This window comes from Chiloscyllium punctatum, chromosome 40 (assembly GCF_047496795.1).
Source record: "Chiloscyllium punctatum isolate Juve2018m chromosome 40, sChiPun1.3, whole genome shotgun sequence".
Classification (NCBI taxonomy): domain Eukaryota; kingdom Metazoa; phylum Chordata; class Chondrichthyes; order Orectolobiformes; family Hemiscylliidae; genus Chiloscyllium; species Chiloscyllium punctatum.
In genome coordinates this window covers 19,443,290-20,020,005 of record NC_092778.1, presented here as the reverse complement: position 1 = coordinate 20,020,005, position 576,716 = coordinate 19,443,290, and the positions used below count along the sequence as shown (strand labels likewise).

At 43.5% G+C, this 576,716-nt stretch overlaps 2 protein-coding genes across 5 annotated transcripts; one reads left to right on the top strand and one right to left on the bottom strand.

Annotated features, from left to right (window-relative positions):
• The first annotated feature begins 170,044 nt into the window (after nt 1-170,044).
• LOC140464416 (serotonin N-acetyltransferase-like) lies at nt 170,045-178,046 on the top strand. The gene is made up of 3 exons (XM_072559438.1): nt 170,045-170,398; nt 173,240-173,394; nt 176,562-178,046. The coding sequence occupies exons 1-3, from the start codon at nt 170,086-170,088 to the stop codon at nt 176,865-176,867; spliced, it is 774 nt and encodes a 257-aa protein (XP_072415539.1). The 5' UTR covers nt 170,045-170,085; the 3' UTR covers nt 176,868-178,046.
• A 10,854-nt stretch (nt 178,047-188,900) lies between these two features.
• On the bottom strand, nt 188,901-497,733 carry rhbdf1a (rhomboid 5 homolog 1a (Drosophila)). 4 transcript variants are annotated; one of them, XM_072559432.1, is made up of 21 exons: nt 497,515-497,733; nt 462,604-462,673; nt 419,079-419,157; nt 341,589-341,724; nt 324,836-324,972; nt 294,379-294,483; nt 277,951-278,161; nt 255,860-256,066; nt 250,694-250,816; nt 239,484-239,638; nt 236,655-236,906; nt 232,372-232,483; nt 230,404-230,478; nt 228,186-228,347; nt 224,774-224,877; nt 221,756-221,819; nt 220,021-220,115; nt 215,043-215,118; nt 209,977-210,077; nt 198,715-198,868; nt 188,901-190,228 (listed from the first exon to the last, which is right to left on the bottom strand). In XM_072559432.1, exons 4-21 carry the CDS (start codon nt 341,700-341,702, stop codon nt 189,809-189,811), a joined length of 2,667 nt encoding a protein of 888 aa, XP_072415533.1. In that variant the 5' UTR covers nt 341,703-341,724; nt 419,079-419,157; nt 462,604-462,673; nt 497,515-497,733; the 3' UTR covers nt 188,901-189,808. The 4 variants fall into 4 exon arrangements, with proteins under 4 accessions (XP_072415533.1, XP_072415535.1, XP_072415537.1 ...); XM_072559434.1 differs by lacking the exon at nt 294,379-294,483 and having other exon boundaries at nt 497,515-497,730; XM_072559436.1 differs by lacking the exons at nt 294,379-294,483; nt 324,836-324,972; nt 341,589-341,724; ... (1 more) ...; nt 462,604-462,673; nt 497,515-497,733 and adding an exon at nt 303,512-303,632.
• Nucleotides 497,734-576,716: the final 78,983 nt, after the last annotated feature.

The following is a 576,716-nucleotide window of genomic DNA, read 5'->3' as shown; positions in this document are numbered from 1 at the left end:
CCTCAACACTGACTCTGGAATCCCAGGTCTCTCGGCATCAGGTCAAGTATCGACAAAGAAACCTACTTCCATAGATTGCTATCTACTACACCCTTCCCCAGGTGAAGAATACCCAGATTAAGCACCACTTGGAGTGGTAAGGGTACAAAATGTATTCCATGTGGGAGACTCCATCATCAACAATAGCTCAGCCACGCCACTACCAACAGAGCCAGCTGAATCTGAAAGGATGCAATTGTGAGCCTGGCACTGCAACAAGGTGAAGGAACCAACAGAGGGAAAAACATACTTGACCTCTCCTCACCTAACTGCCTGCAGCAGATGCGTCTGTCATTGGTCATTTTGGTAAGAGTGACTACCACACCCGGTTCTTGTGAAGCTGAGGTCCCAGTTTCACACTGAGAATACCTTAATGTTATGTTGTGTGGCACGATCACCATACTAAATGTGAACAGATTTTGAAAGGGTTAAGTCTGGGCATCTAGGAAGTGCTGTGGGCCATCAACAGCAGCAGAGCTGCACTCCAGCGCAATCTGTAACTCATGGCCTGGCATATCCCCATTCAGTCATGACCATCAAACCAGGGGATCAACCCTGGTTCAATGCAGGGTCAGGACGGCATGCCAGGAGCAACATTGGGCATACCTAAAAATTGCGTACCAACCTGATAGATCTACAACTTAGAACTACGTGTATACCAAGCACATAAGAAGCAAGTGATTCCACAGCCAACAGATCAGATCTAAGCTCTGCACCCCTGCCACATCCAGTCAGGAATGGTGGTGGACAATTAAACAATTCACTGGAGGAGGAGGCTCCACAAATATTCCCTTCCTCAATGATGGGGCATCCCAGCCATCAGTGTAAACAGCAAATCTGAAGCATTTGCAGGAATCTTCCTGATGTGTGATAGGGTTAGGGTAAGGGTTAGAGTGGAGGATCCATCGCAGCTTCTTCAAGTGGTGCCCAACATCACAGATGCCAATTCAATTCAATCCATGTAATCTCAAGAAATGGTTGGAGACACTGGATACTGCAAAGTCTAAAGGCCGTGGCAATAGTGCTGAAGGCTTGTGCTCCTGAATAAACCTTGCCGAGCTGTTTCAGTGCAGCCACAAAGCTGACATCTACCTGACAATATAGGAAATTGTTCAGGTGTGTTTTGTGCACAGACAACTGCATCCAGTCGCCACTCCATCGGTCTGTTCTTGATCATCAGTAAAGTGGCATGTACTCAGCCATAACCTGCTCAGTAGCGCCCAGTTTGGGTTCTGCCAAGGCCACTCAGGTCTGGACCTCATTACAGCCTTGGTCCAAATGCAGACAAAAGAGCTGAATTCCAGAGGTGAGGTAAAAGTGACTGGTCTCGACAGCAAGGCAATATTTAACCGAGTGTGGCACCAAGGAGTCCTGGTGAAACTGGAAATCAGTGGAAATCGGGGGAAAACTCTCCGCTGGTTGGAGTCATATTTAGCACAAGGAAGCTGGTTGTAGTTGGAGATCAGTTATCTCAGCTCCAAGGTGTAGGCCAGAAGACCATGAGACCATTACACCTTAAGAAATAGGAACGAAAGTAGGCCATTTGGCCTCTCACACCTGCTCCATCATTCAATAGGATTGTGACCGATCAGACATTCCTCACTCTTCTGCCTTTCCCCATAACCTCTGATTCCCTGACTGATCAAGAATCAACGTATCTCAGCCTTAAATATACACTAGGGTGCTGCTCCCACAGCTGTCTGTGGTAAAGGGTCCAAAGATTCACAACCCTCTGAGGGAAGACATTCTTCTTCATCTTTGTCTTAAATTGACACCTCTTTCTTCTGAGACCATCTCCACAGGAGGTCCTCGGGGGAATGCCTTTGGCCCAACCATTTTCATCCATGATCTTCCCCCACCATAAGGTTAGAAAGGGGAGGGGATGTTTGCTGCTGATTGAAGCATGTTCAGGGCCATTGACAATACCTCAGATACTGAAGGAATCCATGTCCATTTCAGCATCAACTGGACAACATCAAGGCGAGCTTGGACTGATAAATTGCAAGGAACAGTTGTACTATAAGTGTGTGACGCACTGACCATCTCCACCTTGAGAGAATCTAACCGCCTGTCCTTGACACATGTACTGGCTATATGTACTTCATATTATGTGACAGCCATCTGTTCTGAACAATGCTTCGTCATGTACTGTCTGCCCGTTTCATGCTGTTTTTAGGGAAGCTGTCTGGTGTTGTATACAGACCAGAAGGACTTGCAATTGATTGCATGATATTAACTGTGTGTAATACCCTTGAAGGGGTGAGAGGAAGCATGGGGCAGGATCCCATTCCTGAATGCTCCCTTTAGTCTAGTTGGATACCAAGTGAAGGCTGGTCATGTCTATCTGTGACACTTCTCATGGGTAAATAGTTTGCACATATTGGCTAGGGGACCACAAGGAGAATCAGAAATTGGACAATGGGACACTGTATGAGTGTAGAAGCAGGCCATTCAGCCCTTTGAGTTCACACCGAACTTCCAAAGAGCATCCCACCCACTCTCTCCCTGTATTCCTGTATTTCCCATGGCTAGTCCACCTGGCTTGCACATCCCTGAACACTGCAGGGCATTGTCAATCCACCCTAACCTGCACATTTTTGGACTGTAGGACGTAAGCCACACAGACACGGGGAGAATGTGCAAACACCACGCAGACAATCACCCGAGGCTGGAACCAAACCCAGGTCCCTGGCGCTGTGAGGCAGTAGTGCTAACCACTGAGTCGCTGTGCCACCTCCTTTCAATTAAGTTTCTGTTGAAGGGCTTTTGCCTGAAACGTTGATTTTCCTGCCCGTCGGATGCTGCCTGACCTGCTGTGCTTTTCCAGCACCACTCTAATCTAGACTCTGGTTTCCAGTATCTGCAGTCTTTGTTTTTACCTTTCTGGATTAATAATGTAACAATAATACCACTAGGCACCACCTCCCACCAGTCATGGGAAACCTATGAAAAACTCAATAGTTTGGCTTTTGATATTTTGACCATTAAAGTGTGAGTCTTATTTTCTGGCAACTTTGGTACTAATATATAAAAAAAAATTTAGATGCATAGGACAAACGAATGAATTGAAACAATTTTGCTCAGGAGGGATTGGGTTTAAGCATTTCCCATTGTTTAGCTATAGCCTAGCACTGAGCAGGAACATTGAGCAATGAACCACTCTGAACCCAGTATGTACATATCACACACAATCCTTTCATGTGATTATCGTCTCTGAAAGCCTGGCCCTGCCAACAGTCAGGAATCTGTATGTGCGGTTTAATGACTCAGATGGTGGTCTGCGGACGGAGTAAACAAAAGGCAATAGTTAAAAAGGGTGTACAAGTCAATGTTACCGCTTTCTTTGCCTCCACAATGTGGAGGGAGATAACAAGGGGTGGCCGGGGGGGGGGGGGGGGGGGGGGAGGAAAATGAGGCGATTTGCCTCCTTTTTCAATCCGTTTCCCTCCACAGCAGAAAACAAAGCGACTTTGACAGACAGTTGCTGATTACTTAACTCAATAGTGGTTTTGTTTCTGTGGCTTTTCACCTCCAAGGTTGCAAAGAACAGAGTGCATTTAAGCAATAATTATTTTAACTGCTTACTTACAGGAATGCCCTGGGCAACTTTCCAATAGAATCAGTTTTTTCAAACACAATAGGCCATGTATTCTACTGTATGGTGACGTGGAACTCTGGGTCTGGATGGTGATATCCCCAGAAATTGTAGTGGAACAAGTCTTTGCTGGGTTTCTGCTCCCTCAATGAATCTCATTACATGACTGGTCCAAATGAGCTGAACTCCAGAAATCAAACATAATCTACAAAGGTAAGTTCTGACAGCAAGATTCCTCCAGTCAGCATTGTTCCATCCGGGGGGGTGTCAAAGGTACTGCAGAGATTATGTACTCTCTTGGGGAGCTATGATGTGGAGGAGCTGGTGTTGGACTGGGGTGGACAATATTAAAAATCACACAACACCAGGTTGTAGTCCAACAGGTTTATTTGGACGCACTCGCTTTCAAAGCATTGCACCTTCATTACTGAAAGCTAGTGCTTCCAAATAAGCCTGTTGGATCATAACCTGGAGTTGTGTGATTTCTAACTTTATCTTGGGGTGAAAAATGATCAAGCAGTACTTAATCTCATAGATCATCACAAGATTTGATGGCTTCCATCAAAAGATCAGCTCTACATAAGGTTCTGTCGAAGGGTCTTTGGTCAAATCTGCCTGTTGTCCCACTCACCACAGGTGTGGTCACCTGTCTTTCAAAGTCTGCTTTCTACAGAGCGTGTACCACAAACCACTGCTCCTGATGTGACTGCCTGTCTCCAGTATATCAATGATCGAATCCTCAGGAGGTTCTGGGGAAGGATCTCCTCAAGATCTGCACCAGCCGCTAATCATTGACTGGCAGAATTGGTGAAGCAAAAAAAGTCCATTTTGGAATTCAAGCACCTGGAAGGTTGGCTGGATGGCTGGTTGGAAATGTACAGCAGCACCAACAATGAGGGGTCAACTCCTGCAGCAACTAAGGCTACCATGACAATCCTACCTTGTCAACCTCACCTGACCCTCAGGTTTAACCCAACAACAGTTGTCCATCTCTGTTACTCCTTACAGCTCTAGGGCTATGGAAATGTTACCTTTATGTGGAAGGTTGTGAGCCTGGTGGAAATTACAGATATAAAATTGAATGAGGCTATACTGTCATCTGAAAACAATGTTGAATTTGAGGGATTGGTGATCCAGGTGCAAGGTAGGCCAGTGACCAAAGGGTTGATGAGTGATTGGGGCCTTCTTAGGAGAAGATGACTTCAACTTACCAGGTGATGGGATTTGGGAAGATGAGCAGGCAAGTCTTGACGGAACAAAAGCATAGGTGAGGGCTCAAAGAGCTAATAGACTAAAGCAAGGGCATTATTGGATGGAATTAAGCAGTCTTGGTGATGGAGCGCTGTTGGCAAGTTTAGATCAGGGTCAAATAGGGCAGTGCAAGCCCTCCATTCTGACCCGAGAGAGACACACTAATGAGCCAGGCAGATGGAATGGAGTCTGTGACATGGCTCTGGTCCTCCAGATACTTGGATGGACAAATCTTCAGCTCATTCAAGAGTGGAAACTGGACAAACAGTGCAGAGGCAGTGGAGGTGTTAAGAGAGGGAGAGATAAGGTAAAGCTGGATGTGAGAAAAGTCCTCACCAATCAACTCTAAACATCGTGGGATAACTTATACCAATGTTCCCACTCCAAACGGATTGATATGAAAACTTTGCGTTGTTGTTATCGTGTGGAATTAAAGCAAGATTCTTATCGTGTAAATTTTGTCTTTTGGCAATGATCCAGGTGAGGTCAGAAGATTAGACAGGTTGACATTCCCTGTGGGCTGAAGATGAGCAGGGCTTTTTTTTGCTGCATTTCCAATAAAGCTATAAAAATCACAATAGCAAGAAAGGAGAACACCAAGGAACAGCAGGCCCTCATCACGGGTGCTGTCTTATCTACAGTGACCTGAGAACAGTTTGCATACAGGCCCCGTGTTTTCTCCCTAGCTGTTTATTTTCAATGCCTTTTCGGTTTTTCTGCATTGTGTCTGTGTTGTTTAAGGTTTGCATCACAATGGCTTGTGTGCTCAATCTTACCCATTGAAAGCAAAGCGGCACTTCCCAGAATGTGCTCGTAATTTATGTTTATGATGACGGTGAGGAGCACATAATAGGAGGTTGAGTCTGCAGGCGAATGCTCTTGTGTTACCATGGCTCAACACACTGCATTCGCTGCTGTTGTAAACTGACACAGAGCACCCCCAGTGGCAGAGTGAACTTCATCTCCTTTTAATTTCTCTCACTTAAGTCTTTGCACCAGCGATATGCCACCCTCGAAGAAATTGTGTGATGTCTCAATTCTCCTTCGGCTCCTTCTTATCCAACTTCTCTATGATTGTACCCTCAGCCCTGCCCACTGATGTCCTCATGTACAAATATAGTCACCCCCACTGAGCTTACCCACACTTGAGGCTTTACCCTTTCCCTGGTTGCTGATAGGGCCACTGCTGATTGTTATTCCTTATCACCTTCAAACTTCACATTTCCTTACTTGTCTTCAATCAAACGGACCTCAGTCATTCCACAGGGAATGAAAATAAATCCCTCACCAGCATCATAATCCCTTTCTGGTGTAGCCCTCCATTGGGACAGCCATAATATTCCAAACATTTTCAATCTTTCAAGTACTTACTTTTGCACCTTCATCCTCATGGTCACCATACTCTGATGTACAATTCCCACCTTCCACTCCCTTGAATTCAATTGAATTTTTTGTCACATGTACTGAGGCACAGTGAAAATCTTTGTCTTGCCAGCAATACAGGCAGATCACAGAACTAAGTAGCATAGATAAGTAAATAATAGGTAAACAGCAGCAAAACAAAAACACAGGTACAGGAGACTGCTAAGAGTTTGTGAGTCCATTCAGTATTCTAACAACAGTAGGTTGAAACTGTTTCGAAACCGGCTGGTGCATGTGTTCAGGCTTCTGTACCTTCTCCCTGATGGTAGAGGTTGTAGAAAAACATTCCCAGGGTGGAATGGATCTTTGAGAATGCTGGCGGCCTTTCCTTGACAGCGGGCCTGGTAGATGGATTCTAAAGATGGGAGGTTGGCCTTTGTGATTGTTTGTGCCGAGTTCGCCACTCTCTGTAACCGTCTCCGGTCTTGAATGGTACAGTTGCCATACCAGGTAGTGATACATCCAGACAGAGTGCTCTTGATGGCACACCTATAAAAGTTGGCAAGGGTATTCACCGTCATGCCAAATTTCCTCAGCTGCCTAAGGAAGAAGAGACTTTGTTGGACCTTTGTGACCAGTGTGTCCACATGAAGACTCCAACAAAATTTGTTGTGGGTGACCACTCTCAGGAGCTTGAAACTCTCCACTCGTTCCACCTCTATGCTGTTAAGGAATAACATCCCGCCAAAAGTCAATAATGAGTTCCTTGGTTTTGCTGACATTTAGAGCTAGATTGTTTTCAGTCTACCATTTTTCCAGGTCTTCCACCTTCCATTTGTAGTCTGTTTCATTGCCATCTGAGATTCAACCAACTATGGTGGTGTCATCAGCGAACTTGTAAATGGCATTAGTCTGGCATTTGGCGACGCAGTCATGGGTATATATGAGGGTGGTAGATTTGAGTGTATCTCGTGCAAGACAAGCTGGATCATCCATTACAGGATCTGGTCTAACCAGCCCAAACACTATTCCCTCTCTTTGAAAAGCATCCTTGGCCCAAAGAAATATCCTGGAGGATGGGAACAATCAAAATACAATGGTCTCAAAGGCGACCCAGCATTTCCTCCAATCTGCTCACTCCATCCTGTGCTAAAGAGGAGAATCTGGCAAATATTTTAATTCCAAAATTGCCCCTTCCTCCTCCTCCTCCTCTTTCCAGCGGTCTCTGTAAGTTCATTTTCTTCCTGTCCTCTCTCCTTTGGTGTTGATCATTTGTCGCCGGCTACCCAAGGTTTCATTGCCCAGTCTTCACTGAGATCATCAGCACATCCTTTAGTGCTTTGCTCTTCATTTAAAAGCCTCCATCTTTACTCTATCCACATAAGACTCATCTTCAAAACCTCCATCCTCCTCAAGCTATCTGTAACCTCCTTTCCCAATCCACGCCCATATCCATACATTCGAGGGTTCATCCTGCTCCTTGTCTGAGTACTGTTCCCAGAAATATTAACCGTAAGTGCAGTGGTCAACCTCCATATGTGCATGCAGGTGGTGTCTGTGGAGGCCTCTGAGGAGCCTACTTATGGAACCTTCTGTTGCTGGGTGCATCCTGTCACCATATTGTTTCTTTGTGGGGAAGAGGCATCTGGGGTGCATACTAGATTCCCCATCCCTCTATCCAGAGGGAGAACTGTTCCTTATAAAAACTCAAAGAAAGCTTCTTGTCTCCACCCACCAGCTGGGTGTGAACATCAGTCCAGTAAGTGTTGCCAGTGTGACATGGAAAGTAACTGCTTCATGACCATTAACTCATATGATTCAAACGTAACTGTCCACCTACAGTCAGCGCAACTGCCCTAACCATACGTACAGGTTCAAATGTCATTGGAAATGGACAGCACAGAAACCGACCCTTCAGTCCAACTTGTCCATGTCAACCAGATATCCGAAATTAATCTAGTACCATTTGCCACCATTTGGCCAATTTTACCAGCCTTCACCACCTCCTCTAGTAGCTCATTCCATGCACACACCACCCGAGGGTGGCATGGTGGCTCAGTGGTTAGCACTGCTACCTCACAGCACCAGGGGCCTGGGTTCAATTACAGCCTCAGGTGACTGTGTACAGGAGTTTGTACATTTTCCCTGTGTCTGTTTCCTCCCACAATCCAAAGATGTGCAGCTTAGATGAATTGGCCATGCTAAATTGCCCATCTTGTTCAGGGATGTGTAGGTTGGGTGCATTAGTCAGGGGTAAATGTAGGGTAGGGGAATGGGTTTGGGTGGATTACTCTGCGATCAGTTGGTGTGGACTTGTTGGGCTAAAGGGCCTGTTTCCACACTGCAAAAATTCTAATTCGAAAAAATTCTCTGCGGCGAAACCTTGCCCCTTAGGTCCCTTTTAAACCTTCCCACCTCACCTTAAACCAAGTCCTCTAGTTTTGGACTCTCCTACCTTCAGAAAAAGACTTTGTCTATTCACCCTAACCATGCCCCTCATGATTTTATACTCTATAAGGTCACCCCTCAGCCTCCGTGGTGCCTGGGAAAAACAGCCCCAGCCTATTTGTCCTTCCCTGTAGCTCAAACCCTCCAAGCCCGGCAACATCCTTGTAAATCTTTTCTGAACCCTTTCAGATTTAACAACATCCTTCGTGTGGCAGGGAGACCAGAATTGCACTCACTATTCCAAATCCTCGCACCTTTCTCCCCAGGTTGTCAACTTGAGTCTCAGCGCCCCAAAGCCAGCTTTTTGTTGCTAGGCAGAACTGAGTGCACGAGCCCCACTTGCTGCTCCATTTTATCCTAAATTGAAGAGACAGTCCTGAAACATGATGGTCACTAAAACAGATGCAAAACTACCCGCGACAAACCCGATCTTAACTGAAATTAACTCTTCAAAACAGTGCAGAACAACTTATTGTTTTCATGTAAACCGTGTTTATTTGTCATAAAATGAGAAGAAACTGACCTTTGTAAGCCATTAAGACATGCTTATTAGAGTCCTTCTGCCTACAAAAACAGAACAGCTTGATGCGTGAAGACTTCTCGAAGGCTCACAAGTAGCTATGAGCAGTGGAAACTCACCATGGTGATTAATACAATCTAGGTGCATGGCCATTTGGTGGATGGGTTTCAGCTTCTATCATAATGGCTTTTAAAGCTTGTGCAAATGAGCTTGGAATCTCGATTTGCGCTGAGTGTAAATTGCGTTTGAAAATTCCTTAATCCTCTGTTCTGGCTTAGCCAAGTTCACATGGAATTGCAAATTATGAAAGACGACCCACTGAAACAAAGTGGAAATTTATTTCTGCCCCACGAGTTACAGCCATCGAACAAATTGTGTGGTTCGCACACTGCTGCCTCACATCACCAGGAACCCAGGTTTGATTCCAGCCTCAGGCGACTGTCTGTGTGGAGTTTGCACATTCTCCGTGTCTGTGTGCATGGGTTTTCTCCGGGTGCTCCGGTATCCTCCCCCAGTCCAAAGATGTGCAGGTTAGGTGAATTGACTATGCTAAATTGCCCGTAGTGTTCAAGGATGTGTAGGTTAAGTGCATTAGTCTGGATAAATGTAGAGTGGTAGGGAAATGGGTCTTGGTGGGTTAATCTTCAGAGGGTCGGTGTGGACTTGTTGGGCCGAATGGCCTGTTTCCACACTTTCGGGATTCTATTCTATTCTATCCAATTTAAAAAATTTGACAATAAAACTGGTAATAAAAGGTGAGGTGATAGTTGTCTCTATTTAGAACAAATTTGTCACATTGTGTAAGAGATGACAGTGTTTTGGTGAAATAACCTTTCATATTGCAATGTTGTACATGTGTATCTCAAGCTGTAATTCACCAGAGGAGGTTACAAGTAGATCTCAATAGGTTCATGTAACTTTGGAAACATTTGCCCATTAGCTGACTAGGAGACACAGATTCAACATCTTGGGCAAGAGATGCGGGTGCGATTTGCAGAATAACTTTTTATTTGCATCCACTGAGTGTTAATGGAACTCTCTGCCTTTGTGGATAGTAGAAGTAGAGAAGATGAGTGATTTTAAAAGAGAATTGAATGGGTATTTCAGGGAAACAAACATGCAGGGCAAAGGCAAAAGAACGAGGAAGTCAGACTGACTGTGAGCTCGCATGGACTCAATGGGTTGAATGGCCTCCTCATGTGCTTGGAGGACCACATAGGTTTGATTTTCATGGAAGGCTCATTCCAAATGCAGGGGTTCATGATCTTCACTGCTGTGTGAATTGGGCATGGAACAAAGCACCCAGGGAGCAATTAGTAATCAGACAGGCCATTTCAGCACATGGCCAAAAGCAGGAAATCCTGGTCTTCTCTCTCACAGTGTCAGTGATCAAACTGCGTTGTCTGTGTGTGCACACATATATGTATATGCATGTCTGTCTGCATGCATGTGTGTATGCCAACATGTGTGTGTGTGCAGGTAGGCTTGTGCTCATGTGCATGTTTGTGTATGTGTGTGTGTGGGTGTGTGTGTGCATGCAACAGCCTCGAGCAACTATAATGGCTTGAGATAAAGGTTTCCAAAACCTGAGCTGTAAAGTGAAGTCAGCACAGTCCCAGAGGCTGCTCTCTCATTACAGAGAGAGGTGACTGGTTTAACCTGAGGGTCACTGTGGACTTGAGGGGACAGGTTGAGAAGGTGGGACTTTCATGGTAACCTCAGCTGGTACTACACTGCATGTGACTCCAGACCTACATGGTTGACTCTAAACTGCCCTCTGGGCAATTAGGGATGGGCAATAAATGCTGGCCTAGTCAGAGACACCCACATCCTGTAAATTACTTTTTAAAATGCTATCAGAATTTCCACATCAGTGGATTTTATTCTCTCGGATCACAATAGTCACATTTTTTTTGTTAATATTTCATATTTAAGCTGAAGTGGCAAGCTGAAAAGGAAGAAATTTGTTAATCAGCATGAGAGCAGTTTCAATCACGGTTCAGTGTGAGCATCAAATTGTTCCATCTATCTGCTCAAAACACCTCTCTACATGACATGAATGAGGTTTTAAACTGGTACCGACATATCAGAACAAATGGCTTCTGAAATAATGAAGCTTCTTTTGTTTGCAAGATGCTAGTTTGTTCTTGCATTGAGCTTATGATCTGCCTCACACTCAACTGAGCTGTAGAAATCTAGTAATGTGGCTTGCTCTGTTATTTGGGATGTACAGAAGCTGTGTACATCTATGCAACTGAAACCAAATCTACGTTTACTGTTTCATTCCAAATCAACTGTTCTTTCACACTGGAGAACCTCAGGGTTGGGGGAGGGCAGACTGGCATTTGCTTGACCAATCAGATTCTTTTCAGATCAGACCAGAACATTCTTTCCCCTTTCCCAGCTGAGAAAGTGGAATGTCGAATTTTGTTTGTTAGAACTTTTGCTTTGTTACAGTTAAAATGTTGCGCAGTTCTCATCACGGGGAGTTTTATTCATTTCACAAAACTAAATCTAATCGGTCAGACTGCTCTGTGCACATTGAAAACACCCATGTCAACAGCAAAGTTAAGCCCAGCATGTGTTTTTGTTCAGTAGTGTATTCTTGGGCTGCAACTTTTTCCCACCTGCACTCGTTTCACTCCCCTCACATGTTGCCTACTCTCAAGATGCCAGTAATGTGTCATTAATTCATAGAATCCTTACAGTACAAATAGAGACCATTCAGCCCTTCAAGTCCACACCAACCCTCCAAAGAGCATCCCACCCAGTCACTATCCCCAAAACCTTGCATCTCCCATCTAACCTGCACATCCCTGGATACTGCAGAACAAGTTAGCATGACCAATGCACCTAACATGCACAACTTTGGACCATGGGAGGAAACCCACACAGACACAGACAGAATGTGCAAACTTCACACAGCCAGTCGCCCAAGGGTGGAATCGAACCTGGGTCCCTGTCACTGTGAGGTAGCAGTGCTAGCCACTGAGCCACTGTGCCTTGGAGGTGGGCAGTTGTAATACATAATTGCCTTCTCTGCCTTGTTCAAAACTGATTATAAACTTCTAGTAGCTTCTAGCAGCTCTGTCACTGTGGCCAAACACTCAGTGCTGTCTATAACTAAATACTGGTTCAGTGTATGAAGTTAATTGATTTTGAAATAAGGAATAAGCTATGGCCTGGATTTTGTGATAACCAGACATTCATTATTCCAGTATAGGTGGATGAGGTGCACACAGACCCTGCAGAATCCCCATTGTAGCATAAGGTATTGCCCTGGGAATTGAAATTGCCCCTGTGTCTGGAACCCATTGAAGCTCTCCATTTAAATAGGAGACTCTGCATGGTTTCGATGAAATCAAGAAAGCGAGTAGAATTGTAGAATCTCACAATTGCAGATGGTGAAGTTTAAATTCAGTAGGCTGAACAGACTGGGGCTGTTTTCCCTGGAGCGTCGGAGGCTGAGGGGTGACCTTATAGAGGTTTACAAAATCATGAGGGGCATGGATAGGATAAATAGACAAAGTCTTTTCCCTGGAATTGGGGAGTCCAGAACTAGAGGGCATAGGTTTAGGGTGAGAGGGGAAAGATATAAAAGAGACCTAAGGGGCAACTTTTTCACACAGTGTATAGAATGAGCTGCCAGAGGATATGGTGGAGGATGGTACAATTGCAACATTTAAGAGGCATTTGGATGGGCATATGAATAGGAAGGGTTTGGAGGGATATGGGCAGGGTGCTGGCAGGTGGGACTAGATTGGGTTGGGATGTCTGGTCGGCATGGACGGGTTGGACCGAAGGGTCTGTTTCCGTGCTGTACATCTCTATGACTCTATGACTCTATAATGATGACTGCGAATCCATTGTCAGAAAACACCCAGCTGGTTCAGTAATGCCTCTTAGGGAAGGAAACTGCCTAAGTGTGGAAGTAGGCCATTCGGCCCACTGAGTCCACACCGACACGCCCTACCCCCAAAGAGCATCCCAAAGATCCACTCCCTTACGCTATCTAAACAGTTCTCATGGCTAACCCAACTAGCCTGTATATCCCTGGGCAATATCGGGCAATATAGTATGGCCAATCCACCTAACCTGCACATGTTTGGACTGCGAGAGGAAACCAGAGCACCCAGAGGAAACCTACTCAGGAAGAGCTAGACTACTAAACACATAATCTAACACCTGATTAACTATTTAGCAGAGCCGATGCTTACATACTGCCAAGAACAACTCCCCCGGAGCTCTTACATCCCCTAACCGTTTCCTCAATCTCCAAAATCTCCTCCTCAGCACTTCCCCACACCAACAGACTGCACCCAATCTGACCCCTCCCCCCATCACCAAACCCGATTTCTCCCACACATCCTAATCAACACTAAATACTGCATGGCCACCTTTCAGTAAGGCACCCAGAGCACTGAACAACCTACCCCAACTCAAATGGCACTCTACACAGTTGCATCCTCCTCACCTGGCACCCTATTCTGCCCTTATCCATCCGTGGCACTCTACCCTCCCAGCGTCCTGACCTCACCCTTCCCTTGTGGACTGGTACTTTTACAACAGCTGTCAAAATGGCTGCTAGAGCCTTTACATTTGCTGTGAAGACAGGCGGGGGGGGGGGGGAGGGGGGTTATTGTGAGCCTTCCTCTAACAGTCCTGTGAAAGAACTCACCGAATGGAAGCACGGCTCCACATTTCTGAGGGTGACACTGAGTGGAATCTCCTCTCGGAAACACGGAGCTCTCTCCTTTCATTAAAAAAAGGGGAGACAAAATGGCAATTTTTGCCTGAGGTTACCACTCCCCAATCCATCTCATATCTCAGGAAATGAACTATCTTTGACATCCGCATTCAATGATCATTATAAGAGCCTTAATACAAATATCTCAATAAATAAAGGGAAGTGGCAAAACTATCATGGAATGTTTGGAGGATGAATGAACGTTGGATGGTTACCACAAGAGTTCCCACCTCTCTGTCCAGCCAGACAGCAAAGACAGGTATAATTCCACCAAGAGTTGGTTAACCCTGTCCTTACAGGAGAGGTAGTGTGGACTGTGGTTGAGTGGAAGGGATGGGGGAGCATTTGCGGCTTTGCGTAGGAGTATAAAATTCAAATCAGATATAAATGGAGATATTCCATCTCCAGATCAGTGGCAATTTAGGACTGAACTCTCATTTTCACACGACTTGAGAAAATTCTGAGCTCAGTCCACTCCCCTGGGAGGAACATGTCTACAGATGTTTGGTTTTTTCTCATTCCAGAAGGCTGGATGTGTTTTCTTTTAAATTCATTCACAGGATGAGGGCATCACTGCCTAGGCCAGCATTTATTGCCCATCACTAATTGTTAAGAGTCAATCACGTTGCTGTGGAGTCACATGTAGGCCAGACCAGTATGGATGGCAGTTTTCTTCCCTAAGAGACATTACTGAACCAGCTGGGTATTTCCTGACAACAAATTTACAGTCATCATTAGACTCTTAATTCCAGATACTTATTGGATTTAAACTTCACCATCTGCCGTGGTGGGAATCGAACCCAGCTCCCCAGAACATTTCCTGGATTCTCTGGATTAACAGGCCAACGATAACACCTCTAGGACATAATTTCCTCCCAGTTGCAGCCAGAGCATCAACTCAGGAAAATGTTCGGAGTCAGAGGGGTTGGCCAGGTGCACGGTGGGCTGTTTAAAAAGCCCACCTCAATGCTGTGGGACTTCATTTCGGATACATAAAGCAGGAAGGCCCCTATACCCCTTCACCCCAGCCATGCTCTCCATGATCCATCCATACCACACAAGCCACCTACTACCCAACTCCTATAACTCTTCATAACCCCATGCCTTCTTTACCCGCTCACCCGCTTTATAGAACCAATGAACGTGGTAATGACAGTAGAATGAGTTAAAAATAATACCTTTATACAAAAATGAAAAGGGGCTTTTGTTCATAACTTGCCAGTTCGTAAACAAAAATTCTTTACAATAAATGTTTTCAGTCAAGCAGATCCTTTAAAGTATCTATAAACCTGTTAATTTTGCATAAACATTGCAGAGATCAGAGAGCTAGTGCTGTCAATTAGGCAATGTTTTCCCTGTGGCCAGCTGTTTCAACAAACTAATGGATGCCTGCAATTTCAGCCAAAGCCTCATGATGCAATCATGGATACAGGGCATAATTTGGCATTGAGGATGCAGGAGACTGTGATGGATGGGTGGAGTAGCTGAGCCTGGTATGTGTAAAACATTTTAAACTTACCTTTCAAAAGGTTCCTTTATCCAATCTAAAGATCATGACACTCCTGACTTGAACTTGATGCCATGAAAAGCACAGACGTTGAGGGTATGCCTATTCCCAGGTTAGAAGGTCAAGGTATGGGGTCATGACCCAGACCAGTTTCTGCCCTTAAATGGCACTTGTTTAATTCAGAGAGCTCAGGCATGGTTTTGGGATTTCTCACCGTTGGATCCTCATTCCGGCTCAGTGGAAATCCAGATGGATAAGTAAGTGAGATGTCAATCCACATCCACCATGATTCACTTTTACCCAAAGTTACAAAAGTGCCTCCACACACCTGTGTGGTTGACTCTCAGTTTACAGTTCACGAGGGTGCAATCTACATAGCAGAAAGCATGTTAAAATACAATTCCTTTAGAGAATATCCTATAAATAGAAAGGTTTGGCAAAAAAAAGTTACTGTTTAAAGTCAGCTTTATTTTGCATAGACTCAGACAAGGTGCCCGGAATAAGTGATCTGTTTTAGATTCAGTTGACTCTCAGAAGATACAAAGTTGAGTTTTCTCCTGATCAATGAGCCAGTCAAACCATTAGCCAGAGCTAATAGACACCCCCAACCCCACTCACACCCACACACACACACACACATATAAGTTTGTGGGGTGAATCTGTACTTGCAGAAATACATTTTACTTTGCTCAAAAACTGAATGAATCCATGTTAGATTCTGTAAGTCTGTTTTTTAGATTAGAATCAGTCTGTCCATTGTGGCACAGACAGTCTCACACAGGGAAGCTCACACCTTCAATACCTTATCTGGGCCGACATGACACCAATTGTTAAATTTCACTTGAGAATGTAACTTTTAAAAATGTTTTGTGATTTATGTATGAATGAACGGAAACCAACGTGTTCATTCTAAAAGATGAGAGACTTAACAAGGTATTTTTCAATATATAATTTCAGTTACATCACACTGTAAACATTTACTATAAATTCTGCTTCTTACGATCTTATACTCCACAACCACCTGATGAAGGCGCAGCACTCTGAAAGCTGGTGCTCCCAATTAAACCTGTCGGATTATAATCTGGTGTTGTGTGATTTTTAACTTTGTGCGCCTCAGTCCAACACCAGAATCTCCAAATCAGAAAAAGATCAGATTTCATTCATGAATCATCACAAGATAACTGGCAGCATCCTCAGTGGGAAAAGCAAATACAGAAGAAAGGGCTTCTGTTCCTCATGGGTTTAGAGTGAATCTTCAGATCTAATGTGTGTAGACATTGGTGGAAGGCAGGGTCATAATCAGCAAACAGAGTGTAGACAGGTACTGCACAAATCCAGCTCGGAGTGATGAGGGGAGCCACATTACCATCGTCACTCTTTCTGGGAAAAGAGGGAACAATCAACCAAGCGCAAATCATGGAAAACTAGATTGTAATCTCTGCAGAATCTCAGGCACGTATTGTGAAGAATACCTTATTCATCTTATGACTTGGAGATGCTGGTGTTGGACTGGGGTGGACAAAGTTAAAAATCACACAACACCAGGTTATAGTCCAACAGGTTTAATTGGAAGCACTAGCTTTCGGAGCGACGCTCCTTCATTGGGTGATTGGCACAACCACCTGATGAAGGAGCGTTGCTCCAAAAGCTAGTGTGCTTCAAATTAAACTTGTTGGACTACAACCTGGTTATGTGTGATTTTTAACTTTATTCATCTTACAAATTCAACAGACAGTGGCTTTCCTGATAACTGAAACGTATAAAGAGAGAAACGTAAATCATGGGTACCCAGTAAACTGGCAAAACGACAGCTCAGCAAAATGATAGCTGTAAATCTTTACGATTTATTTGTAGTGGGATTAGACAGTTAGATCTTTCTAGGTACTAAAGGCAGGCCCTCCTGAGGTTTCGTAACTAAATTGTCTGAAGGATTAAGTGGCTTGAAATGCTCAGCTGGGGCTAAACCAACTGGAACAAAAACCCAGCAACAGGAAGCATAGGACTAAAGTGTTTCCTTGTGTAAAGCAAGAGGCAGCAGCAGTTAGCACTCTGGGAGTTCAACAATTGACTGCAGCAAACTACTGTTCACACTGCGCATACATTAAAGAGGTATCATTATCAGTGAAATGTCTTTGGCAAATCCTTTTCTTTTCGATTCACATCTAACCCTGCAGTGAGATGATCCGAATTCATCAAATTAAATCTAACATTATGTCACTTCAGTAACGTATCATTTCAATCACAATTCAGTCTGGAAGGAAGTTTGCCAACACCTCTTCAGAAAGCCAATGAATTTTAAGAGAATATTTTCTGAAACATCTTGAATCTCCTTCCTTTTTCAATTGAAGTGTTTGTTGAAGTCATTGTATGTTGAAAAGTAACTTTACACCGCAGCAGTGAAATAAATCACTAAAACCTTCTAATAAGCGAATTCTTTCGTTAGGCTCCTTTTACAGCCTGTCACAGAGCTCACATGGGTCAAAGCTGTTGGGGGTCCCTCCATTCAAAGACAATAAAAATAACATCATTTACAAATGGCAAAGTCAGTGACACTCATTCGAAACACAAGATTACTTGCCCAAATGCAGCACTGGGCTTGGGCTGTGTTCTGAAATAATGCTTGGCAGCTCTCCCTATTCTGAGCACCAGGGACTATTCCACCATGTTACTTGTCAAGTTGGAAATAAGAGTTTGGCTTGCTGTAATTCAGAGAGGTGGCTGATTAATACAGGAACAGATAGAACAGTACTGTTACCTAGCGAGGAAGAAACATCTTCAACTAACGGGCAAGAGAGTTCTAGAAAGGAACGAAGTTATAAGAAAGAACAGAGGAATAGAGAAGTGCAAGACACGCAGAGGAATTGGGTTTATTCTGAAGAAGAGTCATATCAGACTTGAAACACTATACCTGTTCCTCCCTCCACAGATGCTGCCAGAACTGCTGAGTTTCTCCAGCATTTTCTGTGCTTATTAGGATCTTTTTGTCTCTTTCTGTCATTCTGTCCCTTACATAGAACTGTATAGTGCAGGTTGTTCAGCCCACGATGTTGAGCCGAACATGATGGCAAATTAAACTAATCCCTTCTGCCTGCCCTTGGTCCATGTTCCTCCATTCCTTGCATACTCATGTGCTTATCTAAAACCCCTTAAACACCCCTATCGTATCTGCCTGGCCACCACCCCTGGCAACGTCTTCCAAACCTGTGTAAAACACATACCCCTCACATCTCCTTTCAACTTTCCCTCTCTCACCTTAAATGCATGCTCCCTAGTATTAGACATTTCAACCCTGGGAAAAAGATTCTGATCATCAACCCTATCTATACATCCCATAATTTTATAGACTTCTATCACATCTCCTCTCAGCCTCCGCTGCTTCAGAGAAAACACTTAAGTTTTTCCAGTCTCTCCTTTTAGCTCATACCCTCTAATCCAGGCAGCATCCTGGTAAACATCTCCTGCACCCTCTCCAAAGTCTCCACATCCTTCCTGTAATATGGCAACCAGAATTGAATGCAATACTCTAAATGTGGCCTAACCAAAGTCATATAAAGCCCCTGGTTCTTGTCTCTCCCACAAAGGGAAACCTTCGCTCAGTACCTACCCTTGTTAATTCCAGTCTCAGGCGAGGGGTTCCCTATTTCTTACAAATCCAGACGGGATGCCACCAAATGGCTATGTTCTTTGGCGAGAAGGGGGTGCACTGATTCCTTAATTCAATTCTTAATTCAATGCCTCTCTCAGCTGGTCACAACAAGGTTCCCATCCCTCATGAACACCTTTTCTTCATCCAAATACTTCCACTTTACAAGGAGCTAAATGAACCACGTTGTCTTGAATTAAACAGCCGATTAGCTTCTAAAAGTGAGAAAAGATAATAAAATGTGACACACACACACATACACTCATACACACACACATACATACACACACACATACACACATGCGTACACACACATAAATACTCATACACACACATAAACACTCATACACACACACATACATACACACACACATACACACATGCGTACACACACATAAATACTCATACACACACATAAACACTCATACACATACAGACATAGACACACACACACACACACATACACACACATGCACTGATACACACACATAAACACACATACATACACACCACACACATACACACACATACACACACGCGTACACTCACACACACACATACATAAACACACACATATACACATGCATACACACATAAACACTCACACACATAAACATAAACACACATACACACACATAAACACATATACATACACACATACACACATACCCACACACATAAACACTCATACACACACACACAGACATAAACATACACACACACATACAAACATACATACACTCATACACACACACATAAATACACATATATACACACACACAAACACACCACACACATAAACACACGCGTACCCTCATACACACACATAAACACACATGCATACTCACACACATACACACATGCATACACACACATAAACACACATACATACGCACATACACACACACATAAACACACATACACACACACACACATAAACACACATACACACACATACATATACACACATACACACAGACGCACGTACACACACAGACGCACACACACACATACACACACACATACACACACATACACACACACATGTACACACACATACACACACGTACACACACATTCACACACATACACACACACGTACACACACATACACACACATATACACACACACACACACACGTACACACACATACATGCAGATTGGAAATATGATTTCAGTAGAAGACTAACAGTTAAGAAGAGATACAAATCAGTCACTTGAACAGTAGATGGTGGAACATTAAGTTGGATGATAAGACTAAAATCAATGTTGCCAGAAGCAATTACATTATAAGCCAGACATGGTGATGCATTGAGGCTGGTTGTTTGCCAACGCTGATGTCCTACCTATGTAGTGTACCAGGGATGCTGAGGAACTGTGGAGTGGATGCTGAGGAGCCTCATTCATCAGGTAACCCCTCAGACCTTCCAGTCAGGAATCGGCTCAGAGTGTCACTGGTACCTGGGAGGAATGAGACTGGATGAGATGCAAATGCACAGAAAATGGGTCCTCGCCGCTAAGCAGTGACATTCTCACCTAGCTGTTAAAACCTTAAAAGGGGAAATTGAATGTGAGTCTCTTGACATTAAAGATCTCACTCTTCCTTTCTTGCCATATGTTCCCTTTCCATTGTCCATGTCATTCAGATGCTAGGAAGCATCCACTATTTACTTGCTGCCTAGTCCACACTTCATAAATACAACACTCAATCCAGAAAGCCCATTGCAAACACAGACCAACCTTTCTGTTAAATTAGTGGGAGAGGTGCAAACCGACTCTTCCTTCACAGCCCTTGGGTTTTTTGGGGTAAACTATTTTTCTAACCAATTCAGAGATATTATTGCACACCTCTGGAGCATCCAGGGGTATGGACTGCACCATACCAGGCCCCTAAGAATCACTTTAGTTTTTCACAGCTCTGGAGCAGGTAGGCCCTGAACCTGAGCCTCTCAGTCTAGGGATAGGAACACCACCACAAGATGGCCCCTGGTGTTGACTATGTAAATAATTATGTGTAGTTGGTGGTCATTAACTGGAGATTAATATTGTGGAGTGAGGAGGTAGATGTAAATTCTGTTAGTAAATTCTTATAAAAACGTGTAACGATTAGTGCTATGTCTATTCAATACCACTCAGCGTTCCAAAATCTAATACACGATTGCTGAATTAAGTCTTCATTTCTCAAAATGACACTTTTCTGGTCAGTTAAGAGATTTACTGGATAAAGTCTTCATTTCTCAAAATAGGCACTTTTCTGGTCAGTTAAGAGATTTTTCATAGGTTATAGTGGTTTCAACTACATCAACTGATACAATATTATTTCAAAATGGGTTAATTGCAAATTCCAGTGAAGGAATAAGGTCTGTGTAACTTCATGTTTTGAATCTAGTCCACTCTGAATGGATGAGTCTCTGTTGTTGTTTTAAGAAAAATATCTGCTGTAGTCTCAAAGTAATTACAGTTGTGCATTCCACAACGTAATGCTGCACATAATTCAGCGCTGCACTGGCAGTATCCCTTGGAGAACCCATAAGATGACTGCTATAGGAAACGCAAATGTTACACTTGTGATCATGTCACATAATTGCTTTGGTTTGTGGTTCCCATGGCAGCCCCTTCATCAAAACGTCTCCACAGGCCTTCAAGAACAAAGATTTGGTATTTAATCTTATCCTCTTTTGATGCGAACAATGGCAAGTATTACAACCTACCAAGTAAACATTTCATTACTGATTGTAAATATGTTACCAACTGGCATTTATTCTCATTTCTGCTCCAATGGAAACAATAGCATTCCTTTTTAAGACGACAAATTGCGACACATATCCAAGTTAGCATTGTGCGTTACTGGAGAGTTTAATGTTTTGGGGTGAGCATGCACAGTCGATAAACACATCTTATTTCTCACCTTGCTCTCATTCATAAAATACACTAAAACCAATTTTAGCTGCACCTGGTTGGAGTAGTCAGTGTGATTCATTTACATTCCCTTCCCATTATCTTCAAGAGAAATATTCAGCAGACAAACAATGTGCATCTTTTACTATTTGCTTTTTTCACTGATGTGCAGTTCTAGTTTGGATAGTATGCATCTTCTTATTTACTGGAGCAATTTCAATGCCATCAACGACGATTACCTTGACAGTATTTGAACCTGGATGAAAAGGGAAAACAAAAATTGCTGACAGTTACGTCATGTTGTTTGACTCCTTGGAACATCTACGGAGGAAATCATTGACTTTCAAGAGAGTGGCATCCCAAAAAAATGAAGACTCAGGCTGCATCTCTGGACAAAACAAAGAAAATTAGATCTGGGCAGGAAATTTGTCACAAACCAAACATCATCAGATTATGGGAAATATAACATGTTTACGCAACCTCTCTTGCGATAATTTTGGAACCAATGTAAAGTTTTATAACATGGTTAGGTTTATCTAATAACTCAGGAAACCTGACTGGAAATGAGCATCATTTATTGTTGAACACCAAAATCGTGATGATTTGGAGATGCCGGTGTTGGACTGGGGAATACAAAGTTAAAAATCACACAACACCAGGTTATAGTCCAACAGGTTTAATTGGAAACACACTAGCTTTCGGAGCGATGCTCCTTCATCCACAATCACCTGATGAAGGAGCGTCGCTCCGAAAGCTGGTGTGTTTCCAATTAAACCTGTTGGACGAGAACCTGGTGTTGTGTGATTTTTAACCAAACTAGTGTGCATACATGGGCTAGTCTCAGCCCGATTCTGCATATCCATCCCCTGGGTCCGCATTATTATTTTTCTTTATTTTCCAAGGTGTTATCACACACAACTGAATGACTTTCCCACCACCAAATCTAAGGGACTTTTTTTTTTCTGTTTCTAACACTTACCTCAATACCGGTAATCACTGGTGCAGTCAATTGGACATTTACAAGCAAAACCCATTATGGGCAATATAATGTGAGGGTTATGGGGAGGGAAGGATGGGTTAGGGAGAGCCAAAAGGAACCAAATCGAAATGGATTTGCGGGGGGTGGGGGGTGCGGTGGTAGGGAGGTGGGAAGATAAAGCACTGCATCCCCTGTGATGCCCATCTCTCTACCTAATGGCACCGAGAGCTGGCTTGCTTTATTGATATTTTCCAATTAACCAGTTCAGGGATGTTGTTACACACCTCTAGAGCAAGTGGGACTTGCCCCCAGGCCTCCTGGTCCAGGAGTAGTGACACTACCATTGCACCACAAGGGCCTCCTGCTTTGCTTGATGTTATGAAAAACCCATCAATCTAGAGTCAAGACTCCTTGAAATTGCTGATGTGATCAATTCCTTGCAAATTAGTATAGAATTATAGAACCTCCATGGAGCAGATAGAGACCATTTGGCCCATCAAGTCTACACTTGCCCTCTAAACAGCATACCACCCACACCTTACACTATCCCTGTAACCCTGCATTTCCCATGGCTAACCCACCTAGCCTGCATATCCCTGGGCACTATGGGCAATTTTCCATGACCAATCCAACTATGCTGCATATCTTCGGACTGTGGAAGAAACCGGAGAGCCCGAAGGAAAGCAATACAGACACGGGGAGAATGTGCAAACTCCACACAGACAGTTGCCCGAGACTGGAATTGAGCCCAAGTCCCTGGTACTGTGAGGCAGCAGTGCTAACCACTGAGCCACCATGCCACCAACAGATCTGCTTTATTTATTTTTCTAATCAGCATGCTCCAGCCATTGCCTGTTACCAAGGGAACACATACTTAAAGAGCCCCATTTTGATGAAGTAACCAAAAGGATTGATGAGGCAGAGTGATTGACATGTTTATTTGGACTTTAGTAAAGCCTTTGACAATGTTCTGCATGATGATTTAATTAGTAATGTTAGATTACACAGGATTCAGGGTGAGCTTGCCAATTGGATACAAAATTGGCTTCATAGTAGGAGACAGAGTGGTGGTGGAGGGTTGTCTTTCGGACTGGAGGCCTGTACCCAGCGGTGTTCCACTAGGATTCATACTGGATCTACTTTTGTTGATCATTTATGTAAATGATTTGGATGAGAATATCAGAGGCATGGTTAGCAAGTTTATGATGACACCAAAATTGATGGTATAGTGGACAGCGAAGAAAACTATCCAAGATTACAAAGAGATCTCGACCAATTGGGTCAGTGGGCTGAGGAATGGCAGATGCAGTTTAATTTGATGTGCGATAAATGTGATGTACAGAGGAACCTCGATTATCCGAATATCAGATTATCCAGCAAAATTTGTGGGTCGCATGGTGGCTCAGTAGTTAGTACTGCTGCCTCACAGCACCAGGGACCTGGGTTTGATTCCAGCCTCGGGTAACTGTCTGTGTGGAGTTTGCACATTCTCCCTGTGTCTGCATGGGATTCCTGCAGGTGCTCCGGTTACCTCCCATAGTCCAAGGATGTGCAAGTCGTGTGAATTGGCTATGCTAAATTGCCCATAGTGTTAGGCGCATTAGTCAGAGGGAAATGTGTCTGTGTGGGTTACTCTTCAGAGGGTTGGTGTGGACTTGTTGGGCCGAAGGGCCTGTTTCCACACTGTAGGGGAAACTAATCACAAGGTCCCGATTCTTGGCTAAACTCTGTGATCTGGCATTCGATGACTGGGAATTCGATTAACCGAACAAAATACTCCCCACCTGTGTCCTTTGGATAATCAAGGTTCCTCTATATTGTATTTTAGTAAAACAAACAAGGGCAGAACTTATACAATTAATGGTAGGGCCCTGGGTAGTGCTGTGGAACAGAGAGACTATGGGGTTCAGGTACATAATTCTTTGAAATTTGTGACACAGGTAGAACATGATGATTAAGAAGGCATTTAGTACTGTTGCCTTTAATGCTCAGATCTTTGAGTAAAGATATTGGAAAGTCATTTGAGATTGTACAGGGTTTCGGTCAAGCCTCTTCTGGAGTACTGTGCACTGTTCTGGTCGCCCTGCTATAGGAAGGATATTATTAAACTGGAGAGGGTTCAGGAGAGATTACCAGGACGTTGCTGGGAATGGAGAGTTTGAGTTATAAGGGGAGGCTGGATAGGCTGGGATTTTTTTCCCTGGAGCGTAAGAGGTTGAGGGGTGACCTTATGGAGGTTTATAAAGTAATGAGGGGTATAGATAAGGTGAATAGCAAAGGTCTTTTCCCTAAAGTGGAAGAGTTCAAAACTAAGGGGCATATTTTAAAGGTGAGAGGAGGAAGATTTTAAAAGGATATGAGGGCCAACTTTTTTCTACAGAGTGGTTCGTGTGTGGAAGTGGTGGATGCAGGTAACATTACAACACTGAAAAGATATTTAGATAAGTATATGATTAGAAATGATTTGGAGAGATATGGGCCAAGCACAGGCCAGTCGCACTAATTTAGTTTGAGAATATAGTCAACATGGTCAGTTAGACCGAAGGGACTGTTTCCGCGTTGTTATGATTCTATGACTGTATGACTCTATCAGTTGGATGCCAGCCTCAGAAAAACACTGTAAGATCTCCCCCAAACTCTCCATATGATCCTTTGCAGTAGTTCCTGAGACTAAAACTTCACCCAGACAGATTGCCAACTGGGCACCCCCGGAGGATGTTCTCCATTACCCTTTGAGAGGTGGCACCAACCGAAGATACCCCAAAGGGCAAGTGCGTGTACTCATACAGTTCTTTGTGAGTATTTACAGTGACATACTCCGTAGATGACCTCTCAACCTCACGAGGTAGGCATGACTCATATTCAATTTAGAAAATATGTGAGCCCCCAGTCAGATTTTTATACAAGTCGGCTATGTGTGGTGCAGGGCATCTGTCTAAGAGGGAAAACCCGTGGACTCATATGTCCCCACAGAGGTGAACCAAGGTGTCAGGTTTTGCCGCTGGGACTACTGGCGTGGCCCATTCAATTGTACTGGCAGTGTGATGCCAAGTTCCTTAGATGTTATATGTGCCAGAGCACATTGAGCACAGGGGACTGGTCATACCTTGAAGTTTGGACCTCTGGGTCTACATGGCACCTTTTATCTTCCCAAGTCCCTCTTGAAACACTTTGGGATACTGCTCAATGACTTCATATTAATTGCCGATACCCATTTTAAAGATCTGGTGCCAATCCAGATGGATTTTCTGGAGCCAGTTCCTTCCTAAAAGTTGGGGGAATCTGGCTCTTGCACCACCATTAAGGGGAGTTAGACTGCCTGCAGCTCCTGTGTAACTGGGGTTACAATGGTCCCAATAACACATAAGGGCCCCACAGTGCATATGGCCAATCTAATCTTAGTGTTCACAGGATTAGAGGCAAGATGCCCCACTGGAGTTTGTTCAAGGCTTGTTCCCAAACAGTAGATACAGTGATTCTTGAGTTTTCCTCCAAGTCTACAGGGTAGCTGTTTACCTGGAGTTTCTTCTGAATTGGGCCCACTTTGGCAACAGTAACACAATTTAGTTGTATCAATTCCTTATGCTCCGGTTTATTTATTTGCAAAGTGATGGTTTCACCCTTTGACCTGCGGGGTACATGTTATCTCCTGTTTCAGTAGCCTTGTCTGGGGTGAACTCTAACAAATGCAGCGTGGACCCTCTTGCTCCTCACTGAAGTGTGGACAAATTTCTTATCCAATTCTGAAACCTTGCGGCTTTTGATTCCAATTGGCACTCCTTGTCAATGTAGAAATTCTGTCCAATCCGGGACTCTAGAACCAGGGCTCATGGTCTCAGGATAGGGGGCAGACCATTTCAGACTGGGATGAGGAAAACATTCTTCACTCTGAGGATGGCGAGCCTGTGGAATTCTGTACCACCAGAAACCTGTGGAGGCGAGGTCACTGAGTATTTTCAAGAAGGTCTCAAATATTTAAGACCGTGGGCGGCACGGTGGTTAGCACTGCTGCCTCACAGCGCCAGAGATCCGGGTTCAATTCCTGCCTCAGGCGACTGACTGTGTGGAGTTTGCACGTTCTCCCCGTGTCTGCGTGGGTTTCCTCTGGGTGCTCCGGTTTCCTCTCACAGACCAAAGATGTGCAGGTCAGGTGAATTGGCCATGCTAAATTGCCCGTAGTGTTAGGTAAGGAGTAGATGTAGGGGTATGGGTGGGTTGCGCTTTGGCGGGGCGGTGTGGACTTGTTGGGCCGAAGGGCCTGTTTCCACACTGTAAGTAATCTAATCTAAATTTCAACTTTAAAGACATTACAGTGTATGAGGAGCAAGTGGAAATATGGCATTGAGATAGAGGATCAGCCACGAATTGAATTTATTGTCATGTATATCAAGGCACAGTGAAAAGCGTTGTCTTGCAAGTTATAAATGACAGACCACAGATCTAAGTAGGATAGATAAGTAAATAAGATCATATCAAATGATAGAGTAGGCTGAAAGGCCAAATGGCCTCCTCTACTCCGACTTTGCATTTTTTTGTGCAGGTGTGAGACATAGTGAGAGACACAAGGTGCACAAATCTTTATTCAATTTCCACCACAAGGAAGAAAGGAAACACCCAAATGGCCAGTGACAAGCACCGCCCTTCACATCAAAGGGCAATGCTGTGTGATCAAAACAGTGAAGGGGAGGGGAGTGACTAACTCAAAATAGAGTTGTGCTCTTACTTTCTATTTTTTTCTGTTTTTTAAAAAATTTTTTGTGTTTTTTATATTTTTCTTTTTTTTTAACTTTCGAGCACCCATGGTGTGTGTGTGCAGGTGTGAGACACAGTGAAAGACACAAGGTGCACAAATCTTTATCCAAATTTCCACCACCAGGAAGATAGAAAAACACCCAAATGGCCAGTGACAAGCACTGCCCTTCACATCAAAGGGCAATGCTGTGTGATCAAAACAGTGAAGGGGAGGGTAGGGACTAAATCAAAATAGAGTTGGACGGGGAAATAATGCACTCCACTCCCTGCGGCGCCCACCTCTCCCTGAACGACTCCAGGGTGTTGGTGGACACCGCGTGCTCCTTCTCCAAGGACACCCGGGCTCTAATGTAACCGCGGAAGAGGAGCAGGCAGTCGGCCCTAATGACCCCCTCCACGGCCCGCTGCCTGGACCTGTTGATGGCCAGTTTGGCCAGGCCCAGGAGCAGGCCCACGAGGAGGTCCTCGGACCTGCCCTCCCTCCTCCGTACCGGTTGCCCGAAGATCAGGAGCGTGGGACTGAAGTGCAGCCAAAAGCAGAGGAGGAGGTTTTTAAGAAAATCAAAAAGGGAGTGCAAACGCCCACACCCAATATATACATGGTCCACGGACTCCACAGCGCCACAGAACAAGCAGTTGGGCTGGGAGTCCGTGAACCACCGCAATCTGCGGTTACAGGGGACTGCTGCGTGCAGCACCCTCCACCCCAGATCCCCGAGAGAAAGGGGGAGGACTCCCGCGTAGAGAGCCCTCCACTGGGGATCCCCACCGCCCGGTGGCAAATGGGCACGCCAAGGCGTGTCCGGACGGTGGATGAGGGAGAAGGGGTGGACGGTGTGCAGCAGCAGTCGATACAGGGCCCGCCTTTTAATATCCTTAAAAGAAACAAAATTAAAATTCCGGAGGCGGCTCAGGTTGTGGGGCACAGGCTCCCGCGGGAAGTACGGGACCTTGGGGCCAATGTGAAATTCCGTCCGGGCCGGGGTGAGCGCGGACGGGATCCCACCGCACACCTGAGCGTCCTCCAACTGGTGCACTACGTTGGGTCTGAGCACCGCCGTTTTAAGGCGTCGGATGGCGGTGGCCACGTACCGGACGTCTACTGCTGCCCTGCTCGCTATGTCCTGCGGCAGCGTCCAGCCCAGGCCCCCGGCACCCAGCACGTCCCTGACCCTGGTCGCCCTCGCCGCCACGGCCCTCCCCTCCGACAGCCACTCGAACCCGCGAGTACGGAGGTGCGGATTCCTGAGCAACGGCTCCTTGACGACAGCCGCTACTCCAGCCGGAGGGAGGGCGCGACGCGATTCGACCATGTTCCAAACAGTGATCAGGTCCTGGTAAAAGACAGGCAGTGTCTTGAGGGCGACCTCCAAACCATCACGGTCGACGAACAAGAGTTGCGTGTCGTAGTTGAGGTTACGCAACTGGCGGAAAAATACGTCGCCAGGGCGCACCACCTAGGAGGAGGCTCAACGTAAAGGTGTCGCCGCAAGGTCTGAAGGCGGAACGTCGCGACCTGGGTGCGGACGCACACCAGCGACTGACCGCCCTCCTCAATAGGGAGACTCAGAACCTGCGCGGCGACCCAGTGCATCTTTTTGTCCCAGAAGAAGTCGACCAACATTCTCTGGATGTCGGCGACAAAGCCAGGAGGAGGGACCAAAGTGACCAGCCGGTACCACAGCATGGCGGCCACCAGCTGGTTTATGACCAGCACTCGACTCCTGTAAGATAGCACTCGGAGCAGTCCTGTCCAGCGGCCGAGGCGAGCCGAGACTTTGGCCTCCAGCTCCTGCCAGTTGGCCGGCCAGGATTCCTCAGCCGGGCTGAGGTAGACCCCCAAGTAGAGGAGATGGGTGGTACTCCAGCTGAACCCCCGTAACTCCTCCGGCAGAGAGTTCACCTGCCACGGACCGACCAGTAGTCCGGAACATTTGGCCCAGTTGATCCTGGTGGAAGATGCCGCCGAGTACACGGCCTGGCACTCGCGCATCCTCCCCAGGTCAGCCGGGTCGATGAAAGTGAGGAGCACGTCGTCAGCGTAGGCCGAGAGGACCACCCCCGTGCCCGCGCCGCGCAGAACCAGCCCCGACAACCTCCTCCGCAAGAGGCGCAGGAAAGGCTCCACACACAGGGAATACAGCTGGCCGGACAGGGGGCAGCCTTGATGCTCTCCTCTCCCGAAGCGAAGGGGCGCCGTCAGGGACCCGTTAACTTTAACCAGACACTCTGCGGCGGCGTACAAAAGTCGGATCCGGGCGACGAACCGCGTCCCGAACCCGAATGCCCGCAGAGTCCCGAGCAGGTACTCGTGATCGACCCTGTCGAACGCCTTCTCCTGGTCGAGAGACAGGAAGGCGCTCGGCAGACCAGCCCGTCGACAGAAATGGATCAGGTCCCGGACCAGGTGGACGTTGTCGTGTATCCTCCGGCCCGGGACCGTGTAAGACTGGTCCGGGTGAATCATGTGGGCCAGCACGGAAGCCAGGCGGGAAGACAACACCCTGGCGAAGATTTTGTAGTCCATGCTGAGGAGGGAGACCGGACGCCAGTTCTTTAAGGAACGAAGGTCCCCCTTCTTTGGCAGCAGGACGATGACCACCCTGCGCCAAGAAAGGGGCAGCTGTCCGGCATTTAGACACTCCCCCAGGACCTGTGTATAGTCGTTCCCCAGGACGTCCCAGAACGCCCTGAGTCAGCCACAGTCAGCCCGTCCAGCCCCGGGGTCTTGCCCCTCGAGAGCCGGTCGAGGGCGCCGGTCAGCTCCTCTAAAGTGACGGGAGCGTCGAGCCTTCCGGCGTCCTCTGGGCTGAGCTGTGGCAGGTCCTCCCACAGAACTCTGCGAGCATCCTCGCTGGACGGATCCGGAGAGAACAGAGCCGTGTAATAGTTCCGGACGTGGGCCCTGATGCCCTCCGGATCCGAGACAAGGGACCAGTCGTCGGCCAGCAGCACAAGGAGCTGCTGACGGGTGCCACGCCTTTTTTCCAGCGAGTCGAAGAAGGGGGAGCCGCGGTCCAGGTCCTGCAGGAGCTGGATCCGCGACCTCACGTACGCGCCCCGAGCCCCGACGAGCTGCAGGTCCCGAAGCGCGGCCTTCTTCTCTTCGTACACCCCGCGCAGGGCCGGGTCCGCGTCGGGCTGACCAAGGCGTGACTCCAGGTCGAGCATCTCCCTCTCCAACTCCCTGATCCTGGATTTCCGCCTCTTGGTCGACTCCCTCGCGTACTCCTGACAGAAGACGCGGACGTGAGCCTTGCCCACGTCCCACCATAGCCTCAGGGAGGGGAAGCTTCCCCGCTTCCTTCTCCAGCCGGCCCAGAAACGACGAAACGAGTCCCGGAACCGCTCGTCCTCCAGCAGCAGGTTGTTAAAGTGCCAGTACGCGGAGCCGAGTCTGGCGCCGAACGGAAGGAGTTCCGCCCACACCAGGTGATGGTCGGTGCACGACATCTGCCGCGTGGAGGCCTTCGGAAAACAGGAGGCGTACGCCCGCGAAACGTACAGGCGGTTGATTCTGGACGCTCCGACTACAGGCCTCACGAAGGTAAAGGCGATGGAGTCGGGATGGAGATTCCGCCAGACGTCCACCAGGTCGAAGGACTTGACCAAGTCCCCCAACCTCTTCCCCGACGCACAGCCAGTGCGGGCACCGCCGTGGTCCCTGCCCTCAAGGACGCAGTTAAAATCTCCCCCAAGGACGACGCACTGGTTCTCGATGGAAGCAAGATGAGCGGACACTTCTTCGAAGAACCTCGCTTGCCTCAGCCCGGCCAGGGGAGCGTAGACGTTCACCTAGTGAAGCACCGCGCCCCCCAGCCGAACCATCAGGTGAAGCAAACGGTCTGGCACCGGCTCCCTGACCCCCAAGATCTCGGGCTGAAAATGCGGGGCCAACAGGATAGCCACCCCGCCAGATCTGCGGGTGAGGTGACTCATGTAGACCCCCCCCCCCGCCACTCCAGGAGCCAGGTGGCTTCATCTCCCAGGGTAGTGTGGGTTTCTTGCAGGAAGCACACCGCATACCTCCCGTCCCGAAGGACCAAGAGGGTCTGGAATCTGTGCTGTGACTCCCTGCTGCCTTTGGTCCAACTTGTCCAAGCCGACCAGATATCCTTAATTAATCTAGTCCCATTTGCCAGCACTTGGCCCATATCCCTCTAAATGCTTATTATTCATATACCCATCCCAATGCCTTTTAAATGTACTTGTACCAACCTCCACCACTTCCTCTGGCAGCTCATTCCATACACGCAAAACCCTCTGTGCGAAAATGTTGCCCCTTAGGTCCCTTTTAAATCTCTCATCCTAAACCTGTGCCCTCTAGTTCTGGACTCCCCAACCCTAGGGAAAAGACCTTGTTTATTTATCCTATCCATGCCTCTCATGATTTTATAAACCTCTGTAAGGTCACCCCTCAGCCTCCAATGCTCCAAGGAAAACAGCCCCAGTCTATTCAGGCTCTCCCTTTAGCTCAAACCCTCCAACCCTGGCAACATTCTTGTAAATCTTTTCTGAGCCCTTTCAAGTTTCACAATATCCTTTTGATTAGGAGGGAGGCCAGAATTTCTCAGTATTCCAAAAGTGGGCCTAACCTTTTTCCTATACAGCCACAATAAGACCTAGTCTGAGGGTGGGAATTAGAACTCAGATGCATCTTCCTTACCCAGTACTGGCAAGATGAGTCCCTCAATCAGGCACTAATTCCTTCTGAGCAAAGGTCCTTATCTCCTCGCTCCCCATCCACCCCAAAAATATGAAAGCAATCCCTGAGAGGTTAATGCCAACACCAGCTAGGTGATGCTGTTTGCTCTTATCTGAAGGGTATGGGAAATCAGTGGGGCACTGACTTGGCAATCTTGCTCCTGATCAAAGGCCACCCCTATTCACCAATTTCGCCATGAGGCACATCAGAACATAGGAACTAGGAGCAGGAATAGGCCACCTGGTCTGTCCAGCCTGCTCTGCCATTCAATAAAATCATGGCTGATCTTTTTACGCACTTAGTTCCACTTACCCACCCTTGACTCATACATTGGCAGGGAGATTTGCGACAGCTGCTTGGGAGGAATTAAACTGGTTTGGTTGGGTGGGGAGGGTCCCGGGGGCTAGTGAGGAAAGAGATCAATCTGAGACTGGTGCAGTTGGGAAAAGGAGCGTGTCAAACAGACTGAAAAGGCAGGGATAAAGCAGAGAACAAGATAGGACTGATAAATTAAACTGCATTTATTTCAATGCAAGAGACCTAACAGAGAAGGCAGATGAACTCAGAACATGATAAGGAACATGGGACTGGGATATCATAGCAATTACAGAAACGTGGCTCAGGGATGGACAGGACTGGCAGCTTAATGTTCCAGGATACAAATGCTAGAGGAAGGATAGAAAGGGGGGGGGCAAGAGAGGAAGGGGAGTAGCAGTTTTGATAAGGGATAGCATTACAGCTGTGCTGAGGGAGGATATTCCTCCAGGGGAGTTATTTGGGTGGAACTCTGAAATAAGAAAGGGATGATCACCTTATTGGGATTGTATTATAGACCCCCTAATAGTCAATGGGAAATTGAGAAACAAATTTGTAAGGAGATCTCAGTTATCTGTAAGAATAATAGGGTGGTTATGGAAGGGGATTTTAACTTTGCAAACATAGACTGGGACTGCCATAGTGTTAAGGGTTTAAATGGAGAGGAATTTGTTAAGTGTGTACAAGAAAGTTTTCTGATTCAGTATGTGGACGTACCTACTAGAGAAGGTGTGAAGCTTGACCTAGTCTTGGGAAATAAGACAGGGGCAGGGGTCTGAGGTTTTAATGGGGGAGCACTTTGGAGCCAGTGACCATAATTCTATTAGTCTTTAAACAGCGATGGAAAAGGATAGAACGGATGTAAAAATTGAAGTTTGAAACTGGAGGAAGGCTAATTTTGACAGAATTAGGCAAGAACTTTCAAAAGTTGATTGGGGTCTGATGTTCGGAGGTAAAGAGGCGGCTGCAAAATGGGAAGCTTTCAGAAGTAAGATAATGAGAGTTTAGAGACAGTGTATTCCTGTCAGGGTGAAAGGAAAGGCTGGTAGGTATAGGGAATGCTGGATGACTCAAGAAATTGGGGTTTTGGTTAAGAAATATAAGGAAGCATTTGTCAGGTATAGACAGCAGAGATTGAGTGAATCCTTAGAAGAGTATAAAGGCAGTAGGAGTATACTGAAGAGGGAAATCAGGAGGGCAAAACGGGGACATGAGATACTTTGGCAAGTAGAGTTAAGGAGAATCCAAAGGGTTTTTACAAATACATTAAGGACAAAAGGGTAACTAGGGAGAGAACAGAGCCCCTCAAAGATCACCAAGTCAGACTATGTGTGGAGCCGCAGGAGATGGGAGAGATACTAAATGAGCATTTTGCATCAGTGTTTACTGTGGAGGAGGACATGGAAGATATAGAATGTAGGGAAATAGATGCAAAATGTCCAGATTACAGAGGAGGTGGTGCTGGATGTCTTGAAATGCATAAAAGTGGATAAATCCCCAGGACCTGATCAGGTGTACCCTAGAACTCTGTGGGAAGCTAGAGGAGTGATTGCTGGACCTCTTGCTGAGATATTTGTATCATTGATAGTCACTGGTGAGGTGCCGGAAGATTGGAGGTTGGCTAACATGGTGCCACTGTTTAAGAAAGGTGGTAAGGAAAAGCCAGGGAACTATAGACCAGTGAGCCAGACGTTGGCAATGGGCAAGTTGTTGGAGGGAATCCTGAGGGACAGGATTTACATGTATTTGGAAAGGCAAGGACTAATTAGGGAGAGTCAGCATGGACTTGTGCGTGGGAAATCATGTCTCACGAACTTGAGTTTTTTGAAAAAGTAACAAAGAGGATTGATGAGGGCAGAGTGGTGGACATGATCTATATGGACTTCAGTAAGGCATTCGACAAGGTTCCCCATGGAAGACTGATGAGCAAGGTTAGATCTCGTGGAATACAGGGAGAACTAGCCATTTGGATACAGAACTGGCTCAAAGGTAGAAGACAGAAGGTAGTGGTGGAGGGTTGTTTTTCAGACTGGAGGCCTGTGACCAGTGGAGTGTCACAAGGATCGGTGCTGGGTCCACTACTTTTCATCATTTATATAAGTGATTTGGATGTGAACATAGGAGGTATAGTTAGTAAGTTTGCAAATGACACCAAAATTGGAGGTGTAGCGGACAGCAAAGAAAGTTACCTCAGATTACAATGGGTGTAGCGGGTGTATAGGACATTGGTTAGGCCACTTTTGGAATATTGCATGCAATTCTGGTCTGCTTCCTATCGGAAGGATGTTGTGAAACTTGAAAGGATTCAGAAAAGATTTACAAGGATGCTGCCAGGGTTGGAGAATTTGAGCTATAGGGAGAGGCTGAACAGGGTCTGGCTGTTTTCCCTGGAGGCTGAGAGGTGACCTTATAGAGGTTTATAAATTCATGAGGGGCATGGATAGGGTAAATAAACAAGATCTTATGGGGTGGGTGAGTCTAGAACTAGAGGGTGTAGGTTTAGGGTGAGAGGGGAAAGATATAAAAGAGATGTAATGGGCAACATTTTCATGCAGAGGATGGTATGTGTATGGAATAAGCTGCCAGAGAAAGTGGTGGAGGCTGGTACAATTGCAACATTTAAGAGGCATTTGGATGAGCATATGAATAAGAAGGATTTAGAGGGATATGGGCAAAGTGCTGGCAAATGGAAATAGATCAGGTTGGGATATCTGGTCGGCATGGACAAGTTGGACTGAAGGGTCTGTTGCCATGCTGTATATCTCTATGATTCTCACCATAACCCTTAATTCCTTTACTTTTGAAAAACCTATCTATCATTGCCTTAAATACACTCCACGAGGTAGCCTCAACGGCTTCACTAGGCAGGGAATTCCACAGACTCACAACCCTTTGACTGAGCAAGTTCCTCCTCAACTCAGCCCTAAATCTGGTCCCCCTTATTTCGAGGCTGTGCCCCCTAGCTCTAGTTTCAGCCAGCAGTGGAAATAACATCCCTGTTTCTATCTTATCTATTCCCTTCATAATTTCATATGTTTCTATAAGATCACCTTACTCTCATTTTCCTAAATTCCAATGAGCTTGGTCCCAGTCTGCTCAATCTCTCCTCGTAAAGCAACTCTGTCAAACCCGTCCCTGTGTAATGTAACAAGAGTTCACCTGCCTCTGTGTGGACATACCTGTCAGCCATTAAAGCAATTGAGCAAGGTTTTAAAATGCTTCATCAGATTCAATCTTGATGAAGGTGCGTGGGCCCCATGGTGTAATCCATCACTCCAACACCTGCCTGCAATCTGTCTCGAACGAGCTGTTTCGAAAGGTCGGAGTTCAGCAAGGCAGCAGCTGATCACTGCAATGTGGCCCGTTACCTGATCCCACTCACCTGTTCTCAGGCTGTAAATTTGTTCCCAGCTGGCTCCCGGGGGGATTCTCAGTTTTGTTTTAAGAACCAATGTCGGAAGCAAAGTGATCAATTATTCCTGAGGGAACAACAAGGTGTAAGGTGGTGGAAGGGAGGAAGAGGTTGGGCAGGACTCATATGACTGCAAGCCTCTCGGACCTGGTTACACAACACCCAGTTATAGTCCAACAGGTTTATTTGGAAGCACTAGCTTTCAGAGTGCTGCTCCTTCATCAGATGGTTGTGGAGAATAAGAGCATAAGAAAGTTCTGTGCAACAAAAGATCTTTTGTTATAAATTCTGTGTCTAATGGTCCTGCTTCACAACCACCTGATGAAGGAGCAGTGCTTCGAAAGCTAGTGCTTCCAAATAAACCTGTTGGACTATAACCTGGTGTTGTGTGATTTTTAACTTTGTCAGCCCATTCAGACATACCTCTGGGGACGTGAATCCAAGCTTTCTGGGCTAAGCGAACATGAACACTGTGCCACAAGACCCTCTTTCTTCCCCTTCTGTTATGTTGACCATTTGACCCTACCCTTTTAATTTTAGAGATTCCTTTTATCACTCGCATCTGTTTGAAGGTCAATCTATAATCTTTTCTCACTAGCACCATTTGCTGAGTGGCAATTTTCCCACAATGAATGCTTATCTGTGATACATAATGGGTATAGTGTCCACAGCACAACTCTCATGTCAGTCAGGTCAGCCAGCTCTTTTGATGTTAGAACATTGAACATGGAGATTAGAGGGCCACCTAATGATTCTCTACAGCCCTCAATAAAGGCCAAGTAATCAGCTAGTCCCAAGCCAAGCTGTTCCAGCCCAGTTACAGAATTCCCATCCATTCAGTAATGTGGAAGATCGCTTGGGTAATTCCTGACCACAAACATTAGGACGAATCCCAATCTGACCATGAGCTACCCCATCTATCGACTCTCAGTCTCATTTGAGTGATGGAAGATGGCATCAAGAGTGTCATCAAGTGGCGCTTACTGAGCGATAATCTGCTCAGCAATGCTTGGCTTGGGGTCTGCAGGTTTCCATCCAGGTTCGTGCCTTCATTAATGGAATCAATTTAGGTAAAGGGGCAGTACAAAGAGATCTGGGTGTTCTTGTACACCAGTCAATGAAGGTAAGCATGTAGGTACAGCAGGTAGTGAAGAAGGCTAATAGTATGCTGGCCTTCATAACAAGAGGGATTGAGTATAGAAGCAAAGAGTTCTTCTGCAGCTGTCCAGGGCCCTGGTGAGACCACACTGAGTATTGTGTGCAGTTCTGGTCTCCAAATTTGAGGAAAGACATTCTGGCTATTGAGGGAGTGCAGCGTAGGTTCATGAGGCCATTTCCTGGAATGGCGGGACTACCTTACGCTGAAAGACTGGAGCGACTGGGCTTGTACACCCTTGAGTTTAGAAGACTGAGAGGGGACCTGATTGAGACATATAAGATTATTAAAGGATTGGACACTCTGGAGGCAGGAAACATGTTTCCGCTGATGGGTGAGTGCCGAACCAGAGGACACAGCTTAAAAATACGGGGGAGACCATTTAGGACAGAGATGTGGAGAAACTTCTTCACCCAGAGAGTGGTGGCTGTGTGGAATACTCTGCCCCAGAGGGCAGTGGAGGCCCAGTCTCTGGATTCACTTAAGAAAGAGTTGGATAGAGCCCTCAAGGATAGTGGAATCAAGGGTTATGGAGATAAGGCAGGAACAGGATACTGATTAAGGATGATCAGCCATGATCATATTGAATGGTGGTGCAGGCTCGAAGGGCAGAATGGCCAACTCCTGCACCTGTTGTCTATTGTCTATTACAGCAGAGGTTGGTACGTGGACAAAAGGGTTGATTACTACAGGTGAAGTGTGAATTACTGCCTTCAACACCAAGCCAGCAATTAACTAACTCTGGAATCAAGGAGCTTGAGCTAAGTTGAACTCAATGGGAATTGTGGCATCTGTGAGTAGAAGGATACTGACACCAATCCTCTGTCCTTTGACTGCAGCTCAAGGCCTAATTGGTTTCCAGTGGTAGAGGATTAACCACCACTAACTCTTAACAAGAGGCTGTTTTCTTAACAGGATGCAGATTACTGAATGACAGCAATGAGACCCAAGTTATTGTGGCACAGTGATAGTGTCCTTATCTCTCAGCCAGGAGACCCAGGTTCAAGTCCTGCTTACCTCAGACCTGTGTTGTAATGAGTGTGAATATGTCAATCAAACATACCTTTCTTAGACGTTTCCTTCACAGACTGTGAGGAGACTCGTGGATAATAGGATCATAGAATCCCTACGGTGTGGAAGCAGACCATTTGACCCACGATGCCCACATAGACCCTCTAAAGAGTATCCCACCCATATCCATTCCCCCTACATTTATCCCTGACCAATGCAGCTAACCTACACAACCCTGAACAATGGGCAATTTAGCACGGGCAATTCACTTAACCTGTACATCTTTGAACTGTGGGAGGAAACCAGAAGGGACCCGCACAAACATGGAGAATGTACAAACTCCACACAGACAGCCGCCTGAGGCTGGGATCGAACCCTGGTCTCTGGCACTATGAGTCAACATGGGACCCTTAGGTGTCAATGCTTCCTGAAATTCTAAACTATTCTGCCTTGTTTCCAGTTGAAAAGTGTGATGCTGGAAAAGCACAACAGGTCAGGCAGCATCTGAGGAGCAGGAGAGTCGACATTTCAGGCCGAGAGTTGACAGTTTGGGCTGTTTGCCCAAAATATTGACTCTCCTGCTCCTCAGATGCTGCCTGACCTGCTGTGCTTTTCCAGTGCCACACTTTTCGACTCTGACTCTCCAGCAATTGCAGTCCTCACTTTCTCCTAGTTGTCTTATTCCCATCTAAGTGAGTCTGACATGAGTAGATCAGGTGGAGCTTAATGATTTCTCAACATTACCCCTATCAGAGCCATGACCCCATGCAACAGGTCACAGCACTAAAGGTCCAGCCTAACAGTGATGGATTTAAACTGATACTAATCCTGTAGGTTCCTTCGTCTGGAAATTCTTGTTGCACTGAGCAAGAGATCTTAATCAGATAGGCCAATGGGCTTAGGAGTGGCAGATGGAGTTTAGATAAATGTGAGGTGTTGCATTTTGGAAAGACAAATCAGGGCAGGACTTATACGCTTAATGGTAAGGTCCTGGGGAGTGTGGCTGAACAAAGAGACCTTGGAGTGCAGGTTCACAGTAACTTGAAGGTAGAGTCGCAGCTAGATAGGATAGTGAAGAAGGCATTTGGTATGCTTGCCCTTATTGGACAGAGCATTGAGTATAGGAGTTGGGAGATCATGTTGCGCTTGTACAAGACATTGGTTTGGCCACTTTTGGAATACTTTGTTCAATTTTGGTCTCCCTGCTATAGGGAGGATGCTGAGAAACTTGAAAAAGTTCAGAAAAGATTTACAAGGCTGTTGCCAGGGTTGGAGGGTTTGAGCTACAGGGAGAGGCTGAACAGGCTGGGGCTGTTTTACCTGGAGTGTTGGAGGCTGAGGGGTGACCTTATAGAAGCTTATAAAATCACGAGGGGCATGGGTAGAGTGAATAGCCGAGGTCTAAAACCAGACGGTATTGGTTTAAGGTGAGAGAGGAAAGATATAAAAGGGGCAGCTTTTTCACGCAGAGGGTGGAGTGTGTATGGAATGAGCTGCCAGAGGAAGTGGTGGAGGCTGGTACAAATCAGCCTCAAATCCTGCGAAATGGATTAATTTAGGACATCTGATTGGTATGGACAAGTAACCAAAGAAACAAAACAAAAGAGAAGTACAGCACGGGAACAGGCCCTTCGTCCCTCCAAGCCTGTGCCGATCATCATGCCCTAACTAAACTAAAAAAACAAACCTTCTGCCTTTATTTGGTCCATATCCCTCTATTCCCTCCTTGTTCATGTAAACATCCAGATGCCTCTTAAATGTCACCAATGTGTCTGCTTCCACCACCTCTTCTGGCAATGCATTCCAGGCTCCCACCACACTCTGTGTGAAAAGCTTCCCTCTCACATCTTCCTTAAACTTTCCCCCCTCTCACCTTGAACCTGTGCCCCCTGGTAATTGAAACTTCAACCCTGGGAAAAAGCCTCTGACCATCCACCTTATTTATGCCTGTCATAATTTTGCAGACTTTTATCAGATCCCCTCTCAGCCGCCATCTTTCCAGTGAAAACAATCCTCGTTTTATAACCTTTCCTCATAGCCAATGTCCTCGAGACCAAGTAACATCCTGGTGAACCTTCCCTGTACTCTCGCCAAAGCTTCCACGTTCTTCTAGTAATGTGCTGAACAAAATTCATACAATACTCAAAATGCAGCTTAGCAAGGGTTTTATAAGGCTGCAACATGGTTTGCCAACTTGTGTACTCCATCTTCCTCAGAACATTGAATATAGTAGTTGGGGAAGTGTGGCGCTGGAAAAGCACAGCCAGTCAGGCGGCATCCATGGAGTCAACGTACAATTCTGGTCGCCCTCCTTTAGGAAGAATGTTATTAAACTGGAAATGGTGCAGAAAAAGATTGACAAAAATGTTAACGAGACTAAAGGGTTTGAGATATAAGGAGACCCTGGGTAATCTGGGACTTTTCTCACTGGAGGGTAGAAGGCCTAGGGATGACCTCATGGACGTTTATAAATCATGAGGGGCATAGATCAGGTGAAAAGCCAAGGGCTTTTCCACAAAGTAGGGGAGTCAAAAACTAAAGGGCATAGGTTTGGGGTGAGAGGGGAAATATTCAAAAGGGACCTCAGGGGCAACTTTTGCACACACAGGGTGGCACGTGTATGGAACGAGCTGCCAGAGGAAATGGTAGAGGCAAATACAGTTACAACATTTAAAAGAAATTTGGAAGTTACATGGATAGGAAAGGTTTTCAGGGATATGGACCAAATGCAAGTTAGTTCCGTTCAGGAAACCTGGCCGACCTAGACGAGTTGGGCCGAAAGGTCTGTGACTCCAAATATTCACTATCCTCAGAGAAAGGAAAAATCCTTCTCATCCCTGTCTTAAATCTCCCTTACTCTGAGACTACACTTTCTGGTTCTAGACACAAAGTGAAGTAACCATTCCACATCAACCTTATCAAGTGCTCTAACAATCTTTTATGTTCCAGTGAGGCCGCCTCTCATTCTTCTATATTCCAATGAGTACAGACCCAACCTGCTGAATCTCCCCACACGAGACAATCCCTACATACCCAATATCTGCCTAGTGATCCTTCTCTGGACTGCCTCCTAAGCCAGTGTATCTTTTCTTACATAGGGAGATCAAAACTGTTCATAGGTGGGGTCTAGCTAGCACCTTGTGTAGCAACCTATATCAATAGTTTGGGCGAGAGTATCCATATTTGTTGATTATGCAAAACTAGGTGGGAATGTAAGTTGGAGGAGGATCCAACTGGGCAGCCTGAGTGAACGAACAAGCTCATGGCAGATGGAATATAATGTGTGAACTTACCCACTGTAGTGCAGGAAAAAAACAGCAAGATCAAATATTTCTTAAATGTCAAGAGGCTGGGAGGTGTTGATTTCCAAAGGGTCCTTAATGTCCTTTTTCGTAAGTCACTAAGGGTATCAGTGATTGTTAATACAGGCAAATGTCATTAGCCTCTAGTGGAAGAGCAACTCACTACAAAAGTGAAATGTTTTGCTGTAGTTGTCTTGAGCCTTGGTGTGACCTTACCAGAATTATTGTGTACAGATTTGATTAGATTAGATTGATTACAGTGTGGGAACAGGCCCTTCGGCCCAACAAGTCCACACCGACCCTCCGAAGAGCAACCGACCCAGACCCATTCCCCTACATTTACCCCTTTATCTAACACTACGGGCAATTTAGCATGGCCAATTCACCTAACCTGCACATTTTTGGACTATGGGAGGAAACCGGAGCACCCAGAGGAAACCCACGCAGACACGGGGAGAATGTGCAAACTCCTCACAGGAGGTCGCCTGAGGCGGGAATTGAACCCAGGTCTCTGGCGCTGTGAGGCAGCAGTGCTAGCCACCGTGCCGCCCACCATTTGGTCTCCATGTCTAAGGAGTGATGTACTTACAAGAGAGTAAGTGGAGGAAGAAGGTTACAGGGAGAGTTAAGGATAACTTTTGCTCACTCTGAGGATGCTGGGAATTTGGAACTGTCTGCCTGAAAGGTTAGTTGAGTTAGTAACCATTTTAAGCTTTAAACAATATTTTTATTCACTTGCATTGCCATAGATTCCAGGGACATGGAGTCAAGAGCTGGAAAATTGGACTAGTGTGGTCAGGTCTTTATTGAACAGTGCATAGGGCATCCTTTAGTGTAAATGGCTCTGAATCAAAGATTCCACATGCCACAACCTCCCATGATGCAGCTGTGTCCATGTCTTCAGGCAGCATCCTCGCGATCTTCTCTCCCACTCTATGTGACCCCGATTCTAAGAGTATAATAACGTTTAACGTGGATAAGTGTGAAGTTATCCATTTTGGTCAGAGGAATAAAATGTAGGGAAACTTCACAGTGCTTCGGTGCAGAGGGATCTGTGTGTTCTTGTGCATGAATGACAGCAAACTAATATGTAGGTACAGCAGGTAATAAGGAGGGCAAGTGGAATTTTGGCATTTATTGCTAAAGGGATAGATTATGAAAGCAGGGAAGTATTGTTGCAACTGTACAAGGTGTTAGTGAGACCATATTCCCAATTCCTTTGCCTCCGCCGCATCTGCTCCCAGGAGGACCAATTCCGATACCCAACAACCCAAATGGCCTCCTTCTTCAAAGACCGCAATTTCCCCTCAGACGTGGTTGACGATGCTCTCCACCCGCATCTCCTCCACTTCCCGCTCCTCCGCCCTTGAGCCCCGCCCCTCCAATCCTCACCAGGACAGAACCCCACTGGTCCTCACCTCCCACCCCACCAACCTCCAGATATATCGTATCATCCTTCATCATTTCTGCCACCTCCAAACAGACCCCATTACCAGGGGTATATTTCCCTCCCCTCCCCTATCAGCATTCCGGAAAGACCACTCCCTCTGCGACTCCCTCGTCAGGTCCATACCCCCCACCAACCCAACCTTCACTCCCGGCACCTTCCCCTGCAACCGCAAGAAATGCAAAATTTGCTCCCACACCTACCCCCCTCACTTCCCTCCAAGGCCTCAAGGGATCCTTCCATATCCATCACAAATTCACCTGCACCTCCACACACATTATTTACTGCATCCGCTGCACCCGATGTGGCCTCCTCTACACTGGGGAGACAGGCTGCCTACTTACGGAACGTTTCAGGAAAACCTCTGGGACACTCGCACGAACCAACCCAACCGCTCCGTGGCTGAACACATTAACTCCCCTTCCCACTCCGCCAATGACATGCAAGTCCTTGGCCTCCTCCATCGCCAGACCATGGCACCACGACGCCTGGAGGAAGAGTGCCTCATCTTCCGCCTAGGAACCCTCCAACCACAAGGGATGAATGCAGATTTCTCCAGCTTCCAAATTTCCCCTCCCCCCCCACCTTATTTCAGTCCCAACCCTTGCACTCAGCACCACCTTCTTGACCTGCAATCTTCTTCCCGACCTCTCCGCACACACCCCCTCTCCGGCCTATCACCCTCACCTTAACCTCTTTCCACCTATCGCATTCCCAACGCTCTTCCCCCAAGTCCCTCCTTCCTGCCTTTTATCTTAGACCGCTTGGCACACCTTCCTCATTCCTGAAGAAGGGCTTATGCCCAAAACGTCGATTCTCCTGCTCCTTGGATGCTGCCTGGCCTGTTGCGCTTTTCCAGCAACACATTTTTCAGTTAGTGAGACCATACCTGGAGAATCGCAGACAGTGTTTGGTCCCCTTACTTGAAGGGGGATGTAGTTATAATGAGAGGCAGCTCACAGAAGGTTCACTAGATTGATTCCAGAGGTGAGGAGTTTGTTTTATGAAGAGAGATTGAGCAGTTAAGGTCTATACTCCCTTTAGAAGAATGAGAGGAGATCTAATTGAGATATATAAGATGTTAAAAGGGACTAACAGTGTTGACAGAGAGAGGATGTTTCCTCGTGTGGGACAATCTAAAATGAGAGATCATAGTTTTAAGATAAGAGATTGCAGATTTAAAACAGAGATGAGGAGAAATTATTTCTCTCAAAGGATAGTGAATCTGTGGAATTTACTCCCCCAGAGTTTCATGGATGCTGGGATATTGAGTAAATGTCAGGAGGAGATACATTTTTAATTTAGTAGCAGGTTGAAGAGTTAAGTAGGAAAGTTGAGATGAGATCTGCCACAACTGAATGACATGACAAAATTGCTTACTCCTGCACCTTATCCATTCTCAATTTAAGCAAATTGCTCAAATGCATTTTGACACACCTCCAGGACAGGTGGGATTATGAACCCAGAATGACTGGCCCAGAGGGAGAGACACTGCCATTGCACCACAACAGCTTTCAGGGTAGCAAGTGCTTATACATGGGAGGTGCACTGTCCCAGTGTTTCACAATGGCAGCTTTCTGTTTCAGATTGGTTGATGCAGATATCCCCCATTCACAGATTCAGAGAATTATCCATTTGGTATAGCTGGCATGGCGGCTCAGTGGTTCGCACTGTTGCCTTGCAGCACCAGGAACCTGGGTTCGATTGCGGTCCTGCGTGACTCTCTGTGTGGAGTTGGCACATTGTCTGCATAGGATTCTTCTGGGTGCCCTGGTTTCCTCCCACAGTCCAAAGACATGCAGACTAGGTGGATTAGCCATGGGAAATGCAGGATTACAGGGATTGGGTGGGATGCTGTTCGGAGGGTTGGCGTGGGCTCAGTGGGCTGCTTCCACACTGTATGGATTCTATAATCACAGCTACTTTCCTTTCAGACAGACAGGTGGCAACTTGCTCATGGTGTACCTGCAGCCTGGAATAATACTCAAACTTTCTCAGACACTTTTCAACGTGTTTCTAACTTGCCTTTTCAAACCCATGTTCATACAAATCACCTCAGGCTGGATTTCTCATTGCACCATGTGACATATTAAAGGTATAAATTGTGAAAGTCCAAATTGAAGCTGAGTGAGATTTCCTCTTCCTGAGGACCTCATTACATTTTCTGACGATTTCAGCTCAGGCTCCTGACTTCATTTTGGAGCACAGTCACAAGATAATTGCCAGGTCAAAGACATGATCCACACTGCACTCGAAAGAGATCAATTGCCTTACATCCTGACACATCAACGCTAAAAGGAATATAATCAAGCAAATTACCCTGTATCCTACAGGAGCTTTCTAAGTGCTCCGACCTTGAAATGCTTGTTCTCATTTTGAGATTTACTGCAGTGCATACAGTCTCATGTTCAACACAAAAGTCTCCTTTCAGTTTTGGTACTGGATAAAACCCAACAGCACATGTGAAAGATATTACATCTGAATACATTTAAAGAATATTAATATTAATATCAAACACTGAAAATCAAGCACCTTAAAACAAGATGTATATAGGAGATAGCTGGACATACGCTTTAACTCAATTCTAATGGGCCCATCAGCACTCACGCAATTGGCACACGATAGTGAAAATGAGAGTCACCACAAGATTTACTGCCTTCGGAAAGGAGAGAAGAAAGTCAGAATAGCACTATGTATTTTTAAAATTCTTCCAACACCCTGTTCGAGGCAGGAGAGTAAATTTTCCTCTCGCCTGACACACGAGAGGATTTTCATCACTCAAGTGGCCAGTGACGCAACTTAATGACAGAGCAGGTTTTGATGAAAACACTTGCTGACACATCGAGACGTTGGCTTCACATTTCCCCTGTGATACGAAGATACAAGACTAATCGACCTCTTGTGTTGGAAGAAGCAACTCAATTCTTTCGATATTTGATAGGGAAGGTGTCTTTAAATGGTAGTTTAGGTGAAAACCTGACGTTAGAACTGACACATAAGACATTGTCAACTGGGATTGTTGTTGAGATTGCAACATATCCCATTGCTAACCAACTGATGTTTAACAGTATTCAACCTAGAGTCCTAGAGCATAGAAAAAGGCCCTTTGGCCCATCATGTCTATGCAAACCGATAGACTCCAAACAACACCAATGCCATTTATCTGCACTTATAGAGTCATAGAGGTATAGGGATGTGCAGCATGGAAACAGACTCTTCAGTCCAACTCATCCATGTCGAACAGATATCCCAACCCAATCTAGTCCCACCTACCAGCACCCGGCCCATATCCCTCCAAACCCTTCCTATTCATATACCCATCCAGATGTCTTTTAAATGTTGCAATTGTACCAGCCTCCACCACTTCCTCTGGCAGCTCATTCCACACACGTACCACCCTCTGCGTGAAAAGGTTGCCCCTTAGGTCTCTCTTATATCTTTCCCCTCTCACCCTAAACCTATGGTCTCCAGTTCTGGACTCCCCCACCCCAGGGAAAAGACTTTGTCTATTTATCTATCTATGCCCCTCATGATTTTGTAAACCTCAGCCTCCGACGCTTCAGGGAAAACAGCCCCAGCCTGTTCAGCCTCTCCCTGTAGCTCAAATCCTCCAACCCTGGCAGCATCCTTGTAAATCTTTTCTGAACCCTTTCAAGTTTCACAACATCTTTTAACCGACCATAACCTGGCCTTTTAACTGCACATCCAGACGCTTCTTAAATGTTGAGAAATACCCACCTCTCCTACCCTCTCAGGTGACACGTTTGATCTGCTTAACACCGTCTGAGTTTAACAATTATGGATCTATTGGCTACGGCTATTCTTGTCATTTCATAACGATTAGTGGAAAAGGTTTTTCACTGTTTCCTGGTTGTTATTTCTGGTGACTATTAAGACAGGGAGGGAAAATATATATTAAATGCATACAACACATTAAATATATGTACATATAGTGTTCATACTTTTACAGTCCTGCCCAGGGCTGGAATGTGCCACCTTCTCACCTTCATTGTCCATCTCTCTGAACTCTCCCACAGTGAGGGGCTTCCCCTCTGGTCTCTGACTGGCGCAAGGCCATTTTCCTCAGTGGTTGTCAGGGCTCATCTACCTGGCACTCCTCCACCCGCTTTCACGGTCCCTTTCACAGCGCGGGCACTCTTCACCTGCACACAGAGGGCAATGTGACCGCCCCACCATCTCTTTGTCCCCTCGCATTCCTCAGGTCTCTGATGGGACCTCCCGCTTGATGGTGTCTCGCCCGCCCACTCTGGAATGACTCTGAGGGCGCTGTCACTTCCCCCCCCCCACATGCAGATGTTTCTCCTGAGATGAGTGCTGATGCTGGGCTGTGCTATTCATTCACCCACCTGGCCGACTAGTCCCCTCATCATGGATTGCTTCCTGACAACTCCAGCATTTCATCTCTCAGTCTGGTTCACCCTGTCAGAGTGTGGGGCACTGCCACTTCCACTGGACTCAGTAATGCTCTTGGGACTCTAGACGACGCTAACCTCCGCTGCCAACCTCCCTCCAGACTGCCTTAACCAGGTGATCTTCTTCTGGGTGGCATGGTGGCTCAGTGGTTAGCACTGCTGCCTCATAGCACCAGGGACCTGGGTTCAATTCCAGCCTCAGGCAACTGCCTGTGTGACTTTGCACATTCTCCCCGTGTCTGTGTGGGTTTCCTTTGGGACTCCGGTTTCCTCCCACAGTCCAAAGATGTGCAGGTTTGGTGGATTGACCCTAGAAAATTGCCCATAGTGTCAAGGCATATGCAGGCTAGGTGAGTTAGCCATGGAAAATGTGGGGTTACAGAAAAGGGGTACTCTTTGGATGGGATACTCCTTGGAGGGTCCAAGTGGATTTGATGGGCTGAATGGCCTGCTGTAGTGATTCTATGATTCTTTAGGAAAAGGACCTTTCGCCATTCCCATGCAACCTTGAAGAGAAACTGCAGAGAGACACTTCTGAACGAGAGGGTCCCCATTCTCCATCTTGTCATCGCCTTCCCGTTAGTTCTTGAATATTGCAGGACCTGAAGGCTGCTGGGTACAACTGAACATCCCCAGTTTGAGGTGGGTTAATCTTGAGAGTTGGTCCATGTTGCCGTCGCAAATACACGAAAATTGGTGCCTGGTTGCAGCATTGCCAACCAGAGTGAGGGCATGTCATGGTTCAGATTGGATCCCCATGGATACAGGATGTCATCGAATGCAAACATATGGCAATCTGAAAAGCCCAGGGAACTTGGGGGAGCTTGTCAACCACAGGTTCTCCTACCCCCTCAATGTGTGGTTGGAGTTCAGCCAAGTGAGGATCACATAGAGCTGCCATAATGACATCTTCTCCAATTGCTTCAAAGCTGGAAGCAGATTTAATTGCTGCTGCTCCCATCCTACTCCAAATCTGACTTCATTAACTGGGTTGTCTGGGACCAATCAACTTCCAATGCCTCTTCCTCAGATCCTCGTGAGTTGTCAGTGAGCTGGAAGATCACCTACAGCTCTCTACTTCCCCCTGCTGATCGCTCTCGCCACTACAGGAGCAAAATGAACAAATTGACAAATTTGTGCGACAGGATGAGCTTGTCCATTGGATCAAAGATTTTGTGACAGTGGGGGAGAAGGGTAAAGGTGGGGCTGGTGGGTGGATAAATGGTGAGGTGAGGTACTACATTAAAGTACATCCTGTGCAGCCTCCAAGTTTCAGTGGGACTTGTTTTGGGAACTTTCCATCCACACTTTCCGGGTGGGTGCCTCAGAGTTCCTCCCCATTTGCTAGTCAAGAGAATATTCCCCAGGCCCTCATAACCCTCAGCTAACATTCTAGGAAGGCACCATGGAATCAGACTGCACTCTTTGCACTTATTGCTTCCATAGAGTTGTAGAGTCACAGAGATGTACAGCATAGAAACAGAACCTTCAGTCCAACTCATCCATGCTGATCAGATATCCCAACCTAATCTAGTCCCATTTGCCAGCACTTGGCCCATATCCCTCTAATCCCTTCCTATTCATATACCCATCCAAATGTCCTTTAAATGCTGTAATTGTACCAGCCTCCACCACTTCCACTGGCAGCTTATTCCATACACGTACCATCCTCTGTGTGAAAAAGTTGCCACTTAGGTCCCTTTTAAATCCTTCCCCTCTCACCCTAAGCCTGTGCCCTCTAGTTCTGGTCTTCCTCGTCTCAGGGAAAAGACCTTGTCTGTTTACCCTACCCATGCTCTCATAATTTTATAAACCACCATAAGGTCACCCCTCAGCCTCCGATGCTCCAGGGAAAACAGCCCCAGCCTGTTCAGCCTCTCCCTGTAGCTCAGATCCTCCAACCCTGGCAACATCCTTGTAAATCTTTTCTGAACCCATTCAAGTTTCATAACATCTTTCCGATAGGAAGGAGGCCAGAATTGCACACAATGTTCCAAATGTAGCCTAAATAATGTCCTATACAGCTGCAACATGACCTCCCAACTCCTGTACTCAATACTCTGGCCAATAAAGGAAAGCATACCAAACACCTTCTTCACTATCCTATCTACCTGCGACTCCACTTTCAAGGAACTATGAACCTGCACTCCAAGGTCTCTTTGTTTAGCAACACTCCCTAGCACCTTACCGTGAAGTGTAAAAGTCCTGCTAAGATTTGCTTTCCCAAAATGTAACACTTCAATTCAACTTCTCAATTGCCTTCTATCTTCTCAACTCTACATAGCCTTCCCCAAATTTTATGTTTGCCTTGTGCCTTTGAATGTTAGCGTTATGGCTGAATCATATGGGTCCACATCAGGAGCTCTACTTGGAAAGAAAATCTAAAGGTGGAAGAACAATGATGTAGTTGCTTAGATTAGATTCCCTACAGTGTGGAAACAGGCCCTTCAGCCCAACCAATCCACACTAACCCTCTGAAGAGTAACCCACCCAGACCCATTTCCCTCTGACTAATGCACCTTACACTATGGGCAATTTAACATGGCCAATTCACCTGGCTGTGGAAGGAAACCGGAGCACCCGGAAGAAACCCACGCAGACACGAGGAGAATGTGCAAACTCCACACAGACAGTCGCCCGAGGCTGGAATTAAACCTGAGACCCTGGTGCTGTGAGGCAGCAGTGCTAACCACTGTGCCACCTTGCCACCCTATTATGTAATGAAGCTTTCTGTCTGGGTGTATCATGGTTTGGCGTGGCAAGTGGTCTGCCCAGGACCATAAGAAACCTCAGAGAGTTGTGAGCATAGCCCAGTCCATCACACAAACCAGCCTCCTAGCTATTGACTCCATCTAAACTCCTCACTGCCTCTCAGGAAGGCAGCCAACATCATCAAAGACCCCTCCCACCCTTGTTATAATCTCTTCCAGCCTCTTCCATCAGGAAGAAGGTTGAAAAGCTCAAACACATGTACCAATAGTCTTCAAGAGCAGCTTTTTCCTCGCTGTTATCAGACTTCTGAATGGACCTCTCAAATTTCAAATTTAAATGTTGATCTCACTCTTTGTGCACCTTCTCTGCAGCTGTAACATTGTGTTCCTCACTCTGTTCTACCACCTCTGATCTATGTGCAGTATGATCTGCCTGTACTGCACACAAAACAAAACTTTTCACTGTACCTAGTGATAATAGTAAATCGAACCAAATTGAAGAAAGCAAAGACATTGTGACATTCAACTGCAATGATTTCCACCAATATCCACTTTCTAGATGTTGACCAACCTCTCTCACATGTACAACCAGCACCTCATGATCGAGATTTTGATCACATTAACAGGATGATTGGTTGAAACTTCAGGTGAAGAACGGGAGGTACTCCAAGCAGGATGTAGCGTAATCCAGGGTGGCGACACCGAAAGAGAAAGAGTTCTCCCCACTAAACCAAACAGCCACGGGCAATGCAAGAGGTGAAAGAGAACATGAAATAAAGGGAAGAACACAGTAAATTGTGAAGAATCGTGTCAGTTTGGGGAATTGGGAGAGACGTTGAGAACAGCAAGTAAGGTGAAAACGAGAGCCAGAGTTGCAGAAAGAAGTATAAAAGCACATTTACAAAGGATATCAAAACTGGTTTACACTTTCCAAGCACTCAAGGACAATGTCAACATTTGAAAACAAAAGCCTGTAATGAAAATAACAAGATGGTTTGTTGAGCATCTCAGCTGGGCCCGCAGGGGCTGACCGGAACTACCAGTCACCGTCCATATTAACTCCCTTTCCCACTCCCTTTCCAACATGACCATCCTTGGCCTCCTCCATTGCCACAGTGAATCAAACCGCAAATTGGAGGAACAACATCTCATCCTCCGCCTGGGCAGCCTACAGCCCAGACAACTCAACGTTGAGCTCTCTAATTTCAGATAACCTCCCTTCCCATTCCTCAACTCCTTTCCCAGCCCCTCCCCCTCCCTTCCACTCCTCTCAGTCACTAACCGTATTCATTCCTCTCATCGACCAACCAGGTTGTACCCTCGACCTGTGTTCACCTATCCCTACCTCACCACCCTGCCCCCGCCTGCCCCTTTATCTGTAGCTCCCCCCACACCCACCCCTAGTCCTGAAGAAGGGTTACACCCATAATGTTGAATTCTCCACCACCTGAAGCTGCCTGGCTTGCTGTATTCTTCCAGCCTCCTGCCTGTGTACCTTGGATTCCAGCATATGCAGTTTTTTTTGTCTCTATGGAAATAAGGAATGCCAGGCATCATGTATGATTTTGTGTTTGTCTTCAGACTGGACAGGATGCTCCTGTTCCACAATGGTAGTTTGAAAGGGCTGAATGTTGGCCTCTGCCAATACCACGAGTGTGGGCAGCCAGAACGCAAGATCAGGAAGATGGTCAACACACTGACTTCCCAAAGCTGTTCCCGATGCCAGAGATTTTGGGGGGAGCCTTGCAGGGTCACTCACTCCACCCTACAACATGTGAGAGCCTTGTTAAAAGCAGATGACCGGGATTTTGTAGCTGGCCTCCTATCTCCCAGCACCCCTGTGGGACTCAGCTCCTGCACTCCCGCGCCCCCCACCTCTCCCACCTCCCAGGGGAACTGAACAGCCCTCCCCCATTCCACACCTGACCCCTCTATCCTCAGCACAACCGACCTTCCCTGCTGACACCATCCCTGTTACCTCATCGCCTGGCTTCAGCACCCACCCTGGATTCCCCGCTCCACTTTCAAACCCCCTCAACTTCCTTACCCCATTCAATTTCTCCCATCCACTCCAACATACCCTCAACCCTACATCTCTATCTGTCCTATCTCCTGGTGTGGAAAGGCAAACGGTGCAGAGGATGTGGAGGGTCTGCAGAGAGATTTAGGTAGAGGAAGTGAGTGGGCAAAGGTCTGGCCGATGGAGTACAATGTTGGTAAATGTGAGGTTTATCCACTTTGAAAGTCAAAATAGTAGGTCAGAGTATTATTTAAATGATGAACGATTGCAGCACGTTGTTGTGCAGAGGGGTTTTAGCAGTTCTCGTACATGAATCGCGAACAGTTGATTTGCAGGTGCGACAGGTAATCAGGAAGGCAAACGGAATATTGGGTTTTATTGCTGGAGGAATTGAATTTAAGAGCAGGGAGGTTCTGTTGCAATTGTACAAGGTATTGGTGAGGCCATACCTGGAGTATTCTGCGCAGATTTGGTCTCCTTACCTGAGGAAGGATATACATGCAGGTTGATTCCAGAGATGAGGGGCTTACCCTATGAGGAGGGGTTGAGCCCCCTGGGACTGTACTCACTAGAATTTAGAAGCATGGGAGGGGTTCTTATAGAAACATAAAGAATTATGAAAGGGGTAGATAAGGTAAAGGCAGGCAAGTTGTTTCCACTGATGGGTGACACTAGGATTAGGGGGCCTCACGATTAGGGGGAATAGATTTAGGACAGAGGTGAGGAGGAACTGCTTTTCCCAGAGAGTAGTAAATCTATGGAGTTCTTTGCTGAAGGAAGCAGTAGAGGCAGCTTCATTAAATATATTCAAGACACAATTGGATGGGCGTTTGCAAGGTAGTGGAATTAAGGGTTATAGGGATAATGAGGATAACTTGGTGTCAAAGGGCCCTTTGAATTAGCTGAGAGGCGAGGTACCTCTTGCGGCTGCAGTAAGATTAATGAACATTGATAGAAGCATCTACTAATGTTGTGTTTGCAAAGTTGCACATAGTCTTCAATGTATCATGAAGTGTTAGAACCATCCTGACTTTGTTCCAAAGAGCTGAGAGTTGGCTGTGTAAAAGACACCGACTGAACAACTTTGCTGATTAAATGCCCATGTTTTGACACTTTTTAAGATCAACGCACAGCAATTTTGTTTCAAAGCCTTCAAATGTCTCTATTAAGTCAGCTGTCAACACAAATCACCTTCCATATTAAATGGTCAATTACTGCTTTCTTCAGTTATTTCTATAATGTCAACCTGCAGCATGGATCCAGTGGTTAATTAGAATCAGTTTAATGAAATGGAAAGGTTCTGTGGGAAAGTTATTTCTAATTTTGGAAGTGGCTGCCACATGATAAGCTAAAGAAGAGGTGATAGATTGTAACAGAACAGAATCAGAGACGCAGCAAATAACCCACCAGAGAGCACTTTGCTGATTATTCCTAGATGTGACTCTCTTTGAATTGTTATTAGATATTATGATCACACACGGAGCAGATGCTGCCGGGTGCACGGTGTTAGCTTTCAATTAATTCAATTTACTTTTCAACCAGGAACCCTCTTATGGTGGTGTTGTATCCTGTCTTCTGCGTACAAAGCAGTTCCTCATTTAATACCCCCCTGTGTAAACCAATAACAGTGAAAGGTACTGCTGACAGGATTGGTAATCGATGCCCTCTATAATTTTCCCCACCATAAAGTTGCTTGGGCATCAGTTGCATTTTGCTGCAAAATTTGAACCGTAAACAATTAGAATCGTAAACTGCAGTAATGACTGCTCTTCTTGTTATCCTTCATTGGGAATGGGCATTGCCGGCTACCTCAGCATTAATTGCCCATTCCTAATAGCCCTGTAGAAGGTAGTAAGCTGCTTTCTTGAACTCTGTAGTCCATGGGGTGTAGGGGCGCACATGGGGCTATTAGGAAGGGAGCTCCAAGCTCTGATCCAGTGACTATAATGGCAGTGCAGTTCCAAGTCAAGATGGTGTGTGGTTTTGAGGGAAACTTGCAAGTTATGGTGTTCCCATTCATTTGCTGCCCTTGTCCTTGTAACTAGAGGGTTGGAAGGTGCTGTCAAAGGACTTACTGTAATCCATTTATTTCAATGCTGCTCTGTGTAAAGCACACAGAGATGAAAGGCTTGTCTTATGACAATGAACAGTTTGACCTATATCTGCAAGATTTTGGAAAGATGGCGGGAGATCTAATTGACTTGCATAAGATGGAACTGACAAAGGAGAGGATGCTTCCTAATGTGGGGCAATCTAGAGAGCAAGACATCATAGCGTTAGGATAAGGGGCAACAGATTTAGAGGAGAGATGTAATTGTGCGGCATTGGGGTTTACAAATAATGGTTTCACACTTGCAGGGCCTCTGTTTGTCATTGCTTTTGCGCTGTAATGTTCTATGTTCTATCAACAGTAGGAGGCTCCTAAGGGCATCTAAATGGTCATTGGATAGGCATATGAGCAAGAAGGGAATAGTGTAGGTTAGACGGACTTCAGATTGGCTTCACAGGTCGGTGCAACATTGAGGGCCGAAGGGCATGCACTACGCTGCAATGTGCTATACTCTATGTTCTATGTGAGGAACTACTTTTGTCAAAGGGTTGTGAATCTATGGAATTCATTAGCCCAGAGTGTAGAAGATGCCAGAATGCTGAATAAATTTAAGGAAGAGTGAGGCAGATTTTTAAAATTAGCAATGGGTTAAAGGTTATGGGGAATTGCCAGGAAACTGGAGTTGAGACCAGGATGAGATTAGCCATGATTGTATTAAATGAGGAGCAATCTCCAGGAGCTAAGTTGCCTACCCCTGCTCCTTGCTCTGATGAGCTTATGTTCTTATACAAGGTAGAAATTCCTTCACAAGTTGCCAGCTTTCAGGGTGCAATGTCAATATGGATGAGTCAGTATCCATGCCAGCAAGTGTGGGATCACAATTTGGGAAAGCAGCCTGATCTAGTGAGCTCTCCTATTGAAGTCAACCACTGGAAAGGTAACGTTAGTCACTGGAGCCATTCATTTCTCAATGCTGGCTGAGATTTGGCAGTAATTACACCTAGAAGGTGTTAACCTGCTGAATCCAAGCTCCAGTTACACGGTTTCACTTCATCTGCTCCACGCCGATCTGAATCAATGAGGTAAATGCTGAAATTATCTTCAAGTTAGCAACAACAGTGCTGATGCTGCAGTCGAGATGAGGGGAATTAGCACATTCTGGCCTTCTTCAACAAGGTTCCATATCTGACCAATCAGAGTACAAACCTCCACATGACCCTACCAAGATCTGACATCCAAACCCCGCATACTTGATTTGATTTGATTTTTGACTGTCACCTGTACCAAAGTGCAGCAAAAAACATTGCCTTATGTGCGTTATCAGCAGATTGTATCAGGGTAACAGAACGGAATCTAGGACCTGACCTCTAACCCACATAACCTCTAACCCTACACCTCAATAACCACCCCGTCCCATGATCCAAACCTCCACACCCTGGGACCTGGCCTCACCATCGGCAGTTGGATATGAACACCATTATGGACCAGACCAGACCCCATCAAAACATGTCAAAAAAGTAACCCAGACTCTAACTTATGCCAGTTGTTTTAAGGGGGGGTAACAGATATTCCAGGAGGGATGCAGCTGGTCAAACCACTTAGTTTTAAAAAAAGCAGAATTTATTTACAAGATTACCGGGTGAAACGCAAAGGAAAGAAAATAGAATACTGAATAACTTAATCCATCCGAATACCCAACAGACTATACCAATTTAATGATGCTGTTACAAATACTTGCAACAATCCCCAGAAACACTTCTTGGCACATAAAGGTAAAATCAAACAAAGGGTCTTACAGGAGAGAGGTCAGAGAGAGGGAGGATCAGCATAGACATGTTTCTTTGGGTCCAGCAGTTTCATAACACTGACTGACTGCTTTGAATGAACAGCCAGACCAAATCAAACCAGAGAAAAGCTGAGTGGGGAGAACTGGCCACTCCCCTTTCATTGTACAGTGTTTTTTTCCTAAAGTCTTTTTTCTGAGGCAGTATCTGTTAGCTATAATCAATTTGGCCCTAAAACCCTTCAAACTTTGACTTTTCAGAGTCTGTCTTTTACAATCTACCTGGAAAAAAAGCCAAGGACAAAGTAACCTTGTTAAAGGAACAGCATCATCACAACACTAAGCCCTGTAGCCTCAGCCTTCACTTCCACTGTGATCTGATGCTGACCCACTATCTCCTCCCTCCTCAATTTCCTGAGCCCCACCCTGTTTGCTCTCTCCCACCTCCGTGGTGCCCAGGTCTGTTCTCCTCCTAGCCACAGCAGCGGTTGGTGCTGCTGAATCAGCTGGCAGTTTTTCTATCCAGTCTGCACTGACCTCAGTGTTCACTAATGGAAAGGAACATGGTCTGAGGCTCCTGGTGCCCACTGATGCCAACCAGCCCAGAGTGAGATGTCTCACCTGCTTATCACAGTCCATGTTTGAACACTGAGGTATGACAGATTCCAACATTACCATGAGCCACATTCATTGTGGCTGCACTATGAAAAAAAATGCATCTGTCTGGTGATTGATCTTTCAGCTTCTTCAAATGCTTTCGTTGCATAAAGTAAATGAATGAGCACATTTGTCATCCCTGTAGTGGTTCTGTTGTCTTCATTGTGGAGATAGCGGTGTAATGAGTCTGAATGAGTAACAGACAGAAGCCTGTTGTGTTGTGTCTCATTATCAGTATATCAGGCATGCTCACACTATCACAGCAGGTGACATTAGGGTATAAAGGTCAGAATCCATCTTAACTGGGGCCACTTGAAGCATGGCATGCTGATGGAAGTATGCTGGTGTTTGTAACTGATTGGGTTCATGTTAGCCTGAGCATGCTGGGAGTGTGGATGTTACATTTGTACATATTAGTGACATGTAATAGATTTTGGTTAGGCCACTTTTGGAAAACTGCATTCAATTCTGAACATTCTGCTTAAGAAAAGATGTGAAACTAGAAAGGGTGCAGGAAAAAAATTACAAGAATGTTGCCAGGGTTGGAGGATTTGAGCTAAAGGGAGAGGATGAATAGGTTCCTGGAGCATCAAAGGCTGAGGGGTGACCTTACAGAGGTTTATTAAATCACGCAGGCCATGGATATGGTAAATAGCCAAGGTCTTTTTTGCAGGGTAGGTAAGTCCAGAACTAGAGGGCATATGTTTAGGGTGAGAGGGGGAAGATTTAAATAGGACCTGAGGGGCAACTTTTTCACACAGAGGATGGTGCGTGTATGGAATGAGCTGCCAGAGGAAGTGGTGGAGGCTGGTACAGTTGCAACATTTAAAAGGCATCTGGATGGGTATATGAATAGGAAGAGTTTAGAGGGATATGAACATAGAACATAGAACATTACATCACAGTACATGCCCTTTGGCCCTCAATTTTGCACCGACCTGAAGCCCACCTAACCTACACTATTCCATTTTCACCCATATGTTTATCCAATGACTATTTAAATGTCCTTAAAGTTGGGAAACCTACTACTGTTGCAAGTAAGGAATTCCATACCCTTGCTACTATCTGAGTAAAGAATCTACCTCTGACATCTGTCCTATTTCTATCATCCCTCAACTTAAAGCTATGTCCCCTCGTGCTAGCAATCACCATCTGAGGAAAAAAACTCATTTGTATGTCTCCATTAAGTCACCTCTCAACTCTGAGCTTTTCCTCATAAGACCTTCCCTCCATACCAGGTAACATCCTACTAAGTCTCCTCTGCACCCTCTCCAATGCTTCCACATCCTTCCTATAATGCGGTGACTAGAGCTGTATGCAATACTCTAAGTGCAGTAGCACCAGAGTTTTGTACAGCTGCAGCATGACCTCATGGCTCCGAAACTCAATCCCTCTCCCAATAAAGACTAACATACCATATTCCTTCTTAACAAGCCTATCAACCTGAGTGGCAACTTTCAGGGATCTATGCACATGGACACCGAGATCTCTATATCGGCCAAACACTGACAAATGGGACGAGATTGTTCAGAGTATTTGAGAAGATTCATAGCTCAGGTTGTGGATGAAGTTGTTGACTCGCTTGCTGAGCTGGTAAGTTTGTTTGCAGATATCTAAATGCTGCTTAGAATGGTGACGAAACATTTGCGAACAAACTTACCAGCACAGTGAGCGGAACTAGATAGATCTAGGATATCTGGTCAGCATGAACCAAAGGGTCTGCTTCCAAAAGGCTGCATATTTCTAAGGCTCTATTTCTGTCACACCTTTCAATTTCTTATAATCCACTTCTGGTTCTCGTGTTATGTGAGATAACAGTAACCATTACTGCGGAGAGTCCCAATTCTCTGCGAATGCCCAGAAGACCTGGGTTCAAATGCCACCACAGCTCTGCCTTTGTTTTGTTTACAAACCCATTTAATTCGCTAAGGTTCGTTTGGGAAGGAAATCTGCCATCCTTAGCAGGTCTGACCCATACGTGACTCCAGACCCCCAGCAACGCTGCTGATCCTCAACTCTGACATGACAGAGCGAGTCAATTAGCCCAAGGGCAATTAGGGATGAGTAACAAATGGTGGCCCACTTCCCGCAAAGAAATCTTACAAATATTGTCCCAGTTAGCAGCCAGGAAACTCCCTCACTGACACCACTGGTCATCAGGTATATTGGCTAGATTCAGAGACAGATAACCAATACAAGCTTGCCTTCCACAGTCAGCAAACCCTGGCTCAGAGCTAAAACCCTGAAATCCTGGTCCAATGGTATGGAGTCTAACCACTGCACCACAAGCCTGCTTGTTAAGCTTCTAATAAAGTGTAAGTTAACAGCAGAGAAGTATACCTTCGACAACCATCTCTCAGGAATCTTTATTCATCTCTCGCCTCTATATTACCCCGCTGTCCTCACTAAGCCATTGTAGAAAAAGACGATCCCGCCCGACATCTGATTCTTTATTTTGTTTTCGAAACTTCAAATTTGCCCTTTCTGCTTCACCTTTTTCTCACGCTGTCCCTGTTTCTCCTCCACGCTCACCTTTCGATAAATGTTCTCCCTCCTGCTGGAGTCTGCCTTGTTTGTGTTTCCTGCCCTTGCACCTTCTGTCACTCTTGTTCATTTTCTCATCACCTGTATGTCCCACTCACTTTACAGTACATCGTGTCTGATTAGCTGAAGCTCGTGCATTAAGTTGTCCCAACTGAAAACTCCAGATGCTGTAAATCAGAAACAAAAGCAAAAATTGCTGGAAAAGCTCAGCAGTCTGACAGCAGACTTGAGGAAGGGTCACCAGACCCAAAAACATTAACCTTGATTTCTCTCCACAGATCCTGCCAGACCTGCTGAGCTTTTCCAAGTGTTCCTCATTAATGGGGCTCACTCAATTTTCTGATCCACCTCCATTGCTCAGGTTAATATGTGTTTTGGTTTGGGTTTTGTCCATTTCAAATTTTACCAATTTTACAAAATGTATTCTCAATTTTACAATGACCTCAAGAGTTTTGGAATAACTCTTACTATTCCCTCAAGTTCAGTCTCACAGTTCACTCAGATGTGACATTTTCCTTCAATATCCCAGATCTAGAAGCACTGAAAATTGAGTGGGGTCAGTGGCACAATGGATAATGTGCTTGATTATGAATCAGGGGATTGTGGGTTTGGTTCCACAGTGGCTTTTTGTGGGTGGCTCAGTGGTTAGCACTGCTGCCTCACAGCGCCAGGGACCCAGGTTTGATTCCAGCCTTGAGCGACTGGCTGTGTGGAGTTTGCACATTCTCCCTGTGTCTGCATGGGTTTCCTCCCGCGATCGAAAGATGTGCAGGTCAGGTGAATTGGCCCTGCTAATTTGTTGGGTATGGAGGGTTTCAGTTGGAAAGAGAGGCTGGATAGACTGGGAATCTTTGGCTGGAGTGTAGGAGGTTGAGAGATGATCTTATCGAGGTTGATAAGATCATGAGGGGTGTAGATAAGGTGAATGACAGGTTCCTTTTCCGTAGGGTGGGGGCTTTGAAGACTAGGGCTGTATTTTTAAGGTGAGAGGAGAAAGATTTAAAAACAGCATGAGGGGCAACTTTTTTACACAGAGGGTGGCTTGTGTCTGGTTTGAACTTGCAGATGAAGTGGTGGATGCAGGTAGAGTTACAAATTTTAAAAGATGTTTGGATCAATACATGAGTAGGAAATGTTTGGATGGATATTGACCAAGTGCAGGCAAATGAAACTAGTTTAGTTTGAGAATATGGTCAGCATGGACTGGTTGGACCAAAGGTCTGTTTCTGAGCTGTATACATGACTGTATTGAAATTGTCCCTGGGTGATGTGCCTAATTTGTTACAGTTCCAAATGGAATTCTTCAAATTGATCAGCTCCTGAGAAAGATGGAGTAAACTGCCTTCCTTTTTTGATCCACCCAGCCCCTCAGTTAATCACATATGACAAGAGCTCTCTATGTTTTGGACACCTATGTGCCAAGCCAAAGAAAACAATTTAGCATCGGTGAACTTGATTTAACAAGAAAGTGAGTTTATTTGTTAGTAAACATGAGGAGAAATAAAAATGCAACACAGATATATGCAAATTGGAAATGAAACATGAGTCCACAAAACGCTAATAATTAAAATAAAATACAGATGACTCTGTGACTTGAAAATTAGGTAGAATATTGGTGCTATTACAGTGGATTATACTGGTAGTGTTGATGTTGATTATTGAACCGTTGATTTTAAAATTCTAACCTCTGGTTTTCACTTCCTTTTCAGTCTTTCTGTTTGAAGTTTCCCCTGTCTCTGTACAGACATGATAGTTTAGTATTCCTCTCCAGACTGCTTCTGAATTTACATCCATAGCCATCTTGGATGCACTAGTCCTTTTTTTTATACAAAGACACAGCACTGATAAAAGCAAAGAGGAATGTCAGACTGGTTTTGGAAAGCTGAAGGCCATTGTAATAAGTGAGCCTGCGCTGCTGCCCCAAATGTGAATCAAAACCTGTATTAGGAACAGTAGAGAGGGAACCCCACAGCTTATTCCAGGATCTCAAACAGTTGAGGTTTATTTCTATAACTGGGACAGAGTTTGCTCTGACCACAAACTGTTAACTTCCGAGGGATGGGTTCAGACCCAGATTGCCAAGTTATTTCACTGGAATTTGTTCCTTCAACTATACCTTATCATTTTAAAACCAGCTGGATTCAGAGTCAGTGTAGGTCAGTGATAGGACAATGGTGTAGGTTAAGACAGGACTGCAGATCTCTGGATGAGCTTATGGGAGGGTAAGCTTGGGGTGTGGGGTGGCACAGTGGCTCATTGGTTCGCACTGCTGCCTCACAATGCCAGGGACCTGGGTTCAGTTCCAGCCTCAGGCAATTCTCTGTGTGGAGTTTGCACATTCTCCCCGCGTCTGCATGGTTTGCTTTGGGTGCTCCTGTTTCCTCCCACAATTCAAAGATGTGCAGGCTGGGTGAATTGACCATGCTAAATTGCCCAAAGTGTTCAGGGATGTGTAGATTAGGTGCATTAGTCAGGAGTAAAATGTAGAATAATGGAGGAGGGGTTTGGGTCTGGGTGGGTTGCTCTTTGGAAGGTCAGTGTGGACTTATTGGGCTGAAGGGTCTGTTTGCACACTGTAGGGATTCTGTCATTAAATATTGGGAAGACTGAAGCCACTTTATCAGTCTCTGTTCCAAATTCTATTCCCTACCTCCTGTCTGTAGCCCACTCCTTGATCAGCCCAAGACTCCCTTTGTCATCCTCATTCACACTTGATCCTATAGTAGACCTCATATTCATGCCCTGATTGAAACAATTTCTATAGCAATCTACGTTACCACCCCCATTTCCAAAACCCCCCAACCCCCACCCAATCCCATCTTGGCTTAAATCTTCATTGATTACTCGGTCATGTCTAGACTTGATTATGAAAGCCCAGTGGTCTCCCAGATCAGATTGGAGGAAAAATATGTTCAACTCGTGGAATGCGCTGCCTGTGACTGTAGTTGAGAGACGGGAAAGTTCACAACTTTTCTAAAGTACTTGGATGAGCTACTGAAATGTCATAAGATTCAAGGCTCTGGAACTTATGTAAATTTACTGTAGCTTTGTGGGTACAGACTAGATGGATCAAGAGTTCTTTGCTGTATTGTATGATTCTATGATTTTACTCTCTATAAGCTCATCCAAAGTTCTGCAGTCCTGTCTTAACTTGCACCATTGGCCTATCACTGACCTACATTAGCTCCTATCGGTGTTGGTTTTAAAATTCTCTTAAATCCTGACTTCGTCCCTCTCTCCCTCCTTCTGTAATCTGCTCCAGCATCACCAATCTCCAGAATCTTTGCACCCTTGGGTTCTGGCCTCTTGTGTGTTCCTTATTGTAGTTGCACTAATATTGGTGGCTTTGCCGTCGGCTGCCTGGACCCAAGTTCTGGAATTCCTTTGTCACAACTCTCCTCCTTGCTTTCCTCCCTTAAGATACTCCCAGTCCAGTGCGGCGGCATCTTAGCCTGGTGTAGTGGCCTCTTGGACCCCCTGGCAGTCTCTTGGCAACCTGGTGTGGCCTCAGTGTGGACTTAGAGTCATCAAGTTGTAGAGATGCACAGCACAGAAACAGACCCTTTTGTCCAACTCGTCGATGCTGACCAGATATCCCAACTCAGTCTAGGCCCATTTGCCAGTACTTGGTCCATATCCCTCCAAACCCTTCCTATTCATATACCCATCCAAATGCCTCTTAAATGCTGTAATTGTACCAGCCTCCACCACTTCCTCTGTCAGCTCATTCCATATATGTACCACCCTCTGTGTGAAAAAGTTGCCCCTTAGGTCCCTTTTAAATCTTTTCCTCTCACCCTAAACCTATGTCCTCTAGTTCTGGACTCCCCCACCCCAGTGAAAAGACCTTGTCTATTTACCCTATCCAGGCCCCTCATGATTTTATAAACCTCTGTAAGGTCACCCTCACCCTCTGATGCTCCAGGGAAAACAGCCCCAGCCTATTCAGCCTCTCCAATAGCTCAAACCCTCCAACCCTAACAACATCTTCTGGCCTTGAAATGATTCCAAGATGGTCTCCCAGCCTCAAGAGTCTTGAAGTGAATCCTAGCATAATCTAGAGTCAAGGTCTGGCACGGATTGCAGGCTAGGTGTTGGCTTGCATTGGGTTGGAAGGACTGTCGTTCTGAACTTTTTATTCCTTTGTTTTTCTAAATTTTTTTTTCCCCTACGAATTTATACTTAAGAATCTGCACCCAGGTACCTCTGCACCTAAGATGGCGCTGTGAATAGTGGTTTGCAAACGTTTCACTGAAATCATTTGAGTACATGTGACAATAAGGCTAATTCTAATTTTGATCCCTTACATTTTTGATCAACCTGTTGGTCCGCTGACCCAGTTGTCCTGGTGTGAGATGCTGACCTATTTTGCCTTACGACACTGCTGCGAAGCACATTGGTGTGTTTCATGATGTTAAAAGCGTCTATACAAATGTAAAATAGACAGACAGGAGGCTGGAAGAACACATCAAGCCAGGCAGCATCAGGAGGTGAAGAAGTCAATGTTTCGGATGTAACCCCTCTCCACTTCCTGATGCTGCCTGGCTTGATGTGTTCTTCCAGCCTCCTGCCTGTCTACTTTGGATTCCGACACCTGCAGGTTTTTTTTGTCTCTATACAAATGGAAGCTGCTGTTGGTGAAAATTGCAAGGATCCATTTGTCTCCCTGTGCAAAATGTATCCTTTCAGTCAGCTGATCACGTTTGTAATAAGATGCTAATTAGCCTGGCTTCCCTGAGCCATCGAGAGCAGGAAAACAACAGCTGAGCATGACTGGCCAATTTCTAAATATTAGTTTTGAATGTTCTCACCTTTCCTTTGATACCTGTTACGACTGAGAGAGTATGCTGATATTGCATTCAATGATGCTATCATGCATTTTCAGTGTTAAGACCATACTGTTCAAAAGCTTTTCCATCTGCATATCTATCAAGTGTTAACTTTGCTGAGTAATAGGAATGAAATGTACGGATGACTGACAAATTAAATTTAAATCTACGTGTGTTTATTTTTGAATATCTAAACAGCAGAAGTACTGATCATTCTGTGTTCTGATACTATAATCTGTTGATAAACCACCTGCAACATCCTCCTTATTGATATCATTGTGTCATAGGGCAGCACGGTGGCACAGTGGTTAGCACTGCTGCCTCACAGCGCCTGAGACCCGGGTTCAATTCCCGCCTCAGGCGACTGACTGTGTGGAGTTTGCACGTTCTCCCCGTGTCTGCGTGGGTTTCCTCCGGGTACTCCGGTTTCCTCCCACAGTCCAAAGATGTGCAGGCCAGGTGAATTGGCCATGCTAAATTGCCCATAGTGTTAGGTAAGGGGTAAATGTAGATGTAGGGGTATGGGTGGGTTACGCTTCGGCGGGGCAGTGTGGACTTGTTGGGCCGAAGGGCCTGTTTCCACACTGTAAGTAATCTAATAATCTCCCACAGATGATCACTTCTTTTTACAGCAGAAGAAGAAAGCTCTGTATTGCTGAGAGAAGATTCCACTCAGAATACCTTCAGAAATGTGGAGCCATGCTTCCACTTTGACAGTTAGAATCATAGAATCCCTACAGCCATTCAGCCCATCAGGTCAACACCAAACCTCCTAAGAGCATCTCACCCAGATCCCCTCACAATCTGCTTTTCCTTGCTTTTCCCATGGTTGACCGCTGGACACTGTGGGGCAATTTAGCATGGCCAATCCACCAAGCCCACACATCTTTGGACTGAGGGAGGAAACTGGAGCACCCAAGGTATACAAGGAGAGCATGCAAACACCACACTATGTCCACCCAAGGCTGGAATCGAATGCAGGGCTCCGGTGCTGTGAGGTAGCAGTGTTAACAACTGAGTCATTGTGCGACTCTTCTCCTATAGTGCCCACTTTTCAGAGGTAGGTAAACCACATCCTCCCCTTTCGCAGCAACCCATTTTCGTATTCTGAAATTTAAAGGTCCAGGCGGCCATTTTGAAGATCCTCTCAAATAGTAAGTGCATGAGATTAAGTGTGATTTCGGTTTGCTGGGAGGGAAGGGTGTCATATTGGTAGGGGAATAGAGTGCCAGATATGTCTCGTGTCAGGTTAGGAGTGTACCAGGTGGGTAGTGTGCCAGGTGAGTAGAACATTGGCCTAGGCTTTCTGGTGAATAGGATCTCAGCTGCGTGGAGTGCCAATTGGATACGGGGGTAGAGTGCCAACTGGGGAGGTTTCATAGTTTCTTATTAACAGAAGCATGAGTAGGCCATTTGGCCCATCAAGCCTCTCTGCCATTCATTAAGATCATGGCTGACCTATTCATCATCTCAGCTCCTTCTACCTGCATTATCCCTATAACCCTTAATTCCCCTACCTTGCAAACACCCATCCAATTGTGTCTTGAATATATTTAATGAAGCTGCCTCTACTGCTTCCTTTAGCAGAGAATTCCATAGATTTACTACTCTCTGGGAAAAGCAGTTTCTCCTCACCTCTGTCCTAAATCTATTCCCCCTAATCTTGAGGCCATGTCCACTAATCCTAGTCTCACCCACCAGTGGAAACAACTTGCCTGCCTCTACCTTATCTACCCCTTTCAGAATTTTATATGTTTCTATAAGAACCCCTCTCATTCTTCTAAATTCTAGTGAGTACAGTCCCAGAGGGCTCAACCCCTTCTCATAGGGTAAGCCCCTCATCTCCGGAATCAACCTGGTGAACCACTGTATATCCTTCCTCAAGTAAGGAGACCAAATCTGCGCAGAATACTCCAGGTATGGCCTCACCAACACCTGTACAATTGCAACAGAACCTCCCTGCTCTTAAATTCAATTCCTCCAGCAATAAAAACCAATATTCTGTTTGCCTTCCTGATTACCTGTTGCACCTGCAAATCAACTGTTCGCGATTCATGTACGAGAACTGCTAAAACCCTCTGCACAACAACATGCTGCAATCGTTCACTATTTAAATAATACTCTGACCTACTATTTTGACTTTCAAAGTGGATAACCTCACATTTACCAACATTGTACTCCATCGGCCAGATCCTTGCCCACTCACTTCATCTACCTAAATCTCGCTGCAGACCCTCCACATCCTCTGCACCGTTTGCCTTTCCACACCAGGAGGTAGGACAGATAGAGATGTAGGGTTGAGGGTATGTCGGAGTGGATGGGAGAAATTGAATGGCACCTTGCCTCTCAGCTAAGTCCAAGGCCCCAAACAGTCCCTCCTGATCCAACAGAGATTCACCTCCATGTAATCCAACCTCATCTATTGCATCCATTGCTCTCGATGTGGTCTCCTCTGTACTGGAGAGACCAAACACAGACTCAAGGACCGGCTCATGGAGAACCTGCATTCCGCACGCATCAACAAACCTGAGCTTCCGGTTGCCATCCACTTAAATTCCCCCTCCCACTCCTCTGATGACATCCTTGGCCTCCTCCACTGTCAGAGTGAGGCCAAGTGTAAACTGGAGGAATAACACCTGATATTTCAAATGCTTTTCTTCATTTACATAAATGATTTGGATGTGAAATAGGAGGTATGGTAATAATTTTGCAGATGACACCAAATTGGAGGTCTAGTGGACAGTGAAGAAGGTTACCTCAGAGTACAACGGGTTCTTGATCAGATGGGCCAATGGACCAAGGAGTGGCAGATGGAGTTTAATTTAGATAAATGCAAGGTGCTGCATTCTGGAAACACAAATCAGACAGGAGTGAGGGGGTGAGGAGTGGCAGATGGAGTTCAACCCTGCCAAGTGTGAGGTTGTCCATTTTGGAAGAACAAATAAGAATGCGGAATACAGGGTTAATGGTAGGGTTCTTAGTCAGGTGGAGGAACAGAGGGATCTTGGGGTCTATGTACATAGATCTTTGAAAGTTGCCACTCAGGTGGATAGAGTTTGTAAGAAGGCCTATGGAGTATTATCGTTCATTAGCAGAGGGATTGAATTCAAGAGTCGTGAAGTGATGTTGCAGCTGTACAGGACTTTGGTTAGGCCACAGTTGGAGTACTGTGTGCAGTTCTGGTCACCTCACTTTAGGAAAGATGTGGAAGCTTTGGAGAGGGTGCAGAGAAGATTTACCAGGATGTTGCCTGGAATGGAGAGTAGGTCGTACGAGGATAGGTTGAGAGTTCTCGGCCTTTTCTCGTTGGAACGGCGAAGGATGAGGGGTGACTTGATAGAGGTTTATAAGATGATCAGAGGAATAGATAGAGTAGACAGTCAGAAACTGTTTCCCCGGGTACAACAGAGTGTTACAAGGGGACATAAATTTAAGGTGAAGGGTGAAAGGTATAGGGGAGATGTCAGGGGTGGGTTCTTTACCCAGAGAGTGGTGGGGGCATGGAATGCGCTGCCTGTGGGAGTGGTAGAGTCAGAATCATTGGCGACCTTTAAGCGGCATTTGGATAGGTACATGGATGGGTGCTTAATCTAGGTTAGAAGTTCGGCACAACATCGTGGGCCGAAGGGCCTGTTCTGTGCTGCATTGTTCTATGTTCTATGTTCTATGTTCTAGGACTTACACACCTAATGGTGAGATCCTGGGGAGTGTTGCTGAACAAAGAGACCTTGGAGCGCAGGTTCATAGCTCCTTGAAAGTGGAGTCGCAGGTAGATAGGATAATGAAGAAGGCATTTGCTTTCCTTTATTGGTCAGTATATTGAGTATAGGAGTTGGGAGGTCATGTTGCGGTTGTACAGGACATTCATTAGGCCAATATCAGAATACTGTGTTCAATTCTGGTCTCCCCATGATAGGAAGGATGTTGTGAAACTTGAAAGGGTTCAGAAAAGATTTACAAGGTTGTTGCCAGGGTTGGAGAGTTTGAACTATAGGTAGGGGCTGAATAGACTGAGGCTATTTTCCCTGGAGCATCGGAGGCTGAAGGGTGACCTTATAGAGGTTTAGAAAATCATGAAGGACATGAATAGGGTGAATAGACAAAGTCTTTTCCATGGGGTGGGGGAGTTCAGAACTAGAGGGTATAGGCTTAAGGTGAGAGGGGAAAGATATAAAAGGGACCGGAGAGGCGGCTTTTTCATGCAGAGGGTGGTGCGTGTATGGAATGATCTGCCAGAGGAAGTGGTGGTGGCTGGGACAAATACATTTAAAAGACATCTGGATGGGAATATGCCTTCACCTTTTGCATGAAAACATTGCCCCTCAGGTCCCTTTAAAACTTTTCCCCTCCTACCCCAGTTCTGAACTCTCCCACCCCAAAGAAAAAGCCTTGTCTATTTACCATCTCCATGTCCCTCATGATTTTATAAACCTCTGTTAGAGGGATAGGGTGGAAATGCTGGCAAATGGGAGTGATCAGTTTTGGAAAGCAGGATGAGTTTGGCTGGGCTGTACATCTCTATACTCTATGACTCTATGAGTCCGTGACTCTTTGACTCTAACAGAAATAGTTTCTCTTCATCCCAGTGTCGAGCCTACCTCCTCTTATTCTATATCAACGACGTCTTGTTCGAGACTGTCCCTCAACATCCACCTTATCAATCCCCTTCAGCATTTTATATCCTCAATCAGATCCGCCTCATTCTTCAGAACTCCAGTGGGTACAGTCCAAGCCCTTCAACCAGTCCTTGTACGACAGCTCCTTCATCCCTAGAATCAACCTGGTGAACGTCCTCTGAACTGCCTCCAGTGCTACCACATCCTTCCTCAAGTAAGGAGACTAAAACTGAACACAATGCTCCAGGAACTGCAACACATTATAAAATTGTAACAACACTTCTTTACTTTTATAATCCAGCCCCTTTGCGATAAATGCCAGGATTCCATTTGCCTTTCTAATTATATACTGCACCTGGACACCCACTTTCTGCTATTCATGCACAAGGATACCCAGATCCCTCTGCACTGATAAACTTTGTATATGTTTCCCATTTAGATTATAATTTGCCTTGTTTTTTTAGCCAAAATGGATGACCTTGCACTTATCCACATTAAACTCCATCTGTCAGACAGTGGCCCATGCTCCAAGATAATCAATATCCATCTGTAAACTCTTCAGCCTCTCCTCATCATAGCCTGCGTTCCTATCTATTTTAGTAACATCCATGAACTTTGCTACGCTACACTCTGTCCCTGCTTGCAGTTCATTTATACAGATTGTGTATAGTTGAGGTCTAAGAACTGAATGCTTAGACACCCCACTAGTTACGGTTCGTCATCCAGACAAAAGTCCATGTATCCTGACCCTCAGCTTTGATTTGATCTGATTTGATTTATTGTGGTCACATGTACCTAAGTACAGTGAAAAGCTTTGTTTGCAAGCAGTACAGGCAGATCATAGTAAGCAAGGACATACAAAGCTCAGGGCGCCTTGACAGAGTGAGGCACATAGGGTTACTACTGCACAGGAGGTGCACAAAGCTAGGTCAACATTATTTGAAGTTAGAAAGGTTCATTCAGCAGTCTAATAACAACAGGGAAGAAGCTGTTCTTGAAGCTGTTGGTTGCATCTGTTCAAGTTTCTGTATCTTCTGCCTGACAGAAGAGGTTGTAGGAGAGTAGGTGGGTTGGGTCTTTGATGATGTTGGCAGACTTTCCACAATAACAAGAAGTGTAAATGGGAGTCCATGGATGGGAGGTTGGCTTCTGAGATGGTCGGGGCTGTGGAAAAAACAACCTTCTGTAGTTTCTTATGGTCCTGGGCAGAGCAGTTGCCATACCAGGCTGTTAAATGCACCCAGATAGTTTGCTTTCTGAGATGCATCTGTAAAAGTTGGTGAGGATCCTTATGGATGTGCCGAATTTCTTGAGCTGCCAGAGAAAGGTCAGCCAATCCCCAACCCAAGCCAATTCTCTACCCTTACCCCCCTGGGATCTAACATCCTGGATCAGTCTTTTGTGCAGCATCTTGTTAAATGGGAAAATGTACAACTTTCCCAGCTCCTATGACTCACTCTGTAAAGCTTCAAGCCAAAAGTGGAGCTGTCAACATCAGACTAAACAAATATCTTCTCCTTGTTTGCGAAAGGTTGTAAGGTGTTTTGTATTCATTGCAATCCATTAGCTCCTCAGCAACCAGTAAACAATGGCAAAGTAGCAAAATAGGGGACGTGGAGTATCAGAATACATTTAACTCTGTGTCTGAATATAATGTGAATACAATAAAAGTGAACTTTTATTTTAATTAAAATATTGCCAGAATTGTCTAAAACAACACAGCTTAGTCAGTTCACATGGTGATCCCTGCTCATTAGTAGTAAGATTCATTGTAGGTGGTCCAACTTAAAATATATTAGGCAGAAGTTAAAAGGAACTGCTTTGATAGTATGGGTGACTGAGCTGAAGAGATGAACCTAAGTGACAGTGAATAGTGACAATAATTATAACCAGGCATTAAACATGCCTGGAGAATAATATAAGGCTGGCAAAGTAGGAAAATGTTTGTTTTTAAATAACATTCAGCCACTACATCAATCATAACATTAACTATGTGACTGGAAAATTACACTGCTTCTAGCTGTCTCTCTCAACGAATTAATTATCAAGTTACACTATCATTTGTAAGAGTAGATTCCACCTTCCAGAACAAGTCAGAAACAAACACGTACACATAATTTCTAAGCAACGGTTCAATTCCTGGATAGTCACCACAACTCTGGCACAAATTAAGAACAATTGATTAAGAATGCAAAGACTGAAGCAAAAAAAATGACAGTGCTGGAGCCCTGAAATAAAATTGGATATCAAACAACAATGTTGCCAGAGCTGCTGAGTTTCTTCAGCACTTTCTGTCCTCTTTGTGCAAGTTCCCACCTTCACTCAAGGAAGTGAGCTGGCACTAAAGTTTACATTTTTCTTAAAGACAGACTTGGCGAGGGGCATGGGTAGGGTGAAGAGCCAAGGTCTTATCCCCAGGGTAGGGGAGTCCAAAACTACGGGGTTAAGGTGAGAGGGAGAAGATCTAAAAGTGACCTAAGGGGCAACTTTTTCACACAGAGAGTGGTACATGTATGGAATGAGTTGCCACAGGAAGTGTTACAGGCTGGTACAATTGCAACATTTACAAGGCACCTGGATGTGTATATGAATAGGAAGGGTTTAAGAGGGATATGGGCCAAATCCTAGCAGATGGGATTAGATTAATTTAGGATGTCTAGATGACATGGGCAGTCCGTGTTGCACATCTCTATAACTCTGACTCCAAGTCAGATGCATGCCAATAAATTACTTTATTTCACAATAATTTGAATATTCAGAATGGAATTAATGATTACACTTTCCTAATCCAATAAATCCATTTATCTTTTCTTAATTCCTCAAAACAACGAACAGGCCACATTCTACTCAGCTAAATTCTAAATTGAAGTTTAATAAAAACTAAAACCTAAACTAAACTAAAAGCAAAACTCACTTTGGGTTCTTTACCCAGAGAATGGTGGGGGCATGGAATGCGCTGCCCGTGGGGGTGGTAGAGTCAGAATCATTGGCGACCTTTAAGCGGCATTTGGATAGGTACATGGATGGGTGCTTAATCTAGGATAGAAGTTCGGCACAACATCGTGGGCCGAAGGGCCTGTTCTGTGCTGTATTGTTCTATGTTCTATGTTCACTCCTTGAGGACTAATTTTAACACTTCCGATTTGCAGACACTGACAGGGTGACTGGTGCAAAGTGAGAATGACTCTGGAGCTCAGGATAGAATTGGAGGGCCATTCTTCTTGGAGGAGCGAAGATTAAAAGGATATAGTTCTTCAAAAGGATCTACAAAGCTTAGATAGGGAGAAAGCTGTCATTAGTGGGAGCATCAAGAACCGAAGGATACTGGCTCAAGGTGATTGGACACATCACCTTTTCATCAAATTATTGTAATGCAAGGACAATATTTTTATCTGACTTGAATCGGGAGTGCACTGGCTTTTAGTGTTCTATATGCAAATTCAGTTGTGACTTTTATTGTAGTCAGTACTAGTTTTGTAAGTGTTAATGTTAGAGCTACCCAATCTGATAACTTTACACTGGCTTGGATGGGGATAAAACAGAATACCATGGACTGCAGACCAATGTCCAGAGTCACAGAATCCATACAGTGCGGAAGCAGGCCATTCAGCCCATTGTGTCCATATCGTCCCTCCAAAGAATATCCCATCCAGACCCAATCCGCTACCCTATCCTTGTATATTCCCATGGCTAACCCACCTAAGCTTGCACATCCCTGGACATTATGTCAATTCAGCATGGCCAATCCACCTAACCTGCACATCTTTGGACTGTGGAAGGAAACCAGGGAACCAAGAGGAAACCCACCCAGATACAGGGAGAATGTGCAAACTCCATATAGACTGTCACCCAAGACTGGGGCTGGAATCAAACCTGGGTCCCTGGCACTGTGAGGCAGCATTGCTAACCACTGAGCTGTTTGATATCATGGAATAAATGACAAGACCCCCTTCTCAATAAGACTTACCAACAGTTATTCCTCTACCACTGTGAACCAGATAGACCTTTAAACCCAGTCTAATGATAGATCATAGCAGTATCCTTCCTCCCAGATATACCACAGACTTGAAAAGAGAATTTGACAATTGTAAAAGGAGAAAAACAAAATTGTGGGGCCATGGGGAAATGGGATGAGCTTACTTAGAATCATAGAGTTATAGAAATGTATAGCATGGAAACAGACCCTTCAGCCCAACTCATCCATGCCAAGCACATATCTGAACCTAATCTATACACATTTCCTAGCACTTGGCCCATATCCTTCTAATCGTACCAGCCTCCACCACTTCCTCTGGCACCTCATTCCATAGACACACCACTCCTTTTGTGAAAAAGCTACCCCTTAGGTCCCTTTTGTATCTTTCCCCTCTCACCCTAAACCTATGCCCTCTATTCTGGACTAACCCACCCAAGGGAAAAAGCTTTGACTATCCACCCTATCCATGCCTCTCATGATTTTATAAACCTCTATGAGGTGACTCCTCAGCCTTCGACGCTCCAGGGGAAACAGCCCAGCCTATAGCTCAAATCCTCCCACCATGGCAACATCCTCGTAAATCTTTTATGAATGTTTTCAAGTTGCAGAGAGTCAGCATTGAATTGACAGGTCAAAAAGCCTCCCTCTCGGTTGCAACCATTCTGAGATTCAGAACCTAGCGGGGAAGACAGTAGAGCAACAATGGCAGGTGTTTCTGTGTGTAATTGAGGACATGGTACAAAGGCTCATCCCAAAGAAAAGAAAGATGATCTGGGGTGGGGTGGGGGTGAAGCGGGGTGTGGTGTGCAGTGATTAGAAAGCCATGGCTGACAAAGGAAGTCAGAAATGTATCATAGAAAAAGAGAGAGCCTATAAAGTGGCCAAGAGCACTGGGAAATCAGAAGATTGGGACGACTACAAAAACAGAGAATAACAAAGAGAGAAATAAGGAAGGAGAGGATCAGATATAAAGGTAAGGTAGCCAGTAATATTAGAAATGACAGTAAAAGTTTCTTTCAATACATAAGAAACAAATGAAAGGCAAAAGTAGAAATTGGACCGTTCCAAATTGATGCAGGAAGGCTCATGATGGCCGATAAGGAAATAGCTGAAGAACTTAATAAGTACTTTATTAAGTACTTCACACTGTTATTAAGTACTTTATTAAGTACTTAATAAGTACTTCACAGTGGACAACATGAGTACTATCCAAATAATTAAGGAGAGTCAAGGGGCAGAGTTGAGTATGGTAGCCATTATAAAAGAGAAAGTGCTAGAAAAGCTATAAGGTCTAAAATATTGATCAATCTCCTGGCCTGGGTAGGATACATCCTAGAGCTCTGAGGGAGGTGGCTGAAGAAATAGCGGAGGGATTGGTTGTGATCTTTTAAAAATCACTGGAGTCAGAAAAAGTCCCAGATGATTGGAAAATCACTGTTGTAACCCCCTTGTTCAAGAAAGGATCAAGACAAAAGATGGAAAATTATAGGCCGATTAGCCTAACCTCAGTTGTAGGTAAAATTCTAAAATCCATCGTTAAGGATGAGATTTCTAAATTCTTGGATGTGCAGGGTCGGATTAGAACAAGTCAGCATGCATTTAGTAAGGGGAGGTCATGCCTAACAAATCTGTTAGAATTCTTTGAAGAGGTAACAAGTAGGTTAGACCAGGGAAACCCAGTGGATGTTATCTATTTAGGTTTAGAAAATGCCTTTGATAAGGTGCATCACGGGAGGCTGCTGAGTAAGGTGAGGGCCCATGGTGTTCGAGGTGAGCTACTGTCATGGCTTGAGGATTGGCTGTCTGACAGAAAGGATAAAAGGTTCTTTTTTGGAATGGCAGCTAGTGACAAGTGATGTCCCGCAGGGTTCAATGTTGGGGCCACAGCTGTTCACTTTATATATTGATGATCTGGATGAAGGGACTAGGGGCATTCTGGCGAAGTTTGCCGATGGATACAAAGTTAGGCAGACAGGCAGGTAGTTATGAGGAGGTGGGGAGGCTACAGAAAGATTGAGACAGTTTAGGAGAGTGGTCCAAGAAATGGCTGATGAAATTCATCATGAGCAAATGCGAGGTCTTGCACTTTGGCAAAAACAATACAAGCATGGACTATTTTCTAAACGGTGAGAAAATTCATAAAGCCAAAGTACAAAGGGATCTGGGAGTGCTGGTCCAGGATTCTAAAGGTTGACTTGCAGGTTCAGTCCGTGCTTATGAAAGCAAATGTAATGTTATGATTTGGAGATGCCATTAATGTAATGTTGTTATTTATCTCAAGAGGGTTGGAAGTTAAAAGTAGCGAGATGTTACTGATACTGTATAAAGGTTTAGTTAGGCCCCATTTAGAACACTATGTCCAATTCTGGGCCCCACACCTCAGGAAGGGCATACTGGTACTGGACCATATCCAGCAGACATGGATAATCCCTGGAATGGTAGGTCTAACATACGCTGAACAGCTGAGGATCCTGGGATTGTATTCATTAGAGTTTAGAAGGTTGAGGGAGATCTAATAGAAACTTAGAACATCATGCATAGCTTAGAAAGCATGGATGCTGGGAATTTGTTTCCATCAGATGGGGTGACTAGGACCCATGGGCACAGCCTTAGAATTAGAGGGGATCAATTTAGAATGGAAATGAGGAGACATTTCTTCAACCAGAGAGTGGTGGGCCTGTGGAATTCATTGCCACAGAGTGCAGTGGAGGTGGGACATTAGGTGTCTTCAAGGCAGTGATTGATAAATTCTTGATCTCGCAAGGAATTAAGGGATACGGGGAGAGTACGGGTAAGTGGCGTTGAAATGCCCATCACCCATGATTGAATGGCAGAGTGGACTCGATGGGCCGAATGGCCTTACTTCCACTCCTATGTCTTATGGTCTTATGGCCTTATGGAGACTTGATGATTCCATGTCTGTGTTTAATTATTGTCCCAAATTATTTCGAGAAAGGCTGAAGGTCAAAGCTTAAAATATTTATTTAGATAAAATCAATACTTATTGTTTTAATTAAAGAGGGTGCCTCTATATGATTTTTAGATTACTTACAGTGTGGAAATAGGCCCTTCGGCCCAACAAGTCCACCCCGACCCGCCGAAGCGCAACCCACCCAGACCCATTCCCCTACCACTATGGGCAATTTAGCATGACCAATTCACCTAACCTGCACATTTTTGGACTGTGGGAGGAAACCAGAGCAAACCCACGCAGACACGGGGAGAATGTGCAAACTCCACACAGTCAGTCGCCTGAGGCGGGAATTGAAGCCGGGCCTCTAATGCTGTGAGGCAGCAGTGCTAACCACTGAGCCACCGTGCCGCCCCAATATGGTGCCTAATGAAGAGAGATTGAGTATCTCAGGCTTATGCTAGTTGGAGTTTAAGTAGACGAGAGAAATGTAATTGAGGTACAGAGGAACTTTGATTATCCGAACGCCTCAGACAGGGAGTATTTTGTTCGGATTATTCGGATAATTGAATGCCAGATAGCACAGGTTAGCCTTGCGATCTTGCCCAGGTAATCCAAAATTTGGATAATTGAATGGCGGATAATCGAGGTTCCTCTGTGTATAGATTGACAAAGCAGTAGAGAAGATGCTTCCTCATCTCGGGCAATCTGGAATGAGAAGTCATAGTTTTAGGATGAGGGGGAGCAGAATTGAACCAGAGATGAGGAGCAATTACTTCCCTCAAAGAGTGGCGAATCTGTGGAATTCACTCCCCCAGCATGTGGTGGATGCGCAGACACTGAATAAATGTAAAGAGGGGACAGGCAGATTTTTAATTAGTAACGGGTTAAAGAGTTATGGAGAGTAGACAGGAAAGTGGAGTTGAAGCTGAGAGGAGATCAGCCATAATCATTTCAAACAGCAGAGTAAGGCTCATGGAGGTAAACTCCCTACTCCTGCTCTGAGTTCTTATGTTCATATATTCTTTATCAATCAGAGCTAGAGGAAGAAAGACAATGACAAATGGAGAGAAGTGAAACAAAAAGAGAGAGAGAAAACACAGGACAGACGGTCAGTCAAAAGGAAGCAATCAGTTCTACAGAAGTGACATTTGACTTAAAGTGTTAACTGTTTATCTCTCCCACAGCTGAGTATTTCCAGAACGTGCTGGTTATATCACAAAGCAGGGTGCACTGACTACAAACACATTCTAACATTGTTTTCTGTTCAAACTGGAGATGTTTTATTAACTGCAGTAAGATGCTGAGATAAGATATTGGTTGAAATTAAAATAGAGTCATAAATTCACTCAGTATGGAAGAGGGTCTGTCCATTGCAGTGTGGACAAAAAATTGGGTGGACCCTTTTGATTTGCATTCTAAGTCCTGCATTGAGTGAGAAAGTGGAGTTGCCTCGGACTGAGGGAGGGTCAGTTTGTTTTGTGCGAATACATGTTCTGCAGCTTATTGTGTACCCATGTGGAAATTGAATGGCAAATTGGATGGGGTAGGTACCACTATTTCTTCTTCCCCCTGCTCCCCCCCCCCCCCCCCCCCCACCCCCACCCCCCCCCCTAACCTGGTGAATCTCCAGGGTCAGATTTCTAAGCAATATATTCACAAGGTCCTCGGAGGATTGTTAGTAGCAGAGATAGAATAGGGATCAGTAAACAAGTTGTAGGCCTCTAGTATAATGACGGACGAGATAAAAGTGTCTCATTCACCAGGCAGACAGAGGGAGAATGAATATTTCCAAATTATTCAACAAGTTGAAGTGAAGAGCTTAAATACCTCAAGACGAGTGTATCAGCTGATGGAGAATAAAGAGAATAAAGAGCAACAGTAGTAGCTTTCCGTCCAGTGCAGAGAGGTCCCTGTTTTCAGAAAGAAAGTCCAATAAAATTGCCAAATGATCCTTATAGTCCACCTCATCTTGTACATTTAAAATTGGAGCTCTAGAAAGTGATTTCCAACTTTTAATGTTTTGTGTATCTGTTTTTCCGTCAATGATGGCCTGTTAGCTTTGGCTGTAGTCTGTTGTTAAACACTTAAATGTCAATCTTTTTATTTAAGAAAACAAATTGAGATTTGCTGTTTGGTGCGCAATTGTGTTGAGTGCAATTCCATCAAAGCCAGACTGATGGCCATCAATCAAAAAGTCAAAAAGAAGAAATTCTGAGGAAGGGACACTGAATCCAAATCATTAAAACTGCTTTGTCTCCACCGATGCTGCCAGATCTGTTGAGTTTTTCCATAAATTTGCATTTTTTAATTAACGAAATTAGCTATACCTTTCAGACTTATCAACTGAATTCAAATTCTAACAGTTGCTGTTGTGAGATTTGAACTTGCGCCTTCAGGATTATCTCTGTCTCTAAATCACTAACCCCTATACTATAGTCTCCCCTTTTCACATTTACAATGGAGATGCAAAGTTGACAATATATTAAATTCCATCATAACTTCCTTATGGGATTATATCTCTCCTTTCACAACACTTGACCTGTAAACTGCACATGTCTCAACTCGCTGCAATCAATGTCCTGTGACATTGACCATGAAATATATTTGATGTTGCTGTCACAAGCTGCTAAAATAACAGCAAGAAGTCTGATAGTGCTCACATAGTATCACAGCTGAGTTCATGTTTGTATGGCATCAATATCTGCTAGGTTAGACACAATGAGATAATTTAGAGCAGCCAAATTGCATCTGAAGAAAATTCATAGAACATGAAACATAGAACATAGAACAGGCCCTTCGGCCCTCGATGTTGTGCTGACCTGTGAACTAATCTAAGCCCATCCCCTTACACAATCCCATCATCAGCCACATGCTTATCCAAGGATTGTTTAAATGTCCTTAATGTGGTTGAGCTAACTACATTGTCAGGCAGGGCATTCCACACCCTTACCACTCTCTGAGTTATGAACCTGCCTCTGACATCTGTCTTAAATCTATCACTCCTCAATTTGTAGCCATGCCCCCTCGTGCTAGCTGGCATCATCATCCTAGGAAGAAGACTTTTGCTGTTTACTCTATCTAATTCTCTGATCATCTTGTATGTCTCTATCAAATCCCCTCTTAGCCTTCTTCTCTCCAACGAGAATAGACCTAAGTCTCTCAGCCTTTCCTCATAAGACCGTCCCTCCAGACCAGGCAACATCCTGGTAAATCTCCTTTGCATCTTTTCCAATGCTTCCACATCTTTCCTGTAATGGGGCGACCAGAACTGTACACAACATTCCAAGTGCAGCCACACCAGTGTTTTGTATAGTTGCAGCTTTTGACATTACAGCTCCGGAACTCAATCCTTCAACCAATAAAACATAATACACCATATGCCTTCTTAACAGCACTATCAACCTGGGTGGCAACTTTCAGGGATCTATGTACATGAATACCAAGATCCCTCTGCACATCCAAACTACCAAGAATCTTTCCATTGGCCCAGTATTCTGCCTTCCTGTTAATCTTATCAAAGTGAATCTCCTCACATTTAGCTATATTGAACTCTATTTGCCACCTCTCAGCCCAATTCTGCAGTTTATCCAAGTCCCTCTGCAACCTGCAACATTCTTCCTCACTGTCCACTACTCCACCGACTTTAATGTCATCTGCAAACTTACTAACCCATCCACCTATGCCTGCATCCAAGTCATTTATAAAAATGACAAACAGCAGTGGTCCCAAAACAGATCCTTGTGGCAAACCACTAGTAACCAGACTCCAGGCTGAATATTTTCCATCAACCACCACTCGCTGCCTTCTTATAGAAAGCCAGTTTCTAATCCAAACTGCTAAATCACTGTCAATCCCATGCCTCTGCATTTTCTCCAACAGCCTACCGTGTGAAACCTTATCAAAGGCTTTACTGAAGCCCATGTGCACCACGTCAACTGCCCTACCCTCATCCACATGCTTTGTCACTTTCTCAAAAACTTCAATGAGGTTTATGAGACATAGAACATAGAACATAGAACATAGAACAATACAGCACAGAACAGGCCCTTCGGCCCACGATGTTGTGCCGAACTTCTATCCTAGATTAAGCACCCATCCATGTACCTATCCAAATGCCGCTTAAAGGTCGCCAATGAATCTGACTCTACCACTCCCACGGGCAGCGCATTCCATGCCCCCACCACTCTCTGGGTGAAGAACCCACCCCTGACATCTCCCCTATACCTTCCACCCTTCACCTTAAATTTATGTCCCCTTGTAACACTCTGTTGTACCCGGGGAAAAAGTTTCTGACTGTCTACTCTATCTATTCCTCTGATCATCTTATAAACCTCTATCAAGTCACCCCTCATCCTTCGCCGTTCCAACGAGAAAAGGCCGAGAACTCTCAACCTATCCTCGTATGACCTACTCTCCATTCCAGGCAACATCCTGGTAAATCTTCTCTGCACCCTCTCCAAAGCTTCCACATCTTTCCTAAAGTGAGGCGACCAGAACTGCACACAGTACTCCAAATGTGGCCTAACCAAAGTCCTGTACAGCTGCAACATCACCTCACGACTCTTGAATTCAATCCCTCTGCTAATGAACGATAATACTCCATAGGCCTTCTTACAAACTCTATCCACCTGAGTGGCAACCTTCAAAGATCTATGTACATAGACCCCAAGATCCCTCTGTTCCTCCACCTGACCAAGAACCCTACCATTAACCCTGTATTCCGCATTCTTATTTGTTCTTCCAAAATGGACAACTTCACACTTGGCAGGGTTGAACTCCATCTGCCACTCCTCAGCCCAGCTCTGCATCATATCTAAGTCCCTCTGCAGCCGACAACAGCCCTCCTCACTGTCCACAACTCCACCTATCTTTGTATCATCTGCAAATTTACTGACCCACCCTTCGACTCCCTCATCTAAGTCATTAATAAAAATTACAAACAGCAGAGGGCCCAGAACTGATCCCTGCGGAACTCCACTTGTAACTGGACTCCATGCTGAATATTTACCATCTACCACCACTCTCTGACTTCGACCGGTTAGCCAGTTTTCTATCCAATTGGCCAAATTTCCCTCTATCCCATGCCTCCTGACTTTCCGCATAAGCCTACCATGGGGAACCTTATCAAATGCCTTACTAAAATCCATGTACACTACATCCACTGCTCTACCCTCATCCACATGCTTGGTCACCTCCTCGAAGAATTCAATAAGACTTGTAAGGCAAGACCTACCCTTCACAAATCCGTGCTGGCTGTCCCTAATCAAGCAGTGCCGTTCCAGATACTCGTAAATCCTATCCCTCAGTACCCTTTCCATTACTTTGCCTACCACAGAAGTAAGACTAACTGGCCTGTAATTCCCGGGGTTATCCCTATTCCCTTTTTTGAACAGGGGCACAACATTCGCTACTCTCCAGTCCCCTGGTACCACCCCCGTTGCCAGTGAAGACGAGAAGATCATTGCCAACGGTACTGCAATTTCCTCTCTTGCTTCCCACATAATCCTAGGATATATCCCGTCAGGCCCGGGGGACTTGTCTATCCTCAAGTTGTTCAAAATGTCCAACACATCTTCCTTCCTAACAGATATCTCTTCTAGCTTATCAGTCCGTTTCACACTCTCCTCTTCAACAATACAGTCCCTCTCGTTCGTAAATACTGAAGAGAAGTACTTGTTCATGACCTGTCCTTGAAAAAAAAAACCATGTTGACTATCTGCAATCAAATTGTTGCTTGCTAGATGATTATAAATCCTCTCTCTTATAATCCTTTCCAAAACATTACTACAACAGACGTAAGGCTCAATGGTCTATAATTACCTGGGTCATCTCTACTGCCCTTCTTGAACGAGGGCACAACATTTGCAATCTTCCAGTCCTCTGGTACTAAACCTGTAGACAATGACAACTCAAAAATCAAGGCCAAAGGCTCCAACACCTCCTCCCTAGCTTCCCAGGGAATCCTCGGATAAATCCCATCTGGCCCAAGGGACTTATCTACTTTCACTCCTTCTCGAATTGGTAACACCTCCTCCTTACTAACCTCGATCCTTTCTAGTCTAATATCCCGTATTTCATTCTTCTACTCTACAATATTCTCCTTTTCCTGAGTGAAAACAGATGAGAAATATTTGTTTATCATCTCTCTGATCTCCACAGGATCCACACACAACTTCCCACTTCTGTCTTTGACTGGCCCTATTCCTACCCTAGTCATCCTTTTATTCCTCACATCCCTATAGAAAGCTTTTGGGTCCTCCTTTACTCTACCTGCGAAAGACTTCTCATGTCCTCTCTTTGCTCTTCTTAACTCTCTCTTTAAATCCTTCCTAGCTAATCTGTTACTCTCCATTGCCTCACCTGAACTATCTTGTTTCATTGTCACATAAGCCTCTTTCTTCCCCTTAACAAGAGATGAAATTTCTTCAGTAAACCACGGTTCCCTCACCTTATCACTTCCTCTCTGACTAACAGGGACATACCTATCAAGGACACACAATATCTGTTCCTTAAACCAGCTCCACCCATTTAGATTGTCTCCATCCCCTGCATTTTGCTACCCCATTCTATGCCTCCTAAGTCTTGCCTAATCATATTATAATTGCCCTTCCCCCATCTATAACTCTTGCCCTGTGACATGTATCTATTCCTTTCATCGCTAAACTAAACATAACCGAATTAAGGTCACTCTCTCCAAAGTGCTCACCTACCACTAAATCAAACACCTAAATCATTACCAAGCACTAGATCCAACGTGGCCTCCTCTCTTGTCAGCCCCTTCGACATACACTGTCAGGAAATCCTTTTGCACACATTGGACAAAAACTAATCCATCGGATGTACTAGCGTTATAGCATTTCACGTCAATTTTGGGGAAGCTAAGGTCCCCCTTAATGACCACCCTGTTCCTTTTACTCCTAACCAGAATCATTTTGCCGATCCTCTCCTCCACATCCCTGGAACTTGACAGTAGCCTATAAAAAAATACCCAGCAGTGTGGCCTCTCCTCTCCTGTTTCTAACCTCACTCCATATCACCTCAATAGACAGGTCTTAGTCAAAAGTTCTTTCAGACACCGTTATACTGTCCTTGACGAACAAGGCCACACCTCCCCCTCTTTGACCGCCTTCCCTGATCTTAATGAAAGATCTCAACCCTGGAACCTGCAACATCCATTCCTGACCTTCCCAACAATTCGTTGCACAACAGCTTTCTAAATTATATTTTTCATAACCTCATACATACTATTTCAAACTTAGGTTACTATGATGCACATGCACAGTTCAAACTTGAATTCATATTTTTCCCTTCGCACAGCAAACTATGCCTTGCAGTTGGCAAGAGAGTTACCAGGGCATAAACATTTCACTTGCTGATTCACCTGATAAAGTATCTGATATTTTAAGAAAGCTGAAAAGCCATCAGCTTCTTGGTAACACCAGCTTGCTAATAAAATCAATATTTTTATCTGTGTTTTCCAGTTGAAACTATTCACTTCTGTTATGGACTCATGTCCATAAAAAGTTGTTGACGTCAAGTATAAGATCATCTGGACCCTATCTTTACCTTATTTTAAAGGTATGTCTAGGGTGTTGCATTGCAGATGCAATTTGATTGGTCAACTATCAACTTTAAGCAAAACACTTTTTTTTAACACTACAATTAAAATGCAGACAAAATAAAATGAAAAGAATTGGCTTAATTGTAATTCTATTGAAATGCTTAACAAAATCTTACGTATATTAACCATCACTAATTATCTGCTCTAATATAGTAACATCCCATGAACACAAGGCCAAATTCAGTAAAATAGATTGTCTCACATGCAATTCTAGCAGCAGGAAGAGAACTCATTTCTAGCTGTAACAGAGAGAGAAAAATAAGAGCTTCCCCATTTAACTTCAAGACCGTTGAGAGCTAAAACTAAAAATCCTGCTTCTATGGGAGCTTGATCCCACCCATTCAGGCTGCTTCTATAGTTTCAACATTAAAAAAAAATCTCCAAGGCCTCACAAGCTGTTTGCTCTATTGGCTTTGTGCAGACTGCTCAACATTTCTACCTCAACCTTTCTTCATTAAAAAAAGGGACAAAATATAGCTCTTAAAGCCATAGTATCATTACACTCCCCTTGGCATTCTCAATAAGTGTAATAAAATATATATTATTTCTGTGATTGAGAAGCAAATTTATTTCAACAAATAATGACTAATGATAAATAAGCTTTCTGGAAGAGAAAGATAAAGTAGGTAGACTCATGTGTACTCATACAAGGAACACCAAAAATAGGCACACAGTTACAGTAAGCAATTGAGAAATTAAATGGCAAGTTGTTCTTACTGTATGTTGATTAGAGTATGGGAAGAGAGAGGTCTTGCTACAATTGTGTGGATCTTTGGTCAGACCACACATATGGCACTGCTGCCTCACAGCTCCAGGGACCTGGGTTTGATATCTGAGTTGGGCAATTGTCGGTGTGGGGTTTGCACATTTACCCTGTGTCTGCGTGGGTTTCCTCTGGCTTCTCCAATTTCCTCCCACAATCCAAGGTGAATTGGCTGTACTAAATTGCCCATAGTTTTCATGGATGTGTAGGTTAGGTGCATTAGTCAGAGGGGAATGGGTTTTGGTGGGTTACTCTTTGGAGGGTTGGTGTGGACTTGTTGGGCTAAATGGCCTGTTTCCATACTGTAGGGAATTAATTCTACACACCTAGAATGCTGCTTGCAATTTTGGGCTCTACATAAATAGATCGATAACATTGTTGAGATCTTCATTTTTTAAAATCATTTTTAATTTGGAGCTATGGACTGTGAACTGAAAGTTGAATATGATCATTGAACCGTGAAAAGCATGTTTTTTTTAGGAAATGAGAACACACAAACTGATACTTGTTTATGAGGTGAGGCCTGGAAGCCATTGCAGATTGATTCTTGTACAAAGAAGACTGTAGAAGTTTCAGCTCCAGAAATGCGTTACACAGATGGGTTCAATGTTAACTGGGCCCTTGTGAGGAATACAACTATTCAGTAAAGAGCTTGAACTGGTTTTGAACTCCATTTAAGTCAGAAGGACTGTGGTTGGAAACACTACAGGATGGAGGTTTGATTGCATCCTCCTATTATCAAAATATTAAACATTTAGAGAATACAACCTCAATTATGAAAGTTGACAAAATTGGCACTTAGCCAAAATATGTTTAATCCCAGCTGACAGCATCAGTATTTTTGTCTCAGTGTTAACTTACCTCATGAGTTTATCACTCGATAGCTGGGCTTCACAGAATCATAGATTCCCTACAGTGCAGCAAGAGGCCATTCGGCGTTTACCCTCTGAAGAGCATTCAACCCCCATCTCCGTAACCCCGCATGGGGTTTTACCATGGTTAACCCACCCAGCCTGCAGATCCCTACTCACTATGGACAACTTAACATGGCCAGTTCGCCTAACCCCCACATCTTTGGACTGTGGGAAGAAACCGGAGCACCCGGAGGAAAGCAATGCGCAGAATGTGCAAACTCCACACGGACAGTCGGGTGAGGCTGGAATTGAACCCGGGTCCATGGAGCTGTAGACTAACCGCTGTGGTTAGGCTTCAGGCAGGTTTTAACAGGCTTCAGAAAAACCTGAAATAGGAGTCAGGAAAGAGCAACTTTACTGCCGTGCACCAGCTCTTCTAGGCTTACGCTCTGACTGTGTTTCAAACATCAAACCCTCCACCCTCGAAGGCCCCCTGCTGCAGTTTTGAAGGAGTCCATGGGTTTTGTTTGACATCCATTCATCTCCAGAGCCGATCCTGCATTGTGGGATCTTGCTTTGCGCATGTAACAACCCAAAACACACACACACACACACGACTTGGGCATCACTGGCTGACCAGCATTGATAGCCCATCCCTAGTTGCCCTTGAGAAGGTGGTGGTAAGCTGCCTTCTTGAACTGCTGCAATCCACATGCTGTGGGTTGATCCACAATGCCGGTATGGAGGGAATTCCAGGATTTTGACCCAATGACTGTGAAGGAACAACAGTATATTTCCAAGTCAGAATGGAGGGGAGATCTTGCAGGTGGCGGTGTTCCCAAGTAGTTGCAACTCCTGTCCTTCTAGATGGAAGTGGTTATAGGTTTGGAAGGTGCTGTCTAAGGAGCTTGGGTGAATTTCTGCAGTGCATCTTGCAGATAGTACACACTGCTGCTACTGAGCACCGGTGGTGGAGGGATTGAATGTTTGTAGATGTGGTATCAATCAAGTGGGTTGCTTTGTCCTGGATGGTGTCAAGCTTCTTGAGTGTTGTTGGAGTTGCACCTATCCAGACAAGTGGGGACTATTCCATCACACTCCTGACATGTGCCTTGTAGAGGGTGGGTAGACTTGGTGTGTCAGTAGATGAGTTACCTGCCACAGTATCCCTAGTCTCTGACCTGCTCTTGTAGCCACTGTGTTTATGTGATGAGTCCAGTTGAGTTTCTGGTCAATGGTAACCCCCAGGATGTTGACAATGGGGGATTGAGTGATGTTAGTACCATTGAGTATCAAGGGGCGGTGGTTAGAGTGTCTCTTATTGGTGATGGTCATTGTCTGGCATTTGTGTGGTGAGAATGTTACTTGCCACTTGTCCGTTCAAGCCTGGATATTGTCTGGATCTTGTTACGTTTGAGCAAGGACTGTTTTAGTGTCTGAGGAGTCGCAAATGGAGCTGAACATTGTGCAATCACCGGTGAACATCCCCACTTCTGACCTTATGACAGAGGGAAGGTTATTGATGAAGCAGCTGAAGATTGTTGGACCTAGGACACTACCCTGAGGGTCTCCTGCAGAGATGTCTTTGAGCTGAGATGACTGACCCTCCACAACCACAACCATCTTCCTTTGTGCCAGGTATCACTCTAACCAGTGGAGTGTTTGCCCCCGATACCCATTTATTCTATTTTTGCCAGGACTCCCTGATGCCATACCCGGTCAAATGCTGCCTTGATGTCAAGGGCTGTCACTCTCACCTCACCTCTAGAATTCAGCTCTTTTGTCCATGTTTGTACCAAAGCTGTAATGAGATCAGGAGTTGAGTGACCCTGGCAAAACCCAAATTGGGTGTCACTGAGCAGACTGTTGCTGAGCAGATGCTGCTTGATAGCGCTATTGATAATGTCTTCCATCACTTTACTGACAATGGAGAGTAGACTGTTTGGTGGTAGTTGGCCAGGTTGGATTTGTCCTGGTCTTTGTGTGTAGGACATACCGGGCCAATTTTCCACATTGTCAGGTAGATGCCAGTGCTGTAACTGTACTGGGAGAGCTTGGCTAGGGGAGTGGCAAGTTCTGGAGCACACATCTTCAGTACTATTGCCGGAACGTTATCAAGGCCCATTGCCTTTGCAGTATCCAGTGCCACCAGCCATTTATGATATCACATGGAGTGAATCGAACTGGCTGGAGACTGGTATCTGTGATGCTGGGGACCACTGGAGGAGTCCAAGATGGATCATCCACTCAGCACTTCTGACTGAAGATTGTTGCGAATGCATCAGCCTTATCTTTTACACTGATGTGCTGGGCTCCTCCATCATTGAGGATGGGGATATTTGTGAAGCCTCCTCGCCTAGTGAGTTGTTTAATTATCCACCACCATTCACGACTGGATGTGGAAGGCCTGCAAAGCTTAGATATGATCTGTTGGTTGTGGGATTGCTTAGCTCTGTCTATCACTTGCTGCATATGCTGTTTGGCACAGAAGCAGTCGTGGGGTGGCATGTTGGCTCAGTGGTTAGCACTGCTGCCTCACAGCACCAGAGACCCAGGTTCAATTACCGCCTTTGGCAACTGACTGTGTGGAGTTTGCACATTCTCCCCGTGTCTGCATGGGTTTCCTTCGGGTGCTCCGGTTTCCTCCTACGGTCCAAGGATGTACAGGGTAGGTGAATTGGCCACGCTAAATTGCCCGTAGTGTTAGGCGCATTAATCAGGGGCAAACATAGGGGAATGGGTCTGGTTGGTTTGCTCTTCGGAGGGTTGGTGTGGACTTGTTGGACCGAAGGGCCTGTTTCCACACCGCAGGGACTAATCTAGTCCCGTTTAATAGTAAAATTTGGACCAGGTAAATCTCTATGGCCAGTTTTCTATGTGCAACCTCCCAGGGCAAGTAAGTGAGAAAAATGCAAGGAGGTACATCAATTTTCTTTTCATTAGAGAAACTGAGCACCCCCCCCAACCTCCCCCAAGCCAATAATTCAGGAGGTATTAATGAACATTAAAAGGCAGGGGATAATCAGAGATTGTCAGAATGCATTTGTATAGAGTATGTCATGCTTGGCTAATTTAATTGTATATTTTACAGAGTAGCCCAGTGTACAAATAAAGCAGATAAGATGGATGGTATATGTAGCAAAAGACATAAAAGGTGACCCGTAAGCATTATTTTGTGTACAGGTGACGAAAGCAGCTGCATTGAGAGATAGAGAGAGAAGGATTGAGAAAGAATGACTTTCGTTTTGATTAGCAGGATGTGAAGGCAGAGGATAGAATATTTTATTTTTCTATCATGTCAGCAAAATGAACATCAGCACCAAAGGAATTGCATTAAAACGTTCTGCAGCTGCCGAGCTAAGAGGAGCAGAAAATCAAAAGTCTGCAGAATGACACAGATGGTGTAGTGCGCTGAGAGATCCAATTCACTGCAAAGGAATAGGAGAAGGGACAGTGAGAGCAAATACTAAGATGCTTAACATCTGCAAGTGTAATTTCCGTGGTGAATTCCATGCAAAAATTGTTCTATTTAAAAACACCAGTCTTGCTTGAATATTCAAGGACTGTCGCTGAGCTGAAACCAGTGGAAATGAAATTAGGGGTGGCAGGGTTGGTGCAAAAATTGCTCAGGAGGCAGTCCACAGTTGAGATTAGTCATCTTCTGAGTAGTAGGCAGTATCTGGAAGAGGAAGGCTTGCTGAAGAGGCCAAGAGCTCCTTACAGGATGCAGGGTGCAATCATGTCCCCCTCATGCACAATTATCTCCTCTGAAAATTAATTTATTTCAACATATTTTGCCTTCCTTTGGGCACCCCACAGACTACGGCATAGATGAGGCATAGCCATTGCCCAGTGCTGGCTTACTGAAGTTAAAGGTGGTAGGGTGGTAGGGTGAAATGTGATGAGGATGTTAGGGGATTACAGGGTGACCTGGACAAGTTAGGTGAGTGGGCAGATGCATGGCAGATGCAGTTTAATGTGGATAAATGTCTGGTTATCCACTTTGGTGGCAAGAACAGGGAGGCAGATTACTACCTCAATGGTATCAAATTAGGTAAAGGGGCTGTTCAGAGAGATCTGGGTGTTCTTGTCCACCAGTCAATGAAGGCAAGCATGCAGGTACAGCAGGTCGTGAAGAAGGCTAATAGCATGCTGGCCTTCATAACAAGAGGGATTGAGTATAGAAGCAAAGAGGTGCTTCTGCAGCTGTACAGGGCCCTGGTGAGACCACACCTGGAGTACTGTGTACAGTTCTGGTCTCCAAATTTGAGGAAAGACATTCTGGCTATTGAGGGAGTGCAGCGTAGGTTCACGAGGTCAATTCCTGGAATGGCAGGATTGCCTTACACGGAAAGACTGAAGCGACTGGGCTTGTATACCCTTGAGTTTAGAAGACTGAGAGGGGATTTGATTGAAACGTATAGGATTATGAAAGGACTGGACACTCTGGCAGGAGGGAACATATTTCCGTTGATGGAGGAATGCCGAACCAGAGGACACAACTTAAAAATACGGGGTAGACCATTTAGGACAGAGATGAGGAGAAACTACTTCACCCAGAGAGTGGTGGCAGTGTGGAATGCTCTGCCCCAGAGGGCAGTGGAGGCCCAGTCTCTGGATTCATTTAAGAAAGAATTGGATAGAGCTCTTAAAGATAGTGGAGTCAAGGAGTATGGAGATAAGGCTGGAACAGGATACTGATTAGGAATGATCAGCCATGATCATATTGAATGGCGGTGCAGGCTCGAAGGGCAGAATGGCCTACTCCTGCATCTATTGTCTATTGTCTATTGTCTATTGTCTATTGTCTATTGTCTAAAAGGGGCAACAAGGTCCAGGAGATGTGACCAGGTTGTGGAATTTCAATGTGAAGCTGGTCCTTAGCTGGTCCAGTTAGCTTCCCTCCTGTGCCATCGCTCCGCTAACTCACAAAGGTGGACTTCTAAAGTGGGATACTCCCCTGGCATCTTAAACCCCTGCCAACCCCCTATCCCATTGACTGCATTACCATTGGGAAGAACAAAGGGAGAAGGACAGTGATTAGGATGTGAAACGTTCTTCAAGTTCCTCCTGTAATGGCAGCAGCTTGTTCGGAGGATCTCTGTGCTAAATTGAGTCCCAATATCACCATAAAAGACACTGAAATAAAGTCCAATGCACAAGGAGGTCGGGAAAGGACAGAAATATGGTTTTGTGTAGCTAAATGGAAATCACTGAAAAGCTGTACAGTAGCTTCTATAATGAAGAAAACTGAATCCCAACTTTAAGTGTAACATTACAACCATGTAAACTGTAAACTGCTTCTAAAAGTGGTTTGCTTAACATTCAATTCCCTAGCTTGGAAAGAGTTAAGGAATGTTGCTAGCTATTTTACTCGTAAAATATTTCAGCAGTTAATTCACCAGCAGCCACCACTTCAGTCGAATATGTTAACCTTTCAGGGGCATGTAATTAATAAGGGTGCTTCCATCCTAATTATGTTCCTGAGTCAGCTGAAAAATTGTCTTCGATTGTGAGCAAGTTTTGTGTGTATCCAACTAACAAAACAGCTTGTAACTGATCTAGATTTGTGCAGCAGTGGGGAACAGAGATTTGATTTTAATTCTCAATGCTGTAGATATTCATTATAACACCTCGTGTAACAGCCAAATGCTAATGCTGCAATTACCTTGAGTAACTAATTTCATAAGTTCTCCAGAAAGGAATTGAATTTAGGATTGGGGAGTAGATTTGACCATTTTGAACATAATGACCAATGCCTCAAAGCCTGTTTCACTTCCTCATATCAAGGACTGGAGCATAGGAGGTTGAGAGGCGACTTTATTGAAGTTTACAAAATCATGAAGGGTACAGATAGAGTTAATGGTAGTTGTCTTTTCCCGAGGATGGGGATTTCAAGGCTAGGGGACATGTTTTTAAGGTGAGGGAAGAGATTTACAAAAGAAATGAGAGACAAATCTTTTACACGGAGGGTGATTCGTGTGTCTCCTATTTATTGCCTAAACAAAATACTCCATTACTGAGCTGCCTGAATGGATCTAGAATATGGCTCACATTCTATCGAGACTTCCAGGTGCTAAGGTGGGAAACCTGTGTGTTCACAAATACTTCCAAGCCCCACATAACTGGTGAAGTGGACTACTTCCTCTGAGCTCCAGGGAAGCGCAGTCACCTGGCTCCTTCATAGCCATGACGTTTCATTGTGCAACTCCTTGCAGAGTTTGGGGTGAAGCCTCACCAGGCTGACAAGCCTGTCCAAGCAAGACTGCCACACTGGCTAACACCAGCAAACCCAACTGGAGCAGCCAAGTGGGACTGAACTCTCAAAAGGGGGGGCTCACTTCAACAAGGTCTCTGCGCCATGTGAGTGTTTGGTAGAAAGCTGTCAGTCGTGTACATTCTCCTGGAAGTGAGGAAAAGTCAAGGACTGCGTAGCGTGTGATCTGCTGAGTGCTGTAGCTCCCTTTCTGTTTTAAGTGTGAATCCTGGCAGAGCCTGTGTCACTGTGATGTCAGTATTGTGACATTGGTCACTGCGATGAACTGACAGATACTGATGGCACACTAGGCACCTGAAGGAGATATCTGTGACACCCACCCTCCTGTGTTCCAGTCTCTGCAGTGGTGACCTTACCGAATCACAGATTGGAGAGAATACAGAATCCGTTCACAAGAACGGTTCCAGTGATGAGGAACTTTGGTGGTGATGACAGGTTGACGAAATTGGGACTGTTCTCCTTCATGAGAAAAAAAGGCTGAGAGGAGATCTGCTAGGGGTTTTCACAATCCTGGAGGCCTGGATAGAACAGATAGGGAGAAGTCATTCCCAAGTCAATAGATGTGACGCTGGAAAAGCACAGCAGGTCAGAAACATCGACTCTCCTGCTCCTTGGATAGGAGTGGCAAATAGAGTAAAATATTTTAGTAGAGTTTAATATCAAATATTAACTTTAATATTAAGTACTGCACCAAGGATGTAGAGTCATACAGCACAGAAACAGACCCTTGAGTCCAACTTGTCCATGCCGACCAAGTTTCCCAATCTAAACCAGTTCCACTTGCCTGTGTTTGGTCCATATCCTTCTAAACCTTTCCTACTTGTATACCTATCCAAACATCTTTTAAATGTTGCATCTGTACCTGCATCTACCACTTCCACAGCATTCACATGTAAACCACCCTCTGTGTGAAAAGGTTGCCCCTCAGGACCCTTTTAAAACTTTCTCCACTCATCTTAGTGATATGCCTGCTAGCTTTGAATGCCCCTACCCTGGGCAAAAGACCTTTGTTATTTGTTTTATCTATACCCCTCTTGATTGTGATACCACCCGACTAATAGGCTAAACCCTTCGGCCAAGCTGGCAGGAATGATTAGGTGGAGGGACTTCAACAAGGCAAGATAGAGAGAGAGAGAGTAGACATTGGGAGGGAAAAATGTTGGAGTGGGTATAAAATTGGAGAAGGTCCCCCTTCCCTCCATTACCTCCCTTTCACGGGACACTACCCCTGCTGTGTCAAACCAATGCTGAGCATCGGCCTCTCTTCCCACTCATTAAATCAGAGAGGGGCTGGGATAAGGCCTTTAAGTTGGCATTAGCTACCCACAGGTGGACGGTCCTCATAAAGCCACTCTTAGCATTTGGGGACAAATGGGCAGACCCAAAAACTTCAACCCCCATGTCTCCAGATCATTAATCTGGGCCTATACATCCCAGGGTAACAGTGACTTAGACTTTCAAAGTTTAGAGTTGGCAAACAAAAAATGGGCAGCTTTGTGAACCATAAGGAGAACAGGCAAAGATGTCATGAGGGCATGTGGCAGATGGGTAGAATGGGTGGACATGGGGCAGCTGAAATGGAAAGCATAGAGGTGCGAAGTGGTGAAATTTTGGTACGAAAAGCAAGGAGAGGCAAGGTTCACAAAAGGAACAATTCTGAAGAGGGTAAAAGAGAGAGACAAAAATACCCTTGGGGATAAGAGCGTAAATTGTTGAAGATCTCAGGGCAGGTTGAGAAAGTGGTAATAAGCATCCTGGACTATGTCAATAGAAGGCCAGAGTGCAAAACCAACAGGGTTGTTGTGGGCCTCAACTAAGCCACTGTGTCCAATTCTGATCACTATGTATTAATAAAGAGGTTACAGAAAAGACTTATAAGAATGGTTTCATAGACTTCAATGGATTGGAGAAGCTGAGATTGTTTCTCCTTAGAGATTAGCAGGTCGAGAGCAGATTTGATCAAGTTGTTCAAACTCCTGAGGGGTCTGGACAAAGTAGAGACAGGGAAAGAGAGAGAGGAAAAGAGAGAGAGAGAGAAACGTTTCCTATCGATGGAAGACACATGCAACGGGGGAAATAGATGAGATGTTATTGAGCCAGCAAGGGCTGCATAAGGAGTAGTGATTAGAGACATAGAATCATAGAGATGTGCAGCACAGAAATAGACCCTTCAGTCCAACTCATCCATGCTGACCAGATTGGCCCATATTTCTTTCAACCCTTCCTATTCATTTACGCTTCCACGTGCCTTTTCAATGTTGTAATTGTGCTCGCCTCGACCACTTTCTCGTGGTGGAGACTGCTTCAGTCAGGGCTTTCAGAAGGGAACCAGTTAATCATTGGACAAGGGAACATTTGCCACAACATAGAGCACAGGAGGGGTGGTATGAACTAAGTTGCAGAGGACTGGCTCAGATGTTCAGCTTCTGAGCTGTAAGTTTTCTGTGATAAATTGACGAATCAGAATTTTTCTTTTATTTCAAAAATATGCTTTATTCATGAGAAAAAATATCTTTGTATATAAACATCATCCAAACACAGTTCGGTTTCTGTACAGTAACATAGCAAGGAAAAAAAAACAGACATTGTAGTTTGACTCTATCCAAACAAACCAACGACTGTCTTCCACATTCAAGACTATATTTCTAGCATTTTAATGGAACACACTGTGAAAACCCCTCAAACAGGGAGAAACTCTGTCTCATGTCCTGAAAGGTTATTGTGGGTAAGAATAATTACAATCAGCCTATCCCCATAGCTCAACATTCTCAATCAGTTTCGCAAATTTTCAATGAATCAATTCTGTTCTGTATTTTAACATTAATCCTCCATATTCTGGATGACCTCAGGAAGGTCCTGGCCCAGCCAGGAATTAACAGGGGTAGCAATTCATTTTCTGCACCTTTCAGCTGGGGACCCCCTCAGAGATGTTAAAAGTGCACCTGCAGAGTAAAATCCGGAAGTATTGTGGCTGAGTTAACTCTCACATATTACCAATCTTTAATAATTGAACTTTTATCTACCTCAAAATAAACATCAGGAGGAAATTGATTGAGCTTTCCTGTAACCAGCTGAATGTTAGAGAATAATAAATCTGTTATCCATGAACTTATAGAGAGACTGATTTAATGACTTTGTGTCGTTTCCAAAGAACTTGGAAAAAAAATAGAACACTCATAAAGTCAAGCCAACTATTTCTGTTCTGTTGACGGTTGTATAATCCCCAGCAGTAATCTTCTGCATGCTAAATACAGTTTGTAATCCTACACCTATAGTACTGACATGTCTGCACATGCAGTCTTTGACTGATATAATGATACAGAAAGGTTAGGCGGAACAGAGTGACATTCTTTCATTCCATTCGGTATGAGCCACTTATCAAACTGTTCATTTCTTTCTGGCAAAAAGTTAAGTTCCAAGAAACTGAGGGAGAAACCACTACCCATTCATTTTAACTCTAATCCTGTTGGTGGACATGATATGGAGGTGCTGTTGTTGGACTGGGGTGGACAGAGTCAGATGTTACATGATACCAGGTTATAGTCCGACAGGTTTATTTGGAATCACAAGCTTTTGGAGTGCTGCTCCTGTCCCTCACGAAGGGGCAGCGCTCCGAAAGCTTGCGATTTCAAATAAACCTGTTGGACTGTAACCTGCTGTCATGTGATTTCTGACTCTGTTGGCGGAAGGGTAGATATTGTCAGGAATGGATGTGGTTTTATCTCCAGGCTTGATTAGGAATCGCTCAGTCAGTAAGAATTATTGCCCACCTCAATCTCTATTCTGCTGCGTGTTAATTTACCACAGGTGGAAAGGGTTATACATTTCACTCCAATAGACGGGATGGAACATGGGCCAAAATCTCTGTCCCTGGTAACGATTGCCTGGTGGAAATGGATGTCTGTTTACGGGCAAATTGGGCAAGGTCAAGTTTTGGTTTTGGTTGTAAATTCACCCTCCTTCCCCACCTCAATACTGAAGTAAAGAACAGGCCACAAGCAGTAGAAACGAGCTGGATTAAACAAGAAGCATTATCAGTGGACGGGAGACATTAGATGAATAATTAAATCTCACTCAAAGTACCTGATCAACTGATCGTGGACTTGGAACTATTTGAATGGCTATTTATGTACACTATTTTCTTCAAAGTTGTTGTGCTTTTAAAGGTATTCAAAACTGTGTAAACAATGATGAAAGGAAGTTTGAGCAGCATTTGCATTAATGACTAAGCGAGTATTGTATTAATGGCTAATGATTTACTCAATGTAAACCCGTGGCTAGACACTGGTACATTGACACGTGGAGGTTGGGTTCATGCAAGCAGAGAATGAAAACATGCTGGACAAGCTCGGCAGATCTATCAGCAGCGAGGGAGAGGGCAAGTGCCTTCATGTCGTGGTTCTGAACACTTCACCAGAACTGTTCTGAAGACGGTGTCCACGCTTGAAGTATGACCTGGTCCATTCTCTCTGCCAGTGGTGACTCACTTGCTGTGCATTTGCAGCACTTACAGTTTCTGTGACACCTGTAGAACTTTACTTTAAGTTATGCAGAATCACAAAATCACTGCAGTGCGGAAACAGGCCATTAAGCCCGTGGAGTCCACACCGACCCTCCAAATGAGCATCCCACCCAGACCCATTCCAATCCTGTAACACTGCATTTCCCATTGCTAAACTCCCTGGCCTACACATCCATGGACACAATGGACAATTTACCATCGCCAATCTGCATATCTTTGGCTCGCGGGAGGAAACCAGAGCACCCGGAGGGAACCCACGCAGATACGGTCTAAATGTGCAAACTCCACACAATCACCCAAGGCTGGGATCAAACCTGGGACCCTGGTGCTGTGAGGTAGCAGTGCTAACCACTGAGCCATCATGCCACCTATAACCAGGATTATCATTTAGTAACTGAAACATTTCTTGAGAAAAGAAATTGCCAAGGGTCGGCATGGTGGCTCAGTGGTTAGCACTGCTGCTTCACAGTGCCAAGGGATTCGATTCCAGCCTCAGGCGACTGCCTGTGTGGAGTTTGCACATACTCTCTGCGTCTGCATGGGTTTCTCCCACAGTCCAAAGATGTGCAGGTCAGGTGACCTGATCATGCTAAGTTGCACATAGTGTTCAGCGATGTATAGGATAGATACATTAGTCAGGGATAAATGCAGTATAATGAGTTAGGAATGGGTCCGGTGAGTTATTTTTTGAAGGGTCAGTGTGGAATTGTTGGGCCGAAGGGCCTATTTCCACACTGTGGGATTCTGTGATCTCTTCTGCAATGGAATCAGGCAGTCTTGTTACATTTACTGTATGTACTGTTTAATATATAATATCTGATTTGTCCCATATTCAGCACACACTAAAAATATCAATTGGAGCTTTTGACCTACATTTTACAGTCAGCAATGAAACAAGGCCGAGAAGAAATACAGGTGAGGTGCCAGAAGACTGGAGGTTGGCAAACATGGTGCCACTGTTTAAGAAGGGGGGTTTAAGACAAGCCAGGGAACTATAGACCGGTGAGCCTGACCTCGATGATGGGCAAGTTGTTGGAGGGAATCATGAGGGACAAGATGTACATGTATTTGGAAAGGCAAGGACTGATTTGGGGTAGTCAACATGGCTTTGTGCATGGGAAATCATGTCTCACAAACTTGATTGAGTTTTTTGAAGAAGTAACAAAGAAGATTGATGAGGTCGTTCATCAAAGTTCCCCATGGGAGACTGATTAGCAAGGTTAGATCTCATGGAATACAGGGAGAACTAGCCATTTGGATACAGAACTGGCTCAAAGGTAGAAGACAGAGGGTGGTGGTGGAGGGTTGTTTTTCAGACTGGAGGCCTGTGACCAGTGGAGTGCCACGAGGATCGGTGCTGGGTCCTCTACTTTTTGTCATTTACATAAATGATTTGGATGCGAGCATAAGAGGTGCAGTTAGTAAGTTTGCAGATGACACCAAAATTGGAGGTGTAGTGGACAGCGAAGAGGGTTACCTCAGATTACAACAGGATCTGGACCAGATGGGCCAATGGGTTGAGAAGTGGCAGATGGAGTTTAGTTCAGATAAATGCAAGGTGCTGCATTTTGGGAAAGCAAATCTTAGCAGGACTTATACACTTAATGGTAAGGTCCTAGGGAGTGTTGCTGAACAAAGAGACCTTGGAGTGCAGGTTCCTGGCAGGTAGATAGGATAGTGAAGAAGACATTTGGTATCCTTTCCTTTATTGGTCAGAGTATTGAGTACAGGAGTTGGGAGGTCATGTTGCGGCTGTACAGGACATTGGTTAGGCCACTGTTGGAATATTGCATGCAATTCTGGTCTCCTTCCTATCGGAAAGATGTGAAACTTGAAGGGGTTCAGAAAAGATTTACAAGGATGTTGCCAGGGTTGGAGGATTTGAGCTACAGGGAAAGGCTGAATAGGCTGGGGCTATTTTCCCTGGAGTGTCAGAGGCTGAGGGGTGACCTTATCGAGGTTTACAAAATTATGAGGGGCATGGATAGGATAAATAGACAAAGTCTTTTCCCTGGGGTCGGGGAGTCCAGAACTAGAGGGCATAGGTTTAGGGTGAGAGAGGAAAGTTATGGAAGAGACCTAAGAGGCAGCTTTTCACACAGAGGGTGGTATGTGTATGGAATGAGCTGCCAGACGATGTGGTGGAGGCTGGTACAATTGCAACATTTAAGTGGCATTTTGATGGGTATATGAATAGGAAGGGTTTGGAGGGATATGGGCTGGGTGCTGGCAGGTGGGACGAGATTGGGTTGGGATATCTGGTCGTCATGGACAGGTTGGACCGAAGGGTCTGTTTCCATGCTGTACATCTCTATGACTCTATGACTTTATGAGGAGGTATGGTTAGTAAGTTTGCAGATAACACGCCAAAATAGGTGTGTAGTGGATAATGAAGAAGATTATCTCAGTGTACAGTGGGACCTTGATCAGATGGGTCAATGGGCTGAGGAGTGGCAGATGGAGTTTACTTTACATAAATGTGAGTTGTTGCATTTTGGTAAGGCAAATCAGGGCAGGACTTGTACATTTAATTTTAAGGCCCTGGGGAGGGTTAACAAAGAGACCTAGGGGTGGAGGTGCATAATTCCCTGAAGGTGGAGTCGCAGGTAGAAAGGGTAGTGAACAAGGCATTTGGCACGCTTTCCTTCATTGGTCAGAACATTGAGTACAGGAACTGGGATGTCATGTTACAGCTTTACGGGACATTAGTGAGGAACACTGTATATAGCTCTGGTCACCTTTCTACAGGAATGATGTTGTGAAACTTGAAAGGGTGCAGAGAAGTTTTACAAGGATATTGCTAGACCTGGAAGTCTTGAGTTACAGGGCGAGGCTGAATAGATTTTTTGCCGTGGAGTATCAGAGGCTGAGGAGTAATCTTATAGAAGTTTATAAAATCATAAGGAGCATGGATGGGGTGAATGGCCAAGATGTTTCCCCCAGAGTATGAGGGTCCAAAACAGTGGACGTAGGTTTAAAGTGAGAGGGGAAAGATGTAAAAAGGACCTGAGAGGTAACTTTTTCATGCAGAGGATACATGTATGGAACAAGCTGTCAAAGGGGGTGGTGGAGGCTAATACAATTAGAACATCTAAAAAGTATCTCGATGAGTATATGAATAGGAAGTGAAGAGAGATACAGTCCAAATGCTGGCAAATGGCACTAGATTAATTTGGGATGCCTGGTCAGCGCAGATGAGTTGGATCAAAGGCTCAGTTTCTGTGCTGTATAAATCTATGACTCAATAACTAGAGATATCTGTAGTGAGGGCTTTCCTTCTCTCAATGGGTACTTGATTCTCCTGTAACTTAATGGAGATTCCCAATGCTGATCTGTAGTAGTAACATTGTCAAGCAATCCAAACAGCCAATCATATTGAAAAATTCTCACAGACAAACAGCAAATGAAAAACATCAATTATCAAATCAATTTAAACGATTGGGAATTTAGATGTGGAATTATGCCTGAAGTTGAAATATCACAACCTTGAAAGTACGTCTGTTTAATAATCTTACATAAAAACTATAGCAATTAATCAGAATGGAAATATTTTTTCCTGGCTGTTTTGGCAGTGATTCCTACCCAGATTCTTGTTAAAAGCACATTGACTCTCAATGAACAAAGCTGAATTGCCATGGGGTTTCGAATTGCAATGTAAGGCTGAAAAGGAAAGGTTCTCACAATGAAATCTCTGAGTAAGGGTAGGTTACTTGGTCCCTCAACACTGCTCCACTATTCACTAAGATCATGGCTGATTTGTTTGTGATCTAATTCCACATTCCCATCTAGCCCCAATAACCCTCGATTCCCTACCTACGTCCACCTTCTAATTATTCCTTGATCCCACGACTACCACCTTCTGAGGCATAAAGTTCCAAAGTAATCCAGTCTTCTGAGAGAAAACACTTTTCCCCATCCTTATCCCAAGACAGCAATCCTGAATGTTTTAAGCAGTGCCCTGTAGTTCTGCACTAACCCACAAAAGGAAACATCCTTTCCACATCCAACTTGTCAAAACCATTCAGGATCTTGTACACTTCCATCAATTACCCCTCACTCTTTAAAATTCCAGTCGAAACAAAGGCAGTGTGTCCATCTTTTCCTCATCAGACAACCTGCTCATCCAGGTATCGATCCAGTAAATTTCCTGAGAATCACCTCTAATCCTTTTGCATCCTTCCTTAAATAAGGAGAACAAAACTTCACATAGCACTCAGGATTTGAGGCACTGTATTAGAGATTCATAGATTCATAGAAATTGGTGCAGGAGTAGGCCATTTGGTCCTTCAAACCTGCCCCACCATTCAATATGATCATGGTTGATCATGCAATCTCAGTATCTCATTCCTGCTTTCTCTCCATACGCCTGGATCCCTTTAGTCTTAAGGGTCCACATCCAGCTCCCTCTTGAGTATAATCGAATGAATTGGCCCCAACAGCTTCCTGTGGGAGAGAATTTCACATGTTCACAACTCTCTGAATGAAGAAAGTCTTCCTCACCTCAGCCCTGAATGGCTTACCCATTATTCTTAGACTGTGACCCCTAGTTCTGGACTTCCCCAACATTGGGAACATTCTTCCTACAACTAGCCTGCCGACAGGATTTTATGTGTTTTTGAAAGATCCCCCTCATTCTTCGAAACTCCAGCCCAGTCAGGCCCAGTCAATCCAGTCTTTCTTCCTGTCCTTATCTTTCAGTTTAATTCTTCTCCTCATCAAGGATAGCAAACATCAGTATTCTTCATCAAACTGATGATTTACGCTAATAATTTCCACATTGTTGGGGGAGGATGGTCCAGAGGGCCACTTTTGACAGAACATTGAATGATAGAGTGTTATTTCAGGGTCTTATCATCCTGTGTTTATGGTCAATCCTGACATGACCAGATTTTATGCCACTTCAATAGTGAACAGTAACAGCGATTTCATCTCTCCTCTCTCTCACAGGTCAAGTGGACAAAGTTAACTAATTTCTGATGAAGGGCTTATGCCTGAAACGTCGATTTTCCTACTCCTCAGATGCTGCCTGACCTGCTGTGTTTTTCCAGCACCACCCTCTTGATGCTGATATCCAGCATCTGCAGTCCTCATTTTCCCAAAGTTAAAAGTGACACAACGCCAGGTACAGAAGTCCCACTTGTCCCCAGTACAGGTACAGAAGTCCCACTTGTCCCCAGTACAGGTACAGGAGGCCCACTAGTCCCCAGTACAGGTACAGGATGTCCACCTGTCCCCAGTACAGGTACAGGAGGTCTACCTGTCCCAGTACAGGTACAGGAGGTCTACCTGTCCCCAGTACAGGTACAGGAGGCCCACTAGTCCCCAGTACAGGTACAGGATGCCCACCTGTCCCCAATACAGGTAAGGATGTCCACCTGTCCCCAGTACACATACAGGAGGTCTACCTGTCCCTAGTACAGGTACAGGAGGCCCACCTGTCTCCAGTACAGGTACAGGAGACCTACCTGTCCCCAGTACAGGTTTAGGAGGCCCAACCTGTCTCCAATACAGGTACAGCAGGATTGACCTGTCCCAAGTATAGGTACAGGATGCCCAAACTGTCCCTAATACAGGTACAGGTGGCCCAACCTGTCCCCAGTACAGGTACAGGAGGTCCACCTGTCCCCAGTACAGATACGGGAGGCCCCACATGTCCCCAATACAGGTACAGGAGGCCCCACCTGTCCTCAGTATAGTACAGGAGATCTAGCTGTCTCCAATACTGAGTACAGGATGTCTGCCTATCTGCAGTACAGGTACAGAAGGTCCACCAGTCTCCAGTAGAGGTACAGGAGACCTACCTGTCCTCAATACAGAAATGGGAGGTTTTTTTATCAGATTACTTACAGTGTGGAAACAGGCCCTTCGGCCCAAGTCCACACCGACCTGCCGAAGCGCAACCAACCCAGACCCAACCTTACGTCTCACCCCTTCACTAGAATAGGTCATGAAAACAGCGCTTATGAGAGCTACATACAGGTAAAGTCAGAAAGATCTACAGCTCAGAAAAAAGTTCTTCAGCCAATCTAATCTACACTGGTCAATAATAACTATCTAGCTATGGTAATCCCATTTTCCAGCACTTGATTTATGCCCTTGGCATTGCAAGTGCTCATTAAATACTTCATATATGTTGTGAGGGTTTCTGTCCCTTCCACCCATATGCCACCTTAACCAGTTTATCCACCTGCCCTGATACCTTAAGGAACCGGTGGACATGCACACCAAAATCCCTCTGGTTCTCTATACTTCACAGGCACCTACCATTTGTCATGTATTCTCTTGCCTTGTTTGCCCTGCTCAAGTACATCATTTGACATTTACTAGGTTTTAATTCTATTTGTTGCTGATCATCCTCTTGTAATCTAAGGCTATCCTCCTTACTATTTACCACCCCATTGATTTTTATATCATCTGCAAATGTACTAATTAAACCTCCGATATTCAAGTCTCATCGTTTATCGGTAACACAAAACAGTGACCTCTAAGACTGCACTGGACACATCAGTCTCCCAAGAGGTTCCTTATCAAAGGCCCTGCTGAAGTCTAAGTAGACTACATAAAAAGCATTACCCTCATCTACACACCTGGTCACCTCTTCAAAATATTAAATCAAGGATGTCATGAGTCACAAGGCTGAAGTCAGCATTTTGGCTACAACAGAATATCAAACAATAGTTGTTTATAAGCAAAACAGAGCATTGTATCTTTTTTTTATTGTTATCAACTTGAGCTTTCACAATGGAACACATGGGTGTGATATGAGCGGTGTTATGCTGTAAAATGGAACACGTGGGTGTTATGAGTGGTTTTGTGTGTACAGTGGAATGTATGGATGTTATATGAGTGATGTTGTGCTGTGCAATGGTTGATTTGGAGAATGTGGAGTTTTTGTTAGCACATACACTTTGTTAATTTGGTTATACCTTGGGAAGGCATTTCTGAACCTACTTTCAAACCGATCTGCAGATGACCTGAATGAAGCAGTAGAGTGTTGCATTTAGAGGTGCCACTTCATTGGAAGGTATAGTGAGTCGTGTGGAATGGATAGGATAAATAGACAAAGTCTTTTCCCTGGTGTCGGGGAATCCAGAACTAGAGGGCATAGGTTTAGGGTGAGAGGGGAAAGATATAAAAGAGACCTAAGGGGCAACATTTTCACGCAGAGGGTGGTACGTGTATGGAATGAGCTGCCAGAGGCTGGTACAATTGCAACGTTTAAGAGGCATTTGGGATTGGGTTTGGATAGCTGGTGGGCGTGGACAGGTTGGACCGAAGGGTCTGTTTCCATGCTGTACATCCCTATGACTCTATAACACTACGGGCAATTTAGCATGGCCAATTCACCTAACCTGCACATTTTTGGACTGTGGGAGGAAACTGGAGCACCCGGAGAAAACCCACTCAGACACGGGGAGAATGTGCAAATTCCACACAGTCAGTCGCCTGAGGTGGGAATTGAACTTGGGTCTCTGGCACTGTGAGGCAACAGTCCTAACCACTGTGCTGCCCTGCCACCCAGGTCTTCAGGTACTGGAGGCTTGTCTGTCCCCAGTTTCCTAGAACATTCAAGACCACAAGCAAAGCAGGTCAGGGGATAAAAGCAAAGACTGTGTCATGTTGATATAATAAAGAAAGAGCATATGAAGAGGTCAAGAAGAGGGGAAGCAAGTAGTGATCAATCTCATTGCAACTGACCTGGTGAAGAGGTGTCTCAGCTGGGATGAATTGGAAGGAAACTTGGATGAGGCCCAGATTTCTGACTAACCAGAATGCTCGTTGACAAACCTTCCTGTTCACTCACCTAGGTGCTGAAGAGATGAGTAATTTTACCTACTCTGGTAAAGAATGGGAAAAGACACTTTCTTACTCAGAGCGCTGTCTGGCAACCACTGCTGAAAGGAACCAGAACAAAAGAATTTCAATTGACCATTAATGCCAAGAATCTCAAAATCAACTACTAACACCAATATTACTGGTATTAACCACTCCGGTGGCAATACCTATCAACATTTTGCAACTGCACTGACAAGTTTCTGCCCTGACACTGTCAGATAAAATATTAAAGGATACTAATGCAAGACATTCGAAATAATGATCTTTCAGGTTCAGACATCTACAATGGAGAAAATAAATCACACCCAAAACTAGAGCTCCAAGTGGCCATGCAAACTAAAATGACAAATGTCCCCACAATAAGCTTCAGGTTTGTACCCGAATAGAGAATTACGCTCAATACAGCAAGTGCAGAGAGGAACCAGAATAGGAAACAAAAAGTGTGTAAGAAAAGTTAGGCAAGTGATTTGAAAGAGAACACCGAGGTATTTTATAAACATGTAGTAAGTAAAAAGATAGCCAAAGGAATGATCAGTCCAGTTAGGACCCAGAAGGAATATACTACCATGGACACACAGGGCAAGGCTGAGGTATTAAAGGAAAACTTTTAACCTGTCTTCACTAAAGAAGATGCTGCCAGTGTCAGCGTGGTTAGAGGAATTATCTAGAAAGATGATTAATAGATAAAGATGCTACAGCTCAATGTTCATCAATACTCAAAGTGGGAAAGACACCCAGTATCGTTAGGATGGATCCAACATTACTGAGGGAAGTAAGGCAGGAAAATAGATGACAAGAGGATGGTAAATGTTATACCCACTTGAAAAAGGATCAGGAGAGAAGCCAGGTCATGGTGGGCCAGTTAGCCTGACAGTGGTGGTGAGAGAACATCTAAGGGTCATGATTCAGGACAAATTAATCATCGAGTAGAAGGGGCTGGGTTGATACACGATAGTTAACATTGTATGAAGAAAGTCTTTGACAAAGTTAATTCAGTCCTTCAATTACATACTTATTGAATGCAAATCTCTCAAGCCTCCCCATTTGCTGAGTTAGTAGAGATTAGTGCATCACTTAGTCAGTATAGGTGACACATCTCAATAGTGTGCAGTATTGCTAATGTCTCCTCACAAGTACATCAGTGATTTGTATTGAGACCGCAGTGTTAGAAGTTGAGCAGTGGACTTGCCCTGAGACAGTTTAGCGAGGACTACTCTGGCTGTGGTTGATCCAAGTCTTTTGACTGATAGGGCTCATCAATACGAATTTGTTAGTGACCTCCCATATTTTCCATTCCTTGATTCATAGGACATCTGCTGGGAGATCTTCCTCAGGAAGGCAGCTCTATATGGAAGATGGAAGTTCTTCATTGAGGAAATGAAGAGTGCTAGTGAAGGCAGTACAGCTGGTATATAAGTGGAAAAGACCAGAAAATGTTCTGCACAGATCAGGCTATATTCGTTGAGAGAAATAGAGTTAATGTTTAAGTCAATGACCTTTCAACAGAACTGGGAAAAGCAAGAGAAATAACTATCTTTAAGCAAAGAAATGGTGGGAAAGGACAACAGAAAAATCTGTGATAATGTGGAAGACAAGGACAATGGGGTTAATCTTACCGTGTTAAAGGGAATGGTGAAGGGACAAGAGAAGAAACACAAAGTATTTCTCGAGGAGCACGCTACTTTATGGAAGTTAAATTTCAGGAAGTATCTGCCAAGAAGATTTTACACTCACAAATTGTTGAATCCAGAAAGCTGCCTCATTGGAAGAGCTTAAGTTGAGCATCTTGGGAACAGTGTTGTGGTGATGGAATTTCAACCCATTCTCCTGGTATGTTCGCCTGGATTTCTAGACTATGAACCCAATGAGAGTGACACTACTTCATCGTCTCCCCAAAACTATACGTGGCAGTCATGATGGAATAAATGGCTGTTCCTATCCAAATTTGGAGCAATATTTTTCACACTGGGGAGGCAATGGTCTAGTGGTGTTATTGCTGAACTGTTATTGCAGAGATCCAGGTAATATTCTGGGGACCTGGTTCAATAAAATAAAATTCAGTAAAAAAAATCTGCAAGTAAGAGTCTAATGATGACCATGAAACCATTGTGAATTGCTGGAAAAACTCATCTGGTTCACTAATGCGCTTTAGGGAAGGAATCTGCTGTCCTTACCTGCTCTGGCCTACATGTCACTCCAAACCCACAGCAACATGGTTGAATCTTAATTAGCCTCTGGGCAATTAGATGGGGCCAACATATGTGGATGTAGCTAGCGACGGCCACATCCTGTGAATGAATAAAAAATACTCCCAGATTCCACCTATAGAGACTTGGTTAGCTCAGACAGCTAGTGTGTAGTTGAGAATAATGCCGACCATGGGGGTTGGGTTTCAACTTCCCTTCTACCTGAGGTAGATTTGACACCTCAAATCAAAGCCCAATATTGAAGATGTTGGAAATCTGAAACAAAAAAAAACCCAGAAACTCAGCAGGTCCAGTAGCATCAGTGATGAGAGGAACAGAGTTAAGGTTGACTGTTTTTGGTTTTTGTTTCAGATTTGGGGCCTGTCTCCTCACCCGGTTCCCAAGAGTGGCGGGCTATGGCAACCCAGCTGTGACAGATAGCAGCCGAGAGAAACCTCATGAAGTGTCAGGATGAAGGATCGGAGACACTGAGCTTCCTTCAGGCAAAGCATATATTCACGCACTCTTTACTTGTCTCAACAACTGACAAGCCCAGTTCAACACAATATGTCATTTCAGACATAGAATCATAACATCGCTACAGTATGGAATCAGGCCAATTTGGCCCATTGAGACCACACTGAGCATCCGAAGAGCATCCCACCCAGATCCATCCTCTTTCTCTATCACTCCATATTTCCCATGGCTAATCCACCTAGCCTACATATCCCTGGACACTATGGGCAGGTTTTCATTAATATTGGGAATAACAGATTGGCCACTCGCCACCACGCAGTTAAAAAGCCATCTTGAAATTCAGAGCCCAGCTCTCTACTCTACTCTGACTCTTCTTGTTTTGCAGAGTAATTATATTGGTTTTTAACTCTAAATCTGCACTAAAGAAATTATTAATTTTAGTGAATATTGGATTCACAACAAATATCGATTTCTCCCCCCCCCCCCCGGTCATCAATAAGCTGTTGAGTTTATCTGAATGGATGGGATTTCTGCAACACCTTGTGTGGCAGGCGACTAAATAAACAATGTTGGAGGACAAAGAAAACCTGAACTTTATGGCCCATTGCAAAAGCATGCCATTGGATATCTGAGACAGTTGCACAGTAATTAGCGGTGTTACGAGCGATTGTTCCATGAATAGTTTGCAAAGCGCTAGCAGGGTCTAATTGTACTGGGTTATCCATCAACACAATACAGCGGCTTTCACCTCATTAATAGGAGGCTACTTACGTTCTGTGATGTCACTAAGGCAAGTGTAGGCTTGCCTGTGGGAATGCGGCAAGAATTTAGCACGCACATTCTGTGTGTTTAATGATTAAAAGGTTGTGTGCGAAAAGTTCAGTCAGATTATAGCTCAGGCCCTAATGAAGATCAAGGATGAAGGTGAATAGTTAGCATAAGAAAGGAATGCTCACTCCAGGAAGGTGTGTTTTATTTTGACTTGACAGATATATTTTTTCTTCAGAAGTTATTTCACATCAGCACTGCTCTGCTTGTTTTGAAGCTAAACATCATCAGAAGAATGTTCTTTTTAAGTTAGTTTGAAAGTTTCAGCAACATGTTTAATTGTATCATCATTAGATTAGGCTCAACAACAAGAAAAAGTTGTTTTAACCTATATTATTCAGAGGCGTTTTGACCAGAACTGGGTCTTTTACCTCACTGGATTCTATTCAGATTAGTGCAAATACTAACAAATTTCAACAGAATATTAAGTAAAATCATCCCTTTGATTTGGACCCTAAGACAAGCTTGTTAGGTGCCAAGCTTCAAATACAGCTCATCATTTCCATCTAGTGGATTGAACAATATCCTTCTTTCATTCCTTTCTAACTTAGCAAATCTTCCACATTTTGATTTCAGCCACAGAGCCATAGAGATGTACAGCACAGAAACAGAACCTTCGGTCCAACTTGTCCATGACCACCAGATATCCCAACCCAATCTAACCCTCCCTGCCAGCACCCGACTTATATCCCTCCAAACCCTCAGCTATTACAAGGGGGCATAGCTTTAAATTAAGGGGGGTAGATATAGGACTGATGTTAGGGGTAGGTTCTTCACTCAGCGAGTTGTAAGTTCATGGAATGCCCTGCCAGTAACAGTAGTGGACTCTCCCTCTTTATGGGTATTTAAGCGGGCATTGGATAGGTATATGGAGGATAGTGGGTTAGTGTAGGTTAGGTGGGCTTTGATCGGCGCAACATCGAGGGCCGAAGGGCCTGTACTGCGCTGTATTCTTCTATGTTCTATGTTCTATGTTCTTTGTTGGAGTTGCTCAAGTGAACAGCATTGATGGGTTTAAGGGACCTAAATAGGCACATGCACGAAGAAAATAGAAGGATATATTGATTGGATAAGAGAAAATAAAATGGTAAGAGGTTCATGTGAAGCAGGATACTTGCATAGTCCCCTTGGGGGATCAGATGGTCTTTGGCTATAATTTCTATCTAAAATAATTTCTATCTAAAAACCCTTCCTATTCGTTAAAATGTTGCAATTGTACTTACTCTTGTAGCCCATACCATACACATTAACAGATGTCAGATTCCTCTCAGTTCAGTTTCCTTCAGTCATTTTTACTTATCATAGAATCCCTACAGAATGGAAGCTGGCCATTCAGCCCATACTGACCCTTTGAAGAGCACCCCACCCAAACACAAAGCTCTACCCTTTCCCTGTAACCTTGCATTTCCCATGGCTCATCCACCTAACCTGCACATCCCTGGACACTATGGGCAATTTAGCATGGATAACCCACCTCACCTGCACCTCTTTGGACTGTGGGAGGAAACTCATACAGACACGGGGAGAATGTGCAAACTCCACACAGACAGTTGCCCAAGGATGGAATCAAACCCAGGCCCCTGGCGCTGTGAGGCAGCAGTTCTTTATGGTCATTTTAGAATGATCACAGGCTAGGTTTCAACATACACTTAATGTATTAGGTATTTAAGAGGGGAAATGTATTAGGTTATTTTGTTTCCTTTATATTCCTGTTTTGTACTAAGATTCTGTCCCTAGGTCCCTTCGTACCTAAGATGGCACTGTAAATGGCAACTTGTAAACTTTTCAATTCATGTGAGCACGTGACAATAAAGCTAATTTAAGTCAATTCGATATGTAACAGTTGTTATTGAGGGATTGTTAGACATCAGTACACAAACAGGGCCATATTATCAAAGTAGGTTTCCATTTTCTAAAGCAACAAATGTTATTATTGTCATACTTGTATCATGTTGTTTCTAAATTAACAAGCCTACCATCTTACAAATTTAGTTTCTCTCATGATTTGGAGATGCCGGTGTTGGACTGGGGTGTACAACAAAGTTCAAAATCACACAACACCAGGTTATAGTCCGACAGGTTTAATTGGAAGCACTAGCTTTCGGAGCACCGCTCCTTCATCAGGTGGTTGTGGAGGAGCATCGCTTCGAAAGCTAGTGCTTCCAATTAAACCTGTCGGACTATAACCTGGTGTTGTGTGATTTTTAACTTAGCTTTTCTCAGTCTGTTGACCTTTTTTTTACAGCTAGACTCATCGTCAGACAGATTGACATTGGCAAAGCCTACAGCTCCCAGTCAGGGAAGCAAGCAGAGAAAAGGGACTGCCAATTTCCAGAACTGATAGCAGTACCAAGCTGCCACTCCAACATGCTTAGCAAGTAATAGCGAGTCTTGCTATAGAGTAATGACTCAACTTAAATGTACCAACAGACCTTCACTTACAGAAAGCAGATTTACAGCTGTATTCATTAGTACCGTCTATAAAACATTCATACTGTAAAACCCATCAACCATTCTGTGCCGACTTCCCAGAACATGGACCTAGCAGTTAGAACCTGCTGTTCCTGATCAGTAAACATTTGGTGCAAAAGATTACTCAACTGACTAACTGTACTGAACCAAAGCAAAATAATGGTTATCGCCAATGTTACAAAATTTACCTCAGTACTTGATCAATCTTTACTGCTTTACTAATGGAATGTAACATGTCTTTGATGATGAAATGTAAAATATATACAGAATCAACAACTGAACAATAATAATGAGCCATGAATACCATGTGAATGTTAGTCATTTTATATATAAATATAATATATTATTTAAGAAAATATTGAGTTATTTTTGTACTACCATTTGATGAGCAACAGAATTAATGCCCATATATAATTCAATCAGTTAACAAAAATAACTGTAATAGCGAGTGTGATTTATCTGAATGTAATTTTGTTGTCATCATGTTACACCCGTCATAAAAATCCCTTAAAACTTATGAAGCAATTAGCAAAGTGCATAACTCATCTAAGTGGCATATAGTTTGTACATCGGGTGGTGGAGGGCAGACTTTTGTGGAGTTAGCTAAACGCCAAGTGATAAAACCCCACTTTTCAGCTGCACAGACATCGCTCACTGTTACAGAGGGGAAACCAAAGCGCTGTTTTTGTAGGGAAGGCCAGAAACAAAAGGAGGGGATCAGTGTGGTTGTTTGTCACAATGCAGCATTGATGACTCACTGGACTTGGCAGCAGATCAGGGAGAAGCTTCAGGGTTGAGGAACCGAAACACATGCCGAGAAGTGAGGTGTGAATCTGCCTGCGTATTAAAAACACACTCATGAAGTTAAAAGTTCAGGCTGCTATTAACTAAAAAAGCTATAAACAAGACGTTTAACAAGAATGTAGCAAAAAATGATTGGAAAAGTGAAGAACAGTGTTCAGTACACTTAGCACATCAAAGATGTTGCCGGGACCAGAGGGTCTGCGCTACAACATGAGGCTGGATAGGCTGCGACTTTGTTTTCACTGGTGTGTAGGAAGTCGAGGGATGACCTTGCAGAGGGCATTGATAAGGTGAATAGCAAAGGTCTTTTCTCTAAGGTGTGGGAGTCCAAAATTAGGGGGCATATTTTTAAGGTGAGAGGAGAAAGATTTAAAAGAGACCTGAGGGGCAACATTTTTACACATAATGTGGTGTGTACATGGAACAAGCTGCCAGAAGAAGTGGTGGAGGTGAATACAGTTTACAACATTTAAAAGTCATTTGGACAAGTACATGAATAGGGAAGGTTAAAAGGGATGTGGGCCAAATGCAAGCAAATGGGACTAGTTTACTTTGGGAACTTTGGTCAGCATGGATGAGTTGGACAGATGGGTCTGTATGATTCTGTAATATATGGAACAAACTGTAATTATCATTGCTCATATGTTTAACAACCAATCAGCAATATGCAGAGAGCACAGCATGAAACAGCTGGTGACTGTTAAACGTGAACATCCTCAGAACAGATGAAAACACTGGAACAAAAGCTGTCGATGTGAAAAATTTCGAATAATCTGAAAATCTGCAGGAGAAACTCAGCAGGTCTGCAGAATCTTGCTTTGAGTCTGTTATGACTCATCAGAAGAGACTAGAAACATTGGCTCACCTTCTCTCTCCACAGATGCTGCCTGACCTGCTGAGTTTCTCTAGCAATTTCTGTGTCTATTTCAGATGAGGATAGATTTATAGAATAGAATCCCTACAGTGTGGAAATAGACCCTTCAGCCTAACAAGTCCACACCCTCCAAAGAGTAACCCACCCAAACCCATTCCCCCTGCCCTGTATTTACCCCAAACTAATACACCTAGCCTATGCATTCCAGAACACTATGGGCAGTTTAGAATAGCCAACTAACCTAACCTACATATCTTTGGATTGTGGGAGCAAACTGGAGCACCTGGAGGAAGCCCATGCAGACACAGGGAGAATGTGCAAACTACACACGGTCAGTTGCCCGGGTCTGGAATCGAACCTGGATCCCTGGCATCGTGAGGCAGCAGTATTAACCACTAAGCCACTGTTGAATTATTTTCGCAGAAGGTTTTGGAGCATGTGCCCTGGCACTGGAAGAATCAGGGAATCAATAGATTTTAACTTGTCCACACAGAGCTCCCAATTTTTATCCACTGTAGTCTCCATTTCCTGTGTAGATGAGGTTGACAGGAACACAAATATTGGCTTAATTTCCAATCTGACGAGATCTCACCAAAGGGATTTTTGGCCAAGCCTCAAAGTAGGCCTCCAGTGCAGCCACCCCAAATCCTTTTTCTCAGTGTGTTGTGAGGAAGGAAGGGAAATAGAGCACCTAGTTCCATGAGGTGACCCTGGATGTACTGATGTAATCAGTGAGGGTCACAGAATCCCTACAGAGTAGAAACAGGCCACACGGCCCAACAAGTCCACATCGATCCTCCGAAGTGTAACCCGCCCAGACCCATTTCTCTACCCTATTACTCTACATTTCCCCTGACTAATGAACTCAACCTACACATCCCAAGCACTATGGGCAATTTAGCACGGCTAATTCACCTAACCTGCATGTCTTTGGATTGTGGGAGGAAACCCGGAGCAAACCCGCACAGACTTGGGGAGAATGTGCAAACTGTGCACAGTCAGTCACCCGAGGTTGGAAGCAAACCCGGGTCCCTGGCGTTCTGAGGCAGCAGTGCTAGCCACTGAGCCACCATGCCACCCCCAAGGATGTTAAAAGGAAGCTCCGGTTTTCCAGCTGAAATCAGGGCGGTGAGTTGCACGTACACAATGCACTCTCCAGAGACCCCACAAAAATAACCTAAACCACGGCTGTCCCAGAATGACTTCCTTCAGAGGAAATGGTGGCCTCGCAGTAATCTCTCTATACCAGTAATCCAGAGGCCCGGACTGGCATCGTGACATGCAATCCTGCTATAGCTGTTTATGGAATTTTCATTAATAAACCACAAATATAAAATTAGTCTCAGCAATGATGGCCATGGAACTATCAGGGACTTTTTTTCAATAACTTGGATAGGACGGGATAACTTATTCTTTGACCTTTCTCATTCACTCATGAGATGTGGACATTGCCGGCTAGGCCAGCATTTATTGCCTGTCCCTAGTTGCCCCTTGAAAAGGTGGGGGTGAGCTGTCTTCTTGAACTGCTGCAGTTCACCTGCTGTAAAATTGACCCACAATGCCCTTAGGGAGGGAATTCCAGAAGTTTGACCCAATAACTGAAGGAACTGTGATCTATCTCCAAGTCCGAATGGTGAGTGACTTGGAGGAGAACTTGCAGGTGTTTATCTGCTGCCCCTGTCCTTCTGGATGGAAGCGGTCATGGGTTTGGAAGGCGCTGTCTAAGGATCTTTACTGAATTTCTGCAGTGCATCTTATAGATAGTGCACACATTGCTGCTACTGAGTGTCAGTGGTGGAGGAAGTGAGTTCTTGTGGATGCAATGCCAATCAAACAGGCCGCTTTGTCCTGGATAGTGTCCAGCTTTACTTGAGTGTTGTTGAAGCTACACATATCCAGGTAAGTGGGGAGCATTGCATTACACCCTTGACCTATGCCTTGTAAATAATGGACAGCTTTTGGGACAGAGACAGTGTAGGGGGAGGGGGGAGCTTTCCATTGCCTGGAGTCATTCCTATAACCTAGGAGGTTGGTTATGGTTATTGTCGGTCAGTCATCTCAGCCATAGGAGTTCCTCAGGGTAGTGTCCTAGGTCCAACCATCTTCAGCTGCTTAACCTTCCCTGCTCCATACACTGGAACTGAAGTTTCAGACACTGTCATTCATCAGAGAGGCAGAGGTTATAGGGACACTGTGATCCAGAGGATGGTCATACCACTAGGCTAGCATCCTCAGATTTGATCTGCTATAAGTAACAAATAGAATGATGATGTGGCTATGTAAGTACTGGTGAATGACAGTACTTGGTGAGGAGGAGTAGTACATCTTCTATTTGGTGGACATGCAGAGGTTCAAGAATCCAAGTCATTGCTTTTGTCTCAAGAGCAAACATGGATCAGCAACAAATGCTGGCTTCATCAGCAATACCCACATTCTACTATTGATTAATCAGCATCATGAGTTTCTGCGAATACAGTCCATTGTGCAAATCTGTAGATAGGGCATTAACTGTCAGGAGTCAGAGCCAGCTTCCTTTTCTATTAAAACAGAAGTTCTTTCAAGATACAAGAGAGTTATAAGATGACCTTAATTACCAATAAAAAGGCTGAAGCTACAATTACAAGCAAAACCCAGGGTTACAGACCTTCTTGGAGCAAAGTAGGTGCCCTACCTCTCAATTTGTTTTTTCCCCTTTCTTTTATAGTCAATGGTGCTCTTACACATCACTGGACATTTTATTTTCTTTCTCCGTCTTTAAAAATTACAGAAATGGACACAGCTGGCCTTATTTTAAAAAGGGCAGTTAGATGATCCTAAAATCTCCAAAACACACCTAAAAGAAAATATAGCTTAAGCATAGTAACAAAGTAACTTTCTACCTTAAGAGGACTTACCTGTGTCCAGATGTCTGCCAGTTTCCTTCTTCAACTTGGTGAGGAAAGAATAAAGAGCTTGCATGGTTTCAATACATGATTAGGCACGTACACCACCTATAAGTAGAAATCTGCCACTCAAGCCTACAACTCTCAAAGCAGTAGTTCTAAGGTCTATGTGCCAAGGTCAGTTGAGTAACAGTCTTAAAGGCATCAAGGTCAGTGGAACAGCAGTTTTAATTATGCATGGCTTAAAGTGGTATAGTGCACTGCTTTTAAGGCTGAATCATGGATAGCACAAAACTTATCGTGGATTGGACAGTACCCAACAACATTCTTCCTGAATCACAACTATTCAAATAATGGATTTATTCTTCACCCCTTAATCTCTTAAAGAAAAATACTTTGGGAGATGAAAATGGGCTATCCCATTTTTGTCTTACTTGATGTAGAACATATGCACGTGGCCCTAGTGGCAGATCATCTACAAATCCATGCTTTAGGTGCACCCAACACTATTGCCACATCCAGCAGAGCTCATTAAACCAACAAGATCTGTGATAGATGTCGGCTGACGACAGGAAATTGTTAAGAAAGTGCACAAACACAAATCAGTGGGGTTCAGGCTCAACCAAATGAAAGGCAAGTTTCAGAAGTTGAACACATTTTCCATATTGTTAAGCTCACATATCAGGCAGGCGAAAGTGAGGACTGCAGATGCTGGAGATTAGAGTCGAGAGTGTGGTGCTGGAAAAGCACAACAGGTCAGGCAGCATCCGAGGAGCAGGAGAATCGACATATCGGGCAAAAGCCCTTCATCAGAAAAGGAAGGGCTTTTGCCTGAAACGTCGATTTTCCCGCTCCTCGGATGCTGTCTGACCTGCTGTGCTTTTTCCAACATCACACTCTCAACCTCACATATCACATCACTGGTGATTAGAAACTTGTGCAACACTTAATACCATATGTCTTGAAAAGGCAAGGTAGCACACAGTTAAAGCTAAAATAAACCTGGGAGTCAGTGCCAATATACCCTGAAAGGCTTGTACCTCAGTTGGTGCTCCTTAGTAGAGCTTATGGAAGACTATCTCACTCTGTATAGTGGATCAGTAACTCCAAGCATTGTCAGAGCCACAGTAAAGAGTCAAAATGCAGGCTCAACTTGGCTTCTGGCAATCTTCATCCCGGTGGTTCCTGATGGTTCAGTGGTAAGGGATTACCAGTGTACATAGGACAGTCCCCATTCATGAGATTTGAACCATGCCCACTGTGATGAAACAGGTCACATGACACTATGAAGCTGAAAACATTATGATGGTTGATCTGTTCCACTTTGGCCAGTATGAATATTTCCAATCAGCAGCTGCCTAACATAAGCAACTAAAGACATAGGCTGTAAAAGGTCATTCTCCAAGGATGGGCTGACATTGTTAAAGAAGCACTCAAAAGTATTTGTTGATTTTGGCTATACAGGGTCAATCTTGGTATAACATAATGTGAAGGTGCCAGTGTTGGACTGGGGCAGACAAAGTTAAAAATCACCTAACACCAGGTTATAGTCCAACGGGTTTATTTGGAAGTTCCAGCTTTCGGAGTGCTGCTCCTTCATCAGATAGCTAGTGGGGCAGGATCATAGGACACAGAATTTATAGCACAAGATCATAGTGTCTTACATCACATCAGTTGTATGACATTTTGATCTTTGACTAGATATTCTGTGTCCTATAATCCTGCCCCACATGGTCCCTGACAAAGAAGTAGCACTCTGAAAGCTTGTACTTCCAAATAAACCTGTTGGATTATAACCTGGTATTGTGTGATTTTAGCCTGGTATATCGTGACAAGTCATTCTCAAGGGTAAACAAGTCCAAATCTCAAAAACATTACACAAAGATACCATATCCATGCTATACCAGGGACAGATGAGTATCAATCACACAGAATGGTTGACATGTGGATCTATGCACTAGCCAGTGATATAGCAAGATGTTCAATGACTTGTGAATACATGCGAGCCAGAGAGGGAGCCTCTACATCCACACTATGTTTCAGCCACTCCTTGGATGAAGACAGCAGTAGACATTTTCACACTGCATGGCAAAGATTACAGCCTTGTTTTTGTCAATTTGCCAAACTTATCAATATGATGTGTGCGACCATCATTGACATGGAGACTGCTAATTTCAGTTTATTTGAGTTCTCAGACCAGATGAAGTCTGACAACAAACTGTTGTTGACGGCAAACCATCTCAAGGTGCGTACTAAGTGGAGAATGGTACATATCACTCCACTATCTTTGCTGAGTGCAGGAGCTTGTGTGGTACGTACTATCAAATCAACAATGGTTAAATATTAAGCAACAAAAGCAGATTTTCAGACTGCAATGTTGCATTTTCATGCAACACCATTGGAGAAAGAATTATCATTACACTTGAAGGCCAAGTGTGAATTACCATTCTGTTGTCTAACCATTCTGAAATACAAGGAATTCTTCTTGAAGAACACAGGAGAATTGAAGGGATTTAAAGTAGAGAGCTACCAAACTTGTGCACTGGATGGAGAATGCAAATAGAAGAATAAATACTTTGAACCCAACAAAGGTTTCCAGACACAAAAACAGAAATTGCTAGCAAATGTCAGCAGGTCTAGCAGCATCTGTGGAAAGAAATCAGAGCTAACCTTTCATGTCCAGTGACCCTTCCTCAGAATGGTGCTATGCTCTAGAAAAGTTTCTAGAATATCTAATAGCTGCCAGAGTCTTTTTTTTGTTTAAATTCATTCACAGGATGAAGGCATCGCTGGCTAGGCCAGCATTTATTGCCCAGTTAAGAGCCACCAGCATTGGCTGTGGGTCTGAAGCCACTTGTAGGTAAGGACAGAAGTTTCCTCCCCTAAAGAGCGATAGTGAACCAGATGCATTTTTCTAACAACAGATTCTTGGTCATCATAGACTCTTAACTCCAGATATTTATTGAATTCAAATTCCACCATCTGCTGTGGCAGGATTTGAACCCATGGCTCCAGAATATTACATGGCTTTCTGGGTTAAGAGTCACACTGATAACAACACTAGGCCATTGCCTCCCCAGATCTCAGAGCTGCTGATTTTTCATGGTGTTTTGTAACTTTTATTACAGGCCAACATTGTCTCAGCCAAAGATCTGAGTATCTCCAGCAATTTCTGCTGGGCCTCCACAGTGAAAGGTATTTTAATGTTCAGAAAGTAGGCTGAACAATGACTGCATGGAGCCTAAGACCTAGTGATGTATGTACGTACTTAGTAGACAAAGCCTCCACTATGTTTCACTCAGACTTTATTATCACGTTGGAAAGTCTTCAAGGTGTGTGTCCGTCAGGGCACAGCCTTTGCACACTTGTATTTTCAGTTGAAAACAATTCTAAAAAAAACATAGTGATGACCTTTTATCACAATGTAATAGATCCTGTGTGTCCCATCCTTATGCAATGCATAAGTAATCAGTTGTCTGAAAGGAACTGTAACTGTCACACAATCATTAATGAAACAATGGGTTTTAATTCGACGGTTGAAATAGTTACTGAACCACCCAACAACCGTAAAAGGGAAGTGCAAACGAGTAAACAGTTAAAGCTGGCACAGACAAGCACTGCTGCAATTTAAGACCCAGCAGGGTAGGGCTAACATTACAGTATCTGCTTACGGAAAGAAGGCCATTGGTAAAACACATTATTTTCTCTGACAGAAAGGACAATAGGCAAATATTAAGATCAATGTAAATGCAGCTGGATAATCCCTCGGAAAGAATGAACACAATACAGATTAAAGAATGTGAATTGTCAGAGTATGGATCACATTTTATACATCAAAGATCGGATCTAAAATAAAGCGTTAGTATTTTTTTTATGATCAGCCTGTCCCGAAGAACACAGCACTGAGATATTGTTTGACACTCCTCTGTGAGTCGTGTTATAACAGACTCATTAACCCTTTAAAAGTAAACAGCTTTGCACCACCCAACAGACAATGTTGTGAAAATGAATTGGGGTCTGAAAGGATTTTCTATCAGGAGAGAAAATGACGCGAGATGTGGACAGGCAGCTTGTGGTGATTGGAATGAGATCAGCCAGATAGACTCATAGAATATTAGTTCCTTGATTGGGGCTGTTAATCTGGTTCAATTGGGAGCTCTGGCTGACAAATACAACCAGGAGTGTCAGAGGTTCTGTTCACTAGAAGCTGGCTCTGTCCTAGCGGGCCAGTGCTGTGTACTATGCATGTGTAAATAAAGGGTGACTTGGTTACAGGACACCAGCCTTTGTGGAGTTATTTCCTGATGAAGGGCTTTTGCCCAAAATGTCGATTTTCCTGCTCCTCAGATGCTGCCTGACCTGTTGTGTTTTTCCAGCACCACTCTAAGCTGAGTCTAATCTCCAGCATCTGCAGTAGCCACTTCTGCCTGCGGAGTTATTTCATAGCTGATTTCCTGTCACCCATCTTGCCTGAGTCAAGGACCAATCTTATCCATCAAGCAGCACCATACCCCAAGCACCTTGAGGTGTTGACTGAATTCCACCGCAGTTCTTATTTTAAGGCCATAGGACTGCTTCTCATGAGTAGCTTAGAAAAAGTCAGCGATGCCCAGTGTTTGGACATCTGGCCTCTGTTTCTGACATTGCAGATTTCCTTGAGGTGGGGTTGGGCATGGTGGGGGTAGGACACAGGCCTCTGAACTCACGCGCACTCTGAAGCACATCAGTTGACGTCGTTAAGGGATCATTAAAAGCCCAACTTCAGCAAACATTTGGGATTGTTCAGTCGTTAGCCGCTGCTGGCAAGTGAAGAGAATCTTGGTGTCCAGTCATAGAGATAGAAACACTTTAAAAAGACATGTCCCTGCTTTTCTGAGCTTGTATTTATATTCCCCATTAAAGGTAGAACAGTGGCAGTCCACCATAGTTTGGGGGAGAAGTCAGCAATAAGAATCAATGGTTAGCACTGCTGCCTCACAGCGTCAGGAAACTGTGTTCGATTGTTTGGGTGACTATCCATGTGGAAATTGTACATTTTCCCCAGGTTTCTGCCGGATGCTCTGTTTTCTTCCCACAGTCCAAAGATGAGCAGGTTAAGGTCGATTGGTCATGCTAAATTGTCTGTAGTATCTAGAGATGTGCAGGCCAGGTGGATTTGCCATGGGGATTGCAGGAATACAGGGATAAGGTGTTGGGGTGGGTTTGAGTGGGAAGCTGTTCAGAGGATCGGTGTGGACTCGATGGAACGAATGGCCTGCTTCCACACCGTAGAGATTCGATGATTTTATGAAGAACTTTGTCACTTTGCAAGGATGACAGCCTCCTGCTATCAAGTGCGCTTTGAAGTTAGTTGGTACCCATCTGAGCAACAACAAGGGTGCAGCTGCAATTGGGTGCTGCAACAGCTGGAATCGAGCTCTTTAGATTTGGGAAGCAGGAGCCTGTTCAGTGCATCAGGTTAGAGGAGAGGAGCAGGATGGGGTGTGGAGGGGGGGGGGGGGCACAATGGGGAAAAGAAACGTTACCCTGCACAGAGGATCCACTGCAAAGAGCTGAAAAGACCTAGAAGTGTCTGATATCTAGTAGTGAAGGAAGCTCAAGGCAGATGGTCACTGATCAACACCAGTTAATTCACAGCGTAGGAGGGTACGCCAGGGATGGTACCATACAGAGCTAAACATTGAATGCCAACCAAAATGAAGCTGCATACAAGGGCTACATGATAAAAAGAGAAAGCAGCATGTCAGAGACAGAGCAAAGCAGTCCCACAACCAACAGATCACATCTAACCTCTACAGTCCTGCCACACCCAATCAAAAATGTATCAGAGAACTAACTAACCAACAGGAGAAGGAAGTTCCAGAAATATCCACTTTCCCATTGACGGGCTGGTCTTCTCACATCAATGTAAATAACAGAGCTGAACCATTTGCAACCAACTTGTACAAGAGGTACTGAAGGGATGGTCCATCACAGCCTCCTCCTCACCAGCAACACAAATGTCAATCTTCAATTTGATTCACTCCATGTGACATCAGGAAATGGCTGAAGGCACTGGCTACTGCAAAGGTTCTGTCAGAACTAGTTGTGCTCCAGAATTAGATAAATCCAAGCCAATCTGTTTCAATGTAAATATGACACTGGCATCTACCAACAGCAAGAAAACATTCTCAGCTATGTCCTATCCACAAAACGCAGGGCAGATTTAACCCAATCAATTATCTCCTCACCAGCTCAATCATCAACAAACTGATGGATGGGTTCATCTCCAATGGTATCACGTGATAGTGAGTCAACAATAACCCACTCTCTGACACTCAGTTTGTGTTTCACTGGGCCCTGTCACCTCCCAACCTCATTTCACAACTCGTCCATGTGACATCAAGGAGCACCGTCAAAGTATAAGCCAATAGGAAGCAAGGGGTGGAAAACTCTTGTCTGTTCAACCAAAGATAGCTGTGGCTGTTACAGGTCAATCTCTTCAGTGTCTGTGTGAAAGTAAGTCTGAAAGCACTAAGCAGCAATTTAGCCACTCAATCCTGCTCTGCCATTTAATATGATCAGCACTAATCTCATCTCGACCTCTACTCCACTTTCCTGTCCACTCTCCATTAGTCTTTAACCCTTTGCTAGTTCAAAATGTCTATCTCTGTCTTCAGAGAGATGTTTACTGACTGCAAGGCAAATGTCCTAGACATGATCTTATTCAGCTCTTTCACCAATGACTTTCCTCCATTATAAGGTCAGAAATGGGATGATTACACAATGTTCAGCATCATTCGCAACTCCCCCATTTGTAGTAAAATTTGGACAACATCCAAGCTTGGGATGGCAAGTGGCAAGTAGCATTCACATCACATAACTGCCTGGCATCGGCCAACATTACAGAGTCTGGCTATCTCCCCCTAATAATTAATGTTACTACCATCACTTAATCCTCTTCCATCAAATTCCTGGTTGAGGGGGATGGGGGCGACCATTTTACAAGAAACTTAAACTGGATCAACCATATAAATATTGTGGCTGGAAGAGCAGGTCAAAAACTTTGAATCTGGTGGTGGATAACTCAAATTCTGCCTCCCCAAAACGTGTTCACCACCAACCAGCGAGAGTATAATTTGCAGAGTAAAAGCTATATTTTTCAAAGATACCTTTATTGTTCAGGCTGTCTGCTTTTAAGCAGCATCTACTTACCACCCAACAACTTGATAAGGAACTTGAAGAATAATATCTAAAATAAGCTCCAGTACTTTGCCTTGTAGACTCAACTTAAACATTCACAAAGCATGCTGTTGCCTTAAGTTAAACACATTTAGCAGAAACAACTAATTGCATTCACTGACTTAATAATTAAAAGTATTTGCATGCTAATAAATGTGCAAAACAGTTTTTCAGATGCAAACTGTAGTTTCTAAGTGGAGTGAAAAATCACATTCTTTATTCCCAATGCACCATGCAGCTTTTAAAACAGTATAGCATTTCTTATGCCTGTGGGTCCAGGAGTGCCCCAGATATCAGTGCTATCTCAGACTCAATTATATTTAATTGTTAACCTTCAGTGTGAATACTTTGTCTTGTAAATAATGCAAGTACAGAAGAAGCTGTAATCTTCTGAGAAATTCGATTCAGGCAAACAGTCTGAATGGGTTGCACTTTAAATCTAGTTATGATTTGGAGAAATGTTTTATATAAGAAAATGAATTGCTACAACTTGAGTAGATATTCAGCCAAGTTCCACAAATAAAACAATTATATTTTCAAGGTTGATTAAATGATAGGTATGTCTGGTGAGTTATAATCTGTAACTAGCAACTGACATTACCCCATCAAGCAGCATTGTTTAAACTTGTTTGTACCGTTTACTCTTCAATATTATCACATCCTACTTCCTACCCTTTGTACCTGCATCAACAATTATAGATAAACTGGCCAAAGGTTTGAGTTAGTACAAGTCTAGGACAAGCCCAGCTGCATTATTATGCTGCATTTTGAGCAAGTCCCACCAATCATTTAAACATTTTGCAGGCTTCAAGGTCAGATAAGATTATTACCCTATAATGATAGAGGAAATACCATTTAATAGAATCATGCATGTGGGGAATAATGGATGGTTGAGAATGGATTGCCAGGCTGTAATCTTATCTAGTGATCCATATTAGGCCATAAACTACAAGCCCAGGGCCTGAATATCTGCCCTCCGAACACCCAGGTTAAAGTTTTCAAATCACTTGTGAGAGATTTTTCAAAAAATGGTATTATGTGTTATATAATTCCTTGGTAACAGCATGACCATTGTTTTACAATAGCTTTTGGGTCAAAATCATGGAATTCCCTCTCTTTTGGCATTGTGGGTCAACCCACAGCAGGTGGACTGCAGTAGTTTAAGAAGACAGCTCACCACCACCTTCTCAAAAGTAACTAGGGACAGGCAATAAATTCTGGCCCAGCCAGCAACAACTACACCCCATGAATGAATAAAGTAAAAAAGATAGTGTACATTAGAGCAATGTGTTTCATAAAAAGCCCCAGTAAACCACATTGGAGTCCACACTCCACATGGACCATCAGTGATGACATTATTCTTGATTTAACTCTGTAACAAGTTCAGATATTAATTTTTAATATAATTAGACCAAACAATGATACACTATTTGTTTTAGTAACTCTGTGTTAAGTTTTACCATGTACTTATCTATTCCTAATTTCTTGTAAAATACCTTTAACATGATAGGCACATGGAAGATAGTACAATGAAGGGTATGTAGGTTAGTTTGATCTTAGAGTAGGATAAAAGGCCGACACAACATCGAGGGCCAGAGGGCCAAAGGGCCTGTACTGTGCTGTGCTGTTCTGTGTTCTATGTGAGCAGTGACAGGTGTTCCAGGAAGCTTGTAAGAGGGGAAAAAATATTATAAACTCAAAACTATGGCACTCCATTGAAAAGGCGATTGGGAATCTTTTAAACATCAAACATCAAAAGATTACTAAAATAGTAATAAAAAGAGCACAGATAGTTTGGAGTCATAGAGTCATGAAGTTATACAGCATGGAAACAAACCCTTTAGTCCAACTCGTCCATGCCGACCAGATATCCTAAATTAACCTAGTCCCATTTTCCAGCACTTGGCCCATATCCCTTTTAACCCTCCCTATTCATAAACCCATTCAGATGCCTTTTAAATGTTGTAACTGTACCAGCCTCCACCACCTCCTCTGGTTGCTCAATCCATGTACGCACTACCCTCTGTGTGAAAATGTTGCACTTTAGGTCCCTTGTAAATCTTTCTTTTCTCACCCTAAGCCTATGCCCTCTAGTTTTGGACTCCCCTACCCTGGGAAAAAGACCTTGTCTATTTATCCTATCCATGCCCCTCATGATTTTATAAACCTCTGTAAGGTCACCCCTGAGCCTCCGACACTCCAAGGAAAACAGCCCTAAATATAAAAACAGTGAGCAAAGGTTTCTGTTGTTACATAAAAAGGAAGAGGGTAGCTAAAGTGAATGTTGGTCCCTTAGAGGATGAGACTGGGGAGTTAATAGTGGGGAACACAGAAATGGCAGGCTCACTGAATCAATATTTTGTTTCAGTGTTCATGCTGGAAGATACCAATACCATTCCAATAGTAACAAGTTACGCAGAGCTTATAAAAAGGGGCAAACTTAGAATAATCATCATCACTAGGGAATAAGGACTGAGCAAACTAGCGGGATTGAAAGCAAACAAGTCCACAAGACCTGAATACCTACATCCTAGGGTCTTAAAAGAAGTAGCAGTAGAGACAGTGGATCCACTGGTTATAATATTCCAAAATTCCGCAGTGGATTGCGAAAATGCAATATAACAACCTTCTTCAAAAAGGAGGGAGCTGGAAGTAGGAAGCAACAGATCAGTTGGTTTAACATCTGTCACTGGGAAGTTGTTAGGATCTATTATAAAAGAAGCAATACTCCAGCTGCTGATGCTGGGAAATTCCTTACAATTTCCCCACTCCAGTGCCATGTATTTTGCTGGAGGTTCTGCAGTTTTCCAAGCTTCCACTGAAGTAGCAGAATAAAAAGGAGAGGAACCCTGAGGAAAGTCCTGGTGACTGAAATCCACTCTGAAACTCTCTCACCTCTTTGTTCTCTTTACCATGCTTTACTGAGCCAGAGATTTCAGCGGATGTGAGGTGAGTGGTGTTATCAGTGGATATGCCATATTATGAGTGGATGGAAGGGCATTGGGATGTCAATGAGACAGGGACAATTATGTCAGCACTGAGGCCAACATTTCTATTCAGTAAATGATATCGTATTACCACAGAATTCTTCACCAGGAGGGTCTGAGCAAGGTGGGATCTGTGAGACATGCAGCAGAATTGACTGACAAGGCCTGCAGTGAGGCCTATCATGATGTCAGGAGCCATCTTTACTGCTTTCCACAGATAGCGCAACAACATTCAGCAATTGATGTCATTATTGCTAGTTCGATGCCTCAGTAAAAGCCTAAGTCACCTCATTAACATTCAGACTGTCAGGAAACCTCATCAAAGGGAACCGGAGCAGACACCTAGCAAATTCAGCTCACCACTTGGCTCCAATTGACTTCCACACTGGAAACTGGGTACCAATGTCTCAGGGCACACTCCACGGGCACCAGTCACTTGCACCCCACACCTATGGACATTGGCATCTGGTATTTGACAGTCTTTAAGAACCCTCAAAAAATACATGAGATTCAGCTCCTGCAGTTTGAATAAAAGCAAATTGGTGGATCACCAAAGATTCCTCCCACCCTCTCCCATCAGGCTGAAGATACAGAAGCTTGAACACATGCACTAAAAGGTTCAAGAACAGCTTCTTCATTATTAGACCAATACATGAACTTTTTAACTTCAAATAATGCTGATCTTCCTTTAAATGCCTCTTGTGCAGTCGTAACATTGTATGTCTCACTCTGTCCAAACACCCTGTGATCTGTATGTCCCTGTTTGTTGTAATCTGCTTGTGCTGCTCACAAAACAAAACTTTTCACTGTACTTAGGTACATGTGACTACAATAAATCAAATCAAATCAAGTCAGACGATGGGAATGCAGAATAACAATCAGATAATGCTGTAAAAACTTGAAGTCTCTATTGAGAGAGAAACAGGGGTAAAGTCAGAATTGATGTGAAGATAAAAATGTAAGGTAAAAATAGAAAGTGCTCGAGAAACTCAACAGGTTGGCAGCATCTCTTGATATAGAAACAAGAGTTAACGTTTCCAAGTCCAACATGACTGTTCAGAGTTCACAGAATCACACAGGTATTGTGGTGCAGAACAAGGCCATTTGACCCAGCATGCCTTCACCGGCCCATAAAAGCAGTTTCTCCAGCGTTTCCTGTTTTTATTTCAAATTTCCAGCATCTGCAGTGTTTTGCTTTTGTGGAAATGTTAAGAGTTTTGTAGCGAAGGGAAGAGGAAGGGAACCAAAAAGGAAGGGAGCTAGGGTAGACACCAAGGGAGATTGAATAACAAAAGATCTCATGATTGCAACAGCCAGAGAGAATGTGGTAATGGATATAGTGAAGGAACAAAGGCGGTGTCCAAAGCAGGTGTAAATAGCTCCATAGAAACCTTGTGAATGCACCTTGAGGCAATAGGAAACTAAGGTCAACCCAGCAAAACAAAAGCAGAGAGGAAAACACAGGGCCTGTGTGTATATCTAGTTGTGCATATGTCTGTGTGTGAGTGTGTGTGTTTGTCTGACTGTGTGTATCTGTGTGTGTGTGAGTGAGAGAGTGAGTGTGTGTGAGTGTATGGCTTTTAGCCTGTGTTAGGTGGAAGACAGCTCAGCAGACTGTTGCAGTGAGCAGCCTGGTCAGTGAGTATGTTACAATGTTAAGATTGTATCTGATAGAACAGAGTGCATCTAATTCAGGGGGAGATAGGCTAGACTGAGACAGTGGAATTGAGCAATAATAATGACCAATGTCATGTCAGCTGCTCTGAATGCTTCAGAAGCACTAGATGTATGGAAGCTGCCAGAATAGTGATCCATATCTACATTCGGTCAATCATTAGCTCAAAAATGTAAGTTTCCCTACATAGAAGATTAGGGCCCAACCTTACTGTTCATAGCAATTGGCATCCTTAATGGATATAAAACAAATCATACGTGTAGTATAGCCTACACCTTTATAGGTGTATATCTACCTAATTCTTTAGATAAAAGTTCTCTTTTTCACTCGTTTTATGCAGGATTCCTATTACAAGGAGATCGTTATAATTTTGCACCCCACCAAGGTATCAATAGCATAACAAATATATAAAGCATTGCTCTCTGATTGCATTATATGATTAAATATTGAGCATAATCCTCAAATTACTGTAATTAAAACAATAAATAGAATCATTAATATCATTGATCCCATGTGCATTATTGATTTTGACCTGAGTAAAATCCATTTAATCCTTTAATTACTGTTCTGATTTGTGCTTACCTTGCTGTGCAGGTCAGTTTATGAGCTTTTCCACCTGAAAAATAATCATTCATTAATGTGGAACATTTCTATCTGATGTCACTGACTTATTGTGGACTCACTCCTCAGCTGAGGTTTGGATATTGCAGTGTTGGTACAAATGGAATATCAGAACATGAAGTCAGGGCTCAGCTTGACATTGGAGTAAGAGAGATTCTGACTTCCTAAAAGAGTCTTACGCATTGGACGCCAGAGCACTGCTATTGAAGATGTAAACTCCTGGGGAGTATTGCTGAACGAAGAGCTATTTAGGAATGGGTTTACAGTTCCTTAAAGGTGGAGTTACGATAGACAGGGTAGTTAAGAAGGTTTTTGGTACACTTGCCTTTATTGGTCAATGCATTGAATATAGGAGTTGGGGTGTCATGTTAGGTCACTTTTGGAATACTGCATTCAATTCTGGTGTCCCAGCAATAGGGAAGATGTTGTGAAACTTGAAAAGATGCAGAAAAGATTTACAAGGATGTTGCCAAGGTTGGAGGGTGAGTGCTACAGGGAGAGGCTAAATAAGCTGGGGCTAGTTTCCCTGGTGCATCAACGGTTGAGGGATGACCTTACGGACATTTATAACAAATGACAGGCATGGATAGGGTGAAAGTGAGGACTGCAGATGCTGGAGATCAGAACTGAAAATGTGTTGCTGGAAAAGCACAGCAGGTCAGGCAGCATCCCAGGAGCAGGAGGATCGACGTTTCGGGCATGAGCCCTTCTTCAGGAATGAGAAGAGTGTGCCAAGCAGGCTAAGATAAAAGGTAGGGAGGAGGGACTAGGGGGAGGGGCGTTGGAAATGCGATAGGTGGAAGCAGGTTAAGGTGAGGGTGATAAGGTGAGGGTGATAGGCTAGAGTGGGGATGGGGGTGGAGAGGTCAGGAAGAAGATTACAGGTTAGGAAGGTGGTGCTGAGTTCGAGGGTTGGGACTGAGACAAGGTGGGGGGAGGGGAAATGAGGAAACCGGAGAAATCTGAGTTCATCCCTTGTGGTTGGAGGGTTGGATAGGGTGAGTCTTTTTCTTAGAAGAGTAGAGACCAAAACTAGAGGGCATAGGTTTAAGGTGAGACAGAAAATATTTAAAAGGGGCCAAAGGGGCAACTTTTCAATGCAGAGGGTGATACGTGTATGGAATGAGCTGCCAGAGGAAGTGGTGGAGGCTGGTACAATTGCAACACTTAAAAGGCATCTGGATGGGTATATGAATAGGAAGGGTTTAGAGGGATTTGGGCCAAATGCTGGCCAATGGGACTAGATTAATTTGGGATGTCTGGAAGGCATGGATGAGTTGGACCGAAGAGTCTGTTTCTATGCTGTAGAGCTCTATGTCTATGACTTCTAACCACTTGTGACATGGGCCAGGCACAGTTCCTGACAGGAGCAGGTAAGTGGCAGATCATGTCGTCAAACAGCCTCTAACATTGATTCGCCATGCAGTCTGGGGCAGGTCCAGTTAATGCACTCCAATTGAAAATGAGAGTCAGTTAGCTCAGACAGCTGGGTTTGCGATGTAAAGTGTTCAATTCCTGCACTGGCCGAGGTTACTATGAAGGTCCCACTTTCTCAATCTCATCCTTCACCTGAGGCATGGTGACCCTCAGGTTAAACTCACCACCAGTCATCTCTCTTTAAGGAGAAAGTGGTACTATGGTGACTTGCCATTTAACTGAAGACTTCACTATTGCAACTTGAGCCCCCTCCCATTAGAGCTATTTATGAGAACATCAATAAAAGTCCAGGTGAGGAGATGCAGTTAACTTTATTTGGCTAGTGCAAAGTCAGTTGGTGGAGCTATAGTTTTGTGTTAATGGAGGAATTTAGCTAATGTTTGGGATTTTCATCAGAGAAGTTTAATTTTGACAAGGAGAGCATGGTGCTGGAAAAGCACAGCAGGTCAGGCAGCATCTGGGGAGCAGGAGAATCGACATTTCGAGCATAAGCTCACCATCAGAAATCCAGCATCTGCAGTTCTCACTTTCTCCTAATTTTGACAAGAACTCCAGAGGAGGAGTTAATTTTGACAAGGGGATTTGAACAGTTGGAAGATCATCAGGAAAACAGTTGCTTCAGTAATTGCTCAAAAGTTGAGATTTCTTTTGTGATAATCATGAGCCATAGACCCAAAGAGGACAGAAGCAGGGGTGGCATGGTGGCTCAGTGGTTAGCACTGTTGCCTCACAGTATCAGGGACCTGGGTTCAATTCCAGCCTTAGGCAACTGTCTGTGGGGAGTTTGCACATTCTCCCCGTGTCTGCATGGGTTTGCTCCGCTTTCCTTCCACGGTCCAAAGATGTGCAGGTTAGGGGAATTGGCCATGCTAAATTGCCCATAGTGTTAGGCGCATTAGTTAGGGGAATGGGTCTGGGTGGGTTACCTTCGGAGGGTCGGTGTGGGCTTGTTGGGCCGAAGGGCCTGTTTCCACACTGTACAGAATCTAATCAGGCCATTTGGTCCAACCAGTCCGTGCAGAACATAATCCCAAACTAGACTAGTGCCACCTGCCTGCTCCTGGCCTGTACCTCTCCAAGCCTTTCCTATTCATGTACTTATCCAATGTTTTTTAAATGTAGTAACTGTACCCACATCCACCATTTCCTCAGGAAGTTTATTCCATACACAAACCACTCTCTACATTAAAAAAAAATTGCCCCTTATGTCTTTTCTAAATCTCTCTCCTCTTAGCTTAAAAATATGCCTTCTAATCTTGAGATCCTCCATCCAAGGGAAAGGACACTTGCCATTCACCTTATCTATACCCCTCATGATTTTATAAACCTCTATAAGGTTACCCCTCAGCCTCCTTGGCTCCAGTGAGAAAACCCACAGCCTATCTGGCCTCTCCTTCTAACTCAAACCCTCCATTCCTGGCAACATCCAGGTAAATCTCTTCTGAACCCACTCTCATTTAATAATATCCTATCCTTAACAGGGTGACCAGGACTGGATACAGTACTGCAGAAGAATGATGATAAATCACAGGCAGCACAGAACTGATGCTGTGAGCTGAGGGGAGATTGGCTTCTCAATGCAAGAGTCCAACAAACAGGGGGTTCCTACCTCCATCTTGACCAAGAGCAAGGATCTGAGGAGTGTTCCAATTTCCCTAATCATTGGACACTGTCACTGCCAGACCGGCAGTCTCACATCACAGTGAGGATGTGCTCACCATGATTCCCCAGGCCACCACTACCATCTTGTTATGAAGGCTAATAGCACGCTGGCCTTCATAACAAGAGGGATTGAGTATAGAAGCAAAGAGGTGCTTCTGCAGCTGTACAGGGCCCTGGTGAGACCACACCTGGAGTACTGTGTACAGTTCTGGTCTCCAAATTTGAGGAAAGACATTCTGGCTATTGAGGGAGTGCAGCGTAGGTTCACGAGGTCAATTCCTGGAATGGCAGGATTGCCTTACACGGAAAGACTGAAGCGACTGGGCTTGTATACCCTTGAGTTTAGAAGACTGAGAGGGGATCTGATTGAAACGTATAGGCTTATGAAAGGACTGGACACTCTGGCAGGAGGGAACATATTTCCGTTGATGGGGGAGTGCCGAACCAGAGGACACAACTTAAAAATACGGGGTAGACCATTTAGGACAGAGATGAGGAGAAACTACTTCACACAGAGAGTGGTGGCTGTGTGGAATGCTCTGCCCCAGAGGGCAGTGGAGGCCCAGTCTCTGGATTCTTTTAAGAAAGAATTGGATAGAGCTCTTAAAGATAGTGGAGTCAAGGGGTATGGAGATAAGGCTGGAACAGGATACTAATTAGGAATGATCAGCCATGATCATATTGAATGGCGGTGCAGGCTCGAAGGGCAGAATGGCCTACTCCTGCATCTATTGTCTATTGTCTATTGTCTATTATCTCCCCCATATCTATGGCAGTAGATCATTCCATACGGAAGATCGTGGAGGAAGGATATTATGAAGATAGAGAGGCTTTGGATAAGATTTACCAGAATGTTGCTGGGAATAGAAGGTTTGAGTTATAGGGAGATGCTAAATAGGCTGTGACGTTTTTCACTGGTAAGTTTAGGAGGTTGAGGGGTGGCCTTTTGGAGGTTTATAAAATCCTGAAGGGTATAAATAAGGTGAATGGCAGGTATCTTTTCCCTAAAGTGAAGATTTCAAGACTCAAGGCCATATTTATAAGGTGAGAGGAGAAAGATTTAAAAAGGACATGAAGGGAAACCTTTTTGCACAGAGTGCACTTTGTGTGTGGAATGGACTTTCAGAGGAAGTGATGGATGCAGATACAGTTACAACATTTAAAAGACATTTGGATAAGTACATGAATAGGAAACGTTTGGAAGGATATAGGCCAAGTGCAGGCAGGTGTGATTGGTTCAGTTTTTGGATTATTGTCATGTGGACTGGTTGGATCAAGGGTCTGTTTCCTTGCTGAATGATTCTATGAATCCATGGTGACAGTAGGACCATCTCTCATAATGAGGCAGGTATAACTGCGATCTGCAGCAACATCTTTTCTATGGAGGCAGTGAATGGACGTTTCTTTTTAGATGAGATTCCCTACAGTGTGGAAATATGGCCTTTTGGCCCAATAAGTCCACACCGACCCTCCAAATAGTAACCCACCCAGACCCATTTCCTTCTAACTAATGCACCTAACACTATGGGCAATTTAGCATGGCCAATTCACCTAACCCACACATCTTTGTGACTGTGGGAGGAAACCGGAACACCCGGAGGAAACCCAAGCAGACACAGGGAGAATGTGCAAACGCCACACAGACAGTTGCCTGAGGCTGGAATCGAACCTGGGTCCCTAGTGCTGTGAGGCAGCAGTGCTAACCACTGAGCCACTGTGACGCCCCCATGAGTTAAAGGAGAAATTTGTTCAGGTCAGTGGGAGGGTACTGGATATTGGTGTTAGACCTCTGTTGAATCATCTTGGAATTGGAAGATGATAGGGAGAGATTAAACATCAGTTTGGAAAAGGAATTCAATTGAATTGATTTCAATTTGCTTTATTGTCACATGCACTCAAATGAGTATAGCGAAAAGTTGATAAGTTGCAACCATCTTAGATATATAGGTACTTAGGTACAGAATCTTCAGTAACAGATTATAGTGTATCAGTGTCACACCTGGCAGGGGAGATACCATGATCACCAAGGTGGTTCTCCCAGGACGAGGCTAGGATCAAGTATCTGTTCTTATCAGAATAGGTTGTGAGTCATCAGAGCTAGTGAAGAGATCATCGCTGGATCATAATTGGACGTTGGAGGATCGTTTGGTTGTGCTGACCTGCTCTTGGTGGATCTTCATGCTGGCTTCGGCCTAACGCCAATTCAGGGACCAGCCAACCTCAGAGCTATGGCCTCGACAGCTGGCCGCAGCCCTGGGCAGGGGGTTCGAAACACAGTCAGGGTGACTGTGAAGAAGATTGAGGATCATACACCACTCGACCGCACCTTGTTTATTAAGAAGGTACTGTTGGGATGTTGTGGGTTTGCTGCAGCGGACGTGTACTGCCTGCAGGATTTCCCTGGGGCAGGCTACTTTGATGTGACCTTCAGAAGCGTGAAGCAGTGTGAACAGCTCCTGAAGGTCTTCAAGGAGAAGGAAGGGGAGCCGCTGTTTTCCATCTTGTCGGCGACCCCATTGTGTGTGCTTCCTGCACAGAGGAATCGGGTTGTTACAATCCATATGTACAACCCCTATGTCCCAGCGGCTGATGTCCTGACCTTCCTGAGAAGGTACGTCCAAGTTGAGGGAGAAGCCACCGATGTGATCGACCCCTTTGGGATCTGGACCAGTAAGCGGCAGGTCAGGGTAACTCTGAGGGCCGATGATAGTGGGAACATCCTCCACCCACCCTCGAGCTTCGCAATTGGAGGGAGCAGAGGCTACCTGACATATGCAGGGCAGCCGAAAGTGTGCCGAACCTGCGGGAAGTCGGGACACGTGGCGGCGGATTGCAAAGTGACCATCTGCAGGAACTGCAAACAGGAGGGTCACTTGACGAAGGACTGTCAGGAGGAAAAGAGCTGCAACCTGTGCGGAGAGGCGGGCCATATGTATAAGACCTGGTCAAGACGGGGGGAGGGTCCACTTACGCACAGATGGCTGGAGGTGGCAATGTGACCCATGGACCCCCAAAGACCAGTAAGGTCCACCCGGACAGCAGGGAAACGGAGTCTGGTGACACCCAGAAAGAAGAACAGGCTGGAGTGGAGGAGGCGGCAGCCAGCGGGGAGACACAGCAGCTGATCCTAACTCTAGATGGGCAGATGGAAGAAATGGAGGAGGAGGTAATCAAGCAGGCGGAGGAGTGGATACCTGTTAAAAACAGGAAGAGGAAATCTTGCCAAGCCCCCAAAGCCTCCCAGCAAAAGGGGAAAAGACAGCTGCACGAGGGAGGGATGGCCAGCTCTTCGGATGGGGAAGATGGACGCAAAGAAGGCCATCACCACCAGAAGAAGAGACAGAGCGCCGTCGGTAAAGAGGAGGGCATTTCCTCTCAACCAGGAAACAATGGACATCCCGAAGTCCACCGTCCACCCAGTGAGAACCAGGAGGTACCCACTGCCCCACAACTACAGGCAACCGAGAGCTGTGATCCTCTGACAGTCCCATTGTCAGACACAGAACTGGACAGTGAGGACCCTTGCCCTGGCTCAATGACACCAGAGCGGGTAAATGACCCCAGTGAGGAGCTGGATAGCTACCTCAGCCCAGCGAAGGTCCAGCAGTTCGTGCTTACCATGGGGATGTTGACAAGCTACCCCAGAGACAGGACAATCAAATGGACAATGGTAACCCCATAAACTGGGGGTTAAAGAAGTTTCATTTGCTTTCATATAACAGGGGACCCACTCTTTAGGTGGGTTCCGCTGAAGCCACAGCCAAATAACAAGAGACTGGATAGTTAATAAAGGTAACTGTTAATAGGATAACTGTGAATTCGATTAATTCAATTTGTTCTTTGTAATGTTAAGACATGCAATGTATATAACTATGAACGACATGGAAAATTGTACAAGTACCAAAGATTTATTTACATGAATAAAGTATATTTTGAAATAAAAAAAACATGTACTGCCTGCAGGATTTCCCTGGGGCAGGCTACTTTGATGTGACCTTCAGAAGCGTGAAGCAGTGCGAACAGCTCAAAGTATATTTTGAAATTAAAAAAAAATCAGTGTCACCAATCAGGCACACCACGAAAAGACCATGTTCTGAGGTCTTTGTGCCATTCAGTTATCAGGCCCCACCCCAAGGCCTCAGTGCATGTAAATTTCATCTTGTACATGCAAGAGATGTCTTTGGTTTGTTGAGATAGAATCAGAAAGTGTAGTGCTGGAAAAGCACAGCCAGTCAGGCAGCATCCGAGGAACAGGAGAATTAACGTTTCAAGCATCGAGGAATCTGATGAAGGGATTATGCTTGAAACATCGACTCTCCTGCTCCTTGGATGCTGCCGACCTGCTGTGCTTTTCCAGCACCACACTCTTCGACTCTGACTCTCCAGCATTGCAGTGCTCACTTTCTTCTTTGTTTCGTTAGATTCAAATTCCAATGTTTGTTTGCTTCCTAGATAAGGAACCGAACTGTATTTGTAACTATGACATAGAACATAGAACAATACAGCACAGTACAGACCCTTCAGCACTGATGTTGTGCCAGCCGACGTATCTTTCATTGTACTATCTTCCATGTGCCCACCCAAGGGTTATTTAAATATATCTAACTCTACTACCACGACTCTGGGTTCTGTGTCAATTTATATCTGTGAATTGCTTTGGGATATTTAACCTGCGATGATGCTGTCACTTTAAAAGTGTTATTTTGTTATAGGGTCATAGGAATGTATGTATACAAAGGTATTTTTATGAATAAAGCATATTTTTGAAATAAATAAATTAACAATGTCACCAACGCACAGCACCATCTTTGGTATAGAGTACCTCGTTACAATCCTTAGTTGCTGACGCTACACACTGCTCTGGGCCATTGGTCACTGATGTCCATGCCCCAGTCACTGGTCACTGGTGTCCATGCCCCAGGCTGCTGGTCACTGGTGTCCCCACCCCAGGTCGCTGGTCACTGGTGTCCTGGCCTCAGGCCGCTGGTCACTGGTGTCCCCACCCCAGGTCGCTGGTCACTGGTGTCTACACTCCAGGCCACTGGTCACTAGTGTCCACACTCCAGGGCGCTGGACACTGGTGTCCATGCCACAGGCCACTGGTCACTGGTGTCTACACTCCAGGCCGCTTGTCACTGGTGTCCACACTCCAGGCCACTGGACACTGGTGTCCATGCCCCAGGCCGCTGGTCACTGGTGTCCACACTCCAGGCCGCTGGACACTGGAGTCCATGCCCCAAGCCGCTGGTCACTGGTGTCCCCAATCCAGGCCGCTGGTCACTGGTGTCCGCACTCCAGGCCACTGGACACTGGTGTCCATGCCCCAGGCCACTGGTCATTAGTGTCCATGTCCCAGACTGCTGGTCACTAGTGTCGAGGCCCCAGGTTGCTGGTCACTAGTGTCCATGCCTCAGGCCGCTGGTCACTGGTGTCCTCATCCCAGGCCACTGGTCACTGGTGTCCATGCCCCAGGCCGCTGACCACTGGTGTCCCCACCTAGGCCGCTGGTCACTGGTGTCCATGCCCCAGGTTGTTGTTCTCTGGTGTCCCCAATCCAGGCTGCTGGTCACTGGTGTCCTGGCCTCAGGCTGCTGGTCACTGGTGTTCACACTCCAGGCTGCTGGTCACTGGTGTCCCCGCCCCAGGCTGCTGGTCTCTGGTGTCCCCACTCCAGGCTGTTGGTCACTGGTGTCCATGCCCCAGGCCACTTGTCACTAGTGTCCATGCCCAAAGTCACTGGTCAGTGGTGTCCATGCCCCAGGCCGCTAGTCAGTGGTGTCCATGTCCCAGTCACTGGTCACTGGTGTCCACACCCCAGGCCGCTGGTCACTGGTGTCCATGCCCCAGGCCGCTGGTCACTGGTGTCCATGCCCAAGGTCGCTGGTCACTGGTGTGCCCACCACAGGCCACTGGTCACTCTTGTCCACACCCCAGGTCGCTGGTCTCTGGTGTCCATGTCCCAGGCTGCTGGTCACTGGTGCCCATGCCCGAGGTCACTGGTCACTGGTGTCCACACGCCAGGGCGCTGTTCACTAGTGTCCATGCCCCAGGTCACTGGTCACTGGTGTCCCCACTCCAGGCCGCTGGTCACTGGTGTCCTTGCCCCAGGCTGCTGGTCACTGGTGTCCATGCCCCAGGCGGCTGGTCACTGGTGTCCACGCCTCAGGCCACTGGTCACTGGTGTCCACGCCTCAGGCCACTGGTCACTGGTGTCCCCACCCCAGGCCGCTGATCACTGGTGTCCTCATCCCAGGCCGTTGGTCACTGCTGTCCAAGCCCCAGGCCCCTGGTCACTGGTGTCCTCATCCCAGGCCGCTGGTCATTGGTGTCCATGTCCCAGTCGCTGGTAACTGGCATCCATGCCCCAGGTCGCTGGTCACTGGTGTCCATGCCCAAGGTCGCTGGTCACTGGTGTCCATGTCCCAGTCGCTGGTAACTGGCATCCATGCCCCAGGTCGCTGGTCACTGGTGTCTGCACCCCAGGCCGCTGGTCACTGGTGTCCATGCCCCAGGCCGCTGGTCACTGGTGTCCACACTCCAGGCTGCTGGTAACTGGTGTCCATGTCCCAGTCGCTGGACACTGATGTCCATGCCCCAGGCTGCTGGTCTCTGGAGTCCACAGCCCAGGCCGCTGATCACTGGTGTCCTGGCCCCACGCCGCTGGTCACTGGTGTTCCCACCCCGGGCCGATGGTCACTGGTGTCCACACCCCAGGTCGCTGGTCTCTGTGTCCACACCCCAGGTCACTGCTCGCTGGTGTCTACACCCCAGGTCGCTGGTCTCTGTGTCCACACCCCAGGTCACTGCTCGCTGGTGTCTACACCCCAGGTCGCTGGTGTCTGGTGTCCATGCCCCAGGCCTCTGGTCACTGGTGTCCACACGCCAGGTTTGCTGGTCACTGATGTCCACACCCCAGGCCGCTGGTCACTGATGTCCATGCCCCAGGCCACTGGTCACTGGTGTCCCCACACTGGGCCGCAGACCGCCATCCCCACTTTGGAGGGTGGGAATCTGAGGGCAGTGCTTGGAGTCTGAGGCTGAGAGAAGAGAGAGAAGGGAGAGAAGGGAGGAAAAAAGGGGGAGAAAAAGAAGAAAAAGAATGGGTGGAGCAGATGAGCTGCATATGAGATTTAGTTTGGAATAAACTCTTGGGGCAGTAGACGGTTAGGATTAATTTGTCAGAAGGCAATAGATGTGTTATGGACGTTAGGAGGGAAAACTGGATGAGAGAAGAAAACAGTCAAGTTGAGATCGACATAGAACATTACAGCACAGTACAGGCCCTTTGGCCCCAATGTTGCGTTAACCTGTGAAGCCAATCTGAAGCCCATTTATCCGGCACTATTCCATTTTCATCCATATGCCGATCCAATGATCATTTAAATGGTCTTAAACTTGGCAAATCCAGTACTGTTTCAGAGAGGGCGATCCATGCCCCGACTAAGAGGTACAGTTAGTAAGTTTGCAGATGAAACCAAAATTGGAGGTGTAATGGACAGCGAAGAGGGTTACCTCAGATTACAACAGGTTCTGGACCAGATGGGCTGAGAAGTGGCAGATTGAGTTTAATTCAGATAACTGTGAAGTGCTGTATTTTGGGAAAGCAAACCTTAGCAGGACTTATACACTTAATGGTAAGGTCCTAGGGAGTGTTACTGAACAAAGAGACCTTGGAGTGCAGGTTCATAGCTCCTTGAAAGTGGAGTCGCAGGTAGATAGGATAGTGAAGAAGGCATTTGGTATGCTTTCCTTTATTGGTCAGAGTATTGAGTACAGGAGTTGGGAGGTCATGTTGCGACTGTACAGGACATTGGTTAGGCCACTGTTAGAATATTGCGTGCAGCTCTGGTCTCCTTCCTGTTGGAAAGATGTTGTGAAACTTGAAAGGGTTCAGAAAAGATTTACAAGGATGTTGCCAGGGTTGGAGGATTTGAGCTATAGGGAGAGGCTGAACAGGCTGGGGCTGTTTTCCCTGGAGTGTTGGAGGCTGAGGGATGACCTTATAGAGGTTTATAAAATTATGAGGGGCATAGATAGGATAAATAGACAAAGTCTTTTCCCTGGAGTCGGGGAGTCCAGAACTAGAGGGCATAGGTTTAGGGTGAGAGGGGATAGATATAACAAAGACATACGGGGCAACTTTTTCACACAATGTATGGAATGAGCTGCCAGAGGAAGTGGTGGAGGTTGGTACAATTGCAACATTTAAGAGACATTTTAATGGGTATATGAATAGGCAGGGTTCGGAGGGATCTGGGCCGGGTGCTGGCAAGTGGGACTAGATTGGGTTGGGATATCTGGTCGGCCTGGATATGTTGGACCAAAGGGTCTTTTTCATGTTGTACATCTCTATGGCTCTATGACTCTACTCTCTGAGTAAAGAGACTATCTCTGACATCTGTCCTAGTTTGGAAATAAAACATTTCAGTGCAACAGAAAGAATAAAAATAAAGCATTTCATCCAAATGGCAGAATACTGAGATGCAAAGAGAGATCTGGGTGTCCTCCTGTATGAATCACAGAATGTTAATGAAGAGATAGAACAAGTAACCAGGAAAGCTAGTAGAATGTTATGTTTACTGGGGGAAAGAGTAGGGAGGTTAAGCTTCAGTTACACAGGGGATTGGTAAAGCTGTATCTGGAGCACTGTGTACAGTACAGGTCACTGTACTTACAGAAGTATGGTCATGTATTGGAAGCAGGTCAGGGACAGTTCACTAGACTAATACCTAGAATGAGCAGATTGCCTTATGACGGCTATGTGACCTACTTCTGTTCCTCGTTCGAATGTTCATAACGCAGAGGTGGCCCCCCTGATGTTATGTCCAATGTTTATCTCTCTGCAAACATTGCTGAGACGCCAGATGTAGCGGTTTTTGAGAAAATTCATAGCTCAGATTGATGATAAGTATTATGTTAGCTCATTGAGCTGGAAGGTTTGTTTACAGATGTTTCATCACCATGACTAGGTAACATCATCAGTGAGAGTCTCCAGTGAAGTGCTGGTGGTATGTCCCACCTCTCTACTTATAGGTTTTGTTTCCTTAAGGTGGGTGATGTCATTTCCGGTTCTTTTTTCAGGGGAAGGTAAAGGGGATCTAAGTCATAGAGTCATAGAGATGTACATCATGGAAACAGACCCTTCGGTCCAACACGTCCATGCCGACCAGTTATCCTAACCCAATCTAGTCCCACCTGCCAGCACCCAGCCCAGATCCCTCCAAACCCTTCCTATTCATGTACCCATCTAAATGCCTTTTAAATATTGTAATTATACCAGCCTCCACCACTTCCTGGGCACCTCATTCCATACACGTACCACCCTCTGTGTGAAAAAGTCGCCCTGTAGGTCTCTTTTATATCTTTCCCCTCTCACCCTAAACCTATGCCCTCTAGTTCGGGACTCCCCGACTCCAGGGAAAAGACTTTGCCTATTTACCCAATCTACGCCCCTCATAATTTTGTAAACCTCTATAAGGTCACCCCTCAGCCTCCGACGCTCCAGGGAAAACAGCCCCAGCCTGTTCAGCCTCTCCCTATAGCTCAAATCCTCCAACCCTGGCAACATCCTTGTAAATCTTTTCTGAACCCTTTCAAGTTTCACAACATCTTTCCAACAGGAAGGAGACCAGAGCTGCACGCAATATTCTAACAGTGGCCTAACCAATGTCCTGTACAGTTGCAACATGACCTCCCAACTCCTGTACTCAATACTCTGACCAATAAAGGAAAGCATACCAAATGCCTTCTTCACTATCCTATCTACCTGCGACTCCACTTTCAAGGAGCTATGAACCTGCACTCCAAGGTCTCTTTGTTCAGTAACACTCCCTAGGACCTTACCATTAAGTGTATAAGTCCTGCTAAGGTTTGCTTTCCCAAAATGCAGCACTTCACAGTTATCTGAATTAAACTCAATCTGCCACTTCTCAGCCCATTGGCACATCTGGTCAAGATCCTGTTGTAATCTGAGGTAGCCCTTTTTGCTGTCCACTACACCTCTAATTTTTTAAATGACCAAAAGTAGAGGGCCCAGCACCGAACCTTTGTGGCACTCCACTGGTCACAGGCCTCCAGTCTGAAAAACAGCCCTCCGCCACCACCCTCTGTCTTCTACCTTTGAGCTAGTTCTGTATCCAAATGGCTAGTTCTCCCTGTATTCCATGAGATCTAACATTGTTAATCAGTCTCCTGTGGGGAACCTTGTCGAACGCCTTACTGAAGTCCATATAGATCACATCTACTGCTCTGCCCTCATCAATCCTTTGTTATTTCTTCAAAAAACTCAATCAAGTTTGTGAGACGTGATTTCCCAAGCACAAAGCCATGTTGACTATCCCGAATCAGTCCTTGTCTTTACACACACATGTCCATCCTGTCCCTCAGGATCCCCTCCAACAACTTGCCCACCACCGAGGTCAGGCTCACTGGTCTATCGTTCCCTGACTTGTCCTTACCACCTTTCTTAAACAGTGGCAGCACGTTAGCCAACCTCCAGTCTTCCAGCACCTCACCTGTGACTATCGATGATATAAATATCTCAGCAAGAGGCCCAGCAATCACTTCTCTAGCTTCCCACAGAGTTCCAGGTTACACCCGGTCAGGTCCTGGGGATTTATCAACCTTTAACCGTTTCAAGACATCCAGCACTTCCTCCACTGTAATATGGACATTTTTCAAGATGTCACCATCAATTCCCTACAGTCTACATCTTCCATATCTTCTTCCACAGTATATATTGATGCAAAATACTCATTTAGTATCTCCTCCATTTTCTGTGGCTCTACACAAATGTCGCCTTGCCGATCATTGAGGGGCCCTATTCTCTCTCTAGTTACCCTTTTGTCCTTAATTTATTTGTAAAAGCTCTTTGGATTCTCCTTAATTCTATTTGCCAAAGCTATCTCATGTCCCCTTTTTGCCCTCCTGATTTCCCTCTTAAGTATGCTCCTACTTCCTTTATACTCTTTGAAGGATTCACTCGATCTATCCTGTCTATACCTGATATGTGCTTCCTTCTTTTTCTTAACCAAACCCTCAATTTCTTTAGTCATCCAGCATCCCCTATACCTACCAGCCCTTCCTTTCACCCTGACGGGAATATACTTTCTCTGGATTCTCATTATGTAATTTCTGAAGGCTTCCCATTTCCCAGGCGTCCCTTTACCTGCAAACATCTGCCCCAATTAACTTTCGAAAGTTCTTGCCTAATACCGTCAAAATTGGCCTTTCTCCAATTTCAGGGAAGGAGAAGCGCTGATACTGGGGACAATGAGTGAGTGAAGATGGGTTGGCTGTGTTGAAACCAGCCCATGTCATGATAGGGCCTGGGCTGTGGGTGCAGGTAAAGGACATGAAAGACGGTGTTCAGGTTCTGAAATTATTGACCTCAATATGGAGTCCTGAAGGCTGCTTGGTCATAAAATCATAGAATCGTGAGTCAATGTGTTTATTGATGGAGTTCTGGTTTAAATGCCATGCCTCTAGGAATTCTCTAACAAATCTAACAAACCTACCAATATATTTAAACAGTGACTAATGGACCTAAAGGATCCGCTAGATACTAATGGCAAAACTAATGTCATTTACAAAATACCGTGCAAGAACTGTAAAAAACACTACATCAGACAAACTAGCAGGAAACCTGCCACCAGGATACATGAACACCAACTAGCCACCAAAAGACATGACCCACTATCACTAGTTTCTATATACACAGACGAGGAAGGACACTACTTTGACTGGGACAAAACACACATCCCAGGCTAAACAAAGGCACGCATGAGAATTCTTCGAGGCATGGCATTCTAACCAGAACTCCATCAATAAACACATCGATGTAGATCTCATCTACCTCCCCTTGAAAAAAAAGAACCAGAAATGACATCACCCACATTAAGAAACCAAGACCTATAAATAGAGAGGTGGGACATACCACCAGCGCTTCACCGGAGACTCTCACTAATGATGTTAACGAGTATGGTGACGAAACGTCTGAAAACAAATCTTCCAGCTCAATGAGCTAACCTACATACTTACCCTAGATGTATTTAAGGGGAAGTGCGACAACAATAGAAGAAGGAAATTAAGATTTAAGCTGCTCATGTTGCAAGTTGGCAGCTGAGCAGCAGCCTGTGTCGAATATATCTGGACCATCTGCGTCATTTTATTGCCATTCTTTGTAAAACAGACTATCACGTTGTTGCTTGCGGGTTCTTGCTGTACAGGAAATGGCTCTCCTGTTTCCTATATTACAGCAGGGACTATGTTTTAACTGTACTTCATTGGCTACAAAGGGCTTTGAGACGCCCTTTGACATTTATCTAAAACAGAGTCATTTTGCAATGTTATGGAGCAGGACTGCCACCTATTGGCTTATGAACTTTGCTGAACTGATTCCTGAAATCCTATCGTGCTCCGTAGGTTCTGATTCAGCTTTTATTGCTGTTGCTGCCTTTTGTTGACAGCTGTCTCCCCAGTGCTTTTACCACATTCTATTTTTCTGGACCTTTGCATCGTTTTTTTTGGGTATACCCAACTCCGTGCAATCCACCCCAGACTTCATAAACAGTGCCATGATGTCAACTGGCAATGCTAACATTTTAAACAGCAAAGAAAGTGTCTTCTCTTGAACATTTTCAAGAGAAATGCTGTCTCAGGTCAGAGTGGAAGTTTGTTCCTTTGTTCATGTCTCTTGCCATTCAGTTTAGACCCATTTCCACATGATCAAAGAGGATGGTCCATGTTACACTGTCTCCAGATACACACAACCCAACCTCTTCCACATATGTGCATGCACGCGCACACACAGACACACAGACACACACACACAGACACACAGACACACACACACAGACACACACACAGACACACACACACACACACACAGACACACACACACACAGACACACACACACACACACACAGACACACAGACACACACACAGACACACACACACACACACACACAGACACACACACACACACAGACACACACACACAGACACACGGACACACACACACAGGCACACACACAGACACACACACACAGACACACATTCACAGACACACACAGACACACACACAGTCACACAGACACACACACAGTCACACAGACACACATACAGACACACACACATACAGACACACACAGACACACAGACACACACACACACCCTCTGTTCTGCACACTGTTTAAAAATGCAAAACTCCTACCCCATTTCCTGTTTCTATTGGGTACATCATTGCATCAGACGCAGGCTCTAAGTGGAACAGCTTGTCCTTATTGGGATTGAGGCTTGAGTTAGAGACACTAATCTGACTGATCCAATTTGGTCTGATTCAGATTACTTTAGAAATCCTCAGTTCGTCCCAATTCAGACTTCATGGTTCACATTTTAAAGAGGCAGACAGAGATCCTTCTAAACATTACACAATGGATAATGAGAACGTTTTTAGATGGCAAAAGCCGACGGTGAGTGGTGACAGTGAGTTTTATTATACTCACTTTGACTCATTTGCGTTTCCAGAGAAGGATATGTCTACCGATGGCCTTGAACAAAAAGAGAAATTGCTGGAGAAACTCAGCAGGTTTGACAGCATCGGTGGAGAGAAAGCAGAATTAACATTCTGAGCCCAGTGACCCTTCTTCAGAATTGACAGTAGCTAGGAAAAACATTTATGCTGATGACAGGAGTTGGGGGAACAAAGGAGCAAGTAGATTTGTGGAGATGCAGCCCAGGGATAGAGGAAGACATTTAGGCAGACAAAGCAATGGCTGACAGTACATCAGGGAAGGAGAAGCGCTGATACTGGGGACAATGAGTGAGTGAAGATGGGTTGGCTGTGTGAAACCAGCCCAGGTCATGACATGGCTGTGTGAGTGGGTAAAGGACATGGAAGAAGGTGTTCAGGTTCTGAAATTATTGAACTCGATATGGAGTCCTAAAGGCTGCTGGGTCATAAAATCATAGACTCGTGATAATGCAAATAGAGGCCATTAGGCCCATCGAGTCTGCACCGACCCTCTGAAGAGCATCCCACCCAGACCCACCCCTCCATTGTCATGAAGACGAGTCATATCACACTTGAAACATTAACACTGCTTCCCTCTCCTCAGATGCTGCCAGACCTGCTGAGTTTCTCCAGCCCTTGCTATTTTTATTTCACATCTCCAGCTTCTACATAGTTCGCTCACAAGGTCATAAGAACTCGGAACAAGATTAGACAGCTCAGCCCCTGTTCTGTCATTTAATATGATCATGGCCAATCTCATCTCAGCCTCAACTCAACTTTGCTGCCTGCTCCCCATAATGTTTCAACCCATTACTAATTAAAAATTTGTCTACCTCCTCAAAGTTACTCGATGTCCCGGCATCCACAATGCTCTGGGGGAGTGCATTCCACAGAGCCTTTGAGAGAAGTACTTCCACCTCAACTCTCCTTTAAATTTGTCACCCATAGCTTAAAACTATGATTCTCCCATTCTAGATTGTGCCAAAAGGGAATCATCCCATTTAGAATCTGATATACCTCAACCATATCTCCACTCATTCTTCTAAACTCTCATGAGTGTAGCTAAGAAATGTCCAAGCTCTCCTCATAGGACAAGTCTTTTGTCTATAGAATAAATCTTGTGAACCTTCTTTGAATTGCTTTCAATGCAATTACATCCTTCCTCAGGTAAGGGAACTAAAGCTCTTACCTACATTAATGTACAACGACTTGTTCATGCAATCTGGACCTGGTGTTCTTGCCTTTCACCAATTTACTCAACGTCACTGAAGGTAGGTTAGGGCCAGTTTTGATTACATCTGATAGACTAAAAGTGGTGATGGCAAATTGGCAACCCACTTTGATTTTCTCCTAATTTGCAGTTCCAATGAAGTGAATGGAAAATTTTGGGAATTATTCCCTTTGGCGGAACGCTTTAGTAATCATTAATTTTACTTCTAAGGGAAAGAATTACTCACATTCAGTGTGTTTTTCTGATTCAGGGCATCCTAAAATGCTTCACAGCCAATGAGTGTTCTTGAAGGATAGTCACTGTTGAAGTGCAGGAAATTTGGCAGCCATTTTGTCCACATTTTCCCATGAACAGCAAAGCGATAATGATTGGATTGTCTGTTTTGCTGTGATCTTGACTGAGAGAAAATATTAGCTGGAACACTGAGGACCACTCCTCTGCTCTCCTTCAAAAGAAGAACAAGAGAGAAGTACAGGACAGAAAAAGGCCCTTCGGCCCTCCAAGCCTGTATTGATCATCATGCCCTAATTAAACTAAAAAACAAACCTCTGCTCTTACTCGGTCCGTATCCCTCTATTCCCTCCTGATTCATGTAACCATCCAGATGCCTCTTTAATGTCACCTGCTTACACCTCCTCTTCTGGCAATGCATTCCAGTTCCCCACCACTCTCTGTGTAAAAACCTTCCCTCTCACATCGCCCTTAAACATTCCCCCTCTCACCTTGAGCCTGTGCCACCTTCAAATTGAAACTTCAACCCTGCAAAAAGCCTCTGACTATCCACCTTAGACCTACGAAATGTATCCAGCTCCTTCCTGAAAACATTCAAAATTTTGACCTTGACTGCTTTTTTCTGTGGTAGAGAATGTGACAGGCTTGTCACTCTCTGGGCGGCGACTTTCAGTCCCCTTACCTGAGGAAGGACGTAATTACATTGAAGGCAATTCAGAGAAGGTTCACAAGATTTATTCTGATGAAAGGTCTGTCCTCTGAGGAGAGATTGGGCATTTCTTAGCTGTACTCACGAGAGTTTAGAAGGATGAGAGGAGATCTAATTGATGTATATCGAGGCCTCTTATAATGTTGTCGACCTCTATCAGGTCTCCTCCCAGCTGCCATCTTTCCAGTGAAAACAATCCTAGTCTTTTTAACCTTTCATCATGAATCATATAAATCCCCTTTGGAAAGATGCAAGCGCCTTGCATTAACATCCCATCTAGAGAAGACCCTTTCAATGGTGTCGCACTCCCTCAGTTCAGCATTGGACATGAAGCCTGAGGGCTGGGCCCTGAATTGACTAGTACGGTGAAGATATGACCAGCACTCATATCACATGTTTAATGTAGGAAAAGATTCTGAGTCTTTCACAGGAGAGTTAGTGAACAACACACAGAACAGCAGTTATGAAGAAGGGACATTGTGCACCGTCTTGTACATTACTGCATAACATTGTTACATTGCACTTCAGTGGGTGGCGCAATGGCTCACTGGTTAGCACTGCTGCCTCACAGCGTCAAGGACATGGGCTCGATTCCACCCTGAAGGGATTGCCCGTGTGAAGTTTGCACATCCTCCCTGTGTCTGTGTCGGTGTATTCCGGTTTCCTCCCACAGTCCAAAGATGTGCAGGTTCGGGTGGGTCAGCCATGCTAGATTACCCGTAGTGTCCAGGGATGTGGATTAGCCATGGGAAATGCTGGCTTACAGGGACAGAGTGGGTCTGGGTGGGATGCTCTTCGGAGGGTAGATGTGGACTTAATGGGCCAAATGGCCTCTGCTACCAAACTGTAGGGGTTCTAAGGAAAATTGTCATTGCCCAGAAAGGTCAAATTCTCCGCCACAGAAAGCAGTCAAGGTCAAAGCTTTGAATGTTTTCAGGAAGGAGTTAGATACAGTTCGTAGGCCTGAGAGGGTTAAAGAGTATGGGGAACAAAGAAAGAATACAGGAGTGAAGGATGATCTGCCGTGATCATATCAAATGGTACAGCATGCTTAGTGGACAGAGAGGGCTCCATTGCTCTTCTTTTCTATGAACAGATATATTGATTTTAAACAGTTTTCACATATCTTCACTTACGAATACAAAACAGATGAAAATGTATTTCCACTTTAATTTATGAGTTGCCTTCCATGTTTCAATGATTTTGTTAACTCCATAGTGTTGTTGTTCGACTGCCTCAGTGTCCCAGTTCCTAAATCTGATTTGATTTATTTATTGACTTGTGTATCTTGTTGCAAAATACAGTGAAAAGTGTTGCTGAGTGTCTTCACTCTGGCGCCATCTTAAAGCACAGAAAAATAAACTAAAACATAGAAATATAAAAGCAGAGGATAGAGAAATAAAGAAAAAGTGTCCAACTTTACAGTGAGGTGCTCCATCCTGGGCCATGGACCTAGTGGCTCGGCTTGAGCCCCCACCCTTCAGCGCCATCTTGCCTGCACTGATACTCCTGTCACTATGAATCCTCAGGGGACCTGGCCAGTGCAGATGCCACCGATGCCGCCAGAATCCACACCAGCCCAAACCCGACTCTGCTTCGGGTCCTCCTCGCTGATGCAGTCACTGCTGATGTCATTAGGTCTCATACTGGGCCTAAGCAAACCTTTGCCTCAGCCTCCATTACTTGCAGACACAGATGCAGCCGGGAACCTGAACTTACCTGCACCACAGTCCCCATGTGTTGGCGCTAGGGCCACCTTGTCAAAGCACCCAAACTCTCTCTGACAGCACTGCCCTGAGTCCGCACTGGGGCCTACTCACCCCCACTGTTGCTGAGTTGCCTTTTTCAGGCTGCCTTATTTCACACTCAAAAGGATAAAAAGCCTTCCATGTCTGTGTGGGGGATGACAGCAGCAGCAGCAGATTTCTTGCTCGGATTGCTGACTGTTTGATTTTCCAGCTCCCCGACCCAACTGCTGCCCAGTTGTAGAGGTGAAAATTCCTTTATTAGTCACTTACTAATGGGTCACTTACTAATCAGCAAAGCGAATTAACTAATCACTTGTTATTTATCATTAACCTTAAATCTTTCAGAGATAACTAACTGACAAGGCTGTCCCATTTTTAAGAGTTAATGCAAAGGTGCCAAGATGGAGGCCAAGTTGCGCACGATAATTCTATAATAATTCAGCAGCCCAAGGAAAGACCTAAGTTCCAGTACAGGGGTGGGAGCCTTTGATCGCCTTCACTTTGCCTCCCAATGTGTGTAACCCAGTGTTGTCGGCTCAGTAGCCCGAGTAGGTCACTTGGAGTGACTGGAACACACATCTTTCCCTTCTTAGGCATAGGCCTGAATAGGAGAAACATCTAAGAGCTATGTCTAAATTCTATAAGTGTTCCTTCTTGGCTTTCCCTGCTTTTAGATAAATGGTGACCTGGGGTAGACCTTGTAAAATGTTCTCTGTCGTCTGCTGAACAATTGCACAGGTCTATGACACCCCGACTGTCCGTTCACATATATAGGGGGAAATTTTGAGAAAGGCAATCCTGGTATCAGACTTAGTTTACAACCAATTATTTTTACATAGTATTCACAAGAACAAAGTTGAGATAGCTTTAAAATGGCTAACGTGTGAGTTGTGCAGATGTTTCAGATCTTGTATATTGTTCTCTGTATTAACTAAGTATATTGATTTTTCTCAACTGGCTATAAATCTCAAAAAGATGATTATAAAATAATTGAATGTTAAATTATAGAGTGTGAATTGATGAAATAATACAATATTGGAAAAACATGCTTCTTTGTTCAGTATATATTAATTGTGTAAACTTAAATCTGTCTATAAAATGCAGAAATGGCAGGAACTGTACAGACAATGAAATATTCCATTTAGTTGCAGTACATCAAAGCGCTTTGGCTGAGTCTGGATAATGAACAAAGTACTATTCCCAATCTAAGATTAGCAATGTAAAGAAGCCATTGTTCCTCATAGTGAAACATTGCTATGCTTTTGATCCGAGTGTTACTGACTGAAAGATGTAATTAAAAACCAATTACATTTACCTAGCGACAATTCGAACCAATCAATCATTCTGTCAAAGACATCCTGACCCTGGTATAGTGAAATGTTCATCAAAAGCATAAGTAGATAGGCTCCCTAAGTGTTCACTGTTATAGATAAGATTTGAAAGGTAAAAATTCAAGTCAATCTCCACAAGTCTTCGAAGGACTGAGAGAGGGCAGAAGTGAGCAACTCCGCACTGAATTGCACAACTACCTGAAGTTGTAAAATCACTGTCTGAAGCTGTTAAGTATACCTTTTCTTTAATAAGGTATTTAATAATTTTCACAATTGAAAGGATCCTGCCTTTGCTTTAATTGCTTCTGTCTTCCAGGAACCAAAGTAATGGCTGGTGAATTGAAGCGGCCGAAACTATTCAGGCAACAAGTTAAGTTAAAGACAATGTTGCCATAGTCCTACGGACCATAGAACTGCTCATTACAGAGAGATGACTGGTGATGGTTTAACCTGAGGGTCAGGACACTTCAGATGAGGGGAGAGGTTGCTAAAGAGAGTCCTTCATGCTAACCTCAGCCAGTACAGAAACTGAACCCACATAGTCAGTATCACTCTGCATCACGGACCAGCCATCCAACTAACTGACGCCCCCCACAAGTTAAATTCCAGACCACGAATAAAGTTACACCAACTCGGACAAAACAGCAGTGGACTGGGAAACAGGCTGCTGAGCACAGTGGTTCAAGGCTGTCTTCATTCTCAGTTGGTACAGGGACTGCGGCAGTTCAAGAAGGCAGCTCACCACTACCTTCTCAAGGACAAGTAGGGCTGGGTAAGAAATGCTGGTCAGCTAGCGATGGTCACATCCCATATTCAACTACAGAATTTTAAAAAATCTTAGCCATTTTCCCAAAGGGAAGGAAGGGAAAGATTAATAAAGGCTGTGAAGGTGGTTACTGAAGGAGGTGACTGACAGGTGGTGACTGACAAGTGATGACTGACAGGTGGTGACTGGCAGGTGATGACTGACAGGTGGTGACTGACAGGTGATGACTGACAGGTGGTTACTGGCAGGTGATGACTGACAGGAAATGACTGGCAGGTGATGACTGACAGGGGGTGACTGGCAGGTGGTGACTGGCAGGTGGTGACTGACAGGTGATGACTGACTGGAGGTGACTGGCAGGTGATGACTGACAGGTGGTGACTGACAGGGGGTGACTGGCAGGTGATGACTGACAGGTGGTGACTGGCAGGTGGTGACTGACAGGTGGTGACTGACAGGTGATGACTGACTGGAGGTGACTGGCAGGTGATGACTGACTGGAGGTGACTGGCAGGTGATGACTGACAGGTGGTGACTGACAGGTGATGACTGACAGGAGGTGACTGGCAGGTGGTGACTGACAGGGGGTGACTGGCAGGTGGTGACCGACAAAAGGTGACTGAAGGAGGTGACTGACAGGTGATGACTGAAGGAGGTGGCTGACAGGAGATTACAGAAGGAGATAACTGACAGGTGGTGACTGACAAGAGGTGACTAACAGGTAGTGACTGACAAGTGGTGACAGACAGGAGGCGACTGACAGGAGGTGATTAAAAGAGGTGACTGACAGGAGGTGACTGACAGTGGTGACTGACAGGTGGTGACTGACAGGTGGCGACTGACGAGGAGGTGACTGGCAGGTGATGACTGACAGGGGGTGACTGGCAGGTGGTGACTGACAGGGGGTGACTGGCAGGTGGTGACTGACAAGTGGTGACTGACAGGAGGTGATTAAAAGAGGTGACTGACAGGAGGTGACTGACAGTGGTGACTGACAGGTGGTGACTGACAAGTGGTGACTGACAGGTGGCGACTGACAGAAGGTGACTGACAGGAGGTGACTGACAGGAGGTGACTGACAGGAGGTGATTGACAGGAGGTGATTGAAAGAGGTGACTGACAGGAGGTGACTGACAGCAGGTGACTGACAGGAGGTGATTGAAAGAGGTGACTGACAGGAGGTGACTGACAGGTGGTGACTGACAGTGGTGACTGACAGGAGGTGACTGACAGGAGGTGACTGGCGGGAGGTGACTGACAGGAGGTGACTGGCGGGAGGTGACTGACAGCTGGTGACTGACAGGAGGTGATTGAAAGGGGTGACTGACAGGAGGTGACTGACAAGTGGTGACTGACAGTGATGACTGACAGGAGGTGACTGACAGCTGGTGACTGACAGGAGGTGATTGAAAGAGGTGACTGACAGGTAGTGACTGACAGTGGTGACTGACAGGAGGTGACTGACAGGAGGTGACTGACAGGAGGTGACTGACGGGAGGTGACTGGCAGGAGGTGACTGATGGACTTGACTAAAGGAGGTTGACTAACAGGTGGTGACTGCCAGGTGGGGACTGAAGGAGGTGTCTGAAGGAGGTGACTGACAGGAGATTACAGAAGGAGATAACTGACAGGTGGTGACTGACAAGAGGTGACTGACAGGTGGTGACTGACAAGTGGTGACAGACAGGAGGCGACTGACAGGAGGTGATTAAAAGAGGTGACTGACAGGAGGTGACTGACAGTGGTGACTGACAGGAGGTGACTGACAGGTGGCGACTGACGAGGAGGTGACTGGCAGGTGATGACTGACAGGGGGTGACTGGCAGGTGGTGACTGACAAGTGGTGACTGACAGGTGGTCACTGACAGGGGGTGACTGACAAGTGGTGACTGACAGGTCGTGACTGACAGGAGGTGACCGACAAAAGGTGACTGAAGGAGGTGACTGACAGGGGGGTGACTGACAGGTGATAACTGAAGGAGGTAACTGACAGGTGGTGACTGACAGGAGGTGACTGACAGGTCGTGACTGACAGGAGGTGACTGACAGGTGGTGACTGACAAGTGGTGACTGACAGGTGGTGACTGACAGAAGGTGACTGACAGGAGGTGACTGACAGGAGGTGATTGACAGGAGGTGACTGACAGGAGGTGACTGACAGTGGTGACTGACAGGAGGTGATTGGCAGGAGGTGACTGACAGGTGGTCACTGACAGGGGGTGACTGACAAGTGGTGACTGACAGGTCGTGACTGACAGGAGGTGACTGACAGGTGGTGACTGACAAGTGGTGACTGACAGGTGGTGACTGACAGAAGGTGACTGACAGGAGGTGACTGACAGGAGGTGATTGACAGGAGGTGACTGACAGGAGGTGACTGACAGTGGTGACTGACAGGAGGTGATTGGCAGGAGGTGACTGACAGGTGGTCACTGACAGGGGGTGACTGACAAGTGGTGACTCTACAGGAGGTGACTGACAGGAGGTGACTGACAGGAGGTGACTGACAGAAGGTGACTGACAGGAGGTGATTGACAGGAGGTGATTGACAGGAGATGACTGACAGGAGGTGACTGACAGTGGTGACTGACAGGAGGTGATTGGCAGGAGGTGACTGACAGGTGGTCACTGACAGGGGGTGACTGACAAGTGGTGACTGACAGGAGGTGACTGACAGGAGGTGACTGACAGGAGGTGACTGACAGCAGGTGACTGACAGGAGGTGATTGACAGGAGGTGATTGAAAGAGGTGACTGACAGGAGGTGACTGACAGTGGTGACTGACAGGAGGTGATTGACAGGAGGTGACTGACAGGTGGTGACTGACAGGAGGTGACTGACAAGTGGTGACTGACAGGAGGTGACTGACAGGAGGTGACTGACAGTGGTGACTGACAGGAGGTGATTGGTAGGAGGTGACTGACAGGTGGTCACTAACAGGGGGTGACTGACAAGTGGTGACTGACAGGAGGTGACTGACAGGAGGTGACTGACAGGAGGTGACTGACAGTGGTGACTGACAGGAGGTGACTGACAGGAGGTGACTGACAGTGGTGACTGACAGGAGGTGACTGACAGCAGGTGACTGACAGGAGGTGATTGACAGTGGTAACTGACAGGAGGTGATTGACAGGAGGTGACTGACAGTGGTGACTGACAGGAGGTGACTGGCAGTGGTGACTGACAGGAGGTGACTGGCGGGAGGTGACTGACAGCTGGTGACTGACAGCAGGTGATTGAAAGAGGTGACTGACAGGAGGTGACTGACAGGTGGTGACTGACAGTGGTGATTGACAGGAGGTGACTGACAGCTGGTGACTGACAGGAGGTGATTGACAGGAGGTGACTGACAGGAGGTGACTGACAGTGGTGACTGACAGGAGGTGATTGGCAGGAGGTGACTGACAGGTGGTCACTGACAGGGGGTGACTGACAAGTGGTGTCTTTACAGGAGGTGACTGACAGGAGGTGACTGACAGGAGGTGACTGACAGTGGTGACTGACAGGAGGTGACTGACAGTAGGTGACTGACAGAAGGTGACTGACAGGAGGTGATTGACAGGAGGTGATTGACAGGAGGTGACTGACAGGAGGTGACTGACAGTGGTGACTGACAGGAGGTGATTGGCAGGAGGTGACTGACAGGTGGTCACTGACAGGGGGTGACTGACAAGTGGTGACTGACAGGAGGTGACTGACAGGAGGTGACTGACAGGAGGTGACTGACAGTGGTGACAGACAGGAGGTGGCTGACAGCAGGTGACTGACAGGAGGTGATTGACAGGAGGTGATTGAAAGAGGTGACTGACAGTGGTGACTGACAGGAGGTGATTGACAGGAGGTAACTGACAGGTGGTGACTGACAGGAGGTGACTGACAAGTGGTGACTGACAGGAGGTGACTGACAGGAGGTGACTGACAGGAGGTGACTGACAAGTGGTGACTGACAGGAGGTGATTGGCAGGAGGTGATTGGCAGGAGGTGACTGACAGGTGGTCACTGACAGGGGGTGACTGACAAGTGGTGACTGACAGGAGGTGACTGACAGCAGGTGACTGACAGGAGGTGATTGACAGGAGGTGATTGAAAGAGGTGACTGACAGTGGTGACTGACAGGAGGTGATTGACAGGAGGTGATTGAAAGAGGTGACTGACAGGAGGTGACTGACAGGAGGTGATTGGCAGGAGGTGACTGACAGGTGGTCACTGACAGGGGGTGACTGACAAGTGGTGACAGACAGGAGGTGACTGACAGCAGGTGACTGACAGGAGGTGATTGACAGGAGGTGATTGAAAGAGGTGACTGACAGTGGTGACTGACAGGAGGTGATTGACAGGAGGTAACTGACAGGTGGTGACTGACAGGAGGTGACTGACAGGAGGTGACTGACAAGTGGTGACTGACAGGAGGTGACTGACAAGTGGTGACTGACAGGAGGTGACTGGCAGTGGTGACTGACAGGAGGTGACTGACAGCAGGTGACTGACAGGAGGTGATTGACAGGAGGTGATTGAAAGAGGTGACTGACAGTGGTGACTGACAGGGGGTGACTGACAGGAGGTGATTGGTAGGAGGTGACTGACAGGTGGTCACTGACAGGGGGTGACTGACAGTGGTGACTGACAGGAGGTGATTGGTAGGAGGTGACTGACAGGTGGTCACTGACAGGGGGTGACTGACTAGTGGTGACTGACAGGAGGTGACTGACAGGAGGTGACTGACAGTGGTGACTGACAGGAGGTGACTGACAGGAGGTGACTGACAGTGGTGACTGACAGGAGGTGACTGACAGCAGGTGACTGACAGGAGGTGATTGACAGTGGTAACTGACAGGAGGTGATTGACAGGAGGTGACTGACAGGTGGTGACTGACAGGAGGTGACTGGCAGTGGTGATTGACAGGAGGTGACTGACAGTGGTGACTGACAGGAGGTGACTCACAGCTGGTGACTGACAGGAGGTGATTGAAAGAGGTGACTGACAGGAGGTGACTGACAGGTGGTGACTGACAGGAGATGACTGACAGGAGGTGGCTGGCGGGAGGTGACTGACAGGAGGTGATTGAAAGAGGTGACTGACAGGAGGTGACTGACAGGTGGTGACTGACAGTGGTGACTGACAGGAGGTGACTCACAGCTGGTGACTGACAGGAGGTGATTGAAAGAGGTGACTGACAGGTAGTGACTGACAGTGGTGATTGACAGGAGGTGACTGACAGGAGGTGATTGAAAGAGGTGACTGACAGGTAGTGACTGACAGTGGTGATTGACAGGAGGTGACTGACAGGAGGTGACTGACGGGAGGTGACTGACAGGAGGTGACTGATGGACTTGACTAAAGGAGGTTGACTAACAGGTGGTGACTGCCAGGTGGGGACTGAAGGAGGTGTCTGAAGGAGGTGACTGACAGGAGATTACAGAAGGAGATAACTGACAGGTGGTGACTGACAAGTGGTGACTGACAGGAGGTGACTGACAGGAGGTGATTAAAAGAGGTGACTGACAGGAGGTGACTGACAGTGGTGACTGACAGGAGGTGACTGACAGGTGGCGACTGACGAGGAGGTGACTGGCAGGTGATGACTGACAGGGGATGACTGGCAGGTGATGACCGACAAAAGGTGACTGAAGGAGGTGACTGACAGGGGGTGACTGGCAGGTGGTGACCGACAAAAGGTGACTGAAGGAGGTGACTGACAGGGGGGTGACTGACAGGTGATGACTGAAGGAGTAACTGACAGGTGGTGACTGGCATGTGATGACTGAAGGAGGTGACTGACAGGAGATTACAGAAGGAGATAACTGACAGGTGGTGACTGACAGGAGGTGACTGACAGGTGGTGACTGACAAGTGGTGACTGACAAGTGGTGACTGACAGGTGGTGACTGACAAGTGGTGACTGACAGGTGGTGACTGACAGAAGGTGACTGACAGGAGGTGACTGACAGGAGGTGACTGACAGGAGGTGACTGACAGGAGGTGATTGGCAGGAGGTGACTGACAGGTGGTCAGTGACAGGGGGTGACTGACAAGTGGTGACTCTACAGGAGGTGACTGACAGTAGGTGACTGACAGAAGGTGACTGACAGGAGGTGATTGACAGGAGGTGATTGGCAGGAGGTGACTGACAGGAGGTGATTGACAGGAGGTGACTGACAGCAGGTGACTGACAGGAGGTGATTGACAGGAGGTGACTGACAGCAGGTGACTGACAGGAGGTGACTGACAAGTGGTGACTGACAGGTAGTGACTGACAGTAGGTGACTGACAGGAGGTGACTGACAGCTGGTGACTGACAGGAGGTGACTGACGGGAGGTGACTGGCAGGAGGTGACTGACGGGAGGTGACTGACGGGAGGTGACTGGCAGGAGGTGACTGATGGACTTGACTAAAGGAGGTTGACTAACAGGTGGTGACTGCCAGGTGGGGACTGAAGGAGGTGTCTGAAGGAGGTGAATGACAGGAGGTGACTGACAGGTTTGCAGGTTCATTAAGAGTTTATTCCACTCAGTTCTTGTGGAAACTTTCCTGGAGATGGTTAAATTTTAGCAGCTACAGGTTGACACCAGTTCTGAGTGAGTAAAATTGTTTTGTCCATTTGACAGTTCATCATGAAAGCTGTAGTGTGTGCATTACGAACATTTGAACTAGGAACAAGAGTAGAGACAGCCTTTTGAGCTTGCTTCATCATCCAATGAAGTCATGGCTGATCTGATTGTAACCCCAACTCTATCTTCCTGCTTATTTACAATAAACCTGCATCCCCTTGCTCATCAAGAATCTATCTACTTTTGCCTTAAAATATTTAAAGGTTCTGCACCCACTACTTTTGAATTCCAAAAACTCAACCGAAGGTGAAAAATTAGTGGGTGGCACAGTGGCTCAGTGGTTAGCACTGCTGTAGGCAAAAACAATGACTGCAGATGCTGGAAACCAGATTCTGGATTAGTGGTGCTGGAAGAGCACAGCAGTTCAGGCAGCATCCAAGTAGCTTCGAAATCGACGTTTCGGGCAAAAGCCCTTCATCAGGAAAAAGTACGTTAGCACTGCTGCCCCAGAGACCCAGGTTCAATTCCTGCCTCAGGCGAGTGACTGTGTGGAGTTTGCACATTCTCCCCGTGTCTGCGTGGGCGTGCTCCGGTTTCCTCCCACAGTCCAAAAATGTGCAGGTTAGGTGAAGTGGCCATGCTAAATTGCCTGTAGCGTTAGGTGTAGGGGAATGGGTTTGGGTGGGTTGGTGTGGACTTGTTGGGCCGAAGGGCCTGTTTCCACACTGTAAGTAATCTAACTGTTTTCTCATCTCTGTTTTAAATGGGCTTGCCCTTATTTTAAACTTTGACCTCTAGGTTTAGATTCTCCCACAAGTGGAAGCATAATTTCAACATCCTTCTGGTCTGCACCCCTCGGTATCTTATATGGTTCAAATAAGTCACCTCTGACTCTGCTAAACTCCAGAGGATACAGGCCTAGCCTCTCTAGCCTTTCCTCATAAGACAATCTGCTCAATCCAGGGATTAGTCTAGTAAACTTTCTCTGAACCGCTTCCAATGTATTAACATCCTTCTGCAAGTACAGTGACTATACAGAGTACTCCAGATTTCATCTCACCAATGCCCTGTGCAACTGAATCATACCTCCCCTACTCTTGCATTTAGTTCCCTTCACAATCAACCACAAGATTCTGTTTGCTTTCCTAATTACTCGCTGTACCTACATACCAGCCTTCTGTGGTTCAGACATCAGGATACTCAGATTGCTCTGTATCTCAGAGTTCTGCACCTCTTTACCATTTGGATAATATGCATCTTTTTAATTCTTTATTCCAAAGTGGACAATTGCACATTTTCTACATTGTACTCCATTTGTCAGTTTTTTAAACCTGTTCACAAACTACTTATATCTCTTTGTAGGCTCCATATGTCCTTTTCACAGCTCACTTTCCAAACAATCTTTGCGTTATCAGCAGATTTAGCGACCATAGCCCTTTCATCCAAATTGTGAAGAGGCTCCAGGGTCAATGGCTGTGGCACACACTCGTGATATCCTGCCAACCTGAAAAAGACTCACTTATTCCTACTCTCTGCATCTGAAACTCTATTCAAGCTAATTATAGAATCCCTACAGTGCAATCAGAGGCAATTTGGGCCATCCTGACCCTCCAAAGAACATTTCACCCAGACCCAACCCTATTACCATTATCCCACATTTCCATAACCCACCTAGCCCACACATCCCTGGATACTATGGGCAATTTAACATGGCCAATCCACCTAACCTGCACATCTTTGGACTATGAGAGGAAACTGGAGTACCCTGTGGAAACCCACACAGACACGGGGAGAATGTGCAAGCTCCACATAGACAGTTGTCCGAGGTTGGAATTGAACCTGGGTCCCTGGCACTGTGAGGCAACAGTGTCAACCACTGATCTACCGTGCAGCCCAGAAGCAATTCTGAAGACAGCCATACTGCCAAACCATTTAGTTCCAAGGTGTCCAATATATCAGTTCTATTGCATCAAATCCTTCACTCATAAGAAAACAAAGACTTGTATTTCTAAAACCAAAGGGACTGCTAAAGCATTTACAACTGATAAAGTACTTACTCAAGTATAGGTCATGGCTCTATGCAGGAAACATGACAGCCAATTTACACAAAGTAATCTCAAACAAATATCTCAAATAACCCTGCCTTGGTGTTCTGGCTTCAAGGGAATATAAATCTACTCTAATATATCCTTCCTTCATTATGATGCTTTCCTAGCCCTGGCTATCAATCTGACTGCACTTTCTCCAAGGTCAATGTATTGTTCCTAAGGAGTGATGCCCAACGTTCCAGATCTCACCAGTCATGTTGTGAGCCCTTTCACTTGACTTTTGTTTCTAACCACTCATATTAATGATTGTCACACATTAAGACCTAAACGTTTGGTTCTTCCCTACAGTTCCAAGCTTCTTAGCACTTAGAAAAAAAATTATCTTCCATCTTTCTTAGATACAAAGTAGATACCTTCACATTAGCCTCACATTAGCCTCACATTTAAATTCACCTTGCAAAATTTATGCCACACATGCAATCAATTAAAGGTCCATTTCAGCTTTGGGCTGCAATAGCCATATAGAACAGTAGAGGTCAGTTTGTGAAGCAGTGTGATGTCAACAGCATGAGTTCAATTCCCATCACCAACTGAGGTTACCATGAAGGACTCTCCTTCTTAACCTCTTCCTGTTGCCTGAGCTACAATGGCCCGCAGGTGAAATCACCACCAGTTCTCTCTGAGGACAGAGCAGCCCCATGGTCTGGTAAGACTATGATGACTTGATATATTGTGCTACTACTTATCATTGTGTCAACAACATGATTAGATCTGATTTAGACCAGACTTAGAACCTTTACATCCTCATGCCAGTCACTGATAAATTTACTGACAAGCTATTGCCCCCAGTGCTGATACGTGGGAGACATAGTTAATCACATCTTGCCAGTCTGAACACATCCAATTGTACTTCCATTCTTCTTTCTAGTTCCTAACTGATTATCTTCCCATGTCAGTTGACTGGTCCCAAATCAATGTGCACTCATTTTTATGTGGAACCTTATTAAATGCCACCTGGATGTTCATATAAATAAGATCTGTAGAACTCTCTTATCAATCACAATAGTTACATCCTCAGAACGTTAACCATGATAGATCCACCTTAGCCTGCCAGTTCTTTCTAGTCAGTTCTTATTGCCCAAGTGCTCAGTCAATCTGCCCCTAACAACAGAGCTGGCTAATGTACCACAATACAATTAGGGAGATAGTTTTATCTATTCCTTCTTGAATAGTACAGTTCTATTGGTGGTTTTCTAATGCAAAAGGACAAATTCCTCAATTGAGAAAGGTGAAGACTAGACACTCAAATATTTCCTCATTTGCTTCTTTTAACATTGTGGGGTTGAAATGACAATGTGTCAATGTTTAATTTCATAAAGTTTAGCATACTACTTTCAACAAGTTTTTAAAAATTTGTTAAGTTGTTCCATGTGATACTTTTTTTAACCTTCCATATATCTCTGATACTTCAGTTACTATACTTTTTTAATTACTTTAAAGCCTGATATAAAATAACTAAAGTCTGCCATTTTCTAACAATATTACCAATATTTTTTCGTTAGGGAGCCCACTTTTTCCTCAAACATTTCCTTCCTTAATATATTTTCTCCAAGATGGCAGCAGAGTAAGTGGGCTGAACATCCAATCCTGTTGGCTTCTTTCTCTTGTCTCTTCTTTTTGCTTTAGCTTTTTATATTTTCTTCCCTTCTGATCTTTTTTTTCGCTGTTTTTCTTTTAAGCCTGGAGAGTGTCAGGTGAAGGAGGAGTTCTCTGGCAGGAGTGGCAGCAATGCCAAATCGTGTTGGGACACAGCTCCATCTCAGCCCCTGGCGTCTCCTGGCGAGTGAGGAATAGGTGCCAGCCTGGACTGGCAGGTTAGGCTGAGGCTCCAGGTCTGCAGCTAGGCCCGGGTGCCTGAAGGAGGAGAAGTGGCGGTCTCAGCACAGTGATGGAGGCCCTGTCCCAGCACAACACAGACTTGACCCCATGCGGAATTCTTCTTTCTCTTCGACTTCCAGTATTCCAGTGGCCTGGCAGGCTGTCTCGTTCGGGAATGGCAGCCTTGTCCTGATTGCATCTTCCCTGTATTTCTTCTTCATTTTGTTTCTCTTCTTTTGTGCACAGTACACTAGCTGGGGTCAGCCAGCTTGGAGTCCGTCCCGATTGAGGAGATTCTACTCTCCTGGTTATATGTATCAGTTTTCTTCCGGTGTTCCATCATTCTTTAATCGGCTTTCCCAGAGACCAGCAACTGAGCTGTGATAAACTTTGTCTTAATATCACACTTTTTCTTATTATTATGTACGACTTTTGTCACTGATTTAGGAACCATGTTGGGGGTCACTTATAAAGCTTTACACTGTATTTTTCATGTAAAGGTACACGTGACAATAAATTTCTAGTCTATTCTATAGGTTAAAAGGAACTTTCATGTTGTCCTTGGAGCAGGGAGCATGCTCCGTCCTTGCACATAATCAGCTTACATGATTATTATTTCAGTACTCAATGTTTGTCCTCTTCCTGCTGCAGATAAAATCGGACAAATTTAGCCTTGGCTTCCTAAAACTTTATTTTAAAATAAGTCCTGAAGGGTTACACCCAAAACATCAACATCTCCACCTCCTGAAGCAGCCTGGCTTGCTGTGTTCTTCCAGCCTCCTGTTTGTCTACTTAAAACACGATTTGGCAGGTGAAGACAGCAGAGCCTGTGCAATGTTGGTTCGAACTGGGAATCTGTGCAGCATAACTTCAGCACGTGGTTTCACATTGATGACAGTTTTGGATTTTTAATCTGTTCGTGGATTTGTGAATTAACGTGGCAGGTTAATATATTTCAGACATGGCCATTTCTTACTTGATTGCCAACTTGTCGTTTCTCCCCTCAGATGTGGAGTTTGACTTTCAATTATCTACTCAACATCCTTCTGCTCCCATTTCTAGTAATGTTATGATTTGATCTGTTGAGTGTTTCTGGCATTGATTACTTTTGTTTCAAATTTCAAACATTTTTGCTTAAGGATATTATTAAGCTGGATAGACTTCAGAAGAGATTGACCAGGATGTTGCCAGGTGTGGAAGGTTTGAGTTATAAAGGAACGCTGGATAGGCCGGGACTTTTTGCATCAGAGTGTAGGTGACTTTATAAAGGTTTATAAAATTATGAGGGGTATAGTTAGCGTAAATGGTAGGTGTCTTTTTCCCAAGCTGGAGAATTTCAAGACAAGTGGGCACATTTTTATAAGGTGAGAGGAGAAAGAGTTAAAAAATACATGAGGGGCAATTCTTTTACACAAAGGGTGGTTCACACGTAGAATGATCTTCCTGAGGATGTGTGGAAGCGGGTACAGTTACAATGTTTAAAAAAGACTTAGATAAGTCCACAAACTGGAAAGGTTTGGAAGGATATGGACAAGGAGCAGGCAGGTGGGACTAGTTTAGCTTGGTATTCTGTTCGGTATGGACTGGCTGGACCAAAGGGTCTGGTTTGGTGCTGTTTGATTCTATGGCTCTATAACTAACCGTCAATTAAGAACATAGCATACAATGCCTCTCCCTTTTGGCATTGTATATGAAGGGGTAATTAGAATGCCAACTACATTCTCTCTTATGAAGAGAAACATAATATCTCTCCATAGTCTGCTTTACAAATTCTGCAAGGTTCTGCTGCTGCTACTGTTTCAGTAGGTTAGCAGATGGATTCAGGAATTAGGAAGGAAGGAACCAGTTCACTGTATTTATGTAGTCAGTCCTGCCAGTACATTGGGAACATTGTAAATTCCAGTGAGCTGAGCTGCATCTTTGGTTGCTTGAGCAATGATGCTATGAGTGAGAAACAGCATTGGGAGCCAAAACGTATGGGATCATTTCAGGGCAGCACATTGGCTAGCATTGCTGCCTCTCAGCACCAGGGACTAACGTTCGATTCCAGCCTCGGGTGACTGTCTGTGTGGAGTTTGCACATTCTCCCCGTGTCTGCAAGGGTTTCTTCCGGGAGATCCGGTTTCCACCCACAGTCCAAAGATGTGCAGGTTAAGTGAATTGGCCATGCTAAATTACTCACAGTGTTCATCGTTGTGTAAGTTAGGTACATTAGTTAGGGGAAATGTAGACTATTGGTATAGAGGAATGGGTCTGGGTGGGATACTCTCCGGAGGGTCAATGTGGACTTGTTGGGCCAAATGGCCTGTTTTCCATATTGTAGGGATTCCATGATTTCATAAAATACAGGAAGCTGTTCAAAGATCAACTTGCCCACAATGGGCACTGACTGATGGTATTCTCTGTAACTCACTAACACAGCAGTGTGATTCATTTAAATACTGTAATGCTGGAAATCTGAAACAAACACCAACAATGCCGGAGAAACTCAGCAGGTTTAGCAGCAATTGTGGAGAGAAAGCAGAACTAATAGTGTCATAGAGTCTTAGAGATGTACAGCACACAAACAGACTCTTCAGTCCAACTCTCCACGCCGACCAAATATCCTGAATAAATTTAGTTCCATTTGCCAGCATTTGGCCCATATCCCATCCAAATGCCGAAAGAAGGGACATATGAAAAGTGATTAATTAATTTGTTTTGAACATTCTTGTCACAAAATAGAACAGAAATCTTATGTTCTGCATTGTTACAAACTGCAGAAAACCAAACTGAAATCCCAGTTAATTAAAGAAACCACAATCTGTGACTGAATGAAGATAGGGATACTATTATTTGTTAGTACATAATGTATGTCTGGCTTACAGTGCATTTCAGTCATGCATGTTAGAAACTATCTATAGACATGCACAGAACCCTGTTCTGTGTAGGCAAAAGGAGTTTGCTTTTAAACTGCATCATATTCATTAAGAAAAAGTTATGGAGACTGCCAATCCCTGCTGTGTTCCCCACGACAACACCCTGACCATAGTCTCTTTATCTGACAGAGTTTAATCAGATAACCATGATAGTTAACTGATCCAGCTCGATCTCCATTAACTTAAACTGCAATTTAGTGTTCTCTTTCAAAGTTTAGCTTCTTGCAGACCAGTCCTGATGAATGCAAGATGAAAATCGATGATTTCATGTCACTCTTCGGCATTTCATAGAAATTTATTTCATAAAGAGTCTATCCGAAGAGTGTGTGTGAAATAATTTCGTTAATGCTATGAAGTCTCAAATAAGAAATGGAACTGATCGGACCACTGGGCACCGAGCTAGGCATCGGAAATGACAACAGCGGAAAAAACCCTGCAAGGTCTTCCTCACTAACATCTGGGGGCTAGTGCCAAATTGGGAGAGCTGTCTCACAGACAAGTCAAGCAACAGCCAGACATTGTTATATTCCTGGCCCATGATGTTGTGCCGAAGATGAAGACAAATTAAACTAATCCTTTCTATCTGCCCTCGGCCAATATCCCTCCATTCCTTGTTTATTCATATGCTTATTTAAAAGTCCCTTAAACACCCCTATCGTATCTGCCCCCACCACCCCTGGCAGCAGGCTCTAGACTCCTACCACTCTCTGGGTAAAATAACTTTGCCCCCCCCATCTCCTTTGAACTTTCCCCCTCTCACCTTAAATGCATGCTCCCTCGTATTAGATATTCAACCCTGGGAAAAAGATTCTGACCGTCAACCCTGTGCAATCCATAATTTTATAGACTTTTATTATGCCTCCCCTCAGCCTTGGCCACTCCAGAGAAAATAACCTGAGATTTTTTAGCCTCTCATTATACACCCTAATCTAGGCAGCATCCTTGTAAACCTCTTCTACACCGTCCACATCCTTGTTGTAATGTGGCAACCTGAAGTCTAAGTGGGGCCTAATCAAAGTCTTACAAAGCTTCAACATGATATCTTGACTCTTGAATTCAATTCCCCAGTCAATAAAGGCAAGCATGCCAAATGCCTTCTTTACCATCTTACCCCTAATTAAAAGGTCACTTTCAGGGAGCTATGGACTTGAACCCAAAGATCCCTCTGTATTGCAATGCTATTCAAGGTGCTGCTGCCACCAACTGTATGCTTTTCTTAAACAGTTATTTCAGCTCCAGGGACATCTCTGCAGGAGTTCCTCAGGGCAGTGTCCTAGCCACAACCATCCTCAGCTGCTTCATCACTGACCGTCATTCCATCATAAAGCCAGAAGTGGAGATGTTTGCTGATGATTGCACAATGTTCAGCACCATTCATGATTCCTCAGATACCGAAGAAATCCTTATTAAAATGCAACAAGATCTAGACAAAATCCAGGATTGGGCTGACAAGTGGCAAGTAATATTCGTGCCACATAAATGCAAGGCAATGACCATCTTCAATAAGAGACAATCTAACAATTACTCCTTGACGTTATCATCACTGAATCCCCCACTATCAACATCCTGGGGTTACCATCTGGACTCACCACAAAAACACAGTGACTACAAGAGAAGGTCAGAAGCCTCCTGACTCCCCAAAGCCTGTTCACCATCTACAAGCCGCAAGTCAGGAGTGTGATGGAATACTCTCCACTTGCCTGAATGGATGCAGCTCCAACAACACTCAAGAAGCTTGACACCAACCAGAACAAAGCAGCCCGCTTGTTTGACACCACACCCACAAGCATCCACTTCCTCCACTACTGACACACTAGCAGCAGTGTGTACTGTCTACAAGATGCAGAATTTCATTGAAGATCCCTTCCAAACCCACGACCATTACCATCCAGAAGGATAAGGGCAGCAGATACATGGGAACACCACCCCCTGCAAGTTCCCCTTCAAGCCGCTCACCATCCTGACTTGGAAACATATCGCCATTCCTTCACTGTTGTTGAGTCAGAATCCTGGAATTCCCTTGCTCAGGGCATTAAAGGTCTACCTACAGCACCTGGACTACAGCAGTTCAAGAAGGTAGCTCACCATCACCTTCTCAAGGGGACCTAGAAGCAGACAATAAATGCCGGCCCAGCCAGTGATGCCCATGTCCCATGATTGAATTTTTTTTAAAAATGGCTCTTCAAACATAGATTTTAAGAGTCACTGTCTAGACACACATTTGGTATAAATTTTCAGGTAGGTGCTATTCTCTGTACAACTCCTGCAATAAACACAAACAGATGTTACTGGAGAAACTCAGCAGATTTGGCAGTATCTGTGGAGACAGAAACAGAGTTAACATTTCAAGTCCTTTGACTCTTGTCCAGCAGTTTGGTTTAATAATGATTTAAGATTTGTGAAGTATTTCAAAGCTGTTTTTCTAATGTTAAAAAATACGACGGGTAAGTATTCTGTCAATGCATGTCCACCCCATACAATTCATAAGGCACAAGGCAAGGGTATGATACTAAATGCATCCCCCTAATCACACAAGGTTCATACCAGCCAGGGCAAGGTGTTTTAGTTTGAACACCATCTACCAACATAAGCATTCCTGCATCCATCACCATGATACTGTGATGCATGGACAAACTGCTCTGCGCCATCTCATCAAAGCCCCTTTGACAATACCTTCCAAATCTACAATCTTCACTGTTTAGATAAATAATGGCAGCCATCTGCTTCCTCACTGTCATTGGATCAAGACCCAGGAACGTCCCTCTTTAACTGCACTGTGGATGTTCCTATACCACACAGGGTGGTTCAAGAAGGCAGCTGGTCATCACCTTCTCAAGATTGGTAAGGGATGGAGCCACAATATTTACATTGCTAAATGTTCCTGCAGCCACAGTTTTCTGGGAGACGATACAAATTCCTACCAACGTCTCTGTAAAAAGCCATCCCAGATTTGCTTCCTAACTGTCCATGTCTAATTTAAAGCTAAGTTTCTGCAGCCTCCAAAAATGGAGATTAGTGTTTTACCACATCCATTTTATTAGATCATTATAATGATTTTGCATACCTCTGGACTAAAATGACTGAAGCTAATCATTAGATTTTGTCTGTTCATCGCACAGTGAAATTAAGCTGCTTATTGTGATTTTGTGCTGCTTTTTTTTTCTGACTTGATATTCTGAAGGACAAATACATCTATTCACATATCTAATCAGTACTGGAGTTGTCCAGGATGGTGTGAGACACAATGTCAAAGTATTGCTTTTCATTGTACTTTCATTTTGGTATTTAACTGTCCATTAGTTTTACTGGCCTCTCTGTCCTGCTACACCCACACGCACACATACAATTATACCTGCCATTTGATAATCTCATTAACAAGGATTAGCTTCAAATGTCAAACAGAGACTACAATGACTGGGTATAAAACCTATCTACATTTCAATCTCTGGCAATACTGAATAACTCCAGAGGGGCTTCAGCTTGGATCTTAGCACTGAAACTGAATAATCATTTGCCAATGCGAAACTCAGTTCTCAGAGGGAAGTTTAACATATACTGAAAGCCTGACTAACACTCTCAAAACATTACAATAAGTTTGTCTTAGGTAGTGCCCAAGAGGTGATGAATTATGCCTGAAACGTGGATTCTTTTGCTCCTCGGATGCTGCCTGACCTGCTGTGCTTTTCCAGCACCACATATTTTGACTCTGATCTCCAGCATCTGCAGTCCTCACTTTCTCCCAGGAGGTGCAGTAGATTTTCACTGGAGAAGTCTAGGGAACAGAGCGCAAACAACTTGTCTTGATACTTCAGGAGGGAAGTATTGTTATAAAGCTGTGCCCTCCTGTTCTTGTTCCTTTTAAAAGCGGGTCCAGTTTCTCGCTGTCTACTCTGTCGAGCCCACTAAACCTCTAACAAATCTCTCACAGCCTTTTTCTTTCCAAGGAAAACAGCCCCAATGTCTTCACTCTGCCCTCATCACTGAAGTTTCTCATTCCTGGAACTATTCTGTGGATCGCTTCTGCACTCTCTCCAATGTGCTCACATCTTTCCCATAATGTGGCACCCAAGACTGCACACAATACTCCAGTTGGTGTCTAACAAGTGTATTGTATAAGTTCAATATTACCTCATTATACTGTATGCCCTTAATAATTAAAGCTGAGACTAAAGGGCTGCTCTCTCATTAGAGAGAGACGATTGGTGGTGATTTATCATGAAGGCCACCATAACTTAGGTGAGGGGAAAGGTTGAGAAGGAGAAAGCTGAGGAAACGGTCTCGTTTATTAACTGTTCTCACCATTTGCCCTGCCACCTTCAATAATCTGTATACAGATTACATGACAGAGTTCTGAAGAAATCATTGACTTGAAACATTAACTGTTTCTCTCTCACTCCACAGATACTATCAGACTTGCTGAGTTTCTCCAGCAGATTTTTTTAATTTCAGATTTCCAGCATTTGCAATATTTTGCTTTTTGTAGAATGCATTGAGCTCAGCTCGCAAGGTGACACTTGCCCTTCTGATCTGCTGGAATCAGGGAGCACGAGCTCAGAACTACACTCTACAAAATTGTAAAACTTCCCAATGGTGTAAAAGTCGAGAGTGTGGCGCTGGAAAAGCACAGCAGGTCAGGTAGTGTCCTAGGAGCAGGAGAATCTACATTTCGGGCATAAGTCCTTCATGAATTCCTGATGAAGGGCTTTTGGCTGAAACATTGATTCTCCTGCTCCTCAGATGCTGCCTGACCTGCTGTGCTTTTCCAGCACCACACTTTCGACTCTGATCTCCAGCATCTGCAGTCCTCACTTTCTCCTGACGGTGTAAAAGTGCAAGCTTCACATTTACTCTGATTGTAATATTTAAATTGTTTGCACTAAAGAGTTGGAAGTTATAGGCCATGTAATGAAAAACGTTGGATATTCAGATTTGAGAATTTGCCATAGAATCACTGTTATAATCATTGAGATCCACAGCACAGAAAAAAAACCCTTTGACCCCTCATGCCTATCAAAAACAATACCTCACTATCCTAATCCCATTTTTCAGCACGTGGTCCATAGTCTTGTACGTCCTGACATAGCCAGATACATCTAAATACTTTTTAAACATTATGAAGGTGTCTGCCCCTGCCACCCTTACAGACAGTGAGCACCAGATTCCCACCAACTTCTGGTGAAAAAGGTTTATCCTCACATCTCCTCGAAACCTTCTGGCCCTTACTGTATCCTGGTCATTGATCCTCTCATCAAGGGGAAAAGTTTCTTCCTGTCTATGCTATCTATGCCCTGCAAAATTTTATACGTCTCAATCATGTCCCCTCTCAACTTCCTCTGCTGTAAGGAAAACACCTCCAGTCTGTTCAATCTCTCTTCATAACTGAGACTCTGCAGACCAGGCAATATCCTGGGAAATCTCCTCTGCACTCTGTCCCAGTGCAATCACATCAGCGGAATGTGGATTCCAGAACTGCATACAATACTCTAACTGTGGCCTAAACCAACATTTTACATAGTTCTGGTATGACCTTCCTGCTCTTTGCCTCAGCTAATAAAGGCTGGTATACTATATGCCTTCTTAACCACTTTATGTATCTGTCTGATACCTTAAGGGACTGATTTATGTGCACACCAACATCCCTCTGATCCTCAGTGCTTCCCAAGATCCTACCATTCATCGTGTATTCCCTTGTTTGTTCTGCCCAAGTTCATCATCTCACATTTATCTGAATTGGGTTCCATTTGCTGTCGATGTGACCACTCCATCCATACTCTCTTATAATCGAAGGCTATCCTCCTCACTACTTACCAAACAACCAATTTATTATCTATTAATTTGAAATTTATCATCTGAGAAATTTACTGATCAACGCTGCTCAAAATCAGTTTAAGCAACAGGTTACTGCTGAAGATTAAGTATGCAGAGATATTACCAAAAAAAACAGATTATTTAAGAAATTGTTTGATATCTTTCTAAAATTGGTTTTATGTTTCTATTGTTTTTGAGGTAAAAGCTATTTCTGTAAAGTCATTGGTGGTATTGTGTCAGTGTGGATCTGTTAGCTCATAGAGTCCCTACAGTGTGGAAGCAGGCCATTCAGCCCACTTGATCCACTATAACGCTCTGAACAGCAGCCTTCCCAGACCAACTCCCCCTACCCTATCCCTGTAACCCGTCATTTCCCATGGCTAACCCACCTAGCCAGCATATCCCTGGACAGCATGGCCAAGCCACCCTAACCTGCACATCTTTGGACTGTGGGAGGAAACTGGAGTAACTGGGGGAAACCCACGCAGACACGGGGAGAATGTGTCAACTAAACATAGAGACTTTTTCATTTCTAGATAAAATATCTTTATCTGGTCATTGTCACAAATGTTCTATGCAGTAGCATATCAAGGAAACAAACAAACACTGGAGTTTGACTCTATCCAACAAACCAAAGATATTTCTTACTTGTACAAGTCTATATTTACATGCATTTGAGGAACCAGGAGGGTCTGATAACTGATCAGATCCCCATTTAACTTCAGCAAAAGAAGCTGAGACATTTTCCCCACTGTGCCTTGGCGTTGTTGTCCTAAACTTTAGTGCGTCCCTTAGCATGTAACCCTGGACCTTGGAATGTGCCAGTCTGCAACACTCAGTTGGGGTCAACTCCTTGTTCTGGAAGACCAACAAGTTTTGGGCAGACCAAAAGAGTGCCTTTCAGCGAGCTGATGGCCCTCCAGGAGCAGTTGATGTTTGTCTCAGTGTGCGTCCCGGGAAACAGCCTGTACAGCACAGAGTCCCTGTGCCCTGGAGCTGCCTGGCAAGGACCTCACCAAAATCCACTGCATTATTCTTCCGGACTTCCTTTGCAAAGAGACACATTCCAGAAGGAGATGTGTGACAGTCTCTACCCCCAACCTCCCCCTCCGCAGCCATTTCAAGGGCAGCGTACATTGTTGTACACTGACCGGGCCTACATGAAGGAGTGGTTAGCACTGCTGCCTCACAGCACCAGGGTCCCAGGTTTGATTCCAGCCTCAGGAAACTGTCTGTTTGGAGTTTGCACATTCTCCCCGTGTCTGCGTGGGTTTCCTCTGGGTGCTCCGGTCTCCTCCCACAGCCCAAAGATGTGCAGGTCAGGTGAATTGGCCATGTTAAATTCCCCATAGCGTTGGGTGCATTAGTCAGAGGGAAATGGGTCTGGGCAGGTCACTCTTCAGAGGGTGGGTGTGGACCTGTTGGGCCGAAGGGCCTGTTTCCACACTGTAGGGAGTCTAATCTAATCTCACAGGTAATGCAAACTCCACATAGACAGGGACCAAACACTGGCAGCATCTAACCACCGAGCCAGCCAGTCCATTCATATGCATTGACTGTTGTTTCAGAGCAGCAAATAAGGGCAGTGACAGTAGAAATGATGCCTGTAGAATGGACAGGCTGGGCCAACAGGTTCTCTATATAAGTCTACTGCACCACACAACAACAGCAGTGCTGGCTGTTCTAATTACACCTATCGCCAGCCGTGGGCGGGTGGATCAAAGCTGATTATGAAGTGTTTGTTGAAAGGGATCAGTTCTTGTCTGTATCAGAAGATGTGGGGAGACCAGGGGATAGACAGTGCCAGCTCGAACAGTGAGAGAGTAGGTCTGAGCCCCTCGCAACCCGTGTGGCTCTGCACCGATCGGAAGGGGGGGATGGCAGCAGTAGTGACCGCCTCGCCTTTCCTGAAACCCTTCGCTTTGAGATACTCCCCGGCGGGAGTGAGCCCAGCTCACCGCAGGCGCCACACTCTCCCCGCCAGCGAGTTCCGCAACCTGAGCCTGACAGACGCACTCAGCGTGTTCGAGATCGAGAGGGAAGGTAAGGCAAACAGCTGGGTGTGTGTGCGCGAGTGTACACTCGGCCCTTCCAGTGGCAACTACCCCCTACTCTGACCAGCCCAGTCGCTCTCTCCTGCAACCGGTACAATTCTATATTCATATCCAGTAATTCATTTCTCCTTTGATGTAATATTTTTCAAAGAATCTATATTTGAATGATGTTTTGTGTACAACTCCTTATTTAATATAGATTTTTAATTTAACACTTTTGTGTAAAATTTACCTAATATATTCCAATTTGATAATTTTATGTACAACTTATCGAATTTAGTTATTCCAATTTGACAATGTTTTGTATGCAATTTATCCAATACAGATATTCCAATGACACTGTTTGGTGTACAACACCTTATCTAATATAGATATTCCAGTTTGGGAGACCATGGCCAGTGGAGATGGTTTCAAATGCCTGCTTGGCAGCTGATAGATCTTAAATTCAATAAATAAATCTGGCTTTATTTATTTTGGAAACAAAGTATTCTGAAGATGGGTCACTGGACCCGAAACTGTCTTTTTCACACTCTCTGTCCACCAATGCTGCTGAGTTTCTACAGCATTATCTGTTATTGTTTGAAATTAATTTGGATTTTTTTTGTATTACAAACTGTGTAATTACTGTCATCCGTTAGAGGAACCTATCTGGTTCACTCATGCCATTTATGGAGAGAAATCCGTTCTACATGTGACTCCAGACTCAGTAAAGTAGTTGTCTTTTAACTGAAATGGCCAACAAGTCCCTCAGGTCAAAGGCAGCTAGGACACCCACATTTCATAAAAAAAGGGGGTAACAACGAGATCCTGATAAATGACTACTGTAACGCAAACCATTCTCATGCACATTTTAAGCTTTGGGAGGACAGCTGTGAATTCAGCTTCATTTGGGGTGGCATGGTGGCTCAGTGGTTAGCACTACTACCTCACAGCGCCAGGAACCTGGGTTCGATCCCAGCCTCAGGTGACTGTCTGTGTGGAGTAGCATCTTCTCCCTGTGTCTGTGTGTGTGTTTCCTCCCACAGTCCAAAGGTGTGCAGGTTGGGTGAATTGGCCATGCTAAATTGCCCTCAGTGTTCAGGGATGTGCAGGTTAGATGCATTAGTCTGGGGAAATATAGAGTAATAGGGACTGGGTCTGGGTGGGATACTCTTCAGAGGGTCAGTATGGACTTGTTGGGCCAAATGGCCTGTTCTCACACCGAAGGGATTCTAATCAACAATGTTCACAACTGTAAATGAGATATAGGAGCAGAAGTAGGCCATTCAGCCCATCAAGTCTGCTCCACCATTCCATGAGATCATGGCTGATCTGATAACCCCCAACTCCACTTTCCAGCCATCTTGGATCACAGGGTCTATCCAAGCAACTCTTTTAGGAATTGGTTAAATGTAGCTGAGAAGTCTCAACAATAGCAATGTGCTTAAATACGAACATTTATTGAGTAATAACGAGGGAAAGAAAAAATAAAAGACTGAACTACGAACATCTATTAAGTAATAAAAAAGATGGAAAAGGAAGGAAAAGAAAGCAATGAGTCTCATGCCCCCGCCTATCGGGGGCATGCCGATAGTCTCATGCCCATCGGGGACCCCTCGATCGACGGCTGGTCTGGAGTCTTAGCTTTGTTCCTGGCACCATTCACGATCCCGGCCTGAGGCGACGTCCAACAGCTCGGAACGAAGCATACTCTCTCTCTTACACGGTGTAATAAACAGCAAGTACAGAAAAGCAGATACAGAAAACAGGCTTTGATTGTGCTGTCTGCGGCACATCTGGAATGTTCACAGGACTCATTCAAGGTTGAATATCATCAAGTTTAGTAGTTTGGCCCATTCTATCCACTTTTTTTCCTCATAGCCCTTCATGACCTGACTGGTTAAAAATCTGTCTATCACACCTTTTGAATGATCTAACCACAACAACCCTCTGCGATGAAGAATTCCACAGATTCACGACCATCTGAGAGAAGAAATTCCTCCTCATCTCTGTCTTAAATAGATGATCCCTCACTCTGAGATTAAGCTCTCTGGTCCTGGACTTCCCCAAAGGGGAGACCTTCTCTAAGAATTTTTCATGCTTCATATAAACATATAAAATTATAATGGGAATAGATAGGATCGAAGCAGGGGGGTTGTTTCCATTGGCGCGTGAAACTAAAACGAGGGGTCATAGCCTCAAAATAGGGGGAACAGATTTAGGGCTGAGCTAAGGAGGAAGTTCCTCACCCAATAGTTTTGAATCGGTGGAATTCCCTGCCCGATGATGCTACCTCATTGAATGTTTTTAAGGCAAAGATAGATTTTTGAACAATAAAGGAATTCAGGGTTATGGTGAGCAGGTGGGTAAGTGGAGCTGAGTCTATGATAAGATCATCTTATTGAATGGCAGGGCCAGATTTGGTAGCACATGGCTTAGTGGTTAGCACTACTGCCTCACAGCAGCAGGGTCCCAGGTTTGATTCCAGCCTCGGGTAACTGTCTGTGTGGAGTTTGCACGTTCTCCCTGTGTCTGCATGGGCTTCCTCCCACTGTCACAAAGATGTGTGGGGCAGCTGAATTAGCTATGCTAAATTGCCCATAGTGTTAAGTACATTAGTCAGAGGGAAATGGGTCTGGGTGGGTTACCCTTCAGAGGACTGGTTGGGCTGAACGGCCTGTTTCCACACTGTAGGTAATCGAATTTACTCCCACTTCTGTTCCTTTTGTTTTTTCTTGCGTGAGAAATGCTTTACTTCAACAGTCAATCATCATCTACACTTTCTGAGAATACCAGACACATCAGGGACAAAAAGAAACTCAGTGCGTCTTCTCTATTTTTTCATCTTTAGCCTTTATTTCAGTCTCTGGAGAATGTCCTTTACGCATGGATGAAGTCAGACACTTTCTTGAGCTCTGCCCAGAGTTATCCCTTGGCTGGTTTGAAGAAGGGAGGCTGGTAGCCTTTGTAATTGGCTCCGGATGGGACAAGGACAAGTTGTCACAGGTCAGATACACTACCTTTCTTCTTAAATAGTGTACTACTCTGTGAGGACCCACTCTGTTTAGTAATATTATTTCTTCTAAACAACATTGAATATGCTGGAAACTGTTGACACAAAGTAACATTTATGGTATTGTGATTAATATAAAAAATATTCATCTTTCACATTGCCAAAGCTGTTAGATTTTATAGATGAATGACTTAAAAATGAATAGAATGGAAGGAAAAGACAAAATAGATGTAGACTGATTAGTCACATATTTAAATCATTTACTCAATTCCACATACATGGCACAAGCTGTATTAGTGAGATTCAGAAGCATGAGAAATATCAAATGAGATTGAAAAGGTGAGAGAGTGGCAGAGATGAAACATAATAAATGCGAAGCTCACAAAATTGATAGAATATCAACAGGTTTCTGATAATGAAGTTCCTGAGCTACTAAGGTAACCAACATTTCTGACCACAGCAACAGAGGATGGCCCTGTTCTTGAAATTTTGTTGAAGTTTAATAATGTTGTCTGGCTGCCTCCTTCCGTACTGTTCATCCCTCAATCCTTTCAGTAGCAACATCGACAGCCTGCCGCATATCAGAGGAACTCTGCCTTCCTTTCTTTATGAAATCTCTTGTTGTTCTGGTCTCATTCATTAGTTTGTAGGAATCTGGGAGGTGCAACAGTAAAAGTAATTTGGTACCAACAGGAGAGCCCACCCAGCAAGGTACAGTATTGTTGCAGATACACTCCCCCCCCCCCCCCCCTACCTTAACATACTAATCCTCTGCTGTTTCCACAGATGTTATATCATTTGCGGGCTTTCTGAAATTGTTTCAGATGTTCAATGTGAGTTTCTGTTGGTCATACTCACAGTCCTTTTCAGTGAGAATGTGTTTTCTAGCCTGTTTTTATTTTAAGTTTATTTCCGTGTAAAATTTTATATTTGTGAACGCGTTTGAGACAGATGTTGTGTTATTGAACAACACAATAGAGAATGATAAGATCATACATTATGTTAATTGAATCTAATTCCAGATGTAACTGTGTCCCGTCTGATTAAAGTATTACTGTTTGACTCACATCTTCAATCTACTAATGAGTCTTCCTTCATAGATTTAGTCCTTAAGTAACTAGCTCTAAAATAATTTTTGTTGCCCCTTTCTAATTCTCAATATGTTGAGTTTGAAAAACAAATCTAAAGGAATTGTAAGTGCCGTCATATTAATAAAATGGAGTGTTATTAACGTAATATGATCTTGCATCCCAGGATCCATACTCTGTCCTTCTGCTGTTGTAAATATTTTTATCATCTCGCATAAAGGGTGATCTTTTGCTCCCTTCAAATTTTAATAAATCATTCTTGTAATCAAAGTATTTTTTGCACCGATGCACACTTCCATTAGAGTCATCTGCATCAGGTGCTAAAATGCTTTTTACGTCCCCTATAATTTTGACATTAGCAGACTTCGAAAATAATTCAGTTCTTTGAAAATGGCAACAGTTCTGAGGAAGGGTCACTGAACCCAAAAACATTAACTGTGCTTTCTCTCCACAGATGCTTCCAGACCTGCTGAGCCTTTCCAGCAATTCCTGCTTTTGATCTCCAGCATCCGCAGTTCTTTCAGTTTTGAGTTGAAAATAATCTACTTTAATGTAGATTGTAGAAGGTGGGCAAAGAATGAAGTTCAGGATACACTGCAGAGACTGACTATTGTAAAGACAACTTAATATTTCAGCTAATTTGGTAGTCACTTACTGCAATTAACATGACTTACACTTTATTATACCTGTTTTGTATTAACAAAACTAAGAAGCATATTTAAATTTTTGCAAAAACAGAGATAATAGAAGCTGATCTCATCCTTAAATTAATATTGAAATTACTTATGTTTCAGTTCCATATGATCTCTAGTCTAGATCCACCTTCAATGAACTCAAATTGATGGGATTAGTTGAGAGTAAGGAGCATATCTAAGATACAAGAATGCCAGTGGAGATGGCTTTAGCTCCAGTAAACATAGAAGAAAGACAATAAGTTCAATTTAGACATTCCATCTTGTATCTTGAAGGCCATTGGTGCCAATCCAGAATAGAAAACAAATCAACAATATCGTAAGACAAAAAAAAAACAGATTTAAAACAAACAAAATTAGAAATTGCTGGAGAAAATCAGCAGGTCTGGCAGCTTCTGTGAAGAAAAGAAAAAGAGTTAAATAGAGTTTTAATGTGTAACAAAGCATGTGGCCGATCCTCTGTAACTGCATAAACTACAAAGGAAGGAACAAAATAGCCGAGGGGGCACAAGGAAGATCATGTTAAATTGCTTTTACAAGTGTTCCATTTGAAAATATTTGCACTTCCAAATTAAGAACATGACAAATGGTACACCAAATTAAGGTTAAAAAATTTAAATTTGACACATGGAAAATAGGCAAGTTACTTGAACAATTGACATTCTTAAAATAGGAGGATGGGAGGGTGGGTGCAAAGCTTTGCTTTTTGAACTTGGATAGCAAGTTGGGCTAGGCCATTGAGTCCCAGTATCCAACTTGTGCTAGCCAGTGGAGGCGAGATCTCCTGGGACCTATCAATGGTTGCTGTGTGCTGGGTTTGTGAAGGCAGCAAATATTAATTTGACCTATTTTGCTGCCTCTTCCCAGTTAAGATCGTGAATTTCAATCATTTATATTCTATGGATAGCCTAACCAAAATCAGCCTCTCCAACATCAAGATGTGAATAACATGCCCTTCTATTCAATAGCCCACTCATCAGCTGCTGGTCCAGAAACTAAAAATTCTACTCAGGATTTTTATTCAGCAATCATTTGGATTGCAATAGATTAGTTCTTTGAAATTATTATTCCCATACCTACAATCAGCAAGAAGGTACATCATCTGCAAAACAATTATTGCAAACGTATTTGCTTATGGAGGAGGTTTTATCTCAATTGAGACATTTAATAAGGCATTGAATAGAAATAATGTTCAGGGAATATGGGGAAAAGGCAGGCGTTTGGAACTAGGTAATAGAACCATTGCAGGTGGAATGAGCTCTGCACTGTAACAATTCTATGATTCTATATTTGCAATTGCTTGAAAATGTTTACTAAACAACCTAATGCACAACTTTTAACTTGTAATAAAATGAACGTTAATATTTCACATGCTTGTAGGATGCTATGACCATTCATGTCCCTGGGGGCTCTACTGTGCACATTCACGTTCTGGCTGTCCACCACAAGTGCCGTCAGCAAGGGAAAGGTTCCATTATCTTATGGCGATACTTACAATACCTGCGATGTCTCCCCACAGTCAAACGAGCTGTTCTAATGTGCGAAGATTTCTTGATCACATTCTACCAGAAAGCTGGCTTTAGAGAGATCGGACCTTCTGGCATTGTAGTTGGTCCCCTCACATTTACTGAAATGGAATACCCTCTTGGTGGAGGAGCTTACCTGCGGAGAAATAGCGGCTGCTAAACTACGGTCTCAAACCTAGTGGCGTCAATTTCAGACCTGCTGTTTCAATAGCCTCTGTGCTACCTTTAATATACTGATGTTCCTATTAACTGGCGATGTTTCATCAGTATTCCGTTTGTTTTAAGTAGATTGGCAATAATGTTTAAGTGTTGACATGAATTTAGCGATGACAGTGGACTAAAATTAGCATTCTGAGAAATCGAAGGCAGACTTCTCAACTTTTAACAAGTACATAAATCATGTAAAAGTAGATTGATTCCACAGCACATCCAGCTCCGCGCGCACACACAGAGAGACACACACAAATCCCGTGGCTTGATTAAGATGTACCTGTCTGCAGGCTGTTATCAACTTTAATGGAAAAGTATGTTTTAAAATTTTAACATCGCATCCTCAAGAAATATTGTTTTGCTTACAGTATATTGAACTGATCAACATCTGGATCAGTTATACAACCTACGTCTAATATATTTCAAAAAATGATTTCAGCAATTGTGTGGTTAACATAATACTTCCTATTAGACCAGGTGCTAGTATTTACTAAAATTCAATAATTCCTCCTTACCCATTTTTTAAACATCTCGATTCCTAGTAATAAAGTTTTAAAAACCTAATGATTGAAATATTGCCAAAAGCAATTTTCATTTACCCATCTGACAAATCAGCTGATTCCTAACTGAGTACTCCAAGTCTAATAAATCTCAGAATCATACAGCACGGAAACAGATCCTGTCGTCCGCACCAAGTTCCCAAACTAAACTAGCTCAACCTGCCTGCATTCGGTCCATATCCCCCTAAACTTTTCCTGTTCATGTACTTCTTCAAATGGCTTTTAAATGTTGTAACTGTAGCTGCATCCATCACTTCCTCTGGCAGTTCATTCCACACACTAACCACTCCCTGTGTAAAAATGTTGCCCTCTCATGTCCTTTTTACATCTTTCTCCTCTCACCTTAAAGATATGCCCCCTAGCTTTGAACTCCTCTACCTTAGTCTTCTGATATTTAAATTGAATGTAATTTATTTGCTTGGCTTCTGATACGACTATTTGTATATTGCCAAAATCTAAATACGCAATGTTATGTATCTTTATAGATACAGTGCTCTGTTATTTACCATACATTAAAGGTTATCTTTGTACTGTAATCATTTTTCAATAAAAGATATCATCCTAATTAAGAGCATCTAGTCTGGTGTGTTTAGTGCTATCAGTAAAATTTCTTTCATGCCATTATATTATGTTACTGTAACATAATCCATCAACTGTAACTGGATCAACAATGTAATTTTCTCTTCCCTTGTAGGCGGCAACTAAGAGAAATAATTAAAGGTCAGAACTGTCCCCATCTATCACCACCCTCCTCTGCCTGGCTGAGCTCGCCCTCACTCTGAACAATTTCTCCTTTAACTCACTAGACTTGCCTCAGGTCTGACCCACTTGGGCCCCAGTTATGCCCTTCCCTTTGTGGTTTATGTGGAACATTCCTTATTCCAGTTCTACTCTGGATCCTGGAGTATTTCTCTTAGGTGCCACCTATAGGGCAGCTTGGAGGCTCAGTGGTTAGCACTGCTGCCTCACATCATCAGGGTCCCAGGTTTGATTCCAGCATTGGGCAGCTGTCTGTGTTGAGTTTGCACATTCTCCCTGTGTCTGCACGGGTTTGGTCCAGGTGCTCTGGTTTCCTCCCACAGTCCAAAGATGTGCTGGTCAGTTGAAGTGGCCATGCTAAACTACCTGTAATGTTCGGGGCATTTGTTAGAGGGAAATGGGTCTGGGTGGGCTACTCTTTGGAGGGTTGGTGTGGACTTGTTGGACCGGAGGGCCTGTTTCCACACTTTAGGGAATCTAATCTCCACATACAGGACAACCCCTTTCTGGGGTTTGTCGATGCTATCATTAGAGCAGCTTCCCTATCTTGTGCCAGAATTGGGAAAATTTATCAATATCGCTTCCAGTGTCCACCTTGCTCTCATTTGTACCTGGCCCATCTCTGATCCCCCCTTCCCTTCCTCAACATCTCTGCTTCTGTTTCTGGGGTTAGGCTTGGCACAGACTCCCAGTTACCTTGACTATACATGCTCCCATCCTGCTTCCAGTAAAGACTCTACTCCATTCTCCCAGTCTCTCTATCTCCATTGCACCTGCTCTGATGATGCCAAGGGGGGACCTCCAAAATGTCCACTATCTTCCCCAACCAAGGATTCTTCATCACCATAGTTGACCAGGTGTTCAGCCATGTCCGACCCACCTCCCGTGGTTTGGTCCTCATCCCCTCTCTTTGACCTCACCTATCATCCCACCAGCATCCACATCTAAAAAGGTCATTAGCTATCATGTCTGCCACCTCCAATGGGATGTCACCATTTGGGAAATATTCCCCTCCCCTCCCTTATCAGTCTTCCACAACCGTTCCCTCTGGTACACCATTCCAGCGCCACTCCCTACACATCCCCATAGCACCTTCCTATGCAGTAATAGAAAGTATATTACCTGCCCATTAACCTCCTCCCTCCTCACTATCCAAGGCACCAAAGCCACCTTTCCAAGTGAAGCAACAATACACATGCATGCTATGTCATCTGCTATATTCCATCCCAAACTCTGTTTCTTTCTCCACAGATGTTACCAGACCTGATGGGTTTCTCCAGTAATTTCTGTTTTTGTTTCAAATAATTAGGTGAATTGGCTGTGGCAAAATATCACCTTCTTGTCTGAATTTAACTAGCAAGATGGCAAGAAGATTCATGGATGACTTTCTTGACCAGTCACGAGTAAAGGACCCCACTAGAATCCCGCATGACAATGTCCCCGATTATCAGTTTTGCCAGAGCTCTTTGAGGCCACTCTCGGTCAAACGTAGCCTTGATGTCAAAAGTAATCGCTGTGACCTCCCCTCTGGAATTCAGCTGTTTGTACATGCTTGAACCAAGGCTGTGACGAGGTCAGGAACTGAGTGGGCCTGGCAGAACTCAAACTAGGCATCACGGAGCAGGTTATTACTGGTTAACAACAGTGTTGATGACATCAGGCGTTACTTTACTGAGGATTGAAAGTGGACTGATGGGCGGTACTTGGTTGGGTTCGATTTGTCCTGGTTTTTGTGTACAGGAGCCATCTGGATGGTTTTCTACATTGTGCAGCAGATGCCAGTGTTGTAACTGCACTGGAAGTGTGTGTTCTGGAGCTCATCTTTGATACTAGTACCAGATTGTTGTCAGGGCCCACAGCCTTGACAAAATGGCTGAAGGCACCGAATAATGTAAGACCATATGGAGTAACGATATGCAACTTCAGCATAAACACCTCATTTTTAGGTACACGATATGTCATTCCTTGGCATGCCCTCCTTCATAGAACCAGGGTGGATCCTTCAGCTTGATGACAATGGCAGAATAGGGGATATACTGGGCTGTGTGATTTACAAATTATACTCAAATGCAATGGCACCTATTCCTACATTGCTGGATATGGTTAAAGTATATCCCATTTATCACAGGGTTGGGGGATGGATGTGCGGAATGGGAAATGATATTGCCACACAATATGATGAAATGCACTATTAATGCACAGGTAGGACTTTGCCTCCATAAGGACCATGTAATTGGTACTTAGGGAGGTATTTGGTAATTTGTACTTCAGATCTGTGTTCAGTGGGGAAGACACAAACAATCTCCCTGCGGTAACAGTGGCTGAAGGACCTGAACTGAAGGGAATTTATATTTGCCAGGAATTGGTATTGGAGAGACTGTTAGGTCTGAAGGTTGATAAGTCCCCGGGGCCTGATGGTCTACATCCCAGGGTACTGATGGAGGTGGCTCGAGAAATCATGGATGCGTTAGTGAATATTTTCCAGAGTTCGATAGATTCGGGATCAGTTCCTGTGGATTGAAGTGTGGCTAATGTTGTGCCATTTTTTAAAGAAAGGTGGGAGAGAGAAAACAGGAAATTATAGACCAATTAGTCTGACCTCAGTGATGGGGAAGATGCTGGAGTCTATTATAAAGGATGAAACTACGACACATCTGGATAGTAGTAACAGGATAGGTCAGAGTCAGCATGGATTTTTGAAGGGGAAATCATCTTGACTAATCTTCTGGAATTTTTTGAGGATGTAGTTCTGAAGATGGACGAGGGAGATCCAGTAGATGTAGTGTACCTGGACTTTCAGAAAGCTTTTGATAAAGTGCCACATAGGAGGTTAGTGAGCAAAATTAGGGCACATGGCATTGGGGGCAAAGTACTAACTTGGATTGAAAGTTGGTTGGCTGACAGGAAACAAAAGGTAGTGATAAACTGCTCCATTTCGGAATGGCAGGCAGTGACCAGTGGGGTACCGCAGGGATCAGTACTAGGAGCACAGCTTTTTACAATATATATTAAAGATATAGAAGATGGTATTAGTAATAACATTAGCAAATTTGCTGATGATACTAAGCTAGGTGGCAGGGTGAAATGTGGTGAGGATGTTAGGAGATTACAGGGTGACCTGGACAGGTTAGGTGAGTGGTCAGATGCATGGCAGATGCAGTTTAATGTGGATAAATGTATGGTAATCCACTTTGGTGGCAAGAACAGGAAGGCAGATTACTACCTAAATGGAATCAATTTAGGTAAAGGGGCAGTACAAAGAGACCTGGGTGTTCTTGTACACCAGTCAATGAAGGTAAGCATGCAGGTACATCAGGTAGTGAAGAAGGCTAATAGCATGCTGGCCATCATAACAAGAGGGATTGAGTATAGAAGCAAAGAGGTTCTTCTGCAGCTGTACAGAGCTCTGGTGAGACCAAACCTGGAGTATTGTGTGCAGTTCTGGTCTCCAAATTTGAGGCAAGACATTCTGGCTATTGAGGGAGTGCAGCGTAGGTTCACGAAGTCAATTCCTGGAATAGCGGGACTACCTTATGCTGAAAGACTGGAGCGACTGGGCTTGTATACCCTTGAGTTTAGAAGACCAAGAGGGGATCTAATTGAGACATATAAGATTATTAAAGGATTGGACACTCTGGAGGCAGGAAACATGTTTCCGCTGATGGGTGAGTGCCGAACCAGAGGACACAGCCTAAAAATATGGGGTAGATCATTTAGGACAGAGATGAGGAGAAATTTCTTCACCCAGAGTGTGGTGGCTGTGTGGAATGTTCTGTCCCAGAGGGCAGTGGAGGCCCAGTCTCTGGATTCATTTAAGAAAGAGTTGGATAGAGCTCTCAAGGATAGTGGAATCAAGGGTTATGGAGATAGGGCAGGAACAGGTTACTGATTAAGGATGATCAGCCATGATCACATTGAATGGTGGTGCAGGCTTGAAGGGCAGAATGGCCTACTCTTGCACCTATTGTCTATTGGCTTCTTCCACTGACAGGGTCATGGAGAAACACGTCTCCTACAGGTAGATTGGCGAGGATAAGGTCTTTCCTTTAACACCTGCCAGAGACTCAGTCGAACAGACATGTTCTTCAGGATTCAACTAGTTACCTGAGCCACTCGTGCTTATGAGCTTGAAGTCAGAGCATATTGTATTCTTCCCACCATCCGTAGATCCTTCAAATAGTGCTGAACATCAAGGCATACTTACTTACCAGCTTGGCTAGAATGAGGGCAGCAGAAGCTGGCAATCAGCAGCTTTCCTTGCCCGTGTTTGACCTAAAGCCATGAGACCTCCTGGATTTCAGAGTCAATGTTGAGGGCTCCCAGTGCAACTCCTTCCAACTGTGCTAGTGTGGGGGAATGCTGATGTCGAGGAGATTATCTGTAAGGTAGTCATTTTCACAAAAATCACATGTCTGGCTGTGCTCCACTAGTTTTGGGGACAGCTTCTCCAGATGTGGAATATGTCACATATGTCAATAAGGATCACTCTGCTGGCCTGATGGGGCAGTGTGCTGTTAGTATTTCTGGTGTCTAGGCGGCTCCCTTGGTTGCATGGTTTATGGGGCCGTTTTAGAGGCAGATACTAATCAACCACATAATGGACCTAGAGTCACATGTTGTCCAGACCTGGTGACAGGTGAAGAATTTCCTTCCCTTAAAGAGCATTAATGAACCAGATAGACCTTTAATAGTAATGGACAAGGATTTCACAATCATCAGTTGACCAGATTTTAATTCCAAACTAGAAATTAAATTGAAACTTCACTGTGGGTGGATTTGAACCAGTGTCAGCAGAACACTGGATTGTCTCTCTGGATTCGTAATGTCAATGTGTCCAATGCCAATACCATTACATTATCACCTAAACAACAAGCTACATATTGTCTGTGCTGTTCAATAATTATGAAAAGTTGTAAAATATATATTTTAGTCCCAGCCTGATTCTGACAAGTTGAGGGTCAGTGGACAAATGCATGGCAGATGTAGCACAATGTGGATAAATGTGAAGTTATCCACTTTGGTAGAAAACATAGGAAGGCAGGTTATCTGAATGGCAACAGATTGGGAAAGGAGGGAGGTACAGTACCTGGGTACACGTTGTACATCAGTCAGAGAAAGCAACAATCAAGTATTGAAGAAGGCAAATGGGATACTGGCCTTCATAGTGAGAGGATTCAGGCACAGGAACAGGCATGTCTTGCTGCAATTGTACAGGATGTAGGTAAGTGCTGGAAAAGCACAGCCAGTCAGGCAACACCCAAGGAGCAGGTAAGGCTACACCAAGAATACTTTGTGCAGTGTTGCTCTCCTTATGAGGAAGGATGTTCTGTCTATGGAGGGAGTGCAATGAATATTTAGCAGATTGATTCCTTGGATGGCAGTTCTGACATACGAGAGAGACTGGATTGGTTGGACAATATTCACTAGATTTTAGAAGAATGAAAGGGGACCTTATAGAAACATAAAAATTCTAACAGGACGAGACAGGGAAAACAAATGAAGGGCATACCTGAAGGACTGGGGAGTTCAGAACAGGGGTGGGAGCACACTGTAAAGGATACAGGATAGGGCATTTAATACTGAGATGAGGAGAAATTTCTTCACCCGGTCCTGGAATTCTCTGCCACAGAGAGCAGTTGAGGCAAAAAAAAACATGCTTTCAACGGGAAGGAGTTAGATATGATCCGCAGGGCGAAGGGGATCAAAGTCTATGGGGAGAAAAGCAGGATCAGGGGACTGTGTTGGATGATCAGCCATGACCATGTTGAATGGCACAGCAGATTCAAAGGGCTGAATGGCCTAAACCTGCTCCTATTTTCTATGTTTCTATTATTCAGTTTTAATGAGCAATCATTTCATAAAGTGTCTATTTTACAAAAATACCTGTAAACATGTTGCTAAAGGTCTACCTTGTTTACCCAAATGTTGCCACAAACCCAGGTAAGGACTTACACCTTATTTTCAAATTCTACTTCTCTCACATTCTGAATGTTAAACTTAAAAGTAAAGAGGGGATGATTTCCAGTCTGCACGAAGTGAATCATAAGTTAGTGACCCATTTCAAATATGTTCTGCTACTCCCAAATGTTAAATATTTACCCTTTCTGGAAACATTGTGAAGCAGCAGCACACAGCACAATCTAATTTCAGATCTGATTGAATGCTTGCTGATAATTGCTCTGAGTGACAATACAGTTGTTGCTGCATTGCCATAGCCTTACCAGACCATAGGGGCTGCTTTCTCATTAGAGAGAAGTGGCTGGCGGCGACTTAACCTGCGGGCCACCAGACCTCAGGCAAGAGAAGAGGATGAGAAGGAGAGACCATCATCGTAACCTCAAACCAGTGATTGGAATTGAACCCACTGTGAGGCAGCAGTGCTGCCCACAATACATGCTCCTCACTGTTGGCATCACAGTGCTCTGCAAACCAACCAGGCAGCCAACTGAGCTAAACCAATTCCCCTGCAAAATAGCATGGTAACGGGAGTTAACTTGTAATTTTCAAATCAAAATGCAAGAAAAAATACATCCTGCAAAATTGGACCTAAAACTGCTACCAGTGTCAGTTGTGGGAATTCAAAAGACAGTCATCGCAACACAACATTATAAATGATTCTCGAACTTAAAGTTATCCAAAACTGAACCTTACATAAAAAGCAAAACTTTTGTAAAGGCTAGAAAATTCTTTTTAAAAGTGCCAAAACGTTAGGACAAACTCCTCATTAATGTTTGCAGAAGGAACATGTATTGCTTATGTATTGTTCAACAGCAATCCATTTATTACGTGAACTGACATTTCTTAAACCATTCACAATAGATTTTGTTTTCCTTCCCATTAATTAGTATTTATCAACCATTTCACTAGTCAGTTTGTAGTAAGCCCTTGAAGTGATCAGTAGGAATATCATTAGCTTTTCACCAAATAAAAGCAGTGAGCCACATGAAGAGATTGCCAATACTTCGAATTAATCTGTTGCTGCTTTTCTGGATTCAACTGCAGTCAGTCCTGAGAATCTGGTAATGCAATTTATAAAAGTGGACAGTGAAGGTGGTGATCTAAGATTATAAAGAGATCTTGATCAATTGGGCCAAAGGGCCAAGGAGTGGCAGATGGAGTTTAATTTGGATAAATGGAAGGTATTGCATTTTGGTAGTACACACAAGGACAGGAATTATATAATTAATGATAGGGCGCTGGGTAGTGTTGAGAAATAGAGCGACCTATGGCTTCAGGTCCACAATTTTTAAAGTTTGCATCACAGGTAGACTGCGTGATTAAGAAGGCGTTTAGCACACCTGTCTTCATTGCTCAGACCTTTGAGTATAGGAGTCGGAATGCCATGTTGAAGTTATAAATGACTTTGATGAGGTCTCTCTTGGTGTACTGTGTCCAGTCCTGTTCATCCTGTTCCAGCTAGAGAGGTTTCAGAAAAGATTTACCAGGAGTTGCTGGGAATAGAGGAGGGTTATAAAGAGGCTGAACAGGCTGGAACTTTTTCACTGGACTGTAGGAGGTTGAGGGGTGACCTTATCAAAGTTTATAAAAGGTGAATGACAAGTTTTCCTCTGGCGAGGGGAAGGGGTGTTCAACATGAAGTGGCATTTTCTTAAGGTGAGAGGAGAAAGATTTAAAAAGGACATGAGGGGCATTTTTTTAAAAAAAAAAGTGTGGTTTGTGTGTGAAATAAACCTCCAGAGAAAGTGGGAATGCAGATACATTTAGAAGACATTTGGATAAGTTAATGAAGGATATGGACCAAACGCAGGCAGGTGGGACTAGTTTGGTTTGAGAACATGGTCAGCATGGATTGGTTGGACTGAAGGGTCTGTGCTGTATGACTCTAAATAAGAGGAGCAAAGCAAACACATACATGCTAGTATTATTACAAACATCACACCTGAAATGTTGCCGCTTACACAGATGCTCTAAGCTGGTCTAATAAGATCTATATACATTTAGATTTCTGAATATTGCATGGACTGTTCCTATTAGGTCACGCGGTTTAAGTGTCAGTGCTACATATTTTCCAGAACCTGGTAAAATGGCACAAGTTAAAGCAGCATAATACTCAATTTTTTAAAAACTTGTTGCAAATTTTAATCATCATGGAACTCTCTTAATATATTAGCTCATTATAATCCATATCAACAAAACAGGGGACCATAAGGGGTGAGAATGAAACCAAAGAACTGCATACAAGTTTCTCCATGGACAGGCATTCACAGTATAAATGGATATGAATTGTTATATAAAGCACAAGACTGACTTATCTTAGTTAAACAGCCAACTTTGAGTTTGAATTTTAATGGGCATTTAGTGGAGGGAGTCTAGAAAACAAGCAAATTTGATATTACCAAAACCACAATATGATACCAAGCTGATGCTACAGTTCACACTAAGAAAGGTTACAGCAAGAATACAAGGTGCTGTCAAGCTTGAAGAATGGGCAGATAAATGACAATGGATGATTGCAAGGTTATACATCATGTTAGAAGGATTAAGGAGAACTTAATAATCATAGTAGACTTGATAGTCTACTACTAATAATTAATATTGAAAATCCTTAGACAATGAGATTTTACATGGGATAGATGAACAAAGGGATGAGATAAACAGACACACAAATATAGCAAGCAGGTTAACGCAGTCATGAACAAATGTAAATATAGCAAGTCCATTTCTAAGGAACATAAGTAAAAGCAAAGAAGTCACGAGGAGCAGACAGGGAAAGTGGGTTGAGACCATGATCAGATCAGGACTGATCTAACTGATTGGCACAGCAGGTTCACGGGCTTGACCAAACCCAGCTCCCCAGACCCACATTCGATGTGTGTAGGTCAGACCATATCTGGAGTTACGTGCAATGCTGCTCTTCATATTTCAAAATGGATAAAGTGCCACTAGAGAAAGTTAGGAAAAAAATTATGATAGGGTGAATAGGTAAGGTCTTTTCCCAGGGGTGGAGAATCCAAAACCAGATGACACAGGGTTAAGGTGAGAGGGGAAATATTTAGAAGGGTTCTAAAGGGCTGGAGGTTGGTACAATTACAAACATGTAAAGGCACCTGGATGGGTTCATGAATAGGAAGGGTTTAGAGGGATATAGGCCCTATGCTGGCAAATGGAACTAGATTGGGTTGGGATATCTGGTCAGCATGGACGGGTTGGACTGAAGGGTCCATTTCTGTGCTGTACATCTCTATGACTGTGACTCGATAAAAACAGGATTGAGAAGTTTGACCTATTACAAAAGACTGAACAATAGGAGGAGAAAAATGTGCACTTATGTCGATCTTTAAAATTATTTCATTTCCATTTCCACTCATGAGAAAGACCCGAACTCAAGATCATAGATCCAAGACAACCTCTCCTAAATCCAACGAGGAATTCAAAGAAAAAAAAAACTTCAGAGTAAGGGGAACGCGAGATACATGGAACAGCATCAACAAGAGGAAACTGGAGAAGCTCCTGAAAGCGGAAGGAACATGGGATACTGAGAGCAAGATCAAATTGGCCAAGGGGGTAATTATGTGAAGCACAACAACAGGCAGAGAGCAGTTTCAATTGGATGACCTGTTTCTAAGTTGTACATAATTCAGGATTAAAACTTACTGTTGTGACTTTGGCAACTGTAATGGACAAACTTAAGTAAGGAATAGGAGGGCTGCTCAGGTCTACCTGCATATTAAAGCGTGGCATTAAACAACTGGGTGCAGCTCTCTTAAGGGCGAGTGTATAATTACAATTTTATAAAGCTAATTTCCATGATCGAATGTACCTTTATTCATTTATAATGCAGTGTTTATCATGCACAGATTGCTCGGTGGCTTGACCTCAGAACATTTAATCATCTTTCCTGAAAATGATCCCAACAGAAGCCAGGCCAAACTGAATTCAAATAAGTTAAAATTCAGAGAGATGTACAGACTACTAGAAGTACACAGAATCATTAAAATATGATGTCAGTTACTTCTCTATATACGCATCATAACTGACAACTGAGCTCCTACAGATTAATCAAATCTGGACAGTAGTTTCTGGATCTCAAGACAATGCCTCCATGTTCTTAACTTGTAAGAACAAATTACACATAAGTAAAATAATAAATAATAAGCATCTAGTGATTTGTCTCATATCCAGCCACCTGAACACATACTTGAGTTTTAGATTGTCTAATTTACCTATTGGTGGTGCCATTTCAATGCACCTTTGCAGGTGAAGGAGACAGTGCAGACCCCAGGAGAAGCTGAGGTTTATTAAACATTATCTGTAAGTAATTAAAAGTTTTATTATTAACAGCATATTCTAGTTTATAGACTTAGAATATCTAGAGTCAAGGATTGTTTTTAATTATAAAAGGAAATAGCTGGACCTTAAGTTCATTGAGGCAGACAGTGCTTGCTATCAGATAAAAAATACATCAAAGATAGAAACCTTCATCTTGGGTCTACATTAACACACATTTTTGAAACATTGCAAACTCATTGCAAGCTCTTTAGTTGTTCCCTAGGTTGCATATTTAATAAGTGTACTGGCCTTCAGCAGATTTCCTTACTTCAAGATTATTAGGATATAAACTTACTGGTTGCATGAGAAAAAGTTGCATACTTTTTAAACAAAAATCTGCTTCACAATGTTTGTGACAATAACCCACCAAATAATACAGCCAATGAACCTTTATTGTTGTCAGAAACAATGTTAGTGTTTATAAATTGCCAACTTCAATCACAGATCCAGTTGTGTTGTTTTCTGAAAATGTATTCCCTCAAAATACATCATGCAATGAATTGGAAAATAATAATAAAAACCTGTCTTGAGCAGGACCTTAATCTTTAGTTTCGTTGCTCTGCTATTGGACATGAGTGTTAATTGGATCCAGATCCATCTAGGTTTATAGTTCCATGCCCATTATATATCTAACTGAACCCAGTGAAACAATGATAGTACAAAAAAATTCCAAAATCAAAAAAACTTCAGAGTGCATGGACGGTGACAAAACAGACTTTCCTGAAATATCATCGTCAGTTATAAACATAAATCTCAAGGCAAACTTCTATTCCATGGGGTCTTATCAGTCGTGACTATACTATTTATATAAAAAAAAACAGCTGAAGGGGAAGAACAGTGACAACATCAAAAATTTAAACTCAAGACACAGTAAGGCTTCTGTCATGTATTCTGCAAAGCTGCAGTCCAGTCAAGTGGTAGCTAAAACACTACCTGGAATTTATCACCACTTTAGCAGCAGTAAACAATACAAGTTTTGATTTAGTGCTAAAACTAGTGTAATACAAAATTGGCAGCACAAAATGTTGGTTCAAAAATAATGGGGGAAGGCACGTCGGTCAAATTTAGAGATGTTGTCCGCAGTCCGCAGAGATGCGCATGGGGGCATCAAGTGCTAATTGTTATTTCTGAATTAAAAACGTATCAGCCAAGGATCTGAATGATAACTTGTATATCACCAACATTTTGGTCAAGTAAATTCTTCTCAGTGTCCCCATGATGTAAATACTGACAACCAAGTGTGTAACATTGCTTGATGTCTCTTTCGGTCTGCGTAGCCCATTTAATGTAGATGTGCGTTGAGGTCATATTTTTCACAGAATTTATCAGTGAAGGGAATACAAGTCAGGTATTCACACCATTCACAAGTTATTGGGTAGACATAGAACAGAACTACCAGCCCTGCAAAAAGTCCGACAAAGGTGACAAGGAAGATCATAATCTGGCATCGCTTGCGGTACAAGTCAAATCTCCCGAAGCTGATGTATGGGAGGAATGCAAAGGACAGGAAGAACCCACTGACGAAGCCGGAGATATGAGCAAAATTGTCGATCCATGGGAGCAGGCCAAAGGCAAACAGGAAGAGGACGAGGGCCACCAATTTCATAAAAGCCCTCCAAGGCCTGGCTAGAATCTGCCAACTCTGAAAGAGCTCCACAAAGAGACAGGCGAGAATTCCAAACTGAGAGCCTGCCGGTCCCACCTTAAAAAGACAGAGAAATAGAAGATAATTAATTTGCTATTCCGCAGAAATGTGAATCTTTCTAAACCAGTAACACAGTTTGTGCCCTCTGTACAAATGCCACCTCACCACTAGGGATTCCATGCTACATTTACCATTTGCTAATGCACCATTTATTACCCCCTTATCAAATAGAGACAAAGATTTCGGGTAAAAATACATTTAAAACTAAAGCAAATTTTAATGCAGATATAAGCTACAATTATTTTCTATAAATGCAATTGACAGTGATGTTTGTTCATAGGATGTGGCTATCAATGGCTAGGTTAGCATTTCTTGCCCATCCCCTTGAAGGTGGTGAGCTAGCATCTGCAGTTCCTGGGATGTAGGGACAGTCAGTGCTGAAAGGAAATTGCAGGCTTTTAACCGAGTGATAAATAAGGAGCAGTGATGCCATTTCAAGTCAGGATGGACATGATGGTGTTCCCAAACATCTGCTGCCCTTGCCCTTTGGGAGATAAAGGTCAAGCGTTGGGAAGATCTGTCACATTGGTTCACCTTTGCACACTGAAGTTGCTATACTGATGACTAATTACTATCTCACACTCTTATTAGATTAGATTATTTATAGTGTGGAAACAGGCCCTTCGGCCCAATAAGTCCACACTGACCCTCCGAAGAGCAACCCACCCACACCCATTCCCCTACATTTACCCTTTCACCCAACACTACAGGCAACTTGGCATGGCCAATTCACCTGACCTGCACATCTTTGGCCTGTGGGAGAAAACTGGAGCACCCGGAGGAAACCCACACAGACACGGGGAGAATGTGCAAACTCCACACAGAAAGTTGCCCAAGGTGGGAAGTGAACCTGGGTTCCTGGCACTGTGAGGCAGCAGTGCTAACCACTGTGCCACCATGCTGCACCGTCACCTATTAAAAACAAGTAATTCAAACATAGTTTACAATTTACTCTTATTTTGGTCTTCAACTGTCCCCTCGTGCAGCATCAAAAAAAAATGCCGGGGATTTTGTTTGAGATCTTAACTTCCTTCCCTCACTCATTTCTGTGAAGGCTACATTCTTGAGGAATTCTGTCTTTTCTCATTTCTGTTGTTGACGAACCTGGTGATCCCCATTCGCAACAGAGGGCAGCTCTGGCTGAAATGAATACAACCGAAGGAAGGTGATACAAAAGCTACAGCTAGTAACATGGCTTACAAAGTTGTATATAACTGTGATCAAGTGGACAAAATCCCAGCTATATAATACAAGTAACTTAATCCACTCTTTTTGCAACAGGCTGAGAATAATAGGTCTTCCACTTCACCTTAGCGCACTCACTTCATGCACATTACTTGAGGATGTTAATAGACAGATCAGGCTGAACAACACTCTAATTTCTAAACCTGTTTGACTCCTAACCTGTTGGGCAGAACTACTGTGTGGGCAACAAAAAGTAGCAGCAGGATATTTTGTCTTCATCTTGTAGATTTGAAGCTCATCGCTCTTAGTGAAATTCTCAGAAATTGTCCTTGATGCTAATATTGTCTCTCTTGCTGGTGATGTAGTTAATACTTCACCACTTTGTTGGTGATGTTGAGATTATCTCGCTACTTAGTGATGTTCTAGGATATTTTATACTTTACCAGCTCAGGCATAAATTGAACATAGAATAATGAATCAGAGTCTATCTCATTTGCTTCCCAGCTACGGTCTCAATGTATAACCTTGGAGTCTCAGCTCCACCATAATTGGATTCTGTCTCAGTAGATACTTAGATATCGACTTTTTGAACAGCCCAGGCAGAAACATGCCATGCCAGTTGTAATACTTCCCTCCTCATACCAGTGTATTAGAGAGGTGTAGTCTTGGTTCCACCTGGTCACCTGGGAGTAGGGTCTTGTATAACAGAGTTGCCAGACATTTTCTTCCATTTAAGTACCCTGCAGGTGATTCACTATCTATGTCAAGAGGTGTGGATCAGAGAGACAATAAGACAAAGTTCGGTCTTGTTTTGCCTCCCAGCATTTGAGGACGGTTCTACAAACCATCTGGTCATGTCCTTCTGTAAACCAATATCCCCCAAGGTAAAGTGGTGACAAGGTGATTATGTCAGACTCTTCAATGAACTTCTTACATTCTTAAGATGAACTGGGTTCTGTTGTCACATGTTCTTTCAAGAATCCCTTATTCAGAGACAAGCTTTATATAAAGAAAGAACTGCAGGTGCTGGAAATCTGAAACAAAAACAGAAACTGTAGAAACTCAACATATCGGTGCTGCATTTAAGGGATGAGAAACAGAGTAAACATCAAGTTCAGTCAAGTCAGAACTTGATGCTGAGATGATTATGATAGTTGACAAATGTTTCAGATGAAAGGGCAATTTTTAGCAACAGTTGTAACCGAGATAATCATTCTTGGTAGTGTGTGAAGAAACGAGCTCCGACAGCATCCTGCAGCATTGTTTCCTCTTTCTATTGGGTTATTTGTATTTCTGGCACACACTGCAAATAGACAGCTTTTGTTTGAAGTCTTTCTATAAATCTACACTGTACAGAATTGATCTGGTTCTGGGCTAACACTTCTCCAATTCTATGAGGCACTCAGGCACACTCTGAAGGGATCATTTTAAACAGTGCACTGGGGGTGGTATTTCTTGATTTAGCTGGCAGAATGCCATTTTAAAAATAATTCTGTGGGATGTGGGGATCACTGCCTGGGCCAGCATTTATTGCCCGTCCCTAGATGTTCTTGAGAAGGTGGTGGTGAGCTGCCTTCTTGAATTGCTGCAGTCCACCTGCTGCAGGTTGACCCATAATGCACTTAGGGAGGGAATTCCAGGATTTTGACCCAGCAACAGTGAAGGAACGGTGCTATATTTCCAAGTCAGGAGTGAGTGGCTTGGAGGAGAACTTGAAGATGGTGGTGTCCCCACATATTTGCTGCCCGTGTCCTTCTGGATGAAGTGGTTCTGAGTTTGGAAGGTGCTGTCTGAGGATCTTTGGTGAGTTTCTGCAGTGCATCTTGTAGACATAACACCCTTCTGCTACGAAGAGTCGGTGGTGGAGGGAATGGATGCTTGTGGCTACTTTGTCTTGCATGGTGTCAAGCTTCTTGAAAGTCGTTGGGGCTGCACCCATCCAGGCAAGTGGGGAATACCTCATCACACTTCTGACTTGTGCCTTGTAGATGGTGGACCGGCTTTGAGGAGTCAGGAGGCGAGTTACTCACTGCAGTATTCCCAGCCTCTGACCGGCTCTTGTAACCATTACGTTTATGTATTGAGTCCAGTTGAGTTTCTGGTCAATGATAACCCTGGGATGTTGATAACAGGGGATTCAGTGATGGTAACACCGTTGAAGGCCAAAGGGTGGTGGTAGATTGTCTCTTCTTATTGGCGATGGTCATAGCCTGGCATTTGTGTGGTGCGAATGTTACTTGCCACTTGTCAGTCCAACCCTGGAGATTGTACAGATCTCGTTGCATTTAAACTTGGACAGGACTGCTTCAGTATCTGAGGAGTTGCAAATGGTACTGAACATTGTGCAATCATTGGTGAATATCCCCACTTTTGGCCTTATGATGGAAGGAAGGTCATTGATGAAGCCAGCTGAAGATGGTTGGGCCTAGGACACTACCCTGAGGAACTCCTGCAGAGATGTCCTGGAGCTGAGATGACTGACCTCCAACAACCAAGACCACCTTCCTCAGCGCCAGGTGTGACTCCAACCACCGGAGAGTTTGGCCCAATATCCGTTGATTCCGGTTTTGCTAGGGCTCCTCAATGCCACACTCATCAAATGCAGCCTTGATGTCAAGGGTTCTGACAGAATAACTTGGTCTGACAGAGCAGCATTGATGGCTGAGTCGGTGGTATCTCATCAGGCCATCCCAGGATCAAATGCTAAAAAAGCATCTGTAACTCCATCTTTGCTGGTTGTCTGTCTAATCTGATGCGTTGGCAGTGTTCACATGATAATGAATAGATCCTCTATATGATGGTTCACCTGCAGTGATAACAGATCAGAGGCATCCGCCAGCACCCTCTCTCTTCCTGGCTTGTCTTTTAGAGTGAAACGGTATGAAGTGTTCAAAGAAACTTGCAGTCTTTCAGGTGCTTTACACAATTTGCTTGTACATTCCAGCATCAATTTTCTCCAACATAGAAGTTTAAGAAAGTTCGCACACCCATGCACAAGTTCCAAACGCGGACTTCCCGGCTGGATTAGAGCCTCTGGTGTGAAAGTCATTGCTTTTCAGTAATACCAGGGAGACTTCTTACTGGTTTGTAGAAGCATCTATTCACAGAGTGATAGGTTTCTATTGGTAGTATAACGGAGTATAGGAGGTGAAAGTGAGGATTGCAGATGCTGGAAACCAGAGTTTAGATTAGAGTGGTGCTGGAAAAGCACAGCAGGTCAGGCAGACCTGAGGGTTGCAGTGAGAGAGAGACTCACTGAGACTCACCACCTTCTCAAGGTCGGCATCCAGCCATCTCTCCACCCTGGAAGCTCCCTGCCTCCATTCCTGACAAACGGCTTTTGCCCGAAATGCCGATTTTCCTGCTCCTCAGATGCTGCCTGACCTGCTGTGCTTTTCCAGCACCACTCTAATCCAAAAACTGATGGGTGGTTGTCCAGGATATTGGTGAGACCTCTGTTGGAGTACTGTGTCCAGTTCTGGTCACTTAGTTATTGGAAGGATATTATTAAGATGGAGTGTGTTCACAAAGGATTTACCAGAATATTCCCAGAGTTAGAGGATCTGAGTTATAAAGAAACGCTGGATAGGCTGGGACCTTTTCCACTGGAATGTAGACATTTGAAAGGTGACCTTAGAGAAGTGTATAAATCATGAGGGATATAAATAGAGTTAATGGCAGTTGTCTGTTCCCTGAGATGAGGGATTTCAAGAATACAGGGCACATTTTTAAAGGTGAGAGAAGGCAGAATTAAAAATGACATGAGGGGCACATCTTTTTTTCAACAGTGTGGTTTGTGTGTGGAATGAACGTCCCGAGGAAGAGGTGGATTTGAGCTCAATCACGACATTTAAAAGCCATTTCGGTAAGTACTTGAATAGGAAAGGTTTGAAGGGGCCAGGAGCAGGCAGGTGGGACTAGTTAGTTTGGGATTATGTTCACCATGGACTGGTTGTACGGTGGGGTCTGTTTTCATGCTCTATGACTCTAAGAGTTTCACCTGTGTACTATGGCTTTGAATTGGTTGGAATTTCTTGTCTAGACTCTGATCGTCAGTAGTCAACATCATCTTTAGTCAGTACTCATACGTTTGCCGAGTTCTGACAGGTCAGACATGAAATAACCACAAGGACCCAATCAAGTCCAGGAAGCGTTTCAACTCTTTGGAGTTTGCCTAAAACTAGGGACACAGGTTAAGGATAACGGGCTTTTTTTTTGAGGAAGACAAAGAACATTTTTTTTCTCCTCTCAGAGGGTCATCAGTATTTGGAATTCTTTTCCTTGACAGCAAAGGAGATGGGATTGTTGAATATTTTTAAGGTGGAGTCAACACACACAAAAGCTGTTAGGAGTACACAGAAAAATGGCTACAATCAGATCAGCCATGTTGTAAGTCAATGGCGGATCAGGCTTAAGGGCCAAATAGAAGAAAGTGAGGACTGCAGATGCTGGAGATCAGGGCTGAAAATGTGTTGCTGGAAAAGCGCAGCAGGTCAGGCAGCATCCAAGGAGCAGGAGAAATTGACTGTTCGGGCATGAGCCCTTCTTCAGGAGTTAAGGGCCCCCAATTAAGGGCCAAATAACCTGTTTCTACAGTAATTCTGGCGTTTGTATTTCTCAGAAATGGCTGCGATTGTTTTCAGGGTCCCCCATGACTCGGTCACGTGACCACCAATATGAAGGACTGTTGTTCTGTCACCTACACAGTACAATTATCTTCATTTCATTGGATAGCAGCTTGGTACAGTGCACAGCCAGCGTCTTGTAGGCTCCTTCCGTTATGTGTCTGAATTTTTCAGGTTTATGACTGAAAAGAAAAACCATCCCTCAAGAACCTCAACACCAAAATGTAAAACACCACCTCCAAAACAACGGGCTGGAAATCTTATTGGGAGTTTGAGATATTAGTGCAAATTAACACTAAATGGCCTAGTGGCCATTAGAAATGGGAGTTTAGATTGATAAAAGTTACTTAAGCTTTGCAACTACAGGGGGAGGAAACGTCTATTCCATTAACGTAGGTTAGATTGTTTCAGATTTAAAGGATCCTTAATTCACAGGTGACCCACAGTCCCTGAGTGGATGGTTGTTTACCAATTTTGAAAGAGACAGTTCAAATTGTAAACATTACAGTAATGGCTCATTATATTGCTGCCTATTAAAGGGGGGAAAAAAAAAATCACCCTCCCCCCCCCCCCCCCCAATTATAACCAGCGATGACTGAACGATTATGGATATTTTCTGGCCAACAAAACCTTTTGTGTTGAGCGTAAACCAAGTAATGTGAAACATTCTGTAAAACATTCATTGACCTGAGGGCAATCACATTATAGAGTGGCCAATCTAATTGCATTTAACCTCAACGATCTTCAATGCAAACTGGATGTAAGAGAGGCACAATCTAACAGTCATTATGAAAATTTTAATGGACTTAATTAGGAAGTGGTATTTGTCAAATTGCAGGGGTATGGTGAAATTGTTCACATTGCTCGCACTTAAACAAAAATGCAGTGCGTTGGCGACATTTATTTCATTAGCACCTGTAATTAGTTCTTGCTCATGAAAGCAATAAAAAAATTTAAACCTTTCATGATTCAAAAAGCAATGCCATTCTAATTAAGAGAATTCTGCACAAAATTACAGCTTTTTAAAAAAATCCTATTCCATAATTTCAATGGAAAATACCAATTCAAATCAGGCAAAAGTAAGCAGCAAGAGTGTTTGTGTCAAAGCGTTATTTTCTTTTTAAGATGGAGTTCTTAATAGTTGGATAGCTACATGTAGAAAAGGTATTTAGTTAGCTCCATCCCTCCTCAATCCAGAACCTGACCCTCATTGCTACTTTCATTCTGATCTTTTAAAAAATGGTTTATTGCCAGACTTAACTGGTTCATTTATAATCTACTCCAAGTAGCTGTTGTAGGGTCCTTGTGGCTGCATCTAATTTGAAGTCTTGCTCGAGGCTTGTAAATTCTGAACTCACATCCCATAGATCAGTACTTAGTCTGAGTCAAGTAATTTGATTGGATCTACTTTATGAGTTCCTTGGAGTTGGAACATGTCAGCCATGCCTTCCCTTGACTGTTTCTCTGAAGACAAGAATTACAGTTCTGTGAGCTGTGTTGTAAGGGACCTGATTTGTACATATTTTAATAATTATTTATTTCTGAAACTTCCTGAAGAAGGGCTTATGCCCGAAACGTCGATTCTCCTGTTCCTTGGATGCTGCCTGACCTGCTGCGCTTTTCCAGCAACACATTTTCAGCTCTGATCTCCAGCATCTGCAGTCCTCACTTTCTCCACTGAAGAGCATTGGTCTAGTTTCAGTTAGGGGGGAATGAGGAGTTGATATTTTGCTGCTAAAAGAATACCTATATCTTGAAAAGCTTTTGGTTTCAGTTCACGGAAGTTCTGGCTGGAGTTGGACATACCAGAACCATAGCAATGAGACAGCATAGAAGGGGGCCATTAGGTCAATCTTGGCTATGCCAACCCAAAAAGAAATATGGTTCTCACAGAGCAAAAGTTCAGTTCAGAAAAGTTAAGAACATGTTATCTCAGATGTAAAGATATAATCTGAAACTTCCAGAACAGAAATGTTTGGTTAGAATCCTGAAGGGCATATTCAAGAGGCAGTGAAATTGCTGTTGAGAGAAGACACAGCTGAGTACAATGGTGACTCTGCATTTCTCCTTTGATATTTATAATTTGGTCTTTTTTTTCTTTGGCCTTGTAAAATAGAATTTAATTGATTCAGTGGCTGCATGCTAAGGCTTTAAAAAGAAATGAGCGATTTCCTTTTACTGAAAATATTAAAACGGAAAATTGTTTGCATTAGATTAGAATCCCTACAGTATGGAAACAGGCCCTTTGGCCCAAGAGATCCACACCGACACTCCGAAGAGTAACTCACCCAGACCCATTCCCCTACACTATATGTACCACGGACTAATGCACTTCACACTCTGGGCAATTTACCATGGCCAATTCACCGGAGTTGCATGTCTTTGGATTGCGGGAGGAAACCGGAGCACCCAGAGGAAACCCACGCAGACACAGGGAGAATATGCAAGCTCCACACAGACAGTCACCCAAGGCGGGAATCGAACCTGGGTCCCTGGCGCTGTGACCACTGAGCCACCGTGCCACCCTAAAAAAATCTCAATAAAGGTTTAGGTGTCTAGATGTAAAATGGTCCAACAGCTATTTTTAAAAACAGTGTTGCCTCTTACCAAATTATTTATTGAGCGAGAGAAACTGCACTTCACATTGACATGTATATCTGATGATTTACCTACCTCTGCCCGATAGGGCAAGAATATGGCACTAGCGAGATTTCCGGTGATTCCACTCAAAATGTAAATGATAGAAATCCGAAGCCAGCCTGCTAGTTTTTCAAGGTCCCTAAGGATCGTCATTTGGAAGCAGATGGACACTATACAGTGAAGAATCCTGTGAGATAAATAAGATAAGGAAAAAAATCAAATTTAAACCTCAAAGTTTTGGAGGATAGGTTGGAGACATTAATCTTGCCACTGAAAACTGCAATAATTTCATGATGTTTAATATAGAACAGTTGCATTGCTCGTGTGATTTTACATTAAAGGCACAATATAATACAAGTGACTGTGATATCTTGCCAACTCATTTCCTGTTCACAATTGTTACTTGCAGTAGTAATTGGAATGAGGTGGATCTCATTGTTAACTATCCTAATCAAGGATCTTGTCGTCAAAGAAAATTACAGCATAGGAACTGGCCCTTTGGTCCTCCAAGCCTATGCTAGGTCCTCCATCTAAACATGTCACCTATTTTCTAAGGATCTGTATCTCTTTGCTCCCTGCGCCCATTCATGTATCTGTCCAGGTACATCTTAAATGATGCTATGATGCCCTACCTCTACCATCTCCACTGGCAATTCATTCCAAACACCCACCACCCTTTGCATAAAGAACTCTCTATTAAACTTTACCCCTCTCACCTTTGACTCATGACCCCTAGTAATTGAGTCCCCGACTCTGGGAAAAGGCTTCTTGCTATCCACCCTGTCCATACCTCTCACGATTTGTAGATCTCAATCAGGTCCCCGTAACCTCCATTTTATAACGAAAATAATCCTAATCTAATCAACCTCTCTTCATAGCTAATGCCCTCTATACCAGAAAACATCCTAGTGAACCTCCTCTGCACCCTCTCCAAAGCAACCACATCCTTTTGGTAATGTGGTGACCAGATCTGTATGCAGTATTCAAAATGTGACCGAACCAAAGTCCTATACAACTGTAACATGGCCTGCCAATTCTTGTACTTAAGACCCCATTTGATGAAGGAAAGCATGTCATATGCCTTCATGACCACTCTATTGACACCTTCAGGGAACAATGGACCTGAACACCCAGATCTCTCTGTACATCAATTACCCCAGGGCTTTTCCATTTACTGTGTAGTTTGCTCTTGAATTGGATCGTCCAAAGTGTATCACCTCACGTTTGCCTGGATTGAACTCCATCTGCCATTTCTCCGCCCAAGTCTCCAATCTGTCTATATTCTGCTGTATTCTCTGACAGTCTCCTTCACTACCTGCTACTCCACCAATCTTAGTGTCATCTGCAAACTTGCTATTCAGACCACCTATACTTTCCTCTAATCATTTATGTATGTCATAAGCAACAGTGCTCCCAGCACGGATCCCTGTGGAACACCACTGCTACCACTGGTCACAGTTCTCCTTTTTGAGAAACTCCCTTCTACTACTACTCCTGCTGCCCAGCCAGTTCTCCTTCCACTACTACTCCTGCTGCCCAGCCAGTTCTCTATCCATTTAGCTAGAATACCCTGGACCCAATGCAACTTTACTTTCTCCATCAGCCTACCACAGGGAACCTTATCAAACGCCTTACTGAAGTCCACGTATTTGATATCTACAGCCCTTTCCTCAATCAACTTTGTCACTTCCTCAAAGAATTCTACTAAGTTGGTAAGACATGACCTTCCCTGCAAAAAAAAAACATGTTGCCCATTACTGATAAGCCCATTTTCTTCCAAATGGGAATAGTTCCTATCCATCAGTATCGTCTCCAGCAGGTTTCCTTCCATTGACATCAGGCTTATCGGTCTATAATTAACTGGATTAGCCCTTCTTTAACAAGGGGACAACATTAGCAATTCTCCAGTGTTCTGGGACCTCCCTTGTGTTCAAGGATGCTGCAAAGGTATCTGTTAAAGCCCAGCTATTTCCTCTCTTGCTTGCTCATTAACCGGGGATAGATCCCATCTAGATGTGGGAACTTGACCACCTTAACGCCTTTTAGAATACCCAACACTTCCTCCCTCCTTATACCGACTTGATCTAGAGTAATCAAACATCAATCCCTAACCTCAACATCTGTCATGTCCCTCCCCTTGGTGAATACCGATGCAAAGTACTCATTAAGAATCTCACCCATTTTCTGACTCCATTCATAACTTTCCTCCTTTGTCCTTGAGTGGGCCACCCTTTCCCTAATTACCCTCTTGCACCTTACATAGGAATAAATGGCTTTGGGATTTTCCTTAACCTGTTTGCTAAAGATATCTCATGACCCCTTTTAGCCCTTTTAATCCCTCATTTCAGATGGGTCCTATTTTCCAGCTATTCTTCCAAAGCCTTATCTGTCTTCAGTTGCCTGGACCTTATGTCTGCTTCCTTTTTCCTCTGAGCCAATATCACAGTTTCACCTGTCATCTATTGTTCCCTAATCTAGTCATTTCGATCCCTCATTTTCACAGGAACATGTCTCTCCTGAACTCTAATCAACTTCTCTTTAAAAGCCTCCCACATATCGAATGTGCATTTACCTTTAAACAGCTGCTTCCAAATCACATTCCCCAGCTCCTGTCAAATTTTGATATTGTTGGCCTTCCCCCAGTTTAGCACTCCTTCTTTAGGATCACTTATCTTTGTCCATGAGTATTCTAAAACTTACAAAAATTGTGATCACTATTCCCAAAGTAATCCCCTACTGAAACTTCAACACCTGGCTGGGCCCATTCCCTAACACCAGGTCCAGTATAGCCCCTTTCCGAGTTGGACTAATGTACGTACTGCTCTAGAAAACCTTCCTGGATGATCCTTACAAATTCTGCTCCATCTCTACCTCTAACGCTAAGTGAGTCCCAGTCAATGTTGAGAAAATTAAAATCTCTGTCACCACCATCCTACTGCTCCAATATCTTTCCATAACCTGGGTCAATCAGGAAACTCTGACTGACTAATGTAAACAGGGGATTTAGAACCTCCTCAGTTCAGGAGAGGGGCTCTGAGCTGGCTGACCACAGCCTGTAAACTGTGCACAAGTAAATAGTGACTTGGTGATGGGATACCGGCCTCTGTGCAGTTAGCTCAGAATCACAGAATCTCTAAGGTGTAGAAACAGACCATTCAGCCAATCAAGTGCACCCCCAACCCTCCAAAAGGCACCCACCCAGACTCACTTCCACTACCCTATCTCTGTAATCTTGCATTCCCCATGGCTAACTCACCCAGCCTGCACATCCCTGGACACTATGGGGCAATTTAGCATGACCAATCCACCTAACCTGCACATCTTTGGACTGTAGGAGGAAACCGGAGCACCCGGAGGAAATCCACACAGACTTGGGAAAATACGCAAACTCCACACAGACATTTGCCCGAGGCTGGAATCAAACCTGGGACCCTGGCGCGGTGAGACAGAAGTGCTAACCACTGAGCCATCGTGCCACCCTTTGACTTCCTAAGACAGATTTTAAATAAGTGCTTTTGGGACGTCAATGACACCAGCCAAGCCACTATGTTGCACAGTTAGATTTTAAGATGGTGATGAATGGCTAATGCAGCTTTTGGGAGGGCGACTCGCAGGCACTGGTGGGAGGGCGACTCGCAGGCACTGGTGGGAGGGCGACTCGCAGGCACTGGTGGGAGGAATGCAGGATTCTGATCCAATAGTGATGGGTGAACAGCTGTGGATAAGCAAGTCAGGATGACTTGCAACATGGGAGTGATGCTATCCCAATAATAATATTACCCTTTACTCCCTGACAAAGTCACAGGCCCAGTTCACATTCAAGTTTATCTATTTTTTTTGTTTGAATAAAGACTGACTTGCTCCTTTGTGGGGTGATCCTTTGATTTCTTTAGCACTGGGAAAACAGAACCGAACTGTAATACTATTTCACTCCACGGTACCATTGCCAATTCAGCACACAGTACTCTTAACACAGGACTGAACGTGCTCTGGAGGAATTTTGAGACAGGACTTACTTACCGGTGCTTTATTCATAGTGAGAAGATGAATCAGAGATATTTATATTTACATGATTATATACAAGACAGGCTGGGGAGAGCATGATGAGAGAGGGAAAAAGACTTAGATTTTGATTTTTTGTTGTCATGTGTACTCAAGTACAGGAGTACAGTGAAAAATGTCTGATGTCGCCTTAGGTATAAAGGAAAACCAGATACAAAAATCTTAGGTACAAAATAGAGACCTTCATAGTATTAAGTAGAAAAATAAATAAAACAGTTAACATTAAGGTCCTCCTTAATATTAATTAGAAAAATAAAAGAAATAAAGTTAAGATTTCAACAGCTGGATGGCAAGATTGGGCCAGGTGAGTGTATCTTTAAGTCTGATTGAGGCAGGAAAAAGATGCAGTAGATTTGTCACTTATTAAACATCTCAACTTCAATTGACCTTAGAAAATTGAGTTGAGTGTCATATGGTAAGTGCAATACAGGTGGTTGACTCAGTGTTGCTCATTTTATATCTTTGTAGCCTTTAAGAATCCAAATCCTGTTTAGAGAGGAACTGAACATAAGTCAAGATGCTCTCCCTCATTTAGAAACGGCATTGGTGAGAACACTTTTTTGTTTTGTGTGTTCACAAGACATGCTGGCCAGGGTACCTATTGCCCAACAACATTGCTGTGGGTCTGGAGTCACATCTCAGCCACACCAGGTAAGAATGGCCTTCCTGCAGTCTAATGTTAGTTATTAGTTGTGAAATGACAGAGGTCACTGAAGGACTTCAGAGAACCATTTGGGTTTGGCCGACAATCGGCAATGGTCTTCATTAGACTCTTGATTCCAGATTTAAAACAAAAGATATTAAATTCAATTTCTGTCTCTAATATGGTGTCCAGTTTGGGTCTCCTTATTTAAGGTGGATGTAATTCTGTTGGAAGTGGATCAGAGCTGGTTTACTACATTGATGTCTGGAATGAGCAGGTTGCCTTTTGATGAGCTTGATTCCACTGGAGTTGAGAGAGTGAAGGGTGACTTTACTGAAGTGTACAAAGTCCTGAAAGTTTTGACAGGGAGACTGTGGAAAGGATATTGCCTTTGCGGGGTACGTTCACAACTAGAAGGCAACGGTTTAAAATTAAGGGCTACTCTTTTAACATGAAGGTGAAGAGAAATTTTTTCTCTTGGGACAGTGTGAGACTTTGGAACTTTGCCTCAGGGAGGTGGTAGAAGTAGCAGCATTGGAAGTTTTTAAGGCAGAAGTGGATAGATTCTTGTTAGTCAAGGGATCCAAAGGTTATCAGGGATGGATGGCAATTCGGAATTTGATACACAAATAGATCAGCTATGATAATCTAAAACAAAGCATTGAGGAATCTGGATATCAGAAACAAAAATAGAAATTGCTGGAAAAACTCAGCAGTTTCTGCAGAGAGACAAACAGATTCAATGTTTCAAGTCCAGTGACTATTCTTCAGACCCCTTCTTTTGATTTGATTAGATTAGATTAGAGTGTGGAAACAGGGCCTTCGGCCCGACAAGTCCACACCGACCCGCAACCCACCCATACCCCTACATTTACCCCTTACCTAACACTACGGGCAATTTAGCATGGCCAATTCACCTGACCTGCACATCTTTGGACTGTGGGAGGAAACCCACACAGACACGGGGAGAACATGCAAACTCCACACAGTCAGTTGCCTGAGGCAGGAATCGAACCCGGGTCTCTGGCGCTGTGAGGCACCGTGCCACCCAATCTGTTCTGTTCTCTAACATTAGTTACTTCAATAGTGAAATGTTAATAGTCAGTGAATCAGTAACAAGGAGGCATAAAATTATCAGATGCTTCATGTAACATTACTCTGACCTACAGCAATATAATCGCCTACATTATAGTCTGAAGAAAATACAACTTGCGTTGGTGTTAAACGACACTGTGACCTCTGTCATTTCACAACTAATAACTAACATTAAACTACAGGAATGCCGTTCACAAATGAAACACATTTCTCTGGCTGTTTACAGAAGCTGGCTACTTTTAAATCCCGAGAATTAACTACTGCAGCATTTTGGAAAACTTTAAAGCACTTATTCCAAGGCACCACACTTCTGAGAGAGTTCTCAAAAGGATGAAACTACCTTTCAACGGGTATGGCACAGAGTATAAGAGCAAGGAGGTAATGTTGGAGTTGTACAGAGTGTTGGTCAGGCTACAGCTAGAATACTGTGTGCAGTCCTGGTCACCTCACTACAGGAAGGATGTGATAGCACTGGAGGGGGTACAGAGGAGGATCACCAGGAGGTTACCTGGGATGGAGACATTGAGTCATAAGGAGACTAGGTAGGTATGGATTGTTTTCTTTAGAGCAGAGAAGACCTAGGGAGGACATGATTGAGGTGTATGAGATGACGAGGGGTATGGACAGGGTGAATAGAGAGCAGCTATTCCCTGTTGACGAGGGTCAATCACAAGAGGACAGTTTTCGGGTGAGGAGCAGGAAATTCAGAGGGGATTTGAGGAAAATACTTTTGCACTCAGGAGGATGGTAGGAATCGGGAATGCACTGCCTGGGAAGGTAGTGGAGGCTGGAAAGCTTATAACCTTTAGAAAATTTGGAAGAGTACTTCAAATATCATAATATTCAAGGATATGGGACAAGTGCAGGAAATTAGGATTATTGCACTTCTAATGGGAATTATGTCAGTGCAGACTTGATGGGTCAAAGGACCTTTACTGCACTATATGAATCTATGAGAAGGCACTTGTAAGAGGGAATCAAAGATATAGCAACATCTTTTGCTGGTCTCAGCTGAATAATATCTTTACTAAAGCTCAACACAATAAATATCTCTGTTCTGAAAGGTCGCTGAACTCGCGTCATTAACTCTGCTTTCTCTGCTCAGACGCTGCCAAATCTGCTGTGTTTCTCATTTCCAGCCTCAGCACTTCTTTGTTTTACAATATTTACTTTGTTCACATTCTGAAGGGGAAATCCAAAGAATTACTTCCATAATATCTACAATAGGGACACTCCCCGATCTATCTATAATAGTCAGCACCTTGCTAAAATGTCACTTAAGCCTTACAAAATAGCCATGATACAGTCAAGTCACACAATTCCACATCCCCAGCATTGTCACAAGAGACCTGTTAGTACTTTATTAAAAACCACTGCTGACCTCCGTCAGCACTAACTCAAAGAACGGTCAGCACCAAGTGTCAATGATTGGGAACAGGTTACATGGAGAAATTATTCATGGTGTCGTTTGAAGAGGTTATTTAGTCCTGTTTATTTTTGGAGAGGTTTAATACAGAGGTGTAGAGCATCCTGCCAGAACCACTAGAGTAAGCAGCTTGAGAGGCCTTGGAGTGTTTTTTTTAAAAGTTGGAACAATGGAAGCAGCCTGAATTGCTATGGTGAAACCAGGACCTTTAGTTTAGCTTTCTACTGTTGTTGCTGGGATCTTGAGGAAGTGAAAGTCATTTCCCCACCCCCCCCTCTCAGTTAGAGCCATAAGCTGGGGGTTCTCTTCCTGCTACCAGGGTTGCATATGAGAGAATCTGTTATCTGTTGCCAAAGGTGTGTTTATGGGATGCAACTGCATTGGAACAGTTAATTAGTAATGGTTACTGTATCAATTATTCTGTCATGTTTTTCAATAGGGTTGTTATTCCAAATCCTCCTTTCTTTCGTGGTATGTTAACCCATATTGGATGAAGGAAGTGTGTTTTGCTTTAAACCCAGTAGTTTGTTCAATCGAATTGCTTTGGAACACAGCACCTCACATTTACGTTTAAAATAAGAGAAAGCTAGGGTCCAGACGATCCTCTGAAACAGTTTGAGAGGGGCTGGTCTGGTCCATATTATTTGTTATGTTAGGTAATGTATGCTATGGTGATAAATATTTTTAACCCATGGTTACTTAAGTGGTGGAAACGAGACTTTTCAAAAGTGCACTGAAAATTTCAATAAGTTAGAACAAGGAACAAAGAAACTTTCCAGCCCAGGAACAGTCTCTTCGGCTCTGTAAGGCTGAGCCGATCCAAATGTACGGTCTAAACCTGTTGGTCAATTCCTAAGCATCTGTATCTCCTTACTCCCCACCTAATCATGCTTTTATCCAGACTCATCTTAAATGAATCTACCGTATCTGCCTCTACCACCTCTGCTGGCAACACGGTCCAAACGCCCACCACCCTCTGTGTGAAGTACTTGCCGCGTGTATCCCCATTAAACTTTCCATCTCTCATTATTGAAAGTTAGGGTGAGAACTTAGACTTTGGTATATTAATTGTCTAAAAGTGACAGTAAATATACTCAGTTCTAATTTAAATTTCTTAGAATTATCTTTGTCCCTATTTGAACTGAGAGTATGGAATATAGAAAAGTGTTCTGTGGTATTAACCTAACTTAGCTCTGTAATTGTCACAATCAGAAAACATTTTACAAATCCATTGCTTAACTCGTCCCATCTTTTGAATGGTTCCAAATATTACAGGAAGGACAGGGTTTATTGCAATCTCCGAGTCAAGAAGGAAAATCAGAATTAATTATATTTATATTAGTTACATTTATATAAATAAAACATGTCTAGTTAGATTTATTAGAGAAAGTGAAGTCAATACATTCTGACAATACACTAGCCATAAGAACAGCGGAGCAAAATGGCCACAGAATGCTTAGAAAAATGATTAATGATGCCCACAACACCACTAACACATTCTGATATACTTTAGTTAGATCTGCATTGGACAGTTAAGGAGAAATCCACGGGAGTGTTGATGGATTAAATATTGCTCCTCGATTTAACAAAGAAGTTTATCTTGTAATAAGCTGCGCAAGCTGATTTTATCCATGACAGCGTTCAGCCACGTGCAAGGAAGCTGGTGATGAGAAGGAGTTAAACGGAACGTTTACACAGCGGAGCTTTATAACCAGGCCTTGTGGAAAGGTCATGTGACTTGGCCATAGAAGGATTGCATCAGCAGTCAGTAACAAGAGGACTTAACGATGATACTGATTAAGGTTCCATTTTTATCCAGACTTATAGACCTTAGGTTTGTGCAGCTGCTTGGCCTCACCCTCACGAACATTTTCTTTAATTCCTCCCATTTCTCCAAACCCGGATGGGCCCAGCTATGCCAGTCTCCTTGTCAGCTATATTGAACAGTCCCTCTTCAGTACCTACACAGGCACTATACCCCAACATTTCCATCGTTACATCAATGATAGCCTGGGTGCAGGATGCTGCACCGATGCAGAACTGGACTTCACCCACAACTTCCACCCTCCCATCAAATTCACTTGGTCCATCGCGGACACCTCCCTCCCCTTTCTTGACCTCACCATTTTCATCTCCGGTGACAGTCTCCAGACAGACATTTACTCCAAACCCACAGACTCCCATAACGACCTTGACTACAACTCCTCCCATCTAGTATCCTGCAAGAACCCCATCCCATTCTCCCAATTCTTCCACCCCTGCTGCATCTGCTCAGAGGAGGAGACATTCCACTCACGAGCACCCCAGATGCCCACCTACTTTGAATAACGTGCTTTTCATCCCTCTGTCATCTAGACAGCATTCCACCACACCACCTCCATTCTCCATTCCCCATTCTAAAACCTCCCCCCACTCCCCCAATGCAATACAGGCAGAGACCCCTTCTGCCTGGGCAGACTACAGCCCTGAGGCCTCAACAGAGAGTTGTCCAATTTCAAATAACCTCCCTTCCAAGGCCTTCCCCCTCACTCCCACTCCTCCCTGCCACCAATCGGATTCATTCCTCCCACTGAGCCACCAGGTCATACCCTCTACCTATCTTCACCTACCCCCCTTTAGTCTGCATCTCTTTCTACACCCACCCCCAATCCTGAGGAAGGGTTACACCCGAGACATCGACTTCTCTACCTGCCAATGCTGCTTGGCTTGTTGTGTTCTTCTAGCTTCCTGCTGGTCTACCTTGGCAACCATACTGGCAGCAATGCCAAAGGTGGGACAATCTTTCTCTGTAACATCTTTCTAGATCGAGTTAGCTGCCTTTATGGGAAAACTCAAGTCAAAGATGGACTTGTCTGTGTAGCACAAGGCACCACGCCCTTACTTTTCAACCAGAGGCTCAGGATGTTATGATGTTGAAGGTTCCAGGTTGTTGATGTTGAGAGTATAAATGTTAAGTAGAGACTCATAGCACATTCCATCTCCCTTCTGTATTCAGTGTGGAAGTCGGAATCAGGAACCCAGTTGTTACTCCAATAGCCAATGGTGCTGACATTGATACAAGGATGACTTTTTCTGCTTTGTTATACACCCAAAATGCTTCTGTGCCTGTGAACTGGCCACTGACTTTGAATCATAGATTCCATACATTGCAGACAGAAGCCTTGTCCTATTGTCATAGAGTCAGAGACATCAACAGCACAGTGGCTGAGTGTGTCTGCGTTGCTCAAAAACAACCACCTAACTAGTCTAATGCCAATTTTCAGCACTTGGTCCAGAACCTGGTATGCCTTGGCAAAGCAACCCATTTGACTGGCATAACGTTCACTCCCTCCATCACTGTCACTTAGTAGCAGCAGAGTGTACCATCTAAATGACACACTACAGAAATTCACTAAAGATCCTTCAACAGCACCTCCCAAACCCATGGCCACTTCCAACTAGAAGGACAAGGACAGCAGATACATGGGAATCCCACTACCTGCAAGTTTCCCTCTGAGTCACTCACTATCCTGATTCGGAAATGCATTACCATTACTTCACTATGGCTAGGTCAAAATCCTGGAATTCCCTCCCTGAGGGCATTGTGGACTGTAACAGTTCAAGAAGGCAGCTCACCACTATCTTCTCAAGGGCAGCAAGGGACAGACAATAAATGCTGGCCAGTGATACATGTATCCAATGAGTGAATTAACATTAATAATCTCAAATGCACATTTAAATACTTCTTCAATGTTATGAGGGTTTTTGCCTCTACAGCCTTACAGGCAGAGAGTCCGAGATGCCCACCATCTTCTGGATATTTTTCTCATCCCCTATAAACCTTCTGCCTCTTACCCTAAACCCACATCCCTTTCACCGGGGGAAAGAGTTTCTTCATGTCTACGCCTCTCATAATTGTATACATCTCAACCACATCAGTCTCCTCTGCTCTAAAGAAAACACAACCTCACTCTGTACGATTTGCACCTGGACGATGAGGATCTTGACAACAAATATTATGACAAATAAACAAACTGATAGACCTGCAGTAATGCACGGCCCTCAACTCCATAGGAACAGAGAGACTTACCCTGCATGTAGAAAGAGGGAAAGCCAGAGCCTGTAAAACTGATCAGGAATTTCCGGATTGAGGAATGGCAGCAGTCCACACACATCGTCCATGCAGTGCACCTGGACACAAAAGAATAAAGCAGCACATTCTAAACTCTGGCAGAGCAAATCAATATTTGATGTGGTTATGCGTAATTTCAAAGTAACTCAAGCACAAGGACTTTCCAGGATGGGCAAAGCTTACCGGGGCAGTTGTGCAATGTAGAGTGTAACACTATCGTCTCTTCCATTTTGACTTGTACAGCCCTGTATCATTGACCAGAACTGCTTCCATCTGCCATTCCTCAAACTAAAAAGGTTAACACTACTTTGCTTCCTTCGTTTTCATTTCAAATAGAGTTTGAAGAGTCAGTTCAGCAGGTCGAAGGGTTTAGCCAGGCCTAAGATTGAGAGGCCCTAGCAGAACCGAAACGGAGCATCAGGGAGCAGGTTGGTGCTGGGAAATTCCTCCTGCTCGGACAGTCGATGACAGTTTGTCACAGTCACTTTGGAGACGATGGCAAACAGACCAGAGGGAAGGGAAGCAGAGCTTTAGATTGGTTCCACAAAAGCCACGACCAAAGTTTTTGCTGGTTGGATGTCTGGATTATAGCTCATAATGGGACAACTTGGATGTGGAGAAGGGGTGCAGCTCGTACTGGGACAGTTTGGATGTGGAGAAGGGGTGCGGCTCATACTGGGACAGTTTGGATATGGAGAAGGGCTGCAGCTTGTATTGGGACAGTTTGGATGTGGAGAAGGGGTGCGGCTTGTACTGGGACAGTTTGGATGTGGAGAAGGGGTGCGGCTTGGACTGGGACAGTGTGGATGTGTAGAAGGGCTGGGGCCTTTACTGGGATAGCTTGTTTCGGATGGGGAGTGTGCCTTGTATTGGGACAGTTTGGCTCAGTAGCTGTGGGTCGTACTTATTTGTGAGGGAGTGCAGCTTGTACTGATGCTGCTTATACTGAGACAGCTTGACTCAAGCGATGCAGTGAACAGTGCAGCACAAATCTTCAGCACTCAGCCAGAATGCTTTCAGCCCTCCATGGTCTTTTCTGCATCTGATGCAGTGAGTCAGTGTTGAATATGGTGTGAATTGAAGACTGGCCTGTTATGTTATGACACTAGATGAGGATCAAATAGCTCATTCCAATGGCATTCCCTTCTGATTAAGACCCTATCACCTCAAATTTCACACTCAAACTGCCCTCTGCCTTTATCAAGGATGGAGCTAGTTCATCTCATTAATCTCTCTCATTAATCCTTTAATCGTTTATCTTCCTTCAGAGTGAAGATAACCAGGTGGCACTATGGCTCAGTGGTTAGCACTGCTGTCGCACAGCGCCAGGGACTGGGTTTGATTCTACCCTCGGGCGACTATTTACATTAATGATTTGGATGTGAGCATAAGGGGTACAGTTAGTAAGTTTGCAGGTGACACCAAAATTGGAGGTGTAGTGGACAGCAAAGAGGGAAACCTCAGATTACAACAGGATCTTGACCAGATGGGCCAATGGGCTGAGAAGTGGCAAATGGAGTTTAATTGAGATAAATGCGAGTTGCTGCATTTCTTAGCAGCAAATCTTAGCAGGACTTTTACACTTAATGGTAAGGTCCTAGGAAGTGTTGCTGAACAAAGCGACCTGTTCTTAGCTCCTTGAGAGTGGAGTCGCAGGTAGATAGGATAGTGAAGGCGGCGTTTGGTATGCTTTCCTTCATTGGTCAGAGTATTGAGTACAGGGGCTGGGAGGTCATATTGCAGCTGTACAGGACATTGGTTAGGCCACTGTTGGAATATTGTGTACGATTCTGGCCTCCTTCCTATCGGAAAGATGTTGTGAAATTTGAAAGGGTTCAGAAAAGATTTACAAGGATGTTGCCAGGGTTGGAGGATTTGAGCTATAGGGAGAGGCTGAACAGGCTGGGGCTGTTTTCCCTGGAGCGTCGGAGGCTGAGGGGTGACCTTATAGAGGTTTACAAAATAATGAGGGGCATGGATAGGGTAAACAGGCAAAGTCTTTTCCCTGGGGTCGGGGAGTCCAGAACTAGAGGGCATAGGTTTACGGTGAGAGGAGAAAGATATAAAAAAGACATACGGGGCAACTTTTTCCACACAGAGGGTGGTAAGTGTATGGAATGAGCTGCCAGAGGAACTGGTGTAGGCTGGTACAATTGCAACATCTAAGAGGCATCTGGATGGGTATGTGAATAGGAAGGGTTTGGAGGGATATGGGCCGGGTGCTGGCAGGTGGAACTAGATTGGGTTGGGATATCTGGTTGGCAAGGACGGGTTGGACCGAAGGGTCTGTTTCGTGCTGTACACCTCTATGACTGTCTGTTTGGAATTTACACATTCTCCCCGCATTTGCGTGGGATTCCTCTGGGTGCTCCAGTTTCCACCCATAGTCCGAAGATGTGCAGATTAGGTGGACTGGCTATGCTAAGTTTGCCCCTAGTGCTCAGGGGTGGGCAGGCTTGGTAGGCTAACCATGGGAAATGCAGGGTTACAGTGATAGGGTAGGAGTGGAGGTCTGTTGTGGGATGCTCTTTTAAGGGTTGTTGTACACTCAATGGGCCAAATGCCATGCTTCCAAACTGTAGGGATTTTATGACTCAACCACTGGTAGTAACTGGAACAATGAAAATCTATATTCTAGACTTATTAAATAGGCCTGAAGACAGAGCTCAGGCTCGTGAGTTACACTTAAATTCAAACATAACCAAGACCAGGAGGCTGAATTGAAAATAAATCAACTCGCGGTATTGATAGACTGGTGTGGCATGATGTATTTACAATATTTCTCTTTTAAAAATTGAGCAAGTTAATTGAAGAAGGATTCGATTACAACTGTTGCCTTGTAGGTCCATTTGTTATCCATAAAACAAAATAAAGAAGCTTAAAGATTTGGACTTAGTCTTATCTTACTAGGGTTTTAACTCTGTCTACCAGAAGATTAATTGAAGTACACACGAGGACGCAGTTCGGACAACCACATAGATCTTGAAAAGTACAGGCTCATTTCTGAATGTACCACAGTCAGACTGAACCAGAAATTAGCATTCAAGACAAAAACCTGACTTAGACAAGAGGTTTTGAAGAAGAGCAGGCTACTGTGGATGCTGGAAATACTCAACAGGTCTGGCAATGTCCACTGAGACAGAAAGGTGTCCAGTCAATGACCTTTCACTGAAATTGGGAGCTGCTAAATAATAATAGGTGTTATGAAAATATTTCGATGGGGGAAACGAGGAATGGGGGAGGAGTGGGGAAAGGAGGGTGCAAGTGGTGGGGAGTGGGGAACAGGGCGGAAGATGTAAAGAGGAAACTGTGGAGGGAAGAAAGGGGGAAGAAACCAGGCAGTGAGGAGAAGACAGGGTAGGGGGGTTCAGGCTGGGGAAGTGAGAAAGTTGGGGAAAATAGAAGGAGGAGCAAGGGGAAGGTGGGAGGAGAAGACAGTGTGGAGGGGAAGAGAGGGTGGAAGAAGGGGGAGGGAAGGGGGTGAAGGGGGAGAGATGGAGGGGAATTTACAGGAGGAGAGATGAAAGAAAAAAGGGGGGGAGGTAGTAAGTAGGAGGTTGGATGTGGATGGAGTGAACAAGTGAATTACACAAACAGTACGGCACAGATACTGGGCTGTAAGAACTGAAGAGGTTTTTTGTGATAAAATCCCATTCAGTGAAAGGAGAATCAGTACAGGTCACCCCCAAAAATAGTTGACAAAATCATGCTTTCATTACTGCTGGGGATGTAAAAGACTACAATGATGATGGAAAATGCTGTTGTGTTAACTGGGCAATGAATTTTATTTGAAAACAAATACAATCCCTCGGATAGTCCCTGTCCACATCCTCTACATCAGATCAACAAGATCTCTGTTGCCTTATTCTGGAGAAATTAAGATTAACGCTTATCCGCAATACCTTCTGGTAAAGACCGAGTCCCATACACATATTACAAATAAAAGATGCTGGCATTTCAATTTAATAGCTTCAGTCCAAAGCAATTGGCCAAGAGTTTTTTTTTTAAAAATAAAACCCTGATGAATATGACAGATACAGCAACACAGAGCTGTGGATCCAGATTAAAAGAACATAGCATTTGTACAAAGGTGAGGGCACTATTTGTGTTCAACATTTTCAGCTTCCAGAGGGAATGATATCAAAGTATTTTAACACCTCAGTTAATTTAACTAAGAGAGTTATTGTGAAGGAGTTGTTCAAGCCAAATTAGTTTGATTTCCAACTGTGAAACAAACCAGCAAAAAGAAAAGCACAATGGTTTCCTTACAGTTTACTCCAGCAAGGCCTCAAAAAGCAGCATACACAGCAGGTTCCACCCTTTCTTTTATATCACACTGTTAACATTGCCTTACAATTTATTTTTACTCCTTCCGACAAATTGAGAACAAATATTCTGACTTTGTGGCAGACAGAGAAAGATAGAGCAATGCTGGAAACAGTTTTGTCATTATGAGCTGTCCTCACATTCGAGGGTTATGTTTGCTCAGAGCCGTGGGACTGAACAGGCTGATTCTCAACTCTCAGTCAGCTTTAACAAGTGTATGTGCCCACAGATGTGTGCTGATAAACTAAAAATACAGTGAGTAGAAAAATGTTCACGCATACAGGGCGTTACTTTGGGAAAACACTTTGTTTCCCCCTATGGATTTGTTTCTTCTGACTCTAACCACATGGGACAATGAAGATGAATAAAAACAATGCCAGATTCTTGCTTCAAGCTGTTACTGACACCCGCCTCTTTTAGAGCAGCCATAATTCAATCCAAGTGGCTACTTACAGCTGTCAAATTAGTATGAATTCACTTGTCTCCAATCCCTTCACAGTAGCAAGAAAATTTGTGGCAAATAAAAGCAAACAGTTGCTTTATTAATTCTAAATTGTATTAGAATTCCACAACCCTGTAATGGCACCACTTAAAAGCAGGAATACATTATGCCTGAAGTATTGCAGTTAACCACTTCACACAGCTAACAGCTATTCCTGTAGTCTTAACAGGAATGAAGGGGAAGCGTTGATACAAACCTGAGAACATAGTGTCGCTTCTTCATGGAAGTAACCTTTCATAAACTCACAGTATTCTCTTGATGTTATCTCACATCTGCAAAAAAAACCCCAAACATTTACATTATTGCACCATGTCCATAAACATGCTAGGTCTTTAGGTACAAGGCAGTTGAAAATTGGAGCATCAGAATTTGAAGACAAGGCTGCGCATCAATCCTCCTGTACTCACATTTGCCAGATGCCTTATCCAACTGAATCAAGAACAATCCTGCTGTTAGAGTGAAAATGCAAGCTTTATCTATCAAAATTCACCAACAATGGGCTGAAAAGCAGCAGATGAGGTTTAATTTGGATAAATGCGAGGCGTTGCATTCTGGTAAAAAAGAAACAAAGGCAAGACTTATACAATTAATAGTAGGGCCTTGGGTAGTGCTGTAGAACAGAGAGACCTAGGGGTTCAGGTACATAATTCTTTGAAGTTTACATCACATATAGATAGAGTGGTTAAGAAGGCATTTAGCATACTTGCCTTCATTGCGCAGACCTTTGAGTATAGGAGTTGGGATATTAAGTTAAGGTTGTACAGGATGTTGGTGAGGCTTTTTCTTGAGTATTGTGTCCAGTTCTGCTCTCCCAGTTATAAGAAGGACACTATTAAACTAGAGAGGGTTCAGAAGAGATTTACCAGGATGTTGCCAGCTATGGAGGGTTTGAGTTAGAAGGAGATGCTGGATGGGCTAGGACTTTTTTTCACTGAAGCATAAGAGGTTGAGAGATGATCTTATAGAGGTTTATAAAATAATGAGGGGTATATATATATATAAGGTGAATGGAAGGTGTCTTTTCCTGAGTATGGGGAAAATTTAAGACGATGGGGTATATTTTTAAGGTAAAAGGAGAAAGATTGAACAATGATATTAGACACAACTTTTATTTTCCACAGAGTGTGGTTTGTGTGTGGAATGAGCTTCCAGAGGAAGCTGTGGATGCTGTACAGTTAAAATGCTTAAAAGACATTTGGATAAGTATATGAATAGGAAAGGTTTAGAGGGATATGGACCAGGAACAGGTAGGTGGCACTAGTTTATAGTTTTGGGATTATGGTTGGCATGGACTGATTGGACCAAAAGGGTCTGTTTCTGTGCTGTATGTCTCTAATATTCTCTACAATCTGAACTTACAATTGAAAAGTTCATTTAGCTGATGATGCTTTTAAAGATGACAAGGCTTAAAGAGTCTGCCTTCTGTTAACAGAATAAACACTACACACAGCCTTTAAAGAAGAAAAATGGAGAATCTGGGATAATGTGAGAAATAAGCAGCAACGCACAACTGAACAAGGAAGACACACATTTCATACCGGGCCGTTTTCGAGTCGTAACGACTGGGCCGCCTCTGAAATATTGAGCTACATTCCTCTTTAAAGCTGTTTGCAAAGACTCAGGAGTTCTACAATCATTTTATTCTCATTTGGGCTGTTTGCAAGTGGTATGGAGTAGCACAGGTCATCTCCAATAGTAACAAGCCTCTGTCATCAGTGGGACCAATTCGAATCTCTGGCAGGAGCAATATTGATGACTGGTCACATGCCCACACACACACACACACACAAAGCTAAAGAAATCACGGGGATGATCAATAACATCAAAATGCTGACAATATGAAGGTAATGCTTTAATTGCAAAGAAGTAAATCAGGCCCGCAAATGATTTAAATTTCTTTTTTAAATCAAGTGTCGGTGCGTGAGCTGCTTCCAAAATAGGCAATACTGAGGTACAGAATAGGCACTGTTCTAAGGGTCACTGGACCAGAAGTGTTAACTCTTGATTTCTCTCCACAGATGCTGCCAGACCTGCTGACCTTGAGCAACAATTTCTGCTTTTGTTTTGGATTTCCAGTAACTGCAGTTCTTTCGGATTTTAAAGAAAAACTATTGAGCTTTTTGTCAATTTTTGATCAGATGCACCTCATCAACATTAAGTGCACCTCCATGCACTTCCATGGAGATCCAATGCTTCTATAGGAATTAGAGAATCTGCCAGAGTTTGTAAAACACAGGGTAGAACTGCTCCATAGAGGAAAGTGTGAAATGGGAGATAGTGAAGCAGCAAACTGTTTTACACTCTATCTCATTTAGTTACTTTGACTTGGGCCTCTGTTAAATACCTATTTCATCTTCACTTAATGCTGAACTGCATTGCAATCACAAGTTTAGATATGGTAACTGTAGAATGGGCAGCACAGTTGGAAAATCTCCCATTATACAGTGGTGCCCCTGGCTCAAAGTGCCACAATGTTTCAATAGTGAACACTAGACAATAAATTTTTCTAAAATACCAAAGAGACAGTAAGCTTATAAAAAGTGTCTAGATGATTTGAGCATTTCACACAGCCAGTTTTTCATTACACTTGCATCAGTTCAGGATCCAGTTTGAATTATGTTTACTCCAATGCCCAGCAGCTTTTCATCAATTAATGAAGAAATAATTTCTTGCTATCTCTCCCAATCATCTCAAATCCCTTAAAATTATAACAATATGTAAATGTCACCCCTCCTTATAATTTGGTGAATCAGCTTTCCCTCTACATCCTTCCTGAGGTGTGGTGGTATGCTGATATCATATGACTTGAGCTTTAGACCACTGTAGTAGGACTTCTATCCACTGTACTCCAATGCATGAGAAACAAAGCCTCGCAATAGCCTTTTTCATTTACTTTATTGTAATAGTGACGTGAAAGCAATTTGACGGCAGCACAATGCTAGTAAAATTCAGTATTTATCATAACATTTTTTAAACACTGCTTATTCACATTTCTAGGAGTGTCACTGGGTCAAAATCCTGGAAAACTCCCTTTCTAACAACGCAGCAGGAATCCCTACACTGCATGGACTGCTGGGCTTCATGACTACAGCTCACCACGGTCTCCTTTTGGGCAGTTAATGCTGGCCCTAGCCAGCGATGCCCACACGCAGTCAACGAGTCATAGAAATGTACAGCATGGAACCAGACCCTTCGGTCGGAACTGTCTATGCCAACCAGATATCCTTAATTAATCTAGCCCTGTTTGCCAGCATTTGGCCCATACCCCTCTAAACACTTCTTATTCATGTACCCATCCTGATGCCTTTTAAATGCTAGAATTTAATAAGCCTCCACCACTTCCTCTAGCAACTCATTCCATGCACACACCATTTTGTGAGTGAAAAAGTTGCCCCTTAGGTCCCTTTTATATCTTTCCCCACAAAGGAATAAAGCAGTGTTCCATGCATGGGTGCAACATAGAGAAAAGGCAGTAAGTATTTTAATATTACAGTCAATATTTGTGAAATAGCAACAATTCACTCCCAGTAATGAGTCATAACGTCATACAACATGGCAACAGGCCCTTTGGTCCAAGCTGACCAGATATTCTAAACTGAACTAGTCCCATTTGCCGGTGTTTGGCCCACACATCCCTCTAAATCTTTCCTATTCATAAACCCATCCACATGCGTTTTAAAATGTTGTAATTGTACCAGCCTCTACCACTGCCTCTGGCAGCTCATTCCATTTATGCACCACTCTCTGCGTGAAAAAGTTATCCCTCAGGTCCCATTTAAATCTTTCCCCTCTCAACTTAAACCCGTGCCCTCTAGTTCAGAACTCCCCTTGCCTGAGGAAAATAACCTTGTCTATTTACCTTATCCATGCACCTCATGATTTTATAAACCACAATAAGGTACCCCTCAGCCTCTGACACTCCAGGGAGAAACATTTCCAGCCTATCTGGCCTTTTCTTATGACACAAACCCTCTGGTCCCATTAACATTCTTGTAAATTTTTTCGCACCCTTTCTGGTTTAATAACATCCTTCCTAGAAGCAGGATGACCAGAACTGTATGCAGTATTCCAAATGTGACCTGACCAATGTCCTGTACAGCGTAACATGATGCTCTGACCGATGATGACAAGTGAGCCAAACGCCTTCTTCACCACCCTGTCTACCTGGAAGACCACTTACAAGGTCCTGTTTATGTTTAACTGCTACACGCTCTTGAGTGCTTATCTCTCAGGTCCAGCCACAGCAGGTCAGTGTTAGGTCACTGCCAAGTGATGAGCACCATTAAAGTGAACAGAACCACTCTGTAGGTCAGACAGCTCCTCTCCTCAAGTATCATGGTTATGTCTCAGAGTGAGGCCAGAAACTCCAGGTAACAGCAAGATCAAAGAAATATCATTAGTGGGAATTTTAAAAAAAGATATAGGGATTAATATAAACATAAAATACTCCTCTTCCATTTTAAAGAGGTAAGAAGGTTTGAAGTGGATGGATGCGAAGAAGCAATTTAGAAATAGAAAAAGTACAATTTGACTAGCAACACTACATTTTCAAAGTAACACTGTATTCTTATACTCTGATGCCATTAATGAAACTATAGAATAGAGAATGAGAGCATGTTGTTCAGTTTACAATCTCCATTCACTCTACAGATCAGTTATAATCTACAAGACAATCCCAGCTAACCACTAGAGGGAAGTGTTCTGTGTAAAATAACACTAAAGCTAATAGATTACCTGCACACATCAGACTGGTTAAAATAGAAAGGGGGACAATAAAGTCACCAATTTTCACATTGTTGTTAAGTTTAACCCTGACCAACAGCACTCCACAGAGATTCCAAGTGTCTCAGCTCATAGCACGCCCTGGAACACATTAACCCTATTTGCTTGTCAGATCATCACTTTGACCTTTGATTGAAATGCATAATGATTCAGAATTGAGAGTGAGGTGCTAGAAAAGCACAGCCGGTCAGGCAGCATCCAAAGATCAGGAGAATCGATGTTTTGGGTAAAAGTCTCCCTCCTGCTCCTCGGATGCTGCCCGACCGGCAGGGCTTTTCCAGCACTACACCCTCATCACCAGCATCTGCAGTTCTCACTTTCATGTACGATGATTCAGCCAGTCCTCGTTTTCCACATGCAGGACTCTGTAACAGATCAGAGCACAGACTCACCTCCCTTTGGTGCCAATACAGCAGGGTCGGCCTGTGATCACACAGTCCAGGTGTGGAAGGTTGGTGTGGTTTCCAGCAGTGCTTTTAGTGCAAATCTGAAACAAAAAAAGTAATAGAAGAAACTTTCCCATTATTCACTGTGTTGCACCTTCAACCATATAGATGTGCACAGGGAGTGGGTGGTGTGTCTATGCTCCAGGATGATTATCATTGCCTGGATCATATCCACTGTGAAGGCAAGGTTGGGTGAGAGGGTTTGGGTCTAGGATGACATGCGGCGAGAAGGTAGAGTGCCACATAAGTGGGTGAGCATTTACGAACAGTCAAAATTGAGGTGAGGGAAGGCACTGTTAGGTCAGTGGGGAGGGGTATCATGTCTGAGCAAGCTTGGTTTGGGCACTGGGAGACATTATGTCAGTTTGTTTCTCAGGTTTCCCATTCAGGAGGTCAGTGGGTGGAGGTGGTAGGTAGGACCAACAGTGAAGGAACAGTGAAGTTGATGCGTCTATTTATGGAACTCACCACTCTCTCAATTGGCGTTGCCACCTTCAAAAGGTGGATGCACATGTACCCCACAAGATCTGCACTATCCCTGCACTAACTACTGTGCCATTAAGGCCACATTCTGAATCTCTTCTGCCAAAATGCATCACCTCACATTGTTCAGTAGTAAATTCCATTCTGTGATATCCCCTCACAGGTGATCAGCATCATTTTCACCATGTCACACCTCCATGTTTTTGGTATCATTCACATGGTTTGAAATTTTACTGTTTTCCCAATACCCAATTTATTTAGAGTGCATTCCAGGATCCTAACCACTCACTACGTGAAGACAATTTTCCTCCGTTACCATTGCTCCTTTTGCCAATTGTGTTAAAATTAGTGCCTGGTTCTTGATCCTTTTGCCAATGGAGACAGCTCTTTCTGATCAATTCTGTTCTGAGATAGCGAATGCAATGTTGTCACTCATCTCAAGAGGGTTGGAACATAAAAGCACCATTGTGCTACTGAGACTTTATAAAGCTCTGGTTAGGCCTCATTTGGAGTATTGTGTCCAGTTTTGGTCCCCACACCTCGGGAAGGACATACTGGCACTGGAACGTGTCCAGCGGAGATTCACACAGATGATCCCTGGAATGGTAGGTCTAACACATGAGGAACAGCTGAGGATCATGGGATTGTATTCATTGGAGTTTAGAAGATTAAGGGGAGACTTAATAGAGACGTACAAGATAATACATGGCTTGGAAATGGTGGATGCTAGGAAATAGTTTCCGTTAGGTAAGGAGACTAGGACCCGTGGACACAGCCTTAGAATTAGAGGGGGTCAATTCAGAACAGAAATGCAGAGATATTTCTTCAGCCAGAGAGTGGTGGGCCTGTGGAATTCATTGCCGCAGAGTGCAGTGGAGGCCGGGACGCTAAATGTCTTCAAGGCAGAGATTGATAGATTCTTGTTGTCTCGGGGAATTAAGGGCTACGGTGAGAATGCGGGTAAGTGGAGTTGAAGTGCCCATCAGCCATGATTGAATGGCGGAGTGGACTCGATGGGCCGAATGGCCTTACTTCTGCTCCTATGTCTTATGGTCTTATGGACCATGCGGCATTTTGATATGGGAGTGAAAACTCTCACTGCAGCCCATTAGCAGCAATACCACAATTGAGAGCTTTAAGCTAACACATTCAGTAAATGAAAATTGCAACTACAGGAAACATTAATGTCGGGTCTTACCGGCCACTTGGTGATGTCATCAGGCCATTCATGAGGAGGAACAGAACCAGGTTCAATACAAAACCTGAAGGAAAGGCAGAACAGGGGAGAAACAACACAAAGAACAAAAATTATACCATAGGTTTGCTAATATTTGGTTTTTTATTCTTCTTCTTGCTGGAGTAGCAAACCTTCTCAATAAATGTTCACCTCAGGGCTACAGGTGTGGAGAATTCAGACCGACATTCACACACACCCTCTGAAATTCTCTCTGGATATAATTCTGCATTCAAATTCATCAGATAGAATTCATAGAATCCCTAACAGTGTGGAAACAGGCCCTCAGCCCAACAAATCTATACCAACCCTCCAAAGACTATCCCACCCAAACCCATTCCCCTATTACTCTACATTTACCCCTGACTTATGCACCTAACCTGCAAATCCCTGAACACTATGGGCAATTTAGCATGACCAACTCACCTAACCTGCATACCTTTGGACTGTGGGAGGAAACCCATGCAGACACAGGGAGTGTGTGCAAACTCCACTCAGACAGTTGCCCGAGGCTGGAATTGAACCTGGGCTCCTGGCGCTGTGAGGCAGCAGTGCTAACCACTGAGCCACCATGCTGCCCTAAATTGGAATAGTTACTATTTTCAAAGATATCGCTACCATAAAGTATAATTTTAAATGTATTAGAAATAAATGTCGACATTCATTGCTGTTTAAGACAAGAGGGTGAATCATACAATCCCTACAGTGTGGAAGGGGGCCATTCAGCCCATCGAGTCCATACTGACTCTCTGAACAGCATCCCACTCAGACCCACCTCCTTTCCCTATCTGTGTAACCCTACATTTCCCATGGCCAATCCACCTAACCTGGACATCTTTGGAAACTGGAGCACCCAGAAGAAACCCGTGCAGGCACTGGGAAAATGTACAAACTCCCACTGACAGTCGCCTGAGGCTGGAATTGAACTTGGGTCCTAGGCGCTGTGAGGCAGCAGTGCTAACTAACAAGGGGGCATAGCTTTAAATTAAGGGGGGATAGATATAGGACTGATGTTAGGGGTAGGTTCTTCACTCAGCGAGTCGTAAGTTCATGGAATGCCCTGCCAGTAGCAGTGGTGGACTCTCCCTCTTTATGGGTATTTAAGCGGGCATTGGATAGGTATATGGAGGATAGTGGGCTAGTGTAGGTTAGGTGGGCTTTGATCGGCGCAACATCGAGGGCCGAAGGGCCTGTACTGCGCTGTAGTCTTCTATGTTCTATGTTCTATGTTCTAACCACTGCGCCATGATACGGCAAATCTCAACTGCCGGCCCAACAACTGGTAGCAAGTCGTCCTCCATGGATTTTGCTGTAGTCAGCTCACTGTAACAACCTCTTCTACCTTCTAAGGCAGAGCTTTATAAATTGTGGGGGGTTTTGGGGTGTTGGGGCAGTCTCAGAACTCCAAGCCAATGAAGTAGCAGCATTAATCACAGGACAATGACAGCCATTGATGTCGCAGAGCTCGTGACCCAGGGTTTCAGTTGGTGGCCTGACCTTTATTTGGGGGGGATTGGGGGGGGCGGGAGGAAGTGAAACTCAGTGCAGTTAACTTGACATCAACCGCAGAGTCGCTGCTGCAGGTTTCCTGGAATTTCTTAAGCCATTCTTTCCAACGCCTGCTACAAATTCTTTGTAATATTCTCTATCCCTCAAAGGGGTTTGCACGTTGTCGAGTTACAAGTGATTTCATAACACTTTGGTGACATAAACTACCACCAAATATGTTGGACACTGGTATTGGGAGAGAAAACTGAACAACATACTTGAAAGCTTCAGAAAGTATCCAGAGTTAAGTATAACTGAAGCTGAAATGCCTCAAAAATTCTGAATTCTAGCTGGCAGTTTGCTGGCAGAGTGGCCCCAGAGAAACCATTGAAAAGAAACTGATTCCTGGACTTGTGGGGTCTCACCATTTCCAGGAATTTAGGATTTACATTAATATAGGGCAGAACTTTTCCCTGCCTTTCAAATGGCAAACGCAGTCAGAGAAGGTAAGCACTGTCAAAGTCCACGGTTTCCAAATTCAGGAATTTCAACTTAACTCATTCGTTTTTAAAATCAATCTGGGGAGGCTGGTTAGATCTTGCAATTCGAAGCTTTCAGCCTCCAGGGGGCAGGAGTGGTTCTCTCTGATACAGTATCAGCCAGCAGAGACATTAAAAGGCATGACACCATCATTCAGAACAAAAAACGGTCAGTTCATAGGGACCTGAGAAGGACACAAACAGCAGACAACCTAATGACGGTGCTCCCAGTGTAAGGATCGTTTAGCCAACAGAGCTGTGCCAATGTTGGTAATAATGGGTGATTACCCCATGCCAGCAGTTCCCCCACCAACACTCCCAGCTATGCCCTGTCCCCCACTACCTCAGCCCCCAAACCTCTGCATCATTCACATTAGAGTGAGTCAACCCAAGGGGAATTGCCTGGAGCACATCAAGGAAGGGCAGGGGCATCTTTTTTTTAAATAAACCCTCTAAACTAATCTAACTTTGCTTTCTAAAGGTTGAAGTTACAGTTTAGGATTGATCATCACTCTTCCTTCTCGTTAAGTTTGAGTTTTCGATCACTGTCCCTCAACTTCTTTCTACGTCTCATTACAATCAGTAGGAGTGATGTCCGGGTGCCCTTCCCCCATCCGGTAATGTATCTAGGTAGGGAGTGTTGTGGGCCTCCTACACTCGGGAGGTCCCAGGTTCTGAGCTGGATTGAGAAGTCCCCAGCCCTGGAAATATTTAGCAGGCATGACTGAATTTGGAGCACACTGTCCTCCAAAACACAGATATTTGGAAGTCCATTGTATTGTCCTCAGGACATCAGCTAATTCAGAAAGTAGAGATGAAAATTAAGATCTTCTTCTGGTCTATCAATGGTTTAAGTTACACACTGTTTTAACCTTAATGAGGAAGCTATAGCCATGACAGAACTAACGTTAGATCAACTAATTTTAAGTTGGCTAACTAAATGTGACATAATTACCTTGGGTCCTGATGGCAAACTGAGCCGTAATTTCGGTAACTTTTATCAGCCAATAATGGAACGCTTTTATGCATTGGCCACTTCACCCAGACAGCAAGAGTTGACTGGAAGAAATAATATGCTTTGTTAGATATTCGCTTTGTAACATCCATAGGCATGACTCACTGGTTTGATTACACAGATTTCAGAAACTCCCTGCCAAAACACATCCCTTCCACTGCCAGCAATATCCAGTTGGGAATTTCATTGAAGTACTCGCTCTTCCCCATTGGTTGAAGTCATGTCTGATATAGACAGGTCACATTATGAACTTTGAGTAAATACTTTTAAAAATTGGACACAAACCAGTGGTCAAGGAGACTGCTGCAAATCATTTGACTTTTAGCATTTGGCCTAAGACAAGTGTTTACTGAATACCTAATGCAATATGGATATGATACCAGTTAGTCATTTGTGAAATTCACAAATATTCAAGGTCAGAGCAGTACTTAAATGTTGTGATTGTAACACAGTCAGCCAGATGGACCTCATAGTACATAGAACATTACAGCACAGTACAGGTCCTTCAGCCCTCGATGTTGCACCAACCTGTGAAACCAGTCTGAAGCCAGTCTAACGTGCACTATTCCATTATCATCCATATGTCTCTCCAATGACCATTTAAATGCCCTTAAAGTTGGTGAGTCCACTACTGTTGCAGGCAGTGCGTTCCACACCCCTACTACTCCCTGGGTAAAGAAAGTACCTCTGACATCTATCCTATATCTATCATTCCTCAGTTTAAAGCTATGCCCCTTTGTGCTGGCCATCACCATCTAAGGAAAAAGGCTCTCACTGTCCATAAAACAGGAGTGGCCTGATTAGAGCTGTTTCCAAGGGTGGAAATGGCTATCATGAGGGGACATAATTTTAAGGTGACTGGAGAAAGATTTAGGGGAGATGTCAGAGGTAGATTTGTTACACAGAGTGGTGGGTGTGAGGAATGCACTGCCAGCTGTGTTAGTAGTCAGATATATTAGGGACATGGATGAGAGTAAAATGTAGGGTATGTAGGTTAGTTTGATCTTTGAGTAGGATAAAAGGTGGGCACAACATCGAGGGCCAAAGGGCCTGTGCTGTATTGTTCTATGTAACCTGATCCAATCAGGGAGCCCTGGCTGACAGATATAACAGGTGCGTCAGACGTTCTGTCCACTCAGAGCTGGTTCTGAGGGAGCTGGATCAGTGTCAAGGACTCTTCACATGTAAACAAAGGGTGACTTGGTGGTGAGATACGGCCTCTTTGGAGTTATTTCACGAAAGATTTAGCCCATTTCTATGTTCCATAAAGGAAAAGGAAGGATTAAAACTCAGTGGCTACTATCAATCTCCACTGTATCACAATGGCCTCAGTCCTGCCATACTACACCCAGAGCCTCCATCCCCATTCAAACAGGACTCAGCAATGTTAGCCCCATCGTTGTGCATTCAAAACGGTTTCAATGATTGCACTGTTATTACCGGAGGACCCAATTCTCCTCAGAATCAACATTCTAGATGCTCCATAACCAGAAGTGGCACAATCTGCCATGAACTCTTTGAGTTAAGAGAATCTCACTTCAATTTTAAATTTTCAAATCCATTTGAGAAACAACCAGGCAGCCATATGACTGTGGGGGTTCAGGGTTGTGTGTGCAAGAGAGAAGAGACAGCACAAGCTAAGTAAGATGTTGCATTAATTTGGGATAGTGAGAGACAAAATAAACTATTTTAATCTCACGAAAGTATGCTTCTGAATTAATTAAATAGAATGCACATTCTACGGTTAAGACAAGACTGGCTTCTTTCCATACAAAACATACTGATCACAGTCAACAGCATGTGCATTCTGTCGGTCTGTGACAGATTGGGGGCAGTATCTGGAATCCAAATCCTTTGGAACAAATCTGACTTAAGGAAGATTAGATGTTGAAGGGAAAAGTGACCTAGCCAAAATGGATGAAACAATATAAAACGGATGTGAACGTTAACAATAAAAGATAAGATTTGTTGCAAAGGCATTTATGCTACAGAAAGAGTGAACTGGGGCAAAATGAGTATCCCCGACCACAGAACAGCTTTACAAACCCATCACTAAACAGGTACAGCTTAATATTCATCAGAAAGCATGGAAGTCTGAGGTGGCTGAGCATCTGGGCCTTATACTAGATTTGGGACAGGCAAATCCAAACGACCCTCATTCAGGTACAAGATTTGTTTCCTTATCAAAGGCTGATATCCATATTCCTTCTTCCCTCTTGTGAAAGCCCTTGAGGTCTCACACTTTGGAAACACAGCAAACACTTTATTAACTGGCACTGATAGGACCAGGAGTGTGCCAGATGATCAATGTTCCTTACAATCAAGAAGTGTGCATAACCGCAATGAATCCTGACCAAGCGAAGCTTTCAGACATCAACATCCTTAAAGAAAATCCATGTTAAAACATCAATATACCTCCTAAAATCAATGTGAAAACACACAGTGAGTAATAGGAGTGTAATGAAGGGGATACACTCATCACTGTTATAATTTATTGACAGGATCAATACTTGCATTGCAGTAGGTCATGGTGTTTGAGGTGTATGATTTTTGCCAGTTTATCAAGACTGCTGGTTAATAAGGTGCTACTTAAAACAAAGTTTGCTGCAATCCTGTTACAATGGGAGGGAGAAGCACACTTCATATAAAATGTTATAGAGTCATACAGCATGGAAACAGACTCTTCGGTCCAACTGATCCATGCTGACCATAATCCCAAAGTAAAATAGCCCCACCTGCCTGCGCTTGGCCTATATCCCTCCAGACATTTCTTATTCATGGACATATCTAAATGACTCTTAAACATTGTAACTGAGTTCACATCCACCACTTCCTCTGGAAGTTCATTCCACACATGAACCACCCTCTGTGTAAAAAAATTGCCCATCATGATTTTTAAAAAAAGTCTGTTTAGTCTTATTGGAATAAAGTTTCCAAGTATCAATTTAGAAAAACATGCATCTTAAGTCCGCCCTTGAAAAACAGACTTGCCTCTCTCTCTCTTCTTTATGTTATTATATATACTCCCAATTATATGGGTCCTGTTACCCTGGATGCAGCATCCTGATCAGACTGAGGATCCAGAGTGACGATGAAAATCTTGAAGCGTACTGATCACCTATAATATACTGTCCATATCTGCACAAATTCTGACTGTTAGTAGTGCAGAGGATGTAGATAACAACAATCAGCCCTCCTCTAACTTAAAGGAATCGTTTGGTGGAACAACACTTACAGCTCAGTCATATAAATCTATCTTTTGAAAAAGATCAGTCAACTAACCAGCAATAAGACGCAGTGAATTTTCTTAATTTTGTGATTTAAAACGGTTTTCTGAAAACCATTCACCTACCGAGCACTCTTTCTCCGAGGTTTGTACACACCCTGACTTGTCGTTTCGTACGCAGCATGCCGATTTATTTTCCTCTTGCCTTTTCTGTGCAATCAGTTCATGTACTTGCTGGTCTTGCCTCATACAAGGAGAGAACTTCGCTCCAAGGTGAATTAAGGCTTCCTGCAACAAGAATGACAATTATGGCAAATGCAATAAAATTCCAGCCTGACTATGAATTCATTAAAGGAAGGATATCGATGAATGACACAATAATGTCGGCTGCAATCAGAACAGAGTTCAACAGACCAAAAAGCAGGAGTAATAGAGCTGTTAATGTATGCAAGCACAGGCATCAAACTTTATACTGAACATTTTGCAGAAGAATACAAAATTTCAGCAGTAATATTAATGTTTTGGCCAAACCACTTTGAAATAACAGTGCTCATTTGCCTTTTGCACGCCACTCTTGGAGTTAAAATGTGGAGGTTAGAGCACAGAGGACTGCAATATCATGACTTCATATTGTAAACATAGAAAATAGGGACAAGAGTAGGCCACTTGGCCCTACGAGCCTGCCCAGCCATTCAATATGATCATGGCTGACCATTCAATTTCAGTATCCTGTTTTCTCCCCATACCCCTTGATCCCTTTAGCTGCAAGCGCCACATTCAGCTCCCTCTTGAATATATCTAACAAACTGACTTCAACAGCTTCCTGTGGGAGAGAATTCCACAGGTTCACAACTCTGAGTGAAGACATTTTTCCTCATCTCAGTGCTGAATGGCTTCCCCCTTATTCTTAGGCAGACCTCTACCTCTGGAATTTCCTAGCGTCAGGAACATTCTCCCCACATCTAGCCTGTCCAGTCCAATCAAGATTTTATATGTTTCTATGGAGATGGCCACTCATTCTTCCAAATTCCAGCAAGAAACCAATCAATCCTGTCTTTCTTCATATGTCAGTGCTGCCACCCTGGGAATCAATGTGGTGAATCTTCACTGGACTCCTTCAATAGCAAGAATGTCCTTCCTCAGAATAGGAAACCAAAACTGCACATAATTGTCAAGGTGTAGCCTCAGTATAACTGCAGCAAGAGTAAAGGGGATAAACGATCAACAACCAGGGAGTAGTTTGGGGTTAACTTCCAGTGATGACCAGTGAAGGTGGGGAACACTGAAGTGCGAGCTTTAGTCAAATGTACCTGAAACATGCCAAAGCATCCTTAAACCCAAACTGATAATTCTGAAGCAAACTTGCGATGCATTGTTTACCCTGCGCATAACATTTGTTAATTTACAGATGAGGTATCCAGCACTGGTTAAACAGCATAGCTATTTTGTTAAGGTCTCTCTATTTTTTGTTCAAGCCTTGCAATCTGATAATGGAGCAGCATTAGTCGTTTTCTTCAAATTTAAAAGATTCAGGAATAGAGAAACACCGGATTCCACACCCACCCTCTCAAAATGTAACAATCAGGAGTCAAAAAATTAACTGATAAAATATTTAAAATTCCAGAACATGACAGGGGCAGTTCTGCTCCATAATAGAGTTGCAGCCTGCAGGTTTAAACAGTGCATATTAGACCAGGGATCTTGAATACAGCTGATCCCTGCTGCCTCAGAGCAGATCCACTTTACTGGGAAGAATTGACAGGGGCAGAGGTTACACATTATGTCGCCTCTTATTCACACTTATGAAAGTTTTAAAGAGTGTTAAAAGTCAATTTCTTTGGGCTTGACCAATATGTTTACAGCATTAATAAATGAGCTTGCTGCCTGAATTATTGGTGGCTTAGAAAACAACACGTGTCAAAAATAGCCAAATTTCCAGGTTGCTATCTTTCAACAGTTAAAGAATGTTGTTATCTATAAGAATGCCAGAAGTCACATGACACCAAGTTATAGTCCAACAATTTGAGATCACAAGCTTTCTGAACACTATTCCTTCACCTGACACAGGAGCAACACTGCAAAAGCTTGTGATTTCAAATTAACCCGTTGGACTATAATCTGGTATTGTGAGACTTCTGACCTTGACTACCCCAGTCCAACACCAGCACCTCCACATATTATCTACAAGAATCACAAGGTAGATACACTAATCCTGACAAAAAAAACAACGGATAATAGAGTGATTCAAGAATTCACTTTCCCAGAGATCAGCTACTATTGTGATTAAGACAATCCTTATCCAAGGTAAATCAGAAGCTTCTAAAGAGAATTCAAACTCACTCACAGAGTTTGGTCCAATCCAGAAATTTTCTTGCTGCACAAATTTAACATTTTCATAGACACCTTTATTTCTTAATATCTGAGGAAGCAAATGGAAATAATTAAAAATATGTTAGGTGAATGACAAACTTGAGGCAATGCAACATAGCACACCAGCACATAAAGGACAGAATCAATGACATGATACATAGCCAAAAACATGGCCAAGAGGAAGGGTCTTTTAATTGTCACATGGCCCATTTTTCTCCTCGACCTGGGTGAAAGATACAGCGAGTTGGCCGTGTAACAGCAGAAGAGGAGTACACACGATGTAAGTGGCAGGAATAGCCCTAAAAGAACTCCATGAGTGTTTCCTTTTTCACCTTGGACTGAGCTGACCTTTCAATGAGCTTTCTGGTGTAACCACAGAGTTCATCAATGGGTAATGAAACTGTTCAGATTTTCAATGCCTTGTCCCCATCACCATTTACAGCTGGCATTAGAGTGTAAGGAATGTGATTTTATTCAGCTAAATGTTCCAAATTCAGGTCCTCTCGATGTTGAATATTCAGCCCTTCATCTCACATCAATTGCCAAGGAAAGTTAATAATTCTTATCGGGCAAACTGAAAATTGCTGAAGGAGTAGACAAAGAAACCTAGATGAACTATAACAAAGTTTGATTAGATTACATTACAGTGTGGAAACAGGCCCTTTGGCCTAACAAGTCCACACCGACCCACCGAAGCGAAACCCACCCATACCCCTACATTTACCCCTTACCTAACACTACGGGCAATTTAGCATGGCCAATTCACCTGACCTGCACATCTTTGTGACTGTGGGAAACCGGAGCACCCGGAGGAAACCCACGCAGACACGGGGAGAACGTGCAAACTCCACACAGTCAGTCACCTGAGGCGGGAATTGAACCCGGGTCTCCGGCGCTGTGAGGCAGCATTGCTAACCACTGTGCCACCGTGCCGCCCTCGATCTGTGTATGAAAGTAGCCGAGTTAAAAATTATTGGGGTATGGAAGATATTCTGAGCTCCTCAAATGTAGTTTGCTGTGACCTGTTGCTTAATTTGTTTGACTATTTTCACGGAAGCAGGGCAAACAAAATAAGCACATTCTGGTGTAATGCTCCATGTAACATCCCACTAAATATACAGCTGTACTTAACTTTCACAAAACTTCAGAAGAAACAATTTAACAGATACAAAAGACAGTCACATCCAAGCAAAATACTGAGGATGGAGGTAGTCCGAAATAAAAACATAGTGCTGGAGAAACTCAGCAGCTCTGGCAGCCTCTAAACAATGTTAACGTTCTGAATCCAGTGACGTTGGAACTCACTTGGGACTGTTCTGAAGAAAAGTCATTGGACTCCAAACGTTAACCATTTCTTTCTCCACAAAGGTTGCCAGTCTATAGGTGAACATTAAGTAGTCCAGATAGCTGGAGCGGCATGGTTGCTGAGTGGTGAAAACTGCTGACCCACAGCACCAGGGACCTGGGTTTGATTCCAGTGTCAGATAACTGTGCGGTGTTTGCACATTCTTCCTGTATCTGCATGGATTTCCTCCAGATGCTCTGGTTTCTTCCCACAGTACAAAGGTGTGCAGGTTAGGTGGATTGGGCCTGCTAAAAAGTGTCCATCGGCGTGCAAGCTAGGTGGGTTAGCTACCAGAAGTGCAGGCTTACACAGGGACAGGGGTGGTCCTGGATAGGATCTTCTTCAGAGGGTTGGTGTGGACCTGATGGGCCAAACAGCATGCTTCCACACACTGTTGGGATTCTATGATAACGGAGGTGGAACACAACAAAATATTTTTGTAGTTTGCATACTGATACTAAATTACTTCAAATATGTTAATATGACACACACTTAATACATTGTCATTCCATTGAACTAATAGTGTCAGAATTATTACCTTGTGACAGGAATAAAGTTAAAATGAACTAATTGCTTTGCTTTTGATTTATTACTTACTGAATCTACAGTTTCATGTTGAGAAAATCCTATTGGAGCAATTCCATAGATACACACTGCTAGGATAGTAATCAATATATGCACAAACGTAATCCAGTACGTGAAAAAAGGCCTGAAAGGAAAAGTTAGCAACTATTAGTGATCAAAAAACCCTGCATTGAACTAATTGTTTGAACATTTAACATTATAGCTAAAGTAAAAAGGCTTCATAAAATCATGAGGGGCATGGATAGGGTGAATAGCCAAGGTCTTTTCCCAGGGCAGGGGAGTCCAAATCTGGAGGGAATGGTTTTAAGGTGAGAGGGGAAAGATTTAAAAGGAACCTAAAGGGCAACATTTTCACACAGAGAGTTGTGCGTATATTGAACAAGCTGCCACAGGAAGTGGTGGAGGCTGATACAATTACAACATTTAAAAGGTGTCTGAATGAGTATATGAATTGGAAGGGTTTAAGAGGGACATGGACCAAATGCTGCCAAATGGGACTAGATTCATTTAGGATATCTGGTCGGCATAGACAAGTAGGACATGCTGTACATCTCAATGATTCTAGTCTTTCAACAAACAACAGAATGTTGTCAAAGATAGTTCTAGTACTTTCATTACCAGGTTTCCTGACCACTAGGTAACATGGTCAACAACTGATACCTTTAAAAATTAGGCTTCCTGTTACAGTAGGCTGTTAATTTTATTCTGGATTAGTGGTGCTGGAAGAGCACAGCAGTTCAGGCAGCATCCAAGGAGCAGCGAAATCGACGTTTCGGGCAAAAGCACTTCATCAGGAATAAAGGCAGTTAGCCTGAAGCGTGGAGAGATAAGCTAGAGGAGGGTGGGGATGGGGAGAAAGTAGCATAGAGTACAATGGTTGAGTGCGGGAGGGGATGAAGGTACTAGGTCAGGGAGGAGAGGGTGGAGTGTATAGGTGGAAAAGGAGATAGGCAGGTCGGACAAGTCCAGACAAATCATGGGGACAGTGCTGAGCTGGAAGTTTAGAACTAGGGTGAGGTAGGGGAAGGGGAAATGAGGAAACTCTTGAAGTCCACATTGATGCCCTGGGGTTGAAGTGTTCTGAGGCGGAAGATGAGACGTTCTTCCTCCAGGCGTCTGGTGGTGAGGGAGCAACGGTGAAGGAGGCCCAGGACCTCCATGTCCTCAGCAGAGTGGGAGGGGGAGTTGAAATTGAAATGTTGGGCCACGGGGTGGTGTGGCTGATTGGTGCGGGTGTCTCGGAGATGTTCCCTAAAGCGTTCTGCCAAGAAGCGCCCAGTCTCTTCAATGTAGAGGAGACCACATCAGGAGCAACGGATACAATAAATGATATTAGTGGATGTGCAGGTAAGACTTTGATGGATGTGGAAGGCTCCTTTAGGGCCTTGGATAGAGGTGAGGGAGGAGGTGTGGGCGCAGGTTTTACAGTTCCTGTGTTGACAGGGGGAAGTGCCAGGATGGGAGGGTGGGTTGTAGGGGGACGTGGACCTGATCAGGTAGTCATGGAAGGAACAGTCTTTGCAGAAGGCGGAAAGGGGTGGGGAGGGAAATATATCCCTGGTGGTGGGGTCTGTTTGGAGGTGGCGGAAATGTCGGCAGATGATTTGGTTTATACAAGGTTGGTAGGGTGGAAGGTGAGCACCAGGGGAGTTCTGTCGTTGTTATGGTTGGAGGGATGGGGTCTGAGGGCAAAGGTGCGGGATGTGGACGAGATGCGTTGGAGGGCATCTTTAACCACGTGGGAAGGGAAATTGCGGTCTCTAAAGAAGGAGGCCATCTGGTGTGTTCTGTGGTGGAACTGGTCCTCCTGGGAGCAGATACGGCAGAGGCAGAGGAATTGGTATGCATTTTTAAAAGTAGATTAGATTACTTACAGTGTGGAAACAGGCCCTTCGGCCCAACAAGTCCACACCGCCCCGCCGAAGCGCAACCCACTCATACCCCTACATTTACCCCCTACCTAACACTACGGGCAATTTAGCATGGTCAATTCACCTGACCTGCACATCTTTGGAGTGTGGAAGGAAACCGGAGCACCCGGAGGAAACCCACGCAGACACGGGGAGAACGTGCAAACTCCACACAGTCAGTCGCCTGAGGGGGGAATTGAACCCAGGTCTCTGGCGCTGTGAGGCAGCAGTGCTAACCACTGTGCCACCGTGCCGCCCAGTACTCAGAATCTCTGCCACATCTCTTCGGTGCAGATGTTTAATACTGAGACCACCATGTTAAATATGTGGGGGAAGAAAAATGTATTTGTATTAACTTGCTCAGATCATGCACTCCTAGAACAGGTGGAACTTGAACCTAGGCCTCCCAATCTAGGGATAGGGACATTATCACTGCACCACAAGAGGATGATTCAACTACACTGAAACCCATTTGTAATGTTACAGGTGACAACACTAGCACAAGCATAACCCTCCTGAAAAGTTCCAGATTTCACAGATCAGCTGTCTCTTGCAGAGTGAATAAACGTTCAGCACCAGACTCATTACGTTGGAATGTAAACACACACCGAATTACAGACCATGTCAATTCTATTCTAAGTGAATCTATTTTCCACACTGGGGCACTCTCTCAAAAATATACATTCTCATTGAATCGAAGTACATGGAATCTAAGTTACAAATGACCTTTCCCAATTAAGTGTGCCATTATTCAGAACCAGTAACCATTTGGATGCACAGTCAACTTCACTTGGTTCAACCCTCAAGGATGTAATATTTCAGCAAGCAATATATTTCTCCCATTTCCCATTTCCTGGTGTAATCTGATTCCTATTAAAAATTCTGTTGAGCCCTAGGATCAATTTTGCAGAGAGTACAAATTAAAATCAGCCTAACACTGTCAAAATCAATTTCCCACTTCCATCTCGGTAAGTGCGACCTATGTAGTAACTTACACTTTTCCATCTGTATTAACCCAGCATCCATTTCACCCCAAACGTTAACTGCCTACATGCGCAAATATATTCCAAACTCTTAAAACAGATCCCAACATGTTGTTTTTGAAACCAGAAACAGCAGACTGCAGTTTTACGTACAGCTGAAAACTGCACTCAAAACTGCATTGTTAAGAAATGGTTTGATCTTTTGTTCCCTCAAGGTTACAGCCATTTGTATAGCACCAAACACAAGTTTGCAGCAATTTGCACAGCACTGTAAAACATAATTTATAAACAAACAATGGTATTAAAAGTATTCCTTTGTATGCATAAGGTTCGTAACCTGGTGCAATTTTGTTAGTACAGCTTTATTAGAAAAAAGTGTTTAAAATCAGGGGGTCTGGTCTACTGCAAACCAAAATCACTAAAAATTGATTTTCTTAAAAACTAAGAAGAATTTAGTTTTACGTTGCCATAAAGCAATAAAATTCTAGCAATTTTCTTGACAAAACACTTTTCAAACATGCTTACGGTGGCCTGACAATAATAAAATAAAATCCTCTGTAAGCAGCACGAAGCAGGAACAATTAACAGAAATGCGCAATGGTGATTAATTCAGTCTGGGGCCTGGACAATATTTTGGACAGGGTCAGTTTTCAGTGTGATAACGTGCACAAAAGACAGGAGAACATTGAGGCAGTGGTACACCACTTGTTCTTTGAACTCATGGAGCTTTTGAATTGTTTTGCTCATTTCAGACCAAAATTATTTGATGTGAGAGAGATGAAGTTTCTGCCCAATGATGTTTGCCAACATACCAGCTGCTTTAGCCAGAGAACACCAGAGATTAGATAGCCCAAGCATTTGTCAGCTAGAACAAAGCAGTTAGCAGTAGGTCAGGGAGGGAATGTAACTAGGGCTCTCTCTCCTATCCCGGCTGCAAGTGTACTAGACCACTGGGCAACGATAAGATCATACTGGACTGTAATCCTTAAAACCTGCCAGCAATCATCATCGACACATGAAAAATCAACTCATGAGTGAGGAAGTCAATGCAATCCAGTACCTGTGGACCCCTCGGAGAGGTATGGTGACCCTCAGGTTGAACTCACCACCAGTTATCTCTCTCTCTTTCTGATGAGAGAGCAGCTTTTGTGGGACTATAGTAACCTTGGCAGTACAGACTTGATGGGCCAAAGGGCCTCTTCTGTACTATATGATTCTATGATGATCAAAAAGAAATATACCAATGAATGAAGGTGGGAGAATGACTACCGTCACTTCAAAATATCAACTTAGGGGACAAACATCTGAGTTAGTGCCTCAGAACCAAGAATGTCCAGGAAGCCAGCTTTTCATATATAACATTCACAAAATTTATAAATTCAAATCAGATTCTGTTCCATACCGATGATCATCCATATTATCTATTTGTTTCTTCACATAGCTATCTATCCGCTTGCGATAGGTTCGATTTGTTAGCTTTCCCACCATTCCCAGGCCGTACGGTCTTTTCTCCTTGGCGAGTAACTTCTTTACAGGTATAGCAATGCGCTGGCCTCTCCTTTGGCCACTCACACTGACCACCTCCTGCCGTAACCGCACCTTGGGTTGCGCGGGTGTTCCTTCCTTCTGCTTCCTCCAGCCCCGTTCCAACGGACTGAAAATGACAAATGATTCTTCACAATGACCCAGAAAAATGTAAACACTTCAACAGTCAATCAGCCTTGACAACTCTAATGTAAAACAGTTTTCCAATAAAAACAGGTCTTATTGTTTCCCAACAGATATGCAACATGGTTAGGCTTTTGATCATTTCATCAAATAGAATCATATACTCCTTATAGGCCATTCAGCCCATCAAGTTCATGCTGTCCCTCCGAAGAGCATCCCACCCAGACCCAGACCCTATCCTAACCCTGTAACCCTGCATTTCCCACGACTAACCCACCTAGCCTGCACATACCTGGACACTATGGGCAACCTAGCATGGCCAATCCACTGAACCTGCATATCTTTAGATTTTTGGAGGAAACCCACACAGACATGAGGACAACATGCAAAGTCCACACAGACAGCTGTCTGAGGGTGGATTCAAATCTGGGTCTCTGGTCACGTGAGGCCGTGGTACAAACCACTGTGTCACCGTGGAAAAGATTTGATAAAGTTACTTTCAGTACCACCATTAAAGTGCAAGGTGCATTCAGACACTTGTGAAAACAAAAACATCAATACATAGTCGTGAAAATTCAAATATGCAAGGTATTGTCTACAAAAAAAACATCAATACATAGTCGTGAAAATTCAAATATGCAAGGTATTGTCTACAAAAAAAAACACAATTATCTGCCTCCTATCAGTGAAAACATAACACAGAATTAATTGGGACATTTCGCCTCCTGGGGTATCTTTCATTTTTGTTTGAGAAAGGATGGACCCAATATTTACTGCGACAAAGAAAAGAAGGATTGTCAAGTAAGAAACCTGGAAGTAAGGGTAATGTAGGTGCACTCCTAAATGTAAAAGCAAGCCATGTTTAAACTTTGTGCAGTTGGTTTCCTGTCTGATGGATAGGAGCTAACTCTGACATTGAAAAGCCAAGCAAGTAGACTGATGAATTGAACAGCACTTGAGAAGTGTGTGGGTCACTGCTTGGGGGGACTGATCACATGCAGATCAATTTATTGGAAGGCTCTCTCAGTGGGTCATCTTGGTTACCTTAAAGCACAACTTCCCAAGCTTAACCTTAGATTCAGCTTCACAGCCCGTTGAGCCAGTTACAGCTCCTCCTCCGTATTTTCTGTACCTCCACCTGTTTTATCATTGTTGAAGGGGTGGTGGGGGCAGAATGGTGGTGCTCAGTAGTTAGCACTGCTACCCCACAGCATCATGGACTCAGGTGACTGTCTGTGTGGAGTTTGCACATTCTCCCTGTGTCTCTTGTGGGTTGCCTCCCACAGTCCAAAGATGTGCCAGTTCGGTGATTGGCTGTGCTAAATTGCCCCATAGTGTCCAGGGATTTGCAGGCTAAGTGGGTTAGCCATGGAGAACGCAGGGTGACAGGGATAGGGTAGGAGGTAACTCTGGATGTGATGTTCTATTGGCGGGTCAGTGTGGAGCCGATGGGCCAAATGGCTTGCTTCTTCATTGTAGGGATTTTTTATGTATCTTCTATACGTACATAACTGGAAGCAACATTCTCCACAAGCAATGCAATCAAGATGTTTACCTCAAGGATCCCATCCTCCTTTTACCAATTGGGACTTGAGACACCTTAAAGCATTTTATCTTCTCACCTGCCACAAGCCATTTGTCCCTGGGGTTAAGAGCTCCCCCACCCCCTCAATGGTAACAAAATCCGATAGTGGCACAGAAAACAGAGAGGAGGTGGAGCAAGTGGCTCAACTGGATAAAAAGCTAAACCAAAAGAGAGCTTAGGAGATTGTGTTTTAAGATAACCAAGATGACCCACTGAAGTAGATTTATTTTATGATGGAGATTCCAATAAGTCAGGCAGCTGAACAGAATTTAGTGGAGAGGCTGGTTGAGGTCAGCCCCGATCCCCAAAATTACAACAGCAAAATATTCCAGTGTTTCATAATTCCAGGAGGTCTGGAGGAGAGCCATTGGAATGGGAGATTAAAATTGCGTGGGGACATTTGAGGAATAGCAACCTACAGGGCCATGGGGGATATAGCAGAGAAATGGGGCTGACTGGATTCCTTCTCACAGGGACAGCATGGACTTGATGAGCTGAATAGTCTCTTCTGTGCGGCATCAAGGTACATTATACCTGAGGGCTCACCTGAGACTAAATTAATAGAGACATCAAATATTGCAAGAAGATTTATTTTATTGAAGGGGAGGAAGTTTAATTCTTTTAACCACATCGTGCGATATTTTCTAATCATTTTTGGAAGGAAGGTCAAACGCTGCCCAATTAGACAGATTGAAAATCAATATCTGCCGACTTTACAGGCTGCACTTAATTTAACGTGTTTGCAACCTGTACCTCTCTCCAGTGAATCAAAGTTGGAGTCAAAACCATTATGCCCACCATGTTCTCAGACAGCTTATCTACAATTTGAGGCAACGATATTGTACTGGAACAAAATACGATCTCGTGGAGATGTTTTCTGTTGCCCTCACCGCAACAAGTTAACCTGCGCTGAATTTCCATTTTTAACATTATTCCTTCCCCGTGCAGGTCCGACCCAGTGGAAAGCCTGAAACTCACAGCATTAGATGGCTTCTTTCGAGTTCCCTTTTGTCCAAGGCACTGCCGGTCAGGTCAGTCTGATCGAGAGACTTGGCCTCTGCCTCCTTCACACCTTCTGCTGGTTCAAATACCTCGTCGGGATAGGTGGACAACTCTTCAGGTAGGACTCCTTCCTGGCCAAAAGAAATAACACATTCAAGACAGAAAAATCTTAGCAAATTTGAGACAATTACAGTCTGTCAGATACCATAACAATTAAATATGAATTACATACGTGAGCTGTATCACAGCACATTGTTCTGCCATTACTCATTTGAGCAAGAATGGGCAGCCTTAATGGCCAACAGATGGAGTTATTTTAAAGCTAGTCTGGTAATGAACAGATGCCAATGAAGTCTGAATGAGATGAGGCTCAGTATTGCAGTGTATTGCTTCTACATGCTAATTGGCTTAATAAGACTTAAACCTTTCACTGAAATCAAAGGAAGCTTTCCAAGTTTCAATAAAATCCACAAGACAAGCCATTCAAAGTTGAGAAACCTTCAATGTGCCCACTTTCTGTCTTTCAGAGCATACGTAAACTCAAATGAAGAAGGAAAGCCTCTTACACTGTAAAACATTAGTAAATTTTCTGTGTCTGATCAGCAATGATAAAGAACTACCAAAGAATCCAGCAAGAAACGGGCAGTTCTTTAAGTGCTGAAAGGTTACGTTTCATGGACTTCTCTTGTTTGTTCAATGTCACCTATCAGTGTACGTTAAACAGTGATAATCTCACATTCATGGCAATGGGGATTACTTTAAAATGTGCTATCTGCAGCAGCCAATCTGTACTCAGCTTTGAACAATGTTGTTCCTTAAGGAAACTGATATATTACCAAGCTGATCCCTTAGCAGTCCATTGCATCAGAACAGTGTGAAAATCTACAACACACTGATCTTTAGCATTTCTACGACAGAGCCAGAATGCTGCATAGTTCTGTTAGCCACTCATTGAAAGAGGCTATTAACAATTGCTTCAATGTATGTTTAATGTGCCTGTTCTCAAGACTGTGCTCATTTCTGTGTACTGAATCATAGATTTGACAGAAACACATTGTAACAACTTGACATTTCATCACGAGATTTTTCAAATGAAAAGTACAATGCAGTCTGGAGGGTGTCGCGAAGTTCAGCTGGGGAGGTCCAAGTTTGACTCTCAATGAGGCTTGTATCCAGGTTTCACATTCTTTACTATCATGGGCTAGACTATTGAAGAGGAAAAAAAAGTAAAAACAATGACTGCAGATGCTGAAAACCAAATACTGGATTAGTGGTGCTGGAAGAGCACAGCAGTTCAGGCAGCATCCAACGAGCAGCAAAATCGACGTTTCGGGCAAAAGCCCTTCATCAGGAATAAAGCCTGATGAAGGGCTTTTGCCCGAAACGTCGATTTCGCTGCTCGTTGGATGCTGCCTGAACTGCTGTGCTCTTCCAGCACCACTAATCCAGTATTGAAGAGGAAAAGGCAGGCAAGGCTACTGGGAAAGATTGCTTTCAGGCAGGTTTACACAACTCAGAGTTTAGAGAAACACTCAGAGAATCACACAACACCAGGTTATAGTCCAACAGGTTTAATTGGAAGCTGACAACTGTGCACTCCACAACCACCTGATGAAGGGGCAGTGCTCAGAAAGCTAGTGCTTTCAATTAAACCTGTTGGACTATAACCAGGTGTTGTGTGATTTTTAAGTTTGTACACCCCATCTCCAAATCTTGATTGTTAGGGTGCAACTGCTGGCTGGCACTTGAAATATTACAGAAATTACAGACACTGTCCCAACATGCCTCTCCCCTAATCTTCTCAAACGCTTCACTTCCTACGACCAGAATACACATCACCATCTCAGAGTTGAATCGCTGTAGGTTTTCAAAGAGTCATAGGGTAATGCATTCAGTCATTCTCAAATGGAAAAGGATCTTGTTTAATACGAGGGGGCATTCGTTTAAGGTGAGAGGAGAAGTTCAAAGGAGTTGTGAGGGGCAAGTCTTTTGACACAAAAAGTGGTAGGAGTTTAGAATGTACAGTCAGGGGTTGTGGTGGTGGAGGCAGATACAATGGGGGGGTTTAAAGGACTTTTAGAGAAACATATAATTATGCAAGGAATGGAAGAATATGGACCAAGGGCAGGCAGAAGGGATTAGTTTAATTTTAGTACGACAGGGTCATAGAGATGTACAGCTTGGAAACAGACCCTTCGGTCCAACTCGTCCATGCCGAACAGATATCCTAACCTAGTCCCATGAGCAAGCACTTGACCCATATCCCTCTAAACACCTTCCTGTTCATGTACCCATCCAGATGCCTTTTAAATGTTTAAATGTATCAGTCTCCACCACTTCCTCTGAGAGCTCATTCCATACACACACCACCCTCTGCATGAAAACGTTTCAAGTCTTTCTCTTTTAAATGTTTCCCGTCTCACCTTAAATCTATACCCTCTAATTTTGAACTCCCCCACCCGCAGGGAAAAGACCTTGCCTATTTATCCTATCCATGCCCCTCATGATTTTATAAAACCTTTACCCCTCAGCCTCCGACATTCCAGGGAAAACAGCCCCAGCCTATTCAAGCCTCTCCCTATAACTCAAACTCTCCAACCCTGGCAACATCCTTGTAAATCTTTTCTGACCCTTTTCAAGTTTCACAACATCCTTCCTGAAGGAGAGAGACCAGAACCGCATGCAATATTCCAAAAGAGGTCGAACCAATGTCCTGCACACTGGATTAGTGGTGCTGGAAGAGCACAGCAGTTCAGGCAGCATCCAACAAGCAGCGAAATCGACGTTTCGGGCAAAAGCCCTTCATCAGGAATAAAGGCAGTGAGCCTGAAGCGTGGAGAGATAAGCTAGAGGAGGGTGGGGGTGGGGAGAGAGTAGCATAGAGTACAATGGGTGAGTGGGGGAGGAGATGAAGGTGATAGGTCAAGAGGGTGGAGTGGATAGGTGGAAAAGAAGAGAGGCAGGTCGGACAAGTCCGGACAAGTCAAGGAGACAGTTACTCAGTTTGAAACTAGGATGAGGTGGGGGAAGGGGAAATGAGGAAGCTGTTGAAGTCCACATTGATGCCCTGGGGTTGAAGTGTTCCGAGGCGGAAGATGAGGCGTTCTTCCTCCAGGCGCCTGGTGGTGAGAGAGCGGCGGTGAAGGAGGCCCAGGACCTCCATGTCCTCGGCAGAGTGGGAGGGGGAGTTGAAATGTTGGGCCACGGGGCGGTTTGGTTGATTGGTGCGGGTGTCTCGGAGATGTTCCCTAAAGCGCTCTGCTAGGAGGCGCCCAGTCTCCCCAACGTAGAGGAGACCACATCTGGAGCAACGGATACAATAAATGATATTAGTGGATGTGCAGGTGAAACTTTGATGGATGTAGAAGGCTCCTTTAGGGCCTTGGATAGAGGTGAGGGAGGAGGTGTGGGCACAGGTTTTACAGTTCCTGCGGTGGCAGGGGAAAGTGCCAGAATGGGAGGGTGGGTCGTAGGGGGGTGTGGACCTGACCAGGTAGTCACGGAGGGAACGGTCTTTGCGGAAGACAGAAAGGGGTAGGGAGGGAAATATATCCCTGGTGGTGGGGTCTTTTTGGAGGTGGCGGAAATGTCGGCGGATGATTTGGTTGATGAAGGTTTGTAGGGTGGAAGGTGAGCACCAGGGGGCGTTCTGTCCTTGTTACGGTTGGAGGGGTGGGGTCTGAGGGCGGAGGTGCGGGATGTGGACGAGATGCGTTGGAGGGCATCTTTAACCACATGGGAAGGGAAATTGCGGTCTCTACAGGAGGAGGCCATCTGGTGTGTTCTATGGTGGAACTGGTCCTCCTGGGAGCAGATACGGCGGAGGCGGAGAAATTGGGAATATGGGATGGCATTTTTGCAAGAGATAGGGTGGGAAGAGGTGTAATCCAGGTAGCTATGGGAGTCATGGGTTTGTAAAAAATGTCAGTGTCAAGTCGGTCGTCACTAATGGAGATGGAGAGGTCAGGAAGGGGAGGGAGGTGTCAGAGATGGTCCAGGTAAATTTAAGGTCAGGGTGGAATGTGTTGGTGAAGTCGATGAATTGCTCAACCTCCTCGCGGGAGCACGAGGTAGCGCCAATGCAGTCATCAATGTAGCGGAGGAAGAGGTGGGGAGTGGTGCCGGTGTAATTACGGAAGATCAACTGTTCTACATAGCCAACAAAGAGACAGGCATAGCTGGGGCCCATACGTGTGCCCATGGCTACGCCTTTGATCTGGAGGAAGTGGGAGGATTCAAAGGAGAAATTGTTAAGGGTGAGGACCAGTTCGGCCAAACGAATGAGTGTGTCAGTGGAAGGGTACTGTTGGGGACGTCTGGAGAGGAAAAAACGGAGGGCTTGGATGCCCTGGTCATGGCGAATGGAGGTGTAGAGGGATTGGATATCCATGGTGAAGATAAGGCGTTGGGGGCCAGGGAAACGGAAGTCTTGGAGGAGGTGGAGGGCGTGGGTGGTGTCTCAAACGTATGTGGGGAGTTCCTGGACTAGGGGGGATAGGACAGTGTCAAGGTAGGTAGAGATGAGTTCAGTGGGGCAGGAGCATGCTGAGACAATGGGTCGACCAGGGTGGTCAGGCTTGTGGATCTTGGGAAGGAGGTAGAACCGGGCAGTGCGGGGTTCCCGGACTATGAGGTTGGAAGCTGTGGGTGGGAGATCTTCTGAGGTGATGAGGTTCTGTATGGTCTGGGAGATGATGGTTTGGTGATGGGGGGGTGGGGTCATGGTCGAGGGAGCAGTAGGAAGAGGTGTCCTCGAGTTGGCGTTTGGCTTCAGCGGTGTAGAGGTCAGTGCGCCAGACTACCACTGCGCCCCCTTTATCCGCTGGCTTAATGGTGAGGTTGGGATTGGAGCAGAGGGATTGGAGGGCTGCGCGTTGTGAGGGTGAGAGGTTGGAGTGGGGGAGGGGGGACGATAGGTTGAGGCGGTTAATGTCCCGGTGGCAGTTGGAAATGAAGAAGTCGAGGGCAGGTAATAGGCCAGCGCGGGGTGTCCAGGTGGATGCAGTGTGTTGGAGGTGGGCGAAGGGGTCCTTGGAAGCCTCGAGCACACCTCTTCCTACTGCTCCCTCGACCATGACCCCACCCCCCATCACCAAACCATCATCTTCCACCCTACAAACCTTCGCATCAACCAAATCATCCGCCGACATTTCCGCCACCTCCAAAAAGACCCCACCACCAGGGATATATTTCCCTCCCTACCCCTTTCCGCCTTCCGCAAAGACCGTTCCCTCCGTGACTACCTGGTCAGGTCCACACCCCCCTACGACCCACCCTCCCATTCTGGCACTTTCCCCTGCCACCGCAGGAACTGTAAAACCTGTGCCCACACCTCCTCCCTCACCTCTATCCAAGGCCCTAAAGGAGCCTTCCACATCCATCAAAGTTTCACCTGCACATCCACTAATATCATTTATTGTATCCGTTGCTCCAGATGTGGTCTCCTCTACGTTGGGGAGACTGGGCGCCTCCTAGCAGAGCGCTTTAGGGAACATCTCCGAGACACCCGCACCAATCAACCAAACCGCCCCGTGGCCCAACATTTCAACTCCCCCTCCCACTCTGCCGAGGACATGGAGGTCCTGGGCCTCCTTCACCGCCGCTCTCTCACCACCAGGCGCCTGGAGGAAGAACGCCTCATCTTCCGCCTCGGAACACTTCAACCCCAGGGCATCAATGTGGACTTCAACAGCTTCCTCATTTCCCCTTCCCCCACCTCATCCTAGTTTCAAACTGAGTAACTGTCTCCTTGACTTGTCCGGACTTGTCCGACCTGCCTCTCTTCTTTTCCACCTATCCACTCCACCCTCTTGACCTATCACCTTCATCTCCTCCCCCACTCACCCATTGTACTCTATGCTACTCTCTCCCCACCCCCACCCTCCTCTAGCTTATCTCTCCACGCTTCAGGCTCACTGCCTTTATTCCTGATGAAGGGCTTTTGCCCGAAACGTCGATTTCGCTGCTCGTTGGATGCTGCCTGAACTGCTGTGCTCTTCCAGCACCACTAATCCAGTATTTGGTTTTGAGCATCTGCAGTCATTGTTTTTACCTTTTACAATGTCCTGTACAGCCAGTGGGCCGAAGGAGACATTCCTGTGCTGTACAGTTCTATGCTCAAACATGTCCTGCTTTCTGTCACATTCAGAGTTAAGTGACCTTGTTTTGCAAAGGCTTGGATTAAATGCAGTCAAAATGTGAAATACACAAGAGAAAAATCAAATAACTTCATTCTGTGGTCATGAGACCACACAGGCTAGAAGGTCATCTTTAGAATTCCTGCATGTTGCAGTTTCTGGAGATTCAACTCATTCTTTATTCAGTGAAATAAAGCAGTGAGGCACAGAGATTTCTCCAACACCATTAGAAAGTGTTTGAGCATTAACATTCACAATGGACCTTCTCTGCCGAAGTTTCTGTCATGAATTGCTTGATAGTACAATAGAAGAACAGAAAGCAAGTCCCTGCTGCTGAAAATGCTCGATAAAAAGGCAAGACACCTCTGAAGAGAAGAAAGAAAATAACCTCCAGCACAAAATGTCAGGACGGATATTGAGATAGAGTGATTTGACAGTGAGAGCCCGCTAATCAACAACCACCTACATTTACACAGCACCTCAGCATCCCGTAGTGCATCACCAGAGCACTGACAAGCTTAGCTACTGTGAGGTGTTACAGCCACAAACTACCAGGTGGATTAGCGAGATAGATTTCAAACAGCAACATAGGAGGTGATGAGGGAGAGAGATTTAGAAAGGGACATTATAATTAGCACATTGACAGCAATCATAACCAGGAATCTTTAAAGGACCGAACTCAGAATCATACAGTACAGAAAAGGCCTATCGAGTCTGCACCAACTATTCATCAAAAGGTGAACATCAGGAGTGGGATCTGAACATACGACTTTAGAAAGGGCCCAGAAATTACCAGGTTTCAGCAAGGGAAGGAGAACCAACCACAGCGTCTGGCACCTTCGGCCACTTGGCCATCCTGGTAAATTAATTAGAAGCAAAATAGTGTACCTCAGAGAGGCTGTGGGATTGCAGAAGTAGTCGGGCTGAGACCATGGAACAGCTGGGATATAAGAATGAGAATTTTGAATTTGAGACATTTATTATCTGAGTGCTAATGAACACTAGGGATTATAAGAGAATGTAACTTGCGGTGAACTAGCAGATGACTTCAAATTTACAGGAGAATAGATTGAGAGGTTGTCCAAGAGTGTATTAAAATAATCAAGTCTAGGGGAAGCAGAAATACAAACATTTCAACAATGACCTGAGGCAGGAACAGAAATGGAAGATGGGAATAGGTGCTTTTCGTACTGGCATGATCAGGCAATTAGGAGCTCATCTCAGGATCAGTTAGGATGTCAAGGTTGTGAACAGTGAGTCAAGGAGAGGGATGGAATTGTTGCTTGGTGAATGGAGTTTGTGGCAGCAACCAAAACAACAGGGCAAATCTGCTGAGGTGTGGCGATCAGAGTCAAATAGTCACTCCCTTTCTTTACACTTACACCACTCTGGACCTCTGCGTTGCTGGTCTCAAATTCCAATCCGCGCCTCTGAGAAATGTGGAAGATACCTGTTCTGGAAGCCCTCCAGTCCAGTACAGGACCAGAGCTGGCTGCTAAACCAGATCCTGTCTGTACAGCAGTAACAAATCATATTCTTGGGGTTGGAAGTCCCAGCTACACTTTAGCAAGCTACAGAAAGGAGGCAAACGTTTGTTTAAGGTAAGTAGTTGAAAGGGTCAGGGTGGCAATTGGCAAGAGGTAAACATGAGCATCACCGGGGAAGAGTGGGCAATGTGGGGGGGTAAAAACAATTGGGCATCACAAAGACTGGTACAAGAAATAGCTGAGGGCTCTACCAGGCCAGTTTGTATCAGACAAACACCATCATTGTCATCTCCATAAACCAGGCATTCTGGGAATTAAAAAAAACGTTTCCAAGGAAACAAATGTCGAAACTGGTGGAGTCCCATGTAGTGTTGTGGTTTAATACTGCTCCTAATTCAGTAGATAATAAAAGCAGGAAATATCTAGATTGTGACCTTTTGCATAAAGCAGGTTGTAGTAACAATAAACCAACAACAGGGTATGGCAGCTCCCTGCAGTCAGTGATTAGAATGTGACGCCCCTGTACAAACCTGTGAAAGTTGCTGGGAGAGAAACCACAAACTGTACAGAAGATCCCACATTACATGGCCACACCACCCCACACACACAGCGAAATACCATCACCAGATACGTGTTCCCCTCCCCTTCTTTGTTTGCCTTCCACAAGGTCCGTTACCTCATCTACTCTTTCTTCACTCCCAACACACCCCCTACAGCACCTTCTCCTGCAATTGCCGAAGGTATAACACCTTCCCATTCACCTCCTCCCTCCTCACTATGCAAGGGCCTGAACACACCTTCCAGGTGAAGCAGCACTTTACCTGCACTTCTCACAATCTAGTTTACTGCATTCACTGCTCACAATGCGTTCTCTACATTGGGAAAATGAAGCATAGACTGGGTGACCGCTTCACAGAATATCTATGCTCTGCCTGCAAGAAAACCCTGAGCTTCCAGTTGCCTGTGAAGTAAACACACCACCCTGTCTTAGGCTTGCTGCAGTGCTCTAGTGCAGCTCAGCACAAGCTGAAAGAACAGCATGTCATTTACTGCTTGGTGATCCTGCACCCCTCCGGATTCAATACGGAGTTCAATAATTTTATGGTCTGAACTCTCCCAGGTCTAGACCCCAATCCCACACACCAGGCCTGTTATCGCAGTCTGCCATTACACACTCCCTATTGTTAGCCACTAACAATCTCCATTAACAGTTATTCACCACCCCAGCCAGATTGTTATCAACTCCTTTGTTTGTCCAACTATTCTTCTCTCTCTTTGGGCTCTATCGACTCCTATAATTTACTCCTTACCCCCTCTCCCGATCCTCCTTGCTGCATATAAACTGACATTTTCCTGGTTACTCTCAGTTCGGAGGAAGGATCACAAGACCAGAAACATTAACTTTGATTTCTCTTCATAGATGCTGCCAGACCTGCTGGAAACTTTCCCAACAACTTCGGTCTTTGTTTCTGATTCACAGCGTTCGCAGTTCTTGAGGTTTTCATTAAGGAAAAAGACCTAGACTTGTGTAACTTCAGATCACTTCGGCACAATCCTGCTTTGTCTTATGAGCAGAAGTCCCTTGGGTACTGTGTTATTGAGGACATTATTCACCCCAATGTTTTGAAGCTGAGTGATTTTAAGGGTTAAGGCTGCATTTAACTGATTAAATGCACAAAAGCTCTTGCACACAGGCTGAATGACATGTAATCATATTTTCATTGTTTCTTTCAGAATACTTTTTAAGTTGACCATATGCTTCAACTCTCTGAAATAATCTCGAATTCACATTTCACAAGTGGAAACAAAATAAAAATCATCGAATTATAGAATAGTAAGCACATTCAGTTCATCAAACACATACCTGCTCTATTGAAGAGCAACACGGACATTTTCACTCTCCTGTTCTTAACCTCATATCCTGGAAATTCATTCCTCTTTCAAATTCTTATCCCACCCTCCATTAAAGACATAGGTGACATAATGTTACAGGTCATTCTCCTGTAACGCATGTTTATTAAACGCAATTTGGTTGTAACACAATTTGTTAATTGCGGACTATTTTTAAAAAATAAAACAGACTCCCATTCACTGTAACCCGATTCCATCCCCGGCACTTGCTGAACAGCAAAACCCAGCCTCAGGGTCATCTGTCTGCAAAATGCAAATTCAGTGTGTTCAGCTAAACCAGGAATGCTATCAGCTCTGCAAGCCTTGAAACTTAAATTGAAACTGGGAATTGTAGTCTACATTTAGAAGAAATTTTATTCCAAACCAGGGAAGAATCTGGAAGACTGGAATTCAGCATCGGCATCACATGGTTAGTCAGCTCACCTGCTTTCTGGTGAAGAGCTTTGTAAAAGGTACAGTGCTGTGGTCAGTGATTTTAGTGTTAGTGTTAAACTGACTGTATTATTTCATTAAAATATAAAATTTAAAGATTTACTTAGACTGTGCTTTGTTTGTGTTAGGCTAACTACTATTTTTGTTTCTATTTTTGATGGTTTGCCCCCAACCCTATTTATCCCATAGACGCCATTATTTGCATTGCAAGATTTTCTATAACACGGCGTCACACAGGAATGCAACTATTTTGTCATAGGAGAGCTACTTGTAATGTCATTGCACTGTAATCCAGAGGCCCTGGGATACTGAACTGTGGACCATGGTGCTGAGGGAATTTTAGTTCAATTAATTAGCCTGGAATCGAATGCTCATTTTAGCAATGCTCACCACGACAACCATCATTGATTGTTGTAAAAGTTCTTCTGGTTCACTAATGTCACTGGAAATTGAATCCAGCACGGGAGAGGGAACTGGGGATCGCGAGATCGAGCCCTCGTGGGGAAAGCCTAGTGTAGAAGGACTGCATGGTTAGAGGAGGACTGTAATTTGGAACTTTTAACTTTATTTTTTAATTACTACTTTATACTGACAAGAACTGTAATTTTATTATTTTTTTAAATTGTAATTTATCTCTTCAGTTTTCTACTTTTTACCCAAGATTGTGTGCCTAGGTCTCTAAGATGGCACTGTGAATGGGGACATTGTAAACTTTTCACTGTGCTCAACTACATGTGACAATAAAACTTAATTCTGATGTTCATTAGGGAAGGAAATCTGCAGTGTCTAACCTCTTAACATTACTCCAGATCCACAGCTGGCTCTTCATTTTTTTAAAAAAATCGATAATGACAAAGCAAAGCCACTCGGATGAAGGTTAATTAAGAATTGACAATAAAGGCTGGTCGTGTCAGGGATGCTCAATCCCAGGAAAGGCTAAAGATGCATCAACTCTCTCTACCCTTTGTGAAATATTGCTTATGATGATGATGAGATTTAATCTTCTGCAAAAATCAAACCACCTTCCATCCACCTATATCTAGTTTGCACTAGTACACGTTGCTTTATTCCCTTTTCGTGGCTGGTCTTGATGAGATATTCTTCAAACTAGTTAACGCAACTGCATCGGTGATATTTGTATCAAGATCAATATATTGCAAGTTGGATCCCAATGTGGCATATGCTGCAGATTTCAATACTTTGTGGTTTGGAATCTCACCCTTGCGAAAAAGGAGGTATCCAGCTCATCGGGGAAATCCACCGTGTCCTCCTCCAGGAAGCTGGCAGGTGTAAAACTGCGTCTTTGAGCCCGTCGTGTCGCACTTTCCCTGAGAGAGCGGCCCTGTAAAAGATATCAGCGATTTCATGACTATACAACAAAAGGTCACTGTCTCAGCACTCCGCAGGTCACCCCACACCCCTGTGCCTATATACAAGCATGAAGTGAAGGAAGAGAACGACTTGCATTTATGTAGCACCTTTCATGGTATCAGAGCACCCCAAAAAAGATCCACAGCCGATAAGGTGTTTTTTTTAAAACAAAGTAGGAAGTGGGGCAGACAAATTGTATACAGCAAGCTCCCATAGCAACATGTTTATGATAGTGTTTGGAGGATAATTATTGACCAAAACACCAGGGACAAACACTTGTTGATTTTCAAAAATGATGCCTTAGAATCTTTTACACACTCCTGCCGGGTCACACAGGGTCTCTGTTTAACATCTTATCTGAAAGAAGGCACTTTCAACAGTGCAGCACTACATCAAAGAGCCAGCCTTGATCTTTGTGTTGCAATGGGAATTGGAACCCACAATGTTCTAATTCAGACATAGAATGCTACTAACTGAGCCATAGCTGGATTTGATCTGTGCTGGCCACCTGCAAACTGATAAATAATGCAGTAAATAGTTTGTGTAAAAGGTTACACCTATTATGCTCCAGTCTTGATCTACCTGTAAAGGGCAACGATCTCTACATTATCATCAATCCACAATGCCCCAATCGCTTTCACCCAAGAGGTTCGCAGTATTTTGATTTTATATTGGGAGACCCAAGATGCCTTCATCCTACAAAAGTTGAATTACAGTCTCAGCACATTGGTCTCTCTGAAAAGAGAATTTAGCTACACTATAAGAATCATCAGGCACCAGCATGCAAGTTAACAGCGTACTGCAAAAAATGATCCAGGGATCAAGTGATATTCTGATTAATGCTAGCATTCGTTCTGACACTTGATACAAGATATGAAGAAAAGTCAAAATGGAATAAAGCAACACAGAATAAAGGAAAATCTAATATAAAAATGATGAGAGCTCCAAATTTGCATGTTGAGAATCCACCTTCCTTCGTAGGTGCAACTTCAAATTTTGTCAGGGCCAGATTAACACAAGGGCCGAAATTATTTCACCCAATCAATTTTGACCATTTCTGTTAGAGCAGAAACGACTTGCAATTCCTCACATACTTTACTGGAGAATGAACGGAGACCGACAAGTGCTAATAATCAGGGCTGAACACATTGGAGAGCTGAAAAGGAGTTTTGAAAATATCAAAGGGGATGTTAGGGCAGGAGAATTTTGAACCAAAACAAATACTTCAAATGGATCTATAGATGGGAAATAAAGACAGATTACTGGCAAAATTCAGCACTGTAGTGAAAGAAACAGAATTCATGTTTGCAGTCCACTATGCTTCTTTGGTCGTACTGAAGAATAATAATATCAAGTTCTAGCTAACAGGGTTACCTGAGTTCAAAACGTACTCAATAGCAACAAAGAGAGTGTTCTCAAAGTATTAGCACTGGTAACATTCAGGAGGTCTTTGAGATAGAGTCAGACAAGGGAAAGATAAAGATTTTCAAATCAACTTGTAAGGTAACATGGAATTACTGAACCCAGTGAGAATCATGATAATGGGAGAACAGATCTATCCAATAGGCTGGGGCTATTTTCCCTGGAGCGTCAGAAGTTGAGGGGTGACCTTACGGAGGTTTATTAAATCATGAGGGGCATGGATAGGGTGAATGGTCAAGGTCTTTTCCCCAGGGGAGGGGAGTCCAAAACTGGAGGACACAGGAAACATTTAAAAGGGAGCAACATTTTCATGCAGATGGTAGTGAGTGTGTAGAATGAGCTGCCAGAGGAAATGGAGGAGGCTGGTGCAATTACAGTATTTAAAAGGCACCTGGATGGGGTTAGAGGGATATGGGCCAAGTGCTGGTAACTGGGACTAGATTCATTTAGGATGTCTGGTTGGCATGGTAGAGTTTGACCAAAGGGTCTGTTTCTGTGCTGCACATTTCTATGACTTTATGCCTCAAGTGGGAGACTTGGTGTGACAAAATGTCAAGCTGTAGCAAAAACCCCATGCAACTCTTACATATTTTGCGCTCTCTTTTCAAGCGTGCATGGGCGAACATGGACCTTCCTCTATTGGCTCATGGCTGTGCACAGGAAAGTACTTCAGCGGTTTGCAGTTACCTCCTCCAGGTTCTGACAGATCAGGAGTCACTGTCACTCGTTGTCGACATATTAAAAGCTGTTCTTGCTAAGAATCCATCTTTCAGGCCAGGTTATGAACGCAACTTCTGTGGCCATCAAGTCATGGAACAGGACACGGAACTGGAGGCAATGATAGTAATGACCCCTCCCCAATCATTAACCCTTCATATTAATGAACGATCACATGCTGCTGCTGGCCAGCAAATTCTGAAAGCCGTGCTTTTTGCTGGGAATGAAGCTTAGGTGAGCCAGTCACATTACCTCAGCCACCCAAGAAGCAACAGCAACATTTCAGTGCACAGGAAGATAAGCAACATGCAGCAGTCTCAGGAGACAGTGAGTAAAGCTGGTTTATTTCACAGCATAACCCTTAGCTTTACAATGTTAAATAAGTGGACGCACTACCTTTAATATGATCAGTGTTTCCTTTTTGTTATGTGATCCAAATTCAGGGTGGTAATTTTGACTTTTGCTGATGACATGGTGAATAGGTTCACTTGACCTCCATTGAAGTAGCCAGTTTTCCACCTGGCCTCAGATGAAGATTATCCGCAAAATTATTTCATTGAACATTGATTTCAGGTGCAGGGCGAAAAGGTAAAGATGCCCTAATGTGGAAGCAGACCATTTGACCCGACTCCACACTGACCCTCTCAAGAAGATCCCACCCAGACCCAAAACCCTACTCTATCCCTGTAACCCTGCATTTCCCATAGCTAATCCACCTAACCTGCACATCCTTTAACACTACAGGACAATTTAGTAAGCCCAATCCACCCAGATTCAATTCCTGCCTTGGGTGACTGTGTGTGGAGTTTGCATGTTCTCCCAGAGTCTGTGTGAGTTTCCTCCTACAGTCTAAAGATGTGCAGGTGAGCTGGATTGGCCATGCTAAATGAGAGATTCAGTGGTAGGATGAGGGGGACTGAGTCTGGGTGGGAAACTCTTCAGAGGGTCGGTGGACACTCGACGGGCTGAATGGCCTCTTCTGCACTGTCGGGATTCTATGAAACTTCTGTCCTCTTCGCCCTCTTTCAAGATGCTCTCAAAACCTGTATACAGAAGAACCTCGATTATCTGGCATCCCATTAACTGAAGTTGGGATTAACTGAACGAGATTGCAAGGTCTCAATTAGGCTAACTATGCTATCCTGCATCGATTATCCAGCATTCGTTTAACCGAACGAAATATTCCCCAACCGTGTCCTTTGGATAATTGAGGTTCCTCTGTATTTCACCAATCTTACGTACATCTGCCCACTTATCGGTCGTACATAGCTCCATTTAAATTTTCTCTTTTATCGCTCCAGTGAAGTACCTGGGAGTGTAGAAGACGCTACTTAAATGCAAAATGTTGATGAGATGTTTTACATGAAAACTAAACAGAGAGCTCCATTCAAGTGGAAAATGAGGGAATAATTGCTTTGTTGTTTTCTTGTGGTTGTTTTAGGCACATTCAGTCACAGAGGCCGACAGGATGGAAAGAAGCCCTTCAGCCCAACTTGTCCATGCAGCCCATTTTTCACAATTAAACGAGTCATCTCCTGCATGGAGGTGGTTTCACTGGCAATATCAAGAATAAAGGCTGTCACAAATTGGAAGCTTCACTCTTGATGGTATCTTGGCTGCAGAAAAGTTTAACTTGTCCTCATAACATATGATCTATGATTTTTGCAATTTTGAACCAAGTTTTGGAAAGTGCTGTTACTATGACAGCTGTAACGTGAGGTCAGATTTCCCTCCAGAAAACAACTTGACAGGTACTTGGCGCCTCTTCTCCTTGACCTCATGCCTGTCGAACAGGTGTTGTGCTATAACCGATAGTTGGCCCCAAAACTGGTGCAAATAACATATTCAGACAAGTTTTCTCAGTCTACGTCAAAGTTTCAGGCAACTATTTAAGCCCATTTGTAATTAGTTGGATGAGTGGGTGGACAGTTAATTAAAACAGCAAAAAGGACAGAAAGAAGGATATAGCTACACTTCTGAATATCTAAATACAATTACACAAAGATCACTAGAATACTCCAAAGATTTAGTCGTTCAAAATACGTTTAAATACAATAAATACGTTGACAGAACTTTTCTGGGTCACTGTCAGGGCTTTAAAGTTCCATTTGACTGCCCCCCAAAAAAAGTTAAAAATGTGCGGAAACCAAATCTTTTTTTAAAAATATACATTCAGAGGAAATCGGCTTCTCTGGCTTGGTCCATATTTATTGCCCATCCTTAATTTGCCCTCAAGGAGGTGATGGTGAGCTGCTTTCTTGAACCAATGCTGCCCATTTGGTGTGGGTACTCTCATAATGCCCCGAAGGAGATGGTTCCAGGATTTTGACCCAGCAACATTGAAGGATCAGCCATACATTTCCAAAAAGTCAGGATGGTGAAGTTCAACTGTCCCCACATGTACCGGAGATGCACAATTAAGTTGCTTGTGTGTACAACCAGCAGGTAAAAATGTGGCAACTTTTATAATTAACAATCAGAACATTGCCATGGTCTCAGTATCATTACTATTGGTTAGAACCATCATCTTCAAGTTCCCCTCCAAGCCATTCACCACCCTGACATGGAAATATATTGCCGTTCCTTCACGATCACTGGGTCAAAATCCTGGAATTCCCTCCCTAAGGGCATTGTGGGTCAACCCACAGAAGGTGGGCTGCAGCTCACCCCCACCATCTCAAGGGGCAACTAGGGGCGGGGCAATATCCACATCCCAAATGAATTAAATCAAAACAAACACATTGAGAGTTTGCATTTCCAGGTGAATCAACTTCAGATATCAACCACAACATCAACTCAAACTGTACAATATTTTGGTTAATTTCTCACAGCTGAATGACTTTTCTTCAAGAGGAATCATGGATCCTTCACCTACCTTTACCAGGGCAGCTGCTGCCCTGAAACTCATCTTAGCCACAGACTCTCTCTTCCTCCGTTTAGGAATACGGTTGTATCCAGAGCGGGAACTAGTGAAGGAGCATAGAGATGCAGCACCAGGAGTGATCGGGGTATGCGGAACACTGTAGCCATCTCCGTCATCAGTCATTCGAAACGCTCTACCTCTGGCGAGCGGGTCTACAATCTGCATGGATTTACATTGAAAGAAAAGCAGAGTCAAGGTGCTGCAGGGAAGAACTTCCAGCTTATTCTGGGATGAATCAGGTACAGACAGAGATAGAAACCAGGCAGAATTGCATCCATTGCCTGCTATATGACATGACTGATAAGCAATGGCATTGAATACTGAGCAGCACATAAAATAGGTACTCTGTGAAATACCATATGGTATACAAAGCTGCCCATGTTGGTTTACAAACACTCTGACTAGTTCTAATGAAAGCAGATTTTGGGAATTAGAATACGAGATACTAGAACTAATACAAAACAGTAAATCAGCTGACATGTTAGTCTGCATCAATGGCCTATATTGTCCAGAAGATTTCCTTCATTAAATGGTTCATCTTCAATACAGAGACACTTAAACGAAACAAAACAGGAAACAATAAACGATTTATGTCATACATTAAACCATGTAATACCATTACTCTTTACAAATACATTATAACTCTAGCTCCATTAAAATTACATGGTGATTGCTATTTCACTGCAGTTACACCACTGTTACCTCAACTTAAAAACTGTAGCGTAGTTGACCTGGTATCTGTTTGCTTTTGTGATTTTTAATGCAGTTTCTGTTGCAATTCAATGATCAAGGACCAACCTTCATCCTTAATTTGCAGTTGCAATGATGATGAAATAGTCAGTGTCAACCATCATAGAACATACAATAGTGTAGCACAGTACAGGCCTTTCAGCCCTTTATCTTGTGCCGGCCTTTTATCCTTCTCTAAGATTGGACTAACCTACATAAACTACATTTCACAATCTTCCATGTGCCTATCAAGTGTTGCTTAAATGTCCCTAAATGTATCTGACTCCACTACCACACACCCACTATTCTCTGTATAAAGAACCTATCTCTGACATCTCCCGTTAACCTTCCTCCAATTACCTTAAAATTATGCCCCCATGTGATAAACATTTCTGCCCTGGGAAAAAGTCCACCCTATCTATGCCACTCATCATCTTGTACATCTCTATCAAGTTACCTCTTATCCTTCTTCGCTCCAATGAGAAAAGTCATAGCTCCCTCAACCTTTCTCCAGTCCAGGCAGCATCCTGCTAAATCTCCTCTGCACCCTCTCTAATGCGTCCACATCTTTCCTATAACGAGGTGACCAGAACTAAACACAATATTCCAAGTGTGGTTAAACCAGGGCTCTATAGAGCTGCAGCATAACCTCACGGCTCTTAAATTCAAACCCCTCCCCCCGCTAATGAAAGCCAACAAACCATACGCTTTCTTAATAACTCTATCAATCTGAGTTACACCTTTGAGGGATCTATGGACATGGACCCCAAGATCCCTCGGTTTCTCCACACTGTCAAGAATCCTACCTTTAACCCTGTTCTGCATTCAAATTTGACCTTCCAATGTGAATGACTTCACACTTTTCCAGGTTGAACTCCATCTGCCACTTATCAGCCCTTTTCAGCATCCTGTCAATGTCCCGTTACAACCTACAACAGGCCTCCAAACTACCCACAACTCCACCAACCTGTGTCATTGGCAAACTTACTAACCCACCCTTCTACTTCCTCATCCAAGTCATGGATAAAAATCACAAAAAGCAGAGATCCTAGAACAGATCCCCGAGGAACATCACTTGTCACCAAGCTCCAGGCTGAATACTTTCCATTTACTATCATCCTCTTCTATGGGCCAGCCAATTCTGTATTCAGACAGACAGGTTTCCCTGTATCCCATGCCTCTTGCTTTCTGAATAAGCCTACTATGGGGAACCTTAGCAAATGCCTTGCTAAAATCCACGTACACCACATCCACTACTCTACCTTCATCAACGTGTTTTGTCACATACTCAAAAAATTCAGTAAGTTTTGAGAGGAATGACTTGCCCCTCACAAAGCCATGCGGACTCTAATCAAACTATGATTTTTCCAAGTAATCATAAATCCTCTCTCTCAGAATTCTCTCCAATACTTTGCCCAGCACTGACTGGTCTGTTATTCCCAGGACTATCCCTACTCCCTTTCTTGAACAAGGGAGTAACATTTGCCACCCTCCAATCATCTGGCACTTCTTCAGTGGACAGTGAGGATGCAAAGATCATCGCCAAAGGTGCAGCAATCTCTTCCCTTGCATCCTGTAGTAACCGTGGGTAAATCCTGTTTGGCCCAGGGGACATCTCTATCCTTGTTTTTCAAAATCTTCAGCACATTCTCTTTCCTAACATCAACCTGTTCAAGCATATCAGTCTGTTTCACACCATCCTCCCAAACGTCAAAGTCCCTCTCAGTAGTGAATACTGAAGCAAAGTATTCATTAAGGACCTCACCTACTTCCTGACTCCAGGCGCAAGTTCCCTCCACTATCTCTGATCGCCTCTACCCTCACTCTGTCCATTCCCTTGTTTCTCACATAAGTATAAAACGTTCAATTCCTCCCTCGGGAGACTGTCTGTGTGGAGTTTACACATTCTCCCTGTGTTTGCGTGGGTTTCCTCCGGGTGCTCCGGTTTCCTCCCACAGTCCAAAAATGTGCTGGTCAGGTGAACTGGTCATGCCAAATTGCCCATAGTGCTGGTCAGGAGTAAATATAGGGGATACGGGAAAGGGTGTGGGTGGGTTTCTCTTTGCAGGGTTGGTGTGGACTTGTTGGACCGAAGAGCCTGTTTTTGTACTGTAGGAAATCAAATCTAATCTAATCTAATCTTAGGGTTTTCCTTAATCCTACCTGCTAAAGTTTTTTCATGCCCTCTTCTAACTCTAAGCCCATTCTTCAGTTCCTTCCCGTCTACCTTGTATCCCTCTAGAGCCCTATCTGATCCTTGCCTCCTCAACCTTAAGTAAGCTTCCTTCTTCCTCTTGACTGGATGTTCCACATCCCTTGTCACCCAGGGTTCTTTCACCCTACCACCCCTTCCTTGTCTCACTGGGACAAACCTGTCCAGCTATATCAGCAAGTGCTTCCGAAACAATCTCCACATTTCTGTCATGCATTTCCTGGAGAACATCTGTTCCCAGTTTAGGAGCCCCAGTTCCTGCCTAATAGCACTGTAATTCTCTTTCCCCAATTAAATATTTTCCCATATCGTCTGCTACTGTCCCTCTCCTTGAGTAAAGGTCATGGAATTGTGATCACGATCACCGAAATACTCTTCCACCGAGAGGCCTGACACCTGGAATGGTTCATTGCCAAGCACCAAATCCAACATGGCCACTCCTCTAGTTGGCCTATCTACATATTGCTTCAGGAACCCTTCCTGGGCACACCTGACAAAAACTAAACCATCTGAACAAAGTAGGTTCCAATTAATTAGGAAAGTTAAAGTCATCCGTGACAACAGCCCTGTTACTTCCGCACCTTTCTAAAATCTGCCGCCCAATCTGCTCCTCAGTGTCTGTGGAAAACTCTCAATAAAGTGACTGCTCCTTTCCGGTTTCTGACTTCCACCCATGTTGACTCTGCAGACAAAACCCCCTTGACGATCTCCCTTTCTGCAGCTGTGATACCATCCCTGATTAGCAATGCCACTCCTCCACACCTTTTACAACCCCCCCCCCCCCCCACATCCAAACCCTGGAACTTGCAACAACCATTCCTGCCCCTGTGATATCAAAGTCTCTGTAATGGCCACAACATCATGGCTCCAAGTTCTGGATGCTCACTGAGCTGGAAGGTTCGTTTTCAGACGTTTTGTTACCATACTAATCAACATCATCAGTGAGCCTCCGGTGAAGTGCTGGTGTTGTGTTTCACTTTCTATTAATGCACTTAGGTTTCCTTAGGTTGTGCTGCATTTCCTGTTCTTTTTCTCAGAGGGTGGTAGGTAGAGTCCAGATCAATGTGTTCGTTGATAGAGTTTTGGTTGGAATGCTGTGCTTCTAGGAATTCTCGTGCATGTCTCTGTTTGGTTTGTCCTAGGATGGATGTGTTGCCCCAGTCAAAATGGTGTCCTTCCTCATCTGTATGTAATGATACTAATGATAGTTGGACATTGTATCCTGGTGGCTAGTTTTCTGCCTGCTTATCCAATGTACTGTTTGTTACAGTCCTTGCAAGGTATTTTGTAAATGATGGAGAAAGTGAGGACTGCAGATGCTGGGGATCAGAGCTTAAAAATGTGTTGCTGGAAAAGCGCAGCAGGTCAGGCAGTATCAAAGGAGAAGGCGAATCGATGTTTCGGGCATAAGCCCTTCTTCAGGCTTATGCCAGAAACATCGATTCTCCTTCTCCTTTGATGCTGCCTGACCTGCTGCGCTTTTCCAGCAACACAGTTTTAAATTTTGTAAATGATGTTTGTTTTGCTTGTTGTCTGTATAGGGTTTTTAAAAGTTCATTAGCTGCTGTTTTAGTGTGTTGGTGGGTTTGTGGGCTACCATGATGCCAAGAGGTCTGAGTAGTCTGGCAGTCATTTCCGAGATGTCTTTGATGCCGGGGAAAGTGGCTAGGGTTTCTGGACGTGTTTTGTCTGCTTGTTTGGGTTTGTTGCTGAGAAATTGGCAGACAGTGTTCATTGGGTACCTGTTCTTTTTGAATGCACTGATTTTCCTCTGCTCTTCATAGCTTCTCTGTGCTGCAGCATGTGGTGACTCGTTGAAATAATGTTTTAATGCAATTTCGTTTGTATGTGTTGGGATGATTGCTTGTCATTCAGTGTCTGGTCTGTATGTGTTGTTTTCCTGTAGACGCTGGTTTGAGGTTTCCCATTGACTGTTCGCTCTATTGTGACATCGGAGATTAGCAGTTTGTTATTGTTTTCCTTCTCTTTAGTGAATTTTATGCCAGTAAAGGTATTATTGATGGTCTTAAAGGCTTCCTCTAATTTGTTTTGTTTCGTGATGACAAAGGTTTGGGTTGGATGGTTGGCAGAGCTATTTGTTTGAGTCTCTGCATTACTGCCTCTGCTAAGAACCCTGATATCAGAGATCCCATGCATGTTCCATTAGTTTGCCTGTAGGTTTTGTTATTGAAAGTGAGGTGGGTGATAAGGCATAGGCATATCTTGACGATATTGCCCTTGCTGCTGAAGTTGGTGGTGTTTGGTGTACGTGTCTTTGGTTCGTCTACTAGTGTAGTTAGTGTTTCTTTGGCCAGGTTGATATTGGTGGATATGAACAGAGCTGTTACATCAAAGGAGATTATTTCATCCTCTTCTTTCTGGGTGTCTTTGGTGGTGTTCAAGAATCCTTGGGTGGCGTGAATCTTTTACTAAGTGTTTCAGTCTTTGGTGTCGTTCCTTGGCTGATCAGTACATTGGTGTTCCAGGTAGTGGCTATGGCTCTGAGGAGGGCTTGTGGTTTGTAAATTTTGGATAACACATCCATCCTAGGACAAGCCAAACAGAGACATGCACGAGAATTCCTAGAAGCATGGAACGCTATCAACAAACACAACGATTTGGACCCCATATACCACCCTCTGAGAAAAAGAAGAAATGACATCACCAACCCAAGGAAACCTAAACACAAATAGAAAGCAGAACATAACACCAGTGCTTCACCAGAGGCTCACTGATGATATTACCTCGTATGGTGAAGAAATGTCTGAAAACAAACCTTCCAGCTCAGTGAGCAAACTTACATCCAAGGACCTTAACCTGAGCTACAAATTTTCTCAAAACTCACTATGAATTCCAAGTTCGGATCCAAACTCTGCAGTTCATCACCCTTATTCCTGATAGTACTTGCATTAAAATAGACACACTTTAACCCATTATACTGACTGTAGCTTTGCCACATGAAGTGCCTAACATTTCTCACAGAATCTCTGCACGCTGTATGTGGCTGTTCACTACCTACTCCACCATCTGATCCATAGTTCAGGTCCAATCCAGTTTAAACCCACCGAAGAGCTATGGCAAACCTCCCGCCCAGAATATTGGTGCAGTTCTGGTGCAACCTGTCCTTCTCGTACAGGTCCCATTTTCCCTAGAAGGTATCCCAATGATCCACATATTTGAAACCCCCCCCACCCCTCCTACACCAGCCCTGCAGCCCCACGTTCATCTGCACTTGCTCTCTGTTCCTGGCCTCACTATCACGTGGCAACCACTAAAACTGTGAAACTGACTGAAGCTTCCCGTGTCTGCAGGGGTGCAGCTAAATGCAGAAAGCCAATAGTTACCATCAATGATTCCCTGCTTATGCTCCAGTGCTGCAGAAAGTTTGAACTGTTCTGCTGAACCATATAACATCAGAGGGAAGGACCAGACACGACCATACCACAGATGGGGAGAACAGAGGCAAGGAGTTCCTGGATAAAAACCAAAAGAACTCCAGACGCTGGAATCAGAACAAGGGCTGAAGTTGCAGGAAAAGCTCAGCAGGTCTGGCAGAGAAATCAGAGTAAACGCTTCTGGTCCAGTGACCTTTCCTCAGAACAGATCTCTCTCCACAGATGCTGCCAGACCTGCTGAGCTATTCCAGCAATTTCGGTTTTCAAGAAATTGCTGGGGTAGATCTGGAACCTCTACCCATCCCTTGGTTCCGGTGCAGCTTATTGTCGTTAAAAAACATGCATATTTTTAAATTACAGCAGCTTTGACATTTCAGCTTCTCATTAAAGATTATTCCGTCATGCTGGGTGCAGTTTTGGTTTGTGACTGTCAACTTCCCAACATTCACAAAGGTTAAAGAACTTCTTGATCCTTGGGAAGCATGTTTCAATGAGCAAACGTCTACCTTCACTTGTAAACTGCCTGTTTGACTTGTAGCAGGGCACAGCTTTGCTCAGACAAAGTCCTGGCATGTTTGTACACCTGCTTCAGGTAATTGAAACTCGAAGCAAATTGAGCTACAACTTGTGTCATTTCTGATGCATGCTATCACGCTAGGGGTCCCACCTCGGCCTGCAAGATCTGTTGGGAAAGCAGGAACATCCTGCAACAACATACTGCTCACAACAAACTAGGAGCAAAATTTGACCTAACCATTTCATCCCCCAATATCCTCCCATGCCCAGTTAAATAATGGTAACTCTGCTAGATCATGGTTCCATTGTGGATTTGGGAGTTTGTGAAACTATTTCATTTGAAGCGGGCTAGCTGTAGGCAAATTTCCGTCTCCAAAAATACATCACTGTCATGCAGGGGACAGTAAAACCAGGGATATAAACTGAAGGGCTAATGCATTGCAAGTAATACCGACAAAATACCACACAAGGAGCTGGTAAAAATAAAATTTGGATTCAATAATTTTCTTGATTCGACTTCCACTACAAGTGGAAATTTAACTCTACATTTAATCAGATAACTTCCAGCATTTCTCCTAGGCCATGTGGAGAAAACAGCCCTGGAATGCAGTGCTCTCGAGTACACCCTCCAGGGTTTGTAATTCACCTCGCGAAAGGTGCCAGCTTTCTGGATCTTCAAGGTACAGCACATCGTACTGCTGCAGGGGAAGTGATAAGACTGATAATAGGAAGGAACACGGAATATGCAATGAAATACAAAGTTACTGTCAAGGAGCAGTTCAGTACCAACTTTGTAAGGAGTTTGAAACGTCTTTTGGGAAGGAGTGGAAAAGGTGACAGAATCCACGAGAACTGTTCCCCCTCCCCCCCCACCAATGTTTGTGACATGGCCATTTGGGTGAAGTAATGTGCAGTGTGTTTGTTGCAAGGAAGCTGGCAGACAATATAGGTGTTAGATTGATGTCTTAGTGTGCTGTATAACAAGATGGACCATCACCTACCAATACACTATCACAGACCGATCCCTAATGACAAACAGCCTGTGTGTGTGCGCACACGCTAAAGAGTGCCTCAATACAATAGCACTGACAGCTTTGTGTTCTGGCAAAGGCACTAATGCACAAACATGTACAGCAGGCACAGAAGCTGACAGCATGCAGTTAGCTGCTACGTGAGTGAGCACTGAGATGTAGCCTGGTCCAGAACATCAGGTGGGTGACTGTCCGTGCGCGGAAAGTATCCCTGCTGCAGTCTTTCAATGCTAGATGCTGGAGCATGCCAGTGAGCAGTTGTTGTTCCAAGTTTCTTTTCATTAGCTCTGTTTTGAGCTTGAGGGAGATTTGGAAGGGGAGAAAAGAGCATTCATCACCCTATCAGTCCACATTTTCTCTGATCCTTTTGGGATTGAGGCCTGCTGTTGATACATGGTTCCATTGTGGATTTGGGAGGTTGTGAAGTTGATTCATTTGAAGCGGGATAGTTGGAGGTAACTCTCCATCTCCAAAATACATCGCTATCACGCGGGGGAAGAGTAAAACCAAGGATGGAAATTTCTTGATATCTGAGCTTGAGAACCTGGCGACTAAAATGGCAGTTGCAATCCGGCTGGTGTTCTCTGTTCCATGAGGGTTTGTCAGGTGACCACAGTAGCCATTTTGAAGGCAGCAGTGCCCTCTTTTTATTCTATGGAAGTCTCAAGTATTACATCAAATGATGAAAACTAAACATCGATTGTCCATTTTACCACGGTTGTAACATTAAACCGTTTTATGGTGAGTGATGAAAAAAGGAATACGTGGCAGAATCTGTAATGGCCGACGCATCCGAGCTCACCAATTTCGTCAATGTACTGGAAACAACACCAACAGAAAAATCTAACCAACAACTGATAGTGTACCACAAGATTATTGCCTGCTTCTAATTCATTATGTTAATGGGTTGACCATAACTGCTCCTGGACATGTTGTCTAAATGTGATCAGTGAATGAGGACATTCAAAAGGTCACATTCTTCAACTAATCAATCAATCAATCAATCAATCTTTCCCCCCCTTTTTTTTAAGCTGCATTTCAGAATTAATTCAAGTAGAAGGTACCTTAACCATTATTGCACCAGTCAGTCTTTGAAGCTTAGAACAGCAGACGTTGTTTTTCAATGGTTAAAAACAAAAAAAAATTGCACACAGTTGTTGGAAAAAGAAAGTTGCCTATTCAGAGACACAGGAAATCTGATTATAGCAAAAGCAGTTAAAACTACTAAAACAGAACAGCTGGCCATACAAGAAGCAGCCCAATAAAAGGAGGATAATATGGAAAGCATCAAGAATTTTACATTGCAGTAGGGTTTTGAAAAAAAATTCCACTGCATTGTTAATGGATGCAAGAATCAGGGAGCAACAGGCAAAGTTGGCATTAGATAAGCATCATTAAAGGGTCATGACAGGGAAAGAAGATAGCTTGAGAAATGAAAAAGGATCTGAAGGACAGAAACGGGAATATTTAGGTCATACTGCAGTTGCCAGTTTCCAGTGATTAACAGAGAGCCTCACCCAGTCCCAAGAGCCAAGAATGTAAAAGGGAAAATTACAAAGCTAACAACGAGTTTTATTTCGTGGGGAGGCCGATTTTGTTTCTGAAGCAGCTGGGATCGCCCACTTCAGAATCGCAACAGAAACCTAACAATACTGGGATAGGATTTCATTCTGTACCACACTCCACTGAACTGCAAACATCAGACATGCAATACACTTGCAAGAACATGGATCAAGAAACAATGTCTCCTTTTATGGAAGCTGACATCATGCACATTAGCCTGAAAATTTCTGAGCAATGCTATCATGTGAATGCTGAATAATACTTCATAAAAGTTCCATGCTCTCTCTCTCTCTCTTTTTAATAGACACATTCAACATGTGGGGGAATGTTCCAGAATGTCGCAGGAGCAAACCCAAGGAATTGACTAACAATGGCCTATTTCCACACTGTCAGGATTTGATGATTCTATGAATGAGTGGGTGAGGAAGAGTGGGATAATTTTTTTTAGCTTTAATCTCAATGTGTAGATGGAGGTATAGTCCTCACTCGTTATAATAAATGAGATGGCATGATTAATCCATCTAAAATTCAAAAGTTCATAAATATGATAATAAGCATATTGAGTTCTGGTAGGGTAACATCATTTGCAGTAATCTCTAAACAAGCTTGTACAAGTTTTTATCAAAATTCAGATATTGATCAGGCAATATGTAAGGGGCGGCATAGTAGCACAGTGTTTAGCACTGCTGCCTCACAGTGTCAGGGACCCGGGTTCCATTCCAGCCTTGGGCAACTGTCCATGTGGAGTTTGCACATTCTCTAGTATCTGCTTGGGTTTCCTCCGGGTGCTCTGGTTTCTTCCAACAGTCCAAAGATGTGCAGATTAGGTGATTGGCCATACTAAATTGCCCACAGTGTTCAGGGATGAGTATGTTAGGTGCATTAATCAGGGTAAATGTAGAGGAATAGGGTAGGGGAATGGGTCTAGATGGGTTACTCTTTGGAAGGTTGGTGTGGCATTGTTGGGCCTAATGGCCTGTTTCCATACTGTAGGGATCCTATGAATATTCAATGACAATACAATGTATTTTAGGTAAGAACACAAATCAAGATGAAAATATGCCTAGCAACCAATTCACTGTCATGGGCCTTGTTCTCCTGCAGTTGAATTTTATGGTCACAGATTTTCAAGGACATGGGTGACAATACTCTCACCAACAAATGGTACCCAATGGGCAATAGGCACACTATCAGTCTTCCACTTGCCTCTCCTCATACCAAGCGGCATGTCTGAAATTCCCTGGGAATTACAACCATTCTGTTGCTAACCCTCATAAGAATTCTTGACGGTGACAGCTAATTCAATTGACTTGTTAAGATAAAGAAAAATGCCCTCCAGCCATGGGGATAAGGAATAAACTGACAGCAAATTTATTTTACTGGCTGTTACTAACAGCCCGAAGTCTCTTTTTGCACATCCCCATCTTGCTAATGTTTCAGGCAGAGGGTGCTGCATGCATGGAATGAGCTGCCAGAGAAAGTGGTGCGGCTGGTACAATTACAACACTTAAAAAGGCCTCAGATGGGTACATGAATAGGAAGGTTTGAGAGGGATATTGACCAAGTGCTGGCAAATGGAACTAGATTAATTTAGAATAACTGGTTGGCATGGATAGGTCGGACCTAAGGGTCAGTTTCCATGCTGTATAACTCTGACTCTCTATTGTTAAATTTACTCTTAGCCTACACCATCACAGGAAGTAGCACAGGGTCATATCGCGCACCAGACATTATAGAAAGGCTGAATTATCTATCTTTTTAACTTATACTTATTTTGCTAACTTATACCTATACTACCTATATCAGTAACACAGTGCAACTTTTCAAATTTTCTCTATTTTTCCTACTTAAGATTTGTACCTAGGTACTTTATAACCAATATGGCACTGTGTTGGCACTTTTCACTGTACTCCTGTTCTTTTATAACTTGAGTACACATGACAATAAACCTGATTCTAATCATTGTACAAGCATGTTTCAGATGGGCTCGCTCTCAAATTTCCTGGGAAAAGTTTCCAGAGATTCCTTTGCACTTTATTCACAATTTCCCTCAAACAGTATTGGCTGTGCCAGACATTTTTGGCCAGGGGATTTTGTTGTATTATTGCACAAGTTTCAGGAAGTCACATGTTCTAGCACTAAAAGGTCAGTACCTTATTTTCTGGACAGTCAGTGTGTCAGTTGATCAAGTCAGCAGTCAGCCAGATAACTCTATAAATATGATGCAATGCTAATAAGCAAACATGGATCCCACATTATATGCAAGTTGGAGGTGTCTTTTGAGGGCTGTTAATAAATTTGCAGATAACGGTCTCAATAGGAACCAGAATTTCTGTGGTATATATTATGTACGCTAAACATAGAAAAACAAATCTGTTCTTTAGAATTAGCTTCAAGGCATCATAGCACTCTGTTACATTTGTTGCACAAAGTTTTGAACTGAGTTTGGAAATGCTGTGCAGCTGGACTGTTACATGTACTCTAAGCCCCAGCTTTTCCAGTCTATTTTTGTATCTCTAAGCCTCCGTCCCTGGCATCATTCTGATAAACCTTTTCTGAACCCTTTCCAGTTTAATACAATTCTTCTTATAATAGGGTGACCAGAACTGGACACGGTACTCCAGAGGAGGCCTCACTCACGTCTTGTACAATCTCAATGTGACATCCCAACTACTATACTCAAAAGTCGCAATGAAGGCACACGTGTTAAACACCTTCTTAAACATGCGATGCAAATTTCAAAGCATTATGTATTATTACGTATTAATTGCTTCCTGTGCAATTACATTCCTCATGTCAGTCAGTGAAATACCAGCCCAAAGTCAACACCTAGGACTAAAGTAGAAAGTCGCAAAATTGCTGCGAACACAAAATCATCATGTTCGCAGATCAGCAATGGGATTAATGGATTTATTTGACAGGTCCACTTTGCCTAGAATTGCATTTTAGAATTTAACACAATAATGCTGACTATTTTCCAGTCCGCCAAGCTGACCCACTGATACAGTACAGAGAAAAGAATGAGGTTTAAGGGGAAGCAGTATAACCCCTGACAAGCAACATGAGTTAGACTGGGACAGCACTACCATTATAGGACAAGCCAAACAGAGAACAGTCAGGGAATTCCTAGAGGCATGGCACTCATCCACAGATTCAATCAATAAGCACATCGACCTGGACTCAATATACCGGCCACTGCAGCGGACAGCTGGAACTGACAGCCAGAAGCGGCAGAGACAAACCACTACAAATGCCGGAGGAAAGATCACAGAAGCGCTTCAGAGGAGGCTCCCAAGCACTGAGGATGTCACCGAGACAGGGGACGAAACATCTGCAACACAAATTCCCAGCTCGGCGAACAGAACCACAACAACGAGCACCCAAGCTTCAAATCTTCTCCCAAACTTTGAACTATAACCCCACCAAGAACATTACCTATGTGCACATGTCACTGCAAACACACAAGAGTGAAATAAATAACAATCTTTCAGGAGCTCTGTTGGGCTTCGTCCCAAAATCAGAGCACTTTAGGCAATTTTGAAAATCCATTGAGTCATGTGAAACATGGGTGTATGATGAAACATTGGGCAGAGCTGCCAGCACTTTTGCAGTCTTGTTGTGGGAGCAACGCTAGCTATCAAAAAAAAACCCCGAAGAACAGCAGATGCTAGAAATCTGAAACACAAACAAATTTCTGAAAAATCTTAGCAGGTCTGGCAGCATCTCTGTGGAGAGAAATCAGAGTTAATGCTCGAGGCTCTTCAGAATTCAGTAGACAGAAAGGAGGATGCAGTCTTTTGCAGTCAGAATTTAGGAAGCTAGGTAAGAAATTAGCAAGGAGGATGCCAAGCTAGTAATCACTACAGTACCCTGCAAGGGCATAGAAATAGGAGAATAAAATAGATAGATGAGTGGTGAGTGACTGAGGATGAAGGAGATTCAGTTTTTTCAGACATTTGGCTCAGTTCTGAGGGAGGTGGGATGGGGACAAGCTGGGCTTACTGCGCCTTAACAGAACTGGGACTTACTTCTGGGACAATCTGCTACTGCTACTGGGGGAAGGCTCAAACTTATGTGGTATGTGTGGGAACAAGAACATAGTACTGAAGGAGGATACCAAGATACAAAGAACATTGAGAGAGACCGATAGCCCTCCTGTAGGAAAAAAAGTGTATTAGATGGCTCAGTAAGAAGGGACAAACTAAAATCAAAATTACATGAATCTGTGGTGTGTGGTTAATAAGATTGGTGAGTTACAAGTACAGACTGCCATGGAAACAATATGTTGTGGCAATAACAAAAACCTCACTCAAAGCAAGGCAGAAATGGATATTAATGACTATTCCTAGATAACCAGGGAAAATATGAAAGAAAGGGAGGGAGTGTGACAGCATTGATCAAGGACAATATTCTACCACTGGAGAGAGGGAATGTTCCAGAGAGGTGAAGGACCAGGATTTGCTTAGAGTTGAGGAATAAAATGTTGCAAGTTGATATAGTCTATAAAGCAGCAACTACACAAAGATATAGAGGGTCAAAGCTGTAAAGGAATTGCAAGGCAAGAAACACAATGATTACAATGGAGGATTTTTATTACAGCAATATAGCTGGGAGAGTAGTAATGCAAAAGGAAGAGAGGGACAAGAGTTTCAAGAAAATTTTCAATATCATTGATTTCCCAGGCCAATGAGAGAAGTCGTATTATTGGGACTAGGTCCTCAGATTTACAATGGATCTTATGTCAATTCAGGAATATTTGGGTGACACGGACCATTATCATAGAATCCCCACAGTTTGGAAGCAGGCTTTTCAGTCCATCAAGTCCACACCAATCCACCCCCACCTTATCCGTGTAACCCTGCACTTACCATGACTATTTCACCTAGCCTGCAATCCCTAGGCAATTTAGCATGGCCAATCTATTTAAATTGCACATCTTTGGAGGAAACCAGAGCACTTGGAGGAACCCCACGCAGATAGGGGGGAATGTGCAAACTCCACACAGTCACTTGAGGGTGGATTCAAACCTCGGTCCCTTGCGCTGTGAGGCAACAGTGCTAATTGCTGAGCCACCCTGCTACCCCAATTATTTCTAAAGGTTTCAGCTAGCTGTGGAAAAGAATAAGGTACTAGTCAGAGTAACAACATTAACTGAGGGAAGCCAACTTCAATAAGAGTTAAGAATGAATCTGGACCAGACAAACTGAAAGCAAACCTGTAACTCACAATGGGCTGCACTTAAAGTGGAAACAGATCAAGTGCAGTCAAGGAATATTCCCAGGAGGGGCAAAGGTCAGGAAAATAAATCTAAGAGCTCCCTGGACGAAGAAAAAGATACCGACTAATAATAAGAAAAAAAGTAGATAATGTGGATAATATTATTGAGAACTAGACTGAATATACAATGTTCATAGATTGATGGAAGAAAATACTCTCTTTGCTTCTCTTCGAGAGTATGAAAAGAGCTATTGGCAGCTATTTGACAAAAGAATCAAAACATCTTCTCTCGGCAGATCAATAATATGAACAGATAGGAGGAGGAGCAGGGACCAAAAAAAAGAGGTTTTAAATTAACACTTGTTATTGAACTTTATCAAGGATTATGTAATCTCACCAGGTAAAAGACGGAGTAATTAGATGTCAGAATGTACAGACATTGGTGATGTCAAGATGGCATCTCCCAGCTAAATTGCCACATAATTAACTATCACGTAGTCCACGACATTCGACACACACTTGACATCAGCAGCTACTGAAGTATGATGATCTGCATCACGTTGCACGTGGACCTCTCTTCTTGTCACTTGCAGATCAGGCACAACAGGCAAAGGCCAGCTATGCAAAAGACGGCAGTCCACACAAGACTGAGGGTGTTGTACTTAAATGCCCAAACAGTATGCAAACAAGGTAACAGAGCTCGTAGCGTAGATTGAATCCGGCAGGTACAACATTGTGGGTGTCACAGAGGTATGGCTGCCACGTGGTCAGGGCTGGGAGCTAAATATCCAAGGATATGTGTCCTTTCAAAAAGATGGGTAGAGGGAGTGGGGTTGCCTTGTTAGTAAGAAATGAAATGAAATTGATAGCAAGAAGTGATATAGAGTCGGAAGAATCTGTGTGGGCAGGTGTCAGGGACCGTAAAGGGAAAAAGACCCTGATGGGAGTGTGTGTAGGCCTTCTAGCGTAGTCAGGATGTGGGGGAGAAAATGAATCAGGAGACAGAAAAGGCATGTAAAAAAGGCAATATTACAATAAGCATGGGAGACTTCAATATGGGGGCAGACTGGGAAAATCAGATCGGGAGCACATCCCAAGAAAATTAATTTGTGGACTGTTTAAAAGATGATTTTTGGACAGCAGCTTGTGATAGATCCCACAAGGGAACAGGTAATTATGGATTTGGATCTGTATATTGAGGTAGACTTGATTAGGGAGCTGAAGGTGAAGGAACTCGTAGGGGGCAGCTACCATAATATGGTTGAATTCACCCTGTAGTTGGAGGGAGAGAAGCTGGAATCAGCTGCAAAAGATATTACAATTGAATAAAGGTAGTTACAAAGACATGAGGGAGGAGCTGGCCAGAATCTATTGGAAGGGCAGCCCAGCAAGAATTTCTGGGGGTAATTCAGGAGGCACAGAGATTCATCCCAAAAAAGGGAAAAACACATACTAAGGGAGGTCAAATTAACATCTTATGACAGCATAAGAGCAAAAGAAAAGACAGTGTGGTGAAGATTAGTGTGAAGCTAAAGGATCGGGAAGCCTACAAAAACCAGCAGAGAAGAACTAAGAAAACAATAAATGGGGGAGTACATTAAATAGGAGGGTAAGATATCCAGTAACATAAGTGAATGGCAAGAGTTATTGTAGATATATAAAAAAGGTAAGAGAGGCAAGAGTGGACATTGAACCATTGAAAAATGAGGTTGGAGAATTAGTAAGGAAGAACAAAGAAATGACAGAGGAACCGAACAGGTACTTTCCATCAGTTTCCACAGCAGCATTCCAGAGCTTCAAGAGAGCCGGGGGAAGGGGGGGGGGGGGGGGGGGGGGAGGTCAGTGTAGTGGACATCACCAAGGGGAAGGTGCTGAGGAAGCTGAAAGGTCTGAAGGTGTGTAAATCTACCGGACTGGATGGACCACATTTCAGAGTTCTGAAGGGGATGGTGGAGTAGAGTGTGGAGGCATCGGTGATGATCTTTCAGGAATCACTGGAATCAGGGACAATCCCAGAGGACTGGAAAATGGCTAATGTAACACCCCAGTTAATAGAAGGGAGGGAGGCAGAAAACAGGAAACTATAGGGTGGTCAGCCTGCCCTCTAAGATTCTGGTAACATTTTAGAATCCATTTTTAAGTACTCGGAAATACAGAGAAACCTCAATGACATGGGCGGGGAGTATTAGATTAGATTACTTAGTGTGGAAACAGGCCCTTCGGCCCAACAAGTCCACGCCGCCCTGCCGAAGCGCAACCCACCCATACCCCTTACCTAATACTACGGGCAATTTAGCATGGCCAATTCACCTGACCTGCACATCTTTGGACTGTGGGAGGAAACCGGAGCACCCGGAGGAAACCCACGCAGACACAGGGAGAACGTGCAAACTCCACACAGTTAGTCGCCTGAGGCGGGAATTGAACCCGGATCTCTGGTGCTGAGAGGCAGCAGTGCTAACCACTGTGCCACCGTGCCGCCCACTAAGAGTATCTTGTTCAAATAATCAAAAATTTGGATAATACAGGTTACCAAGCATCGGGACCTTGAAACCTTTGTTCAGATAATCCAAAGTTTGGATATTTGAGGTTCCTCTGTACATGGTAAAATAGGGCTAAGTCAGCAAAACTTTGTCAAGGAGAGATCATGCCTGACAAATCTGTTAGGATTTGAGGTGGTAATGAACAACTTAGACAAAGGAGAGCCACTGGATGCAATCAATTTGGATTTCCAGAAGGTCTTTGACAGGACGCTGCTAAATAAGAGACCACAGTGCCCAGTGGAAGATACTGGCATGTACAGAGGATTGGCTGACTGGCCGAAGGCAAAGAGCGGGGAATAAAGGGGTCTTCTTCAGGATGGTAATTGGGGACGATTGGATTTCCGCAGGGGTCAGTGTTAGGATCTCAACCATTCACCTTATACATTAATGAAGGAACGGAGGATATTGTTAGTAAGTTTGCAGATGACACAAAGATAGGTGGATGGACAGGCAGCTTTGAGGAAGCAGGGAGGCTGCAGAAGGGCCTGGGCAGGTAGGAGAGTGGACAAAGGAGTGGCAATGTGGAAATTGAGAGGATACGCACTTTGGTCGGAAGAACAGAGGTGTAAACTATTTTCTGAATGGGGATAAGCTTTGGAAATCTGAAGCACAAAGGGACTTGGGACTCCTAGTTCAGGATTCTCTTAAGGTTAGCATGCTGGCTGTTAGGAAGGCAACTGCAATGTTAGCATTCATTTCAGCAGGCTTGAATACAAGTGTAGAGATTTACTGCTGAGGTTTTATAAAGCTCCAGTCATAGTATGTTTGGAACACTCCGAGCAATTTTGGGCCCAGATTCTAGGGAAGGATGTGCTGGTGATGGAAGGAATCCAACAGAGATTCTCAGGAATGATCCTGGGGAAGAAGGGCTTGTCATATGAGGAACATTTGACAACTTTGGGTCTGTACTCGATGGTGTTTATGAATCATTGAATATATTTAAGACAGAGATGGATTGGTTCTTGGTTCCTGAAGAGAAAAGCTTTATAAATGTATTTGCACATTCTCAGAAAAGTACCACCACATCACAAACTCCTCAACTTGGCAGTGCCTCCAAAACAGGAAATTGGCCTATGGCATTGAATCTCATGTTACAGGTGGCAGCAGCAGCCAGAAAGGCAGGGACAGCAGTAGTTCCCATCAAAGGGCACACAGCACCCCACAATGTTCAGAGAGATGTATATGTTGAGCCTGATCAATGAGAAGAGACTTACCATTAAAGCACATCAAACTACAACCACAGCCACATGAGCAAAAGATCAACAAATGGCTTTCTACGACTCTCTTGCACCTCTGCGAATCCAGTCAGAACAATAAATCCCCAGCTCTTTCATTCAAACTGGTCAAATCATTGGCGATGTGGACATAATAGGCAGTCCTGGCAAACATGGTATCAATTACCGACGAGACTCGCTTGAACAAAGTAGCAGCTCTCGGATTTCAGTACCTGAAATTTTCCAGCCTGTTAATGATTCAGTCCCACCGATCCCCAACCTCTTTTTGTCTTGTTCCAGCTTGGTGAGTTTCAGTCTGGCAAACCTATGTGCTGACAGTTAAAGCCAGAACCTGGAGTTAAAGATGTCGTCCATTGCCTTTCATCAAGCTTGAACCACAGATTTACTTAGGCCCTTGGGTTTCCCATACACGATTAAACATGTCCAAACTGGATGGAGACATTGGCAGATTGTTGCAGCTTCTTTTCATGCCAACAGTTCTTGCTTCTTCCATACACACTGACAGGTTAAATTCCCTCACATGCATCTAGGGCAGCACTGTGGCTCAGTGGTTAGCATTGCTGCCTCACAGCACCATGGAACTGGCTTCAATTCCACCCTTCAGTTATTGTCTGCGTGGAGTTTGCACATTTGCTCCCTCTGCCTGGGGTTTTCTTCCAGTGCTCTAGTTTCCTCCCACAGTCCAAAGATGTGCAGGCTAGGTGGATTGGCCATGTTAAATTGTCCTGTAGTGTTCAGGGATGTGCAGGCTAGGTAGGTTAGCCATGGGAAATGTGGAGTTATAGGGATAGGATGCTCTTCAGAGGGTCGGTGTGGACACGATGGGCCAAATGGCCTGCTTCCACACTGTAGGGATTCTATGAGTGATGCAAAAGTTAACATTAACTGTGGGGAAGGATTCTGCCATCATGATAACATGGCTTCAGAAAGCTCAAAGTGGCTGCCAGCATTCCAAATGAGGTGCCAGCAGACACCAACACACACACTGGCACAGAACAACCTCACGTACGGTGCGCACATGGCAAACGCTAGCTTTCCGGAGTCAGCTTGTTCATTCAGAGACAGTGTTAAGTTCATCCAACCTCAATGACGGTCAAAAGCTGCATTCACGTCAGCTTTCAGTGATGCAAGGCCATCATTCAATTCACTTAGGTCCTCAGTTTGGTTCTGTACTTTCAATTGCAAACGGGACAGGCCACAAACAGCCTTTTTACAAATTTTACAATGGATTGTGCAGAGGAAGAAATCCCAGCTCACAATGCGAGGACTCTGAGCTATGGCATGCCTTGTAAATGCAAACTAATTAGATTTTGAAAGACTTCAGGGACCTAGCTCACTGTTTCAATTGGAAAACAAACGTGAAAAGAAGAAGGAGTTGCCAGACTCCACGTTCGTTCCCTGATCACAGGGTCACAATGACTAATCCCTAGAGCAGGGAACTCAAAAAATAAGAGTTGCAGTCACATCTCCCAATCATTATTCAGTGATTCCGAGAAAGCACATGGGTATGGGCAGTTTGAGAACAGTGAGCACGTCTACTGCTAAAACCAGCTGTGGCTCTTCCAAAACGACAACGTAGAGTTCACACTCCTTTGCCATGCAACAATGACCAATTTCTCAGACTGTCCTACCAGGTCCCCTCTACCTCAGCCCAATGGAGAGCTGCTTTCCCACCAACTGGCAACCAGTCTCTCAGAAGTGGAGCTCTTTAGTTTTGTGCATTCTGCAGTTTAATTCCACAGAAGTTGCGGCAAAGTCCATGTTCCCCATCAGAGATACCACACCCCACCAACTGTGCTCCCCTCCTTCAACATCCCATCCAGTCCCCAGTAAAAAGAATGCCTTTATTAATTTTGATAGAATATACAGTCAGAACTGCAATATCAAACGGATTAATTGTATCATGTCTGTATGTGCACACAAGACTGTACTAACAGACAAATGTTTCCACAACATCAATATGAAAGATACGTCACAATTGTATGATCGGGGCATCCATCACTTTAAATTCCAAATCTCAAGTTCCTTTGCCCAAATCTTCTTACACACACACACACACACACACACACACACACTTAAAGTAGAATTTATACTAAGGCAGGAGATTTGGAGAAACCAAGATAACACTTCAAGAACACAAAAACAGAGGGGTAGAATTCATCTGCTTTCCACTCTAACATTAAAACACCAAGCTTCCTGGGATCTGATGAATTGTACTTCAGTGTTATCATGTTGCAATAATAGAATTCTGCCATTAGATTAGATTACTTACAGTGTGGAAACAGGCCCTTCGGCCCAACAAGTCCACACCGCCCCGCCGAAGCGCAACCCACCCATACCCCTTACCTAACACTACGGGCAATTTAGCATGGCCAATTCACCTGACCTGCACATCTTTGGACTGTGGGAGGAAACCGGAGCACCCGGAGGAAACCCACGCAGACACGGGGAGAACGTGCAAACTCCACACAGTCAGTCGCCTGAGGCAGGAATTGAACCCAGGTCTCTGGCGCTGTGAGGCAGCAGTGCTAACCACTGTGCCACTGTGCTGCCTTCTTTAGGCTTATAATGAACTAAGTCTTCTTTTACATACACCGTTTTATAATTCCAGCATTGCAGCATTCCAATTCACACAAGTTGTTGTAGTTTTCACAGTGGGTCAGATTGTTCGAAAGTACTACAGTTCACCAGAAAACACCAGATGACATTCTGCCCTTGGCAGAACTTTACGACTTTATTCGCCTCCCTCACAATCAGCTCTGACCAACGTACATTCATCTGCAACGTACATTCATCTGCAACGTACATTCATCTGCAACGTACATTCATCTGCAACGTACATTCATCTGCAACGTACATTCATCTGCAACGTACATTCATCTGCAACGTACATTCATCTGCAACGTACATTCATCTGCAACGTACATTCATCTGCAACGTACATTCATCTGCAACGTACATTCATCTGCAACGTACATTCATCTGCAACGTACATTCATCTGCAACGTACATTCATCTGCAACGTACATTCATCTGCAACATACATTCATCTGCAACATACATTCATCTGCAACATACATTCATCTGCAACATACATTCATCTCGCTTCAGTTTGAGGATTTAAACTGCTTCCTAATTTCCACTTTATTTTATAAATTCCTATTACTAATGATTCAATATCAGAGCTTTTGCTCTTATGATGATAATTAATTTGTAAACACAACTTGCCTCAGGCTTGATCATATAATTATACTGTCAACCTGCTCTTGAAGCAGCTAAGTTCAATGCAGCAATTACCAAAAGGAAATCAAAGTATATTTTCTAATATAGTTGTTGTGGCTGCTACAATTTCCAACCACTAAATAACTAAAGACTAGCTGGAACGGAGAGTGTTTCCAATAATTCTGCAGCTGTGAGTACTTTTTTGCCCACATTTTTAATAGCTACACCAGCTATTAGCAGAACATTAACATGTCGCTACAGGTGTAAAGCATCTAGGTGCAACACTCCTAATACTCCTCTTTCATCTTCTTGTTGACATAACTGCACCAAGACCAGGAAATACAATGCAGATCATCAGATGATTTCTTTGCAAACCTTACCTTCTGCATGCCAAACTGCGGCCCCACATAGAGGGGAGGAGGAGTTTCCGTGCTGGTCAGTGAGATGTTATCTTGGCTGGGTAATTCCATTTCACGAATGACGTGTGATTTCAGCTTGCCGTATCTCTGGCTGCAGTGGCGAAGGCTCTTCCTCTGCCATTTTTGAGTGGTATCATTATCCTTGCTAACTCCAAACCAGTCGGCTGTGCCTCTGTAGGACATAACAGATCAGTGATTACCACAAAAGCCATTGGGTTTCTGTTGATCGACTGACACTATAGCATCACTTAGGGATAATGAAATATCTTTGTACCCCTATTCCATTAGGAACTCTTTTTGAAGTTGGGAGAGCACTGATTCTGCAATTTATATATTTTTGCATTCTTACCAAGTATGAAGCAAATCAGGCACTTTTCAGAGACTTGCTCTGCACCTTGAGCAGAGAAAAAAGAACATTCAGGGTTAAATAATGCATTCTCTCTTCTCCATGTTGATATAAATGATTCAATTGGCCTTAAAGTAGTACATGCTGTGTGGGCCCAGTTTGAAAATCGCATGAAAAATATAAAACACACATGGTTCTACATGTGCCTTTAAAAATTTGCTTTGCACTCTACCTTGCCATACCTTACATTGGAGCAATGATTCCATTCTTGGTCACCCCAGCAGATTTAAGATGGGCAGTCAAAGAAATTTCAGAATGAGACACCATTCAGTCCATTAGTACAAACTCCACGTTGGATCAATCCATTTCAATACCATTTTACCTATCTCAAACACTCAGAATAGAAAAGTACTCTAAGCATCGGCAAAATTACTGAACTAGAATCATCACTGAAGCCCGACAGTATGGAAGCCATTTAACCCATCAAGTCCACACTGACCCTCTAAAGAGCATCCCACCCCCCTTACCTTAGCCCCATAACCCCACATTTACCACAGTTAATCCACCTAGCCTGTATATCCCTGGACACCATGGACAATTTAGCACGGCCAATCCATCTAATCTGCACATCTTCAGAGTGTGGGAGGAAACCCATGCACACGCAAGGAGAATGTGCAAACTCCACACACAGTTACCGGAGGGTGGAATCAAACTCTGGCACTGTCAGCCAGCATTGCGAACCATGTGCCACTTTGATTTCTCAAAGCAGTTAAGAGGCGTGAGGGTGACAACTAAAATAAAGAAAACACAGACTGGTCTTGACAAATTGGGTGTGGAAAGCTTGCTCGAGTCTAGAGCTAGAAAGCATTGTCTTAAAACCGGTGGGGATGTGCAACTTTGGAACCCTTTGTCTCAGACAGTGGCAGATGTTGAATATTTTAAGCAGAAGTAGATGTGTGTGTGTTAGGCAGGACATCAGGATGGATGGGAATGTGGAATTTGAACATAAACAATTCAGCCATGACCTTATTGAATGGTAGAGCAGGCTCAAGGGCCGAATGGCCTACTCCTGATTTACATGTTTGCGACCCAAGCACTTAATTCAGCAGATACTCCACTAGTAATACACAGTGCTCAGAGTGCCCAATAAAGGAATCAGCACTGTTAAACCCACCTTAAAATATTGGGTTTGACTTGGCTTAACAGCATTTCATATTCTAATTCAAATAAAACAAATATCAAAAAACATGCCCTGATCCAAAATTCCGGCTCTCCATCAACTCTTGGAACAATGGATACAATCTTAAGTTTTGTTTTGAGCTGTTTGTTCAAATTCTTTAAGTACCTCTGATCTTTCGAGATTACTAAATTACTAGGCTTACATTGTGAGGACTTCCTTCGATTATCTTTGGTGTTATCACTCTATCTGATGCTCGACCAAAGCTTCAAAATGCTTTCTATAAATTGCAATACTCCACTTGCAACCAAAACGTTTCTTAAACAGGCATAGCTACAATGTATTGCCTTTGTACAGGCTGCAACAATAAAAAAAAACTGGAACCCAAGTTGCTTTTCTGAATTTATGATTCTGCTTTTAAAGATCGCTCTGTTTCCTTTCTTCACTGAAGATATCACTATTTAGATTAAATTTTCACTTACTGCACTTCCACTCACCACTTAGATAAACTGCTCCCCATTTATCCCATTAAAATAGCGTTTACCATGCACCAGTATCTCTTAACTTGTCTGTGTGTTTACGTCATCTCTTGATTCATCCTCCGGTTTGCCTACAGAGTTGGCTCAGTTGGAATCCGAGCTTGCATTGTCATTTCAATTAGCTCTTGGCACCCTGTTGGATTCCCTCCTGTTCTCTCTCTGGTAGAGCCAGGCAACAGACCAGGGCCTATCAGGGGGAGAGCCTGGTCAGGTTTAATCGCTGACTATCGGAATCAATGTTTTCAGCTGCCTGTAATGTGCCTTGATTGTCATCCTTGTGACCCCACAGTGCTTGGACTAGTCACACACCACACTTCATGCTCTCAGAGGGGATTAAGGAACAGCACACGTCACCATCCATGTACGTAGGTGCCACTCTGTCAAATAATGTAGACTCCGTAGAAGTATTCACGAATGAGACATCGACTTCATAGGAGAAAGCCCTTTAAGTTTTGACAGTAGTATGAATGTGTGCAGTGGGGGTACAGTGGTCTGTTTGCGTTGTACATCTCTAGATTAGATTAGATTCCCTACAGTGTGGAAACAGGCCCTTTGGCCCGATAAGTCCATACCGACCCGCTGAGGAGTAACCTACCCAGACCCATTTTCCCTTTGAGTTATGCACCTAACACTGTGGGTAACTTCGCATGGCCAATGCACCTGACCTGCACATCTTTGGACTGTGGGAGGAAACCAGAGCACCCAGAAGAAACCCACGCAGACACGGGGTGATTGTCTGTGTGGAGTTTGCACAGTCGCCTGAGGCTGGAATCGAACCTGGGACCCTGGTGCTGTGAGGCTGCAGTGCTAACCACTGAGCCACCATGTGCCTGTAAACTGCTGTATGACTATCAATAAATCAAATCTAGTCAAGATCATTTTGACGACAGGCAAAGCATACTCAATTTTCCTTCGATTGTTCACTTAAACATATTAATTTGGATTGTAGTGAAATGTTACAAAAACAGTAACAAAATTTAATTAAATGCGAGTGACTTAATATGTCATCAAGGAACGTGTAATCTGGAAACTCTGTATTTGAAGAATTTCTACTTGTCAAAAGACTTGTTCATACCTGTTGCTTATCTTAAGTCGCTTTCCATATAGTTTTGGAAGTCTATACCTTACTGCTAACAGAGAACAAGAGTGTGTTATTGAAGGCACAGAACCCTTTTCTCATTGGAACACCCACGTCCCAAAACCTTTATTTGTTGTTGTTAGTGTTGGCAGATTTAGTAGTCTGCCAAACAACAAGGAATTCTAAAAGAAATTGAGTCAAAATGATTGAACAATGCACCTCTAGGAACAAGTGTAACTGTTCTCTTCATAAAGGTGTTAAGTTAAAGACTTGCTTTGGCACACACCTGTTGCTCATTTGTTTTCTATTTAATGCTGAAAAGATTATCCACGATGGGTTATACATTATTGACCTGAATTAAATTTCATCCTTTATCTATGGCTCTCTTTTTAGGCCATCTGGATAGTTCGTCACAGATAATAACTCATTCTTCTCAAACTCTCTTCTCCTGGTTACTTAAACCGTGGCTTACTAATGTGAGTACCGACATCACAACAGAAGGCTGTAATTGGTGGGGGTGGTTACTCCTGTTGAAAAATGTGTTGCTGGAAAAGTGCAGCAGGTCAGGCAGCATCCAAGGAGCAGGGGAATCGACGTTTTGGGCATAAGCCCTTCTTCAGGGATGAGGAAGGTGTGCCAAGCAGGCTAAGATAAAAGGCAGGGGGAGGGGCGTTGGGAATGCGATAGGTGGAAGGAGGTTAAGGTGAGGGTGATAGGCCGGAGAGGGGGTGAGGGTGGAGAGATCGGGAAGAAGATTGCAGGTCAAGAAGGCGGTGCTGAGTCCGAGAGTTGGGACTGAGATAAGGTGGGGGAGGGGAAATGAGGAAGCTGGAGAAATCGGCATTCATCCCTTGTGGTTGGAGGGTTCCTAGGCGGAAGATGAAGTGCTCTTCCTCCAGTTACTCATGTTGCCAATTGTTCCATCCATTTTAGATTCGCTCCAGTGATTTGCCCTCTATTCATGTCCTGAAATACAGCATTTCCCTTTCATTTTGGAAGTGCTGTTCACGGTCCACCACCCTATTTCAATCCTTACGCCATTAGTTGCTAAGACTTTTCCAGGAGTACTGGCAGTCAGAAGTCACCCTGGATTCCCTACTGTAGGTAGGCAGTGCAGCTAAGTTTGATATCACCACTAATGGGACCACCAGGGATGTGTAGGCTAGGATGACTAGCTGTGGTGAATGTGGGGTCATGGGAGTACGGTAGGAGGCTGGGTCTAGGTGACATTATTCTTCAGACATGGGATGAGGGGACCTCTGGCCTGGCCAGCATTCATTGCTCGAGCCTAATTGCCCAGAGATCAGTTAAGTGTCATTGCTGTGGGTCTGGAGTCACGTGTAAGCAGTAAAGACAGACGGCAGTTTTCTTCCCTGAAGGACATTAGTGAACCAGACGTTGTTTCCCTGACAATTGACAATGGATTCATGGTCATCATTTGAACCTGGGTCCCTAGAACACCACCTGGGTTTCTGGATTAACAGTTCTGTGATAATACCATTGGGCCATCACCATCCGCAATGCACTTCAGAGGGTCAGTGCAGACTCGATGGGCTGAAGAGCACAACTCTTTCTGCACTGTAGGGATTTGATGGTTAAACGATAGTAGTCAGACACTTCATTCCTTCACTGTCAAAATCTTGGAACTCTGTTCCTGAGAGAGCTGTGGGGGTCCCCACACTATGTGGACAGCACCAGTTTCTTAAGGGCAGCTTGAACTGGGCAGTAAATGCTGGCCCAGCCAGTGACGCCCACAACCCATGAATGAGTGAAAACAGGCTGAACAACTCAGAAAGGAACACTAAGGCCAACTACAAAGGTTTGCTGCTGTGTTCACTAAGTATTCATCATTAACTGGAAGTCAAATCTGGCACTTTGCTCATCTCTATAGTACCACTGTAGGTATTATTGTGGGTAGGGTCCCTCGGACTTGGTGACCAGAAAGAGTGAGTTCATAACATGGACAAGGAAATTAAGTGTCAACACATAAATCCTTCTAACACAATCGCTGACTAGGAATCTTACCACACGCTACAAAGAAATTGTAGCCTCAACTAACACTATCCAAAGTTCTAAAACAGAATAAGTGAAATTGTATGTGGCCAAACCAGCATACATAGTCTGGTTGTGGGTGGAGGGGGTGGTGCTGGTTGGATCAGTTGACTGGAGTGGATCAGATTGGTTCCATGTGTATCATGTTTTATGCCTATTCCTGCTGGGGTGGATTTGGATCTAGCCTCAGTTTGCTATCCGTGGAGAATGCGGTGCTGGGAGTCCAAACTGCCCAGGAGAAGAGAACGCAAAGCAAAAGACAGCAGTTGTCCAGATGTTGATGTTACTCGTCCACATGTTGAGGCAGCAGTCTCTAACTCCCACTGACTCAATTGGTGCATGCAAAGCTATTAGTTCAAACAGCACAACAACTGACCTTCTGTCAAATTACTGACATTGGAAAGAGTGCATCATTTATAGAGAAAATTAACAATGCAAACCACTGCAAATAAAATGAAGTTGTGTTCTCTTAAAAATCTAATAAAAGCTGAGTGAATAGTTGGTGAGGTCAAAGTTTAACTGGTCTTCAATGCTGTAGGCAAAATCTTGTCTCTACCTTATTTTAATTGATTGTTAAAGTCAGCCAAAGTTTATAGATATATCACGTCTTGGATTATTTAACATATTTACCACTTGTTGATAGTTACTCAGAATAAATGAAGACTATCACTGCATCTTGTACTTACATCACTTAAAAAGTACAAATTTGACTGCCGTGTTGATGGGAAATGCCTTGTAAATATAAAAAGTTTTTGTTATATAACAATCAATTAATCTGTCATTTCTAATATAAATAAACCACAATTATTCATAAGAAAACATCAAAGTGTACCTGAACACAGTATTCAATTCATAAATAAGCACACACAATAGGTTTGGATCAAATTACTCTGCCATTTCAACACAAGCTATAGCCGGTTTAGTTTAAATTGGTTAACAACACTGTTAAAGTAACAAAGAAATTTGATACCACTGTATTGAGCACTTATATGAAAAAAAAACGCATGAAGGCAATTTCAAAACTAACATGCAAAACCTGAGAAAGGAAGTATTCACTAGAATATTTTCTGTAGTTTTCCTCGGCCAACTTTTAGAAGTTGTACTAGGAGAATGCAAAATGGAATTAATATTTTAGGAATTAACTTCAGATTTTCTATTATTACTAAAGCTACTTGATTGTGTATGTTTGAGCATATCAATCAGCGCTTAGAGCAATAGATATTGGGATAGGTAGTGCTTTAAGCCTTATGTTATTGGAAATTCTGCCCCAGTGAAGTAGTGAGTTTAGCCAGGGTAGGGTGAGTGAAGGAGTTGTCGTTCCTGGCATCAATTGTTCACAGTGCTGCGCTCTTGCTAAATTTACTGCACCCATCTTGCCGCACACTGCGTAATCCAATGTAAATTAGGTAGCTTGTTAACGTTAATGAGGAGTCCAACATTACTAATCTATTTGAGATCTAATTTAAAAAAATAATAAGGGATATGAAACATTTCCCTGGAAAAATAACAACAATGCTTTAATACTGATGACACCAAAATCGGAGGTGTAGTGGACAGTGAGGAAGGTACAACAGGTCCTTGATCAGATTGGCAAAGGAGTGGCAGACGGAGTTTAATTTAGATAAATGTGAGTTGCTGCATTTTGGGAAAATAAAACTTAACGGAAGGCTCCTAGGAAAGGTTGCCGAACAAAGAGACCTTGGATGCAGGCTCATAGTTCCTTGAGGGTGGAGTTGCAGGTGCAAATGGGAGTAAAGAAGATACTGGATTTTATTGGTCAGTGGATTGAGTGTAGGAGTTAGGATGTCATGTTGCAGCTCTACAGGACTTTTGGACTTCTGCATTCAATTCTGGGTTCCCTGCAATAGGAAAGGATGTGGTGAAACTTGAAAGGCTTGAGAAAGGATTTACAAAGATGTTGACAGGGTTGTAGGGTTTGGGCTACAGGGAGAGGCTGAATGGACTGGTGCAATTTTCCCTGGAGCATCGGAGGCTGAGGGGTGACCTTATAGAGGCATATAAAATCACGAGGGGTACAGATATGATGAATAGCCAAGGTCTTTTCCCAGAGTAGGCGAGTCCAAAACCAGAGGGCATAGGTTTAAGGTGAGAGGGGAAAGATTTCAAAGAGACTGAGGGAACAACTTTTTCAGGCAAAAAGGTGATGTATGGAATAAGCTGCCAGAGGAAGTGGTGTAGGCTGGTCCACTTACAATATTGAAAAGGCATCTGGAAGGATACGTGAACAGAAAACATTTAGAGGGATATGTGCCAAATGTTAGCAGATGGAATTAAAGTATATCTGCTTGGCACAAGCAAGATGGACTGAAGGGTCTGTTCCCGTGCTGTATGTCTCTATGATTATGCACTAGAAACTCTAAAAAGATTGCCTCCAAAAATCAACCAAGGAACTTCTATAACTGCAGCTGCAAACAAGGCTGAGAGTCTGGAATAAATTGGAATAATAATAAAAAGTGCTAGAAATTTTCAGCGGGTTAGACAGCTTCTGAATGCAAAGAAAATATTCACTTGAGGACACACTGTCCAAACATAGTTTGGCATAGATTGAACCCCTTGGTCTATTGTTCTCTTTGCTGTTTGCCTGAGATGACAATCAAAAAGGTGGTGGGGTGAGTTGGAAACACCATACATTGGACAACACATGTCTAGAGACTGCACTGGAATCTGATGAACGGTGACAGGAATTGTATCTGAGGCAAAGAAACTTAGAGAAGCCACAAACACTGAAAATAACAACAGTCTGCGACAAGACACAGGAAGGCCTAGCAGAACGGGCAGGCAAGAAGGTTGAATTTAATTCCAGGAAATGAGAGGTGATGCATTATGGTGCAGGGATATTTATTGGGGATTTTAGCTACAAAGGTTAGGCTGGTGCAGCCCTCTTCGAGGCGAATGGGATTGAGGGGAGATTTTATAGAAGTGTGCAAGACTACGACAGGTTTGGGTGAGGTAGACAAGGAAAAGTTATTACCATTAGCTAGTGGTGTAAAAGCTGGGGACACAGATTTAACGTTTTGAGCAAGAGACGTTTGGGAGTTGGGGTGCAGAGATTTGAGCAAGAACCTTTTCTCTTCACCCCATCCACACAAGTAGCAATGCCCTGAACTCTTTGGCCTATCAGGGTGGTGGAATGATATTAAAAGGAACTTGGATTATAGGAAATTAGACATTTTGTGGCAAGGGTGGAGGACATGTGGTTGACAGGGCTTCTTTACAGAGAGGTTGCATTGACTTGATGGGCCAAATAGCCTTCTCCTGTGATGTGATGGCTCTAGAACACCTACATTCAGCAATTTACCTGAAATAAAATACAAATGATCATATCTTATTAAACCCCGTTTATATTTTTGGCTGTTAAGAGATCTATAAAGATGCACATTAATGTCTAAGTGATTTTCCCTAAGTGAGTTAACTTTTTGATATGATCATTTACTGAAGTTTTAAACACTCTGAATTTGAAGATATTGGATAAGGACAGAATATTTATTGTTTTGATCAGCACTTAGTTGCATCCTGAAATCCTATCTTAAGTTTACAGGTCTCGTCTTAAACTAGACAAAATGGGCCTGTTAAGTGGTTGCTGCATGGTTTATGGAACATTATTTACGGTTAGTTTCACGATAACGTTGAAGTCATCGGTAGGAAGCGTAATTGGCTGAACAATAGAGCAAAGTTTTCATCTTAACCTTCATAATTACCATAACGTGCAGCTGTCAGTGTTGGACTGGAGTGGACAAGGTCAGAAGTCACACGATGCGGGATTATAGTCCAACAGGTTTATTTGGAATCACAAGCTTTCAGAGCGCTGCTCCTTCATCAAGCGAAGTGTCAACCAAGGGATCCCGAGAATCAAAGGCAGATCAAGGGTGTTGGAGGAGGGCAGGTGCAGTGCAATGGCTTCAAGCTCCACGTTCAATATGGGAGAGTGGAGTAATGCAACAGCAACAGCACAAAGGGGGTTCTGGAGTTCACGTGGAGAGAGATCCAAGGTGGGGTGGGTGGAGAGCAGACTGTTGCTGAGGGAAAGCACGAGGTGAGGTCCAAGTGCCTGTCGGATTGAGGCCAGAGAAAGAGCAGGCAATTCTAACAGATTCCAACAGCAGCTGTTGCCTCCAGGCTCTCAGTTACACAGCCAGACTCTACTGCTGCGTTGCGAGGAGTAAATCGGCACTGGTTTTATTTTGGAGCTGTCATGAATGCAATTATCGAGGTTTTCTCCTAATCAGCAAGTGAGCTGCGTTTTTATTTGGAGGTTTCTTTCAACACTTGCAGGCTCAATGGTTAGCACTGCTCCTCACAGCGCTAGGGACCCGGGTTCAATGCCAACCTTGGGCGACTGTCTGTGTCGATTAGATTAGATTAGATTAGATTAGATTACTTACAGTGTGGAAACAGGCCCTTCAGCCCAACAAGTCCACACCGCCCCGCCGAAGCGTAACCCACCCATACCCCTACATCTACATCTACCCCTTACCTAACACTACGGGCAATTTAGCATGGCCAATTCACCTGACCTGCACATTTTTTGGACCGTGGGAGGAAACCGGAGCACCCGGAGGAAACCCACGCAGACACGGGGAGAACGTGCAAACTCCACACAGTCAGTCGCCTGAGGCGGGAATTGAACCCGGATCTCCGGCGCTGTGAGGCAGCAGTGCTAACCACTGTGCCACCGTGCCGCCCACTGTGTCGAGTTTGCACATTCTACCTGTGTCTGCGTGGGTTTCCTTCGGGTGCCCCAGTTTCCTCCCCCAGTCGAAAGATATGCAGGTTAGGCGGATTGGGACATTTTAGCATGGCCATCGTGTCCAGGGGACGTGCAGGTTAGGCAGATTAATTGTGGGAAATGCAGGTTTACAGGGATGGGGTGTGGGGGGGAAATGAGTGGTCTTGGCAAGATACTCTTCAGAGGGTCGTTGTGGACTCGATGGGACCAGTGGCCTGTTCCATATGTAGGGATTCAATGATTTACATAGCACACATTACAAAGTAAGACATTCTCAAGTGCAACATCAAAAGTATCTTTACTTGAAGGCTACAAAAAGAGAAAGATGCACATTACAGAAGGAGAAAGAGGCACGTTATAAAGACCTTCGTAAAAGACGAACTTTAGAGAGAGAGAGAGAGAACGCGAGAGAGAGAGAGAGAGAGAGAGAGAGCCTCTGTGAGGTATTTCACAGTTTAGTGATAAGCTGATTGGAGGCATGATCACCAATGAGGAAACAACCAAGAACAGGACGATGCAGGAGACCAGGATAATGGAGAACTTTAAAGACTTGTCAGGCCAGAAGACTCTGCGGATGGGAGAGGGTGGTAGGTAGAGTTGTGAGAATAACTTTACAATTGTGCATTTAATGCTCCCATTCACGCAAAAGAAAACTAAATGGGCAGGATTTCTCAAGCTCAGAAGGATGACCATCATCGCTCTGAACCCCTTTCCTGAAGTTTGGAGTAGAGTTGCAGGTTTGCAGCTATGGAAAAAGGGGTCTCACCCCTGTTGTATGTGCAGAATTGGACAGCCACAACTGCCTGTAGTCAATTCAGGATAAATTCATGCAAGAATTTTTCCACAGGCTCTGCATTCCAAAATTCAAATCACTTACTCTAAAACATCGTAGTTATACCAAGTATGGCATAAAACAAACTGAAGGAACTTATCTTTAACTTCAGCTTTTGTCTACTGTAGACTGCCGCAACTCTTCATTACCACGTTCTATATATTTATCACCTTCGGGTGCTAGTGGGAAAGTGAAAAATCCTTTTCCACCGGCTCACTAATTTCATACCAATACACCATGTCAGGGGGGATCCAACTTCCTTACATGGTTTTGAAATTCCACAGGGATTCTTTTCCGTTGAAACTCTGGCAGGAGATCAGCAGACCTCCAGGAAAATAATCTAAATAGCTGAAAAATTGCTGCTTGCACCATTTCCCTGGAAGCCCCAAGGCAGTAATTGAATACTGGTGGGACTTCCAAGGAATTTCACAACTTGGGTCTTAAGAAGTAGTTTCCTTTCTCTCAAAACTTTGTCAGTCATTTTGATGAAAGTGAACTGTGGGCATATTTGTTGACCTTAACAATTAGTCATTAACATGACTCAAGTTTCTAGTTCATCCACTGTCGACTGAAAATATTAAATGGATGTGACCAGTTAATGGCCCATTATTAACTGCAGGGAACTAGGAGCACTTTCCATGGTCTTCTGGAGCTAGGCTTTTTATTTTAAAATATCAATGTATTCAGGGAGCTCAAGCTGCAAAGAAAATGAGATTGCACATGCCTTGTATATTTCACAAATTATGCCATATAAGCTTTAATTCTGATCTAAGACAGACCCAAGTGTAGGAACCATAAGAATGTCTGTCTTGAGCACACTGGAAAAACATTATTCATTTTAAAATATTGCATTGTAAAAGGGGTAACATGGCATTGCATTAAGTTACTTGCTTCGAGATGGATCCAAAACGGTAGCCTTGTAAATAGTGACCCAGACAGTCTTGTATGACATGGTTAAACATCACACAACACCAGGTTATAGTCCAACAGATTTAATTGGAAGCAGTAGCTTTCAGAGTGCTGCTCCTTCATCACTCCAGCACCAGCATCTCCAAATGTATGACATCAATGATACAGATCATAGCCAGCAACACTCTATCTTGGATTAGATTGGGATGGGGTGTGGGGGTGGGTGCAGTGCCCAAGGACAGAAGACACGATGCCAAATAGCTCCAGTGTTCCCTCGTTATGTTGTGGCAGAAACATACAAAACAAGTCGGCTATTAGCCAGACATCCTAACTGGAAATGGCTAGCATCTGATGATTAGATGGGGAAGCGTGCAATACAGCTGCGATTCATTCTGCAGCTGAGCACCTTGTCGGTAACATTCAGGACAAACATTCATCACATGTGAGGTACTTGTGAGTCAGAGAGATGTACAGCAGAGAAACAGACCCTTTGGTCCAACCTGATCTGGTCCCATTTGCCAGCACTTGGCCCATATCCCTCTAAATTCTTCCTATTTGTATACCCATCCAGATGCCTTTTAAATAATGCAATTGTACCAGCCTCCATCACTTCCTCTGGGTAGCTCATTCCATACATGCACCACACTCTGCATGAAAAAGTTGCCCTTTCCTTCCCTTTTCTATCTTTCCCCTCTCGCCTTAAACCTATACCCTCTAGTTCTGGACTCCCCAACCCCAGGGAAAAGACCTTGTCTATTTATCCTATTCATGCCTCTCATGATTTTAGAGGCACTGGAGGACTGTGGACCAGCCTGTGCTAAGTGGAAGTGATCGGATGAGGAAGAATTGGGATATAAAAAAGGAGATTACACGTTGAACGGCAATGTGAGATGAATGTGACATGTATGATCTTGAGCAGAATCCTAAACTCCAGCAAAGCTGCAATGTGACTGAGCTGATCCCAATGCCCCCATCACTCAGAAAGCCACCTCATTGTTCTTGCAATGTCAGAAGAAAATGTCACCACTGGCAAATTCTCCACTGAGCCACACACCAACCCAGACTGGACACTCTCGTTCATTCACTTGTGGAATGTGAGCATTGTTGTCTAGGTCCAACAGTTATTGTCCGTGCTGAGAGCTCTTGAGAAGGTGGTAGTGACCTGCCTTCTTGAACTGCTGCAGTCCCTGGGCTGTAGGTTGATCCACAATGCTGTTAGGGAGGGAATCCTAGCATATGGACCAAACGCGGTTCGGTGGTGAGCACTGCTGCCTCAGTGCCAGGGACCCAGGTTCGATTCCAGTCTTGGGCAACTGCCTGTGTGGAGTTTGCACACGCTCCCAGTCCCTCCCACAGTCCAAAGATGGGCAGGTTAGGTGAATTGGCCATGTTAAATTGTCCCATAGTGTCAAGGGATGTGTAGATTAGGTGCATTTGTCAGGAGAAATGCAGAGTAATAGGGAAGGGAAACAGGCCTGGGTGGGATACTCTTTGGAGGGGGAGTATGGACTGTTTGGGCCAAAAGGCCTGTTTCCACACTGCAGGGATTCTATGATTCGAACAACAAAGTATGATGGTGCATTTCCAAAGTCTGGATGGGTGACTGGTTTGGAGGGGAACTTGCAGGTGGTGGTTTTCCCATACATTTGCAGCTCGTGGATTTGGAAGATGCTGCCTAGGGATCTGTTGTTGAATTTCTGCAGTGCAACGTGTACATCACTGGGTCAACATTTCCGACCGACACCGCATGGACCACAATGGTTTAATTTGGCTGATAACCATCTTCTCGAGGGTAATTAGGGATGGGCAACAAATGCTGGCCTGGCTTGCAGTGTCATCCACTATAAACGTACAGTGCATCCTGCAAAACGTACTAAAGAAGAAGCTGGAAGCTGTCAGCTGCCGCTTTGCTCTGAGCATCGATGGGTCGAGATATCAGGTGACCAGCAGATGCCAATGCAGGATTGGTGACACGGTAGCCCCACAGAAAATCCACCTCCTCAACACTGCGGAAGGTCTGAAACCAGACACTTCTTCATTGTAACCTCCCATGTGAGCAACAGTGTGCAGAGCAATTCCATCCTGCCCTGGGCTCCCACACCTGTCCTATCATGTCAACAGACTGAACACCTGAGCATCTGTTTCCACTGGAAACAACTGCAAAGTGTAAACAGAGTCCTGATCAGTGTGAAAGAGTTCACTGATTGCAAGGGAGAGGTAATTCTGTCAATGCCTTGGGTTCGTTCTTTGGAGCTGTTGGGAAAGTCAAACTCCAAATGTTTGTTTGTCTTTCCATCTGCAAAGACTGTGCAGAACCAAATTGTTTTGGTGCCCTAACTATGGAAAGATTTTATGAATAAAGTATACTTTTGAAATCAAAAATATTCTGTTTTCACACCATTACAGACAAACACAACAAGGACACACTGTAAAATGACACAGCCAGCCCATCAGAAATACTGGCACAATGATTCAAGAGCTAACCCAGTGACACACTGAACTGTAGGCGGAGAAGAGATTCCCGTTAACATCACTGACTTTACCAGTGGCCTTGATATTCCTGAATGGGGGACAGGAACCATGTTCCCGATCAGTGATTTCTGGTATGCGGCTGTCTAGTCAACATAGTAAGAGGCTAGCAGTCTCGCCCAAGGGGTTTCTTGGAGCCTAACTGTTAGCCAAATCGTGTAGGGGTCACTTGGCAAGATATTACTGGATGGCACCTGGCACTGGTAACACTTTACCCCCTATCAAAGCAGCATCAACTTCACAACTTGAAACTGGCACAAAGAAAAATGCAAAATTCTCAGCCACGCTTTTCAAATTCAAAGTTTTACCTGTAGCAAGGCACACTTATTCTGCAGCTAAAAGGGTTTGCTAAAAGACTACTCCAAGCTCATTGCCATTCCTTCAAACATAAGACACTTGCTAGACTAAATTGTGGAATTTCATTAAATTAGAACTATCGATTATTAAATTGCTTGAACTTTCAATAATGGCAGCAATAAAAATCAGCTACAACAAACACTGAATGAAGAAAAAGGTAAACATGATTGTTTAAGATTCATCAGCTATAAAGATATGTTACTGGTGTGGATAGTGTCTCAGGAGCAGAGGCCAGTAAAGGCATTCAGCCTGTTTATTTGATCTAATAACCTATTTTGTCATTAAACTAGCAATAAAGGAGTACAATTCATTCATTCATGAACTAACAAACAAGAAATAAACAGGTATAAAAGACATACACTCAGTAAATTATGCAGTACAAACCAGATCAGACATTTAAATCAGAATGCTGCACAACAGTGCACACTTGGTGCCTTCACATTTAGTGAGTGATTCTGACTTTTTAGACAAACACAAAGTGAATAGAACTTACAGTACCTGCTCAGTATTAGGGAAGGCATGCCAGCTCTCTAAAGATGTCATGACTTGTCCAAGTTCTTATTTTACATATGTTTTTCGTTGTTAAAACATCTTAAGCCATCGAGTTTTACTTTGGAGCAAGACTTTACATCACTTCAGACATTTTTCCCCGCAGTATTCCACTTACAGCCCCCTTGTATTTTGTTTTAAAAATTTTCTGCCGCTCCCTATTCCAGTTATTCCAGGACGATTCTTTAGACCAGACATCAGAAGTCTAAATGTGTGTGACGATTCAGGGCGGCAGCTATAAAGAGCTGGCCTCTTTTGGTTTAGAGATAGCAAAACATATGTGAAAAGAGGCAAGACCCGCCTGGAAAGTCACATGGTTCCTTTCTGTCTCGCATGCCATAGATTTTTGTGGTAAAAACAAAAGACCATTTAACCAATGTAGTCATGCTTTTAAACACAGGTGTCAAAAAGTTCATTGCATGCACGTAGTCATTCAATTAACTGATTGCATATCTGGCAGCAAAGCAGAGAGGTTCTGATCATTTCCCCCGTCTCTTGATGGACGACTTTTTTAACGGTTTATTTGAAGGATTTTGAACAACTGCTGGGATCCTGCCTCACAGCTGCATGTTTCATCATGTTCACTTCAAGGTTTTAAAGGGGTCAGGCCTTCAAAGAGCTGGAAGTAAAATGCGCGCCCAAACGCAAATTTGCAAGACTTTTAAAAATGTGGCATAAACATCCAACAACTTCAAATGGCCAGTTATCTATTAACTGCTTCAAAGCCAAATGTGTTCAATATTAAAGGTTTACTGCCCACCTTGCAATGGATCAGGAGGTTTTGCTGAAGATCTAACTCGCTAAAATAAAAATGAAATAGTGTAGGATAGATTGGCTTCACGTTGGTTCCAAAGGTCGGCGCAACATCAAGGGCCAAAGGGCCTGTACTGCACTGTAATGTTCTATTGCAAAGGATATAAATGTTCCATTTATGTGAAAACTTGCAGCTTGGATCAGGGCTCAATTGCATTCTTTTCCCCATCATTTCCTTGCTCAGTTATCATCACACAATGTTGTAGTGGATCTGAAAGTGTTGCCTGTCCTGCAACCATAACATGCATTACAACAAATCAGAAAGGCTGTCAATGGAGTCCTGCATGCTGTTACCATTTAAGGAAGGACTCGTGCACAAGTTATACCAAGAACCATTTTGCCAAATTGTCTTCTGTATAAGCACACAGGACACGAAAGGCTGCTGGCGGGCATTCACAGCTTTGCTGTATCAGTAAAGCAGCTCACATGCCGGACACATCAAGCACAAACATTGCAGGTACCTCAGCAAGGATCTGGCAGAGAAAGACTGGTGCCTTTTCGCTGGCCTCCGACCAGCTCTGTGACCTTTTATGGGCATTGTGTTAATTCTTTCAAATCGTACCCTTCTGCTGGCGACAGGAAAAAGATGACAGAAAGCAAAAAGAAGGAAAGACAGAAACATTTAAGGAGAAAGACTATAGAAAGCACAGATTTAACACATTCATGACAACATAAAAACTTAAGGAGATCCAAAATACTTCTTCTCAGACCAAGATTTTTTTTTTAAAAAGCTACAAAGTAGTCCACATCCTCAGCTGATGAGCTGGTTAAACTTAAGCAGCTATTGTGTTTAACTGACTTTCAGATGAGTTTTCATCTTCTGTGTTTCCAAAATATGCTTGCTGCACTTTTCACTTTTGTTACAAGTACATTAATTCCTGAAAAAGACTGTTGAAGCGGTTTGTCTTGCACTCATCAGGACAATTTGCAAGAAATACCAAAGTAAAGGGAAAACAATGCTTATGCTGATTAAAACACAAAGTGTGTTGATTAGTTGACAAGTGGGTTTTGAATGAAGGGTTGCCACTTAGAACGTGCCAGTTAATGATGATTGGCAGTTTACTGTCATGGTTCACAATTAGAATGAGCAGGCATCAAATGCACTGAAATGAGTCAATCACCACTGTCAGACGGATGTTGGCAGTTTGGTTAAAAATATAGTTAAGATTAGAGTGGTGTTGGAAAAGCACAGCAGGTCAGGCAGCAACTGAGGAGCAGGAAAATCGACATTTCGGCCGTTGGTCTCATTCCTGATGAAGGCCCAAAATGTCGATTTTCCTGCTCCTTGGATGCTGCCTGGCCTGCTGTGCTTTTCCAGCACCACTCTGATCTTGACACTGATCTCCAGCATCTGCAGTACCCTGCTCTGCCTGGTTAAAAATATACACTACTGTGAATAATTTGTAAAAATCACTCGTGGACTATATCACATTAAAAACAGATCTGGTCTCAAAAAGTGTTGTTTAGAAATAGTACCAAAATATTTCAAAATGTTTAAATACTTGAAATCTGAGCACAAGAAAGGATTATTTTAAAATATCCTTCATAGTGGAGGATTGGAATTAGATCTGAAAATTCCTACATCACAAACTCCCACAAACTTTCATTACTGTCAGCAACTTCATGGGTAAACAACTGGAAAGGCAAAAGAACAGAATTGATATACTTTTCATAGTTTACAAAAAAAAAGCAACAGGCGAAAAGAAATTTTAACTTAAACAGAATTGCTATAGAAAAATCCTTCAAATTTACTTAAGGGGATGTGATCACTCTTTTAAAAAAAAATCATCAAAAGTACTTTGCTGCTAATCTGTAAGATAGATATCTTTAGAGGAAATTATGCCAAGCCCCTATCTTAACATTTCTTTCCAAAGCAAAACTGAACACAGACCTAGAAAAAAAATCAGACATTTTGCTCCATTGCAGAGCGCAGATGCCACAACAGAGTGTTGAAGCTATGAGACTGCGAAACATTTTATTCAGTTTCATTAAACACCCCCGAGTTTTCTTCTTCAACTTTATTGCGAGGATAAGAACATAGTGTCATCAGCACAGAAACAGACCCTTCAGTCCAACCAGTCCAAGCTGAACAAAATCCTGAACTCAACTAGTCCCACCTATCTGCTCCTGGCCCATATCCTTCCAAACCTTTCCTTTTCATATACTTATCCAAATGTCTTTTCCACATCCACATCCTTGATTCTTGCTCGTTAGATCACTGTATAACAGCAACTTGCAAGGAGTCTTTGGTCTTTAAATTTAGAAAATTTAAAAAATTTAAATTAATTGTGCCAATGATGGTGAGGCACCTGATGCTATGTTTTTGCAAACCCCAACAGGATAAAGCAAAGAAAAATGATTTGTTTTTATACAAGTGGATTATATGCTTTTGGCACATAATGAAACCTTCCCTTCCTCTCAATAATTCCTGAATTTGGACATTCAACAGTGTGTCAGTTTATCTTTAGAAAAACAACAACAGACCAATCTTGTGTGATAATTTTTGATACAGATCAAAGCTACCGAGATGAAATAGAGAACACGAGGCTGGACAGTCAGTGGGAATCCATCCTTGTGTGCTTTCGGGAATGCCAGCAGGGTCATTTGGGCAGTGGCAAGTGTTCCCCAGAATCCAGGGTCAAGATCCCACCATCCAGTATTCCACCATGAGTGTCCTTTGTAATTGAACCCACACACACACTGTTGGTATCACCCAGCCATCCAACTTAGGTAGCTGACCCCCAACTGGTGACTGATGTTTGTTCTGGGGTTAATGTGAAGCTGCGGGGAGGGTGGGTGCCTGAAGCAAGATAGTTCTCAGACACCCTTCCCCCATGTCTTCCCAATACTGTGTGCTACATTCAAACATTGAGTGCCTCTGAATTAGAGATAATGCCCCCAGGAACCCATCTGATTTGCACTGAACTGTGCCACCCTGAACTTTCGACCTTCATCAAGTGGCATTCTCTTCATACATCCTTCTTAAAAAAACACTGTTCTGAAAGACTGAAAATAGCAAGCTTTGCAGATTAACGGTAGACAGGCAGGAGGCTGGAAGAACACAGCAAGCCAAGCAGCATCAGGAGGTGCAGAAGTCAACATTTGTAACCTTTCTTCAGGACTGGGGGTGGGCATAAGGCGTGCTGCAGCTAAAGGGGAGGAGTGGGCAGAACAGTGAGGTGGGGATAGGTGAACAAAGGTAGAGGGTACAACCTGGTTGGTCAATGGGAGGAATGAATCCAGTTGGTGGCTGGAAGGAAGGGTCGCTGAGAGGGATTGGGGGGAGGTCTCCGAAGGGAGTCGGGTGATGGGAAGGGAGGTTGTTTGAAATTGGGAACTCAATGTTGAATCCTCCGGGCTTGGGTCGCCCAGGTGGAAGATGAGGTGTTGTTTTACAGTTTGTTGTCGCAAAAGGAGGCAGCCAAGGATGGTCATGTCAGAAAGGGAATGGGAAGGGGAATTGAAATGGACAGTGAGTAATGCTGCAATAATTTAAGTGTTACTGATGGCTCATTATATTTATCTTTGCAAACTAGCAACTCACCAGGTTTGAGTACTGGGTAAACTAATCACAGTTGAGGTTGCAGAATTGAGTAAACGCTAGGACCTAATAAAGGATGTGATTATATGGCACTTAGGACTGGGCAGAGTTAACTCTGATTTATGACAAGGAAGTCACACTTAACAAGCTTGGTGAGAGTTTTTTGAGACTGTCATGATCAGATTAGCTGACAATTGGAATATCGTATGGGTAAATGCAAAAGTGTTCATGTTGGAAGTGAGAACAAAAGAACATTATTGAAATGGTGAAAAATTGCAGAAAACTGCAACACAAAGGGATTTGTGCACAGAACTCAGAAAGCTAGCACATTGGTGCAACAGGTAATCAGGGAAGGGCTAATGGAATGTTGGCCCTTATTTCAAGGGGATTGGAGTGTAAGAGTAGGGATGTCTTACTGCAACTGTACAAGCTGTTGGTCAGATCGCATGTGGAGTACTGAGAGCGGTTTTGGTGCCCTTATTTAAGGGAGAGATATCATTTCATTGGAGGCAGTTCAGAGAAGATCCACTAGGATGATCCCTGGTATGGAGGGATTATCTTATGAACAAAGAGCAAACAGGTGGGGACTCTACTCACTGGAGTTCAGAAGAATGAAAGGTGATCTCTTGGAAACATACAGGCTTCTTAAGGAGCTTGATCAGGTAAATGCTGAGAGGATGTTTCCTCGCATGGGACTAGGACTGGAGGGCATAGTCTCAGAATAAAGGGGCACAAATTTAAGACCGAGACAAGGACAATTTCTTCTCAGAGGCTTTAGTGTATTTGGAAATTCTTGACACGGAGAGAGCTGCGAAGTCAGGGTCCTTGTGTATATTTAAGACTGAGATAGATAGACAGATAGGTTCTTGATCAAGGATTATGGGGAAGGGCAGGAAAGGAGTGTGAGGAATGTTGGATCAGCCACAATCCTATTGAATGGCCAAGCAAGCTTGAGGGGCTGAATGGCCTACTCCTATCCCAGTTTCTTATGGTCTTATTAGATAAGGGGGAACCAGTGGATGTGGCATATATGCACTTTCAGAAAGCTTTTAGCAGGTCTGACACAGAAGGTTCGTAAACAAATTTCAAACACATGGGTTTGTCGAGAAATTACTGGCATGGACTGTGCATTACTTAATGGAGACAATGCAGAGCAAGAGTTAACGGATCATTTTGATGCTGGCAGGCTAAGGCAAGTGGGTTTTTTCAGGATCAGTGCTTGCTTCACTTAATAATCTAAAAATCAATAATTAGGACGTGTGGATTAATTACAATATTTGTAAGTTTACTGATGACACATAGCTACGTGGGAGTGCGAGTCCAATGGAGGATGCAAAGATGCTTCAAGGGCCTTTGGAGAGGCTATGTGTAAGTAGACAAAAAAATTGCAGATGATTTGTGAAGAAATGGGAGATCATCCACTTTAGCATGAAGATGAAAAACAGAAATGCAAAGTATTTCACAAACAGTGAGAGGTTTGAAGTTCAACACCTCCAAGAGAGTCTTGGGTGTCATTGATCCCTGATGAAGTGTTTATGCTTGAAATGTCAACTCTTCTGCTCCTCGGATGCTGCCTGACCGACTGCGCTTTTCCAGTGCCACACTTATTGACTATCATTGTCCATGCATCCCAAAGTTAACTTGTAGATACAGCAAGCAATTAAGGCGGCAACTGGAATGTTGGCCTTTATTAAAGAGGATTTAAGTACTAAAATTAGGATGGCTCATTGCAATTAAGGTTTTGTGGGATTGCAGTCGGAGTAGTGTATGTAGCTTTGATCCCCTCACCTGCAGAACGATATACTGGCTAAACGAGGAGTGCAAGGAAGGTTAGCCAAACTAATTCCTGGGATAAATGGGTTGTCTTACGGGGAAAGGCCTATATTCTCTCGAGTTTAGAAGGAGGAGGGGTGTTAAGCATTTAAACTCTTACCAGGATTGAGGTGGGAGTTGTAGGCAGAATGTTTCCGCTAGTGGGGGATGTTTTAAATTGGGGGGGAATAAGAGGCAGACCAATAGGACTATGATAAGGAGGAATTTCTTTACTCAGGAGGTTAATGAACATTGGGAATTCTCTGCCTCAGACAGCCGTGGGAGCTAAGTCATGGACAATGTTCAAGACCGAGATCTAAAGATTTCTCCATATTAAAAACTGATATAGACCAGACCAACCCCCTTAAAATATATCAAAGAGATAGCGTAATCCCAAACCTTTTATTTTATTTAAAGGTAAAGGTAAGGTGCTGTGTTCCAGGTGTGATTTGATTGGTCCACTACCACACTTCAAGCAAAACACACTTACAAAACAGTTATAATACAAACAAAAAAAAAGAACTAGCATAAATATTATTTCATTACAAACTGATCACCAACAATTCCAATAAAGCAGCATCCCATAAACACACACTTGGCAAAGACAAATTCAGCAAAACAGATTTACCTCACTTGCTATCTCCTCTAGTCCAGACAACAGAAACATCGAAAGCAACAAACTAGCAGCAGAGAGCGGACTCGAGCCTTTTGCTGGAGCAGAGAGACAGAGCTGTATCTAGCAGCTTCAACAGCCAATGCCAACTGAAAACAAAACTAAAACCCTGGGTTTGTGAGCCTGACTGCACCCAGTCATGCTTTGCCTGTCTAATTAAAAAAAACTCTCAAAGCTGTTTACCTACGGCTTCTGAGGCATACATTCTGGTATCACTATGGCAACACCTCTCTGTAAGAGAAACAGCACAAAACAAATCCCCTCTTAAAGGCACAGTACCATCACAAAACATCACAGGATATGGGGATAATACAGAAAGAAAAAAAGATGCAGGAGATGATCAGCTATGGTTACACCGAATGGTGGAGCAGGCCGAATGGACTACACCTGCTCCCATTCCTTTTTTTACCTCATGACAAAGTCCATTTGACAATTACTGCTCAGACTCACTATTCCCAGGTTAGAACTCCCAAAATTCACCCAAAGTTACCTGCTGGACACGGTCAGGATAAAATGGAAGAATTCAGTTCAGTTACAGCAAACCTTACAAGTCAAATAGTCTGCCAAAAATCACATGACTTGTAATTAAGCTGTGTAAGGTACCAGAGAGCAACTACATCCGCAGAATTACGTGGCAAGGATTCAAAAATGAAGACTGAAGTTAAGAAGAGTGTGCTAATGGACAGTAAAAATATGTTTCTAAGTAGTTACTTTTGCCAGTACAAGTTAAGTGAGGTCAAGAGTGATTGCATGAATAATCTATTCGGAATCCAGTTTATCCTGGATTACGATCACCCATCAGAAACATTGAAAACTCAGACATTGCACAGTGCTATTGTTTAAGGATGTACTCATACTAGCTAGCCAATATTCTTACAGAATTTAACTATATAAGGAAAGGCAGTCCTGTTGTGTACATGAAGCTGAATCTCCATAAAGGAAATCGGAGGCTCAGTTTGAATCGGTTATAGAGTCAGCCACATCAAACAACTCCTAGCCCTTCTCCAGCACCAGAAAAAAGCGAGTCTGAGACATTTACTCATGGACCCACCCAAGACGGCCATTTGGTGGCTTAGCAGCTGTACTTTGGTATATATTTGTTCCAAACAGATATGCCCAGGCATGTTCACGAGCGAATTATTCATTACACTGGCATTACACAAACTGCTTATCTTGGATGAGTCCAACTTACTTTGGGAATTCAGTGTTTGCATTCTGCTTCCTTGATCGATTTGACTTACCAGTCAGCGCTTACGAAAATCTAGGAAACTAAGTGCTCATTGTGAAAAGTGACTCAGGACTCTTGCTAGGTAGATTTACGACAAAAATTCAAAACATGAAGGATTGAATCTGAAGCTCTTTGGGAAGTCCCCAGGCACACACTGTGGTTGAGATTTTAACTCACTCGAAACCAAATCACTTACATTCAGAAAATCAGGCCCTGATTAATGCACAATGATTCTTAGCTTAAAAGAATAAAACACTAAAACACAAGTATACTATACTATGGTCTTACAGGGGAAATGATATTTAAGCTTTTTAAAAATGTAATCTGAGAAAGTCTAGAATCGTATTGACAAATGATTTAGAGGGACTGGTTAGAAGTAAAATCAAGGAGTGAGCAGAGGTATCAGATTCCCACAGCTGCCTCACCTCCCACTTTAAATGTAAGGCCATTTTATTATGTCCTCCTCAATTGATCATTTCTTGGAGCGTGTTATCAAACTGGGTTTCCCTCCATATTCTGACCATTTCTAAGACATAGCCTGAAACACTTTGAAGCATATTGCAGCTCACAAGGGATTACTTAACCCTTAAAAGGGCAAGATATTTCTCCACAGAATGTTGCACGATTGGAGTGGGTGCTTTCCGAGCAGAGGAATGTATCGGAGTGCAGGCATTGTGGGCCGTGGGGTGGCCACAGCATCATTGTAGACCTACATTTCAACACGTCCCACCAATTAGCCACGGAGAAAAAAAAAAGGAGGCAGTTTTAATTTTGAGAATGTACAGAATTAATTCTGTTGGATTTGTTCTGTTCAGAAAAGGAAACTGGGGCAGAAGCAAGTTCTTCTCAGCATAGGACAGAGGCACCTGGAAGTCACAGTCTTAAAGCAGGGCACAATTAAACTATGAAATAATCTCAAATAAAAGATTGTATGGCATGTTTGAAGCACATGGAATCTGCACATTACGCAAGGAATGGCTAATTATTTTAAATGTATTAATAACTTGGATAAAATGGATAACAAAAAAAACTAAACAAATGATTGACACAGACCTTAGAAGCTGCAAAAGGCCCTTTGATATTCACTATTCAATACAATTTCAGGTCATGTACTTGGCTGCACTTCCCTCTGTTTGCACTCTGTGAACCTAGACTCACTTGTCCATCAAAAACCTATCAAGCACAACTGTTACTGATGTTGCAGAGTCATTGAAATTTTGGTCACTTTAAAAATTGATGGAAGATAGATCGATTCAGGACCGAATCCCTGTAGTGCTGAACCTCTGTGTCAGAATAGTGCAGGCAAAATGGATCAGAAAAGATTCCCTCTTCTCTCTACCCCCTCAAAAAGAATCACAATGAGTTCTGGATAACCTAGCCCTCCATGAATGCTGCTTGTGGAATTATACTCCAGCAAACAGCCCACACATGCATAACTTTAAGAGAAAACTGGTAGAAATGATAAGGAAGGAATAAAATCAAACTTATAAACAGAGGATTACAGAATTGCAACTTTGTTTGAGTCAAGCAAACAAAGAGTTATAGCAGAGGCTATGCAATGAATCTTTATTATAACAGTTCAAGTGTAGGGATTATGTCCAAATTGGTATCCTTGTAACTGGGCAACAACAGGACATTTTGCAGCGGCACCGACTACATAGCAGGCTTGATAAAGTAGTCTCTTTCCCCGAATGTAATTTGTATACTGGTAAGAGAAAAATATCTAAAATTATTAGATTGGTGAACAAGAGAGAGCTTAATCAGCTTATAAGTATGCACAATCATAAACCCTGATAATGAAAAATATCCTTTCCAGTTATAAAATTGGACCATCTTTCATTATTTCCACCATATTAGTACAATTGGGCCTCTCCCACTCCAGGCCATGATGCAGAGAATATATATAAAGGGCTGTTTAATCAGACTGGGAAGGTCCATCAGTTAACTCCAGATCTTTAATGTCAACACTTTGAGTTATCAATGACCAGAAACTGAACTGGACCAGCCATATAAATACTGTGGCTACAAGAGACGGTCAGAGGTTAGGAGTAGTGCGGCAAATAACTCATTTCCTGACTCCACAAAGCTTGTGCTCCATCTACAAGATGCACTGCAGAAATTTCAAAGATCCTCAGACAGCACCTTCTGAATCTACGGCCGCTTCCATCTCGAAGGAAAAAGGCTCCAGAAACATGGGAACACCACTCCCTCAACTTCCCCTCCAAGCCACTCACTATCCTGACTTGGAAATATATATCCTTTACTTCACCGTCACTGGGTCTTTCTTAAGGGCATTGCGAGTCAACCGACAACACACTGACTGTAACAGTATTCACTGACCTTAACCATTCATGCCAAGTCACTACATCCTAGCTCTGGGGACGAGCATTAACCTCCACGGCTATCTGCTCCCACTGACGACATCTCTAGAAAGCAGTCTGGTACCTCTGGATACAGGCCATCTCTCTTCCTTTTCACCAACTATCCCAGGATTGGCAGTGCAACCCATTCTCCCAAGTGGAGACATTCTGCAGCGTCAAGTCAGCTTCACTGACTGAATGGTTCCCAGCTCCGGCTGCAAGGCATCTTCCCTTCGAGAGGAGGGAAAAGCTAACTTTAACTGCTTCACAGATGCAAGCAGCTAGTGAACAGCAGGATTCGCAGTTGCTGCATGCAGAAATCACACTCAATCATTTGAAAGGGGAGGGTTGTATGTCACTGGATTCGAACTATTAACTCTGATGCTGCCTGACCTGAGTTTCTCCAGCAATTTCTGTTTTAGTGACAAAGCTGGTACGCTGCTTATATTTCCAACATTGGAAATCACACAACACTAGGTTATAGTCCAACAGGTTTATCTGGAAGTACTAACTTTCAGAGTGCTGCTCCATCACCAGGAAGTTGCTCCAAAAGTCATAGAATCATAGAATCCCTACAGCATAGAAACAGGCCATTAGGTCCAACAAGTCCACACAGACCTTCCGAAGAGTAACCTACCCTATTACACTACGTTTACCCCTGACTAATGCACCTAAACTACACATCCCTGACCACTATGGGCAATTTATCACTGCCAACTCACCTAACCTGCACATCTTTGGATTGCGGGAGGAAACCGAAGCACCCGGAGGAAATCTATGCAGACACAAGGAGATTGTGCAAACTCCACAGACAGATAGTCGCCGGAGGCTGGAATCGAACCTGGGTCCCTGGCGCTGTGAGGCAGCAGTGCTAAACACTGAGCCTACCCATACAGCATGGGAAGAGACCCTTCCGCCCAACTCACCTATTCCAACCAAGTAGCGATTCTATGATTCTGTGACTGTATTTATCAATTCAGATGTCTCAATCTTTTGAGGACCGTAGTGATTCTATGAAACTAAACTAGTCCCACTTGCCTGCATTTGGTCATGTCCCTTTGAACCTTTCCTATTCATGTACCTAACTAAATGTCTGTTAAATGTTGTAACTGTATCTCGATGGCTCAATTCATGTGGAGAATTGCACATTGTACATTGGCTGATCAAATAAAAGAAGTGGTTATTTAGTCTTGCAATACACGCATATTTAACATTTAATAATTGCCTGGAACACTTTCCCTGAAGTTTGATTTCTCAACTTTGTTTTGACAGTACCCAGTTATCAATGTAACTGCAAGATAACTAAGACACACATGAAAGCTGTTCAACCTATTCCAGATAATTCTTCTGCAAGATTTTTAATTTGACACAGTTAACTTTGATACTTTCACAGTTACTTAAGTTCAGTTTAGAATCATTTATGTTGATAACTACTATAGCTCAGAATTTAACACCTAGCTCCCATCCATGTTTTATAGAGGCAGAGTCAGAGCTGTACAGCACAGAAACAGACCCTTGACTCCAAGTCATCCGTGCCGACCAAACATCCCTAATTAATTTAGCCCCATTTGCCAGTATTTGGCTCATGTCCTTCTAAACCCTTCCTATTTGTGTACCCATCCAGATGCCTTTTAAATGCTGTAATTGTACCTACCTCTACGCTTCCTCTGGCAGCTTGTTCCATACACGCACCACCCACTGTGTGGAAGTTGATACTTTAAATATCTGCATTCTGAGGGTTACCATTGACCAGGAACTCAATTGGATTAGCCAGATATTTACAATGGTTACAACAGCAGGTCCTGTAGCAAGTAATTCAACTCCTGACTCCCCAAAACTTGTCTGTCCATCATCTACAAGGCACAAATCAGTAATGTGATGGAATACTCCCCACTTCCTTGGATGAGTGCAGATCCAACAACACTTAATAAGCCTGACACAATCCAGGACAAAGCAGCCTACTTGATTAGCACCACATCCACAAGCATCCATTCCCTCTATCACCAAAGCTAGGTAGCAGCAGTGCGTACCATCTACAAGATGCACTGCAGAAATTCATCGAATATCCTGAGGCAGCAACTTTCAAGTCCATCACTGTTTCCATCTAGAAGGACAAATGCAGCAGAACATTGCCACTTGCAAGATCCCCTCCAAGCCACTCATCATCCTGACTTGGAAACACATCATCGTTCCTTCACTGCCGTTTGGTCAAAATCCTGGAATTCTCTTCTGGATGGCATTGTGGGTCTACCTACAGTAAACTGACGGCAGCAGTTCGAGAAGGCTTTCAAGTGCAATTAGGACACGCAATAAAAACTGGCCCCAGTCAATGATGCTTATGTCCCAAAAGGGAATTTAGAAAAAAATACATTTTTCTACAATGATAAATCTAACATGCTTAGTGTTAGTTCAACTTCATTAGCTTCTTTTTAGGCTGAGCTGTAATAATTTGGTTTCGAAAGCTGAAAACTTGAATTTACCTGGCAGAGGCAAAAAATTGTTTCCTCATATGAAACCTGCGTTAAAATATGGAGCCATAACATTTCAGAACTGATGACATTCTGTCCATTTTCTACTTTGATGTACTACATTCCATTGGCAATTAGCAGTCAGCACCTGAGTTGTTTCTCACAAGGTTGAATTCAAAAGTTGCAGACTTTATGAATCCTGGCTGGCCTGAAGCTCATAAGCTACACTGGAAGTCAGCTGGCTATGTTTCGGCTGCAACCCAACTTCTGCTGTCATGGTCTAGCTGGGCAGACTGATTCGTGGTGGTCTGGAGTATCAGGAGGGGCCTTCATTTGCTGGCCTTGTCTGATAGTGGTGGTGATTACTGCAATCAATCTTCCACCTACCTATAGTTCCAACTTCAAAATCCTGAAACACAAACGGTCCAAAAACAAAACCCAGAACACTTGAAAATCTAGCTGCCCGTCTGCACTGAAAATGCAAACCCTCTTGTTAGTGCAGAAATGGCCGAGCAAGAGAAACAGGTCCTTGTTGAGGCTGGAGAATGAATACTACCACTTTTAACAGGAGCTTGACCCTTTGAATACACTAATGAGTCATCCAATACTGGTTTTAGAGATCTAATCATCACGGTGTGATGCTCTGCACCCTGTAGGTTCCCTGTGCAGCCTAATCAGTGGTCCTTAAAATATTAAGTCTACTTAAAAAAAAACACTCCGAGAGCCCAGGTGTGATAGGAAGGGTTTGGAGGGATGTGGGCCAGGTGCTGGCAGGTGGGGCAAGATTGGGTTGGGATATCTGGTCGGCATGGACGAGTTAGACCGAAGGGTCTGTTTCTGTGCTGTACATCTCTATGACTGGATGGCAGCAGGAGAACTATGGCACCAGGAACAGTATTGTTCCAACTGGGCTGACGTCTCACAGGGGGAATAGCTAACAGCTGGTGAGGCAGTTCGCTACAGTTATTAACATAAGACCCAGGATTTAACTTCAGTAGAGTTTGGACCTCCATATTGAGGGAAGTATTGTGTATCTGGTAACAGCTCTCTACCTCAAAAATGAACCAACTTTTGTGCATTTCTTGCACTCCTGTGCTATTTGTTTCCACCTAATACCATTAAATGGTACAACAGTTTATTAAAAAAGCATAGAGAGTAGCAATAGACCAGCAAAAGAATGTAAAGCCTTATTAAACTGAATGTGGTGACTGTCAACATGCGAATGAATGATCACAAACTCTGCACTGCATGACATACCCTGGAATGTTTTAGTCCAAACATTAAAACCACAAAATGAATCAAAGATTAGGCTGCTGAGGTATTCTTACAGATTCATTGTGCTGAGGGGAGAGGTCACCATAACTCAACAGCAAGAGTCCGAGAGGCAGGTTTTCATCACGTTGGGTGTGGAGGAAGCAAGTGAGGCTCAGTGTCACATATTGTTTCTGTGAAGCACCTCAGAACATTCAATTATGTAAAAAGTGCTCTGTAAATAAGACTTTAAAAATGGCTCAAAATGTGAGAAGGATAGTGGATTTGAGCAAGTCATAATGACTGGATGGCCATAATAGATGCAGCTTTGAGATTTGAAACAGGATGAGTTAATAACCTAACATATAATCGAATAATGATCTTAATACAAATCAACAGTAACAAATCAAGAGTAACCACCGTGGCTGAGTGGTTAGCACTGCTGCTTCACAGGGTCAGGGTCCCAGGTTCAATTCCAGCCTCAGGTGACTGTCTGTGTGGAGTTTGCACATTCTTGCATGGTTCCTCCCATGGTGAATTGGCCATGCTAAATTGCCCGTATAGTGTAGGTTAGGTGCATTAGTCAGGGGAAATGAAATGTAGAGTAATGGGGAATGAGTCTGGGTGGGATACTCTTCGGAGGGTTTCTGTTTCCACACTGTAGGGGTTCTATGATATCCTATGAAATGTGAAACTACTAAACTAAGAGCCCAAGATGAGATAATGTTGGCTTCAACAGAATGAGTCAGAAACTGCCTACATTAAAGTGTGACAGTTTGTGATTGGATTATAGCAGGCGATCAGAAAGAAGTGTTTAAATATGTCACAGAACCACTTTAGATCCTTATGGGCAAGAGATTTACTTACCAAAAGGGACAGACTGGCACCTAAACTGGCAAGAGACAAAACACAACAAAAAATCATAGAAAAACATCCAAAAAGAAACAAATCCGGGTGAATGGGAAAAATACAAACAGCCACAAAAGAGAAAACAAATGAGAGACATGATAAAAGAGGCTTTTAAAAAATTACAAAATCAATTGCAAAGCCAACACAATATTTTTACAAGCACATTAAGAAAAGCAGATTGGTAAGGAATGATATGGGCTGCTCAATAACATTTACCAGTGATATTGTTAATATAAGGAAATGCAGGAAATCCTGAATAATTCCTTTGCATTAGTGTACACAATAGTGGAAGAATTCAAGTGAAACAAATCCTCAGAGTTGAGGGCTCAACAAACATAATGTAAGCAAAGTGATAGCTCTGAAGAGCGACAAATTCTCCACATCCACATGGTTTCAGCAACGGTTTGAAGGTGGTAGTTGAGAGCTTGACCGCAATATTTATTTCAAATCTTAAGACCACGTGCTTAATTATAATTTTCCAAAATTGTCTGGATTCAATATCCATCCCTTTGCATTGTACATTCGTGTACATCGGTTCCCAATTAAAGGGAAAGAGGAAGCCGGAGAATGGCAGACTAGTTGTTGGGGAATCGCTGGTGTCTACAATTAAAACAAAAGATGATTGAACACATTGAAAACTTTCAACTGATCAGAGAAATCAGCATGGAATTGAAGTGTAGATAATGGCTGCCAAATCTGACTGATTTTTTTTGTTTGAAGACATGATTAAAGTAACGGAGAAGGCAATGTCAATGACATGACCTTTCAGAGGCATTTTGCCAAGTGTCTTATAATAGACTGGTTATTAAACTCATGGATACATATTATTAACCTGGTTCAGAAAGTGGCTAAGTAGCAATAGACCAAATGGAATAATGGAGAGATACTTTAAATGGCAGGACATGAGGGGTTGCATTCCACGAGGATCTGTATTGAGACCCTGAAATGCCATAAATTCTTCTTAATGACTCGCATGTGCGTTTCTATCTGATTTTCTAAGTTTAAATCAAACAAGTCCAAACTGACGTTCCAGTACAGTACTGAGGGAACGCTGTACAGTCAAAGGCTCAATGTTGTTTCAAACCATACTTGTCCTCTCAGGTGGATGTAGAAGGCCCCGTAGCTGTGTTTGAAAGAGGAGCACTATCCTGGCAAACAGTTATCCCTCAAAGGAAATTCCCAATCAGGTTCTTAGCCTGCAGAATATTTATGTGTGAGCCTGCTGTGACTAAACTGACAGCAACATTTCCTGCATTACAACAGTGACTGCAATATTGAAGTACTTTATTGTCTATACTATAATTTAGGACATTGGGCCAAAGTGTTTGGTTCTGTGCTGTATGGCTCAATCAGTCCATGCCAATCATAATCCCAAACTAAATAGTCCCACTTGCCTGTGCTTGGTCCATATCTCTCCAAACACTTCTCATTCATGAACTTACCCAAATGTCTTTTAAACATTATAACTGTACCCACATCCTGGATGTAGGTCTGCTTGCTGAGCTGGAAGGTTCATTTCCAGATGTTTGGTCACCCTTCTAGGTAATATCTTCAGTTCACTTCGTCCGGAGGCCCACTGAAGATGCTACCTAGTATGGTGATGAAACGTCTGGAAATTAACCCTCCAGCTCAGCGAGCAAACCTACATCCAGAACCTCAACATCAGCTACAAATCTTCTCAAAACTCACTGCACCCACAACCACCAAACCCTATGAAAATTCATTCCACACATGAACCACACTCAGAGTTAAAAAAAAAACTGCCCCTGATTTCCTTTTAAAATCTTTCTCGTCTCACCTTAAAAATATGCCCCCTGGCTTGAAAGCCCCCACCCTGGAGAAAAGACACCTGCCATTCACCTTATCCATAACTCTTATGATTTTATAAAGCTCTATCAGGTCTCTCCTCAACCTCCTACGCTCCAGTAGAAAAAAAAAAGGTCCCAGGTCTTCCAGCCTCTCCTTATAATTCAAACCCTCCATTCCCAGCAACATTCTGATAATTCTCTTCTGAGCCCGCTCCGGCTTAGTATCCTTCCTATAACAGGGTGGCCAGAACTGGACACTGTGCTCCAGAAGCAGCCTTATCAACGTCCTGTGTAACATCAACAAGTGGTGACCCAAAAGAGTGGGGCGACACGATTGGGGCAGCACTGCTGCCTCACAGCACCAGGGACCCAGGTTCGATTCCAGCCTCAGTCTGTGTGGAGTTTGCACATTCTCCCAGTGTCTGCGTGGGTTTCCTCAGAGTGCTCCGGTTTCTTCCCACAGTCCAAAGATGTGCAGTTTAGGGTGAATTGGCCATGCTAAATTGCCCAAAGTATTAGGTGCATTAGTCAGAGGGAAATGGGTCTGGGTGGGTTACTCTTTGGAGGGTCAGTGTGGACTTGTTGGGCTGAGGGGCCTGTTTCCACACTGTAGGGAATCTAATCTAATCATATTTTAGAAATGCCAAGTCTTTAAATTTTCTTTCACATATCCAAATTTACTGAGGTTAAAAATCACACAACCCCAAGTTATAGTCGAACAGGTGTATTCAGAAGCACTACCTTTCAGAGCACTGCTCCTTTATCACATAGAATGTAGAACATTACAGTGCAATACAGGCCCTTCGGCCCTCGATGTTGCGCCGACCTGTCATACCAATCGGAAGCCCATCTAACCTACACTATTCCATGTACGTCCATATGCTTGGACAATGACAACTTAAATGTACTTAAAGTTGGCGAATCTACTACCGTTGCAGGCAAAGCATTCCATACCCTTACTACTCTCTGAGTAAGAGCTGAAAATGTGTTGCTGGAAAAGCGCAGGTCAGGCAGCATCCAAGGAACAGGAGAATCGACGTTTCGGGCATAAGCCCTTCTTCAGGGCTTTACTCTCGGAGTAAAGAAACTACCTCTGACATCTGTCCTATATCTATCACCCCTCAATTTAAAGCTATGCCCCCTCGTGCTCACTGTCACCATACTTGGAAAAAGGCTCTCCCTGTCCACCCTATCTAACCCTCTGATTATCTTATATATCTCTATTAAGTCACCTCTCAACCTTCTTCTCTCTAACAAAAACAGCCTCAAGTCCCTCAGCCTTTCCTCGTAAGACCTTCCCTCCATAACAGGCAACATCCTAGTAAATCTCCTCTGCCCCTTTCCAAAGCTTCCACATCCTTCTTGTAATGCGGTGACCAGAATTGTATGCAATACTCCAAGTGTGGCCACACCAGAGTTTTGTACAGCTGTAGCATAACCTCATGGTTCCGGAACTCGATCCCTCTATTAATAAAAGCTAAAACACTGTATGCCTTTTTAACAACCTTGTCAAACTGGGTGGCAACTTTCAAGGATCTGTGTACCTGGACACCGAGATCTCTACACTACCAAGAATCTTACCATTAGCCCAGTACTTTGCATTCCAGTTACTCCAACCAAAGTGAATCACCTCACACTTGTCCGCATAAAACTCCACTCGCCACCTCTCAGCCCAGCTCTGCAGCTTATCTATGTCTCTCTGTAACCTACAACATCCTTCGTCACTATCCACAACTCCACCGACCTTAGTGTTGTCTGCAAATTTACTAACCCATCCTTCTACGCCCTCATCCAGGTAGTTTATAAAAATGACGAACAGCAGTTGGACTCCAGGCTGAACATTTCCTATCAACCACCACCCTCTGTCTTCTTTCAGCAAGCCAATTACTGATCCAATCTGCTTTATCTTCCACAATCCCATTCCTCCCCATTTTGTACAATAGCCTTCTGTGGGGAACCTTATCAAACGCCTTGCTGAAATCCATATACACCACATCAACCGGTTTACTCTCATCTACCTGTTTGGTCACGTTCTCAAAGAGCTCAATAAGATTTGTGAGGCATGACTTACCCTTCACAAAACCGTGCTGACTATCCATAATCAAATTATTCTTTTCTAGATGATTATAAATCCTCTCTCTTATAACCTTATCCAACACTTTACCAACAACTGAAAGTAAGGCTCACTGGTCTATAATTACCAGGATTGTCTCTACTCCCCTTCTTGAACAGGGAACCACATTTGCTATCCTCCAGTCTTCTGGCACTATTCCTGTAGACAATGATGATTTAAAGATCAATGCCAAAGGCTTGGCAATCTCCTCCCTGGCTTCCCAGAGGATCCGAAGATCACATGGTTGTGCAACCTGTTGGACTATAACCTGGCATTGTATGATTTTTAACTCTGTCCACCCCAGTCCAACACTGGCTCCTCCACATCAAATTTACTGAAAACAGAGTAATGGGCAAAGTGAATTCTCTTGAACACGGTACTCCACACTAATACTGAGTGTCATTATACAGTGTAGATTTATTCTCAAGATTTCACATCTGATATAACTTGGCTCACCCAGCATGCAAAAGTACACAAACTGAAGTAAACCAGACAAGGAATTAAGATGAGTGCGTTTGCCATGGACTCCCAGCATTGAGCAATGGAGCAACAGTGGAAGCTACTGAACAGGAGGAGGAAAAACTGGCCATCCTGATTGTTGCTGTGTAGTGAAAGACCGTTCCAACTGATCCATCTGATGTACCAAGGATTAGTCATTGCAGCTTGCTGAGCAAATGAAATCATAATTGTCCCAAACCTTAAACTGTGGTACTGTTCGTATTTTCACACTAAGTAACTTAACTGGAAGATTACTACCATTACGGCGTGCCAAAATCAAGACAAGGAAAATATTGGCGCAACTTTATATTATTTCAGGACCAATAATACAGTGTGCATCTAAAAATGACCTCTCTTCAAAATATACTGTCAGTCAATGTGGTTTGGAATAGCAGGAACAAGTAAGACAATTAAATGGGTTCTCTCATTCATTTTCAGTAATTGGAAAGATAGAGTAAAGTTTATTGCACTTCAAGGCAGAAAGCATTCTCTTCACCACAGGACAGGTTTTAAAACAGATGAATGGTTTATAGACAAAATATAATTGACAATCTTAACATGCAGATCATGCAATCAAATTCACTGGTTACTGTTTTCCAAAAGTAAAAAACTAACCCCCTCCCCCCGCTCCAAAGAAAAAGTGAAAGCTGGAACAACTTTACAACAAAGTCCATCAAAGTTCATTAAATGAAGGTTTTTTTTGAGAAAGTCTAATGTAGACCCAGAATAGAAGCTAAATCAAGTAGACTCTTCTTAAGACCATTACCTAGATGGGATCAGGATAACTCAAAATATTAATTGTTCCACATAGTGAACAGACACTGAACTGAATGATACGGATCATGATAAAAGCATGGGTGCAGCTGATGCAATGTATATTTGGTTTGTGAAGTTTGTGGTCTGGATTGTGAACTAAGCTAACAATTATTTTCTCTCAATTTCCACTACAATTTCACAGAGTTGCACCTGACATATGCGCAAAGTCGAAGAGGAAAAAAAAGTCATTCATTATATTCCAGACAAGAAAAATATACAGGGGCTGATTGTCACTTTGGGAGAATCAGGCTCAAGCACCTATAACAACCAGGCCCCATCTGCATGATATTGGTGCGCTAAACCACAGCATCAATATTCCTAATTGAAAGGATTGCCATCTTTGTTTTGTTGCGGTAAGATTTATGTTGCTGGTTTATTAATCGCTGCTTTGGAGTTCATAGGTTCATCATCACAACAGAACAATACAACACAGGAACATGCCCTTCAGCCCTGCAAGCCTGCACCGACACATTTTGCCCTTCCATACTAAAACTGTCTTCACTTACAGGATCCATATCCCTCTATTCCCTTCATAATCATGTATTTGTCTGAGCGTTTCTGTGTCTGCTTCCACCATCTCCTCTGGCAGTGCATTCCGCACTCACCCCTCCATTTTGTGTGAAAACTTGCTCCTCACATCTCTTTTAAACATCCTCTCTTGTGCCTTGAACCTGTGTCCTCTAGTAATTGACCTCTCCACCTTGGGAAAACAGCCTCCTACTTCCCACTCTATCTTCATTCACAATCTTATAAACTTCTATCAGGTCGCCCCTCAGCTTCCTGTGTTCCAGTGAAAACAAACCCAGACTATCCACCTTTCCTCATAGCTAAGGCAACATCCTGGCAAACCATTTCTGTACCTTCTCCAAAGCCACCACATCCATTTGGTGGTGCAGTGACCAAAGCATGCAATATTCCAAGTGTGGCCTAACTAAAGTTCTACAAAGTTTCACATAACTTGCCTATCCTTATACTCAATGCCCCTTCCAATGAAGGCAAGCTTTTTTCACTACCTTACGTCACATGTCATTTGTTTTAGAGCTAAAGTTGATTTTGGGAAAGTTTGAACAGTAGGAAAGATTGATTGTTGTGAACATTGTAGTCAGCACGAATGCAACTGGACAAAAATCAGTATCGAAGACTTAGTAGGGAACAAGGGGACAGACAGTTCACACAGACATTCTGACTTTCAGATTTAGCGGAAAGCAACTAAAATATGGATCACCCCCCTGAACAGTGCCAGATGCTTTCGCTAAGAGTTATACTCAGTCAAAGGAAGCAGTTGTTAAGAGCCTGCTGCAGATTACATTTGACAAATTAAAGAAACTGTCATTATCACAGGGATGGTCCAAAAAAAAATCAACCTTTGTGACATTTCCAGAAAACCTAAACAACAATAAAGTCAGACCAACACTTCAGCAAAGATAACAAACTAATACAGGAGATGGCACACAATAAGGCTCTATCCATGGAAATACTAGAAATAGATGGTTGCAATTTACAAGGCAATTGCAATTCTAAATGTCCCTTTTTATAAAGGGTTGAATTCCTCTTTTTTAAATATATAATTCAATAACAGAACATGGGCTTCGCTGACTGGGCCCATCTCTAGTTGCCCTTGAGAAGGTGAGCTGCCTTCTTCAACTGTTGAAGGCTATGTGCTGACAGAGGATTTGACCCAGCAACAGTGAAGAAACGGCTATACATTTCCAAGTCAGGATGGTGAATGGCTTGGAGAGGAATTTGCAGGGAGTGGTCTTCCCATGTATCTGCTGCCCTTGTCCTCCTCAATTTGGAAGACGCGGTCGAAGGAGCCTTGGTGAATCACTACAGTGTATCTCATAGGTAGTACACTCTAGTGATATGGAGGGTCGGTGGTGGAGGGAGTGGATGCTTGTGGCTGTCGCGCTATAATCGAACGGGAGGCTTTATCCTGGATGGTGTCAAGCTTCTTGGGTGTTGTTGGAACTGTACCCATTCAGGTTAGTGAGGAGTATTCCATTTCCTGACCTCTGCCTTGTAGATGGTAGACAGGCTTTGTGGAGTCAGGATGTGAGTTACTCACCGCGGCACTGCTAGCTAACATTATTTATGTGGTGAGTCCAGTTCAGTTTCTGGACAATGGTGACCACCAGAATGTTGATAGGAGGTGACTAGCACTAGTAATGCAAAGGAATGCTATGGAGGAGTAGTTACATTCTCTCGTTAGAGATGGTCATTGTCCGGCATATATGTGGTGCAAATGATATTTGCCATTTGTTAGGCCAAACCTGAATATTATCTAAGTCATGCTGCATTTAAACGTGGACTGCTTCAATATCTGAGGAATTGTGAATGGTGCTGAACACTGTCCAATCATCAGCAAGCATCCCCACTTCTGACCATATGATGGTTGGAAGATCATTGATGAAGCAGCTGAAGATGGTTGCGCCCAGGACACCCCTGTGTAGAACTAACGTCTTGTGGCAAAATGGTAATGTCCTTATCTCTTAACCAGGAGACAGAAGTCACACGAGACCAGGTTAAAGCGCAACAGGTTTATTTGGAATGACAAGATTTCAGAGTGTCGCCCCATCGTCAAGTGAAGTGGGGGTCAGGTTAACCAGGAGGGTTGCATTCAAGTCTCAGCTGCTCCAGACACAGTAAGATCTCTGAACAGGCCGATTTGAAAAACATATCTACTGTAGTGTTCTTCAGGGTGTGTCTAAGAAACCAAGAAGCAATTCACTCAGCATGGGAATAGACAGGATTTATCCCTTTTGAATGGCAGCTGCTGCAGTTATGAAGGTGTAGGTGTGTACTGTACCTGAGAGAGAGAGAGAGAGAGAGAGAGAGAGAGGGAGAGAGAGAGAGAGAGAGAAACCAATCTTAAACAGATTTCGTTTGGAGGGTTCCAACCCCTGGGACACTGCTTGGAGAATAGATTTCCCAGATGATTCCCATGGAGTGAACCATGCCAGGGATTCTGCAGAGTCCCTGTGTACAACTCCAACCTCTGCTGCTCCTACAACACTCTGGCCATTGAAATATCTGGGCCAGTCCTTGGCAAGGGTGACACAGTGGCTCAGTGGTTAGCACTGCTGTCTCACAGTGCCAGGGACCCGGGTTCGAAGCCAGCCTCAGGTGACTGTCTGTGTAGGTTTCTTCCGGGTGCTCTGGTTTCCTCCCACAATCTAAGTACGTGCAGGTCAGGTGGATTGGCAATGCTAAGTTGCCCCTCAGTGATACATGCATTAGTCAGGGCTAGATATAGGCTAAAGGAGTGCATCTGGGTGGGTTGCTCTTCGGAGGGTTGGTGTAGACTTGTTGGGCCGAAGGGCCTGTTTCCATACTGTAGGGAATCTAATCTAATCTAAAACAAGGAGCAACACCATAGAGGTTTCCTCTTGCGATGTTTCAAGCAGGGGGTTATGTTTAAAAATAAGAAGCGACCTGCTTAAGACTCTTTCTCAAATAGTGGAGAAAGGGGAGTCTTTGATGTTTTAAGGCAGAGGCAAACCGAATCTTGATAAAGGGGTGAAAGGTTGTGGGAGGTAGGTGGGAAAGTACAATAATCAGATCAACCATGATCTACTGAATAAAGGGGTCTAATCTCATCTCATAACTTACCCCTGAAGTCCCTCATCCTTGCAAATTGGTATCGAACTCCCTCAAAGCCAAATCATCCTTCCTCAGTACAGTGTGCAGATCTGCTCACAGTACTCTAAGAGGGGACTAACTAGGCTTTTGTATAACTGCAGAATAATATCTGTATTTTTATGCTCCAGCCGGCATCCCATTAGCCTTTGTCGCTATTTTCTGCATCTGATGGTGGCATTTTGAAAAGCTGTGCAGCCGAACCTCCAAATCTTACTGACATCCACTGTACTTACCTTCATGCCTTTTTCGAAATACCTTGATCAATCCTTTTTGGTGTGAAATGGATAACTTCACATTTGCTTCCATTAAAATCCATCTGCCCACAGCTTTGCCCATTTGCCTAATCTATTAATATCCCGCTGTAATCTTGTGTACAATGCTGCCCGATGTTGTGTCATCAGCAAATTAGGATATTTGACTTTTTACCCAAGTCGCTGATGAATATTTGTGAATAATTGAGGCCCCAACACAGACCCCTGTGGGACACCACTAGTCATAGTTCCTGCTAAGGGGAGACTTAATAGAGACATACAAGATAATACATGGCTTGGAAAGGGTGGATGTTAGGAAATTGTTTCCGTTAGGTGAGGAGACTAGGACCTGTGGACACAGCCTTAGAATTAGAGGGGGTAAATTCAGAACAGAAATGCGGAGACATTTCTTCAGCCAGAGAGTGGTGGGCCTGTGGAATTCATTGCCGCAGAGTGCAGTGGAGGCCGGGACGCTAAATGCCTTCAAGGCAGAGATTGATAGATTCTTGTTGTCTTGGGGAATTAAGGGCTACGGTGAGAATGCAGGTAAGTGGAGTTGAAGTGCCCAGCAGCCATGATTGAATGGCGGAGTGGACTCGATGGGCCGAATGGCCTTACTTCCACTCCTCTGTCTTATGTCTTATGCTACCTAACCAATTTCCAATCCACATCAGCAATCTGCCCTCAATTCCACAGTCTCCCACCTTAGCGAACGGTCTCTAATGTGGAACTTGATCAAAAACCTTCCCAAAGTCCATTGTAAACAAGTTACCTTTGTTACCTCTTCAAAAAACTGAGTTTTGGTCACTTCCCCTTCGTGAGTCCGTGCTGACTCACCCTGATTGGCTGAAACTTTGATTATAGATTCCAACAATTTCCCCACTAGAAATGCGAAGGTAAGTGATCAGCAATTCCCTGGTTTCCTACTTCTTAAAGAGCAGAGTGACATGAACAAATTTCTGATCCAAAAAGGATTGATCAATTTGTTATTTAAGACGACAAAATGTTAAATATAGTGGATGTCCAATTAGACTTGGGGATTCAAGTCATAGCTCTTTAAAATGAGCCAGGAACAGGGGCAGAAAATAGTGAAGCAAGCTAACTCCTGAACCCAGGGAACTCTGAAAGATGATGTTTAGGGTATTGTCAATATGCTCTCTACCTCCTGATGACAGTGAGAATGAAGACAAACAGATAAAGAAAGAAAATGGATTCTTGAAAGTTTGCAAACAAATATATTATTGGTTAGTGAATGAATTGTCCTCACTTATTCCTGGGCATCATTCAGATGTCACATAACAGGAGATGCCCCTAAAACAACACCATTTCATTCACTGTATTCTCAAAGTGATAAACTCTATGGCTCTAATGGAGTCTACCCATCCCGTCAACTATTCCTTCTACTTTGTTATTAAACAGTGATTTCAATGCATGGTGTTGCACTTTTTGCCATGCTCCGTTATGCTTTGCTGCCACCTAGTGACCACTATTAAACTGCGGGCAGAGATCAATCACAACATATGGCATTGGCCAAAATTGACACACTGGGGACGATTTTTGGCAACACCTTCAGACACAATGATTCTCTGAGGTGTGTGGACTGTGGTCTTGAGCACAAATGCCATTGGTACAAGATGCCATCTCTGTGTTGAGGAAGGCCTTCAAACTTCAGACTCCTATTTGAACTGCTTTGCCTACACTTGCTCCAGCGCCCCCTCCCATCAGCTGGCTCAATGCAAACAGGGTGCTCTAAACATCTACTGAACGTACAACCACCAATTAATAAAAGTAACGTACTTTAGAGGTCTAAACTAAAAGCAGGAAAATTATGCTGGAAAAACTCAGCAGGTCTGGCAGAGTTAATGTTTCAAACCCAGTATGAATCTTCTTTGCAAGTGACTAATTGGCAATTACCCTGTTGGTCACATGTCACTTGCTACCCAAAAGGTTTTCTGAAACGTCAGCAACATTTCTGGGCCACGTGGTAAGGATTAGGGCGTTCCAGTGAAGCTAATTCTGAGAATGCTCTCAGACTGTCATTGAAGGTTCTGAAAGCATATGGATTTTTATTGGGGGGGGGGGGGGGGGGAGAAACAGCTTAGTGTCGCGGAGAAGTGAGATCTAACATCTGACTCTTCGTTACTACATCAATAATAGAGACGACGGAAATAACTCTAGGGAGGCCAGTAACCTGTCACCAAGTCACCCTTTATTTGCAAATTAACAGTCCTTGACACTGATTCAGCTCCCTCGTAGCCAGCTTTCAGACAGAACAGAACGTCTGTTTATTTTTTGTGCCACTCCTGTTTATACCTGTCAGCCAGGGCTCTCTGACTGGACCAGGTTAACAGCCCCAATCAGGGAACTCATATTCTATGAGGTCCACCCGGCTGTACTCACAACAATCAGTACACTTCAAGGTAACTTGTGAATCATTGCTACATTAGTATAAACTACACATTTTTGAAAAACAAGAGCCTTATGCTGTTGATGTGGTGAACATGGATCTCCTGAAGCCACTCAGTGCAATGCCACACAACAGAATTGCAAGGAAGGTTATAGGTCAAGGAAATAAAAGGATCAGTGCCAACGTGGATACAAAACTGGCTTTAGGATAAGAAAAAAGACAGTAATTGTCAATGGACGTTCTTAAGCTACTAAAGGTGGAGAGCGCGGTAAGATGGTGACACGGTGGCACTACTGCCTCACGACGCCAGTGACCTGGGTTCGATTCCACCATTCAGTAACTGTCTGTGTAGAATTTGCACATTCTCCCTGTGTCTGAGTGGGTTTCCTCCAGGTGGTCAGGATTCCTCCCACAATCCAAAGCTGAGTGGGCGAGGCGGATTAGCTACGGGTAATGCAGGGTTATAGGGAAAGGCAGGGGGTGGGTTGCGCTTCAGAGGGTCAGTGTGGAATCGTTGGACCGAATAGCCATCTTTCACATCATTGAGATTCTATGATTCGAAAGCATACAGTGTCCTCAGCTTTATTAATAAGGATATAGAATCCAAGAGCAAGGAAGTGATGTTGAACTTGTACGGGACACTGCAAAAGCAGCAAACATGGAACCTCAAGTTGTAGTAGATACTTTTATTTGCCACTTTACAGTGGTATGGCTGGGGATCACAATGCAACATTCACTGGAAGTCTAGATTAGTCTATCTTTATAACATGACCATTTCACAAAACGTAATGGTTCTAGTGGAGAAATTCACGGGGCGGTGCTTGGTTATTTAAATTGAAACAATATGTAGTGTAATTAGGAAAAGGCAGAAGATTGCCACGGGTATAATGCTCAGGAGAGATGTGATGGTGCACAATGGGCCGATACCTCTGCAACGTAACAATTCTGTGAAATAGTTTAGTACCTCCAACACTTCATTCCCTCCAAGTTGTACAGTCGAGCTGCAATTGTAAGATTTCAATTCATGCTGAGCACAAATTAACCCTTTTAAGTTTACACATGTATGCATCCACACAAAAATTCAACAGCCGCCATACTTAAAATAAATCAGACATGTACCTTTCTTATCCTCACAAAGTATTTCAATTAACATGCAGTTCACTAGATAACATTAAGAAAAACTGCAAATTTCTGAGTGAAAGAGGAATTTTCTGACATACTGATTCCAGGAAAAAGAACCATTCACATAAACACTACTATAAAGTTTTAAATAGTTCTATAATAGATATTCACCCACTATCAAGGAAACACAGTTTTTAAAAAAATTCCTTGGAATCACTGAAGAGACCGTGGTTATTTAATTGATGTTGTGTATCCTCAATAAAAGTGAAATTTGCATCATAGAATCTGTACAATATGGAAACAGGCCATTAGGCCCAACCAGACCACACCAACCTCCCCTGAAGAGTAACCCACCCAGACATATTCCCCTACCTTGTTACTCCACAGGTACCCCTGACGAACACACCAAATCCACATGTCCCTGAACACTATGGGCAATTTAGAATGGCCAATTCACCACACCTGCACATCTTCGGACTAAAGAAGGAAACCCACGTAGACACGGGGAAAATGTCTGTGTGGAGTTTGCACAGTTGCCTGAGGCGGGAATCGAACCAGAGTCCCTGGTGCTGCAAGGCAGCAGTGTTAACCACTGAGTCACTGTGCCACCCCTGTAGATCTGAATTCTTGATGAATGGACTGAAAACAAGAAAAAGCCTTTCAGTCTGGTGTTATAAATCCATCTCCTTGTTCTTGCTGCTCAGTTAATCTTGTAGATGTCACAATAAAAGGCCTGTTTAAAAGTTGCCCTTGGAATATACTGTTCTGGTGCTTTTCTTTGTCCAGTTTCATTGTGTCTCTTCCCCCCCACCCCCCCCAAGTTGGATAATCAAAAATAGCCTTTCATCTCAATATGTGAACCTTCATTCTAATGCGTAAAACTCCAAGAAGGACAAACTAGACTCACTCTCAACATCAGCAAAGCTAAGAACTGATCATTGACTTCAGAAAATTAAAGGACAACAGACCCATTCGACATCAATGGAACGGAGGTGGAGAGGATGGAGAGCTTCAAGTTCCTCACAGCGACAATAACTCGACCTCCCACATAGATGCGGCAATCAAGAAGGCACAACAACATTTCTTCCTCCTCAGTGCCTCAGGAAATTTGATATGTCCATAAGGACCCTCACCAACTTCTACAGATGCATCATTGAGAGCATAACGTCCAAGTGCAAAACGGCCTGGTGTGGCAACTGCTCTGCCCAGGAATGTAAGAAACTGCAGAGGAAGGTTTGCACAGCCCAGACCATCTTGGGAGCCAACCTTCCATCCATGGACTCCTTTTGCATGTATCACTGCCATGGAAAGGCTGCCAATGTCATCAAAGACCCATCGCACCCCAGTAATGCTCTCCTACAACCTCGTCCATCAGGTAGAAGATACAGAAGCTCGAACACATGCACCAACAGGTTCAAGAACAGCTTCTTTCCAGCCTTTATTAGACTGATGAATAGATGCTCTAGCCTTGAATAATGCTGATCTTGCTAACACTGATCTAGCCGAGCACATACCCTGTGTAATGTAACACCTGTGTATCTCAAAAACGTTTTGATTTGTATATCCTTGCTTACCAAGATGTGCCTGTACTGCTCGTAAACCAAGCTTTTCACGATACCGCAGTACACATGACAATAAAACCAATAAGTGATGACATCACTTCCCACCGTACCTCGGATTAATCAAATCTAACAAAATAGGAGGTGGCTTTAGTCATCGTTAAGTACAATTCATGATGGATTTTGTTTACTAATGGTCTCAAGAACTTGGTTCAACCTGTAATCAGGTGATTGCTGTGGCCATCTTAAATCAGTAATTTTTATTAAGTATTTTAGTCGATTATAGGTGCCAGACAATAGGAATCACAAATTGATAAGTCTATTTTTATCACTTTCAATACGTCGTTGAAACAAGAACATTAGGCAGTCGGCTAACATCCTCTCAAACAGAAGGACCAGAGTAATTCTTCCTTTTCAGCACAATTGATGTGGAACATCACAGGTACATTCTATCAGTGCTTAAAGGTTTGGCCCCATTGCTCAGTGGCCTGGACGTTTGTTCATTTTGTTAATCAGCTGGAAAAGAGGCATGTTACTGCACAGTAAAGTTAATATCATGCTGTCTAGTGCTTATATGATCTGTGGAACTCAGTGCCTCATTTCAAATAGTCAGACTTTAACTTTATCCATTTTCACAAAGGCACGGGGAAAATTAACCGTACCTTATTCCTCCTTTCTGAAATATTTTTGGATTGTGCAAGAGAGAGATTAAATTTTGAGCAACATTGACTAATAACATTACAGCAAAGTAATCCATGTCATCAGTAATTTGACAGATGAGTACTGTTAGGTACTATGCTCCTGTTCAGAGTAGGGTGTCAGTTAGCTCAGTTGACTGGATGGCTGGTACAGTGACATCAACAACGAGGGTTTAATTTTTGCACCAGCTGAGGTTACTGGGAAGGATCCTCCTCCTCAACCTCCCCCTCCCCCCCTCCCCAGATGTGGTGACCCTCAGTTCAAACTACGACCAGTCATTTCTCTAATGAAACAGCAGCCTGTGCAACTTTACCTTCATCTGAAAGCAGAACACTTTGCACTGAATAAAAATTACACCAAGACACATTAGCACCAAATGATAGTGAAAGCCTCATTTTAGGAGTCTGCTGTATTCTGACAGCGCGGCCAGTTGTACATGGTCTTGCTGCTGCCAGTTTTACTGCTATCGCCAATAAGGCCTCTTTTCTGTAATAAACATGTAAAAATAGCCACAAGAAACTAGACTCAGCATTAAATGCAGTGACTGAAGTAAACAACATTAAAAAAACCACATTATGCAGCCTACAAGTAGACAAATCAACTAAGGTGTACAAAAAATGATTCAATTTGAAACTTTCAGTCTACTCAATAAAAAGTGAAAGAACTGCAGATGCTGCAAACCAGAAACAAAAACAGAAGTTGCTGGAAAAGCTCAGGCGAGGAGAAACCAGAGTTAATGGTGACTGGACCCAGAATGTTAACTCTGATTTCTCTTCACAGATGCTCGATAGGCCTGCTGAGCTTTTCCAACTACTTCTGTTTTTGTTTTCAGTCTGCGATTTGATGAAGTTTCTGCTCCAGAGTTAAGTGTACACACACTGGAGGGTTAAGGCCTTGCAAAGAGCAAGCATTGAGTGAGGTGCCAGAGGGCTGCAATTAATAATGAAGCGCATTAGCAACACCTTCAGAAGGGGAAGGTAGGTTCATCAGAACTGCCAAACTATAGCCGCCACATGTTCCAATCAGGTCTGTACAAATCAGCGCGCTCATGACAGCCTGTGGGGTTGGCTCCTTCCAGGAGAGAAAGTTACACAGAAACAATGAATCCTGACAGAAAAAATATATTAATTGTTTGTCTATTCATGCCATGCTTTTTTATGTGCTGACTACCTGGCCCAGCAACCATACACTTCCGACAGGAACCTTAATACTTCTCAGATTAAAGAGGGAAGGTGGAGATAGACTGACCTGCGTCATATTCACTGAAAACAGAAAAGCACAATTCAACTTGCCCTGATTTCCCCATCTTATAATAGTCTACTTCAGAAGCAGTCACAACCTGAATACTATGGGTGTAACAGTTACTGAATAAACACCGTTATCCTCCCACCAGGCTCCAGTTAGTTTAAAGCATTTGAATCTTCTTGTAGTTTAGTCATTTATTTTCTTAACCCAGTTACAGAAACTGATGGGGAAGTCATTAAAATCACACATCATGTTAATTCATGTCAAGAAAATACAAAACTTGGAAAGAAGGGCTTCAATAACAGTAGCAGTGTGTTTAGGAACTATTTTTGCAGTAAACAGCTTGCGACAGAAGCTTGCCTGAGGGGAAACTGCCTTCATTCCAATCTTGAACTATACAAGTATTTACAGTGTTACAATCTCCCAGTCTACAAGTCACTGAGTCAAAGCAAATCAAGAGGGCTTCGCCTTACAAAACGATGAGAGAGGGTTTCCCAAACATTTCAAAAAGACTCTTACCTTTTGATGGTCTGTGTTATGGAGGTCTGTCTTTGAAATGCAGTCCGCCTGTGTTCATTCGGCGGCGAAGATAATCTTGTGCTTTCAGGGGGCATGCTGACACTTCGCAGAAATGGTTGATGTCTTGGAGGCTGGCCCTAAAATAAAGCAAAAGGGATGTTACTTCCATTTAAAAAGAAGAGTTAGTTTTAAATTCACCAGCCACATCCATCACCTCCTCTGCACAGATAGAGAGGCATAGTTGTTTGATTTGATTTGATTTATTATTGTCTCGTGTCACTAGGTACAGTAAACAGTTTTGTTTTGTGTTCAGTACATACCATACAAAGATCATAGGGTGAGAGAACACAGTGAGGAACACAAACTTCCGGCTGCAGAGGAGGTGCACAAACACCAAGCTCAACATTAGATTTGAAAGTTGAGAAGTCCGATCAGAAGTCTAGTAACAGCGGGGAAGAAGCTGTTCTTGAACCTGTTGGTATGTGGGCTTAAGGTTAGTATCTTCTGCCTGACGGAAGAAGTTGGATGGGATTGGAGGGGCCTTTAATGGTGCTCGCTGCCTAAGGGAACAAGTAGTATAGGAGGGGTCAATGGGTGGAAGGTTGGCTTGTGTGATGGACAGGGCAAATTACCCAATTAACAGCTGGAATTACTTCATAATAGGGCAACATCAACGTGCGTTTCGGCAGAAACCTAATAGTCAACCAGCAAAAACAAACTGCTGGCCTTTAATTGCGAAAACAATAGACTATAAAAGTAGGGCAGTATTTCTGTAGCTACACAGGACATTAATGTAAGTACTGTCAATGGATTTGATCACTTCATTTATATGAGGCATATACTTACATTGGAAGGTTTTTCCACAAGGTAGACTCCTGGGATAAAGACTGAGACAATACTTATTGGAAATCAGAAGAAAGAATTGAGCTAATTGAAGGAGACAAGAGGGGGCCTTGATAGGTAAGATGCTGGGAGGATGTTTCCTCTCATGTGGAAAACTAGAACGAGGAGGCACGGTTCAAAGCAAAACCAAAGAGGTCTCCCATCTAAGATGGAAGGAAGGAGAAAGCTCTTCTGTTGGTCGCCTCACTTTCCCAGTGAAAGCCAGAGATTGGTCATTGCATATACTCAAACCCGAATTCAGCAGGAACGTGATTGGCTTGGGAGGGAGACTTTATTCGGGACGGTGGAGGGATGGTGGCAGGGAAGTGGAGTTAATGCTACAATCTCATCAGGTATTATGTTACTGACTCCCGAAGCAAGCTCCAGCAACAAGCTCCCCAGCTCATGATCTTACATTGCCTCTGCCAATCTTTTATCATTCCCCACCCTCACTACCCACCAGCAGTACCTGCATTCCCCCATGCTATTTTAGCTGAATGGATGACTCTCCTTTTTGCCAATGTTACCTTTAGGCAAGCTGTCTAGATTTTTTTTGCAAGTCCTTTCAAGATAAATATTTGGCAATTTGCCCTTTATGTACCAGAAGCTGGGGTGGGGAAGATGCCAGAGGTTGTGGAGGGAAAACAGGGCAAAAGAACACACAACAAATGGCAGGACTTTGGAGAAGTCTGAAGGAACAGACGAACCTTGAAGCTTATGACCACATACTTGCATGTGGAGGACAGGTTGATAAAGGTGGTCAAAACAGGAGAGAAATCGACCAGGCCTTAGAGCACACAAGTTGAGAGGTTACGTTAGAACTGGTCATTCCAAATCAGCAGAACTGCATACAGTCTGGACACGATTACAGAAAAGGATGCAATCATACTAAAGAGAGTACAGTATAAAGGAGTTGTACAGGGAGGTTACTGAGAATATAGAACATTAACATAGAAGATTGGCTATTGGTTTCTTGAAATCGGAGGTGACCAAGGTCAATTTAACTGAGGTGCAAAATAAATTGCATGGACACTTGACTGAGTAGAAACAAACTGGTTTATCACCCATCAGCAGACCTTTGAACCAAAAACAAATGATTTGAAAAACAGCTATCAAAGTGATATTCCATAATAGGAAGAGCGGAAATAAAACCCGGTATTGTAGAACTGTTTGCTTTCACATCGAACTTACATTCCTACTGACTCGAGTTCAAATACAATATCAAGCAATCTGACAGGTTGCTACCAACTTAACTTGCACCAGCAGAGTCAAGCATTCTCACCATGATATTGCAGAGTATTGAGCACCGTGATATGCTTTTTGAACTATTTTTATTTGCATCGAGTGTGTAATGATATAGACTCTTCAGTGTTGGACCCATATACACCCACTGAACAGAAGCGCGCGCGCGCACACACACACACACACACACACCCTTCCTCAGAGATGTACAGCATGGAAACAGACCCTTCAGTCTAACTCATCCAAGCTGACCAGATATCCCAACCTGATCTAGTCCCACCTGCCAGCACCCGGCCAATATGCCCCAACACCCTTCCTATCCATATACCCATCCAGATGCCTTCTAAATGTTATAACTGTATCAGCCTCCACCACTTCCTCTGGCAGCTCATTCCATACACGTACCACCCTATGCATGAAAAGGTTGCCCCTTAGGTCTCTTTTATACCTTTCCCCTCTCACCCTAAACCTATGCCCTCTAGTTCTGGACTCCACCAACCCCAGGGAAAAATACTTTGTCTATTTGGCCTATCCATGCCCCTCATAATTTTATAAACCTCTGAGGTCATCCCTCAGCCCCGATGCTCCAGGGAAAACAGTCCCAGCCTGTTCAGCTTCTCAAAATAACTCAAATCCTCCAATGCTGGCAACATCCTTGTAAATCTTTTCTGAACCCTTTCAAGTTTCAAAACATCTTTCCGATAGGAAGGAGACCAGAACTGCACGCAATATTCCAACAGTGATCTAACCAATTTACTGTACAGCCGCAATATGACCTCCCAGCCCCTGTACACAATACTCTGGCTAATAAAGGAAAGCATACCAAACGCCTTCATCACTATCCTATCGACCTGCGACTCCACTTTCAAGGAGCTATGAACCTGCACTCCAAGGTCTCTTTGTTCAGCAACACTCCCTAGGACCTTATCTACTTAATGGTAAGCCCTGCTAAGATTTGCTTTCCCAAAACGCAGCACCCCTCATTTATCCGAATTAAACTCCATCTGTCACTTCTCAGCCCATTGGCCCATCTGATCAAGATCCTGTTGTAATCTGAGGTAACCCTCTTCGCTGTCCACTACACCTCCAATGTTGGTGTCATCTACAAACTTACTAACTGTACCTCTTATGCTCGCATCCAAATCATTTATGTGAATGACAAAAAGTAGAGGGCCCAGCACCGATCCTTGTGGCACTCCATTGGTCACAGGCCTCCAGTCTGAAAAACACCTTCCACCACCACCCTCTGTCTTCTACCTTTGAGCCAGTTCTGTATCCAAATGGCTAGTTCTCCCTGTATTCCATGAGATTTAACCCTGCTAATCAGTCTCCTGTGGGGAACCTTGTCGAATGTCTTACTGAAGTCCACATAGATCACATCTACCACTCTGCCCTCATCAATCCTCTTTGTTACTTCTTCAAAAAACTCAATCAAGGTTGTGAGACATGATTTCCCACACACAAAGCCATGTTGACTGTCCCTAATCAGTCCTTGCCTTTACAAATACATGTACATCCTGTCCCTCAGGATTCCCTCCAACAATTTGCCCACCGAGGTCAGGCTCACTGGTCTATAGTTCCATGGCTTGTCCTTACCACCCTTCTTAAACAGTGGCACCACGTTTGCCAACCTCCAATCTTCTGGCATCTCACCTGTGACTATCGATGATACAAATATCTCAGCAAGAGGCCCAGCAATCACTTCTCTAGCTTCCCACAGGATTCTCGGGTACACCTGATCAGGTCCTGGGGATTTATCCACCTTTACCCGTTTCAAGACATCCAGCACTTCCTGCTCTGTAATCTGGACATTTTGCAAGATGTCACCATCTATTTCCCAATAGTCTAGATCTTCCATATACTTTTCCACAGTAAATATTGATGCAAAATACTCATTTAGTATCTCCCCCATTTTCTGCGGGTCCACACAAAGGCCGCCTTGCTGATCTTTGAGGGGCCCTATTCTCTCCCTAGTTATCCTTTTGTCCTTAATTTATTTGTAAAAACTCTTAGGATTCTCCTTAATTTTATTTGCCAAAGCTATGTCCCCTTTTTGCCCTCCTGATTTCCCTCTTAAGTATACACCTACTTCCTTTATACTCTTCTAAGGATTCACTCGATCTATCATGTCTATACCTGACATATGCTTCCTTCTTTTTCTTAACCATACCCTCAATTTCTTTAGTCATCCAGCATTCCCTATACCTACCAGCCTTTCCTTTCATCCTAACAGGAATATACTTTTTCTGGATTCTCGTTGTCTCATTTCTGAAGGCTTCCCATTTTCCAACTGTCCCTTTACTTGCGAACATCTGCCCTCAATCAGCTTTCGAAAGCTCTTGCCTAATATCTTCAAAATTGGCCTCTCTCCAATTTAGAACTTCAATTTTTAGATCTGGTTTATCCTTTTCCATCACTATTTTAAATCTAACAGAATTATGGTCGCTGGCCCCAAAGTGCTCCCCCACTGACACCTCAGTCACCTGCCCTGACTTACTTCCCAAACGTAGGTCAAGCTTCGCACCTTCTCTGGTAGGTACATCCACATACTGAATCAGAAAATTGTCTTGTACACACTTAACAAATTCCTCTCCATCTAAACCCTTAACACTGTGGCGGTCCCAGTCTATGTCTGGAAAGTTAAAATCCCCTACCATAACCACTCGATTATTCTTACAGATAGCTGAGATCTCCTTACAAATTTATTTCTCAATTTCCTTCTGACTATTAGGGGGTCTATAATACAATCCCAATAAGGTGATCTCCCCTTTCTTATTTCTCAGTTCCACCCAAATAACTTCCCTGGATGTATTTCTGGGAATATCCTCCCTCAGCACAGCTGTAATGCTATCCCTTATCAAAAATGCCACTCCCTCTCCTCTCTTGCCTTCCTGTAGCATTTGTATCTTAGAACATTAAGCTGCCAGTCCTGCCCATCCCTGAGCCATGTTTCTGTAATTGCTATGATATCCCATCCCCATGTTCCTAACCATGTCCTGAGTTCATCTACCTTCCGTTAGGCCCCTTGCATTAAAATAAATACAGTTTAACTTATTAGTCCTACCTTGTCCCTGCCTGCCCTGACTGTTTGACTCGCTCCTTTTCCCAACAGCACCAGTCTCAGATCGATCTCTTTCCTCACTTTCTCGCTGGGTCCCAGCCCCCCACCTTACTAGTTTAAATCCTCCCGAGCAGCTCTAGCAAATCTCCCTGCCAGTATATTAGTCCCCTTCCAATTTAGGTGCAACCCGTCCTTCTTGTACAGGTCACTTCTACCCCAAAAGAGATTCCAATGATCCAAAAATGCGACTCCTTCTCCCATACACCAGCTCCTCAGCCATGCATTCATCTGCTCTATCCTCCTATTCCTGCCCTCACTAGCTCATAGCACAGAGAGTAATCCAGATATTACTACTCTCGAGGACCTCCTTTTTAAAATTCTGCCTCACTCTCTGTAATCTCCCTTCAGAGTCTCAACCTTTTCCCTGCCAATGTCGTTGGTTCCAATGTGGACAATGACCTTTTGCTGGTCCCTCTCCCCTGTGAGAACATTCTGCACCCTCTCTGAGACATCCTTGATCCTGGCACCAGAGAAAGAACACACCATTCTGCTTTTTCGCTGCTGGCCACAGAAACACAGAATCCCCTAAAGTAATTGATCTCTTGGAAGCCGACATACCTCTCATTGCATTAGAGATATACCAGAAACTTGGCTGTTCGTGCTACGTTCTCCTGAGAATTCATCAACCCCTACATTTTCCCAAACAGCACACCTGTTTGAAATGGGTACATCCACAAAAGACTCCTGCACTAGCTGCCAACCTCTCTTACCTTTCCTGGAGTTAACCCATCTATGTGACTGTATCTGTGACTTTCCCCCCTTCCTATAACTGCCATCCATCACATACTGTTGCTATTGCAAATTCCACATCGCTTCTATCTATCTCTCCAACCGATCAGTTCGATCTAATAAATGCTGTTGGAGACTAATCTTATGGCAGATATAATCCGCAGTAACCCTTAAACTCTCTTTAAATGCCCACATCTAACAAGCAGTACATATCACTCTACTAAAAGGTCATTTTTGCTCCTTCACAATCTGCAGACCCAGAAAATAACACTGTCTTATTCCTCTACAAAACACTGCCCCAGGTTAAATTAATAGTTATGGCTTATATTTTAAGTTTAATCAAGAGACATATCTCCAAAACCATATAATTAAGAAAGAACCCACTCTACTCACTACTGCAGCCTCTCTGTTGGACACACTTAAAACAATGATTAACTTATCTGATTCTGTGCTGTGAACTTCACCCAAACAGGTTCCTCCAAGATTAGTTGTGAACGTCACTGTTTGTTAATTTTCCCAGATGCACTCCGATGTCCAGCGATACATGAATTCAAAACAGTAAAGGCAGTAACTGTGCAGGTTCTCTCTCTCTCTCTCCTGCACTGTCCTCACCATGTGCTTCCTTTGTCTGTTCTTCTCCCTTTTAAAACTGCTGTTGTTTTGACTTTTTTCCCCCCAAAGTTCCAAAACAATGCAACAGCATATAAAACAGTAATTGCTCTTCCTGGAATTCGAGGAAGTCACCTCCAATGCCTAAAATACCTCAAAAAAAAAGGAGCAGCTGTTACAGCCAGAAATTTTTCCCAGTCTCCATCTTGGATTACCCAGAATCTCATTAAAGACATTTCTCAAAAGTTCATCTCAGCATAAAACATGCTCATATTCATTGGTGCTGTCTGTTAGTGCATTTATATGACCTCCAAAACTCCTCTTTCTGGCAGATCAATCATTATGATGACACAAAGGGTAGCTTTGTGAATTGAAGAACACTGGTTAAAGGCGGCTGCTTTGTTTCATTTGCTAGCATCCCAACATGTTGACCTCACACAAAAATCACAAAAGAAGCAAGGAAAATCAAGATTTGGAGATGTCGGTGTTGGACTGGGGTGTACAAAGTTAAAAATCACACAACACCAGGTTATAGTCCAACAGGTTTGATTGGAAGCACACTAGCTTTCGGAGGACAACCACCTCATGAAGTAGCATCGCTCCAAAAGCTAGTGTGCTTCCAATTAAACCTTTTGGACTATAACCTGGTGTTGTGATTTTTAACAAGGAAACTCAAAATAAAGACAAATACTAATTTGGAGAGTGAAAGGTTCCAGTATTTCTTCTTTTCCCATTTTAGCTGATGGGACCGGACCACAGCTAATCTAGTAGAAAAACACTGGGAAGCTGTAATAACGAACTTTCCTGCTCAGAGATCTTTCATTCCACAAGGCCATTGGATGTTGTAAGTTTGCTCGCTGAGCTGGTAAATTTGTTCTCAGACATTTTGTCACCATGCTCGGTAACATCATCAGTGAGCCTTCAATGAAGCACTGGTATTCGGTTCTGCTTTCTATTTATGCGCCTTGGTCTGGCGTGGTGGGTGATGTCACGTCCGGTTCTTTTTCTGAGAGGTTGGTAAATGGGGTGCAAATTGATATATTTGTTAATGGAGATCCGGTTTGAATGCCAGGCCTCCAGGAATGCCCATGTGTGTCTTTGTTTAGCCTGTCCCAGGATGGATGGATGGATGGTCCCAGTTGAACTGGTGTCCCTCGTTGTCTGTGTGTATGGATACCAGTGATAGTTGGTCATGTCCTTTCAGTGGCTAGTTGGTGCTCATGTACCCTGCTTCCTGCTCATCTGTCCAATGTAATGTTTGCTGCAGTCCTTGCCGGGTATTTTGTATGTGATGCACGTTATGCTGGTTGGTGGTACGGGGTCCTTTAAATTCATCAAGAGCTGCTTCAGTGTGGTGAAAGGTTTGTGGGCGACCACAATGCCTAAGGGCTGGAGTAGTCTGGTCATCAGCTCAGAGATGTCTTTAAATGGATGGCAGGGTGGCTAGAGTCACTGGCTTCTTGTCTAGGTTTGTTGTACCACACAGCAGTAGTCTCAGGGACTGGCAAACCTGAACTCCATACGGACACTTTGGGGTCACGTTCAAATCCCACCATGGCAAATGGTGAAATTTAAGTTCTGAAATAAAACATGAGCTAATCCAAAGACAAACACTGGTGATTCTTGGAAAAATCCATCTCGTTCACTCATTCTTATAGGGAAAGAAATCTGTTGCCTTAACTTTATTTAAAACTTTCTTTATTCATATGCGAGATCTGGCCATCGCTGGCTGGGCTAGTATTTATTGCCCCGTCCCTAGTTGCCCTTGAGAAGGTGGGGGGTGAGCTACCTTCTTGAACCATTGCTGTTCACCTGCTGTGGGTTGACCCAAAAAACCCTTAAGGGAGGGAATCCCAGGACTTTGACCCAGTGACAATGAAGGAACAGCGATAGATTTCCAAGCCAGGATGGTGAGTGTATTGGAGGGGAACTTGAAGGTTATGACGTTTCCACATATGCGCTACCCCTTGTCCATCTCTATGGAAGTGGTTGTGGGTTTGGAAGGTGCTGCCTGAAGATCTTGCTATCTTGGACTCACAGCAACTGAATCTATCATGGCCATTCTATTAACAAAATTTAACAAGGAAAGGGAGTCAAATATTCAAAGTTAATCCCACTGGGACTCTGGAGCAGGCACTAAAATGAATTGCAGATTGTGTGAATAAATGAGAAAACGGAGGCGAAAGAAGTTCAGAACATCGGTCCTTCCAACCCTGTCCACCCGGGCACCGAGCCCCCGCTCCACCCGGGCACCCAGCCCCCGCTCCACCCGGGCACCCAGCCCCCGCTCCACACTGGGCCTTGACTCCAGACTGAGCCAGGCTTCACCTCAAGACTCTGGAGCCTGGGAGCCTACTCTGGAATCACCTCAAATCTGGAGGCTCAGGCTGAGGCCACGCCAGGCTGGGAAAAACCATCATGGGTTGGTAATGTAAATAGAACATGATGGAAAAATGCAGCACTAAAACATTAACTCTCGTTTCTCCACACAGATTCTGCCTGTCCTCCCGGGTATTTCCAGCATTTCAAAGTTTTATTTTCAATTCCCGGCATCTACAATATTTTGCTTTCATATTAACATGGTGTGGGGGGGTGGGTGGGGGTGGGGGGTGGAAATATGGTTTGAGGATAGGGTGGGTGCATGGGCACATAGAATGGAGGAAATTATTTTGAATACGATAATCCTATTAACTCCTGTACTCCTGCCATCAGTAAGCATCTGTTTCCCATTGTAATTAAAATCAAACATGTTCTGTCGACACAAACACATGTGGTCATTCCTGTTTTCTTAATTTTGCAAAGATGTGCACCATAAACAGAGCAGCAGCGTTATTATTCTCAACTCTCTAATCCACTAAAATAAACAAGCTGCAGATCACAATTTTCCTTTAATCACACGATCAATGGCTGATTGACCACACATTTTTTTATTCCACGCCCTGCAGATAAAGTAGATCACTAGGCCTGAGCCCTGGAGACAGCCAAGACTTCAATGTGCCGGATAGAGAGAAAAAGTTTCACTGGGGGCAGATCTTCACTCAAAGTTCTTAACGGTAAATTTAACTGGGTGGACATGACATATAAAAATGTCCATAAGTTGAAGCAGCAAGGATTTTTAAAAAAAAATAAGATTCCCTGCAGTGTGGAAACAGGCCATTTGGCCCAATAAGTTCACACCGACCCTCTGAAGAGTATCCCACCCAGACCCATTCCTCTACCCTATTACTCTAGATTTCCCCAGACTAATGCACACATCCCTGTACACTATGGGTAATTTAGCATGGCCAATTCACCTGACCAATTCATCATTGGGCTGTGGGTGGAAACCAGAGTACCCGGAGGAAACCCACACAGACACGGGGAGAATGTGCAAACTCCACACAGACAATCGCCCAGAGCAGGTCCCTGGAGCTGGGAGGCAGCAGTGCCAACCACTGAGCCACTGTGCCACCCCTTACCTTGTTGACTAAAACATTAATACTCTAAACTGTGAATTTGCTTCTTGTCTCTGTTACTTCACACTCTTTTGATTTTAATTTCATGTTTACATCCTTGATGTCTCCAATGATTAACTGTTTGGGATAATTCCATGCCTGTGCACAATTGCCTACTGCAGTTCTGAATGTTCTCCCCATGATGTGCAGTCTATGCATCAATGGATGAGCTCTCTATTCTCCCAGAACAAATCAAAGACAGTGATTGCCATCTCAGGGCACAGGACCTGTACCTCTAACGGAACTGGAGATCATACCTGACCTACAGCTATAAAAACAGACACACAGTATAAGCTCATTGTTATGCAGGCAAACAATATCCCAAAGGAGAAGTCACCCTCTACGAATCTGGGACAGGAAATCAATCCAATACGAACAACCTGAACAAAACCTTATACAGAAAGCTGCATGCGGCTAAAATTTCCTTTATTTGTTAATATAAAACAGATAACTAGTTTATCATCCCATGAAAGAACTAACTGTTTGAAAGTCAATTTGTGTGGGTGTTCATCTTTCGCCTATTCAGAAACTTGTGATACCATTGTCCTCAGAACCCAGAACGTTATATTATACAGGACAGACTACATGACAAAGGTTCTGGATTAGTGGTGCTGGAAGAGCACAGCAGTTCAGGCAGCATCCAAGGAGCAGTAAAATCGACGTTTCGGGCAAAAGCCTTTCATCAGGAATAAAGTCAGAGAGCCTGAAGCGGAGAGAGATAAGCTAGAGGAGGGTGAGGGTGGGGAGAAAGTAGCATAGAATACAATGGGTGAGTGGGGGAGGGGATGAAGGTGATAGGTCAGGGAGGAGGGTGGAGTGGATAGGTGGAAAAGATGATAGGCAGGTAGGACAAGTCATGGGGACAGTGTTGAGCTGGAAGTTTGGAACTAGGGTGAGGTGGGGGAAGTGGAAATGAGGAAACTGTTGAAGTCCACATTGATGCCCTGGGGTTGAAGTGTTCCGAGGCGGAAGATGAGGCGTTCTTCCTCCAGGCGTCTGGCGGTGAGGGAGCGGCGGTGAAGGAGGCCCAGGACCTCCATGTCCTCGGCAGAGTGGGAGGGGGAGTTGAAATGTTGTGCCACAGGGCAGTGTGGTTGATTGGTGCGGGTGTCCCGGAGACGTTCCCTAAAGCGCTCTGGTAGGACGCATCCAGTCTCCCCAATGTAGAGGAGACCGCATCGGGAGCAACGGTTACAATAAATGATATTGGTGGATGTGCAGGTAAAACTTTGATTGATGTGGAAGGCTCCTTTAGGGCCTTGGATGGAGGTGAGGGAGGAGGTGTGGGCTCAGGTTTTGCAATTCCTGCAGTGGAAGGGGAAGGTGCCAGGATGGGAGGGTGGGTTGTAGGGGGGCGTGGACCTGACCAGGTAGTCACAGAGGGAACGGTCTTTGCGGAAGGCGGAAAGGGGTGGGGAGGGAAATATATCCCTGGTGGTAGGGTGGTCTTTTTGGAGGTGGTGGAAATGTCGGTGGATGATTTGGTTCATGCGAAGGTTGGTAGGGTGGAAGGTGAGCACCAGGGGCGTTCTGTCCTTGTTACGGTTGGAGGGGTGGGGTCTGAGGGTGGAGGTGCGGGATGTGGACGAGATGCGTTGGAGGGCATCTTTAACCACGTGGGAAGGGAAATTGCGGTCTCTACAGGAGGAGGCCATCTGGTGTGTTCTGTGGTGGAACTGGTCCTCCTGGGAGCAGGTACGGAGGAGGTGGAAGAATTGGGAATATGGGATGGCATTTTTGCAAGAGGTAGGGTGGGAAGAGGTCTAATCCAGGTAGCTATGGGAGTCGTAAAAAAATGCCGGTATCAAGTCGGTCGTCATTGATGGAGATGGAGAGGTCCAGGAAGGGGAAGGAGGTGTCAGAGATGGTCCAGGTAAATTTAAGGTCAGGGTGGCATGTGTTGGTGAAGTTGATGAATTGCTCAACCTCCTCGTGGGAGCACGAGATGGCGCCAATGCAGTCATCAATGTAGCGGAGGAAGAGGTGGGGAGGGGTGCCAGTGTAATTACGGAAGATCGACTGTTCTACGTAGCCAACAAAGAGACAGACATAGCTGGGGCCCATACGTGTGCCCATGGCTACCCCTTTGGTCTGGAGGAAGTGGGAGGATTCGAAGGAGAAATTGTTAAGGGTGTGGAATCTGGTTTCCAGCATCTGCAGTCATTGTTTTTAACCTACATGACAAAGAACCTATTCAATTCTGCTGTTCCTGTGCAAATATGCACAAACTGAAGACTCACCATTAAAATTACTCTCCTGTTTAAAATGAGAAGTACAGTAAATGTTTTGAATAACCATCACCAACGGGACCAGGTGTGTGCTGGTTGATCAAGAGTTCTGCATAGTCAATGTAAAACACACGGTAAGTGATAGTAACTTAATGCAGCTGGTATACATATCACCATCATAAATTTATTTACAGCATGAGTCCCTTAATAATAATGCAACCTTTGCTGGTAAATTTTATTTAAAGCGAGAGCCTTCTCATGTGCATCCTCAACTGACTACTCAGATGTCATGGTATTTGAGGAGAAATTGACTTGAAATTAAATTGACCGTCGATATTTTGTGTGGCCACTTAATTGAACAAGAATATTTACGTTGAATTAAATACCCTAAAAACCATTATAATTGGACAGGATAATAAAGTAATCTTTGCAATAGTTGAGGGTTTTTTTTTCTGATTTATCAAGAATACCAGTTCACAAACTTTGCTGCATCACAGTAGGAGACAACTTTGGGAGGACGGGATGCTGAGGAAAAAATTCAACATATCACTTCCTTTAAAAAGGTAGATCTTGTTTTACACATACACACACACACACAAGGCTGAACAGGCTGGGGTGGTTTTCCCTGGAGCATTGGAGGCTGAGGGGTAACCTTATAGAGGTTTACAAAATTATGAGGGGCATGGACAGGGTAAATAGGCAAAGTCTCTTCCCTGGGGTCGGAGAGTCCAGAACTAGAGGGCATAGGTTTAGGGTGAGAGAGGGGAAAGATATAAAAGAGACCTACGGGGCTACTTTTTCATACAGAGGGTGGTACGTGTATGGAATGGGTTGCCAGAGGAAGTGGCGGAGGCTGGTACAATTGCAACATTTAAGAGGCATTTGAATGAGAAAATGAATAGGAAGGGATTGGAGGGATATGGGCCGGGTGCTGGCAGGTAGGACTAGATTGGGTTGGGATAACTGGTCGGCATGGATGGGTTGGGCTGAAGAGTCTGTTTTCATGCTGTACATCTCTATGACACTATAACTACTTTCCTCCTATCTCTCAAAGCTTTGCCAAATACCCATTATTTCAGATCTCATTGAAATGGAGAGATATTTTGATGTCACCAGTTGGAACTCTCTTCCTCAGCTGGCAGGGGAGGCTGGATCATTTGTTGATTTTAAATTTCAGATAGATAAATGTGTCTAAAGTGAAGGTGTTTCATGATATGGGTCAAAGGCAGGTAAATGGAGGAAGACCACAGATCAGCCATAATTTCGGTAACTTTATAGAATCCTTAAAGTGCAGAAAGAGGCCATGCGGCCCATCGATTTTACACCGACCCTCCAAAGAGCATCCCACCCAGACACACACCCCTACCCTATCCCTGCAATCTTGCATTTCCCTTGGCTAATCCAACTTGCCTGCATGTCCACTACGGGCAATTTAGCATGGCTAACCTGCACATCTTTGGATTGAGAGCAGAAACTGGAGCACCCAGAGGAAACCCACACAGACATGGGGAGAATGTGCAAACTCCAAACAAACAGTTGCCCAAGGGTGGAATTGAACCCAGGTCCCTGGTGCTGAGGTGAAGTGTCACCCCCGAATCATACTGAATGGAAGAACAGGCTTGAGGGGCTGAATGGTCTACTCCTCTTCTTAATTTTCTGCAGAAGCAGAACAACCACCTTCTGATACAGCTCCTGTAGCTCCAAAAATAGGGTTTAACAAAAATGTCCCTTTTGCACCGATGAGGAGAGTAGTTCACAAAGAAAGCACCTCACATGATGGTAATGCACATCCCATTTGACTAGGTGGTCACAATCAATGGGCCTGGGATATATCCTTGCCAAATGATGAAAATGGAAAGGTAATCTGACTTACATACCCCAGGATCTGGACTTGCTCTGTGGTATGAGACCAAGTTACATAACTAAGAGTGGGAGGTGGCGTTAGAAAGGAGATTAACTAAACTGAGCGGGCTAAACTGTGGCAGATGGAGTTCAATGCAAGGAAGTGTAAAGTCATCCACGTTCAGCACAAGACTGAAAAATCAGACTTGCTTTAAATGCAGAGGCACTAGAAACGACCGAGCAGTGAAGGGATTTCAATGTCTGCATAGACAGATGACAGAAAGCTAGTGCACAAATACAGAAAGTAATTTAAACAGCTTAAGGAACGTCAGCCTTCTTCTTAAATGAGTCAGAATAAGAAATGGAGAACTTATGCTTCAGTGGTTTCGAGATCTCCAGCTCCCCTCTGGAGTGTTGTATTCATTTGGGGAACCACATACTCCATGAGAATTCATTGGGTTTGGAGACAGACTCAATAGAATGTTAGCAGAGTAAAATCACAAGGGTTGGTTCATATTCTGTACAAGTTTAAATAATCGAAAGGCAATCTTACGGAGGCAGATTCACAAAATGGCCAAATAGACTCTATACCGAGCAGCTAATCATGTGGTGCGGGGAGCAATCTTAAAATTAAAGATTGAAAATCAGGAATTTCAAAGTGATTTCAAACAAATAAAGTGATTTAAAATCACTTTTCAAATAAAGAAAATAACAAAGTGTTGCAGACATGAATTCTCCCACTCAAAAAGATGCTGGGCCAATTGAAATTTGCAAGCAGACTGTTGGGATTTGTTATAAGGATGGGATATGGCAAAATTGAAGGAGGGTGAGTAATTGACCTTGACATACATGATCAAACCACATGGTGGAACAGGATGAAGAGGCTGCATAGTCTGCTCCAACTCCCCTCTTCATTATTTCTTTAGAGATAAGACTACTTTAAGAAGAAGCTTTGAAGAATGTTGTTTATGAACTATTATGGGACAGAAAGAACGTTTAATTGCACCTGATCACACTGAAGTTTTAATCTTCTTAGCTTCCCACACCACATGCTGCTATTCAATAAAAGATAAATGGGATGAATATGCATTGAGTCAGCCTTCAGAGAAGTTCATGGCATAAGATGGAGTTAGTAACAGGTTTCAACCCTTTACCACACAGAGTCTCCGAACAGCAACTGGAAAGTCCCAACGTTATTACACCCACAATACTTTTCATTAAGCTCCCAGCATGTCCATTTGTCACCGATAATTTAATTTAAAGATGTATTATATATTCCCACAGAAAGCACGAGGAGGGATCTTGTGCTGGACGGGATAACTTCGCACCAGCGTTTCCCACGATTATAGCTCAGAACTGAAACTGGCCCCTGCCAAGGTTTGTTCCACATGGAGTTCCTCTTTTCAACCTTATCACCTGCTCTTCCTTTCTCCCACACGTATTTATCTGATTTTTCCCTTGCATCTTACTTATCGGAGTGAATTAGACAACTTTGGCAAATTAAACACGCTTGCCACACAGAGTTCCTCCTGTGATCCCTGCCTCCTACTTTATGGCCTTCATCTTGGAATCTCGACAAGTGACAATACCTTCTCTAATGCTCAGCCTGTCGAACTCACTCTTAACAAAATAAAAGCCTGGAAATACTCAGCAGGTCATGCAGCATCTGCGGAGAGGCACAGAACCAAATGGTTCAAGTCAGAGGCTTTTCATCAGAATCAAAGCAGCACTGACTCCATTTCCATTTAATAGATGCTGCTGGACCCAATGTATAATCCCAGCACCGACAATATTTTGCTTCTGAACCTATCCATAAGCCTGAAGACATTTGATAGGGGTCAACCCTCAATATTCTCTTTCTGCACCAGTGGGTCAATTGACTAACCAAAATAATTATAATCTCTTTGCTCTGGTATCATCATTGCAAATCCTTTTCCCCCATCTTACAGTTATATAGAGTCACAGAGACGGTACAGCACGGAAACTCTTTGGTCCAATTCATCCATGCTGACCAGATATCCTAAATTAATCCAGTCCTATTTGCCAGATTTTGGCCATATCCCTCCAAACCCTTTCTATTCATATACCCACCCAGATGCCTTTTAAAAGTTGTAACTGTACCAGCCTCCACCATTTCCCCTGGCAGCTCATTCCATACACACACCACCCTTTGTTTGAAATTGTTGTCCCTTAGGTCTCTTTTATATCTTTCCTCTCTCACCCTATGCCTGCTAGTTCTGGAGTTCCCCACCCAAGGGAAGAGACCCTGTCTATTTACCCTATCCATGCCCCTCATGATTTTATAAACCTCTATGTTGTTTTAAGTATATGGAAACAAGAATTGTGAGCGGTTGGTCTATTCAAGGTTCTATATGCATCTAAAATAACCTCCCCATTTTTGAATTTTACCCCTCGAGAGATAAATCACAATATTTTGCTTGAATATGCTTAGTTTTGTAGCTAGAGTTGCGCAAATCTGTATCTCTAAAATTTCCTTGCTCTGCCACACCACTTGGACAGTTATTTTCCAAGGAGCCTGTGGTCTTCTGGTTCCACTGACTAATTTATAGAGGTAGAGGCAGATTAAACAAGTTGTCCATTCATACCGAATTGAAGCTGGGCTCCTCCACTGGGGGTTGATAGGTGGGGATGTCCAACTTGAGCCAAGGTGGTTTCTTCCTCTGTAAGCTGCTCGTACTATCGCGGCGTTCGTCAGACATCTTCCCGGTTTAAAGCTAGAGTCTGTTGGAGAGAAAAGGGAGACATTTTCTTCATCACATGTCATCATGGTTATATTTCCCCCTTATTGACAAGTACATGAGGGCTAAAGATTTCAGAGGGAACAAGTACTCAACATTAGGAATTTTGCCCTCCCCGGGGTGGTAAAATGGGCAGCACTTGAGCCTGGCAAGAACTCAACCTCGCTTCGTCAATTAAGTGCTGAGCAAGAAGGCCCACTGGAGTTTCTAGACTCGCTAAGGTCACCTTTTGGATTAAATTAAGGCCTCCCTCACCACCAGCCCAGTCATCTGAGGGAAGTGATGGGGAGGGTGACTTTCCCCACTGGGTTTTTGGGATCTAGGGGCTGCATTTGCCTCAATCCAGAGGTACCGACAGGAGGAAGAAGGGTGGACACTGATAGTCACCCTACCCCACTCTCTTCCACTTTCCCCAACTGCCCTTCCACTGAAGAATGCATCCTCCCCCACGCATCCAAGATGCAAAAGAATATCACTCTTGCTGGGTGCACCTACTGAAGATTGGGTCTCAACCAACTGTCTTCAGGAGACTAAAGCTGCCAGCCTTGGGTTGGCCAGTAGATCTTTGCAGGGAAGGATTCCAAAGCCAAGCTCTGCAATAGGCCAAGAAGCGTGCTGATGACCTTTGAATTATTAGCACTCAATGAGCTGATTGGCTTGCGATCCCAGTCACCATGCATGCCTGCAGCCACAGGTAGGCAGCCAATCACAGCTTAGCTTTCCTGTTGATGTAACCAATGATCTCTGTCACTTCCCTTCCCCTCAAGCCCAAATCAAACGACTTCTTCAGCTTTCGTGGATCCCGTACTGACAGTGTACACCCCTCGTTTTTCTAATGTTCTCAGAGCACAACTTGGTCATGAGACCTTATTCCAACTAAACTGCTGACCAAACCTCCGGTCTTGATTCGCACACAAGCTGATCATGTTCTGTCCGCTAGGGTCCCGTCCCAATCTCCTTCAAAACTGCCGTCAGTGATCTACTCTTCAGAAAGTCAACTTTGACAGACTGACACTTCCGCTTCACTCTCCTCAAATGTATCATTCACCTCTGATATCCACAAGATTGCAATCTAGGTTTGTTCAAGATATCGTTTCAGTTGCATAACACTGACACCTTTTGTTATAAATTCTGTGACTAATGGTCTGCTCCACAGCCACCTGATGAAGGAGCAGCACTCGGAAAGCTAGTAGTCCCAAGTAAACCTGTTGGACTATAACCTGGTATTGTGCGAATTTTAACTTCTCCTATACTACACTTTGCATTTCATCAATGTGTCACATGTTTCCTGGTGAGGCCATAGATTCAATTCAGGTTACAGCTCCACATGCAACGGTCTGCCACAGTGCGGGGGAGAGGGGGTGAGAGAGAAACAGAAAGAGAATGAAACCAAGAGAAACAAACAGAGGGACATGAAGAGGGGAATAGGGTGGAGGGGGTGGGAGTGGAGTGGGGCAAATGAAAGTGTGAAGGGAAGTGGGATGAGTGAAGGGGTGGAGAATGTAAGGGTAAGTATGTGAAAAGGGATAAATGGGGACAGTGCAAGATGGGTACGTGATGGGGTGTGGATGGGGGGTGATATGTGAACGAGAGTGAGGGTTCTGAAGGACAAGGGAAGAGAGCAAAACTACAAAAGGAGTCAGGTAGACAAAACAGAGTTTCATATTGTGACCTGTTTTCCTAATCAGCCTGTTCAGAGATGTTATTCTCCACATGTGGAGCAGGTGGGCCTTGAATCCGGAAGAGTCATAGAGATGTACAGCATGGAAACAGACCCTTCAGTCCAACCCGTCCATGCCAATCAGGTATCCCAACTCAATCTAGTCCCACCTGCCAGCACCCAGCCCATATCCCTCCAAACCCTTCCTGTTCATATACCCATCCAAATGCCTTTTAGAGAGCCTCGTTTGAATCTGCTTTACTTGATGTAAAACCATTTCTGTCACAAAGCAGTTTGAATTATGCAGTAATTCCAATTAAGCAATTGAACTGAAACTCCACAGGAGATTTGTGGTGCTAAATGAAATCTAATTATCCAATAATTTGAATTAAGTCTAGCTTAAAGAGGTATAGTCTTACACATCACATGCTTTGAATAACTTAATTTAAGAGGAAAAATCATGCAGGAATGGATCATATTGCACAAGCTCAACTCTGAACCACGACTGAATGTATCAACGCCCCTCAACTTCATCCCTTCTGACGTGTGGAAATGTGAATCAGGACAGGGACAGACTATTCGGCCCTTCAACTCTGCTATAAATATTAACAATATTAAGTAACAATAGTTTGGGAGCAGAGAGATACAGAACCTTAAAAAGGTGACAGGTTTACATAGAGGATCTGGATCAGCACAGGCTTGGAGGGCCGAAGGGCCTGTTCCAGCACTGTAACTTTCCTTATTCTAACAGGATCACATCGCGACCTTAACTCCAATTTCCTGATCCCCAATAATCCCTTGGCTAGTCTTGAACCTACAATCTGTGTCTTGGGAATAGAGCTCTGATGAAGAGTCATTTAGACTCAAAACATCAACTTACTTTCTCTCCATGGATGCTGTCTAACCTACTGCGATCTCCAGCATTCATTGCTTTCAGTACAGATTCCAGCATCTGCAGTAATTTGCTCCTATCTCTGCCTTGTAAATAGATCATGATCCCGCCCTCTCATTGGCTGGGGAAGAAAGAGTTCCACAGATCCACAGAAAAACCGCACGTGTCTTAGATCGACCATTTGTCTGCAAACGCTCACCAGGTCATGTCTTTCTCAGAAAGGAAAGCATCTTTTCAGGCTCCACCTTGTGAAATCCCTTCAGGATCTTTGTATGCTTCACCAGTCAATTTTTGAAACACTAATGGATACTGGTCCTTTCCAGTTCTTCCAGAGCTGGCTTGTTTATAAAGAAGACTTCTCCCCAAACCATTGATAACTACCCTCTCAACCACTATTTCCTGCCTTTGGTCATGCCTGCACCTCTAACATTTCAGTAGTGATTTGACCATTTCCTTACCTCTGAGTCACTTTCCCACTACTTCTGAATACCTTACATAGAGTCATAGCGACGTACAGCATGGAAGCAGACACTTCGGTCCAACGAGTCCATGCCGACCACATATTCTAAACTAGTCCTGAAACATTTTCATAGAATCCTTACATTCAGCCCATCGGGTTCATACTGGCCTTCCCATGAGCATCCCACCCAGACCACTCTTTCCCTGTAACCCTGTAGTTCCCATGGCTAACCCACCTAACCTACACATCCCTGCACACTATGGGCAATTTAGCATGACCAAACCACCTAACCTGCACATCTTTGGACTGTGGGAGGAAACCGGAGCAAACCCATGCAGACACGGGCAGAACGTGGAAACTCCATACAGACAGACAATCACCTGGTGGAATCGAACCGGGGTCGTTGGCGTTGTGAGGCAACAGTGCTCACTACTGCGCCGCTCCTGTTTCCCTCTCATTCATGGTCAAAAAACTCAAAGCCCTGATGTTAGCTTGAGGTAGGATAAGGCAGCAATGGAACATGTGCCCCTGTAGACTGCTGGAAATCAGACCCAGCTTAATTTAATTCCCACACCTCGTTTACATTTGCCTTAAGGCAAGAGGAATGGGGGTGGGGGTGGGGGTGTGGGGGAAAACAGCTGTGTGGAATCAAACGGGTGACAATTTAAATCAAAAGAAGGAAAAGCCACAGCTGATAATCGGGAGCAGCTGGGTGGGCGTTCACTCAGTGTCAATCATTTTAAACTTCAGCGGGGGTGGAAAGTTGGCCAGTCAATGGAAGGTTGGACAGGGCCCAGAACGGCTGTGCCAGTGGGATATGACTAGTTTTTAAGTTCCCAGTGAAACTGCAAGTTAAATCTGGGTGTCTCGATAAACAGAACTGAACCAAAATCAGTTTGGAACAATTCAGATTCATAGCAATTTTCCAGCATAATCACAAAATGTCAACAATTATACAGAACAGCATAATATTTATAGGCTTATAGCAGATTAGCCGCGTTAGAATGTACAGTGTTATAACGCTCCAGGCAAATGTTTCCCCAGAATAAAAAAGGGGAAGAAAACTGACTATGGAGCAAACTGGCAAAAAATATCAAAATGACCAGACAGAGATTTGACAGGTCATGTTACAACTGAACAAGGTTGTTGGGGAGGCTGCACCTGGAGTACTGTCGACAGGTTTGATTACATTAGATTCCCTACAGTGTGGAAACAGGCCCTTCGGCCCAACAAGCCCACACCGACCCTCCGAAGAGTAACCCACCCAGTCCCATTTCCCTCTGACTAATGCACCTAACACTTTGGGCAATTTAACATGGCCAATTCACCTGACCTGCACATCTTTGGACTGTGGGAGGAAACCGGAGCACCCGGAGGAAACCCGCACAGACACGGGGAGAATGTGCAAACTCCACATAGATAGTAGCCCGAGGCTGGAATCGAACCTGGGACCCTGATGCTGTGAGGCAGCAGTGCTAACCACTGAGCCACCTTGCCACCCGCCTGGTTCCTGTATTAAAAAAAATGGTACACCTGATATTGGAGTCTGTTCAAAAGAGATTTACTTGGCTGCTTCCCAGTGATAAGGTATTGTCTTATCAAGACTGGAACAACAGGATAGGCCTTTTATTCATTAGTGAGGGGTGATCATATTGAAACATCCCAGATTCTGAGAGGACATGGCAGGGCAGATGTCAAGAGGGTATTTCCACTGGGCAGGTTGAGGGTGGACGGAATCTTGAACTGGGGGGTCATGGATCCATGGGCCTGGGGAGGGAACTGGAACTTCTCCCAAAGGATAATGGGTTTGGACATGCTTGCCTTCTTTGGTCATAGCATTGAGTACAGGAGTTGGGACATCATGTTACGGTTGTGTTGGACATTAGCGAGGCCACTTTTTAGAATACTGCGCAGAACGCTGGTCATCCTGCTGGAAGAAGAATGTTATTAAACTGGAAAGGATGCAAGAAAGATTTACTAGGGCGTTGCTGGGACTGGAAGGTTCGAGTTAGAGGATGAGGCTGCAACTTTTTTTTTTCCCTGGAGCATAAGAGTTTTTAACAAAACCATGAGAGGCAAATCAGGAGGGGAATAGCCAAGGTCATCTCCCAGGGAAGGGGAGCTAAAACCAAGAGGATGTAAGTTTAAGGTGAGAGGGGAAAAGATTTAAAAGAGACCTGAACGGCAACATTTCATATAGAGGGTGGTGTGTCTATGGAATGAACTGCCAGAGTAAATGGTGGAGGTGGATGGAATTACAACATTTTAAAGACATTTGGACAGGTACGTGGACAGGAAAAGTTCAGAGGGATGTGGGTCAAATGCAGGCAAGTGGGATGAGTTTAGATTGGGAAACTTGGTCAGCATGGATGAGTTGGACTGAAGGGTTTCTTTCCATGCTGTACAACTCTATGAATGTCTGGAATTTTCTATCCCAGAGAGAGTAGTGGAGACATGATCACAAAGCATTTGAAGGAGGGGGATAGATTCTAGAAATATCAGGGAGTTGAGTGTTTGGAGAAGCTGGCAGAAAAGGTTAATGGAGGCTTGCAGTTGATCAGCCACGGTCTTATTGAATGGTAGGGCAGGCTTGAGGGGCTCAATTACCTCAGCCCATCCCGATTTCTGATGTCATTATGTATTTCATGCACATCCAAGGAGAAAGGGTTTATTAGTGTCTCACTGACAGCATCTGACAAGAAATTCTCATCTGGGAGCAATTGATAATCGTCGCACTAGCTGTTCTTTTTATTATCCACTGGAGGCTAACTCTTAGTAATTCCACAAGATGCCCTCCCACTCGATGACCTTAAACTCAGTGTATTCCACCCCCCACCCCCGCACCCCCCACCAAAAGAAAATCACAAAATACAACTATTTATATCATTCCTCCAGAAACACCACTGAACTTCAGCCTAAGTTATGGCAGGAGATTGACAGTACAGCACAGCACAGAAATTCTGTGGTGTTGAAAATTCTCACTAAAAGCCTAGTCATACTTCTTGAAGACACAATTTCTTAATGGGCCAAAATTCTGAACAGAACTGAACAAAATCTGCTTGTACGTATGAAGTCCCATCAGTACATCACTGTGGTGTGCTTTTATTTACTCAACGCAGTGACAGAGCCTTTTCCAATTTAGCTTTAATTTGAAAACTGCAGCGATTTCTCTTCCCCGACGTTTAGTTTCTTTTTCTTATCATCGAGCCATTTTACAAATTGATTCACAGGATATAGATATCATAGCAATGTTCAGCATCCGTTGTCCGTGCCTAAATTTTTTTAAAAAATTATTCATTGGATGAGGGCGTCACTGACTAGACAAGCAGTGTCAATCAGGTAAAAACAATAACTGCAGATGCTGGAAACCAGATTCTGGATTAGTGGTGCTGGAAGAGCACAGCAGTTCAGGCAGCATCCGAGGTTTAGCAGTAAAAGCGACGTTTTGGGCAAAAGCCCTTCGTCAGGAATAAAAGCAGTGTCAATCACATTGCTCTGGGACTGGAGTCATATATAGGCCAGACCAGGTGAGGATGGCAGCTTCCTTCAATAAAAGGGCACTGGTGAACCAAACTGGTTTTCCAACAATCATTCTACTCTTATTTCCTGATACAGGTATCCCCCGCTTTTTAAGTGTTCACACAACACAATTTCGCTTTTACAAAAGATCTACATTAGTACCTGTTTTCGTGAATCTGAAGAGCTTTTTCACTTTTACAAAAAAAAAACACCAGTATTTTCCCATTGAAATAACGCACCTTCATTTTACGCCATTTCCAGATTACGAAAGGTTTCCTTGGGATCGTTGTCTGGGTCTTTGGATTCACAGTCCAGTGATAATACCACTAAAGCCATCACTCTCCAGGAGGTGCTGTTAAGCCTCCTGGCTTACATCATTGGAGTCTGGGCAGGCAAGATACTATGACAGTGCTTTGAGGTGCAATGCACCTGCTTCTCACACAGCAACAATGAAGGAAACAGCAATATAGTTCCACATCAGGGTAGGCAGTGGCATGGGGAGAAAGAGTTCCCACGGGCTTGCTTCCCTTGTCCTCTTTGGTGCTAAAGAAATGCACCTCCATCTCCGAGCTCGTGCACACTGTAGTCATGATGTAGTGGTAGCCAAGGTTGCGAGTGCTCAATTACAATTTATTTGAAAATATTTTAGCAGCTTTTGCATTTGACCATTCAGAATTCATGTGGAGTTATTGACAATACCCTGGCTAATGGGCCAGTGTTCCACTCGGTTGGAAACATAAATACTATATTTGGCTAACAGACTGCAATTTTCCACCCACATCTCCCTTGAGAATCAAAAAGGTACAGTAGCCAAATACCACAGAGTTTATATAAACATGGTCACCACAGCCTTGAGAGAACACAGCATCAAACAAAATTAAGAATTTTCAGTCGTGGGAAGACTACAGGGGTCTCAAGAGACGTTGTTAACACAATGTTTGTTAACCCTTTGAGGACTGCAGGTGGATTTCCATTCCATACTTAAAGCTGGAGATGAGCCAGATGTCTTGGGGTACCATAGTTCATTGTGATCTCAGCCAACCTTCCAATTTGAACTTGCCCATCAGCATCAGGAGAAACAGGGTGGTCAGAATAAGACCTGCCAGTCAATCAGTCCCTCTGACATCACTCTCAAAAATGAGTCCAAAACCCAATGTTGCTTCTGATCGGGCAAGTGGGAGGACACCTATGGGAAGGCAGCGGAGTCAGATAGGGTCAGGTGATTTATTTGATCCAAGCCGCAGTCTGACTCACAGCATGTTCCTTTGTGCAAGGGTCTCCATCATCATCTCCTCACAGATCACACCCCGTTCCCTCTTGACCAGCAGCAGATACCATTCCCACCTCTGACTGCTCAGGCTCACCTGGCAGCCCACGTTCAAAGGAGTCACCAGGACAAGAAAAAAAAACACATCATGCCAAGAAACTTAATCCCCCCCTGGACTCCATTTCAAAACCCCCAGGTCACCAAGTCTCATAAAATAAACCAAACAAAAAGATGCTGGAGAAACTCAACGGGTCTGGCAAAATCTATGCAGCGAGAAACACAGTTAGCGTTTCAAGTTCGGAAGGAGACACCTGTGACCTCTTCCCACATCGTTCCACTTTAGATTAGATTAGATTAGATTAGATTACTTTCAGTGTGGAAACAGGTCCTTCGGCCCAACAAGTCCACACCGACCCACCTAAGCGCAACCCACCCAGACCCATTCCCCTACATTGACCCCTTCACCTAATACTACGGGCAATTTTAGCATGGTCAATTCACCTAACCTGCACATCTTTGGACTGTGGGAGGAAACTGGAGCACCCGGAGGAAAGACTGGAGCACAGACACGGGGAGAATGTGCAAACTCCACACAGAGTTTCCGCCTGAGGCGGAAATTGTATCCAGTCTCTGGCGCGGTGAGGCAGCAGTGCAAACCACCATACCGCCCACATGCCACCGTGCTGTCTACACCAGTGAGTGCCCACCCACGAGACCCCAGACTGACCAATCAATAAGGGGAGTTTTGGCAAAATGCCTTCTAAAAGATCATGTCAATGACATCATTAGCATTGCCTAATTCATTACTTTCATCACGTCCACCCACTTCCCTGCCCTACTGAGAAGCTAAAGCCTCAGGCACTATCCTCAGAAAATGCCCAGGCACAATAATGTTTAACGCATCAGCCACACCTGAGACAGACAGTATTGCACTACCAGCTCAGCCCTCTGCCTATCCTGCAGGGCATTGGACACATGGGAACACATCAGCTCCATCTACATCTCTCCACTTCCCCCAAATAAATGAAAACGTCTTCATTTCAAGGTATTTCACTTAGTCGCCATTTTCAGGAACTCGACTCTGACGTGAAGTGAGAATGCCCTCAGTTAGTATCAAAGAGCCTACGTCATTTTCCAGCAACAAATCTAAACTTCGGTGGAATAAGAACGAACTGCACTTCATTACCAACTGTATATGATTTATGTTTTGAACTGTCTCCTGTAACTGGTGGTAAAATTGAGTCGGCAAAAGTGAGGACTGCAGATACCGGAGATCAGAATTAAGATTAGAGTGGTGCTGGAAAAGCACAGCAGGGTCAGGCAGCATCTGAGGGGCAGGAAAATCTAAGTTTCGGGCAAAAGCCCTTCATCAGAAAATTGAGTGGTTTGGAGAGGGGGATGCGAACTCCAAAGAAATCTATTGACAAACAAACTTACATGACCCCCATACTAAACTGCCGAGAGACAAACTTGAGAGATCCACCAGTTATAGAGATAGAAAGAACTTATTGACAGTAAGATGGAAGTGTTAATACCTTCAGAGAAATGATGTGGAAATGCTGGTTATTGCCTTAAGTTATTGCAGGAATGTGACTGGAAAGTTGTTCTGGGATTAATGAACCAAAACCTGCAACCCATTCTGAAAGATGAAAATCTGAACAGCAATCTAGGGTTGTTCAATATCATTTCAGTTGCAGGACGCAGATCTTTTACTATAAATTCTGTGTCTTATGATCCTGCTCCATAGCTACCTGATGGAGGTAGCTCGGTCTTACAAATAAACCTGCTGGACTATAATCTGGTGTTGTGTGATTTTTAACTTCACAGAACGGAAGAAGAGCTGACCTTTGTCACAGAGTCTCAGAGCTCTGTCAGACAGAGATTCAGGGAAAATGACCTACAAGCGGTTAGGCCACTTTTGGATTACTGCATCCAATTCTGGTCTTCCAGCTATGGAGAGGATGTTGTGAAAGTTGAAAGGGTTCTGAAAAGATTTACAAGGATGTTACTGGCTCCAGGGAGAGGCTGGATAGGCTGGGACTGTTCTTTGGCTGAGGAGCGACCTTATAGAGGTTTATAAAATCATGAGGGGCATGGATAAGTTAAATAGACAAGGTCTTTCTTCCTATGGTGGAGATGTCCAAAACCAGAGGACACAGGTTTAATGCGAGTGGGGAAAGATTTAAAAGGAACCCAAGGGGTACCTTTTTCACACAGAGGGTGGTGCGTAAATGGAATGAGTTGCCAGAGGAAATGGTGGAGGCTGGTACAATTACAACATTTAAAGGGTATCTGGATAGGTATAGGAATAGGAAGGATTTTAGGGGGATATGGGCCTAGTGCTGGAAAATGGGACTAGATTGGCACTGTAGCTCAGTGGGTATTCCTGATTAAGGACTTTGGCCCGAAACATTGATTTTCCTGCTCCTTGGATGCTGCCTGACTTACTGTGCTTTTCTAACGCTACTCTAACCTTGACTCTAATCTCCAGCATCTGGAGTACCCACTTTCACCTAGCTCAGTGGTTAGCACTGCTGACTCAAAGCGACAGGGACCCTGGTTTGATTCCAGCCTCACGGTCTGTGTGGAGTTTGCACATTCGCCCCATGTCTGCGTGGGTTTCCTCTGGGTGCTCCAGTTTCCTCCCACAATCCAAAGATGTGCAGACTGATTGGATTGACTACGCTAAATTGCCCCATAGTATCCAGGTATGTGCAGGCCAGGTGCGTTAGCCATGGGATGTGCAGGGTTATGGGGTTAGAGTAGGAAGGTGGGTCTGGGTGCAATGCTCTTCAGAAGGGCATTGTGGACTTGATGGGCTGAAATGGCCTGCTTCCACACTGTAGCCATCCAAAGAGTTGCCATAGAGTAGAAGGCCATTTCTTGTAGCTCAGAGGACTGATTGATGTGGATTCGGTTTAAAACAAACACAGGATGACTCTCTCTCTCGGAGGCAGGAAGGGTAGATCCTGCCATAGGCAGGAGGAACTTGGAACTTTAAACAAGACGACCACAATTTGCTGACAGTGTGGCGTAATATATAAATACGCTGTGACGTTTTTGGTTGGCGTCTAACAGTTTGCTGCAGTTTATAATATATCCGATAGTTACAGCAGAAACCAATCACATGTTGTCATGTGATTCTTTGCTTCAGTCACTGGAAAATCCATCTTTTTTGGATTACTGGTCTGGACAGGGGTTGTAAAAAAGACACATGAGATTTAGTTTTCAATGACCTGCTCTATTTCCAGCATCTTCGCCTCTTGCTTCAGCTTTTGATGTTTAATTATTTATATTTGTTTCTCAAATGGGGATTCTGAATTTTGTGTGGGGTTACACAGAAACTTCTCACTGACCTTTCCCAAATACTCATTTTACCTCGTAATTTACAACTTAAATTCTGATGAGTTTATTTATTTGCACCATCCTTCATTCACAACACGTTACACGGCTGCGAAATATGATTACTTCAACAAAAGCTAAACCAAGCCAACTTTGCAAACAGGAAAACTAAGCGTAACGTACTCTCTCATCTGCCATGTGGTTTATTAAAGACTAAATATAACTTTTTCCCAGTGCAGGAATAACTTTGACTCACATTTTGCAAACTTCCCTTGAAACCCAAAAAAAAACACATTTGAGCACAATATCAATCTACTACAATCTGAGGCTGTGCATTTTGTCAAACCATTTTTGTCCAAGTTCAATAAACAGAAGTAAACTCCAGTGAAAATAAATACTGTTAAAGACAAATCTATTCTCCAGGCAAAACATTATTTACAGCTGGTGACTGTAATGTATCTTCTATCCGTTATTTTTACCTGTCTCTATCAGTGAGCTTTCATTGTAATAACCTACTTCCAGATACCTGCCTCCTATAACTGGTCCACCATCTGGATGTTAAAGCCTTAGAGGGACAAACGCAAGTCTGAACAGGAAAAACAGAGGCTGTAAAGGGGGAAAATCAATCACTGAAAAACTGAGCAGTTGGCAAACTAATTTGTTTGTTAAAAAAAAGTCCTTCCGCTTAAGAGTACTGGTTTGACAACTCTGCTAGGCCATATTCTGTTTTAAGACCAGCTTTAGTAGTTGCAAGTTGTGCTGTCAGTTAGGGTGACCCAAGGAGATTATTATGAAGCCAGTTTGGCCCCATCTGAATCATTCAGTTTTGGAATATTCTCCCCTGTTTGGAATAAGTGGTTTGGAGGCAGAGTTAGTCTTCAGTGGTTGAAGCACTAAGATGTTGGTCACAAAAATATTTTGTGCATTAGCCAGGTAGCTATAGTAAAGATGTTGTGAAACTTGAAAGGGTGCAGAAAAGATTTAGAAGGACATTACCAGGATTGGAGGATTTGAGCTACAGAGAGAGGCTGGATAGGCTGGGGTTGTTTTCCCTGGAGCCTGAGGGGTGACGTTATGGAGGTTTATAAATCATGAGTGGCATGGATAGGGTGAATAGCCTGGGATTAGGGTGATGTGCTGGGTCTGGGTGGGATGCTCTTTGATGCAGACCCAATGGGCTGAATGGTCTCTTCCTGCACTGCAGGGATTCTATGATCAGTCTTTTTCCTCTGGTGGGAGAGTCCAAAACTAGAGGGCACAGGTGAGAGGGGGAAGATTTAAAAGGGATCTGAGGGACAACTTTTTCACGCAGAGGCTGGTACATGTATGGAATGAACTGCCAGAGGAAGTGGAGGTGGTGGATAGAATTACAATATTTAAAGGCATCCAGATGGATTCATGACAGGTTTAGAACAATATGGACCAAATGCTGGCAAATGGGACTAGATTGATTTAAAGATATCTGGTCTGCATGGACGAGTTGGACCAAAGGGCCTGTTTCCATGCGGTCTGACTTTGAGGTATCAATACATGATTACAACTCTCTTCCTTCAAACGCTCTTCAATTGGTTACCTGATGTGCCAGCTATTAAAGGGGCATAACCTACCCATACCAACACACACCCGCACCATCACCCAGTTCCACAGCTTGATGCCCCATCTCTAATATTTTAGAAAAATCAAATGTGTTCAATGAAAAAAAAAATCACTGCTAGAGATTGGGTGTGTTAGGAGAGGGTCAAGAGAGCACACACAAAGCTGTGTGCCATCAGGTCTAACACAACAAAACCATATTTCCTACAGTCACAATAACTTGTACTACTGACTTTTTGACTCTGATTGAGGTACTCCCATGAAGAAAGCAACAGCCATCCCGAGCTGTGAGGGACTTTTCGCATTTAGGAAGTGGGATTTCAATCGATTGGATAGCCCACAAAAACAATGTCCCTTGTAAAACAAAAACTTGTATTTGACTACAGGCTTCAAATTCCCACAAGGCCACCAGCTTGGCTCTACTAACCTCCAGTGTTGGCAAAGCCCCTCAATTTTGCTGGTGAGCACATGGTCTAACATATCCAAGCAACGTCAGTGGAGAAATTCAGGAACATCCTCTTCTTGGGGCCCATTCCCACTGTGCGAGATGAACCAGAGCATAAATAAGGTGGTTGAGGAGCCTAGACAGCAGGGCCTCAGTCATCATTAAACTGAGGGCAATGAGCATAGTTAGTGGCAATACGTTCAGATTGGTGGGGTAATGAAGGTCTGGTAGTGTTTGGGGTGGCGATTGTGTTAAGTAACTTGTCCTTTCTCCAGGTCAAATTCATGTTGCAACTGAAACCTGAACAGACCTTAAGCCTCAGTGTGCACGATCTGGTATACAACAATGGCTCAGTGGTTAGCACTTGCACCTCGAAGCACCAGGGAACTGGCTTCATTTCACCCTTGGGCCACTGTTTGTGTGGAGTTTGCACATTCTCCCCGCGTTTACGTGGGTGTGCTCCAGTTTCCTCTTGATTGGCTATGTTACATTGTCCCACATGGATGAGAAGGCTAGGAGGGAAGGTCAGCAATGGGAAAGGCAGGATCACAAGGTATAATGCTTTTGGGAGGGATGGTGCGGATTCGATGGGCCAAATGGCCTCTTTCCGCACATGGGGATTCTACAATTTCTAAATGAGGGAAGTTTTACTTTGGTATCGGATCAAGGGTCCCTCATTGCTTTGCCCTGCCCAACATGGTGGCAGTGTACATCAATCAGAAACATCTTCCAAACCTCTGTTTTGGAGACTCTGGTGGAGGTCACGTCACATGCCGAAAACACTGCACTATCTGATGTCACCTCCCCCCCGCCCCCAACTAATCAGGTGTCACTTCTTTTCTACTCCCTTATTGTCACCTTCCGCCCTGTTATGTTTCCATTCATGTTTTGCCATAAATAACTAACAGCTGAAATTTCTTCTGAAGCCAAACAGCTGCTGCCATACAGCTTCCAGCTATACAGACGCTAGAAACATTCCCCAGGGATTCTCTCATGACAACTTCCTGCAGCTCTCCTCAAGCTCAGCTGGAGAAAAATGACTTATTGCACCCTCAAAGGCCGCTTTTCGGTTTAAAATCGGAAACAAGGGATTTGTGGTCATCGGATGGAGAGAATTTCACCAGCGGTCCACTCAAACTCCATTCTCCGTCTGCTAATAAGTGCTTTATGGAGAATGAAAACAATGTCATGTAGTTAAAAACAAAAAGACCTTAACTTTCAAATGTGGATTTTTTTTTTGAGAAAATGAGAAATAAAAACCTCATTTGGTTTCATGGCTGATCGTGTATAAACAAACATTGAAGGCAATTTGCCAAACATCAAAGCCCAAGATGGCACTCCTTTGGACCTTTGCACTCTGCTGCTTGATTAATTTTACAAATGAGGGCTTTAGAAGATTATATTGTTCAGTGTTTCTTCAACTGAGCATTAAATGAGGGAATAAAGGGGTTCAAGCGTCTTGTTATGGATTCTACCTGACAATAAACCAGGTGACGTTGTTGTTAAAGGTTACAAGGGTGTTTGGTTTGCTTTACTGGGGTGTAAGAAATCTAGATATTCACAATGACTTAAGTCTAAATAGAAACACCATTACTCTTCAAGTCCTAGGGATGCGTTAGGAGTGTCAGACTTTAAGTGTATGTGCCATGCCACGGTAGCACGATGGCTCAGTGGTTAGCATTGCTGCCTCATAGCGCCAGGGTCTCCAGCCTCAGGAGACTGTCTGTGTGGAGTTTGCACTTTCTGCGTAGGTGTGTTCCGGTTTCCTCTCACAATGCAAAGACATGCAGGTTAGGTGAACTGGCCATGCTAAATTGCCCAGGTGTTCAGGGATGTGTTAGTCAGGGATAAATGTAGAGGAATACAATAGGAGAATGGGTTTGGGTGGGACATTCTTCAGAGGGTCAGTGTGGGCTTGCTGGGTTGAAGGGCCTATTTCCACACTGTAGGGATTCTAAATTACCGAACAGAATGAATGTGCATAGGGAATCACAATGATAATAATTTGGCCTTCTATTCAGGTAACTATGCAATGTGATTTGTTTAACTATGAACAGGGACTTCAAGACAAAAAAAAACCCTAGCAAAGTAATGTAGCATCAAGTTGCAAATTCTAAATATCACCAAATGTCCGACTGAAGCAACTCAAGAAAAAGTAGGAGTAAAAACGAGCACAAAAATGAGGGATACAGCACACCAGCCAACAAGTGAGGAAGCATCAGAGAGACAGAGATAACGAGTCTTTATTGCTCATCATGCAAAGTGCAGGGAGGAGTTAATTTAAGATTGAAGAGACCAAGTTTGGAGGTTAAACAAAGCTGGGAGATTCACATGGCTTTGGTTAGAGGCTCATTTCCAGATCTAAAGTTACCCATTTGGAAAAGGAACCAAAAATCACTGTGGTCTGGTTCTCAAACAATGAAGTATCTACTTTAGGGACACCGTACATCTGCAGAGAGATTTTCAATTGCTTCAAATGGTTAAATGTGGCATCTTTTGTGTAGTTGAGAGTATAGCTTGCTGACCGAAAATATTAGTGTTGCTTTTATTTCATGCTTTGCATTGATGTATAAATTCAAAATCCTATCAGGTGATCCTTTCTTTTCCTGGAAGTTTGAAAGTTTTTAAACGTTTTCCATTACTACAACTAGTACAACTTCTTGGATTTTTTTCTGAATTACATTAATGGTCAGTTGCAAGTCATTCTTCAAAATATTCTCAGATTCCATTTGCCAACGAGTCAGCACTTTCCCCTCATAAAAAAAGTTGGTTTCCCCTTTAAATTTGTGTTTCTTGTGAATTGTGCAAAGCTTTGACAATTTTTTTTTGTCAACCAATACTCAACTTTTGCACTAATAAATGATTAATTATGTAAAACATGGTAATAACAAAATCATATTCATACTTACACACATGTTCCAGAGCATTTTGAACAAAATAGATAGTCATTTGATAGTCTTTGGAATTATTTTAAATGCTAAGTATAGCTGTTTATAAAATAATGTACAATAATATCTTCCATGTACAGTATATACAACATAAGCCTTGAATTGCTGGAAATATTTCATGGAGTCAAAATCCAAAATGGAGCACCTAGCCCAAAGAGAGGACAGAAGCCAAAGTCAAATTCCTAGTTGTGGGTCAATGGAAAGGATAGGTTAAGTATCAGAGGAGTAGAGATAAGGGAGGAGTATGGATTGGCATAGCTGAAGGGGTTACAGAAGAGTTAAATGTAGATGTGAGACTATTCCAGATGAGACACCTAGGGCAAGGCTACCAATGGAGAGTTAAAGGGCACAGGTACATACAACAACAGAGTCACAGATTAAAGAGTTTTTAAGAGTTATAGATTGGATATCTTAATGTTAGATGACTTTTTCCCTGGAAAGTGTACAGCCAACCCACAGGTATTGGTTAACTATTGGAGGTGGTTCTCAGGTGTCACTGCTGTTAGCGATGGATTGGATTTAATATGACAAAGAGAAGAGGCGTATTACAAATGATAGAAAATGTTAGTTTGGCGTACTTTTCTCTCATTAGCCCTCCCCATCATATCAATAACCTTTAGCTGGAAGTCCAATCATGAATTGTTTCCCTTGAACACAATGAAGCCATGTTTAAGCCATCTCACATGGAAGAAAATTATCTGAAGTATTTCCATTATGTCTCGCAGACCACACATTGTTCCCATCTGAATCAGTCCAATTCACTGTCAAAGTGGACAATTTTAACACCTCTGGCTTTGTTGCATGTATGTAACGGGAAGACCTAAATCCACAAAAATACAAGAGAAGATTACACAGTTGCTCTACTTCACAGCTTCAGCATTCAGTTCAAATAACCTGCAGACTCCAGTTTGGAATTATTCTCAAAATCATTGAGGTGCAAAGATTTAGGCACCTCAATAGACATTTAACAATCACATGGTTTCTGTAGTCAACCAGGGAAAGCAAGAAAGGGAGAGGGGGGGGGGGGGGGGGTGGGGAAAGAAAAACACAAGATTTTGTTCTGAGCAATTTTAGCGATTGAAATTCTCTCTACCAACCGACGAACAGCTCTACCTGAAATATCATTTTGACCATTTGTAAATTCAGCCACAGGGTCAACTAATACATATTTCTTTTACACTAATTACACAATGCATGTGAATTCAGCTTCCCTTGAGGAACAGTTGAATGGAGAAGCTGAAAACTGAATAATTGGCCCCGATACTTTTATTTGGAGCTGGGAAGACAGTGAGGAGGTGAATGCTGGTTTCCACTGGGAGCTCAGACCTAAAGCTTTTCCACATGTTCTGCCAGAAGTATTGGCAAGACATCTTTAACAGCTTTCCCGCCACACAGATCGACAGAATGGCTGCTTGTTAGGTGGAGATGAGCCAGACATCAGATGTCAGTTCAGTACATTCACTTGAAGGGAGGGAGGGGGTTGGGATTGGGGGTTGGGAGCTGGGAGGGGTGAAGGTTTCTGCTGTTCAGTGTTGGACATTATGGCCACGTTAGTTTCAGCAGAAATATCACTTCATTATTCATCAGATATTCTTATAAAATATTTCTTTGATCTAGACATGTCCCCATAACATGCACTGTTCAGCCCCAACTACAGACGGCTAGAGGAGACAACGGCTGTTTTATTACAGGACTGCTCACCCAGAGACCCCGGTACGAATCCTGCCATGGTAAACAATAGAATTTGAATTCAATAGAAACCTGTGATTAAAGAGTCTAATAAGGACTGTGAATCCACTGCCAATTGTCAGGAAAAAAAAACCATCTGGTTCACTAATATCCTTGAGGGAAGGAATCTGCCATCTTTATCTGATCTGGCCTACATGTGACTCCAAATCCACTGCAGTGTCGTTGACCCTTAACTGGTCTTTGGGCAATTAGGGATGGATAATAAATGCTGTTTTAGCTGTGAATGAATAATAAAAAAAACAACAGTCATGGCTCCAAGCTCCCCTGCCGGTCACACTCCTTCCTGATGTAGACATTCCATTAGAATGGTGAAAAGCATTGCCTATTGGCATTGAGTGCGCACCTGGAGCACATGGACTGTAGTGATTCAACACCATCTTCTCAAGGACAAGGAGGAGTTGGAGATAGCACTTGGGGCTAAAGAGATCAAAGAATGGAGTGGGGAGTTGGGTGATCAGCCATGACATCATGAAAATTAACATAATAATCTTCATCACAAAGGGTCTAATATGCTTAACATGGGACAACAAGCATCTATTAAAAATTGGACCCATTAGTACAAGCCTTCATTTCCTTCAAAATGCAGCTTTTACAGTTCTTGCCATAAAAAGGCAGAACATTCTAAGTTTCTCCAATGCTACTCTGCTCCAATTCCATTCCCCAATGGATGCTGTGCACTTCTGAGAATACATGGTGCTTTAACTTACTGTCAGAGGCAACTACACAGCAAGCCTCAATGCAGTGACACAGTGCTGTGAGTAGCAAATAAATTCAGCTCTGGAGAAAAGAGTCATCAACTCAAAATGTCAACTCCATTTCCCTTTCCACAGCAGCTGCCAGACCTGCTGGGTTTTTATTTCAGATCTCCAGCACCCGTTGCATTTTGCTCTCATAACTTCGTTTCCTCACCTGTGTCTCTCCAAACTCTGCATCCTGGCAGCAGTAGCAAAGTTAAGCACCAGCCCGCTACCAGATTGTCAAAAATAGTGACGATGACTTAAATCGCTTGCACCTTCACAAGAATTACTCACGCACACTTAAGCCAACAAACTGCCACACACGCATACAAATCTTGTGCAAAAGTTGCTATTCCTTGCTGCCAAAACTACCAAATGAGCACGAGATCCAGACTGTGCTAATTGTAGCTTAGGAATTTGACAGGAAACTAACAAAAACTTTAAAAATCTGGCGTGATCTATATCACGTATGGTGTCAACTTCAATCAGTAACGTGCTGCGAAGATTTCACAAATAGAAAGAGGGGAATGTTAACCTGTGACCTAACTCCATCTTTACCCCAGATCTCTTAGTTTTTTATTATTGTTAGGGAAAGGTACTATCAATCTCAAAGCAGAGGGTTGATATAGCCTCAATTGTCATTTGCGATAACTAGTTCCAAACTTTGTACCACCTTTTTCGTGAAAAGGTAATTCTTCAAAGTCTGGTTCTAATTTTTAAGACCTTTCCCTGGAGTCCCGAACTCGCTCAAAAAGGAAATAATTTCTCCATTTACCTGGTCTGTTCTCCTTAATGTCATTAAAACAGCAATCAAATTAGTCCTTAACCTTCTAAGTTCTAGGCAAGGGACACTCAAGGGTTCTATAATCTCTCCTTGGAGTCCAGATAGGTCATTGTGAAACTTACACTGGAATTTTGCCAAGGTCCACAAATCCTTTCAAAGATGCACTTTCCAAAATGACCTAGTAACTCCAGGTATGGTCTAAATAGACTTTTGTATCACTGAAGCAAGACTTTTACAGCTTAGCATTCCATTACTCTGAATAGAAAACCCAGGATTCCATTAGCCTTTTGAGATTGTTCTCTGTATCTGATCAAAACAATTTAAATGATGTATATACCTGAACTCCCAAGTATGGCAGGGCCTCCCAAAGGTCCTGGCTTCACCCTGTTTAGAAGCTCCCCCCTTTTGATATTCAATTTCAGCATTAAATTCACATTTCAACAGTTGAGGCTCCAAAGAGAGATTCTGGTGTGGGACCGTTAGTAACATGACAATTGGGATACTTACTTATTCACCCTATCCAACTCCTGAATCCCAATCTCGGAGCCTGAATCATAACCTGCATTCAATTCAATGAGCTTCTACACTGGCTAGCAGTCTCTTTACCATAAGCCTTCAGGAAATTCATACATCTTCCCCTATCCACTACTTTTAATTACAAATATTCAATTAGGTTTGTCAGGCACAGCCTACCCCATAGAAATCCATAGGAGCTCCCTCATATCAGATGAAAATATTCAGGTCTTCAGTCATTATGTCCTTAATTATGGATTCCGGTTACTTCCCAACAATAAGCTGACTGGTCTACATTCCCTTTGCTTTCCTGCTACGCATTTTGTAATACACAAACCGGGAAGAAGTCTGTATATCCAAAGGCAGATTCTAAAACTCGTTTGTCCGAAGTATGCAAAGTGAGAATAAGCCATTTTAACTTCCACCTTGAGGTTTCCACAAAAAAATATTGTATTTTAATATTACCTTCACAGATTGTGAGGCCATTCAGCACACTGTTCCTGTGTTGGTTCTCTGAAGTAGCAACGTACTGAATACCACTCCCCACTGACCTGAGCATTCTTCCTTTCAATGTAATACAATGTGCTATTAATATGGTCAGCCATCTGTAGTGCTTGAGAAATAGTGCCCAAGATAACATCAACTTTCTGCACTTTATGCTTTTCAGTCACACATTTAACTGTGATGCTGTTAAATCATAGCACATGATGTTGAATTGTTTTTTTCGAATCTAATCATTATTTTCCTGCATAATCTCTTCATGTTGCTTTGGGGACTGACCACCCCAATCGTAGAGTCATATACCATGGAAACAGACCCTTCGGTCCAACCAGTCCATGCCAAACATACCCCCAAACTAAACTAGTTCCATCTGCCTTCTCCTGACCCATATCCCTCCAAATCTTTCCTATTTATCCAAGCCTTAGAGTATTCCTGAACTTCTGGAACATATAGGTCTGGATCGTTCAAGCAATAGCAGTAACTGCTACTGCATTCCTAAATTCCCTCGATTTGTGTTTTCCACAGGCCCTTTTAAGTCTGGCTTTTTGAGAAATGTACAAACGCCTTTGAAGCAGGGTTGGACAAAGTTGGTCTTGCCTTTATTTGTCAAGGAATAGAGTTTAACAGCAGGAAGTTATGTTAGAACTCTATAAAATTATGATGAGGCCACAGGTATAGTATTGCAAATAGTTCTGGAATCCACAATATAGGAGGGATGTGACAGTACCAGAGAGGGTGCAGAGGAAGTTTCTCAGGATGTTGCCTGGGCTGGAGAGTTTCAGTTATGAAGAGAGGTTGGACAGGCTGAGGGTGTTTTCCCTTAAGGGTTACACCCAAAAAGTTGACTTCTCCACCTACTGATGCTACCTGACTTGCTGTGTTCTTCCAGCTTTCTGCTCGTCTACCCTGGTGTTTCCCTTAGGGAAGGGAAGGCTGATGGGGGAACATGACTGAGATGTCTACAGGCACAGGGTAGACAGGAAGAAACGGACTCCTTGATAGTGGGATCAATGACCAGGGCATTAGATTAAAGGGAAGGAGCAGGTTCTTCTTTTTAGAGGAGATGTGAGGAGAAACTTCTTCACCCAGAAGGCAGTGGGAATTTGGCGCTCAATGCCTGTAGGGGTAGTTAGAGGCAGAAACCCTCATAACATTGAAGTATTTAGATGTGCACTTGCAACGCCATGGTATACAAGGCTATGGGCCACGTGCTGGAAAATGAGATCAGAATAGTTATGTGGCTGTTTTTGATGGATGTGGATATGATGGGTCAAAGAGCCTTTTTCTGCGTAGATCTCTATGACTCTACAGAAAGCACTTTTACTTCCTCTTCGGATTAAAAATTTTTTTAAATGGTTCTCACAAGTTGAGACGGAATGGTTTGTGAATTGGCTTACCTGCAGAGAGTTTTGATATTGCAAATACCAGAACTGAGGTCATGAAGCTGAAGATTACAATTCAAACAAGTGGGAGCTGGGATAGGAGAGATGGGTTTAGCATCCAAAACACTGAAGTGGGAATCGCAAAGCTGGATTTAGCACTGCGATAGACGTAAGCCTCCAGGAATATAAATTAAAAGCACATTAGCATTAGAACAGTGTTTTACAGAATGATTCCGGGTTAGATTGTCACACATTACTCTGATTGCAGTGCTCTCTTCATGCCTCATGTCAATTTACAGAAACAAAGTAAAAATCTACTCCTATAGATAATGAACTGTTTTATTTGGGGGGGGGGGGGGGGGAAGACAGGTGTCAACCCACAGGAAATAACAAAGCCACAGAAACTATCATCTGTGTCATCAAAACTTTTGGTTCCTTTCTTCACTAAAACAATCACGTCTCCACAGCATGTTAACAATCTGTAGAACTTTGCAAAGTTCAATTGCTATTTGTGTCATGAGTTAACTACCTCAGACTTTTTTTTCCATAAGTTTCAAGAATTAATTTGAACAATTTGCACTGAAACAGCAAGTCTGCTAAACAGGAATCAGAAATAATTCTGAATATTGGTGTAATTTAATCTCTGTAGTTTAGTATAGCTAATCCTCAACTTTTATGGATCTAGAAATTACTGAACAATTGAAAGCTCCATTGTGTACACTGAAAATCATTATTGCCATTTTTAAAACAAAAGTCCTCAAATTCATTAATTGTAAAAATTGGGACAGGGATTGCTATGTCTGATTTTCATGCATCCATTTAATGCAATACAGGAAAAACAACATTGTGTTTCCTGTATGGTTCAATGATTTCACATCCTTTCAGCCCTAACTGGGTTTAGTTAGCTGCACTCATCAATGAATCCAATCCTAAGAGCGGGTAATACTACAGAATGCTTGCTGAAGGGCTACTGTATGATGACTGGAACAGCTGCATTGTGGGAAGGAACTCTGACCTGGGAAACATTAAGAACAACAACATGGGCCAGAGATGGGAGTTCCAGAAATTCCCACAGCTGCATTGCCTTGGATGGGTGGTTGGAGGGAGCAGGGGAGAGGGAAAAGGTGTATCGTAGGCGAATGCCCAGTTTCCTCCAGACATGCTCAAATAGCCATGTGAGCAGATAGCTGTGGAGGTTAACATGAGAACTTGGATTCAGTATCACAAGTGGCTCAATGGTTAGCACTGCTGCATCACAGCGCCAGGGATCTGGGTTCAATTCCGGCCTTGGGTGATTGTCTGTGTGGAGTTTGCATATTCTCCTCGTGTCTGTGTGGGTTTCCTCCAGGGGCTCCAGCTTCCTCCCACAGGCCAAAGATGTGCAGGTTTGGTGGAGTGACCATGCTAAAAATTGCCCAGTATCCAGGGATGTTCAGGTGAGGTGAATTAGCTATGGGGAATGCAGGGTTACAGGGAGAGAATGGGGGTTGCGCATGGACAAGATGCTCTTCAGAGGGCCAGTGCAGAATCAAATGGGCCAAGAGGCCTGCTTCCCCACAGATTCTATGATATGTTCAAGAACCTAACGTGAGCAGTCAAAGTCAGTGAATGCATCTTTGCATACCATATCCTTACAGAAGAACAACAAGTTTCTCACTGCTCGATTCATCACAGACCATACTCGACAAACACCTATTTCCATTCTTGTTTCAGCTTGCCCTCCTACACACCCCTCGGTGGTCATTCACCCTTCTCGCACATATTGCCAGCTGTGAAACCACGATAGTCCCAGCACAAACACAGCACCATACCCGCCTGGGCATTCCTATGCCCATGCCATCACCTGCCCCTTTCCCCACTCCCAGCAGGACAATGTAGTGCCTACAGGAAATAATTGGCTTGGGGGCCACTGGAAAGGTATGGTTATATGTCCTAATTCCTTATCGGAGATGGTGCTGGTCATTATTGGATAACCATCGGAGTCCTTGACTCCAGAGTGATTCAGTGCTGCTGTAAGACCAGGCTGTGGAGTGACTGCATAGAAGGTGTGTGCATGATGAGGTGGCATTTTTATTGGGGGCTGTTGGGTGGGTGGGGGGGGGGGGGGGGGGGGGGAGTTGCGTGCTTAAGTGTGTGAAATGCCTTCAGACAGAAGAGAAAGCGAAGAGTTTGGTTGAAACCTAGATGACTATACATAATAACAGCCGTATGAAGTAGTTCAAAATGAGAATTTTCATAAGTGTGTTATGTTTGATTGATAATAAGTGAACTTTAATAACTGTATACAAATGGTACTTGCTACTCTATTAATACTCTGTTTTTGGCTGGACATTTGGGGAGTCATGTTTTCAAGAGTTTGGTTTCAAAACATACAATAGATTTGTTCATTGCATATGGGTGTCACTGGCTAGCTGGAAAAACAGCAGAACCCTGGGAAGCAGCAAGGATTGGAGGCAGCTAGGTGTACAGGCCCTGTAAGATATCAGCACAGATACATAAAATGGTTAAGGCGGCATATGGTATAATTGTCTTTATTAGCTGAGACAGAGTTTAAGAGCAGGGAGGTTATGTTAGAACTGTAGAAAACATTTATTAGGCCACAGCTAGAGTACAGTAATATGTACAGTTTTGGAATCCACAATATAGGAGGGATGTGACAGCATTGGAGGGGGTGCAGAGGAGATTTCCTGGATGTTGCCTGGTCTGGAGAGTCCCAGTTATGACGAGAGATTGGACAGACTGGGAGTGTTTCCCTTCAAGCAGGGAAGGCTGATGGGGGAACATGACTGAGATAGACAGGAAGAAATGGATCCCTTGATGGGATCAATGACCAGGGCATTAGATTAAAGGGAAGGAGCAGGTTATTCTTTTTAGAGGAGATGTGAGGATCAGTCTTTTCACCCAGAATGCAGAGGGAATCTAGAGCTCACTGCCTGTAAAAGTGGGAGAGGCAGAAACCCTCATAACACTAAAGTAGTATTTAGATGTACCCTTGCAATGCCAAGGCACACAAGGCTATGGGCCAAGTGCCGGAAAACGGGATTACATTAGTCATGTGGCTGTTTTTGATGGATGTGGATATGATGGGTCGAAGAGCCTTTTTCTGCATAGATATCGATCAGCTGTCCATCCCTAACTGGTCTCTTAGAAAGTGGTGGTCAGTTAAAATGGGACCACCTAGGTAAACTGCTACAGCCTTTACTTCCTATGTACATAATCCATCCAGGTCGTGGTTGCTTATTAGGATGTACTAAATCCTATAATGAATACACTGATTGCATGGGCCAATAATTTGGATACAAATGGACCTATTCATTCTCACTCTAATAGACAGTAAACAGAGGGAAAACCAATGGTTCAACCCACTTGAAATATAATCATCCCATCCATTTGAGGTGGCTTGGAACCATTTTCCTATAGCAACAAAAAAAGAAATCTCCTGTCATTATTGACATAAGTTTACTCTATCAAAATACACCTTACACGATACTGTATCATTTAACCACTAATCCACAACTGTTCCAATACAGGCAGCATCCCTGAAACACACCCTTGGCAAAGGCAATTCAACAATATTATCCTTAGGTGCTGTCTCTCTCCAGCCTAGGAGGAGGAAACACCAAAAAAAAATCAATTTTTTTTTAAAAAGAGGAAGCCTCTCTGTCTAAGACTTGACTCTAGCAGCAGAGAACACCATTTTTCAGCAGCCAAAGATCATTAACTAACTGCAAGCAAAACCAAACACTGGTCTAAACAGTTAGCTTGCTCTCTCTCCAGTAATGTTGCCTGGCCCACTTTGATCTCCAGCATTCGTTATTTTAGTCCTTTGTGAGTCGATGAGAGTCTGACCCCACCTACTCCTGATTCTTTTGTCTTGGTAAAAAACCACCCAGCAGAACTCAAAGCTCTTTACCAAATGCTGGCCTAAACAAAACATTTCAGTGCCACTGTGACAACACCCCTCTGTGACAGAAACTAGATAGAACGTGTCTCTTTTAAAGGCTCACACCATACTGTTTTTCATCAGTGATGTTCTTGCTCAAATCACCCGAACCGGTGTCCCTCAGCTGTATCCTAACCACCAATTGCCTCCTAGCTTTGTATCATGAGAAAATTGAGTAAAGTCACCATAGTACGACTGGACCATGGGGCTGCTCTCCCATTACAGAGAAGCAACTGGTGATGGTTTAGCTTGAGGGTCACCATGCCTCAGGAAAGAGGGGAGGTTGAAAAGGAGAGTCCTTCATGGTAACCTCAGCTGGTCTAAGAACTGACTCACAATGTTCGCATCACACTGCATTGTAAACCAGCTGTCCAGCCAACTGAGCCATGCCCAACTGAACAAATAACATGGGAGTGTCAACAGTCAAAGGTCTAATATTGATCCTTATAGTACACATCCCAGATGTCAGGTCAGTTAAGCAGTTAGTGAATGCAGTAGTGGCAAAAGCTAACAAAGTACTTATTGCTACATTTTGATCATGTTTAACTTAAATTATCTTGGCTCATTCTAAACACACCTAAACTTTAAGAATTAAATGCAAAGAAATCACAATTGTTATTGCTCTCAAATTTTCCAAACTCATTTTGCTATTGGATTCTCCAATTCCGTTCCTTCTTCTCAAAGAGGATGGCATTTAATAAATCAGCACCTTCTCTTTCAGCTCTGGAGAAAACATTTCAGTACAACTTCAAACTTCAATGAGTTAGGCCATTCAAAGACAACCTAACCAATCATAAATCGAGAGTGTAGATTAGATTAGATTCCCTACAGTGTGGAAACAGGCCCTTCAGCCCAACAAGTCCACACCGACCTTCCGAAGAGTAACCCACCCAGACCCATTTCCCTCCGACTAATGCACCTAACACTATGGGCAATTTAGCATGACCAATTCACCTGACCCTGAATATCTTTGGACTATGTGTAGTGCTGGAAAATTCCTGATAAAAGGCTTTTGCCCAAAATGTCGAATCTCTCCTGCTCCTCGGATGCTGCCTGACCTATTGTGTTTTCTCAGCACCATGCTCTCAACTCTGATCTCCAGCATCTGCAGTCCTCACTCTCTCCTAACCAATCAAAAAGCCTTTACCACGCTTAAGTCGAGGCATTAAATTCCAATTAATGTCTAACTACTAGATATGTAAAAACAAAGTTCTCAATAAAGAATTTGGGTAGAAACTACAAGGTTTGAAGTTTGACCTGGCTGCTCTCTCTCAGCTCTGTAATGACAAGCACAGAGTTGTAAAAGGAACAGCCAGCAAACTTAATCGGAGGCAAACAAAATACATTGACTCCCAGGGGCTTAGCATCACTCACCACTACTGAAGTCCAAATCAGCCAGCAACATGTGGAGACAGAATAGAATAGCAATTTGTCACTTGTATTAATGAAGATACGAGTTGTATATAAAAGTTGTTTTTGTTGTGTGTTTGCTGAGCTGGGAATTTGGTTCACAGATGTTTCATCCCCTTTCTTAGGTGACACCCTCAGTACTGTGGAGCCTCCTGTGAAGTGTTGCTGTACTGTGTTGGTTGGAATTTATTTGGTTTCATTCTCACTGCTTCCAGTTGTTCGTTGCAGTGGTAAACACCACAACCAGCTATCCTTGGAAACCATACACACAGACGATAAGGACCACAAACCCGACTGGGACAACACAACAATAATAGGACAAACAGAGGACAGCCAGAGAACTTCCAGAAGCATGGCACTCATCCACAAACTCCATCAACAAGCACATTGACCTGGACCCAGTATACTGGCGACTACAATGAACTATCAGAACCAATAACCGGAAGCAGTGGGAACAAAACCAAATAAACTCCAACCGACACAGTACTGCAGCGCTTCACAGGAAGCTCCACAGCACTGAGGATGTCACCTTGACAGGGGATGAAATGGGCGGCACAGTGGCTCAGTGGTTAGCACTGCTGCCTCACAACGCCAGGGAACCCAGTTCAATTCCCTCCTCGAGTAACTGTCTGTATGGAGTTTGCACATTCTCCCAGTGTCTGCGCCAGTTTCCTCTCTCAATCCAAAGATGTGCAGGTCGGGTGAATTGGTCCTGCTAAATTGCCCATAGTCTAAGATGCATTAGTCAGGGGTAAATATAGGGTAAGGGAATGGGTCTGGGTGAGTTACTCTTCAGAGGGTCGGTGTGAACTTGTTAGGCCGAAGGTGTGATGCTGGAAAAACACAGCAGGTCAGGCAGCATCTGAGGAGCAGGAGAATCAACGTTTCGGTCTGTAGCCCTTCATCAGGAAGCCTGATGAAGAAAGCCAAACTCACGAGCACACCCATAACAACTGCAGCCAGCACCTGAGCTACAAATCTTTACACAAACCTTGATGTGTATAAGTTTGAGTGGGAGCAGCGGCCGAGGAAAAACGAACCCGGGAGACTACAGCTAAGGTAAGACAGTTTGTTTCAAAATTACTTACCTGTAGCGGGCAGCGGAAGTGAGGTTGGAGCGCATAGCTGGGCGGGAAGGTAAGTGATTAGTATTTGAGTGGGTGTGTTCTAGACCCCAGGTCCTACTTCCGTAGGGCCTCCCTCCCACCCTCCTCCTCTAACCTAACTTAAAAGTCCACAGGTTATTGACTCAGTGTTCTTGTTTTTGGAGACAGTGTACAGTCATGGCAGCGCAGGCGGTGGAATGTTCCTCCTGCAGGATGTTTGAGGTAGGGGTGACCACCGATACTCCTGCCGACTTCGTGTGCAGGAAATGCAGTCAGATCCTGATCCTCACCGAACGAGTTAGGGAACTGGAACTGGAGCTGGATGAGCTGAGGATTATTCAAGAGGCTGAGAGGGTGATTGATAGAAGCTACAGGGACATAGTTACGCCAGAGAACAGAGGTAGCTGGGTAACAGTTAGAGGTGGGAAGGGGAAGAAACAGGCAGTGCAGGGTTCCCCTGTGGTCGTTCCCCTAAAAAATAAGTATGCAGCTTTGGAAACTGTTGGGGGGGACAGCCTTGCAGGTGTAAGCTGCAGTGAAGGGGTCTGTGGCTCTGAGATTCAGAAGGGAAAGGGGGAGAAGAGGAGAGCGCTAGTTATAGGGGACTCTCTAGTTAGAGGGACGGACAGGCGGTTCTGTGGACATGGGCGAGACTCTCGGCTGGTTTGTTGCCTCCCGGGTGCTAGGGTCCGAGACGTCTCGGACCGTGTCTTCAGAATCCTTAAGGGGGAGGGTGTGCAGCCAGAAGTCGTGGTACACATTGGCACCAACGACATAGGTAGGAAGAGGGGTGGGGAGGTCATTCAAGAGCTCAAGGAGTTAGGCTGGAAGCTAAAAGCTAGGACAGACAGAGTCGTCATCTCTGGGTTGTTGCCGGTGCCACGTGACAGAGAGGCAAAGAATAGGGAGAGAGTGCAGTTGAACACGTGGCTGCAAGGATGGTGTAGGAGGGAGGGCTTCAGATATTTGGACAATTGGACTGCATTCTGGGGAAGGTGGGACCTGTATAAACAGGACGGGTTGCACCTGAACCAGAAGGGCACCAATATCCTGGGGGGTAGGTTTGCTAGCACTCTTCGGGGGGGTTTAAACTAATTTGGCAGGGGGATGGGATCCGGACTTGTAGTCCAGCAAGTAAGCTAGCTGTGTGTCAGGATGTCCAAGACTGTAGGGAGGCTGTGGAGAAGGTAGCAATGACAGGGACTACTTGCGGACACAGAGATGGGCTCAAGTGCGTATACTTCAATGCAAGGAGTATCAGAAATAAGGTGGGTGAACTTAAGGCGTGGATCGGTACCTGGGACTACGATGTTGTGGCCATCACGGAAAGATGGATAGATGAGGGACAGGAATGGCTGTTGGAGGTTCCTGGTTACAGATGTTTCAGTAAGATTAGGGAGGGTGGTAAAAAAGGAGGGGGGGTGGCATTGCTAATTAGAAATGGTATAACGGCTGCAGAAAGGCAGTTTGAGGGGGATCTGCCTCTGGAGGTAGTATGGGCTGAAGTCAGAAATAGGAAAGGTGCAGTCACCTTATTGGGTGTTTATTATAGGCCCCCCAATAGCAGCAGAGATGTGGAGAAACAGATTGGGAAACAGATTTTGGAAAGGTGCAGAAGCCACAGGGTCGTAGTCATGGGCGACTTCAACTTCCCAAATATTGATTGGAAGCTCTTTAGATCAAGTAGATTGGATGGGGCGGTGTTTGTGCAGTGTGTCCAGGAAGCTTTTCTAACGCAGTATGTAGATTGTCCAACCAGAGGGGAGGCCATATTGGATTTGGTACTCGGTAACGAACCGGGACAAGTGGTGGGCTTGTTGGTGGGTGAACATTTTGGTGATGGCGACCACAATTCTGTGACTTTCACCTTGGTTATGGAGAGAGATAGGTGCGCACAACAAGGTAGATTTTACAATTGGGGGAAGGGAAATTACGATGCTGTAAGACAGGATTTGAGGAGCATACGTTGGGAGCATAGGCTGTCAGGGAAGGATGTGGTGGAAATGTGGGACTTTTTCAAGGAGCAGATACGACGTGTCCTTAATATGTATGTACCGATCAGGCAGGGAAGAAATGGTCGTGTGAGGGAGCCTTGGTTGACGAGGGAGGTTGAATGTCTAGTAAAGAGGAAGAAGGAGGCTTACATAAGGTTGAGGAAACAAGGTTCAGACAGAGCAGTGGAGGGATACAGGATAGCCAGAAGGGACCTGAAGAAAGGGATTAGGAGAGCTAAGAGAGGGCATGAAAAATCCCTGGCGGATAGGATCAAGGATAACCCCAAGGCATTCTATGCATATGTGAGAAACCTGAGAATGACGAGAACGAGGGTAGGTCCGATCAAGGACAGTGGTGGGAGACTGTGTATTGAGTCGGAAGAGATAGGAGAGGTCTTGAACAAGTACTTCTCTTCAGTATTTACGAACGAGAGGGACCGTATTGTTGAAGAGGAGAGTGTGAAACGGACTGATAAGCTAGAAGAGATACCTGTTAGGAAGGAAGATGTGTTGGACATTTTGAACAACTTGAGGATAGACAAGTCCCCCGGGCCTGACGGGATATATCCTAGGATTATGTGGGAAGCAAGAGAGGAAATTGCAGTACCGTTGGCAATGATCTTCTCGTCTTCACTGGCAACTGGGGTGGTACCAGGGGACTGGAGAGTAGCGAATGTTGTGCCCCTGTTCAAAAAAGGGAATAGGGATAACCCCGGGAATTACAGGCCAGTTAGTCTTACTTCTGTGGCAGGCAAAGTAATGGAAAGGGTACTGAGGGATAGGATTTACGAGTATCTGGAAAGACACTGCTTGATTAGGGACAGCCAGCACGGATTTGTGAAGGGTAGGTCTTGCCTTACAAGTCTTATTGAATTCTTCGAGGAGGTGACCAAGCATGTGGATGAGGGTAGAGCAGTGGATGTAGTGTACATGGATTTTAGTAAGGCATTTGATAAGGTTCCCCATGGTAGGGTTATGCGGAAAGTCAGGAGGCATGGGATAGAGGGAAATTTGGCCAATTGGATAGAAAACTGGCTAACCGGTAGAAGTCAGAGAGTGGTGGTAGATGGTAAATATTCAGCATGGAGTCCAGTTACAAGTGGAGTTCCGCAGGGATCAGTTCTGGGTCCTCTGCTGTTTGTAATTTTTATTAATGACTTAGAGGAGGGAGTCGAAGGGTGGGTCAGTAAATTTGCAGATGATACAAAGATAGGTGGAGTTGTGGACAGTGAGGAGGGCTGTTGTCGGCTGCAGAGGGACTTAGATAGGATGCAGAGCTGGGCTGAGGAGTGGCAGATGGAGTTCAACCCTGCCAAGTGTGAGGTTGTCCATTTTGGAAGAACAAATAAGAATGTGGAATACAGGGTTAATGGTAGGGTTCTTGGTCAGGTGGAGGAACAGAGGGATCTTGGGGTCTATGTACATAGATCTTTGAAGGTTGCCACTCAGGTGGATAGAGTTTGTAAGAAGGCCTATGGAGTATTATCGTTCATTAGCAGAGGGATTGAATTCAAGAGTCGTGAAGTGATGTTGCAGCTGTACAGGACTTTGGTTAGGCCACATTTGGAGTACTGTGTGCAGTTCTGGTCGCCTCACTTTAGGAAAGATGTGGAAGCTTTGGAGAGGGTGCAGAGAAGATTTACCAGGATGTTGCCTGGAATGGAGAGTAGGTCATACGAGGATAGGTTGAGAGTTCTCGGCCTTTTCTCGTTGGAACGGCGAAGGATGAGGGGTGACTTGATCGAGGTTTATAAGATGATCAGAGGAATAGATAGAGTAGACAGTCAGAAACTTTTTCCCCGGGTACAACAGAGTGTTACAAGGGGACATAAATTTAAGGTGAAGGGTGGAAGGTATAGGGGAGATGTCAGGGGTGGGTTCTTTACCCAGAGAGTGGTGGGGGCATGGAATGCGCTGCCCGAGGGAGTGGTAGAGTCAGATTCATTGGCGACCTTTAAGCGGCATTTGGATAGGTACATGGATGGGTGCTTAATCTAGGATAGAAGTTCGGCACAACATCGTGGGCCGAAGGGCCTGTTCTGTGCTGTATTGTTAAAAAAAAAAGTTGCCGCAATTCAGTGCCATTTTGGTTTACAGACATTATAAAAAGAAGTAACTGAGAGAAAGTTAGAATATCTTTTGTTCCCTCCTCAGCTCTTAGGTTTCTGGCATGGCTGCAGGATACCACATCAAAGCCGGAGTCGCCAAAAGCAAGGATTCCCAGATCGGACCTGCATCCCGGCCACCGCCAAAGCCACTGTATCGCTGCCACAGCAAGGCAGGACAGACCAGACCCACCAAGTCACCAAAGCTGCCACATTGCTGCCACAGCCAGAAGAAACAAACCAGAACCACCATAACTATCACTGAAACCACCGCCAGGAAGAATGGACCAGACCCACTGACAATAAAGCCACGGCCACCGCAACCACGAGGAGTGGACATCCAGATCCATCACTATACAACAGGCCCTCGGCCCTTGCCTTCCTCCACCACAACCGCAGGAAAGAGTGAATGAAAGGTGGCAGACCCTGCATGAACTGCAAACAGTCAGAAGCTGCAGGACAACTCGTGCTGCCCAGCACCAGCTCAGAGACAGAGGCAAAGCACACAATCTCAAGCTCATCCTCTCGGAGAAATTGCCTCACTTGTGCATCAACTGTTGAGCGTTAGCTTTGGTTACTGAGCCAGACTGTAAAGGCAGTTTGTGTTTCTGCACCACCACCCAAAAACAGCACAGTCCAAATCGTAGAATCACATGTCAAACTGGAAAACTGTTAAAAGATATTTACAAACTAGAATCACTCAAGCTCACCTAATCCAGTCTTTCCCTTGTCTGTTTCTCTTCCTGTGCCCAATAGGTTTCTAATCCACCGTGGTTCCTTCGCAATCACCCCTCTTCTGCTGTAATCTCAATCCTCAAATCTTATTGAAGAAGGTGAAACCAAAGTGGTCGCAAAGCCTTGACCCCCCCCCAATCACAGCTCAAACTAAAAGTAACTTACAAGGGAAACATTTTATCGTGAAAGGGCAAAAGGAATGGTCTAAATGATTGGGACCTGGCTTCCTCAGAATCTGCTAATTATTTGCAGCACACCACACAGCAGACTAACAAGAAAAAGAAAGCTGCTTATACTGCAGCCTTGGAAGACACATGACATGAAAGCATGTGGTTAGATAAAAAGGCCATTACAGACACACTAGGACAAAAAAGTCTTTTTAACAAAAATCTTGAAATCAAAATAAAACATTTGACATTTCTAGTCATGTGGCAAATTGCAGAATGCCCAATTTGCATACATAAAATACATTTCTTCAAATTTATTGACTTATACATTCCGGTAAATAAATGGATATTCATAAATGTCATTTTATTTTGAATAAAGATTGGTACCAAAGTACCCAAGGTGAACTAAATCATGTTGACACTGTCCCAAGGAAAACGATTCCACAATCCTGGATAATATTGGTCCCTCAAACAATATCAACAGAACAACTCCACTGAATACCGGGAATAGCAGATAACTTTTGAGGCCAAATTGAGTCAATTAGGCTCTTCTCGTTCATAAAAACCAAAAAATGAGCACTCTTGAAACACTCAAATTCCTTAAGAGGCCTCATAAAAGGTAGATACTGAGGGTGTTTCCTCAGTCTGAGAAATTCCAGAGTTAGGGAATTCTGTTTCAGCATAAAGTGATGATCATTTAGGGTCAGAGAGAATCATAGCCTCGCTACAGAGTAGAAACAGGCCAATCAACCCAATCCACCCTAGCCTGCACATCTTTGGATTGTGGGAAGAAACTTGAATACCTAGAGGAAATCCACACAGACATAGGGAGAATGTCTGTGTAGAGTCTGCATGGTCACCTGAGGCTGGAATCAAACATGGATCCCTGACACTGAGACAGCGGTGCTCACCATCATGCCAGCCAATACAAGCTACTGCAAGAGAAAAAGTCCAGAGAATATTCAGATCTTTCACTATTCTGGCAATTTCTTATCACTCTGGTTTCAGACTTCAGTACATGCGGTTATTGCTGTAGGTACATATTCCCAACCTATTTACACTATTTCTACTTAGTTTCCAGATTAGATCTAGGGAACTCTATATGATGATTTGGAACAATTTGCAAAGCTGCAGATTAAGGAGGAGTGTTGGCACAGTGCATGGTTCATGCCGTATTTAAATCAGTCGCAACTCTAAAGTGCTGGCCCTACGGAATGACGCTAAATCCACAGGACTCGAATTAAATAAATTTACCAAGAACGTGTTTGTACACCGAAAGGAATCTGACTATACAAAGGCTGAAAATATCTGTAAACCTTTTCTTAAAAAAAATGCACGTGTAGTTTAGCAGAAGTTCGTAAAGGGAAAAGAAAGTGACTGGTACTCGCATGTGGCTCGTTGGCTGAACGTACAGACAGGATGTTACTCAACCACTGGATTTTAGCATTTACAGAGAGGTAGTCCATTGCCCCACTGTGCTTTTGCCAACTTTTTGTTGGAGCAACAAGAAACTAATCCCATTGCCCTATTCACACCACTCCCCTCCAACCCCCTCTCCCCACTTCATAAACCTGTTCTTTCTCGACTTCAAATATTTACATTTTCTTCCTGATAGACTCCATTGGCTTTGCCTCAACTACTTACTACAAAGCATTATGTTTCCAAACAGCTCACTGGATGAAAAGGATCTCATCCATCTTCCTGCTGACAATGAAGTTGTTCCCCTCCCAGATTTACTCCGTCACAACCCGTTATGAATTTCATCAGCTCAGTTAAACGAGGTCCTTAATGGAAACAAAAGGATCCGAATTTTCTCACTTAACTACTGTTTCTTCATGACTGGCATCATGGGGGTGAAGGGCTGGTCATGTGTGGAGCTGTTGATGACTCTGGGTCTGTACTCGACGAAGTTTAGAAGGATGAGGGGGGAATCCGATCAAAACTCACAGAATACAGAAAGGCCTGGATATTGTCATTGTGGAGAAAACATTTCCACGAGGAGGAGAGACTAGGACCTGAGGGCACAGCCTCAGAGTGAAGGGGTGCAACTTCAGAACAGAGATGAAGAGGAATTTCTTCAGCCAGAGGGATATGCATCTGTGGAACTCCTTGCCACACAGGTCTGTGGAGGCCAAGGCAATGAGTGTATTTAAGACAGAGATAGAGAGGTTGTTGATTGACAAGGGGATCAAGGGTTATGGGGAGAAGGCAGGAGAATGAGTTGAGAAAATATCAGCATAATCAAATGGCAGAGCCAACTGCCGTTTGTTCCAAAATGTTATATAGTTTATGGTCCTATGACATTGATGGATAGCTGAACATATCCAAAGGACTGCACCTCCAATAACTCAACTCTTCCTTGGTACTGTGTTCCAATTATCAGCTTAGGCACGTGTTTGATGGCTGCAAGTGTGAAGGTGACTCCTGCAGGAGATGAATGAGAGAATGGCAGCTGGTGCTGAACTTTCTGCAAGAATGGTGAGTCCCTGTTGTCAGGAGGTGGGCACAGTACCAATCAGGATTATGGAGTGGCTATAGTGAGACTATCCAATAGTCTTATTCACCAGGTAAACAGTCCAAAGATGCATGCCAATAAGGCACAATAATCAGACTGCTCCTCATTTACCCATCTTGCTTAACTATTGATTTTTATTTGACAAATACAAATCTTCGAGCAGGGCACACACAAAATGCAATTTACCGAACTAACAGAACATGTTTATTGGCAGGTAGCTGTGCCAATTCTTGCAGATATGGCCAGTGCCATAAGTCCAATGTCAGCAATGAGTTCTGTGATAACTAGCTCAGTTCCTCAGTAAACATGTATCCACTTTCCAAACGCAATGTTTGACATGATGTGGAATTGTCTGAATCACCAGGCAATGCATTCACTATACGTCAACCTGGTGACTGCTCGATGCAGAAAGCAATGTAATTTCTTTCTGCTCTGATCAACAAACTGCAATATGACAGGGTTATCCATGGTCAATGTACTATGGCAATTCCACAACTACAATCAGAGCTCATTAAAACTAATCGAAAGCGGAGCATTAGCTCTCGGCCTTCTCTTAGGACCTCAATGGTGTTTGCCCAAAATCTCTTTTGGCAGGCCCCTTCCTTTCTCAACAGGATGCTGTCCAGTAAGAGAAATGTACTAGACTTCAATGACCATCACAACAAGAAGTTCAGCCGCACTATTACTGGAGGAGCTGGCCAAGTGCGACTTTGGCAAGAGGGAGAAACATACTTGACCTCATCTTCACCAATCCACTTGAAGCAGATGCAATTTGACACAGCACAGGTATAAATGAACACTGCACAGCACCTCATGGAGACACCCTCTGAACACATGCAGCAGCGGCAGTAATAGAGTCAGCTAATCCCGGCCATCAGAACCAGCCGCAACAGTAAAATAAGCGGCTCGTTTGAGCTATCGGTGGCAGCAACACAGGCAGTTCCTCCCCGACAATCAGTTCAGCTGTCCCCAGCAGGAGACTGACAGAACAGGGAGATAAAACTTGAAAATCTGGGCTTTTTCCTTTTCATTTAGGCAAGAACTTGGAGATCAGGACTTCTTTTCTCTTTTGCCTCTGGTTCTTTTATTTCTTCTCTTGTTCTCTACTTAAAATTCTGGTTTTCAATTTGATATTTTACAAAACAGTTCTGTGGCGACAGTGTGGCAAGAGGACTCATGCTGGTCATGGTCTCAGCTCGGGGTGGAATAAGGACAGCAAATGCTGGAGATCAGAGTCAAAATATGTGACACTGGAAAGTGACAGTCGGTCAGACAGTAGGAGTTGACACGGAGCATAAGCTCTTCATCAGGAACGTAGAGCTTGTTGCAGAGCTTATGCTCGAAATGTTGAATCTGCTGCTCCTCGGGTGCTGCCTGACTGGCTGTGCTTTTCCAGCACCACACCTTTTGACCATGAAAAAGCCCAGATCCAGGCCTATGGCCACACATTTAAATTAAGGGTTGTAATACTAAACTTTTAACCTTATTCTTTATTTTCCACTTTATACCTAAGATTTTGTACCTAGGTACCTTTGTACCCAAGATGGCGCCGGGGAATAGCGACTTAGTACACTTTTACATCAACTCTGTATTCCTGTAATCGAGTAGATGTGACGATAAAATCTAACTCTAATTCTATGCCCTTTCTTCCCATTAAGGACACCCTTCATCATATTGTGTGGCACTACCACTGAGCTAAATGACTAGCACTTTCACACACACTTAACAAATGGAGCAACTCAAGACTTTAGGGCGGCATGGTGACTCAGTGGTTAGCACTGGGACCCCAGGTTCAATCCCAGCCTAGGGTGACTATCTGTGTGGAGTTTGCACATTCTCCCAGTGTCTGCGAGGGCTTCTTCTGGGTGCTCCAGTTTCCTCCCCCAGTCCAAAGATGTGCAGGTTAGGCGAGTTGGCTGTGCTAAATTGCCCATTGCATTAGGTGGGTCAGGGCACTGTAGGGAATCTAATCTAATCATCATCTGATCTCAGTCAATATGCACAGGGACATCAGAAGTCCATGCACCAAAAAGGAAACTTAGAGGCAGTTTCACACAAATCTATCCTGGCCAATTACTGCACCATTAGCCTAATTTCAATAATGAAAATGATGGAAGGGGCCGTTGTCAGTGCTATCAAACAATAACCTGCTCACTTCGCTCAGTTTGGGTTCCACCAGGGCCACTCAGCTCCTGACCTCATTCCAGCCTTGGTTCAAACATGGATAAGAGGGCTGAACTCCAAAAGACAGTGAGAGTGACTGCCCTTGATATCAAGGCCTCATTTGACTGATGCCCCAGCAAAACTAGGGACACGTGAATCAGGGAAAACCCGTGATGAAAACCCTATGACTCCAATCGCTGGTTGGAGTCATAGCTGGCACAAAGGAACGTCGAGGCTGATGGAGATCAGTCATTAGTGCCCCAAGCCTAACTACCTTTAGCTGCTTCAGCAACCATATGATGCAAGCAAGAGGGAATGCTGATGACTGTACAACATTCAGCACCATTTGCAATGCTGCAGGTACCGAAACAGCTCATGTTCATATGGAGCAACATCCAAGCTTGAGCTGGTAAGCGGCAGGCAAAGACTATCTACCATTGTCTCTTGATATTTAATGGCATTACAAATCGCTGAATCCCTATCATCCTCCTGGGGGTTACTAATGACTAGAAACAGCATATAAACACAGTGGCTACAACAGCAGGCCAGAGGCCAGGAATATTGTCGCAACTAAGTCATCTCCTGATTTCCCAAAGCCTGTCCTCCAACTATATGGCACAAGTCAGGAGTGTGATTGAATATTCCCCATCTTGCCTGGATGTATGCAGTTTCAAAAACACTTAAGAAGCTTGACACCCTCCACGACAAAGCAGCCTTCTGGATTCACATCTTAAATATTCATAAATCTACCATCAACACTCAGTAGCAGCAGTGTATACCAAGTACAAGATGCACTGCAGCAACTCACCAAGGCTTCTCTGACAGTGACATCTAAACCCATGATCTCAACCATGCAGAAAGACAAGGGCAGCAGATCCAAGGGCAAGCTGCCTATAAGTTTCCCCTCCAAACCACTCACCATCCTGACTTGGAAGATATAGTCTTCCCCTCTCTTGGGTCAAAATCTTGGGACACCCTGCAGTATGTGCGTGTTACCACAATCAAGTGAAGTGCATGGTTCAAGGATTAAGAATGAGCAATAAATTCTGCCTTAGCCAACAGCATCCTTTTCTTTCAAATGAATTTAACAAACAAGTATGGGTTTGGAAAGAAAGTGACCAAATGATCCCTCTGAAGAGGATTTGAGTCAAGAGTAGTCAGAAACAGACTGCTTTGGAATCAGTGAAGCTTCTAAAGTAAAAAGGATGTAAATGGAAAATTAAATGATGAGATTAAAACATGAAAGCAGAAGAAATGTTTTTTTTAAAAATGGAGCGACCAGAGGTGCTAAGCAAATAGACGAAAGTGAGGACTGTAGATGTTGGAGAGGAGAGTCGGGAGCGTGGTGCTGGAAAAGCACAGTAGATCAGGCAGCATCTGAGGAGCAGGAGAGTCAACGTGTCAGGCAAAAGCCCTTCAAATAGCTGAGTGAATGCAGCAGCGGCCGTGTCAATACTTAAGAACGGGTGAGATAGATGGCTAAAGGAAAGCACCTGGAACAGAGCAAGCATGTGACAGAGACTATTACTCACATTCCAAATAAACATGAACGTAAGCTGAATAAAAACCAAAAAAAAACTAGGATACTGTAAATCAGAGATGAAAATAGAAATTGCTGGAAAAGAACGATCACTCGAGCTGAAACATTAACTCTGATTTCTCTCCATAGACACTGCCAGACCTGCTGAGCTTTTCTACTTTGGCCTATGAATGTAAACTGTTTAGATTGTACGGCCTTCTAGCTATGGGGCAATTATATGCCTCAAACAATCCATTGGCTGCAAAATTAACAAATAATATCTGACAACATGAGGTCCCATATAATAGTGTATGCTGCCAGGAAAAAGAAATACCTTTACCCTCCAATAAAAAGCACAAAAATTAAAACAGAAGCCAGTACCAAAATGAACCATAGGTTAAGGATACAAACAAATAACAGCGTTCAACACTGTATGGGTGAAAGGACGAGCAAAATTTGTAACTGGTTTGACTTGGTTCAATTACTTCAAAAAGCTGATGCACATGGGCAGTAAATTTATTTCTAAGTGTTACAGGATTGTATTCAAACTGTTATTTCCATCTCTACAGCTCTTTCACTCAGGATCTTTTGTGAGCCTATTCCAGAAGCTCAAAATGGAGCTCTCAGTCCAAGGGCACTAGATTTCATTTCTAACACTCAAAAAAGCTCTGCTCCCTTTTCACAGAGACCACTTCAGCTGGTCTAAGCGCCAGCTGGAAAATCACATTCAATGGGAAAACTGATCCATTCACAAGTCTCTCAGCCAGCTTTCCCAGCCTCCATTCCACTTTGTGGCATCAACCCTGGTGTTCATGACCTAATCTCATTACTATAAGCTGATTTACCTTTCCTCACAGAGACCATTTCAAATTAAAGACCAGCAGAACAAGTCAGTTCAAAAGATTTGCAGTAAGTACGTCTGAACATACATCTGCTTGCTGGATTGAAAAGTTAATACTGGAGTAGCTGTGCAAAGAGGCCACAATCTCTCCAAGAAATTAGCTTTAATCCCCAAAAAAATTGTCGTTGAAACAGCAAGTCATCCTTCAGCCCAACTCGCTCATGTTGACCAGATTTCCTACACTGAACAAGTCCCATTTGCCTGCATTTGGCCCATACCCCTCTCCTATCTTTCAAATGTTGGGTAACTGTACCCATCTCTACGCACCCCCTCTTCTTGAAAAAGTTATCCCTCATGCCAGTTTTAAATCTCCCCCCCTCTCACCTTAAATCTATGCCTGCTAGTTTTGGACACCCCTATCCTGGGGAAGAAGACCTTTACTATGCACCCCTTCTATGTCCATGATTTTATAAACCTCCGAGATTACCCCTCAACCTCCAACGCTCCAAGGAAATAGGTAGATCAGACCCATTTACAGTACAAGGCTATTTACCAGAGAAATTAACCAATTACAGTGCAATCCAAAGCTCAAGAGAAGCATTTTCATCTGAAACCGGGTAGCTGAAACACTAATCGAGATTGCAGTGTAAACTTTCAGCTGACACTATCTAATTCGGTAGAGTGGAGTAGTGCCTTTTGGATGAGATAATAAATTTAGGCCCTGTATCTCCCCCCTGGTTGGACATAAAGATTCCACAGCACTATTACAATGAAGAACAGGGACATCTTCGGTGTTGTTGAACACAATTCCTTCTTGTTGAGTGCATTTACATTTCCCTGCATTACAAAGGGCACAGCGAACAAGGGAAAGTGAGAAGAAAACAGAAATCCGTCAACAATGCAGCTGTCCCATACCATTCATCCCCTTATATATCACAATTCATCTCTCAAGGATCACTCGAGTCCAGGCCGCCCATCTTTAGAGAGGATATTATTAAATTAGGGAGGGTTCAGAAAAGATTTAACAGGGTGTTGTCAAGAATAGAGGTTTGAGTTATAAACATCGGCTGGATAGAATCATAAAAGCCTCTAGAGCCTGATAGTGGGGGCCCTTTGGCCCAACGAGTCCACACTGATCCTCCGAACAGCATCCCACACAGACCCACTTCCCTACCTACCTCTAACCCTGCATCGCCCATGGTTAATCCACCGAGCCCGCACACCCCTGAACACAACGGACAACTTAGCACAGCCAATCCATCTAACCTGCACATCTTTGGATTGTGGGAGGAAACCGGAGCGCCCGGAAGAAAACCACGCAGACACAGGGAGAATGTGCAAAATTCACACAGACCCTGAGGCTGGAATCGAAAACAGGACCCTGGCGTTGTGAGGCAATAGTGCTAACCACTGTGCTGTCCTAGGCTAGGAACTTTTTTTTCACTTGAGCACAGAGATTAAGGGGTGACCTTACAAACTTTTATAAACTCATGAAGGACATCGATAAGGTCCTTTACTCCCAGAGTAGGGGAGTTGAAAACTAGGGGGCTTTTTTTTTAAAAAAAAAGGTGAGGGGGGGAAAGATTTAAAAAGACATGAGAGGCAATTTTTATTTTTAAAACAGAGAATGGTTCATATATGGAATGAACTGCCAGAGGGAGTGATGGATGCAGGGACAGTTACAATGCCTAAAAAATATTTGGATAAGTACATGAATAGGAAAGGTTTGGTTTGGGAATATCATCGGGCAGTGAATAGTTGGACTGAAGGATCAGTTTCTGTTTCGTTCGACTCTATGAAGCCGGTAGCCAGTAATTCAAAACTGAGCTCACTTTCTTCTGTGAGAGATTATTTTAAGCAACAGCAGATCAACGCTGCCTGCACATGCACACATCCAGCTACAAATTTTTATATTCCAGAATGTTTTTCTTTTTGGAGGTTTTAAACAGCTGCAGAAGTGAAGCCAGCAAAGGTCAACCCATTGTTGGCCACTATGTTTATTATTTTCTCACTTACCTCAAAATTGCTTCCATCTCTATGCCTGCCCAGCGTCCAATGGAAAAAAAAACTGTCGGGAGAGAAAGTGTTGCAACCAAGTGACAACGCCCATGTAGCCTTGGCAACATTACCTTCTCCTTCAGCTTCAACAATTCAATTTGGAAAGAGCCAAGCATTGGAGCCAGGTCGAGATGCACTGTGCTAATAGCAAGCCAGGGCTGTATGTGTACACATTTTCCCTTTTCCTATTGTCATAGCCCTGAAGAGGCTCAAACATCACTTTACAATTTTTGAACAGTCACCCAAATCAGAAGGCTGATATTATTGGAACAGTGGACCGCATTTTGGATAAGTGTCAATTTCGGGAACAACTTTTGAGACCGTTAGATTCTTGATCAGGCAGGAAACAAAGGGTTACAGGGAAAGACAGGAAGATGGAAGATGGATGTAAGGAATGTCGAATTGGTCATGATCCCAGTGAATAGTGTAACAGACTTGAGGGCCCAAAAGACCTACTCCTGTTCCTATTTCTGATAGGCTTTTCTCATGCAATCTTCTGCTACTAATCTCATGAATCATGTATTGCATTTACATGGAGCCACTCCCTTGGAATTTGCTGTCAGGGGTATAGATGGTCAACAATTCCAGAATCTTCTAGGCATTCACCCCACAGGGGCCATATTCCAAAGTCAGGCTGTGCACGATTTCAAATGCTGCATGCCAGGAACTGCCCTTAGCACGTTGCTGTGTGACTATAAATGACAAACTGACAGGAAAATTGGCTCCCCACTAGACTAATAGTTCCCAGTGGATAGGCTGGCCAAGCAGATGGCTGTCCTCTTTCTTCATGATAGGCAGAGGATAACAAGGTTCAAGACCCGGCAGCACGGTGGCACAGTGGTTAGCACTGCTGCCTCACGGCGCCAGAGACCCGGGTTCAATTCCCACCTCAGGCGACTGACTGTGTGGAGTTTGCACATTCTCCCGTGTCTGCGTGGATTTCCTTCAGGTGCTCCAGTTTCCTCCCACAGTCACAAAGATGTGCAGGTCAGGTGAAATTGGCCACACTAAATTGCCTGTAGTGTTAGGTAAGGGGTAGATGTAGGGGTATGGGTGGGTTGCGCTTCGGCGGGTCGGTGTGGACTTGTTGGGCCGAAGGGCCTGTTTCCACACTGTAAATAATCTAATCTAAAACACTGCCAGGTTGGTCCAAATTAATCTCTTACTGCTACGGTACCCACCTCCCACCAAGGCTGATGGCCTGCCACTCAAGACAGCATGCAGAATCTTCCATCAATGGTTCTCACCAATCCCATTCCCCGCCAACCTACTAACCTTTTCGGCCCTGTACACTTCCTACTCACTTGGCACACCTCCGCACCTTCCCCGCCATCTGCACCATCGTTAACTGCTGTGCCAAACACAGCCATCTCGTTCGGTCTCTCCCTTTGTCTCACCGCTGGAGAAAATAGGACAGAAATGGCTAAGATGGATGACAGTGTGGCTGGGCATTGGTCACGTCAAGAAGAAATCCTCGAGTTTAAGGAAGAGGATCCGAGTCACTTGTGGATGTTGAACTCTCTATTTCCCACCAATAGAGTTAGCTTTATTGTGCTGCTCTGCGTTCCTCTCCCATTGTTGTCATATTTATCAAAACAATATTCTTAGCATGTTGAAGCTTCTACCCCTATTGCATAACTCATTTAATCTCTCATCTCCACAGGTACCAACAGCACCCACACAGTTCCCCGTCACGAGACGGCAGCCTGTCTGGACATCAACTTCTTCTTGAGCTCGGACCTTGGACGGCACAGTGGTACAGGGGCTAGCACTGCTGCCTCACAGCACCAGAGACCCGGGTTCAATTCCCACCTCAGGCGACTGACTGCGCGGAGTTTGCACATTCTCCCAGTGTCTGCGTGGGTGTGCTCCGGGTCTCCAGTTTCCTCCCACAGTCCAAAAATATGCAGGTTAGGTGAATTGGCCAAGCTAAATTGCCCATAGTGTTAGGGGTAAATGTAGAAGAATGGGTCTGGGTGGGTTGCGGGTCGGTGTGGACTTGTTAGGCCGAAGGGCCTGTTTCCACACTGTAACAAATCTAAGAAGACACAAATCTCTGAGAGGTCGCACCAGCACCAGCTCAGACATCAACACCTCACTTGGGACTTGATCTAGATTAGAGTCGGGAACATATCATGGCTAGGTCTCCACAGCTGAACAGTGCAGCATAGAAATAGGTCCTTCGGCCCATCAAGATTGTGCGAACATATGAATTCTTAATGAAAAACGTTTTGCCTCGATGTAGTACCCTATTCCCTACCTATTCATGCATCTGGAGGGGCAACAATGATTTAGACTAGATTAGATTAGATTCCCTACAGTGTGGAAACAGGCCCTTCGGCTCAATCAGTTCACACCAACCCTCCGAAGAGTAACCCACCCAGTCCCATTTCCCTGTGACTAATATACCTTACACTACGGGCAATTTAGCATGGCCAATTCACCTAACCTGCACATCTTTGGACTGTGGGAAGAGATCGGAGCACCCGGAGGAAACCCACACAGACACTGGGAGAATGTGCAAACTCCTCATGCAGACAATCACCAGAGGCTGGAATGGCTAACCATTGAACCACTGTGCCCCTGATGAAGGGCGTTTGCCCAAAACTATGATTTTACTGCTCCTCGGATGCTGCCTGAACTTCTGTGCTCTTCCAGCACCTCTGCACCTAAGTACAGAGAAAAAGTTTTATTTTGGGTGCAGTACAGGCAGATCATAACGTAGAAGGACAAACAGATCAGAGGGTGTTTAGACAGAGTGATGCATACAAGGTTATGGCTGCACAAGTGGTGTACAAACAGCAAGATCAGCATTAGATTTGAAATTAGAGAGGTCCGTTCAGTATTCTAATAACAACAGGGAAGGAGCTGTTCTTGAACCAGTCAGTGTGAGGGTTTAAGCTTTATCAGGCAGAGGGTGGTGCGTGTATGGAACGAGCTGCCAGAGGAAGTGGAGGAGACAGGTAAGTTACATCTAAAAGGCATCTGGATAAGTACAGCAATAGGAAGTGTTCAGAAGGATATGGACCAAATAGCGGCAAATGGAACAAGGTCAGATTAGGATGTCTGGTCAGTGCAGACAAGTTGGACCAAAGGGTTTATTTCCACGCTGTATGACTAGGGGTCTGTCAAGGTTCCTCTTAAATGTTGCTACAGTATCTTCCTCAAACCCCTCCTCTGGCAGTACATTCCAGGCACTTAACACCCTATATGTGTTGAGTAAGAAATGCCCTAGGGCACTTGGCATCCCAACACCAGGCATGTGCTCACGTCAGGCAGAAGGTGACCACATGGTGTCAGTCATCATTAACTTTGTTAAAATGCACAGACAGAACTGGGAGCAGCAGCAGGCAGACAAGCGGGAAACTGGTAGCCAGGTTACAGTCCACCTACACCATCAGTACCATCTCTAGTATGATCAGTGTCTGGCCATTCCATGGATGGATCAATAATTTCCAGGGAAACTCAGGCCCAGCAGAACATTCAAGGGTTGCCAGAGATGAGCAGAGACCTGCACTCCATTTCTTTAGCCACTAGTGCTCAATGGTCAGGTGACCATTGACCTCCAGGTGCCATTTTCTTTCAAAGGGATCACAGGTACATCACCAGAGGTGGAACCTGATGCAGAGAACCCCCACCATAGGACAATCCAAGTTCTCAGTCTCTCCACTTTGTGTACAATCTCTAACCCTGTAGAAGAACTGGCTCAAAAGGTAGAAGACAGAGGGTGGTGGTTAATGGTTGTTTTTCAGACTGGAGGCCTGTGACCAGTGGAGTGCCACAAGGATCGGTGCTGGGTTCACTACTTTTTGTCATTTACATAAATGATTTGAATGCGAGCATAAGAGGTACAGTTAGTAAGTTTGCAGATGACACCAAAATTGGAGGTGTAGTGAACAGAGAAGAGGGTTACTTCAGATTGTAACAGGATCTGGGCCAGATGGGCCAATGGGCAGAGAAGTGGCAGATGGAATTTAATTCAGATAAATGCGAGGTGCTGCATTTTGGGAAAGCAAATCTTAGTAGGACATACACTTAAATGGTAAGGTCCTAGCGAGTGTTGCTGAACAAAGAGACCTTGGAGTGCAGGTTCATAGCTCCTTGAAAGTGGAGTCGCAGGTAGATAGGATAGTGAAGGCGGCATTTGGTATGCTTTCCTTTATTGGTCAGAGTGTTGAGTACGGGAGTTGGGAGGTCATGTTGTGGCTGTACAGGACATTGGTTAGGCTACTGTTGGAATATTGTGTGCAATTCTGGTCTCCTTCCTATCAGAAAATGTGGTGAAATTTGAAAAGGTTCAGAAAAGATTTACAAGGATGTTGCCAGGGTTGGAGGATTTGAGCTATAGGGAGAGGCTGAACAGGCTGGGGCTGAGGGGTGATGGATAGGGTAAATAGGCAAAGTCTTTTCCCTGGGATTGGGGAGTCCAGAATTAGAGGGCATAGGTTTAGGGTGAGAGGGGAAAGATATAAAAGGGACCTAAGGGGCAACTTTTTCACACAGAGGGTGGTATGTGTATGGAATGAGCTGACAGAGGAAGTGGTGGAGGCTGGTACAATTGCAACATTTAAGAGGCATTTGGATGGGTATATGAATAGGAAGGGTTTGGAGGGATATGGGCCGGGTGCTGGCAGGTGGGACTAGATTGGGTTGGGATATCTGGTCGGCATGGAAGGGTTGGACTGAAGGGTCTGTTTCCATGCTGTACATCTCTGTGACTCTATGACTTTAAATTAAAGCAAAGGAAGGGACAGGATCCTCTCAGGATTGAAAGGTAAGACAGAAAAAAAATCAACATCAAATCACATATAGAGTGCAAAAATATAGACGGAATGACAGACAAGTTTGAGAGAGAAAAGTTTTAAAAATTAAATCTTTCAGTTTAAAATCTACAATCGAATCCTAAAAGGAATGAAATTCCATGTTTGTAAAAGTTAATTGATTGGCAGTAATTAATACTGATCACAAAAATCATTTTGTGCACAGTTTTATTGTGGGATGGGAAAGCTTTAAAAAGGACCTAAGGAGCAATGTTTTAATGCAGAGGGTGGTGCGTGTACAGAACGAGCTGCCAGAGGAAGTGGTGGAGGCTGGTACAATTGCAACATTTAAGAGGCATTTGGATGGGTACATGAATAGGAAGGATTTGGAGGGATATGGGCCAAATTGAATCACAGAGATACATAGCGTTGAAACAGACCCTTCGGTCCAACTTGATCCATGCCGACCAGATATCTTATCCCATTTGTCAGCAGTTGGCTCAAATCCCTCTAAACCCTTCCTATCCACATACCCATTCAGATGCCTTTTAAAAATGTTGTAATCGTACCAGTCTCTACCCAAGGATCATCTTCATCTCCTGCGGTTCCACACATAGGTGGCCCTGCTGATCTTTAACGGACCTGATTCTCTCCATAGTTAGTCTTCTGTTCTTAATGTAAATGTTGGCAAGTGGGACAAAATTAATTCAGGCTTTCTGGTCAAATGGCTGAGTTAGACTGAAAGGCCTGTTTCTGGGCTGGCCAACTCTGTGAATACTCTGCTTATGGGACATGGGCATTGCTGGCTAGCCAGCATTTATTGCCCATCCCTCATTTCCCTTGAGAAGGTGGACTGCTACAGTCTGTGTGCTCTCTGTTAACCCACAATGCCAAAGGAGGGAATTCCAGGATTTTGACCCGGCGACAGTAAGGAAGTGGTGACATATTTCAAAGTCAGGATAGTGAGGTCTTGGAAGGGATCTTGCACATAGCAAGGTAAATCTTAAAGACTTCAGATTTCCATGTTTACCATTGATCTGTCTTCACCTAAAGTTACTGTACTAAAGTATAGATAACATTGAGCAGCATTAAAACAACCAACATTTTAGCAGCCAATGATCGGTCATCACCAACGGGCTGCTGGGAATGACACTTCCAATGTTTGCAATGAAAGTTGCTACCAGTCATAGTATTGTTCTGGCTTGCTGTGATAATAGCTTGTTTCTTTAAGTTTTTCTTTGTATAGATTCCAGAAAATTCTTGATGACAATACACTTTTCAAACTGAGACATTAAACATGAACCGAAACCAAAAGGTGTTTTTCTTTATTAATCCTTAGGGATTATATGTAGCGTGGGAATGAGTTTCCAGACAGAACATTAAAGCTGAAGTATAACACCCCGAGATTCACTGATGTTCTCAGCTCCTATTCAAATAAAGGCCTCTGGATTGCAGACAAATGATTCTAAACAGTGACTGAAACAAACAGTTTACTTGAAGGCTAATCAGGGCAGGACTTCACAATTGGGCCCTTGGGGGTGTTGCCAAATAAAGGGACCCAGGAGTGCAGATTCATCGTCCCTTGAAGGTGGAGTCGCAGGTAGACCGGGTGGGGAAGGCAGCATTTGGTACGCTTGCCTTTACTGAGCGGTGCATTGCGTATAGGATTTGGGATGTCATGTTGCAGCTGCACAGGATATTGCCACTTTTGGAACACTGCGTTCAATTCTGGTCCCCCCGCTATAGTAAAAATGTTGTTAAACTTGAAGGGTTCAGAAAAGATTTACAAGAATGTTGCCTGGGTTGGAGGGTTTGAGCTACAGGGAGAGGCTGGAGCTGTTTTCGCTGGAGCACCAGAGGCTGACAGTGGCCTTACAGAAGTTTATAAAATCACGAAGAGCATGGATAAGGTAAATAGACAAAGTTTTTTCCCGGGGCTGGGGGAGTCTGGGACTAGAGGGCGTAGGTTTAGGGTGAGAGGGGAAAAATTTAAAAGGGACCTGAGGGGCAACTTTTTCACACAGAGGGTGGTACATGGATGGAATTTGCTGCCAGAGGAGGTGGAGGAAACTGGTACAATTACAACAGTTCATAGGCATCTGGATGGGTATGGGAATATGAATATGAATATGAATATGAAGTGTTCAGAGGGATATGGGCCAAATGTTGGCAAATGGGGCTAGAATAATTTAAGATATCTGGTCAGCATGGGCAAGTTGGTCCACAACACATCTCTGTGACTCTTTAACCCAGTTTGGGGTAATTATGTACTAAGTCTTTGAGACGGTCTCTAAGTATAGTGATCACTTACATATTAGTTCTCTAAACTTACGTAATCAAGTTGAGCCCAAACAAACCAAGGAAGGCATTGTGCAGGATCTCACTTTGGGTATGACCTGGGGAAGAGGAGCAGGTTTCAAAGGGAGAGTATTCAGGCAATAGTGATCATACTACAGTTAGGCACAAAATAACTCCAAGAGAGACCAAAAAGAATTTCAAAAAGGGGGAATAACACTAAACTGAAAGAAAGCCACTTTTAGGTGACTTGCAAAGGAGATCATGTGCAATGAATTGGAAACACATAATTGAGCAAAAAAAAAACATCAAGCAGCAGCAAAGCAAGTCCTTCACCGCAGATAGTTGGGATACAAACTAAGTTTGTTTCCAAGAGAGAAAAAAAAACACTCAAAACTAGAGATCTGTGAACCACTGTGAAGAGGGAGACAAATAAAATTGAAAAACAAATGTTTATGGAGTTGAACAGACAGAATGTAGAGAATGCGTGGCAAAAGTCAAAAGTGTTGCAAGTAGAGTGGACAGGGTATTAAAACATAAGAAGTAAAGGCCCATTAAAAGGGATATAGTAATTAGGTTTGGAATCTTGCAGAAGAAGGAATGCCAGAATACCATTCAAACCCTGGATCTGAATGTACTGTGGGTGAGGGCCCTCAAATGTTAATTACTAGGAGTGTGCGTCTCTGCAACACCACTCAGAAACATTGCTATTAACAGGTATTCAATTGGCCAGCTCAAACAGACTGGACTTGCAAGCAATAGGAAAGAATTGACTTGATCTTATTCTGAGCAACCGAACCATTTTTTAAAAAAAAATTGCTCACACAGTGTGGACATTGCAGTGTCGGCCAGTATTTATGGCCCATCCATAATTGTCCAGGGATTCAGGTAAGGCTCAGTCATAGAGCTGTACAGCACAGAAACAGACACTTCGGTCCAACTTGTCCATACTGACCAGACATCCTAGTCTAATCTAGTCCCATTTGCCAGTATTTGGCCCATATCTCTCTAAATCCTTCCTATTCATATACCCATCCAGATGCCTTTTAAATGTTGTAATTATACCAGCTCCTCCACTTCCTTGGTAGCTCATTCCACCCACACACACACACACACACACACACACCCCTCTGTGACCATTGCTGTGGATCTGGAGTCACATGTAGATCAGACTAGGTAATGGTGGCAGATTTCTTTCCCTGAAGGACGGACATCAGTGAATCATAAAGTTCTCACATTCACCAACAGTGGCTACATAGTCATCTTTTAAATCTAGGTTTTATTTAATTCAAATTTCGTCATCTGCCATGGTGGGAATCGAACTGTGTCACCAGAATATTAGTCAGGTTCTGTGGATTACTGGGTCCAGTGACAATACCACCAGGCACCACCTCTGCTGTTGAAATCCTATCTGTCCACTACAGCATTAGTAGCATCACCTCCCACATCCTTGTGGAGAGCAAGTCCAGCCTTCACAGAGAGAAAAGCTATTAGCTTGCATTGTTTGTGTGGTAACGGATTTATTGTGAATTTATTCCTAGGCACTGTGGGTGACCAGCAGCAATACTGCATTTATCCACTAACTGTAACTTCTTAGCTCAGCATGTCCTTCATTCTGCCATTAACAAGCCAATCCACAGGAGACTATGAGAGTGAACTTGTCAGGAAGAGCACCAGACATGCTTTAAAACTGAAATGTCAACATGGTGAAGCTAAAAGGACTGAATGTATGCTAAATAGCAGAAGCAACATGATAAAGATGAAGATAAACATCCCTCAGTCCTGTCACATTAATGGTAGACAAACAACTGATGAAACCTGCTTGATTTTCTGTTACCATTTTATATTTGAGACTAGTGGCATATGGGGGTTTATCTATTTCTAGGAACAGGTTTGATACTTAAGCAGGTCAATCTGAAACTATGATCTGAGACTGCGATGCGCTTCCTGGAGTGTTAATGGAAGCTTATCTGTATTGTTGGGTTTTATGATGATCGAGAGAAAACATCAATAGGTATTAGCTTGCTTTTGAATTTAGAAATAATCAAAATTGACTGAAGCCAGATACAAATATAGTTTCTCCTGCAAAAAAAAAAGAGATTGTTCAGATCTTTTAAGGGAATAAGTTGCCTCAGTGAAATAAGTTAATTTATGAAATGTCTAGACCAGGAATGCTGGTTAGTAATCTGCATTGGTTATTCAGAGCTGTGCAATTCTAAGACCTCAGTTGTGGGTGGACTCAAAAAAAATGGCCTTACAACTCTCAGGAATGGAATGAAAAGCAGTTAAGTCAACCGACAGATTTACTAGGAAAGGCAAACTTTCTGGATTAATTATTAAATGATGGGGTTGGGGAATAGATTGGACATTGTTTTATCATGTGTTTTGAAATCTTGCAATCTGCATTACATTTGATTTGCTCTACTTTATTGTGACTTCTGTATGTAATAAGCTTCTGTTTTATTGTTAAAACCAACTCTGCAGTCTTGTGTTCTCATGGTTCAGTAGAAGACTAAGTTGAATGGAAATAAAATCAAAATGCGATCCATCAAAGCACATTCCTTTCTGATCCAATAGTAACATCAGCGGGGAACATAACATCGCAAACAAGAGTAGGCAGCTTCACAAATACCCACATCCTCAATAATGGGATTGTCCAGCACATCAGTGCAAAAGCCAAGGCTGAGAGGTGCCAAATGGTGTTCTAACTCAAATCTCATGTCCCAGATCATTATATAGCCAGCTGATATTAAGGAATTAGATTGCTGAGAAAGGATATAGTATTGAAACTTAATGCTTTGCACTCAGGTCTATTAAGAAATGCATAATGGGTTCTGGTAGAGGAAATGCAATTAGAAAATGTGCCAGTTAATGATGACTGACAATTAACTGCCAAGCTTTGCTTAAATTTTAAACCAGACAAATTGATTGATCAAAGCATTGGGGTGATCAGTCAGACCCTCACAACGTGATGCACTCCCCTCAATGCACATTAGCAGCAGTATGTACCACTTACAAGTTGTAATACAGCAACTCTCAGGCTCTTTTAACAGCAGCTTCCAAACCTCATCAGAACTGGCTTCCGTTGTACTTGAGCTTTTGTATAGAAACAGTAATGGGAGACAGCAAGTGTTGAAAAGTGTAGAGATCCATTTGCTTTTAACTCAGCACGTGCAGGATTTTGATCTCAAAATATGTAACCGACACAAATGAACATTATAAAGCAGCACAGTGCTATCTGCAGCAGATACATGGGAACTCCATCACCTACAGGTTCCTTTCCTAGCCACTCACCATCCAAACCTTCCTTGCTGGTCACTCAGTCAAAATCCTGGAATTCACTCTCTAACACCAGTGTGGGTCTACCTACACCAAATGAACTGCAGCAGGTCAAAGAGGCAGTTCACCACCAACCTTTCAAGGGCAACTAGAAAACTAAATGTGGCCAAGCTAGTAAAACTTACATCATCCGAATGATGAAATAAAAAAGATCTGACGTGCAATAGAAGCTGCCCTATATGATAACACAACAGAGACCTGCTCTTTGCAGACAGTAACAAATACACACACACACGGCCCATTTTAACTTGGGAGACAAAGGTGAAAAGTATAGACAGGAAGAAGGCTGGAAGAGCAGATTGTGAAACTTGAAAGGGTTCAGAAAAGATTTACAAGGATGTTGCCAGCATTGGAGGATTTGAGTTATTGAGAGAAGCTGAACAGGCTGTTTTCCCTGGAGCATTGGGGCTGAGGGATGACCTCAGAGGTTTATAAAATTATGAGGGGCATAGATAGGGTAAACAGACAAAGTAATTTTCCCTGGGGTCGGGGAGTCCTGAACTAGAGGGCATAGGTTTAAGGCGAGAGGGAACAGGTATAAAAGAGACCTAAGGGGCAACTTTTTCACACAGAGGGTGGTACGTGTATGGAATGAGCTGCCAGAGGAAGGTGGTGGAGGCTGGTACAGTTATAACATTTAGAAGGCATCTGGATGGGTATTTGGATAGGAAGGGTTTAGAGGGATATTGGCCAAGTGCTGGCAAATGGAACTGGATTAGGTTAGGATATCTGGTCAGCATGGACGAGTTGGAACAATGGATCTGTTTCCATGCTGTACATCTCTATGAGAATCTAACCACCATCCCACAACAGTCGAAGGCACTACCACTGCTAAACAGGGCAAATGCAGGAACAACGTTCCTGATGTCCAGACAGTCCTGGGGTCAGAGCCTAAGACTACAGGGTAGGCCATTTAGAACTGAGGGGAGGAGAAATTTCTTCAGCCAGATTGTGGTGAGCCTGTGTAATTCTCTGCCAAAGAAATCGGTTGAGGCCAAAATATTGAATGTTTTTCAAAGGTGTTAGGTATAATTCTTAAGGCTAAAGAGATCCAAGGATATGGGGAGAAAGCAGGAACAGGGTAGTTACTTATTGAGTTGGGGGATCAGCCATGATCATATTGAATGGTATAGCAGGATTGAAGGGCCAAGTGGCCTACTCCTGCTTCTGTTTTCCATGTTTGTACAAATTCCCCATTACCAACATCCAGTGGTGGGTGTGGGGGATGTTAAACATTGAGCAGAAACTGAATTGGACCAGCCATAGAAATATCGTAGCAACAAGTGCAAGTCAAGGGCTGGGAATTCTGTAATAATTAATTCATATCCTGAATCCCCAAATCTGCCTACCACCTACACTGCACAAGAGAGTGAGGCAATATTCTCACCTTGCCAGGATCAGTGTAGCCCCCAACAACAAAGATCCAAAACCACCTACAGCAAAGAATCCTGTTTGGTTACTCCCTCAGCTGCCACCTTTAAAGGTTACTCCCTAACCAAGATTGTTCAGTCACAGCAGTGTGTACCATATACAAGGTGCAATGCAGTCACTCAAAACACCTTAAACAGCAGCCTACAAACCACCTCTGAATTGGCTTCTGTGTATTTTGGACTTTTGCACAGAAATAGCAATGGGTGACAGTGTATGTCGAGATCAGTAACCCAGTACGTGCTGGATTCTGATCTCAAAATAGGTAACCAACATAAATGATCAACTAAACATTACAAAGTAGCACACAGTGCCATTTGTATACCAACAGTATGTACAAATAATATTCCTGTCCGGGCCACACCTTCCTGATTCACCTGAGCTTCCAATGGGCAGCATAACTCCCTGAAGGGAGGGAAAATTTGGCCCGAAGGCCTCTTTCTACACAGCTAGCATTCAATGTATCTATGAAAATCTCGCAACTCATTCAGCAAAATGATTAGAAACTTAAAATACAAAACGTGAGGCAAGGATGCAGTGGTAATGCTTTTGGACTAATAATCCACAGCCCCCGTCTAATATTCTGTGGGCTTGGGTTGAAATCCGACAATGACAGATGGCGAAATTTGAATTCAATAAAAATCTGGAATTAAACATTCATCTAATGGCAATCATACAGCCATTGTCAATGGTCATAAAAATACATCTTGTTCACAACTATCCTTTTAAGAAGGAAATCTACCTTCCTCACATGGTCTTGATTACCTGTGACTCCAAACCCACAATAACAGGATTGATTCTTAACCATCTTCTGAAATATCCTATTCTAGGTTGAAAGGATCAATTTGGAGCTGCCTCCCTCCCGGAGGACCCATTGTTAAGGAATTGTAACAGCTCGTGCTGGTTTCACCCACTTTTACCTGAAAATTGTAAATAGGTCCTGTAATCAGAGCAGAATCACAATGGGCTGCCTTGCAGCACCAGGGACTCTGGTTAAATTCCACCCTTATGCAACTGTTTGTGTGGAGTTTGCACATTCTCCTCGTGTCTGCATGGAATTCCTCTGGGTGCTCTGGTTTCCTCCCACAGTGCAAAGATGTGAAGATGAGGTAGATTGGCCATGCTAAATTTCCCGTAGTGTCCAGGGATGTGCAGGCTAGGTGGGTTAGCCATCAGAAATACAGGGTCACAGGGATAGGGTAGGGGTCTGGGTCTGGATGGGATGCTCTTCGGAGGGTCAGTGTGGACTCGAAGGCCTGCTTCCACACTATAGGGACTCTATCAGAACCTGCTTCAGTCTATAAACCACATCCCACCTTTGTTTTTTGTAATAGGTAGACTCCAGCATTCAAGAGTCACTGGAGAGTATGACCACCTCACACCACAATTTAGCCCTCTCTCCAGCTAATGATCATTGACCAGACATTCACATTAAGATTAAACGTAGGCAGAAGTGCTTTCACTCCACCACAGCTGTTAGCTTTTTTTTTAAAAGTTTAATAGCGTATTATAAAAGATCATATAATATTAATGAAAATTCAGAAATGATTCAAAAATCAATATCAGTTCTTAGAACCCCTCAGGCGTTATTGCTTTATGAAGGAATCAGTAAGTTTCTATTACAGCAAAACTATACATTTTTAAACTCCAGCCTTAGCTATGCTTCCAACCATTAAATTGCCAGCGCACGGTTATTCTTTTGCAGAGTGTATAAGACCATAAGACATAGGAGTGGAAGGCCATTCAGCCCATTGAGTCCACTCCGCCATTTAAATCATGGCTGATGGGCATTTCAACTCCACTTACCCGCATTCTCCCGGTAACCCTTAATTCCTTGTGACATCAAGAATTTATCAATCTCTGCCTTGAAGACACTTAGTGTCCCGGCCTCCACTGCACTCCGCGGCAGTGAATTCCACAGACCCACCACTCTCTGGCTGAAGAAATGTCTCTGCATTTCTGTTCTGAATCGACCCCCTCTAATTCGAAGGCTGTGCCCATGGGTCCTAGGCTCCTCGCCTAACGGAAACAATTTCTTAGTGTCCACCCTTTCTAAGCCATGTATTATCTTGTAAGTTTCTATTAGATCTCCCCTTAACCTTCTAAACTCCAATGAGTACAATCCCAGGATCCTCAGCCGTTCCTCGCATGTTAGACCTACCATTCCAGGGATTATCCTGGAATACATCCATAGCAAGGCCAGAATTAGTTGCTCATCACTAAATGCCCTCCAGAAGGTGGTGATGAGCTGCGTTCTTGATCCGCTGCAGTTACATCCACAGGCCTGTTAGACAGGCAGTTCCAGGGGTTTGACTCAGCGACTGAAGGAATGCCAATATAGTTCCAATATGCCCGTGCTTGTCATTGTAACGTAACAGAATAGCTTCCTATGGTGGCATGCAAGGTATTTAAGCCATTGGGGATCTGCCACTGAGATTATTTAAAGTGTAGGCTGTCACAAGTGCCAGTGCCTATATATTCGGAACAGTGCATCTAAATTTATTCAGCAGCTTTTGTAATGTCATTTCAGATAACCAACCCATAGCTCTGCTTGGTTTTTGCTCTGTCATCAGAGAAAACAACATTCTGAATCTTCAAAAATAAAAAAAATTACAAATATATGGCTCAGTTTAACCATCAGTCACCTTCCTCCCACAAGCTGAACCCTGAAAAAGCCAAATCGAGTTGGATCGAAAGGTCTGTTTCCAAGCTGTGGAATGATATAACTCTATGACTCTAACTATCTTTGTGTGACAGCTCTGAAGTTATTTCAAATCACAATTTTTAATACCTTAACTCCAATTTTACCTTTTCTTTAGAAAGAAATGGCAAATATAATAACACAATGATAGCCATGCATTGTCAGAGAATAGTCCCTCAGTCACTTGAACCTAAATAGTGCCTGTTAAGCCTCAAGATCGAATATTCACTGTTACTACTACTTTACCAATCAAAATGTAAAGAGGAGAAAGTGAGGACTTCAGATGCTGGAGATCAGAGTCAAAAACTGTGGTGGTGGAAAAGCATAGCAGGTCAGGCAGCATCAGAGGAGCAGGAGAGTCAATGTTTTGAGCATAAGCTCTTTATCAAGAGTCTGTTGACGGGCTTATGCGCGAAACTTCGACTCTCCTGCTCCTCAGATGCTGCCCAACCGGCTGTGCTTTTCCAGCACCACATTGAAGCAAAATGTAAGCCAGCTACATACTGCCAAAAACACAAGAGACAGTTTCTGAAGCTTTTCATCTTGCACTCATCAGGGCAAAACACAAGAATGCAACATTCCAAGTGATAACAAATCATAGCTCAGTAGAAATATGCTGATAGCTCAGCAAGTTGACCATAAATAGGAAAAGTGTTGCAGAAACAGAGAAACAAATGTGGAACATCTGGTAATGCAAATGAGGCACAAAGTTTGAATATATCAACTTTGTACGCAGAGAACAGATCCCAGTTTATGAACTTATGTAATTTTCAGCAAGTGTATATGAGCCCTATTACGAGGTTATTTGATTATCTTAATTGGATTGTCCAGCAATAACATCCATATTTCACAGTTCAGGCATTCCACCCCCCAGAAAATAAATGCTCAGACAAAATTGGATTCCTCCCAACAATGCGGTCGACTCTTAACTGTCTTCTGGGCAATTAGCGATTGGCAATGAATGCTGGCCTAGCCAGTGATGCCCTCATCCTGTGAATGAATAAACAAATTTTTTTTTTGTAGTTGACCATTCTTCTGTAGTTGACCATTCTTCTGTAGCAAATTTGAAATTATATATTTTAGGATTTCTCCATGCAATACCCAATTCCTCAGAGTGCATTATAGAATAAGGGAATAACTCCATATTAACTTTGAAAATGTAAAATCTCTCAAAGTATCTTTGAAAACAAAAAATTGTACTAGTTTTAAAAACGAAGAATGGGAATTTATTTTACTAGAGGTAAATTTCATCAACATGTCTTCATTCTTCTCAAGACCAAACACCATCTGCATATCAACTATTTGTCCTCCATAACATCAAACTGAAATAGCTATTTCGAAAAAAGTGACTAACTGACCCAGGATATTTTCCCTCAATTACTTTATAACTGTATGGAATTCAGTTTGGAAAGAGGCTGATATGTAAATCTGAGCACACAAGAGTAAATTCAAATCATAACCTATTTCCAGGGAATAGACTGAATTTCAAAAGTTGCGTTCAGAATGCTATTCCCACATTCACAAACTTTAATGGAGTAGAGTTTAGAAACAAACTTTCTAGCAAATTACTTTAATATCTGGGAATGGCTTCACCCATGAGCTCACAAGGGATAGTTTCAATGATTATAGATTATCAATTTTTGATTTCTATTATCTGATGTTTAGCTAGATCTTTCATGGACTGAAAAGGTCAGAAAGGATAAAACATTGACTTATAAGTGGCTACAGCATGACCTGACCATAGGTTGAGCCAAGTTTCACGATATCAAAAAATACCAGCCTTAACCGAAATCAGCATTCTTAAAGCAAGGGACCAAAAAGAACCCATTTTAATTTATACCTTTGTGAGAAGCTCATATGGTAGAGGGAAAAAAATGTCATCTACAACTATATAACTTGGAGACAATAAAGCTAGATATGAGAATGTACACATGAGCTATATTTCAAGTAACTGCTCTGAGAGTAGAGGAGAGGAAACAGATGATTTGTGACCAGAACTAGAAAGAAGGTCTCTCCCCCTCGCGCACACACACGTTCAAAGTACCTGTTGATACTACAAAGAAATATACACAGCATACCAGAAAACTCAAAAAATATGTATAAGATAGGTATTTGTCATTAACACAGGACAGACCCCAGACTACCAAGTGTGTTTACAAAACAGTGAGCACTTAGACTTTAATTCACCCCCTACCCGTATTAATTAACTTACACTGAGATGATAATGCTGTATAGTCAGTACACAGCAAAGTAAAAGAAATGTAATGGGATTACAGGTGAAGTTCACCAAAGCCGTTTAGACAGCACCTTTCTAACCCACATCCATCTGGAAAGATAGAGCAGCAGATACATGGGAACACTACCTACTGCAAGGTTAAAACCCCATAGCTCAAAAACATGAAAGAACTTAAACTGCACGTTCGCATATCTTTGTTTCTGCACTGAAAACACATGGCTGTGTTTGTGTTGATGTCACTGCGTAATAATTCTTAGGATGATCAAGTAGTAAAATTACTCTGGAACTGGTTATAAGGATACAGCAGCACTGGTAAATAATAAATGGAAAACAAACCTATTATAGATCCAAGTTTCAAAGTTTCCCAAGTATGTAACTATTTTCGCAAATTTCATTGTTAACAGTTTTATTGAAGAACTATAGGTACTCATGCTCAAAGATCCCAAAAGGTAAATTCTGCAAATGATTTGAGGTATAATGTTGCAAAGTTGTGCAGAATACTTGTGAACTGGAAGACAGGAAGTTAGAATTTATTTGTAAAAATGATGGGAGGGGGAGGAGTAAGTGGTTCCATTGAGAGGTGACGTGCTTATCAAAACTTGGAGATGTAAACTAAAAATGTCTGCAAGCAGCTCGAAATACACAGACTGTTCTGAAATTGAAACACATAGAATCCAAAAGTGTGGTGCTGGAAAAGCACAGCAGGTCAGGCAGCATCTGAGGAACAGGAGACTCGATATTTCAGACATAAGCCTTTCACCAGGAACTCCTGAAGGGCTTACCCCCGAAACATCGATGCTCCTGCTCCTCAGATGCTGCCTGACCTACTGTGCTTTCCCATCATTTTTACAAACAGGGCCATGCCTTGCTCCATTGGCTGTGTGGTTGGCAACCTAGGGCTGTTTTGATGTTAAGGCAATCAGCTTGAATATTAGCCAATTAATTTAAACCAGGCCCTAGACTCCAAAAAGGAGAAAGTGAGGACTATAGATGCTGGAGATCAGAATCGAAAGGTGCAGTGCTGGAAAAGCACAGCAGGTCAGGCAGCGTCCAAGGAGGAGAGTTGACGTTTCGGGCATCAGTAGAGCTTATGCCTGAAGCATGATTTTCATGCTTCTCAGATGCTGCTTGGCCTACTGTGCTTTTCCAGCACCACACTTTTCAACCGAGACACCGAAACCCAGTTAAATTTAAATCCGATGGCTTTGACAACCTCAAACCAATCCAATTGCAAATAAATTAATAGGTCAGCAAGGGTATAAAGGAGGAAGACATTTGGATAATCAGAGAGATGACAACTTTTCAGCTCCCAGAGAAAGCACCATCTAATTATATTCGACAGAGAGAGGCATTTCAGACCCTAGAATTCGTTGGAGAAAGTTGTCCCTGGTGGAGGACCAGCGGGGAGGGTGAGGAGCTTCCTGGAAGAGACATTCTTGCTATAATTTTAAGAGACTAAATTCTATTGTTTTGTTATATAAGTTGGATTTGTATTTTGTTGAAGCAGCGTACCATTAGGATTTTGTTTTATTAGGGAATAGGTCTGTGTGTTTGTACTTCTGTTAAATTGCTCACTGTTTGGATTAGATAAATAAACTGTTACTTGCTGACTGTAAAGTGAGTGAAATGAAATCCTTCTATTTAACCCCCTCCATTTTATAACAGATTACAGGTAGAGATGCTCCTTTTGGGTGTTTCCATTTTTTTTAGCTCTCAGGAGGGGCGAGTCAATCTCTCTTCTGTCCCAATAAATACATGTCCCAACACAGTAATGAGATATAGAAACCAAGAAGCACTTATCAATCTTTGTGAAGTCAGCTGGAATATCAGTCTAAGCAATGAATTTGTTTCAGAATTCTGTTCTTTACAAGTTGGAGAGATCAGCCAGCATTCTGTTGCCTTATTTTGATCTGGGGACGGTGCGAGAATGCAGATGCCTGTTGAACGTAATACGGATCGAGATGTGGGGTATTCCAATCAATTAAGAATCTATAAAAGGTTAGGTTAGGCTTGTAATTGCAGGAGCAGACTAATGAGCATTACTTGTTGGCATGCACTATTGGTAGTATTCATCTGGGGGAAAAAAAGTGACATTAGATTAACTTTTCAGAATTTTGACAGGTTCAGAGATTTAGTTTTGCCTGGATAATGGCTGCCAGTAACAAATTTGAGGTTACCATTGACCAAAATATAAACTGTATGGGTTCTGTAAATATTGTGGCTCCAGAAGCAGGTCAGGAGCTGGGAATCCTGTGGTGGGTAATCACCGCCTGACTCCCCAAAGTCCATAAAGTCCACCCACCCTCTACAAGGCACAAGTCAGGAGTGGGATGGAGTATTCTCTACTTGCTTGGATGGTGCAGCTCCAACAACTCGAGAAGCTTGACACAGTCCAGGACAAAGCAGCCCGTTTGACCCATCCACACACACTCCAATACCAGGAATACCAGAACACAGTCGTTCCAGCACAAGCATGTACTGTAACAACTCACCAATGCTTCTTTCAAACCAGTTAACCGCTACCATTTAGAAGCATAAGGCCAACACACACGCGGAAACATCAACAACTGCAAGTTCCCCTCCAAGCAGCACACACCACCCGGATTTGAAACTACAATCGCTGTTACTTCCTGGGTCAAAATCCTGGAATTCCCTTCCTGACAGGGCTGTGGATGTCTCTACATCACAGGAGCTGTAGTGGGTCAAAAAGGTAATTGAACACCACTTTCTGCAGGGCAATTCAGGATTAGTAATGAATACCAGCCCAGGCAGTAATACCCACATCCTGTGAATTAATAAAAAAAAACTGAGTGGACTGTTCTTGAAAGCAATCCAATACTCCTCAACTCACTCTCCTGTTACAATAAAGGTTTGTTATGGATGGGAATGAGTCATGTAACGATCCCTGGATGTGTCATCACACCCACTGCATCATCACAGGAAGCAAATCAAAACATCCACAACCCAGACTCAGAAAATTTCAGATTTTCCACATGAAATCGATATAACCAAACTAAGTAATAACATGCATTTATACAGAACCTTTCATTTCCTTCACACACTCCAAACAACTTTACATCCAACTAATTACATCTCAAGTCGAATCACTCCTGTTATGCAGAGAAATAATCTCTAACTTACCTTCACCAAGAGACAACTAGAATGATTCTGAGATAGGATCAACAGTTATGCTTGCACATATGTTTGTTCAAGTACATGACGGTGTTCAGGCTAAAAATACATGAAATAACTATGTGATAATAATCATTTGATAATCCAGTGCAATGTTGAATTCCATTTGTAACCATTACAGACACAGAGCGTGTTTACAAAACAGCAAGCATTTACACTTTAATTCATCATCTTCGTCCCATATTAGCTAACTCACATGGAGATGATAATGCTGTGCAGCCAGTACACAGCCAAATGAAGGAGGTGTAATGGGATTAGGGGATAGAGGTGAAATTCACCATGGCACTTTAGACAGTACCTTTCAAACTCATTTCCATCTGCGAGGACGGTGCAGCAGGTACACGGGAACACTACCTCCTCTACATGGTGTACTCACAGGTAAGTGGGTACTGGTTTCATTGATTTTTTTTGGTGGTGATGACGGGGTGAAACAAGGCAGGTGGTAGGTCACTTAATGCAGAATCCCCAGACTTTAACTTGCTACTGTTGCCATTGAATTTATATGGTTAATCCAGTGAATTCTCTGCTGAATGACAACTCCAGGATGTGGTGCTGGGGGATTCAATTAACAGATTTTCTCTTGTTGGAGGTGATCATTACCAATGTGCACGTATGTTACTCCCCACTTATCAACCTAAGCTTGGATGCTGTTCAGGTCTTGCTGCTTTCCTATATGGATCTAAGAAGTTACTAATATTACTCAACATAGCTTAAATCACTGCTAACTTTAATGTCAGAGCAGAGATCATTGAGTAAGCACCAAAAGACAGTTGTATCTTGGGCACCATTCTGAGTAACTCCCTCCAACCATAGCTACCTTCTTCTATATTAGGTACAGCTCCAACCAGAGAATTGTTCCCCCCGATTTCCATTGACTTTAGTTTTGTTACAGTTCTCAGGTAGCACATACGTTGCCTCGATATCACATGTAGTGAGTGACAGGATGGAGCATGGCCTGCTTGTGGCTAACCACACTGCTACTCTGGAGCACAATTCTTCAATACTTTTGGCACAGTGTTGCCAGGACCTGCAACCTTTGCAGTGTCCAATGCCTTCAACCGTTTCTCGATATCACCAGGAAAGAATCAAATTGCCTGAAGATTGGCATCTCTGATGCCAGGGACCTCAGAAGGAGGCTGAGCTGGATCATCCACTTGGACTGAAGATGGCTGCAAAACCTTCAATCCTTTCTTTTGTAGTGATGCACTAGAGACCCCCATTGATGAGAATAAGGAAGGAGTTAATGTTTTTGGACAAGGAGTCATGCATTTACTCAATGTAATTCGAAAAAACGTGCCTAATCTTATTAAAAAAGTGCTTTTGGAAAATGTGGGAAAGAATTGATGGTTATTCACATAAACATTTCTGACAGTGTTTACAGCTGTAGATTGGTGTGCACACATGGCAACAAAGCACTTTCTTTTGCAGTGTTAATTTTTTTTAAGCATGTGTCATATTGTCCCTTGTGCTTTAAAATAATTTGTTGCTACTCAAAAATTAAAGGTGATGCAGTATGATCAATTGGATCAATGGGTTGTGGAGCAGATGGATAACTTGGACAAATGGGAGGAATTGCACTTTGGTAAAATAAGCAAGGGCAGCACTTACACAATTAAGGGCAGGGCCTTGGGTAGTGTTGTGGAACAGAAAGATTTAGAGGTTCAGGTACATAAATCTTTGAAGTTTGCATCACATACAGACAGGGTGGTTAAGGCGGCATTTAGCACGCTTACCTTCATTGCTCAGACCTTTGAACACAGGAGTTGAGATGTTATGTTGAGATTGGACAGGACATTGGTGAGGCCTCTTCTGCAGTACTGTGTCCAATTCTGGTCACCCAGTTATAGGAAAGACATTATTAAGCTAGAGTGGGTTCAGAAAAGATTTACCAGAACGTTGCCTGGTATGGAAGGCTTGAATTAGAAAGAAGTGCTGGGACTTTTTTTCCCTAGGATGTAGGAGCTTGAAAGATGGCATTATTGAGGTTTATAAAGTCATGAGGAGTATAGACAGGGTTAATGGTCGGTTTCTTCTCCCTAGGATGAGCGACTTCAAGAGTGGCGGCATTTTTAAAGGTAAGAGAGATTTTTAAAAAGTCGTGTGGGGCAACTGTTTTTTTAGAAAAACACAGAAGTTGGTTCGCATGTGGAATGAATTTCCTGAGAAAGTGATGGATGTTTTCCCACAGTTCCAAAGTTTAAAAGGCATTTGAATAAAGACATGAATAGGAAATGTTTGGAGGGATATGGGCCAGGAGCAGGCAGGTGGGACTAGTTTAGTTTTTGGTTATGCTCAGCATAGACTGGCTGGACCAAAGGGTCTGTTTCTGTGCTGTATGACTTCACAAGAAGTGACTGCTCTCCCCCTGTTATACAACTACTCAGTGAAGATGATTTGAGTAACACAAGGGATATGCAGCACCCCCTGCATTAAGAACAGTAATAAAGAAAGGAGCAAGGCTAAACATCCAAGATAGAGCACATTTCAAAACCGATACAACTACAATTCCTCTTGTGGTCATGCATGGAGGGACACATGAATCCCAAGAGAATCGAGGAATTGGTGGACTGATGAACAACATTGTGGCTCACAGATCAGAGAAACAAACATATCTAGGCTAGTTCCAAAACAATGATGTATCAATAGACCCCATTGATGCTGCTGATGAGATGGATCAGGGAATTCATTTGCAATGGTAATAGTGCTCTAAATTCGACAGATATTTAAATATTTAAAACTTTAAATAACCCGCTCCTGGTTTTAAGAGGATTTGCTTGTGCCGAGATTCTGGCACCTCTGCTCCAGCACGGAATCTATTTGAGTTTGTGTAGCTATCCAATATTTCACCCCTTATGCGTGGGGAAGAAAATAAACTTTGTTCGAGTGGTCTGAAATGTGTAACCCAGCCTGCAAAATCCTGCACCGTGGCATCTGCAGTCTACGGCTGGAGCCACAACATTAGCGAAGCATTTTAAAAATGCTTCCCACGCTCTTGTTGTGGGGATTAGTATCTAATCTTCACTGGCTTGTTGCACCCAAAGTCGAGAGCCTATTGACTCACTATTCATTTTGCTACTGGCATTCAGGCAAGGCGCATCAGCCCATATCCTGAGACTGCCAAAAAGTGAGGGAGAGGTTTTTGTATATCTATTGAAAGCTCAAAGAGCATGTGGGACGTGAAATTTAGTCGCATCTCCACAGTGGCTCCTTGACCTGTTGAGCATTTCCAACACCTTCTGTTCTTGTTTCAGATTTGCAGCAGCTGTGGTGTTTTGCTTTCCTGTTGCCCTATTTCTGGCGCCAGTTTCTAACCTCAGATTATAAATATCCGACATCTGTCATATTAGTAAATAATGTAAAACGGGCATCGCAAACCGAAACGGGCAATCATTTGGCCCACTTGGATTCAATACCCTGCTTCAGTCTGTACTTTGAGATCATGTGTTTAATCTAGACCCAAAGCCACTTAATCGAAGATGAAGCTCCATATTTTTCAATAATATTTGCTTTTGGATGTTGATGTTAGATATTGAGTTTCCGCCAGGCTGAACCTCAATTGACCATCACTGTGAGCTTCTATTCATCAGTGGCTTGCAGTTCAGCAGTCTTTTCCCCTTGGGAGAAGAGAAAGAACTCAACTTCTTGTCCTTCTGCTTAAGTACATACTTCACAGCTAGTGCTATGATAATGCTATTAAAGCTTTCCAAATACTGCTGAGTAAAAGGAAATTATTTTTGCTATACAGCCGAAGCAATACACAATATTAAGATAATGTTTATGTCTACTTGTGATTAATATCTAAAAGGTCTAAGTTCACAATCGGTGAAATTAGGAGTTCCTGAGATGCAGCTAATCAGAAGGCACAATTTGCAACCAACAGAAATAAAATGACAATGCCAGTATTTGGAGTAACCCTGTAACTAGTGGCAATCCTGCATTTGATCCCCATAATGAAACTGTATCTGAACAGAATAAGCACATTGTACAGCCATCTTTTAAATACATACACTGCTATTGGCCCTTCAGACTCCGATTTACAGAAAACAAAGTTTCTGGATGGCTAAAAACTCCGTTGACTCCAAATGGGATTGCTTTCATTCCAAACTGATGCAGGCAGACAGCATTTGCAGTTAGTTTTGTGTGGATTCTGTAAACATCATAGATCATATTTTACTTAAATCAGAGTGACTGCGTAACCCCATTAAATAATCCAGCTTGCGTTCTGCTGCCTAGCTGAATGGTGCTCCTGTTCAAATCATATTTCTCTTCAAATTACTGCTCAGGCCCCATTCCAAACTGATGATGTGATGACTTGACTCTATTGTTACACCACTTCCAGCCAGGAATCTGGTCTATCAAGTAAACTCGACTGTCAAAACTACTGTTGGACACAGATAACTTGCTTAAGGAAGTTTCACCTGAAGGTTAATTGACGTTGGTTAAACACAAATCACATTTAACCCAGTCACTGTCCCGGTTTTATAGCTATGACTCAGTGCCAGAGAATTACAAAATTCTCAAATATACAGCAAGACCTGCAGCAAGCTGGCCATCAGATATTGTTCAGTTTCATTTTGGCGACTCTTCGCAGCTCACAGTAATGTTTCCAAAGCAAAGCCCTAGTTCTGCATTAGCTTCCAGCAGGACATCATTCAAAAACCAGCAGGCAAACATCCGTTGAAAAGAACGAAACTTGATGTAAAAAATCCTCATAAGTTTCTACCAATCTCCTAACTGCACGTTCTTGCCTCTAGTCACTGGCAGATGGGATAGCCTCCCAGAGCTATCAGATTGTATCTATGTTAGTCATTGCTCAAAAACACTTCTCTGAATGATTAGCTTGCCACCTTAAGAACAGGAAATACATTGTACAAGCTAGTACAGTACTGCGTCTCAGTGAAGCAGGAAAACTTTGAAAGGAGATAAGTTTCAAAGGGATGCCACAAAGAGAGACCCGATCATTTCCAGAACATGGGAATTAATGTGGCACCAAACGGCTACAATGCTATTAACATTGGCCTGTTCCAAAGTCTGGATTTTGCACACAATTTTAGATTTACTGGTGATTACCATAATATCAAACTGAATTGAATTGAATGTACTGTCACGTGTACCAAGGCACAGTGAAAAGTTTTGTCTTGCAAGCAACACAAGCAAATCAGAGTTAAATAGCTTGGAATATCTCAATCCTAGAGAAGCTAATCCAAAAATGGACTCTAATTTAACACTGGGATGCTGATGAGAAGCAAGTTCTGTAGGGTTGCAAATGAGGTAAGCACACACAAATGAATGGAATGCTTTGACTTATCACACAGGAGCATGTTACAGGATGGCTCAGCAACTGAGGGAGAGACTGTATAGGGTTATGGATGCAGCACTGATGGGCCTACTAGAGGTGGTGTTCCATTGTAACCACTGCCGATCATCACAAAAACCCATCTAATTTCCTAATGCCCTTTAGGGAAGGAAATTTACCACCCTTACCTGGTCTGGTCTCCTCAGAACTTCACTTTTCCAAACTGAAAGCAAAGCTTCCTCCACACCATCCCCAACAAACACCCCAGGACAGGGACAGCATGGGACTAGAGACAGAGCAAAGCACTCTCCACTCTTCTCAGCCAAAAGCAAATCTCCCTCTGACTCTTTTTATCCAGCCCCTGATGAGGCAATGGAAAAAAGTACAAATGAATGGCGAATAGAAACTTGTATAAGGAAGTGGAAAATTTATGAAATTAAAAGAATATCCGGGTTGATGCACTCCAACCCCCGCAGTGCCCATTGGTCTCTAAAGGCCTCAACCATGCTAGTGCATACTGTGTGCTCCCCTGTGACAATGCTGTAACTTTAAGAGATTATTTTGCCCTGGTTTCTTTTAAGAAAGAGTTTGAACAAGAGGTGCTGAGCTGGCCAGTTCAGGTCACTTGAGTAAACAGTTTGAGGGGTCTTGGTTTTTTTTCGTAAAAACAGCCAGAATGGGTGTGTCCAGCTCTCACAGATTAGGATTTCTGGGTTTTAGATTTTTCAGTCACATCAGAAGCTGTTGGAGTCTCAATGGAGTTGGAAGCTACAGTGAATGCCTTCTGGTTGCTACTCTCTCTGAATTTTCTCTTAATGTTTTTTCCTCCTGGATTGGAGAACTGCATTTGAGAATCGGTGTCTGAATTTTCCTTTTCTGCCAAGGGGTGTGCTTATGGGATGTTACTATATTGGAACAGGGTTAATTAGTAATAGTTAATTAGTAATAGTTACTGTATCTATTACTTGGTTAAGTTTCTAACACGGTTAAGCTATTCTATATTCCTCTTTCTTTGCTTGCATTTTTAACTACGGTGCTTAAATGAATTGTGTCTGACTTATTGTTGAGTAGTTTGACAGGTTGCATTGCATCTGCAACTCAGCACTTCACCTTTGCCTTTAAAGAAAGAAGTGGTTAGGGTCTGGGCTAGCTTCTTAAAGTATTTTGAGGGGGCCTGGTCTGATCCATAACACCTGCTACAGGGACACCTGAGCGCAGACTTAACTCTGAAAAGAGAGGCAAACATTCAAGAACGAGCCCCTTCACAGCCCACTATGTAGAAGTGGGTACTGCAGTTGCTGGAGATTAAGAGTCAAGATCGAAATGGTGCTGGAAAAGCACAGGTCGGGCAGCATCTGGATTTTCCTGCTCCTCGGATGCTGCCTGACCTGCAGTGCTTTACTAGCACCACTCTAATCTTGACAGTGGCTACGATGGCCAGGCCTGGGAGCAGACCCATGAGAAGGCCCTCTGACCTGCCTGCCCCTCCCTGCATGCGGTGTCTGGAGGTCAGGAGCATGGGACTGAAGTGCAACCAAAATCTGAGGAGCAGCCCCTTCAAAAACCTAACGTAGGGGCTAACAAGAACATAGCTTGCAACTCCAGACCCACAGAAGGAGCAAGGGAAACACATTTTGGTTGAGCTAGTAATACTTTTACCTCATGAACAAATAAAAAATGACCTGCTCAAGATGTAAGATAAAAAATGACTACACTGACTAGATAAGAGAGAAAACAATATACAAGCTTTCAAAAAAAAACTCATGAACCAGGATCTTAACATGGTGGCACAGTGGTTAGCACTGCTGCCTCACAGCGCCAGAGACCCGGGTTCAATTCCCGCCTCAGGCAACTAACTGTGTGGAGTTTGCACGTTCTCCCCGTGTCTGCGTGGGTTTCCTCCGGGTGCTCCGGTTTCCTCCCACAGTCCAAAGATGTGCAGGTCAGGTGAATTGGCCATGCTAAATTGCCCGTAGTGTTAGGTAAGGGGTAAATGTAGGGGTATGGGTGGGTTGCGCTTCGGCGGGTCGGTGTGGACTTGTTGGGCCGAAGGGCCTGTTTCCACACTAAGTAATCTAATCTAATCTAACCTGTACTATTCCTTTAACAGCATACTTTTGCATGATCATTCCATGATAAGCAGCTATATAATCAATACGTGACACATTGCGAAATATGCAACTCGGAAAAAAGAAGAGGTTAGTGGAATGTGTAAGCGAGTGGCTGGGCCATTCAAATCATAAAATCCAAAATTTGATTGCAAATTATGGCCAAGATATCTGCTTTCATCTGGACCATATTGGCAGAGTCCAGAAATGGGATCACTCACCAGGACATCACTGCCTGGAAACTCTGTACATGTGGATTGCCGCGGGTAGATGAATGACTAAACTGGCTGCAATGCCTCTCCTTTGCCAAACCGCCTACCAACACTCACTGCGTTCAACAGGAGGCACTGCTATCTGACATGAAGCAAACAGAAGCTAAATCAGCAAGAGGCCAGCAGTCCAGAAAAGGAGAAAACAGACTAACGAAAGGAAAAAGACAGCAGATCAAAACTCTTATTGTTTATCCTGTGAGTGATTAGAATTTATATCAGGGATTATAGATCCAAACTATTTAACATTGCGTTAACAGAAAGAGAGAGACAGATTTACAACACATGGACATGATGGACTGAATGTCCTATCAAGCAAGAAGAGTTATGCTTTACTCCACGTTCCAGCTCTCCATTGGTCAGCCTGTAGATTGTAGCACTGAAAATGTGTTGCTGGAAAAGCGCAGCAGGTCAGGCAGCATCAAAGGAACAGGAGAATCGACGTTTCGGGCATAAGCCCTCCTGAAGGGCTTATGCCCGAAACGTCGATTCTCCTGTTCCTTGGATGCTGACTGACCTGCTGTGCTTTTCCAGCAACACATTTTCAGCTTTGATCTCCAGCATCTGCAGTCCTCACTTTCTCCTTGTAGATTGTAGCACTCCAAGTACTCAGCCAAGGGCAATTTTTATAAAATGCCACTTTTACCAGGCAGTCAATTCCAGACTTGCATCACCCTCCGAAAAAGGTTTTTCATCTTCCTGCCAGTTACTTTAACCCAAGATCTTCCAACTGTTGACCTCCATGTTAAATGGAGTGGGTCATTCCAATTCCCTTCACCTTAGTCCCCTCAAAGTTTATACACACCAATCAAACCTTCACTCAGTCTCAGCTGTTCCAAACAGCCCCAGCCTATTTTTTTTTTAAAACTGGTGGTACGAGAAGTCTGGAATAAAAACACAACATGCAGGAAATACTCAGCAGGTCTGGCAAAATCTGTGGAGGCAGAAACAGAACACGACCAGCCTTTTCGCTGGGGAGAATACAATGTTAGATTCTCTCTCCACGGAGGCTAGTCCTGCTGGGCATTCCCAGCTGACCCAATCTCTCCATTTGTCACAGCTCTCCATTCCTGGCAACATCCTATATCATCTCCTCTGTACTCACTCTAGTGCAATCACAGCCTTCCCATAATGCAACCCAGAACTGTACAAAGTTCAGCAGTGGTAAACAAATTAATCCCAAGTGACTAGGTCAGGGTTAAGGTTAGCATAACCTCCCTGTTTTTAAGTTATGTCTCAGCTGATAAAGGGATGTACCCCGAATGTATTCATAAGCACTTTATCTACCTGTCCAGTCAGTCACTGACTGAGATGTGGATGCCAAGATTTCAACTCTTTAAGAATGCCACCTTTTGTTGACATTCCCTCGTCTAGTCAGCCTTCCCCAAAAGTACTGTCCCAAACTCCACTGGAATGAAGTCAACCTGTCAATTTGTTGCCCATCTTGTTAAATTGTTTCAGATAAAGTTAAGTGTACACAGGTGGAAGACAGTTGCTTAAATCCTACCTACTCCAGAGGCGTGTAATAACATTTCGTTGAGTAGACAAATAGGTTAAATCCTACCTATGGACCCTCCTGTGGCATCCCTACCCCTGCAAGCCCAATCTGCTGCAGAGATGTGTAATAACATTCCTGAGCAGACTAACTAGAAAACAAAAAACTAGGCTTAAATCCTACCTGGCCAGCCCCTGCGGTGTAATTGGTCAGCCCACTCGGCTATCAACAGAAAGGTCGAGACCACCCAGGAGCAAAGTATTTGATGTTTGGCGCTCCAACAGTGTAGTGGTAGAGTCCCTACCTCTCGGCAGGGGACCCAAATTCAAGCCCCAGTCATTCAGACTGCGAGTAATAATAATATCTGAACGTGCTGATTAGAAAATATCGTTAAATCAGACCTGGGGGGCCGTCTTGTTGCGCAGTGGTAGTATCTCTATCGCAGACCCAGATTCAAGTCGCACCTGCTCCAGATGTATCTAATAACATCTTTGGAAAGTTTGATTAGGAGAAACAGGTTAAATAAAAAGAAAACAAAATCCTACTCGGGGTCCCACTTGTGGCACAGAGGTAGGTTCACTACCTCAGGACTGGGAGGCAAGCGTTCAAGTCCCACCTGCTCCAAAGGTATACAATAATATCTCTGAACAGATTGATTAGAAAATATCCTTGCATCCTACCTGTACTGGGGGTTCTTGTCCCTACCACTGAGCCAGGAGGCCTAAGTTCAAGTCTAATCTGTCCCACAGGTATGTCATAACATTGCTAAACAGGTTGATGGAAAGAAAGAGACACAACTGCTAATTTTTAATTTGGGTACTCCAAAGAGTATGGTGTCTGACTCCAGGTCAGAAGATTGGCACACAGTCCCCTCATAGTAGGTGGAGTTTTCACAGCAGATTCTGATTTTGTGTCAAGACAGAAGTTGATGGGAACATTCCAAAAATTGTACAAACAGAGACTTATTGACACAAGTGGAGTAGAGTCGGGAGTCAGTAATGTTTCAGTTGTGAATAAATCTATTCCAAGTAGACTGGCTTTGAATTTTTAGCTTACCGGCTGGTTATCAGGAGTATAAGCCATCAAATCAGCCTACAGGTCGTTCTGGTATAATGTGCACTTCATCAATGCAAATTGGCTATGACGCGATTGACGACTGTGCATGATGTTTGGGTAACACAAACATTCGACTGAATAGGTATAGCTATCTTCTACAGCGTGGGGCTTCAGAGAAACACAACTGTCACATTGTGGGGGAACAACCTGTACTGCTACCATCCTGTGATCTATCTCACTATTAATCACATGGCCTATGCCTATATCATTGGAAACCATCTTAAATCGTTCACTTAATTACTGGTCGTTGATATATAGGATAACCAGCAAGTAGCCAGCCCTGGGCCCCGCAGAACCCCACTACAAAGAGCCTTCCAGTCACAGAAACACCTGACAACCAACGTTCCCCCATCCTTTGTTTCTGCTGCAGGAACCTCCAAAGTCAAAGTCAGGGGCTTCAGGAAGTGGAAGCCAATAGGGACTCAGGGTGGTGGCAGCCAAGTGGTAGTGTCGCTGGACTAGCAAGTCAGAACCTCACACCAATGTTCTGGGGACATGGGCTTGAATCCCACCAGAACAGATGGTGAAACTTGAATTCAATAAACTCTAGGAGAGAGAGCTAGCCTCAGTGATCATGTAACCATCCTGATTGTTGTAAAATCCCTTCTGGTTCACTAGTGTCCTTCAGGGAATAAAATCAACCAACTTTACTTGGATTAGAAAAATAATTTACTTTTTTTTTCAAAAAAACAGACTCAGGGCCCTCTTGTGGGACAGTGGTAGTATCCTACCCCTGCACCAGGAAGTCCACGTTCAAGTCCCACCTGTGCCAGAGGCGTGTACAGTAACTCCAGACCCACAGCAAGGTGGTCGACTGTTGATTGCCCTCTGAGCAGTTAGGGAAGGCAAATAAGGGGCTGGCCTATCCAATGACACCCACATCTCTACTGAATAAATAAACAATATTAGCACACTAACCGATATGCATGGAACCTCCAACCCACTGTCCAACTTAGGTGGAACATTGCTGGCTACCACAGCAACATTGCTACCTGCCACTGAACCAATTTTGGAATCAAAATGCTATTTTCCCACAAACTCCACAAGCACTTCATTTACTGACCAGTCTGCCATTGAGACCTTGTCGAAAGCCCTTCTAAACTCCACTAGATTATGTTAAATGCACTAATCTCATCAACCCAACTCATTACTTCTTCTAGTTAGTCAGACACAACCTTCCCTTGATAAATCTATTCTGACTGTCCTTTAATTAACTCATGTCTTCCTAAACCAGGACTTCAGCATGACTCAGAATTTTGTCGAATCATCTTTTCTCCACCAATGACTGACCTCTAATCATGACAATTTAGTTCCATCTTCCTCTTTAAAAAGAGGAAGAAAACATTAAAACGCCCTACTGTCTTCTGGCAACACATGTCGCTAGAGAGAACTTGAAAATGATAGCCAGAACTTCCACTATTTTGCCCCTCGCTTCCTTTAGCAACCTGGGATACATTTCACCCAGTGTGGTGCTTTAACCACTTTCCAAGGAAGTTAAACACCTTAAATGGGTTCTTCCTCAACACTGTCCTATTTATTATTTCAAATTCTTTAAGTACAACTCAGTTTTCCCCAATTCCCATTGACTCCTGTTTTGCAAGGCATCCTCTGAGCCATACCTAAACATTCGCTACCCTGATGTTAAGTGGATTCATTAACGTCTCCTCTGCAATTCTGCTCTTTTGTCCATGTTTGGACAAAGTCAGTAATGAGGTTAGGAGTCGAGTGGCCCTGGCAATATGCAAGCTGAATGTCAATGAGCAGGTTATTGTTGAGCTACTTGATAGTACTGTCGACTCCCTTCCATCACTTTCTGATGATTAAAAGTGGACTGATTGGATGAATTGAATTCAGCCTGCTTTTGTCGGCAATTTTCCACATTGCGGGAAAAATGCCAGTTTAGTAGATGCACTGGAATAGCTTTACCAGAGACAGAGACAAAGCCAAAACTGAAGCATTAATCTTCAGAACTATTGCCAGAAAATTGTCGAGTTCTAAGGCCGTTGCAATATCCACTGCTTTCAGTAATTTCTTGCTATTACACAGAATTAATCAAATTGGTTGAAGACTAGCATCTTATTCAGGGGACCTCTGAAGAGGCTGAGATGGATCGTCCACTCGGCGTTTCTGACTGAAGATTGTTGCAAATGCTTCTGTCAAGTAATTTGCCCTGATTTACTGGACTCTTCCATCATTGAAGATGGGGATTTTTGCAAGGCCTCCTTAATTGTCCACCACCGGTCACGACTGGTTGTGACAGGACTGCAGAGCTTAGGCCTGAACAGTTGGTCATGGGATTGCTTAACTATGACGGCAAATAGTCCTGTCTTGTAGGTTGACACCATTTTATGCATCCCTGGTACTGTGTCTGGTATGCTTTTCTACACTCTTCGTTGAGTCAGGATTGACCTACTAGCTCAGCAGAATGGGGAATGTGGTAAAAACAATGACTGCAGATGCTGGAAACCAGATTCTGGCTTAGTGGTGCTGGAAGAGCACAGCAGTTCAGGCAGCATCCAAGTAGCTTCGAAATCGATGTTTCGGGCAAAAGCCCTTCATCAGGAATAATGTGCTGGGCAAGTAGATTACAAATTGTGATTTAATGAAATTCTGATAAAAATCCTCAGTGCCTTGTGGATGCCCAGTTTCGAATTGCTAGATCTGTTTGAAATATGCTTATTTAGTATGTTGGTGGTGCCGCACAACACAAAGATATCTAATTGTGAAAGATTTCACTTCCAGAACTACAATATGGTGGTCAGTCCAACTAATACTGTCATGAACAGATCCATCTATGATAAGCAGACTGGTGCGAAGGAGGTCAAGTCCTCTGGTTGGTTCTCTCACCACTTGCCACATACCAAGTCTAGCAGCTATGCCATTTGGGACTCACCCAGCATAATGCATCATGATGGGAGGCCCCATCCAGACTATAGGCTATGCCATTGCTATCCTCAGTGCTTCCTACAATTGGTGCTCAACATGGACCAGTATGGCATTCTTAAAGTGAAAACAAGTGCCATGATGATCATGCACAAAGCACACCTGATTTTCTATTTGCAAACTACCATTCTAAAACTGCATTTAAAATCAAACCTTAACTGCTGTTTTTACACAGGACTCCGACTGATTTATACTCTCAATTTTATTTGACAAGGATACTTATTTCAATTGTTCTTAGGTTTTAGACAAATTCAACGTTTACCAATTTTGTTCATTCATGGAGAACAATGCATTTATACTGAGGTTGTACATACAGAGGGCTCTTGTGGTGCAGTGGAAGTGACCCTACCTCTGAACAGGAAAGCTGATTCAAGTCCCACTTGCTCCAGGAGGGTGTGATAATATCTCTGTACAGGTTGATCAGAAAATAGGTAGCCATTGATGTACTCGATATACATAGAGGAGACTCTCCAGGATTTCTAGTGCCCTAAATATTTGCCTGCAAGTTTGACCTTAATAGGGAGGAGGAGTGCATTATAAGCTTTGGGAAGTTCCACTCAGAGCTTCAAATATGGTGCAATGTAACACTTGCAAAGCATCATTTCTCCCAATGGTTTCTAACTTAATAAAGCACATGCTATTTGAAAGATTAAAACTGCAAGCAAAATGAGCAGTAGGCCAAGTCCCCACTTTAGGTTGCCCTGTTTCAGTTTGAGGAAGGTTCACACAACAGTTTGGAATTGAAAACCTGACTTGCTTAATATCAATTCATTCAAAGCTGTACTTTGAAAAGGAACACAACAACAATATTAAGTGAGGAATTCACTGTAAATGGTTTTATCAGAACAACCCAGTGGATAGCACCACTTTGCAAGTTTCCTATTACAAGAGGAAATTATTTCCTTTCCTGAGGATGATTTTGCGGATGGTAGGACCTCAGATTCTTGGACCTTTTTTTTTAGACCTATCCAGCTATTACTGAGTCTATTCTCTCAATTAAAAATCTTTCAGCTCAAAACTTGACTCCTTGCAAAGTGCAAATTGAAAAAGAAAACTGGCAGCTTTACACCAAGAAAGCCTCAAAAATGAAATGTTGCAACGTGCGTCTAAAAGCACTCACTTCTTTTTTTTGCTGTCATTTAATCCAATATACAAAAGTTGCTGCTCACTCAAACGATCAGTAAAGAAATTTACATACAATCATTGGCTGCTTCACTAGTTATTTAGTTTGCTATGTATCAATGCATTTCAAAATATTTCAATACCTAAAGCATGATCAATCTGATGAAGAGTCATCTTGACTCAAAACTTTAGCTTGCTTTCTCTTTATTGATGCTGCCTGACCCACTGAGATCTCCAGCATTTTTGTTTTGTTTCCAGTAGAGATTCCAGGATCGGCAGTAATTGGTTCCCTCATTCTAACATGGTTTGTATCAACTGGAGTACTAATTTCATTGCCTCATACTACGGTTGTCTGGGCTTTAATCCAACAGGTTGTAATGAAGCAGCGGACCACTTTACATCAGCCCAACGTGGGGATGCAAAACTCCTGCCAAACCCACCACCTCATCTTTTCCATTCAAAACTACGAGCATTAACTGACTTCTCCCCTCCTACACCTAAGGCACTGAAGCAGTCATGCAGCAGTAATCGTATCTTGGCCGAGATTGCCAAGTTCAACACTAACCAAAGATCAGACACTAAACATCTGCACGTTGATAATGCATTGCCGTAGCTAACTGAACAGGCTTTCAGAAGAGCTCTTCCTCCACTTATTGAAGCAAGGCAGCAGTGAGAAATTCATGACATACCTTTGAAGTTATGGACTAGAGATAAAGTCTCCACGTTTAACCAGTTTTCCAACTTTTAGATGAAACGAAGGAGAAAACGCTGAGGAAACAAAAATAGTGAAAAGCAAGAATAAGTAGGATTGGACTACTCTGTGCTAAAGTTACCCTTTCCTTCTTTCTGCAGCTTAACCAAGGTATTTTAAAAATTCATTTTATTCTGCCTACTCTCCCCACCCCATCAACTAGCATGACTAGAAACACAGTCAGAGATACCAGTCAGAGAATGTGAAACATCCTGTTAGACAGTGGGCTGTGTCATCTGTTTAAAGGGGAAGGATATGGGTCAAACAATAAACTTCACACATTCCCATATTATAAAGAAAAATCTCTCTCATTCTGCAGGGAACAGATTGAAGTCATTTCTTTGCATTCTGCCTCGTTAGCCTATTCTGTTACTTCACCAAATGCTACCCCTGCTTTCATTTTTCTAATCCTCCAGAACAGACTTTGTTGTTATTCTAAAATGTACAGAAAGGCTTCAGATTTCAACCTTTCTGCGACGTTCCTGACCATGTCATAGCTCAGCTGCCTTACCAAGATAGCTTATTGCCTCCACGCTCAGAAACATCTCAAACTGACATAATATAGGACTCAACTCCAGCAATTCCATTGTTACAAACTTTCAAATACCTAATTAAAGTCAAAAAGGTGAACCTTCGGTCCAACTCATCCATGCCGACCAGCTATCCTATCCTAATCTAGTCCCATTTGCCAGCACTTTAGATTAGATTAGGTTCCCTACAGTGCGGACACAGGCCCTTCGGCCCAACAAGTCCACACCGACCCTCCGATTGTGCGCATATATTTTGAGACCCTTCCCATTTATATACCCATCCAGATGCCTTTTAAATGTTGTAATTCTACCAGCCTTCACCACTTCCTCTGGCCGCTCATTCCATACATGAACCACCCTCTGTGTGAAAAAGCTGCCCGAGGTCCCTTTTATACTCTCCCCTCTCACCCTGAACCTCTGCCCTCTAGTTGTGGGCTCCCCCACCCCAGGGAAAAGACTTTGTCTGTTCATCCTATCCATGCTCGTGATTTTATAAACCTCTATAAAGGTCACCCCTCATGTTTTCTTTAGGTCTTTGCAAAATTCATTTCTTATAGTTTCTGGTTTTGTGCTGAATTTGCTCAAGAACTAGCTCTACTAAAGAAAAAAAGTTAATTCACTGGATCAATTTTTAACCTTCAACAATGACTTACATTCAAATAGCTTCTTTCATGTAGTTAAAGCACCCCAAAAGTTGTGGAAGACCTTATTCAGACTGCATGGATTCCATTAAAGATCTGATGGAGTCTATAAGCAGGCTTTGCCTTACACTCATCAATCCCTTTAATTCTAGCAAACCAGTTGCCTATTTTCAACCCATCCTTCTCAATATTTCAACAACTACCCCATTTTAAAAAAAATCTTTCATCATACGGATCAACATTTATTGTCCATTCCTAACTGTCAAGAGGGCAGAGTGTTAACCACATTGCTGTGGATCTGGAGTCACATGCAGGCCAGAGGAGGTAAGGATTTCCTTCTCTACATGAAAGTAATGGGTTTTTAGGATAATTAATAATGGTTACATAGCCACCATTCATTCCAGAGCTTATTGAATTCAAACCTCATCTGTCATGGTGAGATTTGAACTGTAGAACAATCACAACTCTGGATTACAAGTTCTCAGGACATTACCATGACTCCACCACTTCCCCTTCATCTTAGATGAGTTTGGTTAGCTGCTGTAAACTTAGTAAGTTTTTGTGAAACCCATGATGGCCATTCTCGTAGAACCAAGTTTCTGAAACTTAGTTGTTATTCATGTCAGTGAGTCATTTGCCATCGCCCAACATTGCATTATCAGTTACTTGTGGAAAATTGTGTTTTACATTATCGTCTGACTCACTTTCAAATTGGTAAAAGTTCCCAAAGGCCCTGATCTCCATCCCACTCTATTTTTTTTTTTTTAAAAACTTCAGCTGTCCTCCCACTCATCCATTCCAGTACAGATGATGACAATCCGAGATAACAGACATCTGCTTCTTCCAGATATACATGTTAAATTTTCACAAGCTCCTGACTTCTTCCCATGCAATGCTACATTCACCATATCAGAGACAAACACAAAAATACAGCAGATGCTGGAATCAAAGCAGACAGGCAGGAGGCTGAAGAACACAGCAAGCCAGTGGAAGTGGAGAAGTCAACATTTCGGGTATAACCCTCCAGGTCTTAAGGAAGGGTTCTATCCAAAACATTCACCATATTGGCAACATATATGCACAATGAAAAATGGCTTTCTAAATCTTCAAAAGACTTTGCATCTTTGGAATACCTAATCAAAAGCTTTAACATCCTGTCTTTTAATTTTATATTTCCTTCCTCAATTCTTCCAAAATTAATAATTTTGTACTACTCTGTATTAATTCATGTTTCATATCTGTTCCAGTCTATCACAGCCTTGCTAAACCTCTTGCTGTTTTATCTTGATTTAAGCCTCTGTTGAGCATCCTCATCATTTCAAAATCAAATTCCCCATTCAAATAAAGCTATCATTTGCCTTGCAGGTAGGTTAAAAAAAATAACAACTTTGGATCTTGAGAATGGAGGAAGAACCCTTGTACCTAATGCCTCAGTTGGTTTCAGTGACGTGTGACTTCATTTTTAGGTTGGAACCACAGATAGTTTCTTCCTGGAACTATCATTCCAGAGATTTAACGTGTTTGGGTTGAGTAAACTTTTCAGGGTTTTTATTCCAAAATTCTGGTCTGGGACTAACAATAACTCGAAAGTAACCTAATCCACCTAACCTCAGGATCACTTGTCCACAGAGCGATTCTATTCCAAAGTCTTTTTTCACAGGATTGTTCCACTCAAACAAAAGTGACATTACATGTACTTCTCTCTCAGCTATGGGGGTTTCCTTTAAGGTTAAAAATTGACGTCTCTAACGAACTTGGAGGCCCCATTATCTAACAAACTGGGTGGCAAAACTACCAAAAATAAACAAATCCCCATCGGTATTGCTCGCAACCCACTCACTCTAAAGCCAGGCCTCAAAAACTATTTTTTAAACTGAAACAAGGATGATAGAAATACTTGCAACTTAATTATTAACTTGCGTTTGAGCTCAATTTATTGTTGCCACATGCACTAAGATACATTAAAAGGTGTTGTTTTGCATGCTATACATCATATCACACAAAGTGAATCAGGGTGCAGAATACAGTGTTACAGCTGTAGACAAGATGCAGAGAGAGAGATCAACATTAATATTTGAGAGGTCCCATCGAAAGTGAGAACAGCAGGGAAGAAGCTGTTCTTGAATCTTTCGTAAGTCTATTCAAGCTTTTGTATCTTCTACCCGATGGAAGAGGGTGGAAGAGAGTATAACTGGGGTGGGAGGGGTCTTTGATTATGTTGATTGCTTTCCGGAGGCAGCGGGAAGTGTAGATGGAGTCAATGAATGAGAGGATGCATTGCGAGCTGGACTGGGTAGTGTTCACAACTCTAGTTTCTTGCGATATGTGCAGAAAACCCGATGCATTCCAATTCCAAAAACAAAAATCAGAAACCAAATTCACAAAAAAAATGTATCCAAACAGTTTACATCACAACTGAAGGAGTTAACAGGACTCTGTTGCTGATATAATAGAACATGACTGAGCAAGAACACGTGCGTGGTCGGGGCAGGATTTCTGTGCCATGCTCAACTAAATCAAACAAACTTCAAATATTTTATACTGCAGCCTTTTCAAACATCTATTCAGTGCTGTTAGCCCAGCAGAAGGAAAGATTTTCATTTGGAGTTGGGAGGTCATGGTGGGCTGTACAGGACATTGGTTAGGACATTTTTGGAATTCTGCATTCAATCCTAGTCTCCCTTCTATAGGAAAGATGGTGTTAAACTTGAAAGGGTTCAGAAAAGATTTACAAGAATGTTGCCAGGGTTGAGCGATAGGGAGAGTGTGAATAGGCTGGGATTATTTTCCATGGAGCATCGGAGGTGGAGCAGTGACCTTATAGAGGCTTATAAAATCATGAGGGGCATGGATAGGGTGAATAGACAAAGTTTTTCCCCAGAGTGAGGGTGGGGTGGGGTGGAGTACAAAACTATAATATACAGGTTTAAGGTGAGAGGGGAATGATTTAAAAGGGAGGAGCAACATTTTCACGCAAGGGGTGGTGCGTATGTGGAATGTGCCAGAAGAAGTGGTGGAGGCTGCTATAATTACAACATTTAAAAGGCATCTGGATGAGTATGTGAATAGGAGAGGGTTTAGAGGGATATGCCAGGTGCTGGCAAATGGGTCTAGATTTATCTCGGATATCTGATCAGCAATAGATGAGTTGGACCAAAGGGTCTGTTTCCATGCAGTACATCTCTATGACTCTTTTTATACAAGAAAATGGTCCGGCATTGGAGCTGCACTGCCACTCGTGGAATAAGACTAAAAATTAAACATCTTTAAAAGAAAAATTATAGATAATTAGGGGCATTTAAATCAGAGTTTAGAGATATACATTATAGAAACAGACACTTCAATCCAACTCTTGGGGGAAACGATCATTGTATTTCAAGAGGGGCAATTTTCCTTCAAGACTGTAAACACACTATCACAATCAATCATTCAGGGAAAAAAAAACAAGCAGTCAATTCAATTGATTAGATCAGCATTCTGATTCAGATAGTGGATTAACCATTATGTTTATTGCAGGTAAGTGTAGAAACCTTACCCTGAGAGATAATGTGAAAGACTTGCAGCTGATTTCCAAAGGGAAGACTTTTTCAGGAAGTAGGTTGTCCCAATAAGTTTCCCAATATAGGAAAAAAGTGCGCTAAGTGTTATGCTTGGACCAGGGATTGTATTGAGTGGGAGTGAATGGGAAGTGGCTTGCTACATTGGAATTCTACAGTCTGCTTACTGGGGTCAATAGGTTCATGTGGAGTTGAAAGTATATGCAAGTGAGATTTGGCGATACTGAAAATAATGAATCAATCGCGGCCGGTTCAAAACAAAAATAGCAAACTATAAAATACCATGTTTCCTGGATGCCTTAAAACTACAAATTTCAGGAGATACAAATTATAGAGCATTTTTTGGTGCATTGGTTTTAATATAAAACAGGAAGACCTTCCAGTGGACTTGTTTTTAAAAACTAATTTGCAGATAATCAAACAGGCTTGAAAGGCAAAAGTCTCAAGTATGTACAAAAGGCTATGCAACATTGATTAAGTGGAAGACATCAGGAAAGGGTTAGTGTTTAAATATGCAAATTCTGTACAAGGAGGCACAAATAAAATCAGAAGAAAAAGAAAACTTTGTTAAAGCTCCAGTACTCCTGATTGGCTGTGGAGATGGGCAGCAGGTTCCTTCAGGATGGGAAGGTGAACATGAGTTTGATTTCATCCTGAGGAAAGTTGGAACTTCCACTGTCATTCCTAATCCATCCCACCTCCACAAGCAGCACCACCTACAGGTAAAAGTAGCCACTGACACCAATTCTTTGGGGGCTTCAACAAGGAATTGTAACACCAAAGACTACCACAACTGCTTTTTTCTGCAGTGCCTTAACATAACAAAAACACTAAGGTACTTCAGAAGAGTTATAAAGCAAAGAGTGCTACTGAGTCACATCATTGGTACTCATTAGCCAACCAAAAGGTTTGGTCAAGGAGGACCTTTAAAAGGAAACAGCCAGGTAGCAATATGGAGAGGATTAGGGAGGGAATTCCAGAGGTTGGAGCCCAGGAAGCTGATAGCACAGTCTGCTATGATGGAGCAGTTAAAATTGGGAAAGCTTAACTCGTTTTAGAAGTAGACGTGTGCAGATATCTTGGAAGATTGGAGGATCAGAGCATATTCCCAAGTTTGGAAAGGGCAAAGCTGTTAAGAGATTTGCAAACAATATTGAGAAGAAAGGTTTTAAAGTTAACATCCCACTCAACTGGTCATTGAGCACAGCCGGGGATAATGGGGGTAGGGTGGGTAGATGGGGGGGGGGGGGGGTGCAAGAGAATAGAATGTTTCAGGCATCAGCCCTTCAGGGGATTCTCCTGCTCCTCGGATACTGCATGACCTGCTGTGCTTTTCCAGCACCTCACTCTCGACGAAGAATGAATAGATTTACCTTAATGCATGGAGTAAGGCAGATAGGTTGAGGATGCTGGTAAACACGTGATATGATGTAATTGTTAGAGATGTGGCTGACGGAGTGATAGGACTTTCAGCTCAATATTCCAGGATATAGGATCTTCAGGCAATACAGGGAAGGGTATAACACAAGTGGTGGTGTTAAACTATTGGTGAAGAAGTCAATTATGACAATAGGGAGGAATGACATCTTAGAAGATTCTCAATTAAGGCCAGACAGCTAAGTCTTAAAAACAAAGGTACACTCCTATAGAAGTGTCCTACAGGGAGTGTACCCTTCTCTCTCTCTCTCACATATTCATAAAAGAGATAGAAGGGCAAATGCATACACAAATTTTGCAAGTGCAAAGATAATAATAGATTACAATAAGAGAGGACAACAATAGATTTCAACTTTGCCAATACTAATTAGAATAGAGGAAATGTGAAAGGATTAGAGTGAGCAGAATTCTTAAAATATGTCCAGGAACATTTAAACCAGTTTGTAGAAAAATCCCACAACAGGAAAGGGTGATGCAGGATCTAATTTTAGGGAACAAAGTTGGGTATTTTTACATTTGTCAGTGTGCAGGGCATTTAGGTGATAGTGACCATAACACTAAGATTGAAAGTGGTAATTGAAAATGGATCAGGGTCAAAAGGTTTTATTACTGTGGACGGGGTTATGGGCAGATGTTAATACAAGCTGGGAACTGAGAAAAGCGAGTTAGAAGCAGTTTCCACTAGAAGAATGGACAAACTAGGACAGACTTTCAGAAAACAACTAATGAGTGTGCTAGGTCAACATGTTCCCATAAAAGGGGATGAATGGAACCAAAAATTCCATCAAACCCTGGATATCAAGGAATGTAAAGGATTGGATAGGAGGAAACGGGGGAAGCTTAAAAAGGTAGAAACCACACGTTCAGAACCTCAGAAGCGTAACGTTCAGCATTATTTTCAAATCCACAGTCCCTGTGCTTACTCAAGATCTGGACAATATTGAGGCTTGGGTTGACAAATGGTGACGAACATTTACAGCCCTAAAGTGCCATGTCATTACCAACAAGGAAGAATCTAATGATCATCCTTTAGCATTCAATGGCATTGCCGTCACTGAATTCCTGAGTAACATGAGTTTAGCATTAATCAGAATGGAACTGTTGAAGACATAAATATAATGGCTACAAGAGCAGGGCAGAGTCTCGCAGTAAGTAACTCGCCTCCCATCTCTCGAAAGCCTGACTGACTACCATCTACACAGCACAAATCAGGAGTGCGATGGAATACTCTTTATAAAAAAAAAAGAGCAGATACATGTGTACACAGTGTTCTCCACCAAGCTACCCATCATCCTGGCTTGGAACTACATCGCCATGACTTCACTGTTTGTTGAGTCAGAATACAGGAACACGCTTTCTAACAGCACTGCAGACATTCCTACTCTCCAAGAACAACAGCAGTCCAAGACGGAAAGTCACCAACACCTTTTTCAGGCCAGTTAAGGCTGGGCCAGCTAGCAACAGCCGGATCCCTTGAACAAATGAGAAAAATCCACATTTTAAAAGGCCTGTACTTTCTTTCACACATCTTATTTTCCAGGCTTCAGAGTCATTCAAGAAAGTGAGCAGAATGTAGCATCATACAAGCTTGAGTTTTCATATTATTAATGCATCATTCTCCGACATGAGTATTTCCGGCTGAGTCTACCCTTCAAAATATCTGCATCATATCTGCTATCTTGTAATATCAACTGGTCCTAAATAGAAAACTTATTGACTTGTTCCAGCATGAAACCATCACCATTTTTAGAGTTTATACTCAATCTTTATTCTGGGCTTCTAGATTTTACTTGATCTGATATTTTGTCAAAAATCACAACACTGGGTTCATTTGGAAGCACTAGCTTTCAGAGTGCTGCTCCTTCATCAAGTGGTTGTGCAATCGGATATTTTGTCAGGTGCCTTCTAGTTCGGCAAGTGGTACTGTACTGTCAGCGCACCACAAGTTTTTACGTTCTTGTCTCTAAAGTTTACTCCTGAAAGTACATCACATTCTCTGAATATTCGTTTGTACAGATTGAATAATGTTGGCAAAAACCTTGTTGTACTCTCCTCTTCACTTGAAGCATATCTAATGATCTCTTTTTAGCATGGATCTTATTTGGTCCCACTACAGGCGCTGGCTACATCTCTCAGCTTTGTTGTTATAGAGTCATAGAGAAGTAAAGCATGGAAACAGACCCTTCGGTCCAACCCGTCCATGCCAACCAGATATCCCAACCCAACCTAGTCCCACCTGCCAGCACCCGGCCCATATCCCTCCAAATCATTCCTACTCATATACCCACCCAGATTAGATTCCCTACAGTGTGGAAACAGGCCCTTCAGCCCAACAAGCCCACACCGAACCTCCGAAGTGTAACCCACCCAGACTCATTTCCCTCGGACTAATACACCTAACAACGGGCAATTTAGCATGGCCAATTCACCTAACCTGCACATCTTTGGACTGTGGGAGGAAACCAGAGCATCTGGAGGAAAACCATGCAGACACGGGGAGAATGTGCAAACTCCACAGAGACAGTTGCCAGAGGCTGGAATTGAACCCGGCTCCCTGGCACTGTGAGGCAATTGTGCCAGCCTCCACCACTTCCTTTGGCAGCTCATTCCATACAGGCACCACCTTCTGTATGAAAAAGTTGCCCCTTGGATCCCTTTTATATTTTTCTCCTCTCACTCTAAACCTATACCCTCTAGCTCTGGACTCCCCCACCCCAGGGAAAAGAGTGTCTATTTAACCTATTCATGCTCCTTGTGATTTTATAAACCTCTACAGCCTCCAGAGAAAACAGCCCCAGCCTGTTCAAAGAAGAGGTGCTGTGTGCCAGCAGCAGAATTGTATTCAACCACAATCCATCACCTCATGGTCTAGCATTCCCCTCACTCTACCATTACCATCAAGACAAGTGATCAACCCTAGTTCCATGAACAGTGCCAGAGATACCAAGCATACCTAAAAATGAGGTTTTAGCTTGAGGAGGCTGCAAAACAAGACCACCCTGTATGCCAAACAGTATAAGTAGTGAATAATAGACATACTCTCTGCCATCCAACAACCAGATTAAAATTCTGCAGTTGCGCCATACCTAAACGATGGAGCTATTTAACAATGGGAAGAGGCAGCTCCAGAAAAATCGCCAATACTCCACTACAAAAGATAAAGCTGAAACGTTTACAACAATCTTCAGCCAGAAATGCCAAATGAATGGTCCATCTCAAGTCGCCAACATCAGATGCCAGTCTTTAGCCAATTTGATTCATTCCACATGGTATCAAAAAAATACCTGAAGACAACACTAGATACTGCAAAAGCAATGATCTTTGGCAACACTGCAGCAATAGTACTGAAGACTTATGCTCCAGAACAATTCATACCCAGTTACAACATTGGCATCTACCCAGCAATGTGGAAAACTGCTCACAAGCAGGACAAATCCAATCCATCAATCACCAACCTACTCTCAATCGTTAAAGTGATAGAAGAGATTACTGACATTGCTTCCAACAGAATTTATTCACTAATAACTGATGATATTGTGCGAACTGCAGAAATTGGAGAGTCAGAGCTGAAATGTCGACTTCTCCACATCCAGCTTGCTTCCAGCTTCCCGCCTATCTACTTTGGATAAAGAGTTGAGCTGGAAAAAACATAGCAGGTCAAGGAGCCTCAGAAGGGGAGATGGGAAATCAACATTTCAGTCCTGGTAAAAGGTTCTGACCCATCAACTCCTCTGATGCTGCTCAACCTGCCGTCCTTTTTCCAGGTCCACTCTTTATCCACTTTCATTAATACTAACTTACACATTGATGTCCAATTGGTTGTCTGCCAATGCCACTTGGCTCCCAACCTCAGTACAGCTTTGGTTCTGGCACAGATGAAACAAAAACTCAATTCAGAGATGAAGAAAGTGACTGCCCCCGATATCAAGGCAACACTTGACCGAATGTTACCAATGAGCCCTGCCAAAACAGGAGTCAGTGAGATTCAGAGGAATTCTCTCCATTAGATGTAGAGCACTAAAGATGATAGTTGACGTTGTTGCACCAATGATTTCAGGTCCAAATTTTTCTAATCTTTCCTTGTACCTAGAATCTCTGCCGGAGTTTCTCACAGTAGTGTCCTGTGTCCAATCATCTTCAGCTGCTTCAGCAATGGCACTCTCTCATTCTTAAGGTCAGAAGAAGATACTTATTGGTGCTGAACATTGTGACTGCTGACTGCACAATTCCTCAGATACTGAGGCACTCCATTTCCAAATGCAACAAGACCTGGATAACATCTAGGCTTGAGCTGACAATTGCCAAGTAACATTCACACCACACAAGTATCAGGCAATAATCACCTTCAGCAGGAGGGTATCTACCTTCTGTCAATTAACATACAATGGCAGTTCCACAGCTGAATTCCCCCACTATTTCTAAGGGTTAGCACTAGCCAGAAGCTGAATAGGACAAACCATCTCAACCCAATGGCAACCAGAGGAGGTCAGAGACTAAGAATCCTGGAGTGAGTAACTCAGCCCATAGCTCACCAAAGCCTATCCACCATTTACACAGCATAAGTCAGGACGGTGATGGAATAGTCTCCACTTTCCTCGATAAGTGTGGGTCCAACAACACTCAAGAAACTCAACACGAGCTTGACAAAATAAAGAAACCCATTTGATTATATTCCCATCGTTCCTAGGCAAGGGCTCTCTATTTATTAGGATTTCACATGGGATACCCTCAAAAATGGTTATGCTCCCAGATAACAAGTGATTAACTGGCTCCCCTTCTTCAATCAACCCCTCTTGGTGGTCGCAAGAAGAATAGCTTTTCTGAAAGGTATCCATTCTGTCATGAACTGTAAAGAAAATTGGAGAGATAATACAGGCTCAACAATACAACTTTGAGGGGAGTACAAGAGGGACAAGCAAGCTCAGGGTCCTCTCTGGCCAGGCAAGTTGAAAAAGCTGTTAAGAAGGCTTTGAATCAAGAGTGTGGAAACAGGCCCTTCGGCCCAACAAGTCCACACCGACCCTCTGAAGAGTAACCCACAGACACATTCCCCTACTCTATATTTACCCCCGACAAAGACACCTAACCTACACACCCCGGAACAGTAGGGGCAATTTAGCATGGCCAATCCACCTAATCTGCACATCTTTGGATTGTGGGAGGAAACTGCAGCATCCAGAGTAAACCCACGCAGACACGGAAAATGTGCAAACTTCACGTAGACAGTTGCCTGAGGCCAGAATCTAACCTGGGTCCCTGGTGCGGTGAGGCAGCAGCGCTAACCACTGTGCCACCATGCTGCCACTTATACGATAGGGTGTTCAGTTCTGAGCAGCTTATTCAAGAAAGGATGTTAAAGCCTTGGACTGAATACAATGGAGATTTACCAGCTTGATATCAGGAATGAGAGATTTCAGAAACAAAGAAAGATTAGAGAAATTGGATTTAGTCTCCTTGGAGCAAAGCAGATTAAAAAGGTGACCTTACTGAGGTGTTCAAAATTATGAATAATTTTCAGCTCCCCTCCAAGCAATTCATCAACCTGACTTGAAACAATATTGCTACTCCCGCACCATCGCTGGGGCCAAATTCTGAAACACCCGTATTCACAGCATTGTGGCTGTTACCTCTCCCACTCCACCTGTCACAGAATATAGTAGTTCAAGAAGACACCTCAGCACCATCTTCTCCAGTGCAATTATACACGGCCAGCTAGCACTGCCCCCATCCTATGGAAGGATATTAAAGAAATCTCCTGTGAGGATTATACTATGAAAGATTCCATATCAGGCCACACCACCTGATTAAGTATCAGGACAAACCTGCCCTGGTGTGCTCTAGTCAACATTCTTCATGAAATTCATGACAAAGCATTAAAAAAAAGGGATGGGATTACAGAAGAGTTAAAACCGTCTTCCCAGTTGTAAAATATCTCCTGTATTTGCCCATATCATAAAATCACACTATAATTAATTGCTTTCCAAATGTTTTTATACAGTTGCAATACCAGAATATTTAGATGTGCATGCATTGTAGATTTAATAATTTAATTATTAAAGTGACAATCTTGCATCTAAAGCATTTGCCCACCTACGTTCTGGAATTTGAAAACACATGTGAGAATGCACACATTATGATTCTATAAAACAGGAAGATGCAGTAAAGATGTACAGCAAAGAAACAGACCCTTCAGTCCAACTTGCCCGTAGAAACCAGATAGTCAATACAAATAGATTATAAAGTCTGTATGTAGTTACTACCTACAGAAACTTCAGGTCGGCAGGTCGTTAAAATCATGTACATTCCCAAGGTCCATTATGTTCCTATGGTTTCAATGTTAATCCATTCTTCAGGGAAGGACAGCTGCTGGAAATTGGCAGGTTCCTCTTCAAAATATACAAATCAGGTCCAATTGTATCTTCAGTGGCCAACGTTTAGGCAGGAGCCAGAGGCATGCCAATTGTTGCAGCAAGTCATCAGGAACAGGAAAGTAGGCCTAAAAGCCATGGGCTTTGACTTCCTCTGATCTTCCCAATGAGTCAAAGAAGAGAATGTCAGCCTGGGTCACAGCGGCAAGATTTGACCTCCCTGCCCAAGATTTCACCTTCATCACCCTCTACAATCACGAGAGCTTTGCAAACAGTTGACAGGCAAGGACCACTCCTCCTCCTCTTGCCACGTGACATTCCGCATCAGCTAGCCTTGGTTTCCCATGCCATTTTGGACAAGAGATTGACTGAGGCTACATAGGTTAGCTACAGGTTGCTGAAACCACAGATACTCATCAGTCTCCACTAGCCTGAATTAAGAGTCTAATGACGACCGTGAAACCATTGCCAAATGTCATGAAAACTCACCTGGTTCACTAATGTCCTAAAAGGGAAGGAAACTGCCGTCTTTACCTGGTCTAGCCTACATGTGACTCCAGACCCACAGCCAATATCGTTCACTCTCAACTGCCCTCTGGGTAATTAAGGACACACAATCAATGCAGGTGTAGCCCATCACATCCTCATCCCATGAATAAATAAAAATTTAACACAATACCAGATTCTAAGTTTGTTCAATTTCCACATAACATGAGCTTCTTGTTAACAAATCGACAGGACAGCTGCTGCAGATAAACGTCACTATACACAAAGTTACTGGAAAATTGCTTGCCAAAGCTTTTTCACAATGCACCTCACAAACCAGCCAAACTACTGCACAATGCCGTGGCCAAAACATATGAAGAAAGGAAACATCCAAACTATACAAATCAAGATAGTTGCTGCAAGGTAATGAATGCAGTGCCGTTTGGGGGAAGTTCCTGCTGAAACCCACAAGGGAAATTCAGTCTGAATCCAAGCAGAGTGATTTGTTTCTTGGCACACGTCGCATCATCTGCGGTATGGTCTTCTCAACATTTATGCTTTTGTCAGTTCATTACCGTTCTTAATGAGCTGTGGCTACAGACATGACCAGCAATATCATAATATTATGGTCACATCATTACTCACAAATCCTGCAGGAAGTATCACCAGGAGCATTTCCAAATAGGAGAGATGCCGTCACTCTGGTACCAAGTAACTTTTATGAACATGTTTCGGATTTCAAAAAGATACAACTAAAAGAAGGGACTGAATGGGGGATAACTTGCTTTTTAGAATCAGACAGCAACGAAGGAAAGGAAACTCATAATACATTACAAATATCATGGTCAGACTTCAGAAAAAAATATGGGCATAGATGCTTGCCATCAGTTTATCTTTCAACATCTACAAAGGATCCATTCCACATCAGCAATTGCAAATTTATTTGAAACCAATAATGAGGTATATTTCAACAGTTTTGATTCTTTTCATCAGTGAATACTGTGCTCCACATAGTTGACTTCACAAACTACATAGCTCTTACAGGACAGAGAATGCATCAAACTATACAACAAGCACAGAAGAGAAATAAAACAGGAAGTTGGCTCTGCAAAGGAAGCTCAGGCTGGGCTTCCACAAGGTGAATGAAGCCATGTCAATGGAGCGAGGCAAACTGTAAGTTCCTCCTCTCCATCGCTTCGACTTAGTTTTGGATGGTTACGAGAAATCCTGCCTGATATACCAGGGAGGGCAGCATTACACGACAGCAGGAAGCAGCTGCCCTGACAAGACTGGCTTCGAGGCTGACAATCGACATGGGGGGGGAAATCGAACTCGGGTGATGCTAACCACTGAGCCACCATGCCACCCCAGTTTAAGATTGTGGTTGCAATCAACCACTCAATACAGACAGTTTATCACTACCTTTGAAAAGGTGGACTCTGCCTCCAAAATTATACCGTACGATGGGACTATGTTAATTCTAAATCACAACTTCCATTCCTGGTTGTGGCATGCATCAATGTGTAGCAATAACTTGCTTTATCGCAAGTTGGAAATTCCAGCAGTGCTGCTGTTAATCTGGCTGAGATTGATTTCCACTTCAATCCCACACAGTGGAGCTCACCTGCTCACCCTTTATAATGCTGCATGTGAGCACCACTGAGTGGGATTGAAGTGGAAATTAATCCCAGCCAGATTAACAGCAGCACTGTTGGAATTTCGACCTTTCGATAAAGCAAGTTATTGCTACACATTGATGCATGCCACAACCAGGAATTTAAATTGTGGTTTAAAATTAACACAGTTCCATCGTACAGTATAATTTGATTAGATTAGATTCCCTATAGTGTGGAACCAGGCCCTTTGGCCCAACAAGCCCACACCGACCCTCCGAAGAGAAACCCACCCAAACCCATTTCCCTCTGGCCAACATACCTAACACTACGGGCAATTTAGCACGGCCAATTCACCTAACCGGCACATCTTTGGACTGTGGGAGGAAACCCACGCAGACACGGGAGAGAATGTCTGTATGGAGTTCGCACAGTCGTCAGAGGCTGGAATCGAACCTGGGACCCTGGTGCTGTGAGGCAGCAGTGCTAACCTCTGAGCCGCTCTGAAATTGGACAGAAATTGATAGAGAAATTGTACAGTTATTGTTAATGACTACCACGAAATGAAGAAAGGGACTTAACACTTGCTGTGAGCAACCACTTCCTTCTCTCCAGCAAGAGCTGACCAGTGTACCATGCCCTTTTTAATAGATAATTCAGGAGAGACAGTCTTAGTTCCAAATCCTACATGGCTCACTAGGGAGGGAAGGAACCAGCAAGAATTTTAGTTGTTCGTTTAGAGGAGAATGTCTAATCCAAGGTTAGCAGTGCTTTAGACAAAGTGTGCAACTTCCAGACTGAATTGGCTGAGTGGGGGGTGGGGGGGTGGAAATAGAGCCCGGATGCTGCGGGGAAGCAGTGTTAACCACCGAGCCACCGTGCTACCCCAGTGTAAGACTGGGGTTGCAATCAACTACAGTTTATCACTACCTCTGAAGAGGTGGGCTCTTCCTTCAAATTGAAAACCTACTCATTAAATTTCACATGACTGACTAGGATCTAAGTGATACCACTCTGATGGTCCTGAGATGATGGAAGGGAATTTATTCAAATCTTCACCTCCACAGGTGGACTGCTAGCTTGTTATTTTTAACATTTATAGGGCACTCAACAGAAGTATTTTTAGTCACCTTCTATTGCAATCTGTCGACCAGAATTTGAACTCGTTTCAAAGATGACACCACTGCCAAAGGCCTGAAGCCAATATAAACAAAGAGCACCTTTTAAGTATTAGTAGAAAGCATTTGGATTAACGTCAGATAATAAACTGCCCATAATCCACTAAGGGATTAACAAAAAGTTTCTGAAAAATCCCAGATTCATGGCAAATATCAGAACATGTTAGTTGCTATGGTTAATTTATGGCTGTACATTTAATGGCCGGTTATAATTTGAAATGGAAATTATCTACTAGCTTGTGTGAAACATCTAACCATTGTAAAAACTTACATTAAAATCAACAACGTTTCTTCCTTTGTCATAACCTATCCAGAATTGTCATTAAAAAAGGGTTTCTTATATCATAGTCATTAAAAAAAGACTTCAAAACCAAAATTATACGGGACTTAAAAAGACATTAGCACTACTCTTATTTCATGTTATTTATTTTTGTACATATAATCTTTTCAACATTTGGAAAATTAAAACTTACAATGTGATAGTGCCTTCAGCTGTAAAATATCCCACCTCTTCAGTCTGAAATACTATGCTTAAACACAGATAACATTTCTGACACAAATACTGGCCTGATGTGATAACACCATTCATCATCTGTTACCAAAGTAGTGTAAGCCATGCTGAATGGGAAAACAAGTTAAACCACAGATTCAATTATAAAAAGAACAAAAATATTCATCAATGTGGAGTATTACATTAAACAGTGATTTTTCCAAATATTTTAGCAAAAGCATACAGGAGACAGAGGTGCAAATGAATAATATTAAACTGATTCATTAGTAATGCCAACTCCTAATGATATATAAAACGTTCAGAAAAGATTTACAAAGATGTTGCCAGGGTTGGAGGATTTGAGCTACAGGGAGAAGCTGTACAGGCTAGGGCTGTTTTCCCTGGAGCATCAGAGCCTTACAGAGATTTATAAAATCATGAGGGTCATGGATAGGGTAGATGGACAAGGTCTTCTCCCTAAGGTGGGGGAACTCCAGAACTAGAGGACATAAGTTTAGGGTGAGAGGGGAATAACTTAAAAGGAACCTAAGGGGAAACTTCTTCACAGAGGGTAGTGCGTGTACGGAATGAACTGCTAGAGGAAGTGGTAGAGGCTGGGACAATTACAACATTTAAGAGGCATCTGAATGGGGATATGCTAGGAAGGGTTTAAAAGGGATATGGGCTAAGTGTTGGCAAATGGGATTATATAAGGTTAGGATAAGATATCTGGTCAGCATGAACAAGTTGGACCGAAGGGTCTGTTTTCATACTGTACATCTCTATGACTGCAGGTCCAAGGGCAGTACAGTGGCAAGTGGTTAGCAATGCCTCACAGCACCAGGGACCAGAGTTCAATTCCATCCTCGGGGCGACTGTCTGGGTAGATTGCGCACAGTCTCTCAGTGTCTGCATAAGTTTCCTGCAGGTGCTCTGGTTTCTTCCCACAGCCCAAAGATGCACAGGTTAGGTGGATTGGCCATCCAAACTGTCCAGGGATCTGCAGGCTAGGTGGGTTAGCCGGGGTTACAGGGATAGGATATGGGGCTGGATCTGGTCAGCAAGAATGTAAACGAGAAAGTGGCAGGGGGGTGGAGAAGAGCAGTGTAAACCGTCCTTCTGTGGGAAACAAAGCAGGAGGTAGAGGTGGATTGAACAGTGTGGGAAAAAATATGAAAGAAATGGTAGGGAAGGAGAACTCAGCAGAGGTTATTAAAAGTCTCCAGCACAAATAAATAGGACAGAGTATGTGGAAAGGGTTAGCAATCAAACTTCAAGCAAACCGGAAAAATGACTGAAAATGAGAAGAGACACAGTTAACACAGAGTTGAAAGTGTTATATCTGAATGCATGCAGTACAGGAATAAGGTAAGTGAGCCTGTGACGTAGATCGAAATTGGCAGGAATGACATGGTGGGCATCACTGAGACGTGGCTGCAAGGGGATCAGGATTGGGAGCTGAATATTCAAGGATATACATCCTATCGAACAGATAAGCAGGTGGACAGAGGGCTGCCTTATTAGTAAGAAACAAAGTAGGGTCAGATGGTGTAGAATCAGCGAGGGTAGAACTGAGGAACCACAAAAGGTTTAAAAAAAAAAGTTGGAGTTAAGTAGAGGCCTCCAAAGAGTAGTCAAGATCTGGGGTACAAGATACACCCGGAGATAGAAAAGGTGTGTAAGAAAGGCAGAGTTACAGTGATCATGGGGGATTTCAATATGCAGGTAGACTGGGCAAATCAGATTGGTAGTGGATTGCAAGAAAAGGAATGCCTACAAGATGACTTTTTGGAGCAGCTTTTAGTGGAGCCCACTAGGGAACAGGCAATACTGGATTTTGTTTTGTGCAATGAGGCAAGCTTGATAAGGGAGCCTAAGGTAAAGGAACCTTTAGGAGACAGTGATCATAATATGTTTAAATTTACTCTGCAATTTGAGAGGGAGAAGATTGAATCAGAGGTAACTGTATTACAGCTGAATAAAGGCAACTACAGAGGCATGGGGATGCTAGTAGAATTGACTGGGAGAGGACCCTAGCAGGAAAGATAGTTTAACAGCAATGGCAGCAGTTTCTGGGAGTGATTCAGGAGACAGAGCAGAGATTCACCCTGAGGAAAAGGAAGAATGGTACAGGGAGGATGGGGCAACCATGGCTGACCAATGAAGTCAGAGATAGCATAAAAGCAGATGAGAAAGCATATAATGTGGTGAAGGACAGGGGGAATCCAAAGGATTGGAAAGCTTACAAAGACCAACAGAGGGAAACAAAAGAAATAGGAAGGGAAAAGATGAAATGAGGGTAAGCTAGTCAGTGATAAAAAACAAATACTGTAAGAGTTGCTTTAGATATATAAAGGGCAAAAGAGAGGCAAAGGTAGACATTGGACCACTGGAAAATGACACGAGAGATAGTAGTGGGGAACAAGGAAATAGCTGAGGAACTGAGTAATTACTTCATGTCAGTCTTGACGATGGAAGACATGAGTAACATCCCAAAAGTTCAAGGGAGTGAGGGGGCAGAGCTGAATAATGTGGCCATCACCAAGAAGAATTTGCTAGATAAACGGAACCGCCTAAAGGTGGATAAATCACCTGGATAAGATGGACCTCACCCCAGAGTTCTAAGGGAGATAGCTGAAGAGATAGTGGAGGCATTAGTGGTGATCTTTCAGGAAATCACTAGAATCAGGGAGGATCCCAGAGGACTGGAAAATCACTAACATGACACCACTGATTAAAAAGGGAGTAAGGCCAAAGATGGAAAATTACAGACCGATTAGTCTAACCTTGGTCATGGATAAGATTTTGGAATCCATTGTGAAGAATGAGATTTCTTAATGCTTTTTGGAAGTGCATGGTTTCATCAAGGGGAGGTCATGCCTGACAAGTCTGCTAGAATTCTTTGAGGAAGTAATGAGCAAGTTAGGCCAGGGAGAGCCAATGGACGTTATCTATCTGGATTTCAAGAAGGCTTTTGACAAGGTGCCACACAGGAGGCTGCTGAGTAAGATAATGGCCCATGGTGTCAGAGGCAAGGTGGTCGCATGGAGAGAAGCTTGGCTGTCTGGCAGGAAGCAGAGAGTGGGGATAAAATGGGTCCTACTCAGGATGGCAGACAGTGACAAGTGATGTTTAGCAAGGCTCAGTGTCGGGACCATAATTATTCACTTTATACATTAACAATCTGGATGAAGGAACTAAGAGAATTCTGGCTAAGTACGTAGACAATGCAAAAGATAGGTAGAGAGACAGATAGCATTGATGAGATGGGGAGGCTGCAGAAGGATTTGGACAGGTTAGAAGAGTGGACAGATGGAATACAATGTGGGAAAGTGTGAGGTCGTGTACTTTGGTAGGAAGAAGAGGGGCATGGACTATTATCTAAATGGGGAGAAAATTCATAAGTCTAAAGTGCAAAGGGACTTAGGAGTTTTAGTCCAGGATTCTCTCAAGGTAAACTTGCAGGTTGAATCAATAGTTAGGAAGACAAATGCAATGTTTGCGTTTATTTTGAGTGGACCGGAATATAAAAGCAGAGATGTACTTCTGAGGCTCTAGAAGACTCTGGTCAGGCCACATTTGGAATATTGTGCAGAGTTTTGGGCCCTGTACCTCAGAAGAATGTACTGGTCCCGTGTTCACAGGAGGTTCACAAGAATACTCCCAGGGATGAAAAGCTTAACATATGAGGAACGTTGGAGGACTCTGGCTTTATACTCGATGGAGTTTAGAAGGATGAGGAGGAGATCCAATTGAAACCTACAGAACACTGAATGGCCTGGACAGAGTAGATGTTGGGAAGATGTTTCCATTGGTAGGAGAGACTATGACCTGAGGACATAGCCTTAGAGTAAAAGGAATACCTTTCAGAACAGAGATAAGGAGAAACTCTTCAGCCAGAGAGTGGTGAATCTATGGCATTCATTGCTACAGAAGGCTGTGGAGGCCAGGTCATTGAACATATTTAAGATGGAGATAGATAGGTTCTTGAGTATGATGGTGAGAAAGTGGGAAAATGCAGTTGAGAAACTTATCAGCCATGTAGACTCAATGGGCTGAATGGCCTGTAGAGATTCTATGATTCCAAAATTGAGCATATTAACTTTAAATTAGGCTCTCAAAAATGATAACAAATAAATGATTTCTAAACTGAGTAGCCTAATAACTGGTTGGAAAAAGTGAAGAAAGAATGTCAGAAAGTGCATGACATTTGGAAAACAAATATTCACAAAAATGTTGGACCTCAGTGGAAATAAGATCACTTCCACAGCCAGTAACTCGCACTGACTAATCTTGCACATCTGGTCAATGTTAGAATACAGGTGTCTATGTTGGAACACAAGAAAGACAGAAGGCAACTGAGATGTCATTTCTGAGACATGATGAAGAACAATTGGACAACACATAACTAATAAAACAGCACTGAAGAAAGCGGGCACACAAGAAGAAATCTGTAGATGATCATCACCAGACAGCTACAATTTGCACTCCAGACTGCAATACAATTAAAGAGTAGCAGCTGGTGAAATGGAGGGCAGCACAAGCACAGAGGGACACAGAAGGAAATACACCAGCATGTTTAATCAGCAAAGCAGGTATAAGATTTTGAGAACAATACAGTGCTGGCTGCTATCAAGGATAATGAAAGCTGGAGAGCCACCAGCACCAAATGTTGGAAAGCATGACACTGAAGTCACATGTTGCAAATAAGCCTGCCTCACTAACAGATCTCATCTTTCTTTTGATGGATCATTTCCTCCGCATTCTCTTGCTAAAACTCACCTGGAAAAAGTACACTGACTCTCAAGCCCCAACAGTCCCAGATTCACTCTGCAAAGTTCACAATTTACCTGCCTAATGGAATCTAATTAAACAGAAAACTCTGACCAGGTTCCTGTACTTATTAACCATTTGTTACAAAAAAAATTAAATTACAATCACAAGCAAAGAGCTATGAACAATCAATATATGGTTCAACTGATTGAAACTCTAACCTTCTTTCAAAAATGTTTATACACAGAGACACACACACGCAGATACAAACCAAAAATAGCATGGTTTTACATGTGGAAGGTAAAACAACTAGAAAACAACCCAACAGCACCTTCTTCTCTTCAATTTCTGTTCAAGGTTCATTCATTTCTTCATAATGTACCAACTGTCCTGTGTCATTTAATTGCAAAGTTTCTTAGCGTCTGTTAAGGGTAAGAGCTTATGATAATTTATGGGAGAAAACTGGCTTTCTTCATTCTTCAGATATTTTAGCTACAGAGATCATGAGAACACAGACCTACCCTCCCATAGGTCCAAAAGACCTCTTGCTGTATCTTTCACACAACCTCCCTCAAAACAACTACCCTAGAACCAGAGAGTTGTCAGGCTAATGACCTTTGGTTTGTGCAATTGTGGATGCCAATCAGCTACTTGTCGCCAGCCAAATCGCATTCTGCATGCATCCCCTGGATGTAAACACTTCTCCATTGTTTAAACAAAGCAGCTGTGTAAACACCATATCCAAAGAAGTTTCAGCATTTTTCTTTTAATGGTGCAATAATTCCATCCATAATCCTTGGCTTTAAAACACAGTATTTTTTCCACTGCAACCAAAACTACAGAAATAGAAAAGTGACACAGTCGTTACACTTGCCCGAATTAAATCCTGCCAGGATATCATTCTTGTGTTCCCATTAGCATGCTTGTCAAGTAGACTGGGAATTGAACAAAACATTTTCTAATCTAAAAAAGTTCAATTCTGAGGAAGGGTCACTGGACCTGAAATGTTAACTCTGATTTCTCTCCACAGATGCTGCTAGACCTGCTGAGCTTTTCTAGCAATTTCTGTTTTAGTTCTTTACCATTAGAACATAGACAAATAAAAGTTCAGAGAATTAAACAATTTCAGGCTTCAACTGATAATGTGAAAAATATTACATTTGACTTAAATTGGTCTCATTACAGTCTTGTTTTGACCACAGCACCACATTCAGATTGCAGCACCTAATGTCATAAGCTTCTTAAAGTTGGCAGCAAGAACTCAACTCTTCAGGGCTAATTTACCAGAGCTAGTGTCCTCAAGCTACTTTCCTGCTAAGATTGCCTTGCAATTCCTCTAACCCCATCAACATAATGTGCAAACTATTTGTGCAAGACACTGACCAAAGGCAAGGAGCTTCCTGGGGGAGAAAATGTTACCCAAAGCCCAACTTCAAGTCTGACAATCTTGGGAAGTGGGAACTTTCTCAAACTATGCAGGAGGGAATGGTGCACAACACTGTAAAAAGAAATTCAAAGTGATCGCAAAAGACATTTCCAAAAATGGGAAAGAGAAAAGAACTAAAAGATAAACAAATAATGATGGAATAATAACATTGTTTCCAAAAGTTCCTAGTGATAATAAATGGCTCTAAACAAATAACACTAATACAAATATCAAAGGATTAACTGAAACTCCAAGACTTTGGTATGGAATTCAGTTGTAATGAAAGCTACAGGAAATTATATGAGACATTCTCCTCTTTGCAGCAGTAACAAAATCCTCCGAATAAGAATTTTAAAAAACTTAAACACACATTACCAACAGATTCAAGAACAGTTTCTTCCCTGCTGTTATTAGAATTGTGAATGATCAAGTTTAAATTTAATGTGGACCTCGCTGTTTGCACATGTTCTCTGCAGCCATGACATTGTATTCCTTGCTCTGTCCTATTACCCTAATGCACTGTGTTTGGTATGATCTGGCTGTACCACATGCAAAACTTTTCACTGAACCCAAGTACATGTGACAATAATAATAAATCAAATCACATTTAAATTTTGTTCATAGGGAAACTAAATTATACATTGAATGGAGGATAGTTATTTCAATTCGCAGTGCAACAATAAGTCATATATCCCAAAACAATAGAAACAAAGCTCTCTATTCCACATCATGGCCTTGCCAGACAGCATATCACTGTCATGTATTATATTAATTAAAATATTCAGCTTCCAAAATTAGACGACTTCAAAGATCAGGAAGGATATTGATCCTATTCAACGTAGTATGAATCACACAAAAAAATCTGTTATCCTGTATCACAGGGTCATCTCAGGCTAGTTCACCCAAAAAGAGGTTTAATTCCATGAAACTGCACTTTTGCTCTGATTTCTAATATTAAATAGACACTTGGTATTCCAGAGTTCAAAAGATTTTGTTCAAATTTTGACAAGTTCTTCGAAGCACTTTCATGGCTCACGCTTTTGGTTATCATGCACAACTTTTCTTTATTATTGCATCAAGAGACAAACACACATGTGTCTTTCTGGAACATACACAGTAAAGTTAGCTATGAACACCAACCTGACACATGCTGATACCTTTTGAGAAGTGGAACCACATTAAATAGGAAGATAAATTTGTTGAATTTTCAAATAATTGAGTATAGGAGTTGGGATGTTAAATTGCAGCTGTAGATGATATTGGTTAGGGCATTTCTGGAATACTGCATTTAATTCTGGTCTCCCTTCTATGGGGAAGATCTTGTGAAACCTGAAAGGATACAGAAAAGAGTGACAAGGATGTTGCCAGGGTTTGAACTATTCAGAGAGGCTGAATAGGCTGGGACTAATTTCCCTGGAACGTTGGAGGCAGAGGGGGACTTTATTGAGGGTGATAAAATAATGAAGGGCATGGAGACAGTGAATAGACAAAGTCTTTTTCCTAGATAGGGGAGTCCAAAACTAGAGGGCCATAGGTTGGAGGTGAGCGGATAAAGATTCAAAGTGACCCAAGGGACAACTTTCTCTTGCAGAGGGTGGTACGTGTATAGAATGAGCTGCCAGAGGAAGTGGAGGAGGCTGGTACAATTACAACGTATAAAAGGCATCTGGATGGGCATTTGAATTCGAAAGGTTCAGACGGACACGAGCCAAATGGGACTAGATCAGTTTAGGATATCTGGTTTTACATGGACGAATTGGGTTGATGGGTCTTTTTCCGTGCTTTTTCCCAAGATTCAATAAAGCTCCATTAGTTCCTTTTTGGAATAAAAAGGGCAACTTCCTCTCATGAAAGGCTGTGCAACAATTTATTTCTCTGCATTCACAAAACCACACTGTTCCCCCGACCATAGTTTCAATATACTCTACCACCCCAGATAATGTGACTCCGTGTAAATTGAATGGTCAAATGACTTTTTTTTTGCAAATCCAGATGTTTAAAAAAAGGTTTTGCAAATAAAACTACAGGGCCACATGAAACTTTAAAAAAAAGCAAAAAGGTCTTTGAATAATGGAAATAAAGAGAAAATTGCAATTAATGGGAAATGTGAGAAGCCCTGAGTGAAGGTGGTTGCGTGCACTCTGGCTGATGCTGCTCCCGAATCCAATGTATACATCAGGCAGATTCGCAATCTCTAGCAGGCTCCTCAAAGCAATTTCACAGTCATAAAACACACTAGTCAGGTGCTCAACGTCATGGCGGTTACTTGACTTTTTAAAAGCGATTATCCAGCTATTAGGGCGGGTCTGTGTGGATTATATCAGGGTTATGACAGACTATGAACTAGGGGCATTTGCAAGAATAATTTTGTAATGATTAATAAAACAGCTATACTCAGCCCCATCTTTAACGCAAGAAATATTCATTGCTAGGGTTCAAGTAGCAACTGCAAACGTTCTCTTTTTGACGACATTGCCCAAGGGGCTGGTGCCAAATGATTTGTGTTAGCGCTAAAGCTGGAGCTGGCACTATTATTAATTAGTGTCCAATGTTATAGTGAACAAATTATCCATTTGTTAGATAATGGGCTTCCTTCCATTATCCCCCTAAATTAAAGCTGGGAGACTCACTCAAAAATTCAATACTTGGTCAATCAGGCTGAAGTCCAGATGACACGAGAAGGGGCCAGCCTAGCCTTTGAAATGCTTGTTTTTTTTAATATTTCAAAATAAATATCAGAATAACGTATTTCCTTTCAACCACCATTCATTCATTGGAGTGCATTCTTCAAAGTTTCTACATCACCCAGAAGAGACATTCTTGATGCAGATAACACAAGGGGATTTGAATCAACCACAAAATAACTGACAACAAAAAACAGTACTGGTTTCACAGCAACAGTTCCTTCCTCATATCACAAGAAGTCACACCACACACAGGTTTGGAAGTTATTTGATGCCCCATTTGCTTTAACAGTTACATGAAATAGTGCTTCCAGTTCTGAAAACAGGACCCACAAAACACATAGCAAAATGTATGTCACTCAGTTGCTTTTCAAAATTTGTTTGAAGTAATTCAGACTAACATTCAGCACACTGTGAAACTTCCCCGGTTGTCTTAAAGCTGTTAGTGCTCATTAATCCTCGCGTATAACATCTGATTATCACTGCCCTCTATACTCAAAGTCCCAAATTCTCAGTCAAACAAAAACAGAAATTGCTGGAGAAACTCAGCTGTTCTGGCTGCATCTGCGAACAAAGTGTTGAGTCCGCTGACCCTTTGTCAGATCTGGAAGCATCTTGTTCCTCAGTGACTGCCTCTGGCTCATCTTCACCCCACGTAGGTTCTGATTGAAGCGTCATTCTTTATGTTTTGAATCCACCCAGGATACAGGTACTTCAGAGATGTTCAATGCTCCTCAAAAAACTGTTCTCGTGCATCCAGAGATTCACACTCAGTGCCATGCGCTGCCACACGTGCACATTTTGACCTCTCTCCCCCCTTCAGGGCTGCCTCAGTTTGGAGCTGCTCTGTCCCTCAGTTACACGTCATGCTCTGCTTGTTCACCATTCTAAAAAGGAGAAAATTTCTCTCTTCCTTTCAGGCATCAAGGAACAGAAATTGCAACAACTCAGAGGTCGCCATGCCCCTCTGAACCTGCCTCCTCTCCCTTTCCCTCTGGCTCCACCCCTCTCCTAACCCTCACCTCTTGTCAGGTATTTACTATCCTTTTCTGACCTTCCATTCTGATCTGGAATGTTCTGTATGCAAAGGGTCTTAATTCCATCCATCTCCACTCCATCTCAAATGAATTTCAGGTTTGGCATGACAGTGAACTCTTTCACCATCACCTAGTGGTTAGCATTGCTGCCTCACAGCGCCAGGGACCTGGGTTCGATTCCAGCCTCGGGCGACTGTGTGGAGTTTGCACATTCTCCCCGTGTCTGCGTGGGTTTCCTCCGGGTGCTCCGGCTTCCTCCCACAGTCCAAAGATGTGCAGGTCAGGTGAATTGGCCACTCTAAATTGCCCATAGTGTTAGGTGCATTAGTTAGAGGGAAATGGGTCTGGGTGGGTTACTCTTCGGAGGATCAGTTTGGACTTGTTGGGCGGAAGGGCATGTAGGTAATCAAATCTAAAACGCCTATGAGATTGATAGCATGCAGTGCACTTTGGTGTTACCAAATGGACTCTGATCAAATCTGAATAGATCTAATCAACTATCGTGCTGTACCTGTAGATTGGGAACACCACTTACACTCCCTGATGAAGAGATCTCAGAAACACAATTGATCAGACCATCTCATTTTCAGAGGTCAACAAAGTATTGCAACCAGAATATCAGGTCAAAAAGCACAGTAATCATACTGACTTAGTAAGCTTACCATTTTATTTCAAATAATGAGTAATTATTCCGATTTTGGCTTAACTCGAACAGTAACTCCCTAATTTCTAATTTGCCCTCTTTGCAAACAAAGTCAAGAGTGCAACATCAGAGATTTATCCTATTCTGTAAACTGAAAGACTTTAAACAGAAGTGAATCCTGCCTCAATTGGTTCATCCAGTGGGATTCTGGGTAGACAGTGAATCCCATATTCCCCCATGCAGTTTGACATAATGATGTGATCACCATTGCATTATGTCTGCAATTTTTTCTAATACTGATATCTTCATGTTTGAAACTATTACTGCCTTACTTTCAGACCTAACGCATTTGTCATCATTCTGGCAATATAGTTCCACTGCAACAAAGCCATTTAAAATGTGCAGCTGCTTTGTACAATTTGGGCAATTACAGGACTTCTGAAGAGCACACTACATTACAAAAGCTGAACTGAATTGCATTAACAGCAATATAACTGATTTGAAGGTGTAACCACAGGACATTTATCATTGCCATTTGTAACAATCAACATTTTCACACATGGGCAGACACCAGGGATTAGTCGCATTATAGCAAACTGCTGAGGTTTGATTGGATCGACATTTCACTTTAAACTATTTCCGAGAGTAAAATTAAGTGAGGTGTGAGCTAAGTAGGTGGCCAGACCAGCTCTGTGAAGCTACAAGTTGGTTAAAAATGTCACTAAAGCAAAAACACAACCAGTTTACTTTTACTTTACCTTCATCACCAGCCACGTTCAATAGATTGTAGGAGCTCAATCGATTTGCTTTCCTGGTAATCTACCTAAAGTTCTACAAAACCATATACTGGATTCTTGCCAAACAATCTCATCTTAAGTCTGTTTTTTCATCAGGACCCCTCTATTGCAGATTACAGATTGAATTTATGTTGCAAAACATCACATGATAAGATCTCAAAAGATTTCACACAAAAGGCTTGAACATTAAAGCATCGTTAATGAGGCTAGGCTGCTGCTGGCAGAGATTCCACTGTAACTCAAGCTGTGGATAGTGAAATATCAGCCAAATGACTAGCAAAATGGTACTTAAAGTCAAAGGGCCTGAGGGTAGGATCTCAGATGGAGAAATAAAATCACTGCACACTTGCTGCCCTCCAGCTATTGATAGGGACGGACACTGACTACGACTCCTCAGAAGTAGCGTGAAAAATAAAGTTGATTTCAAGTAAAACTATGCTGATGCTTGGCGGACTGGAACACAGTTTTTTTTAAAGAAGGACATCGAAGCTACTCAGTAGGACTCAGCCAAGGCACATCCAAGGAGTACTCTTCGAACATAGGGCACCAGCCAAATTAACATGCCTTTGTAAAAGTGAACCCAGACCACACCAGGAGCGTAGCTTTTACTCAGTTTGAAAGAAAGAAATGTGATGAAAACTGTGGCTTGTTGTCCATAATAACAGTATCCTTATAGAATCCTAAGTGTATGTGAAGCATATTGCTGCACTTTGGTGAGAGGGGATGAAATATTATATTAAATTCAAAGCATTATCCTCCATTCCTGAAAATGGAGCTCTCGAGAACTTTTTTTTAAAAGAACTATAGTGCCCCACCTAATGGCAAATTCAGCAAAAGAATAACTTCTGACTCCTCTGGTTTGTTAAGTATGCTGTATTAATGAGAGTGAAAGAACAGGCAGTATTGGCTAATACATCCTGCCTTTATATCTGTAATTTCAATTCATATTGCTTCACCACTTAGAGTCATAGAGTTGTACAGCATGGAAACATATTCTAAATTAATCTAGTTCCATTTACCAGCACTTGGTCCATATCCCTCTAAACCCTTCCTATTCATGTTCCCATTCAGACGCCTCTTAAAATGTTGTAATTGTACCAGCCTCCAGCACTTCCTCTGGCAGTTTATTCCATGCAAACACCACCCTCTGCGTGAAAAGGTTGCCCTTTAGGTCCCTATCCAATTATTCTCTACTCACCATAAACCTATGCCTTCTCGTTTTGGATTCCCTTACCCTGGGGAAAAGGCCTTGGCTATTCAGCCTATCCATGCCCCTCATGATTTTATAAGTTTCTACAAAGTCACCCCTCAGCCTCCGACGCTCCAGGGAAAACAGCCCCAGCCTTTTCAGCCTCTCCCTATAGCTCAAACCCTCCAACCCTGGCAACATCCTTGCAAATCTTTTCAGAACCCTTTCAAGTTTAACAACATCTTTCCCATAGAAGGAAGACCAGAATTGAATGCAGTAATCCAAAGTGGCCCAACCAATGCCTTGTACAGCTGCAACATGATCTCCCAACTCCTCTACTCAATGCTCTGTCCAATAAAGGCAAGCCCACTTCCTCAGCTGCCTTACTCCTCAACTCAAACTTCCCTCAAAGCCCACCTCAAATGATCAAACTTGAGGTTACCTGTTCCAATATCTGTTACATGTGCTTCAGTCAGACTTTGCTTATTAGCCTCATTTGCCACATTAAAAAAATGGTGCTAAGTAAATGCAAGTTACTGTTATTGGCTTCTAAACCAGCCTTTCAGAACCATGCTAACTATCCTTTATCTTCCTTTACAAGCCTTCTCAATTGCTACTGTTTGTTGAGATACCGAAGAGGAATGCTCATGCACCCAGTCAGCTCAGATGTTGGTATTGGATAGGAATGAGGGAGGGGGAGTTAGAGTGTGATACACTCTCCCATCTCTGCTAAGGGAGGCAGCAATGTTGATTTCCAAGCTCGATCAGCAAGACACTTCTTACTATAAACACGTATGTATAAGGAATTGGAATGCTTTCCAAGAGAAATAGCCGCAAGTATGGAGGAGGCCACTTTCAGCCTGTGATTATCCAATGCACCAGCAGCCTACTCTCAACACCTGCACACCCAGATCCCACTGCATATCAGTACTCCTAAGGGTTCGTCATTCACTGTATAATTTCCACCTGTACTTGACCTTCCAAAATGCATCAGTTCACATTTGTCCAGATTGAACCCCATCTGCCATTTTTCTGCCCATGCCCCCAACTGATCTGTACCCTACTGTATCTTCTGACAATCCTCCTCACAATCTGCAACTCCACCAATCTTTGTGTGTGGACAATACAAAACTTGGTGCAGTTTTGGATAGTGAAGAAGATTGTTAAGAGGACACAGGAGCATGTGGATCATGGGGACACGGGCAGAAAAATGGCAGATGGGAGATTAAACTGGACACGTGTGAGGTGATGCATTTTGGAAGGTCAAGTACAGTGGAAATTATAGAGAGTGAATGGCAGAACCCTTAGGAATATTGATATGCAGCTCATAGAGGAAGATAAAGGATAGTTAGCATGGTTCTGAAGGGCTGGTTTAAAAGCTGATAACAGTAACTTACATTTACTTAGAAGATTTAGTTTTAACGTGGCAAAAAAGGCTACTAAGCAAAGTCTGACAGTGAAGCACATGTAAAAATATTGGGACAGGTAACCACAACCTTGATCAATGAGGTGGGCTTTGAAGAAGGTTTTAGGAATAAGGCAGCAGAACAGATATCAGTCACTTGGCTTGGAGACTCTCTTAGCCATACAAACACTGCTCTATGTTCAGCTCTGCCTTGTAGAGTCAAAGATCCACCTTAGAGGTGGATGGTTATGCTTTCAAGGTATTACTCACTGTTAAAAACTTCACTTCCACTTAACTGCAGAGAAGCCCCAGTTTATTAGAGGATGCATTGTCAACATGCACAATCTCCCAGACGATCAGATCCCTCCACCTCATCACCTTCTCAACAGATATCAATCACAATACCAGAAAACCAGTTGGTTCAGACAGGCTGTGACATCCACTGACAAACTGAAATCAGTAGCCAGATTCATGGGTAGTGATATTCCCAGAAACCGACAGTTACAGGCACTTCATGGGTTCCCACAGGTACAACCACCAGCTCAGTGGAAGCTTTCCAAAGCAGCGATCCAAAGGGAGTATCAGGGTTATTAATACCATGCGCTGAACCCCTCGAGTGGCCAAGGAATGCACTGCAAGATCACCAAGAATCAAATTTAAGTCCTCACCGCGATTTACTAATTTGGCAGCCTGGCTGACCCTGCTTGGTTCTCAGTGGTCTGCCCTTCCACATCATGACCACATACAAAATCACATATAATCACCGAAATGTTACAACTCAGAGGAAGTCACCTCAGACCTGTTAAACAAGCATCATTACCCAATGCCAATCTCCTGCATTATTCCCCCATACCCCTGCACATTACTATTTCCCAAATGGTCATCCAATGCCCTTGATTGTCTCAGTTGAGACACAGCCCACACTTCCAGCACTGCATTTCGCAGCATCACTACTTACTGAGCAAAGAGGCTTTTCCTTACTCCATTGTTACTTCTTTTGCCAGTCATGTTAAATCTATTCGTTCTTGCTCCTTTCAGCAATGGGAACTTTTTCTTCTTATCTACTATCAAGCCTACTCTAGAGTTGAGAGATCTTTATTAGATTGCCTCTTAGTCTTTTTCTCTCCAAGAATAACAGCCCCAACTTCATCCCAGGGACCATTCCTGTCAACAGTCTCTGCACTCTGTTCTGCTGCCTCATTCCTAAAACCTTCTTCAAAGCCCATCTCATTGATCAAGGTTGTGGTTACCTGTCCCAATACATTCACATCCTTCCTATATGGTGGCGCCGACAACTGTACACAATGGATGGACACACACACACACGGGACATTAAGTTGTGTTTTTTTTCAATCCTTGTTTTGTCCTGAACATAATTTCCTTTTAACATTATATGGTATTTGTAATTGTGCACGTGTGAGAGTGTTAGACTCTTCGATATAGATGCTGTAATTTGTTTTAGAAATCAGTGCTAGTCGGTAATAAATCCAATCTTTCTTTTACTGAAGGAAACCTCGACTGACTCTTTATTTTTACAATAAAATAATGGTTAACCACATATTAAATGAGCCATACACTAAAGAGAGAAACTCAAACCTTGTTGTGGCTAAGTGGGGAGGTTGAAAAGAGGGAAGCCCTATTCACTCATCTGTTTGTAACAATTACTATACAGCCGGTCATTCCTCTGGCCCATATCAGCTGCCAGTGGGTGGGGAGATGGATATTTTAGTAGGCCATTCAGTCCTTGACACCTGCTTACCTTCTACCAGAGCTCCAGCTTTCTGCACTGCCCTTATATCCCTGAATCCCCTTACTCTTCAAAACCTACTGATCTCTGTCTGAAGTCCACTCGATTATTTAGAATCCACTGCTTTCTTTGACAGGGAGTTCAAAATCTGGAAGATGACATTTCTCTTCATTACAGACCAACTCCACATTCTGCAACTATGACCCTTATTTGGTTTTGGGATCCCCTTGGAAGAGGGTACTGCCTCAGCTTCTGCCATGTCAAACCCATTTAGAACCTTATATTTCACTGCAATCTTGCACCATTCGTAATTTTTTAAAAAGCTTTTAAAAATTATGTTATCATGGAAAGACTTATTCTGAACTTTATTTTTCTAGTTTATGATTGTGATTGTGTACTTTTGAAGGCTTGTAGTGCTGGACTTTTTATTTCTTTAGTTTCTCATTCTTTTCCCAAAGAATTTGTACTTGAGAATCTGTACCTCGGCACTTTTGTACCTAAAATGACATTATACGTGGTGACAACAAAGAAAATTACAGCACAGGAACAGGCCCTTCAGCCTTCCAAGCCTCTGCCGATCCAGATTCTCTATCCAAACCCATCGCCTATTTCCTAAGGATCTGTATCCCTCTGCTCCCTGTCTATTCATGTATCGGTCTAAATACATCTTAAATGGCAGTATCATGCCACCTCTACCACCTCCGCTGGCAATGCGTCCCAGGCACCAACCACTTGTAAACTTTTCATTGTACCCATGTCAGTACATGTGACAATAAAGCGAATTCAATTCATTTTCCCAGAGAATTTAGGCCCATTCTACTCAATTGGAGCCCAGAACAATCCCATCATTGCAACCAAGGCTAGGGAACCTGACAACAAGGAGATCAAACCCGTGCACAGCCGTTCAGGTGTCGTCTCAGCAATTCTATAAATAGCAAGTGTTAAAATCTTATTCACCCTTGAAAGTCAATGCCTTCGTAAAAAGTTAGAACACCATTTGCACTTCTAACTGCTGAGTGCAACTGCAATTGAGCTCACGAACAAGGCCACACTAGCTCTTCTGAAACTATTTCCCAGTCTCTCTAAGTCTGTTTCTCCTACACAAGTGGATATCTTTACACTTAGGTACATTATGGTCAAATTGCCATTATCTTGCCCATTCATTTAACTGGACTACAGACCTTTCTGAGTCATTCCAACAGTTTACTTTCACACCAATCACTGCTCATATCATACAAACACCAAGGAATGAGCATCTGCAAATGAGAACACACCTTCTTCTCTCAATGTTAACAGCATCATCATCAATGAATCTCCAACCATCAACATTCTAGGGTGCACCACTGACCAGAAACCTAATTGGACTAACAGTAGATATACAGCAGATATAAGAAAGTCATGAGAACGGAGTACATAACCATCCTTCTGACTTCCTAAAGTCTACCCACCTTCTACTAGGCACAAGTCCAGAGCGTGATCCCTACTTGTCTTCTGAATGCAGATCCAACGCCACAAGAAACTCAACATTATTCAAGACAAGGCAGCACATTTGATCCATCACCTCAATATACTCTATCACATGTACCACAGTGGCAGCAATGTAAACAATACAGAAGATTCACTGCAGTCACACTCAAAACAACAGAACGGTTGCAGGTTCCTCGTACAGCACCTGCCAAATTTGTGACCCTTCTACCACGTAGAAGGCAACGGTTAGGCAATGCAAAGGAACAATAACACTTACAATTTCCCCTACAAGCCACAGGCTGTCCTGACTTGGAAACATACCACCTTGCCTGCAGTATCACTGGGTCAAAATCCCAGAACTCCCTTCTTCGCTAGGCTGTGGGTCTACATGCAGAGTCAAGGACAGCAGAGGTTCAAGACGATAGACCCACACCACCTTCTACATAAACACCCAGATTCAACAAACAAAGAAAATTTAGTCCCCACATCCAAATCATCTAATACAGCTGGCACACAAGAACTGACCCCAGTCATATCCTCTACTGGGGGTACCCTATTATCCAAAACCAAAACAGCTTTCTCTTTGGTGTACCTTACTCAACCTTCAAACCCATTTTGGTACATTTCTTAGTTCCAGGAGTCCTAATGTTTGTAATACCCTCTTGTGCAACACCTTATTCAGACAATGATGTGGTAAAAATAAGATTGGGCAAGTGTCCAGACAGAGCAAGGCATTAAGTCATCAATTGCCAAATTGAGCAGGCTCATTATTCCAGAATCAAAACCAGGGCCATAGTTTTGCTGCAAGAAACTCAGTGGAGTAGAAAGACAAGAGGAAAAATAAGTAAGTGGCCAAGGTCACTCTCATAATTAAAACCAGATTCTCACTGGTTCAACCAAACATCAACATGAGTAAATAAATTCATTAGTAAACATTTTTAAATGTGTTTCGTAGAGCCAACCACCTTCATAGTTCATTTTCAAAACAGGACAAGTGGCAGGAATGAAAGCAATAACAATCTTTGACAATTTAACAGTGGAGTGCTGCAGAACAGAGACCGAGGGGTCTTTGAAATTCGCGTCAAAGGGCGATTAAGGCGACATTTAGCACTCTTGCCTTCATTGCACAGTCCATTGAGTACACAAGGTGGGATGTCATATTGAGGTTGTACAGGACATTGAGGCCTCTTCTACAGTACTGTGTACGGTACTGATTGCCCTTCATATGAAGGGCATGGAATAGGGTTCAGAAAGGATTTGCCAGGATGTTGCTGAGAATGGAGGGTTTGAGATTTAAAAATAGACCAGAGAGGCTGGGATTTTTTTTTCACTGGAGTTTAGGAGGCTGAGGGGTGACCTTATTGAGGTTTATAAAATCATGAGGGGCATAGATAGGGTCCAGAGTCTTTTCCCTCCGGTTGGGGGGTGGTTTGTCTTCAAAACTAGGGGGCATATTTTTAAGGTGAGGGTGAAAGATTTAAAAAGGATATGAGGGGCAATTCTTTTTTTTTTTTTTACACAGAGCGTGGTTCATGTGTGGAAGGATTGTTGTATACGTCTTAAGTGCTCCAAGTCAACCAAGGTGTTCAAAGCCCAGACTGAATAGAAACTAATGCCTGGTCTTACTTGTAAACAAAATAACTTTTAGGTTGATTTTTCAGGTTAATAAAAATATGAATATCAGCTAATTTCAAGCATTTGTTTTGGTTATCTGAACAACAATTTAACATTCCATTAACCAAGAGATTTCATGGCTTCACAACTTGACAACAGAGTGTGTATACACACAGATTTTATGCAGGGGTAGTGAAGTTAAAAGGTTTGATGACAAAAGTTTGAAAGGATCAAGGCTCATACCACAAGGCTGCTCTTGTACACCCAACTATGAGATATAAAACATCCCTTAATCTGCAATGCAGATTGGCTGAGTGAACCACATGAGTACGTTTGGAGTTAGCTAATTGCAACAGAAGAGGAGATCATCAGATCAAAGGCAAGACAAAAAACCTCATGGCTTCTGTAGGCTTGCAGACCAGCATCAAAAGAATTAGTCTCAACTGTGACAACTTGCAAAGTCAAACCATTGACCAGCATTCATTGTTGAAGTGAAAAGAATGAAAGTTACGCCGCTGCAGTACCAGTGGGCAGCTGGAAGCTATTGAACTCAATGCTAGTAACCTGTATAATAGCACTAAATAAATAAACAAGCATGAACGGTTTTTGGCCATAGTTCAAAAACACCCTGCTGCCTGCCCAAAGGTGCCAATAAGACAATTTCATTTGTCAATGTTGCATAGATAACAGGTCTTTCCCATGGTGGGTGCGTTATGACCCCAGCTGATGTTCGTACTGAACATGTCAGATTACAGATTGAAACTGGCTTGATAGATCAGCTTTTGTTGAGCTTTTCTTGTTTAAAATGGTGGTCTTTCACTAAAACATAAGCACACACAGTACTATAGACCTGTTATAGCATTGACACCTAAAATGTTATTAGACAGAAAAAATGAAGGTAAAATAGGACAAAGTTTTTGTTACATTACACAACTTGCAAGTTTGAAACGCACAGCAGAGCAGAGCAGAGCAATCTCCCATCTATTCCCAACATCGCCACTTTGCAGTACTCAAATACAACAGAAAGGAATGTGATCACATCGAAAGGTTTAATTGTTTCTTACAGTTCCTGGATTGTTAACACACTTGGGCTTAGATTTTTTTCACTTCAAATAACACCTTCAGGGTTCTAATCAAAACATTTCTGATATAGAACATTCACTCAAACTCTTATCCTAAGGTAGCCTACTTCCAAACTATTCTGAACTTACTTCTTTCTCCAGATCTTCTGCAAACTTCCAAAACAGCTTTGCAATCTGTACATTTATACTCAGTTTTTAAAAAAAATCACATTTTGATTCATTTAATTCCAAAGCAAGCAGAGGCCTTTTGTCATTTGCACTGTGATTATAAAACTCTCAATACAAACAAACCACTCCAGGAAAGCTCTAATCACCTACTCTCTGACATACTGCTTTAACAATCATGGTTCTAGAAAGACTGACAAGCTAATTATGGGCGGCACAGTGGTTAACACTGCTGCCTCACAGCGCCAGAGACCCAGGTTCAATTCCACCTCAGGCGACTAACTGTGTGGAGTTTGCACATTCTCCCAATGTCTGCATGGGTTTCCTCCGGGTGCTCCGGTTTCCTCCCACAGTCCAAAAATGTGCAGGTTAGGTGAATTGGCCATGCTAAATTGCCTGTAGTGTTAGGTGAAGGGATAAATGTAGGGGAATGGGTCTGGGTGGGTTGCGCTTCGGTGGGTCGATGTGGACTTGCTGGGCTGAAGGGCCTGTTTCCACACTAAGCAATCCAATCTAATCTAATTATGAAACACCCTCATTCATACAGACCAATGCCACTTGACTTAAATCCAAAAGCTAAAATAAATGATATATCCACTGAATCACATGAAAAGAAAATCACGTAATAGTTATACATCAAGTCACAGGATGGATGGACAAGCCAGCTGAGTAACAGGTCAGTCCTGCAATGAGTGAATCATACTGTCAAACTCAGTATCGATAATTCTCCTCCTAGTTATCTCAGGTCCAGGCAGTTACTGGTCAGCAAGCACAAGAATCTCGAATTAGTATCGAATTTGAGCATTGCTGAACAAAAAGGACAAGCTCACAAAACTTCTCAGCTGCGCCCTCATCAAAACAGAAGCAAGAATACCAAATTTCAAAAGGAAGAAACAATTTATACCACATGAAAAAAAAGAGTTAAGAGTGGTTAGCAGGTCAACTGTTCAGTTGAGGCATTACCACAGAGAAAGCACAAGGGAATAATACTCCCCCCCCCCCCCCCCAACCTTTTGCTCAAATATGAGGTGCAAGCCAGGATATGTTCCTTCTTTCTGCAGAGTGGAGGTATTTGAAAACACAGATGTGAATTTTAAACTTTTGAGGAATTGCTTAATCCGGCGTCAATACAGGTTACTGAGTATAAAGTGTGCTAAGTGAATAGGACTTGGTGCAAGTTAGATCACAAATGGCAGTAAACGAGCTCAGTTAGAACTCCCAAGGGTAAAATGTGGGTGACTGGCGAGGAGTGCGTTGTAAAATGTCAAGCCACTGGCCTTGGTCTTCCCAATATTCAATTCGAGGAACTTACTGTGACAGCACTGGATACTGAACAAGTGGGAAAGTGGAAACAATGGGGGGGGGGGGGGGTGGGGGGGGGGGGGGGGGGTGCGCGCGGATTAGGTAGAATGGGTTATTGTCGGCTTACCAATGGAGACAAAACTGCCTGTGTCTTCAGAAGGTGTCATCAAGGGGCAGGACATAGGTGAGAAATAAGTGGAGCATGGCAGACATCCTCAAGGGATTCCGGGAGCAACCGTGCAGGAGCAGGAAGAGAAGCAAATTAAAGTAATTTTTCAAACAGATAATAAGAGTGCAACGAGGAGAGAACAATCCCACCTAACTGGACGACAGCAAAGAGACATTGGAGGAAATGCTGTGGTCTGTGTAAGAGATGTCCTTAACCAGTACAGTATGTTCTGCTGCGATGCAATAGTTGCGTTCTCATACTATTGAGGGCAGATGGGAAAAACAGGGCTGGGGGCGAACCACCAAAAATGTTAGTAAAAATCAAATCAAAAATAGTTAGTCTGATACAAATGGTCTAAGCAAATGCTAAAACCATATATTTTAATGAAATAATACAATAAATTTTATACTTCAAGGGTTTTCTGAGTTTGCTAAATTACAGTACTGTACTAAGACAAGGGCTGAGGGTCATCATCAGCATTATTATTACTTTCAGGTATAGTGCTGGGTGCAGGGTTACAACGAAAGAAAATATTTAGCCCAGAAGTGGATGGCTGTGGTTCATTGCCCTCAGAATGTTTCGTTGGGGTTGGTTTAAAAAGGGAATCTAGTTTTTGCTGGTGAGAGAATCTGCCTGGGTGGATCTGCTCCCATCAATTCTCCATACAATACCATCCTACAACACTCACTGATATGCTGTGGTGAAAGATTAACCACTAATAAGTCTTCAGCAGAAATGACATATACTTGAGTAACAAATTAATTACTACTTAATAATGAGATAATAGGTAACATTAGAATTATAAAGCATTTTATTCTCAAACGAACTCCTATGATGTTGGTGTTGCTGCCGAGACCATCATTTACTGTCCATTGTTAGTTGCCCCTGGAGAAGGTGGTAGCGAGCTGCTTCCTGAATCAAAGTAGACTTTGGGATAAAGAGATATCTGAAAGGAGTTTCAGATCTTTTCCCCAAAGCAAATGAATGAGCAATTATAAAGTCCCAAGTCAGGATGGGTATGTCACTCCAAGGTGACAGCATTCCCAGATATCTGCTGCCTTTCACCTTCTAGATGGTATAGGGTCTCAGGTATGGAAGTCAAAGGAACGTTAGCGAGTGACTACAGATAGTACTGACTGCTGCCACTGTAAAGGGAGGGAACGGTGAAGGTCACATTTAGAGTGCCAGTCAAGTGGGCTGCTTTTCTGGGATGGTATAGTGTGTTTCTGGAGCTGCACTTATGTAGGCAAGCAGGTAAGAAACAAGGAGGTCCCAAGAGATATTAACCATGCCTGCATTACATGGTCACTGAACAAGCACCGACAAACAAACTAACTGACAACATTGTCTCCAGGAAGTGCTCATCATTTATACACTAATGGGTGAAGATGTACGAATGTTCCTCAGTTAATCCTTTCAAGTCAACCATCTTCTAAAACATGGTCAATGTAGAAAGGTTAAGGAGGATGGTTAATCTTTGTCACAGTCACACAACCCTCTCTTCCTGATTTTGAATATTCAAGGCAAGTGTTTAGCTAACATAATATTAGACACCTGCTTATCATAGGCACGAACTGAAGACTGTTGGAGAAAAACCATTGTGGTTTGAATTAATAGCAACCAGTTAAGGGGACAGAGAATCTAGAGCTGGGGTTAAAAAAAAAGGCCAACTTCGCTTGACGGTCAATTACTTGGAGCGGGTGAACCAGCTAGCTTCATAAGGTAATGCGGCTGCCTCTGTGAAATAAACATGTTGAGGAGATTTTCAAAAACATGGAAGAGAAATATGCACCCAAAGTCAAAAAATGAAAATGAGGCAAGAAATAATGAAGACAAATCAGATGGAAGCAGAAGTTGTTCGAGGTTCCAAAAGGAATATAATCACTTAATTAAAGAGAGAGTTGAAAACTGACATTATATGGAACAGAAATGAACCAATGGAAAATTATATAAGCAGTAAGTAAACCTTTCTTCAATGAGAAATTTCAAAAGGATTCTTGGGACACGAAAGGATGTCAAAGAACACAATTTAAAAAGTTAAAAATCACACAACACCAGGTTATAGCCCAACAGGTTTAATGGGAAGCATACTAGCTTTCGGAGCTAGTGCTATAAATTCTGTGCCTTAGAATTGTATCCTCCACAATCACCTGATGAAGGAGCGTCACTCCGAAATTTAGTGTGCTTCCCATTAAACCTGTTGGACTATAACCTGGTGTTGTGCAATTTTTAACTTTTACACCGCAGTCCAACACCAGCATCTCTAAATCATGACAATTTAAGAACAACTCACTGGTTACAATGGGAATATTACATTGTCACATTGTATCCACTCTCATTCCTGATGATGCTGCTCAATTATTGTAAGTTAAAATCATTTTAATAAAAAGGCTAGTAATAATCAAAACATCTGACTATGTTACTTTGGATAGAATGAGAAACAACTTACAAAACCTTACTTACTGAAGGGTCAGAGACTGCGCCCCCCCCCCCCCCCCCCCCCTCCAAGCCAACCTGTGCTAATTAGAAATTTCCCATACATTTGCCTCAAATAGATCTGCGTTGTTAATCTATTTTATTACCTCCCCCAAGAGATAACTTAGCCTTGGTTGTTGTGTGGCAAGTGTAAGTTCATTATACAGTGACCACAATTGTTACCTGCACTATCATTGCTCATATTACAGACATACAGTGTAGCCTGGAAAGGAATTATCATGAGGGGCATGGATAGAGTGAATAGTCAAGGTCTTTTCCCCAGGGTAGGGAAATCCAAAACTAGAGGAGCAACTTTTTCATGCAGAGGGTGGTGCGTACATGGAATGAACTGCCAGAGGAAGTGGTGAAGGCTGGTACAATTACAACATTTAAAAGGCATCTGGATGGGTATATGACCAGGAAGGGTTCAGAGGGATAGGGGCCAAATGCTAGCAAATGGATCTAGATTAATTTAGGGTATCTGGGCAGCACAGATGAGTTGGACCAAAAAGATCTGTTCCCGTGCTGTACATCTCTATGACTGTATGAAGCAGAAACAAAGTGCGTAAAATAATCGACTTCAAAAAGGTTGAAGCTTCACAAGCTTGAGGAGTTGGCTGTAGGTCTTGCTGGAGAACGTGACTCAATTCTATGAAAGCATTACTGAAGAAGAGCAACGTCAGGAGAGCTGTGAGGGCGTGTTTCCTGGGACTGTGCAGACAGTAAGCATCCCTGCGAGGATGCCCTGCTCATGTTGACATCCCTGCAGCTACAATTCCGTTCGCTTCCTGCACCTCATCCTGAATGCACGGACCTCCCATGAAGAAAGAATGTCCTGACAAAACAAGTCTGCAGTTCTGAATGTTTCACTCAGGAGTCTCACCAGCAAAAACGTAACAAAAGCAACCACACCTTGTTCCTTGGCAGTAGGGAGATGAAAACGATCCACCGCAGAGCACAGTGTTTGTCACAGGCTTACTTCATTTAGAATGTCAAGTATGCAGACATTTACACATTAAGTGCCAAGCCTTTGGCATGACATGATGTCACAAAGCATAACAGTGAATATAATTTTACTCAAACTATTGCTCTATTTTCAACTAGGGGCTATGAAAATGCCAACATCTCTGAACACAATTTCAGCATCGAGAGATGTTAAAAGTCAACTTTTAATCTTGACATATTGATTACCATGCTTGATTAATGACACACTCTACCTTCCTCCAGTTTGGACCCATTATCGTACATAGGAATACTGAGAGCTTTAGCTTGCTGCCTGTACAGTGTGTTATCAATGGGTTTGAAAACCTGAACAGGATCAGCCTTTAAAGAATCCAAGTGACGAAGTGGCTCAGTGGTTAGCACGGCTGCCTCACAGCGCCAGGGACCTGGGTTCAATTCCACCAATAGGCAAGTGTCTGTGTGGAGTTTGCACATTCCGAGTGTCTGCATGGGTTTCCTCTGGGTGCTCAGGTTTCCTCCCACAGTCCATATGCAGGTTAAGTGGATTGGCCATGCTAAATTACCCATAGTGTTCAGGGATGTGTAGGTTAAGTGCATTGGCATGGGATGGGGTAGAGGGATGCCACTTAGCGAGATGCTCTTTGGAGGGTCAGTGTGAACTTGTGGGCTGAATGGCCCGTTTCCACACTATACTGATTCTATGGATTCTGCATGGCTCATGCCACAGGATACTCTCCAACTTGTGGTTTGGACCATTTGTCAATGAAAGATGCAAATATTTAACCAAATTGTCATAATGCCAAAAGGGGAAAAAAAGATTCAACACTTTAAATTTTATAAATTAGTCCAGTAGCTAATAAAATATTGAGAATGCGGAAACAAGTGCAAATTACATCCAAACACACACACCACCTCCCCACTCACCCGCCCACAGACTTTTAAATTAGAAAAAAAAAAGATTCCCGGCAATAGGTTTACAAATCATAAATAATTAATAGAACAATTCTGCGTCTAAATCAAAATGGCAGAAAGTGATTGTCTACTCTGGTTTGCAACTGATGGTTAACAGCAAGCATTATTCAGCTCAGGATAATGGAATCCCCCCATTGCAACATCAAATGTCACTTCCAACCACAGCTCTCATTTCTTCTGTATCTTTAACATGGAGAAGTGATCCCCAAGAGCTCCCAAAGTACTGAGGAAAACGAGCAGGCAATAAAGGTAGGCAGCAAGATGCATGGGCCTGGGAGTCAGTGAGTATGAAAAGAAACATGGTCTATTTAAACAAATGCATTAAGGAGATGACGATAGAGGTTTAGAAATGGAATTCAAAAAGCTTGAAGCATAAGTACTGGAAGTGCAGTCGCAGAGTTCAAAACAGAATTTCCAGGAAAATTGAAAATCAAGTGAACCAAATTATACTAATTTAAAACATTTCTGATGTTCTCTCAGAAATAAATCTGTAGTATGGAACCTGGAGACCTTGTTGGGATAGGAACAAGTTTCTCAAGCCCCTGATGTTAGAGATCTTCAGTATTCCTCACCTTCAATTTCCCTGACTGTGTTCTTAATAAAAACGGTGCAGTTGGGTTTTCCTGCATTCTAGATTAGAGTGGTGCTGGAAAAGCACAGCAGGTCAGGCAGCATCCAAGAAGCAGGAAAATCAACTTTTCAGGCAAAAGCCCTTCATCAGGAATGAAGGCAGGAAGCCTCCAGGGTGGCGAGATAAATGGGAGGGTGGGAGGGTGGCGGGGGGGGGGGGTGGCGGCTGGGGAGAAGATAGCAAAGGGAACAATAGGTGGATGGGGGTGGGGGGTGAAGGTCAAAGAGGAGGGTGGAGTGGATATTGGGAAGGAAGATTAGCAGGTAGGACAGGTTATGAGGATGGTGCTGAGCTAGAATCCTGCATTCTGGCCAGCAGATAATCCTCAACCAACTCCACCAAACAGATTACCTGCCCATTATTATACCTTTGCATGTGAGAACCTGGTGTGCATAAGACTGGCTGCCTTATAGAAGGTGTCATATGAACACAAGTTCACCTTCTTCAAGCTTACTAATGGAGGAAATACATATCAGGCTGTGCTAGGCAAAGCTTCACACAGCGTAGGCCAATTCATTAAACTAATGTGAAATTTGACTACCACAATGATGTCAGATGCCCTCTCAAAGTCTGTGGCAAGGAGATGGTACTTCCAAGCAACACATTCTATGCATATTCATACCTCGCTTTTCCAAGGGATTTACTGTCTTTCCATGCAGTAGTCCAACACGTTTTCCATATCACACATACTTCTGTAACAGGGGAGAAAAAAAAAGTATAACTTAGTCGTGTTCAAAATAAGCACATGGATTTATGCAACCCTATGTTTATAGGCCAAGTGTTCATGACAAACTTCAAAACGTAGAACAACAACCAAAAGAGGAGCAGATGCTGTGAATTAGAAACAGAAGTTGCTAGAAAAGCTCAGGTCTGGCACCAGCTGTGGACAGAAATCAGAGCTAACGCTTCAGGTCGAATGACCCTTCCTCAGAACTAGATTTCTCCTTGCTGCACACTTTCAGGAGACCTGATTTCTCTCCTACAGATGCTGCCAGACTTGCTGAGGGGGAGGTTTTCCAACAATTTCTGTTTTCTTTAAAAATGTAGCAACTGAAGATAGACAAAATCTTTGCAAGAGAATCGACATTTTGGGCAAAAGCCTTTCATCAGAATACTCCACCACCCACCATGTGCGCGGCAAGTACTCATGTGACCCTGCCAACGTTGTCTATCTCATACGCTGCAGGCAAGGATGCCCAGAGGCATTTTTTTTAAAGATTAGATTACTTACAGTGTGGAAACAGGCCCTTTGGCCCAACAAGTCCACACCGACCCTCCGAAGAGCAACCCACCCAGACCCATTCCCCTGCACCTAACACTATGGGCAATTTAGCATGGCCAATTCACCTAACCTGCACATTTTTGGACTGTGGGAGGAAACCGGAGCACCCGGAGGAAACCCATGCAGACACGGGGAGAATGTGCAAACTCCACACAGTCAGTTGCCTGAGGCAGGAAATGAACCCGGGTCTCTGGCGCTGTGAGGCAGCAGTACCAACCACTGTGTCACCATGCCGGCCACTAATTAGTACATTAGTGAGACTGAGCAGACTCTACAACGGATGAATGGACATCGCACAACAATCACCAGACAGGGGGGTTCCCTCCCAGTCGGGGAACAATTCAGCAGGCTGGGACTTTCGGCCTCAGACCTTCGGGAGACCATCCTCCAATGCAGACTTTGGGACAGGCAACAACGCAATGAGGCCGATAGCCAAGTTCAGTATCCATGAGATACCGAACTGGGACCTTGGATTCACGGCACACTACAGGTGACCCCACCACACCAGACACACACAGACACACACAGACACACACAGACACACACAGACACACACAGACACACACAGACACACACAGAGACACACACACTCTGCAGATACATTCTGTTTTACTCAAGAAAATGCAGAACCTGGAGGCAGTTAATCCATGTAATATTTTGTAAATTCCACTTTGGAAACTGAACGAGACTGACTCAAGATTGGGATACAGACTCTACCTCACACCTTTACGGCATTGTCTGAGCTGAGATGTCCCTTTTTTTAAAAATAAAACCTTAAGATATCTTGAGAATATGGCTTAAAAGTAGTTCTGTGATCTGTTATAGCTCCTAATTATTGGTTGGGCTTGCTTTCTTCTGCTCGACTAAATTCAATATTGCCATCGGTCAAACAGAGCACGATGCCAACGCTTTCCTCTCCATACATTTGCAACTCTAGGCAAACAGAGTGGAGAACTGGGGCTAGACACAAAGAGAAAGGCTTGGCAATGATAGGCTGAACAGCCTCCATCTGCACTGCACTGTAACCATTCCACAATTTTATTAAGTATCAACAAAGAAAAGGTCACAGTACTCGAGTAACACACCGAGCATTATAACAAAGACATTTACCATGCAACCAATGACACAGAGTTTACATGCCTCATGATAATGCCTATTATTCATTTTTATTTAAATCAATGCAACTCCTCACACCTGGATTCACAATTCGTCATGTGGTCAGTGCACTGGATAGCTAGAAAGTGACCTATGTACAGCAAATAAAAAGTTTTAAGTGTTTGATCTTAGGAGCAGGATAAAAGGTCAGCACAACATCGAGAGCCGAAGTGTCTGTACTGTTCTATGTTCGTAAGCTTTTTTTCTCCAGGTTAGCATACTAAAGAGCCAGTCCCTAAAAGAAAACGGATTGCTGGATCCAGATACACCAATTGAACTTATCAGCCTGTTCTGAACTATTACACTCCACTCAAAGTCAAAGTCAAAGTCTTCCTATTGCATCAATCAGAAGTGGAAGGGGTAGACAATCACTTCAGCTATTTCTCCAGCACCACTTCATTGAGAAGCTGCCAAGATCATTGTCTGCTTTCAGCTGTGGGTGTCAGCTGAACTAGATTTATCTTTCTCAAGGTTCTCAATCTCAAACAATTCTTAAAGAGAGGGGACATTCATCCAATGTGCCGAGGGCAGGAGTCCAAAAGCACTTCAAACCTACTTGGCTATGGAGTGTAGTCGCCTCTGCTGCTCTGGCTCCATTTGGACCTACACATCATCAGGTTCAAGGACGGTACAATCAGAGAAGCATGGTCAAATACTCATTTCAGAGGTAGTTCTAAGCACAAGTCTAACATCTGTACAGTCCCCCTTTGAGAGGGTTGCAGATTTTTGAAAGAATAATATCATTTGCCTTGAATGAACACAGTACATCCCTGAAATCTGTCCTTTACAATGATGGAATGTTGGAATGTGCAGAAAGCAATCAGGTAAATGGAGACAGCATTAACAGTCTTTGTGGACAGCACTAACACCAGAAGTTGGACAAGAGAGATGGCCTTTACTTGTGGAGGGTGGGGATGGTGTTCTGTCACCCAGCACAATGTGATGGCTTTGCATGACGCTGACTGAGAGCAATGGGGTTTCGAAGTTGGGACAGGGTTGTGGGAGAGGGCGACTGGAGGTGGGGGGGTGGGGAAAGAGGAATAGTAGAGGAAATTGGTGCAATTCACCTATGCCCCTGAGACTGAGGTAGTGAGCCCTTCCCTGTTATGCTGTAATAGTTGGGGTGGGACTCCTCTAGCAGTGCACAGGCCCAGGTGGGTGACCTCAAAAGACTCACAGGAGAGGCCTTACTGTTAACCAAAAGCTGGTTTCAGTGTTATCATGAGGACTAACAGGGGTAAAGTATCATAGTGAGAAGTCAATATTTTGGGAAGGATTGTTAATAATAGGGTATTAGTTCTGGAGTTGGCTTTAATGGGGACAGGTAGATTTAGTGTTGTGGTGCACTGAGAGTCTATTTGGAGGGATTGAAGAGTTGTCATGAGGCTTATTGAGGGATTTGGTACTGTGGCGAGGAGATTTATAGTTAAGCTGGGGTCCATTAGGGTAAAAGTTAACGCAATGGCTCAGGTCTTGGTTCTGAGACAGGTTCTTTAGAAAGGTTTTAATAATGGAGGTGTGGGTTTTCTAGATGTGATTAATTTGCCACGATGGTGGATAACACGGCGGGGGAGAAAGAGACGGTTTAATTTAACAATTTGAAAGCTGGTGCTCCACAAAGGTAGCTAAGTTGGGTGTTGACAGGTGGTTATTGAAGGTGGGGGTAAATGGACAGTGACTGGCTGCTTTAAGAAGGGCCATGGAATGGAATATCTTAAGGACATGATCACTTTTGTACCTGTGACAACCTGAGCCCTGTCGAGCAATTCACACATCAATTAGATCCTGGGCACATAAGCTTCTTCTTTACTCTAGATGGAGAGGAAGGGATGATATCGGTATTAAGCAAGTCTGCTGTGCAATGGCTTTAGGACCCTGGAGCAACCTTGCGATCATATAACTGAGCAGCTCCCTAATGGACATAAATAGCATAGTGTGGATAGAGTACGAGACTTGAGAGAGAAATTGTGGATGTAGGTTTGCTCGCTAAGCTGGAAAGTTCATTTTCAGACATTTCAGCATCATACCAGATAACATCACCAGTGAGCCTCCAGATGAAGCACTGGTGGCATGGCCCGCTTTCTATTTATGTGTTTAGGTTTCCATAGGTCAGTGATGTCATTTCCTGTGATGATATCATTTCCTGTTTTTTTTTCTGGGTGATGGTGATAAATGGGATCCAAGTCAATGTGTTTGTTGACAGAGTTCAGGTTGGAATGCCTTGCTTCTAGGAATTATCGTGCGTGTCTCTGTTTGGCTTATCCTAGGATGGAGTGTTGTCCCATCGAAGTGGTGTCCTTCCTCATCCGTACATAAGGATACTAGTGAGAGTGTGTCATGTCTTTTTGTAGCTAGTTGATGTTCACGTATCCTCGTGGCTAGTTTTCCGCCTGATGGTCCAATGTAGTGTCTGTTACAGTTCTTGAAAGGTATTTTGTTAATGACATTAGTTTTGCTTGTTGTCTGTATAGGGCCTTTCAAGTTCATTAGCTGCTGTTTTAGTGTGTTGGTGGGTTTGTGGGCTACCATGATGCCAAGAGGTCTGAGTAGTGTAGCAGTCATTTCCGAGATGTCTTTGATGTAGGGGAGAGTGGCTACAGTTTCTGGATGTGTTTTGTCTGTTTGTTTGGGTTTGTTGCTGAGAAATTGGCAGACTGTGTTCTTTAGTACCTATTCTTTTTGAATACAGTGTATAGGTAAACACAAATTAGAAAATGAGCCATGCCACCAATGCTTCATCTGGAAGCTCACTGTTACCTAATATGGTGATGAAATGTCTGAAAACGAACCTTCCAGCTCAGTGAGCAAACCTACATCCAAAACCTCAACCTGAGCTACAAATCTTCTCAAAACTCATTGTGAGAGAGACTGTCAGAGAGAAGCACATGTAGAGAATAGTCTTCCAAAAACCTAAGTGAGATTAGAGCCTTCTACATCTCAAATTGTGTATAGTAGCAGTTTGTATTGAGATACAATAAACAGTGCTCCAGTGAAGAGTCAAAAAGTGTGGCACTGGAAGAGCACAGCAGGTCAGGCAGCATCTGAGAAGCAAGAGAGTCAACATTTCAGGCATAAGCCCTTCATCAGGAATGTGGAGGGTGATGAGAGATAAATAGGAGGGCGGCGTGGGGTTTGGGAGGGAAATCGATAAGTGGATGCAGGTGAGGGGTAATTGTGACAGGTCGGTGAGAACGGTTAGAGGGGATAGGTGGAAAGGAAGATGGACAGGTAAGACAGGTCATGAGAGTTGTGCCGAGTTGGAGGGTTGCATCTGGGACGAGGTGGGGAAGGGGAGATTTAGCAACTAATGAAGTAGACATTGATGCTGTGTACTTGAAGGGTCCCAAGGTGGAAGATGAAGTGTTCTTCCTCTAGTTGGCCGGTGGCTTTCATTTAGCAGTGGAAGTGGCCCAGGACTTGCACATCCTTAGGGGAGTGGGAGGGGCAGTTGAAGTGGTCTGCTACACATCAATGGGGTTGTGGGGTTCCATTGAAGCGGAGGTGCAAAGACAGTCCTTGACCAGTCTTCTTGGCCCCAAAGTCTTCCTTGTGAGCATAAAGGCACAGGACAAAATATGTCCTGAATCCATGCCTAGACGACACAGGGGTAATCTTTCAGCTTGAGAGCCGAACAACTACGGTGGTTACCCCAGGCATGAACAACAGCCCTCACCCATCTGCTAGGGCAGGCAAGATCTTGTAGAGAGCTGAATAAGCTCAGTGTCAACATAAAAACAAGATTAGCTGACACAGGATCTACTCACGAGGCCAATGTTACCTTCTACTCCCATGGAAAAACATTGTGAACATAGTATACAGTCTGTAGTGAGGAGCTGACTGATAATCAGTCAGTCAGTCATTTGAGTTGTCAGGAACAACTTCAGACAGACCCAAACTCCCTGCGGCTAATATCTGTCGGAGGTGCAGTCAGCATCTTTTGTGCCTCGAAACTAACACTGTGTCAGCATCTCAGATGACAAAAAATGTTTCTAAATCTCTCTAAAGTGATATTCAGAGGAACTTTCCAAACAGTAAGTGGCTATTCACCTTCGGACATCCCAATGCATGTATTAACGAAGACAGTGATTCATAACCAACACGCCTTGGTCATCACAGGATGGACTCAATCAATGGTCGTGGACAATGCTTTACTGAACTTGGTGAACTTGATGAACTCTGATCAGCAGCAGAGTGAAGGTGCACTTCTAAGCCAGGAGGCAGAGAAAAGGAGAGTTAAGCATACCCACCAAAATCCATCAAGATTACGATAGAATTTGCTTTCCTGAAGGAGATTGATGAACCAGATGGGTTCATCAACAGGTCACCATTGGAGGAGTTTTTATTCCAGATTTTTACCAAATTGATACTTGTCCATCCTCTCGTGGTGGGATTCAAACGAATGTTGTCAGAACATTAGCTGGAGTTTCTGGATTGCTGGTCCACTATGCCATGGCCTCCCCAACAATTGAGCACATGACTAGGGTCTGTCTTTTTACAGTGGGCAATTGGATAAAATTGAAAAGACAACCTCAACTGAATTTCCATTCCGTTGTGCAGGACCTGGAGACTGATCGGTCAATTCAGCATGAACCAGGCAGAAGCCAAATCTGGGGCAGCACAGTGGCTCAGTGGTTAGCACTGCTGCCTCACAGTGCCAGGGACCCGGGTTTGATTCCAAACTCGGGTGACTGTCTGTGTGGAGTTTGCACATTCTCTCAGGTGACTACATGGGTTTCCTCTGGGTGCTCGGGTTTCCTCCCACAGTCTAAAGATGTGCAGGTTAGATGAATTGGCCAGATTAAATTGCCCATAGTGTTCAGGGATGTATAGGGTAGGTGCATTGGTCACGTGTAAATATAGGGTAGGGAAATGAGCCTGGGTGGGTTACTCTTCAGAAGGTCGGTGTGGACTTGTTGGGCTGAAGGGCCTGTTTCAACACTGTGGAGATTCTATGAATCCAGATGTTGGGTGGTCTGCACAGACCAGGTTGCAATACTGTTCATTAAGCAAAAACAACCGCTTCATGCCGCATGTATGATAATTAATGTCTGACAAACCAATTTAAAATCTCTTTCCTTACTCTCTCACCAAAATGTAATCTCCTCCCAACTGCAAGATTCTCCAGATTTACGGGCCCAGACCATAGGCATCTCCCCAGTCCAAGCCAAGGAATGAGTCGGAAACAGAGAGCTTTTGTTCAGCGTCTTGTGGGAATTCCCATTGGGAATGGAATTATTCACAGTTTTGCAGCCAACAACAATTTCCATTGTAATTACAGAGCTTGCAAATGATCACAATTTTCCACAACAGCGTAATAAGCAATTTACTTGCTCATGCCAGTTGCACAGAATTGCTTCATAGTAAATAACAACAACAAAAAGCACAACAGAAAGTTCCTTTCTTTGAGTTACGTATTGCTCAACTAAAATTGGCACCAAAGCAGAATAATTAGTCTCTTGAACAGCTTTAGTGCTAAATAGGAGGGGGCCAAGACTGTAACATACAGTAGCAAAGTGACAGGAATGGTTTTTTAAAAAACTGTTTCAATAGGTCTCCAGCAGCACCAACCCCTTCACTTGCACCCAGTGCTCAAAGATAGATCTGACGAGTCACCAATAGTCTTACAACAAATGGATTACAACGGTGTTAAAATCCTCATCCATGAAGAAATGCCAAGAGACAATAGGAACTGTTGCAATGGAAATGGGTGAACGTCGAATATATCTAAAAGCAATCAGGCTGTAAGGATTTCCGCTCCACAACAAATCTTAGACTTTCTTTACAGTTTACAAAAAAGGGAGGGGTTTACAGGAAGTTCCTACGTCAGCCAACACCCAAGTTGTGACCACCCAGGTATAACTTGCAGCCATAAATTAGACACTTGTGCTTTTTCCAGTTGCCAAATCAATACTGACTGGGACCATGGTAACAATGCTGCAAGTTCACTCTCTCACCCCAGCCATACCACACACGCACACACAGCAATCTCATGAATTAGGAGCAGGATTAAGGCCTCTGAGCTTCTTCAGTCTGATCCACCAGTTGAATGTTTGATCTGAACATTGCCTGCCATGGTACCCCTTCACTCCCTTGTCAGTCAAGAATTCACCAACCAATCTCTGCCTTAAAAGCATTTAATGACCCTGTCCCCATGACAACTGGGTCAGAGGGTGCCACAGACTCTCAACCCTAAGAAAAATTCTACCCACTTCAGGTTTACATCTTTCACACAAGGAGAAGATTTCACATCAAGATCTTACAAAGACAGTGAGAAAGGTTATCAGATATTGCAGCAGGACTTTGATCAGCTGAGGATGTGGGTTGAGAAACGGCAAATGGAGTTTAATATAGATAAGTGTGAGGTCTTGCATTTTGGAAAGTCAAACCAAGGTAGGTGTTTCATGGTGAATGGTAGGGCTTTAAGGTGTGGGTGGAACAGAGGGACCTTGGAGTTCAGGTTCACAGTTCTCTGAAAGTAGAGTGATAGGTAGACAGGGCAATGAAGACAACTTTTGGCACATTAGCCTTCATCAGTCACGGCACAAAGTATAGAAGTTGGAAAGTTGCAATTATACAGGACGCTGATGAAGCCGCATTTGGAGAATTGTGTTCGGTTTTGATCACCTTGTTATGGGAAGGATGCTATTAAACTGGAAAGACTGCAGAAAAAAAAATTACAAGGATGTTGCCAGGACGCAATGGTCTGAGTTACAAAGAAAGGTTGGACAAGCTAGGACACTTTTCTTTAGAGCGTAGGAGACGGAGGGGGAACCTTATAAAGTTGCATAAGATTATGAGAGGTAATGGATAGGGTAAATTCACTCAGTCTTTTTCCCAGTGTTGGGGCATAGCGGAGTAGAGGGTATCAGTTTAAGGTTAGAGAGGAAAGAATAAAAACGGAACCTGAGGGACAGTTTGTTTTACACAGAGGGTGGTAGGCATATGGAGTGAGCTGCCAGCGGAAGTGGTTGAGGTGGGTTTATTAACAATATTTAAAAGGCATTTGGACAAATACATGGATAGGCAAGGATTAGAAGGATATGGGCCAAGTGCAAGGAAATGGGGTTTGCGTGGATGGACATTTTGGTCGACATGGACCAGTTTGGGTCAAAGGGCGTGTCTCAGTGCTGTAGGACTCTATGATACAACTCTCAAAAGAAAAAAATCTTAGCGGTCTTAAAAGGAGTCTATCTCAAATTTTAAAATAGTGCCTATTAAATTTGGACTTGAGAAAATATCCTTTCCAAGCCCGGCTTATCAAAGCTATTCAGGATCTTGTATGCTTGATCACTTCTCATTCACCTAAACTCCAACAGCTACAGGTCAAACTTCTCATCATAAAGGCAACTCCTTCGCCCCAGGAGTCGTAGTGTCATAGAGATGTACAGCATGGAAATAGACCCTTTGGTCCACTCGTCCATGCCAACCAGATATCGCAATCCAATCTAGTCCCACCTGCCAGCACCCGGACCATATCCCTCTAAACCCTTCCTATTCATATACCCATCCAAATGCCTCTTAAATGTTGCAATTGTACCAGCCTCCACCACTTCTGGCAGCTCATTCCATACACGTACCACCCTCCATGTGGTCTCTTTTATACCTTTCCCCTCTCACCCTAAACTTATGCCCTCTAGTTCTGGACTCCCCCACTCCAGGGAAAACTCTGTCTATTTATCCTACCTATGCCCCTCATGATTTTATAAACCTCTATACGGTCACCCCTCAGCTTCAGACGCTGAGGCAACACAGCCCTAGCCTATTCAACCTCTCCCTATAGCTCAAATCCTCCAACCCTGGCAACATCCTTGTAAATTTTTTTCTGAATCCTTTCAAGTCAGTCGAGAGAACCTTCTCTGAACTGCTTCTGATGACATTATTTAAAGGATAGACACAAAAATGTGGTCAACACTATGCACAATGCTACAAAAAAGTACTCTACAACCTTAAAACTCCCCTACTTCATTTTCCTGCTTTCTCTCCTTCATTTCTTGATCCGTGCAGTTGCATTCGCTGTTTTCCAATCTAATGGAATTTTGTCAGAATTTGTGGAATTTTAGCAATAGGAGAAAGCCAATCAGCCCACCTGACTGTCGCTATGCTTCCCATGGTCCTTGCTATCATTAGTCTCCAGAAATCTATCCTTTTTTTTAAAATAGTGAATTCCCCAGATACACTGTCTAGAGGACCACTGCTCACTCTGATTGGAGCGGAGGTGGAGATAAGACCATCGATGTAGACAGGGGCATGCCCTAAACCTTGCTCCCTGAAGTCAATGACCAATTCTTTCATTTTACTGACACTGAAGAGAGACTTCTCTTTACACCATGACATGAAGCACTCTTCCCTCTTTCCTGTCTTGTCTAGTCATTGTTTGACAATGGTCTGGCCTACAATGGTGGCATTATTAGCAAACTTGTCGATGGAGTTAGGATGGGATTTGGCCCCACATTCAATACATAGCCAACCTCCCATCCATTGACTCCATCTACACTTCGCGCTGCCTTGAAGGCAGCCAATGTAATCAAAGACCCCAGTGAGTTTGGAGAAGATTTGTAGCTCAGGTTGAGATTTTAAATGTAGGTTTGCTCACTAAGCTGAAAGGTTCACTTCCAGACATTTCGTTACCTTACCAGGTAACATCTTCAGTGACCCTCTCTCACTGGTATCCTCACATATGGATGAGGAAGGATACCACTTCAACTGAGACAATACATCCATCCTAGGACAAACCAAACAAAGACACGCACGAGAATTCCTAGAAGCATGGCATTCCAACTTGAACTCTATCAACAAACACATCGAGTTAGACCCCATCTTACCACCCCCTGAGAAAACGAACAGGAAGTGACTTCACCACAGGAAATAACATCACCAACCCAAAGAAACCCAAACATATCAATAGAAAGCAGGAATTTTCATTATTGCTTCACATGAGGTCCACTGAAGATGTTACCTAGTAAGGTAACGAAACATCTGGAAATTAACCTTTCAGCTCAGCGAGCAAACCTACATCCAATCAAAGACCCCTCCCACCCAGATTGTAATCTCTTTAACCTCTTCGATCAGGCAGAAGATACAAAAGCTTAAAAACACACACCAAAAAGTTCAAGAACAGCTTCTTCCCCACTGTTATTAGACTTCTGAATGGACCTCTCAAATTTTAAATTTAATGTTGATCTCACTCTCTATGCACCTTCTCTGCAGCTGTAACATTGAATTTACCCTAATGCACTTTGTATGGTATAATCCGCTTGCATTGCATGCAAAACAAAGCTTTTCACTGTACCTAGGTACATGTGAGAACAATAAATCAAAGTAAAAGTCTTCCCCCTTTTTAAAACCTGTGGAAACTCAAATGTTTGCTTTACTTTTCTTTTTATTCTGTCCAATATTCTAACTTGCTGGCATCCTTCACAGAATTCTATGCTTTTTCATTTCAATTTGCCACTATTCTGAATCTCCATAGTTTTCTATGGGTGGAGTGTCCCTCCTCAGGATTTGCTCATTCTCAATTGGAAATATCTGTGCAGAATATCATGCAAACAGAAATTAGGAGCAGGAAGCAGCCCTTAAGCTAACTCAGCCATTCAATATGGTCACGACTAATATTACGGACCAGACCAAACCCCCTCAAAATATTCAGAAAGTAACCCAAATAATAACTTTTTTTTAATTTTAAAGGTAACTACAAAGTACTGTGTTCCAGGTACAATTTGATTGGTCAAACTATCAAATTTAAAGCAAAAAACACACTTTATTCATCCACTATTGTTAAAATACTGAAAACGAAAACAGGAATTGGAACAACTTAACTCCACTGGAAACAATAACTGATTAATAAATACAGGAACTATTACTAATTAACTGTTCCAATATAGTGAAATGCCACAAATGCACCCTTGGCAAAAGGCAAATTCAGAAAAAAGATAGTCTCTCATGCAGCTCCCAAAGCAGGAAGAGAGCCCTCAGCTTTTGGCTGTAACAGAGGTGGAAAAAAATTAATGTTCACCTCTTCAAAACCTCTGCAGCAACTTCTGAAAACTCAACGAAAAGTCCTAAGTCCTCACAAGTGGTTTGCTCCAGTGGTCCTGGTAGACTAATCGTCACCTCTGCCTTAAAAACTCTTCAAAAAAAGGAACAAAAATGACCTCTTAAAGCCACAGTGTGGTCACATTAATCGGCTTGCATTTCAAACCAGACATTGCCATTTGCTCTTGGTAATCTATGATTCCCTTTGCCTAATAAGAATCCACCTTCACCTGAAAAAGTGTCCAATGACGCTGCTTCCCCCAGCCCTGAGGCAGAGATTCAAAGCTGCACAGCACTCAAAACAAACTTCTCATTCGCCTTTTAAAAAAAGGCCACTCCTAATTTTAAACAAGTGCCCATTAGATTTAGACTCTGAGGAAACATCCTTTTCATGCTTGGCTTATCGGGACTATTCAGGACCTTGTATATTTAAACTAGCTACCCTTCACTCCTCTGCAGTGGAAACAATCCTAGTCTGTCCAAAATTTCCTCATACGACTACCTGCTCAGGCACTTTCTCCCATTCTAGATATAAATCTAGTAAACCTCCACTAAAACTATAAAATCTTTACAGTATGGAAACAGGCCATTTGGCCCAAAAAGTCCACACTGAACCTCCGAAGAGTCACCCACCCAGACCCATTTCTCTACCCAATTTTCCTATATTTACCCCTGAACAATGCACCTAATCTACACACCCCTGAACACGATGGGCAATTTAGCATGGCCAATGCACGTAACCTGCACATCATTGGACTGTGGGAGCTCCCGGAGGAAACCCATACAAACACTAGGACAATGCACAAAGTCCACATAGACAGTTATCCGACATTGATTTCAAACCCGGGTCCCTGACACTGAGGCAGCAGTGCTAACCACGGAACCACCAAGTCGCACGGTCTCCAGTTTTAGATCCTGCGTTAAATAAGAGAATAAAACTGCACACTGTATTCAAGGTGTGATCTCACCAGTATCTATATAACTGAAGCATCTTTCTGCTCAATTCAACTTGTAGTAAAAGCAGCATCCCATTAACCTTCCCAATTACATGCTGCATCTCCATACTAAAACTTTGATACTGATACACAAGTATGCAAGAGGTACCACAGCCATTCTCCATTTAATCAATACTTTGGTAGGAAGAATTAAAACAAAGTGAACAACTTCACCTTTTCACACTCACAACCTGTTTACATTGTTTGCATCATCCTTTAATGCTTTTTACAACACACGTAGGAAAGGGTCATTTGTAAATTTTGCTACTATATCTGTATTCGCTTTCATCATCAGGGCCATAAATTTCAAGCCAAGACCCCAGGACAGACCCCTTTGCGATTCCACCCATCATAAATAGCCAAAAATATATTTATGCATACTGTTTTCAGCCAGCAGGTCAACCTTTATCCATAACACAACATTACTCTGTTACTGTACATCATGAACAATTTTCACAATAACATTCATGATGGTACCTTGTCAAACGCAACAACTAAAATGCTTACAACTTGCCCATTATAGGTATCAAGTCAATTGGCCTATAGATTCTCACCCTTCTTGAATAAAAAAGTTCTATATACTACTTTCCACAATGTTCGAACATTTCCAGAACCTAATAAATCGTTAGTCACTTCTTTTAAAGACACTTATGAAATCTTCCTTAAAATGTCTTGCACTGCATCTTTACTGATTTGTCCCTTTACCTAATTTCCCAGTTCACTTTCTGTCCTCACCCTTAATATTTACTTAAGTTGTAAAAATCAATTCTTCTTCCCTCAAACAGAATTACTAAATTGAATCATCTTATGATTGCTGCTACTTCAGAGTACTTTTACCATGAGATTATGAATTAATCTTCTGTCAGTGCACATTAACAGATCTAAGACAGCCTGCTCTCTGACTGACACTAGAATATGCTCTTAAGACACTGTTCCAGATACACCACCTTCCACAATACTTATTTTTCCCCAATTGGATTTGTCAAAACTATACGCAGATTAACATCATCCATAGTTATCACCAACCCTTCCTTGAAACCCCCATTATTTATCCTTGTAACTTACTTAAACTGGCTCTTGTAAAGTCACCACAGTCCCAGAGTATACGTAGCGTTCATGGCAGGTGCCTTTTCCCTAGAATGAGGGACATCAAGACTAAGGGGCATATTTTTAAGGTGATATCAGAAAGATTTAAAGAAGACATGAGGGAAATTATTTTTGTTTTTGTTTAAACAGAGGGTAGTTTGCACATGGAATGAACTTCCAGAGGAAGCAGTAGCTATAGTTACAATGTTTAAAATACACTTGGATAAGTACATGCGTAGGAAAAGTTTGTAGGAATATTGGCCAGGAGCAGGCAAGTGGGACTAGTTTGGTTTGGGATTATGTTCAGCATGGACTGGTTGAACTGAAGGGTCTGTTTCCATGCTGTATCACTATGACCATAGAGCTGCTCTCTCATTACAGAGAGATGACTGGTGGTGGTTTAAGCGGAGGGTGACCACACCTCAGGCAAGGGAGAGCTTGAGGAGGAGAGGAACCTCAGCTGGTGTGGAAATTGAAACCACTCGGTTTGGCTTCATTCTGCTTCACAAATTAAGACTAATCCAGGATAGCACTGTAAAGTCCCACTTATTTTCAAGATCACAGGGATTCAGTGATGAACATTTAGACCCCAAAAATGATGACTGGAGTTTAATTAAACAAACATAATTACAGTGGAATTACACTTTCAATGAAATAATAAACATCTGAAAAGTTTCTCCGGAGGTGTGCTTATAAATATGCCCACAGCATAATTTCAGGGCCAAGTTTCATAGAAAATCCAGCAGCAGTCAGTTAATTGGCCATAAACTGAAGCAGATACTTGGAAAAAGAAACCTTCAATCTTGAGACGTTAGTCAAACCTTTCAAGCAATGCAAAATCCGCAGGAGGTATACATAATCTGCTCAGGAAGAAGCTGAATTTGCAATGAACACAAATGTCAAACGCCTCCAAACACCTAAAAGATTAAGTGGCTCTGACAACATTAGGAACTCACCCGGTATGAATCTTAATAGCAACCAAGTCGATGCTCTCCCTTCTGGTACTTGAACAAAATTAGTCGCTACGCAATAGTTAACAGTCATATTGTGAGACACCAAACCACAAGGATTAGGAACGTTCTAGGTCAGTGATGAGTCAAGGACAGCAGTAACCGTTGCAGCTGGTCTTAGCAAAAAAAATGTGTCAAAGATCATGAGATGGATTTTTTAAACTTCCCATCCAGAACAGACATAGAGGAAATGGATAGCAGGAGAAGTCCAGACAGACCTTTCACAACTCAAAACTTCCACGAGAGATAGTAAAAGAATTTGAGGCAGGAGACGTGGCGATTCTCCCCCGGCTCTGCTCACACAAATATAACCAGTTAACTGGACGACCTCTCTACCTGATGACGATATGGGTCCAGAACATACCTCTTGGTTTTAGGTATATATAGTTTCTTTCTGCCATTACTATAATCATCATCTCCTTTGGTTTGACAACTTCAAATCCTCCACCTCATGATGAGCCTTTGCCAAAAAATACAGCTCAGAAACAAATCCATGCTGATGTCTGTACTCCACATGCAAATGGTCGATGCAGATACAGTTACTACAGTTCAAAGACATTTGGATAGGCACACTGATTGGAAGGGTTTAGAGGGATACAGGACAAACGCAGGCAATAGGACTAGTTTCGTTTGGAATTGTATTTGACAGAGACTGTTGAGTTCTTTATCAGAGGTTCCCATGCACTTGGTACAACTGCAACACACCACCTTCTCTGAACAAGCAACATTTTATTAAGAACAGTACAATACAAGCTTTGGAGAAACCCTGAACACTGCTTCGCCAATGGTTGTGAAGCGTGTCCAGGGAAACTCTCCAAACAAAGGAAACAGTCCTTCCTTTATACAAAAGCTTTACATCACAGTTGGTAATGCCCACAAGACAACCTCCAGCCAACCCCCTCACAGTCACATGCCACTCAAGATACAATACAGTGACCACATCATCTCCAGAAATCATGTTCCCTGTAATGCAAATCATCCCTTAATGGCCAGATATGTTGTGAACTGCATTTTCTTAAACTACAGGGAGTTGTCAGAATTCCAACTATAATGTTCTAATTGATTTCTGAACAGGAGATGAAAATGTAAATAGGTTTTTGAATGGCAAGGAAATGGCCATGCAAATGGCTTTGAATGCCAAGAGACGAGAATGTGATTTCCTTCAAATCTACCTCCAAGTCAGAGGCATCATACCCTAGCCTTGGGACATCCAATTTCCTGCTGGTCAGCAGAGCAAGTTAACTCTTTAATATCACAAGATGAGTTGGACCAAAGGGTCTTTTTCCGTGAAGTTATTGAGTGAGTAAAATCAGAGAAGTAAAGTTCATGACACCTCACAAAGTTTTAATGCCTCCTGATTAAAATGGTAATTCTGAGGCAGCCTGTTACATACAGCCTTCATCAGCTGCCTGGGCTTGTCGGGTGACCACGAGCAGTCATTTTATGGTCCTTTTTGAAAGCATTTCAGTCCAAGGAAGAATTGGGTACTAAATACCAATAGTCCAGTTTCCCATAATTGCAACACTTTTATGTTGACGGCCTCCAGCTATGTTCTATCCCTAAAGAAGGGAAACCCTGTAGAAATCTTTCACAATTTTAAAGACCTATCAGGACATTCCTTAGCCTTCACTTTCATTAAGAAAAATAAAAGAAGTGTTCCAGCCTGGTCAGTAATCGTGCTCAACTTTGGCATCATGAAAACATTTGCTTGCACTTTCTATGGTGTAATGATACCTTATAAAATGCAATTAGTTCACACATGAGCTGGAGACATTTCCAAAGGTAAGGAGTTCTGAAAATCATCAACTCTATTTCAGGTTTATCCCTGCACATCATCACCACTGGCATTTTTAATTAAACTGCTGTGACAGGCTGTGAAATCATTTGACCCAAAGGGAATCTTGTCTCCTGTCTAATTAGCAGAAAACTAAGTCTAAAAAGAGAATGCTTGCAGGCAACACACAAACTGAACCTAGAAATAAAAATAAAGAAAGATCGATTGATATGCTGTGCTTTAACAATTTAGCATTGTCGCTCTGAGCTCAAATGCGCTAAAGTAGTTTAACACTAGGCTGCCCAGGTGAAAATGTAAGGGCTATACTTGGCCTTTTCCTCACTCTGGGGTCTTTAAGGGGCCATTCAACTATCATTGTTGCTCTTCCAAAACAAGGAGTCGACCCTGAACGAGTGTTACAGACCGACACATTCCAATGTCCAGGAGTATGTGCTGAGGGACACACTAAAGTTTGGGGCAGCTGCTGCCAAAACGCAGCAGGGCAAGACCACTCTCTGAAGTCTTCCTGCCGAAGTTATAGGAGGGGCCATGCAGGTACCCTTCCATTGCCGTAAATACATGTAAATACATGAAATATATGGGTTTGTTTATTGAATAGAGTCAAACTCCAGTGTTTGTGTCTTTATATGTAACTACACATAACCCAACTGTTTTAGTGACTATATATGTATACAAAGATTTTTTTTTTAATTTTGAAATCTAAAAACCACCAATAGTTTATAGAATCATGAGGAGCACAGATAAGATAAATAGACAAGGTATTTTCCCTGCAGTAGGCGAGTCCAGAACTAGAAGGCATTAGTTTAAGGAGAGAGGGGAAAAAATTAAAAGGGACCTTAGGCACGTTTTCACACAAAGTGGTGCATTTATGGAATGAGCTGCCAGAAGAAGTGATGGAGGCTGGTACAATTACAGCATTTAAAAGGCACCTGGATGGTTATGGGATTAGGAAGGGTTTAGATGGATATGGGACTGGGTGAATTGGGATATCTGATCAGCATGGACGAGTTGGACCGAAGGGTCTGTTTCCATGCTGTACATCTCTATGACTGACTATTTAATACTTCAAGGGCAAGGCATCATCTCTGGGGCATACAACAATACACCTCCTTGGTAGCACTAAGCTACTGGCTCACCTCCAATTCTGGTCGCTCAGGCATGCATGGTTTCAACTGCTCCACAGGCAGCCATGCCTTTCACTGCTAGGCTTCACATCCTGGAAATCCTCACCATGTCTCTCTGCTTCTCCTCAGTTGAGTTGCTCCTTGGAACCTCTCTTGCTAACTAGGCTTATGGTCACGATCCCAACATCTCAATGTGCTCGAGTGGTACATCCTGTCTGTTGACATCCCAGAGAAGCATCTTCAGATATTTTGCTCTATTCAAGACGCCATGAAGCATCTTCCTGCTCCTCAAATCGTTTTCTCCTCAACCTTTTTGCTCCGCTCTGTCTTCATTAATCATTCATCTTTTACATGACACAAGTGAACAAAAAAAAGGCCATGGGTCTTGTAATATTAACCCATCCTTTCTCACTTCAAATACACTGCCTGGCCTGCTGAATATTTCTACTATTTTCAGTTTTAAAACTATAAACCTCTGTCTGCATTTTAGAACGACTAAAAAGTAGAAATCTCTGAGAGTGCTGCTTCTAATAGGACTATGAAATAGCTCCTTGAAGCACTGCTCCTATACTTCCCACTTTTCCACTTTATGCCAAGTAGATAAAGCAAAATACTGCGGATGCTGGAAATCTAAAATATGGTCAGAAAGTGGTGGAGAAACCCAGCAGGTCGAGCAGCATCAGAAAGACGAGTTCATGGTTTCAGTCTGATATGACGTCATCCATGAATCACAGAATCCCTACAGTGTGGGAGCAAGTCATTTGGCCCAGCAAGTCTACATTGACCCTCCAAAGAGCATCCCATCGCAAACCCCCCGCCCAACCACCCACCCCATCCCATCCCTACATCTCTCACAGTCCAAAGATGTGCAGGTTAGGTGGATTGGACGTGGGATGAGCCCACACAGACATTCGGAGAACATGCAAACTCCATGAAGACAGTGACTCGAAGGTGGAATTGAACCTGGGTCCCTGGTGCTGTGAGGCAGCAGTGCTAACCACTGAGCCACTGTCAATCTTGTTCAGATTGGAGGGGTTAGATCAGTTGACCAAAGGCTCAGCCAAAAAGTTTTTTTTTAAAAAAAAGTGCCTTAAGGAGGGAAGCAAGGTGCTGAGACAGAGAGGAGATATACCAGATTGTGGAAACTTGGAACCCAAGGTGCAGCAATCCATGCTGGACTGATTAAAATGAGGGTTGCATAGATCGATCAGAATGAGAACTAATATTTCAGAGAGCTGTTGGGGAAGGCCATGGACATGGTGTAATATGAAAACAAGAGATGAGAACTTTAAAATGGAGATGCTGCTTCAAAGGAGGTCCAAAGTAGGTCAAAGGAGCACTGGGGAAAGGAACTGCTGTGAGCTGCCTCAGGTTTACAGAGGTCTTCCGCCTCGGAACACTTCAACCCCAGGGCATCAATGTGGACTTCAACAGTTTCCTCATTTCCCCTTCCCCCACCTCACCCTAGTTCTAAACTTCCAGCTCAGTAACTATCCCCATGACTTGTCCGGACTTGTCCTACCTGCCTATCTTCTTTTCCACCTATCCACTCCACCCTCTCCTCCCTGACCTATCACCTTCATCCCCTCCCCCACTCACCCATTGTACTCTATGCTACTTTCTCCCCATCCCCACCCTCCTCTAGCTTATCTCTCCATGCTTCAGGCTCACTGCCTTTATTCCTGCTTTTGCCCGAAACGTTGATTTCGAAGCTACTTGGATGCTGCCTGAACTGCTGTGCTCTTCCAGCACCACTAATCCAGAATCAAGTTTACAGAGGCTAACATTTAAGAGGCTGGTCAGAAGGAGAGAGGAATAGTAACGGTAACAAAACAGAGAAACGCATTTCAACATGAGGAGTTGTGGCAAAGGCAGCTGGTTTACATAGGCAGGAAATAGCCAGTCTTAGCAATGGCCTGAATACAAGGCTGGAAGTCCATTTTTGGATTCGATGTCACACAGGGATGTGAGCATACCAGCTTCATCGCCCATTGCCAGAGACCAGGATAACTGGGGAACAGCGCCTGAAAGTAATGTCTTCAGTGTTCCCAATATTTAAACTGGAGAGACCGTCTCCAAAAGGGGAGGCGATGACCTAGTGGTATTATTGCTGGAGGATTAATCCAGAGACCTAATGTTCTGAGGACCTAGGTTCAAATCCTGCCATGGCAGGTGGTTGAATTTGAATTCAATTAAAAATCTGGGATTTAAAGTCTAATGATGTCCATGAAATCATTGTTGATTGTCAGAAAAATCCATTTAGTTCTCTAATATTCTTCAGGGAAGAAAACTGCCATCCTTACACGATCTGGCCAACAGAGGACTCCAGACCTACAGCAATGGTGGGTGACTCTTAACTGCCCTCTAGGCAATTAGGGATGGACAATAAATGCTGACCTCGACAGTGATGCCTATATCCTGTGAATGAATAAAAAACTTCTGTTTAATCAAAGATAGGACATCAGCCTAGCAGTCTGATAACTTAATAACGGCAGAGGAGCCAAGAAACATGGTGGACAGATAGAGCCAAGTGTCGTCATACAGACACATGAAAATGGAAGCCATGTTTTCAGATGATGTTAGCAGGTTTGAGCTTTGGCTTTCACCAGAAGTAACAACACAGGAGCAGGAAGAGAAGTCTGTGCAAAGGAGTCTCCTATTGCAAACAGGCAAAAAGGGAACCACACAGGAGTAGAACATTCCACCCACCCTCCCCCACCCACTCCATCCCTCCACCAGATGGCAAGGAGACAAGCTGGCAGATGGATGATCTGGTCAGGCCTGTTGTAAAGGGTTGCAGACAGGACAAGGAGGGAAGGAGTATGTTGACACTGGATGGTAACTTTGAGAAGAGCAGTTTCCATTACTGTGGCAGGGGATAGAAACCAGACGGATTCAAACATGCTTTTTCAGGAAAGACAGATTCGAAAAATACAAAGTTCGAGGCCTCAAGGGAAGAAGACAAGTTGGAGATGGAGCAGCCGTTTTCTCACAGTGGAGTCCAGGGTTGTTTATGGCGAGGAAGAGATGACAGCAAATTTGAAAAAAAAAAGAGGGAGGGGGGGAGGCAACATCCAAGAAAAAAAACATTTACAATATCAACAAACATGTAAAGTAGGTGGGCAAGTTGGCTGGTCAACAATTTACAGGGAGTAGGATCGAGGGAGCTGCAGATGGCCAGAAATGAACTCCGGGATAGCCTAAGGGGAGATGTGAAAGATAATTGTAAAAGATTTAGGTTTAGGATGTGGAGAACTAAATGAAGTTTAACAAGACATACTGGTGTAAGGAGAGGTGGCAGCATCAGGTGATCAGGTGCTCTCTAGTTTAGTGACAGGGTGGTCAGAGATGTGCAGCATGGAAACAGACCCTTTGGTCCAACCAGTCCATGCTGACCAGATATCCTAAATTAATCTAGTTCCATTTGCCAGCATTTAGCCCATATCCCTCTAAACCCTTCCTATTCGTATACCCATCCAGATACCTTTCAAACATTGTAATTGTACCAGCCTCCACCACTTCCTCTGGCAGCTCATTCCACACATGCTCCCATCCTTTGGTGAAAACATTGCCCCTTCGGTGCCTTTTAAATATTTCTCCTCTCAACTTAAAGCTATGGCCTCTTGCACTGGGCCCCCCTATCCTAGGAAAAAGGTCTTGACTATTCACTCACTAGCTTCTCCCACTGGTTTTTGAAGAAAACAGGGAGAGAAGTTTAAAACAAAATGGATTAGAGTCAGAGATGTACAGCATGGAAACAGGTCCAACTTGTCCATGCCGACCAGATATCCCAACCCAATCTCATCCCACCTGCCAGCACCTGGCCCATATCCCTCCAAACCCTTTCTATTCATATACCCATCCAAATGCCTCTTAAATGTTGCAATTGTACCAGCTACCACCACTTCCTCTGGCAGCTCATTCCATACATGCACCACCCTCTGTGTGAAAAAGTTGCCCTGTAGGTCCCTTTTAAATCTTTCCCCTCTCACCCTAAACCTATGCCCTCTAGTTCTGGACTCCCCGACCCCAGGGAAAGAAACCAGGGATCATCTCTGCATTCTGAGATGATTCTGAAAATGAGGAACTGCGGTTTCGACCAACTTTGATCAAATCTATGATCCAAGTGTCTCTGGCCGCAGATAGCGAAACCATCCAAAAATTGAGATTTCAAATAATTGCACACACAATACTTAATTCCAAATCAGTTCTACAATGGTACTGCAGATTTCACAAAAAGGCACATTCATTTATCATTTCACTAAATTTCTGATGTCTCAATGCAAGGCCTGGATTGATGGATCTTGTTCAAAGTACACTTCAAATCTGTTTGGGTTTTCCCCATGAAATAGTTAAAAGAGCAGCAACTCAATGACGACTAGCACAAGGGATCTCCTTCCTCCCAGTTCCAACACAACAAAGGTTCTGAACACTAGCTCTCAGCGATGCTTACAGCTACTAAAGAAATGGGATGGGTACAATGGTCTCAGTCTTCCTGATGTTGGAACTGGATGTGCTAACAGCCTGGCAAGGCCACCTGCCAGGAGTGATAAATCTTCACAAAACTCATTACTCAAGGAGAATAAAGGAGTTGACATTTCTTGCCAGTCATCCAGGTGAAGAAAAACAAATACCTTTCTATCATTTCCATTTATCTCATTCTTAATATTGTTTCAAATTGGAGAAAAGAGGTTGGCTTTTAACATGATTGAAAACTCACAATGTTCTTCTTCTGCTAGAATTCGGTAAAGTCAAGATGCTTCACTCAGCTTAATTAGTCAAAATAGAGTCAGAGAGATGTACAGCACGGAAACAGACCCTTCGGTCCAACTCATCCATGCCGACCAGGTATTCTAAACTAATCTCGTCCCATTTGCCAGCATTTGGCCCATAAGGGTCTAAACCCGTTCTATTCACATACCCATCCAGATGACTTATAAACGCTACAATTGTACCGGCCCCACCACTTCCTATGGCAGCTCATTCCATACACGCACCATTCCCTATGTGAAAAAGCAGCCCTTTAGTCCCTTTTAAATCTATCCGCTCTCACCCTAAATCTGTGCCCTCTAGTTGTGGACTTCCCCACACCAGAGAAAATATCTTGACTATTTACCCTATCCATGCCTCTTATGATTTTATAAACCTCTAAGGACCACCCTTCAGCCTCAAACACTCCAGGGAAAAAAAAAGCATAATGGTCCACGTGACCAGAAAACAGAGGTGCAGAGGTAGGCCATTCAGCCCTTCGGGTCTGGTTCACCAGCAAGATCACAGAATCTCTATAGCGGAAGCAGGCCATTCCATTCCTCACCAACCCTTAAAACAGCTTCCCCTCCTCATATCTACAACCCCCTACCCTCTCCCTGGAACCCTGCACTTCTCGTGGCTAATAAACCTAGCCTGCACACCCCTGGCCAGTATCGGGCAATTTAACATGGCCAATCTACCCTAACCTGCAAAACTTTGGACTGTGGGAGGAAACCAGAGTGCCTAGGTACATGGAGAATGTCTATGTGGAGCCTGCAGTCACCCAAGGGTGAAGTTGAACCCGGAACCCTGGTATTGTGAAGCAACAGTGCTAACCACTGAGCCACCGTGCCACCAGACCATCCTCAACTCCACTTTCCCATACCATAGCCCTCACGTCCCTTAAAAGAATTAAAATATCTGTCAATCCAAATCTCGAACAATACTCAGTGAGCCAGCCTCCAATTCTCAAGAGGTCCACAGGTTCACTACGCACGGAAGAAATTCCTCCTCAAGTGTCTTAAATAGACAACCCCTTATATTGAGATTATACCCTCTCCCACAAGGGGAAAACAGCTCCTAAAACATCCTGCGGCCCCACAGAGGTATGAACTGGGATCGTCAGATTCAAAGTCCAGAGTGCTGACCATTATTCACAAAGAGCTTTTCAATGTCCTTACAGGAATAGGAGGCAAAATCCAGACAAAAAGAAGCATGGAGTGAGGAGAAAAGCAGATTGAAGAAGAGATGGCAAAATATTGGGAGAAGGAGATCAATTTGTAGGTCTACGGTGGCCAAAAACTATTGAGCGTGTAAGAAGTAGCAGAGGAGTGTGGGTGAAAGGCAAGGGCAAATTGGTATGCAAGAGTTTGCAGAAACAGTGAGAGAAGGTCATGAAAAGACTACTAGTATTTTCAAAAAAGTATAGTGAAGGACAGGGAGCCACTGAAAGCTTGCAAGGACACAAATCATGGGTGACAGAGGTTCACTAATGAGCTTGCCATTGAATACACTGTTTATGTCAGCAGTTTCAGCTGACTTGGGAGTTTTTCTAGGATTGAAGTTGGAACAGCTAATGAGAACTGTGCTTGAGCCCAGACAGGTATTCTAAGCAATGAACAGGATCGGAGTTTTGAAGCTCAGGATCAAATGGGAACTACAAGGATGAAAGAAGTGAGGGAGAATGCTAGAATTCAGAAGAGCAGGTTTCTGGTAGGGGTCAGTCAATCAAGGTTTATTCATCATAATATTTTTCCAAAATGTAAAGGTATCGCAATCCCAACACAGACTGATCTTTGTTCTAAAGCTGTTGCAATGGAAGATAATGATATCATAGTTCTCTACATTAAAAACTGGATGTTAATTTGTTTCCTGAAAAATCAGGGAAAAAAGGAAATTTCAGAATTAAGTTTAGAACAGAAAACTTTGTGAAAAAAGAGAGAGGAAGGATGTGTTTGTTCAAGAGGAGAGAATCCCTACAGCGTTAGATGCCTGCTCACCACAGATCAGCCTCACTAACCTACAGGTTCAGGACTCTCAGCAAAGTGGGGATGGTATTGCACTCTCACTTGTTATTACTTAAGCAACGTTAAATCACACAGAGTTGAAATGGTAGCTGGTTCTTTCTCCAATGACCACGCCCAACTTGAAAAGTTTCAGCATTTCCAGTTTTGTTACCATTGCCATCACAGTGTTTGACATCATCAGGTCCAACATCACTGGCACAGTGCCCTCCATACCTGCAATACTGATTCTCTATATCTCCAAAATGCAAAGGTCAGACCGACACTATTGACCCATATCAGTGAACTGGGTAAAACAGATCAAAGTGGTGGAGAAACTCAGCAAGTCTAGCAGCATTTGTGGAAAGAGGAACAAAGCTATGACTTGATTTTCTATTGGTCATGTACTGAAGTAAAGTGAAAGATTTCGTTTTGCATGCAGTACTGGCAGATCGTACCAAAGATCATAGGGTGATATAGCAAGGAATACAAAGTTACTCAAAACTGCATAAGAAGCAAGATCAACATGAGATTTGAAAAGTTGAGAGGTCCTTTCAGAAGTCTAATTACAGCAGGAAAATAGCTGTTTTTGAACCATTTGGTATTTTGTGTTTGAGCTTTGGTATCTTAACAGAGTCAGAGATATACAGCATGGAAACCGACCCTTCGGTCCAACCTGTCCATGCCAACCAGATATCCCAACCCAACCTAGTCCCACCTGCCAGCACCCGGCCCATATTCCTCCAAACTCTTCCTATTCATATACCCATCCAAATGCCTCTTAAATGTTGCAATTGTACCAGCCTCTACCACTTCCTCTGGCAGCTCATTCCATATACGTACCACTCTGTGTGAAAAAGTTGCCCTGTAGGTCTTTTTTATATCTTTCCCCTCTCACCCTAAACCTATGCCCTCTAGCTCTAGACTCCCTGACCCCATGGAAAAGACTTTGTCTATTTATCCTATCCATGCCGCTCATAATTTTGTAAATTTCGATAAGGTCACCCCTCAGCCTCCAACGCTCCAGGGAAAACAGCCCCAGCCTGTTCAGCCTCTCTCTATAGCTCAAATCCTCCAACCCTGGCAACATCCTTGTAAATCTTTTCTGAACCCTTTCAAGTTTCACAACATCTTTCCAATAGGAAGGAGACCAGAATCGCACACAAGATTCCAACAGTAGCCTAACCAATGTCCTGTACAGCCGCAACATGACCTCCCAATTCCTGTACTCAATACTCTGACCAATAAAAGAAAGCATACCAAATGCCTTCTTCACTATCCTATCCACCTGCAACTCCACTTTCAAGGAGCTTTGAACCTGCACTCCAAGGTCTCTTTGTTCAGCAACACTGTCTAGGACCTTACCATTAAAGGTGTATACATCCTGCTAAGATTTGCTTTCCCAAAATGCAGCACCTCGCATTTATCGGAATTAAACTCCATTTGCCACTTCTCTGCCTATTGGCCCATCTGGTCAAGATCCTGTTGTAATCGGAGGTAACCCTCTTCGCTGTCCATACACCTCCAATTTTGGTGTCATCTACAAACTTACTAACTGTACCTCTTATGCTCACATCCAAATCATTTATGTGAATGACAAAAAGTAGAGGGCACGGCACCGATTCTTGTGGCACTCCGCTGGTCACAGGCCTCCAGTCTGAAAAACAACCCTCAACCACCACCTTCTACCTTTGAGCCAGTTCTGTATCCAAATGGCTAGTTCTCCCTGTATTCCATGAGATCTAACCTTGCTCATCAATCTCCCATGGGGAACCTTGTCGAACACCTTACTGAAATCCATATAGATCACATCTACCTCTCTGTCCTCATCAATCCTCTTTGTTACTTCTTCAAAAAACTCAATCAAGGTTGTGAGACATGATTTCCCACACACAAAGCCATGTTGACTATCCCTAATCAGTCCTTGGCTTTCCAAACACATGTACATCCTGTCCCTCAGGATTCCCTCCAACAACTTGCCCACCCCCAATGTCAGGCTCACTGGTCTGTAACTCCCTGGCTTTTCCTTACCACCCTTCTTAAACAGTGGCACCACATTAGCCAACCTCCAGTCTTCCGGCACCTCACCTATGACTATCAATAGTACAAATATCTCAGCAAGAGGCCCAGCAATCACTTCTCTAGCTTCCCACAGAGTTCTAGGGTACACCTGATCAGGTCCTGGGGAATTATCCACCTTTATGCTTTTCAAGACATCCAGCACTTCCTCCTCTGTAATTTGGACATTTTGCAAGGTGTCACTATCTATTAATTTGGACATTTTGCAAGGTGTCACTATCCGATGTTTGGTATGATTCTTTTTTTCAGAACGGGGTAAAAGGATCACAGCATGGAAATAGTTGGTGATTCTGTCAAGTTCACATTGTATGTGCCCACACACATTGATAAACATATTCAGTCATCTGGGAAACGTGAACAGTAATGATATTAGTTGATTCGCCACTTTGCAAAAACTGAGAAAAACAAGTGCATTGGCCGATACTTCTACTACTGAACAAATGACAGGGAACTTCAACCTTATTAGGGAAATCCACGATTGTGTTCAACAAAATTCAATTACACTCTTCAAAATAATCGTACTAAAGTGTCAGAGCTTGGAGCACCAAGTTGGCCTCCACATGACCCAGTGAAGACTAACACTCAGAGGGACCACCATGTTGCCAACCTGCACTGTACACTTTCAGTAGCTGAAGCCCCTTCCTTCAGAAGGAAGCAGCTTCGTTCCGAAAACGTTCATGAACATTTGTGTTTAATTAAACCTGTGGTAAAGTGGCCCCTTTACTTCCTGCTCATCTTCTGCTCCGTGTTCTTCCGAGAAGTTGGAAAAAGGTTCTGTTGTCCAGACTTTCAGACAACCGAGTGTATCTGGCTGCAAACATTTAAAACAACCGCAATATTTCGCTTAGTTCTTTCTCTGATCTATTCCAATCAGGAGCAGAAACAAACATAATTACTTTCTGAGGAGTCTTGCTATAAAAATGGTTCAAACTACAGTTGCTTCAAGATCACTGCAATTACAGAAACAAAATCCTGTTGCAGAACCTCATTAAAATGTCAGACTTGCAAAATAAAACTCTAATAGTACTCACTCTTATCCACTTCAGTGACGGTTTCTTCAGATCCCTCCCTGGGTTTTGGGGCTTTCATTAAATATAGCGTTTGAATTTTTCTCATTACACAGAAGAGGTAAACAAAAAAAAAGAGGTACATATTGGTGTTTCTGATATCCAATGTTAATGAAATTTATGGCTAAGTTCCTCAGTGTAATAAAGTAATCCTTTTAAAACTGGAAGAAATACAGTGGTGTGGTGGAACAGTAAAATTTACATTAGGAAAGTTAGCAGCAAGTCCATAAAACAGGTCCAATTATACTGGATAAGTTATACCCTCAGCAATAAAGTAGTGGGATTTATAATGAACCAAGATCTCTCAATTATCTCTTCTTAACAAAAGCCATGTGTCACAGAAAGTTAATAGTTGTGACAAAGACACACAGAGACCCTAAATCTAAAAGTTAATCTACACGCTGTTGCTGTTATATAATGGAGGTACTAACCAAACAGTTATCCCTATGGACAATACCAATCCATTTGTGGGAACAAAAGACAAGTTGATGGATTATGATTCACCGACATTTTTTAAACCATTCAGTTGTTTCAAAAGACCACCTTTGTTTGACTGCAGCAGGATTACTGCTGCCTGTTCAAATTCTGCTCCCAAATTCTTTAAGAAGATTATTCAGAAGCAAGCACGTTTCATCTGCTCCATTAGCCGTAATCCCCCAGATTCTCCTCTGACAGTTGACTTTGAAGTCTGATTTGCTTTTCATATCACAAAATGTCAAACATCCACAGGGGAAAAGAAAAGTCGGATTCTTTCAGCAGAATTTTTGTGCCTTGAAACTGTGTGGTTTATCTTTTTAAATGATACATTCATGCCCAAGCAGACCTCTAGCCAACTTTACGCTGACAGAAATATCGTCTTGTTACTGCTTTTATGTCAAGATCAATTAGTGACTCCACAATAGTACAATTATAAAAAAACTGGGGTGCTAAAAAGATTTCTTTCTGGTTCATGGGACGTGTGCATTCCTGGCAAGGCTGATGTATTGCTCATCTCTTCTTGTCCTCGCCATGATGATGGTGCAGATACAACCTTCTTTTTCCAACTGCAGGGCAAAGATGATCTTGTTCTGATAGGTACAAAACTAATTAACAAGGCTGATCAGTCTCTGAAGGTTCTGCTACAAATAGGACAATAGATAATTAGGCTTTGGCCAAGTGTTTTTTTTAAAAGATGAGATTCCCTACAGTATGGAAACAGGCCCTTTGGCCCAACCGGTCCACACTGACCTTCCAAAGAGTAACCTATCCAGACCCATTTCCCTCTGACTAATGTACCTAACACTATGGCCAATTTAGCATGGCCAATTCACCTGACCTGCACACGGGAGGAAACTGGAGCACCCGGAGAAAACCCACGCAGACACGGGGAGAACGTGCAAACTCCACACAGACAGACAGTCGCCAGAGGCTGGAATTGAACCTGGGACCGTGGTGCTGTGAGGCAGCAGTGCTAACCACTAAGCCACCATGCCACCCCACAGTTGTTGGCTGAGGTACTCTTCTTAATGTTTTCTTTGTGCCTCTGAAATGCACTTGGCTTTTGAAGGAAGACATCTAGCTCTTTGATTTGTTTTCTTATAGAATCCCTTCAGACCACCAGGCCCAACAAGTCCACACCAACCCTCCAAAGTGTAACCCACTCAGACCCAATCCCCTACCCTATTATTCTACATTTCCCCTGCCTCATGCATCTAACCTACACATCCCTGAACTCTATGGGTAATCTAGCATGGCCAATTCACCGGAGGAAACCAGAGCACTTGAAGGCAACCCATGCAGACATGGGGAGAACATGCAAATTCCACACAGACAGTCACCCGAGGCTGGGATTGGACCCGGGTCCAGGATCAAACCTGGGTCCCTGGTGCCGTGAGACTAATAGTTGAGCCACCACGTAGCCCCGGGCTGTTAAAGAGATCCCAAAAAACAGCAATAAAAAGGTCAAAGTCAGGATGCTGCATGGTTTGAATAGAAACAGGAGTTGGTGCTCCCATGTTCTTTAAGTTGGTAGAGGTCGTGGGTTTGGAGGGTGGCATGAAACGGCATGGGGTGAATTAAAGCAATAGAGGTTGTATACAGTTCATACTGCTGCTACTATGCATTAGTGAAGAGGCAATGAATGCTGAAAGTGACAAATGTGATTCCAATTAAGTGGGCAGCTTTGACTTGGATGATGTGCATCTTGCACGTTGTTGGAGCTGCACTCATCCAGCTACACTATTCCATAACATGACTTAATTGTCCTGTGCACATGGCTGACAGGCTTTAGGGAGTCAAGTCAGAAATTCATTGCTGCAGAATTCCCAGCCCACATTGCTTACATAGCTGGTCCAGTTCAGCTTCTGGTCACTGGTCACCCCCAGGATCTGAACACAGGGGACAAATGATAACATGTCTCTGATTCTCATATTTATTGCTTGGAACCTGTGTGATACAAATCCTTTATTTGCCATTTATCAACATAAGCCTGGTGTCCAAGTGATACAGTATGTGGGAGGGACCCCTTCAGCACCCAGTGAGTAGCGATTGGTTCTGAACATGTTGCATTCAACCACCAACACCTAGACTTACAGTCAGAGATGTACAGCACAGAAGCATACCTTTCAGTCCAACTCGGCCATGTCGACCAGACATCCTAACCTAAACTAGTCCCATTTGCCACCACTTGGCCCATATCCTTCTAAGTTAGAGTGGTGCTGGAAAAACACAGCAGGTCAAGCAGCATCCAAGGAGCTAGAAAGTTGACGTTGCGGGCTTTTGCTCCTCGGATGCTGTCTGACCTGCTTTGCTTTTCCAGCACAACTCTAATCTTGACTCTGATCACCAGCATCTGCAGTCCTCACTTTTGCCCATATCCCTCTAAACGCTTCCTATTCATATACCCATCCAGATGCCTCACTTCTGGCTTTATAATAAAGAAAAGGTAATTGATGACGCATCTGAAGATGGTCTGGCTAAGGACACGATCCTGAGGGACTGGGACTAAAAGAACCAACCACCAATTATCACAGCCATCTTCCTTTATGTAGGACATGGCTCCAACCAATGGAATTCCTGGCCCCCGGAGAGCTGAATTTTCTTCAGGCTTTTTTTGATCCTATACCTCTCCTCCCCACCGTTCATTTTAGCACCAAACCTACAATGAGGGTGGGAGCAATGTTTAGGCCAAAATAGGCAAGCAGCCCAGATCCCAATGAATGGCCATAGGTCAGGAGTCCCAGATCTTAGTTGCCCAGTTAAGAGAAGCAGATGTGGTGGACCTTGTCGTAGACAGGCAATGTTGGACTCTCACTGATTCTCTATAACTTACTCATGTTAAACTCCCCCCTGGTGTATAAAAAAAAAGGTAAATTCCAATTACTTTAATTTTTAGGGCTGACATGGAACTGAGAATCTGCACAATCAGCCCTCCAATGTTTCTACCTAATGTAAAGTAATATACCCTTCCATTAGCCTATGTCAACACAAAGCAGTTTCTAAATACATATGCAATAATATTTAATTACATCACCATTCACTTTAAATCAATTCACAGGGCAGCGTGAGACAATTTGAATATTATCAGACAGTTAATTGACTATGTATAGCAGAGAGGAGCAAGCTGGTCCCCAAGATTAAAATACCTCAGAACGAAATAACTTCAACATTCATACAACAGACTTTGCCAAAACATCACCTTACAGAATATTGGAATTTACTGGGTACTACCAGAGTGAGGTCTGTGCACAGTAGTACAAATTGGAATTTTTTTTGTACCCTGGCGCAAGTAGGAATTCTAATTGTGCTGCAACCTACAGAAGTTGTATTACAAATTGTATACCGTGACTTTGAACTGAAGTGACCACTTGACATTTACAGTGACTCGGAGAACAATTTAAATGATTCAGATATAACTGGAGTTTAGTGAATTGCAGAATTTAGTAAATCCAAATCTCTTCACTATCTCGAAAGTAAAATGCAACAGAGATTCAAAAAAATGTTGGCATGTCCTTCTTCGATTTGTAAACTCATGACAAGGCTTCCACAACCAGTGCTTGTGTTTGGCTATGGAAAATAATTCAGAAATTCACCCACTGAATGGAATGAGACAAAAGTCATGTGCGTATAGTTGAGCGGCTGAACGAACCCAGTGCGTTTCTATTTGTCCAAACGAGGAACCAACTTCAGGGGCAGTAAACCCTATTCCTTAGGTGTCTTCATTTGTAGAGTCCAAGGCAAAAAGTATTTGCTTAACAAAGGAAAATCCTCCAAAACGACAAAACAAGGGTTGACTATATTTCCCAGGAGATAAAAGAAATTGCAAGGAAGGGTCTCAATGGGCAATGAATGAGTCCCCCACTGATTGAAAAGCAGGCAGTATGCTACATCCAACAGTTATGCAGCACAGACAAACTCCATCAAAAGTCTGCAGTGGAAGATCAGACTGTCGTCAGCCTGGCCATAGATCACAATGTTCAGAAGGGGATGGAAGAGTGCAACAAAATTGCGGCAACACTGAACTCCAACATCCGGCCAGGATTGGTCAGCTTCTGCAGCTCTAGCCACCCCAGAGGCATTGTAACCCTCCCTCAGAATGACAGCATTGGTCCACTCAGCCTTGCCATTGTTCATTATCCTTGCTAAAGCAGCAGGCCAGACCTGTCAGCTCAGAGTGACACTGACAGGTCCAAAGAACAGTGGGAAATTAATCTTTTGTGCTCAGATTCATCAGCAGTCTTCATCAGTGTAAGTTCTACCATCCATCAGACACCTTGTTTGTAGGGTTGGGCAAAGCCATTTGGACAGACAGAGGCAGGTGGAAGACAGACAGAGGGAATGCATTGGTTTGGTCACGAGGGCAGGGGAGGTGTGAGGATACGCATTGTGCTTGAATGAGTTCTGGAAGGACATGAGGAACATGGATAGGATAAATAGACAAGGCCTTTCCCCTGGGCTGGGAGAATCCAGAACGAGAGGGCATAGGTTTAGGGTGAAAGGGGAAAGATATAAAGGAGACCTAAGGGGCAACTTGTTCACAAAAAAGGATGGTGCACATATGGGATAAGCTGCCCTAGGAAGTGGTGGAGGCTGGTACAATTACAGCATTTAAAAAGGCAGCTAGATGGGAATAGGAATATGAAGGATTTAGAGGGATATGGGCCAAATGCTGGCAAATGGGACTGGATTAATTTAGGATATCCCAGTCGGCATGGATGAGTTGGACTGAAGGGTCTGTTTCCGCGCTGTACATCGCTATGACTATGACAGCCAGAGTCAGGCTTCTCCTCAGACGACAAGCTTCTATCAATGGTGAGAGCACGCACCATTCATTTGACAAGACGATTCTCAGAACCCATTTGTTGAATATGGAGGATGCAACAGCAGTCCCAACATAAAAGGCCTCGTTTATGGATGTCAGTGATAATCTCATGTAGCAGCATAGACTTCCTAATGTGCTTGTCCACTGTTGACAGACTTGCGTCACCAAAGGAGGTGGACTTGTGGCCTTGTTGCCCAGTAGCCACCCTCTGTTTACTAATAGAGATGCACAGTGGACAAGAACAACCCTGCTGGTTCTGGTAAAGTTTGAAGTGTAATGCCAATCAACACTTGGTGATGGGACCCAGCCTCTGCGCAAAAGAAAATATAACCAGGAGATCAGAATCTCCTCAGTTCAGGGACTCTTCAGAGCTGGCTGGCCACAACCAGTGTACTGTGCACTAGTAAATAAAGGGTTGACATGGCCTCTGTGCAGTTATTTTACATACTGATGCATCCACGTCAGAAATCTCAAAGAATAAAAAGGTTTTTCAACATCTGTCACACATTCTCTCTAGACTTCTGCAACTTTAAAAATGAGCTACCAAAAGCAACAAACACTTAGAATCATAGCAACAGCTAAAAGAGTCAACCAACTACAGGTAGTTGACAATCCTTTGGAGAAACAAGCAATGATGCTGATGTTGTTACTACTGCTGAAGGCATGTCAGGCTTTACAGGGCTAAGAGCTTACATTAGCTGGACCATTAAGCTGACACCAAATCAGCTTCCCATGCTGACTGATGTCTTGCTCTGCATGTGTCCGACAAGCATGAGGGTGATGGCTCTCTGGAATTCTCAGTCCCAGAGGAGGCTAGCGATCAAGTGCATTCAAGCCTGTGATCTAGGTCATAAACCTACAAGTGGATATGGAGATCGTGCAGAAAAAGTTAAATTTACGGTCTTGAAGGACAGCGTGCTCTTAAAAAATAGACTGAATTAGTCCCTGCCTGCTTCTTTGACTTTCAGGACTGTTCACTGACCAAAAAGATATAATTTTGGATCTTAAACAATACCTAGAACACTCAACCAAGAGGTGCTACCTAGTCCAATTACAGACCTTTCAGGTTTCAGAGTACTCCTGAGAAAAGACTCATTATCAACACCAGCTCAACTCAGTCACTGGTGAAATAAAAGAGCAGCACAAGGCCAGATTGCAGAGTGAATGACAGAAATTCCGATTTGACTCCAGTATAAATATAACTCCAATCTGACTGGAACAATGGTCAACAAGCAAAACTATTCACCATAAAGTGGTAAACTATACAAGTATAGGTACAATGATCCAATCTCAATTTGATAATCTCAGCTCCTTCAAAATACTCTTGCTCTAAAACATTGCAAACGATAACATTGCTTTCTATGTTAAAGAAACCAAGCATTCAAAAAGAAAGGAGGCAATTTATTGAATTATATGCGTTAAACACTGATTGGTGTAAACACTGTTTTAACATTGTGAAGGAGGTTTGATCATGTGTTTTGTATCATGTGATTTTCTTCCCCCCTCCCTCCCCCTTCCTGTATATCAAAATGGTGGATGAATCATCCTCAATCTCAAAAGCTTGCCACCCGTTTTCACAGCAAAATTGTTAGAAATATCTCACCCTAGAAATATCCAAAATATATCATTTGCCATATTAAAACATTATTTCAAAAGGACACTATGATCTGAACTCAGCAAATGAAAATAATTTCACACATGTATTCAAAGTGCAACTTGAGATCTGTGGCAAATGTCCAATGCTCAGGGGTTGAGAGCTTCCAGCTTACGAATATATTTCTCACACGCCCTTTTTTTTAATGCTAAAACACAGAAGTCTTTGGTTGCAAGTGGGAAATATGGAATAAACATGCTTACCTTTGTCCTCAATCACCACTGCTGGAGTCAACAACCTCACCAAGTCTTAAAGGACATGTAGTTAGTCGGAATTAATTCAAATTCGCTGGATACTGTACCAACACTGGTACTTTGAATGAGTTTGATTTTTCACAAATCCACTCTCTTCTTCCACACCAGCTTCCGTTCGCACTGACAAGTTCAAACTGGTTTCATTCAGCAAGCTGACAGCCAAACTTTTCTTTTGAGCAATTGTGAAAAAAAAAGCCCTAAAAAGTCATGATGTTACTTCCAACTGAGGCTTTTTGAAACTGCAACAAATCCTTCCAAAATAACGTAGGGTCTAGTTTCATGGCAAAGGCCACAATGTAAACCGTTCCCATCCAGGAATCTCTTGATGCGCTATCATTTGCTAAATGCACCAACAGCGCTGTGAAAGGCAGACTCTTTTTGTGGCTTGCATGCATTTAATCATTGCCATGGCTGAATAAGATACCCACTGTACTTACAGTCTGCTGGACAACAAAAGAATCTCACAGCCAACTCAAAAAAAACTTTTAAAAAAAAAAGAAAGCCACACACTGCCCCAAATGGTACAGATGACTGGACTTGATTACAGATTAACAAGAATAGTCAGGAGGACAAAACACTTAGTCATCGCTACAATGAGCTCATTTGTTCACTGGCATCTCACGTTGGCTTGTTTTGATCATCGACTCATATTTTAACTTTTTCTCCCCTTCCTTTCTGAAGCCCTCTGTGCAAAAGGTGCCCAGAATCAAATCAACTGGAACTTCTCACAGGACAGATGGGAGCATCTGCTACAATTACTTGTGGCACAAAGTTAGGGCACATAGTTAAAACCTGATTTGAGATGAAGACACGTGCCGCTATTAAACAACTCTTAATAAAAGGAATTGTACAGCCCCTACACTGTGGAAATAGGCCATTTGGGTCCACACCAATCCTCCAAACAACATCCAACCCAGATTCACCCCTTCTTATCCCATCCTATAACCCTGTATTTCCCATGGCTAATCCACTTAACCTGCACACCCCTGGACATGATGAGCAATTTAGCACGGCCAATCTACACAACTGGCACATTTTTGGACTGTGGGAGGAAACCAGAGCACCCGGACAAAAATCACACAGATACAGGGAGACCTTTAGAAACTCCTCACAGACAGACAGTCACCCAAGAGTGGAATCAAACCCAGACCCCTGGTGCTGTGAGGCAGCAGTGCTAACCACTGAGCCACCATGTCACCTCTTAAGTGAGGTCACATTAATAAAAACCCTGATTTGGTATAAGAAAATTTGATGTCAGCACAGATGAATAATGGTGCTGTCCAGAAAAGGCATATGTGTTTGTGATTCAATTATCGACTAGCTTTCGCAGTCAGTTATAGAGTGTGCACGTTTGAAGTGGGTACTGCAGCTGCTGGAGATTGGAGTAGTGCTGGAAAAGCACAGCGGGTCAGGCAGCATCTGAGCAGCAGGAAAATTAATGTTCCAGGCAAAAGCCCTGCATCAGGAATGAGGCTGGGAGCCTGAGGGGATGGAGAGATAAATGAGAGGGGATGGGGCCGAGGGAAGGTAGCCGAGAGTGCAATAAGTGGATGGTGGTGGGGTAAAGGTGATAAGTCAGACAGGAGGGTGGAGTGCATAGGTGGGAAGGAAGATGGACAGGTGGGACAGGTCATGATGGCAGTGCTGAGCTGGAAGATTGGAACTGGGGTAAGGTGGGGGAGGGGAAATGACCTGTGTCTGTATTAGATAGTTTAAAAGTGAGTTTTGTTCTGGAGACAGACATACAAACTTCTAGTTTCAATGTAAGCTATATCATTCACAAGAATACAGTAACTACATCCACTCAGCAAGTCAAAAAGTACTCAAGCTTGTAACAAATGCCATTATGGACATTGCATTCATTTCCTTTCAGAAAACAAAGAGTTAACATCAGTTTTGCACAGTGCATGCACACACTGTTCAATCGAACACTTTCAACATCATTTAGAAATGCATTTCACTTACAATCAATAGCAAATAACAATGAGTGAACTTCAACAGCAATATATCAGTTCTGAGTGTAAATTCAGGTCTCTCCTTCTCCAATGACAGTGGTTCTATTTTGAACAGGTTGCGATGAATCTAAAATGTTTAAGGTCCAGATATCCGAGTGATCTGTACAACATCACTGGAGCCAGGGGTTTCAGTGCAGTTAAAGGCAGTCAGCCAACACAAGCCAGGGATCCAGGTCAAAAATAAACGATTACACATTATGTTAGAATGATGCAACTCCAATGGCCTCAAAGAAACCCTACCCTTTACAGTCTGCTATTCTTCTTCAGAGTTCAAATCATTCCTTCTAGGCCCAGTTCTTGTTTTGGTTAGAAGAATCCAGCAGCGTAATATGATAATTGAAATATTTCAACCTTACATCAGGACAATTTTCACACAAATAAAAAATTAATGCACTTTCCAGATCTCAAATGTCTTGTTGGCATTCACCACCTGCACAGAGTGACAGGGACACTGGATGCCAGGCTGAAACCACAATGTTTCTGTTGTCAAGCACTAGTAGGTAAGTAAGTACCATTTCTCTAACCCACAAACATATGGGACACATGCTTAGCAGTCACTCAAACCAGCTTTCAAAGGCACTGTCCTGGAGATCATCATCCCTCTGAATACACTTGTACAGTTACCCTCAATGTAAGTGAAATGATCTGTCACCACACTGCAAGCTCCAATATGCGGTTCTGAACTTTTTTTTTAAAAAAAACTTTGCCTTCAGTTCTGCACAGCATTCAGATCTGGCTTGGATCCAAAGTTCCTACCTTGGATCAATATCTGCTAACTCAGCAGAGCTCATTAGTCTGTGCAATTAGGTTTATAGAGTTGCTGATCCAAGATCAATTTTTATCCTCATCGCTATCCTTTTATAACCCCTCACCCCAGCAACTTGCTAAAGAGGAAAATGAAACAGGATGTAAACAAGCTTATTGATGCATTATTACTTGATCGCACCCACAACAGCTACTCTATTATGAAAACAACAAATGCTGGAGATCACAGTGGGTCAGGCAGCATCCATGGAGAAATTCAGCTTGGTAACTGTGTTGTGTGGAGTTTGCACATTCTCCCCCTGTCTACATGGGTTTCCTCTGGGTTCTCCGGTTTCCTCCCACAATCCAAAGATGTGCAGGTTAGGTGAAATGGCCATGCTAAATTGCTCATAGCGTTCAGGGATGTGTAGGCTGGGTGCATTAGTCAGGGGTAATATACCGTAGGGGAATGGGTCTGGGTGGGTTGCTCTCTGGAGGGTCGGTGTGGGCTTGTTGGGCCGAAGGGCCTGTTTCCACACTGTAGGGATTCTGAGAGAGCAAGCTAACGTTTCCAGTGTAGGTGACTTATCATCAGAGCCATAGAATGTACAGCACGGAAACAGACCCTCCGGTCCAACCCGTCCATGCCAACCAGATATCCCAATCCAATCTAGTCCCGCATCCTTCCAAACCCTTCCTATTCAAGCTGAAGTGAATTGTGGAAGGACAGTATTTATGCTATAGTTTGGGGGTCATGGTCAGGGTAGTGAGTGTAGTGTGCTGGTGGAGAACTGCTGTCCCTCCACACTTCATTTCAGCTATGATAAATCATCTCGACTCAAAAACGTTAGCTTGCTCTCTCTCCATGGATGCTGTCTGTGATCTCCAGCTTTTGTTTTCAGTTCAGATTGCAGCATCTGCAGCAATTTGTTTCTCCTCTATTATCCCTGGGGTGCCTCATTAAGAGTCGATGAGATTCCCCTTTGATGTGAGCTGAAGGATGTAGTGAGGCAAGAATTTCTGAAGACCCCATACCACCAACACTGACCGAGTTCAGTTCCAGGAAACAACAGGACATTGTGCCCGACAGCCCAATTAGCCCGCTCCTTTGCTGGAGATCAGCACAAATTATATCACTCATTCATTCATTAATAAGCTCGAAGCTTGTCAAAAGCACCCACTGCATCTTGGAAATCAAGATGAAAGGGAGGCCTGCACTGTGCTGACTTATTTATTGCAGTCCACACACAATTGCCCCACTTAAAGACCATACTTTAGAATCCACAAGATTGAAACTACAATCATATTCCCAAATAGCTACAGAGAGTCAAGTTCATGTTTTATTTCTAGAAGTCAAGATGTTCTGTGTTTCCTGCTTCCCGCTTCCCAGGTAACAGCCAACTCCTCAGAGGGAATTGGTTCACTTCCCCATCCTTCATCTGAACGCCGAGTTCTGACAAAAAAAGAAAAACAAATCAAGCGCTCGAGTAACCACAGTGAAGTGCCGGCTGGTGTGGGGTCCCTGAGAAAGCTGCACTCATTTCCTGACAGAAACCTGCACTCTGGATCAAGCCCTATAAAATCAGCAGCCACGAAGCACAAGTGAACCAAGGTCTGAAAATGTTCAAAAAAAGTGCAGAGTCAGCAGAAGCCTGCAGTGTCCAGCAAAAACCAAACTCGGAGCTTCCTTTTTCAGGTTCACTGATTCTCAGGCACTAAACCCGGCAACTGCTGCTTTACAATCCTGACTGCAGTTTTTAGGGGGAGGGTGGCAAAGCGAGGGATTAAAGAAGAAAGTAAAACTGGCAAATTGTTACAGATGAAAATTTGGTGCAGGCTAATGACCACCTATTAGAAAGCTCACAGCGCAAACCATTCCAATCCTACATTCATATCCGTCAGGAACAAAAATAAAGAACGATCAAAACAGCATGTAAAACTGACAAAATAACCAAACAAATCCAGTGCCAAGACCCAAACAACCAGTGGCTAGACCATCACGAGAATTGCCAAATTCCCAGGAATGTTGAGAGGCAGTAATTCAAATTAATGTGCGGTACAGTATGAGGCACTGAAATTCATGTCTGCAGCCAAATTGTCTGAAACCAGAATCTACAGTAAGCTAGATGAGCACCATTCCCATCGTGTAAGTGAACTATGTTCAGCTCCTCTATTATTAGATGCCTTAAAAATCTCCAGAGATATAGCGAGCAACACAAAACATTTCAGCAAACAACCCTTGGCAATGAATATTGCACCAGTTATAGCACTGCAGTCTGGAAACAGGACCATGCTGACAGTCTCGAGTTTCAACAAGAGAAGCTGTCAGAATTCATTCGTCTAAAAATTTAAGTCCAGTTTTAAGAGACAATTTTACATATACATTTTACACATGCATCCATATTAATAAATGGGAAACGGAGATACAATGCCAAATAACGCCTGAAGTAAAAACACCAAGCAGCAATGGATTTCATTTCCAATGTAATATGCAGCATTGCACAATGCTATTTTGTGCTGCAACATTTTAACATTCAGGCAGAACTCTTTCAATAGGACGTGCATCAATTTAACAAAATGAAATATTAATGCACTTCTTGTGCTTTGTTAATACACTGGGGAAAATTTTAAGCCCACCATTAGCCTCACCAGTGATATTAATGTGAATCCTTTTCGGATCACTAAAAACCCATCATATTCACTGCTGGAAATATAATTAAGAGATTCTAAATGAATAATTTATCTAAATTTCCAGCAAACTCCCAATGTGCACCATTATGTTGTTCTTGGTGCATCAGACAAATGGAAACACACAGAAGGCAAATTCCAGGGATCCTATTCATCCTTTGTAAGGAGAATAAGCAGTGACCACATAGAATTCCAAGAGTGTTGGCTACATTGAGGACATTGCCTTTTTTTTGGGGGGGGGGTAGGGGGAAGAGGTGGAGTGCAAATCTACAGCGAGACAGCAACTGCTTAAAACTAATGGCATCCTATTTGACACCAGGGAGGAAGAGGAATTTCTGCTTTTGAATGGTCGAGTTGAGGGGGCTGGATTACTCAATACACAGGAGCTAGAGATCGCTGACTGACCAGAGGTTGAAGGTTATGTGGATGAGCAGGTAATGGAGACCAAAATGAGATCAGCCATTTCCTCATCGAGTAGGCTTGATGTGTCAAATGGCATGAAAAAGGAAGAGAGAATGGAGAATTGATTTAGCAAGTTCATACATCTACTAAGTCATGACGTCCATTCTTATAAACTCCTGCCTCTATTTTAACAACTTGCATTCTCGCTATTAGTGTACATGTGGCAATAGCAACACAGCAGACATCACACCTGGTGGCATTTTGATTACATCCTATGTGTTAAGGAAGGAGGCAGTAAATTGCAATTGAAAACAAAATACATCACAAAAGGGAGGTCAGCAGGCATGCTGGCCTAACAAGCTGGCAATCAATCACTGAGCAGGAGTCAGCTTTCTTAGCTACTGTGATGGATAGCCTCATTTAACAAGCAATTGTCAGGCTTTCTGAGACAGGCAGAAGCAGGTAAGAAAACATTACAAGTGGAGACTAAGATACCCAAGCCCTCAGCCCCTCAGGAGGTAAGACCAACAGGAAACAGAGTTAGGAAACAGGGAGGAAAACCCAAGCCCAAGGTTTCTTTGTGGGTCTTGGTAAAGCCATCCTCTGGCCTCAAATCAGATTCTTGGCAAGCTTTCATCTGATGACGAAGGTGCTACCTGCCTTACACTCAAACTGCAGGTTAATAAATTCAATCAGGTTCCAACAATATTATTGAAGCCCAGTCTGCATATTTGAGAAGGACACCCCACCCCACCCCACACCCCCAATCGAGTTAATATGGAGGCCTTGCCACCTGAAAATTTAATGTCATGTCAAAGTCCAGAGGAGGGAGATACAACCCAATATTTTATCTGAAACATACTGTGGGGCAGGGGAAGGGGTTAAAATTCTACCAACTCTCCATTTTGTTTGGAAATGACAGGGGTCCCTGCTCCATCTGTGGAAGCTCACAGGACAGGGATTCCTGTTGTCTCGCCAGAATAATACAAAGCTCAGGACACAAGCAAGGATGCACCAGTAATGGCTGTGCCATTGGGAAAAAAACCTCAATTCAAAAGGGCAGCTCAACCACCAGCACAAAAAGGGTGTTTTTGCTTGTGATGGAGTGGACAGATTCTCTGAAGTGCTATCTTAAGCTTTACCCAACTCTTTAACCACAGTGACTGGTCCTCCTGGCTTTCACAATACACCAACTACCAGAAATCTTAGGGCGAATGGAGAATGCAAAGCCTATGAGAAATGGTACTTTCCAGAATATCAGAGATTTGACAGGTACGGTCAAGGAGGCCCACTGGCAAAAAGCAGCATCTCCCCTCACTCTAGGGAAACATCAACCATCTGTAGCAGAGATAAAACAATGATAGCAGCAGAGGAGAACAATGATAGCATGGACTGTTGTGGCACACAGTCTATACTTTACACAGTCTATGTTTTATAGAAATTATTCTCACACACAGACACACACATAGTGGCTGGTAGGAGTTGACAAATAGCATGCAATTCAAGATATATTAAAATGACAACAGCATTGTCGGGCTCCCTGAAGGTTAGGAATTTCATCCAGAAGAAGACAATGTTTCTCAATGAGCCCGATACAGAGAGGCTGTTGCTACGTTCCACAAGTACCCTTTCGGTTAGTGCTCTCTATCGCCTGCTGGGTGGCAGGGCCTGGCAGGATATTAACTGGTTATGTGAGGTCTGGGAGCAAGAGCTAGGAGTGGAAATCTCTTCTGGAACATGGAAGAACACATGGGAGAATACTCGAAAGATCTCAATCTGTATTAGGACATGCGCTACGCAGTTAAAAGTTCTGCACTGGGCTCATCTGGCACCAGACCGTCTGGCGAAGTTTAAAAAGGGGCATCTTCAGTGTGCCCCAAATGTAAAGTAAGTGTAGGTACTCTTACCCATTGCTTCTAGACATGCCACAGGCTCAGTGTTTGCTGGAGCGGTGTGGCAGGAGAGAAAGGGAGGGTATTGAGGACTGAAGTCAAAGTAGACCAGATATCTCTCCTCTTAGACCTACCGAATTTACCATCTTTAGACAGGCATGGGAAGAAACTATTTAGTATTCTTGCATACTGTGCACGGAAGAATATTCTGATGAACCCGCTGGGCTTGATGGGATGACAGAAATTAATTATGGAGCACATTCCCTTGGACTCTTTTACAAACATGGTGCACCACACAACTGACCATTTTTAGAAGACATGGCAGCCCTACTAGAGTAATTTGGAAACAGATTTGTCAGTTGTGTTAACTAGCATGTTAGATTTGTCAAGCCCTGGGCCCTGGAAGGGGTCTCCCGAGTTAATACGGGTATATGTACACAATGCTCCCATTCCTCTGCTTGGGAGCTTTGCGCAGAGCATAGCTGTTCTGTATTGTGTTTTTTTTTGTTTTTTTTTGCTTTTTTGATGCTGCTTTGCAGAGTGTTAGGGTTTGTTTTGTATTAGGAGTGTAGGTTAATAGTTAGGGGACAGTAGTTGTATTGTTTTTGTGTTTGTTTTCTTTTTATTATACTGATATTTGTTATTGATTGTATTTTTCAATAATTTTATATGTTTGTAAAGTTAAAAAGATTTGCTAATAAATATATTTACAAAAAAAATTATAACAGCAGCCAAACTGATGGACAGAGAGAGGCCAGACTTTGAATGCCTAACTTTTGATTAAAAGCCAGTAGTGATAAACGTTTTTTAATATATGCTCTCAGTGATTTGGGAGAATGTCATCAGATAGACAAGTTCTTCAGAAGACAACTAGAAAAGATGAGGAATCACTGGAGGTAAAGTTTGCTAACACCTCAAAAGAAAGAGCAGAAGGATAATGAAATGGAGGTTAACACGCTCTGCACAATCTGTCCATTTGACCTCTGCCAAACATCAGTAAACAAATATTAATGATATATTCAAGCCTGAGGTTAGGTGACTGGAGAGAGACAAGCTCAGAGCTTTTTGTTTCTTTATCTTCCCAGGAAGAACAACAAGGTGCCTCATGGGAAACTTATTAGCAAGGTTAGATCTCATGGAGTACAGGGAGAACTAGCCATTTGGATACAGAACTGGCTCAAAAGGTAGAAGACAGAGGGTGGTTGCTTTTCGGACTGGAAGCCTGTAACCAGTGGAGTGCCACAAAGATCGGTGCTAGGTCTGCTGCTTTTCGTCATTTATATAAATGATTTGGATGTGAACATAGGAAGTATAGTTAATAAGTTTGCAGATGACACCAAAATTGGAGGGTAGTGGACAGTGAAGAAGGTTACCTCAGATTACAACAGGATCTTGATCAGATGGGCCAATGGGCTGAGAAGTGGCAGATGGACTTTAATTTAGATAAATGGGAGGTGCTGCATTTTGGAAAGGCAAATCAAAGCAGGGCTTATACTATTAATGGGTGCATGTATGGAATGAGCTGCCAGAGGAAGTGGAGGAGGCTGGAACAATTTCAACATTTAAAAGGCATCTGGATGGGTATATGAAGAGAAAGCGTTTAGAGAGATATGGGCCAAGTGCTGGCAAACGAGACTAGATTAGGTTATATCATCTGGTTGGCATGAACGAACTTGATCGAAGGGTCTATTTCCATGCTGTACATCTCTATGACTCTAACAGTCAGTAACACGAGGTCCATCTTGTGAAGCAAGGAACTATGCTCGAACAGCAGAACTGAGAAAGGTAACGTACTGGCTTCACTAACAATGCAAATGAGTGAGAGCAAACCAAGCTGAAAAAAGCAGTTTAACTGCTTCAGCACAGATTTTACCGGAATATCAAGAACAATAATCTAAAGACAGAGTAAAGGTGTGGTGCACACCATTTCTGTATTATTTTGTTTCACTCATTTCACTCCCATGTCCAAGCTCAGATGCTTGCAGAGGTGAGCAGATTAAATGTGGGACACAGCAGGAAATGTTAGATTGCTATTTAGGAATTGACATGTTTCTTTGGGGTACAACGAGTGGTTAAAAAAAAACACTTGCGGCAAGCTAGAAAACACAGCCCAGCTAGGGCCAGAATCTGGGCCTAATGCTAGGCCCAGATTCATGAAAACTGTGTTGATGTTGGGGTCAGGATCACAATTAAGAGTTAACAGACATGGTATTATTCCATATGTACTCATGAATGACAGTTGTGATAAACCTACTGCTCAGTGTACACAACCTCACCCAGCTAATCTAGAGAAGGCTCTTTGTGATCAGGATTACAGCACAGGAATAGTCCATTCAGCCCATCAGATCAATACTGCTGTTTATGTTCCACACCAGTCTCTTCGCATCTTATTTTCCCCCCCAACAGCAAACACCACCTTTCCTTCCCCCTCAAGTACTTACCTATACACATGGCTTCAAAATGTTTGAATGGCTTACGGGAGACTGCGGCATTGTGGTAATTTCACTGGACTAGTAATACAGGCCCAGGCTGCAGCAGCAGGGATGGGAGTTCAAACACCATGACAGCTGGAGAAATTTAAGTTTCGGAACAAAAATAACCTGTAATGTAAAGCTAGTCCCAGTAAAACCCCGTCTGGCTGCTGAACGTCTGAGGGGGAAAGAAATCTGTCCGTCCTGACTTGTTTGGGCCTACTTGAGTCTCCGAGCCCACAACAACGGTCAACCCCCAGCTGTCCTCTGCAACAGCCCAGCAAGCCACTCAGTTCAAGGGCGACAGATACCAACATTGCAAGCAACGCCTACATCCCACAAAAGGAAAACAAATAACGGCACATTCTTTCATAATTTAAAACACCTTTACTAGGTCATTTCTCAGTCCCCTCTCTTCTCGTTTGCGCAACCTCATCCCACTCTGAAAACTCCTGAAAGTCAACCACAATTCTTAACTCTCAGTCCTTTTGCACAACACAAACTGTGAAAACACTACAAAGTTCCTCAGATTTGTGTTACAAACCATGCAGAAAATATTCAAGGATCTAGAAAATACAAAAAGAGTGATTCAATGTTCAAAACCCTTATTTGCCCCTTACATTTTACATCTACAGTAATCAAATTCATGGGAAGTAAGATCCACCTTACTGGATATTGCTTTTTGAAGGCCTAAACTCAGTTACAACCAAAAAGCTTTCAGAGTAGGCTATCTCCTTCAGCATGGAATAAAGTTCTGTACCAGATGTGGAAAATGTGTGCGATACTTGCGCACATTGCTACATGAGGAGGACCGCATTGCAGTATAAAGATTGAAACAGTCATTGCATTATTTTGACAGTGAAGATCTACCTATAAAACTAAGTGATTGATATATAATCAATAAATGTTGCTTTAGCATCACAATTTTCATCTGACTGGAGCACTGGGAGGTACAGAATTTTCCGGAGACAATTATCTTGAAAGAATGTTAATATTGAATACAGCTAGGGCAGTATTTCCAGAAACAATTATCTTGAATGAACTTTAATATTGAATATAGTTAATGCAGTAAATTGAATATTTGAAATTAGATCTTTAAAACTTCTGATATACAATATCAGAAGCTTTCATCAGTACCCACAAATATCTTGTAGTTTTAAACTGCTATGAATATTTTTGGAATCAAAATAGAAAACACTCAGCATTTTGACGAAAGACTTGACAGAAGTCCATTAAATTGTGATTGGGTTGACAGTCAGAATCCTTTCTCCCCCAACCCAGAGTTGCAATGTCTAACAGGGAGCATGCATTTAAGATGAGAGGGAGAAAGTTAAAAAGGACACATGAGGGGCAAGTTTTTTTTTAAAAAAACACAAACTCTGATAGGAGTCTTGAACATGCTGCCAGGAGTGGTGGTGGAGGGAAATACAACAGGAGCATTTAAAGGGACTTTTAGATAAACTCATGAAAATACAAGGAATGGAGGGATATGGACCAAGGGCAGACAGGAGGGATTGGTTTAATTTAGCATCATGTTTGGCACAACATTGTGGGCTGAAGGGCCTGTTCCCATGCTGTACGTTTCTATGTTGTATCTGTGGAAAGAGTTAACATTTGAGGATGATTATTTTCTAATCTGAACTGGAAATAGTTTGAGATTAATAAGATTTATGGAAGTGAACAGGGGAGGAGGGGGAAACAACAAACAAAAAAAAATGGTCCGCGATTGGGTAGGAGGCAGGAGAAATGAAACTCTAGTGGCCAGCCAGGCAAGTCCAGAATGATAAAGTTTGATGAATTTGATAAAATGGACCATGACTAAAAACATGCTGGAAAACAGAACCCAGCCTTGACTGAAGAGTCACTGCATCAATCCACATGCTGCAGAATCCAGACACGCTGCAGCTACCCACAGAAAACAAACCTAGTAAAGCTACAACATCAAACCCAAATTTGGGTTTGAATAGGACAATGAAATGTCGCCCTCGGGACAATTGGGAGCGTCGAGTCATTCACCAGACACAGAGGCATCTACCATCCATGGAGGAGGCTGTGTGTACCCAGCACCCACGATAATGGACAACCAAGGGCCACCCTGCCACCAATGTGCCAACATCTAGTTGGGTCTGATCGACCAGGGTAATCGAATCTGATCAATCCATTGGCAGATCCTCAAGAATCTCCCAAAGGGGCACAAAGACTTTGAAGGATAAGAATCTCCACAAAACCCCACTTAGCAAGGTAACTCAAGAATAACCACCAAAAGAGAAGACAAGAACTAACCCCTCCCCCTACCACCACGAGACCCTGGGGAGAAGACTAGACATCATCACCACCACCACCACCACATGGAGCCTACTCCAAGTTCTAGTGTGGTGTATACAATTGTACGAAGTTAAAGCATAAGATAGTTTGTAGTGTTGATCATTAGTGTATAGTATACTTTAATTGTTCTAACATTGTGTCAAATAAATGAGTATTACTGTGTATCGGTATTAAGAATCAACTCAGTTCTTTTGTTGAACATAAGAATTTAAACACACTATGTGGCAGGCACAACATGATGAAGCAGACTTGGCGACATAAAGACAAAGGCAGTGGTAATGGACTAGAGGAGATAGGAGTAGCAAACTTAAGGTTAGACAAAAGCAAGAACAAAAATCCAAACCAAAACCCGAAGATAAAAAGGAACAGGACGAAGACAGAGATTACTGAAACAAAACCAGAAGGTGCTGGCAATTTGAGAGGGTCACTCCACAGATGCTGCCAGACCTACAGAGCTTTATCAGCAATTTCTATATTCGAACATCTGTAGTTCTTTCGGTTTTTAAACCGAGATTATTGAATGTGTTGAAATCAATTCTTAGATTATGTACAGTGTGGAAACAGGCCCTTCAGCCCAACAAGTCCACACTGACCCTCCGAAGAGTAACCCACCCAGACCTATTTCACTCCGTCTAATGCACCTAACACTATGCGCAATTTAGTATAGCCAATTCACCTAACCTGCACATCTTTGGACCGTGGGAGGAAACTGCAGCACTAGGATGAAACCCACGCAGACACTGGGAGAATGTGAAACTCCACACAGACAGTCACCAGAGGCTGGAATTGAACCTGGGACCCTGGTGCTATGAGGCATCAGTGCTAACCACTGAGCCACCATGCCTCCCCTAGGCTGTAAAATCTCTAATTGAAAGATGAAGTGCTGTCTCTCAATGCGACTATATTCAGTCCAGGGTCATTATGTTTTAGGACTACTTTTGTAAACGGTGATGACAATTAGGAATCAGGTTATATTGCAACAGGAACACCTTACTGCTGGAGTGGCAGCAGTTCAAAGGCCACACAAAAAAGATATGACATGCCACTGGAAACACAAATTGAAGAGTGTCCAATGTTTCCCAACAGAGCAATAGCTGCAAAAATAGCCAAGCACACTCAAATCTACAAGATTAGATTCTCAGTTTGAAACCCAAAAATCAGTCGTCAAATATTGTATTAAACAAGATTTTTTTTTTAAAAACTGCATTTATATAGAAAAACAAACTGGGTGCAGTAGGTCATCAGACTCTGTCATTCAATAATGATCTGACTGCAACACCAAATCTGCACCCCTGTCTAAGCACACAAATCTGTCAGGAATGGAGAGATAAGTACCAAGAAATGGCAGAGGGGATGAGTTGAGAACATAGAATATTACAGCACAGTACAGGCTCTTCCACCCTCGATGTTGCGTCGACCTGTGGAACTAATCTGAAGCCTATCTATCCTACCCTATTCCATTTTCATCCATGTGTTTATCCAATGACAATTTAAATGGCCTTAAAAGTTGCAGAGTCTATTACTGTTGCAGACAGTGCATTCTGCACCCCTTCTTCTCGGAGTAAAGAAACTACCTCAGATATCCATCCAATATCGATCACCCCTCAATTTAAAGCTATGTCACCTCGTACTAGCTGTCACTATCCGAGGAAAAAGGCTCTCACTGCCCACCCTATCTAAACCTCAGATTATCTTATATGTCTCAATTAAGTCACCTCTCAATTTTCTTCTCTTTAATGAAAACAGCCTCAAGTTCCTCAGACTTTCCTCATAAGACCTTGGCAATATCCTAGTAAATCTCCTCTGCACCCTTTCCAAAGCTTCCCATCCTTCGGTCAACCAGAACTATGTGGCAACCAGAACTAAATGCAATACTCCAAGTGGGGCCGCACCAGAGAGTTTTGTACAGCTGCAGCATGACCTAGTGGCTCCGAAACTCAATCTCTCTACCAATAAAAGCTAACAGCGTACACCTTCTTAAAAAACCTTTCAACCTGGATGGCAACTTTCAGGGGTCTATGTACATGGACACAAAGATCTCTCTGCTCATCTACATGATCAAGAATCTTAGCATCAGCCCAGTACTCTGTATTCCTGTTACTCCTTCCAAAGTGAATCACCTCACATTTTTCTGCATTAAACTCCATTTGCCACTTTTCAGCCCAGCTCTGCAGCCTACATCCCTCTGTAACCTGTAACATCCTTCAGCACTATCCACAACTCCACCGACCATAGTGTCATCTGTAATTTACTAACTTATCCTTCTATGCCCTCATCCAGGTCGCTTATAAAGAGGACAACCAACAGTGGACCCAAAACAGATCCTTCAGTACACCATTAGTAACTGAACTCAAGGATGAACATTTCCATTCAACCCTCTGTCTTCTTTCAGCTAGAAAATTTCTGATCTAGTTTAATTTGACATCATGCTAATGTTCCTTTCACCCACTATCTTAATGAGGTCCTCTGTACCTTGGTCTTGAAGATATTCAAGGATTCTGCTGCCACCACCTTTTCAGGAACAGAGTTCAATAGACTCACAAGCCTCAGAAAATAATCCCCATTTTAAATCTAAAACAAGGGTCACCATTTAAAATGGGTGACCCCTGATTTTTAAACAGTGACCTTTGTTTTAGACTCCCCCTCAAAAGGAGGCATTGTCTCCACATCAGATATGGAGGGAAATGGGCTGAAGAGTGGCAGATGGAGTTTAATTTAGATAAATGCGAGGTACTGCATTTTGGAAAGACAAGTCAGAGCAGGACTTATACACTTAATGGTAAAAGACCTGGAGAGTGTTGCTGAACAAAAAGAGACCTTGGAGTGGAGGATTCATAGTTCCTTGAAAGTGGAATCGAAGATAGATAGGATAGTCAGAGTGTTTGGTATGCTTTCCTTCATTGATTGAGTATAGGAGTTGGGAAGTCATGTTGCGGCTGCACACGACATTAGTTAGGTCACGTTTGGAATGTTGTATGCAATTTCGGCCTCCCATCTATAGAAAAGGATGTGGCGAAACTTGTAAATCTTTTCTGAACCCTTTCAAGGATGTTGCCAGGGAGAGGCTGAATAGGCAATGGCTGTTTTCCCTGGAGTGTCTGAGGCTGAGAATTTATAGAGGTTTGTTAAATAGTTAGAGGCATGGAAAGGATAAATAGACAAAGTCCTTTCCCTGGGGTGGGGGTAGTCCACAACTAGACAGCATACTTTATGAAGGGTGAGAGAGGAAAGATATAAAAGGGACCTAACACGCAACTTTTTCCACACAGAGTGATGCATGTATGGAATGATCTGCCAGAGGGAGTGGTGGAGGCTGGTACAATTACAATGTTTAAAAGGCATCTGAATGGGTATATGAATAGGAAGGGTTTAGAAGGATATAGGGCAGGTGCTGGCAACTGGGACTAGATTAGTTTAGGATTTCTGGTCAGCATGGATAAGTTGGAACAAAATGTCCATTTCTGTGCTGTACATCTGCTGTAAAATTTGAGAGGACTATTCAGAAGTCTAATAACAGCGGGGTAGAAGCTGCTCTTGAATCTACTGGTGCGTGTGTTTAAGCTTTTGTGCCTTCTGCCCGATGGAAGAGATGATAATTGGGGTCTTTGCTTGTCCACTGAAATGAGACCTGTAGATGGAATCAGTGGATGGGAGGTTGGCTTGCGCAATGGTCTGGGCCATAGTCACAACTTTCTGTAGCTTCTTCTGGTCCTGGACAGAGCAGTTGCTGTACCCGGCTGTGACGCACCCAGATGGAATGCTTTCTATGGTGTATCTGTAAACGTTGGTGAGGGTCCTTATGGACATGTCACATTTCCTTAGCCTCCTGGAAGAGGAGGAGGCATTGCTGTGCCTTCTTGACCTTGCTTATTCAAGCAACCAAAACACACTGAAATAAATCTGTCCTCCCAGCTGTAACCCTATGGCAAAATCAAATCCATCCAAGGAGAATGTGACTAAGTAAGAAAGGCAGAAAATGCACAAGGTTAGTTCTAATCAAAGTTTGAGTGAGGTACGTTGTGCTCCTAAAAGACAGTGAAATTCTGTACGTATGCAATATAACCTGCAAAATCCATAGACAGTTTTTCAGTCTCTGCTTCCAAAGAACACCACACGAAACATCAATAATATCGAAAAGTCAACAAAAAGAATCTTTGAATATTTGTTTTCCCCAAAGCCCTCACACCATGCTTAGTAAGAGAATACACAGTCCTGTACAGAAAGATACTAAATCATTTATTCCTGACAATTCCAGTGTTTAAGAAAATGCCTTGGGGACACCAAACATATGATTATCAAAATTCTTCACTGCAATTTGCATGAATATTACCCACTATATTAGTTACAGGAGTGTCCACAACATTAAATGATTTAAAAGGTCATAAAGAAACTATAATTACATCTTGAGCACAACTCTCAAAATTAAATGCGTGGAACAGAGTCATAGAATCCTAGAGTAAACAGCACAGAAACAGGACCTTTGGTCCAACTCATCTAAGCTTTCCTAAACTGAACAACATCTTCAGTTTGCCTTCATTTGGCCCATATCCCTCTAAAAACTTTTCCTATCCACATACTTGGCAAAATGAAGATATAAAGACTGAATGATGCCGCAATTAGATGATTCTGTTAATGGAAATGACTGATTATATTGCGTAATTCCAAAAAAAGAGACTGTGCCATATGGTCCCAGTGCAGCCAATTATTTCAAAAATTAGTCATCCATTTCTGCAGGACCAGGAGGAGGACTTGGCAAATGTTCCTTCCAACCAGGAATCTCAAACTTACAAAGATACAAAATGTTGCTAGGTCGAAACTCCAAAAATTAAAAAAAAAGGACTAAGTCCTTTTATGGACTCTGAACAAATAGTATCTGCAATTCTCCCCGCTGGAGTCAAGACTGATGCTTTCCAAAAACTTCAAACAATATTCCAAATTTGTAAAATTTTGGTGAAAAGCTTCAATCTTTAAGCTTACTGTCATTTCCCATGCATAAAAAGACAAACAACACAATAGCCATTTCAGAAATGCACTCCTCTATCCATATCATATCATCCCTACAATGTGGAAGCAGGGCAATTAGCCTATTAGATCAACACCAACCCTCTGAAGAGCAGCCTAGACAGACCCACCTCTCTACCCTATACCTGTACCCCTTCTTTTCTCATGGCCAATCCATCTTGCCTGCACACATCTATAATTCAAAGACATTGTTGAACTACAAAGGGTGTAAATGTTCCAGCTCAATGGAGAATTTATCACAACTGTTAACTCATTTTAGATATTACGTATTTCTAGCGTCAGCAGTTTGTATTTCAATTCCCACCATCTGCTTTTATATTGGAGTTGAACTTACCAACAAATGTCAAATCGAGACAGCAAGAATAGTCAATTTAAAATCTTCAAATTGAGCTGCATGGTCTGGATTGGATGACAGGTTTACAGGAGAGCGGAAAAATGCAAATTGATTCCTTCAAGCTGAAGAGACAGTTCTCAATGCAGCACAAATCAGTCACGATGACAAATGTGGTACAGTGGTTAGCACTGCTACCTCACAGCGCCAGAGACCCGGGTTCAATTCCCGCCTCAAGCAATTATGTGTGTGGAGTTTGCACATTCTCCCAGTGTCTGCGTGGGTTTCCTCTGGGTGCTCCGGTTTCCTCCCATAATCCAAAAGATGCGCCGGTTAGGTGAATTGGCCATGCTAAATTGCCCATGCTAAATTGCCCGTAGTATTAGGTGAATGGGTAAGTGTATGGGAATGGGTCTGGGTGGTTGCGCTTTGGAGGGTCGGTGTGGACTTGTTGGGCCAAAGGGCCTGTTTCCACACAAAGTAATCTAATCTCCAAACCAGAACAATACAGGTCTGTTGTAGTACTAGGTCTCTGATTTACTAAAATCCAGTACAAAAAAAAATGCTACTGCTTTGTTCACCAGGAACAGATGGCACGCCAGGGACACAGCTATCTCGAGGGTCTAGCAAGGCTGATATTTGAAGTTGCCATGATGGAACGCGTGGAAACAGATCCTTTACCTCCATGACTAAACACTCCCAAAGAAGTGATATGAATAGGCACAGCCTGAAGTCAGTGCCAGCTAAGTACAGATGGAATTCCTGTGGATTGGACATTCATCATCAATCCCAGTCATCTCTTTCCTGGTGGTCACAAAAAGAACATCCAGCAATGGAGGAAATTAAAGGCTTTTTTTTTAAAAAAACGTGCACAGCGATCATGTGTTAGATTCAAACTTTTTACATGCCAGATATCCCTCAGCAGTATTCACAAGTTTAAGAAAGTGCTAGTTTGTTAAAACACGTATCTCGCTCCATGGAACACACTCTGCTGTTAAAACTGACATATGCATTAGGTTCAACCGTCCTTCATTCTCACTTCACTTGATGATCAGCTTAGTCTCTGGAGCTGTAATCCTCATTTGTATCTTGGTACGGTTAACAAATTTATCCATCATACATTCAGACTCTTCAAGTTATCAACACATTAAAAGTCAACGCTCCAGCGGTGCTCCTCTAGTGGCTTATTAGGAACAACTTGTCATTGAAAGAGACCCACCTATGCTAACCTTCTTCTTCCTGTTTATCCTGTCCATGCCCCTCATGATTTTATAAACCTCTATCCATGCTGATATTACCCACCCCCCATACTATGAGCTCCTATAGAGTCATTGTCATTGGACACAGAAACAGTCCAACCAGTCCATACCAAACATAATCCCAAATTAAACTAGTCACACTTGCCTGCTCTCGGCCCATACCCCTCCAAAACTTTCCTATTCACGTACTTATCCAAGTGTCTTTTAAATATTGTAATTGTCCTCACATCCACCACTTCCTCAACCATCGCTGAAACACTAAATCAAAAGCCCTTGGAAATTCAAGTACTGCACGTTCCCCTTTAAACAGCTTGTTTGTTACTATCTCAAAGAACTCTTACAAACTGGTTAAGTACAAATTTCCGTTTCACAAAACCATACTTGAAAAGTGGGTGCCCACAAGATATAGAGGTAGAAGGTAACCATTCAGCCCATGTTTGGCTCTGTTATTCAAACAGATCACGGCAGATATGGGATTGGGATCTTAGCAGTCAGAAATGTAGCTTTCATTGACTGGGTCAGAGCATGTGTATCAAATTGCACAATCCATAAAAGAATCTGGTCAGAGAATCAAAGTCACAGATGTACAGCATGAAAACAGACCCTATGGTCCAACTGTCCATGCCAACCAGATATCCTAACCTAATCTAGTCCTATTTGCCAATACTTGGCCTATATCCATCTAAACCCTTCCTATCCATATACCCATCCAGATGACTTTTAAATGCTGTAATTGTACCAGTCTCCACTTACTCTGGCAGTTCATTCCATACACACACCACCTTCTGCGTTAGAAAGTTGCCCGTTAGGTCCCTTTTATATCTTTCCCCTCTCACCCTAAATTTATGCCGTCTAGTTCTGGACTCCCCCACCCCAGGGAAAAGACCTTGTCTGTTTATCCTGTCCATGCCCCTCATGATTTTATAAACCTCTATAAGGTCATCCCTCAGCCTCCAATGCTCCATGGAAAACAGCCCCAGCCTGTTCAGCTTTTCCAATAGCTCAAACCCTCCAACCCTGGAAATAGGTTTGGATTTTCAACAAAGTTTGGCCGTCTTTGGTCATGTGAAATTTATTTTTCTTCAGAACATATTTAAAGATATAGTGGAAGAAATATGCCATTGAAATTCCTGCTAGATATCCAATTGTTTTGTAGTCCCTAATTTTTCAACACTTATCCCTCTGGTGATTAAATAAGTCTGACAATTCCACAAAGTGTCGACAGGTGGTAGGAAGAGGATACCTGGAGAAGGGGAGTGTGCTTCCTGGTGGAGAAAATGTCATTAACCGACAAATGAGCCAATCCTTCAATCAACCATTGCCACCCACAATTTATAAGCCATGACCTAGCCATAATACATCAAGGAGAATGCAGATTGATGATGAAAATGATCATATTGCCAGGGGTAGAGGGTTTGAGCTATAAGAGGAGGCTGAGAGATGAAGTTATAGAAGTTTCTAAAACACGTATCTCGCTCCATGGAACACACTCTGCTGTTAAAACTGACATATGCATTAGGTTCAACCGTCCTTCATTCTCACTTCACTTGATGATCAGCTCAGTCTCTGGAGCTGTAATCCTCATTTGTATCTTGGTACGGTTAACAAATTTATCCATCATGCATTCAGACCCTTCAAGTTATCAACACAGATGAAAAGTCAAGGCTCCAGCGGTGCTCCTCTAGTGGAGCGAGGGGCCTGGATAGTGTGAGTAGCCAAGGGATCTTGCCCAGGATAGTGAGGTCCAAAGCTAGAGGGCGTAGGTTGAAGGTGTGAGGGGAAAGATTTAAAAGGGATCTAATGGACAACCTTTTACACAAAGGGTGGTATATGCACGGAATGAGCTGCCACACAACATGGAGGAGGCTGGGGCTGCTGGAAAAGCGCAGCAGGTCAGGCAGCATCCAAGGAGCAGGAGAATCGACGTTTCGGGCATAAGCCCTTCTTCAGGAATGAGGAGGGTGTGCCAAGCGGGCTAAGATAAAAGGTAGGGAGGAGGGACTTGGGGGAGGGGCATTGGGAATACAATAGGTGGAAGGAGGTTAAGGGGAGGGTGAAGCAGGCTGGTTCAAATTACAACATTTTAAATGTGTATGGATAGGTATATGAATAGGAAAGATTGAGAGAGATATGGACCAAATGCTGGCAAATAGGACTAGGTTAGGACAGCACAGGCGGCTGAGTGATTAGCACTGCCACCTCACAGCACCAGGGAACTGGTTTGATTCCAGCCTCGGGCGAGACTGTGTGGAGTTTGCACATTCTCATTGTGTCCGTGTGGGTTTCCTCTGGCTGTTCCAGTTTCATCCCGCAATCCAGCGATGTGCAGGTTGGGGTGGATTGGCCATGCTAAATTGCCCCTAGTGTCCAGGAATGTGCAGGCTAGGTGGGTTAGCCATGGGAAATGCAGGGATACAAGGATGGGTATAGGTGTAATGCTCTTCAAAAGGATCAGTGTGGGCTCAATGGGCCAAATGGCCTGCTTGCACACTGTAGGGAATGTCACGATTAATTTAGGATATCTGGTTGTCTAGGATGAGTTGGACCAAAGGGACTGTTTCCGTGCTGTACATCTCTGTGACTCTATTTACCCATCACACTTAATATCAAGTTTCAGCCATTGTTAAGCTGCTTAAACCTCTAGCTAATTGACAACCAAGATGGATGGCACGGTGGCTCAGTGGTTAGTGCTGTAGACTCACAGAGCCAGGGACCCAGGTTCAATTCCAACCTCAGGTGACTGTCTGTTTAGAGATTGCACATTCACCCTGTGTCTGCGTGGGTTTCTTCCAGGTGCTCCAGCTTCCTCCCAGGTTAGGTGAATTGGCCATGCTAAATTGTCCATTGTGTTCAGGGATGTGTAGGCTAATGTGCATTATTCAGGGGGAAAAAAAAAGCAATGAAGTAAGGGTGAACAAAAACATGATCCAATATACATCGGAACCTTCAAAAGATTCTACCCTTGTGCAACTGTCTGTGAGGAGTTTGCACATTAGATTAGATTAGATTCCCTACAGTGTGGAAACAGGCCCTTTGGCCCAACAAGTCCACACCGACCCTCCGAAGAGCAACCCAGCCAGACCCATTCCCCTAACCTATATTTACCCCTGACAAATGCACCTAACAATATGGGCAATTTAGCATAGGCCAATTCACCTGACCTGCCAATTCATCTTTGGATTGTGAGGGGAAACCGGAGAACCCGGAGGCATCCCGCACAGACATGGGGAGAATGTGCAAACTCCACACAGACAGTCGCCCGAGGTGGGACTCGAACTTGGGCCCCTGGTGCTGTGAGGCCATAGTGCTGCCGTGAATTCTCCCAGTGTCTGCGCGGGTTTCCTCCAGGTGCTCCGGTTTCCTTCCACAATCCTAAGATGTGCAGGTTAGGTGCATTGACCATGCTAAATTGCCCATAGAGTGCAGGAATATGCAAGCTAGGTGAATTAGCCACGGGAAATGCAGGATTACAGGGATACAGTAAAGGGTTGGTTCTGCGCAGGACGGTCCTTGGAGGGTCGGTGTGAACTCTACAGACGAAATCGCCTGCTACCACACTGTACGATATTTGCAGTATACAATATAGTCTGTGTTTATCTCATGATCACTAAATGTGCTTTATGTCCCTAATTATTAGCAAACTTAGTTATTATAGACTGGTAAACCAGCTTGAGCTCAAGAGCTACCAATTTGAAGTGAACGACATGGCGAGGTACAGTGTCCAATCATGAAATCAGCCGATCCTTTCAAATCCTTTAAAATAAATTCAGCGGGTTTTTTTTTCTCATTGAAGGTATCTATTTTAGTTTCCAGCCATCAGAAACCACATCATAAAAGAAATGATCAACAGTTAGTTAACAATAAAAAGGTTTGTATATTAAGATAAAGCAAGAATATAGAGCAACTCTCCCAAAGAGGAAGACTGTTTGAAAATCTAGTGAAGTGCAAATTCTGCTGAGCAAGACATGACTCAGACTGCCTGAATGAATTATGAAACCCTCACAAACTAGTCAGTGCTCAAATGTGGACATAGTAATCAAATTTAAGAGAATCCTGGGCACAGTGGCTGTGTATTTGCCAATTCATCTTTCACTCTTCCTAGAAAGAGAGCTACCTTGGCCCACTATTTATATATTAATGCTTTCCAGCCACTTTAACTGGCTTCAACCTCAGCACAGACAGAGATCAGAGGACATTAAACAAACATTGGTTGTGGTGGTGGGGCAGCAGCTGAGTGGGGGTGGTGGTTACTTTGACCTGCATCATCCATGTAAGCGCTCCTCATGGCTCAACAAGCAAGTGACAGAGCCCATACTCATCAGGAGAAACCTCATCTCAAAATTCACTTGGTGCCAACTTTCTAAAGTCTGATTGACAGCAAAAATTGTGCTAGCAGGAAAGAAGCAGAAGTGGTCTTCATTTCAGACTCTACCTAATGGACAGTAACAAAAGCAAAGCACTATGGAAGCGTAGAGAATGGAAATAAAACATTTTTAAAGAATGCTAGAGAAACTCAACATATCTGGCTGGATCTGTAAATACAGGGTCAGAGTTAACGCGGAGTCCAAGATGTAATGAACTTTGAAACAAAGCTTCTCCACAGATGCTGTCATGTGTACTGAGTTTCTCCAGCATTTTATGAATGCTTCTAAACAAATAGCCTAAGACTATAGACCAGGTATGGACATGAATCCAGTTCAGGTAGAAGGTCAAAGCCTGAAGAAACTTGGCTCAAATGCAAAAGATGAAGAAACAGGGCCATTACATCAGGGCAAGAGAAGCAGAGGGCAACTGCTCACCAAGAGGAAGACAGACATCTACCTGTAAAAGAACAGATAAAAATACTTCAAAACTGGGCAGCACCGTGGCTCAGTGGTTAGCATTGCTGCCTCACACCGCTAGGAGCTGGGTTCAATTCCACCCTGGGGTGACTGTGCAAACTCCCCATATTCTCCCAGTGTCTGCAAGGGTTTCCTCCTACAATCCAAAAATGTGCAGGTTAGGGTGGATTGGCCATGTTAAATAGGCCACAGTGTTCAGGGATGTGTAGGCCAGATGGATTAGCCACAGGAAGTGCCGGGTTACAGGGATACGGTAGAGGGACTGGATCTGGGTGGGACCCTCTTTGGAGGGCTGGCCTGCACTCAAATAGCCAGCCAAAGGGATTCTATGGCTCTATAAAAATGGGAGAGGCGGAAAAATAAATATTCTCTCACCTTTTTGAATGATGATTTTATTATTACAGGTTCAGGAGTGCCAAGCATGAACTTTTCCATTAGAACATCCAAGCAAATAGTCAGAATTTCTTCACATAATTCAGTTTATTTTGTTAACCATAGAATTTTACATGAGAGAAGGAGGCCATTTGACCCAGTGTGTCTGTACCAGCTCCGAAAAGAACTATCCAACAAGTCCCATTCTCTTGCCTAGTCTCCACAGCCCTCTAAATTTGTCACTTTCAAATATATATATATATATATATATATATTATATCCAGCTCTCTTATGAAACAGTCTATGAAATCTACCTCCATCTCTCAATTCCTAACAACTGAGTAAAGTTTCTCCTTTTCTCATCCTTTACTCTCTTACAGAGTCTTGTAATTGTGACTCCTAGTTACTGGTAGAATCAGGATATCCTTCTTTACCCTGTCAGAGTTGTTCAGAACTTTGAATACTTCAATAAAAGGTCAAATTCTCTGCTCCAAAAGGAGAATAAGCCAGATTTCCCTAATCTTGCTTTATGTCCAAAATTCCTCATTCCCAGTATCATTCTTGTAAACCTCCTTTGCACTTTCCCTAGCATTTTAACAGCTGTTCTGAAACAAAAGATGCCAGAACTGTTGCCAATACCTCAAATGTGATCTGGCCAATGATTTGTAGAGGTGTAGCATCGTAGAGTCAGAGATGTACAGCACAGAAACAGACCCTTCAGTCCAACCCGTCCATGCCAACCAGATATCCCAACCCAATCTAGTCCTACCTGCCAGCACTCAGCCTATATCCCTCCAAACCCATCCAAATGTCTTGTAGCATCACTTCCTTGCTTTTATACTCTGTGCCTCTATCTATAAACCCACAGATCTTAAAAGCCACCTTCACACCTGTCTCAATTTGCCTGGCCATTTAGTTCAGTAATTAGAACTTCTTAAAGGTGATGCCATCAACTATAACTTGCCAATCATTCATGAGGGTTCACAACTGGCAAGTGGCTTAACCAACTTGGACTAGGCAGGTGTGGGAGTGTGACAACCTGAGGGGTTGATAGATGGTATCTAGATCTATGTGTTTGCTTATGGCGTTGTGGTTGGAGGCATAAAAGTTCACCAAGGAGGAAGAAACCGACAACAAACTCACATTCCTGGATGTCACAGTCGAAAGAAAGGACAGAGAACTACAAACCTGCATATACAGAAAACTGACAAACACTGACCAAATACTTAACTACACCAGCAACCATCTCAACACACACAAACAAAGCTGTATCAGAACACTATTCCAACGAGCCACCACACACTGCAGCACAGACGAACTTCAGAAAACAGAGGAGAACGTATTCAAGAAGAACGGATACTCAAAAATACAGTCCGGAGATTGCTCAAGAACAAACCAGGACAAACAGACCAAACACAGCCAGAAACCCTAACCACCTTACCATACAAAGAATTTTCAGAAATGACAGCCAGCCAGACTACTAAGACCCCTCGGAATCCTAGTAGCACACAAACCCACCAACACTCTCAAACAAAAACTAACAAACTTAAAAGACCCACTACAACCCATGGACAAAACCAACGTCATCTACAAAATTCCACGCATGGACTGCCACAAACACTACGTAGGACAAACAGGAAGAAAGTTAGCCACCAGGATACACGAACACCAGCTAGCCACAAAAAAGACACAATCCGCTCTCCCTCGTAGCCCTACACACATATGAAAAAAAAAAGCCACCATTTTGACTGGAACAACACATCTATCCTGGGACAGGCTAAGCAAAGACATGCCAGAGAATTCCTAGAGGCCTGGCACTCCAACCACAACGCCATAAATAAACACATAGATCTAGATACCATCTATCAACCCCTCAGAAAACGAACAGGAAATGACATCACCACAAACCCCAGGAACCCCATCCAGGAGAAAGATATAAATAGAAAGCAGGAAACAACAGCTTCGCTTCACTTGGAGGTCGCCACTGATGATGTTACCCAGCCAGGTAATGAAATGTCTGGATATCAAACCTACAGCTCAGCGAGCAAACCTATACCCTCAACCTGAGCTACAAACCTTCACAAACCTTGCAATGTATAGAATCCATATAATGTGGAAACAAGCCCTTTGGAGCAACAAGTCCACACCGACCCTCCAAGAGTATCCCACCCAAACCCATTCCCCTATTACTCTACATTTACCCCGAACATACACATCCCTGAACACCACATGACCAATTTAGCATGACCAATTCGCCTAACCTTCACATCTTCGGATTGTGGGAGGAAACCTACGCAGACACTAGGAGAATGTCTACGTGGAGTTTGCACAACCACACAAGGATCGAATCGAATACTGGTCCCTGGTGCTGAGAGGCAGCTGTGCTAACCACTGAGCCACTGTGCTGCCCCTATTTGCACAGAGGCACTTCAAGATTTACAATCTAAGTGAGCAAGATGCATTTTCTCACAGATTACATGCGCTTTGAAGCCAGGCATATGCACAACAAACCATTTTTCCAAATCTAGACATAAGTATCCACATTAAGCAATATTTACATTATATCTCATTAATACTTAGTAGATCATGAAAGCTCATCAGTACTGAGAAAATAAGTATGCTAATTTTCCTGACAATATGGCTTAACTTGGGGAGATCAGTACCACTATAGCAGCCTTACTCGTAAAAGCAATTCAACTTTATTAAATGGATCTTTATTAAAGCAAGGATAATGGTCTCTCTTGCTCCTAAAAGTAACACCCTTTACCTACATTCACTGTCGATGCAAAAAACTTAACAGGGAGACACACTGCTCAAGCAGCCCCACAACTTGCTGTCTCTCTGATCAGAAGTCTGGTTTAGAGTTGATTACTTCCAGATGATACGTGCCTGTGGTGGTCTAACAGCAGGAAATGTCCCAGCAATTCACTTCATTCCCAACAAGGTGAAAATCGATGCAGAGCAGCCAATTTCTGTGAAACATGTGTGATATTTTAAGTTTCTCCTCTTCCTCGAGGAACATCAGTGATCAACTGTGGCTTGCTAAGTATTGAAAGTGCTCAAATAATTCACCTGCAAGGCCATCCTCCATGGGTGAGCCTCGGCATGCTGTGCAAAGTGATTCGGACAACTCCATGACATGATTGCTAAGTCAGACATTACCCAACATCAGGTTCACACTGCTGCCTCGCAGCACCAGAGTCCCAGGTTCAATTCCTGCCTTGGGCAACGGTGTGTGGAGTTTGCACGTTCTCCCTGTGTCTGCGTGGGTTTCCTCCGGGTGCTCCGGTTTCCTCCTACAGTCCAAAGATGTGCAGGTCAGGTGGATTGGCCATGCTAAATTTGCCTGTAGCGTTAGGTGCATTAGTCAAGGGAAATGGGTCTGGGTGGGTTACTCTTCGCAGGGTCAGTGTGGACTGGTTGGGCCGAAGGGCCTGTTTCCCCACTGTAGGGAATCTAATCTAATCTACAGAAGTGGGATCACTGGAAGGGGTCACGTGATAGGAATCGGGAGCGAGAACATGGGCGGATTTTTTTTTCCTTTTCCTTGCCAGCAAGTCACAGGAATATCAACTACCCAATCACATCTCTGTTCGTTTCGCCAGGGGAAAATCAATTTACTTTCCAGTGAAACATTCTCCCGACTTCCTGTTAAAGATACTCCCTTCAGGGATTTTCCATCGTGACTAATATTTATTAGGTGTAGCTACCCTCTGGTTCAAACTGGTTGGCAGTAATACAGTAGAATAGAAAAACACAATTTCCTATTTAGTGGAGAGGCATTGCAGAACTCTGGTACTGAAGGAGCTTTCAATTACAAAGTTAGTATACAGATACAGGAAACATGGTTAGGATAGCATTTATTGCAAGGAGAATAGCATACAAGAATCACAGAAATATTGTGGTACGGGAGGCAAAATGAAGGGGCTGGTCAGTGACTTCAGGAAGCAGAGTGGAAGACATGCCCCTGACTACAGGGGTGCGGAGGTGGGAGATGATCGAGACTATCAAATACCTGGAAGTGATGATCACCAACAATCTGCCCTGGTCCACTGACAGCGACACGACCATCAAGAAAACACAATAACCCCTCAACTTCCTCAGGAGGCTTAGGAAATTCGCTATGACCACAAGGACTCTTACCAATTTTTAGAATGCTTTCTTTGTGACATCTGGGTGCATCAGAGTGTGATTTGGCAACTATCTTCCCAAGACTGCAAATAAGCAGAGAGTTGTGAACACAGTCCAATCCATCACACAAACCAGCCTTCCATCCATTGACTCCATCTATACTTCCCAAAGCCTCAGGAAAGCAACCAACATCAAAGACCCCTCTCTACTCCAGTTATACTCTCTTCCACCCTCTTCCATCAGGCAGAAAACATAAAAAGTTTGAATACACTTAAGAACAGATTCAAGATCAGCTTCTTCCTCACCTTTATCAGACTTTTAACCAGCCCTCAAACATCAATGCTAATGATCTCTCTCTCTCTCTCTCTCTCTCTCTCTCTCTCTCTCTCTCTCTTCCCCCCCACCCCCACCGAACCTTCTCTGCGGCTGTAACAACGTATTCTGCATTCTGTTCTACTACTCTATATGAACAACACTTTGCACTGTACCTCGGTACATGTGACAACAATCAATCATCCTGTCTGCTCTGGTTTTGTCTTTTCCCATATCCCTACACATTTCGATCCAAATAACCATCCACTGGAATGCTTCAATTGAACCTGGCTTCATCCACACAGGGACAGTACATTCCTCCCTATTCACTGCGTGAAAATGCTTTTGCTCATCTTTGCTTCTCCTAAAAAGTGTTGTAGCTGTACCAGCCTCCACCACTTCCTGTGGCAGCTCTTTTCATACACTGACTGCAATCTGTGTGAAAATGTTGCTCCTGAGGCCCCTTTTAAAATCTTTCCTCTCTCCCCTTAAACTTATGCCCTCTAGTTTTGGACTCCCCTAACCTGGTAAAAAGATCTTGATCATTCAGTCTATCCACACCCCTTCATGATTTTATAAACCTCTAAGCTTAACCCTCAGTCTCAGAGCCTCGATGTCCTGTACAGCCACAAAATGACTTCCCAACTCTTACACTCAATCCACTAACTGACTACCAAAAATGTAAACCTACTGAAAAGCTGTTGAGAATACCACACAAAAAAAGGTTAAAAAGATTTCCCCTTTGCTGATATGAAACACTTACTCCCTCTCATCAGGAACCCATTAGAATGGAAATCCAAAACATCTTCGGCAAATATTAACTGAAGCCAAGGTCTTTGAAATGTTCTATTGTGCAGATGGCCAACATCACCAGTAAATCAGAGTTTACGAGCACAGAAGCCAGGCTTCTGGCTGCCTGCGTAGTGAAGAACATAAAAGCATGGACTTGCAAAGCTCTGTGGAACAAGGGAGGAAACATCCTAACCCCTACCAACACTGCACGGGCAGTCAACACCCCCCAACCAATAAGCTAACATGCTCTAAAATCTTCCAAACATCAACTAATGGGTTCAGACAACAGCATGGAAGCTTAACTTGGCTACAAAGCACCAGGGTCACCTCCACTCCAAAATCCATTTTTCACCCAATGGGGAAAAACTCCACTATTGGATCATGAACAGGATGTAATCCATTGTCCAAAAGGGATTTAAAAAAATACTGGGAATGCTTTATGAGCCAAAGAAAAGACAAGTGATGATTTTAATCTTTCACATCTATGCCTCTACAAAAAAAAATGAAAAAAGGGATTGAAACATTAATTTGTTCCATCCCCTTGGATGCTGCAAGAATTTATAGAAATGAGTTTTATTTCAGATTCCTAGCATCCACAGTATTGCTCACAATCCTGATGAGCGTTGTGTGTTGAGAAATGACTTGTGATTCCATTGATGCTGTCATCATCTCCTAGGTCAATTAAGGTTTGGAAAAGTTAAAAATCACACAACAGCAGGTTATAAATCCAACAGGCTTATTTGGAAGCACTAGCTTTCGGAGTACTGCTTTGTCATCACGCGGTTGAAGGAGCAGCTCTCCGAAAGCTAGTGCTTCCAAATAAACCTGTTGGACAATAACCTGGTGAGGTGTAATTTTTAAACTTTGTCCACCCATAGTCCAACACCGGCACCTCCACGTCATGAATGGGAAACAAACACCGACTTAGCCAGTGGCATTTACATCCCAAGAATGAAAAATAAAAGGCCTCCCGAATGCAAATGCAGTAACAATAGCTTCCACAGGATGTCCAGCAGCAGATGGTAATGGTGAGGGAGAGCATCAAGCAGAGGAACTGAGTCAAGACACCCTAGAGGACCTTCTCTTGAGCTAAAGGGCAGGTTTAGCAGATAGAGACAAATAATTTCCTCAAGTTGGTGTAAACTGCACACTCAATTCCATAGAAAGTACTCTATACTCTTTTCACTCAATTCCCTATCTTGTTTGTAAATACCTCATGACAGTGGAGCAAATAATCCTGCTTCATGATAGTTGTGCGCTTCACAAGCAATTGAACTCGTACAGCATGGAAACAGGCCATTCAACCCATCCAGTCCACACCAACCCTCCAAACAGTACCCAACCAGATCAATTCCCCCTACCCCATTCCGATAACCCTACATTTCCAATGGCTAATTCAGCTAAGCTACCCTGGATACTATGGGCAAATTGGCATGGCCAATTCATCTATCCTGCAGATCTTTGGATTGTGGGAGCAAACTGTAACACTCACAGGAAACTCATGCTGACATGGGGAGAATGACTAATGTGAAGTTTGCATTGTCGCCCGAGGACGGATTTGAACCCAGGTCCCCTGCTGCTATGAGGCTGCGGTATTAATGACTGAACTACTGTACTGCCCTCTTGGTTCTGTGGAAATTCAAATGCAGTCACTTGCCCTCAGTGAATAAGATACAGAATCTCTGAAGCATGATGGTGCAGAGAGGCTGCTCGGCCCATCGTGACTGCACCAGCTCGTTAAATGAGCAAGCTTCCACTTTTTCGCATCCTCTTGCGTGTTACATTTATCCAAATAATCATCCAATCCCCCTCTTGAATGGCTCAATTGAACATACCTCCACCACACTTCCAGGCAACACATTCCAGATCTTAACTCCTTACCAAGCAGAAAAAAAAATCCTCACTTCATCCTAGCTTCTTTTGCAAATATAAAAGTGCGTCTAATTTCACACTGGTCTCTAGGTAACAGATTCTAGCGGTCTTCCAAGGCACGAGATTTCCCAAACCATCGCATAACAACATCCACTCTCTGAGGATAATAGGACCTATGTGGCAGTGATCCTGATGTTATAGGCATTCAAGTTCAAAGTCTCACACCTCCAGCCAGCAACTGCTTAATCCACATCTTTATGCACAGAGACTTGGCAATGATATCCTCTCCAGAATGCTCATTGGCAGTGACAGGTTGGAGTATGCTGGAAATCTGTCTCCTACTTTCCCCTCTCTATTGATAGTCAGAGGTGCGGGTCAGATTTAATGGCATCGGTATCATATCATATAGTTTTAAAAGATGATGCAATTGATTTCAAAGAGAAGTAATTTTCTTTCCACTTTTAATACTTCATTAATATTCACACTCCTAAAGCAGACAACTTGTGTAGAATTGGTGCCAGTGTGTGTTGTCACTCATTCTTGCCATTCTCTGGGCATTTGCTAATACTCTAAGTCTGGTGCTCTCCAACAAACCCATGAAGGGACCTTTGTATGACTAAAGACTGCATTATACTGATTTGGCATCCGATCCAACAAGCACTTGTAATGCTCCATCTGCAAGGAGGTTGGAAAAGTCAGTGGAATAGGCTGCACTTACAGAAGGCCTTAATGAGCCAGATCGTTGCAAGGTTTCATCAATGCCAACTTTTATCTGGACGACACCAAGGAGGAGATTAAGGCATCCTTTCTCTACTCCCTTTAGTAATATTAATGTTGCAACGTCGGTATCTTGTGACAAACAGCTCTCCCACATGGATTCAGATCAAAATGAAATATCGTACAACTGGAGTTGGCACAATAACATGAAAAGTAGCCAAAGTTAAAAGTCACAAACACCAGGTTATAGTCCAACAGGTTTATTTCGAAGCATTAGCTTTCAGAACACTGCTCCTTTCAGCAGATGATTGTCCATCACTGGCTCCTCCACATCATGAAAAGTAGCACCTTAAAGATTCCCAGAATCTTAATTCTAGCAAATTTTTTTTTTGCTTAAATTTAAGTAGAGCAACAAGCAAATACGTTGCTTGTTACTTCATCTTTGGAGAAATAATATCAATTCCCATAAATCAGCAACTGCTGTCTCACTATTTTTTAAAAAAACAATATTGCAATATGCGCAACTTTTGATTTTAATCTTCACTGTGGAAAAGGGATCAGGAAACCACAGGATCCTGATAAAGTGAATGGGGTAAAGAATAGGTCTTACTTATAATGGAATCACAATATTGCGAGATAATTTGTACAAGAATAATTTAATTAAGAAATAACATTTTCTTGATAGAGACTAACAAAAGACCAAATTCATGACCAAATGAAGTCATAGTTACGAAGGAAACAAAAAAAACCCACTAACTTCCCACAAAAGAGAACATGATACAGATAATCAATACCATACATAAAACCAAAATCAGATTAAGGTATAAATATTGGCCAGGCCACCAGTAAAACTCACCTGTGCTCCTTCCAAGGAGTTGAAAATAGCTCCAAAAATGTTGCACAAGGCATCAAATGCAATCAATGTGAATCGGTCTATAAAGATACCACACAACTTTGTTATAAAATAACAGGCCAATGTCAGTCACAATTTCAACTAAATATCCCCAAGGTTTTTCTAAAATTTAAAAATGAATTTGAGGACTTGCTCCTCCAGAGTTATACTGCACTCATCCAGCCCCACAGCTTTGCGTTGTGGTGAGGTCTGATGCAATCACTTGTTCAAGACCAGCCAACATCCTATTTGTATTTTGGTAACCTTGGGTACAGTTCAGTGGGATGGGACTTTCTTTCACCATTCTCAGAAGTACCCATTTTGTGGAATGTGCTCAGTAGGAGGTAATACATTCCTCCACACCTGCTGGCATTCAATGCATCTGTGGCTTTGGCAACAGTTAGTAGGCAGGTAGCTGGTGACTCATCCTCAGAGAATCCACACATGGTGCTGGAAGGGAAAAATACACTTCAAATTGGGGACTAAAAAGTACACAACTCAAAAAGGATGTTCCAACTACTCCAAATTTTCATTAACACTGTGCCACAGTTTGGAATTTTTGGATCAATCTTTCAACAGTAGGATTTGGAGTCATAGAAAACAGACCCTTTGGTCCATGCCAACCAGATATCCCAACCCAATCTAGAGCCACCTATCAGCACCCAGCCCATACCCCTCCTATTCAAATACCCATCCAGATGCCTCTTAAATGTTGCAATTGTACCAGCCTCCACCACATCCTCTGGCAGCTCATTCCACACACGCACCACCCTCTGCATGAAAACGTTGCCCCTTAGGTCTTTTTTAATATCTTTCCCCTCTCACCCTAAACCTATGCCCTCTAGTTCTGGACTCCCCCACCCCAGGGAAAAGGCCTTGTCTATTTACTCTATCCATGCCCCTCATGATTTTATAGACCTCTGTAACGTCACCCCTCAGCCTCAGACGCTCCAGGGAAAACAGCCTCAGCCTATTTCAGCCACTCCCTGTAGCTCAAATCCTCCAACCCTGACAACATCCTTGTAAATCTTTTCTTAACCCTTTCAAAATTTCACCACATCCTTCCAATAGGAAGGAGACCAGAATTGCATGCAATATTCCAAAAGTGGCCTAACCAATGTTCTGCACAGCTGCAACGTGACCTCAACTCCTGTACTCAATACGCTGACCAATAAAGGAAAGCTTCCCAAATGCCTTCTTCACTATCCTATCTACCTGATTTGTAGAAGGTTCTCTCAACTAATCTGCAGGGTTCCTAATACTTAAAGAGGATTAGTGAATTTTAGGAGGCAGTGGTCAATTTCAAGCACCACTGCAGGAGATGGGGTGATGGTACCTCACCTATAGTTCAAGGAGGCATGTATAGTACACACTGAAGGGGTCAGAGGGGTTACATTGGTTCAACCACACACAAGAACCAATAAAAGAGTACAATTAGAGTGACTATCATTTTTCCAAGACATATTTTAAAATGCAGAGAGATTATCTTCAGTTGAGCATGAGTTCAATTCTACCAACCCTAAAGATAAAGACTCGCTCTGCTCTTCTCACAGTGAGAGGTAGCCACTCTTTCAACAGAAAGCTGAAAGAGTGAGACCTAATAGAGGTCTATAAGGACTTCACTAGTCAAAAAGGACAGTGCAAGAGATAATCAAGAGTTATTCATCTTTAAACTGCATCACTACACAAGAAAATGCTGTACAGGTTGAATAAGTCCACATTGGTTCCAAATTGTTACAGTCTTACAATAATTGCTCTGAATGGCCACGCATATGAATATAAAATATTTGGCCTCATCTTACCAAACAATCTCTCTAAAAACAACAACAGAGATATTTAGAGAAAGCAGTAAAGAATAAATATGGAGTTCAGACTACAAAGTGGAGGACTGATAGTGTCATCGAGCCATAGAGATGCATAGCCCAGGTTGGTTTATAAGTGAATAATGGGCAGAGTGCATCAATTCCAGCATATAAATGCTTGACTTACCAACAGCAGTGACTTAATCATAGAGATATACAGCATAGAAACCAACTCTCCCGTCCAACCCGTCCATGCCAACCAGATATCCTAAATTAATCTAGTCCCATTTGGCAACACTTGGTCCATATCCCTCAAAACCCTTCCTATTCATTCCCCCTGCCAGATGCCTTTTAATGTTGTAATTGTACCAGCCTCCACCTCTTCCTCTGGCAGCTCATTCCACACATGCACCACCCTCTGCGTGAAAAAGTTGCCACTTAGGTCTCTTTTATATCTTTCCCCTCTCACCCTAAACCTATGCCCTCTAGTTCTAGACTCCCCCACCCCAGGGAAAAGGCCTTGTCTACTTACCCGATTCATGCCCCTCATGATTTTATAAACCTAGAAGGTCACCCTCAGCCTCCGACGCTCTGGGAAAATATCCCTGGTCTACTCAGCCTCTCCTCATATACTTCTGTCACTTAACCGGAGAACACATCTTCAGCAAGAGGGCTGTTCTGTAACAGGGGTAGTGCCTCTACCTTGAAGTAGGAGATTCAGATTCAAGTCCTACCTGCTCCAAAGGTTTATAATGACATCTCTGAACATGTTGGTTAGAAAATTCATACATCTAGCACAAATTTGTACCAATGCACTCGATGGATTATGGAGGCAGAATGTTGTTAATACCCTGCTCATCCAGCCGGGGCACAAATTGGACCATTTGAAACGTCCCAGGTATGAGGCTTCTAATCTGGGACTTCAGTGGGAATATTTTGATATCAATAGTTGATATTATTCTTTAGGCCACGAAGAGAGTCATGGATAATAATGTTAAAGCAGCTACTTCCATGTTCATTGAAGTCACATCAAGAGTTCAGTTGTCAACTGCCAGCAATATGCTTCAAAAGAAAAGTGTGTGGAACATAAGCAAACTGTACATACTCTGACTGGAAACAATTTGTCTGATCGTGACTGTAATCCATCAAATCCTGAAATCTTCTACATTTCCTGACAAGAGCAAAAAGACATCAAAGCACTTAAACAGTTTACAGCAAGTTAGGGGCACCCTGGGTCGTGACTGGTACTATGTAAATGCACACCCATGGTAATTTGATTCAAAGTAATGATGAAGAAAATCATAGCAACATGCTTATACAAGTCAAATCTCGGCAAGAGACCATCTTGTGTTTTTTCATCGCTCGTGTCACAATGTTTAGGCAGAGGCTCAGACTTAATTACAGCTTGTAACACATAATTTACAGAGGAACGCAGGCAGCCAGGGTAATGAGGGTTATCAGACGCAGAAATACCTTCATCATTGTTTCAGAGTCAACATGCAGGACTCAGCAAATACCTGTAACATGAAATCGGCAGTATTCCAGAACAAAATTCCACAAAACCAATGAAATGGTTTGGCCTCTTTGTCAGTGCATTATCTATGACGAAACAGAAGCTACTTCTAAACAAACTGCAATGTTGAAACAGAAGGAAAAGATCCATTTGCAGTTAAAACAAGCCACCCATTAGCACACAAATATTAAACATCTGTAAAGTGTTGCTGCTGATCCAAGCTAACATTTCAAAGGTGATGAGAACTCATTTTGAAACCCAAGCATAATTCAGTGATCATGAATTGAAACTCCCTGGGAGAACTCAGAAGGAAACATTAAGGTCTATTCAACTGTCCATCTAACAGCACTGCATGAATAGATTGAAGCAGGATTGTGGAGGTGTTCACTGAATGCTTCACATACTTTGCTCACAATAGCAAACCACACCCTTGTGTGTTCTTTTAAAAATTCACTGCCAGTTGATTTCCTGCAACATTGCACACAGAGAGAAAGGAGATTTAACTCAAGCAGCTCTGAATCAAAGCAGTCAGTACAAACACTGTAGATTTTCTATGCATGTTGTACACTTATTTAAATCGATTTAGTGCAGAAAGGAGGTGGAACCAACTGGCTGGAAATGCAACTTTGAGACATTAACCTATTCCTATCCATCTGCCTCTTGGGTGCATATGATAGATCTAAGACGCTACTCAAAGAAGATTAGAGGAACATATTCTGCCCAACATTACTCTTTCTGTAAACAATCAGAAAGACAAATGCTGTTTTACCGCATGTCGGAATGTGCAGTGGTAGCTACATGTTCCTAACATATACCCCTAGAGTGTATTTGTTTAAAATAATTAAGTACTTAATTTGTTGTGAATCTTTCACATATCCTGAGGTTATGAAATATTGAGCCAAGTTGTTTAATGATCTGTGTGAATTCTCTGTCACAGTTCAACCCAGAGGTGGTAAAGAATGGGCAACAATTCATGAAGGCACTGGGATTACCTTTCACTCCCCAGAAACAGTTGGTTTAGTAGACATCACTCCTTCCATTGACTCAGTCTGAAGAGTTACCGCACAGACCTAGGCTCGTCAAACACCTACAGAACAAAATTTTGAGAAGATGTTTCTTTGCATGGTACTTATTGCCACCTTTTTAAGGATTTGGAGCACCATCTCAGATGAAGCAGCCCATCGATGGGCACTACATCCATTCCCTCCACCAGTGACACTCAAAAGCAGCAGTGTGTATTACCTCAAAGTTGCACTTGAGAAATTCACCACATTAATCTAACAGCACCTTGCAAGCTTGATTTTAATAATCTGTCTGAATAACCCATGAATGCCCGAGTTCTAAATTGGAGGAAGGCCAATTTTGACAGTATTGGGCAAGAACTTTCAAAAGTTGATTGATGATGGATGTTCGCAGGTAAAGGGATCTCTGGAAAATGGGAAGCCTTCAAAAATGAGATAACAAGAGTGCAGAGACAGAATGTTCCTGTTAGGGTGAAAGGAAAGTCTGGTGGGTGTAAGGAATGCTGAATAATGCGAGAATTTGATGTTCTGGTTAAGAAAAAGAAGGAAGCACGTGTCAGGTATAGACAGGGATTAAATGAATCCTTAGAAGAATATAAAGGCAGGAGGATGATACTTAAGAGGGAAATCAGGAGGGCAAAAAGGGGGACATAAGATAGCTTTGGCAAATAGGGTTAAGGAGAATCCAAAAGGACTTTGTAAATACATTAAGGACAAAAAAGTAACTCTGGAGAGAATGGGATCCCTCAAAGATCCCCTAGGCAGCCTATGTGTGGAACTGCAGGCGATGGTTGGGGTTGGGGGTGGGGGGGGGGGGGGGGGGTGGCTACTAAACATGTATTTTTACATCAGTGCTAACTGTGGAGAAGGACATAGAAGCTTTAGAATGCGAGGAAATAGATGGTGACATCTTGAAAAAATGTCCATAAAACAGAGGTGGTGGTGCTGGATGTCTTAAAATGCATAAAGGTGGATGAATCCCCATGACCTGATCACGTGTACATCAGAACTCTTTGGGAAGCTAGGGAAGTGATGCTGGGCCCCTTGCTGAGAATATTTGGATCATCGATAGTCACAGGTGAATGATCGGAAGACTAACACGGTGCCATTATTTAACAAAGGAAGTAAGTAAAAGCCAGGGAACTATAGACCGGTGAGCCTGACATCGGTGGTGGGCAAGTTGATGAAGGGAATCCTGAGGGACAGGATTTACATGTATTTCGATAGGCTAGGACTGATTAGGGGTAGTCAACATGGCTTTTTGCGTCTGAAATCATTTCTTACTAACCTGATTGAGTTTTTTGAAGTAACAAAGAGGATTGATGAGGGCAGAGCGGTGGAAGTGATCTGTACAGACTTCAGTAAGATGTTCGACAAGGTTCCCCATGTGAGACTGGTTAGCAAGGCTAGATCTTATGGAATATAGGGAGAACTAACCATTGGCTTGAAGGTGGAAGACAGAGTGGTGATGGAGGGTTGCTTTTCAGACTGGAAGCCTGTGACCAGCCGCATGCCACAAGGATCAGTACTGGGTCCATTACTTTTGGTCATTTATATGACTCATTTGATTGTGAGCATGGAAGATATACTTATAAAGTTTGCAGATGACACCAAAATTGGAGGTGGATAGTGAAGAAGGTTACCTCAGATTACAACAGGATCTTGATTACATTGACTAATGGGCTAAGGAGTGGCAGATGGAGTTTAAGTTAGATAAATGTGAGGCGCTGCATTCTGGAAAGGCAAATCAGGACAGGACTTTTACACTTCATGGTAAGGTCCTGGGAGTGTTGCTGAACAAAGAGACCTTGGAGTTCAAGTTCATTGTTCCTTCAAAATGGAGTCAGAGCTTGATACAAGAGTTAAGGAGGCATTTAGAGTCAGAGATGTACAGCATGGAAACCGACCCTTCGGTCCAACCTGTCCATGCCGACCAGATATCCCAACCCAATCTAGTCCCACCTGCCAGCACCCAACCCATATCCCTCCAAACCCTTCCTTTTCATATACCCATCCAAATGCCTCTTAAATGCTACAATTGTACCAGCCTCCACCACATCCTCTAGCAGCTCATTCCATACACGTACCACCCTCTGCGTGAAAAAGTTGCCACTTAGGTCGCTTTTATATCTTTCCCCTCTCACCCTAAACCTATGCCCTCTAGTTCTGGACTCCCTGACCCCAGGGAAAAGACTTTGTCTATTTATCCTATCCATGCCCCTCATAATTTTGTAAACCTCTATAAGGTCACATCTTAACTTCCGACGCTCTAGGGAAAACAGCCCCAGCCTGTTCAGCTTCTCCCTGTAGCTCAGATTCTTCAACCCTGGCAACATCCTTGTAAATCTTTTCTGAACCCTTTCAAGTTTCACAACATCTTTCCGATAGGAAGGAGACCAGAATTGCACACAATATTCCAACAGTGGTCTAACTAATGTCCTGTATAGCCACAACATGACCTCCCAACTCCCGTACTCAATACTCTGACCAGTAAAAGGAAAGCATACCAAGTGCCTTCTTCACTATCCTATCTACCTTTGACTCCACTTTCAAGGAGCTATGAACCTGCACTCCAAGGTCTCTTTGTTCAGCAACACTCCCTAGGACCTTACCATTAAGTGTATAAGTCCTGCTAAGATTTGCTTTCCCAAAATTCAGCATCTCGCATTTATCTGAATTAAACTCCATCTGTCACTCCTCAGTCCATTGGCCCATCTGGTCAAAATCTTGTTGTAATCAGAGGTAACCCTCTTTGCTGTCCACTACACCTCCAATTTTGGTGTCATCTGCAAACTTACTAACTGTACCTCTTATGCTCGCATCCAAATCACTTATGTAAATGACCCAGCACCGATCCTTGTGGCACTCCACTGGTCACAGGCCTCCAGTCTGAAAAACAACCCTCCACCACCTTTTACCTTTGAGCCAGTTCTGTATCCAAATGGCTAGTTCACCCTGTATTCCATGAGATCTAACTTTGCTAATCAGTCTCCCATGGGGAACCTTGTCGAACACCTTACTGAAGTCTATATAGATTACATTTACTCATCAATCTTCTTTGTTACTTATTCAAAAAATTCAATCAAGTTTGTGAGACATGATTTCCCACACACAAAGCCATGTTGACTATCCCAAATCAGTCCTTGCCTTTTCAAATAAATTGCCCTCAGGACTCCCTCCAACAACTTGCCCACCACCGACGTCAGGCTCACTGGTCTATAGTTCCCTGGTTTGTCTTTACCGCCCTTCTTAAACAGTGGCATGTTTGCCAACCTCTAGTCTTCTAGGACCTTACCTGTGACTATCAATGACACAAATATCTCAGCAAGAGGCCCAGCAATCACTTCTCTAGCTTCCCAGAGTTCTCGGATACACCTGATCAGGTCCTGGGGATTTATCCACCTTTGTGCATTTCAAGACATCAAGCACTTGCTCCTTTGTAATATGGACATTTTGCAAAATGTCACCATCTATTTCCCTACAGTCTATACCTTCGATATCCTTTTCCCCCCCACAGTAAATACTGATGCAAAACATTCATTTAGTATCTCCCCTATTTTCTGTGGCTCCACACAAAGGCCGCCTTGCTGATCTTTGAGGGGCCCTATTCTCTCCCTAGTTACCCTTTTGTCCTTAATATATTTGTAAAACCCCTTTAAATTCTCCTTAATTCTAATTGCCAAAATATCTCATGTCCCTGTTTTGCCCTCCTGATTTCCTTCTTAAGTATACTCCCAGTGCCTTTATACTGTTCTAAGGATTCACTCGATCTATCCTGTCTATACCTAACATGTGCTTCCTTCTTTTTCTTAACCAAACCCTCAATTTCTTTAGTCATCCAGCATTCCCTATACCTACCAGCCCTTCCTTTCACCCTAACAGGAATATACTTTCTCTGGACTCTCATTATCTCATTTCTGAAGGCTTCCCATTTTCCAGCCATCCCTTTCCCTACGAACATCTGCCCCCAATCAGCTTTTGAAAGTTCTTGCCTAATACCGTCAAAATTGGCCTTTCTCTAATTTAGTACTTCAACTTTTAGATCTGGTCTATCCTTTTCCATCACTATTTTAAACCTAATAGAATTATGGTTGCTGGCCCCAAAGTGCTCCCCCACTGACACCTCAGACACCTGCCCTGCCTATTTCCCAAGAGTAGGTCAAGTTTTGCACCTTCTCTAGTTGGTACATCCACATACTGAATCAGAAAATGGACTTGCCCACACTTAACAAATTCCTCTCCATCTAAACCTTTAACACTATGGCAGTCCCCAATGTCTGGGAAGTTAAAATCCCCTACCATGATACCCTATTATTCTTACAGATAGCGGAGATCTCTTTACAAGTTTGTTTCTCAATTTCCCTCTGACTATTGGGGGGGTCTATCATACAATTCCAATAAGGTGAGCATCCCTTTCTTATTCCTCAGTTCCCTGGATGTATTTCTGGGAATATCCTCCCTCAGCACACCTGTAAATGCTATCCCTTATCAAAAATGCCACTCCCCCCTCCTCTCTTGCCTTCCTTTCTATTCTTCCTTTAGCATTTGTATCCTGCAACATTAATCTGCCAGTCCTGCCCATCCCTGAGCCATGTTTCTGTAATTGCTATGATATCCCAGTCCCATGTTCCTAACCATGCCCAGAGTTCATCTACCTTCCCTGTTAGGGCCCTTGCATTGAAATAAATGCAGTTTAATTTATTAGTCCTACCTTGTCCCTGCCTGCCCTGACTGTTTGACTCACTTCTGTTCTCAGCTGGACCCGTCTCAGATCGATCTCTTTCCACACTATCTCCCTGGGTCCCACCACCCCCCCCCCACCTTACTAGTGTAAATCCTCCCAAGCAGTTCTAGCAAATTTCCCTGCCAGTATATTAGTCCCCTTCCAATTTAGGTGCAATCTGTCCTTCTTGTACAGGTCACGTCTACCCCAAAAGAGATTCCAATGATCGAAAAACGTGAATCCTTCTCCCATACACCAGCTCCTCAGCCATGCATTCATCTGCTCTATCCTCCTACTCCTGCCCTCACTAGCTTGTAGTACTAGGAGTAATCCAGATATTACTACCCTTGAGGACATCCTTTTTAAATTTCTGGCTAAGTCTCTGTAAACTCCCTTCAGAGTCTCAACCTTTTCCCTTCTAAGGTGGACAATGATTTCCTGCTGGCCCCTGTCCCCCGTGAGAACATTCGGCACCCGCTCTGAGACATCCTTGATCCTGGCACCAGGGAAAGAACACACCATTCTGATTTTTCTTTGCTGGCCACAGAAACGTCTGTCTGTACCTCTGACTACAGAATCTCCAAACACAATTGATCTCTTGGAAGCCGACGTACCCCTCATTGCATTAGAGCCAGTCTGAATACCAGAAACTTGGCTGTTCATGCTATGTATCCCTGAGAATCCATCACCCCCTACATTTTCCAAGACAGCATACCTGTTTGAAATGGGTATATCCACAAAAGATGCTTTCCTTTATTGGTGGGAGCATTGAGTATATGTGTTGGGAGATCATGTTGCAGCTGTATAGGACATTGATTAGACTACTTTTGGAATATTGTGTGTAATTCTGGTCTCCTTCCTATTGGAAGGATGTTGTGAAACTTGAAAGGGTTCAGAAAAGATTTACAAGATGTTGCCAGGGTTGAAGGGTTTGAGCTATAGGAAGAGATTGAATGGACTGGGGCTGTTTTCTCTGGAGCATTGGAGGCTGAGGGGTGACCTTCTGAAGGTTTATAAAATCATAGGATAAGTAGACTTTTCCCTGGGGTGGGGGAGTCCAGAATATGGGGCATAGGTTTAGGGTGACTGGGGAAGGATTTAAAAGATACCTACAGGGCAACATCTTCACACAGAGGGTGGTGTGTATATGGAATGAACTGCCATTGGAAGTGGCGGAGACTGGTACAATTATATTTAAACGGCCATCACAATCTCTCTTGTAGCCAATCTCTGGGGTAAGAATGTTTTTTTTTTAAAAAGTGATTTCTCACCCTTGTGCTCCCAGTAGCAACTCTCAGCCACCTGAAGTGCACACTAAAAATGTAGGTGGATATCAAGCAAGAAAATTGTTGACCATTGGTTTGGGAGATTGTGCACAATTTGTCTGAATTCCTGACTCATGCATCATCAGACTGGACTGCTAAATTAGATAACTGCATATTTACAAACACTACAAAAGTGGTCACAGCTTGAATGTATTTTTGCATACACTTCACTGGTGAAAGTCTCTGTATGAATTTATATCATGCTTTACCTTCTTCCAATGTAACCTATAAATGAACACTGTCATAACACCGCCAACTGCTATTCAATTATAATTTGCTATTACTGGAACAGAATACATACATAGCAAGCCTTTACTTCACAGAACTGGCAAGGACAAACATTATAAATACCACTTTAAGGGTCAAATTGTTGGTACAGTGAAAGAAAACTATACTGGAATCAGCTTTTAGTCACATAAGCAAGTCAAGTCCAGGAGGTGTTTAAAGAACATGTGATCACCAGGCAGAGTTATAATTGCATTTTATAGATGACTGGCTAGACAAACTTCCTGCACTGACAAGGGGAAAAACATTAAAGTCAGTGTTCTGTGACCTTGTGAATCCAGAACACGTGTACACATTTATGAGAGAGCGAAAAAGAGAGAGAGAGAGAGAGAAAAGAGAGAGGTTAAGGTTAGAGTAAGATGTGAGGTGCCACACAAAAAAAACACCACAAGCCTGTGCCTTCAGATCACAGAGGAAGAATGGATCAGACCCCAGAGTAGTGATAGCAAACAGTTCTCTCAATTGTCAAGGTTAGAAGTCATACGACACCAGGTTATAGTCCAACAGGTTTGTTTGAAATCACAAGCTTTCAGAGTGCTATCCCTTCAACATGTGAAGTCACTTCAGCCTTCTGAAAGCTTGTGATTTCAAATTAACTTGGACTATAACCTGGTTTCATGTGACTTCTGACCTAGTCTACCCCAGTCCAACACTGGCACCTCCACATTAGGATAATGATGACCCTGATAGACTTATTAAATAATTCTGCAGTACAACCCACTCCTCGAAATCCTGCAGGAGTAACCAATAGCAACACAATTTCCATTAGCACAATTAACTGAAGATGCAGTTCAGGATTTTGTATTCATGTTCATCAATATACTATAAGTAACCAGAGTCAACTTGCCGACCAAAACCATTTTCTCTTGTAATTATTAAGATTGCAGGAATACCAAATACTAAATATTCTTCCTAAAGAATGCATAACAAAACATTTTAGGTACAAGACTCCCTTTCCAACAATAATCAAGTCCTGTATTACCACACAACTCTAAATAAGGGATCGCCCAGTTGTCGGGAACAGAATCAGTGATCAAGTTACATTTTCAAACAATTGAACCCTTGGAGTTATTTTTGTAATTAAAACAAAACTATGCATTGCTCTCAGATACTTGTCAGTAAGTTATTGACAGCAAATACGTTTTTCTATCAGTTCTTTATTCTGCTTAAATTTTCAAAATTATTCAATTCAGCAGTCTGAATGAGATTCAAGCAGAACGTATCTTGCTGTGCAAGATTTATTAAGAGGGCAGCAGTAAACTGGGTGAAGACAGACAGTCAATGCATCATGTCAAGGGAAGATGATACATTGACCAGAGTCTTAGCCAAGAATCTTTTCCCAAGTTAGTGTTATTTTTTCAAAATGTAGAATCCCTGTAGTGCAGTTAGAGGACATTCAGCCTATCAAGTCTGCACTGGCCCTTCAAAGAGCATCCTGCCCTATCTCCATAACCCCACATTTGCAATGGCTAATCCAACTAAACTGCCCATTTTGGGACTGTGGGAGGAAACCAGAGCATCTGCAGGAAACCCATGCAGACACAGAATGTGAAAACACCTTGCAGACAGTTGCCAAAGGGTAGAAGGGGTCCCTGGCACTATGAGGCAGCAGTGCTAATCACTGAGCCACTTACAAGATTGAGCTTTCAAGACAACATCAGTAAGGTCACAGATATTTTTTCCAAAACTCAGTTTGACAGCTTAAAAATAAGTGATGTGATCTCTGCAATATTTGTTTTCCATAATTCCCGAGCTTAGGGAAAGTCCCAAACTAGAGGGTATAGGTTTAAGGTGCGAGGGGAAAGATTTAAAAGGAACCTAAGGGGAAACTTTCTCATGCAAATGGTGGTGTGTGTATGGAATAAGTTGCCAGAGGAAGTGGAGGAGGCTGGTACAATTACAAAATTTAAAGGCATCTGGATGGGTATATGAATTGGAAGGGTTTAGAGGGATATGGGCCAAGCTGGCTAATGGGTCTAGATTTATTTCAGATACCTGGTCAGCATGGATGAGTTGCACCGAAGGGTCTGTTTCCATGCTTTTAATGACTCTATAACTTGAGATAATTTCCTTCGACAAATCTTCAGAAGTGAACTATTGCCAAACTGACATTACAGGGTAGGTCAGGGTGTTGCTCAGCTCTGGAGATTATTTTTATTCTCAGGCTCTCTGCATTACAATTTGGGAGGACTGTAAATGGCCTTTAGTGTTTGTACTCCACACTTGCGTTAAATAGAAGAATTTGGGTAGGTCTTGGCCCAGTGATATTAGTGCTGGATTGTTAATCCAGAAACCTAGGTGACGTTCTGGGGAGCCGGTTCAAATCCCACCACAGCAGAGGGTGGGATTTAAATTCAGCAAATATCTGAAATTAAGCACCTAATGACGACCATGAACCCATTGTCGATCGTCAGAAAAACTGTCTGGATCACCAATGTATTTTAAGGACAGGAGTGAACCAGACCCACAGCAATGTGGGTGACTCTTAACTGCCCTCTGGGCAATCAGGGATGGGCAATAAATGCTGGCCCAGCCAGAAAAACCCACATCTCGTGAATGATTTTTTTTAAAAAGTGGAGTGACAGAAAAAAAAGCAAAAGCTAAAGATTTCATCCAAGAGAGGGCATCAACTCCAGACAGATGGATGTGTTGGGCTTGAACTACAGTTGGAAGCATGAATAATGTAGAACGCTGCTGTAATCTAGGGCTATAGTCCCTCAGCTTTCCTGCTTCAAGATCTAATTTTGTATCAAAACATATACTTTTCCACAGTAAAAGTTAAACGTACATCTCACCCTTATTATAGTCTTCTCAGACTTAATGATTAGTTAGAAAGTTATAAAGTTACTGAAATTGCACTAGGCAGTATTAAATAAAATTGAAATCCAATTACGTACAAAGCATTGAAATCTGTTTGCAAAGATCCCAATATACTGCAAATGGACACCTACTCCACACAAGTCAGAGACTTACATAATACAAATGCAATAAAGGGGTAGTTAGCATATGTAACCTGTTGGGGTAATTTCCATTTGACGTGATAAGTGCAGTTGAACAACACTTGAAGTTTCTGGGAACTCTCTTCCGAACAATGTTTAGTTGTCCCTAACAACTCCCTGCAACAGTTTGAGGCAGCTACTCATCACCACATTCTCAAGGGCAATTAGGGATGGTCAAATTCTAGCTTTGCCAGTGAATACCATAGCTCGTAAAAGAAAAATCAAGCACAGATTAGGTAAACTGTCCATTATCTGTTTTGGCTGTTTTATTCAAGGGATAAATATTAATAAAACCCTGTGATCTTTATATTCATTATATCCTTATATTCCTAAGAACAGGAGTTCAAAATCTCAAATCAAGAATATTCCAATAACATAGATTTTCTTAAATGCTGTGCCCAGTACTAATACTTTTTTAAAGTCCTTTAATACTCTGACCTGAGAGTCTATTACCACCACTGGAGGAAGCTAACAGTCCATTTCTTAAGTTATGCAAGTGTATTGCTGGATGTGACTTTAGTAAAGAGAGGTTTCAAATGGAATTAAGTTAATGGGGCAGAGGATATGCAAACAGAGCATTAGTAACTAGGGTGAACAGCATGTGTGTTGATCAAGGCCTCCTGCACACTGGATATCTGTTGCTTACAATAAATGTTTCATTTGAAGACACCTGGAACATGGAGAGCTCTTCAATTTGAAGTGTAATGTGAAGATGACCAGTTTCTGTTTTGCCCAAAACGCTTGGGTAGATCTGGATGGTTCTGGTCATAATCAGAGGTTTGCCTAACACGCTACCAGTACTTATCTGTTGCTCTAATTATAAATCTGACCTTGCAAATGCAGCACAGTCCAACACAGGATCACCATACTGTCAGAGACGTACAGCATGGAAACAGACCCTTCGGTCCAACCCGTCCATGCCGACCAGATATCCCAACCCAATTTAGTCCCACCTGCCAGCACCCGACCCATATCCCAAATTCTCGGTAACTATACCAGTTTTGTTCTCAGGTTAAAAAAGGACTGGAGCCTCAACACTCCTCTGCCTATCACCACTACAATATTACACTTAATAACCTTTGGACAACCTGTCTCTGTGATACCTTAGACATTGTAAGAAGCAGGTTGTCACTAACGGAAAAGGCAACAAATGCCTCTTTTTTTTAATATATAAAAGGTAGGAGTTGGTGACCTACACACAATTAAATTCACTTCAGAACAAGTGTAATTAGTGTCAAACATTTATTTATGTATAAAGTATCAAACAAGTAACTATGTGGCCTAGTCAATACAAAACTCTCAGCCATCATCATTGTTACAAAGTGACTGAAACTTGTTCAGTTTATTCAAGTTTCACTTTAGATGATACCATACATTGTTGTAATTCAACCAAAGTGCACACTTGCCACTCAGTCGCAACACTTTACAAAAGGAACAGGAGAATGCTAAACAAAGATTTAGGAGAAGAGATAAATATTCAAGGCTCTTTTCAAAGAAAAGAAGAAAAAAAGACAAAAAAAGACCACAATTGAAAAAAAAAGCTTTGAGGAAAACATTTCCAGAAAGTAGGAACCCTTATCTTTGACCTATCACCTTTACACCCAACTTCATCTACCTCCTTCCCAGCTACACTTCCCCCCCCACCCCCAGTCCCACACCCTCTCCCATTTACCTCTCAGCCCCCTTAGGCCACAAGCCTCATTCCTGATGAAGAGTTTATGCCCAAAACGTCAATTCTCCTGCTCTTCGGCAGTTGCCTGACCTGCTGTGCTTTTCTAGCACCACACTCTCGACTCTGATCTCCAGGATCTGCAGTCCTCACCTTCACCCACCCCTATTTATCTCTCAGCCCCCTTTCATTCCACAATCCTGATGAAGGGCTAATGCCTGGAACGTCTCCTGCTCCTCCTGTTTGACCTGCTGTGCTTTCTCCAGCCCCACACTTTTCAACGCTGAAACAAAGGCTCTCATCCAACAAGAAACAAACATTGAAATCAAAGTTGGTGGTGAGGCCAGAGCAGATACTGAAAATAGTTTGGATATCATGTCTCAATGTCACAATGTCACAAAGAGATTTAAAAACGAACAAGATGAAATTGCTGTCCTAGATGCTGGGAACCTTGAATCCCAATAAGGGCAAAATATCAGGTATTGTAAGAACGTCTACACAAGAGAGAGCTTGGACTGTGAATTATTCAACTGTAGAGAGTTTGTGAAAAGATAAAGTGCTTCAAGGTTTGTGAAAAGATAAAGCTCCAGCAAATGTCTAGAAGCAAGTCTGTTGCACTTTTGTTTTTACAAAGCGAAAAACAATTTAGTCAGGAACGCTGGATAGTGAAACCAAAAAAGGGAAAGATCAAAATGTGAATGAAACAGCTTGTATCTGGAATCAAAGATGATCAAAATCATGCCATTATTGCTAGCTTGTGAAAACATGGCAAATAGTCAGATTTAATCAATCAGAATCATTTAAACATCACATTTCTTAACTTCTTATCAGTTGCAGTTAAGCTAACGTTAAAAATTGAAGTTCTATGTACATGCACTCCCTCATTGTTGGAGCCCCATGCACAGAATACTTTTGCACCTGCTGCTAATTCATAAATAATTCTGTATGTATTATAGCAGGATGTACAAGCTGCACATTAACCTTTCATTCAAAATTTACACACAACTTTTAAAATTTCAATATAAAGCCTGACCCTATTCTTTTGAGGTATTAGGTTTGTATTCTGATAATAATGGACTCAAACAGGTTGAAAACAAGTGTTGCTTGTTGCTGCACTGTTCCACATTGTATTGTTTTTTAAAAAAAAACATAATAGTCATCACAATATGTTGACAACAGGATACTGAAAATGGAGTACAGTTATTACTCAGTACTGGTGCTCTAAAAACAGTTAAACAGTACAATAGGTGGATAAAACTGCATTTCTGCATAAAAATACACAGCCTTCATTTATGTTTCAGTCAACAGACAACCAATTTCAAGACAAACTCTGAAACTGATGTAATCTCTTCAATGTTTATTGGAAACAGAACATCAAGAAACGTTCATAAAACATCTGGAATAATTTCTGATTGGGAACTCTTAATGAATTGTAGTGATAGAACAAATGAGACTGTGTGTAGTCAGCAATGGCCACACATTTGATTCACTAAGAATCTGGTACCATAGGAAAAAAAGGACAGGGAAAAACAGAAAACCTCGAGACTGCTATGAAATTGTTTTTTTCTCCCTGTACAATACAATTAATTGTTCAATTCATGTTATCCTAAGCCCTTACAACAATAAGAAAAACTCACAGTAACACAATCAGTCACAATACAGCCCAGTCACAGCAGAGAGATCTGGGTTCAAATCTAGCCCAAAAATAGGTTGGAAACACACAGTCTCCATTCTGCTCCCAGGGCACATCACTCCTCCAACAGTTCACAGCTTGCATTTGTAACAATCATTTAATCAGGTGTTACACTGACAAGAAATGCCCACAGTCATACACTACAGTAACGTGACTGCAAATCTTCCATAAAGACAGCCCGAGAGGGACCGAAGGGAAGGAATTATATAGAAACATGCAGCAATTCCTATCTTTAAAAGGTCTGATATGGGTGCCATATTATAGAAAGGATGCATTGGAGAGTGGTTGAAAAGAATAGTTCAAAAAAAATGAGAAACTTTGGTTAGGAGGATAGATTGAAGTTGGGGTGGTTCTCCTTAGACAGAAAAGAAGGGGATTCTGGTGGAGAATTTCCAAACTGTGAGCAGGCTGGAGACAGCAGGTTGGAAGACGCTATTCCCACTTTTGCAAAGAAGAACAAGGGGCATAGCATTAAATTGATTAGCAAAGGAAGAGAGGGTGTGGTGACAAAAGGAACATTTTCACATAGCAAGTAGGATGCCTGGAAATATGATGGAGTCAGGTTAAACTGAGGCATTCAAGATGGCACGAGATGATTATTTGGATCAATTATTTTGGAAATAGTGTGCAAAGATAGGAGATAGGCATGAAGTAATAATACTCATTTGAGGTGGCGGTGTAGGCTTGATGGCCTCCTGTGCCAGAGCAATTTCTTGTTTCTGTCGTCTTTTTCTTCTGCCTGCCCATGTTCATCTCCCCTTTCAGATCCCTTTCTCATTGGTGAAGGAGGTACCCTTTATGTTCCATCTAGTATTCTCAAACAAGTGTCCAGTTTTCAAAGATACATCTACATGGGGGCAGCATGGTGGCTCAGTGGTTAACACTGCTGCCTCAGCACCAGGCTCCTGGATTCGATTCCGGGCGATTGTCTGTGAGGAGTTTGCACATTCTCCCTATGTCTGTGTGGGTCCCCACCCCCCATATGCTCTGGCTTCCTCCCACAGTCCAAAGATGTGCAGGTTAGGTGAACTGGCCATGCTAAATTGCCCATAGTGTTCAGGGATGTATAGGTTAAGTGCATTAGTCTGGAGAAATGTAGAGTGATAGGGGACTGGGTCTGGATGGGTAGCTCTTCGAAGAGTTGGTGTGGATGTTTTAAGCCAAATGGCCTTTTTCCATAATGTAGGGTTTGTCTGATTCTATGCTGACTATAACCAAGCATTTTGACAGAAGCATCACTGCCTCAGCCGATTAGCTGCCTTCATGTTCAACTGATGCAGCATTACTAGAGAGCAAGCAGTGCTGCAAATCTTTTATGGAAATACTCAAGGACTTGAAACTAACTGCAACTCTGTAACAACTGTCAGTGCTGGGATGAGCCAACTCAACACAAACCAAAATAGTGTAAGGGGAACCCCTAATAGCTGGAAATTGAGAAACATATTTGTAAGGAGATCTCAGTTATCTGCAAGGATAATAGGGTGGTTATGGTAAGAGATTTTAACTTTACAAACATAGACTGGGACTGCCATAGCGTTATGGGTTTAGATGGAAAGGAATTTGTTAAGTGTGTACAAGAAAATTTTCTGATTCAGTATGTGGATTTCCTTACTAGAGAAGGTGCAAATCTTGGCCTATGTTTGGGAAATAAGGCAGGGCAGGTGACTGAGGGGTCAGTGGGGGAGCACTTTGGGGCCAGTGACCATAATTCTATTAGTGTCAAAATAGTGATGGAAAAGCATAGACCAGATCTAAAAGTTGAAGTTCTAAATTGGAGAAAGGCTAATTTTGACGGTATTAGGCAAGAACTTTCAAAAGCTGACTGAGGGCAGATATTTGCAGGTAAAGGGATGGCTGGAAAATGAAAAGCCTTCAGGAATGAGATAACGAGAGTCCAGAGACAGTATATTCCTGTCAGGGTGAAAGGAAAGGCTGGTAGGTATAGGGAATGCGGGATGCCTAAAGAAATTGAGGGGTTGGTTCAGAAAAAGCAAGAAGCAAGTGTCAGATATAGACAAGATAAATTGAGTGAATCCTTAGAAGAGTATAAAGGCAGTAAGGTATACTTCGGAGAGAATTCAGGAGGGCAAAAAAGGGAACATGAGGTAGCTTTGGCAAATAGAATAGGGCCCCTCAAAGATCAGCAAGGCAGCCTTTGTGTGGAGCCACACGAGATGGGGGAAGATACTAAACGAGTATTTTGCAACACAGTGTTTACTGTAGAAAAGGACATGGAAGATATAGAATGTAGGGAAATAGATGGTGATATGTCGAAAAATGTCCATATTAGAGGTGGTGGTGCTGGATGTCTTTAAATGCATAAAAGTGGATAAATCCCCAGGACCTGGTCAGGTGTATCCTAGAACTCTTTGGGAAGCTAGGGAAGTGATTGCTGGGCCTCTTGCTGATATAAGTATCATTGATAGTCACAGGTGAGGTGCTGGAAGACTGAAGGTTGGCTACCGTGGTGCCACTGTTTAAGAAGGGTGGTAAGGACATGCCGGGGAACTATAGACCAGTGAGCCCAACGTCAGTGGTGGGCAACCTTTCAGAGGGAATCCTGAGGGACAGAATGTACATATATTTGGAAAGGCAAGGACTGATTAGGTATAGTCAGTATGGGTTTGTGTGTGGGAAATCATGTCTCTCAAACTTGATTGAGTTTTTTTGAAAAAGATTGATGAGAGCAGAGCGGTGGACATGATCTATCTGGACTTCTGTAAAGCATTCGACAAGGTTCCCCATGGAAGACTGGTTAGCAAGATTAGATCTCATGGAATACAGGGACAACTAACCATTTGGATACAGAACTGAATCAAAGGTAGAAGACATAGGATGGTGTTGGAGGATCGTTTTTCAGACTGGAGGCCTGTGCCCAGTGGAGTGCCACAAGGATCGGTGCTGGGTCCTCTACTTTTTGTCATTTACATAAATGATTTGGATATGGAGCATAAAAAGGTATAGTTAGTAAGTTTGCAGGTGACCTCAAAATTGGAGGTGTAGTGGACAGCGAAGAAGGTTGCCTTGGAGTACAATGGAATCTTGATCAGATGAGCCAATGGGCTGAGGACTGGCAGATGGAGCTTAATTTAGATAAATGAGAGGTGCTGCATTTTGAGAAAGCAAATTTTCACTGAACAAAGAGACCTTGGAGTGCAGGTTCATAGCTCCTTGAAAGTGGAGTCGCAGGACGATAGGATAGTGAAGAAGGCATTTGGTATGCTTTCCTTTATTGGTCAGGGTATGGAGTACAGGTATTGGGAAGTCATATTGCGGCTGTACAGGAAGTTGGTTAGGCCACTTTTAGAATATTGTGCGCAGGTCTGGTCTCCTTCCTATTGGAAGGGTGTTGTGAAACTTGAAAGGGATGACCTTATAGAAGTCCATAAAATCATGAGGGGCATGGATAGGGTAAATAGACAAGGTCTTTTCCTTGGATGGGGAAGTCCAGAACTAGACGGCATAGGTTTAGAGGGAGGGGGGAAAAGATATAAAAGAGACCTAAGGGGCAACGTTTCCACGCAGAGGGTGATGCATGTGTGGAATGAGCTGCCAGAGGAAGTGGTGGAGACTGGTACAATTGCAACATTTAAAAGGCATCTGGATGGGTATTTGAACAGAAAAGGGTTTGGAGGGATATGGGCCGGGTGCTGGCAGGTGGGACTAGATTGGGTTGGGATATCTGGTTGGATCGAGCCCTATATTTCCGTGCTGTATATCTCTATGGCTCTATGACTCTAATTCACTTCATTAAACTTCAGCGAATTTTCTGATATTATTTTTTGAAATATCACAATTATCATTTCTGAATTTCCAATTTGAAAATATCAATTCTGTACACGTTTTTGAAAAAGCTCGTCTAACATTTTATCCTGGAGGTGAGCCCTGTGCAGATGTATGGGTTTTCCCCAAAATGTCCTGCAGAATTTAACGGCTGGGTTGCTGTCAATGACTCAGCCTGATCAATAGTAGCACAGCAATTAGCACTGCTGCCAGGGATCACGTTTGATTCCAGCCTTTAATGACTGTGTGGAGTTTGCACATTCTCCTAGTGTCTGCGTGGGTTTTCTCCAGGTGCTCAGATATCCTCCCAGAGACCAAAGATGCGCAGGTTAGGTGAATTAGCTGTGGGAAATTGTCCATAGCATTCAGGGAATGTGCAGGCTCGGGGGATTAACCATGAGAAATGAAGGTTACACAAATAGGGTGGGAAGCTCTTCAGAGGTTTAGTGCAGACTCAGTGGACTGAATGACCTTTATCTGTACTGTAGGGATTCTGTGATCCTGTGAATAAGATAGAAACCCCAGAATTAGAAAAATGCCGAAGAAAAACCAGGTGAATTAAGTGTAGAGTGTTGGGGTGGGGAATGTAGGCTTATTCGAGATTAGAAAGGGAAAGAAGGTGTAGGTTGGAGGGACGATTTTGGGTGGGGGGGGTTGGTGAGACAGAGGGTGGTTTGTCTGCACTGGTTGTTGGATACACTCCTGTAACTCCTGGCCCAGAGACGGTGCAGCAAAAGACACATATCACAAAAGATTAAACCCATCCCCCTCCTTCAGGCTGCCAAGCTCCCCAATGATTTGGAGATGCCGGTGTTGGACAGGGGTGTACAAAGTTAAAAATCACACAACACCAGGTTATAGTCCAACAGGTTTAATTGGAAGCACACTAGCTTTCAGAGGACACTCCTTCATCAGGTGATTGTGGAGGGCTCGATCGTAACACAGAATTTATAGCAAAAATTTGCAGTGTGATGTAACTGAAATTATACATTGAAAAATTGATTGTCTGTTAAGCCTTTCATCTGTTAGATGACAGTGATAGTTTCACTTCTTTAATGTATAAATCACAAAACCCTTTTTTTTAAAAAAGTTGCATTCTCGAGTTTGCTGTTAACAATGGTGATAGCTAGACAATACGTTGAAGGTGTTAGCCCCGTGTTCTCTGTCTATGACATTATCAATGAGGATGAGCACCTCACCAAGACCTTCCCCACACCTCCACTACTTGCCTTTAAACAACCGCCAAACCTCAAACAGATCATTGTTCGTAGCAAACTGCCCGGCTCTCAGGACAACTCCATACAACCCTGTCATGGTGGACGCTACAAGACGTGTCAGATTGTGGACATAGATACCACTTTTACGCGTGGGAACACCTCCCACCTTGTACATGGCAGGTACTCATGTGACTCAGCCAACGTTGTCTATCTTATACATTGCAGGCAAGGATGTCCAGAGGCATGGTACAGTGGGGAAACTGAGCAATGGCTACGACAACGGATGAATGGGCACTGCACAACAATCAACAGACAGGAGGGTTCCCTCCAAGTTGGGGAACACTTCAGTGGTCCAGGACATTCAGCCTCGGACCTTCGGGTGACCATCCTCCAAGGTGGACTTCGGGACAGGCAGCAGAGGAAGGTGGCCGAGCAGAGGCTGATAGCCAAGTTCGGTACCCATAGGGAGGGCCTCAACTGGGACCTTGGGTTCATGTCACATTACGGGTGATCACCATTGCACCACACACACACACACACACACACACACACAAAGACCCACATGCACACATATTTTGTGAGGTGAATTTGTACTTGCAGAGTTGCATTGCACTTTGCTCAAAAACTGCATACATTCATGTAGAACTCTGAGCTCAAAAACTGCATGAATTTATGTAAAACTCTGTTATTTCACTTTTTAGAATCAATCTAAACATCAGGTCATAGACAGAGAACACAGGGGGCTAACACCTTCAACATATTGTCTAGCTATCACCATCGTTAACAGCTAACCCAAGAATGCAACTTTAAAAAAAAAGGGTTTTGTGATTTATACATGAAAAGAAGTGAAACTATCACTGTATTCTAACAGATAAAAGGCTTAACAGACAATCAATTTTTCAATGTATAATTTCAGTTACATCACACTGCAAATTTTTGCTATAAATTCTGTGTTACGATCGAGCCCTCCACAATCACCTGATGAAGGAGCATCGCTCCGAAAGCTAGTGTGCTTCCAATTAAACCTGTTGGACTATAACCTGGTGTTGTGTGATTTTTAACTTTAAGCTTCCCAATGCCTAAGAAATCTGGCTGCCTGATGTTCGGGACAGAACCTTAAAGACAATTTCTTAAAAGAATACTTAAAGTGACTGCAAGTGGGTTGGTTGCCTATGCCTTATCCCTCTTCCAGAGGAATTTCACAAACCTAGTCACCACATCTTGCTCCCAGTCTATGAGAAATTTCCTTCCACAAAATAGCTTAACTGCCATTTGATAAACAACTCCAATTTCAACACCTTTGCAGGATAATGTAACCGATCACAAATTTAAAAACACTAACAGTTTAAGTAACACCCACAATAAACAGAACATCAAGGAGTGTTTAATGAACATATAATATTATGCTCCACTGAATTGCTGACGTGAAAAGGCAGTTAACAGCAGGTCGTTAAGAAACTTTATTACTGGCAAAGTTCAACACGCTTGGAGCTTTCTTTGATGCATTACATTACAAGAAAACCTGCTTTCAAACTATTACACTTAAACTGTTTAATACAATCAATTATCATTTTGATACAGACAAAAATTAGACTCAATCCAATTCTAAAATAATTAATCAATCTGTTCGTAGCTTCATCACTGCAATGAGTCCAGAGGACTTATGTGAAAAGAGGCAGCAATTTCTGGTATTGCACATGGCTTGTTAAAAACAGAAATCCATGTTGCAGTGCAAGATATGTTGCTTCTCCAAAAAGCTTACAACCCAATTCACCAGTCAAATATATCAGCTGATAAAGCTTCAATTCTTACCACATGGACGCAGATGGTGGTCAAAAAGCTATAAGATCTGTCCTTAATTATCCTTTTCACAGCATGGGGTAAATCTCAATTACAATCAAACAAACTGGCTGGCATCGTAAATTGACCTTTACGGGCATGACACTGCATTCTTTCCACTATGATTATTGCAATTTGCTTTAAAGTTCCTTTATTTAATATTTACTGTTTGCTTCTGTTAATCTGACTGTTCTTTCTCTCTTGCTATCTAATTTCATATTAAATTTACAATTCCAACTGCCTAGTTCAGGAACTCCTTTCTGGTCTCGTCAGTTGAAGATGTACAATTATATATCCAATTGATGCAGACCTCAGATGACGTTTAGAGCAGACCTTCCCAAACTTTTACACCTACTGTGACTCTACTTCGAGGCTTAAACTATCATGTGAAAGCAGAGAAGGGAGGAGGTGCAGGGTGAGAAGGGAAGAGAGAGAAAAACAGATAAAAGCCACATGGAGACCCAAATTTCAGTTTGCAGGCTTTGGGAGACCTTGCTCCAAGACACGTTTTTCGATGGGATAATAGACAGAATTTGCCAGGCAAAAACCCAGAGAAATCTTATGTCTATATACGAGTGAGCTCATGTTCAGAACATACTCTGGCACAGTTTTAAAAAGGAGGAAGGATTCTCATCACATTAATAATCAGCCTGCCGTACACAGAAATTGCTAGATCAAAAAAAAACTCCACTTAATTCATCTTCCGCCACCCTGGAGTTTGCATGGAAGAAGAGTTGATGACAAATGAAAATAATCAGCTTCAATTATAGCCAAAGAAACAAATCCCACTTTAGGAGCCATACTGCCAAAGTTCTCTGTTCTCCTCTGTATTATATCTCAACTTACTCCCTACATCCTAAACTAAACCTTGTTTGCCACTTGAATGAATCAACACAACCAGCTTCTGCCGAGGAAGCCAGTTAAACAAATTTACAGTTCACTCAAAATAATATTCCCATGGATTGGTTTCGAGATTAGTTCTGCTCAGGGCAACTGCTAGTTCTACTGTTCTGACTAAAGTGAAATGGTCCTCATTGGAGTTGAATTTAGAATCCTGAAAATGCAGGCAAGATATCCTCCAATAGCTTTTACTATGCAGGCTTGCAATTTGCTTGTCCTTATTCGCTGAACTTGCAAACGATAGAAATCTATTGTGCTTGTGATGCCTAGCTTTGAATAATTTAATACCTTTTAAAGAAAAACAGATTCCTAAATAGATCACTGTGACCCCTGTCAATAACACTCTCCAGGCCTGAGTTTATGTTCGGTGCATTTTACAACATCTCCACGGATTCCCACTTGCTTCTTTTTCAGTACCAGACTTTGCAGATCTTTTGGAAAGGGTTACTGAAATATAAGAATACCAGGTCCAATACCTCACCATCAATACCAAACTAGATTGCTAAAGCTTTGAGGCTATATTGACTATCTTTTGCATCAACATGTTAAATAGTCTTATCTTCAATTAGTATGTGGTTATAGTTTCGCTCACAGAGCTGGTGAGTTGTCATGAAAATGTTTCATTACCATTAGTCACACTGTTAGTGTGATTTCCATGAAGCATTTTTGTTTACTCGGCTTGATATTTATGTGCCCCAGTCTGTTCAGGTAGGTGATAGCACTTCCAGTTTTCCTTTGTAGTGGTTTGTATATGGGATCTATGTCAACGTGCTTGCTGAAGACACTGCAGGTTGAAAATCAGGCCTCTAAGGATTTCCGTGCATGTCTCTGTTTAGTTGGACTCAGGATGGTTATGTTGTCCCAGTCAAGTTGATGGCTGTCTTGTCTGCATGTACTAAGATGAGGGAGAACTGGTCGTGCCATTTTGCTGTTAGTTGGTGTTCTTGTATCCAGGTTGCTAGTTTTCTTCCAGTCTGGCCGATATAATGTTTATGGAAGTCGTTATATGGAATTTTGTATATCATGTTGGTCCTTCATGTTATGGGTATGGGGCCTTTTTGTTCTTCAGTAGTTCAGTGTGGCTGTGGTTTGGTGTGTTGTCATGATTCCTTGCGGTTGTAAGTAGTCTGATCGTCATTTCTGATACGTTCGTGATATAGGGTAGGGTGACTAGTGTATTGGGGCGTACAGTGTCTTTGCGGTCTTGTCAGTCCAAAAAATATCAGCAGATGGAACTGCTGGGGTATCCATTGTTTGTATAGGTCTTCTACCTCCTTCCTGTGTAGTTCTGGTGTGTTGCAATGTGTAGTAGCTTATTTAAATAATGTCCTAACACCGCTCAGTTTATAGACATTGGGATAGTTGCTATTGTAGTTAAGGATTGGTCCATGTGAGTGGCCTTGCTGTATACTTTGGTTAGGAATTCTCCATTGGTTCTTCATTCTACCATGATGATTAGGAATGGGCGTTGATTGCCATTTTCCTCCACACTGATGAATTTGATACTAGTGGATATGTTGTTGATGAGATGGTGTGTTTCCTTTAAACTCATGCGTTTGATGACAAACGTGTCATCCATGGAATGGATCCACAGTTTGAGTTGGATTATAGGGAGGGCTGTGCAATCCAGGCATGACTGTTTCTGCTGAGTGTCCTGGTACGGATGATCCCATAGATGTGTCATTGCTTTATTGATACATGTGGCCATTGAAGATTAGGTGAGTGATGAGGCACAAGTCCAATAGTTTGAATATATTGTCCTTGCTGGTGGTGTTGTTGGAGGCTCAGTATTTCTGGTTCTTCTAGTAGTGCTCCAAGTGTTTCTTTCACCAGTGGTATGTCAATGAATATAAACAGTGCTGTAATATGAAAGAAAATCATCGCTGATTTTAATGTTCCTGAGGAATTCCTGAGCTGAGTGGATGGCATGGGTTGATCCATTGACAAGATGGTTCAGTCTCGGCTGTAGTTCCTTGGCCACTTTGGGTGTAGGTGTGCTCTGTAGGGAAACTATGGGTCTGAGGGGGATAAAACAATGACTGCAGATGCTGGAAACCAGATTCTGGATTAGTGGTGCTGGAAGAGCACAGCAGTTCAGGCATCATCCAAGTAGCTTCAAAATCGACGTTTCAGGCAAAAGCCCTTCATCAGGAATAATCTGAGGGGGATGTCTGGTTTACACATCTTTGAGTCCATAAAAGTGGCACTGTTTACCTGTGGACACTTGTGTGAAGCACAATAAACTGATAGAAATAGACTGAAAAATAGTCCCTATTATATAAGTTTGAAATATCAATATGGGATTTTAAAGATTCAAACTGTTTCTCTCTCCACAGTTGCTATCAGATCCCAATACTCCCAGTAATCTATTTGTAACTGATTCTACTTTTCCAATGATGGCATCTCTCTGAAAGGGTGCACTTCTCAAATTAACCAAAAATAATTCTCTTAAATTGATAGAATATGGGAGTCACAGCAAGGTCAGCTTTTATTGGCTGTCTCAAATTGCCCAGAGTTGAGTGGCTTATTTAGGCCATTTAACAGAGGGCAATTAATATTGCCTCTGGGCCTGAAGTCAACCTGTAGGCCAAACTAGCTAAAACGGCACTTTTCCTTCCCATCAGAAGATTAGTGAATGGCTTGTGTTTTCAAAAAGATAATCTGCAAATTTCAAGGATCACCTGTGACTGATGTTATCATTCCAGGTTTAATTAGTTCAATGAAATTCCCAACTACGCCTCCGTAATTACATTGCTTCACTATTAGCCCAGACCCCGAGATCACTTAGCTAATCACTACGTCACCATAGCAGCACCAATGGTATCATTGAAACCACATTTGTAAAAGGAAACACAGTTATAATGCATCATCACTGCACCTAGCCACAACCATCCAGCAAAACAAACTAAAAATACAGGAAAGCACTTGAGTGAAATTGTTGGGATAGTCTATACACATTGTACAAACAGAATGCACTTCAGGCATCCAATAAATCACTCAGGTCATTGATACAACTCAACTACGCCTGAAGCACTTTAGTTATTTGACCGGCGTCAGTCCACATGTGGTTCCGTAAACCATTCACGCCCAACGTATATCTCCTATGGACTGTTTTTAAACAAACAAGGAACAACAATTTTGCTTAAATCAAGGAATTAGGAATGTCAGTGTTGAAAAACATGAAAACAGCCAAAGTCCACATGTGGGAAATAAAGACTCCAACAATTCACAGCAAGCTTTTCTGGAACACCAGAAAGAAAAGTGCTCTACAGCAATGATAGGGAGATGTTTCACTTTAATACGGTCTTTAAAGTTTACAGGTAAGACTCAAATCACGTCACTACCATACAATTATTTTCAAACCTGGCTGAAACATTAAGAATAAAGCACCTTTAAGAAAACACCACTAATCGAATTAAGGATTTCTGCAGAACCATTTCTGAGCTACTGTTGAATTGTTCTTAACTCCTAGTTACTGGCCAACTCTCTTCGTACAGATAAAAACCTCAGTGAATCAACTCTGAATGAGCAACAAACTCGTCAGAGCAGGGAGATGCAGTGGGTTCGAGCCACTGGCCTGAGGCAATGCCGACTCTCTATCTCCCAACTCCCAGACACCACCAGCCTGCACGCCGCAGTCAGTGAGGGAGTCTTGCCCCACAGAGCCGAGGCTGGCTTTGTCGGGAGAGGGGGGTGAGCTCCCGGGCCCGCTCCGTGAGTGTTCTGGCAGAGGGAGCAGCGCTTGTCCCGGGAAGGAGTGGAAATCCCACCGGGAAGAGAAGCCTCCTGCCACCCCTTCCCGGGGTAAGGAAGGCAGGGTAGGTACCTCCACCACTTCCTGCAACAAACCCATGACTCCGGGATGGAGTACGGTTTTGAGACTGAATCCGGGATTGGGATTTTATTCCGGGTTTGGGAACGGCACTGGAATTAATTCCAGGATTGATACCGACTCCGGGATTTGGAATGAGACCGGGACTGAATCGACACCGAGATTGGGAATAGGACCGGCACCAGGATTGAACTGTACTCCGGGACTGGGTCTGGTTTGGGGAATAAGACTCTGGGATTTACACTGCGACTGACTCCCAATGGAATGGAGCGTGCTTGTGTCCGGGGGTTAGTCCTGGGAAGGAAGAGGATCAGGGTAAGCTCACCTTGCAGCAGCAGCAGCAGCAGCACTGTTTCACTCTCTCTCCTTTTTTTTGTCCCCCCCCCGTTCCGTGTGTGGAGCTCTGTCTCTGCCTTTCCCTCTGTCCCCGGACCGGCTTCAAACCCAGAGTCTCAGCAACATCTGATCCCCGCTTCCCTGACGTCAGGCAGCCAGTTACTAAAAAGGTTCCAGCCAAAACTTCAAATAACTTCCGCACTGCTTAAAGGGGCACGCTTTATTTCTCAGCCGATACAAATCAGCTCCTGGCCAAAGAGCTGCTGCCCCTCTCAGTGACACGCAGAAAGACAAGAGTGTGCAGGCTGTCACCTCTCTAATCGCCCCCACTTCCAGTTTATCTTTCGCTGTTCGCTTCCTGAAGGGACGTTTTCCAGTCATGACACAATTCCATTTGGAATTTTGTGATCTTTAGGTGGAGATTTAGAAAAAAAACCCATGACAGGAACCAATGATGCAAACGCAAATTGCCAGACCGGCAATGTTGGAGGGGAAATGGCACTACACCAGCCTAATGCCATAGTATCAGAGGGTTTAAATGATTGTAGAATTAGTATCACCTATGGCCATTAAGGAAGACCAAATGCTATCCTTTTGTAGCTGACTAGTATTGAGCAGAGCAGTATGTGTTGTGTCCAGTGGGGGCAGTGTCTACAATGTGGAGTGTGCAGTGCCGACAGTGTGAGGAGACAATAAAACTGCAGATGCTGGAATCCCAGGTAGACGAGCAGGAAGCTGGAAGAACACAGCAACCCCAGCTAGTGTCATGAGGTGGAGAAGGCAATATTTTGGGTGTAACCCTTCAGTACTGGGGGTGGGTATAAGGGGAGCTGCAAATAAATGGGGTGGGGACAGGTGGAGGGTACAGCCTGGTTGGTTGATGGGAGGAATGAATCCAGTTGGTGGCTGGAAGGAAGGGTCGCTGAGAGGAATGGACCGGTTGGGGAGGTTATTTGAAATTGGAGAACTCAATGTTGAGTCCTGAGGCTGTAGGCAGAAGATGAAGTGTTGTTCCTCTAACTTGTGATTTGGTTCATTGTGGCAATGAAGGAGGCCAAGGATGGTGATGTCAGAAAGGGAGTGAAAGGGTAATCACAGTGCCAGGGACCTGGGTCGATTCCCACCTTGTGCGACTGTCTGTGTGGAGTTTGCACGTTCTCCCCGTGTCTGTGTGGGTTTCCTCTGGGTGCTCCAGTTTCCTCCCACTATCCAAAGATGTGCAGGTTAGGTGCATTGGCCATACTAAATTGCCCATAGTGTTAGATGTATTAATCAGGGGTAAATATGGGGTGGGGGAATGGGTCCGGATGGATTGCTCTTCAGAGGGTCAGTGTGCACTTCTTCAGTATGTTTCCATACTGTGGGGAATGTAAATGGGTGGTGACTGGGAGATCCGGTCAGCCCCTGCGGGCCCGGCTGAGACATTCAGTGAAACATTCCCTTAATGCCTTAGTTTACATTTGGTCTTTCCAATGTAGAGAAAACCATATCGACAGCATTGGGTACTAGGTTGGAGGAGAGGCAGGTGAACCTCTATCTCACCTGCCTCTCCTACGCCTCACCTGCCTATCTTCTATCCTTGCTTACTGTATCTGGTGCTCCCAATATGGACGTCTCTACATCAGGGAGACCAAACCTAAACTAAGGGAACGTTTTGCCAAACACCTCAGCTGGGCCTGCAGGAGCCGACATGACCTCCCAGTCAACGCCCATTTTAATTCCCTTTCCCACATGACCACCTTTGGCCTCCTCCGTTGCCACAATGAATCCGACTGCAAATTGGAGGAACAATACCTCCTCTTTCGCCTGGACAGTCTAAAGCCCTAAAGACTCAGCAATGAGTTCTCCAATTTCAAACAACCTCCCTTCCCATCCCCCCCCCCGCCCCGATTCCCTTCACAGCCCCTCCTGCCCTCCCTTTCATCCTTCTCCGCTTCCTTCCAGCCACCAACTGGATTCATTCCTCCCATTGGCCAACCAGGTCATACTCTCTACCTGTGTTTACCTCTCCCTACCTCACCACCCTGCCCACACTCACCCCCTTTATTTGCAGCTACCCCCCACACCCACCCCCAGTCATAAAGAAGGGTTACACCCAAAACACCCTCCTAATGCTTCCTGGCTTGCTGTGTTCTTCCCATCTTCTGCTTGTCTACAGAGTGAAGAGAGGCAGTATCTACTGTATATAGTATTCACAGTGTCGAGTGAGGCAGTGTCTACAGTATCAATAAAGTGTGGCGCTGGAAAAAGCACAGCAGGTCAGGCAGCATCTGGGGAGCAAGAGAGTTGACGTTTCGGACTTAACCCTTCATCCACAGTCTACAGTGGGCAGTGTCGAGTGATGTAGTGTGTTCGATGCAGAATACCTACAGTGTCGGGTGACAGACTGTATACAGTGTGGAGTGGGACAGTGTCTACAGTGTGTAGTGTCCACAGTGTCATGTCCACAGTGTCAAGCGAGGCAGTATCTAAAGCGTCAACTGGGACATTGTCTACAGTCGAGTGACGCACTAACCACAGTGGGAATGGGTTTGGGAATACAGTGTCCAGTGATGGATTGACTACGTGAATGGGGTAATGTCTACAAGCTGGAGTGGTAGTAAGGATCCTCATAGCCAGTGATTTGTTGAAGTCGCCAGGTACCTGTTCGGACTTTAAGGGAATTCCCAGTGTCTCGTTTCGCGGCATGTTTGTTAAGATAGAAAGCTGAACATTAATGAGGTGAGCTGTGCTGTTAAAGAGGTGTTTAACAAGCAATAATCCCCTTTTATTGTCAACCCAGCACTGCCCAGCAAATGCATAAAAGATGTAACAAGTTGCTTCCTATGTTAAGACAGACCTCACCAAGCTTCTCATGTAATTGTGACATTAATCTTGCCATAGCCCTCATCTTACAGATCCTCATAAACTTTTGCCCAAAGAATTTGCGGAGTGGTATCAAAAGATTATGTGAAAGGGCAAAAATGTGGTACATAGGATACAATGTCAGAAATCATGAGGCTATATCCTTTGGCAAGAAGAATCAAGGAGCTGAATATTATTTGCATGTAGAAAGCTGCAATACAGAGCGAGTTGGGTGTCCTTATGCATAAAGTGCAAAAAGTTATTTAAAGTTGAGCAGGTAAACATGAAGGCTAATTGAATGTTAGCCTTTATTTCAAAGGGAAAGGAGTATAAAAAGAGGGCAAGATTTGCTAAAGCTATACAAGGTACTGTGCAGTCGAAATAGTGTGAACTGTTTTTGTTACCTTATTTAAGGAAAGCTTACTGGTGTAGGAGTCAGTCCAGTTCACCAATTGGATCCCAGGTACATAGGAAAGCTCATCTTAATTTAATGTTCTTCTATGCAGATTTCAGGATCCATGAATGGCAGGAACTTCTGGAGCCAGAAATCAGTGTTGTGATCGACATCAGATTGCCGATCATAATGCATGGAACATCAGAGCAGCTGCACAGTTTAGAGGGAATGTTGGTATGGATGGGTAGTCATATAATGAAAGGTTGAATAAGATGGACATGTACTGAAGTTTAGAACAGTGAGAGATGACCTTATTGAAATATACAAGTTAAAGGACTGGACAGGTGGTTGAGTGGTTGTCTCCCTTGTGGGAGAGTCTGGGAACAAAGTGTATTTATATCTGCCAGGAATTGGTGTTGGAGAGACTGTTAGGTCTGAAGGTTGATAAGTCCCCGGGGCCTGATGGTCTACATCCCAGGGTACTGAAGGAGGTGGCTCGAGAAATCGTGGATGCGTTGGTGATTATTTTCCAGAGTTCGATAGATTCGGGATCAGTGCCTGCGGATTGGAGGGTGGCTAATGTTGTACCACTTTTTAAGAAAGGTGGGAGAGAGAAAACAGGAAATTATAGACCAGTTAGTCTGACCTCAGTGGTGGGAAAGATGCTGGAGTTTATTATTAAGGATGAAATTACGACACATCTGGATAGTAGTAACAGGATAGGTCAGTCAGCATGGATTTATGAAGGGGAAACCATCCTTGACTAAGCTTCTGGAATTTTTTTGAGGATGTAACTCTGAAGATGGACGAGGGAGATCCAGTAAATGTAGTGTACCTGGACTTTCAGAAGCTTTTGATAAAATCCCACATAGGAGGTTAGTGAGCAAAATTAGGGTGCATGGTATTGGGCACAAAGTACTAACTTGGATTGAAAGTTGGTTGCCTGATAGGAAACAAAGAGTAATGATAAATGGCTCCATTTCGGAATGGCAAGCAGTGACCAGTGGGGTACCGCAGGGATCAGTGCTGGGACCACAGCTTTTTACAATATATGTTAATGATATAAAGATGGTATTAGTAATAACATTAGCAAATTTGCTGATGATACTAAGCTGGGTGGCAGGGTGAAATGTGATGACGATGTTAGGAGATTACAGGGTAACCTGGACAAATTAGGTGAGTGGTCAGATGCATGGCAGATGCAGTTTAATATGGATAAATGTATGGTTATCCACTTTGGTGGCAAGAACAGGAAGGCAGATTGCTACCTAAATGGAATCAATGTAGGTAAAGGGGCAGTACAGAGAGATCTGGGTGTTCTTGTACACCAGTCAATGAAGGTAAGCTTGAGGTACAGCAGGTAGTGAAGAAGGCTAATAGCATGCTGGCCTTCATAACAAGAGGGATTGAGTATAGAAGCAAAGAGGTTCTTCTGCAGCTGTACAGGGTCCTGTACAGCGTAGGTTCACGAGGTCAACTTCTGGAATGGCGGGATTACCTTGCACTGAAAGACTGGAGTGACTGGGCTTGTAAACCCTTGAGTTTAGAAGACTGAGAGGGGATCTAATTGAGACATATAAGATTATTAAAGGATTGGACACTCTGGAGGCAGGAAACATGTTTCCGCTGATAGGTGAGTGCCGAACCAGAGGACACAGCTTAAAAATATGGGGTAGACCATTTAGGACAGAGATGAGGAGAAACTTCTTCACCCAGAGAGTGATGGCTGTGTGGAATGCTCTGCCCCAGAGGGCAGTGGAGGCCCGGTCTCTGGATTCATTTAAGAAAGAGTTGGATAGAGCTCTCAAGGATAGTGGAATCAAGGGTTACGGAGATAAGGCAAGAACAGGATACTGATTAAGGATGATCATATTGAATGGTGGTGCAGGCTCGAAGGGCAGAATGGCCTACTCCTGCACCTATCGTCTATTGTCTAATCTCAGAATAAGAGGTTGCACATTTAAGATAGAGATGTGGAGGAATTTCTTTTCTCAGTAGGTTGAGAATCTGTTCAATTCTTTACCAAAGAGGGCTGGTTGAGGATGGATCATTAAGTTTATTCTATGCTGGGATAGACAGATTTTTAATCAGTAAGGTTAGAAGCAAAATGCAGGAAAGTGGAGTTGTGGATTAGCAGGTCAGCTAATGTTCTAATTGAATGTCAGAAGAAGATTCAATGGGCCAAATGGCCCAGTTTTGCTCCAATGCCTTATGGTCTTTATAAAATTCAGAAAACACAGGAATTCATGCTATGAATCTTGTTGTTTTACATTTATGGCTTGGATGAGAGTCTCAAAGGTATAATTAATAATTTTGCCAATGACACAAAAATTTGTAGTGCTGTCGATGGTGAGAAGGATGGTCTCAAACTGCAGTCTGATATTGATCAGCTGGTAAATTCGGCAGAACAATGACAGATGGGACTTAATCCTGGTAAATGTGAGATTGTACATGTTGGGAAGTCTAATAAGGGAAGGATTTACACAGTGAATAGTCAGTCCCGAGGGAGTACTGAGGAACAATGGGATATTGGTGTTCAAGTCCATAGATCCCTGAAGGTATCAGCACAGGTAGACATGGTGGTGAACAAGGCATTCAGAATTCATTTCCTTCATTAATTGGGGTGTATAATATAGGAGCAAAGAAGTCTTGTTGCAACTTTATAAAACATTGCTTGGAACACAGATGGAATACTGTGTGGTTCTGCTCACCACACTATTGTAAGGACTGATTGCACTGCAGACGGTGCAGAAGAGATTCACGAGGATTTTGCCTGGGATGGAAAGTTTCAGTTATGACGAGAGACTAGATAGGCTGCATTTGTTTTCCTTGGAGCAGAAGAGGCTGAGGGAATGGGGATCTGATTGGGGTGTATAAAATGATGAGGGGCATAGACAGGAGATCATGAGAATCTTTTCCCAATGGCAGACGTGTCTAAGGTCAGAGGGCACAAACTTATGATGAGGAGCAAGTGGTTTTGATGGGACTCGAAATATCTTCACCTGGAAGGTAGAAGAAATGTGGAATGTGCTGCCTGAGAGTAGTGGAGGCAGATAATCTTCAAACATTTAAGAAGCGTTTGGACAAGCAATTCATATGCCAGGGCATATTAAGGTACAGATCCAGTGCAGGCAGTGGGATTCCTGTAGTTTAGTGTTTGCTGGTTGCCAGAGGAATGATGGGCCAAAGGGCCTGTTTCAATGCTGTATGACTCGTGCTAACTCTAGCATTCCGTATTGACAAAAAGCCAATGAGTCGCCCAATGATAAGGCGGCTGGTTCTGGTAGGATTCTACAAGGGAATTCTTTCAGATATCTTTAACATTCTGTCAGAATCCAGTCTACCTGAAGGATATTTTTCAACAGGGGTATTTTCTTTTGATGGGGGTGGGGGCTGTCGGGGTCTAAGACTGCTCCATGGTTCCCTGCAGTGGTACCTCATTGAGGTACAGCCCCATCATCATTCATGAACCATTCCTCAAAGGTTCAAGTTAAGAGGGTGTGAGGATGGTTCAGTCACACTGATTTTTTTTTGACATTCATTCATGGCTGAGGGCATTGCTGACGAGGCAGCATTTATTGCCGATCACTAATTGCTCAGGAGGGAAGTTAATAGTCAACCACATTACTGTGAAACTGGAGTCACATGTAGTCTGGACCAGGTAAAAATTGCAGTTTTCTTTCCTAAAGGGCATTTGCGAGTTTGATGGGTTTTCCCCTTGACAGTGGATTAATTCCAGATATTTATTGAATTCAGTTTCCACCATCTGCTATATAGGATTCAAACCTGGGTCCCATATAATCCATAGAATCCCTACAGTGTGGAAACAGGCCATTTGGCCCATCAAGTCAACACCAACCTCCAAAGAGCAACTTACCCAGACCTACCCTTACCCTGTTGCTGTAACCCTGCATTTCCCATGGATAATCTACCTAGCCTGCTCATCCCTGAACATTAGCGTGGCCAGTCCACCTAACCTGCACATCTTTGGTCTGGGGGAGGAAACCAGAGCACCCAGTGGAAACCCATCGCAGAAACGGGGAGAATGTGCAAACTCCACACAGACAGTCACCTGAGGGTGGAATTGAACCCAGGTCCCTGGTGCTGTGTAACAGAAGTGCTAGCCTCTGAGCCACCGTTCTCAAAACATTAACTGGATCTCTAGATAATTCCACGAGGCTTTTGTCTTCCCTTAAGGGGAGATTCCTTATTAAGATTCCTCATACACATGTACTTTCAGTCCCCCATTAGATTAATTACAGTGTGGAAACAGGCCCTTCAGCCCAACAAGTCCACACCGACCCGCCGAAGCGTAACCCACCCAGACCCATTCGCCTACATTTACCCCTTCACCATATGGGCAATTTAGCACGGCCAATTTTTTGGATTGTGGGAGGAAACCGGAGCACCCGGAGGAAACCCACGCAGACACTGGGAGAATGTGCAAACTCCACATAGAGAGTCACCTGAGGTGGGAATTGAACCCAGGTCTCAGGCACTGTGAGGCAGCAGTGCTAACCACTGTGCCACCGTGCCGCCCACAAATTCTGAGGGATTATTAGCAACAACAACCTTGGTTCATTTTTTACCTCTGTAAACTGGGGATCCAGCCTTACTATTGGTGCAGTTAATTCAGGCAACATGGATCAAGATGGCATGAAGAAAAACAGAACTTTTCTGCTCAAAGTTCATTGACCTGAAACAATAAATCTGTTTATTGCCAGATGCTGCCTGGTATTTTCACCATCTTTTTCTGTTTCTATTTCAGGTTTCAGCATCTGCCGTCTTCTGTTTTTGTCTGGGGGTTGCCTTCTCTCTGTCATATAATGCCACATAATGCAGTGTAATTATCCAATTGGGGAATAGAGAGCAATGGAACATTCAAGAATAGAGGCGGAGACTAATTTCTAAATGAGGAAAGGCTTCGAAATCTGAAGCACAAAGGGATTCCGAGTTCAGGATTCTCTTAAGATTAACAAGCAGGTTTCGTTGGCAGTCAGGGCGGCACGGTGGCACAGTGGTTAGCACTGCTGCCTCACAGCGCCAGAGACCTGGGTTCAATTCCCACCTCAGGCGACTGTCTGTGTGGAGTTTGCACATTCTCCCCGTGTCTGCGTGGGTTTCCTCCGGGTGCTCCGGTTTCCTCCCACACTCCAAAGATGTGCAGGTCAGGTGAATTGGCCAATCTAAATTGCCCATAGTGTTAGGTAAGGGGTAAATGTAGGGGTATGGGTGGGTTGCGCTTCGGCGGGGCGGTGTGGACTTGTTGGGCCGAAGGGCCTGTTTCCACTCTGTAAGTAATCTAATCTAAAAAATGCGATGTTAGCATTCATTTCAAGAGACTAGAGTACAAGACAAAATGTGTGCTATTAAGGCTATAATAAAGCATTTAGAATGATGAGACCGTTATTTGGAGTATCATGAGCAGTTTTGGGCCCCATATATAAGGATGGATGTGCTGGCATTGGAGAGGACCCAGAGGAGAATGATCCCAGGGATGAAGGGCTTGCCATTTGAGGTGTGATTGAGGATTCTGGGTCTGTACTAATTGGAGTTTATAAGATGAGGGTGATATGATTGAAAGATTACAGAATACTGAGAGGCCTGGATATAGTGGATTATGGAGAGGATGTTGCCACTTCTAAAACAGATTAGCACCTGGGGACGCAGCCTTAGAGTGAAGGGATGACCCTTTACAACATGGAAGAGCAGGAATTTCTTTAACCAGAGGGTGGTGAATCTGTGGAACTCATTGCTGCAGAAGTCAGGTCAGAGAGATGGATAGGTTCTTGATTAGTAAGGGCAATCAAATGAAATGGGGAGAGAGGCAAGGGGGATTGGATGAGAAACATCAGAGTCAAATAGAGTGGTGCTGGAAAAGCACAGCAGCCCAGGCAGTATTCGAGGAGCAGGAGAATCAGGAATGTTGGGAGTGAGAAGGGAGCTGAGAGATAAATAGGAGGGTGGGGAGGGGGTGAGGTAGCTAGGAAGGTGATAGCTAGATGCAGATGGGGGGGGGGGTCCAACTTCACGAACACCTTCCACCCTGATCTCAAGTTCTCCAACTTCAGCAACCAACTCAACTCTGAAATCTACTTCAAATGGACCCATTCACACAGCTACCTGTACTACAGGTCCTCCACCCCCTCCTGAAAAAATGCTATCCCTTACTCCCAATTCCTCCGACTGCTCCCAGGAATAGTAATTACCCTCCAGGACATAACAAATGGCTTCCATATTTCAAGGACCACAATTTTCCCTCCCACGTGGTTGACGATGCCCTCCAGTACATCTCCTCCACTTCCCGCACCTTTGCCCTGAGACCCCACCCCTCCAACTACAAGGATAGAACCCCCGTGTTCCTCACCTTCCACCCAACAACCTCCAGATACAGTGCATTGTCTTTCTCTATTTCCACCAGCTACAATCAGACCTCACCACCAGAGATATATTTCCCTCCCCAACACTACTGGCATTCTGCCGAGACCATTCCTTCCACGACTCCCTTGTTAGGTCCACACCTCGCCCCTCGCCCCTACCCCTACTAACCCACCCTCCATTCCCGGCGCCTTCCCCTGGCAAGCAAGAGGTTAAAACCTGAGCCCATACTCCTCCCCAAACATCCCCCCCTTACCTCCATCCAAGGCCCCAAAGAATCCTTGCACATCCAAACACCTCATCTACTGTCAAAAACTATGATGTTGGAAAAGCACAGCAGGTCAGACACCATCCGAGAAGCAGAGAAATCGATGTTTCAGGCAAAAGCCCATCATCGGGAATGTGGGGGAGGTTGGGGAGGAGGGAGCAGAGAGATAAACAGGAGGATGGTGATGGGTCTGGGGGGGAAGGTAACTGGGAAGGCGATAGGTAATTGGAGGTGAGTTGCTCTAGGTCTGGTCTCCTCTAATTGCGGGGGGGGGAACAGGATGTCAACTGGAATGTTTCAAGGAACATGTCTGGTAAAAAGCACCAAACAGCCCCACTCTCCTGTGGCCAACCTCTTCCCCTCCCCCTTCCCACTCTGCCCACATGCAAGTCATGGGCCTCTTCTACTGCCCAATCCAAGCCCCCCGATGCCTGGAGGAAGAATGCCTCACCTTCCACCTTGGAACCCTCCAATCACATGGCATCGATATCAACCTCACCAGTTTCTTCATCTTCCCTCTTCCTACCCCATCCCAGATCCAACCCTCCAACGTAGCACCACCCTCTTGAACTGTCCTACTTGTCCATCTTCATCCCCACCTATCCGCTCCACCCTCCTCTCCATCCAATCACCATCAGCACCCCTCACCCCCCCACCTGCAGCTACCTATTGCCTTCCCAGCTATCTCATGGCCGCCCCCACCCTCCTATTTATCTCTCATCCCCTACACCCCCCACCATTCCTAGTGAAAGGCTTCTGACTGAAACGCTGATTCTCCTGCTCCTTGGATGCCACTTGACCGGCTGTGCTTTTCCAGCGCCACACTTTTTGGCTCTGATCTCCAGCATCTGCCATTCACACTTTCTCCTGAGAAACATATCAGCCATGATTGATTGGCAGAGAAGACTTGATGTGTTGAATGGCCTAATTATGCTCCAGTATCTTATGGTCTAATGTCCCCACAAACTTAATCTCCATTTCAAGGTTTATAAAGATGTGAAATTGTCTTAAAATCATCTTTTAAAAATAGCAATTTTCAGCTTGAGGTTAGTGTTCAGTCCTTGGCCAGTTCCTAATTGAAATTACTGCTGGCTTGTAGCTTATAACTCAGAATTTCTGCCTAATTAATTATTACGAGAGCTTACTCACAAGAAATAGGATATTTAAAGAGCTGCTCCAGCTGCTGGCTGAGCTTGTTGACAAAGTGGAGGGTTTTCTTACTGTACCTACACAGAATGAAAAACATACAAAAAGCAAAGAAGTTACTGTTCTGAACTAAATATCCATTTGGTATCAACTGATAAGGACAAGGTGAAAAATAATTTCCCCAGTTCTTTACTCATGAATGAGATATTAAAAGCACATTTGGTCATTTGTACCTTTTAAGATTCTGATATTTCCGGGAAGGAAAACAAGTCTTGGCTTGGTTAACACAAAGGCATCATCCCAGAGAAAAGGGATCTGAAATAATGGCTGAATTAACTATATTCACTGATATCCCACAGATATCACAAAATATTATGGGCCATTCAGCCCTTCATGAATATACCAATTCTCCAAATGAGCACCATGGCTTCCTAACACTCATTGTAACTTTCCAAACATAGACTGGGACTGCCATAGTGTTAAGGGTTTAGATGGAGAGTAATTTGTTAAATGTGTACAAGACAATTTTCTGGTTCGGTATGTGGATGTACCTACTAGAGAAGGTGCGAGACTTGACCTACTCTTGGGAAATAAGGCAGGGCAGGTGTCTGAGGTGTCAGTGGGGGAGCACTTTGGGGCCAGCGACCATAATTCTGTTAGATTTAAAATAATGACGGAAAAGGATAGACCAGATCAAAAAGTTGAAGTTCTAAATTGGATAAAGGTCAATTTTGATGATATTAGGCAAGAACCTTTGAAAGCTGATTGGGGTCAGATGTTCACAGGTAAAGGGATGGCTGGAAAATGGGAAGCCTCAGAAATGAGATAACGAGAATCTAGAGGAAGTATATTCCTGTTAGTGTGAAAGAAAAGGCTGGAAGGTATAGGGAATGCTTGATGACTAAAGAAGTTGAGAATCTGGTTAAGAACAAGAAGGAAGAATACGTAAGGTATAGACAGGATAGAGAGAGTGAATCCATAGAGTATAAAGGAAGTAGGAGTATACTTAAGAGGGAAATCAGGAGGGCAAAAAGGGGACATGAGATAGCTTTGGCAAATAGAATTAAGGAGAATCCAAAGGTAACTAGGGAGAGAATAGGGCCCCTCAAAGTTCAGCAAGGCAGCCTTTGTGTGGAGCTGCAGAAAATGGGGGAGATACTAAATGAGTATTTTGCATCATTTTTTACTCTGGGAAAAGGTTATGGAAGATATAGACTATAGGGAAATAGATGGTGACACCTTGCAAAATGTCCATATTACAGAGGAGGAAGTGCTGGATTTCTTGAAATGGGTAAAGGTGGATAAATCCCCAGCACCTGATTAGGTGTACCCTAGAACTCTGTGGGAAGCTAGAGAAGTGATGCTGGGCCTCTTACTGAGATATTTGTATCATCAATAGTCACAGGTGAGGTGCCGAAGACTGGAGGTTGGCTAACATAGTGCCACTGCTTAAGGGTGATAAGGACGAGCCAGAGAACTACAGACCAGTGAGCCTGATGTCAGTGGTGGGCAAGCTGTTGGAGGGAATCCTGAGGGACAGGATGTAGATGTATTTGGAAAGGCAAGGACTGATTAGGGATAGTCAACATGACTTTGTGCGTGGGAAATCACGTCTCACAAACTTGACTTAGTTTTTTGAGGAAGTTACAAAGAGGATTGATGAGGGCAGAGTTGTAGATGTGATCTATATGGATTTCAGTAAGGCTTTCGACAAGGTCCCATGGAAGACTGATTAGCAAGGTTAGATCTCATGGAATACAGGGAGAAGGGAGAACTAGCCATTTGGATACAGAACTGGCTCAAAGGTAAAAGACAGAGGGTGGTGGTTGAGGGTTGTTTTACAGACTGGAGGCTTGTGACCAATGGAGTGCCACAGGATTCGTGCTGGGTCCTCTATTTTTTGTCATCTATATAAATGATTTGGATGCAAGCATAAGAGATACAGTTAGTAAGTTTGCAGATGACACCAAAATTGGAGGTGTAGTGGACAGTGAAGAGAGTTACCTCCGATTACAACAGGATCTTGACTAGATGGGACAATGGACTGAGAAGTGGCAGATGGAGTTTAATTCAGATAAATGTGAGGTGCTGCATTTTGGGAAAGCAAATCTTAGTAGGACTTATACACTGAGTGATAAGGTCCTAGGGAGTGTTGCTGAACAAAGAGACCTTGGAGTGCAGGTTCATAGCTCCTTGAAAGTGGAGTTGCAGGAGGATAGGATAGTGAAGGTGATGTTTGGTATTCTTTCCTTTATTGGTCAGAGTATTGAGTACAGGAGTTGGGAGGTCATGTTGCAGCTGTACAGGACATTGATTAGATCACTGTTGGAATATTGCGTGCAATATTGGTCTCCTTCCTATCAGAAAAATGTAGTGAAACTTGAAAGGGTTCAGAAAAGATTTACAACGATGTTGCCAGGGTTGGAGGATTTGAGCTATAGGGAGAGGCTGAACAGGCTGGGGCTGTTTTCCCTGGAGTGTCGGAGGCTGAGGGGTGACCTTATAGAGGTTTACAAAATTATGAGGGGCATGGATAGGGTAAATAGGCAAAGTCTTGGGATGGCACAGTGGTTAGCACTGCTGCCTCACAGCACCAGGAACCTGGGTTCAATTCCCGCCTCGGGCAATTGTCTGTGTGGAGTTTGCACATTCTCCCCCTGTCTGCATGGGTTTCCTCCCACAGTCACAAAGATGTGCAGGTTAGGTGAATTGGCCATGCTAATTGCTTGTAGTGTTAGGTGAAGGGGTAAATGTAGGCGAATGGATCTGGGTGGGTTGCCCTTTGGTGGGTTGATATAGACTTGTTGGGCTGAAGGGCCTGTTTCCGCACTAAGTAATCTAATCTAATCTTTTCTCTGGGGTCGGGGAGTCTAGAACTAGAGGGCATGGGTTTAGGGTGAGAGGGGAAAAATATAAAAGAGACCTACAGGGCAACTTTTCCACACAGAGGGTGGAATGTGTATGGAATGAGCTGCCAGAGGGAGTGGTGGAGACTGGTACAATTGCAACATTTAAGAGGCATTTGGATGGGTATATGAATAGGAAGGGTTTGGAGGGATATGGGCCGGGTGCTGGCATGTAGGACTAGATTGGGTTGGGATATCTGGTCAGCATGGACTGGTTGGACCGAAGGGTCTGTTTCCATGCTGCACATCTCTATGACTCTATGACTCTATGACCTGCCTCTCCCATGTACCCTTGCACATTTTTCCTGTTGAAATAATTATTCTCTTGAATGTCTCAATTGAACCGGCCTCTACCCAATTTCTAGGCAGTGCATTCCAGGCCTGAAATATCCATTCTGTGAAAGTTTTTCTGTCACATTCCATTTAATTGTTTTGCAAAGCTGTTTAAATTTGTGTCTCTCATTTTAGAACCTTTTGAGTAGGAACAGCTTCTCCCTACCTACTCTATCTTGTCCACTTACGATTTTGTTAACCTCTATCATATCTCTGCTCAGCCTTCTTCTCTCCAAGGAGAACATGATTAACTTTTTCAATCTATATTCATAACTGGAAGTCCCTAATTTCTGGAACCATTTCTTGCAAATTGCTCCTACTCTCTCTCCAATGTGTTCACATTCTTCCTGTGATGTGGCACCCACAACTGTTCACATTACTCCAGCTGAGATTTAACATGTCCTATATGGTTTCATCATAACCTCCGTCTTGTACTCCACACCCCATTAATAAAATTGAGAACACCATATGCTTTATGAACAGTTCATTCCACCTGTCCTACCACCTTCAATAATCTGTGCAGAAATGTATCCAGGTCCCTCTGCTGCTGCTGCGCTCTTTTCCTCCCCCCCCATCCTTTGGAGTTGTACCCCTTATGTTATATTGTCTTTGAATGTTCTTCCTACCAAAGTGCATTCCATTCAATTCTCTGAACTTCATCAACTACCTAACTGCCCACTCCACCAATAAATCAGTGTCTTTTCAGGGCTGGGGGCAAGATTCTACACTCTTCTCCTCATAGTTTGCAATGGTACCACATTTAGTGCCATTTTCAAACTTGGAATTGTCTCTAACACTGAGAGATAGATAATTAGTGAAGGGTCCTAGCATGAGCTTCTGAGGATCTACGCTACAAACCTTTCTCTCACCCAAAAAATAGTCTTTGAACATTTCTCTCAGTTTCATATCACTCAACCAATTGAGTTCTGCCAAAGTTACTCAACACCAAACTGTATTATAGCCTTCATTCAAACACAGACAAAAAAATGGTAATGTGAGAGAATCTGTGCTTTACATCAAAGTCACATCCCACCAGGCGCGGCATCAAGAAGCTGCAATAAAACTAGAGTCAATGGGAATTAATGGTAAAGCTCTCCACTGGTTGGGCTCATGTCTAGCACAAAAGAAGATGGTTGTGGTTGTCGGAAGCTGGTCAACTCAGGTCCAAGTCGTTACTGCAGGAGTTCCTCAGGGTACTGTCTTCATCCCAAACAGCAAGGAGAGAGGAAAGAGATTTAAGTGTGATGATTGTGAAATCAGGTCATCTTGTGCTTCTGTTGGTCTGCTTTGGAAATGGTGACTTTGCCTGGTGAACTTACACGAAATGCATTCCTCAGAAATATCTGCTGGTTTCAATAAAGTTGATGTGCCAATGATCCTTTTAAAAGTTTGCATGCTGGTAGACACAGAAATGTTGAAAGAAGGAATGACCTTTATCACTTGCAGTGCCATTTTTTTAGTTAATCATTACTGAAATCTCCTTGCAACAGACAAAAGCTGTTAACATTTTTAACATTTTTGCTACGGAAATGGAGTATGTAGAAACAATTGCCCTGATCACTGCCAACGACTTGTAGTTAAGCTCAGAGATAAGGTAGTGATATAATTCCATATGCAAACTGCTTTGGTACTACCTGAGATTCAGATACACATTTTGTTTTTAAATTTAGTTCTTTTAGTTTCCATCACATGTGTGATTCAAAAGGAACAACAATTACCTACATTTATTTAGCCACCAATAATGCAGGGGCTGAAATCCGGGATATGCAGAAAGATGAACACAGAGATCTTGGAGGTTTGTAATTCTGAAGGTGATTATGGAGAGAGGGAGTAACCAAGTCCTTAACAATTAACCTCTCAGTAACAAATCTGGAAGAGAACCGGCCTGTGATTGGAGGATTGGTGAGTAGTTGAGAAAGTCAGTGGCAGAAATGTCTTTTTACCAAGGGCAGCATGCTTTACCTAAGGCCAGGAGAGGACCCTTCTACCAGGATTCACCTGGGCTGAGGAGTGCCATTCACTGTGATATTTGCTACCACGGCTGTGGTACTGAGCAAGGGCTGGTCAGGGTAGTTAGCTGCCACCAGTCATCCTTTGTCGACACAATGTCTACAGCCTGTGTAGTTATCAGTGTTAGATTGGTGAGGCGACGCAGAAGAGGCACTTCCATTAGTTAGCAAAGTGGGTTATTGCACGATAGCAATAAGTTCACTCTGACAAGCATGACCACCAAGGATTCTCACATCTGTTCCCTTGGAGGATTCATACAGAACTCAACTGCATCCACCTGAAAACAAATCAGCTGAAGTGAATGCAACTTCAACCTTAACTGTTGAACTTTTAACTTAATTTTCCCACTTTAAATGAAAAAAGACTTCAATGCTAACTATTACCTTATTTCTTTATTTTTCTACCTGTTCCATGAAGGTAGTGCTTAACCTCTTAACTCTGTTTCTCTTACTACTTTGTATCTAAGTTTTTTTGTACTTAGCTATCTTTGTACCTATGATGCTGCCATGCATGGTGACATTAGACACCCTTCACTATATTCAATTACTTGAGTACACAGGACAGTATAATCTACACCTAAATCTAACTACTTCAGAGCTATGACATCATGCTACAGGGATCACAGAGTGGTTCACCACAGCAGGTGGAAGGTCTTTTACCAGGGCCAAGAGGCCTTTAACTGGGACTGGGGAATCCTTTTACTGGGGCTAGGCAGCCTTTTAAGCAAGGCAAGGGGGTTCTTTAACTGGGCCCAGGGGCCCTCTTACCAGAGCAGTGATGCCTTTAATTGAAGGGAGAAATGCCTTTTGCCAAGGCCAGGTGGCATTTTGCAAGGGCCAATGTGGTGGTGGTGGGC

Coding starts and splice junctions, on each gene's coding strand:
- LOC140464416 (XM_072559438.1), top strand. CDS start 170,086: ATGAAGTGTTTGTTGAAAGGGATCAGTTCTTGTCTGTATCAGAAGATG. Junction 170,399..173,239: donor GTTCGAGATCGAGAGGGAAG/GTAAGGCAAACA, acceptor TTTCATCTTTAG/CCTTTATTTCAGTCTCTGGA. Junction 173,395..176,561: donor ACAAGGACAAGTTGTCACAG/GTCAGATACACT, acceptor ACATGCTTGTAG/GATGCTATGACCATTCATGT.
- rhbdf1a (XM_072559432.1), bottom strand. CDS start 341,702: ATGTCTGACGAACGCCGCGATAGTACGAGCAGCTTACAGAGGAAGAAA. Junction 250,817..255,859: donor CAGCAGCTGCCCTGGTAAAG/GTAGGTGAAGGA, acceptor TATCTTTTACAG/GGCCGCTCTCTCAGGGAAAG. Junction 232,484..236,654: donor GATAATATGGATGATCATCG/GTATGGAACAGA, acceptor TTTTCCTTTCAG/GCCTTTTTTCACGTACTGGA.